This window comes from Leucoraja erinacea, chromosome 15, assembly GCF_028641065.1.
Source record: "Leucoraja erinacea ecotype New England chromosome 15, Leri_hhj_1, whole genome shotgun sequence".
NCBI classification, from domain to species: domain Eukaryota; kingdom Metazoa; phylum Chordata; class Chondrichthyes; order Rajiformes; family Rajidae; genus Leucoraja; species Leucoraja erinaceus.
The window spans coordinates 19,565,959-20,142,674 of NC_073391.1; the positions used below are offsets into that span (position 1 = coordinate 19,565,959).

General features: G+C 42.8%; 4 protein-coding genes across 7 annotated transcripts; 2 read left to right on the plus strand and 2 right to left on the minus strand.

Moving 5' to 3' along the window:
* The first annotated feature begins 31,087 nt into the window (after window positions 1-31,087).
* plpp4 (phospholipid phosphatase 4) lies at window positions 31,088-296,111 on the plus strand. 2 transcript variants are annotated; one of them, XM_055646828.1, is made up of 7 exons: window positions 31,088-31,882; window positions 131,305-131,413; window positions 166,812-166,902; window positions 167,026-167,089; window positions 182,965-183,089; window positions 284,648-284,722; window positions 295,306-296,111. In XM_055646828.1, the coding sequence occupies exons 1-7, from the start codon at window positions 31,791-31,793 to the stop codon at window positions 295,503-295,505; spliced, it is 756 nt and encodes a 251-aa protein (XP_055502803.1). In that variant the 5' UTR covers window positions 31,088-31,790; the 3' UTR covers window positions 295,506-296,111. The 2 variants fall into 2 exon arrangements, with proteins under 2 accessions (XP_055502803.1, XP_055502802.1); XM_055646827.1 differs by having other exon boundaries at window positions 31,108-31,882; window positions 284,648-284,818; window positions 295,306-296,109.
* Window positions 296,112-300,791: 4,680 nt separating this feature from the next.
* Window positions 300,792-383,922, minus strand: sec23ip (SEC23 interacting protein). 2 transcript variants are annotated; one of them, XM_055646830.1, is made up of 19 exons: window positions 383,753-383,922; window positions 376,990-377,534; window positions 375,119-375,320; window positions 373,404-373,597; window positions 370,461-370,550; window positions 368,870-368,990; window positions 368,281-368,370; window positions 366,323-366,464; window positions 364,037-364,245; window positions 357,127-357,245; window positions 354,655-354,804; window positions 353,889-353,984; window positions 351,296-351,511; window positions 349,521-349,676; window positions 339,195-339,297; window positions 333,841-334,026; window positions 327,807-327,969; window positions 309,374-309,494; window positions 300,792-301,163 (listed from the first exon to the last, which is right to left on the minus strand). In XM_055646830.1, the coding sequence occupies exons 1-18, from the start codon at window positions 383,871-383,873 to the stop codon at window positions 309,413-309,415; spliced, it is 2,985 nt and encodes a 994-aa protein (XP_055502805.1). In that variant the 5' UTR covers window positions 383,874-383,922; the 3' UTR covers window positions 300,792-301,163; window positions 309,374-309,412. The 2 variants fall into 2 exon arrangements, with proteins under 2 accessions (XP_055502805.1, XP_055502804.1); XM_055646829.1 differs by having other exon boundaries at window positions 376,990-377,537.
* Window positions 383,923-384,032: 110 nt separating this feature from the next.
* Window positions 384,033-414,970, plus strand: mcmbp (minichromosome maintenance complex binding protein). 2 transcript variants are annotated; one of them, XM_055646834.1, is made up of 17 exons: window positions 384,033-384,171; window positions 384,202-384,264; window positions 390,410-390,489; window positions 392,584-392,724; window positions 394,083-394,124; window positions 394,899-395,000; window positions 395,317-395,446; window positions 397,095-397,243; window positions 397,574-397,671; window positions 402,514-402,692; window positions 403,832-403,955; window positions 405,872-405,989; window positions 406,257-406,422; window positions 407,782-407,915; window positions 411,488-411,652; window positions 411,737-411,825; window positions 414,443-414,970. In XM_055646834.1, the coding sequence occupies exons 2-17, from the start codon at window positions 384,204-384,206 to the stop codon at window positions 414,567-414,569; spliced, it is 1,905 nt and encodes a 634-aa protein (XP_055502809.1). In that variant the 5' UTR covers window positions 384,033-384,171; window positions 384,202-384,203; the 3' UTR covers window positions 414,570-414,970. The 2 variants fall into 2 exon arrangements, with proteins under 2 accessions (XP_055502809.1, XP_055502806.1); XM_055646831.1 differs by having other exon boundaries at window positions 384,046-384,264.
* A 5,907-nt stretch (window positions 414,971-420,877) lies between these two features.
* Window positions 420,878-566,116, minus strand: inpp5f (inositol polyphosphate-5-phosphatase F). The gene is made up of 20 exons (XM_055646835.1): window positions 565,890-566,116; window positions 518,723-518,803; window positions 485,173-485,309; window positions 467,184-467,312; window positions 463,793-463,960; window positions 462,491-462,547; window positions 458,058-458,253; window positions 453,653-453,832; window positions 449,528-449,595; window positions 447,173-447,297; window positions 444,221-444,298; window positions 442,730-442,850; window positions 435,223-435,351; window positions 432,814-432,931; window positions 429,864-430,062; window positions 427,311-427,382; window positions 427,065-427,138; window positions 426,220-426,348; window positions 424,952-425,039; window positions 420,878-423,314 (listed from the first exon to the last, which is right to left on the minus strand). The coding sequence occupies exons 1-20, from the start codon at window positions 565,984-565,986 to the stop codon at window positions 422,165-422,167; spliced, it is 3,396 nt and encodes a 1,131-aa protein (XP_055502810.1). The 5' UTR covers window positions 565,987-566,116; the 3' UTR covers window positions 420,878-422,164.
* Window positions 566,117-576,716: the final 10,600 nt, after the last annotated feature.

A 576,716-nucleotide genomic window follows, 5' to 3' on the forward strand; every position in this document is an offset into this window, starting at 1 on the left:
CATTGATTGCTATTGCAGTGTATCTAATGAATTACAAAGCAAGCACCCCTCTTTCACATGCATTTTTCTGTCGTAATGTTGTCCCTCGATAGCTCATTAATTCAATGCGCCCCAAGCTGTCAGCTGCTCTTTGCTCTATCCAGCACCATATTTAGCTGCAGCAGCAAGTCTCAATGAGCAGTAACTTTTTCAATTAATTCTCAGGAAGTAGCCCAAGAATAATTCCTCCTCCCTAGTTGTCAGCCACAACATAAAGTGAAATTCACAATTCTATACGATGGAGTGACAGCAGAAAATGTTGGAAATACTCAGCATAGAAACTCAAGCAGTATATGTGGGAAGAGAAACAGAGGCAACATTTCAGCCTAAAGACCATTCAACAGGCTTGTCTACTGGTTTTCTGTACAGTGGAGGTGTAGATGGCTTAGGCAAACTTTGCTCATTCGACAAACCCAGAGAAATACCACACGGGGGATTCAGAAATTAAATACCTATAGTCTAATGCAAGGAATGGAGTGGTAGCAGTAGAAAACTGAGTTATGAACTTAGAGGTAGTTCAGCCAAGAGGCGAGAAATGTCATAGCTTTTTAATAATTAGCGATCCTTCTTGAAATTTACTAACCAAGTTCCACTCTAACCAATCTGATCAAGGCTAAAGTACCAAGTGTTTAAGAAGGAACTGCAGATGCTGGAGAATCGAAGGTTACACAAAAAAGCTGGAGAATCTCAGCGGGTGCAGCAGCATCTATGGAGCGAAGGAAATAGGCAACGTTTCGGGCCGCAACCCAGTGTGCAGCCCTGAGCTGTAGGCAACATATGCCTTTGGGGACCTAATTCAAGGTCTCCGTAACTCATAGTCATGGTCCATAGTGTTGCATGAAGACAGATCAAGTCAAGTCAAGTTTATTGTCATACAGTATAAGTGAGGTACAGGTACATTGACAATCTTGCTCCTGTACCTCTCCATACTTGTGCATATGATAATGAAGGATTTAGATTGATTGATTGCTGTAATTGTGAATAGTCAGCTGGATATTTACAGTTTAGGCTTTGGAAACAAGCCCTGCGGCCCACCAAGTCCGCACAAACCATTGATCATATACACTAGTTCTATGTTGTCCTACTTTCACCTCCGACATACTTGGGGCAGTTTACAGATGCCAATTAACCTACAAACCTGCTCATCTTTGGGAGGAAACTGGAGAACCCGGTGAAAATCCAAGCAGGCACAGACTCTGCACAGACTGTACAAACTCTGCACAGACAGCATTCATGATTAGGATCGAACCTGTTTCTCTGGCACTGTGAGGGAACAGTTCTACCGCTGTGCCACTGTAATGTGTTCTGGCAGGGCAGAATGCATTCTTAGGGAGAATGATTTGTGAATAAGGGATTCACAAATTCTATTCAGGATGGAGATTAGGTAGAATTTCGTCTCTCAGAGGGTTGTGATTTCATTGAATTCTCTTTGGGCAGTCATTGAATAAATTCAAGACTGACATAGACAGAATTTAAATTTATGGAAAATTAAAGGTTATGGGGAAAAAGATGGAATTGGATCAGGCTAAAGGGCCTGTCCCACTGTACGAGGTAATTCAGGAGCTCTCCCGAGTTTAAAAAAAATCAAACTCGTGGTAAGTACATAGAATGTACGTAGGTGCTACGTCAGATCTCGTGGATGTCACGTAGCGGCTCGTAATGCTAACGGCATGTACTCGGGAAACGCGGTACTCGTGAAGTTTTTTCATCACTGTGAAAAATGTCCACGAGAGCTCCCGAGTACCTACGAGCGGCTATTACCGTAATTCTCCAAGTACGAATCGGGGGAAACTCGGGAGATCTCTTGAATTACCTCATACAGTGGGACAGGCCCTTACGTATCTGGAACTGAAAGTTAAACTCTATACTCAAGAGTCAGGAGCCAGGAGTGTTTAATAGCCATATGTCCCGATACAAAACAATAAAATTCCTACTTGCAGCAGCACAACAGGTTGTAAACCTAGTACTCAATAGATAATATAATAAACAAACAAAAAGAAAAGAAGTTCAACAATTTAATAAATATCCAATATAGTGCAAACACAAAACAAAATCCAGAGTCATTAGTGCCACCCAAGCAGTATTTCATGGTGTTGATGGCGATTTCAGCTTTTGCACAGTCCACATCACACTGGAGAGCTTCTTTTGGCAGGGTACAGAATCCAAACTTCACTAATTTATACGTAGGAAAATGATTAACTGGAAGGTTAACATGGAGAGCACAATCACTATCATCATGGAGAGCACTATAACTATCATCAGTGCATGCTTTCCTACTACAGCTTTGTTCATTTCTCTGATGCCAACCTACCTAAATGATCCACAATCATCCAGGTATTGGAATTGGTATTGGTTTATTATTATTATGTGATCAGCACCACATCTAGTTTTTAGTTTTTAGTTTTAGTTTAGAGATACAGTGCGGAAACAGGCCCTTCAGCCCATGGAGTCCACACCTACCAGCGATCCACGCGTATTAACTCTATCCTACACGCATGAGGGAAATTTTTCAATTATACCAAACCAATTAACCTACAAACTTGTAAGTCTTTGGCGTGTGGGAGGAAACCATAGATGCCGGAGAAAGACCACGCAGGTCACGGGGGGAACATACAGACTCCGTACAGACAAGCACGTGTAGTCACGATCGAGCCCTGGTCCATGCCGCTGTAAGGCAGCAACTGTGCCGTCCTTATGGGAGGACTATTCAGTGATCCCATAACAGCAGGGAAGAAGCTGTTTCTGAATTTTGTGATAAGTGCTTTCAAGCTGTTGTATCTTCTGCCCAACAGGAGAGGGGGGAAGAGGGAATGACCAGGGTACACATGGTCCTTAATTTATGTTGTCTGCATTCCCGAGGCAGCATGAGTGTAAATGTATTCAAGAGTGAGGATGCTGGATTATGCGACATCCAGAGCTCTCAGCAATTTTGTGCAGTCTTGGGCAGAGCTGTTGCCAAACCAAGCTGTGATGCATTCCAATAGGATACTTTCTCCAGCACACCTATAGATATCGGTAAGAGTTGTTGGAGACATGCCAAACTTCCTTAGTGTTCTGAGGAATTAGAGGTGAACATACATGGTCATAGCTTCAATGTCGTTGGTCCAGGATAAATTGTTGGTGATATTTATGCCTGGGATCTTGAAGCTCTCGACCATGTCCACTTTGGCACAAATGTTGACTGGAGTGTGTACACCACCTCGTTCTCTGAAGTGAACAAAGCACACCTTTGTTGTGGTGTTATTGAGGGTGTGTTTGTTGACTTGAATCTCTTGAATTCTCGACTTCAGAAGGTGGTGGAATCCAGGTCATTGGGGGAATAGATGAATATCTATATTGCGGAATATTGATCATTGTGGAATATTTAATGTCAAACTCATCGTTAGACCCCCTCCAGTTTGTCTATCGCCCCAACCGTTCTACAGAGGATGCCATCTCTACCACACTGCACACAGTACTCACGCATCTGGAAAACAAAAACACATACGCCAGAATCCTGTACATTGACTTCAGCTCAGCGTTTAACACCATCATCCCACAGAGACTTGTGGAGAAACTAACCCTGCTGGGCCTCAACACCACCCTGTGTCACTGGATCTTGGACTTTCTGACAGAGAGACCGCAGTCAGTCCGTGTTGGCAAGAACACTTCAGGCTCGATCATGCTGAGCACCGGCTCCCCTCAAGGCTGTGTGCTCAGCCCGCTGTTGTTCACATTGCTCACACATGACTGTGCTGCCAGATTCAGGGACAATAAGATCATCAAATTCGAGGATGACACAACAGTGTTGGGACTCATCAGTGGAGATGACGAATCAATGTACAGGGAGGAAGTAAAACAACTAGTGGACTGGTGTGGCAAATATAATCTAAAATTAAATGTTGACAAAATGAAGGAGATGGTTGTCGACTTCAGGAGGGCGCAGCCAAAGCACACACCCCTCAACATCAGTGGCACTACAGTGGAGAGAGTGGAGAGCATAAAGTTCCTCGGAGTGCAAATTACAGACAGTCTCACCTGGTCCAGGAACACCACTGGGACTGTTAAACGGGCCCATCAGCAACTGCACTTCCTGAGGAAACTAAAACAGGCCTCACTCCCCACCAACAACCTCAGGACATTCTACAGGGGTACGGTGGAGTCTGTACTAACGTACTGCATAAATACGTGGTACTCCACCTGAAACTGCGCAGACAGGAAGGCTCTGCAGAGGGTAGTGAGGGGAGCAGAGAGGATCATTGGCATCTCCCTGCCCTCGGTACAAGAACTGTTCCAGAGCCGTTGTCTGAAAAAAGCTCAGAGAATTGCTAAGGACAAACTGCACCCCCTCCACATACACCTGGATCTCCTGCCATCAGGCAAGAGATATCGAAGAATCAAAGCCCGAACTACAAGTCTTCTAAACAGCTTCCTGCCACAGGCTGTGAGGCTGCTAAACAGTCACTCTGTACTCACAGTCATCTGATTCTGCAGCTGGCACGGACACTTTAATAACTGGCACTGGCCACTCAAATCAGTTGCCCCGGACATTTTTATGATTGGTTTATTGTATTTTAACGTTGTGTTTTACCTGCTTTTAACTATTAATACTGTTCCATCAGGGACTGGATTGTTTTTAGTGTTATTATGTGTGAAACGTTTTACATTTCATGTGCGATGCTCCGCTATTCCCTGGGAAACGTCTTTTCATTTTGCACTGTACAACTGTTGCTTGCAAGATGACAATAAAGGTTGATTGATTGATTGATTGATTGATTGATAAATGGGTAGAATTTTGAAAGATTAAGGAACTAAGGACTGAGAGACAGACACAAGATCAAGAGGAGACAAGGTCAAGGGCACATTGGCCACGACACACTAGATGTCAATTAGCCTATCCCTGCTTTTATTGTTATGTTCTTTTGATGTCTTTAAATTGAGAGCCAATGCTGTCAACGTGAATGAAATGGGTCAGTAAAAATGTCAGCAAGTCTCTCAAGACAGTTCAAACCAGGAAAGAAGCTACTTTCTCCAGAGAGCATTTTGTTATCTCTTGTTAGTCATAATTGAGAGAGTTACTGGAGGTTTAAAATCTTGCTATTGTATTCTTGCAAAGTATCCTGTATACTTTGTTTCAAAGAATGTTTGATCTGATCTGTTCAGAGGCAGAAGAGAAATAGTTCACTGCCAGAATTACATATACAAGTCATATTGATCTTTGAGACAAAAGTTGAGAACCAAAATGATAGATTTCTTCTCCAGAAATGGAAAAAGAACAATATAAATAAGTGGTGTTTGAAATGAATGAAATTGACTCCATTCTTTTACTTCTTCCCTTCCCACCATCCAGGGACATGAAGATGAAGTAGCAATGTTACAACATTTTGAGATTTAAAAAATCAAGTCTGCAATTTATCCCATCAGATAAAGTATAAAAAGAACTTTAATTTGACACCTAATTCACTTTCATATCTCCAGTATTACAAAATTTACTGCCATTTTCATACTCGGAAATTAGCATCTTGTTCCCTATTGCTTTTCCATTGACTTAACACAAAAGATGTGGTCGAGGACAGTCAAAAGCCCATAACATTCTTAAAAATTAAGAGAACTGAATGAAATATTCAGTTATTATTGATTGAAACATTTTGAATCAAATATAAAACATCTTACTTGGATGACTTGAAATTAGAGCATATATTTAGTTGATTACCTAATTGGAGTTAATTACAAAATTGACCGTTGTGACGGAAATAGTAATAAACACCCAGCCTTGAAAATACAAAAATGTGATATTCTCAAGATCAGAAGTTTAATATTTTATATTATATGCTGTAAGTCCATAACAGATACGTAAATAAATTACAATTTCTAGCAATAGACCAAGTCTTTATGGAGAAGATAAGTTGCCAGCTGGTACATTGGCATATCATAATCAGTAGCATCATCATACTCCTCAGATTGTAACCAATAAGCAACTCTGTACACCTTGTTTTTCCTCAACTTTTCAATTTTGACATTATAAACTGCAAGTTTTTGCTCTTCAAACCACGCATGACATGCCTTTCTGCCCACTACTTTCCCATTAAGAATGTCCTGTAGATTCCATTTCTTAAGAAAAAGATTTTTTTTTTTAAATAGCCTATCCAAATAACAAACTAATCCCATTCACACAAGAATTCACAATATAACATGATTTTTAAATCTCACTGTCATTAATTTATATGCCAGATGGAAGGAATTTAATGTTTAATTCCCATAAATTAATCTAGAAACATTCACTCAATATAATCAAAATTATTATATTTTTGCACAATACATTGGACTAAAACTGATATTTAGTATAAAAATATTGACTATGGATAGACAATAACAAAAAATATAGACGATTTAGATGTTCATGACATGATTGTCCAAAAAAAAGAGCATTTAAATCATCTTGCGAGTGGGTTTTTCTGGAACGAGGTCATTTGGAATATTGCATTTGCGGTGAATTTGAAGCCCATATCGGCTGGAAAAACACTGCCGGTTCGTCTGGGGTCCAAATAACATTTTCGCAATGTAAAATTAGATTAAAGCCATCCCAAGAAGCAACTTTATATATAAAATAGACGACTTACCCTTTGTTTTGTCCCGTTCTTGCGATCCGTCACATTATAGGCGTTGAGGGCGTTAGAAGTCGCTACTTATTTTAATATAATTATTAAATTGTCTCGCAATTTAAAAAAAAAAAAAAAAAATCGGGAACGGAAATCCAATCGATTATTCTTCAGCAGCTAGCAGCCTGAGGAAGTCTGCCTCCAATAAGCAGTAGAAAGCTGGATTTTAATCACACCCACCCTCAAAGGCGCCAAAGTCGCGCACACGGCCAGTGGCAGAACTGCAGCGCCACTGAAGGCAAGTTTTGTAACATCGCTAGATGAAGCAGCCATTTAAGAGCCTGTCCCACTTTCACGACTTAATTGAAAACCTCTGCCGAGTTTAAAGGACCTAAAAAAAAAAAATCAAGATCGTGGTAATCTATGAACTCCTACGACCTTCCACGACTATGTTCACGAACTCCTACGAGTATGTCTACGAATTCCCACGACTATTTCGATGCCCTCCTTACGAGTAAAAAGTTGCAATTTCTTTCATCCCGACCATTTTTTTACTCGTGGACATTTTTTATCGGGCTGGAAAAAATGTCCCAACTTACCTGATGCCACCAGTACCTACGGCTAGCATAACGAGCTGCTACGATATATCTATGAACTCCTACGACCTCCTACGGATTCGTTGCGAACATTCTGTGGGTTTGAATGAAGGGGCAAACTCGGGTGAATTTGTGAATTACCTCGTGAAAATGGGTCAGGCCCTTCACTTTCACTTCTACCACTCAAATGTCCTGCATCCAGTGCTCATGATGTGGCCTCTGTTTTTTAGTTTAGTTTAGAGATATAGCAGGGAAAGGCCCTTCAGCCCACCGAGTCCACGCCAGCCAGCGATCCCCGTACACAGGCACCATCCTACACACTAGGGACAGATGACAACCAAAGCCAATTAACCTACAAATCTGTACGTCCTTGAATGTGGGAGGAAACCAGAGGACCTGGGGAAAGCCTACGCGGTCACGGAGAGAACGTACAAACTCCGTACAAACAGCACCAGTAGTCGGGATTGAACCTGCTTCTCTGATGCTGTAAGGCAGCAACTCTACTGCTGCACCACTCTGCCGCCTCACACTAGGGAAAACAAATGAGAACTGGGTGTTCACTTTGTGGTGCATCTGCGCTCAATCCATGGGATATGACCCTGAGCTTTCAGTTGCCTGCCACTTTAATTCACCATCCCGCTCCCACTCCACTCCCTTTCTGACTTTTCTCTTTATGGCTTCCGACACTATTATGATGAGGCACAAAATGAACTTGAGAAGCCGGACTTAATCTGTCTGCCCATATTTCTGCTTTCCAGACTCAATAACAGATTTAACAATTTCAGGTAATTCATTTTTCAGTGCTCCTTCTGATATACAAAGCCATTCAGGCAATCAAATCTATACCCTCTCTGAGCAATCCTATTTCCCCACTTAGTTTCCGTGGAATCTATTATCTCCCACATGTCCCATTAACAGGCCCCTGATTCTCCCACCAGCCATTGACACAAGGAGTAATTTACAACCGCCAATTAGTCTAACCATCAGCACATCTTTGGGGATGTGGGAGGAAACCAGAGCACCCAGAGGAAACCCACATCACAACAAGAAATACACACAAATTCCACACAGACAGAAGCAGAAGTCAGAATCGAACCTGAGGCTCTGGATCTTTTAGAAAGCGGTACTACCAGCAGTGCGACTATCACTTTCTTTATTTGTCTCAGTACTACATAGTTCTGCTATAGTTATCCATCTGCTTGATTTACCTTACTAGCACTAACATATCTAACTGTACCAACACTGCTGCAGAACAGATTTTCATTGTATATGTATTTCACCATACTTGTACCTATGACAATAAACACTACTTGACATGATTTAAACAGACGAGACAGCAAGATACAACCTGTGGAAAATAACAACAGCCAAAGATTAAGTAGAAACAAGAAACTGCAGATGGCGGTTTACACAAAGGATACAAAATGCTGGAGTAACTCAACGAGTCAGGCGGCATCTCTGGAGTACATGGATAAGTGACGTTATGGATCATTCAACCTGTTGAGTTTATGACAGCATCTGAAAGGATTACACCAATAATCCTGTTCTGCCTTTCCTCATAGTCTTGAATATGTTTCCACACTTATTTTATGAACTGCATACCAAATCATTAAAATGCACACTGTTAACAAAAATGTTCCCTCAGGTTCTTATGTAGCAAATGTCAAGCTATTCCATTGATACTCTTATCTATGGAAAATGTTACTTAATGGTATTTACTGTGAATTCCTCAAAATTCTACACACCTCTGTTAAACCCACTGTTGTGCAGAGAATAATTTCAATATAGCTGATTGCATTCATCCCCGCAGCCATTCTATTAACAATATTATGAAAGGGGAATTCTTAAAGTGTAGATCTAGTTTTCTATCAAGGAGCCACCCTAGTCTGAGTATTGTGTATTAATTGGCAATCTTGTTTTAGAGAGATATGGCATGGATACAGGCCCTTTGGCCCACCTAGTCCACGCTGAACAATGGTCACCTCTTCACTAGCTGTATGTTAGCCCACTTTTGCATCCTACACATTAGGAGGAATTTACAGAAGCCTATTAACCTACAAACATGCACGTCTTTGCAATGTAGGAGAAAAACTGAGTACCCGGAGAAAACTCACGTGGTCACAGGGAGAATGTCCGTACAGCAGAGCTCATGGTCAGGGTCAAAGCCAAATCTCTGGCCCTGTAAGGCAGCAACTCTACCGCTGCACCACTGTACCTCCTTAATTTGGGTGAGAATGTTCAAGTCATGATTAGTAAGTTCATAAGTTGTAGAAGCAAAATTAGGCCATTTGGCCCATTGTCTACTCTGTCATTAAGTCATGGCTGATCTATCCTTTCTTCTCAACCCCATTCCCCTGCCTTCTCCACATAACCCTTGACACCTGTACTAATCAAGAATCTGTCAATTTCCGCCTTAAAAATATCCATTGACTTGGATAACAAAATCATTCCTGGGATCATTCTTGTAAATCTCCTCTGGACCCTCTCCAACGCCAGCACATTCTTTGTTTGCAGATGAAAGTAAAATAGATGGTATCATAGATGGTAAAGATCGTTATGGGGTCAATAGAAGATCAGAAATGGCAAAAGCACACATTTAATGAGTGTGTGTAAGAACCACAACAATTTATTCCTGCCTGGGACAAAAATGAAACGGGGAGGGTAGCTAATCTGTGGTTGATAAATGAAATTTGGGAAGAATACAATCAGAGCTTGAGACATATAAATTGGTCTGTAAAAGCAAGCAACATAAGGACGAGGAACAGTTTAGAATGCAGCAGAGGACTTGCGGATTTTTTACGAGGGGGAAAATAAAATACGAGAGTACGTTTGGAGAAAAATAAAACCTGTCTGTAAAATCGTTTGCAGGTAAACTAAGAAAAAAAGAGTAATAAAGACAAACGCAAGCCCTTTACAATCAGAACAGGAGAATTTATGATGGGGAGCAAAGAAACAAAAGATGAATTGAACAAATACTTCAATTCTATCTTTCTAAAGTAGCACACAAATAACCCCGCAAAAATATTACGGGACTTAAGGTCCCGTGAGATGGAGAAAATGAAGGAAATCAGTATTCCTAGCGAAATAATGTGAGGGAAATTTATGGGATGAAGGCCCAATACTTTGCATCCCACCAAATAACAGATGCATTGAAGCCTTCTTTGGATTCTAGATCAGTTCCGATGGATTGGAAGGAAGCAAATGTAATTCCACTATTTAAGAAAGAAGGGGCAGAGAAAGCAGAAAATGATAGATCAGTTAGCCTGAATAGTGGAGGCTTGCTAGAGTCTGTATTAAAGATGTAAAGCAGAATATGTGGAAAACAGTGACAAGATTGGTGCAAGAGCATGGATTTACAAAAGGGACTTGATTCTTGGTACACTAACGAGAATGCACGTAATAGAATAGAAAGTAGTGTTTGTGCTGAATTTGAACTTTCAGAAGGCTATCTATAAGATCCCATATAAGAAATTTGTGTGCAAAATTAAATCATTTGGGATTAGGGGTAGTAACAGGGATAGAGAATTGGATGAAATACGAAGCAAAAAGTAGGAAATGATAGACCCTTTCTGAAGTTTGTGGGCTGATTAGAAAGTTTTCATGACAGAGCAAAAGAGATCTACAAGAGTGATTCCTGGGATGAAATGTTTTGACATGCTTTAGAGTTTACTCTAGAACCTGTGCAGGTTGAGACATTTTGTTTCATTGGCAGATGGGTCAAAAACCAGATTACATGGAAGGGAAGTGACAAAGGATTATTTTTTTATACAACCAGTGGCCAGAAGCTAGAATTCACTGCTGGAGGAGTTAATGGAGATTGAATAAGTGTTTGAAAGGTAAAAATGAAATGTTGTGGTATGGACAAGCCTGAGGAGTAGAGCTAGTTAGATTGCTCTTGTCCAGATTCAGCACTGATCATGTTCTGTAGCCTTTCTTTTCTCTTTCTTGTACGATTTTTAAATTGAAGATAAGGTTTGTGAACCATTGCAAGTCTTTTCAGTGAAGGAGTTAATTTGAAATATATCTTCAAAATATTTACACTGATAGCAAATCTGCTAACATTGTTTGATCTGGATTACCACAGACAAGAAAGGGTTTGGTTTGCTCTTATGAATCAAGTGGGCTAATTGTCATGTTACATTTAGATCCTTTTTCGTATCATTTATGTTCAAAAGCCAAACAACCTTGCCATTGGGACTTGGCCACAAAAGCTTTTAAGAATGTTGTATGCATTGGTTTTATTCTTAACCTCGTTCAGCTAGCTTTCTTGGAAAACCCAATAGGTAAATGGATATGATAGAGATGAATTTGTAAATGTCCTCTGGAACCATTTGTTATATAGAGCAGCAGGAATGCAACCTCTTGCTAAACACCATGCCTGCTTCCAACTCCATCCTTAACTTGCCCTGAAAACTCAAGTCAATCACCTGATCTGAACCCAATTGAGCATGCCTTTTATATGCCAAAGGGGACTATCCCTCAAAACAAGCATAAGCTAAAGATTGCTGCAATACAGGCCTGGCAGAGCATCACCAGAAACGACACCCAGCAACTGGTGATGTCCATGAATCACAGACTTCAAGCAGTCATTGCATGCAAAGGATATGCAACAAAAATACTACACATGACTTCTTTCATTTACCTGATATTGCTATGTCCCAAACATTATGGTGCCCTGAACTGGGGGGACTATGCATAAACACTTCTGTAATTTCTACATGGTGAAACCAAAATGTATAAAATTGGCCTTTATTAAAATCTGACAATGCACACTTTAATCACAATCTATTACAAATCTTAAATTGTGGAGTACAGAGACAAATAAATAAATGATGGGTCTTTGTCCCAAACATTATGGAGGGCACTGTAAATCAAAAATCCTTTAAAAGCATTATTAGCTCATCTTGCATATGTTATGGCCCTGTTCTCTTTGGTCCTACACATCTTTAAAACTTTAAAAATCCAAATGATATTGCTGCTTCTTACTCTCGTCTGAAATGTTGTTGTATGTATTTGCAATGATAATAAAGTGTATTATAATTTTTATTATTAAAATGTGGCAGATGAACTAAATTACAGATTCCACATTTCGTCGATATCATCCTGGTTAACTAATTACTTCCTCATTATTTGTCATTTTCATGACTTTTATGTAAACTTTCATCCTATACGTTCGTCTGTCACAAATATGCATCAAAATGCGTGATCCTTATACAGATTACGAAGGAACAATGCTCTCTACATTCTCCCTTCTGAATGACAACTAATGACTGTGCATCAACCAATCTTGTAGCCATGTAGCCACCGATCTTTTAAGTTGCGATACATAAAATCAATTACATTACCTTTATCTACTTTGCTACTTCACCAAGAATTCAATCAAATGTGTGCATTAAGATGTGTCTTCAACAAATCAACACTAGCTATTATTTATCAAACCATATCTTTCCAAGTTGGAACAAAAATTTGTCCCAGTCTACTGTGTCGAATCTCAGCCCCACTTCTGTCTGTTGCATTGTTTAGAATTCACTTGCAATTGCAGTCCACAATTCCAACCTTTAGCCATCAATTCATCAGATATTACATGGCTAATCTGCTCAACTTTACCTTTGATGCAGGGTTTCCATTAAACCTGCCATTACTTTCTCATGCCCCAGTTGTTATCATGGTGTGGTTCTCATCATTGTTACCTTAAGGCAGCAGAAGGGCAGCAGAAACTCACGGCCAGCTGCCGCCAAAGCTCACCTGCCATGGAACCGGGAACCCACCTGGAGTCGTCCGCGGCTCGTCCCCTGCTTATCCGCAAAAACTGAGAACCAGTCGGTGAGAAGAAGGACTACGACAATGGTGGACGCTGGACAAAGGGCCTTTTTCAAGATGCAGTGGACGGAGGAGAGCATCGCTGCTGCCAGGACAATGGGCCTTTATGGCCAAGAGAAAACTGCGCTCTTAAGAACTCCAAAACTCTTTTGACGCCAGAAATATGGCGACTCTTCATTTACTGTCTCGGTGAAGTCTACTATTAGCACACAACAATCGTTGCACTTTTGCACTTATCCATGATTGTGCTTATCTATAGTATGATTCTACTGGATTTTATGCAAAACAGGTACATTAGTACATGTGACAATAATATATCATCATTATCGTCATTTGAAACCCAAGAGATTCAGACTTGAATTTTAAAAATACAGATGATTGGTTTAGCCATTTGCCGGCAGGTCTGGCTGGATTACAAAATGCACTGATGGGTCTTGCTCCTCTCTACCAAAGAGAAAGCAGGTGAAATATGGAGCTTGATATCAATTGATGAGTTGAAGAAAACAGCAGAGATTGTTTTTACAGGAAGTTCAACAATCAAATGGGGGAGTGGAGTTAAGCTGATAAGAAACAAAAACACTAAGTACTGCGAAAACATATCAAATGAGATATTACCTGGGGAAAGACAGAACAAAGTTATTGTTTCGGGTTGAAGTTTAGCTTAGTTTAGTTTAGAGATGTAGCGTGGAAACAGGCCTTTCAGCCCACCGAGTCTGCACCGACCAGCGATCCCCACACATTAACACTATCCTAACTCTACTACCTGCGCCACCATGACGCCCACATTTGATGGAGGGTCCTCAATCTGAAATGTTAACTTTATTTCTCTTTCCAGAGAAACTACTTGACCAGCTAGGTTTCCAATATATTTACTGGTTTTTATTTCAAATTTCTAGTACCTGCAGTTTTTTTTAAAAGTTTCTCAAACTTTTAGTAAGATTTTTATTGGGAGGGAGTAACATACTGGTGGGAGTGAATGACCTGATTCTATGTTCCATACTAATTCCATGCAAGTGACCTGCTTGTGTCTGTGTGTGCAGGTCTTTCTCAAGTTAGATCAGGGTTCCATTCCTAAGAACTGTTCGTAACCTGATCAGTTCACTGGTCAGAAATGTGGGCATCCGGCAATATATTCAACAGTCTGAAGAATGGACCCGACCCGAAAATTCTCCCATCCTTTTTCTCCAGAGATGCTGTAAGACCCACTGAGTTACACCAGCACATTGTGTCTATATTCAACTTAAAACACAGACTAACTAAGGGTAATGTGTAGTTAAGCTGGGGTGTATAACTCAACCTTTCAGAAACTCCCACAAACTGAATTGCCATATGGCAGAAGATGCCTGTGGCCTCACAATAGCCAGCAAATTCACCCCATCGGTCTCCCAAATGCTCATTCATATGTACAGGCTGTAGATAGTCTTGTGTTTGTAACCTGGGGAGGACACGTATCTAGCTGGTAATGTTATGATGGTAATGTTGTACAGTGTTAGGCTCTGTAATATTTTCCTCCAATTGTCAGCAATATGTCTTCTGATTTTAAAGACATCATTCTACACATTTTACATACGGAACTCCCACGCCTTTCACAACATTGACAACTTATGCAATCATTGAAAGTTAAAACTAAGTTAAGATCTATGAAACGCAGACAGAAGCAAAAAGAGTGCTTCTGAGCCAAACAGATGATTTTTTTTTACTAATCTATACTGTTAAAGAATATGCCTCAGTTTTATTGACCAATTTGAGTGGCACATGTGCTTGAAATGTTCGGACCATCTGTTGAGATTCACCTCAGCAAGCGATCGTATGTTTGACGAGATGCAGATTAATGGGCACTGGGACCTAGACACACTTGGTTGCTCATTTCCTCCTTAGCTTCTCAAATATTTGCTAACAGGTCATGCACAGGTCTTGATTATTAGCTTTATGTCCCCCTTAACAAGCCATATCTAGTCTGTGGTCAGCGTTTTGTTTTATATCACTGGTGAGGAACATTTTTCTTGAAGGCAATTTTGTTATTTAATGAGCATTAACCACACGCCATCCCCTCTCCTCTCCGACAGCCAATCTACTTCATTTTATAAATACACCCAGGCAATTAGAGTCATCTGTCTGGTAAACAGGCACTTTGGCCCACTGTGTCTGTATGAACATCAAGCACCAAGTTACACTTAGTGAAAATCAAAGAAAATCGTAGATGCTGGAAATCTAAAATATAAACAGTAAGTGCTGGATGTGTTCAACACCTTTGGTTACATCTTTGGGAAGAGAACCAGAGATACTGCTTCTGGTCAAAGAGTCTTCTTCAGAATCATTCTGATGAAGTCTTCGACCTAAAAATGTTAACTCTGTTTTTCATCCCACCGTTGGGAAAAGTTTCCAGCATTTTTTGTTCCTATTTACATTAATCCCATTTAATAACATATTTTTTCTATACCAAGCCTTATCCTTTTTTCTGATTTGCAAAATTCTGTACTAGAACCTTCAAATATGATTATCTCCTTACTTAGGTTCCTACTTTCTTCTTTTCCAACCATATTTGTGATCACATCAAAAGGCTTTTAACCAGATGATCTTATTCTTGGTCCTGCAATCTCCTATAGGGTTCCTCTGATCAATGCTACATTTTATTTCTATACACACTCTCCGCCTGCGCCTAACTCCTCATAAATAATGCCCTGTAACTTCTTCAATAGTATTTTCTTTCTTCCAAAATCAATGACAGCGTGGTCACAATAGCAACCCCACTTTAATTTTTGATGCCTTCATTTCCACCATCTCCCCCATTTAAATTCCTTTTGGAGAAAAAGCCATCTTTGTGATCACATCCGAAGCTTCAGAATACCAAAGGCACGGTTCAAATACCTGTCAATTTAGTTTCACCTTCTTGACAGCCCAGTTCTGCTAATATTTTTGTCCCAACCTGCAGGGTACAACGACCAATAGTTCCTCAGCTTCAGCAGTAATCGTCACCTCCATTCACCCTCCATGTTTTGTTGATTTTGCTTTCTGATTTTTAATGGAGAGGTTAAAACTCTTTGTTTCAATATATTAAGGGAGTTTGTTTTGCAGTCTCATCCTTACAATCTCTTCCTACTCCCACAACAATCCCTCACGTTATAGCTTTACTGTCATTTCTACTTCAGTAGCATTAGATCATTTCCTTGTTGTTCCATCCAATTAATTATTAACCATTAAACTAACACATGTTCACATGTATTGCCCATTTTGCGCATTTTAAAATGGTGTTGTTGAGCCGTCACCAACCAATTCATGCATATGACCTGGAGCTTTCCCTCAGAGAACATATTCAACTTTCATTATAATCATGCTTAGTGCTTGTCTCTCAGGCTTGCTTTCTCCTCGTGATCTCTATCAACTGTTTTCAACGTCATCCGGAGGAACCGCTGCAGCAGACGCCTTCCGGAGGAGCCGCTGAGAAGCTGAGGCCGAATCCTCATAACCCAGGCCTCGTGAGCTGGAGCCTCTCGTGTTGGCAGTGGAGCCTGGCGGGCTGGACCTCGACGAAACCTGCGGCCATCAGTGCCTGGGACTGCGGAGCCCGCGGCTGGGGCCTGGGGCGGCGTTACAGAGGCGTCCGGAGATGACCCGACAGCGTTAATGGAGAGGTTGATGCGGCGGTTGATGATGGTGCCGACCGATGGACGTGGACGGACACGTGGAAGTGAGGACGCTGCAGCCGAGGGAGAAACAAAGGCGGACCCGGCATGGGGGGACTGCCGTGAGTGAGGGGGGTAGAACAAAGAGGAACCTGGCGCGGTGGGGGGGAGTTAATTTGTAATTTTGTAAGTGCCCTTTATGGGCGACTATTTGCATATGTTGGGTATGCAAACAAAAAATTTAATTGTGACTTGTCATATGTGACAATAAAGTATTCAATTCATTTCAATTCAATTAATCCAAAGCCTCAGGTTGTCTGATCAAAATCTCCGAATTACTTACTCGCACATGGCCCATGCAGCCCAACCAGTGTTGGAGTGTAGTCCCCTCAGACAGATCATTGTATTAATCCACTTCACTCCCTACCCCTTCAATCTATCTTAACATTGATTTTCTGAAGTTGTGGCTGCTACTATTACTCACAATTCCTTTCATTTGTCATATCATTGCCGCTCTACTTTCCCCACTGCCACTTCTCCAGTCGATTACTCATTCTCCCAATAGCACATCAATAATGCTTTCTCGTCTTGCAGCCACCTAATGTCTCTGTAATACCCCGAGCTTCTTCAATAATCCACTAGTATTCATCATGTCTTTCTGTCATTTGTAATGTCACTTTCACTGCAATACCCACTAAAGATATGTGCTGACACATAGGAGACTGTGGATGTAACTTGTTCAATCACTAGTGGCCCAACAATCATGGATGGCTCATCAGATTACATGTTTCCAACATGAAGTGTGGTTAAGTTATAATTTGCTCTAATTGAAGATGAACAAAACGGAAACCATTATTTTCATTTCTATCCAAGACCCATGAGTCTTTTCATCAACTCAATTAGCCTCCTTGACATCTTACTCAGCTCGACCTATGGTGTGTCCTAATTGCTCAGTCTGATTGACATTGAAGGTCCTATAATGTATCTGGCTGTGTGTTCCTACCTATCGCTGTTGCTGACCTTGTTTTTCCATCACCTCCACTGCTGAAAGATGCAATCAAACCCAATTAACTTGAGGAAACATTTCTCAAAAGCTATCTTCACCTCCTACTTGTGAAATGCCAAATTATTAAGCATTGAGTATAGAAGTAGGGAGGTCATGCTGCAGTTGTATAAGACGTTGGCGAGACTGCATCTAGAATATTGTGTTCAGTTCTGGGCACCATGTTATAGGAACGATATTGTCAAGCTTGAAAGGGTTCAGAAAAGATTTACGAGGATGTTGCCAGGACTAGAGGGTGTGAGCTATAGAGAGAGGTTGAGTAGGCTGGGTCTTTATTCCATGTAGTGCAGGAGGATGAGGGGAGTCTTATCGAGGTGTACAAAATCATGAGAGGAATATATTGGGTACATGCACAGAGTCTCTAGCCTAAAATAGGGGAATCGAGAACCAGAGGACAGGTTCAAAGTGCAGGGGAAAATATTTAATAGAAATCCGAGGGGTAACTTTTTCACACAAAGGGTGGTGGGTGTATGGAACAAGCTGCCAGAGGAGGTAATTGAGGCTGGGACTATCCCATCGTTTAAAAAACAGTTTGACAGGTACATGGATAGGACAATTTGGAGGGTTATAGACCAAGCGCAGTCAAGTGGGGCGAGTGTAGCTGGGACATTGTTGGCCGGAATGGGCAAGTTGGGCTGAAGAGCCTGTTTCCACACTGTATCACTCTATGACTATGACTGTATCTCATGGCTCATTTGTTTTCTCAATAATCCCGTATTTCCATCAGTCATTGCTCTGTGCCATTCCGTGCACATTTCCTCAAGTCTTAGGTCCAACCTACATTCTTCATTCATCTGACTCGCCTTATTTTGGAGTTCAGAATGATGGCCACCATCCCTCTGACCATTCAAGCATTTAGTTGAAACCAACTGATGCCATTTCTGGATGCCAAGCATCCCAAAAATATCTGCTCTCAATTTATTTGGATCACCGAATGTTCCCAGCTATGGTCCTGTTGCTAAAGTTGTTGCGTAAATCAGGGCTGCCAACTCTCACGCTTTGAGCGTGAGAATCACGCCCTCAAGCAAACCCTCACGCTGATCAGAAGTTTCTCACGCTCTGTGGTGAGAAATTCTGTGATCAACGAAAATTTCAAAACTCGGATAAACAGCACGGTCCGCGGGTGTTGGAGAGCTGGGGCTGTGGGAGGGATGGGAGCAGAACCAGCGGCGGGTACAGATGCGGGGAGCCGGGACTGTCGAGTGTTTGCGGGGCTGATGAGTCGCTCGCTGCATCTCTGGCCATGGAGCACTCCGGACAGTGCAAGTCGCGGGCCGTCGGTGGCGTCAGAGGCGTTATGCCGCTGCCGCTGCCGCTGCCACGAGGGTCTCTGTGCCGAAGGGACAGACTCTCAAAGGGAGGTGGAGGGAGAGAGAGGGGAAGGAGACAGAGGGGACAGAGAGGGGGGTGAGAGGAGAGAGAGGGGAGAGACAGGGGGGAAGTGAGTGGAGGGAGAGAAGAGGGAGAGGGGGGAAAGAGGGAGAGGGGTGAGAGGGAAGAAAGAGGGAAGAGAGAGAGGGGTTGGAGAGGGAGGAGAGGGTAGGAGAGAATGGGAGAGAGAGGGGGAAGAGAGAGGGGTGGTAAAAGAGAGGGGGGAAAGAGGGAGAGAGAGAGAGAGAGAGAAACGACAGAGAGAGAGAGAGAGAAGGGGCAGAGCGAGAGAGGAGATAGAGACAGAGAGAGAGAGAGAGAGGCGAGAGAGAGAGAGAGAGAGAGAGAGAGAGAGAGAGAGAGAAATGGGGAGAGAGAGAGAGGGAGGAGAGAGAGAGAGGAGAGAGAGAGACGGGGAATGAGAGGGAGGGAGGAGAGAGAGAGAGAGGAGGGGGGAGAGAGAGAGAGCCAGAGAGAGAGGGGGGAGGGAGAGAGAGAGAGAGGGGGAGAGAGAGAGAGAGAGAGAGAGAGAGAGAGAGAGGGAGAGAGAGAGAGAGAGAGAGAGGGGGGGAGAGAGAGAGAGGGAGAGAGAGAGAGAGAGAGAGGGGGTGGGGGTTGAGAGGAGAGAGAGCGGAAGAGAGGGGGAAGAGAGAGAGAGTCTCTGTGCCAAATTCGCCCAGGTGACCGGCATGGATCAGGCTGCGGCTCAGTGCATCCTGGAGGACAACCAGTGGCTGCTGGAAGTAAGTACCAAGCACTGGGTAGAAACGGTGGAAGATAGTGGACTTCAAATGGGGGTGGTTGGTGAAAGCATCCTGCTTGCCTGCTAGATTTTCACTTACTGTAACTGCAGGAAAAATGTTCCTGATGTTGGGTGTGTTCAGAATCATGGGTCACAGTTTAAGAATAAAGGGGGGCAGTTAGGACTGAGATGAGGACAAACTTTCTTCACGTAGAGAGTTGTGAATCTGTGGAATTCTCTGCCACAGAAGGCAGTTCAGGCCAATTCACTGGATGTTTTCAAGAGAGAGTTACATTTAGTTCTTGGGGCTAACGACATCAAGGGATATGGGAAAAAACAGGAAAGAGGTACTGATTTTAGATGAATAGCCATGATCATATTGAATGGCAGTGCTGGCTCGAAGGGCCGAATGGCCTATTCCTGCACCTATTTTCTATATTTCTATGCTTGAGTATATGGCAATAAAACTCGATCACTTGATTTTGAAGCATTCATGCATGGTGGAGGTATAATGTAGTCATAGAGTGATACAGTGTGAAAACAGGCCCTTCGACGCAACTTGCCCACACCCGCCAACATGTCCCAGCTACGCCACCTGTTTCTGGTCCATACCTCCAAACCCGTCCTATCCATGCACCAGTCTAACTTTTTCTTAAATGTTGGGATGGTCCCTGCCTCAACTACCTCCTCTGGCAGCTTGTTCCATACACCCATCACCCTTTGTGTGGATAAAGTTACCCCTTAAAAAGTTACCTCTTAAAAATACTTCATACAAAAAACATTGAAATCATACTTCTACAGTGCACTAAAACATGATTTGAATACATCAAATTTCAAAAGGTTCCTACCTTGGGAGGGAGGACACCCTTCTTCCACACCCTCTCCACACTTGGCTGCTCCACTCCCTCACCGGTTACCCCCACGGCCAGTGATCAGTGATCGCACAGCCGCCCCCCTTTCAAAAAAGCTCCAATCCAATTTAAAGCATATATATTGCATTCAAGTGTGGTTAAAAGACAGTATGCACCATATTGCACAATTCCAAGCTGAAAAATGCAAACATTCCATACCAACGGGAGGGGGACACCCTCCTCCCCCCCCCCCCCCCCCCCCCCCCCCCCCCCCCCCCGGTCAGTCCCTGGAGGTAATTAAACAAATTTGGCTTCCATTTCCACTGACGGAACAATGATGCACTCGGGCTTTGAGGAGATGAAGAGACCGACACATTGTGCCACAGGAGATGCCAAGTGGAAAAACAAGTTGCTTCCTGAGAAAAAGTGATTGAAAAATTAGTATATGCCTCCTTTACAAAATTGCTTGAGTAATTCAAATGAAAATTGGAAACATTTGGCTGATACTCTTTGTGAGTTTCATCCGAAGACAGCAAGTAGCAAATCATTCCTTTTAGATTCAGTAATTGAAAAAGCTTGAGAGATGGTTGATAAAATGGATATATGTGGAGAACAACACCCTTAAACTGAGATTAAATTACTTTGTTGATAGATTATTCTCCTATCTCTGCTTTCGTTCTTCCATCAATTAAAGAAGGTATATTCACATTTACTTGACCCTTTGTACCACAAGACAACACTGGGTATAATTTTATAGTCAAACCTTCCAGTTTCGAAAGCCCAATAACTGCCTTTCTAAAATGAAAAGAAAAATGTCCATCAATTGACAGATGGTAGATTTTGTGCTTGTCTAAGTGTATAATGAAAATCCTTGGGTCACAGGACAGCATTGTTTCTGAACCATATGTTCTAACATTTTTTTAGTGCCTTGGCAAGCAATAGAAATAGTATCCTGTGACAGCTTTATACATTTATTTTCAAATAAATCACAAAATAGCTTTAGCAATCCTATCCAGTATTTGATTTAGTAGTTCAGAACTGAAAAGTACAATTATTCTACGCCCACACTCAATTTCAAACAAAGCCTATTAATAACCACCTCAAGATTTAAAAAAATAGCTTCTCAACTAATTAGTCACAGGCAGTTAGCGACACCTAATATATAAAACCAAATATTTGTTAACATGAGCTGGATTGGAATAAGTGTGGTCTTTAGAAAATACGTTGATGACAATTACACTAATCCTCTATTGAATCAAAATAGCAACATAGCCAACATATCTTTCACATGGAATTACAGCAGCATCTTGATTAGCTCTGCAGGTTGGTTGAGGAATGTATAATGGAGTTTATTGCAGATAAATGTTGCATTTTGGGAAGTCAAACCAGGACAGGAACTTCACGGTGAACGGCAGGCCCCAGGCCATTGTTGTACAACAGACAGGTCGATGAGTGCAGGTGCATCGTTCTCTGAAAGTGGCATCACAGGTAGATAGGGTGGGCACAAAGGCCTTTGGTACATTGGCGTTCTTCAGGGTATTGTATAGAAGATGGGATGTTATGTTACAGTTGTACGAGATGTTGGTGGGGCTGCATTTGAAGTATTCTGTTCAGTCTTGGTCATTCTGCTATAAGAAAGACGATACTAAGTTGGGAAGAATGCAGAGAATATTTACGAGGATGTCGCCAGGACTTGAGGGCTTGAGCTAAAGGGAGAAGTTGGGCAGGCTAGAACTTTATTCCTTGGAGCACAGGAGGCCAAAGGGTGATCTTGTGGATGTGCATAAAATTATACGGGGAAGATAGTGTGAATGAACAGAGACTTTTACCCAGAGTAGGAGAATCAAGAACCAGGTTTAAGGTGAGAGATTTAATAGGAGTCTCGGGGGCAAATTTTCTATCCAGTGGTAAGTATATGGAAAAGCTGCCAGTGGAATCGAGGCAGGTACTATTACAATATTTAAAATACATTTTCACAGGGACATGGATAGGATAGGTTTAGAGCTATAGAGGCCAAATGCAGACATGTGGGGCTAGTGTGGAAGGGCATCTTGATCAGCAAGGGCAACAAAGCAAAAGGGCCTGCTTCTATGGTGTATGACTCCATGAAAGAAGCCACAGATGGTGTCAATCATCATGCTGATACTGATACACTGACAGGGTGGTAAAGCAGGAAAGAATACAAATAGATGGATGTGAACTGAGACCCTTGACAGAGATGTCATTATTAGGTGAACGAGATTAGTAATTATATTTTCCGGGCTACTTTTAGAATTTTCTTAGGACTATCCAATTTAGAACCAGCCAAATAACACAAAATGCTGGAGTAACGCAACGGTACAGGCAGCATCTCTGGAGAGAAGGAATAGGTGACGTTTCGGGTCGAGACCCTTCTTTTGACTGATGTCAGGGGAGTGGGTGGGACAGATATAGAATGTAGTTGGAGACTGTAAGTGGTAGGAGAACTGGGAAAGGGGAGGCAATGGAGAGAGAGTGAAAGCAAGGGCTATTTGAAGTTTGAGAAATCAATGTTCATGCCTCTGGGGTATAAGCTACCCAAACGAAATATTAGGTGCTGTTCCTCCAATTTGCGCTGGGCCTCACTCTGGCAATTGAGGAGGCCCAGGACAGAAAGGTCAGATTAGGAATGGGAGGGGGAGTTAAGGTGCTGAGCAACCGGGAGATCAGGTAGGTTAAGGCGGATTGAGCAGAGATGTTCAGTGAAACGATCGCCGAGCCTGAGCTTGGTCTCGCCGATGCACAGAACTTGACACCTTGAACAGCGGAAACAGTAGATGAGGTTGGAAGAGGTGCAAGTGAACCTCTGCCTCACCTGAAAAGACTGTTGGGGTCCTTGAATGGAGTCGAGGGGGGTAGGTAAAGGGACAGGTGTAGCATCTCCTGCGGTTGCAGGAGAAAGTACCTGGGGAGGGGGTCGTTTGGGTGGGAAGTGACTAGTTGACCAGGGAGTTGCCGGAGGAACGGTCTGTGGGGAAAGCAGAAAGGGATGGAGATGGGAAGATGTGGCCAATAGTGGAATCCCGTTGGAGGTGGCGAATGTGTTGGAGGATTATATGCTGTATGCGACGGTTGATGGGGTGGAAGGTGAGGACAAGGGGGACTCTGTCCTTGTTGCGAATGAGGGGAGGGGGAGCAAGAGCGGAGGTGTGGGATATCAAGAAGACCCTAGTGAGAACCTATCTCCCACACACACATATATAAATCTCTCTTCATTGCTGACCTTATGGTAGGGGATCCTCTGAGGAAAAGTGATCAGCACATGATGATATTTTGTATTCAGTATGCAAATGAAGAAATGAGGCCTGATACTTAAGTCAAAGCAATTATAAAAATATTAAGGCAATATTAGCTAACCTGCTCCAGGAAACGCAATTAAAAGATTAGATAATGGATAAGTTGTTGTAGACATTAAAAACAATATTGCATAGTTCTCAAATATATATTCCATTGAGAAATAAAGACTCTAAGAGAGGGAATCTATCCGTGGCTAATTTAGTAAATTGGGAACATTATCAAAAGAAAGAAAAGCACCAAAATTGCAAAAATTTGTGGTAGGCCAAAAATTTAAGAACATTTTAGAAACTAGTAAATGGTAGCTGAAAAAATACCAAAGGGATAGAAGATGGATAATGGATATAAGCCTGAAACCAGAAAGCTTCTGTAAATATGTATAAAACAAGAATGTAGCTAAGGTAAATGTTACTACCTGTGAGAATGCCACTTGAAAATTAGTAAGTGGAGTGAGGAAATGACAGGCGCTTTGAACAAATATTTTGTATCTATCTTCATGATGGAAGACACTAAACACACGGCAAAAATAATTAAAAGTCCACAAGCTAAAGGGATGGAGGAACTTAAAATGATCACTATCTCCAGGTAAAGCATTGTCGATAAATTAATGAAGCTGACAAATCCATTGGACTTAATGACCTGAATCTTAGATTCCTAAAATAAAAGGCTGCAGAGATGTGGAAGCATTGGTTGTAATCTCCAAAAAAGAATTACTGTATAGTGTAAATGTCCCAGCTTATTGGAGAATAGCAATGATATATCCCTATGCACGAAAGGCAAACTACAGAAAACTATAAGCCAAAGTGGCTGACATCCGTTAGTGGTAAAATTTACTATGAAGGAAGTAGTGGCAAGACGTTTAGAAAATCATTAAGCAGCGAACAAAATCAACATGGTCTTAGGGAAGGTCACAAGGAACCACAGATGCTAGAATGTTGAGTAAAATGAAAAGTGCTGGAGGAACTCAGCAGGTCAGGCAGCATCTGTGGTAGGGATAGGTGACATTTCTGAGCCTGAACAGGGGTCCTGACCCAGAATATCATCTATCCATTTCCTCCGCAGATGCTGCCTGACCAACGGGGAAATTCCAGCACTTTGTGCTTTGTTTATGAAAGGATAATTTGACAATTAGAGATCTTTAAGAAAGCAACAAATGATACAGGGATAGGTGTGGTGTATTTAGATTTCAAGGAAAGAGCATTCACGTCGCGGCCCTGTTTCCACCAATCTTTCCACCACTACGCACAAGGAGCGCAAGATGCCACAAAGGTGCAGATGCCGAGAAGTGTGTTCGGCTCTGGCTGAACAATTTCTAATCTTGTGATGTGGACTCAATAAGAAGTAAAGGTATCAGCATGTTTTGACAATTTCAACAGAACACAGAGAATATGATAAATTGACCATGGTTAGGTTGCAAGCTGCAAAATAAAGGATGCCATTGAGATCGAAGCAGAGGCAATTATTTATAACAAATAATAATACATCATATGAAGGGTCAGTATATTATCATTTGAATTGTTGATAATACAATAATAGGGGGAAACAAGTTGTACAGCAGACACAAATAATCTGCAAAGGAATATAGATTGGTAAAGGAGTGGACATATGGTTAACTTAGCAGATGAGAGAACTGCAAAATGATCCAGTTTGGTAGCAAGAATAGATAAGTAGAACATTGTTTCACTGGGCAGAGATTACAGAATACCGCCGTTCCGAAATTAAAAAAAACAGGAAATTAGCGCGTGGATAGGGCAACTGATAAGGAATGCAAATGGAATGATGGTTTTTATTGCAAATGGGTTGGTGTATTAAAAAAGTAAAGCCTTACTACAACTTTGAGACCACAACTCGTCCATTGCAGTTTTGTGTTCATTGCTTACAGTATAATCCCACCTTATTTGAGATATACTTGCAGGGCAGGCAGTTCAGAGGAGATTCACAAGGTTGACTCCCAGTATGAGGAGGTTTTCTTATAAGGAATGATTGAGTAAATTAGACCTCACGTGCTGATATGTTTCCTTTACTATTGCTGTGGCTCATATTAATTCAGATTGTTCCTAATTTTGCAAAACATTTTATTGCACCAAAATATCCTCTGCTGTAATCAGTTTCCCTTCAGGTTAGAACACAATTATGCAATTCTCTTGTATTCACAATGCGGCAACATATGGAGGTGCAAAACCTCACAGAGGCTGGAGAGCCCCACAGAGGGCAGCACAGTGGCGCAGCGGTAGAGTTGCTGCCTTACGGGTTGGGATATGTGTGTGGGGGGGTGGGGTGGGAGGGAGGGGGTAACTTTTAAATCTCTCCCTGCACGAGAGACCCGACCTTTTCTTTGTTGGGTCTCCGTTGTCGTTGGGGCTGCAATGAGGAGCGGCCTCCAACAGGAAGACCGGGGGCTCTGGTGCCGACGACTCACCTCACCGTTGCAGAGCTGGCCGAGTCCAGAGCGGGTGGAGCGGTGGTGGAGCGCTGGTGCGGCCCGACCTCCGGAGATTCGGAGGCTGCAACTGCGGGTCTGGTGGACGGCGGCACCGGGAGCCCACGGGTCCCTGGAGGGAGACCACTTTTCAGGGCTCAGTTGCGGGGTCGAAGAGCTCCTGGAGCGGGGCCTTACAGCACCGCCCCGCGCGGCTTGGAATGGCTGCGGGACTCTGTGAGAGCACGCCGGGGGCACTAACACCAAGACCTGGTGTGCGACCTTGCATCACCCGGCGTGGCTTTAATGGCCGCGGGACAATCGCCATCGCCCGCCGGGGGCTTTGACTTTGACTCTGACATCGGGGGGGGGGGGGGGGGGGGGGTGGGGGGGGGAGGGCAGTGGAGAGATAAGTTTTTTTGGCCTTCCATCACAGCGATGTGATGGATGTTTATGTAAATTATGTTGTGTCTTGGGTCTATTTGTTTGTAATGTATGGCTGCAGAAACGTCATTTCGTTTGGACTTCAAGGGGTCCAAATGACAAATAAATTGTATCTTGTATCTGGCATCTTACAGTGCCAGAGACCTGGGTTCGATCATGATTACGGGTGCTCTCTGGAGTTTGTACGTTCTCCCTATGACAGTGTAGGTTTTCTCTGGATGCACCAGATCCTCTCTGGATGCACCAGTTTCCTCCCACACTCCAAAGCCATACAGGTTTGTAGGTTAATTGGCTCCGGTAAAATGATAAATTGTCCCCGGTGTGTAGCATAGTGCTAGTGTACGAGGATCGCTGGTCGGCATAGACTCCATGGTTCGAAGGGCCCGTTTCCCTGATGTATCTCTGAAGTCTAAAGTAAAGTCTCAAGTAAAATTAGTTGCACAATAAAAGCTTTGATCACACCAGTATAATTGCAAACGATAATAGAATGATTGGTGCTTATCCAGTTTCAATGCATGATGTTTATTTGAGATTGACCTAGTTATTAAAATGTATGATGTGGTCAGCTGCATTGAAATTTAAAGGCTTAAAAGAAGGCAAGCCATTTCCTGAACTATGATATTGTTTTCTTTGCTGACAGATAGGTAGTACATTATAACGTGAAGTACAGATTGCTTTTTGACTTGAAATGTCTGCTTCTTGGCCAGACTGAAATGTTGCAAATTCAAATAAAGCAGAAATAAATTGAAAACACCAGCACAACCAACTAATATACGTCCACAAGTGTTGGGTTACACTCATCAAACTTGTATTGTGGACCTGGTATATGGAATATCAAATAGAGGCACAAACTGATCTGCACAATCTAATTAACTTTAACATTGGCGGGGGCATGCTTTATGTGAAAGCCTCATTGGATGCCATGGGAATATGTCTTAATTATGATAGTCTGGATTATGATAATCCCAACCTCAACTATTTCTCTAGCAGCTTGTTACATACACCCACTACTCATTGTGTGAAAAATTACTGTAGATGAGCAGATTTACTTTATTCTGACCACTGACAATTCAAGGGCAAAACTTTAATTTAAATACTACACAAAGTGGGACCCATTGGGTCCCATGTTCACACGGGAGGGCTGGTCCCCCAACACAATATTCCACCTCTCCACCAATTCCAATATTGGTGACCAGTGGGGGGGAGAGGGGGTAGGGGCTTTCTGGAGCACCTGTATGGGTGTTGTGGGCGGAAGGGACTGGTTTCCAGGGGGCTAATATGGACATTGTGGGCCAAATGGATTTTTGGGCTGGCAGCTCAGTCACTCAGGCCTGGTGGGCTGCCAGCTCAGTCACTCAGGGCTGGTGGGCTGGCAGCTCAGTCACTCAGGCCTGGTGGGCTGCCAGCTCAGTCACTCAGGGCTGGTGGGCTGGCAGCTCAGAAACTGTGAGAAATTCTGCCCTAAACAGGTGATGGACTCTGTGAGCGAGAAGGGGGAGAGGGTGGAGAATCAATTTTAGAAATGTTTCGTCTTTTTCTGCAGATCACAGCAATGAAGGAGGGAAGTCTATCCTGGCCTGGATCTGACAGGGAGCCAATGAAGGGAGGGAGAAAAATACTGTGGTGAGGTTTAATACTTGCAGGGGAATACTTACTGATGGGCCGAAGGGACTACTCTAGGGCTAGTACGGGTGTGATGGGCCAAAGGGGCTCTTTAAAAAAAATCTGAGTGAAATCTCATTGAAAGGCACTTTTTCTGGACTTTTCCTGGCCTGGCATGTGTCTTTTGGGCCAAAATACTCCTCCTGGGCTAATATGGGCATTTTGGGCAAAAGGGACTGGTTTCTCAGATAATAGGGGGCTTGTGAGCCGAAATTAGTGGTTTCAGGCAGGCCAAACAACTCATTTCATTTCATTTCCATTTCCATTTCAAGCACAGGGCAGGCCAAACAACTAATTTCATTTCATTTCCATTTCCATTTCCATTTCCATTTCCATTTCAAGCACAGGGCAGGCCAAACAGCTCATTGCATTTTCATTTCATTTCCATTTCCATTGCAGTTTCAAGTTCAGGCCAGGCCAAACAACTCATTTCATTTTCTTTTCATTTCATTTCCATATCCATTGCAGTCCCAAGCATAGGGCAGGCCAAACGGCTCATTGCATTTTCATTCATTTCCATTTCCATTGCAGTTTCAAGCACAGGGCAGGCCAACAGCTCATTGCATTTTCATTAAGGGCTAACAAATCATTTATTGCAAGTACATTGCAGACTCATAGTTCAGCTGATTCACAGCTTAGAATCACAGTTGTGGCCTCTCCCTCACGATCTTCCAAAGTGATTGCTCCAGGCATCCGGGGTTTTATAGCCCTGCCCCCCCCCCCCCCCCCCCGGAGGGGCATTACCTTCATCATGGTGAGTGACAGGCGATAGTTCCAATCAGCTGATCGCAAGATTTTTTAAACACTCATAACTTTTTTATTTTTCATCGATCGGAAAAATCCTCAGGGCTGCCTCTGCGGAGGAGGACTGTGAGTAAGATGGCCCAAAATCATAGCGATATAGGGTAGCGTTTTTTTCTAAAATCAATATACAGCACAGACAGGAAGTGGTCAAGATGAGATTTTTAGTTATATAAATATTTGTATAATAATAACGTATAATAACAATATAAAAATATAATGACTGCAACATTTCTAATGTATAAATTGAGAATTGTGAGGTTGGTTCATTAGATTTGCATTAAACATCCCTGCGTAAACAAGTAGAAACAAGGAACTGCAAATGCTGGTTTACCAAGGAAATACCCCAAATGCTGGAGTAACTCCTTGGTAAACCAAAATGCGAAATCAGCGGATCAGGATCATCCTAGTGTCCCCACCCGAAGTATTACCTATCCTTGTACTCCAGATATGCTGTCTGGTCCGCTGAGTTACCCCAGCAGTGTGTCTTTCCTGTATAAACCAACATATGCAGCGTGTTTTTACCTTATTGCTACAGGTATGTTCAGTATATTCACGCGGCATGTGCCCCTGTGCATCAGAACTACGTGGAAACTTAACATGCAGAAAATCGGGGGTTTTTTTTAACTTTAATTGCAAATATCATGGTCTAGTTTCGCAGAATAAAGACATCAGTTTCACCTGGTCCCCTCAGATATGCAGTGGAACCAAGTCACTTTCCGCCGCAAGGCACTGCCCAAGAGGAAGAAAGCCAAATAAAAACAGAGAATAATGGCAACGTTGTCAGATAAATATTGCTAATGTTTGTGATCTATTACTTTTCATGGGAAACATATAGTCTAAGCGCTTCCAGTATCCGCGATTTTATTTCTTGCTTTTCAATTGCACTGTAAACGTCGTTGTGATGAGAGTTCAGAATTTGCGGCATAACTTGGAAGAATTAATATTTTTTTTTTTACTAACCTGTTTGTGAACTGTAATGAATGCTAACCAAGATAGTTTTAAATGCCGCTGTTTACTGCATTTAGCATGTCAATACAAACACTGCCAGGCACCTTCAGTACAATGAAAACAAAGGTTAATACTATAGCAATACATCCGATGCGAGGGCCAGCCTCTGGTGCTGTGCGCCTTTGTGAACACCGACATCTTCATCAGGCATAAAGTTTTTGTTCACATGAGCTAGTGCTGACAATTGGTCCTCGGCACATACACGTCTGATTACATAGCTGATCGGGACGCAAGAATTTATCCAGCAAACACCACAAAGCGTAAAAGATTTAAAAGCAACGCGAACATGCACTGAGCGCTGTTCTGATGCGCAAGGATTTCAGTCGAGATGTCCGCGGCGAACCACAGACCGGCAGCCTCCATGTACCTTCCTTCTGGTTTTCTGTGAACAATAATTACACCTCCCCACGAACGAATATAACAGAAATCGCTATTTTATAAAAAATAATTTCACCAGGCTCGAATTGAGTGTAGAAGGCGGTTTCTGGTTGACTAATGGTCGTGCTAATGGTCAGGGGCGCAATGTTCTAAAGCGAAGAACATCTAGGAAAGCATTTGATTTGCATCTGAGAATGCATTTAAGTTGCATCTGAGAATGCATTTGTTGCATTTTAGAATGCGCTTGATTTGCATCTGAGAATGCATGAGCTGCATCTTAGAATGCATTTGAGTTGCACCTTAGAATGGTCTTTTTCAGCCATGATCATATTGAATGGCGGTGCAGGCTCGAAGGGCCGAATGGCCTACTCCTGCACCTAATTTCTATGTTTCTATGTAATGCATGAGATGCTTCTTAGAATGCATTTGAGTTGCATCTTAGAATGCATGAGTTGCTTCTTAGAATGCATTTGAGTTGTATCTTAGAATGCTTTTGAGTTGCATTTTATAATGCATGAGTTGCATTTTAGAATGCATTTTAGTTGCCGTTTAGAATGCATTTGAGTTGCATCTCAGAATGCATTTGACTGCATCTTGAAATGCACTTTACTGCATTTTGGAATGCACTTTACTTGCATCTTGGAATGCATTTTATTTGCATCATAGAAGGCATTTAAGTTGTATCTTAAAATGAATTTGAGTTGCATCTTAGAATGCACTTGACCTGTATTTAATTTGTACCTTGGAATGCACATGACTTGCAAATGAACACTCCGCGCCACCTAGACTTGGTCTCAGGCACACTCGACACCGCCTCCCTCCCTTCGCCGGCTTACCTGATCGATCGCGCACAATAAGCGTTGCGGGATGGCTGTGCTGAAGGCAGGGGGAGCTGAAATTCAACACGATCAGCGCTGGAGATGCGCGACCTGGTGAGGCGGCGGGTTTTGCTTTCGGAGTCATCCCGAGCTGAGGACCAGAGAAAGCTGCCATCCTCCGACACCCGTTCCCTCCACTCACTGGGACATCCGCCCGTTATCCTTTTAAAACAGATAAATCATAACAATCTCTAGTTCGGCCATGCAGTTGCCTCCTAAGGAACCACAGAGGAAGAGATTGCGGGATTTGGCTCTTGAGGTCGGCATGAGAGCTTTCCTCTTCGGAGTTTTTGTGTAAGTGTCACTATTAACTGGATTAGTTTATTTCTGGACTGGGCATAGTGTAAGACCGGGGAGTGTAAGAATTGCTTTGTGTATTTCCCTCTAACCACATCATTGTGTCCTTTTTTAATTTTACGTTTGTTGTTTGATCTCTTTTCCTTTCATGATTGTTGCTGTTTCTGCTTTTATTGCACCCCCTCTCCATCACCCTCCATCCATGGAATCATTAACTACAATACAACCCCCTTATTTAAACTCCACCTGCTTGCTTGCTACTCCGGGGGGTTGAGTGACCTGGGACTTTACTCTCTACAGCTGTAAGGTGACCGACCGCATTATGCAAACCTGCAGACAGGATGTCCGCTGTCCCTAATCTGCAACCCTTAGTTGCTGTGACATATATTGTGGCAGTGGAAGCTGCAAAATGTAATAGTTATTTTTTTAGTAATAGTGCTTTTATTGTAAACGTGTTGCTGTCTGACAAGGGCGCGCATCACTTACTCGGTAACTGCGCGGGTTAATAATATTCTTGCCCGCTGGTCCCGACTGAATTCTTGAGCCACTATCGCTTCCATGTTCTTCGCGCGAGCTCTCGGCTACCTTGCAGCAACGTTAACTTGTATGTTTCCGAATGTCACAGTTTATCATGGATAGGCACTGAGCAAGTTGCAATGTGCAGGGATTCTAATAACAGCGACAATGCCTCCCTTCGTGTGATTAATGCGCTCCATTGATAATCCTGGAGATGTAATTTAATTTATTAAAGATCAGCTGCGAAGTTTAATGTGTGTTGTAGGCCATCTGTTGATCGGCAGCTAAATTTCAGTCAAAGTAAATACTTATTTAATAACAATAATTAGTATCATTATTCGTGCAAATTAGCTCCAAAGTAAAACATGTTGCAAATCACGCTTTAGCCCTGTCTGAGCTGCAGATGTAAACTAATTTCAAACTGAAAGGGGGATTGTTTGATTCGGATTATTTTTACTCCAGGTCTTTGGTACTGCAGCAAATTATTCATTCAAGGTTGTTTAATGCGCTACCGTGGAACTCCCTCATCGGGTATAAAGTGGAATGAAATTAGTGCAACTGCAGTTTGCTGAAGCTGGAGGTTACTTTAAACATTCCACAGGAAAATAAATACACTGATTACAGTGTAAGAAAGATGGGAAATATAATCTAATGCAGGTGGTGCCTCCTATTGGAGGATTCCTATTACTGGTGGCGAATACTCCATATATACTGTAATATCCTTTCACATTACATTTAAATACTTCACTGTACCATAATGTATTTTTCTGATCATCAGCACACCTCCCTTCCCCTTCATGTCACCGTAAGTCTGAGTGGTTTAGCTTCCAGCACAGCTCAAAACCTCCAGGGTTTGCGAGTTTGGAATTACAACACTACTTGTTTACGTTAGATTGAAGTGCTTCAGCACCTTTCTACATTAGGCTGAGATTCTTGAATGTACCATAACACCATTTCATTGGATGGATTTTGCTGATTTACCATCGCACCATACATTTTCATCAACTACATTTGATTCCTTCAGAATAACTGTACCACTCTTATTTTACATCCGGTTTTGGTGCTTGATATATTTCTTACATTTCTCATGTCACAGAGTCAGAATGACTTGGTCTACTTGTAGTCACTAAGGATCTCTGATCTGTGGAACATCCCAACAGTCAGATGGAAAACCAATAATGAATTTATTTGAAATATTTTTTTTACATTATTCAGTTGAGATTTTAGCTGTAACTCTGCCAGTTAGTTCCACAGGAGAAAATAAAGAACTATTTATATCAAAGATAGACACAAAATGCTGGAGTAACTCAGCGGGCAAAGCATGATCTGTTGAAAGAAGGAATGGGTGACGTTTCAGTTCACAACCCTTCTTCAGCATCTGCAATTCCTTCCTGCACATTTTGTGAGCTATTTATATAATGCAGCCATCAAACAAATACTTAATTTTTTATACTGGTGAATTTTGTATTTCTCAGTACCCAAGTGGTCTCAACAATAAAGGGGCAGAATGTCAATTTTTACATCAGTGATATAATCTTGACCAAGGCTCAATGGATCATTTCATTAAGTTTATCGATCTAAGACAAAAGCTTTGCCAACATTATAGCACTTCTGGACCAATGTGCTCTGAATATTATAAATGCCTCTACCTGAAACATCACCTATTCCTTCTCTCCAGAGATGCTGCCTGTCCCACTGAGTTACTCCACCATTTTGTGTCAACCTCCGATTTAATACATCTTGAGTGCCTCTGTGCACCAATTTTATCTGCATACTTGAGATGAATCATTACTCAAATCTAAATTTATTTCAGGCCGATAGGAGAAAGATTTGCATTTATAGGTATTGCATTTACAAACTAGAAATGCAACCAAAAAAAAACTGAGAATTTATTAATTCAATGTGATGACAGACAAAATAAAACGTGCAAATTTGTGTCGTTCTAACAAACTATGGTACTGCCATCCTTGAGGTTCAATGGTTTGGTCTTTGCATTCTTGCCCTTGAATCAGTTTGCGTCTCGCTAGGGAGATTTAGGAGTGGGATATTGGCTGTTGCTTCTTTGTAAACAAACAGTGGGACCACTGAACTGGTGGAGATGCTGACTTTCAGATGCACGTTAAACCGTACCTACTGGCAGACATGAGTGACCCCATGATTGTGTTTGAAGAAGAGTAAGACATCTTACGTTAGAGTAAGACAGAGTTCGACCAAATTGAATGCCACTTGTCCCATAAAATAAGCGATATCATTTCAAAGTTACTTCATGTTATTTTGAAGAATATGTAGGAAGGAACAGCAGATGCTGATCAACACCGAAAATAGACACAAAAAGCTGGAGCAACTCAGCAGGTCAGGCCAAATCTCTGGAGAAGAGGAATAGGTAACGTTTCGGGTCGAGATCTTTCTTCTGACTCTTCTTCAGCCTGACCCGCTGTTACGCCAGCTTTTTGAATTATATTTTTACATTAAAGAATGTTTGAGGGGGTGAGTGAAGATTGTGGAACCAACTAAGAAAAATGATGTTAATTACTAATTTATGGTTTACTTTCATGGCTTTTGCTTCAAAAAATTCTCAAAAACACTGGTGCATTTAAAAGGGTAGAAAATTGAACTTGAGTGAAGTGCTTTGGTTTTCTCAGCTAATATTAATAGAGAAAATATGTGCAAGGTTCCCATGCAATACTGGAATTAGAACAGTTTCTTATTTCCATTGACAACAATTGCTCATAAGTTCATAAGTTATAGGAGCAGAATTAGAATCAAGTCTACTCCGCCATTCAATCATGGCTGATATATCTTCCTCTCTTAATCAAATTCTTCAGCCTTCTCCCCATAACCCCTTGAAATCCCTACTAATCAAAAATCTATCCATCTCTGCCTTAAAAATATATTTAATTGGCCATTTTGTCCCATTCTATTTTTCCTTGACCAAATTAAAGTAGTCAAAATAACGTAAAAACAATATACTCTGGATGCTGGAAAGCTGGAATAAAAACAGAACATTTTGTAAATGCTCAGGCAGCATCTGTGGAGACAAATTAACAGGCTGATCCTATGGCTATTGCTGTGTTATCGATTGGAACTGCCAGCATGCAATCATTCAAAGTACAGTAAGTTCCAGAATTCTGCACAGAATTGTCCGACGCAGAAGATTTTCACTTTGAGTTTCAGAAGATCAAATCTGTCCACTTATGCTGTCACTGACCTCCACGTCAGTGACCGGCCCTAACTTTGTTGGGAAAGCCAGCAAAATGTTGAGGAAATTATCAGCCACATCCTGTGCCAGATTAGATCTGATACAAATGTGAAACCTCATTGATTTCAATGAGGACTGTAGGGCAAAGGCTCGGGAAGCAAAAGAGAAGGTACGTGAATTATTTTATTGTTTTTCTTTCATGATTTAAATTATTTTTAGCTATTGTCAATATTTATTTGTTTAATTACTTCTCTGAATGTTTGATTCATTTGAGTGCCATTAAAACCAATCACAGTTTTTGTAGCCAGTGACTTCCAGCCTCAGCTTTGACATTTATCAGGGGTACGTCAAGGGTGGGACTCCTTCCTCTTAGACTTGAGACCCTGTCACTAGGGACAGGATGCTGTTGGACTTTGGTATAGTAAGGGACAACAAGTAGGCCCTTCATATCTGGTCAGGATAAGTGTGAGAATGGGGTGCTGCTAAACATGATAGTTGGTGAGGAAACCAAGCCCAAAAGATCTGATCTTTTAGTGTTACTGGTAAAATAATCTGAAAAGACCTGAACCTTTCATTTTGCCTCTCTTTCCTGATCTGTGGTGTCTGTCTCGTATTTTTTGTTTTTATGTAAGTTTATTTTAATTAAACTGACAAAAGCAATTCAGAAATGTGTAAAATTTAAATGACTGATGTGTAGATCTGATTGATAAATTAGATGTAATATTTGCAACATTATTGGTCAATATTTACACTAAATAACATTTTACTTTGTGAAAATTCACAAGGATTTTGCCAGGACATGGGGCTGGGCCACAGGGAGAGATTGGACAAGAGCACAAGAGGCTGAGGGGTGATCTTCTCGAGGTGCATACAGCCATGAGGGGAATAGATAGGGGAATATACAGAGTCTTTAACCTAGAGTAGGGGAATCAAGAACCAGAGTACATTGTTATATGGTGAGAGGGTAAGATTTATTAGGAACCTGATGGACAATTTTTCACACAGACAGTGATGGGTATATGGAACAAGTTGCCGGAGGAGGTAGTTGAGGCAGATACTATAACAATATTTTAAAAATATTTGGACAGGTATATGGATAGGCGAGGTTTAGAACAATATAATTCAAAATGCGGGCAAGTGGGACTACTGCAGATGAGGCATCTTGGTCGTCATGGGCAACTAAGGCTGAAGGGCCTGTTTCAATGTTGTATGACTGACTCTAAATGTGTCACAATAGGATAGGATCGTATGTCTTAAGTGGCCCCTTCTTCAGGAGATCAGGTTGGCTTCTGCATTATCAGCGTTTTATTTGTCAAAGTCCTTTCTTAAAAATGCCGGCAAAAGATGACAGTTTAATGAAAAAACCCTTTAATGAAAAAACCCACGTTGTGGAAATCACACAATAAGATAAGAAATTAAAAATGTAGTTGACCAAGACCAAGATTACCAAAATGTTTTGAAATCTATACTCGTTGAAAATATTTAAGTATTTAGAATATTTCTGTTACACAGATATTACAGAGCAAAGAGACATGTTCAGTAACCACATTATCTCAATCTGAATGGTTATATGGCACTTTTAGAAGAGTTTTAGCTGTGCTTCAATTACTAATTTCACGTAAATGATAAATAGTTTCTGGGCTATCACCTATTCAAGCCTTTGCCCGGATAAGGTGTTTTTCTGTGTTCTTAGAGCCAAATAGAAATACATTATTTTGGCATTTTACATGACCTGGTATAACAGCACATCTAAAGAAAGTGGAAAATTGTTGTGAGAAGGTAAAACTCAGAATGTTAAATGTGAGATTTCATTCTTCTGCTGGATATCTGAGCATTTTTTAGTTTAGTGATACAGTCTTCAGGCCACCAAATCCCTGCCAGCTAGCAATCACCCGTTCAGACTAGTTCTCTGTTATCCCATTTTTCCATCCAGTCATTAAATAGAGAATTTTACCGAGGCTAATTAACTTACAAACCCACATGTCTTTGGGATGTGGGAGGAAATCGGAGCACCCGGAGGAAACCCATCACGGGGAGAAGGTGCAAACTCCACACAGACAGCACCTGAGGTCAGAATTGAATTGGAGCCTCTGGTGCTGTAAGGCAGCAGCTCTAACAGCAGCAGCACTTGTTAGTGTCTTACTGTCCAAAGCTGCAGTCAATTCTTGGTTCACCTGTATCTCCTCCAACCTCATCTACTGCATCTGCTGCTCTAGATGTCAGCTGATTTACATCGGTGAGACTAAGCGGAGGTTGGGTGATCGTTTCACCGAACACCTCCGCTCAGTCCGCAATAACCTACCTGAACTCCCGGTGGCTCAGCACTTCAACTCCCCCTCCCATTCCCAATCCGACCTCTCTGTCCTGGGTCTCCTCCATTGCCAGAGTGAGCAACACTGGAAATTGGAGGAACAGCACCTCATATTCCGCCTGGGTTGCCTGCGTCATTGAATTCTCCCAATTTTGCTAGCCCTTGCTGTCTCCTCCCCTTCCTTAACCCTCGAGCTGTCTCCTCCCATCCCCCCGCCCTCGGGCTACTCCTCCTCCCTTTTTCTTTCTTTCTCCCCCCCACCCCCCATCAGTCTGAAGAAAGGTTTCGGCCCGAAACGTCACCTATTTCCTTCGCTCCATAGATGCTGCCTCACCCGCTGAGTTTCTCCAGCATTTGTGTGTACCTGCAGTCTATTCTTGTTTGCTCGAAAATATGTGAATTGGCAGAATTCATATTTAGGTAATAATAATAAAAGGTGATTTGATGTGGAACTTTAATTTCAGATTAACAGGTCGTTAGAAATAAGCAACATTTAATTAAATGGTGAAGATTGAAGACAGTGCAGAGAGTGTAGCCATGCAGAGCATTGGTGCCGCGCAAACAAATGTGTCAAACAGTTCAATGCGCAATTGATAATGCTCAATTCAGAAGCAAATTCATGAATGTGCGAACAGCAGACACAACACAGTTATGTCTGTCCCGGCCTTGTGGCATTCTCTTTTATGATTCTGTTGTCACATAATTCTTTACAATTTAAAGTGCATATTTTAAAGTCCGACATCCTCATCAATGTATTATTTTATCAGCAATTTGAGCTACAATCTCAACAATATGGATAGAGGTACAACAAACTTTACTGTTTAAGTTAACCATTTTTCCATTAAATGTGCACATGCATCACACCATCTCAGTGGAATATTATAGAAAATATGCATCAATGATTTTATCCCACTAGAAAAAATTAATATCAAAAATAAAGTACTAAATATAAAAAAATGTTGAGTGAATTGCTATATTGTAACATTGTTGCTAGCGTGCGACCAAAAAAATCATTTATGGCGAGTTAAGAAGCGTGCCGTATTACTAATTGCAAAGGGTTCTCTAATAATAGAGGGAAAGTGAGAGAGGGGGGACTAGACCAAATGGGCACCCGATTGGGGCGGGGGGGGGGGGATCCATTGGGGGGTCATCAACGGAAAAACAGGCGGTGTCACACACACACACACTAACACACACCACCTCAGACACACTGAGAGAGAGGGGCAGAGACAGAGAGTGGCAGAGACACAGAGAGACACACACACACAGAGAGAGAATAGTGAAGTCACCGAGGGGGGAAACCAGCGATCCCAGGCATATTGGGAGAGACTACCCTAGGCACACATTTGGGATTTACAATTTAACCAAGCCAATTAACCTATAAGCCCGTACATCGATGGAGTGTGGGAGAAAACCGAAGATCTCGGAGAAAACCAACGTGGTCACGGGGAGAACATACAAACTCTGCAGGGTGCTGCAAGGCAGCAACTCTGCGCCGGCACCACTGACCCCCCCGAGCGAGGAAGGGGGTTGGAATATTGACCTTTATTGAGTTCGGCGAGTAATCACTCCGGCAGCGGCTTTGAATAACGGGGAGGACGGCAAATAGGTGGAGAGGGGGGGGGGGGTGACATTCATTCTTCAGCGCGATCTGGCGCCAGATTGGCAGATCCATTGTGATGTCATCAACGAAAAACAGGTGTTTTGACACACACACACACAGTTTTAATAGTGAAGTTATGTGAAGTTATCCACTTTGGAAGGATGAAAAGGAATAGAGTTTAACTTGTGAGGTTTGTGCACTGTCATGTATGAAAATGGAAAGATTAGCAGGCAGAACTCAGAAGTGAATTTAGCTATCAGGCATTCACGGCACTGGAATAGAGAATTCCTTCGGCCCACGATCTTCAGAAAGAAGAAAGCGAATCTTTATCATCTCAGTCATAAGTGGCCAACTCATTATCCCGTGGGGAGGCCCCCTGATACAAAATCCCCACTGTCTCATAGTATTTACTTTGACATGTCCCATCATCGTGGCCGATGTGGAGAAAACCGAAGATCTCAGCGAAAACCAACGTGTCATGGTAGAACCATATTGAAGGTAGGCATGCAGGGTGCTGTAAGGCAGCAACTCTAAAGCTGCGCCACTGTAGTTAGAAGTCAGTTGGAAAATTGACCTTGAGTATAGGAGCAGGGAGGTTCTATTAAAGTGTACAGGGTTTGATGAGACCACACCTGGAGCACGGCACAATCCAAACTGAAGAAGGTCCTTGACCTGAAACATTCACCAGACTGATTCTCTCAAGAGATGCAGGACTGTCTTATGAGTTACTTCAGCATTGTGTGTCTACCTCTAGAATTTAGGAGATTGAGAGGGGATCTTATAGAAACTTACAAATTCTTAAGGGGTTGGACAGGCTAGATGCAGGAAGATTGTCGACCCGATGGTAGGGCAGCACAGACAATGGTCACTAGATTGATTCAAGGATAATGGGGAATCCTTGAATGCAAAGATGAGAAGAAACTTTTTTAACACAGACTTTGAATCTCTGGAACTCTCAGCACAGAGGGGTTGAGGCCAGTTCTTGGCTAATTTAAGAGGGAATTCCATGTGGGTTGGCAGGGGATCTTCAGGGTATGGAGAGAAATTCTTTACGGGATCTCAGTCATAAGTGGTCATGATCTTTATCCCATGGTGAGGCCCTCCTGATACAAAATTTCCCCACTGTCTCATAATTTCTATGTTTCATGTTCCATCACAAACTTGAGTGTTTGAATAAGATCACCTCTCATTCTCCTTTTGAATAATGAGATGTGATTTGGTTGAAACGTTATCAGCTTCTGAGAGGGCTTGTCAGGTCAAGTGCTGTGGGGAATCTAAAACTAGAGGGCATGGCTTCAGAGTGCAGAGTTGAACATTTAACACTGAGATAATTTCTGAAGTTTTCAGATCTCGAGCGTTATGAATGTTGTTATTAAATATAATGAAGGCTTCTCAGATGTTTGCAGATTATTGGGGATTTGGGGGTTATGGGTCTTGGATAAAAGAGATGGAATGAAGGCAAATTAGTGCAAACTAATGACTAAAAAGCAGATTGAAAGCAACAAATGGTTGCTCCTACTGCCCTTTTTATCCTAAAAGTTAAGAGAAAAAATGTAAAAAAGAATGAGCAGAAGATAAGAAATTGTAATCTATTTGCACTTTGGCTGGATGTGCAACTTGGGAATGAACAAGTGAATAGCAGGGAGACTGTGTGAAATGTGCAAACATTCTTGACACATGAAGGATTGAAGCAGCATTACTGCCACGATCTGCACAGGCTGCCCTGAACTTGTACAAAATAGTGATTGTTGAAGGCAAAAGGTCATCTCATTAGCTTTTTACCATCTTCGAAAATGCATGTAACTGCGTCAGTGGAATTTCTGATGAGGCAGAGTAATCGACTTGCATCTGTCAACAACTGCCATAAAAATGACCAATAAACAAAAGTGCAAGGATATGGAAACTATGGATCCCAAGTCCTCTCTTTAAATCCGAGCGTATTAAATTTACCATGTTTATCAAAATATTTATTAGTTAACCCAAATTTATTAATTTGCATTTTTGTATGTCGAGAGAGCTTAGCTTACTAAAACTGATTGCCTTCCATCATTAATAGGAATGTTGGCGGTAAAACATTATGCAGAGGTGGATGAAAGTTGTTTAAAACTCTAGGGACACCATTTGCTGCATTATGAAGTAGGACTGAACAGCTTTGTTGGTACTCCTTGTGTCTGAAGGTCATTAGGATCATAAATCTCGACAGTAACCCATCTGTCCCAAAGCAAATTACCAGACCTAAATGACAGGAGCGAGATTCATTTCCATTAATGTTGAAAATCCAGCAACTTTATGACACGCATTTAATCTTAACGAGCGGACTCTTGGCAAGTTCTGCGATTTTGGCAAGGTTTAGAATCTAACCGCCTGGCAGTTTGAGAAGAATTGGAAACTATGGCATCCATCTTCACCACAGAGCAGCTGATATTTACAGATTAATTATGTGGAGTGCTATTACTTTGCCGTTATTTTGTCTGGAAACTCCTAGCCTCACATTCTTTTCTGTGCTGAACTTAAAATACATTCTCGGGAGGGAGCTGATTGCCAGTGAGTGGCTGAGCACAAGCAGTGCCTTGCGTGTAAATTGGAATTTTCATTACCTGTACCGACTTTCCCTGCTGCAGCTGTTCCCTCCATGGATGAGGACAAACTTCCAGACATTTTGCTCAGGTCACCTGCCAGCGATGGGCATTCAACATGACATGTAATTCATGGTCTGAAGTTGCCAGTGTCCATATAATCGTGACCCAGGTGTCTGTTTACATTCTTGAGCTTCTACCTGTTTCTGACAAGAATTATATAGTGAAAAAAAGCCAGGTGGTCAAAATAGCAGTATGGGGCGGCACAGTGATACAGCTGGTAGAGTTTTATAATTCCTGCTGGGAATAGGTAGGAAACTCAAGAATGTAAACAGATCTGGGTCACTGCTGCAAGGGCACTCACAGCTTAGGACCATCATTTACATTTGTCTTCGGCAATGAACAGGATGCTGTCAATGTGACACGGGAATGGGGAAGACATTGTGATAAAAGGGAAGCTTCAAAGGCAAATAGCGTCATTGCTTCCCCTTCCTGATGCGGGTTTATCATTCATTGGGGATGGAGTTAATGACGATGCTGAGCACAATTTTCCAAACCTTTCCATGTGTGGGTGATCCTAGAGTCAGAGTCAAAAGAGATACAGGAACTTAACTCCACTGAGTTCAGCCTGATCCCTTTATACTAATGCTAAATGTAGAAACAAAGATGCTGGTTAATTCCAAAAGTAGACACAATTTCCCATACACAAAGCCAAGATGACCATCCCTAATCAGTAGGTGCACACAAATCAGTAGGATTAACTCAAAGAGTCAGGCATTAGCTCTGGAGTAAAAAGGATACATTCACAGAACAAGGGAGAGGGATGAATATGGCAAATGTAAGTCAGTAGGTGGCACTTGGGTGGAATATCTGAGATAATTGCAGCAAGCATGCTGGCCGCCCAGCCCTGCCCTATGCTGTTTCCCAAACTGTTGTCCCCAGTGCAGCTTTCCTATGGGACCTCAGCCCAGCTGGTCAATGCCATAGAACTGTTCTGATGAATGGTGAGGCGCTACCCTTTGACATAGCCCATCAAAGCTGTGGTAGAAGACACTGAAGGATTGTAAATCGCTTTGACCTCGACTAAGATTCAGTAAACCCTGAGCACATGGAATGGTACAGCACAAGAACAGGCCCAACAACATCTGTGGTGAGCATGATGCCAAGACCAATGCTTATCTGCCTGCATACATTTCATATCTCTCCATTTCCTGCATGTCCATATGCCTAACCAAAAGTCTCTTAAATGTCACTATCGTATCTGCCTCAACCACCACCTCTGGCAGTGCATGCCTGTGTAAAACAAAAATTGCCCTGCACATCTCCTTTAAACCTTGCCCCACTCACATTAAAGAATGCCCTTCTAGTATTTGATATTTCCACGCTGGGAAAAAGATTCTGACTGTTTATTCTATCTACGTGTCTCATTATTTTATATACTTTTATCAGGTTTCCCCGTAACCTCTGGTATTCCAGGGAAAACAATCCGAGTTTGTCAACCTCTCCCTGTAGCTAATACCCCCTAATCCAGGGAACATTCTGGTGAACCTTAATCAATGCATAGAAATAGTGTTGGAAAGTATCTTTTATTTCAAAATTAAATTAAAAGTCGCACTTGCATGTGAAAGTTAATCCAAATTGATTAAAACTAGCTTAAGCAGATGATAAAAAATACAATTCACTTCACACCTGGTATCCAATGGTTGTGTTCACTGTCAAGAGACTGCATGCTAACCTGGCACCCATTCTGAGGTGGCAAAGCTGGAAGATTTGCTGCAGCTCTGACTCAAATTTCACTGTACATGTGACAATTAAATTGAATCTTGAATCTTTTATGGTGCATTCACAACTCTACTGAACTTGCACTGGGGCAGACAGGAGTCGGGAGGAAGATGCCTTCATCGATTTAGACTAGTCCAGAAACTGGGGTATTCATGTTGCTACCTGGGTACGCTCCAAATTCAGAGTGGTAATGGGACCAGAAGATCTGCCCCAGTAATTTGAAGAAACCAAGATTATCATTAGAAAAAAAAATGAATGCTACTTAAAAGTAGCGTGTGCAATGTGTTTAAACACATAGTAACATGGAACTAGTGTGAAAGGGTGATCAATGGTCGGCACAGACTCAGTGGGCCGAAGGTCCGGTTTCCACGGTCCATCTCTAAAACTAAAAACATACCTTAAATGACATAAGGAACTTTGCTGAGGATGTCCAGGTCATGTGGATCAGATCTCCAAAAGCATCTAAAATGAAATACTGCATAGTAGTTGCTAACAAAATTGAAGGCCATTGCAATAAATGTTTGGTGGCAGCTTTGTTTTTAAAATTGGATATGAAAAAGCAAAGATAATAGTGTATGATTGCTCTTCAAACTGGAGAGTGTACAGAGCTGTCCCTCAGGGAAAGTATTAAAACCATTGCTAGGTTTCATGTAGAGGCATAGCTTAGACGAGAGAAATGCACAGAGTAATGATATCCCTTGCAAATTACAGTGAAATAGTGAGGAGCTCAGTAAGAGACCTGGAAAACGGGTCCAGGCTGGTGCAATGAGCAGTCAAAATGAACACAGAAAAATTTGAAATGATGCACACTGATGAGAGGAATGAAGCAGTGCAATTGTCAGGGCGTGTAGGACCGGGGAGACCTAATGAACAAAATATCACAGATAAGGAACAAACCTCTGCTCTGCCTTTCCTTCTAGCCAAAGCCAGGGAGAGATCTCTGCAGCTTTCCATCTGAAGTCTAATCACCTCTGGACCGAAGATAGACACAAAAATCTGGAGTAACTCAGCAAGACAGGCAGCATCTCTGGAGAGTAGGAATGGGTGACATTTCAGAAGGGTCTCCAGGGCTCTCACAACTTTTTTTCTCTGATGCCAGACGGGCAACCTAGGTAGATTTTTAGGTTGCTAAATGACAGTTTAAGTGGTCATTTAAGACGGCTTGCACGACCCGTGCGATAATGTGCTCGGACGAAGTGCGTAGTTACCAGTCGGAATTATGCTCAATGAAGCATTCACATATTATTTCTGCTTCAAATAAAGTCACAAACTAAACATATTAACCAATCAAGACATGATATATACCACAATGACATGCAACAAAATTACATTGCAGTATCTCAACTCTCTTTACACTTTGCAATTAATGCAATTTCTATTATTTCTTTCCACCTCCAAACAAAAATGTGGTTGGATTATTCAGCGTATGATTAACCTCGGTGAGACCAAGTGCAGGTTTGGCGATCGCGTCGCTCAACACCTCCACTCAGTTCGCAATAACCAACCTGATCTCCCGGTGGCTCAGCACTTCAACTCCCCGTCCCATTCCGAATCCGACCTTTCTGTCCTGGGTCTCCTCCATGGCCAGAGTGAGGCCCACCGCAAATTGGAGGAACAGCACCTCATATTTCGCTTGGGTAGTTTACACCCCAGCGGTATGAACATTGACTTCTCCAATTTCAGGTAGTCCTTGCTTTCTCCCTCATTCCCCTCCCATTCCCAGCTCTCCCACAGCCTACTGTCTCCACCTCTTCCTTTCTTTTTCCCACCCCTCCCCCGATATCAGTTTGAAGAAGGGTCTCGACCCAAAATGTCGCCTTTGTTCCATAGATGCTGCCTCACCCGCTGAGTTTCTCCAGCTTTTTTGTCTACCACCCATTCACACAAGTTCTGTTATCCCACTTTCCTCACCCACTCCGTACACATTAGGGGCAATTTTACAGAGACAAGTTAATCTACAAAGGCAATGCATCTTTGGGATATGGGAGGAAACCCACACGGGGGTTTGCGGGGGGAATGTGCAAATTCAATACAGACAGTGCCCGAGGACAGGATCGAACACAGATCTCTGGCGTGTGAGGCAGCAAGTCTCCCAGCTGTGCCACTATATTTTGTTTTCCAACACACAAAAATTATACATTGACAAACTTTGGTTACTAAAAAAAAGAAACCATCTTAAATCTTAAATAGTCAGAGACATTCTGATTCGTAGGCGGCGCTGCAGCGACTGCGCCTGTCAGCAGCGGGTTAGTCTTTTCAATTTTTAGTATGTTTTAAAGTATGTTTTAAAGTTTGTTTTAATGTTCCTTTGTGTGTTTTTGTGTGGGGGGTGGTGTGGGGGGGGGTAAGGGGGAAACCGCTTCGGTCACCTCCTCCATGGAGAGGCGACTTTTTCCAGGTCGCCTCCCCCGTGGCCTAACAACGAGGATCGGCGCGGCCTTTTCCGGAGACACGCCCGGGGGCTTCAGCGGCGGGCGCAGCGTGGACTCTCAGCGTGGAGCGGGCGAGCCCTCACTGGGGTTCGCTGGAGGGGAGCGCTCCGTTTCGCTGGCCCGCGGCAGCCTGAAGCCGCGGTCTGCAGAGCTCCAGATGGCGCGGCGTCCGCAGCCCGGGATCCCTCGTGGGGGACCCGGGGGAAGAAGAAGCCATCACTGCCGGCCCGCGGCCAACTTCTACCGCGGGTGTGGCATGGACTTACCATCACCCCTGGAGGGGAGCTTCGACCATCGGCCCTGCGGTCTGCGGTGCTTCTGGCTGCGGCGCGGCGGGAACTTTAAATCTTCGACCGCCGGCCTGCGGCCTACACCAGCCTGAAGCCGCGGTCTCCGGTGGGGAAGAGCCGATCCTGGACTTACCTTGACTTTGACTCTGTCCCTTACCATCTGGACGCCCGCAGCAACGGCTGTGGAGGGTGGAGGTCCCGACCACGGGGGAAAATGGAGGATGACTGGCCAGTTTCTGTGCCTTCCACCACAGTGATGAATGCTGTGGTGGATGTTTGTGTTACATTTTTATTGTGGTTGTGTGTTCTTTATTATTGTACCGCTGCTGACAACCCAAATTCCACCGACCCTGGTTGTGTGGCAAATAAATATATTCTATACTAGACCAAGTGCAGACCCGTTGGGTCTGTTCCCCCAACGTGCGGTTGTGTGGGGGGGGAGGCGGCATGCACCGTCACACACACTAACTAACCATCCCCCCCCCACCCCCGCACTCACGCTAATTACAATATAATATTAATATTATTAATTTGCTCCTTTCACCCCATGACCACCGTATCTACTGACGCATAGCCCCCAACTTGCAGTCACATCAAGAGGGGGAGAGGAGAGGAGGGGAGAGAGAGAGTGCCTTTTTATTTCAACCCAAACAACCATTTGCAGGCAGTGCTTTTTTACTTTAACCATATTTTCATTTTCAAACCACATTAAGGGTACTTACTCATAGTTGTGTGGACATGTTCAGTGTTATTCACAGCTCAGAGAAACGTGACCCTCTGCCTTCCTCCAGCTTGCAGACTAATTGAGGCACACCACTTCCTGGTTTTATAGTCCCTCCCCCCCGCTGCCAGCGGGGGCAGCAGAGAGAATGGAGAATTTTGTAAAATCATTAATATCTCTGTCATATTTCATCGACGGGAAAAATCCTCGGCACACATACGGCGGAGGGGGGCTCTGAGCGAGGTGGCCAAAAATGACGGCCGTAGGTGGCGGCGTTCTCTCGGAAATCGCAGCACAGATCGCCAAAACCGGTCAAGAACAGAGTTTTAGTAATATAGATATTCTATTCTATTCTATTCTATTCTATCAAAGTAACGCTATGTCCCCCTTTACAGCTACTGTATGTTTTAATTCAGTTCAAGACTATGGGGCAGTACATAGGCCGTAAAGTTGCTGCCTAAAAGTGCCAGAGACCCAAAATTGATCCTGAATATGGATGCTGTCTGTCTGGAATTTGCTCATTTTTCCGTTTGATCGCATGGGTTTTCTCTGGGTGCTTTTGTTACCTACCACATTCCAAAGGTGTGCAGGAACCTTTTTCAGACCAAACCCAAAGTGTAATAGTTTCCCTTTGTCCAGAGATTCTGTCTGACCTGTTGAGTTACTCCAGCTTTTTGTGTCTATCTTCGGTTTAAACCAGCATCTGCAGTTCCTTCCGACACACACAATATTATACGATAGAACTTTATTAATCCCAGGAGGAAAATTGTGTGTGTGTGGGTATATATATTATACCCACACACACACACACACACACACAACACACACACACATATATATATATATATATATATATATTTATATAGTTATATATTCATACATAAATATACACTGTTCTGTTTTCTCGTATATAACATTGTTTACAGAGTACTATGTTTACATATTCTGTTGAGCTGCTGCAAGTAAGGATTTCATTGTTCTAACTGGAACATGAGAGAATAAAACACTCTTGACTCTAGTCGCTAATGTGTGGGATAGAACTAGTGTGCGGGTGATGAGTGGTTGGCATGGGCTCGGTGGGCCGAAGGGCCTGTTTCCACGCTGTATCTTTAAATCAAACTAAAAATACTAAAATCAGAGGGAGTCTAAAGAATGGTCTCTACCCTAAACGTCACCCAATTTCTTCTATCCAGAGATGCTGGCTGCTCCATGGAGTTCCACTGCACAATTAAAGCATGGAATAGTCTTCACCCTACCATAGTTCCCAACCAGACGCAACTAAATTTAAGGTAGACAAAAATGCTGGAGAAACTCAACGGGTGAGGCAGCATCTATGGAGCGAAGTAAATAGGCGACGTTTCGGGTCGAGACCCTTCTTCAGACTGACGTGGGGCAGCAGGAAGAAGAAAGGAAGAGGCGGAGACAGTGAGCTGTGGGAGAGCTGGGATGCAGGCGGGAAAGAAGAGAAAGCAGGGACTACCTGAAATTAGAGAAATCAATGTTCATACCACTGTAAACAACCCAAGCAAAATATGAGGTGTTGCTCCTCCAATTTACGGGGGGCCTCACTCTGGCCATGGAGGAGTCCCAGGACAGAAAGGTCGGATTCGGAATGGGAGGGGGATTGAAGTGCTGAGCCACCGGGAGATCAGGTTAGTTATTGCGAACTGAGCGGAGGTGTTGGGCGAAGCGATCGCCAAGCCTACGCTTGGTCTCACCGATGTAGAACAGCTGACACCTAGAGCAGTGGATGCAATAGCTGCGGTTGGAGGAGGTGCAGGTGAACCTCTGCCGCACGCTTGGGTCCATGGATGGAGTGAAGGGGGGAGGTAAAGCGACAAGTGTAGCATTTCCTGCGCAATTGCAAGTGCCAGGAAGGGGGGGGTTTGTGTCGGAAGGGATGAATTGGCCAGGGAGTTACGGAAAGGAGCGGTCTCTGCGGAAAGCCGAATGGGGAGGAGATGGGAAGATGTGGCCAGTGGTGGGCTGCCGTTGGAGGTGGCAAAAATGTCGGAGGATTATCTGTTGTATGTGACGGCTGTTGGGGTGTAAGTTGAGGACAAGGGGGACTCTGCCCTTGTTCCGAGTGGGGGGATGGGGAGTGAGAGCAGAGTTACGGGGTATAGAGGAGACCCTGGCAGTGTGCATGTGGAAGGCGGCCGGCCGTGTCGGCAGATGAGAAGCAGCCGGAGAGTTGAGTCTCGGGGGCCCGGACACGGATGAACCTAGTTGCCTGACTTCTGGGAATGGAGGGACAAGAATGGTCCTCATCATCTGCACCAACCAAGTGGTTCGATGTATGGACCTCAGGCAGTCCTGCCCGCCCAGGTCGAACACAATTTGGCCCAATATTTACCTTCCAAAGGGATCTCGGCAAACATGCAGAGAAAATTTACAAGGATGTTGCTGGGAGTCGAGGGCCTGAGCTCTAGGGAGAGAATGACCAGGCAGAGACTTTATTCCTTGGAAGCAGGAGGATGAGGGGTGATCTTATAGATGTGTACAAAATCATGAGAGGAATAGATTGGGTAAGTGCACAGAGTCTTTTGCCCAACGTAGGGGAATCGAGAACCAGAGGTCATGGGTTTAAGGTGAGGGGGGGGGGGGGGGGGACAGATTTAACAAGAACCTAAGGGGTAACTTTTTTTTACAAAAAAGGGTGGTGGGTATATGGATAAAGCTGCCATTGGAGGCAGTTGAGGCAAGCATCATAACTTTAGAGGATTATGTATTATCTAAATGGTGGCCGATTGGGAAAGGGGGAGATGCAGCGAGACCTGGGTGTCATGGTACACCAGTCAGTGAAAGTAGGCATGCAGGTGCAGCAGGCAGTAAAGAAAGCGAATGGTATGTTAGCTTTCATTGCAAACGGATTTGAGTATAGGAGCAGAGAGGTTCTACTGCAGTTGTACAGGGTCTTGGTGAGACCACACCTGGAGTATTGCGTACAGTTTTGGTCTACAAATCTGAGGAAGGACATTATTGCCATAGAGGGAGTGCAGAGACGGTTCACCAGACTGATTCCTGGGATGTCAGGACTGTCTTATGAAGAAAGACTGGATAGACTTGGTTTATACTCTCTAGAATGTTAGAAGATTGAGAGGGGATCTTATGTTAACTCCACAAAATTCTTAAGTTTCTTGGACTGGGCTATAGATGCAGGAAGATTGTTCCCGATTGTTAGGGAAGTGAAAGGACAAGGGGTCACATGGAATGCTAATGAAAGGTTAAATCAGTTTAAAACCGAGAAGAAAGTATTGGCAGCTATTTTTTACGCAGAGAGTGGTGAATCTCTGGAACTCTCATTGCCACAGAGGGTAGTTGAGGCAATTTTCATTGCAGCTGCCTATTTAAGAGGGAGTTAGATGTGGCCCTTGTGGCACTTGAAATCAGGGGGTATGGAGAGAAGGCAGGTACGGGATACTGAGTTGGATGATCAGCCATGATCATATTGAATGGCGGTGCAGGCTCGAAGGGCCGAATGGCCTACTGCCTGCACCTAATTTCTATCATAATGTTTCTATGTTTCTATGTGACAAGTGCAGGTAGGTGGGACTTGTGTGGATGGGGTATGTTGCTTGGCATAGGCAAGTTGGGCTGAAGGGCCTGTTTCCATGCAGTATGACCTGTTGGGTATGAATTCCCATGGAGAGTAGTGAGATAATATTCACATAATTTGAGTTGACTGTGGGATAAATATGGGTAGAAATAAGGAAGGGCGGGTAGTGTTTTACAAAAAAAAGACATTGTGCTTGAGTAACTCAGCGGGTCAAGCAGCATCCGTGGAGAAGAGGTGACTTAAATCTGGGTGTTTGCTGCCAACCCTTCCTCCACCTTTCTTTTGTTGCTTACAATACAACAGATTCAATGGTAAATTTAATTAGGTTACGTACTATTTGATCGAGGCTGGAATTTTGACTAATGATATTTTGATGAGGAATATCTAAGCCCAAAGCACCCATTAAACGTGATGTAGTTTCATGTTGTTTAGTACCTTGACTAAGTAATTGTCTTCAATGCTTCAATGCATCTTTGTTAACTCCACCTTCAATGCTTGTGTTTCTTGCTGCTGGTGGCTATAAATCGTGTCACATTCCTTTTTGTAAAAAGATTGTTGTCAATCAATTGCAATTAACATAACGCTGAAATGAAAATGATTACATGGAATGCTAATGATAAGTTAACTGCAGTTTATGAATCCGAAAGAAAGTATTGGCAGCTATAATTCTTAGTAAACAGCTCAATGAGCAAACACCAAATTCTCATTACTTCAAATGAGCCCCAATTGAAAGCAATTTTGACTGTATTGCAGTTGCGTGTATTGCCTCTGTTATATTTTGTGTAAAGGAGCTGGTCCTGTTTTAAATGCCACCTACTTGAAATTATATTATGGTAAAAAATTAAACTCCTGTTTTAGTAACAACTGATCCTAATGAAGTGACAATGTGGAGGAGGCAGCTAACAGTTATAGAAAGCCAGTGTGGTGACAGGAGATGGCAGTTCCAACATTCACCATTCCCTGCCTGAACACAATCCCGTTTCCCACCTCTGCATTCCTCCTTCCCATCCAAAATCATAATGGGCCTGTCCCACTTAGGCAACTTTTTAGGCGAGTGCAGGAGACTCTGTGCTCGCCATGTGGTCACCACATGTTCGCTGGTGGTCTCTGGTGAGTCTCCTTCATGGTCATGAGGAGTTCCCGCATTCTGGGAACTAGTCGTGGCCTCAGTATGGTCGCCGCAAATTTTTCAACATAATCCTATAGTCGTAGGTGCAGTTGTAGTGGGGTCACCATGTAGTTACATAGAAACATAGAAACAAGGTGCAGGAGGAGGCCATTCGGCCCTTCCAGCCAGCACCGCTATTCATTGTGATCATGGCTGATCGTCCCCAATCAATAACCCGTGCCTGCTTTCTCCCCATATCCATTGATTCCACTAGCCCCTAGAGCGTTATCTAACCCTCTCTTAAATCCATCCACCTTCTGTGGCAGGGAATTTTCGCTGGGTGAAAAAGTTTTTTCTCACCTCGGTCTTAAATGGCCTCCCCTTTATTCTAAGACTGTGGCCCCGGGTTCTGGACTCGCCCAACATTGGGAACATTTTTCCTGCATCTAGCTTGTCCAGTCCTTTTATAATTTTATATGTTTCTATCAGATCCCCCCTCATTCTTCTAAACTCCAGTGAATGCAAGCCTAGTCTTTTCAATCTTTCCTAATATGACAGTCCCGCAATCCCAGGGATCAATCTCATGAACCTACGCTGCACTGCCTCAACTCACAAGGATGTCTTCCACAAATTAGGAGACCAAAACTGTACACAATACTCCAGATGTGGTCTTACCAGAGCCCTATAGAACTGCAGAAGAACCTCTTTACTCCTATACTGAAATCCTCTTGTTATGGTCAACATTCCATTAGCTTTCTTCACTGCCTGCTGTACCTGCACGCCAACTTTCAGTGACTTGTGTACAAGGACACACAGGCCTCTCTGTACCTCCCCCTTACCTAACCTAACCCCATTGAGATAATAACTGGGGTAAGGTTACCTCCCCCTTATTTTTGCCGCCAAAGTGAATAACCTCACATTTATCTATATTATACTGCATCTGCCACGCATCTGCCCACTCACTCAACCTGTCCAGGTAACCCTGCAACCTCCTAACATCATCTTCACAGTTCACACTGCCACCCAGCTTTGTGTCATCTGCAAACTTGCTGGTGTTGCGCCTAATTCCCTCTTCCAAATTATTAATATATATGGTAAACAGTTGCGGCCCCAACACCGAGCCTTGCAGCACTCCACTCGCCACTGCCTGCCATTCTGAAAAGGACCCGTTCACTCCTACTCTTTGCTTCATGTCTGCCAACCAATTTTCTACCCACGTCAACACCCTATCCCCAATACCATGTGCTCTAATTTTAGTCACCAGTCTCCCGTGCGGGACCTTATCAAAGGCTTTCTGAAAGTCTAGATACACTGCATCCACTGGCTCCCCTTCATCCATTTTACTTGTCACATCCTCAGAAAAACTCCAGAAGATTAGTCGAGCATGATTTTCCTTTCATAAATCCATGTTGACTTGGACTAATGCTTTTACTGCTATCCAAATGCCCCATTACTACCTCTTTAACTATTGACTCCAGCATCTTTACCACCACCGGGTGCTCCGGTTTCCCTCCCTCACTCCAAAGATGTACAGGTTTGTTGCTTAATTGGCTTCTGCAACTTGTAAATTGGCCCTAGCATTTAGGATTTGATAAATTTGAAGAGGACACATGTCAATAAGGCAGATGGGTTGAGACCTGTGATAAAATTGGTGTTAGCCATCCAATGGCTGGAGGGGTAGGTGCAATGGGGCAGAAAAGGCAGAGGTTGAGTTAAAATGGCACACGAGTGGAGGCTGAGTGATCCTTATGGGCCTGTCCCACTTAGGCGATTTTTTAGCAGACTGCCGGCAACTGTCAAGAAAAACTGGGAACTGGAATGGCGACTGTCAGAGTGGAACACACACACACACATCGCAAAGGCAGGGGACAGGGCAAGCGGTGGGAACACCGTCTGAAATTCACATGGTGCAAAGCCAAGGTGACACAGACACACACCACGATGAACAAGAAGGTTGGCGCTGGAATTAAGATGGCTAGCACAGTGTAACGTTACCGCCTTTAAAACAGGGGGGGGGGGGGGGGAGAGAAGGCCTTCCGCAGAGACCGCTCCCTTCATAACTCCCTTGTCAAGGGGGGGAGAGAAGGGGGGTCCAAAGAGTGGAGACAACTTTTAAGAAGCCACGCAGTCACAGGTAGAAAGTAGAAACTCAATACAGCCAGCACCCGTACTCAGGTTCAAACCTATAAGGTGCTATAAGGTGGCAACTCTGCACCACTGGACTGCTGTGCTGCATGTTTTCAATCTGTAATACCCAAAGGTTATTGAATGATCTATGCCAATTGCATAATACCAGGGCCACTCCAAGCTTTGGTTCAAATGATATCAGCTATTTATAGGAGTTTTTCAGTTTAGATTAGGACTTCCTGATAGCACTCCATAACTTTGTTCCATCCTTCGCTAACTCTCTCATCTGGGTACTGTTCTTGGGCGTCACTTCTTCCCAAGTGCACCTTGTCCTAGAAGGTGAATGCCCTGCTCTTGTACTTCTGCATCAATAGGCCCACCTAGAGCTTTGACTTAGATCATTCCCTCCCACTGAAGCCATTGCAGCCTTCACTCCACCCTGAAAGGGCAATCCAAAGCTTCTAGTCTGCCATTTCCAATCCAACAGTCCACGTGTTTGAAAGACAGATACAAAAGCCTGGAGTAACTCGGCGGGTCAGGCAGCATCTCTGGAGAAAGGGAATGGGTGACGTTTCGGGTTGAGACCCTTGTTCAGGATGTTGAGATTTCTGCAACACTTGCTGCACCCCTTCTGTGTCCTCCCTACACAGCCACTTGTTTGGATGGTTCAGGCAATCTCCATCCCCTTCATTCCTATGTCTGCATCTGCTCACTGAATGTCACAACTGCAAGCAAAGTTATGAGCGAATCATTATTATATCTAAAATATCAGCTTCTCAAATTTAATAAATGCAAAACCTGTTTAGCAACTAACACATCTTGCAGGCTCCTTACATTGTCTGTTACGTTATTTTATTTAAATTAACAACAACAATAATTTAATTACATTTACCTCATTTAAATGTTAGACCAGAACTAATGCACTAAAATACCTGATAAACAATGACTTCTGTCTGATAAGGATTCAAAGGCATTATTATCAATTGTAATTAGTAAACTGTGGGTCGGGATGTTAGACACAAAATGCTGGAGTAACTCAGCGGGTCAGGCTAACTGAACACTTAACCCAAAATGTCACATTTTCTCCAGAAATGCTGTCTGACCCGCTGGGTTTCTCCAGCACATTGTGCCTATCTTTGGTATAAATCAACATCTGTAGTTCTTTTTTTTTATTACTTTAAGTCTAGATGACTTGGCTTCACTGAAATTCACACTGAGCTTCATTGGAACATATAGAAATCTATTGACAATTGGCAGAATGCGAGTGAGAATGAGTGATGGAGTCTCCAATGTCGATTGATTAGTTGTCCTGCAAACAGTCACCACATCCATAGTTTTTTTCCAATTGCAGTAAATAGAAAATAGTACAAATAAAACCGGTTTTAACTGGATGGGTTGATTGGGCCGTGGGGAAGGTGAAAGTTATGCTATATACAATACAATACAATATTTTATTCCATATCCTTTGAACCTCAGTGAGGCTCAAACAAAACTCCGTTTCCACAGCCAAACAAAGAAAGACAACCAAAGACAATTCCTACAAGACATACAAACAATTCAATTTACACAATCATCCATCACAGTGAATCTCCTCCTCACTGTGATGGAAGGCAAAGTCTTTTCTCTCCCCTGCACCATTTCTCTCCCAATGTCCAAGCCCCAGGCGGGCGATGGTAAGTCCTATGGCCATTTAAGGCCGCGCCGAGCGATGTATGGCTCTGCTCCAGGCCCAAAAGTCACAAAGTTGGAGCCCCCGGCGGATGCTGGAATGTCCCGCGGCCATTAAAGCCGCGCCGGGCGATGTACGGCCTCGCACCAGATCTTTCCAACCCCGCGACACAGGCAGGAGAAGTCACGTTGCGGGAGCTCCGAAAAGCGGTCTCCACACGGACCCATGAACTCCCGATATTCCAGTCCACCGGACCTGCAGCTGCAGCTGGAGCCTCCGGGGTCGGGCCGCAGCAGCGAGCCATCACCGCTCCCCACGAATGAGCCGGCCAGCCCCACGATGGTGAGTAGTCGTTCCGGCTGGAGGCCGCTCCACAGTGCTAGGCCCCAACGACAACGGAGACCCAACGGGGAAAAGAGATTTTTAAACGCCCCCCACATATACACAGTTAAAAAAAGTATTAAAAAACACGAATAACTACATTTAACTAGACAAAAAATTTAAAAAAGACAGACAGGCTGTAGGGGCTGCTGCGATGTGAGTCGCGCCGCCACAGGAAAAGTTAGAGACCAATTGTAGTACACAGAGGTCATTGACCTCAAATATTAACTGTAATATTCTCTCCAAAAATACTTTCAAACCGAGATGGCTTTTTGGCCAAGTTTGCAGATGATATGAAGATAGGTGGAGGGGCAGGTTGTGTTAAGGTCGCTGGGACCCTGCGGAAGGGCTTCGACAGGTTGAGAGAGTGAGCAAGGAAGTGGCATACAGTGCAGCAACGTGTATGGTGAGTGTTGGCGTGGGATTGCCAAAAGATTAATTTGTAGGTTGAACCTGTAGTAAGGAAGGCAAATGCAATGTTAGCATTCATTTCGAGAGGACTAGAATATAAAAGCAAGGAAATAATATTGTGGCTTTGTAAGGCACTGATCAGACCACATTTGAAATACTTTAGCAGTTTTGGGCCCCATATCTGAGGAAGGATGTGTGACGATGGAAATTGTTCTGAGGAGGCTTACGAGGATGATCCCAAGTGTGATTGGGTTTATGTATGAGGAGCATTTGATGGCTCTGGGCCTGTACTCAATGGCATTTAGCAGGAGAAGGGGGGGATCTCATTGGAAACTAGCAAATGATGAAAGGCCTAGATAGAGAGGTTGTTTCCAGTAGTTGGAGAGTCCAGGACCAAAAGGCACAGCCTCAGAATATGAGGACATACCTTTAGAATGGAGATGAGAGGGAATTTATTTAGTCCATGGGTGGTGAATTTGTGGAATTCATTGCCACAGATGGCTGAAGAGGCCAAGTCCGGTTTTTAAATCGGAGATTGACAGGTTGTTGATTAGTAAGGGCATTTAAAGGTTGCTGGGAGAAGGCAGGAAAATGGGGTTGAAATGGAAAAAAATAGATCAGCTATGAGTAAATGTTGGCGCAGACTCGATGGGCCGAATGAGCTTATTCTGTTCCTATGTTTTATTAGAGTCATAGATTGATACAGCATGGAAACAGGCCCTTCGGCCCAACTTGCCCACTCCGGCCAACATGTCCCAGCTACAGTAGTCCCACCTGCCATGTGTCTTATGGAGATATTGAGTCATTTAAGTAACTACATTCATGGCAATGAATCTCTTTGTTGAGGTGAAGGTTCACTAAACTGGTAAAAGTAATTGTGTAAAATGAATGTGTTGCAACGCATGCGTGCATTAACGAAGAATTTGTTGAGTTGTGGTGTGGATTGGGAGGGTGATGGGGATGACACAATGACAGTCAGGGATGTTCTGATGTTATTTATTTGGGTCGGGTGGGAAGGTTGTGTAATTGTTGTTCAAAGAATCCCAGTTTTGAGGTGTTGGTCAGAACAAATGGATGGTGATCAGAACGACAGGCATTTTGTGGGTTTCACTGGTTGCGTTGTTGGATGCAGGGAAGCTGCCCTACTCTATCTGAAGCCTGTAGACAGAACCGGTGGAACTAAACTCTTCCCATTCTGGTGGCGAGGGTCAAGAACTGGGGAGGCGTAGAATGAAGCTGATTAGCAAACGAATAGAAAATTACATGAGGAAAATCATCTTTTACAGCGATGGTTAAGGTCTGGAATTCGCTGCCGGGGTAAGTAGCGGAGGAATATTGAAATATAACTTTCAAAGCGAAGTGGGTAAATCTGAAACAAGAGAAATGGCATATCCTTGTGGATAAGGCAGGAAAACGTGACTCGCTCATTGCATTATATTGAGGTGGTAGGAAATTGGCAGATCAAATGGTCTCCTTTGATTCTGCAACCAGTCAATGGTACACGACCAAAAGAGGCATTGACCTCATGATTAATCCTTTCACGTCTGCTTCAACTTGTTGGGTATTCCCAAGTCCCTGTAATTCATTGCCTGAGGTTAAAAATTGTTTGACTATGAAACTGAAAGCAGGCATCTGTAAGACTTTAATGACCGACCTGCTTCCTGCAAATGGTTTAGATGCCCATTGCTTATTTCCATTTCCTTAAGTTAAAAGCGGAGAGTTCCAACTTTTTTTCTACTTTAGCCAAAATGCTGCTTTTTTTTTGTTCTGACAAGGCTCGCCACCCAGCATGTGTAACCTGATCACAGCAAAAGTCAGCAAAGATTTTCAGTTATTCTACAAATAGGCCAATTCCGCCTTGATCGATTTACAGAGGGACCTCGGGATGGAACAAGATTGGTGGTAAATAGCACTCACCATCTCAAACTAATGCAGATAAAAGTAAAAACTTCAACCATAATGATGGATTTTCAATTTACTTTTTGTAGCACCAGTCACAGTTTTGTGCGTGATTGCAGTAATTCTTTTTTGACGTCTTCCACTTTATGCAGGGAAATCACAGATCGCATTGTGCCTTGATAATGCATCCACTTTGAAATGTACTTCAGTGGAGAATAAATGCCTACAGTCTAAATTACATTCCCTCTGACAAACATCTATCTTTCCAGAGCCACGCATGATTGTTATCTTTATACGCAAATTCACTGAAATTGCCGGGTTTTGTAAGTAGTCTTTGCCTTGAATATTCTTCCAACAAAACTTGCTCACAACATATGCAGTACTTTTAAAAATCGAAATTGGTAATATAATGGGCCTGTCCCACTTAGGCGACTTTTTAGGCGACTGCAGGAGACTTTGCAGTCGCCACATGGTCGCCACAAGTTCGCAGGTGGTTGCCTGGGAGTCGCCTTCATGGTCGTGAGGAGTTCCCACATTCTGGGAACTAGTTGCGACATCATTATGGTCGCCGCAAATTTTTCAACATGTTGAAAACTTAGCGGCGACTAAAATAAAGCCGCCATGGAGAGTAGCGAGAATTTTCGAGCGGTAGGTGGGTCGCCAGGAGGCCCTAGTGGTCTGTAGCCGGTGCTGACCGGTGAATTTCATTGGTTCATTGGGGGAAAAAAACGTAAGCAGTAGTTTTAAGAACCAAGGATAACCGACATTTAACCAATGTTAAATGTCCGCCGAGCTTCACAGCCCTGTATCTCTGGCTTCTTAAATGTTGTCTGGCTTCTTAACGGGTGTCTCCAGTCCTTCTCCCTCATTCTCCACCCTTCCCCCCCCCCCTCCCCTCTATTAAAGGATTTACCGTACACTGTGCTAGCCGTCTTAATTGCTGCGCCAACCTTCCTGTTCTTCGCTGTGTGTGTCTGTATCACCTTGGCTTTGCACCGTGTGAATTTCAGACAGCGCTCCCGCCGCTTGCCCTGTGCCCCGCCTTTGCGATGTCTGTGTGTGTGTGTGTGTGCTTGTGTGTGTGAGTGTGTGTGTGTGTGTGTGTGCGTGTGTGTGTGTGTGTGTGTGTGTGTGTCTGTGTGTGTGTGAGTGAGTGTTTTTGTGTGTGTGTGTGTGTGTGTGTGTGTGTGTGTGTTCCACTCTGACATTTGTCGTTCCAGTTGCCGGTTTTTCAGGCAACTGCTGGCAACATGACAGTCGCCGGCAAAATCGCCTGAAAAATCGCCTGAGTGGGACAGGCCCATAATACTCCCCTTGCTTCCCCATATTTCTGAACTCACCAGGTAATAACTGGTTTTCTCATTGGAAACACCACTTCAGCTGCAGATTTGAAGCCGCAATAAACAAGAAAGTACCATGTTTTCACGTGATTACTGAAAGCCATCAACAAAACAATGCCCACACTGTGGATCGTGGCCTTTGTGAAATTTACATTTCAGTCAAGTGTGAAATACCAACCAACAATACTTTTGTGGTAATGTAGCAAAATAAGCGCTTGAGAAATGTGTGATTACAGAATTCAGGGTTAGGTCTAATCCAGAGGGTGAAACTGCTCCAACCTAACATAATTATCCTGTCCCACATAAACTGCTGGCTAGGATTCTGGGAGTGAAATGATCCAGCAATGAAAACATTGAATTGCATTCAATTCTCGAGTGGCTTAAATTTTGACTGATCTTTTTCTTAGTATATTTTGCTACAGAAAGTAAAAATCATCCAAAATTTAACTTTCCACAGAGACAGACGTATGTGTAGTAAAAAAATATTATGCATGCAGAAGTAATTACTATAAAATATATAAGGTACACAAAAATGCTGGAGAAACTCAGCGGGTGCAGCAGCATCTATGGAGCGAAGGAAATAGGCGACCTTTCGGGCCGAACCTTCGATCTTCCAGCATCTGCAGTTCCTTCTTGAACACTATAAAATATATATTTTGTTTCAAGATGGTGAATGGAAATTCAACATTCTAGAGTAAAAAAACCAATAGCTTGCTCTGCCAAAGTTGTCCTCTATTCTTAGATGCTTAGCAGTTTTATTGTCATAAGCACTAGGATGCAACTAAATTTCTTCTTGACATGAAGATCAGAGAATAATCATTGTGTGGCGGCGCAGTAGTAGAGATGCTGACTTACAGCACCAGAGATCCGGGTTCGATCCTGACTACGCCTGCTGTCTCTACGGAGTTTGTACGCAGTTTACCCGTGACTGCGTGGGTTTCCTCCAGGTGTTCGGGTTTCCTCCAGGTGCTCCAGTTTCCTAAAATATTCCAAAGACGTGCAGGTTTGTAGATTAATTGACTTCTGTAAATTGTCCTAAATTTGTAGGAAAGAACTAGTGTACGGGTGATCATTGGTCAGAGCGGGCTCAGTGGGCTGACGGGTCTGTTTCCACACTGTATCTCAAAACTAAACTAAACGAAGCAAACAATAATTCCAAGCATATACACCAGAATGGTGCAAGATTGTATTGCAAAATCCGAGTACTGCAAACGAAAATTAAAGTACAGCAACAGAATAACTGAATGAGGTAGAGTTACGAGTAAATGTATTTGGCCGCAACTCTGGGAACAGGTTATGAAAAGTGGTGATTGCTTTAGGAGTCAGATAGCAGTGGGAAGGAAGCTGTTCTTAAGTCTGGACCTCAGATTCTCCCAGTGTGAGCGGCATCCTTGATGACATTTCCAGCCTTCCTGGTGCAATGCACCATGGAGATGGAGTGGATGGAAGGAAGTGATGAGCATGTGATGGACTTGCAGTGTTCACCATTCCTTGCAGGTTCAGGTGACAAGAATGAAGCAATGGCCATACCAGGCTGAGTTGTATCCCGTCAGAATACTTACCATAGCGCATCTACAGAAGTTTGAGAGAATCTTCTTGGACATACTGATTCTTCGCGGACACCTAAGAAAATAAATATTTAAGAAAGAACTGCAGATGCTGGAAAAATCGAAGGTAGACTAAAAATGCTGGAGAAACTCAGCGGGCGAGGCTGCATAGATGCTGCCTCACCCGCTGAGTTTCTCCAGCATTTTATGTCTACCTAAGAAAATAAACACTCTGGTTCGGTCCCTTCTAACTACTAACAACTGTTGGTGATATGGATGTCTAGGAACTTCTACCTTTTGACCATCTCTATAGCAGCTCTGTTGATGGGGACAAGGTTGTATTCACCCATTTGTTTCCTTGTGTCAACACGCAACACATTTTACTACCAGGCATTAAGGGCGTGGGTTATTGACCTGATACCATCACACAAGGTTTCCAAACTCTTTCCAGTACTTCTTAATGTTGTGGTAGATCCAACCTAAACTGTTGTATCATTGGCAAACTTAAAGATCAAGTTGGGGTTGCATCTGGCCACACACTCATGAGTGTACAGGGAGTAGAGCAAAGGACTGAGCACATAACCCTGAGGTGCACCAGTGTTGGGGGGTCAGGGTGGAGGAAATGTTATGACCAATCTTAACTGACTAAAGTCTGTCGGTCAGGAGTCCAAACATCAGTTGCATAAGAAGGCCTATGGCCAAGGTCCAGATGTTTAGAGGTAAGATTTGGTTTTATGGTTGTAGAGAATCGATCATAAAATGAATCATACAGCATAGAATCATACAGCACGGAAACAGGCTCTTCATCCCAACTTGCCCATGCTGAACAAGGTGCCCCATCTACACTATTCCCACCTGCCTGCATTGGCCCATATCCCTCTAAACCTTTCCTATCTACAACAGTGGGTAAGGCTGAGCTGTAGACAATGAATAGCATCCTGACATGGATGTTCTTATTGTCAAGATGATCCAGGGCTGAACGTCATGTAAAAGATGAAGCCCACCATAGACCTATTTTTCCCATACATTAATAGCAGGGGGTATAGATTGCCTAGAAGACTGGCACAGCCTTTCTAAGCACTTCATCATGGTTGATGTTGGTGTAGTAGCTATTTGGCCTGTTTTGCATGTCATTGAAGATGGCATGTGCCTTTAAATTTTAGGCTGCCCGTTATATTGTGGGTGGGATTTATGTCCTGTTTTTGGGCGTGTCTGGAGCTTAGATGCTTGCGCAGGTTTAGTTTTTAGATTAGTTTGGAGAGACGAGAGGGAAGGTTAACCCTTCGACCATGCGGGGTCCATGTGAGATCTAAAGGAGATCATTCCAGTGTAACAGAGACACGAGGAGATTTCTAATGTTTAAAGTAATAAGCTGTTCGATGAAGATTGTAGTAACGAGTCGTAAGAAATTTGGATGAATCTTACTGTTTTCCATCAGCAATAAAGCATTTATTCATCAAAAGACTGTGTTTTGAAGCCATATCTGTGAAGAAGCTCTGAAGGTCTTTGTGAGTGAGCTCGCATGTGTTTCTAAGACACCCCCTTCAACCATTCTCATCCGTTTAGCGGCTAGGGTGCTAATTTCCTGAAAGATATGAAAATCTGCTGCTACATTAAGTAGAAGGGAACCTCCAGCAGGGGATTTAAATACCAGTCCCAGAGATGAAGACAAAAGATTGGCTAAGATTCTCTGAGAGGTTTTAGCCAGAAGAACGTGGTTCCAGGAGGAACTGAAGACAATAGATCTCGGCCAGAGAAGGCCCATGAGGTCTATCGACAGCAGCAAGACTTATCTGAAGACGTATAACTGGATTTGTCAGTACAAATCGATTATTACTCTTTGAATTTGAAATCACATGCTTTATTTTTAAACTGCAAATGTATCAGAGAACTCAGAAAGTGTTTTTCTAGTCTGCATGGAGATTCTAGCCAGACCAACCTTGGATTGTTTTGACTCTCTTGATAAGCTCAATGCATTTGAATTAGCATCATCTTTATGCACCTGGGGTTTGAGATGTTCTCTACAATCTCAGTATGTCATGGTTTTGAAGGAAATGTAGACTAAACAAAGCCAGAGCTACCAGCAGAGACCTTTGTTCGATTAATTTAAAGTATTTGCAATCTGCCAAGACCTCTTTAAAGTCATGGAATTAGAAGATGAAGAAACAGCTACGCCAGATGAACCACGTGACCCAGACAACTTAAAGAAACAGAATGTACTGCGGTGTTCACAGCCGTCTCAGGAAGAACGCAGAAGACATACCCAGTGGGACGAAGACAAGAAGATATTCAATGGTTTCATGAAAAAGGCAGAGAAGTGATTATCTGAAATTATGTCACAAATTACGAGCTTAGTAGCTGGAAGTGCAAAGCATCAAGGTGCCAGAATGGAAGATGAAATGACATGACGAGATAATATCTTTAATATATCTTCATGAGGATCAAGACATAAATCTGGTTCCTCAGCCAGTTCGATTTCGAGAGCTTCTGCTCGATTGGGAGCTAAAGCTGAGCTAGCTGCTCTCTCAATAGAAGCGGATGCCATGAAGAAGAAACATGAGATTGAGGAAGAACAAGAACAGATGACGCGACAGAATGAGAAGCTGAGAAGACGAAAGGAACAACTGGAATTAGACACAAAGATGGTGGTGGCCAAAGCAAAGAAGGACATACTGGATAGTGAGGGGTCAAGATGCAGCTCTAGATCGTCGAGGACGATGGGCTCTGGACCAAGAAGAAAAACTGCTCAAAGTGAATCGGCAGTTGGATTAATTCCACAATCGAGGTCCACCGAATTTCTAGGCTTTGAAAACCCATTGGAATAGAGGAAGATGGGTGAAACCTCATCTCAGCAAATGAGTGCTAGCTTGAAACAAATTATTTCTGTGTCTGTGTCTGTGGATGCTTGAGACAAACCAATAGAGGACCACGCTTTTTCAAGGGACATCTCATAGCTCTGGCCAAGGGTCCCAGGAGAGAGAGTTATTGCAGGAACCAGGCCATTATGGAATTTACAATTACACCAGTAACACAATTTAGGTTGGCCTTGAAGTCTTGGGAAATATTTAGGAGCAGTAAAGAATGAGCAGTGAAGAATTCTGGCCTGTTGCTGGCACTGATTTGTTCTGGTCTGCTGCCAGCCTTGAATTGTTCTGCCCATTTCTCGCCTCTAGTTAACCCTCCCCCACCTCTATCTTTCAGTCTGAAGAAGGGTCTGAAACGTCACCTATTATTTTTCTCCAGAGATGCTTCCTAAGTCACTGAGTCACTCCAGCATTTTGTGCCTGTCTCAAGAATGCGTTACAACTTGCTTTTAAAGAGACAATCAATTTGTCTTTAAAGAATGCTTTTTCTTCAAAGTAAATACTGCATCGGTAATTCTTCAACACCGGGGAAAGTGAAAGAGACAACCTGGAGATTTCCAGTTGAGTGGCACACAGGGGACTGTGCTTCTGGGACTGATTTGTTGCGGAAGATTGATTGCAGATTGCAACTGGTAAAACAAACTGTGCCTTGCGCTCGTTGACAGACTGCTTTTCCGAGTGCATCCTGCACTCGAGCCCAAAACCCACAGTGCACACGGGGGTTACATCAATCCTTATGTAAATATATTTTATATCTACCTCGTCAAATCCATCAAGTTTGCGTATTTTTCCACAACAATTTTCTAGAATCACTGGCAGGAGGTTAGTCTACCTCTTGTGAAGCACCTTGTCGAATGCCTGTAGGAGGTTTAAGTGCAAAAGACTCCAATAAATTTATCAGACATGAATTCCTCTTCCTGAATCTCTGCAGATACTTCCAGATTAGATTATTATTTACCAAATATGCTGTTATTAGTCATACCGAAGGCCCCCTTTGGGCTAAATCGTCCATGGTGATCAAGGCTCCCCATTTAAACTAATCCTAATTTCCTGCCACAGAGGGTAGTTGAGGCCAGTTCATTGGCTATATTTAAGAGGGAGTTAGATGTGGCCCTTGTGGCCAAGGGGATCAGAGGGTATGGAGAGAAGGCAGGTACGGGATACTGAGTTGGATGATCAGCCATGATCATATTGAATGGCGGTGCAGGCTCGAAGGGCCGAATGGCCTACTCCTGCACCTATTTTCTATGTTTCTATGTGTAGATGGTTATGCATGCAACCATATATGTAACTACCTCATTAGCATATCGTCCCTCCCACATTCTATAGTATAACTGTAGTCTCTGCATGTTCCCTCCCTGTTGGGTTCCAGTACGTGTGTAGACCAGTTGTGGTTAGTACTGGAACGTGTGTTATTAGTGTTTAAATAAAGACCTAGCTAAAGGACTATGGACAACGTCTAGTTTCCTTTACATGGTGTCAGAAGTGGGATTGTTGAGAAATGGGCATAGGAGGACAGAGGACGCGAGACATGAGCCGTTGGGCAGGAGAACCCAAAACCCCATCGCGAGAAACATTACGCAAATTCAAAAGTCCTTGGTAGAAATCACAATTTGACAAACGAGACTGTTCCAACAAAGTCTTAGCACTGCGCACAGCACGTTCTGCCAGCCCGTTGCTCTGAGGGAATTCCGGGCTGCTAGTGTAATGGGCAAAGTTCCACTTAGTCGCAAAGGCAGCGAACTCAGCACTAGTGAACTGCCGGCCGTTGTCAGTTTGTAGCTTCACTGGAGATCCAAACGTGGCAAAGTGTCGGCGCAGCTTACTGATGACCATCTCCAAGGTGATGGTGGGGAGAAGGTCCACATCAAACCAAGATGAATATGAGTCAACGGGTACCAGATAGTTCTTCCCACGCCACTCAAAGATATCGGCGGCCAGCGAAGACCAGGGCATTTCAGGTGCCGGCTGTTGTAGCAAGGGCTGTCGTTGATGGTGAGGGGCCATGGAGCAGCACACGCAGCAACCCGAGCCTTGATGTACTTGGCCATAGCAGGCCAATAGTATTGCCCCTGGGCATGGGCAACGGTGGCGTCAGCACCCGGGTGCCCGGAGTGTGCAGCAGAATAGTAGGCATCATACAACGAGGCTGGAATAACCACTTTGTGACCCTTAATGACAATTCCATCGCGAAGTACAAGCTCGTCCCGACCAAGGAAGAACGGCCTCACGGCAGCAGGCAGGGAGTGTGGCTTGCAGGGCCAACCACGCAGAATAACAGCCGACAGCTGCTGCAAATCAGAGTCAGCAGCGGTGTGCTCAATCAGTGTCTGTAACTGCTTCGACGGGACGAAATTCACGTTGAGGACATGCAGATCAGATTGTTCATATGGATGCTGTACACAGGAGGACAAAGGCGCCCGCGACAGGGCATCAGCAATATGCATTTCCGTGCCCTTCTTGTACACTATGTCAAACTCAAAGCGTTGCAGCTGTAACATCATCCGCTGCAAACGGGCCGGGGCAGCATGAATGGGCTTATTAAGTATGGTAACCAACGGCTGGTGGTCCGTTTCAACTGTGAACCGCACACCATAAAGAAAATCTCTAAACTTCGAACAGGCAAACACCACAGCCAGGAGCTCCTGCGGTGGGCTCGCTGACAGCTTCCAGGACCCCCAGGTGCACCAGTTTCCTTTACATGGTGTCAGCCAGTGTAAATCTGCGCCTCTGTTTATCGGGTTTTTTTAATTCATTTATCTTGTAAGTGTGTGCAAGGATGGCTTCGTCGTGTCGCAAGCCTTCCCCGTTAGTTTTTGATGCTGACATCGCGGAATGGTGCACCTGGGGGTCCTGGAAGCTGTCAGCGAGCCCACCAGCTGGGTGTCCACCATGGTCGCAACCATGAAGAAGGGCAAGAACGAGATTCGGGTCTGCATCAACCCGAAGGATCTGAATACTGCCATCAAGAGACCACACTACCCTATGCGGACTGTCGAGGATGTAGCTGCCCAGGTGGGCCAAGCCACCGTGTTCTCTGTTCTTGACGCCAGAAGATTCCTCTGCACAGCAAGTCGTCCGACCTCACCACTTTCGCCACGCCTTTTGGGAGGTACAAGTTCCTCAGAATGCCTTTCGGGAAAACCACAGCCAGGACTCCTGTGGTTCGTTCCCCTGAGGCGGTCCACCGCCGCATCTCTCATCGCCATGAGATCCAGCGTCGGTCTCATGACAAGTCTTGTCGTCCTCTACCTTCCCTCTCCGCGGGCCAGGTGGTTCGCATGCAGACTTCTACTGGTTTTTCTAAACTTGCAACTGTTGTAGGGCTGGCTGACTCCCCTCGCTCCTATTTGGTGGATTACGAGGGCACTGTATATCGTCGCAGTCGCCAGCATTTGCGTGCTGTCCGTGAGCCTCCTCCACCGATCCCTTTCCCGTCCACATCCACTCCTTTACCTGTTTCTCCCCCTCGGGCTATCCCCTGTGCCCCTGCTGTCATTCCAGCGCCTACCCAACCTGCTCCTGTGAAACCTGATCTCGGCTCTCCTGTTCTTTCCCCAAGGTCCTCTCCTGTCCGTTCTTCTTCTTCGTCCTCCCCTTCTAGTTCGTTTTTTGCCTCGCCGGTTTCTAGTCCCCGACCTGCATTGCTGCCTATTCCGTCCCCCCGATCTTCGCTGCCTTTGCCTTTGGGAGAGGGGAGTGAGGGTGGTGTACGGACCCGCTCTGGCAGAGTTGTGCGGCCTCCTGATCGGTATGGTGATTATGCTTAGTTTGAGATGTTCTCTGACCATTATTGTTATTATGTGCAGGTCTGTATAATTGCCTGCTGCTGCTGTTTATCTTACGGGAAGGGATGTAGATGGTTATGCATGCAACCATATATGTAACTACCTCATTAGCATATCGTCCCTCCCACATTCTATAGTATAACTGTAGTGTCTGCATGTTCCCTCCCTGTTGGGTTCCAGTACGTGTGTAGACCAGTTGTGGTTAGTACTGGAACGTGTGTTATTAGTGTTTAAATAAAGACCTAGCTAAAGGACTATGGACAACGTCTAGTTTCCTTTACACTATGTTTCTATTTGGCCCATACTCCTCCAAACCTTTCCTATCCAGGTATCTGTCCAAGTGTCCTTTAAAAGCTGTTGTGCTCACTGTCACAACAACCTCTTCTGACAGCTCCTTCCATATTCCCACCACCCTCTGAGTGGAAAAAGTTACCCTTCAGGTTCCTATAAAATCTTACCCCTCTTACTTTAAACTTCTGTCCTCATGTTCTTGATTGCTCTACCCAGGGTAAAAGAATGGGCATTCATCTTGAATAATTGAACTTCTCTCGCCCAGTGTACAGATAGAGAAACAAAGCATCAGATGATGAAAAAAATAAGCTCTTTTGAGTCTTACTGCTGTTCACGAGGTTCACATGAGGACCTTATTCACAAGAACACTAAAAGAAGGAGCAGAAGGAGGCCACTCAGCCCCTCAGGTCCAGCCTAGCATTCAAAGTGACTATGGATGATCAGCCGCAGCCTCATTTCATCTCTGTCCTGGCTTGTTGCCATTGTTCTCTCCGCAATTCCACACTCTTCTCTCTTTCAACACTATTGATCCAGGCCTCCCAGTGCAACTGGGTAGAGAAGTCCAGAGGTTGACAATTGTGTTTAGTTCCCTATCATCATAACTCCATTAGTTATCTCCACAAACCCTTTCCCTGCAACTTCAGCACATTTGTTTTCTCACTTATACACTTTGGATAAACGGTCCTTAATTTGAGCCATCGCTTAATTTGTTGCCCCCACCCCCCCCCCCCTCGTGTAACTTTGTTGCTTCAACATTTCCTGTTTTGGTGTTGTATTTTCTGCTTTGTGCTTTAATTTTGCATTCCTATCTGCTAGGTTGTGGGAGTATGAGAAGCCACCGGTCTCATTTTGGGGGCATTGGAATATTTGTGAACTATGATCTCATTCTCTTCCACTGTGTTCGTGTGTGTGCGCTCGTATGTTTTGGTAATCTTCGACTAGCTTTCTAGTGATCCATTGGGGAAATATTTAACATTCTAGCTGCAATAAATTCATAATAAGGTTGCAACATTTTGAACTTAATCTTTTTATCCTAGCAACATAATATGAAATACTTTTATATTAGCAGATACATCACCGTGTATTAAAAACATACAGAGTCAGGAAATTATACTGCTTCTATAAAGTTTTAGAATGATAGTTCTTAATTAATCCAGACAGCAACAAGTGAAATATGTTTGCTCTAATATAACAATACACACTAGTGTGCTGATATTATTTTATGAGAATTTTTCCCATCCTTTCTCTTCTTTATTGATCCATTAAAGGACTTGCAATTTATAAAACTGGTTTATTATGTTTGGATGAATGATTGTTATAATATATTCAAGAGGAATGGTGTCATTTGGATTTGGTTAATAACAGATTTATCCTACAGATGATGGCAGAGAATGAGAACTGTGATAATAAAGTATTCAAGGATCACAGACATTGAGCTAAAGTAGCAAAAATATATCACCTAGTATTGACCTGAGTTACAGATGCAGACATTGTAAAATTGTCCACAGCCCACTCAACCTTTCAAAGTTTTCTTCACAAATACTTCAGGACTATGTGTACATTGGAAAGCTGTTTCATACACTGGTGAAGTAACAGCCTGGCTTGCCTGTACTCACAGAATCCTACCTTCCAGGCAACCCGCTAGATACCTCCATCAAAATCTCAGAGAATATCATATCCACTGATGAGGCAAACCCACCAAACGTGTCAGCACAGGTAGGGACAGAAAGGAGGGAGTAATCATGGTGGTCCTCTACATTGAGCCCAGATCCGATCAAACACAGCAAGGAAAACTGTTTACCTTCTACTGTCCTCCTTCAGCAGATGAATCAGTGCTCCTCCAAGTGGAACAGCACATGGAAGAAGCATTAAAAATAGGTTGGGCAATGAATATATCCTGGATTACGGACTTCATTGTCCAGTATCAAGAGTGGCTTGGTAACACCACCACTGTCTGAGGTCTCTGCATTCTGAGGGCAAAGCTGCCTTGATAGCTTTTGTCTGCAATAGTGAACCAACACAAGAGATAAACCTACTTGGTCACTCCTGATGATACCAAGATGCACCAAAGACCAATGGGTCAGGCAACATCACAACTTTAGTAATGTTCTCCAGAATTAGCCAACTTCAATGGAGATGGCCATTAATCAGACTTCAGCCAAACCAATCACTTAAATACAGCACTACCAGAGCAGGTCAGAGGTCAGGAGTACAAGCTGGGGAGTGTGCCTGTGCCTCGTGACTGATGATGACCTTCTGGTAGTTACTGTTCAAAATGCCACATGACTCCCTTTTCTGTTAGCTGTCTAAGTGGGACGCTGATCTCCGACAGGTTTGGAATAAACTTGGCCATGTATGTCACCATCATCATGAACGTTTGCACTTCAGCCTTTTTTTTGGGTATAGCATTTGTGGCACACTGCTGGCACGAGATGGGTTTGATGACACGCCTGCTTGCGAGATGACGTGTCCCACATATTCAGTCTTGTTTGAGCGCATTACCGACTTTTTGGGATTGAGCTTTAGGCCGGACTCTTTCACACACGCGCGAGTAGGGCTCTCACCCTTGCGTCACGCTGTGCTGCATTCTCACCCCAAAAGAGAATGTTGTCAACGACTATCTCCACCCCTTCTAAATCACCAAACTCTTCCTGCATCGCCCGCTGCCAAATCTCACTTGCGGATAAGATTCCAAATGGAAGCACAAAATATCGGTATCTCCCAGAGGGAGTATTAAATGTGGTCAGAAGCGAGCTGTCGTCGCTCAGTGGGAGCTGCCAGTACCCACTTGTAACGTCAAATTTCCTTTCGCCTTTGGCATGCGGGCTGCAATGTTCTCGACCGTCGGCATCGGGAAATGCTCCCAGCGAATGGCCGCATTGAGGTCACGTGGGTCAAGGCATATGTGGACTTCGCCATTAGGCTTGCTGACAACAGTCATTGAATTCACCCAATCTGTCGGTTTGCTCATGGGCTTTATGACTCCCAAGCTTTCCATGCGCTCTAATTCGGCTTTGACCTTATCCCTGAGCTTATAGGGGATAGTGTGGGACGGGTTTTGCTTCTTATCGGTCTACTGTTCAGTAGCTGTTGAGGGGGCATAACCGCATGTCCCGTCAAGGGGGGGTGTTGCGGTATTCGAGGATGGCATACATCGGGTCACGGTCGTTGCGTGGGGCTTTCTTCATGATATTTTTCATTGGTTGCACACAGCGCTCCACCTGCCCGTTGCTGTGTGGATAGATGGGACGAGGTGACATGGGCAAATTCCCATTCATCCTTGAACTTGCAAAACTCAGCACAGTCAAATTGTCTCGCGTTGTCTGACATCACCAAGTCGGGAATGCTTTTCCGGGCAAACATGCCCTTCATCTCTCGTATCACCGAATGTGATGTCATGTCTGGCAGTTGCGCTATTTCTAGGTACTTGGTGTCCACTACTAGCAAATGGTCAACTCCATCCAGATGAAAGATGTCTGCCCCAACTTTAGACCAAGGTCTGCTGGGGATGCAGTGCGAGCCCATCGTACACTGCGAAAATCATTGAGGAAAACTGCAAGTGTTTCCAAGGGCTGGGAAGGCTAAAAAAAACATGAACAGAAACACAGACACGTAGTAGACAAGTTGAAGCGTCTTCTTACATTGCCGCCCGTACTCAAACTGTACGATGTGAACGCGCCCGTTTCAATTGCCACAGACGCTTCCAACAGCGGATTTGGAGCAGTCCCAATGCAAGACGAGGGACCTGTTGCCTACGCGTGTGACCGTGGCCGAGCGCAACTATGCGACTATAGAGAAGGAGCTGTGCGCCATATTGCACGCATGCAGAAAGTTTCATGACTTCATTTTCGGTCAGCGCACAGAAATCCTTACTGACCACAAGGCATTAGTAGGCTTGCTCGGGAAGCCGCTACACAAACTAAGCCCCAGACTCCAGCGCATGCAAATGCACCTGCAACGGTACGACCTGGAGATACAGTGGAAGCCCGGACGTGAAATGTTTGTGCCCGATGACCCGAGTCCGCTGGCCAGTGCAAACACGCCTGCGGAAGAGCACATCACACTCCCGAACGTGATACATGCTGTAGAAGCCATCCTACACATGTCAGACGATGCCTTGCGCAGTTCAAAGCTGAAACAGAAAAAAATCAAACCCTAACGCTGCTGTGCGAGTACATAAGAAATGGTTGGCCTAGTAACACGCGTGATCTGCCCTCGGAGCTACTCCATTTCGACACCGAGCGGTATTGAGTACCGCGGAAACAGGAAGAACATACGACCTGCGCATGAAGCAGCTGACCCATACCCTGGCAACACGCAGCAAAAGAGCGTGAAAACTCGCCCAGACGGAGGAGCCCCTCTCCCAGACGGAACAAGTCTCCCAGACTCAAGAGAACAATCACAGCCCGCATCAGATGAGAATGTGGTGGGGTAACCTGCTCACAGCAAGCCAAGCCACACTCACACACAACAGAAATACAACACAGAACGAGTCGGAATTACGACTCACACGAGAAGTGGGTGATTGTCAACACCCCCAACTCCACTTGTTATGTGAAATAGTTAGGCAATGATTTTATAGTTTTGTAGTATAATGTTTGAAGTATAAAGAGCACGGCCTCGCAGGGCTGGTCCCGACATCGCGCGGGGCTCCAAAAATCTTGCACTGTCCGAAAATCCCGTGCGCCAATGGCCTGTCGGCCCGCAGGCGCATTGAGGGCGTACGCAGCGTCTCGACAGGCGTACGCAGCGTCTTGACGTCGAACGGCAAGCACGTGGCGTTGCGCGATGACATCACCGCCCGGCATGTCGTTGAGTGATAACGTCACCGCCCGATGCTCTGCGACGTCCAAATTCAGTCGGCCCGCCTCCCGCCCAGCTGATTGGTGAGTATGATGTCGGGACCATACGTATCCGCGGTTCGAATTGGGACCGGCCCAGCGCGGCCGTACGCCTCAAGCCACCACGTTTGGTTGCAAGGCTTTGAGAGGGCAGGCGGGCATGGGAGCTGCGGGAGGCGTGGCGCGAGCGTACTTCGAGCGGGGGGGTGGGGTGGGTTAGTGGAGGAGAGCCGGGCTGTCAAATGAAGAGAGAGAGAGAAGCGGCTTGGATTGGTCGGCATGTTGGCATTGTGACGTCTGAGCTGGTAAGAGCCGTTCAGATCTTAAAAATGTAGTTTTGTTTGAGTTTTGTGATCAATTTTACTCAAAATCTGGGGAAACAATTGACCAAGGAGTGGATGTGCGAATGTAAAAGTGAAATCGCTAGCGAAATGGTAAAAATGGCAGCATTTTTGTGTCTGGTTTGTGCAGAGGATAGATAGATAGATAGATAGATAGACAGACAGACAGACAGACAGACAGACAGACAGACAGTCCAAACATAGGCAAATTAGACTCATTTGGATAGACATTTTAGTCAGCATGGATGTGTTTGTCTGAAGGGCTTGTTTCCATGCTGTATGAATAGTTTATGAATAGGTTCACTGGAAGTGCCGCAATGAGACTGTGCAGAGGCTTTATCACCAACCTTTTGTAGGCAACTGGGGATGAGCAATGTATACTGACTTTCCCTATTTATGTCTATATACTGACTTGTCTCTATTTATTTTTAAATTAAAAAAAAACTCTTCTGTTAATATTTTTCAACTCAACTATCAGAAAGGATGCTGCAATCCTTTTTTTTTTGCAATCCCCAGTGAAACATTTTTCACCAAGTAACTCGATCTGTTACATTGCATAGCCCAAGGGTGAATGATTATTTTATTATACCCGGAGAGGTAAATTAAGGTGCACTCAGATGATAGGATGCTAAATTATTTGTGCAAAGTATCTGATATTCAGACTACTGCCAGAGAAACAGGGGGCTTGGAAAATCAAAAAACCACAGATGTTACAAAAAAACACAATAAAAAAAGAAATCTAAAGTAAAAACAGAATCTGCTGGAAACACCCAGCGGTCAGAATACGTTTGTGGAAAGAGAAACAATTATTGCTTCAGAAAGGAAACTTCATCAGAACTGACAACAGAACTAAGGAAGGGGTTCGATCGATAAAACTAACTTTCTTTCTATTCTCACAGATGCTGCCTAACATAGAGAACTGTTTCTGGCATTTTGTTTTTATTTTTACATTTATATGCATGTGATCCATGCATTACGGAATGGGGGTGGAGATATTGTGTTCCTGGAAAGTGGTTACTATTGTATTATAAAGTAATGTTGTATCATATGCACAGGTATCGAGAAACGCAACGTGAAAGAAAACACATTTTGCATTTATTTACCTTTTTCATAAAAGGTTCATTCAAGGGTGAATTTTTATTCCATGTCCCAAATTATTTTGGAAGTGATTTGTGAATTCCGTAAGTGGGGATGTCCATAACACAAACTGCTGTGATGTGAGAGTTACCTGTCTTATTATGTTGTCCATGTACTGAAGCTTATATTGCCGCACAAATCTCCAAAGCAGGTGATTACAAGGGAAGTTGCATGGAATTTTGTTCTTGCCTCTATCGATTCAAAAATATTATGCACAGTAACTGGTTGGAAGCACAGGCTAATAATGAGGTGGCAAAGACAATAGAGCAAGAGATCTTAATGATAGACAAAATGAATAGCATCATCTTTTTAATGAATGAGATTTGAGAAACCAGCGGAGGACCAGTTGAGAAAAAGGAAAACAAATCCATGCCAAAGAGGCATATTGATACCTAAAAAAATAGAATACATGATATGGTGAACAGATTCAGTAGATTGGTTCCAGCAACGCAGGTGTGCTGCATGAGGAGTGATTACGCGTTGGAGGGCTGTATTCCCTCAAGTTTCGCAGAATGAGAAGAGATCTCATTGACACCAACATCATTCTTGCTGGTTCAGTAGCATGTTTGTAGGAAGGGTGCCAGAATCTGGAGTCACAAGGTGAGAAGGCTGAGTAGGTTGTTTTGGGTGGGATAATGAGCCATTAGAATTCTATGCCGTATATTCATTATTGTTCATCTAGACAATGAACTATAGAATACCAGTGATTACAGAGGTTCAGGCTTAAGATAATTCAAAACAGATATCAATATGGTATGGCTGTAAGGCAAACTAAATTCCTCGTATGTTGCAAAACATACTTGTTTAATAAATTCTGATTATGATTATGAATTGATTTCTGGATATTAAGGGAATCAAGGATTTGGGTTTGGCGTGGCAAATTGGCATTGTGTTAAAAGTTCAGATATGACCATAGTGGATGGCAGATCAAGCTTCAAGGGCCAAATGGTTTATTCATGCTCCTATTTCTTATGTTCTAACAGATTATGAGAAGGATAAAATTATTTGATATAGGGAACAGGATTGAGATATGGGAAAGGAAAAAAGACTTTTCATTTAAAAATCTCCAATTACATTTTACCGTCGGAAGAAATAATTCCTTCAGCTAAAATTGGTTTAGGGTATTACAGTCACAGTAACTGATTTAAACGATTCTTAGTCTGGAAATTGCAAGACTGAATTTTCTGTGATGGAGGTTGCTCAGACAATAGAGTAAGACCTGAGATCGTACCCTTGCAAAATCCATGCACATCTTTCCAATGTATCCCGATGGATTTGAGAAACCACCGAGGATCTTCGAAGAAAAAGGATCCCAAATGCCAATGCCAAAGAGGCAGATTGAACGAGAAAAAATAGAAACAAGGTCCTGTGAACAGAGTGCCATTGGGCCTTGAACAGTGTGCTGAATGAGGATGATTACGACATTGGATGATATTCCATCACAGTTTCCAGAATGAAGAGATCTAGCACCAAATCACCTCAGTGTTTTTAGGAAGGGTGCCAAACCTGGAGTCACAAGGTGAGAAGGCTGAGTAGGTTAAAAGGTGGGATAAAACATTAAAAATTCTAACGCCGTATTTTCATTATTGTTCATCTAGACAATGAACTATAATAATTACCAGTGATTCAGAGGTTCAGGCTTAAGATAATTTAAAAAAAAAAATATCAATATGGTATTTTGTAAGGCAAATATTTTAAGACCGTATGTTGCAAACATACTTGTTTAATCTATTCTGATTATGACACAGTGAATAGATTTTTGGATATTAAGGGAATCAAGGATTTGGGTTTGGCGTGGCAAATTGGCATTGTGTTAAAAGTTCAGATATGACCCTAGTGGATGGCAGATCAGGCTTCAAGGGCCAAATGGTTTATTCATGCTCCTATTTCTTATGTTCTAACAGATTATGAGAAGGATAAAATTATTTGATATAGGGAACAGGATTGAGATATGGGAAAGGAAAAAAGACTTTTCATTTAAAAATCTCCAATTACATTTTACCGTCGTGAAGAAATAATTCCTTCAGCTAAAATTGCGTTTAGGGTATTTCCCTCCACAGTAACTGTTTAAAAGATTCTTAGTCTGAAATTGCACTTTGAATTTTCTGTGATGGATGTCCATGCTCAGATTTGCTGAGAATGCCCCCGTAGTTACCCTGTGAGGAACTGTCACCAAAACCAATGTATCCCGATGGATCTGAAGTACCCGGGATCTTCGAATCCAATGGGTATTCATGGCCAATGTCAGTGACCCAGATCAGAACGAGAGCTAAGAAACAAGGTCCTGGGCAGTGCCAGGGCCTTGAACAGTGAAACAGAATTACATCAACGACCTGGGATGAAGGCCATCCACAAAAACCCTTCTGACTGGGAACTAGCAAAACACCTCCACTGTTTTTGCTGGCTGTAAAGATTGACAAATTCAAAAAAACATTAAAAATGGAATAAACAATTAAAATTTAAAACGATTAATTTTTAATGAATCAAATCAAAACATTGAACTAGACTCTTAAATAATTTAAAACATTCAACATAACACAAATAATTTAAAAAAAAAAAAATCTTAATCTTCCCTTTTGTCCGCATTATACTTTAAGACCCATTCATCGATCTTGTATCAGGTCTATTCAGTCATGGACACAGTGGCCTCTTTTTTTGCACAGATTTGCCAGCAATTCCAGTTCCTGTATCAGAGTCAGGGAATGGTGATGTTTCTGACGCCAAATTGCCCTCAGCATCAGGTTCCAGAGCGACCTAGACCAATTTGAACAGTTAATGGAGAGACATGGTTACAAAAAAGCAATCTGGCAACAAGAGCCCCAAGAAACATCTCATCACAAAATATCTATGACTGATCCTTCAATGTGAAGAAAGTCCTGACCAGCAAATAGCGTGGATAAAAGTTCCCTCCACCAGTTGCTGTAAATAATATTGTGTAAGTTGCTCCACTCAAAGAGAGGTTTTTGTTCAGGATCCCAGCACAATCAGAGAGATCAGAATGCCCCCCGTAGTTCTGTGAGGAACTGTCAGCAAAACCTGGGTCTCTGCACAAATGTACAAACGCGTCTTGGGCGCTGGGGAGAGGCGGGTATTCATGGAAAGCATTTTTACTAGCCATATTATTGATCGCACCAGCTCAGCCTAGTAAATCATTTGCAACAAATAGCAACGCTGCAAATCTCATGCTGAAGGTAGCTGTCTAGTTTTATAGGCCTGTTAAAATATGTTCTAATAGTTTTAAAATTATTTGTTCCACTACAACCTCTCGCAGCCCCAGGGTTTAATAGAGAAAGGGGAGTAAAAAGGTATGTATATTTTTCACTGATGTGGGGCAGTCCCACTTGCAAAATATCAAGTTATTTATAACATCATAGCTCATTTTGGGCTTTTTATATCAACCAGTGAATGTTCTCGACATTTGAGGGCACTCTTCCAGCGCTCATGACAATATTCTAAACCAGCGGAATGAGTGGGTAACTAGAAAGCCGCTTGCAAATGGGCATTTAGGTGCCAGCAATTGACCATCCTTAAATGAGAGTCTAACCTCTTGACATTTAATTACGAAGTATATTCAGCATGAATAATCTTTGGACACTTAACCATTTACCAAATGTTAATGTTTCCAGCTAAGAAATGGGCTTTTGATTATCCAAGATCACAGCTTTTTTGTAATGTCCATTGAAAATCAATAGGGAACAAGATGCTAATTTCCGAGTATGAAAATGGTCATAACTTATTTAATACTTGAGATATGAAAGTGAATTTGGTGTCAAATTAAACTTATTGTTATGCTTTATCTGATGGGATAAATTGCAGACTTGATTTTTTAAATCTCAAAATTTTGTAACATTGCTACTCAGAGGTCAGAGTGGACTAGGATCGCAACACAATAAACTCCACAACTGTGCAAAATTAGGCATTTCAGAAAAGAAGATGAATTAAGAATACAGCAAATAGTCCCAATGCAATTTTCCACAGCATATTGTCCAGTCTAATTTTAATAGAAAAATAGGTGCAGGAGTTGGCCGTTCGGTTCTTCGAGCCAACACTGCCATTCAATATGATCATGGCTGATCATCTAAAATCAGTACCCCGTTCCTGCTTTTTCCCCATATCCCTTGATTCCTTTAGCCCGAAGAGCTAAATTGAACTCTCCCTTGAAAACATCCAATGAATTGGCCTCCTCTGCCTTATGTGGCAAAGAATTCCACAGACTCACAACTCTCTGGGTGGAGTGAAGAAGTGTTTTCTCATCTCAGTCCTAAATGACGTACGCCTTATTCGTAAACTTTGACCCCTGGTTCTTGACTCCCCCAACATCGGAGACATTTTTCCTGCATCTAGCCTGCCCAATCCTTTAAGAATTTTATATGTTTCTAAAAGATATCCTCTCATCCTTCTAAATTCCAGTGAATACAAGCCCAGTCGACCCATTCTTTCTTCATATATCAGTCCCGCCATCACGGGAATTAACCTGGTGAACCTATGCTGCACTCCCTCAATAGCAATAATGTTCTTCCTTAAATTAGGAGACCAAAATTGCACACAATACTCCAGGTGCAGCCTCATCAGGGCCCTGTACAACTACAGTAGGACCTCCTTGCTCCTAAACTCAAATCCTCTCACAATGATGGCCAACATACCATTAGCTTTCTTCATTGCCTGCTGTACCTGCATGCTAACTTTCAGTGACCTACATTTGTCTTCACTTATCTTTTCCTTTTTACATATCTAAAGAAGCTTTTAGGATCAGTTTTTATATTCCCTGCAAGCTTTCTTTCATGCTCTCCCCCCCCCCTCCACCCCCCTATTAATTAACCCCTTTGTCCTCCTCTGTTGAGATCTAAAATTCTCCCAGTCTGTTTTGCTGCTTCCTCTGGCCAATTTATATGCTTTTTCCTTGGATTTAACACTATCCTTGATTTCCCTCGTTAGCCACGGTTGAGCTGCCTTCCCAGTTTTATTTTTTCGCCAGACAGGGATGAACAATTTTTGGAGTTCATCCATGCGATCTTTAAATCTTTGCCATTGCATCTCCACCATCAACCCTTTATGTTTCATTTGCCAGTCTATCCTAGCCAATTCCCTTTCTTTAAGTTCAGGATCCTAGTCTCTGAATTAACTGTGTCAGTCTCCAACCCAATGCAGAATTCCACCATACTATGGTCACTGTTGCCCAGGGGGCATTGCACAACAAGATTGCTAACTAATCCTTCCTCATTACACAATACCCAGTCTCGGATGGCCTTTCCTCCAGTCGGTTCTTCTACATATTGCTTTAAAAAATCCATCCCATATACATTCCAGGAAATCCTCCTCCTCAGCGTTGTTACCAATGTGGTTGGTCCAATCTATATGTAGATTAAAGTCACCCATGATAACTGCTGTACCTTTGCTACATGCATCTCTAATTTCCCGCTGGATGCTATCCCCAACCTCCCTACTGCTGGTTGGTGGTCTGTATACAACTCCAACAAGCGTTTTCTGCCCTTGGCTATTTCGCAGTTCTACCAATACTGATTGTACAGTATCCAAGCTAATGTCTCTCCTTGCTATTGCATGAATCTCCTCTTTAACTAGCAATGCCACATCACCTCCTCTTCCTTTCCTGAATATCAAATACCCCTGCATGTTTAGCCTTGATCACCCTGGAGCCATGTCTCCATAATTTCAACTATATCATATACCTTAACTACTAACTGCACATTCAATTAATTCGCTTATTACGAATGCTCCTCGAATTAAGGCACAAAGCTTTCAGTTTTTTTCTTATCTCCCTTCTGCTTCTGTCCTCCTTTAATGTCCCGCTGTCTCCTTGCATTGGTTCCCATCCCCCTACCATGTTAGTTTAAACATAACCTTTCCTACACTCTCCTGTTAACTGCACGCATACGCTTCCACGTTGTTTACTCCCCCTCCCCCATTGTTTAGTTTAAACCCACCCGTGTAGCACTAGCAAACGTGCCTGCCAGAATGTCCGTCCCCCTCCAATTGAGGTGCAACCCGTCCCTTTTGCACAGGTCACCCGTGCCACAGAAAAGATCCCAGTGGTCTAGAAATCTAAATCCCTGCCCCCTGCACCAACTCCTCAGCCACACATTCAGATCCCCTATCTCCCCGTTCCTACCCTCTCTAGCACAAGGTACTGGAAGCAACCCGGAGATAACCACCCTAGAATTCCTCCTTTTCAACCTCCTATCTAGTACCGAATACACACGTTGCAGAACCTCCTACCTCTTTTTACCCACATCATTTGTGCCTACATGCACAACTACTTCCAGCTGTTCACCTTCCCTCTCGAGGATGATCTTAAGTCTTGAGACATCTTGGACCCTGGCACCAGGGAGGCAACACACCTTCCTCGAGTCTCGTTTGTCGCCACAGAATCTCCTGTCCGCACCTCTGATAAAGGAGTCACCCACCACTATAACTCTGCCTGACATCAGTCGAGCCGGTCTCGCCTCAGCGCCAGGATTCAAGTCACTTTCAAACTTTTTACTTCGATCCAATTGAAAATGGAGTACACCTGTTTTAATTAAATAACAATTATAAATAAGTTGTTTCAATAAAAATGCATTTTGTAGGAGCATGTTTCTCCTTGCTAGTGCATGAATCTCCTCCTTTGGATAGTTTTGGAAAATTAATTATCTGCTGATTTTTCAACTACCATTGACTTCAATCAGCAGAATTGTAAAACGGGCTCCTGATTCACCACCACTTGTTTTACACAATCACACAAAGTCAGAATCTACTTTATGAAATGCTGCTTTAGTTGCCTTGCCCAGAATCATTGACAGAGTGGTTCTGTCGATGCTAGGAAGACCACCGCCAGTCATTAACCTCCAGAAACTGCTCAGAAAAACATAAATCATATCAGCTGTTGACTCTAAAGCGATCTCCAAAAACACATTTTCACAGCAACATTGATGAAGTGCTCTTCACAATCTGTTTGGCTATACGTTACTGTAGGTTAGGCAATCCTACACAAAGGGAACAAGAAGTCAGTAAGAGAAAAGGCAAAAATAACATTCATTTGCCTAACCATATCTACTTTAGAGATTTAAACTGAGCATATCGACTGAATGTTTGAAAATAGACTGGTGAACATTTATTATTGTCATTTTGTTGTTGACTACATTGATAACATATAACAATTTGTTTCTGCGTGAATGTTGTGTACGTGTGTTTGTGCGTGTGTGAAAGTAATTTTCAGTGGCTGGGTAATTTCAGACTTTGACGTTCGGAAGAACATGACAACTTGTTAAAATGACATGTAAAAATGAGTTTTATTAGATCACGTCTCTCAGGGGAATATCTCAAGTGGATGAATGGACTTCTCGTACTTTACAGCCAAAATTACACCAGAAATAAAATGACTGAACTAATGATTATGCTGCAGGCGGGATAAAGGTGGAGGAAAGAAAGGTAGATGAGATGCATTTTGATTAAGGCAAATGTCACAGCAGTCACTGAAATTACTGAGAAATGTGAAGAGAGTGCTCAACTTGTTGGGATTGTACTAAAGGCTCCCAAATGGTAGATGGGAATTAGAGGAACAAATATGCAGGGACATTGCAGAGAGTTGCAAGAATAATAGGGTGGTCATAGTGGGGGGTTGTAAATATACAGACTGGAACTGAAACATATAAGATTGTTAATTGAAACATATAAGATTGTTAAGGGTTTGGACACGCTAGAGGCAGGAAACATGTTCCCGATGTTGGGGGAGTCCAGAACTAGGGGCCACAGTTTAAGAATAAGGAATAAGCCATTTAGAACAGAGACGAGGAAACACTTTTTCTCACAGAGAGTGGTGAGTCTGTGGAATTCTCTGCCTCAGAGGGCGGTGGAGGCAGGTTCTCTGGATGCTTTCAAGAAAGAGCTAGATAGGGCTCTTAAAAATAACGGAGTCAGGGGATATGGGGAGGAGGCAGGAACGGGGTACTGATTGGGGATGATCAGCCATGATCACATTGAATAGTGGTGCTGGCTCGAAGGACCAAATGGCCTACTCCTGCACCTATTGTCTATTGTCTATTGCTGTATTGGGCTTAGATGAGGTGGAATTTGTTAAGAGTGTTCAGGAGAGTCTCATCACTCAATACATAGAGGGCCCCAGTTGGGAGAGCACAGAGCTTGACCTATCTTGGATAAATGGAACAGGGCAAGTGATCGAAGTTTTAGTACGGGACCTGTGACCATAGATCTAAATAGTTTTAAAATAATTATAGGAAAGGATAGAGGAGATCCTCAAGTTAAACTTCCAAATCGGAGAAGGTAAATTTCAGCAGTATTGCAAAACTTGACTGGAGTAGGGTATTTGTGGGCAAGTGGGAAGTTTTTAAAAGTGAGATAGTGAGAATTCAAGGACTGCACATTCTAGTCAGAGTGCGGGGCAAGGCCTGCAGAAGTGGGGAACCTCGAACAAAATGAAATAGGAACCTGAGGGGCAACGTTTTCACACAAAGCCTGGAACGTACAAGGAATGACCTCAGTCAGAGGCATACAGCATGGAAATAGCCCTTCAGCCCCTTGCCCACATCAACCAACATATTCTAGCTACACTAGTCCCACCTCCCTGTGTTTGGCCCATATCCCTCCAAACCTGTCCTATCTGTGTACCTGTCTGTTTCTTAAATGTTATATTAGTCCCTGCCTAAACTAGCTCCTGTGCCAGCTCGTTCCATACACCCATTATCCTTTGTGTGGAAAACGTTACCTCTCAGATGCCTATTAACCTTTCCCCCTTCACCTTAAACCTATGTCCTCTGGTCCTTGATTCCCTTACTCTGGGCAAGATATTTTGTGCATCTACTCATCTCTATGATCTATTCATCTCATGATTTTATACACCTCTATAACATAACCCCTCATCCTCCTTAGCTCCAAGGAATGGAGTCCCGGCCTACTCAACCTCTGCCTATAGCTTAGACCCTCGAGTCCTGGCAACATCCTCATCAATCTTCTCCGTAACCTTTCCAGCTTGACAACATCTGTCGTATAACATGTTGCCCAGAACTGAACACAATTCTCTAAATGTGGCCTCACCAACGCCTTATATAACTGCAACATGACCTCCCAACTTCTAAACTCAATACTCTGACTGATGAAGGCCAATGCGGCAAAAGCTTTTTTGACCACCTGCGATCCCACCTTCAAGGAACTATGTTCCTGCACTCCTAGATCCCTCTGCTCTCCAACACTCCCCAGAGCCCTACCATTCACCGTGTTGGTCCTGCCCGTGTTAGATTTCCCAAAGTGCAACACCTCATACTTCTCTGTATTTCTACTAGAGAACGCGATTGAGGCAGGTAAAATAACAACATTTGAAGACATTTGAACAGGTACATGATGGGAAAGGTTTACAGGGATACGGGACAAACATGGGCAAATGGGACTAGCTTAGATGGCATGGATGTTGTTGTGCCGAGGATCTGTGTCTATTCAATGTGACTCTACAACTCAAATTTATATTAAAATAGCAACTTTCATAATCGCGTGATTTCCCAAAACATTCCCAGCCACTGAAACAGCTTCAATGAAACATAACATTTCCCTTTGTGTGAATCCTGATCTGATTTAATGAGAAGTTAATTTCATAATTAATGTTATATTAAAGCAATAGAAGTAAACTAACCAGAGGTAATATTCACACTCTCTTCACAAGATAAAACGGTTAATCTCCTTTGCATGAACTTCTTTACCTTTAAATCTGGTCCGGGGAAAGATAATTGCATGCGCATCTATTCTGCTTAACAAATCTGAAATACGAAGTAAGCCATGGATGTCTTAGCGTATGCTCATTTTGTGGAAAGATGTCTTAAAATGTTCAAAGCCGAAAACTCATATCAAATCTCAACACACATGGTTGGAATTAAATGCAAACAAAAAAATGTCCATTTCTATTTCACACAAGTGGGCAGAAGGGCCTGTTTCCGTGCTGTATGACTCTGACTCTCTGTGACTCTAAGTACTTAGCTATAGATTGAATTATGATTGAATTATATAGGAAAACGGTTGATGTGTTCAGGATTTTGATTTTGCAATCACTAGCAGACCTGTATGTGACAAATGTTTAACAACTCTCAGTTTTTAATGACGTGTTGAAAATAGTTGCTAATTTTCTTTTAAACACAGATGTCAAGAAAATAAGGTGAGATTCATTAAAATAAAAGCACCAAGGGACTATTGATTTGAGACCACAAGCAGATTCATCACTTTACTGAGCAGTGAATTAAAAGCATGGTAATTGGTTCAATTGAATGAGCTGGGTGATGGTATTGGGAATGTGGGCAAATAGTGCTGGGCACGATTTTCAATATCTATTAACTGGAAATATTTCTAAAGGATAAGTATTAAGTGTAACCAAACTATGGAGTGGAGAGTCAAATTAAAGGAATAATGTTCCTTAACATTATTTAAGGAACTTATTCATCCAGATGAAATGGATAATAAGTACTGTAATACCAGTTACTTTACTAAGCCAGCGATTAAGAGACTAAAGGACCTGTCCCACTTGGGCGTCAATTACACCTCATTTACGCGTCATGATAAAATTGGTCAAATGACGCATGGTCAAAGTGTCATGACGCATGGTGAGGGGGACACGGTATAGCGCGGCGGGTGATGTACCACGCATAGCGCATGGTGAGATGCTGGAATCGCATGTATCGCGTGGTGTAGCGCACGGTATAACATGGGCGCCGGCGCTCCATGGATTTCGTAATGTAAAAACCGAAATCCTCTGGGTTTCTTGCTACCTGCGTGACTGTATCGCTGTAAGTATGAAGGCATGCTAACGAAGTCTCTCTGTTGGCTAGCGCACGCTGACACATTGGCGAATAGGGAAGCACATTTGACGTCGCACATGTATCGCGTGGTGACGTCACCATGCGTCAACGTCCGTAAACATGGGACGCCGTGCGCCGCCCATACGCAGTCGGCCCGCCTTTTACACATCATGTAACCTCTAAACTCGTCTACACAGACCTCTTCCTGGGTTTCTTGCTAGCCTTTCTTGTTGTACTCCTGCCTGGCTGATCTGTAAGTATGAGGGCTGCTGCTAACAGAAGTCTCTGTTGTTGCTGTAGCAATAAAATCTGTTGTTCTTCCATGATGGTCATGATGCAGAATAGGGAAGCTGGGTATTCTAATGTCGGAGAAAACCCACGCAGTCACAGGAAGAACGTACAAACCGCGCACCAGACGGCTGTGATGTAAACGCTGATGAAGACATCTTGTGCGTATTTTGCGCACACTTGCCTATGATATAGGAAGTATTTGAGAAACAAGGCAGCTTCTTTCAGTGCAAACTAATATACCCTAGCACCTTTGCTGTGTAGAAGTGGAATATCAAGTGGGGTGGCACAGTGGCACTGTGGATCGAGTTGTGCCTTACAGAGACACGGGTTTGACTACGGGTGCCCGTACGGAGTTTGTACAGTCTCAAATCCTGGGATCCAGCTGTTTTCTCCCCCACTCCAAAGACGTAAAGGTGAATTGGCTTCTGGAAATTGTAAAAATGGATAGTCTGGACTCGGCGCGTGACTTGGTCGGCCGGACTTGGTGGGGGGCCCATTTCTATGCTGTATGTCTAATGTCTAAAATGTCTAATCAGGACTAGGAGATCTGTATACACACCTTTAACGTGCATCCCTTCAGCAATATGCAGCAGTAGTTTGGGTACTTGAACATAAAAAATAGCAATAGGAACACGCAAGTCGCCCACGCCTGCCTGCTTTGCCATTCAGTGGGATAATAATTCTCCTTTCACCTCAGTGCCACTTTCATGCGTTAACCTTCAGTTCCCTTTCGGATTTAAAAAAATCTGTTCATCTCCATCTTGAAAATACTCTGTGAAAGAGCCTCCATAACTCCCTTTGTTTGAGAATCCCTATCATTCATTATCCACTTTGCAAAGCAATTCCGTCTTATTTCTCTCCAATAGCCAATCCCTTTTTTATAACCATGACTCCTGGTTCTAGACACATATGTTCATATGTTCATAAGTCATAGGAGCAGAAATAGACCATTTGGCCCATCAAGTCTACTCCGCTATTCAATCATTTCCGATCTATCTCTCTCAACCCGATTTCCTCTGCCTTCTTTCCACCGCAACCAGAGGAAGCATCAATCCTGCATCTAACTTATCAAGCACTGTAAATATTTTATATACATTTCTCCACAAAGTCACCTCTCATTCTGTCCAGGTCCAGGAGAGTATAGGCCTGGACTGCATACTATTTTTCACATGACAAACCTTCTACTCCAGGAATCAACCTGGTGAACCTTTGCTGCACTCTCTCAAATACAGGAATAAACTTCTCTGAGTAGGGAAACCAGACCTGCAAACAGTATTCAAATGTGATCTCACAAGGCACCTAATTAATTGGGGCAAGATGTCTCATATACTCAAATTTTCTTACAATAGATACTAACACACTAACAACGTTCTGAAAAAAATACCCATTAAACATGCACATTATCTTTTAATGACGTATACAGGACACCTAGGTCCCTTTCTGTCCTCAACCACTTAAAAGATAACCATTTTTTCTATTTTTCTGTCAATGGGTGCTGAGATTCAATATATTCTCCTCAACATTTCTATATCAATAGGCCATTGACTTCAATTAGGACAATCCAAATCAAACTCGCTATATAAAAACAGACCCTAAGGATAGTGTCAGAAACTCTGGTAGATAAGATCCTCATCAAGTTATCTATGGCCAAATGCCCATATTGATCATAGGTTCCAGCCAGGATTATCCACACATCACCCTCTTAATGCAACTGAGGATAGTATATCTTTATTGTCATTTTCCTGAGTACTCACATACCCAGAGGAAACAAAAAAACGTTGCTCAACCAGTGTCCATTCAGTGTGCAGTAAAAAATAAATAGAAATAAAAATACATATATCATGAACAAATTAAACACTCTACTCTCTACTAAACATCAACAGGCGTTCCGGTCGGCAGCGGCACGACAGTGGCTCTGCCGCAGTGTGTCCAGGTTGGGGGTTTGTGCGTGATACTTGGCAGGGGGCAAAGTCCGTTTATCAGTCTTATAGCCTGCGGGAAGAAGCTGAGGAGCATCCTGCTGGTTTTGCAGCTAATGCTCCTGTACCTCTTCCCAGATGGCAGGATGGAGAATATGTGATGCGATGGGTGGTAGGGGTCTTTGATGATAGAGATGGCTCTGCTGATACATCTCTTCCTGTATATGTCCAGCAGGAAAGGGAGTGAAGCACCAATAATCCTGCTGGCGGTCTTCACAATCCTGTCTAGTTGGTGCCGTTCGTACGCCTTGCAGCTCCCGAACCAGGAAGTGATGCCGTAGGTTAATGTGCTCTCGATTGTCCCCCTATAACAAGTTCGTAGGTGTGTAGTGGGGAGACCTGCTTTACGTAGTCTTCGGAGAGGGTGTAGTCGCTGCTGGGCTCTCTTGACCAGTGCTGTGGTGTTGGTCGTGGACGTCAGGTCATCTGACAGATGTAGTCCTAGGAACTTCACGCTGCTGACCCTTTCCACATCAGCTCCATTGATGTGCAGAGGTGTATGGTGTTGTTTTCCCGCCCTCCTGAAGTCAACCACCATCTCCTTAGTTTTTCCCACGTTGAGAATGAGGTTGTGGGATTTGTACCATCCTGTGAGCAGCTCCACCTCCAGCCTGTACGCCGACTCATCATTGTCACTGATGAGACCCACCACTGTTGTGTCATCAGCGAACTTGTTGATGCAGTTGTTGTTGAGTCTAGCAGTACAGTCGTGTGTCAGCAGACTAAACAGCAGGGGGCTTAGGACACAGCCTTGGGGCGAGCCAGTGCTCACGGCTATGGTTTTTGATGTCCTACTGCCCACCCTGACTGTCTGCTGCCGTTGCGATAGAAAGTTCAGGACCCAGTTACATGTGCCAGCATCAACCCCCAATAGCTCCAACTTCTCCACCAGCTGCTGCGGAATCATTGTGTTAAAAGCAGAGCTGAAGTCTATGAAGAGGATCCTGGCATAAGTATTTTTCCGATCAAGGTGTGACAGTACTGTAAAGCGGGTTCAGTGTTGTTGAGACTGCATCCTCTGTGGATCGGTTGGCTCTGTAGGCGAACTGCATGGGTGGGGAGGTCTAGGTGGGCAGTGGTAGTACTATCTTTGATATGCTACATCCTTCCCCTTGGAAAACAAAGCAATACAGTAGTGACGGGCACACTGTCTCATGCGCTACGAGCATGTGGCAAACAGTTAAACAAACAGATGAGAAACCATCTAAGCAATATCACCATAGCGGACAGGCGGCTTAACCAGCTGGCCGGACCGGGTACGCAGCTCGCCATCTCCCCCCTCTGCATGCCTACGGGGGAGCCGTACTCGTTCCCGTGGGTGGCAACTCTGCAAGACTGAAGTTGGGCACTACTGCCTTGCTGAGTGAGATGCCAAAAATGTCTGTGAAGACATCTTTCAGTTGCTCGGCGCAGTCTCTTAAAACGCATCCAGGAATGTTGTCCAGCCCTACAGCTTTGCGTGGATTGATGCTGGCAAAGTGAAATCTACGCTCCTAACATGATCTACAAGCTGCGGTGCAGTGTTGTTGAGCGACTGGTCCTCTGTGGATCGGTTGGCTCTGTAGGCGAACTGCAGTGGGTCTAGGTCGGCAGGTAGACTATTTTTGATATGCTGCATAACCAGTCGCTCAAAACACTTCATTACTATGGGTGTTAGAGCCACTGGTCGAAAGTCATTATGGCAGGCTGGATTTGGTTTCTTCGGGACAGGGACGATGGTGGCACTCTTAAGAGTCAAGAGTCAAGAGTCAATTTAATTGTAGTCAGTGATGGTATGAAATCCCTGCCACAAGCGACGTGTGTCTTTGTCATTTGCGAAGTGGCTATTAAGTTTTTGTCCATACAGCCTCTTCGCTTCCCTGATCCCCCGGGATAGGGGATGTTGCCTTTCCTGGAGCTGGGTATCAACAGTGGACTTGGTTGCCAACGGGAAACAGCTATGTTGCTTTGAATTGCCAATTGAATGCAAATTAATGATGCTAGTGCACTGAGGGATCTGACAAAACCTGGTCCAGATAGAATTTGGGAACTTTTTCAGTGCTCTCTCAATGGAAGCGCCAAGTAATGTTGCAAACGCTCCTGCACCCCTTGTAATCTTGTGCTTTGCAATAGAGACTAACACACTGATAACTTGCTGAACATCCACATTATCTTTCAATGACCTGTATACACGGCAGCCTGGTCCCTCGGAAGCCCAACACCTTTCTGTCCTCGACTACTTAAAAGATAACCAACTTTTCTATTTTCCTGTTAATGTGTGCTGAGATATAATATATTCTGCTCAACATTTCTATGTCAATAGTCAATTAGGACAATCCAAATCAAGAAGCAATGCCTGACTTGAAGCAAGCACTTACATGAAATGTTTTCTTTGTGCAATGGGTTAACATATTAATTATCCGCTGAAATTTGTGCATCAAACTTTTTCTCCTTAGGCAATCGACTGAGGGTGACTTGCATCACCTCCAGTTCTGTTGGTGCTGATGGGGCAAATTAGGTCAACGTGAGACCTGCTGCTTCAGCCACAACTGAGACAGGAGCTGCCTATTGGGCACGTTCATGCATAGTTGGTGAAATGAGCACTTCATCATTTACTCCAGCTTTATACATGCCAATGACATATGGACGATCTTCCCAGTGCCATCTCAAATCTTTGTTTTCCATTTTATTGGCCAACGACTAGAGATATTCATGAGCTGGTGGAGACGTTCCACGTTATCAAAGGCATTTGGGGAATTGGGAGGGCACAGTGATGCAGCTGGTTGAGATGCTGCCTCAAAGTGCCAGACACCCTGACCTAGGATACTGTCTGTTGGGTGGTGGCATATTCATTCTGTGACCGCGTGGGTTTTCTCTGAATGCATCGGTATCCTCACGCATCCCAAAGACATGCGGGTTTGTAGGTTAATTGACCTCTGTAAATTGCCCTGAGTGTGTAGGGAGTGGATGTGAAAGTGGGTTAACCTAGAATTAGTGTGACCGGATGTTCAATGGCTGGCATGGACATGATGGGTTGAAGGGCCTGCTTCCATGCTGCATCTTGCAATCAGTTCACTGAGTTCATAAGCTTGAATTGTTTTTACCCAGCTAGCAATCTGTTGTCATGATGGACTTTGGAATAGAGTGTATGTGAATGACTATTGGAGCCAATTTGTTTGTAATTTGTACTGGGGATATGAGCACTCTCGATCAATATACCTTCCCAAATGCTCAAGCAGTAGTGGCTCTATATGTGTGTTTATATAATTTCCAAGAATGTGTTGACGGATGACAGTTTGATAAATGTACTCCCATGCACGTTTGGTAGATGGCATTCCATCTCGAGCTCACTTCTGCTTGGCTTTAGTGGGCTGAGAGGTGGCTAAACACTTTGCCATCAATGATGAAGTGAAGGAAGAGGACAGGATAAGGAAAACAGTTTGGGAGCTCTAGCTCTCAGAAGATGGAGGTGCTGAGGCCATGGAACAAATTAAATCTGAGAAGTTGAGGACTTTAGAACGATGAGAATAAAGATATTGGGTGTGTTGCACATACGGGATAATTTACTGGCAGCCGATATTTTATAATAATTGGATTTAGACTTGCAAAGGCATGGACAAGGGTTTCAACATCAGATATGGGGTGCAGAAGGACTGAAGTCAATAGAACCAAATTTGGAAGTGGTGTGCTAGCATACCTCTGCTACAGTGCACACCCAGGTAATTGATGAAGAATGAAGGTTCAACTCTTGGATATAGTATGCACACATATTAAATATACCATTTTAGGGTTTGGGAATGTATGTTGACAGGGTAAAAAATGCAATGTTCGGTGAGGTTGCATTTGAAGCATCATGTTCAGTTTCGGACACCCTGGTAATAGGAAGGATGTCATTAAGCTGGAGTGCAAGAAGATTTGCATGGATGTTTCCAGGACTTAAGGGGCTCAGCTAGCAGGAGAGGATGGTTAGGGTATGACTTTATACCTTGGAGCACAGGAGTCTGAGGGATCATCTTATAGAGTTGTATAAAATCATGACAGGAATTGATGGAGTGAATCCACAATGTCTTATCCAGGATAGAGGAATCAAAAACTAGAGGACATAGGTTTAAGGTGAGAGGGAAAATATTTGGTAGGAACCTGCATGCCAACCTTTGTACTCAGAGGGTTATGAGTATACTCAGAGGGTTATGAGTATAGGCATCAAGCTGCCAGAAGAGTTGGTTGAGACAGATATTTAAAATAAATTTGGACAAGTTCATAGATAGATAAGTGTTAGAGGGGTATGGGCCAAACATGGGCAAGTGCAACTACATTGGATGGGGCATCTTGGTCACCATTGATGAGTTGGGCGTATTTCCATGCTGCATGGCTTTATGACTATGAATCAATTAATGTTCCCCTCCCCCCCACAGTTTATTTTTATGACGATGTTACTGCGTGGGTGGACTGGCCAGAAACTAACTACCAGTTCAACTATCCACATCTCCATACACATTGCAACACTATCGATTAAATGCCAGGGTCGTACTCGAGGACAAGTGATCAGCAACATCGATTCAGTCAGCAGAAATGGCCGTGAATATGGGAGGTGAGAAGGCATTCCTGGTGTAGAGAGGAAGGAGATTGTAGAACTGTGATGTAAAGCGGTCTGCTTCTTGTAGCTTTGGAAGTGTAATGGCCAGTGTCTGGGGAGGTAATACTCCTTGCAATGCAGGAATAGAAGTGGGAGAGCTGGAGTTGCATCTAATGATGCTCAGGTAGGAGCCAGAGGGAGAGGGAATTTTGTCGAGCAACGGATCTTAGAGAAATACGCTTCACTCTGGAAACGTAATCTAGTTTTCAATGAAGATCAATGTCAGCTGTCTGTCTGCAAACTGAACACAGGTAAAGGATTTTTCATCCTCATTAGAGATCCTGTTACAGAACTGTTGGTGATTTTTTTAGTTCCGCTGCATAAGAGACTCACTGCACTGTGAGTGGACCCTGAGGCTTATTTCCATGAAGTATTTCTAAAACCAAAACTGGAGCTCCCTGGTCAAGGGCGGCACAGTGGCGCCACGGCAGAGTTGCTACCTTACAGCGCCAGAGACCTGGTTTTGATCCTGACTACGGGTGCTTGCCTGTACGGAGTTTGTGCGGTCTCCCCGTGACCTGCGTGGGTTTTCCACAGGAGCTCTGGTTTGGTTTCTCACTCCAAAGACGTACAGGTTTATAGGCTAGTTGGCTTAATATAATTGTAAGTGGGCACTAGTGTGTATAGGATAGTGTTAGCATATGGCGATCGCTAGTTGCAGGGGACTCAACCAGTGGGCCGAAGGGCCTGTTTCCACACTGTATCATTAAACTAAACTAAACTAAATCTCATTGAAATAGGCCCTTTAGCCCAACCCATCAATTCTGACCATGATTCCTGAACTAAGCTAATTCTATCACCTCACATTTGGCCCATATCTGGAGGAAACGACACGAGGTCCTGCCTTTTAACCTTTTGCCGAACTCTCTGCATTCACTCCGCCTCATCCCTTTTCCTGTCTAAGCCATTCACGCCATTGAGCACAAGGAATTCTGGCTGCTCGCTCTCCCCTTTGAGAATGGTCTGCAGCAGCTCTGAGACATCCTGGACCCCGGCACCAGGGAGGCAACACATCACACCACACCATCCTGGGTTCATTTTGCAGCCACAGAATCTGCTGTCTCCACAGAATCTCCTGTCCACTGCAATGAAATAATGCTGCTGCCTCTCCTGCTCCCCATTTGCTTTTCTATTCTCCCTTTGTCATTATTAATGCTTCCTCTGTTTTGAAAAGTCAACTGGTAATCCCCTGGACTTTCTGTATATTAACTTTAACTATACCGCCACACGTATTATCACCAGCCCTCTTGTCATCTCTTTGTAAGTAATGACATTTGAGAGCAATCTGAGCATTTGCAAGACTAGTATTAAGCAGCACGTTAGCACAGCATCTTCAGGCAATTTTCTCCCCCACTACTGGGTGATACTTTCTGCAACGACTTTCTTTGATAGCATTTGATAGTGGAGATAAATCTGAATGCTGCAATCCCATAGTGTCTGTCAGCCTTGGGTAATAATTCTGAAAGTAATGTAACTTGAAATAAAGCACTGCCAGGCTTTCATTGTGTTTATCCAGTTGTCACAATCATCTTCTATAGCTAGTGAAAATCGCTATTGAAAGAGGTGGGATCACAGCTAATGATATGTTAGCGAAATATAACGCCCCAAATTATCCTGTGATATATTCAAATCTGCACTTTCTCTGTAACTGTTAAATGATATTCTGCATTTTGCATTATGTGCTATAGAATCATAGAACACGGAAACAGGTCCTTTGGCCCAACTCATCCATGTCGGCCAAGATGCCCAATCCATGCTTGTTCCATTTGCCTGTGTTTAACCCTTATCCCTCTAAACCTTTCCTATCCATGTACCTGTCCAAACATATTTTAAATGTAATTTTACCTGCCTCAACTAATTCCGCTGGTAACCTATTCTATATACCAATCACCCGCTGTGTGAAACATTGCCCCCCAGGTTCCAATTAAATCTCACCCATCTCACTTTAAACCCATGTCCTCTATTTCTTGAATCCCACTGAGGTAAAAAGAGTGTGCATTCACCCTATCTATACTCCTCATGATTTTTATACACCAGTATAAGATCACCCCTCAGTTTCCAGCACACCAAAGAATGAGGTCCTAGCCTGCCCAGCTTCTCACTTGAACCTCGGGGCTATTTTTTTACTCGTGGACATTTTTCAGCAGGCTGGAAAAAACTTCCCGACTTGCCTGATGCCCCGAGTACCTATGGCTGGCATAACGAGTCGCTACGATAATATCCACGGACTCCTACGGCCTCCTACGGACTCGTTACGAACATTCTGTGAGTTTGAAAACTCGGCAGAATTTGTGAATAACTCGAGAGAATTCGTGAATAACTCGGGAAAGTGGGACAGGCCCTTTACTAATCGTGCTTTGCACACTCGCACCCAAATTAGGGCAACACATTGGCGCAGCTGGTAGAGCTACCGCCTGACAGTGCCAGACACCTGGTTTGATCCCGATCTCGGTTACTGAGTGTGTGGAGTTTGTACATTCTCCCTGTGACTGCATGGGTGTCCTCTGGGTGCTCCGCTTTCCTCCCACATTCCAAAGCCCAGCGAGTTTGTAGATTAATTGCTTGACATAAATTGCCCAAGTGTGGAGCAAATGGTTGCAAAGTGGCAACTTTCATTGTTACTTCTTGAAAAAACGAATTCAAGTTCATGACCCACAATCTCCCATGTACAAAACCACGCTGACTATCCCTAATCTATCCCTGCATATCCCAATGCATGTATATCTTATCTCTCAGAATCCTCTCCAGTAAATTTACTGTCAATAGTTCCCAGGTTTTACTTTGCAGACCTTCTTAAATAGAAACATGGCATTAATCACCCTTTAGTCCACTGTCAACTAACCCTTGTCTCATGATGATTCATATATCTGGGCCAGGGCTTCTGCAATTTCTTCTCATCAGTCCAGGGAGAATTATCTAGCTTCATATATCTTAGGACATCCAGCACCTCCTCAACTGTAATACGGACTGTCCTCAAGACATCTACATCAATGATCACAAACTCCATCATCTTCATGCCTTTCTCCGCAGTAAAAACATTGTGCATGTTGATGGTCGGGAACTGCTGACAATTTTCACTGACATTCTGGTGTATACGCATGGGAGAGATTCGATTTTGTGATTGCCTTTGATTCTGCTAACTCTACCTACTTGCAAAATGGGTAGCAGACATTGTTCATCAAATACAGTGACTTTGCAGTCTCCACAGAGCCACATAATTTTGTTGTCTTCGTACCAATCCACCGTAGGTCTGGACCACACTCTGGCCAGTTTTCACAAGCATATCATTTTTGTTCTCCTCTATCCAGCTCCTTCTCGGTTTGATTCTTAGAGAGCATACAGGATTGTTCTGTACTTGCAATAGGCCTGTTTGCCATTTCTGATGTGAATGTGCATTGTCACTCCTGCCGAGCTGTCTTCAAATCTATTGCTATATATTCCCTACAGTGCGTCAAGATACATATTTGAAGTATTAATGCTGGAGTCATCATACCAATACATACTTTGTTCCAGCTACCCATCCCTATTAAAGTTGGCATGCTACAATGATGGGTAGATATTCTCCCCAAATATAAACACAAAATGCTGGAGTAACTCAACGGGTAGGGAAGAGATGCTGCCTGACCCGCTGGATTACTCCTTATTTATCTTTGTTATAAGCCAGCATCTGCATTTTCTTTTCATGAGATATTCTTCCTGTTGGTTTTGCTGTACTGTGCACTCCGTTTGATATAATGACTATAAAGCTTAATTAAAAGCAGCTTTTCAGCGTAACAGTTCCTTTGCAGGAACAAGAAATAGAAGCAGTAACAGGCCATTGAACCCTCCTTGCCTGCTCCATCATTCAATGAAACGATGGCTGATGTTATTTCCCTCAGTGTCACTTCCCTGCACTAAACCTTGATTCCTTTAATATCCAAAAACATGTTGCTCTCTGTCAATGTCACTTGACTTACTTTGCTAGATTAAATGTCTCCGCTCATTATCAACCTGTGGCATTACCAATACGCTGGCTGTTTGTTAATCAGTAAATTCACCCAAAGTCAATGTTCGGGGCGATAATTTTGTATAATGCTACAATATTCTCACTCTAGACTTTAAAGGTACGGTGTGGAAACAGGCCCTTCGACCCACCAAGTCCGTGCCAACCAACAATCACCCCCGTACACTACCGCTATCCTACACACTATGGACAATTTACAATTTTTACCAAAGCCAATTAACCTACAAACCTGTACGTCTTTGGAGTGTGGGAGCAAACCAGAGCATCCTGAGGAAACCCAGGCGGTCACAGGGAGAACGTACAAACTCCGTACAGACAGCACCATAGTCAGGATCGAACCTGGATCTCTGGCACTGCAAGTCAGCAACTCTACTGCTGTGCCACTGTGCTGCCCAGTCATTAGTAACTGACTATATTAAACTCGTCTCATACTCTTTGTACCTGGTTGCATAACCTTGGATTTCTCTATGACAATGAACACTAGTTATATCAATCCGTGGTGAGGGGAAGAATTCTCTGAGATTCTTGGATGCAATTTCCAAAAACAGCACAGTTTTAATGGGAGTTTGAATGCCATGGCTTGCATGCGTAATAACTTTGATTGAGGCCATTAATCAACAGTTTTACACACCACCCCATTATACAAGCCACCGTCTTAAAAATACAAAATGCAATGCAAGGATAAGTTCCTTAATGAAACGATGTACTCTCTAATTATTTCATCCTGCTTTGGTTCCTTGAACCAAACTTTTATATTCAGCTTTCCCACAGTTTGGATTAATTAATCTTTATGCATAATGTCTTTAAACCTTCTGTGGTGTGAACAGATTTGTCAGCATAACAATATACCACGTGCTTCTGTTCCAATATCTGTCAAGAACTTAACTTTTAAAATTTGAGACATTTAAATTTAGTATATCCCCTAATCCAGCAGTAAATATTTTTGCTACTATGATTTACCACAAATAACGAAAGGTCCAGATAGAGGGGATGTGGAGAGGATGTTTCCAGTAGTGGGAGAGTCTAGGAACTGAGGACACAGCCTCAGACTAAAAGGACATATCTTTAGAATGGAGATGAGGAGGAATTTCTTTAGTCAGTGGGTGGTGAATCTGCGGAATTTATTGCCACAGACAGCGGTGGAGGCCAAGTCATTGGGTATTTTTAAATCGGAGCTTTGATAGGCTCATGATTAGTTATGCCCCTGTCCCACTTAGGAAACCTGAACGGAAATCTCTGGAGACTTTGCGCCCGACCCAAGGTTTCCGTGTGGTTCCCGGAGGTTTTTGTCAGTCTCCCTAATGGTCGAAAGTGGTTTCCGCTTCTTCTATGTTCTGGCGAGTATTTGAAAAACTTCAAAACCGGCCGCGACTAAAAATAGATTGCCGTTTTAAAAATCGGTAATTTTTTAGTTGAAGCCGGTTGCGATGCTAGTTGAAGGTGGTTGCCGGAGGTTGCAGGTAGTGGAACCATCCGGGAACCGCACGGAAACCTTGGGTGGGGCGCAACGTCTCCAGAGGTTTCCGCTCAGGTTTCCTAAGTGGGACAGGGGCATTAGGGTGTCAATGGTTACAGGGAGAAGTGAGGGGAGAATAGATCAGCCATGATCTTATAGCAGAACTGACTCGATGGCCTAATTCTGATCCTATGTCTTATGATTTGAATGCAATGCAGTTTTGCAGGTACACTTGGAGGTCTTAGACAAATAATATTCCATGTGTGTAGTTGGAAGAAAACATTGCAAAAAATCTGGTTGTTGCTACAGCCTCACATAATGTTTGCCAGATGAAGGTTATTATTGCCCTTTATGATTCCTGAAGATCTACCTGAAATTCCATTTGCTTTGCCAAGTTATAACGTCTTCATGAATTCATTAAAGCACAGCATATATACAGTATGGATGGGAAGCAGTTATGAGCACTTAACCTATATACACCGACTGAGCCTTCAAGCTGCTGGCTCCAGACATTATGTTCCAGCTAATATTACATTGCTCTTTTCTATAAAAGCAGAAAGAGCAGGAGATGTTCAGAATGTCAGGCAGCAGCAGTGAAATGAATAACAGAGTTCATGTTTCAGGTCGATTACCTCTCCTCAGATGAAAATGTCAGTGGAAAACCCATGGAAGAAGTTGGTTTGAAGCAGAGCTCACATTTAACATTAGCCCAGCTAACCCCGTGCAAGAACCAATTGCAGCTAGATTGTGCTGGATTCACTGGAGTGGGACAGGGATGGGGTAGGCAAATTCTTCATGTGGTTTTCAAAGTTGCCCATGTCTGAGGCTCCACTTAGAGTTTCCAATTTGGAGAAACCAAAGGTAAAAGTAGAACATTTGCAGGCTTTTGAAATAATTCGGCTGGCCGTCTTCGAGCTGCGGCGGCATTCCGGTGGCGGCGGCACGACTCGGGGCTGAGACGGCGCTCCGGTGAGGGCGGCCCGACTCGGGGCTGGGACGGCGCTCCGGTGAGGGCGGCCCGACTCGGGGCTGAGACGGTTCTCCGGTGGCTGAGGCGGTATTCCGGCGGCGGCGACTTGAATTCGTCCACTGGCCCGCTCAGCCGCGGGCCAGTGGACGACTGTTTTCCGGAGCTCCCGCGGCAACAGCTGCGTCCGCTGGACCGGAGGGCGGCAGCTTCGACCACCGCGGGCCGCGGAGCTTGTACCGGCCCGTTCGCGGAGCTCGGTTGAGCCGCAGGACTGACAATCGCCCGGTGGGGTAACAACATATCGCCTCGGCGCAGAGGGAGAATGAGGAGGGAAGAGACAGTGACTTTAAGACTTTTTGCCTTCATCACAGTGAGGAGGTGCCTGGTGAACTCACTGGGGTGGATGTTAATTTGTGTTTATTGTGTGTTTTGTTGTTATTATTATATGTATGGCTGCAGGCAACCGCTCTGAACGACAAATAAAGGATCTAATCTAATCTAATCTAATTTGTTATGAGTAAAATGTAGACAAGGGTAGCAGTCATACAACTTATTCCAGCCATGATAGTCATCTATAATGAAGAAGTATGGGTCAGCTTATCTAATTTAAATCTAAAAATAAATGAAGAATCCTAAAATAAAACATTGCTGCCTTTGATATGTCACACTGTCCATACTATCCACCTCCTCATGTTGCTCAAAAAATTATATTCCTGACATAATAATCTCTTCAAAGTAGTCAACCATTAGGGATGATTAAAACCCGGAGCCTGCCAATAAATTCACTCATCCAATCTTCCATGATTACGACAACACTTCCAAAATATATTTTTGGCTGTAAAAAGCACATTAAAGCTTCCTGACCATGAAAAATGCCATATAGTTATAACAGGTTTATGTGTTATGTAGGCCACTTGATGGTTTCAGAGTGTTGATTCTGCTTAATGCTTCATCCTGCATCTGCAATTTTTCCCCTAAATGTTGAATTTCCAGCAACGGCTTACAAAGCGCAGTATTATTCTTCTCAAAATTTCAATTCAAGTTGTTTCAATGTGTAGGACATTTGTGCTACTTGGTAGAAATCATAAAACCATCCCTGCCTCCCAGAGAAGAAATGCTTTTCACATCTTCTCCTCCGCCATAATCATCCCGTCAATTTAGTTTAGTTTAGAGAATGGAAACAGGTCCTTCAGCCCATCGAGTCCGTGCCGACCAACTGTACACTCGATCCATGTTATTATCCCAGTTTCGCATGCTACACACTAGCGTCAATTTACAGAAGCCAATTAACCTACAAACCTGCATGTCTTTGAAATGTGGGAGGAAACCAGAGCACTCAGAGAAGCCCAAGCGATCACACGGAGAATTTACAAACTCCATACAGAAGAGCATCTGTAGTCAGAATCAAACCCGGGCCTCTGGTGGCGGAGCATACCACCTGTACTTCTGCGCCACTGTGCCACACTAATTCTAGTTCTGGGAGGTCTCAGCTGGATTTACTGCTGTCAAATATGGATGGCATCTCTTTCCTGCCCACTGTGAGTTTTACTGTCTGCACATCAATTGTAGTTAGAGGAACTGTATTGATGCAGATCACTGAGAAAGAGTAGCTCAAACTATTAGGGCACAAACCTGCTCTCCTAATATTAGAAATAATTTGTGCCAAGTGGTTTTCAGTTGCATTATCAAATGATTCACCAAGTTGGTGAAATGCATCTAGTGAAATTAGTGTCTCAAATGGCCGACCAGCTATGGATGACTTCTTGGTTTCAGTTGTGTCAGCGATTGCTTTGAGGGGTCATTTGCGCTCTGAGTGATGCTGCTCAAAATCTATTGTACAATTGTGAAACCCAGAGGTGTAGAAAAAGCATTTCCTTGTGGCCTAACTGAATGTGCTTGTCTTTCACATGTGTACTTGTTCAATCTCTGAAGGCAGAATGAACAAACACAGTGATTGAAGACTTCATACAATTACCAGCTGCCTTATTTAATCGAAAGGCAAGCACTGAAAGGAGCGTTATTTCCAGTCTTATTTAATTTGGCAGTGTAACATCATTGTGTAACGCTACCAAATAAAGGATGTAGCAAAACAGCTTTTGGCTCCTCTTGTCCTGTGTCAGATTTTCTGTCTTCACTGTTCCCAACCTGATAAGAATAAAGGACTTCACCAAACAGTGAATGTTACACGTCTTTCAATTACCTGTACAAGGTGATTCATTGTGCATCACTTACTCTGAGGAAAGTGCATCCTAAAACCTCTCTGCAGGAAAACTAATCAAATTAATCCAGCAGAATTGTTGTAGTGTTCTTTGAATGCACTGTATGCATCTTTAGAATCACTCGGAAATAACATAGTCAACATGAATGCAGGTATCTTTTTTTATATTTCTGTGAATGGTATTCCATTTTCACGTCCCTTTCATTGTATAAATTGGAATTAATTTGACCGTGTCACTTAACACTTCAATTTCTTCACCATGGAAGAAATGTTGTTCCTCCAGTTTGCACAATGTGCACCATGCTCTGCGATTACTAGCCAAGGCTCTTTGTCAGCATCCCTCAATCCTTCAACATCTTACCATCTGAAGGTCGGCAGGGAGAGGGGAACACATTTGAGGCTGGGACACACATCATAAATGATGAGGACCGAGGGAGCGTTGAGAAACAGTGGGAGCTTGGTGCTCAAGTCCGAAGATCCTTGAAGGTGGCAGCAGTTAAATAATGAGGTATTAATGAGGTCAAGAAAGCATTTGGGATACTGCCCTTCATTAGTCACGGCTTCTAATACCAGAGAGATTATGCTGCAAATTTATAACACAGTAATCAGAAATCAGCTGGAGTAGTGCATGTATTTCTAGTCACCTCGCTCGAAGAAGGATGTGTTAAAAACTTCGAGAGAGTGCAGAGGAGATTCATCGGGATGATGTCTAGGAAGGAGTTTTCAGTTATGAGGAAGGGTTGGAGAGGCGAGATTTGTAATCTCAGTAGCAAAGGGAATTATGAGGGGACATGGTAGAGGTGCGTAGAATTATGAGCAGTATATATAGGGTAGAATGCCAACAGAAGTGATGAAAACTAGATGGTGTAGATTAAGGGTAAGGGGTAAGAGACTTTGAGGGGATCTGAGGATGGCCTTTATCACCAAGAGAATGGTGAATGGTATACACTGCTGGAGAGAATGGTGGAAGCAGAGTTACTAATAGCAGTTAAAAGATGTCTCGATAATCACTTGAATCGCCCAGGGCATTGAAAGATATGGACCAAGTGTTGGAAAATAGGGTTAATAGATGGATACTTACAGGTTGGTATGGACATGGTGGGCCAAATGCTCACTTTCCCTGCTGTATGACCGTGCAAGTTCCTTTCAAGTCAAACAGTTTCCTGATTTAGAAAATATAATCTTTGTTCCTTTAATGACACACAAGGTCACATCACAAGCCCGACTGGTCAACACATTGGCAGTAGCTTCACTAGAGGAACTGCTCTACCAGTTGCACTGCTGTGCCACCGTCCTAAAAGTCCATTTCTTTCAACTGGCTTCAGCGAGAATGAGAGACGTTTATACGAGTGTCCTTACTGAAATCACAGTCTGGGCTTCGTGAAATAGAGTATTACATTATAGATGCAATGGCCCTCTCTGCACCCTTTGATGCAAGGATAATTTTCAGACCTTGGCATCTGAAAATTCTCCTTATAACAATTCCCTCCTACACAGTACATGACATCTAATGATTATGAATTAAATGGTTTCTACAGGTTTTATTGATAAATGTTTCTATATAATCTTTTTCAGATAATTATTATTACTGGTGTACTAAAACACCTATTAGGAAATCAGTGAATGTATGTACAATGACAGCATGCACACTTTCAGAGAATTAGATATTTGAATTCCATTTAGAAGGATACCAATTCCTTGCTATTTTCTCATCCACAATGTATTAGCTCAAAAATATATATGTTAACTTGTTTCTAACACTGCCTGTTCATTCAGACTATCCTTTGTTTTAATACTGCAACACATTTTAAGGCTATGGATCCTTGTATCACTATTCTAAGTACCTCTGACTGCTAGGATCAGAGGTGGAGTTATCACTCTCCTGGGCACATTACTTCTCATGCTGGTTAACACCAATTTACTAATTAGCTCTCAAGTCTGTCAATTCTCTTCCTACCTATGCAGACCCACTTTGCATATAACCCACATGAATCTCTCTCTAAACAAGCCTCACATGGAACTTACTGAATACTGAAGAAGGTCTGAAGAAGGGTCTCAAACTGAAACATCACCCATTCCTTCTATCCAGAGATGCTGGCTGTTCCAGCATTTTGTGTCTATCTTTGAATGTTTTCAGAAAATCCCAATACTCAATTTCTGATTTTCCATTCAAGTTGAAAGCAGGCATTGTAATTTGGCTATAGACACAAAGTTCTGGAGTTTTTCAGATTTAACTGTTGTGATAGTACTTGCCTCAACTACTTCCTCCAACAGCACGTTCCATTCACTTACTACCCTTTGTGTGGAAAATGATAGCGTTACGCCACCATGTTATCCAGTAGTGTAAATATTATACCATATTTGAAAAGTGTACTTAAAAAATGAGCTCATGCTCTTTCTTCCTGTAAGTATTTCACAGAGAAAATAACACTCCCATTAACTTTGTCAAATATAAATTATTGTTAACAAATCCACATTAGCATACTTTGATTAACCTGGGCATTTCTAGTTTGATTTTCTCAAGCATGTGCTTGTTTTTCTTCATTGTTCAAATTTATCAAATAACATAACAGTGGACAATTTATAACCATATAATAACCATATAACAATTACTGCACAGAAACAGGCCATCTCGGCCCTTCTAGTCCGTGCCGAGCACTTATTCTCCCCTAGTCCCATCTACCTGCACTCAGACCATAACCCTCCATTCCTTTCCCATCCATATACCTATCCAATTTATTTTTAAATGATAAAATCGAACCTGCCTCCACCACTTCCACTGGAAGCTCATTCCACACAGCTACCACTCTCTGAGTAAAGAAGTTCCCCCTCATGTTGCCCCTAAACTTTTGTCCCTTAATTTTCAAATCATGTCCTCTTGTTTGAATCTTCCCTACTCTCAATGGGAAAAGCTTGTCCACGTCAACTCTGTCTATCCCTCTCATCATTTTAAAGACCTCTATCAAGTCCCCCCTTAACCTTCTGCGCTCCAGAGAATAAAGACCTTACTTATTCAACCTTTCTCTGTAACTTAGTTGCTGAAACCCAGGCAACATTCTAGAAAATCTCCTCTGCACTCTCTCTATTTTGTTGACATCCTTCCTATAATTGGGCGACCAAAATTGTACACCATACTCCAGAATTGGTCTCACCAATGCCTTGTACAATTTTAACATTACATCCCAACTTATTTCCTAACAGGAGGTCCAGCACTGCCCCTTCTCTATGTATTGCAGCAAAAAACTATCCTGCATACATTTTACAAACTCCAAACCATCCAGCCCATTTACAGAATGTGTTTCCCAGTCTATGTGTGGAAATTTGGAATCTCCCACAATCACTACCTTGTGCTTACTACTAATATCTGCTATCTCCTTACATTTTTGCTCTTCCAATTCTCGCTCTCCATTAGGCGGTCTATAATACACCCCTAAAAGTGTTGCTACCTTTCCCATTTCTCAGTTCCATCCAAATAGCCTCCCTAGACGAGCCATCTAATCTATCCTGCCAAAGCACTGCTGAAATATCTTCCCTGACAAGCAATGCAACACCTCCACCTCTTGCCCCTCCAATTCTATCACACCTGAAGCAACGAAATCCTGGAATATTTAGTGTCCAATCACAGCCATCCTGCAACCATGTTTCACTAATCGCCACAACATCATACTTCCAGGTGTCAATCCAGGCTATAAACTCATCCATCTTTCTAACAATGCTCCTAGCATTAAAATATACACATTTAAGAAACCCACCATCTCTTATTCTCTGTTTATTATCTTTTTCTTTGTTCTCCCCTACATGTTGGGTCTGAGTGCTTCCTTTCTCTGCCTCCTGCCTCACACACTGTCTACTAGCTTTCTCTATTTGAGTCCCTCCCCCGAACCGCTCTAGTTTAAAGTCTCCCCAGTAGCCTTTGCAAATCTCCCCGCCAGGATATTGGTCCCCCTCGGGTTCAAGTGCAACCCATCCTTTTTGTACAGGTCACACCTTCCCCAAAAGAAGTCCCAATGATCCAGAAACTTGAATCCCTGCCCTCTGCACCAGTCCCTCTTGTCCCTTTATTTAGGGATAAGCAAAATTAATTGTATTCGTTTTAGAAAGTGTCACGACTAAAGTGGTTAAATAACAGTTTGGACTCAAATAAAATATTGGATGACATCCAATTAGTTTGATGTGTTAATTGTACATGTAATTTGTAATAATTCACACTGTCCATGAACTTGCCAGTTTACACCCTCTTAATATTATTGTAGCTGGTATGATTGACGTTCAAACATGTACCAGCAAATACAGGAATAGTTTAAATATGCATTAATGTTCTCTGTGAGTTACTCTATCCCAGCGTGTTACAAAGAGCAATTCCTCTCTATGTTACCATGACAACAGTGTTCAGGCCCACACAATATGAGTAATTGTGTTAGTGGATCATTACAGACATTTTCTGTCCTAGTTTATACGAGACCAACACAAAGCGATTTCAAAATATTTTTGAAAATAATTTGAAAAAGCCTTTAATAATGAAGCTATGCAAGCAATTATGGAAACAGAAAACAATGAGCATGTAAGATAATTATGAACATGCAATTTTCAGCATCGTTCTCATGCTGCTTTGTACATTGATCTTGGTAACTAGTCCTTGCATCAAAATTCCTTGCCAACAGTTTTACTGAATGCTACAATTAAGAAATTGGAGTAAATAGATGGAAATGAGCTAAAATGAAGCACAGAACATTTTTATCCTACTTGGGTATGAAGATGAAAGTTTAAAATCATCGTGCCATCATTAATGTACGAGTTCATTCAAGAGTTCTCCCCGACTTTGCCCTGATTTGAACTCGGAGATTTACGGTAATGGCCGCTCGTAAGTACTCAGGGCTCTCGTGGACATTTTTTCAATATGTTGAAAAAATTTTCACGAGTCTTCCCAAGCTTACCTGCCGTTAGCGAGTCTTCCCGAGTACCTGCCGTTAGCGTTACGAGCCGCTAAGAGATGTCCTCGAGCTCCGACGTACCCGCTACGTTCATTCTACGTGCTCACCACGAGTTTGATTTTTTTTTTTAACTCAGGAGAGCTCTTGAATGCACTCATACACTGGGACAGGGCCATTAATGGAATATTTTTAAATGATATTACATGACATTATCAGACAGACAATAGACAATAGGGGCAGGAGCAGGCCATTTGGCCCTTCGAGCCAGCATCGCCATTCAATGTGATCATGGCTGATCATCCCCAATCAGTACCCCATTCCTGCCTTCTCCCCATATCCCCTGACTCCGCTAGTTTTAAGAGCCCTATCAAGCTCTCTCCTGAAAGCATCCAGAGAACCTGTCTCCACTGCCCTCTGAGGCAGAGAATTCCACGGACTCACCACTCTCTGTGAGAAAAAGTGTTTCCTCGTCTCCGTTCTAAATGGCTTACTCCTTATTCTTAAACTGTGGCCCCTGGTTCTGGACTCCCCCAACATTGGGAACATGTGAAATTAAAATGCATAATCACATTTATAAACAAGTTCAGTGAAAACAATGTGTAGCAAATACCAAAACTTTTTGTGTTGAAATTGGCTCTAATTGTCACCCTTCTCCCCCAACTCAATCCGATCAATACAAGCACATTCTCGAACTTCACTAGCACTCAGTCACTTACTTCCAAATTTGGATGCTCTGTTGTAATGAAAATGTTGCCTTGTCATTATCACACCACATGGACTTTGGTAGATCTGTAGAGCACAATTCCCTCGACCAATCATCAATATAATGGCCCTTGCACTTTTTTATTTGCACTTTCTCCGTAGCTGTGACACTAACACAATATTTTTACATTCTGCGCTCTGATCATTTATCTCCATGCACTACCAGTTATGCTGCAGTGTAGTTTGATTTGACTGGATAGCACACAAACCAAGCTTTTCATTGTATGTGGCAAAAATATACCAATGCCAAATTCATGACATGATTTGTATTTGATAGTATCTTCAAACAAGTGAAAACTAAATGTAAGCAACATATTATATATATATATACTTTTAATTAGAGTTTTTAAATTGTCTGATTGCTACTGATTTTGCCCACACAGTAAATTAATGGGCCTGTCCCACTTTGGCAACTTTTTAGGCGACTGCAGGAGACTATGCAGACGCCACATGTTCGCGGGTGGTTGCCGTGGAGTCGCCTTCATGGCCGTGAGGAGTTTCCGCATTCTGGGAACTAGTCGCGGCCTCATTATGGTCGCCACAAATTTTTCAAAATGTTGAAAAATTAGCGGCGACCAGAATAAAGCTGCCATGGAGAGTCGCGAGAATTCTCGTGCCTTAGGTTGGTCGCCAGGAAGTCGAAGGTTCTCGTAGGTTGTAGCCGGTGCTGACCGGTGGATTTCATTGGCTCATTGGGAGAAAAAACGTAAGCAGTAGTTTTCAGAACCAAGGATAACCGACCGGTAATGTGAATGTTCGCCGAGCTTCACAGCCGTGTATCTCTGGCTTCGTAAAAGTTGTCTCCACTCCTTCTCCCTCCTTCTTCCCCCCTCTTTCAAAGGACTTACCATACACTGTGCTTTAGCCGTCTTAATTACAACGCCAACCTTCCTGTTCATCGCGGTGTGTGTCTGCATCACCTTGGCTTTGCACCATGTGAGTTTCACTCTGACAGCGCTCCCCCACTTGCCCTGTCCCCCGCCTGCATAACGGGCTGGTAAAGGAAGTGATGTGCGTGTGTGTGTTCCACTCTGACAGTCGCCCTTCCAGTCGCCGTTTTTTCAGTGACTGCTGGTGACTTGACAGTCGCCTGAAAAATCGCCTAAGAATAAACATAGAGTATCCAGGTGAATCTATAACATTTTGAACCGTATAATAATTAACTAGATACTCGAGTATTAAACATTTTGTGGTGGCAGTCCTGCTGCACAAGCTACTTAATTCCCTTCCACCCAGCATAGCCAGCTGTTGATAATCTACAATTAGAGCATTTCACCGCTACATGGAGTCGTGAGGCCAGGAACCAGGCCCTGTGGCCCATCACGATTGTGCCATGCATAAGGACCCATTTACACCAATCCCGTGTTTTCCCTCTCGCTTTCCCAATAACACACCCCAATACTCCTACATTTAACCTGCCACCCTGCATCTCGTTGGCACATGGGAGAAAACTGGAGCACCAGAGGAAACCGACTTAGTCACAGGGAAAATGTGCAAAATCTGCAGACTCAAGATCAGAATCACACCCTGGTCTTTGTAGCCTTGGGGCAGTAGAACTAACCGATGCACCATCGTCATTTTCAAGTTGAATTCAACCCTTTAAAAACTGCAATATAATTTTCCCAGTGACATCTTCAGGTTAAATTCTGAATTTAAATAACCTGTCATCTCTGTACTTTGGTGTTGTTTAGGTAATTTTTTTATACGTGGTTGACAGGAACCCTTTATAACAGTACTTGGCCGCTTAGAGCTTTCAGTACATTGGCATCCTTCATCATAGTTATTATCCTATTATGTAGTGGCTGAAGCCTGAAAACTCACACTGTGACAATCCTTCACGTTGTCTGTTTATTACCTTGACGGTAATGCAATTGATACCAGTCATTACTCTTCACTGCTGGTTGACTGAAACTTCGTTTTGTGTCGAATAATCGAAGTCACTGGTTTAGAATTAAAACGTGAAAGAATCAGAAGTTATGTTGGAAATCTGACATAACCAGAAATTGAAGTACGACTCGGGACTGTGAGATACTGATTTTCCAGTGTCTTAGCAAAACACCCCTTACTTACACCTTTCACCCCACCAGCCGTCACATACAACAAGTAATCCTCCGTCAGTTTCGCCACCTCCAACGTGACCCCACCACTCGCCACATCTTCCCATCTCCCCCCCATGTCTGACTTCCGCAAAGACCGCTCCCTCCGTAACTTCCTTGTCAATTCTTCCCTTCCCTCCCGTACCACCCCCTCCCCGGGCACTTTCCCTTGCAACCGCAAGAGGTGCAACACTTGTCCCTTTACCTCCCCCCTCGACTCCAATCAAGGACCCAAGCAGTCGTTCCAGGTGCGACAGAGGTTTACCTGCATCTCCTCCAACCTCATCTATTGCATCCGCTGCTCTAGATTTCAGCAGATCTATATCGGTGAGACCAAGCGGAGGTTGGGCGATCGTTTCGCCGAACACCTCCGCTCTTTCCGCAATAACCAAGCTGACCTCCCGGTGGCTCAGCACTTCAACTCCCCCTCCTACTCCGTATCCGACCTCTCTGTCCTGGGTCTCCTCCATGGCCAGAGCGAGCAACACCGGAAATTGGAGGAACAGCACCTCATATTCCGCTTGGGGAGTCTACATCCTGGAGGCATGAACATTGAATTCTCCCACTTTTGTTAGTCCTTGCTGTCTCCTCCCCTTCCTCAGCCCCCCTGCTGTCTCCTCCCATCCCCCAGCCTTCGGGCTCCTCCTCCTTTTTCCTTTTGTCTCCCCGCCCACCCACCCCCCCATCAGTCTGAAGAAGGGTTTCGGCCCGAAACGTTGCCTATTTCCTTCGCTCCATGGTTGCTGCTGCACCCGCTGACTTTCTCCACCTTTTTTGTGCACTTTCGATTTTCCAGCATCTGCAGTTCCTTCTTAAATACCCCTTACTTACATCTAATTTGATTTTGCTCAGTAACCATTGCCCACTGACCTATTGACTATTTAAGAGCTTTACTGGTCAAACATCTGTCTCAATAATAAAGTAGTCATTAAAAAAGTGGAAGGTAATTTGTCTGTAGGAATAGTTGGGCATTTAAAAAGTTTAATGATAGATTGCCGTCACGATGATAAGCAGTTTTATATGACTAAGTCTTGCCCTATAAAAATAATGAAAAATAAATGTAGTATTATTTTTAATTGAATTTTATATATGAAAAGAACAATTTCTTTAGCAAACTTTAGGCTGAGCATAAGAGCATTAATCTTATATTTGCATAGAAAGATGAGGGGGGACCTCGTTGAAACGTACCAAAGAGTGAAAGGCCTGGATAGAGTGGACGTGGAGTGGATTTTTCCATTCGTTGGAGAGGCTAGGATCAGGCTGAGCAACTTCTAATCTTGTAAGTGGACTTGATAAGAAGAAGACCTTCACCAAAGACCCATGTACTGAGATGCACCATCAGCTCCCCATCTTGTACTGCACAAGATGCCCAGCAAACTGCATGGCCTTCCTCCCTCTACATTCTCATTAATATTAGACGTTGTTCCTCCCTTTTAGGAGCGGACAGTTCCGTATGTGTTTATTGGGAGGGTTCTGTAGGACAAGCATCAGGAGAAACACTGGGAGCGTCAATAATTAATTGGGTAGGCTGGGTGAAGGATTTTTCATGTGTTCAAATGTGCGGGTGTCAGAGCAGTATGACAGAATGCCACTGAGGTTAGTTTGTTCACCATCTCAATATTTGATGCCCAAAGCTCAGTCTGTCAGAAGGAGGTTGGATGTGTGCCAGGAAATACCAGGTACATGGGATGCCAGAAAGATTGCATTCAACCATGAAACAAATTAATTTAATTGGAACAAACAGAGCATTTTGTCCAAACTGGCCAGACTCCATGAATACGACAATGGTGGCCACCGCCATGGACCCTTCCCAGAATATAAACGGTAGACCATTGCAACACAGTAACAGGCCCTTCAGCCCACAATATCTCTGCTGACCACCATGCTAATTTAAACTGTAATCAGCCTGCACACGGTCTACACCCCTCCATTCCGTGCCTGTGTATTCATCTGTCTAAACACTTAAACATTGCCATCGTATCTGCTTCCTCCATTTCCCCATGCAGGTCATTCCAGATACATACCACTCTATGTAAAATAAAATATACCTCGTGATTCTGCTTTAAACATTTTCCCTCGCACTTTAAAACCGCTTCATATTTCCAACCTGGGATATAGACTCCAATTAGCTATTGAATTATACTTGATTAGTTCAGGTTAGTTTAGGTTAATTCAGTTTAGAGATAGTGTGGCAACAGATTACAGGCCCTTCGGCCCACCGGATCTGCACTGACCAACTATCGTTTTCATGTTATCCCAGATTTGCATTCTACACACTAGGAACAATTAACATACAAACCTGCATGTCTTTGGAATGTGGGAGGAAACCAGAGTACTGGAGAAAACCCTTGCAGCCACGGGGAGAACGTACAAACTCTGCACATAGAGCTTCTGTAGTCAGGATCGAACCTGGGTCTCTGGTGGTGTAAGGCAGCGCCACTGTGCCCCCGCGTAATAAAGTTATGTGCTGCCCCATTATTATTACAGGTATACTTCGCTCAGCGCTAACCTGCATAGCATTGCTTTGCTATAGCATTATTTAATTTTAGAGCCTCATTTCTTCTAAAAAAAAAATAATAGAGACCGCAGAATCCGGCTGCATAAAGTGATTTGCAATTTGACCGATGCGAGAACGCCGAGATAACTGTGTGGGGGAATCAAGGCTCCAGTCGGAGGGAGGCAAGGGGAGGAAGGAAGCCGGCTTCAGACATATCTCATCCAAACATGCGGATGAGGGAGAGGACCAGGTAAGTATGGAAAGTGACAGGAGTCTGGAGGTACAAGTGTAGAATTATTATTGATTATATTATTTCCAATGATCGTATTTTCCTGAGCTTCCAACCTCATCACAATGATTTTCAACAAAGAAAGACACAGGGAACTGCTGATATTCGTTCACAGAAAAGACGCAAAGTGGTGGAGTAACTCAGCGAGGATGTTAAAATGGAGTGTTCAAGAATGAACTGCAGATGCTGGAAAATCGAAGGTAGACAAAAGTGCTGGAGAAACTCAGCGGGTTTGGCAGCATCTATGGAGCGAAGGAAATAGGCAACGTTTCGGGCCGAAACCCTTCTTCAGACTCAAAATGGGGTATTGGGTCAGACAGCATCTCTGGAGAACATAATAGGTAACGTTCTAGGTCGGGATCCTTCTTCAGCGCTTCTTTCAATAATTTTCTTTCGAAACAAGCCGATCACTGTCCAGGGGTTCAGAAAGAATGGCCTTAAACTGATAGCAGAGTACTGACAATTAAACATTGCAACATTCACCTTGGTTGAAGGGGAACTGAAAAGCCTTTCACTTCACCTTCGTGTGTTAAGTTAAACCTTGACTAATCTAACTAAAATAGATTCAACAGTTATAAATTAGCATTGGCAATTGAATTACACTGCTGCTGCATCACAGTGGAATGGTAACCTTGACTGAAGTAGCTTTGAAAAGTAGCAGAATAAATATGCAGAAGTGGCTCCTATTTGCCGTGGCTGCTTTTATTTGTTAAGATTATTTATATAGAGTGGCCCAGCCAAGCTGGAAAGCGTTGCTCACAGTGATCTGCAATAGATAAAAAGTGGCTAGACACAAAATGATGGAGTAACTCAGCGGGTGAGGCAGCATCTCTGGAGAGAAGGAATGGTTGTAACCTTTCTTCAGACTGATCAGTCGCCAGGTGACGTAGGTTGTTGCCGGTGCTGACTGGTGAATTCCATTGTCGTAGTTGCAGGCAGTTGCCTATAAAATCGCCTAAGTGGGACAGGCCCATTAGTCCAGTCGCTGGTTTTTCCGCGACCTGCTACGACAATGACAGTCGCCGGAAGTCGCCTAAAAAGAAATCACCAAGTGGGACAGGCCCTTTATAGACATGTTCCTGACTGCTGAGTTACTCCAGCACTGTGTTTTATTTCCTACTAATATAAACCTGCTGGCTTTCTTTTGCGACCCAGTGTTAGTAGTTTGAATGTTATCCCCAATGTACATCGGTGTGATAAATATAAGATAGAACTCACATATTGATTAACTAATACTGTGTGCTGTGCACTTCGATTTGTTCAAAGCGGCTCCCTTTTCCGTTGCGGTTTGGTTCATAAGCATAGAATGCATTTCTTTGGAGAGAGCAATTAGATTAATTAAGGCTTGTGACTATAAAGAATGAAATATTAACTTCAAGAAATAAATGGTGGGAGAGATTGGTCCATTTGTTAAGTTGGACCTCCATATAGATGTCCCAGATCAGGCTAGATGCAGGAAGATTGTTCCTGATGTTGGGGAAGTCCAGGACAAGGGGTCACAGCTTAAGGATAAGGGGGAAATCCTTTAAAACCGAGATGAGGAGAACTTTTTTTCACACAGAATATCTCTAACTCTCTCACAGAGGGTAGTTGAGGCCAGTTCATGGCTATATTTGGGAGAGATTGGGTGGCCAAGGGGATCAGATTTACGGGTTACTGAGTTGGATGATCACCTCCATATAGATGGCACCCATGTTTCTATGAACCTATCAACGAAAAGCTACAGGACACTGGGATCAGCGTATGCAACTGTGTTTGCCCTTAACCAAGTTGAAGAAGCACTTATAGAACATAATGTGGCGTCGGTCATGATGCCAGATCAGCAATGACCACACTGGCACTCGTAGTAACGAGAATTCACGAAGCAGGATTTATTTCTAATATCGAACTACAGTGACACGAAGTTCCAGGTCCGTACAGGCATGTAGTCCTTCGTTGTCACTGAGGAGGCACAATTAATAACTTCCACTTTTTCTTCCTGTCCTTTCTTCCAGTCCTCCTTCCTCTCTCTCTTTCCCCTCTCTTCTTTCGCTGGAACTCCTTGGTTTATAAGGAGTAGTGCAGACAAGGTGCAGGTGAGTTGGTCCAATAGCTGCGGTTGTTTTCTGGCAGCCAGCCACTGTTAGTAGCATCTTCTGGTCTGCCTGCCAGTGACAGAGATCGGTGTGGACTTTAGGGAGGGAGGATATGTTGTCACAATAAGAACATAAAACAGTACAGCACAGGAACATTATTATTGTCATGTACTGATGTACTGTGAAAAGCTTTGTGTTGTTTGCTATTCAAACAGATAAGATACACCACACATAAATACAATCAAGTCAAACTCAAGTACAATAGACAGAGCAAAAGGGAAAATACAGATTGCAGAATATAATTCTCAGCATTGTAGCACGTTAGTTCCATAGACAAAGTGTAATGTCCTCAATGGGGTAGAGGTGAATTGGACAGCACCCTGACTTGTGAAAAGACCATTTAGAACCCTGATAATGGGGGGGGGGGGGGGGGGGGGGGGGGGGGGAGCTATTCCTGAGTTGGGTGCTGCATGCGTTCAAGCTTCTGTACCTTCTGCCGGACAGGAACAGGCTGAAGAAGGAATGAGACAAATCTTTGATTATGTTAGCTGCTCTTCTGAGGCAGTGTGAAGTGTAGATGGGATCAATGGTGGGGAGTCTGGTTTGTGTGATGCAATGGGCTACATCCCCAACACTGCAATTTCTTGTGGAGTTGGGCAGAGCTGTTCCCGAACCAAGCTGTGATGCAGTGTGCTTTCTCAGTGAATTCCCTCAGTTTGCTCAGGAAGTAGAGACTTTAATGTGCCTTCTTGGCTGTTGCAAGGAACCTGAAGCTCTCAATCATTTCCACTTCAGCACCGTTGATGCTGATTGGGGCATGTACTCCATTATGCTTCTGAAGACTTTGTTCATTGGCACCACAGATACGTACTAGAGTCATCAGAGAAAAGTCCTTTTCCATTCCTGATCTAATAGATTTTTCAATCGCATGATGATTTTCAATCACAATCAAATAACCTCACTGGAACTGAAAATTAATTTTGTATTAGAGTGGAATTTCATTCCTTCAGGTTTTAATTATTGTTTGATACATAAAAAATCTTTACTGCTCAGTTCTTTTTTGTCTTTTGATCTAATCTTTCTTTCCATCACTACTCTGTTTTCTGTACCAGATTTGACGTTAAAACTAGTTATAATATTCCTTTGGTTTCAGGATTTGCATTGCTCACCACTAATGATATATTTGTAAGGCAAACCTTGCCGTAACCTAATCCCAGATGGTGTGTAAAGGGCAAGAGACTTTCTGAAACTCTGATTAACGGAATTTTACAAGTCTGAACAGTCTTGGAATTTAAAGGCACAAAGAAAAGTAAAATGAACATCGGGGGATGATTGTTCTCCAGCTGCAGCTTGGGCAGCACGGTGGCGTAGCGGTAGAGTTGCTGCCTTGCAGCGCCAGGGACCCAGGTTCGATCCTGACTACGTTGCTATCTGTATGGAGTTTGTATGTTCCCCCCGTAATCTGCGTGGGTTTTCTCCAGTTTCTTTTTCCACACTCCAAAGACCTACAGGTTTGTAGGCTAATTGGCATGGTAAAAGTGTAAATTGTCCCTAGTGTGTGTAAGATGGAGTTATTGATCACTTGTCGACGTTGACTCGGTGGGCTGAGGGCCAGTTTGCGCGCTGTATCGTGAAACTAAATACAACTAAACTACAGAAAATGCTGGCGCAATGAAAGTAGTGTTCATCAGTTTAGTTTATTGTCACGTGTACCGAGGTACAGTGAAAAGCTGTTGTTGCATGCTTATCAATCAACAGATAGACAATCCATGATTACAGTCGATCCATTTAAAGTCTCCATAATACATTTAGAATGTACTGTACTCAAATGTCAGTACTATATCCAATGGTAAGAAATGGAAGTGGCATGATTAATTATGGCAGAGGAACTTTAATATAAGGGATTAGTTACAAAATTATATAAAATGTAAGAAACACTTAGAAGCAGGTCAGACAACATCTGTAGAAAATGAAACCGAGTTAGTGCTATTATCTCTGTTTCTTTTTCCACTTGCTGAGTGTTTCCAATACTTTCTGGTTTCACTTGATTTTCAGCATCTGTTTTTTTTTGATCTTCAGTAAAATAATTATGTTTGATATTAAAATGTTGAAGGAAAGGCAACAGTCAGAAAATAAAAGGTGTACAACCGGAGGAAAAAAAAGCTACATTTCTTTTCAACATGTTCTATGTTCAAATAGATGAAAGAGAACAGTAACCTGGGCAAATTGGGCAGAAAGGTCAGCTGGTACATCAAAGAGGAAGAAATGTTCAATGGCAGTATGATTAGAATGCATTTGTATTCTCACAACAAGAACAGCCTTTCTATTTATGAGTTGAAGACATCACTGATAAGGCCAACATTATTTCACATCACTAATTGCCCTTCAGCAGTTGGTGGTGAGTGCCTTCTTAAACTACAGTGATTCTTGTGCATATTGTTGACTGGCACCTGTAACATGAGCACTACCTGCAGCTCATGTGTGCATGCAGTCGGGTCTTGTTACATACTGGAATGGGTAGCTTCATCTTCTGAGGGGTCGCTAATACAATTGAGCATTGTGTACTTATAAGGGTATGTCCTCTCTCTGCGTATGACACCTCAAAGCCAGTCACCTTGCCGTTACCAGTCTGAAGAAGGGTCCCGACCCGAAACGTCATCCATCCTTTTTCTCCAGAGATGTTGCCTGACCTTTTGAGTTACTCTGACACTTTGTGTCTACCTTGCCTTTATAATTCAGCTTTTTCATCCATGTTCAGACAAAGGCTAGTGACTGAAAGTCTGAAAATGATTGGTCCTGGCCAAATTGTATTGAAAGATAGTGTAGCAAAAAGATAGTGTTCCATAAATAAAGAAAAAACTGATACAGTAAAATGATTCTACAAATACAGAAAATGAGTTGACAGGCTGATGTAATTCTTTTCCTTTCCTAGATGTGTGGGCTCAAATATTCTCTCTCTCTCCCCGTCCCTCTCCCCCTCCCCCTCTCCTTCCCCCAAAACGGTAAATAATTGCGCTAACATTTTTGCACCACTTTACTCACAATTGTCCTGTCCTTCAGGGGAAGAATCTGCCCGCCTAACCCAGCACATATGCGATTGCAAAGCCTTTTAATTGCTCTCTAAATTGAAAGTTTAATGATTAGATTTGGATAACAAAAAATGACCTTGTCGGTGGCACCTACATCACATTAAAGAATAAAAAAATGTTAGTGCAATTGCATTTTTTTTAATTTTAAAATTAGGGAGGGTGAAAAAAATGAGCAGACTTGCACAGTTGGGAGCTATGGGTGAGGGTTGGAATATTGCGTTTGGGGAACGGGTTTCCTTGGGGGAATGGGTGAGTGGTGGAATCTTGCGTTTGGGAACGGGTTGCGTTGAGGGACCAGGCTTCCCGTGGGGGCTATGGGTGAGTCGTTGAATATTACGTTAATAAAGAGCAGATCTGCACAGTTGGGGGCTATGGGTGAGTGGTGGAATATTGCATTGGGGGAACGGGCTGCGTGGGGTAACGGGTGAATGGGGGAATTTTACGTTGGGGAACGGTTTGCTGTGGGGGGGGCAGGCCCCCCATGGGGGCTCTGGGTGAGTGGTCGAATATTGTGTTGGGGGAACGGGTTGCGTTGGGAGACCAGGCAACCCGTGTGACAGGGACCCAACGGGTCCTACTTGGTTTAGTAACTAATAATGCTCTCATATGTACTTGTGGGTTGCCAAGTTTTATTCCAAAAGGTCTTTAAGTAAAAAGAAAGCAGGTGATGAAATTAACTTGAGGTAATTTTTTGTCACAACTGCATTGGCAGAGTGACTCAAAGAGTGTGCTGACACCATGGTGGCGCAGCAGTAGAGTTGTTGCCTTACAGTGCCAGAGACCCGAGTTCGATCCTGACTATGGGTGCTGTCTATGGAGTTTGTACGTTCCCCCTGTGACCACATCGGTTTCTTCCAGGTGCTCCAGTTTCCTCCCACACTCCAAAGACGTGGTTTGTAGGTTAATTGGCATTTGTAAATTGCCCCTAGTGTGTATAATGCAAAAGTGGAATAACATAGAACTAGTGTATTGGTCGACACGAACTTGGTTGGCCGAAGGACCTGAGTCTTTAAAACTAATAACTAAAAGAACGTTGCTACAGTTTTTGTCGAGGAGTGTGATGATGGTAAGAACGAACCAGTAAAAGAAGTATTTGCCCTATAAACACAAGACTCCTTACAGACAGCACCCATGTTCAAGATTGAACCCGGGTCCTCTGGCTCTGTAAGACAACAACTCTAACGCTGCATCATACATTTCTACCTAAGGAAAAAAAAATCAGCTCCTGCATTAACAATGCATGACATAATTGCAGCATAATCTTTCCAAGCCATCAAATGCTCTCACATATGGATCAGGGTAATCACTGTAATGTTATTGCCATTACAGCAGCCAAGCTTGACAGTTGGCAATAAGGCCCAGTGACATTATTTGACCCCGGTGGATTACTAATATCCAAATTGTAATGTCCTTCAGAATTGTATCACACTGTGACAGCATGGGTCATTGGGTTTACACAGCACCTTGAAAAGTCCAACTAATAACATAACAATGATCCAACATTAATATATTACATTTAAATTGCAGCACAAAAGTAGATAAAATGTAAAACGTGATGTGTGATTAATCTGGACCCATCAAAGCTATGCCACCTTTTCAACAATCATCATGATTGCAGCGTGCACCCAACTGGCCATGCAGTCGAGGAACTAAATATCTCAATAGCCAGAGTAATGTGATGAGCTGCTACAACGACTTGAGATGGACCGCACTGCCCAAAGCCAACTCGCACCGCTGCAAAGAAGAAGCATTTCAGGTTGCAGCAGGCTGTAGAAATTATTATGAATGTTTTCTGACAGACAAAAAATGTAACAACTGCAATGTGGAAGTGGGTGGAGAGGGTCCAGATATTCTGCAAGTGCTTTGGAGATTTTGAGGAAGGAACAAAACAGGAAGAGAGATGTGCCCTATAAACACAAGACCTGGAAACTCTCAAACTTCCTGAAGACAATGGGAGCCACGTCAAGCCCCAAGAGCCGAGACACTGTGGATAGAGAGTTCAATGACCTCCTGTGAATGGTCCATATTCCAAGTCCAACACAACTAACATCCTGGGGGGAGTCTGGAATCTCAGCTGCTTTAGTCAAATTAATACTGGAGCAGGTTAGGGGCTGGGTTTACTTTGATGACCCACTTTGTTGAGTGACCTGCTGACTTATTCCCTCCATCTTCAAGGCACAAGCGTGGAGCATGATGGATTTGCCCGGGTGAGTACAGCTCCACATTGAGACTTTGGGGATGAGAGTGAGGAAGAAGGATAGCTGGTGTTCCAGCTGTCTGGAGGGTACAGTCACTTGCCAGTTCTGCTGCTTTTGTTGAGGCACTCTAAATCAACATGCTTGCTCAGCGAAATGATGGAACATTGACCAGGTGCCAGAAAGATTCCATCCAATGCCAAGGAATGTGCCAGAGCCTGGCACCAGTTATGCACAGGGGAGTGTACTAAACCTGCAGCCTGTCTTTACCAGGATGGAAATAGGAGTGTTCAATCACCACGTTAATGGGCCGATGCATAATGCATTATCCAGTGGCCTGTGTCTCAGTTTCCATTCTAGTTTAAGCGAAACACACTTAGAGACAGGCTACCGCAGTGGAAACAGTGATGGTGGCCATCAGACCTTCTGTCTTAAACCTTGTGTAGCACCATGGGTTTGGTACGTTACCCACATGTTTGCATACAAACTTATCATCAGGAAATCCCCTGGTTTCCCAACAGCTAGCCTTACCTTTGCTGTGATGATGCATGTTCATAAGTGATAGGAGCAGAATTAGGCCATTCAGCCCTTCAAGTCTACTACTCCATTCAATCATGGCTGATCTATCATGGCTGATCTATCATGGCTGTACTAATCAAGAATCTATCTATCTCTGCCTTAGAAAAAATCCATCGATCAGCAGATGCAGATGGCACAGAGGACTGTAACCAAGTGAAGCCCTGAATATCACCCTTAACCCACACAACTAGCTGTCCTTTATTACATATCAGCTGGATATCACCGTATTTGGAATTCACAGCCAAGTTGGTATTTATTGTCCACCCTGTCTGCCCTCATTCTGGGCGGCTTGGTTTGCCATTTTAGAAGGAAGTTAAAAGTTTAGGGGCGGCACTGTGGCACAGCAGTAGAGGTCCTGCCTTACAGCAACAGAGACCTGGGTTCGATCCCGACTATGGGAGCTGTCTCTATGGAGTTTGTACATTCTCCCAATGGCCACGGGGGTTTTCCCAGGGTGCCTCAGTTTCCTCCCATACTCCAAAAATGTACAGGTTTACAGGTTAATTGCCCTCGATAAAAATGTGTCCCTAGTGTATAAGATAGTGCTAGTGTATGGGGATTGTTGGTCGGTTGATGGGCTGAAGGGCCTGTTTCCGTGCTGTATTTCTAAACTAAAGTAAACTAAACTAAACCAAACCAAATAGTGAGTCTGAAATATTGGATCCAAAATATAAGTAACTTCCCATACAGAACAGTGCAAAGTGTTCTAAATATCCCCAGCTGCAATTTAATAGCCAGATCCACAAAGGTTATTGTTCAATGTGACTTTTCTTATAATGTGACGATTAGACAGATAAAAGGCAACCAATCAAAGGTCTGAAATACTGACGCTGAACAGAAATGGAGAGCATGGATTCCTGGCAGCCAAAATTAGGGGTTTCATCTGAAAAATTGCCTGCAACTACTTTTAAGCAAGGACCTCCGAGCAGAATTCTGCTTGAAACCCTTCTTCCATTAAGTCGATCATAGAATCATACAACACAGAAACAGGTTCTTCTGCTCAACTTGCCCATGCCGACCAAGATGTCCCAAGTACATTTGTCTCACCAACTTGCATTTGGTCCATATCCCTTTAAATGTTTCCTATCCATCAAGGTGTTGTTCCTGGAATTCCCTGTAAATGTTACTCCCTGCAGGTACAGGCAGTTTATGAAGATAAACGCATGCAGATAATCTTGTGCAAGGGATTATCTATTATTATATTACTAAAACTCTGTTCTTGACCGGTTTCGGCTTTCTGTGCTGCGGTTTCCGAGAGTACGCCGCCACCTATGGCCGTCATTTTTGGCCACCTCGCTCAGAGCCCCCCTCCGCCGTGTGTGTGCCGAGGATTTTTCCCGTCGATGAAAATTGACAGAGATATTAATGTTTTTACAACATTCCCCATTCTCTCTGCTGCCCCTGCTGGAGGGAGGGGGAGCGACTATAAAACCAGGAAGTGGTGTGCCTCAATCAGTCTCTGCAAGTGGTGTGCCTCAATCAGTCTCTGCAAGTGGTGTGCCTCAATCAGAGCTTTGAATGACACTGACAAATGTCTACAGCACTGTGAGTACCCTTAATTTGGTTTGAAAATGAAAATATGGTTAGAGGTAAAAAAGCACTGCCTGCAAATAGTTGTTTGGGGTTGGGGTTGGGTTTGGGTTGAAGTAAAAAGGCACTCCCTCCCCCCCCCCCCCCCCCCCCCTCTCTCCCCCCCCCTCTCTCTCCCCCCCCCCCTCTCTCTCCCCCCCCCCCCCCTCCCCCCTCTCCCCCCCTCCCTCTCCCCCCCCCCCCCCTCTCCCCCCCCCCCCCCCCCCCCTCCTCTCCTCCCTTCCCCCCCCCCCTCTCTCCCCCCCTCTCTCTCTCCCCTCTCTCTCTCCCCCCCTCTCTCTCCCTTTTTCTCTCTCTCTCTCGCCCCCCTCCTCCCTCTCTCCCCCCCTCTCTCTCTCCCCCTCTCTCTCCTCTCTCTCTCTCCCCCCCTCTCTCTCCCCCCCCCCCCCCTCTCCTCCCTCTCCCCCCCCCCCCCTCTCCCTCCCCCCCCCCCTCTCTACCAGGAGTTCAAAAGTTACCTAATTATGTTTATTTCTGATAGTATTTCTGTGAAATTATTTTGTGTTGACAATGGTAACAGCATTTAGATAAATGTGTGTTGTGTTATTGTGATTCTCACCACATTTTTAAATTGTGATGAAAAATGTGCTGTCATTCATTTGAAGTCAATAATATGGTGTGAGAAAATTAGCGTTGTTATGCCACTAAGAATCAATTCAATTTATATTCCCAAACGTATGGAAAAGAAAGATAAAATGTCTGTGCAAAAATATGAGAAAATGAAGAATTTTGTTTTTATCACGACTATTCACCTTGTCACACCAGCCTTGATACAAATAAGAGTAACTATGACTGTTTAAAAAAAATCCTTGATCATGTATTGTGAAGGCTTCCCAGTCACAATTATTGTTAGGATTTTCACCTGTATTTGTTCCATTTCCCACACTTTTGATGACACCCCTGCTCCTCTCATCCAGAACAAAGATTGGGATTTTTTTTCACCTTCCAACTCTATCGGACTCTTCATTCAATGAATTATCTACCATAGTCTCTACCATTATGGAGCACACATTCCCCTCTGCCCCCCACTCTGAAGGATAATTCTCTCTCAGATACTTTAGTTTGTTCTTCCATCACCACCAACACTCACTCCCCTACTCAGGGCACTTCCCATGCAGGAGATGCCACATCTGCTCTTCCCACATCCAGGGTCCAGAACGTCAACTCTGATATCAATTAACTTGCAATCCAGGTATCAATTCACTTGCACGTCTTCCAATGCTGGTGCATTATTTATGGTGATCATAGTGGAGTTCGCTCCACATTTAAAACTGAGACCACAGATTGGGTGACCACTTTGCAGAGCACCATTTACAAGTTGCCTTCTCTTTAATTTTCCCTCACTCCTATTCTGACAGTCTTTGGTCTCACACCTTGTTCAACCGCAAGCTTGAGTAACAGCAACTCGTTTTAACAATATCAGATAACCTGCCATTCCAGTTAGTGGCAGAATCAATCAACCTTTATTGTCATCTTGCAAAGCAACAATTGTACAGTGCAAAATGAGAAAACGTTTCCCAGGAAATACCGGAGCATCGCATATAAAACTTAAACATTTTACACATAATAACAGTAAAAACAATCCAGTCCCTGATGAAACAGTATAATTAAAAGCAGGTAAAACAGCAACATTAAAATACAGTAAAAACTGTCATTAAAATGTCCAGGGCAGCTGATTTGAGTGGCCAGTGCCAGAGTTATTAAATTGCCAGTGCAAAGCCACAGAATCAGGTGGAGTGACTGTTTAGCAGCCTCACAGCCTGTGGCAGGAAGCTGTTTAGCAGTCTTGTAGTCCGGGCTTTGATGCTACGGTATCTCTTGCCTGATGGCAGGAGATCCAGGTGTATGTGGAGTGTGTGCAGTTTGTCCTTAGCTATTCTCAGAGCTTTTATCAGACAGCGGTTCTGGAACAGTTCTTGTACCGAGGGTAGGGAGACGCCAATGATCCTCTCTGCTCCCCTCACCACCCTCTGCAGAGCCTTCCTGTCTGAGCAGTTACAGTTGGAGTACCACGTGTTCATGCAGTACGTGAGTACAGACTCCACCGTGCCCCTGTAAAAAGTCCTGAGGTTGTTGGTGGGGAGTGAGGCCTGTTTGAATTTCCTCAGGTGGTACAATCGCTGATGGGCCCGTTTGACAATTCCAGTGTTGTTCCTGGACCAGGTGAGACTGTCTGTAATTTGCACTCCGAGGAACTTTATGCTCTCCACTCTCTCCACTGTGGTGCCACTGGTGTTGAGGTGTACTCATAACTCCAGCTTTTTTTCACTTCCAGTCATCTGCTCAGACAAATTAGCAGCAATGACCCCATCCAGTCAACACCAATAAAACGTGTATTATTCAAGCTCCATCCAATTATATGCCACTTCCTTTATTCCCTCCAACTTTACCCTTTTTTCTGAAGTTGAAAATATCTTTAATTTTTAACTTCTCCAACTTCTGTCAGAAGATCTTGGGCCTGAAATATCAGCTCTGCTTCTATCTCCACCAATCTCAGCCCAACTGCTATGTATTTCTAGAATTTGCTGTTTTTATTACTGCTTTATTCAGTCATTTTCACCCTTTCAAATCCCTTTGAATGCTTGTTTTTAATTGAAAGAATCTGCAATTTTTATTGCAAACCCTTTAACTGTTACATCCTGCCAAACAATTCTTCTGCCAACAGTAATTAAAAGCATACAATCCTTGTGGCAAAAAAAATCCATTTGTTTACCAATTATTTTACATTTGAGTTATTAAACAAGTGTTTGAAAACTGGTCAAATATCTCAAGGATTTGGGAGAAGGAAAATGACGCTATTTACCCACAATCAAATGCCAGCAGTTGGCAATAAAAAGCTGGCATCAAACAATTATAAATATGGAATTCAATTTATTCTATTGCTGTGGCATTTGATGAATAACCGATAGAATATTGAGTTTAACAATCCTGTCAATGGCATTAGAAGTTGCTCTGTGTCTCTTGCGTAATAATGGAGAGTGGTTGGTTGCAGAAATATATTTTTTAGAAGATTGACTGAGAGTTGTCAAAATATGGTAAATTGATCTTTCATCCATTCATTGCCACCAATAATCACTGATTATCACTTTTCAGTGTTATTTACTAACTTGAATATTTCAACTGGACACTTTCCACTTTGAATTGAGCATGAAAGGCTCATGAGTATATTTTCACTTCCGCTTCTGCAAGTTTTCCAAGTACTTTGCAACTTTTCCTGCAACATTAACTGCAGCGTAGGCCTGGCACTTTAATCAGCACAAAACTAGGCACCTTCTTCAACCTTCGGTTCTGACAAAATAGTGGAATGATTCCTTGTCCTCTTCTCTGTTGTGCAGAAATGTTATTCGGTGATATGTAAGATTTCTTCTCGGTCATATTTAACTTCATTAACAATACCAAATAGTGATTTCCTACCGGTTGGAAATGAGGAACAGGCAATATCAATTTTATTATCCACAATATGTCTTGTCGAACATTTGGTTTTGGTTTAGGGTTTTGGAAATGGCCTCTTTAGCTCATCGAGTCCACACCCTCATACATGCTCACACACCAGGGGCAATTTACAGAGGCCAATTAACCTACAAACCCACAGGTCTTTGGGAAATGGGAGGAAACCAGAGCACCTGGAGGAAACACATGCAGTCACAGGGAAAACGTGCAAACTCCACTCAGACAGCACCCGAGGTCAAGATTGAACCGGGTCGCTGGCATGTGTGGCAGCAGCTCTACCAATGTGCAACTGCACTACTGTGTCATTTATTTCTGTATTTTCAAAGATTTGCAATCAATACCTTTGTGGTATTTGCCTTTGAGAAGCACCTCAAGTCTTCCAGGAGAGAAGAGCTTCATGGGCCAGTCCCACTTACGCGACTTTTCAGCAGACACATGCAACCTTCAAGCTCAGGGGGCACTCGCCTGAAAAACCACACGCTGGAACGACCGTCAGGGCGGAACACACACACACACACACACACACACACACACACACACACACACACACACACACACACACACACACACACAAACACATCGCAAAGGCGGGGGCCAGGGAAAGCGGGGGAGCGCTGTCTGAAATTCACACGGTGCAAAGCCAAGGTGATACAGACACACACCGCGATGAACAGGAAGGTTAAAGACGGCTAGCACAGTGTACAGTAAGTCCTTTAAAAGAGCAAGGAGGGTGGGGAGAAAGAAGGATTGGAGACACTTTTAAGAAGCCAGACAACTTTTAATGCCAGAGATACACAGCTGTGAAGTTTAGCTTTGAATTAAAATGCCCGGTCAACAAAGGAGATTAACTAAAACTTCCTACAGTTACCTTGACTACCTACAATGTCATGGCGACCCCACTACCACTGCACTACGACTTCAAAAGTATCGATTTTCTCCATGGCGACCAATTTTTAAGTACGTTTAATAATTTTGCGCGACCATACTGAGGCCGCGGATAGTTACCAACCTGCGGGAAATCCTCTCGACCTTGAAGGAGACTCACCAGACACCACCTACGAACATGTGGTGACCATGTGGCGAACTTGTGGCGAGTGCAGATTCTCCTGAACTCACAAATTAAGTTGCCTAAGTGGGACAGGCCCTTTATGCACACGGGTTTAGAATTTGTTTTAATTGAAAAATAGATAGGTTGAATACAGCTTCACATTCCTTAATTTAAAAGCATGTTTCTTACTGCTGTAATTATTCCAGCTATTCAAATCATTTTAGAAATCAAAGAGGATGAAGGCTCAGAAAGATGTGCTGGCCGATATGAGTCTTAAAAATTATATATCAGGCATCAGATGGGAGAGCAGCATATCTCTAAACTGAACCTTATTTTACAAGTACACTGTTAAGGGAAAAAGATGTGGTGCCATTTTGCCTTTAGTTAAGGGAGAATACCCAAAGCGTAGTGTCACAGTGATGTCGCTAGGAAGTTATTCTTGCTTATTTTAATACAAAAAGATAATAAGATCATACGTTCATAAGTCATAGGAGCAGAATAAGGCCATTTGGTCCATCGAGTCTACTCCGCCATTCAATCATGGCTGACCTATCTATCCCTCTCAACCTCATTCTCTTGCCTTCTCCCCATAACCTTCGACTTCCTGTCTGATCATAAAGGGCCTGTCCCACCAGCATGCGATTGCATGCGTCTAGCGCAACCAAACGTGGCGGCTTGAGACGTACGGCCTCGCGGGGCCTGTCCCACTTCCAACCGCAGCGCCGTCTGGAGTTGTGCGGGGCTGGTCCCAACATCATACTCATCAATCAGCTGGGTAGGAGGCGGGCCGACTGAATTTGGACGTCGCATGGCGTCGGGCGGTTACGTCATCGTGCAATGCCACGTGCTAGGCGTACGCCATCAAGACGGTGCGTACGGCGTCGAGACGGTGCGTACGGTGTTGAGACGCTGTGTACTCCCATCGAGGCGCTGCGTACGGCCTCAATGCGGCTGCGGGCCGACAGGCCGTTGCCGCGCGGAATTTTTGGACAGTGTCAGTTTTTCGGAGCCCCACGCGATGTCGGGACCAGCCCCGCACAACTCCATACGGCTCCGGCGATCGAAGTGGGACCGGCCCCGCAAGGCCATACGGCTCAAGCGACCACGTTAGGTCGCGCTAGCCGCATGCAATCGCATGCTGGTGGGACAGGACCTTAATGCTGGAAAGCACTTAGCAGGTCAAGCAGCATAATTGAAAGAAGAACAGAGTCAATGTCTCAAGTCAAAGACCCTTCCGTGGAACTGAAAAAAGTGAGAAAATAAATGTTTTGTAAGTTGGAGTGAGGGCTGGAGTGGGGGGAACAGCAGGAATGTCTGTCATTTGATGCAAATTAAAACTTTTTTTTAAAGCACCTGTGAAAGACAGAAGAGACATGTTTAAAAATCCTATTTCATGTATTAGATTCTATTCTCACAATATTGTCTCCATTACATTGGTGACACTGAAGAGAGAGTAGGTGGTTGCTTCATTGAACACCTTCATTTAGAGTCATAGATTCATGGAAACAGGCCCTTCTGCCCAACATGTCCATGCCAACCTAAATGCCCCATCTAAGCTAGTCCCATTTACCTGCCTTGGATCAATATCCTTCTAAACCTTTCCTATCCATGTACCTCTCCAAGTGTCTTTTAAATGTTGTTATTGTATTCACCTCAACTACCTCCTCTGGCAGCTCGTTCCATACATCCACTATCCTCAGTGCAAGAAGGTTACCGATCAGATTCCTATTAAATCGTTTCCCACTTAAATTAAACATATGCCCTCTAGTTCTTGATTCCCCTTCCCTGGGAAAAGTAGGAAGGTGACTAAAACTAAACACCACACTCCATAAAGATGCTGCTGTATAGTTCAATTAACTTGCCTAATATTTTATCACAGTGGCGATTTACAGCTGCAAACAAGATTGGATCATTTTTGTATATATTTCATTCCTCTCATCCTACATCCACTGACAAACTGAGGTAGTCTGGTGGGAATGTTGTTTTACTGGCTTTCCTTATGTATGTTGAGTTAGACAGGACAATATTCAGGGTCCCCCAACTGCAGCAGAGTTAAATTATCCTCTGAATGTTCACTTTAATATTCTTTTGTGGAGCTTATACCAACATCTTGTACAACTGTAACACAATGTCCTGACTTCTTCATTCTCTTACTGAAGAATGCCAATGTGCCAAAAGCCTTTTACCACAGATCCACAAGCTTCATCCACCTGTCATTTTAATTCTTGGCCCAATTCTCACTCTGCCTTCAGCCTCATGGATTGCTCTAACAATGTCCAATGCCTGAGAGACAGCACCTCATCTTTCATGTGGGAGCACTGCAACCAATTACGCTTTATAGTTAACAACTGTCTATTCTCCTCTTGCTCCAACAATGTGTCTGTACTTTTATTCTGTTGTATTTTTCATTTTTGTTTCCAACTGCTGGTTTTAAAACAGATTGTCATCTTGACAGGTTTGCTCTGTGCCCTAACACAAATGTGTTTTCTCTAGTTCCCCCCACCTGGTCCCAACCGTTGCCATTTAGAGCATGTTTGTTTTCTCACTTTTCCACTTCTGGTGGAAGGTTCCTTGACCTGGAAGGATGCAGCTTGAGCTGCTAAGTGCTTCCAGCATTTTCCATTTTTGTTTAGATTTCCAGCATCTGTGTTTTTTTCTCCATCCAACTCATTTATGTCAAGTTTTGCATGTTTAGCGCATATACTAAAAGTGATCTGTCAAATCCATTTTCACAGTACCGGCAAAAGTCTTGGAGCGGCATTAATATGTACAAAGTAGTCACCTGCAAATGCTTCTGCTTGGTAGATGACGGCAAAATAACTAAAATATGAAGAAGGGTCTCGACCTGAAACGTTACCCATTCCTTGTCTTCAGAGATGCTGCCTGTCCTACTGGGTCACCGCAGCATTTTGTGTCTATCTTTGATTTAATATGCAAAATAGTCAGGGCAACTAAGGGAAAATAAGAACATTGCAAATGTAACTTAAAGAAAACTATATTTAAATCTATACCACAAATTATTTAAGGGGACATTCACAGAATAATTTGACTCTGCTACAGATAGACAATCCTGAATATTATTCTGTTTTCATTAACTGAACGCGTGGTACAGAGCGCCAGAGACCTCGGTTCGATCCTGACTTTGGTTGCTGTCTATGTGGAGTTTGTATGTTCTTCATGTGACCACGTGGATTTTCTTCAGGTGCTCTAGTTTCCTCGCACATCCAAAAGATGTGCAGGTTTGTAGGTTAATTGGCCCCTAGTGTGTAGGATGCAAATGTGGGATAACAGAACTAGTGTACGGGTGATCGATGGTTGGTGTGGACTTGATGGGCCCAACACTTATTTCCATGCTGTATCTAAACTAACCATGCATATGGAAAACCAATCGAAAAGAAACTACCTAGGCTGGTGATCAAAATCAATGAATGTAGGATGAGAGGAATTAAATACACAAAAATTATCTTAATGATTGACAGTACTGTATTAAAGTTGAGCACACTGAATATTTCAGCATTACAACGAACATTAATACTACAGGATATCACCAATGTTTAAAGGCCCCAAGTAATACAACATAGTTTCACAATAGTCCAGCACTGACTGTGTAACTTAATTGTATTGGACTTCACAATCTAAGAAAAAAGGCACATTCATTCCCCCCCTCAGAAATCAATGTCTCTGGTCTTATTTGTGCTTCCACTTGTTATAACATCCTCTTTCCTCTGACTCCATCAATCTTTCAACATTAAACCTCTCCCACTCTTGAACCAGTCAAAGATCGTTCGTTTCATTTGTTCACTATGCCTCACTCCCATTTCTTTGCAAGACCATCAACTTCATCCAAGAAAAACATCCACAAAAACTCATTCATACCCATTGCCATAAACAGTTTAAATAAAAAAATGAACAATGGACACATTAACCCTGACGCATTGTCACTTTACACGTATCCACAACTTTTATCTTGTCTATTTTTACAGTTTTTAATCTTTATATTTGCTTTTAAGATCGATACACACTGTGTGTGCTCGCAGAAATCTGTGTTGTATGACTGCTTATCAGTACATTGTCCTGTCTGTATGTTGAGCCACGTCAAAGAAGATTTTCTGTTACGACAGACAATAAAGTTTTCTGAATCTGAATCTGAATTGCCTGCACACCAGTGAGAAATATAAAAAATCAGATTTCTCCTTGGATGAAGATCTGACTTTTCAGAGACTTGGAAGTTGCAAGATAGTGCCAGAACATGGCAACACTCTGCCTACTGTTCCAGAAGAGGATCTATGGTCATCATGTATAGTATGATTGGATTGGTAGCATACAGTGCAAGCTTTTCACTGTATTTCTGTACGCGACAATAAATAAACCATTGAGCTATTAACATTTATTTTATCTCCTTTTCCCCCTTTATCGTAAAGTGAATCATTAACTTCATTTTTCACACCGCAGCTGCTGATCGACCTGTTGAATATTTCCATGCTTCATTATTTCTGCTTCCACTTTGAAAACACCTTTAGTGATTGCAAGATTTCCAAAAGCACTGTACAGCAAATTGTGAAATTCAGTAACAAATAGCTATGTACAAAAAACAATGGTCAATTTGAGCACATCAGGTTCCCATCAACAGCACCATGATAGTGACCAGGTTTAGAGCTAGGGACACAAGGAACTGCAGATGCTGATTTACAACAAAAAAAAAGTGTTGGAGTAACTCATCAGGCATTATCTCTGGAGGATGTAGATAGGTGACATTTAGGGTTGAGACATTTATTCGGTCTGAAGAAAGATCCTGACCCGAAACGTCACCTCTTCATGTCCTCCAGAGATGCTGCCTGACCCGCCGAGTTACTCCAGCAACTGAGTTACTCCAGCACAATCTGTTTAAAGGTATTGGTTGAGAGAAGGATATTGACCAGATACCAGGAACAGAGCCATTTGATCTGTGTTTTTCCACGTGAGATGGTAGATTCAACCTTGATTTAACATTTCACTCCTGCATTGTGGCACTGATCTGTCCACATGGAATTTTCCATTGTTTGTGTCTCTGGAATGGGATACAAGCCATACCATACTACTACAAAGAATGAGTGCGCTGACAGCCAAATATCAGTGCCACTAACCAGGTCTCAGCCTCAGGGCCAAACATGCATCGTAACCATGCCCTTGGAAGTCATTTTACAGTGGGGAGCTACAGATTGCTGCCACACCCCGTTCCACTGAAAAAAATTACAAGCAAAATCTGAAAACAGAAACAAACCCCTTGACCGGTAATGATCCACCTTGATTGACAGAGCTTTTCAGAAGCTTAAAGGGCCTGTTGCACTTTGGCGTCATTTGCGCATCATTTACGCTACATCGTTTATGCGTCATGACGCACGATGGCGCGGCGCCCCAGGATTTTAGGATTCACAAAATCTTCGCGCGCCACCTGCATGACGCGCAAATGACGCCTAAACGGGACAGGCCCTTAAGGATTTGAGTGCTGCTCAAGGAGCGATGCATTCAAACTTCTTGCTGGGTTTGATATTGTTACAGTATTCTGTGCAGAAGAGAATATGGGGAAAAAAATCCATTTCAGAACACAAAAAAGAGAGTTAAACTAAGTGCCCCATCCTGACATTAGACACACCTTGTTGCTCCCCATTCAGTCTCGGGTGAAATACAATCTTAATTCTTCACATAATAGATTGGCAGTTCAGCTTTCAATTCCTGCTGGTAAAAACCTTCCAAATATAACTTTTTCTTCATTTTTTGCCACAGTTTCACAGAATTTCTGGATCCTTTCCAGCGAGTTATTCAGCCTGAAGAGATGTGGCTTTACAAGAATCCCATTGTGCAGTCAGATCACATACCCACTCGGATAATGTTTGTAAGTATAACACTTGATTTTTTAACAACTGGAGTATCACCAAGTTAGAGTGATTCATGCATGATTGTTCAGCAAGATGTCAAAATAGTTTGGCTCCTCTGAATATGATAAGGGATTACTTTTTGCACTCCTGTGGAAATATTTTCCATTGAGATTTGCAGTATTACCAATCAATGCCACTTGACAGCAGTGGAGTCAAAATTGAATGCAATAAAAAGTTCGACACAGACTTCAGAGACTGCAGAGGTAATTTCCAACTTCATATTCTGGTATCCATTATATCAAATTTCATTGAGTGCCAAAAGAAATTCTGCAGTGATAATTTAACCAGTTGGATGATTTTTTTTCCATGCTCATTATTTTTTCCTGGTGGGACAGCATTGTGGTGCAGCGGTAGCGTTTCTGCCTCACAGTGCCAGAGACCCGTGTTCAATCCTGACTACAAGTGCTTCTGTACAGAGTTTGTATGTTCTCCCTCTGACCGCATGGGCTTTCTCCTGGTGCACCGGTTTCCTCCTGCACTCCAAAGACGTACAGGTTTGTAGGTTAATTGGTTTCTGTAAAATTGTAAATTATCCCTAGTGTGGAGGATAGTGCTAGTGTGCGGGGTGATTGCAGGTCATTGTGTATTCGGTGGACCAAAGGGACAGTTTCCACGTTGTATCTCTAAAGTCTAAAGACACCATTCTAGCAGGATACAAACAGAAAATGAACCCTCGTAAATAGCAATGATACATTGTTATCACCATTTAATGAATGAGGTATCCTCAAATTTACTTTGGTCTGACTGGCTTCAGAAAGATATGTTCAGTTACAGACAGCCCTAAACAATGGACACATTTTTGAATTACAGTCTCTATTGTAATGTAATTTAAACATGGTAAGCTCTGACAAACAGCAATATAAACATGACCAGATAGATCAATGTTTTAATGTTATCCTCGAGATTATCCCAACCCCATGAGGACAGCTCTCCTGCCCTTCTTCAAAATACTGAGACAAGATTTTTAAAGTTCATCCCAGAAGACAATGAGACCTTGATTTAACATTGCATATAAAATAGCAGTGCATCATATTCTCAGCTACCTACTGAGGTGATAGCCTAGATTTGTGTGCTCAAGTCTCTGGGCACTTCCAACTGAGCAATGGCTAACACACAGAAGTAACCAACCATCCGTTAGCTTAACAAGAGCCTTCTTGTGGTGCATTATCCTGTATTTTTACATATCGTAGCTCAGTCCACTGAACTCATTGTTTCCCAGTGGTCCCTTTGTATTACAGATTGTACTGCAGCCTACCAGGCAAGATCTTTTATAATAATAACAACAGCAAGGAGATTTGATATTCCAATATATAGTAGCAATTATTCATTTCTCATAAATACCAGTTTAAAATGTGGTTTGTCTGATTGAAAAACATCATTTATTTCAGCAGTGGAAATGTAAATTTTCTTTTTCTGTTTATTCAACAATTATGCGTCATATTGTAAACCCATTTTGCCCAGAAATCTGAATAGGAATGGAACAATTGATTCAAATTTTTAAGATAAATTAAAATAAAAACTTTTCTGCTGCCATTCGCAGAAGTGATACCATGCTAACATAAAAATCAAGTTTGCTAATCTTCAGTCTTCCAGAATGACGTTCTCATTATCATCCTATTTAAGCATTAAAATGTAATTTTCTGATGTAGACACAAAGAACTGTAGATGCTGATTTGCCAAAAAAAAGATACAAAGTGCTGGAGAGGAAGGATAGTCAACATTTCGGCTTGGGGCCTTCTTGAGACTGATTGTGGTTGTGTAGGGGTGAAAACTGGAAGCAAGTAGCAGCAGCCTGGACAAAGCCTGGAGAATTATTGGTGGCTACAGGCAAGGGTGGTTGTTGAAAGGCAGATGGTCTCCCACACCCACCACCACAATTCTCTGCCTTCCAAAAACTCCACTTCACCTGCATCTACCTATCACTCACCAGGATAGCCACAAAATACTGGCATAACTCAGCAGGACAGGCAGTATCTCTGGATAGAAGAAATGGGTGATGTTTTGGGTTGAGACCCTTCTTCGGACTTCGGTGTAAACCAGCATTTGCAGTTCCTTCCTATCACTCACCAGACCTAATCGTCCTCTCTTGCAGCTTTCTCTACCCATCCCATCACAATCAGTCTGGAGAAGGGTTCTCCACAGATGCTGCTTGACTCAGCACTTTGCGACCATTTAATTTCCCTTCATTAGCCTGCTGTCTGTTCTTGTCGTCTCATTAATCTGACGCTGCACCCATCAGTTTGGTCTGAATTTTACAGTTGTTCTGGCAATGGGTTTAAATTCACTGGGATCCGTACTGAGGTTAAGTAAACTCATGTCCTATGGTTGCTTTTAACAGCTGTCAAAAATAAGAAAAGGTAATTAATTCTGTCTGAGTTTGAATTGAACAAGGGTCAAGGGAGCGGTACTGCACACTGGGCCATTTGGTTCCTGCAAGAACACGGTTTAATAAGAAAGCAATTAAATTTTAACTCCCACTGCAAATTGTGTAATCATCACTCATCTCCCAGCATCGTCAGGATGCATGGCTTGGTGCCTTTGGGAATGATCTGTATCAGATAGAAAGAAGAATCATCACTTGCTCCTCCCTCGAGGGGTTCAAACAACCAAAAGAAGAACGGGTTATGTGTGCGGAATTGAAGTCAATTAATTATGTCTGAAGTCCCCTCCTCCACTCATCACTTGTACAACAGCCTTGTGAAGCCAGATTACTGCTCAAACTTGTTTTGCAATTTCAGAAGACTTGAACATTGATTACAAACTGTGTCACTCTATGTAAATTAGTATTAATCCATAGGCAGAGGTCAAGGTTCAAAACTATTCAACATCCTCTCTTCCAATTAAGAATGCTTTATAAGCCAAGAGCAGGAGCAAGGAATGAAACTAATTGCATGTGCAGTTTTATTTGCTCAAGGGATGTGGGGTGACAAGAGAAAATGTGTTTTTATTACTCTGAGAAGCTGCTGGTAAGATGTTTCTCCAAACTACTGAAATCTTTGTAGTGCTGTGACATTGTTAAGCGGAGACCTAACTCACAGGATCATGAGCTGGATATTTGATTGTGTAGTTATGCTTGTCTATTTGTGATTAAATATAAATCTTTCCCAATAAACCTCAGTGCTACACCGCACCAGACTAGATCTCGAACTGCAATCCATCTCCAAGCCCTGTCCTAGCCTCAATCTCAGAGACTGTATCTTTCACTGATGGTTCTACTTTGGATGGTCCACAACCAAAATGGTTGTTGTTGGCACGTCACTGAAGACCATTTAATGCATCTTCACTAGCACACTGCTAATTACAGATCCATATCTGCCACTTAGCATCTCATACAGTGACCCACCTTGGACTGAACCACATGATCAGTCTGAAGAAGGGCCCCAAACTCATTCCTTTCATAGTTGCTACCTGACCCGCTGAGTTAAGGGCCTATCCCACTTGGGCGTCATTTGCACGCCATTTACATGACATCCTAAAAATTGGTTGGCGCGCTTGGCGCGTGGTGGCGTATGCAGTGACGTGCGGTATAAATCCTCACGCGCCACCTGCGTGACGTATCCCTTGCGTGCGCTGATGTACTGACGGCGTACGTTTAGCGCGTGGTGATACATGGTTACGCACGGTGATGCACAAACATTGCCTATGCTAATTTATTATGCGTCACCGTGCGTCAACATCCGTAACCATGCGCCGCCCGTACACCATCGGCGCACCATTTGTGCATCATATGAGCGCCGCACCACATGACCACCCGGGTATAAAGTGTGTGTAGTTTTGAAATTTTTTCACCATAGTATCTTTGATTTTTACTGGGACAATCCTTGCCATGGAGATCGGACTAAGTACGAATGACATCACAAATGGCTCCCAGAAGAAGCAGGGCCCTCGAGCACTTGGCGTGCGACTGTCGTACTGCCGGACGATTTTCGCATGACAGTCACCTTAAACCACGTGCAAATGACGCCCAAGCTGGACAGGCCCTTTACTCCAGCACTTTGTGTTTTGCTCAAGATTCCAGAAACTGCAGTACATTGTATATGTGTAGTACAGTGATATGCAGACAAATGGATTCCCTTTCACACTGTAATAAATCTAAGACTTCAAGTCAAACAGATATTACAGGGATAGCAGTATCCTTTAAATAATGAGTAAGTTGAGTCGAGGTTAATACCAGGTCATCAGAGATAGGAAGTCTAACCAATCTGGTACCACTGCAGGTAGCAGGTACAAGGATAGGAGAAGTATAGAGAGATATGGGCCAAACACGGGCAGGTGGGACTAGCGTAAATGGTGCATCTTGGTTGGCATGGACAAGTTGGGCCAAAGGGCCTGTTTCCGTGCTGCATGACTCCATGATTCAAATCAGAAAAATGACTTTTAATTCCATCACTAGGAGTCTCATTAAAGAGTGGTTTGCCTTCACATAAATTAACAGTGGGTACTTTAAAGACAAGGTGTTGCATCACAGACCAGTATATATTCCGGAAGTGGCGGTGCTGCCATGCAGCTTTGGTCTCTTCCTTCGGGGGGATGCAACCTTTTCATTGTCGTATCCCTGTCTCCATCTGCGCTGAGGCCTAATTGCGGAACTGGTGGCCTCCAATTGGGACCAACCTCAAGGTTCCGGAGGCAGAGCCAGGACACCATCGCAAAGCTGGCTGACTTGGGGTTGTGGTGGCTCTGCGGCGGCGGCCCGACTTCAGAGCCTCGGAGTCTTTGGCCACGGGCCCAGTGGACGACAACATCGGGAGCTCGCAGGTCCCAGGTTGGTGACCGATTCTACGGAGCTCCCACAACAATAGCTTCGACCGCTGGACTGGACGGTGGCAGCTTTGTCCGGCCGCGGAGTTTGAACCAGCCCGTTCGCGGAGCTCGGATTCGGCCGTGGTGACTTACCATCACCCGGCGGGGGTCCCAACATCGGGGGATACGTCCCTGCACAGTTTTGGGCTGTGGGTGAGTGCTGGGGAAAATGGGGGAACAGGTGTGGTGGAATATTTCATTGGGGAACAGGTTGAATTAGGAAACGGGTTGCGTTGGGGGACCAGGGCTCCCATGGGAGCTATGGGTGAGTGGTCGAATATTGCGTTGGGGGAACGGGTGATGGTGGAATATTGTGTTGGGGAACGTGTTGCGTTGGAGGACCAGGCCTCCTGTGTGACTGGGACCCAACGGGCTCCACTTAGTCTAGTATATATTAATAAAACTCTCATCTTGTTTCTGTCTGTCTGTCTGTCTGTCTATGTGATCCTGAAATTATGCCAAAATGATACACGATTGCGCTAAAATGTTTTTGCACCACCTTACTCACCATTGTCCTGTGGTGGTCTGTATCAAGTTTTGTTCAGATTGATGTTATATTTTACAAGCTATTCATACGTTTTAACTCTAGAAATTCAAGTTTAAGAAAAAAATAGCAGCTAAAATCCTTGCTTGCGCAGCTTGCAACAGAGTTGCAATCGAGGAACACTCAGTCCTTCCAGCAAGTTTTTAGCTGAACAGGAGGGTGCGGGGGCAATTGCATTTGTTTTAATCCTCGAAGCAAGAGGGGGAGGCAGTGCTGGGGAATATGTCCCTGCACAGTTGGGGGCTATAGGTGAGTGCTGGAATATCGGGAACGGGTGAGTGGTGGAATATTGCATTGGGGAACGGGTTACGTTGGGGGACCAGGCCTCCCGTGTGACAGGGACCCAACAGGTCCCAGTTGGTTTAGTGTATACTAAATATATGATATGTTGGATATCTCCATCATTTACTATTATTTCAGATCTCCAGAAAATGCAGTATATACTTCAGTTCCAGCGTTGTATTTTTCTTTGTTTTATTTCTCTCTTCTGTTCTCATTCATCACCTGCTGTTAACACTTCCTCCATACGGAACCGTTATAATCACAAGCCTTCACCTCCCCCACTCTGCTGGCAGAAATGCATTTCTACCATTCTGTTTCATTTGGGCTGCACCCAACACAGACAATCGTTTTGTTCTCTCCACCCCTCCCTCATTTCAGAAGCTCACAACACACTCAGTTTCTAACTTGCTTCGTTCTGATACAATGTCACTAAACTGAAACGTTAACATTAGACTTTAGACATTAGACTTTAGACATACAGCGTGGAAACAGAGTCCACTGAGTCCACGCTGACTAGCGATTACCCTGTACATTAGCATTATCCTACACACACACTCACGGGACCATTTACAATTTTACAGAAGCCAATTAATCTCCAAATTTGTACATCATTGGAGTGTGGGAGGAATCCGGAGCACCTGGAGAAAACCCACGCGGTCACATGGAGAATGTACAAACGTTGTACAGACAGCACCCGTAATCATGATGTAACCATGCCTCTGGCGCTGTAACAGTGACTCTATCTCTGCTCCGTCCACTCTGACTGACTTCCCTCTTCACAGAGGCTGCCACCCCTACTGAGTATTTCCAGCATTTTGAACCAGTTGCTCCAGATTTCCAACATCTGCAGTGTTTTTGCTTTTCTTTTAGTCATAAGCGGTTGGACACAGTGATGGCAACCTCGTACGTGTTGATGTCTGAGCCTGAAATTTATTTGTTATTAAATTCCCTAAGCACGTCAATGATATATTTGTATGCAATGCTGCACGGACCACATCAACCAAATCTAACCCAAAGGGCTTTAAACATGTTCCAAATTGAAATACTACTCCTTTGGGAGTTAAGCCCAACTTTTGAGATTCACAAATAATTGAACAAGAGTGTAGGCATGGACTCTTCATAAAACTGAATGTAATTTCAAAATATAAGTGCGTCTGTTAAACTGTGACAGCGGAGCAGATTTGTCTGCTGCTGCTTCGAGCTGCCTGTAGTTATTTTCATTGCAGCGACTAAATGCTACTTTCCTTCCACCGGCCACATTTATCAATTTGTCTTCCACTGCGTTGGAATCCACTTATTGTGTGCGTTCAATAAACAAACTACACAACCTCTTTATTTAAAGGTAGCAACCAATCAAACCTTGGAATCCTTAACCCACAGAGAGTAGAGAGGACCAAGGAATCTCCAACAGTTAGGCTGCCCATTAATTAAACCTTTAGATAGGGTCACAAATTTTACCTTTCCAGCCTTTCAATTTTATAATTGAAGATAATCTGGACTGATCTAAGATCTAACTTCACCTACCTGCTTTTGCCAAAAGCAAATGCATATCATAAACAATTGACAATATCAATTTATTCTTACTTCATGTTTAGGATGTGGACACTGACCAAGCTGCCATTTATTTCCTAACCCCTATTGCTCTTGAGAAGATGGTGCATTGAATTGAAGTGAAGGAGACAGCATGGAGACGGGCCGTTCAAACAGATTCCTGGGCCACGAGCAAACAGTGCATAAAAAACATGGTGGACATGGACAAGCAGACACCCAGTGTGAAGCACTTATTCATTCCAGCAAGTTGGAAGGAGAGAAGATTTATAATATAAGGATTTATAATTATAAGGTTGCCAGAACTATAGGGGAGGTTCGGCAAGCTAGTACTTTATTCCTTGGGACGCAAGAGGATGAGGGACAATCTTATAGGGACGTATAACATTATGAGGGGAATTCTTTATTTTTATTTATTTATTTATTTTTTATAATTCTATTTATTAGAAGTACATTACAATAATACAAGCCAAATATAACTTATTACATTTCTTGTACCACTTCATTTTTTAAGCTTTAAAAAGAGAAAAAAGTAAAGAAAGTGAGAAAAGAGTTGTGATTGTGTGAAAAAGTGATGAAGAAAAAAGACCCAGCACGCGAGGAGTTAGAGAAAAAAGTGAAGAAATAGACCGTAGAAAAGAAAAAAGAGAAAAAGAAACATTATGAGGGGAATTCTTTAGAAGAGACTTTTACCCAGGGTTGGCGAATCAAGAACCTGAGGACATAAGTTAAGGTGAGAGGGGAAAGATTTAATAGGAACACGAGGGGCAATTTTTTCACACAGGGGGTGGGGGGAAGGGTATATGGAATGAGCTGCCAGAGGAAGTGGTTGAGGTAGGTATAATAACAGCATTTAAAAAACATTTGGAAAGGTACATGGATAGGCGAGGTTTCAAGAGATATGGGCCAAACACAGCCAAACGAGAGCAGCTTAGATGGGGACTTGGTCAACATGGATGTGTTGGGCTGACGGGCCTGTTTCTGTGCTGTCTGACTCCAGGTCTACTTCATTACTTTCCCCACAATGCAGCACACTACATCTATCAGATAAATCACACTTCTGCATCTTGACCCCACACAAATCTTTACATGTGTACAAACTCCGCTGGATGCAACATAACTTCCTCAAACTCAACAGCGATAAGACAGAATTCCTCCTCATAGGCTCCAAATCCACACTAAGCAAAATCAATAACCCCACTCTCACCATCCACGGCACCACTGTCTCCCCATCTCCCCAGGCCCGCAACCTTGGCGTGATCTTTGATTCCACCCTCTCCCTTGAGCTTCACATCCGCCATGTCATTAAAACCTCCTTCTTTCATCTCCGCAACATCGCCAAACTCAGACCCTCTCTCACACCTCCCGCTGCTGAAAGACTCATTCATGCCTTCATCTCCTCCCGACTGGACTATTGCAACTCACTTCTCCTTGGCATCAGCTCCACCTACATCAACCGACTCCAACTGGTCCAGAACGCAGCCGCCCGACTCATCACCCACACCAAATCCTGGCATCACATCACTCCAGTCCTCAAACAACTTCACTGGCTTCCCATCTCCCACCGGATCACCTACAAAATCCTGATCCTCACCTACAAAGCCCTCCACCATCTGGCCCCCCCATATCTCACTGACCTCCTCTCCCCCTACCAACCCTCACGGTCCCTCAGATCCACATCAGCTGGTCTCCTCTCCATCCACAAGTCCAACCTCTGCAGTTTTGGGGACAGAGCCTTCTCCAGGGCAGCTCCCAGGCTCTGGAACTCCCTCCCCCAACTGATCCGCAATTCCGTGTCCCTCATCATCTTCCAGTCCCGCCTCAAGACCCATCTCTTCACCTCTGCCTATCCTTAGCCCCACGTACCGTCCCTTTTCATCTGTGCATTAATTGCCTCATACTGTGTTTTGTATTGAATTATATATTTACTTTGTGTACTAGTCATGTCTCTACTATTTATTTTATTCCCCTTACATGTTTTTCCTCTAACTGCTAAATTTTTGTAAGGTGTCCTTGAGACTCTTGAAAGGCGCCCATAAATAAAATTTATTATTATTATTATTACTATACATGTATTCAGAAACTATTACCATACAAATATTAGGTTTCTATAGCCAGGGGGGCATTTTTATGCGGTCAGACCTAGGAGCCGAAGACTCCGATATTGTGAGAATTCTCACCAGAGCTGCATCACGGATGTGCAGTCAAAGCTTGCAATCCAGACACATACTGAAACCGTACATAGACATTGATCATTTTAGATGCCATCGAAAACCCGCCTGCCACAAACATGCCCTGTAATTATAATGGCAGCCAGTGATCAGTAACCACCTTCAACTTGAGCTTACCCCTCTAACACAGTGACCACCAGGGGCACCGGGGAGATGGCAGCCCTGCCGACAGTCTGTTCGTTTTTTCTCTCTTTTTGTTATTTTTTTTTAGTGTGTTAAAAGTTTGTTTTAAAGTTTCATTGGCATGTTTTATGTGGGGGGAGGGGATCGGGGGAAACTTTTTCAAGTTCCTACCTCCCCGGAGATGTGATCAATTTTCGGATCACATTTTCCGGGCTCTGCGGCCTACCATCACAGGAGGTGGAGGCCTCTTCAACTATCCTGAGCCCCACCGTGGGGCGCGGACTTAACATCGGAGCGGATCCCTTGCCCGGGATCGCTCCCACCATGATCATCGTGGACTTACCATCTAGGGAGAGGCTAGTCGTGACCTCCAACGCCGCGGAAGGCTTGACCAGTCCCGACATGAGGTTCGATCGCCCGGCACGGGGGAGCTGACATCTCCTGATGCAGGAGCTGAACGCATCAATGCGGTGGGCCCGAACGCCGCCGGCTACGGGAGACAAGATCGTCTCGTCAACGGAGGGCTCGAGGCCCACGACCGAGGAAGAACAAAAGGAAGGACTTGAACTTTATTTCGCCTTTCACCCGCTGTGAGTCCCAAACGTACCGTCATTGCCACACCCCGCAGCTCCAGCCCCTCCCACTCTGGTCCCCCTTGTTGGCTCCTGCCCCCTCCCCCGTGATACCCCCATCTCCCCCATGGCACTTCCCCCGTCTTTTCTCCAAGCTATCTACGCCCACATGCCCACATGCCGGCCAATCTTCCGGGCCAATCCGAGGTCTGGCTCTGATGGCGCCGATAGCTGATGCTTCTCCAGGGCACGCAAGAATGGAGAGGAGCGGATACCCCGAGATCCTGGGAGGGTAGAGTGGGGTAGAAGAGCGGATAGAGGGAGAGGAGAGGAGTAGGGAGGGGAGAGGGGTTATGGAGGGAGGGAGGGAGGGAAGGAGTGACTGAGGGTAAAGGAAATGAGAGGTGAGAGGGATTGGGGCGGATTGGAGGAGAGGCAGAAGGTGATCAGGGAGAGAGGGGGGAATAGAGGGAGATGAGGGGGGAGAGAGAGAGGAGGGGGGGAGGTAGGGAGTGGGGAATAGAGGGAGAGCAGGGCAGTGGGAGTGGTAAGGGATAGTGGGGGGGGGATAGGGGAGGTGAGGAGTTGGGGATAGAGGGATAGGAGGAGGGGGGGAGGGTATGGAGGGAGGGAGGGAGGGGTGACTGACAGAAGGGGAAAGGAGAGGGAGAGAGGTGAGGGAGGGATTGGGGAGGCAAGGAGGAGGGGGGGAAGAAGAGGGAGGGTGAAGAGGAGGGGGAGAAAGTGCTAGGGATGAGGGGAATTGAGCTGCGCTTGTACAGTTGGGGGCTATGGGTGAGTGGTGGAGTATTGCGTTGGGGACCCAACGGGACCCACTTAGTCTAGTTTATCTTAAAGTCAATGCAATTTGACCTAATTTTTTGCTATCCATGCAGCAAAAGTGAGATATTTCAATTTGGTTTGTAAATGCTCAGGCAAAGGAGAGAGACTTAAATTGCAGTGGAGAAGAGAATCTCATCTTGCTGCTCCTTGATCTGCATAAATGATTGATCTCATTAAATCATGAGTGTAGAACATAGGTGTGTACTGTTGAAGCATCTAAAGTTTCTACATAGATACATACTTCAATATTGTGATGACTGTCAAAACCTGCCTTTGATGCCCCGCTGCAAGACTAGTGTGTGGAACTGCCAACAGATTAAAGGGCCTGTCCCACTTGGCCGTCATTTGCGCGCCGTTTTCGAGACCTGGTAGCGTGTGGGTAGCGTGTGGGTTGCACGGGACAGGCGCATGGAGTGGCATGGAGGAGTGTGGAGTTGCGCGCGGTATCGCGCAGTGCTCCAGGATTTTGTTCTGCACTAAACTTTGCGTGCCACCGACCTGTCGCATAAATGATGGCCAAGTGGGACACCCCGGCCGCGGTGCAACGTCTCACCTCCAACAGCACCAGAAGCAGGCAAGCGATCGCCGAGCTCGGCCTGGGGCTCACGGCTGTTGCTGATCTGGATCCACCCCCACTCCTACTCCCAGAGCAGGGCCAAGATGATTGAAGACAGGCACAAAATGCAGGAGTAACTCAGCGGGCCCGGCAGCATCTCTGGAGAGAAGCAATAGGTGACGTATAGGGTCGAGACCCTTCTTCAGACTGAAGAAGAATCTCGACCCGAAACATCGTCCATTCCTTCTTCACGCGTTCACGCGTTCCAGACGGCTGTGTGCACGCATGATGACTGTCGCGTAAATGACAGCCAAGTGGGACAGGCCCTTAAGTATCAGATGCCTGGTCCTGTGCCAGGAATTCAGAGATGACAAAGAAAAAGTGCCACACATTAAATGTTCAACATTTCAACAAGAAAAGTGCCAGGCTTGGAAGCATCTCAAATCCTCATAATGACAGCAGTCTACAGTTTAATATTTCAACTAGGAAAATAATACTTTTATACATGCAGAAACAAAGAACTGCAGATGCTGGTTAATACACAAAAGGACAGAAAGTGCTGGAGTAACTCAGGGGGTCAGGCAGCATCTCTGGAGAACATGGATAGGTGATATTTTGGGTCGAGTCCCTTCATCACACTGGAGAAAGGTCTTGCCAACTCTCGATGTTCTCCTGAGATGCTGCCTGACTTGCTGAGTTACTCCAGCACGTTGTGTCCTTCTGTGTACTTTTAGACTTCCCTGGTTGAAGACAGCAATCTAATTCTCAACACATCCATTAATGGACAGCTTCTTTAGTGATGTGGCAGTTAACATTGTATTTTGAACCCTATTCTCTCACAAATCAACCAAATGCCACAGCAAGAATAATACATACATTAGAAGGGACGGGAGCCAATTATATATTCATATTATGAGTGGGATGCGGAAATTTAAATTATTTCAGTTTAGTTGAAATCCCAAAAAATTACCTTTGCACTTGCATTTTATGTAATTTCCAGATTCTGGTTTGAATAATAAGGTTCAATTTATGGTCAATTAAGTAATTTTGCACTTGAGGTAACATTATTAGTAGGTAAACAACAGAAGGTGTTGCTACGGTTAATTTAGAAAAGAACAGAAAATGATTTGGAGATGCATTTAGCAATGCAACGATCATTCACAACCTTCTGAATGTGCGTAAGGAAATGGTTCCAGAAATGTACCAGGGTCTGCTTCATTTACAATGTATAGAATGCAATGCTGTGCGCAGATGGAAATTTCCTGTTGTTTCCCCCAGTCTGGGCCTGTGGCATATTTTCTTTCAAAGCATTCAAACTTGTGATGTGTGAATTGCAAAAGGGGTTATTGAACAAAAGTGGAATAGGCCTCAGATCTGCACAGGTGAATTGTTGTGGTGAGGTGAGGGGACATAAGCCATCTGCGATCTATTTTGTCCTTCTGTTAATTTAACCCTGCCAGTTCAGAGTGAAAATGAAAAGGATAATGCTGCCTATATGAGAGGCAGCAAAAGTAGGGAGTATCCAGCTATTGACACTGTATAGTGAGGGACTGCTGGATCCGATCCCATGCGTTGAAGTTGGCCTTTAGAATCAGCAGACTCGTGCCATTCTCGTTATGATCCTATTAACAAACATAGTAATGAGCTATTACTATGGTGAGTGAGCCTCAGCAAACATCCAGAAGATAGACACAAAAAGCTGGAGTAATGCCTCTGCCCCACTTAGGAAACCTGAACGGAAATCTCTGGAGACTTTGCGCCCCCCCCACCCCCCACCCCAAGGTTTCTGTGCGTTTCCCGGTGGTTGCAGGTGGTTACCGGACGTTGCATGTAGTGGAAGCAGGTAGGGAGACTGACAAAAACCTCCGGGAACCGCACGGAAACCTTGGGTGGGGCGCAAAGTCTCCAGAGGTTTCCGTTCAGGTTTCCTAAGTGGGACAGGGGCATAACTCAGCGGGTCAGACAGCCTCTCAGTAAAAAAGGGATAGGTGACCTTTCGGGTCGAGACCCTTCTTCAGATTCCTCAGCCTATATCTAACCTTTTGTCACGGAGTCAGAGTCTTCACAGAGTGGAAGCTCATTTGGCTGGAGTAGCTACTGCCCAGATCTGCCATGATTTGTGTGCAGAGGGTCAATTGCTGCTTGCTTTTCTGGTGGAGAATTAGCTGCTCAGTATAATCAGGAAAGAGAGAGAGAGAGCATACATCTGTCTGATAATGATTTGCTCATGACACCCGTAGAGTACTAATGAAAGCATACAATTGTGCTCTTAAGTGCAATCCTCCAAGGAAACTCTCTGCAGTTTTAAAGCAAGATGACAAATATGCATTTATCATAACCTTACATTTGTGACCTTTGGTCAGCAGCGCTAAATACCAGGGATGCATCGGAAGCCAGGATCACAAAATGTTATTACAGACTGTAGTGGTTTTTAGGTTTGCTTTTAATTGAGATCAATTAACCAGTGTATCCAGGAGCCCTGCCATGTACCATCTAGTCATTTGTTTAATAAAATCAATAGGGACCATTTGCTGAGAAATACACCAACATAACTATTAATTGCTGTTTCTGCAAGCTACAACACAGCAGAATTGCACCCCCGATGTTGCCATGTTCCGCATCAGCACAAGATACCGGCTCTGTATCGTTCCTCTTAGACCACAGAGCAAGTCAGTTCGTATCATGATGAACCACCTGTGTCTTAGTGTGACAATACGACAACAGGTTAAATCCCTCATTCAAGCCTGGGGCTGACATCTCCTTGTGGGAGAGATTTATAATCAAGTTCATTGAAGCAGGTCACACAGTCAATTTGCTGTTTTATAGTTGGCCCAGTGTTTGACACACAGAGGCGACTAGAATTTCCACAATTTTTTGCTAAATTCAACGAAATGTAGACCATGTGTTGGAACTTCAGCCATGATCACAATGAATGGCGGTGCTGGCTCAAAGAGCCGCATGGCCTCCTCCTGCACCTGTCTTCTATGTATCTATCAGGTTATGGCTCCAACCACAATAAGCAGGATCTGATGTATTGAAGGTAGCTACCTCAAACTGCTGGATGCACAATGCAGGTCTTCCACCAGTCAAAATGAATGAAACAGCTGGCTCCCCAGGAGTTCTATCCTCAGACCAGCTGAGTGGGTACACATGCATGGCTATCACCATCAACATCTCCACAACCTTTAACCGCATGAATATCTTTATGATTCTTGCCCCGTCAGGCTTTACTGACTGGCTTCATCTGTTGGTAAATTATGACCAATTGGCCTGGAATCTGCTGTGTATGATTAAGATGATTGTATCCACAGCTTGGGTCAAAGTGTATAATCCACATACAAAACAGCATGAAGTTGTCATCGTCATAGAGTTAGAACCCAGAAAGAGGAGTTTGACACTGTGAGCCTACACTGATCAACAGCCACACAGTTACTCTGATCTACATTGATCCTTCACTCTCATCAACAACTAGCTACAATAGGAGCAGTTTACAGTGTCCAATTAACCCACCAACCCACTTTGAGATGTGGGAGAGAACCAGAGCTACAGGACATAAGGACAAACATACAAATGCCACACAGCCAGACCCAAGCTTTGGGATTGAACCCAGCCTCTGGCCCAATGAGGCAGTGGCTCCAATGGCAGCACCACTGAGCCACCAGTGTTTCCTCTGGTTGCTGTGGTTCCCATCCACATGCCAGAGACTAATTGGCTACTGTAAATGACGTTATTGTGTATGTAGACGAGTACCATAGAGTCATACAACGCAGAAACAGGCCCATCGGCCCAACTTGCCCATGCTGACCAAGGTGCCCCATTTACACTAATCCCACCTGCCCATTTGGCCCATATTTTTCTAAGCCTTTCCTATCCATGTACCTGTCCAAATGACTTTTCAATGTTGTTATAATACCTGCCTCAACTTCATCCTCTGGCAGCCCATTCCATATACCCCACCAGTGTTAGAAGAGAGTGCAAGTGAGAGGATAAAATTAATGGATGCTTAATGAGAGGAGCAAATTCAGTTAGCTGAATAGCCCATTGTTGTGCTTTATCTCCCACTGACTCTATGAAACTGGTCATCGGCAAAAACTGCTTCACAGTAGCTGCCCTCTTTCACTATAAATAATTGATATACCACAATTCGATATTGGTATTAGTCTATTATTGTCGGGTGTATCAAGATACAGTAGAAAGCATTTTTTGCATGCTATCCAGTCAAATCATGCTATACGTGACTACAATCAAGTCACACATACACACAACATGCAGTGCAAAGAGGAAAATGCCAGAGTGCAGAATATAGAATTACACATCGGTACTTTTCAAGTGACAGGTAAACATAACTGTTGCAGCCATAAAACAAACAGCCACCACCTTTTCTTCAAATGCTCTTAATCTCAGCTACTGCAGGGAACAGCTTACTACAGCTTTGAGTTACACTGAACCCATTCTAAATATAACCTCAAATTCTGCCCAGACCAATCCACAAATGGAATTGGAAGCAGAACTCTTTGGTTAATTATTCCTGACATCAGCTCCTCACAGTACATAGAGACATAAGGAAATGGAAATGTTCTACAGCCCCAGGATGCAGTTGCCAGTGTAACTGTCCTCACTCCCTGATGCTTACTGTCCATTTCACATCACTCAAAGGAATTGACAGCAAGCGAATTGAATGAAAACTTAGCAAAATAGTTCATCAGAGCTTTGTTCCTGTTGAAAGATGGGTATTTCAGCTAGACTTGTACAGTCGTATAGCGTGGAAATAACCCCTTCAGCCCAACTAGTTTATGCCAAACCAGATATCTGAGCTGGTGTTGTTTGCCTGCATTTGACCCAATCCCTCTAAACCTTTCCTATCCATGTACTAAATCTTTGCCAGCTATGTAACCTGACACACAGTCCTGAAGCCATGAATTTAGAGGGTGGGAATAGAGCCTGCTCGATACAGGGCACATTAAGAATTGATTAAGTGGATGTGCAGAGAGTTCCTGGCTTATGGCTGACAAGTGGAGACAGATGCTCAGTTATTGCAACCTCAAGTACTTTTATTTCTCTTTAAGTGTTGCAGATGCTGTGTTAATTCTCAATTAAAGGGCAAGCATCTTTAGAACTTGCCAGTTAATGACCAAATGCTAAATGTTGAAAAATTGGCTGCAACCAGAATGAAGCCCCCCCCCCATGGAGAGTAGCGAGTAGGTTCTCGTAGGTTGTAGCCGGTGCTGACCGATTAATTTCATTGGCTCATTGGGGCAAAAAACGTAAGCAGTAGTTTTCAGAACCAAGGACAACCGACCGGTAATGTTAAATGTCCGCTGAGCTTCACAGCCGTGTATCTCAGGCTTCTTAAAAGTTGTCTCCACTCCTTGCCCCTCCTTCTTCCCCCCCCCCCCTATTTCAAAGGACTTACCGTACTCTGTGCTTTAGCCGTCTTAATTACAGCGCCAACCTTCCTGGTCATCGCGGTGTGTGTCTGTATCACCTTGGATTTGACCGTGGGAATTTCACTCAGACAGTGGTCCCACCACTTGCCCTGTCCCCCGCCTGCATAACGGGCTGGTGAAGGAAGCGGTGTGTGTGTGAGTGTGTTCCACTCTGACAATCGTCGTTCCAGTTGCCGGTTTTGCAGGTGACTGCCGGCAACTTGACAGTCCCCGGCAGTCGCCTGAAACATCGCCTAAGTGGGACAGGCCCATAACATTGTTCTGTGAAGTAAATACTTCCACTATATAAAAATGAATAATCTTGCTTTTTTTCCTCCATTCCTTAGAATCATCGATACCTAACTAAAATTCTGATCTTGTACTCTTCCGGTTTGCGTGGTTTTTCTATTTGCGCATTAACGGTACACGATAGTGCTACGATTTTTCACCACCTTACTCACCATTCTCCCGTTCTGCAAGTGCAACAAGTTTTGTTCCGATAGGTGGTATATTTTCAAAGTTATTAAGGTTTAAATATCTTAGAAAACGGGCATGCGCAGATTGGTCTCCTCTCCTGTCAGTCAGCGCCACACAGATTGGTCTCCTCTCCTGTCAGTCAATGTCACGGCGACGCCCCTTGCTGCAACACGGCCACTCCCACCTGACTCACAAACTCCTCACTTGTCTACCATCTCCCCCACCACCGGTGGCGGCCGCGGGGGGGTGGGGTTCAGTGGAAGCCCTGGTCCTATGTCTCTCTCTCCCTCACTCACCCTTCTCCCCCGCCCGCTGCGGCAATGGCGGTCTACCTGTCCCCCCGGGTGAATGACTGCAACCATGTGTCTCCTCCACTGTGATAACTCACCCTCACGGCCCTCTCGGAGGAGATCTTCTCCATCAGCTTGTCGAAACTCATGGTGCCCACCGTGACAAACTCTGACTATATCCCCCTTCGGTGGCAGCGAACAGGCAAGTAGGTGGGTGAGCTGGGATGGGCAGAGCAGCAGCAGTGGGTGGATGGGGACAGGCCAATAAGTAGCAGCGGGCGGTCAGGCAGTACGGGCCAAGCGGCAGCTGAGCCAGAATGGGCAGAGGGAAGGAGGGAGGGAACTGGGTTGCAGGGTGGCTGAGCAGTTTGCGCAGTTTGAGTAACTGACACACACAATGCAAACTGGTCCAATCGTCAAGTCAATGGGATCTAAACCACAGCTAACAATGAACGACCTGTGGAGGAAGGAACTGCAGAGAGTGGTGGAAATACTGAACACATCAGGGTAGACAAATAAAAAAGTTTAACATTTCAGATTGACCACCTTGCCAGTATCTCTACTTTTTTTTTTTAATTCTTAGATTTGCCATTCCTACATTGCGTTATCTCTGTTTTTGTCTGATGCCTTAACGCATCTGCAAACTTCTAAAATCTGGCTCTCATTCGAATCCAAGTGAGAATGTGGGCAGTGATGAGGATGCAAAAAGACTTTGAGGGAATATAGACAAGTGAGTGGGCAACAGTGTGGCAAATGTTGACCTTCATTGTAAGGATTAGAGTACATGAATAAAAATGTTTTAATATAATTATGAAGGACTTAGCTGAGACCACAATGATGTCCAAATTTAGTATCCTCACTGATTTCAGTCACTGATGAATCAGATTCAGATTCAGATTCAATTTTAATTGTCATCTGAATCAGCTGGAGATACAGTGCTGAGGAACTCCTGCGGTGATGCCGTAAGGCCAGAAACCTAACCAACCTTGCTTGGTGGTGGGGTTTGAAAACAAGCACTGGCATGTTTCCCTTTGATGCCCTTTTGATGAGTTTTAATTGTGTGCCTTGATGCCACACCCAGTCAAATCCTACCTTGAATTCCCACCTCTCGAATTCAGCTTTGGTCCATGAATGTAATGAGGTTTGGAGCTAACCTGAACTGTGCCTTCCTGAGTTAGAGCTGTTGATAGCTTTATCAAACACACCATTTTCCACTTCACCAATGATTGAGAGTAAATTGATTGGATTTGTCAAGCCTTTTATGAAAAGGATACACCTGGGCACCTTTCCATGTTGTTAGTTTGATGCCAGTGTTGTAACTATAGTGGGACAGCATAAGCCAGAGGTGCAACTGGTTTTAGAGTACAGGTCTTCAGTATTACAGCTGGCTTTTGGTCTGGTCACATACCCTTGCTGTATCCAGTGTTCACAGTTCCTTCTTGACATTAGGTGTTGTGAAACAAATTGACTGGCCACTAAAGGGCTTGTCCCACTTGGCCGTCATTTGTGCCTAATTTACGCGACATCATTTACGTGTCATGACACGCACGTGATGCACGCACGGTGCGTGGTGACATAGGCAGTGACACGCGTGGCTCCCCAGGATATTGGTATGTACAAAATCTTAGCACGCCATCTGCGTGACGTGTAAATGATGGCCAAGTGGGACAGGTCGTTTACTTTTAGGATGGTAGAAGCTGAGATGAATCACTGATTTGACTCTTCAGGCTTAACATGGCTGTGGATAGATATAGATAGATAGATAATTATAGATATGCCTTTTATTGTCACTATACATGTACAGAAGCTGAGATGGGGGGGGGGGGGGGGGATAGGTACACAAATTCTGCGGCGCTACATACATATATACATATATACAGATGGAAGTCCGTGTTGGGCGGTGTAGTCAGTGCATGTGTGAATTTGAATTTATAGTAGATATAATTCTCGGAAAGCAACTATTCCTGAGTCTGTTTGTCCTGGATTTGATGCACCTATAGCGCCTTCCAGAGGGCAGCAGGTCGAACTGTTCTGAACATGTTTCAGTCTTCACTTTAGTACCCACATGCTGGGTCCCATCATCACCGAGGATGAATTGTAGCTTTGTCCGCCTCCTGCTGAGTATTTAATTCAGAACCAGTATTCACAACTGGATGTGGTGGGACTACAGAGTCGTGAACTAATCGGCTGGTGTTGAGGATACACATCTCTCTCTGTTGCAAGCACCTGCACCTTTATTGTAACTTCATTAGATTGTCACCTCATCAGTTTTAGCTATTCTTGGCACTGTTTCCAGCATACTTATAAGCATTTTAAATTGAGCCAGGATTGAACCTCTAGCTTGACAGTAATGGTAAAGTGAAGATTAGGCTTGATCATAATGTCACAAATTGTGATGGTTACATTTCTGCAATTGTTGATGGTCCTCAGCACCTCACAGATACCATACTTATCGGAGTCTATCGCTGCCCTTTTACAGTGCCACATAACATGAATGAAGGGGGGTGGGGGAAAGTGTAGAGGGGAGGATGCTTTCCTTGTAAAGTTGGGATATAGTTGATACTGACAAAGTGCAGTGAAGATTTGGTTTCTGGATTGGCAGGTTCTTCATAGGAGTGAAGAGTTGGTCTGGTCTTTGTTGTGTAGAGTGTGTAACAGGTAACTTATGGAGGGGTATAAAATTCTCAAAGGGTTTGAATGGGAACTTCATGGAGGATTTGTCCCTGGTTTAGAACACTAAACTCTGAGGTCAGAGTCTTGAAATAAGGGAAGGCCATTTGGGACCAAAATGAAGATAAAATTCATTATTCAGTAGGCAGTGAACCTTTGGAATTCTCCACCCGAGAGGACAATGGGAGGTCAGTCACTGATTACCTTAAACGTACAGATCAGTTGTTTTCTGGGTAGTAAAAGGTTTGGGGGATAACAAGGAAAATAGGTGTTTTCAGCCAAGATCAGCCAAGATCTAATGAATTGGCTTAGCAGACTGACGGGCCAAATGGTCCACGCCTGCTCCTGTTTCTCATGTTCTTATTTCTGGTTGTGGGTTTATCTAGATTTTAGTTCAAGGCTCTAACATCTTGCATGTAAGGTGTTAAAGCACCGCGGGGATCTGTGCAAATTCCATTAGGAAGTGAAGGCTGGGAGAATAGCTAATAAGGGCGTTTAAATGAATCCCCCATTTCCTGTGTCGCAGTGCATTTGACAGTCTTTCATGTCCTTGAAATGGATGATCTGCAGCAACTATTTGATTGAAGGCAATCATCTTTTTTACACTTGGACTATCTATAGATCAACAACTATTATGCTGTGTCTCAATATTTGAGGTAAATGTTTACTCCAGGGGTGACAGAATGTAATTCTCTAAAAGCCCATTTATTTTTATGCATTAGGTATCAAGTCAGAGTGTTTTCTATAGTGGGTAACTGATGAACACTATCTCCCAAAGCAGCTCTTGTCTTAGATTTTTGCAATGCATTTATATTTATCACAGGTCTGTGAAGTCCTGATGCAATTCAAAGATACCAGAACAAAACAGATCTTGCATTAGTTTAGTCTATTTAGATTAATGTATTATTATCACAGGTGTAAAGCTTTTTTGTTGTATGCTATCCAGTCAGTGAAAAGACTATTCATGATTACAGTTAAGCTGTCCACGGTGTACACGATATAGGGCATAAGATTTAGTGCAAGTTAGAGTCTGACTAAAGATAGTTTGGAGGTCATCTAAGAGGAGCATAGTTGGTGGAAGAAATGCTGCTGTTGAAATAAAGATTTAAAAGTGTGGAGCGATTGTAATGGATTATAGCAGATCCGTTTAGTTTTCTTTCCCTTCTGCGAGCAGCTTGCAAAGAGGACCCTGGCATCGGTGCCATCTTGGATAGAGCTTTGATTGAGACTGAGTTGAATGTGAGAAGCATCATACCAGTGTGCAGGATGCGAATGTGGGACTACATAGGAACAGGGTTGGTCAGTGTGGACTCGGAGCTGAAGGGCCTGTTTCCACACTGTATCTCTAAATTAATATATATGTAAAACACAAAATGGGATTAACGTAAGATTAGTGTAAAACAGGTGTTTGATTCTCGGGCTCGATAGGCTGAAGAACACTTTTCAATGCTGTATCTCCTTATGGGTCCACAATTATTAATAGTTAGTACCACTGGAGACGCTGGGAACTGCAATTGCTGGAATCTTTGAGCAAACACAAAGTGCTGGAATAACTCAGCACGCCAAGAAGCATCCTGTGGAAGGAATGCAAAAATGGATTTGGGTTAGGACGCTTCTTGCAGACCCGAAACATAGCCTATCTAATTCATCCACAGATGCTGCCTGACCTGCTGTTCCTCCACTACTTTTGCTGTTCCTCCACTACTTTTAGTTAGTACCACTACCAAACTTTTGTTGATATGTGAATCAACTTCCCCGAAAGTAGCATTGATTAAAAGTGGGTTTGTTAGAACAAATAAAACACACACATAGTTTCTCTTACTTCTTCTGCTTGTGTATGGCGTGCACAGCCTAAAGTTGCAGGTCAACTTGTTCTCTTTGATCTTTTGTTTGTGCACATCGGGATGATTGCATTGGTCGAAACAAGGTGGACCACGTGAAGGTTGCAATCTCCCACCCCGTCTCTCTTACTGCAGAGTAGTGATTATGTGTAATTATGGCCATGATTTACTACATTACTGCACACTGGCAGGCATATTAGTAGCTGTAAAATGCACACTGCAATCAATATTTCTAAAAGGCCTTCTGGATATAATCAATGCTTTTCCTCACACTCCACAAAATGCCAACTTCATGCTGCTAACTTTAAAATGAGCAATTTGCTGAAGCCACACTCAAAGAGTTTAAGAGATTATAACAAATAGGTCATTTCAAATATTGAACATAGGGTGCCAATGAGTTAGTTTAAAAAAAATTAGGGCGATTTGCATTCCAATTATCCAATTGGTTTCCGGACTAAATAGTATAAGGTACAATCAAGTCCACACTGGGTTGATTAATCTCAGCAGTACATGGTGGTTGCTCACTGCAATTAGGCCACAAGCTGGAACAAGACAATACAATACAATACAACAATAAAATATGGTTTATTTGTCACATTGCACAAAAAGTGCAAGTGCAATGGATATGTCAGCAGCTATACAATGATAAAGAGCACACACAAAAACATAATAAAAATTTAACATAAACATCCACCACAGCATTCATCACTGTGGTGCAAGGCACACAATTTGGCCAGTCCTCCTCCATTTTCCCCCGTAGTCGGGACCTCAACCCTCCACAGCCGCCGCTGCGGGCGCCCAGATGGTAAGGACAAGGTACGAGTCCAGGTAAGTCCAGAGTCGACTCTTCCCCACCGGAGACCGCGGCTTTAAGTTGGTGTAGGCCGCAGGCCGGCGGCCGAAGATTTAAAGTTCCCTCCACGCCGCAGCCAGAAGCACCGCAGACTGCAGGGCCGGCGGTCGAAGCTCCCCTCCAGGGGTGATGTTAAGTCCATACCGCGCCCGCGGTAGAAGACGGCCACGGGCCGGTGGTGGAAGCTCAGACAGCGCTCCCCCCCCACTTGCCCTGTCCCCCGCCTGCATAACGGGCTGGTGAAGGAAGCTGTGTGTGTGTGTGTGTGTGTGTTCCACTCTGACAGTCGCCGTTCCAGTTGCCAGTTTTTCAGGCGACTGCCGGCAACCAGACAGCCCCCGGCAGGCGCCTGAAAAATCGCCAAAGTGGGACAGGCTGATTACACAGAGCCAAAGCGAGGAAGGAAGAAGAGGAAGTTATTTATGGCTTTGAATGCTTTAATTGATTAAATAAATTAGATTCCATATAAATTATTAATCTATTTGAAAAATCATTCTGGAGAGAATTGTAACTTTAGAAGTTTGGAAGTTTCCTGCCTTGTCGTAATTGTACAGATTATAATTGGTCTGAAATTAAAAGAGACGTATACAGTGATTTATAGTAGGTGCGTTATGATATTGTGTTTACATTCGTTTTGTGCTAGAGTGAACACACAATCATCTTCTCGGGCAATCTCTTGGAGCTCGGCCATTAAATTCTCAATGATTCCCCGAGTCCACTGGTGGCATTTTAAAACTTTTATTCAGGCATAGAGCTTGTGATTTAAAAATATGTCCTTATCAGTAGTGGGATTCGAACCAATGTCTCAATTGGAGAATGACTGACCTGAAAACAGCATCTTAGACCCTCCAGCCATCCACATACATGTGAATGGTACAGAAAAGACAAATAAACTATTGATGCAACTGCCAGTTCAATGTTCCCATCAGATGCTACTTCTTGTGTCTTTTTATTGTTTGCCGGCACGATTCCAGATCATGTCTCTTTCTGATTGCTTTAGCTCCATCCAGCAGGGTGTTTGCTGCACGATAGACAATTTCCCACATGTTGGGGGTTCTTTGTTCATTAGGACGGGCTTCAACTAGTCTGAACCAACCCTGCAGCAGCTGTTTTGAAATGTCTTGTCAACAAAAAAAACCCCATTTCTCTCTCACTTGGGATTGATTTTGGATGTGGGATTATTGGAAACCGGGGCACCTGGAGAAAACCCACGCGATCACAGGGACTCCAAAGGACAGCACCAATGGTCAGGATCGAACCTGGGTCTCTGGTGCTGTGGGGGCAGCAGCTCTACCACTGTGCTGCCCCTGGAAAGCAGTTTTCATTTAAAGTGTCTCAACATAGATCTTTATTATTGGGGAATGGGTGTGAGCCAGTGGGAAAAGGTTGGCAGACAACCTTCATTGTGTGGATGTTTAGTTTTGGACTATTTTTCCATGCACTTAAGTGAATGAGATGACAAGAATGGAGCTCAGCCTCTTAAAGTATGCATGCACGAAGTCACCTGCTTAACAGCTTGACGACTGAGATTGGGGTGATCTTTGATCCAGAATAGAGATGGTGTAGGTGGACAGCTTCCCAATCATCCTATGGATCTGATTCATTTCAACAAAAAAAACTGACGGTGGGTTGGGTTGGCAGAGCTTGGCTTGATTTAGCTTTGCATTAAGATTGGGGCTGTGATGCACCCTTTGGGTAGAATCACAACTAGCATGTCATTATGTCATTATGTCGTGGATGTGCATTGGAGATAAGCTTCGTATGACAGTCAAATTCAAGAAGAATCCTCCCCTGTCTTTCTCACGTGGCAGAAGGCTTTGGAAAGTTAAAAGAAACTGGATGGTGATTGGTGTTGCTTCTGAATTTCTCCTGGATTTGTTGTGTGTGGTGAAGATCATATCCTCACGATGGTTCAGAAAGCAACTCTTTCCTCCTGAGAGGAAGGGATTGAGGAAGACCTTGGTGATGACTTTCTTGTGGCAAACAGCAAGGTGATCTCTGACCATTTTCAGATTCTGTCTCCGTTTTTGAAGGAGGCCAATATCCTATTGATTTTGAGCTTCATTGGCACGCCCTTCTCTACAGCATGGGTTCATGATTTTGTGTCTAAATTTCCTTTCTGCCAACATATAAAATTTATGAGAGACATAGATAGGGTAGACAGTCAGAACCCAGAGTGCAAATGTCCAAAACTAGAGGGCACAGGTATAAAATGAGAGGGGGGATATTTAACAGAGATGTTGCATGATGAGTTTTTTTAGATAGAGAGTCGTGGCGGTCTGGAACGCATTGGCAGGGGTGGTCGTGGAAGCAGATACGGTAGTGGTATTTAAGGGGATTTTTTGATAGGCACATGGAAGTGCAGGGAATAGACAGATATGGATCATGTACAGGCAGATGAGGGTAGACAAAAATGCTGGAGAAAATCAGCGGGTGAGGCAGCATCTATGGAGCGAAGGAAATAGGCAACGTATCGGGTCGAAACCTTTCTTCAGACGAGATCGGATGAGATCAGTTTATCCAGGCATCATGTTCGGCGCAATTGTGGGCCAATGGGCCTGTTCCTGTGTTATACTGTTCTATGATAGAATAGTCTGTGTAGAAACACAAGATTTTGTGTTCCTGCTTAGAAAACATACTTGACAGAATGACGGATTCTCCAGATTACGTGGTGTTTCTTCTAAGGTTTTATTTCTATTCTAAAATTCCTGGGCAAATCTTCAGCCAGTGCAGTTTAGTCGTGCAATCTCATTGCAATGGTTCCAATTTAGCGAATTGATTCTTTTCCCTTCTGAAAAGCTCAAACCTTTTCATTTGATGCCTTTGCAGTTACTCGTTAAGATACTCAAAGCGTTGTGACCTTGTTCTTTGCTAACAATTTAACATCGCTTCAGCCCTTTTATTTCTGCATTCTTCTGCGGCTTATTACTTTTCAAAAAAGTTATTATGTGCAGCAATTTCCCATCTGCACACTGAAATTTGGTAATGTTGAAAATCCAAGCCTCGGGTCAAAATATATCGAATCATCATTGCAAAATTTCATCTAATGGAAGATCCATCTCCATTATTCTAAAACATAATTAAATCACTTGTTCATTTGCCAAAGCCTAACTCCAGGAAAAACCGCATTTGGATTTGTAGCACATGTCAGGGCTCTTATTTTATCCGTACTGTTTATTTGGTCCCATTTTTCTGCTTAAAATGTCTTACTTTGAATTATTTGCAAAGATCTTAAGGATTATTTAAAAGCCTTTATAGCATTTACTTTTTTTAATTGCAACAGCCTAATATAATGCTGGTGATTTTAACGATTAATTGATTTTTAATAAGTTTGCAAATGTTACCGATACACATTCGAACCCAGTACGACCAAATTTTAAAATGTGATTATATGTTCAGTATTTTAAAGGACAGTTATTTTGACCTTCACTATCAAACCAAAACAGATATAGTTCACTTGCAGAAAGCTATTTTATCCCTTTTGAAAGTTTAATGCTGGCCAAGTTGATCGCAGCTGACTCTGCAAAGCTGCCCTGTTACAGTGAGAGAGATTATATATTCTATTTCTTTTTTCTTTTTCTTTTTTTTATTTTATTAGAAGTATGTACAGTCATATGGCACCAAAGTGCCTAATATATATTTTCATAATACATTTTATGTACAACTTCTTTTTTTTTTGTTACATTGAAAAAAGATTAGAATAAGAAAAAGAAGTTAGATAGTAAAGAATAGAAAGATGTGAAATATACAGTGTGTGAAGAAAGAAAACGAGTAAATGAAGAAAGTTGAGAGAGAAAATAGAGAAAAGAAAATAAAATAAAAAAGAGAAGGAGATCATTATTTATAATCTTGACCAACCCTCGTCCAGTCCTGAAACAGTTCTTTTACAATTGTGTTGCACCATATGATTCCAAAAAAACGACGAATGGAGACCAACTCGTTATGAATTGGTCTGATTTATCCATTAGGAGGAATCGCATTTCCTCAAGATGAGCTGTGTCCAACATACTTGCAATCCACATTTTAAGCGTTGGTATTGATGTACTCTTCCAAAATTTAACTATTAATTTTTTTGCTATTATTAAACCATAGTTAAGGAATAGATTTTGAGATGTGTTCAATTTATTCCCATCTTCCATTACGCCAAATATAATCATTTCAGTATTAGGTTCCATTCTTGTCTTGAATAATTTTGTAAATATTTCAAAAATATCATTCCAAAATCTATAAAGTTTTATGCAGGAAACTAAGGAGTGTGTTATAGTTGCCTTTTGGCAACTATAACACACTAGACTAGACATTTATCACAAGTGGTGGATATATTTGGATAAAATTTGTTCAATCTTGTTTTTGAATAATATAATCTATGTACAATTTTAAATTGAATTAGATTATGTCTTACATTAATTGAACATTTGTGAATATATATCAAGTATTTTTCCCATTTAACCTTCGTAATTTTTATCATTAGTTCCCGTTCCCACTCTTCTCTAAGTACCTCTGTCGATGGTAGGTCTATATTTAGAATACTATTATATAAATATGATATTAATTTTTGTGAGTCAGCTTCAATATTCATTGCTTCTTCCAATAAGTCAGGAGTTACTTTTTGATATCCTTGTATATATTTTTTCATGAAATCGCAAATCTGAAGATATTTAAAATATTGGTTGTTTTTCAATTTAAATTTTAATTGTAATTGTTGGAATGATAGTAGGTTTCCCATTTCGTACATATCCACGATCCTTCTAATTCCGAGACTTTCCCATTGGTTATATGTCTTATCAATAAGAGATGGTTTAAATAAAGGGTTATTCGCAATTGGCATTAACAGTGATAGATTTCTTAATTTTAAAGATAATTTTATTTGTTTCCAAATTCTTATTGTACCATATATAATTGGGTTCTTCTTATATATTGTGTTATTCAGTTTTTTTGGGGAGAAGAGGATCGTTCCTATATTACAAGGATGGCAATCCTCCTTCTCCATTTTTATCCATTCTGTCTGTTGCGTAGAACTATCCAACCAATAAATCATATTCTTAATATGCACTGCCCAGTAATAATACATAAAATTCGGAAGTGAAAGTCCCCTGACCTCTTTTGGTTTACATAAGTGTTTTTTTTGTGATTCTATGTGATCTATAGTCCCAAATATAATTAGTAATATTAGAGTCTAATTTAAAAATATATATATTTTGGTATATATACCGGTATAGACTGAAATAGGTATAGTAATTGTGGTAGGAAGATCATTTTTGTGTTTATCTGTCGTGGAATCTTTGGCATTATCCAACTCTAACTGTCTGATTTCTTGTTCTAACAACAATTGTTCTGTCTTATTCTTTTTAATTTGAAAACTTTGATATGAAATTATAATTCCTCTCATAAAAAAAGTTTCCCATAATAAAGAAGGCAAAGTACCTGGTATATCATTTGTATCTAAAAAAAGTTTCATTTGTTGTTTTAAATATTGATAGCCTTGCACGTCATTTAAAATATGTGTATTAAACCTCCAAAAAATTTTTTTACCCGGCATTCCCTCAAATTTTACTGAAAATGTCAACGAAGAGTGATCTGAGATACTACTAATGTGGTATGTTGGGTTGTTTGTATGGCATTAATTTCATATCCACTAAAAAATAATCAATTCTTGAATAAGTTTTATGTACCGAAGAGTAAAACGAATATTCCCTTCCAACTGGATTAGCAGATCTCCATACATCTATTATATTAGTATTTTTTATATATGTATTTAGAAGTTCGCTAGTCTTAGATTTTAAATTACTCTTCTTTTGTTTTGCTGATTTATCTAGATATGAATCTAAAACACAGTTAAAGTCCCCCCCTATTATCACATTTTGGTAATTAAACTCTGATATTATGTCAATAATTTTATCAAAAAATTGGGGGTTATCAAAATTCGGAGCATAAATATTTATCAAAGTTAGTGGGGTTGCATAAATGTCACCCGAAACTATAATATACCTTCCCTCTTTATCTGATATAGTATTCTTTAATTTAAAAGGTATACCTTTTCTAATAAGAATAGCTGTACCCCTATATTTAGAAATGAGTAGTATGTTTGGCCTATCCAATTCGCCTTTAATCTCATTTGTGTTTGTTGTTTCATGTGTGTCTCCTGTAAAAACATTATGTCGCTTTTCAACGATTTTAGTTGGGCAAACATTTTACCCCTCTTAATTGGTTCGTTGGCACCCCTTATATTCCAACTACAAAATGTAATTCCTCCATTCTTTATTTGTCTATTGTCTTGCATTGTAAATCAAGGTAATATTCCTGAATCATATGGTGCAACCAAGTACCTCAGAATTTTAGGAGTTGGGTGGTCATCCCGGTTTATTAGATTTATATTGCATCTCCTTCTTGTAAAGTGCTTTAGAAAAAGAAAGAAAGAATGTGATATACAATTACTTTCAAAAAAATTAAACAGATAAAAATCTTGATTGCGCTTTAAAAAAATAAGGTGCTATTAAGGTATCTAAGGCAAGATACCTTAAGGACGAATAGCCATCAATGATGGCAAAAAATGTATAGACCTCCGTGATGTTGTTATACATTGAGCTCCTCCCCCTTGGTGAATCCTCATAAAAAGTTACATACCGTTTCATATTTTGTCTTTTCTTATATGAGTTTATCAAACCAGCGCCAGTGACAGCCGAGAGAAAAAATAAAAAAATAAATTATCAGGAAGAGACATAAGGAGTAAAAAAACAAAACAAATATAGAACACAACATATACACGATTATATAAGTATATATGTCCTTCCAATTTATCCAATCTTAATTTAATCTAAACTTTCCCATATATATCCATCCAGGATTCTTACATAATATCCCATTCTATAACTACCATACATCATACAAGCCGGTACCAAAGGGTTAACTACCGTACAAGCAGGTGCCAAGGGGTTAAACTTTGAGCTTTTCATCCAAGGTTGAATATAACCAAGCTCTCTGAATAACACATTCCAACGAGATAAGCTTTATAATTGTCTGGGTAGCTCGGCCATTTTAATCAGTTCAAAACTCTCTAAAAAGTTCAATCTTCTTCCTTGTCGGCAGCTTGCCCCGATGTTTTCTTAACGATATCCTCTGCATACTTTAAAGCTTTTCCGGGATCTGCAAATGAGCGTTCAAATAAGATACCTTCATTTTTCCGGGAAAGTAAATTCCATATCTTACTTCCGGGACATCCCTCAAAGTGTGTCTTGCCGGTGTAAACAATCTCATTTTCTGGACTACCTCAGGAGAGTAATCGCGAAATATTCGCACATTATCCCCACGGTATGTCAGCTTCTTCCCATGAGTGATCTTTTTCAATATAAATTCCACTGAAAAGATGTCACGGAATTTCACAATTATCTGTCTTGAATAATTTGTTCCCTCTTGCAACACGCCCAACTCGGTGAGCGACGTCATATTCTATTTCATACATGTTTGAAATGGTTAGGGATTAAATAAGAATGCCTTCCCTTGGTTAATCTCAAAATGAGCTCCTGGTCTACTTACTGATACTCAGCTTCGATTTGCCCAGAACCATTCAGCTCCAGACTTCACAGCAGCCTGAATGTGAACTGGGACTTAAACCTGAATTAAAGATGTGAGGTGAGAGTGACAGGCCTTGATATCAAGACAGTATTGGAGAGAATGTGGCATCAAGGAGCCCTGGTAAAGTTGACATCAATGATCTGGAATGATACGAGGCCGAAAGGAAGATGGGAAAAGCTGTTGGAAGCCCTCTGTCAGCCCCAGAACCACAGCGCAGAGGAACCATAATCACTTTCAAGTGTTTCATTGCTGATCCCTCCCCTCCCTCACTCTGCCTTTGTAATGTTAACGTAGAGATGTACAGCGATGATTACACGAGGTTCAATACCATGTGCAACAATGGAGCAGTCCCGGCCTGGCCAGGCCAGTGGCCTGACATTAACTAAAATGTGGCAAACACTAATCAACCCACACAAATGGCACAGCGGTAGTGTTGCTGCCTTGCAGCGCCAGAGACCCCGGTTTGATCCTGACTACGGGTGTTGTCTGTACAGAGTTTGTACATTCTCCCTGTACAAGCAGGGATCAAACCAGGGATCTCCAGTGCTGTAAGGCAGCAACTCTCCCGCTGCGCCACCGTGCCGACCATTGCGATTTGTTTATCAGTGATTTTCACATATGGAGTCATTTAAAATATAGTGATGGGGTTTCAAGAACACCTTGCGACCTGGATGACCAAGAATAGTTTGAGTACATGGTCACTGAATGTTCCACTGCTCTGCTTAACCATTAAAAAGAATTGTTATATTTTGATCAGATAAACTGAGCCATTTCTTTTTTTTTTAATTGAAAAAAGAGACAAAGTGATGGAGTGAACTCCGCAGTCAGGCAGCATCTCTGGAGAACATAGAGAGGGTGGCGATCCTTATTCAAACTAATAGTGGGAGGGAGGGGGAGGCTAATGAAAGCTTGAAGGGACAAGGGGCAGGACAAACCCTGGGATGTAATAGGATGCTGCACCGGGAGCGCTGGATGCTGGAGCCAAGGTTAGGGGAGGTGCATGTGAACATTTGTTTCACCTGGAAGGACTGTTGGAGTCCCTGGGTGGAGGTGAGGGAGGAGTAAAGGGACTGGTTTGACATCTCCTGTGGTTGCAGGGAACAGTATGTGTGGAGGGAGGGGCTGGTTGGGTGGGAAGGGATGAGTGAACCAAGGGGTTGCAGAGCGAGCAGTCTCTGCGGAAGGCGGAAAGGGGTGGGATTCTGATGATGTCACTGGTGGTGTGAGCATGTTGGAGGTAATGAAAATGTCGGAGAATGAAGTGTTGGATGCGAAGACTGGGGAGGTGTTTGAAATGTGAGTACCAGGGGAACACTATCCTTGTTCCATCTGATGGGGGGGGGTGGTGGAGTGGGAGCAAGAACATAACTACAGGACACAAAGAATGTGTAGTTATGGAATCCGTCTATGACTGCAGTGGAGAAACCATGTTTACTAAAGAATGAGGACATCTCGGGTGCTCTAGAATTAAAAGCCTCATTTTGAGAGCAGAAGTGGAGTGACAGAGACTGCAGTTCCTTGTTTCAACGATCCAGATTTTTTTTTTTAAGTTGGGCATCCAATCTTTCCCATTCATGGAGTCAGGATTTGAGAGAGAGAGACAGACACACAGACACACCTTCCTTTCCAATTATAGAGCGTCTGCAGGTAACAAATGAGTCTTTACAGACGTCCTTAAGTAAATTTAATTCACAAGTCACAAAGATTCCTTAATATAATAACCATCATCTCCAATCTTGCTGGGATGGTAACAAAGCAGATAAGACTGTTATGAAAGAACAATTATGGAAAGTGAAGGGAGATTTAAAAAAAAATGAATATGTTGATGTATAAATTCTATTACATAAATTATTGTATATAAAATCACGAATGGAATAGATCCGGTCGTTGCACAGAGTACCTTGTCCAGAGTAGGCAAATCGAGGACAAGAACATCTAGGTTTAAAGTGAAGGGGAAAAGATTAAATAGGAAGCTAGAGCTAGATAGGGCTCTTAAAGATAGCGAAGTTAGGGGATATGGGGAGAAGGCAGGAATGGGGTACTGATTGGGGATGATGAGCCATGATCACATTGAATGGCGGTGTTGGCTTGAAGGGCTGAATGGCCTACTCCTATTGTCTATTGTCTATTGAATCTGAGTGATAACTTTTTCACATTAAGGGTGGTAGGTGTATGGAACAAGCTGCCATAGGAGGTAGTTGAGGCAGGGACTATCACAACATTTAAGAAACAGTTAGACAGGTACATGGATAGGACAGGTTTGGAGGGATGCGGGCCAAAGGTGGGCAGGTGGGACTAGTGTAGCTGGGATATGTTGGCTTGTTTGTCTGGATTCATAACCTGGAGCCAACTTGTATGGTGATAATATTAGTGTAAACATGGCAAATAATGAGAGCAAGGATGTTATTCCTTTTTTTTGGGGGGGGGGGGGGGGGCACGCACATTGAACACATGTATTCTGATATAAATAAACGTTCCTTACATGCCAGATAATTACTGACAGGTCTGTGTCTGCTGCTGCTCCCTACCTTTCACTATTATCCACAAGGCTGACTTGTAGCGAAACATTTGGAGATTAGGTCTGGGAAATTATGATTAAGGCCAAGCAAGATATTGAGTAATAGATTTTACAAATACTCCACCTTTATATTCACAGCCCGGGGACAACTTGTCATGTAAAAGGAATTTGCTGACATATTATTTTTGTAGGATTTTTGAGGAAATATTGTACTTGCTGCAATCCATGTTTGAAATGTGGTAATGAACTCTGAGTGGCAAGGACTGACATTTCCGGCTCTGGCGTTGCCTCTGAGATAGAACTATTCCTTGACTCAGCTTTTCTGCCTGACCTCAGTTGCATGTGGAAGATGGGAAAAGCTCAAAAAACTGCCTCTATAAAAGCTGTGGTCTTTAGAAAATGACATGATTGATTCGCTTGTCTTCAATGCGTGAAATATGTTATTTTTAAATCAACTCATAATATCTGACATTTTTAATTTGATCATGTCACCATTCCCATAATAACATGTAATTTACAGGCTCAACTCATTATCTTTAACTATATTGACATTAAAATCATTTACTGTATATAGCAATCAGTGATTTGAAATTCTACCACAGTGCATAACTTCTTCATTCAATGCACAACAGTTTGGGTATTTTAAATCTTAAACATATTACAACCATTCACTGTATGGTCAGTTAATCAACCTCCTCCTTTCCAATTGCTCCCACACGGCACATTTCCTGACTCCATAAATAATGGAGTCTTTCCCTCCATAAATAATAATGATTGATTACCAGGTATTTAGAACTGCCCAATGGGAAAGAGGTGACTATCTTGTTAACATTGGGGATCAGAAAAAAATAATAAATTTGTGACAATAGACTCGCATTTCATGCAACATGTTTACCGTCTGATATACTGGATCTTGGAAAAATTAGTTTGAAACAGCTAGTCCCCAATTTGCATCTCAATCACATCACGTAATGTCACTGTCACTGCTGCTTACCCAGTGCTTGGTACTAATGCAGGGTGACACAGTGGGGCAGTAGTAGAGTTGCTGCCTTACAGCGCCAGAGACCCAGGTTCAATCCTGACTACGGGTGCTGTCGGTATAGAGTTTGGATGTTCTCTCTGTGCCTCCATGGGTTTTCGCCGGTTGCTCCGTTTCCTCCCATATTCCCAAGACGTAAAGTTTTGCAGGTTAATTGGCATCTGTAAATTGTCCCTTGTGTAGGATGTAACTAGTGTACGGGTGACCGTTGATTGGTGTGGCCTCATTGGGCCGAAGGGCCTGTTTCTATGCTGTATCTCTAAACTAAACTAAACACTGGACTGCTTTTTCGCTGTCTGACTTTTTAGACATTCAATCATCCTACTACAGAGAGCAGCAAACATGACACAATCCATAGGAGACCAGATACAATGTAGATCAATATGAAACTCATTCATCTTAAGGCAGATCTTGTTGTACTCTTGGTACAATAAATGTGCACTTTCTTTCGCACATATGTCTGTAATTAGTAATGGGATTACAGGCTCATTGTATCTCTCAGGTTTCATTGTTTTTATGTCCATTGGTACTGGCATTAATCTTTCATATTGAATTTTGTGCTCCTCAGTGCTGGTAGTACATTTCAAATGCACACAACATATTGTTCACATCGATGCTGGTTTAACCTGATGATAGACACAAAGAGCTGGAGTAAATCAGCGGGACAGGCAGCATCTCTGGAGAGAAGGAATGGGTGACGTTTCGGGTCAAGACCCTTCTTCAGATTTGTGTCTATCTTCGGTTTAAACCAGCATCTGCAGTTCCTTCTTACACATATTGTTCACATCAGTAGAATAAAATGCTAATCCAGTGGTTCCTAGTGATTTATATTTAATTAACTCTGAGTAAGGACAAACCATGGTAATTGATGTACCAACATCAACAACCTTTCCTTGAAGGGAACATTTATGCCAACTATAAAATCAGTCAACATTAGCAGAAAAGGTGATTACGTAAAATGTCACTATGTGCACCATGTCAAGGATTAAAAAAAATCATGCATCTACCATACATCTATCTAATTAAATACGGATTTAGATTATGTTAGCAACTGCACTTCACATTGCTGAACAAATGAGGTACTTTATGAGTTTGCTGTATTGAGTATTAACCTTGCATCTGTAATCGTGGTTGTGCTTCTACCTCTTATGTTTATTGTCCCCACAGGCCATTTCATTCCTCACACCTCTGGCGGTGATCTTTGTGGTCAAAATAATTCGAAGGACAGATAAAACGGAGATTAAAGAAGCCTGTTTAGGTAGCGTATTCACATTCTGTATGTGGTCAAATTATGTTTTAAATTCTCATATTGTTCAGTACAGTGTTCTGTGTGCTATCAATTTGAATCCATCTGATACTACCTGTATTCTTTTACATTTAGCTGTCTCTCTGGCGCTTGCTCTGAACGGAATCTTTACCAATACGATTAAGCTAATAGTGGGAAGGTAAGCTGTCATTATTTAGCACGTCATGTTAATGTCAATACTGTGAATTCTATCAAACTAGTTAGCATTGGGTTTGGGAAAATCAATGGCACAGCCTGCCATGCAGAAACGGAACCAGATTATATTTGGCAGTGAGTAAAACATGTAACAACACTTTCCCTTGTCCATGTTCAGGCCAAGTGTACATTGGGTGTCAAACAAAATGAACAAACTAACGAGCACAAAGCAGTAATGTTTAAAAAAACTAAGGACAAAGAGATGGTGAAATTGCAGTCAGGCTGCTATAATTCAATTTTATTTAATCCCTGCATTGAATGGAGACTGAAGGAGATTGAGGTTTCTAATTAACGGGTTCCTCTGTCCTGATTCCTCAACAGAGGTGTCATGTCACTACATGTAGCCTAGAAACTGACAGCACCATTTTGCTTTGGGAGGAATTGACAGACGGGGAGCAGCAGTTTCTCACCAGCCACTGCCCGGTGTGTCTTTGAGGGTTGTGTTTCCGGCTGCAGATCACGCCCAATGTACTGCATCTGTAAACAACGTTTTGCTGGCAATCACAGCTTCTGTGCACCACATTTGCAATGAGCTTCACCAAACCATTTCAAATTGATGGTAGAAACCAGTCACATTCTTGCATCTCCAAAAGGAAGACTTCACAGTAATAACCAGTTTAATTAGAATCATAGACATACAGCATGGAAATACTGACCACATTGACATACTTGAATAATCCTCCGTGCCTGCATTTGGCCCATTGTCAATTTTTTCCTATCCACGTATTTGTCCATATGTATTTTAAAAGTCATAATTATACCTTTTTCTAGCTTCCTCTGGCAGCTCATTCTTATCACAGATGACCCTTCTGAGTGGAAACATTGTGCCCCCGTGGTCCCTCTTATATTCTTCCCTCTCACCTAATCCTTTGCCATGGAGTTTCAGAATCCTCTACTCTGGGTGAAAGTCTGTAAGTGTTTACTTTATCCATGCACCTCATGATTTGTACACCTCAATAAAGTCACCCCTCAGCCTCCTGCGCTCCAAAGAAAAGTTCCTGCCTGACCAACCTCTCCCTGTAACTCAAACCCAGCTAACATCCTGGCGAATATCTTCCACACCCTTCCCAAGGTAATGGGCTAGATCCCTGTCCCAACCATTTGATGCTCATTCAGTTCAGTTTTACCAGGTCTCCTTTATGCCACACTGGCTCAATTGCTGTCTTGATGTCTCGGCCCACCTTCCACCTGTGTGGTGATAATTTAATCATTGTTACACACAAGAGACATTTTTATCATCTTGATAAGTAGAAGAGCTACAGGAGCATTGAGTAATGAGTAATATTCCTTTCCGTGACATCGAATGCAAGTCACACACCCACCCATTTTGTTTTGGTGTTCGTTGCTACATTATCTGTGCGTAGCAGGTAAAAGTTCCACCAAACACTTTTCAGACCTTTAAGCTTTCATTATCTTTGCTCACCAAGGTGTTGAGGCCAATAATATTTCTCTTCTGGAATAAGGGAAAAGTAAACATCTGAATTCTTTAATAATTCAATTCACCTCATTAACACACCAGAATATATTTTTAAATGTGTGAATGAGGTGGGAAGATTGATGAGAACTTAATTAGTTTTTTTTTAGAGATTTATTTCTAATCAGAAGTAATATTGCAGTCAAAGAAAATGAATTAGCATATACTGAACTTAAGCCTAGAACAAATGAACTGGAATCTTGTAAGTGGAGACTCTGCAGAAGTCCTATTGAAATCCGTAGCATGTAGTCTTATTTTTGGCTGGGACCCATACACTAAAAACAACTGCAGGAACATGGCTGTAATAGACACTACTGCCAAATATTTGGCACCGGAAAATGGGTATCCCTCAAAAATTTCCCATGGTGAACAGTTACATCTGAAAACACATTGGAATGGGAGTCAGAAGGCAGGATGTTTAGCTAAGCCGCTGTGGCATTATTCTGCAATACGGAGTATGAGATTAATAGTCTCGGGAGAACGCCATCCACCCAGCTTTAAACCCTAAGTTTGCAGAGCTGTGCAGACCTGAAGGGCTTAAACCACCAATATTACTACTTGGGAGCAACCTGTCAAAACAGGTAAAAGAGCTCAATAAGGAGGCCAATACCCTGGGGCTCATAAAGGCGGCAACAGGCAGGATCTCCTACACACGACAACAGCACCTCCACGCACCCACCAGCAGGAAGACACACAGAAGCTGGTGAAAGCTCAAAGGCTGGGCTACAGGACAGAGATCTTTTAGTCCTGGCCCAGACCGGCCTTCGTGGAAGACGTGCAACCCCAAATCCCAAATCCAAAAACCGACGCCACAACCTCTACTGTGACTGCAAGGAAGAAAACAAACTTTCCACTGGTCACCATGGAGGTAGGGGGGTCTGGTCTCTTCCAAAAAACAGGAGGTGTAAATAACACAAATTGGTGTGTAGATTACATTTTCTTGGGAGGCATGGAGTGTAATAACTACTAACACTTATTTTCTACCTAGTGTTCAGGGATATACAATTGAATTTGTGCACAAATTTTCCCGGTTCAGCATGTACCGAACTGAACGTTCGTGCCTTCACGATAAGAAAAACTGGAAGCGCATGCTGAACTGGAGAGACTAGATGCTAGGGAATCATGGGGAAATCCCAACACGACTCTTTGGAATTCGTGCCAATATCTTTACAAAAAACAAAAAGATGTGGTTACCAATCATTCAGGTCTGACAAACCTGAATACATTGTGCAGTAAATTAATTCGAAATTGGAAACCTTTGTTACTGCCAAACAATTGATTCCATAGGCTACTTTATGGATTGCATCCATTAAAAGATGCTTACTATACGCTCACAGAGAGTGGTGAATCTCTGGAACTCTCTGCCACAGAGGGTAGTTGAGGCCAGTTCATTGGCTATATTTAAGAGGGAGTTAGATGTGGCCCTTGTGGCCAAGGGGATCAGAGGGTATGGAGAGAAGGCAGGTACGGGATACTGAGTTGGATGATCAGCCATGATCATATTAAATGGCGGTGCAGGCTCGAAGGGCCGAATGGCCTACTCCTGCACCTAATTTCTATGTTTCTATGTTTTTATACGGTGGCTATGCGGAAGATTATAGACGTTATTAATTCTAAGCTAACACCTTCCACCACTAAGGACTACTTGGGGTTCATCTTTGACTTAGTCTACATGTGGGTAACTTATCAAAGGATGGTGCAGACTTAACTGAGGCCAACAACCTCATTGACATCAGTAAACCATTTATTCGACTGGTAGCAAGGGTAATTGGCAATACTGTGGCATTTCCAGCCACACTGTTTGACCTTTGTATTACCAATAATTACAAAGGTATAAGCACTTAAAATCAATGCTGGTCATGTGTAGAGACCAATGAGGCTACCAATCTAAGCAATCACGGAATTACAATGATAGGGGAAATATTGGGCATCGTTCAAACCCTATCATTGTCAGCAACCATTGAGTGGTGCTACAAACTGATGCCAGTGTTCATGGTCGGCGTGTTACTAACCCCATCTCTAGTTGTGGATATAGATAGGATGCACAAGAAGCATCATTGCTTCAGATTCATGTCATAAACTACTTGGAAATGTTGGGTGCGTTCTATGGACTAAAATCATACTGTTCAGAAATGCATCACCTGCATGTTAGACTACAGATTGATAACACCACCATGGTGACATATACTAACTACATGGGTGGAATCAAATCGGTATCATGTGATAATCCGGCTAACACAATTTGGCAATGGTGTATTCAGAAAAACATTTGAATATCAGCTAGTTACCTACCAGGTAACCTCAAATTTAGTGGCAGACACCAGGTCACGCAAATTCATGACAAACATCGAATGGATGTTGGACCGCAAAGTGTTTGCTGATATTGTAGCATGATATGAAACACCAGAGATTGATCTATTGCATCTCGGCTTAATCACCAGTTGCCTATCTGTGTTTCTTGGGAATCAGACTGGGGCATCAGTGATGGATGCCTTCTCGCTACATCTCCGGACCTGGGACTAACGAACCGAACAATGAACATATACAGCGGCTCACAGGCAGTCCACGAAGAAACTATATCGGGTCCACATCAGGAAGAGGGAAATATTGTTCTAGGAACACCATCACTACGGTACGACGAACATAACTCTGTTCTGAAATTCCTGGCTAGCCTCCACTATGATGAGGGGCTCAGTTTAGTGCCACAAACTGCGCCAGTAGTGCCTTTTCAGTATTCTGGGGCAAGGATCAGAGCGTCTGGTGACTAAACTCATGAGGGGAATTTTTAATATTATCCCCAAGGACTAGTTTCCCTTATATGGTATATGAGTATAGTCCAACATTACTGAGGAATTGGTCACCAGCTACAGCTCTGTCCCTGCATAGACTTGCACATGACATGGTCATGCTAATGGCATTGGTCTGGGCACACAGAATTCAGTCTTTACATAAATCAAGGCTGGATAGTAACACCTCTTCTACGAGTAAAATAACTTTTTACATCCACGAATGAGTTTAACAGAACAGACCTGGGATCGTCAGGCCTCATATAGAGTTCAGTGCATACCCAATAGATGACTATGCACTATGAGACATTTGTTCTTATACATAGAGAACTCTAAACAGCTCAGAGGCAATGAGATGTGACATTGCAGAATCAAAATTAGATCTGTATCATGATTACCCCATAAGACAGGGGCTATAATAGTTGTTAATAGTTCATCGTGGAATTTCAATGTCAGATTCATGTTTGAATACGTTAACACTATTTCCTCCCTTAGTCAATTAAGGCAGTTGTGAGGCATGAACTCGTTTCCATGGCATGAAATCACAGAGCTTTGAAATCTTCACGTAGTCACTCCACGTGACTACGAAGTAAAATAGTAAGATTAAACGAGAACTTACCAGTTCGAAGTTTGATCGTTATTTTATGAGGAGTAACGTTGAGGGATTACGTGCCCTCCGCTCCCACCCTCGATCATAAAGTTCAACTGGTATCCTTTTTTCTCTAATCTTACTATGTTCAGGTCATTACTGTTATCTGTGATTTCACACCACTGCTTTGAAGAATGACATGCATGCGTCCTGGCGGGTTCTTCACGTAATCCCTCAACGTTACTCCTCATAAAATAACGATCAAACTTCGAACTGGTAAGTTCTCGTTTAATCTTACTATTTTGTGTATTAACCAGCATCTGCGATTATTTGTTTCTGCCTGGTTTGAAAGTGATTCCGACATGCGTAAAATCAATGTTTTATGGAACGTAACCTTTGCGTAAGTCGGGAAGTGTCTGTAGACGTAAATAGCTTTAGGCAGCCAATCAAGACCGCAGAACATGCTAGCCCATGTGCAGTGTCGTAGGAGTATTTAGTCATGGAAACAGCACTTCAGCTCTTCAGAACATGACAGAAAACTAAAATTAATGTTGAATAAAAGCATGCTGACCTTTAATGCCTGAACTTGGTAGTAAGCAACTTGGAGATGATTGGAGTTGAGTTTGAGATTTACTATTGCATTACATCCCACTTGCCCCAAAGTCACTATCCTTGAATGTTAGAGCACTCCCATAAATTTCACAAGGTTATCGGCAGAACTGACCTTCACAGAATGGAACTGCTGTTTGCACTCTCTTGTGCAGTACGCTGGAAGTAACGTGGAAAAACCTCTGCACAGCTTTTGTATCGCACCAAGAAATGTTCAGGTTAATCGTGTAGTTAATACAGTGAATGGGGGAATCTTCTCTAATTCATCAGCCAGAATACAGAATCATTTATACAAATTAGTGTTTTGACTCACTATTATGTTCATTGTGTGATTGGTAAATGGAAATGATGATTAAATATAGCCACAGATAATTAATCATAAGAGGAAATCTCTAAGTAGTTAGTATCATGTTTTGGCAAATTATTTCTGGCAAAGAATCCTAATGTTGAAACTTGATGAGAATTCTGGCTACCAATAACAAAGATCATGAATAATTCTGGGTGGGATGGGGATCACACAATGTATTGATAATGCAGGTTTAGGAATGTATTAAGATATTTCATTCTGCCCACTTATTGAATTATATACCACAAATCTCCATTAATTGATGGATAACAGTGGTGAGTGAAGCAGCCAATGTCCACTGCTTGCACTTTCTGAATCACGTACTGTGGTTGATGATAGAGGTGTTATTCTCATTTCTACGGTACTATTCATTGGTATTTCTGAAGGGAGTGCTAGTAAGAGACCCTGACGTGGGCCTTGCGGATGGTGAAAAGGATCTGAGGCATCAGGAGGTCAGTTATTCGCTGCAGAATAACCAAAAATCTGACCTGCTGTGGTAACCTCAATATTTACGTGGCATATCCACTGGTCAATGACTATCCATGATATCTCTAGGAGGATCATTAGGGATTGTAATGGCACTGAACGGCAAGTGTAGGCGGTTAGATACTCTTTTATTGGAGATTGGCTTAGGATGACATTCCTTTCGTATTGCAATCAAAGGTTAGCCTAAATACACTCTAAAGAAGTGTCTCGACCCGAAACGTCACCCATTCCTTCTCTCCAGAGATGCCGACTGTCCCGCTGAGTTACTCCAGATTTTTGTGTCAATCTTCAGCCTAAATCATAAGGTCTGTTAATCTCATTGTGTCAGGGCCGAGATGAGGAAAACATTTTTCACACAGAGAGTGGTGAATCTCTGGAATTCTCTGCCACAGAAGGTAGTTGAGGCCAGTTCATTGGCTATATTTAAGAGGGAGTTAGATGTAGCCCTTGTGGCTAAAGGGATCAGGCGGTATGGAGAGACAGGCAGGTACAGGATACTGAGTTGGATGATCAGCCATGATCATATTGAATGGCGGTGCAGGCTCGAAGGGCCGAATGGCCTACTCCTGCACCTATTTTCTATGTTTCTATTATTATCCTGCATCCTCTGCAATGCAAATTGCATCGTTCCACATACCTGCCCCACTACTGTTTCCAACAGGGTTATGGGGAGAAGGCAGGAGAATGGGGTTAGGAGGAGAGATAGATTGGCCATGATTGAATGGCGGAGTAGACTTGATGGGCCGAATGGCCTAATTCTGCTCCTAGCACCTATGAACTTATGACGAATTGCTGAAGTTGCACAACAGGGGGCTGTGCTGTCAGATGTCGACATCTGTTTCTTGCCCTCCTGAAATGTTAGCTTCTTGACTGGCACTCTCAGGATGATAAAAATCATCAGTCTTTTTAACTAGTGTCCTAGCGCGCTACTTCACTCGGATATTTTGCATCTCCCAACAGACACAACGATTGATGAGCAGCTGAAGGATAGATAGAAACAGTTCAGCACAGTCTCTGTCATCACAAAACAACTTGGGCACTTTGATGGAAGCATCTTCAGTCCCAATTGCCTGGCCAGAGTGTGTTCCAGTGATTGTCAGTACATGCCCTTCATGGTGGATTAATGTGCAGGGCCCTGTGTTCCCTTCGCCAGAGGCTTGCTAGTCCCTTCCATTAGATGCTCTCTTCTCCTGCATCAGGGATGTGCTCTGCTAATTGTCAGTTGCAGACTCCAGTTGCAACACGCAGTACCTGTCAGGATTCATGATATAAAATGATAATAATAGCAGGCAGATGGGAAAGTGCACCTCAGAAGTGAAAATGTAAGGAGCTGGTGAGTATTACAGAGTATTATGGAAGCGTCAAACATGGACAAGGCCATGTTTGGAGGCTTCTGGGTGAGTAACTGGTGGTGTATTTGATTAGAATCACATTGGTAAGTTATGAGTGTGTGTAACACAACAACATCGTCAACGTTTGCTTGTTCATAAGTACATAGGTCATAGGAGTAGAATTAGGCTATTCAGCCCATTGAATCGACTCCGCCATTCATTCAACGCTGATCTATATTTCCCTCTTAACCCCATTCTCCTGCCTTCTCCCTGTAATCTACGGCATCCTTAAGGGGCCTGTCCCACTTGGGCGACATAATCCGTGAGTTCTGCCGAGTTTGCCCTCGACCCATACTCGCAGCATGGTCGACACAAGGTCATAGGAGGTCTTTGTAACTCTTCTTCATGCTCGAGAGTAGTCCCCGAGTACTCGAGGCCTCAGCTAGGTTGCGGCGTATTTTTTAACATGTTGAAAAATCCCCACGAGTAAAAAAAGGTCGCCACGTAAAAAATCGATACTTTTTTTACTCGTAGGTTTAGTTGTAGTAGGTCGTAGTAGGTCGGCATGTTAGTCGTAGGCAGTTGAGGGTAGTTGAAGGTAGTCGTAGATAGTCTTCATCATAGTCTAAGGGAGGTCGAAGGGTATCGAAGGAGGTCGTCTTCACTCTCCACTATTCAGTGTCCAATTGTCCCGTAGTTAGTCGTAGCTAGTCATAGCTAGTCTTCAACATAGTCGAAGGAGGTCGAAGCTGGTCTTCAACATGGTCGAAGGAGGTCTTCTACATGACATTTATTCAAACTCTCCTAAACTCTTCTAAACTTGCTAATATGGTCGCCCAAGTGGGCCAGCCCCTTAACTAATCAAGAATGTGCTCTCCTCACATCTTTAACCCTCCAATCCAGCCAGCATCATCGTAAACCTCTTCTGCACCAGTTCCAATTCCAATTGTTGCTGTTCATCTGTTATAAAGTATGCACTCTTATTCAGACACTCCTGGCACTTTTTTATTTATTTAGTTAGGAGCCTACCAGAGCTCCGAGCCCAGTTCATAGTCTCTCCACAATTATAACAGACAAGATGAAAGATTTGCATCACTAACACGAATTGGCACCAAAAGTTGACATTTGATAAGTTTTCCCACAAAAAGCTCTGGAGCACATTTCATTGACAACATTCACTGGAGATTGGAAGAATGAGGGGGGGGCCTCATTGAAACCTACAATCTCAATGAAAGGCCTAGATAGAGTGGATGTGGAAAGGATGTTTCCAGTGCTGGGAGAGTGTAGAACCAAAGGGGCACAGCCTCAGAATAAAAGGATGTACAGTACATTCAAAGTGGAGATGAGGAGGAATTTCTGTAGCCAGAGTGTGGTGAACCTGTGGAATTCATTGCCACAGATGGCTATAGAGGCCTAGACATTGGGTATCATTAAGGCGCAGATTGATAGGATCTTGATTAGGAAGGATGTCAAAGGTTACGGGGAGAAGACAGGAGTATGTGGCTGAGAGGGAGCAATGGATGGCAGAATGGACGATGGGCTGAATGGCCTACCTCTGCTATGTCCAATGTGTCCCCCAGAAAATAAGAGATCACGAGGAAAAAAATAACTTGGTAACAGCAGCTACTGGATGTGAGATGAGCCGTTGAATTTGCCAGTTACTGGTGAATTAGAGAAGGATGTGAGGAACACTGCCCCACCATGTAAGGTGGATGGAGAAGGGAGCTTGAATAGAACTGTCAACCTTAGCCAGGAAAATGGCGCAAAAAATGGTGGCTCTCAAGTGCAGATAAGCTACGAGTTTACAACACTGGCGGCACGGTGGCGCAGCGGTAGAGTTGCTGCCTTACAGCGCCAGAGGCCCGGGTTCGATCCCGACTACGAGTGTTGTCTGTTCGGAGATTGTACGTAATCCCCGTGACTGCGTGGGTTTTCTCCGAGGTCTTCGGTTTCCTCCCACACCCCAAAGACGTACAGATATGTAGGTAAAGTGGCTTGATGTAAGTGTCAATTGTCCCTAGTGTGTGTAGGATGGTGTTAATGTGCGGGGATCGCTGGCCGGTGTGGGTCGAAGGGCCTATTTCCGCGCTGTATTTCTAAACTAAACAAGACTAATTTTAGTGATTCACGTGTGATGGATGAAAATGATGGTCATGGCCTACAAGATTCTAGAGGTGGAAGAACAGATTGAGGATGCACAGGGAATTTAATGCTGCATTGAAAGAGCAACTGGAAGCAATTTTACTCACTGAAATCATCCCCAAGGCACTTTGAACAGTAACTAATCTTCTTATTGAGTCCACATTACAAGATTAGAAATTGTTCAGCCAGAGCTGAACACATTTCTCGGCATCTGCATACAATGGCGTATGTCTTGCGCGGCTTGTGCTTCGAGCGCGGGTGGTGGAAACAAGGCCGCGACGTGAACGCTCTTTCCTTGACCCCAGTAACTAATCTAATAGGTACACAAAAATGCTGGAGAAACTCAGCAGGTGCAGCAGCATCTATGGAGCAAAGGAAATAGGTAACGCTCCATAGATGCTGCTGCACCCGCTGAGTTTCTCCAGCATTTTTGTGTACCTTCGATTTTCCAGCATCTGCAGTTCCTTCTTGATAACTAATCTAATAGCTCTGCAATAAGACAAAGGTGTCCCAGTTACAGCAGTTCCAAGGCTGGAAGAGAACTTTAACCCACAAATGTTTAAGATACCAGCCACCTCCTGAAAATGGGAGAAACTGGGCGATTATACTCGCAGGGTCAAAGACCTGTCAAGGCACAGTAATTCTGCAGAGTTTTTAGATTGTGTGTGCTGGGGGACAGATTTGTGTGTGGCTTAATTGATGAAAGGATCCAGTCTGAGTTACTAGACATAGATGCCTCACATCTCATCAGGCTGGCTAGACTGCAGCATCATTGGCGATGACAGCCAAAAATACCATAGAATCCCATTACTTTGCATCCGCATGTTTGATGGTAGCCTCTAGTCAAAAGGCAGTTGCCTTTCATTCTAATCCTCCAACTCATTCCCACTGTGTGGTCTCCTACACTGCTCCAAGGACACCGACCATAAACCTGAGGATCAGCACCTCCTCTTGTGTATGGGTACAATGTCGAGACACCAAATCAAAAATCTCAGATAACATGCCTTTTATAGATCCTATCAGAACTGGCCAGTTCTGTTGTTAAGTCATCCATCTGTAATATCAGCTCTGTTTTTCTCCCGTCTCTGAGACTACCTGATCTCCTGAGCTTCTCCAGCATTCTCCTTATGGTGCTGTGTCTCGGCACAGTTCTGATCTGCAGGTCAAGGATTGTACTTGTCCCATAGGTTATTCCCTCTGTAGTTTCCCCTCGTCCATCTATCAAGCAGACAATTCCAGAAACAGCAGAACCACCTCATCTTATGATACACCCATTCTTTGTCTGATCCGAAACGTCGCCTATCCATGTTCAGGATGCCGCCTGTTCTGCTGAGTTACTCCAGCACGTTGTGTCTTTTTGTGTAAACCAGTGTCTGCAGTGTCTAGAAATTGTTAAGGAATGAGTTGGAGCAGCAGTGAGGGCACTGGCGAAGCAATGGTCTCCTGTGTTTTATTCTGAAACAGTGAGGTTGCTACATTCTGAATGAAGGGAATTTGATCCCCCGCAATTCTAGTCTAGTTTAGTTTATTGTCACGAGGCCCAACGCACATTGAAAAGCTTTTGATCTGCAAGAAACCGGTGAGATTCCCCCATCGAGTGTTATTTCACCATGCTTTCTATATTTTTGCCAGTTTGGTCAATGTTTTTCTAGCTGTTTTCAAGTTATATTTTAATACTAGCTCTGCTCAGGAAAAAGAAGGTATGGGCTAGGTATAGGCAGCTGGGATCAAGTGAATCTCTGGAAGGACAAAGGACATTTATTATCACATACATCAATTGGTGTAGTGATATTCGACTTGCCCCCCCCCCAACCCCCCACGTAAAAAGACTAAAAGACCTCCAACACAAACACCTCTAACTAACTAAATAAAAAAAAGGGTGAAAAAGACTAACAGCTGCTGGCAGGGCAGCCATACTCGACACAAAAATGTTGAGCAGGAGATAGTTCCTGCATGGAGGAGAGCTTTTATGTATACCAGACCAAGTGGGACCCGTTGGGTCCCTATCACACGGGAGGCCTGGTCCCCAAATGCAACCTAAGTATATGAAGGGAAATAGAGCAACTAGAGATATACCTTACCCATGTCGAACGATGATCCATGTGGCTTAGCCAGGGCTCCCACAATTATTTCTCTAGCTTCCCACAACACCCTTTCCTGCTGGACATATACAGGACATATACAGGAGGAGATGTATCAGCAGAGCCATCTCCATCATCAAAGACCCCTATCACCCATCGCATCACATATTCTCCATCCTGCCATCTGGGAAGAGGTACAGAAGCATTAGCTGCAAAACCAGCAGGATGCTCCTCAGCTTCTTCCCGCAGGCTATAAGACTGATAAACGGACTTTGCCCCCTGCCAAAGTATCGCGCACCAACCACCAACCTGGACACACTGCAGCAGAGCCACTGTTGTGCTCTGATCGGAATGCCTGTTGATGTTTAGCAGAGTGTTAAATTTGTTCATGATATATGTATTTTTATTTCTATTTATTTTTAATGCACACTGAATGGTCACTGGTTGAGCAACGTTTTTTTGTTTCCTCTGGGTATGTGAATACTCAGGAAATGACAATAAAGATATACAATATATATCTAATCACGCCCGGGAGATTTATCTACCTTCGTACGCCTTAGGACACCCAGAACCTTTATTTAATGACGACATAAATCTCAGTTTAGCAATTCTCCCCCCACTCAATTACAGTCCTGTCCCAAAATATTATCTGTCCATTCCCACCACAGGATGCTGCCTGACCCACTGAGTTCCTCCCGCCTTTTGCTTTCTGCTCCGAAGTCCAGCATCTGCAGTTTATTTTGTTTCCGCTTAGTTTAAATGCTGTGTACGTGAGATATTTTTTCAAATGTTTGCATGTTTTTGGAATGCTTGATGTACCTTGTTACTGCATTTTCCAAAGCAGCATGCATGAGTCTGAAGAAGGGTTTCGGCCCGAAACGTTGCCCATTTCCTTTGCTCCATAGATGCTGCTGCACCCGCTGAGTTTCTCCAGCATTTGTGTGTACCAGCATACATTTAAACGCAGCTCTTAAACTGATTCCTTACACAGAATTTACAATCTATGGGCACATGTGCATTCTACGACCGTTTCTGAATGCAAATAGAATTACAAAATCAATAGCAACTGCTCGCAATTATCTGAATAATCAGTGTTCTCACAGGCCTACTAAACTCACTGTACAACCTCCCATCACACTGAGAGGCTTCTTGTGAACTCTATAAATTTCTATTAGTTTCAGCATACTTGAGTCCGAATCTGTCACACGAATCCTTAAACCTAAAAGGTACATTAGCAATACATGATACTGCTTAATTGCACCGATTCAATACTCATCGAATGCAGGACCGCTGGGCATCTGTGTAACAACCTTCTGTTTCACCTTGTTGACCCCTGCTGTGCTTTACCGTGTTTAGTTGAAAGACACAATGTGGAAACAGACACTTCGGCCCACCGAGTCTGGGCTGACCAACGATTACACATACAATAGTTCTACCTTGCACCCTGGGGATAATTTACAGAAGTCAATTACCGTACAAACCTGCACATGTGGGAGGAAACTGGAGCACCCGGGGGAAACCCACGCAGTCATGGAGAGAACGTACAAACTCCATACATACAGCACCTGTAGTCAGGCTCGAACACAGGTGTCTGGTGCTGCAAGGCAGCAACTCATCTGCTGCGCCACCGTGCTGCGCCTAGTTGACCAACAGTCATGGTTCTGCAGAGATTGGGAATAGGAATGGGCAGAAGTTAAAAATACTATGGAAAAAAACCCCTCTGATTAATCTGGCATAACTCTAAGATAATTTACTTGGTTTACAACTTTAATTCCTGAAGATTTCAGAGCGGAGTTTCAAATCTATATTTTTCTAAGAGATTGGTCTAAATTGCATCCTCATTATAATTTCAATTTGAATATGTCTGAGAAACCAAGATATCTTTACAAGTTATTCATTTTGTCTACCTTTGATTTGTCCAGCATCTGCAGTTCTGTCTTCAATAAATGTTTAAAGCAATAAATGATTTGTCCAAGTAATATGTTTAAAGTCTCATGTCCAGGCATCTGGTAGTGCCAGCAGGCCGTGGAGAATAGAGCATGTGTTCAATGAAATGGTCGCCTAGTCTATGCTTGCATACATTCCCATGGGTAAACTTATCGCAGTCCGCTGACACTCAATAACGCCATTTAATGTTACTGCTGATGAGTTAACATCAGTTCTCTGTGACAATTTAACATGAGTGGTTTCCATTACAAATACATTAAACAAATGGGCAGCACAGTAGCGCAGGGGTAGAGTTGTTAACATACAGCACTAATGACCCCAGTTCGATCCTGACTATGGACTCTGTCTGTATGGAGTTTGTAAGTTCTTCCCATGACCGCGTGGGTTTTCTCCAGGCACTCCAGTTTCCTCCCACACTCCACAGACGTAGAGATCTGTAGGTCATTAGGCTTCAATAAAAATTGTCCCTCGGATAGTGTTAGTGTATGGGGATCGCTGGTCAGTGCAGACTTGGTGGGTCGAAGGGCCTGTTTCTGTGCTGTATCTCTAAACTAAACTAAACTAAAATATAAAATCTCATAGTGAAATGGTGAACAGAATAGCAGACTTTCGATGAAGGGCTAATTTACAGTTGCAAACCACAGGATGATCACCCTTATTTTTTCACTTGTTTCGGATGAAGCCAACACTTGTGTCAGCATTTGTTTGGTCATCTCTGAGGCAGAAGACTTTTCTCCAACCATAAATATGTGAGCACAAGAGTGCCGGATGACACCTCTACATTCATTAGAAGCCATAAACTTCCATTGCAATTTGAAGACCAACTTCCTTAGATGAGGAATGCAGTTCAAGTTGTGCTTCTGCGGGTTATGTGTGTGAAGATAGACACACAATGCTGGAGTGACACAGGCAGCATCTCTGGAGAGAAGGAGTGGGTGACGTTTCGGGTCGAGACCCTTCAGAGTGATGTCAGAGGAACCTTCAGTAAAAATTGTCCCCTAACATCAGTCTGAAGAAGGGTCTTGACCCGAAACGTCACCCACTCCTTCTCTCCAGAGATGCTGCCTGTCCCGCTGACTTACTCCAGCATTTTGTGTCTATCTTCAATTTAAACCAGCAACTGCAGTTCGTGTGTGTGTGTGTTTTTTTTTTTGTTCAGAGCAACTACTAAACTGGATAACACACACACACACACACACACATTTTGTTTCTAACGTGTGTACCTATGTATAAAATTGTTTTCCAAAAACCTTTTTATCTCTAGTACCTGAAAATTGTACATATGGAATATGATGAGTGGATGTGGTAGTTAATTCACAAACATGTATATTATAATTGGTTGCAGCCAAACCTTTTTATGCTTCCATCACAGTCGGCATTTTTTTGTAGCATGGAAGAGAATATCTTCACGTAATCTGCACATCCTTCCTCACGATATCACACCAATGAACATTTTTCATAATTGCGTGGAATTAGTACAACTTTCAGCAGAACATCACATAAAACGATGGGTAGATTTTTGGGTAGATTTTTAAGACCGTTGCAAGGTAATTACTAACCCATCGTGGTGTTTGCCTGTCAAGTTACTTTAGTTTTCCAAATCACAAAACCATTGTAAAATCTCACGCTGTGGTGCAGCGGTAGAGTTGCTGCTTTAAACCTCCAGAGACCCAGGTTCGATCCTGACTAAGGGTGCTGGATGTACAGAATTTGCACCTTCTCCCTGTGGCCGTGTAGATTTTCTCCGGGTGCTGTGGATTCCTCACACATTCCAAAGACGTTCAGGTTTGTAGGTTAATTGGCTTTGGTAAAGATAGCAAATTGTCCTTAGTGTGTAGGATAGTGCAAGTGTGTGTGGATCCATGGACCTATAATGTGCAGCTGTGTAGGTTAATTGCCTTCTGTAAGTGGTCTATGGAGTGTAGGATGGAACTAGTGTATGGATGATTGCTGGTCAGCATGGATTCAGTGGGCAGAAGGGCCGTTCTCTACTGTATCTCTAAACTTAATTGAACTTTTGTTTTACAGACCACGTCCTGATTTCTTCAACCGCTGTTTCCCTGATGGTGTGATGAACCCTGAGATGCATTGCACAGGTGACCCAGATGTCGTTTCAGAGGGAAGAAAGAGCTTCCCAAGCAGCCATTCATCTTGTAAGTCTGAAATAATTCTCTCTATTTCAGTTGTGCTCCTTGGCTTTCATCCTGCACCATTTTCCAACTCACTGGCACGGATCCTCACGTATTCCATGCCCTTTATAAGCTGGCAGAAAGGCCAGCTCCGATATTTATTCCCCCCCCTACAATTTATGCAATTGTGTAACTTTGATAAAGCATTTGCCTGATTCCCTGTGATTTAAATCGAAAAGAAACAATTTGTATTTGATTTGTCAATGCATCTTGTTCGTCTTAAAGCAAAATTCTACCTGTCATTGGTGCAAACAAAGACTGGAGTAGCTCAGCGGGTCTGGCGGCAGCATCTCTGGAGAACATGGATAGGTGTTGTTTCAGTTCGGCCTTCTTTGTCAAGTAACTCTGCGGGTCAAGCAGCACCTCTGGAGAAATCTCTCGAAATCAAAAACTGTCTTTTGTAAAAGTCAACTGAATGTCAACTGAATGTCAAACCAAAGATAACATTGTGAACACTATAGAATTGAATCCATGGTAATATGGTAAAATGTATCGATGGGGTTTCACTTGTTCTGCCATTGTGCCTCTGTGCGCAGATGAGTAAAGACAAAAGGGAGGTTTCTGGCAGAGTTCCATGGCAGAATTCTCCCAAAATCCAGTTCTTGTGAGTTCATCGCCACAAATGCCACAAGCGCTTGTAAAGCTGCCACAAGTAACACTGCACACAGAGAGTGGTGAATCTCTGGAACTCTCTGCCACAGAAGGTAGTTGAGGCCAGTTCATTGGCTATATTTAAGAGGGAGTTAGATGTGGCCCTTGTGGCTAAAGGGATCAGGGGGTATGGAGAGAATGCAGGTACAGGATACTGAGTTGGATGATCAGCCATGATCATATTGAATGGCGGTGCAGGCTCGAAGGGCCGAATGGCCTACTCCTGCTACTATTTTCTATGTTTCTATGTAAGAATTTCATTGTCCTGGGACCAGTGCATATGACAATTAAACACTCGACCCTTGATAGACACAAAATGCTGGAGTAACTCAGCGGAACAGGCAGCATCTCTGGAGAGAAGGAATGGGTCGAGACCCTTCTTCAGGTTCTTGACCCTTGACTTGTTATATCCATTACATGGCCAGCATTTTTTCTCCTCTTCCTGCAATAGTAAAGATGCTTTAGTACTCGAAGAATGCCAGTTAACTCAAGTGTGTCGGCTGCAAAAAAAAACTCTGCTGGAGGAATTCAGCAGGTCAGGCAGCACCTGTGGAGGCAGAAGGGTGGGCAGTGTGTTTGATTTACGTCCCTGCGTCAGGGCTGAGAGTAGAGAAGGGATGGAGTCACTACAAAGTGGTAAGAGGGAGGGGTGAGAAGGGGGCTGACAGGTGATAAGTGGAACCAGGTGAGGAGGGAGATGGGTGGATGGAGCCAGGTGGGGGAGGGGGCAAGGGTGAAGTTGGAATTCAGTGGCTGGTGGGTAGAAATGGAAAAGGAGAGAAATACAACGTGTCAGCTCATGCCAGAGGAAACCTAGACCATCTCCACTGACTTGGCCTGTATGATCCCTAGGTTCTGAAACTGGACCACTTTATTCACCTTAAACAATTCAGTAACATTTCCTTTCCCATGGCAAAGAGCCACTCTCTGCACGCAAATGTTTCCTTTTGCTACCCAGTCATTTAGTAGACATTTTACGACATTAAAACAACATTGGCTGATATGAAATATTTCCAATTTATTTACTTGATAATGAAAATCAAAAAAATGCTGATGCTGGAAATCTGTCTCTCTTTACTTGGTACTATGAAGAAAAAGAATCAATGAGCAATATGATATCTGTGCAATATGATATATGTTTAACACCAGAGTAAATGTATTTTTCTAATGTACTGCTCAGAATAACTGATGTAAGAGATGTGTGGTGGAAAATATAAGAGTATTACCAATTCCTCGTATAACAAGATATCAATGTCTTTCACCGGGCAACATTTCATTATGCCACGTTGCCCTGTAATTTAATCTACAATCACCATTGATCATGCTGTTGTTTTGTTCATTGAATTGGGAGCGGAAGCTGAGAGGAAATCAGTTGAAGTTAACTCAATTAAAACAGAATGTGCTGGATCAGTGGAAAGAGAAACCAGATTAAACATGTGTAGGAAGATAACTGCAGCTGCTGATTTAAACTGAAGATAGACACAAAAAGCTGGAGTAACTCAGTGGGACAGGCAGTATCTCTGGAGAGAATGAGACTGAAGAAGGGTCTCGACTCAAAACATTACCTATTCCCTTTCTCCGGAGATGCTGCCTGACCCACTGAATTACTCCAGCTTTTTGAGTCTACAACGGGATTAAACATGCTGTCTGAAACCCTCTGTCAATTCCCACCATTTTGTGATTTTTATTTCAGATTTCTGGCATCTGCAGGGTTTAAAAAAACATTTTCACAGAATTTACACGCCTTGATTTCCTTTGTTGATTTTCATAAATAACACATCAAGACCATGTGAATTTATTAGAAAACTTTTAAAAAGTATGAAAATGTTACGTGGGTCCATATACTTCTAAAAAGAAAATAGCCACTGTGTAGTCTTGGCCAGGCTGAACAATTTCTTGCTTGGATTAGTAAAAATGCAACATTAGCAATCAAAAGGTTTCAGTTGAGCACGTTGAATTTGTTGCACCTGATGAAATCCAGTTTCATGAAACAGCTTAATTTAAAAAACTAATAGTATGTAAATATAATGGTTTTGTGAAATTACACATAAAAAATGACAGTGTGGTAAAAAAATAGATTATTTCTGCCCTCTGCTGACTCAATTCAACATCAACGTTTAATGGCATGTCACAATAAATTACAGTGAACACACGTCTTTTAGTATGGGTGTTCAATCATTTCACAGCAGCAGACTGTGGCAAGGTTGAGAGATGGAACACAAGTGCGACATTTAATTCTAGCAAATTTTGGGCTTATCAATTTTAGGTTGACGTTCACAGTGGTCCCAATCCGAGTTTGCAATTCCCCAATATAATTTAATGTTAGAGGAGGCATACAGGCCTTTACGCATGCCTATTCACTACAGTCAGAGAGAGGCCAAGTCATTGGATGCTTTTAAAGCAGAATAGGTTCCGGTCGGGCGACTAATCAGGTGGGTTCTTGATTAGTAAGGGTGTCCAAGGTTATGGGGAGAAGGCCAGAGAATGGGGTTGAGAGCATCTTCAAAATACAGAACAGGCTCGATGGGCCGAGTGGCCTAATTCTGCTCCTACGTCTTATGATTTTTACGAACACTTATATTTCCTCAGAGAGCAGGATGTATTCCCATAAATGAGAATGGTAATGGAACCTGTGGTAAAGTCACAGCGTTACAAAAATGCAGATACGTTAACAGATAGCGTGCTATGCCAAGAAGGTGATTATCCACTCTCCTTGCCGTGCTAGGAACCAGGCACCGATACAACAATAACCCTGCCCCTGCCTGGGGTAGAGTGACTTCCTCTGAGGCCTGGTGCTGAGTGGGCAGGTGTGGGTGGTGCAGTCACTCAGCTCTGAGACCTGGCTGTCATGGGACATGTGGGACCTGGCTGAATGTGGGACATCACTGGGGACTGACTGGCGTCACCCACTTGTGACAAAATATATGCAGGATTCAAGGATTCAGATCAATGAATGGAGAAAGCACATGCTAAGGAGCACAGATAATTATTTATTAAAACAAAATACGTAGAATACAGAAAAAATCTATCAATATAGTAACAATACAAAATAACAGGTGGCCTCTCCCCCTCTCCCTCTCCCCCACTCCCTCCTCTCCCTCTCCTCTCCCCATTCCTCCCTCTCTTTCTCTCCCCTCTCTATCACCCTCCCTCCCTCCCTCCCTCTCCTCCCTCTCTCTCTCCCTCTCTCTCTCTCTCCCCCTCTCTCTCTCTCTCTCTCCCCCTCCCCTTCCCCCTCTCCCCCTCTATGGCCCCTGGTTCTGGACTCCCCCAATGTCAGGAACATGTTTCGTGCCTCTAGCTTGTCTAAACCCTTAATAATCTTATATGTTTCAATAAGATCCCCTCTCGTCCTTCTGTTTCCTATCAGATGCTGAGCTAGCCTCGGATGTCTCTTGGAAGGCAAAGCTTATGTTAGTGACCTTGCAAGTGGCCTCATGATCTACTGGTCCCTTTGAGTTAGCCTAAGCATTCTTCAGAAATATCTACTTGTTTTTCTGAGCAGGGTTTGAAATGTGGTGCTGCTAATTTAGCTGACGACTCCATATTAGCTGACATAGTCTGTTTAACCCGTACATTAAACCCAGATCCTTTGGACTCACTCATTGCTTCCGGTTGGAGATGATGGAAGCTACTCTGTCTCCCGCTTTGTTTCGGTTGCTTGCACAGCTCTCTTCAACTCAAGGATCTCTCTGTAGTACCAAGGTCAACAAATGGCCTGCAACCACTCTTGTGAGTTTTGGCACCATGCCAGCCAGAGCCCCAGACTTCACTGCTGCACAACCTCACTTCATGCCTTGCCTGCCCTGTAGACCCCTCTCTACACATTGGGCAGCAGGGTGCAGAAACATGGCAGTGCAGATGTTGGTTAATACACCAAAGGACAGAGTGCTGGAGTAACTCAGCAGGTTGGGCAGCATCTCTGCAGATGCCAAAGAGGCCTGAAGCAGTGCCTTGACATGAAACGCCATGTATACATGTTCTCCAGAGTTGCCGCCTGATCTGCTGAGTTACTTCAGCACCTCGTGTCCTTTTGAGCAGCAGTATGATTCATAGCTGGCGGTGTGTAGTGCTCCTGGCACAGCAGGGCACAGACTGAGTGCATGTGTTATTTAAAGTACCCGTGAGCATTGAATCAAAGGACCAGGAGCTCTGCACCAAGTCCATTGCTCCCAGGGTCAGCCCTAAATCAGATTGCAGTATACAAGCATGGGAGGACATTGCACTCGTGATTGGAAATTATCCAGTCTAGGAATGACTGGAGAAGTGAGCAAGCAAACCTCTACAGATTGTTTATCATTGTTTGTCAGGTTTGCATTGTGATTAACAGTTAAACAAGCTGATATTGTTACACATTCTCATTCTATACCGTGACCACCGCTGCCCTCCCCTCACATCTTGTCACTCAAATATAATTGCACGCTGAAGCTGATTCTGTACACAAACCAAGACTCGCATCCTGTCATCTCTTTTGCAGAGGTCTGTGAATATAAGATGCTAAAGGGAATATTGGAGTAACACCCAGCTATGTTAACTACACCAGACCAGCTTAGATTGCGATGTGGTTCTGAAAGATTTCAATCTGTTGAAACCACATTACTACATCTTCTACCTCACAGATGAAATATAAATATATATATACATGATGTTGATGTCTGAAGATATACTATATATATATCTATGGATTAAAAAAAAATAACTTCAGGAAAATGAAATCTAACTCCAGGAATGCAATGTTGATGTCTGAAGATATAATCACACTGCTACTCAAAAGGACACGAGGTGCTGGATATTATCGCAGCAGAGATGAATCCACGTCTAGGGTCACTGACATTCTAGACGTGAGTGGTGTCTGATGGGACTGTCTGAACTAGGAGTTTCGTTCTGCATTTCTTGTGCGACTTCATGTTCATTGGGGAACGACAAATGGCACAGAGCTTGTTTATTTCTGGTTTATTGATTTATTGTCACGTGTACTGAGATACAGTGAAAACATTGCTTTTGAATGCTCACGGGGTTACAAAAAAGGCCTCCACACCTGATTAGAGTCAAAAACCATACATGAGTACAACAGGTAGCACAGGGAGAAATGAAATAGAGTGCAGAAGAACTGCAGATGCTTGTTTACAAAAAAGGACATCACGTTCTGGAGTAACTCAGCGGGTCAGGCAGCATTGTTGAAGAGCATGAATGGGTGATGTTTCGGTTGGGACCCTTTGTCCTGCCTCTCCTCCCCCGCAGATTTCTTCCCCACCCACCCCCTCCCCCCAATCCTCTCACAATCAGTCTGAAGAAGGGTCCTGACCCGAAATGTCAACTATCCATGTTCTCCAGAGAAGCTGCCTGACCTGTTGAGTTACTCCAGCACTCTGTGCCCTTTTTTGCAAAATATACTGTTTCAGCTGCAGAGCAAAATGCATATTAAAAAAAAAAATGTTAAAATCTGCAAGGAGGAAAATGGGATTGGGTTGGGATTACATCCACAGAGGTATGTTCACCAGCGGGATAGAAACTATCCCTGGATATCAGCGGGGAAGAAGTTCTCCTTGGATTTGGTGTGATGTGCTTTCACACTTTTGTACTGTATGTCGGATGGGAGAGTGGAGATGAGGGACTGACTGGGGTTTGAGTTGACTATGTTGGCAGCTTTCTCGAAGCAGCATGAAGTGTAGATTGAGTCAATGGGGGGGAGGTTGGTTTTCGTGATGTATCAGGCTGTGTCAGCAGCTCACCACAATTTCTTACAGTCTTGGGCTGAGCAGTTGCCATACCAAGCTGTGATTTAGTTTTTAGAGATACAGCGTGGAAACAAGTCCTTTGGCCCACCGAGTCCGCGCCACACACTCACACACACACACACACACACACACACACACACACACACACACACACACACACACACACACACACACACACACACACACACACACACACACACACACACACACACACACACACACACAACAATTTACAATTTAAAGGGACAATTTACAATTTTACGGAAGTCAGTTAACCTATAAATATGTACGTCTTTGGAGTGTGGGAAGAAACGGGAGCACCCGGAGAAAACCCACGCAGGTCAAGGTGAAACCATATAAACTCCGTTCAGACAGCACCCATGGTCAGGACCGAAATTGCTAGGAGTCATTCGAGATATGGTGAATTTCCTTAAGAATAGGCTGTTCCCGTGTTCTTTTGCACAGATGTGACTTGCCTTCATATACCACGTTTTATACCAGATCACACTTTGCAGCCAATTGACTGTTTCTGAGGCACAGAATATAAGCTAGGAAATGCAGCAGTGAATTAGTGTACCGCAAACCTCACAAGCAATTACATGATTAAAATGAACTAACCTATGACTATGAGTAGATGTTAAACCTGCAGAAAATGGTTAAATGGGTGTTTTATTGACCATTTGAGGTGACTAATTGATGGGAAATTGCACAATTTTTTAAAGATTGTTTAAAGATACAGCATGGAAAGATGCCCGCCGGCCCGAGTCTGCACAGACCAGCAATAACCATATAACCATATAACAATTACAGCACGGAAACAGGCCATCTCGACCCTTCTAGTAGCAATGTTACAAAATTTTGAGATTTAAAAAATCAAGTCTGCAATTGATCCCATCAGATAAAGCATAACAATAAGTTTAATTTGACACCTAATTCACTTTCATATCTCAAGTATTAAAAAAGTTATGACCATTTTCATACTCGGAAATTAGCATCTTGTTCCCTATTGATTTTCAATGGGCATTACAAAAAAGCTGTGATCTTGGATAGTCAAAAGCACATTTCTTAAGGAAAGATTAACATTTTTAAATAGCCTAAGTGTCCAAAGATTATTCACAAATAATTCACAATATAACATGATTTTTATATCTAATTTACATTAATTTATAGGCCAAATGGAAGGAATTTAGTGTTCAATTGCTGTAAATAAATGCCCATTTAAATCGGTTTTCTAGTGGGTTTCTGTGAACGCGCAGGTTTAGAATGTTGACAGCGCGCTAGATTAGTGCCCTCAAGTGCCGAGAAAAATACTGCGGGATATAAAAAGCCCAAAATGAGCTATTCGTTATAGATAATTATAATTATAAGGTTATATACATGCCCCATTTAATGTAAAAATAAGGTACATACCTTTAATTGTTTGCTTTATAAAACCCTGGGGCTGCGAAAGCTTGCGAATTGAACGAGAGTTTTTAAATTTATTAAATCTACTATTCGAGGCCTATAAAACTAATAATAGCTTTTGGGACCGGGTCTTGCAGCGATTCTCCGTTAATGATTTACTAGGCTGAACATCTGCGATTGGAACAGCCTAGTAAAAATCGGGTTTTAAACCCGCCCCCTCCAAACAGCTCCAAAATCACACACAAGGGGAGGGGCAGATGCTCAGCCACGATTCAGGTAGGTTTTGTAACATACCTACTTCTAGTCCGTTCTAGTCCGTGTGCCGAACACATAATCTCCCCTAGTCCCATATACCTGCGCTCAGACCATAACCCTCCATTCCCTTCCCATCCATATAACTATTCAATTTATTTTTAAATGATAAAAACGAACCTGCCTCCACCACCTTCACTGGAAGCTCATTCCGCACAGCTACCACTCTCTGAGTAAAGAAGTTCCCCCTCATGTTACCCCTAAACTTCAGTCCCTTAATTCTCAAGTCATGTCCCCTTGTTTGTATCTTCCCTGCTCTCAGTGGGAAAAGCTTTTCCACGTCAACTCTGTCTATCCCTCTCATCATTTTAAAAACCTCTATCAAGTCCCCCCTTAACCTTCTGCGCTCCAAAGAATAAAGCCCTAACTTGTTCAACCTTTCTCTGTAACTTAGATGCTGAAACCCAGGCAACATTCTAGTAAATCTCCTCTGTACTCTCTCTATTTTGTTGACATCCTTCCTATAATTAGGCGACCAAAATTGTACACCATACTCCAGAATTGGCCTCACCAATGCCTTGTACAATTTTAACATTACATCCCAACTTCTATACTCAATGCTCTGATTTGTAAAGGCCAGAACACCAAAAGCTTTCTTTACCACCCTATCTACATGAGATTCCACTTTCAGGGAACTGTGCACAGTTATTCCCAGATCCCTCTGTTCACCTACATTCTTCAATTCCCTACCATTTACCATGTATCCCCAAACATTAACACTATCCTACACACACTGGTGACAATTTACATTTATACCAAGTCAATTAACCTCCATACCTGTTCTCCACTTTTCCCCACTTTTTTGTCGGTTTCTGCTAGCGATATCAAGTTGAGCCCAAAAATTAGCCCAAGATGTGTTTCTACAGTACTGCCACAATGTGCTTTGATCCAAATCTCTAAGTTGTGCTTACTCGTCCATCAAAAAATAACAGTGGTGGAAATGGCACTGTGTCATTGAAAACACTAAACAAAATCCCAATTCATCTGTCATCCCCTCAAGATGGGAAAGTGAAAGGAAAACATGACCATGATGTGATAACAGGAAATGGAAGATATAAACGGCTGAATCCCATCTCAGAAAAGCAGCTGGTTAAACTGTAGAAGAACCACCTGACCTGACCTGTTGAGTTACTGCAGCACTCTGTGCCCTTTTTTTGCAAAATATACTGTTTCAGCTGCAGAGCAAAATGCATATTAAAAAAAAAAAAAAATGTTAAAATCTGCAAGGAGGAAAATGGGATTGGGTTGGGATTGCATCCACAGAGATGTTCACCAGCGGGATAGAAACTATCCCTGGATATCAGCGGGGAAGAAGCTCTCCTTGGATCTGGTGTGATGTGCTTTCACACTTTTGTACTGTATGCTGGATGGGAGAGTGGAGATGAGGGACTGACTGGGGTTTGAGTTGACTATGTTGGCAGCTTTCTCGAAGCAGCATGAAGTGTAGATTGAGTCAATGGGGGGGAGGTTGGTTTTCGTGATGTATCAGGCTGTGTCAGCAGCTCACCACAATTTCTTACAGTCTTGGGCTGAGCAGTTGCCATACCAAGCTGTGATTTAGTTTTTAGAGATACAGCGTGGAAACAAGTCCTTTGGCCCACCGGGTCCGCGCCTCACTATCACTCACACACACACACACACACACACACACACACACACACACACACACACACACACACACACACACACACACACACACACACACACACACACACACACACACAAATTTACAATTTAAAGGGACAATTTACAATTTTACGGAAGTCAGTTAACCTATAAATATGTACGTCTTTGGAGTGTGGGAAGAAACGGGAGCACCCGGAGAAAACCCACGCGGGTCAAGGTGAAACCATATAAACTCCGTTCAGACAGCACCCATGGTCAGGACCGAAATTGCTAGGAGTAATTCGAGATATGGTGAATTTCCTTAAGAATAGGCTGTTCCCGTGTTCTTTTGCACAGATGTGACTTGCCTTCATATACCACGTTTTATACCAGATCACACTTTGCAGCCAGTTGACTATTTCTGAGGCACAGAATATAAGCTGGGAAATGCAGCAGTGAATTAGTGTACAGCAAACCTCACAAGCCATTACATGATTAAAATGAACTAATCTATGACTTACAGTAGATGTTAAACCTGCAGAAAATGGTTAAATGGGTGTTTTATTGATCATTTGAGGTGACTAATTGATGGGAAATTGCACAATTTTTTAGTTTAGTTTAAAGATACAGCGTGGAAAGATGCCCGCCGGCCCGAGTCTGCACAGACCAGCAATCCCCACACATTAACACTATCCTACACACACTGGTGACAATTTACATTTATACCAAGTCAATTAACCTCCAAACCTGTTCTCCACTTTTCCCCACTTTTTTGTCGGTTTCTGCTAGCGATATCAAGTTGAGCCCAAAAATTAGCCCAAGATGTGTTTCTACAGTACTGCCACAATGTGCTTTGATCCAAATCTCTAAGTTGTGCTTACTCGTCCATCAAGAAATAACAGTGGTGGAAATGGCACTGTGTCATTGAAAACACAAAACAAAATCCCAATTCATCTGTCATCCCCTCAAGATGGGAAAGTGAAAGGAAAACTTTACCCTGATGTGATAACAGGAAATGGAAGATGTAAACGGCTGAATCCCATCTCAGAAAAGCAGCTGGTTAAAATGTAGAAGAACCGCCGGTGTTTTTGAGGTTATGAAGGCTAGATAACGCAGTAACAAAAAAACATGAACAAGATGCACAATAAATATGGGAAAACATATGGTGAGAGGGGGCAACATTTAAAGGAGCTATGCAGGACAAGCTTTTTATACAGAGAGTGGCATGTGCCTGGAATGCACTGCCAGAAGTTGTGATGGAGGCAGATACAATAGTGGCATTCAAGAGACTTTTAGAAAGGCATATATATACAGAGAATGGAGGGATATGGCTCACATGCAGGCAGAGGTGATTAGTTTAAGGTGACATGCTAATCACAGATGTTCATCCTGTGCTGTGCTGTTCAACGTTCTATTTTAATACAATACAATACAATACCATTTATTTGTCATTTGAACCTCACATGAGGTTCAAACGAAATTTGGTTTCTGCAGCCATACAAGAAAAGAACCAAGACACACACCAACACAATTTACACAAACATCCATCACAGTGAATCTCCTCCTCACTGTGATGAAAGGCAAAGTCTTGTCTCTCCATTCTTCTCCCGAAGTCAAAGTCAAAGCCCCCGGCCGGCGCTAGCAAGTCCGCGGCCACTCAAAGCCACGGCGGGCGATGTAAGGCCCTGCCCCGGGACTTGATGTTCGAGCCCCCGGCGGGCGCTAGCAAGTCCGCGGCAATTTAAAGCCACGCCGGGCGATGTAAGGCCCTGCTCCAGGTCACTCTCAACCCCGCAATTCGGGCGGGAGAAGTCGCCGTTGCCGGTGCCCCGCAAAGCGGTCTCCCAGCAGGGACCCGCGGGCTCCCGGTGTCACCATCCACCGGAGTCGGGTCGCAGCAGCGCGCCACCGCAGCTCTCCACGCTCCGAAACCGGCCAGCTCCACGATGGTAAGTCCGCAGCTCCGCAGGCTCCGTGACTTGAGCCTCCAGGTTGTTCCGGTTGGAGGCCGCTCCACGGTGCTAGGCCCCAACGACAATGGAGACCCGACAGAGAAAAGGTCGGGTCTCCGTGCAGGGAAGAGATTTAAAAGTTTCCCCCACCCACCCACCCCCCCCACACACACACATTTAAAAGCCCACTACAAACTATACCCTCAACGGGACCAAAAAAAAAGATAAATAAAAAAATAAAAATAAAAATAAAAAATAAATAAAACCACAGACAGACTGCAGAGGCCGCTGCGACAAAATAAAAGGAATTAAATACTGGTCAAAAAAAAAAAATGAAAACTTGAAAAAAATCTTCACAGCCAACTCACTGAAAATAATATTCTCTTCCCAGCTTCAGATTCCAGGGAGACAATTCCCTTTTACTGTGTCCTTCTGCAATTCCTCCCTCACCAAATTCCTGTGTATTTGTTATTGCTTCATTTTATTTTCTCTTGTGTACTATTTTGGATTTGCATTCTTTTCCTTATTCCACGAGGAGATAAAGGTGAGCAAACTTCTTGAAGCACTGAAGTCTCTGTTATGAAGATAGTCCCAAAGCATTGCTGAATGAAAAGGGTGTGTGTATAATTTGAACATGTCTGTACCGGAGTCTGGCTCAGAGGTGCTTCTATTCTGAAGATGAGTAGTGGATCTTATTCAACATCGGAAGCGGCATAGAACTGTCAGCTTTGGACAGAAGAGAAATCTAAAATCTGAATCCAAGTGTAAAATTAAAACAAATTATTGTGAATACTTGATCAGGCATTATCTGTACAAGGTAAATTTAGTTGGATATAAAATGTAAGGAGATAATGGAGCACAGAGACAGGTTATGCCTCATAATGAACATGGCAGACTTTCTGCGTAATGTTTCATTAATAACTTGACAATGAATGTTCATACAACTTGACAATGAATGTTCATACAATGGTTCCTTCTGTATTGTAACTTGCCCGTATGAGCGGAACTACTCAGCGGTCGACTGAAATGAATACAAAATATTCTTAATTATAATTTTACTATCTACCGTTTGCGTGAACGTTTCTAACGGTGCTGCCTCAACGTGTGGAATTATAGACAATTATAATAGCAAATTGATTCACTCATCCAGTCACACCCCTGCTGGCTCTTTGGGGAAAATGTGTTTTATCCCACAGCCCAGCACTTTCATCTGAGTTGATTTTCCCATTTTGCCCAACCCCCAATATCTAAGATATTTTTTTAATTATTATATTTATTTTATTAGAAGCAATTGTACAAGGAGAAAGTAAATCGACATAACAATTATACAATTTTCGTACAGCTTCAATTTTAACATTTTATAAACTAATAAATAAATTGGAACAAAAATAAAAAGGAAAAAAGGGAAAGAAAGAAGAAAAGAAAAAGAAAAAGAATTTCGAAAAAGACACGAAAGAGAAAAAAGAAAAACCCCTGAACCAACGAAAAAGTGAAAGAAGCGGAGATATATCCCACTACCCTTCCCTACGCCCACTCACCCGACCCTAGCGTTGGTTTTGAATTTGTGTTCAACCATTATGTTGTTGAAGAAATTCAATGGAAGGAGACCATATTTTGGAAAATCTATCTGGTTTGTCAGTCAAGACAAGCCTTATTTTTTTCTAAATGTAGTGTCTCGGTCCTTTCTGTGATCTTCATCTTTTTCCAGAATTTAAGTATGTTTTTTCGCAGTTATTAAACCATAGTCAAGGAAGCGTCTTTGGGATATCGTTAAATTTGGGCAGCGCTCTGACATTCCTAATATTAATAATTTTGAATCTGACTCCAATTGAATTTCAAGTGTTTTAGAAATTATATTGAATATTCCTGTCCAGAGGATTTGTATTTTTATACAGGATACAAAAGAATGAGTTAGTGTGGCTTCTTGGAAGTGACATTTATCACAGAGAGGAGAGACATTTGGGAAGATCTTGTTCAATTAGGTCTTTGAGTTGTATGACTAATTGTATCAGCAATGCCTGGCATTTAAAGAACAGTAGTGTATGTATAGTAGGCTTTCCTCCCATATATTTATCGAAATGGGTAAACCCTGCTCGTCCTCTCATGCTCGCCTATAAATCTCAGAAGGTGGGGTGTCAATGTTTAGAAGAGTGTTATAAATGTAAGATATCAAATTACTTGTATCGGCATGTCTATTCAAACAAGCGTCTAATATATCTGGACCCATAAGAGGACAGTCTTGTGTATATGTTTTCACATAATCTCGGATTTGAAGGTATCTAAAAAACTTATTGGCATTCAAGTGAGATTTCTCCTGTAGTTCTTGAATAGAAGAGAGAGTCCCCTTCTTATAAAGGTCTCCCACAGTATTGATTCCCAGGTTCTGCCATTGAACAAACACCATATCTAAAGTAGACGGTTTAAACAAGGGATTATTTGCAATAGGAAGAAGGAGAAACATATTTCTCAATTTAAGACTGAATTTCAGCTGTTTCCAGATACAGATATTACTATGTATTATCGGATTTTGCTCATACGTTGACTTATTCAAATGTATTGGAGATAGGAGGATCGAGCCTATACTAAAAGGCAAACAATCTTCCCTCTCCATTTTTAACCAATTTACATGTTGACATGGATCGTCCAACCAGAAATATTCCAGTTCTCAAGAAAACTATTCATCTTTGCAGGATCGACTGTTGTTTTTGATGAATATAGTGTTTGGTAGAATTGTAAGAATCTTTCATTAATATCTTTAGGCAATGTAAGCAGATCTCCTTTTTCTGATCTAATTTTGTGTATTGTATGGTTATTCTCTAATTTTCTGAGTTGACGTGCTGGTAGCTTGTGTGGTTTATCACCAAATTCACATTTATTTTGTTTAGTATATTGAAATACCCTAATAATTTTTGCAGAGAGAATATGGTTTAATTTAAATTTTAATGCAGCTATCTTATTATGTTTTGCAATGGTTGGGTCAGCCGCGTTTTCTAGGTCTAACTGTTTTATCTGTTTTTCTAATTCCAATTGTTCAGTCTTATTTTTCTTGTTTTGAAAAGCTTGGTATGCGATAATACAGCCTCTAGCATAGGCTTTAAAAGTTTCCCACAGCAAAGATGGAGAAATACCGGGGGTGTCGTTTGTCTCAAAAAATGTTTTCATCTGTAGCTTCAGAGTCACAACAACTTGCCTCAGCCAGTATTTGTGCGTTAAATCTCCAAAACGGTTGTTTATTATACATTCCTTCCAATTTTACTGAAAAAGTGAGAGGGCAGTGATCCGAAATGATAATGTTGTGATATTTTGGGTTGTAGGTAAAAGGGATAAGTTTGGCATCAACCAAGAAATAGTCAATTTGTGTATACATTTTATGATCACCTGAATAAAAAAGAGTATTCTCTTCCAAACGCATTGGCAATCTGTTAAAGTTCACTCCACTCGGATAGTAGAATAAATCAAAGTCAAACATCTCTGTAAATAGCCTTTTAGAGAAAAAACAGCCAGTGATGTGCACAGAGCATCCACACCAAAGGCTGGCACTGTTCAGACTGGCGATACAGAGGATTTACACACTTTATACTCATAAAACAGCAATAAGCACATTGTTAATAACAAAGAAGCTTCAGTTAAACACAATGGATCCGCTCAGTTACATTGGGGAAGAAACAAAGTATAAACTATTAGTCTGGGAAACAGAGCAGCTGCAAAGGTAAGAACAGGCCTATTGTTCTTCTTACAGCTTGTTGGTATCAGTATTGGAGTTTCAGACTCCCAGGAACATCCCTTATCTCTATTCTCATTGAGACAGCGAAGGTCATTTTATTACAAGCTCTGTGTTCAGCATTCACAGGCTTTTGCAGCCTTCTAAATTGGCCAACATTTTAAACTGTTACCAGCATGCTGTGTACAAAATGGAGGTTAATAGCAAATATAACTAAATAAGCTAAATAAGATGGAGAATAACCGCACTAACTTTCACAAATCCTCCATAGATCTCTTATGTTTGTATTGTTTATATAGGTGTTTAAAAGTTCACTCGAATTTGAAGTGCTTTTCCTTTGAAGTGAAGATTTATCCAAGTATTGATCTAATACACAATTTAAATCTCCCCCAATTATCAAATTCTGCTGACCAGACTGAAATTGTATTAAATAATTTATTAAAAAATTGGGAATTATCGAAATTAGGAGCATAAATATTCACCATAGTCAATGGAGTTGGTTCCCACCAGCATATGAAAAGTGGGGGAACTGTACTAACAGGGGGGAGATTACACCTGTTCATGGAAGCATGGAGGTCTATCACTAATGATAGTTATATACTTAACAGTATTTGTGGATATAAAATAGAATTCATCCAAGAAAACATGCCACCAGTTCAGCATGCACCCCAAAGTGTCTTTACCCTCTCAGTTAAAGAATAACTAGAGTGTCAAGCAGAACTGGTGAGGTTACTCACAAAAGGGATCATTGAGAAATCCAAACATGAACCCTTGGAATTTGTCTCAAATATATTTACCAAAAACAAAAAAGATGGTGGATGTCGCATCATCATTGACTTAACCTCACTAAATACCTTTGTTAAGTATAAACATTTGTAACTGCCAAACAACTGATTTCCAAAGGATAATTTATGGCAAGCATCGATTTAAAAGATGCGTACTATTCAGTATCCATTCAAAAGGATCATCGCAGATACCTGACATTTACCTGGATGGGGCACCAATGGCAGTTTAAAGCGTTAACATCAGCCCCAAGACTATTTACCAAGATATTAAAACCAGCCTTGACAACATTAAGAAAACAGAGACATATTGTAATGGCGTATTTTGATGATATTCTAATAGTAGGAAAAACCATGGAATTGGCTAAATCAGCTGGAATTGTATTGTATTAGCTACCAAACAATTGTTTGAAACCTTGGGATTTGTCTTGCATCCAGATAAATCTAAGTTGACGCCATCCACAACTATGGACAACTGGGATTCACAATTAACTCAGTCCACATGTCTGTAACATTGCCAAAAGATAAAACAGCAGAATTGGCACAATTTAATGGTTAGCGATCGACCAACCATCCAACAAGTGGCAAGAGTAATTGGCAAAATAGTAGCAGCATTTCCAGCTACACAATTTGGACCCTTACACTATCAAAACCTACAAAGGGCAACAGTGCAGGCGTTAAAACGACATATAGGTCATTTTGACCGGACCATGAAATTGCCCATTGAAGCAATATCAGAATTACAATGGTGGATAGAGAACATTTGGCATAGTTCCAGCCCTATCATCATCAATAACCCAACGTTAACTATACAAACAGATGCCAGTGCTAAAGGCTGGGGAGCATGTAATACCATATCCAGCACAGGTGGCAGATGGACTAACCTAGAATAATCTTTACTACAGACACTGGGCATAAATTATTTGGAAATGTTGGGTGCATTTTATGGTTTAAGGGCATATTCTATGAATATGCACCACTTGCATGTTCGTTTACAGATTGATAATACCACGGTGGTGGCCTATATTAACCACATATAGAAACTTACAAAATTCTTAAGGGGTTGGACAGGCTAGATGCAGGAAGATTGTTCCCGATGTTAGGGAAGTCCAGGACAAGGGGTCACAGTTTAAGGATAAGGGGGAAATCCTTTAAAAACGAGATGAGAAGAACTTTTTTCACACAGAGAGTGGTGAATCTCTGGAACTCTCTGCCACAGAGGGTAGTTGAGGCCATTTTCAGTTCCAGGCTATATTTAATAAGGGAGTTAGATGTGGCAGATGTGTGCTAAGGGGATGGGGGGTATGGAGAGAAGGCAGGTACGGGATACTGAGTTGGATGATCAGCCATGATCATATTTGAATGGCAGTGCAGGCTCGAAGGGCCGAATGGCCTACTCCTGCACCTAATTTCTATGTTTCTATCTATGTTTCTACATTGGCGGAATAAAATCGATATCATGTGACAATTTGGTCAACACAATCTGGCAATGGTGTGTCGATAGACATATTTGGCTATCAGCAACTTACCTACCAGGTAAGCTAAATACAGTGGCAGACACCAGGTCACGCAAATTCAATGATAACACCGAATGGATGTTAAATCCCAAAGCATTTGCTAAAATTACAAAGCAATATGGCACACCAGATATCGATCTCTTTGCATCCAGACTAAATCACCAGGTACCAATGTATGTCGCTTGGGAACCAGACCCTGAGGCAGCAGCGATAGATGCCTTCGCGCTGGACTGGGGAAAATTTTTATTTTATGCTTTTCCCCCCTTCTGCCTCATCAGTCGGGTACTACGCAAAATACAGATGGACTCTGCTTCAGGTATTTTGATAGTACCCGACTGGCCTACACAGCCATGGTTCCCAGTGGTCCTCGACATGGTCATCGAAACCCAATGACCTTTCCCAGTAGCCCAGACCTATTGACTCACCCGGTATCAGGCATAAGCCACCCATGCCATGATAAAATTAAACTACTGGGTTGCAGATTATGAAAAGACCACTGCTGGGCCTGGGACTGTCTGACAGGACCATCAACATGATGACAGCGTCCCACCGTATGTCCACAAGAAAACAATACCTATCGAGCATCAGGAAGTGGGAAAGATACTGCTTGAACACAGGAACTACATACTCATCTACAACCATAACCAATGTACTGGAGTTCCTGGCAGGCCTTCACCACAATGGAGGACTAAGCTACAGCACCATCAATACTGCCAGAAGTGCTCTGTCAGCCTACCTAATACAGGCACCAGGCCAACAGGCCATAGGGTCTCACCTGCTGGTGATCAAACTCATGAGAGGTATATTCAACTCCAATCCCCCTAGACCTAGGTACACCCATATCTGGGATGTCAGTGTGGTCCTGACATACCTAAGGGGATGGTCACCAGCCAGGTCTCTCACCCTGGAACAGCTAACCCTGAAGATGGTCATGCTGATGGCACTTGTCTCAGCACAAAGAGTCCAGTCCCTCCATTTACTGCGACTGGACAACATGGTTATAACACCAAACCGTGTATCATTCACCATTCAGGAGCTGGTAAAGCAGAGCAGGCCAGGAACATCAGGCCTAGTTATGGATTTCCGGGCATACCCACCTGAACCACGGTTATGTGTCATGACCCACTTATTAAATTACATCAACACAACAAGAGATCCCCGAGGGAGAGGAAAAGCCTCATGGGTCAGCCACAAGAAACCTCATGGTCGGGTGACGAGCCAAACCATCTCAAGATGGCTCAAGCAGGTACTGGGAGCTGCTGGAGTAAATACTAACGTGTATACATCTCACTCCACCAGGGCAGCATCCACATCGGCGGCTAAGAGGATGGACATGCCAATGGACCACATCCTGGCTACAGCGGGGTGGTCTATGGAGAAAACGTTCCAAACGTTCTATAATAAGCCGCTGGCAGAACCTGTATTGTTTGCAGAAAGAGTTTTAGAATCTGCAAATATATAATTTAAGCCCGGGGGAGCATTTTATTTTGGTTATTGTTAATAAATACCATTATTGTTTTACAAACAGATTCATGGCTGATTACGATAACATACTTCCTCCCTCGAATGACTTCGGCAGCGAGTGAAGTATGAACTGTTACACGGTTTGAAATCACAGAGCTTTAAAATCTTCACGTAGTCACTTACGTGACTGCGAAGTAAAATAGTAAGATTAAATGAGAACTTACCAGTTCGAAGTTTGATCTGTATTTTATGAGGAGTTACGATGAGGGATTACGTGCCCTCCGCTCCCACCCTCAATTATAGAGATCAATTTTAGTTCTCCTTTTCTTTACTATGTTTATTTCAATTATTGTGTTTCCTGTGATTCCACACCGCTGCTTTGAAGTATGTCGCGCATGCGTGCTGGACAGGTTCTTCACGTAATCCCTCATCATAACTCCTCATAAAATACAGATCAAACTTCAAACTGGTAAGTTCTCGTTTAATCTTACTATTATAAAGGTTGACAAGATCGTCTGTTGTGGCGAGGAATGGAAATGAAGCTTTGTTTCGTTGAAGAGGATGAGGAATTTTAAGAACACAAGGATATGGCTCATGGCACCAATTAAGTAATTCATGAAAATAAGTTTCGGTTGAAGTGCAATTTAAGTGGAATTCAGGCTGAAATGTGTTCAATTAAAAAGTAATGCATTCATTGCTTTTGGTTTCCATGAACCACTCATGCCGGGGCAGTGCACAAGTTGTTAGGGAGAGGAAGGAGTGGGTCGGTGGGGCGGGAGTCAGGCAGGGACACGCATTGTAAGAAATATGTTTAACATATGTTCACACCTCACATTAAGGATGCATGTAGACACAGGAAACTGCAGATGCTGGTTTACAAAAAAAGGTCATGAAATGCTGGAGTAACTAAGCGGATTAAGCAGCATCTCTGGAGGATATAAATAAGCAATGTCTTGGAACGTGACCCTTCTTCAAACTTTCAGAAATGTCCAAATTTCCGTATTAGGGATACATGCTTGGTCCCTTCCAAAAAAGTTTAAATTCCTGACCTTGTACCTGCTTCATTGTTATTTTCTCACTGTGTTAATCATCATTGGACTAATATCGCAGTGGTTCATATTGGAGACATCCAGGCTTACTGAGGAGATGAAAGAGTGTCTGAGATCAGGAGAACGAGACTTCCAGTGGTGTGGATATAAGGGAAAGATCTCACTGTGGACATCGGTATCGGGGGGGTGGGGGGAGGTGGTTGCCGGGCAGGCCAAGTACGGAGAGCATCTGCTTCAATTCCTCTGAAACACAGAAGATAGTGCAGTCAGGAAAAACACAGCAAATCCAGATGCAGTAGTGCCCTTGAAGGTCAATGAACGTAAAAGCTCGGTCATGGTACAACCGGCAAACTCCATAATCCATACAGTATCATCCCAAACAGCTAAAGCAAGTTTTTGTCTCCAGCCTTGATGGTTCATCGTTGAGCAATCAATCACAAGGCTGATTATGAATGATTGAAAATAAAATAATCACAATAAGCCACTGCAACGTTATTTTACAAAAACATGAAGCAATACAGAAGCATAATGCCTGAGCTACTGAACTGGTAATCCAAAGTGATGGATGATGTCCCAAAGGGATAGCCTTTATGAACTCTATCATGGCAACCAAGGGATTTCAATTTAGTTAATTGAATAAATCCTGGGAATTAGGAAGCTGATTTCAATAATAATGAACTTACCAGTCTGTTGTGAAAGCCTAGCTGGTTCTCGCAAGGGAAGAAAATCAGCTATCTTTACCCAGTCTGGCCTCTATGTGAATCTAGACCAGCAGTAATGAGGTTGATTCTTAATAGATTTTTGAAATCTTCCAGAAAGACACTCAATTTATGAAAATTAGGGATAGATAATGAATGGTAGTCTTGGCAGCTTCACGCACCTCCCAGGAAGAAATATATAAAGTTGCATTCGTCAAAGCTATTCGTTTTTTTATGTAGAAAAGTGGTAACCATAGGACAGCAAAATTGGGATTTCAGAAGGAAATGATACTGGTATTGGTACTATCGAGACAAATCATACCATACATCATTACATCTGGTGGTGCAAAAGGGAAAATAAACAGAGTACAGAATATCGTGCGACAGCTACAGAGAAAGTGCAAATATAAAAGTGCAAATGCCACAACAAGGTAGATTATAAGATCATGGATACATCCTTATCAGTCCGTTCAAGAGTCTGACAACGGGGGGGAAGAAACTATTCTGGAATCTGGTGGTATGTGCTTTCAAGCTTCTGGATCTTCTGGGCCACTCATGTTTAGGGGATCATAGAAATGGGGATGGTATATGAAATGAGTCACAGAGTCACACAGTATGGAAACAGATCCTTCGGCCAAACTTGTCCAATGCCGACCAACATAATAATCAACACTAGTCCCACCTGCCTGCGATAGGTAAATGGATAAATAGACAGTAATGAATCATTTTTGGAATAGCTGATTGCAATCAGTTGTGTGGTGTAAATATGAGTGAATACTGGCTATTTAGAGGGATACAATTTACAGTTTATACAATCAAAGTTTATAGACGATATCAGTCTAGGTCAGTAAATGAGCATGGAGGCGGGCTGTAGAGACGTGGGCGAGTAAGAAATGTGATTGAGGAATAAGATGGTAGGTGGAATACAATTTTACAACTAACATGATCCACTTCAGCGGAAAGAATGGAATAACAAAAGATATGTTTTAAAATTAGCGAGACTAATTAATATTAGCATTCAGGCTGACATGAGAATTGATATACACAGTTCATGGAAAGTAAACATGCTGGTGTAGCAAATGGTTAGAAAAGCATACAGGGTCTCCTCAGCTTCCGAACGGCTGACTTATAACACTCGCAGATACGAGCGAGCATTTGGGAGATACTTGCTGCAGGATTGCCGTGTGGGAACGCAGTTTGTGGCTTCATTCCAGCCGCAGAGGAACTGAACCCTGTCGTAACCTGGTGATAACCTGTATATGTTGGCCTTTATTACAAGTGTAAGGAAGTCTTACATTAAATCGTAAGGAGCTTTGGTGAAAACTGCATTCATCGCTGTGTGATCTTCCTCTCTGTGGAAGGAAGGAGCGGATGCAACTCATTCGATTGATTCTTTGCACGGGGGTTTTCTATGAGAAGAGAATGAACAGAATAGCACTGTGTCATAAAGTAACAGAGTCATGCAACCAGGACATAGGTACTTCGGCCCAACTCATCCATGCCGACCAAGATGTCCCATTCAAGCTAGTCTCAATTATCCATAGAGTCTTCTGGAGTTAGAGGAATAAGAGAACATTTCCTTAAACATAATGGAAGTATGGATGCCAAGAATTTGGCTCAGCTGCCTGAAGAATAGCGGAGATCATAATCTTGGGATAAAAGTTAGACTGTTGAACTGAGATGAAGGGAAGAACTTAAATTTAAGAACTTAAATTTAAAAAATAAGTATTTACAATTTTGCAGAGTCAATGGAAACTTGGTTGTTGAGTATATTTAAGGCTGGGATCAGTATTGAAGGCTTGGGCATGAAGGGGATAATGGATATGGGGCTGAAGTGGGACAGTGTGGAAGTTCAACCATGATCTTACTAAATGGTGGAGCAGTTGATGGGCATTCTTGCTCACATGTGCATTGAGATCGAGTGGGAAGGGTGAGGCCAATTACATTTTTGACTTTTGTTTGACCTGCTCTTTTTTGCAATTGAAAATCTTTTGTGTCATGTCAATGCCAAAAGGACCTTGGAAGAAATAATGTGATTATAAAATTAAACTTTCCTTGAAAGTGACGCCTCAGGTAGATAGGATGGTCAAGAAGGCTTTTGGCACATTGGCCATCATCAGTCAGAGTGTTGAGTATAGAAGTTGGGAGGTCATGTTATAGTTGTACAAGACATCGATGAGGCCAAATTTGGAGTACTGTTTTGATCACCCTGATATAGGAAATATATTGATAAGCTGGAAACAGTGCAGAGAAGATTTGCGAGGATGTTACCAGGACTCAGGGCCTGAACTATAGGGAGAGGTTGAGCAGGCTAGGACTATATTTCTTGGAGCACGAGGATGAGGTGTGATCTTATTAAGATAATAGACAATAGGTGCAGGCGTAGGCTGTTTGGCACTTCGAGCCAGATTTACTGTGATCATAGCTGATCATCCACAATCAGTACCCCATTCCTGCCTTCTCCCCATATCCATTGACCCCACTATCTTTAAGAGCTCTATCTAACTCTCTCTTGAAAGCATCCAGAGAATTGGCCTCCACTGCCTTCTGAGGCAGAGAATTCCACAGATTCACGACTGTGTGAAAAAGTTTTTCTTCATCTCCGTTCTAAATGGCCAACCCCTTATTCTTAAACTGTGGCCCCTGGTTCTGGACTCTACCAACATTGGGAACGTGTCTCCTGCCTCTAGCGTGTCTAATCCCTTAATAATCTTATATGTTTCAATAAGATACCCTCTCATCTTCTAAATTCCAGCATATACAAGCCCAGTGGCTCCATTTTTTCAACATATGACAGTCCCGCCATCCCGGGAATTGACCTGGTGAACCTACGCTGCACTCCCTCAATAGAAAGAATGTCCTTCCTCAAATTTGGAGACCAAAACTTCACACAATACTCCAGGTGTGGTCTCACTAGGGCCCTGTACAACTGTAGGACCTATTTGCTCCTATACTCAACTCCTCATGTTATGAAGGCCAACATGCCATTAGCTTTCTACACTCCCTGCTGTACCTGCATGCTTACTTCCAGTGACTGATGAACAAGGACACCCAGATCTCGTTGCACTTCCCCTTTTCCTAACCTGACACCATTCAGATAATAATCTGCATTCCTGTTCTTGCCACCAAAGTAGAAAACGTCACATTTATCCACATTAAACTGCATCTGCCATGTATCTGCCCACCCACCCAACGTGTCCAAATCATCCAGCATTCTCATAGCATCCTCCTCACAGTTCACACTGCTACCCAGCTTTGTGTCATCTGCAAATTTGCTAATGCCACTCTTAATCCCTTCATCTACATCATTATTGTATATTGTAAATAGCTGCGGTCTCAGCACCGAGACTTGTGGTACCCCACTAGTCACTGCTTGCCATTCTGAAAGGGACCTGTTAATCCCTACTCTTCGTTTCCTGTCTGCCAACCAATTTTCTATCCATGACAGTACCCTACCCCAAATACCATGTGCTCTAACTTTGCCCATTAATCTCCTATGTGGGACCTTATCAAAGGCTTTCTGAAAGTCCAGGTACACTACATCCACTGGCTCCCCCTTGTCCATTTTCCTAGTTACATCCTCAAAAAATTCCAGAAGATTAATCAAGCATAATTTCCCCTTCGTAAATCCATCCTGTTGCTGCTATCCAAATGTGCCGCTATTTCATCTTTTATAATTGACTCCAGCATCTTCCCCACCACCGATGTCAGGCTAACTGGTCTATAATTTCCTGTTTTCTCTCTCCCTCCTTTCTTAAAAAGTGGGATAACATTAGCTACCCTCCAACCCACAGGAACTGATCCTGAATCTATAGAACATTGGAAAATTATCACTAACGCGTCCACAATTTCTAGAGCCACTTCCTGAAGTACCCTGGGATGCAGACCATCAGCCCCTGGAGATTTATCAGCCTTCAGTCCCATCAGTCTCCCCAACACCATTTTCTGCCTAATGTGAATTTCCTTCAGTTCCTCTATCACTCTAGGTCCTCTGGCCACTAGTACATCTGGGAGATTGTTTGTCTTCCTTAGTGAAGACAGATCCAAGTACCTGTTCAACTCGTCTGCCATTTCCTTGTTCCCTATAATATATTCACCTGTTCCTGTCGTCAAGGGGCCCACATTTGTCTTAGCTATTTTTTTCCTCTTAACATACCTAAAGAAGCTTTTATTATCCTCCTTTATATTCTTGGCTAGCTTACCTTTGCGTATCTCATCTTTTCTCCCCATGTTGCCTTTTTAGTTATCTTTTGTTGCTCTTTAAATGTTTCCCAATCCTCTGGCTTCCTGTTCTTCTTTGCTATGTTAAAGATATATAAGATCTAGAGGGGGACTGGTAATGCACTAAGGCTTTTACCCAGAATAGGGAAATCAAAAACCAGAGGACATATATTTAAGGTGAGGGGGGAAAATGTAAACTAAGGGGCAATTTTTTTACATAATGGGTGGTCAGTTTTTTGGAATTAGCTGTCGGAAGAGGTAGTTGAGGCAGGTACTATCGCAATGTTTAAAAAACATTTGGACAGGTACAAGGATAGGATAGGGCAGAGGGATATGGGCCATACACAGGCAGTTGTGACTAGTGCAGATGGCGCAAGCAAGTTGGGCCAAAGGGCCTGTTTCCTCGATGCAGATTTTCTCACACCATGACCAGCTTTAACATGCAAATATGATCTGTTTGTCATCATTCTATGCTATGTTCTATTGTGCTATGTACCTGGGAGCAATGTGTTTGGATCAAAACAACTTTGAATATAGTGAAAGGCTGCTCAATTTTAAAAAATAAAACTAAACAGTTTGCATTTCTACTTCAGTTAACACAGTGAAATTAATTAGATATCTTTATGTAGTTGTTAGCATGTAATGAACCTGAAATAAATATAAATGAGGAGAATATTATCCATGGATCATGAATTTTCAGCAATCAGATTAAGAAGCAGTTTATTTTACTGGAAAAATATGCTTGTTTATGCATGGATTTGATGTGTGCTTCTCACAAGTCAGCTACACTTAGTAATAATGAGATGATCGGAAGTGATAGGTATTTATTCTAATCAGGCTAACATCATTTTAATAATTGAGATGAATTTAGTATAAATTGCATGATAATACTGGGACGGTCATTTCAATTCTACCTGGAGTGTACTACGATATGATTTATTTGTTTATTGATAAGGAGTCCATTAGTTGAATTGATACTGTGTGCAAATGGATGCAAATGTAAACCTAAACCATCCCAAAAGGATACATTATATCCTTATCCACCCTTTGCAAGGTGACACACAACACCCTAATGCAAAAATTAAAGATATGTGACGCTGTTCTCTGGTTGAGGGAACAAATAAAAAACTGAGGTAATAAAACAGCATGATACTGCAGAATGGCTATCATTATTTATGATGAACTATTTGTGCTGAGATAGAAGAAAAATTGTTAACTCAAGGATTAAGGTATTTTATATCTCTCCTTATCGCGAAGCATTTATGATCGTATGACCAAAGATCCTAAAGCGGAGCAAGATAGACCACTCCTGCTAAATGCAATTGGCTGACGTGTAGTACGCAACGGAACGTGGGCCTTTTTTTCATCCATTTCCGTAACCCGACCCGTCCCAACCCGACTTGCAGTGTAATCAACGTTGCACTGTTTGTGTTAATAAATTAAAATTCTGAAAATGCGGAGAAGATTTTTGCCAAATAACTTTTATTTTTAGGGGGATGGTTCTGTAACCGGCTTCCGTCTCCGCACTAGTATCCTATGGGATGGAAGCCAGTTACGGAAATGGGGCCGAAAATTACCCATGAATCTGCCCATGAACGTACTATCTTGCTTGCTATAGGATCTTTGCATATGACCCTCCAACATATCATCATATTTTTGCACCTTACCAGCAGAATGGTAGTCACGGTGATCAGCTGTGATCACATGGTGGAAATGAAGGACCATCAGTAGATCATTTAGGAGGGAGATGAGGAGGAATTTATCTAGTCAGAGGATGGTGAATCTGTGAATTTCTTTGCCACAGAAGGTTGTGGAGGCAAAGTCAGTGGATATATTTAAGGCTGAGATAGATGGATTCTTGATTAGTATGGGTGTCAGAGGCTATGGGGAGAAGGCTGGATAATGGGGTTAGGAGGGAGAGATTGATCAGCCATGATTGAAGGGCGGAGTTAACTTGAAGGGCCGAATGGCCTAATTCTACTAGTATCTCTTCTGATCTTATGATTATGGACCAGTAGATGGGAATGAACTTGAAGATTTATACAAAGTGCAAGGATCTTGAATGCAGTAAGATGAAAGACCTTTCAATTTTAGGTCATCCCTTTGGCCTCAGAAATAATAATTAGAGCTCAATGAAAGAAATAAAAGTAAAATAATGCCTCTGACTGTAAGCATCTGCGATGTCCCTTTCAAGCACTTTAGAGCCATGAAGTACTTTTGAAGTGCAGTCACTGTAAGGTAGAAAACATGGCAGCCGATTTGTGTACAGGGAGCTCCCATAATCAGCAGGTGATATAAAATAGATAATCTGTATTTAGTAATGTTCATACAGGAAGTTCCCATAATCAGCAAAGTGGTAGAAAAACAGATCATCTGTCGTTAGTAATGGTGAGTGAAGTTTAACAGCTACCATTTTTCTTTAGCACTGCACAGAGTATTGGAGCTTTAGTGTCATACAGCATGGAAACAGGCCTTTTGGCCCAACTTGCCCACGCCAACCAACACCTACACCCATCTACACCTGTCCAACCTGCATGTGTTTGGCCCATATCCCCTAAACCTATCCTATCCATGTACCTTTAGAAATGTTTCTTAAACATTGCAGTAGTACCAGCTTTAACTACTTCCTCCGGCAGCTCGTTCCATACACTCACCACCCTTTGTGTAAAAAAGTTTCCTCTCAGGTTGCTATTAAATCTTCCCCTCCTCACCTTAAACCTATGTCACCTAGTTCTCGATTTCTCTACTCTGGGCGAAACATTTACTTGATCTATTCCTCTCATGATTTTTTACACCTCTGTAAGATTACCCCTCATCCTCCTGCACTCTAAGGAATAAAGCCCTAAGTGCTCCAAGGAATAAACTCCAAGGAATAAAATGATCTTAGATATGAGTGCAGATGAATCCTCGGTTTAATATATGATCTAAAAGATGGGATCTTAAGTAGGCCTGCACACCTTTGACACTGTATGGTTTTAGATATCTTTTATGCTTCAGTCTATGAACTGAGACTTGGACTTTGAACCTATCGACTCAGGATCGTCAGTAAGTATGAGGTTTGCAGTTTAACATCAAGCAGCCAGATTCTGTGCACGCATATTGGACAAGCTTGATGCTTTGCTGCATTTTACTCCTCTGTTGTCTTTACTGTGCCACTTGCTCGAGAATCCTGTCCTAATCTGCAGCTAACAAAGTTCTTCACCTGATTAGTAAACCACATCTGTACTTGGACTCAAAGTATCTATAACCCTGATATTTACATAGAGACACTATGACAGATAATAGTAAGATTAAACGAGAACTTACCAGTTTGAAGTTTGATCTGTATTTTATGAGGAGTTACGATGAGGGATTACGTGAAGAAGCCCGTCCCAGGACGCGTTGCGGCATACTTCAAAGCAGCGGTGTGGAATCACAGAAAGACACAAGTATTTGAAGTAACATAGTAAAGAACAAAGAGACATCCATTATCAGTTTGATCCATGTAATGAGGGTGGGAGCGGAGGGCACGTAATCCCTCATCGTAACTCCTCATAAAATACAGATCAAACTTCAAACTGGTAAGTTCTCGTTTAATCTTACTATTTTACTTCGGAGTCACGTGAGTGATTCCGTGAAGATTTCAAAGCTCTGTGATTTCAAACCGTGTAACAGTTTTACTACACTCACTGCCAAAGTCTTTGAGGGAGGAAGTGTGTATCGTAACCAACCAATGATTCTGTTATAGAAAACCCAATGGTATTTTACAATAGACACTGAAGAAATTTAAGCTCCCTTTGGCTAATCTGAATATTTGCAGATTGGAATCTTTCCTGCAAATAAAAAACAGGTTTTGTCAACAGTTTATAATAAATTATTTCTCTCTGAACGTTTTACCCCCACTATTCTGCTGGAGCCAGGATGTGGTTTATAGGTACGTCCATTCTTTTGCCGTTGACGTGGAAGCTTCTCCTGTGGGATGACAACTTTGACATGTTAGTTTTATCCCAAGAGCTTTAACCTGCTTGAGCCATTTCAAAAAAGGCTTGTTACCCGACCACAAGGTTTTTTGTAACCAACCCACAAGGCTTTTCATCTCCCTCGCATAATTAGGTTGTGTCTATGTAAGGTAAAAAAGGGTCTTGGTACATTACCGTGTCCTCTGGCGGGTAAGCCCGGATTTTATGACTGGATAAAGTATTCCTGGTCTGGTTTGACCATTCCCTGGACAAATGATAGAGATCTGGTCTGAAGCTGTGAGCATGGTGTCCAGTTGAAATAGGAGTAGTGACTGGACCCTCTGTACTGCTCCATGTGCCTTTAACATATGTTTTTAGTGCATAGAAGGTTCAGGTTTTGGACTCTGGCTGGTGGGATCCCCTGAAGTGTGGTTAACCACTGTGACATCCCATATATAGGTGTACATTGTCTAGGGTTTTAGAGTTTTAATACCCTTCATTACCACCAGCCAGTGACCCCATGGCCTGTTGTCCTGTAGCTGTTTTGAAAAAGAACAGGCAGGGCAATTCTAGCTGTGTTGATGGCACTGTAGCTGAATCCTTCATCATGATGAAGGTTCTCCAGGAATTCCAGTTCGTAGTACCTGATTCGGATGAGTAGGTTTTCCCCTTTATCCTTGCAGTACTTCTCTTGATGCTGGACAAGTGTTGTAGTCCAGTGGATGTTCAAAAGGATGCTGACATGGTGTCGATTATTCAGTATAACAATCCCAGTCCCAGAGGTTTGCGCAGAATCTGCAGCTCAGGAGCTTATTTCTCATGGCACAGTAGATTTGTGCCCGGCTCCGATATTAATAATTCTGGGTACTGGAAAAACACCATCCAAGTTCCAACAACCATGTCATGGCGTGAAGTGAAACAAGGCCTGCGTAAGTCCGTCAGGTACTATCAAATACCTGAAGCAGAATCCTTTTGTACTGTGCGTTGTTCTCGATTGGTGAGGCAGAAGGGAAAATACATAAAATTAATTTCACCAATGCTGCGTGAACGCATTTGTCTATCAATATTATAAATACATTCTTGAATGACAACATGACCTATAGGCCAGAAAAGCTAATATATATAGCTGACGATCTTTCTGCTGGAACTATCTGTCCCAGAGAAATGTTTTAATGAGGATTCCACTGGCCCAGGGTCTGGTTTCCCCCCGCGACATACATAGGACATCCCCAAACACCTGGTGATATAGCGTTAATGCAAATAATCGATATCAGTTTCACATTCCATTTTAATTGTCATTGTCAGTGTACAGTACAGCGACAATGAAAATGCATTAATATCTGTTGCATCATATAGCTTGATAGTTTTGTTAAACTTTATATGAAAACATCTAATTGATGTTGTCCTTACTTTTATGTGACCTGGTGTCTGTCACCTTATTTTGCTTACCAGGCAGGTAAGTTGTTGATAGTCCAATACCTCTATGGATATACCATTGCCAAATTGTTTTGACCAACTTGTCATATGATACCGACTTTATGCTGCCATATGGTTAATATAGGCCACCTCCATAGTGTAGTCTTATTTATACCCATACATGCAAGTGCTTAAACTCATAATTTTCACCCGAGCATTTTTTTTTTTTAGATACTTAATGCCCAGTATAAGTGGTAACCCCACCACTGTCTTTCTGATATTATTTCAGTGGGTAACTTCATGAGATGCTCAATGACAACCTATATGTTGATTTTGATACTAACATCTGAATCATGTAGACAGAAAATGGTACCATTTTCCCCCAATTACTCTGTTATTTGTCGAGTAGTTGGTAGTTTGACCATTAATTTGTTCTTTGTTTGTGCCAATTCAACTATGTTGTCTCTTGGCAACATTAAAGTTACGTGGACTGAATTAATATGAAAGCCAAGATAGTCCAAGAAAGCGCTCTATTTGCTGGTAGGAACCAGACCCACCTACCTCCATGGTTATTGGCGGGGTTGTGTTTTTTCTTTTTGAGTGTTCTTCCCTGTCGAGTGAGATGTCATATCTACGGTCTCGACACCCCGCGCATAGGCTGTTATAGCCGCCGTGAGGAGGCGAAGAATGCGCTGGAGTTTGACCTCCTGTGTCCGAATCGGTCGCCCCACGTTGCCCCATATTTGAGGATTGAGGCTCTTGACCTTGAGAGCCTCACAATTATCCGGGGCTGTGTGCTCCTCAAGCACTTGGGCGAGCACCTTCTCCTGCAGTGTTTGTTGGAGAGATGGTTTATGCTGGCAGCCATCCTTGGCTCCAGTGGTGCTCCAACCCGTGGGGTAGCGACGAATCGGCTTACGACCCCCAGCAGCTCTTCCTGCACACCCTGCTCTCTTTCGGCTCCTTCCGCCTGCCCCATACTCAGACCAGCCTGCCCCTGGTCACCGATGCTAACCTCCCATTCCTGGTCCGAGGTCGCAAAGGGAGGTGCCGGACTCAGCACCATGGAGGGGGCGCCTGTCCTGTCTGTCCGAGAGCGCTGCTGCTCTTGGTAGACCATCCCCTCCAATAGCTGCTGGATGCAGCTTAGGCGGCTGTCTCTCCCCCGCTTTGGGGTGGACATTTCCCCTCCCTCCGACGAATCGGAGACGACCGGCCGTTTGGCTTCCTAGCCCCTTTCCCAGTCCGCCGTGTAGGCTATGGCGAGACTGGCTTGGCTCGGTCTCAGGGATAGCGAAAAAACCGCTCTACGAGCGACGCTGCCACCGGTTGCTGCCCCGCTGGTAGAGTTGGAGCGGGGCAGTTCCTCTTTGCGAGTTCTGCGTTGTGTTCCTGAACTCTGTAATAAAACACAACTGCAAACTCACCTTTCCAATGCCCAAGAGTCGTTCCTGCAGCTCAGGCAGCTGTCTCTCCCCCTCCTGGGTGGAGAGACTTCCCAGTCCAATGTCGTTCCACTGCCGGGTTTTCCACACATCCAGCCCGCTCCCTTTTGCCGTTGACGTGGTCAGGTGCTAGCGGGCTGGCTCGGTCCCGATGTCGGGTTTGCGGACCACCCGCTAAGCGGTCCTACCGCCTGTTGCTGCCCTGACTCTCTCTTGAGCGGGCAGGTGCAGCATATTTCCCCCCTCAGCCCGCAGCTGATGCTGGCGGGCTTGGTGCAGAGTCGGGAGCGGGCCGCTGATTAGCGGACCTCGCTCTCCCTGTACTCGGGCTGCTGCTCACCTGTACTCGGGCTGCAGCGTACTCCACGCCAGCTCTGCACAGTGGGTTCCCCTAACGGCTCCGCAAATGTCGGAAGCCTTCTCCCGCCCGCCTGCCTGCCTGCCTCACCTGGACAGTGCGTGGAGAGCGAGCGAGGACTAAGGGGAACCCCCAACGGAGCGCTAGCGCCGTCTTCCAGCTGTCAGCTGTAGCCCCTGGGGAGATTTTCTCGGCACCGGCACAGGTCCCACCCATGGTCCGCCGGCGCTCTGTCTCCCTGGTAGCGTCTTTCCTCCCCTCCCTCGAACGGGAAACTCCTGCCAGAGTCCAAGGGGGCCGCTTGCACGTCCCTGCGGGAAAAAACAAGCAGACGCAAAGGGGCTGTAAAAGTAAAGGTAAGTACTTACCTAAACTTAGATTCTCTCTCGTTTCTTCGGGAGCCCTGACTCCCGGCTGCCGCTTTGCATGCCGAAACGTAATCATGCCGCAACGCGTCCTGGGACGGGCTTCTTCACGGAATCACTCACGTGACTCCGAAGTAAAATCCCTGCTGTACAAATGCAACTAGAATAAGCATCTATCAACAGAAACACACGTTGCTTTGCCTGTGCCACTAAATTTGCCGCAAACTGGACCCAGAGCAAATTAATCTTGACCTTCAGACCAATTTCTCCCTGACTTTAAGACCAAAATACTTCCATGGTTTGATAATTACAATGACTGATCCTGGAAAGTCATTGTAATGAAACAAACCCGTGTTTGAGAAGGCAGGACATAGCAGGCATATAAATAAGCTCTTATTGTGCTAATATTAGACTACAATTTACAAATGAGCTGTTGTCAGAAATTATATTAATTGCTCTGCTAAAGGTAATGATCATGCAATAAGAATGAAAACATTCACCAATAATTCTTTCAGCTGCTCTTCCATAAAGTGCTGGAAATTGTGCTAATATACCAGCTTGGCATTTAATTGATTTTCCAACAAAGCTTCATTTCAGGAATCAAACAAGATAAATCAGACAGATTGGTGAGCATGTGGGGCCAGTCAAACATGTGTTTTCTCATTGTTGCTGTTGTTACATCTGCTGCCGTGTTTCCTCGCTCTTCGTAAACCCGCTCTGCTGCTTCCAGTTACAGCTCTGCCACTTGATAGGCACAAATGAGCGGTAGTGAAACATGTCTGGAGTCACCCATCGTCCAGACGGAGTAAGGACAACAACGTCATTTCCCTTAAGCACAAATGGGATTTTTTTTGAACAATTCAATAATCTCTTTCCATCACTCATGATCCCAAAGCCAATAAATCACTGTCTCTTTTAATAGCAATAATGATGCTGTTGCAGTTTTATAAGACTTTGGTTCGGCCGCATTTGGGGTATTGTGTGCAGTTCTGGTCACCCCATTACCAGGACCAGGAGGCTTTGGAGAGGGTGCAGAGGAGGTTTACCAGAATGCTGCCTGGATTAGAGAGTTTCACCTACAAGGAGAGGTTGGATAGAATGCTGTTGTGGGAGTCTAGTGGTGAGCACAACATCGATGTAGGCAGCTCCAGCAGATTGACGGAGTGCGGATAGAACCACATTGCTGGAGTTATTAGCCAAGGAATTGACACTGATATTGGTTTACTTATCTGTCCAGTGAACTCAGAAGATTTTGCAGAGACAACATCAACCATTTTCTGTGCCAGGAACCCCTGGTTTCAGAAGTATGCAAAAGGCTGGTATCATTGTTACCAGGTCGACTATGAGTTTTGCGCCAGTTCTGATTTTCTAATACTCTTTTCCTCCATAGACCAAAGGCTATGCTGGCACATGGAAGCCAGTGATGAATTTCATCATTGCTATCTCCTTTTGCTGGACAGTGACTCATGAAGTGTGCAAAGTGGTCCCGAGTCTCACCATGAATCTTTCTTATCAGAGCATGGTGTGGGTTGAGGATCACTGCCTTGCAGATGTTGAGATCAAGGCCCATCCTTCCACATGCTTCATTGAATGAATGGACGATAGCTCTGAGCTCGGACACCCGGTGTATGCTAGCACAAGTCTAATCTGCACACTGCAACTCGACCAACTGAGGTTGTGGTGACCTTGGTTCTGGAGTATAGACACTGTACTTCATGCATCCATGATATGTGACAGAGATCAGCAGCAGACACCTGGAATGATTGCGACACCAGCAAGCTGAGCGTGATCATGACCTGGACCTCCACCAGCAAGGCAGTTCGTGTGGGCAAAAAGTTCAGTTCGAGTGTTGGTCCTTTAAATAGGCCCCGTGTAGTATAAAATGATTAAAAATAAACTATATATATTTTTTAAACCCATAAGGTTGAAAGTATTGCTGGAGCCGAATTTTGATGCTGCTTAGGAGTTTTACACTGGGAAAAGGCACGAATGCAGACAAAAATCTTCTCAAAGGGACAGGTGCCAAATTTCCTGATGAACATTGACACTCCAGAATGCCCACAGCATTTCAGTTTAAGCTGAATTCTCTTTTTTCCCCAGAATTTCGCAAATAAATTTCTCGGCTCAATGTATTTTTCTTCTGGACAGATTTAATTAACTGAATTTCAACTCCCCTGTAACTGCAGTAGAAATTGATCTCTTTACTTCGTACTTCTGGCATTACTTCCCCAGTAACAAATCCATGATATTACCGTACCCAATAATAAATGATGACCACATTTGCTTAAGTCAAGCATTATCTGCTACAGAGCGATCATTTCTTTCTGCAGGTACTTAAGACTAATAAGTTTTGGATACTTACATAGATAAAAGTACCAGGTGTGGAGAAGAGGATGCTGCAAGCTAGTATCCATGTGGGCAAGTCATTATCTCTGCAAAGTAGCAGCTGAAGCCACGAGATAAGGCAAAACCTTTGAGCCCTGTAAATATCCCAGCTATTGTGCTGAAGACCTGTGCTTTCTGCTTGCTGGCCATGCAGTTAGTGTACATCAACAAAACTGGCATCCATGCAACAATGTGGAAATTGATTAGGTATGTGTATGGAGTGATTGTGCAACGAACAAGATGAAACGCTACCAAGCGGCACTTACAAAACCTGCTGACTGATGTTCAGCTCGGTTTCTAACCAAACCACTTGGCTCCAATTTTCAACATGAAAATGGATAAAACGGCTGAATCCCAAAAGTGAGGTGAGAGTGATTGTTTTCGGCATCAGTGCAGCTTACAAACCCTGTGAGACATCAAGAAAACCGGTGAAATTGAAGTTAATGGGACGTAAAAGAGAGCACGTTTCACTGGCTCAAGTCATAGCTACCAGAAAGGAAATTTGTTTTTATTGGGCCTGTTAATATGAGCCCCAAAACATAATTCAATGTTCATGCCATTCTGTTGTTGACTATCCATGCATAAGCAAGGGGTGCTGTTCTGCTATTTTGTGTTTGGTCTCACTCTGGCAGTGAAGGCTGATGTTGTCTTGCTAGAATTGATGTTATTAAGCTGGAAACGGTGCAGAGAAGATTCATGAGGATGTTGCCAGGACTCATAGAGTCTCTTGCCAAGAGCAGGAGAATCGAGGACAAGAGGACATACAGTAGGTCTAAGGTGAAGGGGAAAAGATTTAATAGGAATCTGAGGGGTAACTTTTTCACACAAAGTGTGGTAGGTGTACGGAACAAGCTGCCAGAGGAGGTAGTTGAAGCTGGGACTATCGCAACATTTAAGAAACATTTAGACAGGTACATGGATAGGACAGGTTTAGAGGGATATGGGCCAAACATAGGCAGATGGGACTAGTGTAGATGGGACATTTTGGCCAGTGTGGGCTAGTTGGAACAAAGGGCCTGTTTCCACGTTGAAAGACTCTATGATAGACAGGTGAGTGTGGAAAGAAGAAGGGGGGCTGAAAGGCATGGAACCAGAAATCCAAGAAGCCCAGTGTGGGCACAGCGCAGTGGTAGATAAGCATGTGAAAATTGAAAGGGGATCTGATAATACTACAGAAAATAAAAGTGTTTGGCACTGATCCTGAGCTGAGCTGCTGCATAAGTGTTAAGTACAAGAGATGAAGCCTGATTTCATCTCTGCACCAGAGCCACTCCAGTAACAGCTCAATATGTGGACAAAGTCCAAACTACAAGACTGCTGAGAATATCTTAATGTCGTAGGGCAGAACGGTTGCGCAGCGGTAGAGGTGCTGCCTTACAGCATCAGAGACCTGGGTTCAATCCTGTCTACGGGTGCTGTCTATATGGAATCTGTGCCTTCTCCCCGTTTTCTCCGGGAGCTCCGGTTTCCTCCACACTTTAAAGACATAGGTTTGTAGGCTAATTAACCATATAACCATATAACCATATAACAATTGGCTTGGTATAATTGTAAATTGTCCCTAGAGTGTGGAGGATGTGTTGGTGTGCGGGGATCACTGGTCGGCGCGAACTCGGTGGGCCGAAGGGCCTGTGTTTGCGCTGCATTTCTAAACTAATCTAAACAAATCTTTGATTTCTGTTTCCCCTGCCTGTGCGATTCTCTCCCAAATACAGCTAACACTTGGAATTGTGTACTTTAAATACAAGAAGGTCCAATGTAAAGATACTCATCAATTACGTAACCAGGGTTATTTGAACAAGCTTCTGCTGCGGGAAATTGCTCAGTTGCCATTTGACATCTCCTACAAATTTTCTCAGTCTCTCCGTACTCTCGGGAATGATGAGGCTCAACTTCATAAGACCTCTGTCTGGTTACAATTGCTTGCAGATTCATCCTGTTTTAAACCACAGGGTAGAAGAGAAGGAAAATTAGATATGAAGCAAGCAACCCTCTCGTAGAGATGAATGTCAGCTCTGGGTAATCACAATTACATAGTAAAAAGCAACCTCATTTCCGGAGATTAATTCCTTCCAAATTATTTGGGGGGGGGAAAATTTAACTTATTTTTCTATTCACGGCACTGCACTGTCATTATTAAACCTTAAGCGAGTAACAGCTGCATTATTTACCACTTAATGCTACAACATTGGCTGCGAGATAAGCTTTATTGAGCTGCTGCCTTTCGAAGAATGTAATATGTATTTAATAGCATCCTTGTATTTAGATATTATAGGACTAAGTGGGACCCGTTGGGTCCCAACATCTCACGGGAGAGCTGGTCACCCAACGCAATATTGCACCTCTCCACCTATTCCAATATTGGTGGGGGGGGGGGGGGGGGGGGGGGGGGGGGTGGGTGGAGGGGGGGGGGTTAGGGGGGGGGGGGGGGGGGGTGGGCCAAATGGGGGGGGGGGCTATTTCTTGAAGCGCTAGTACGGCTATTTGTTGAAATTATTTTTGGGCTATTTCTTGAAATATACACGGCTATTTCTTGAAATTACATTTCAAGCAGGGTGCAAGGCAATCAAATTCAAATGCTGTTTCCTACCATTTCCAGCAGGGTGCAAGGCCACCAAATTCAAGTGCAGTTTCATGCCACTTCAAGCAGGGTGCAAGGCCACCAAATTCAAGTGCAGTTTCATGCCACTCCAAGCAGAGTGCAAAGCCACCAAATTCAAGTGCAGTTTCCAGGGCTGCCAACTCTCATGCTTTGAGCGTGACACTCACGCATTTCAGCCAATTTTCACGCCCTCACGCTGAAGACAGAATTCTCACGCTGTCATCAGTCCCTGCACAGCAAAGATCCTATAGTGGAGCTATAGGATCTTTGCTGCACAGTTTGTCTCTTTGCGCCACATGACAGCGATCTGCACGGTCTGGGGAAGAGCGTCGGTCCCGGGCAGCGGGTGTCAGCGCTTTTGTGCGCCGTCTGCGAGCGCTTTTGTGCGCCGTCTGCGAGCGCTGCGCTCTGCGAGCGCTGCGCTTCCGGCTGCCGTGGCAATCTCGCTCCCTCCCTCCCTCCTGTCCTTCAACTCACACGGCTGCGCCAACGCCGCCAATCCACGCTACACCGTGCCCGCCAGACTCCCCATTGGGCGGCCGGGGAAAGAGAGGGAGGGGAGAAAGAGAGAGAGAGAAAGAAAAAAGGGAGGGATGGAGGCAAAGAGAGACAGGGGGAGAGAATGTAGTAAGGGATTGAAGGAAGGGAAGGAGAAAGGGGAGAAAGAGGAAGCGTGAGGAAAAAGAGGGAGGAAAGAGAGGGAGGGGAGGAAAGAGGGAGGGATGGGGGGGAGAGGGAGGGATGGGAGGATGGAGGGGCGGAAGGAAAGGTGTGTGTGTGTCTGTTTCCCTGTATGTGTCTCCTTTTGTGTGTGTGTGTGTGTGTGCCTCCCTGTGTGTGTGTGTTCCTGTGTGTGTATGTGTCTCCCTGTGTATCTGTGTGTGTGTGTGTGTGTGTGTGTGTGTGTGTGTGTGTGTGTGTGTGTTGTGTGTCTGTGTGTGTGTGTGTGTCTGTGTGTGTGTGTCTGTCTCCCTGTGTGTGTCTGTCTCCCTGTGTGTGTGTGTCTCCCTGTGTGTGTCTGTCTCCCTGTGTGTGTGTGTCTTCCTTTGTGTAGGTGTCTCCCTGTGCGTCTGTTGTCACATCCTGGCCTTAGACAGGGCTTTCAGCCAATTCTCACACTGATGACAGAATTCTCACGCTGTCTTCAGTCCCTGCACAGTTTGTCTTTTTGCGCCATATCACAACGATCTGTGCGATCTGGGGAAGCGGGTCAGTTGGCGGCTGTGAGTGACGTTGCATCTCTTCTCTTCTCTTCTTTCTTGGTTGGATGTGCAGCCGCCGACAACATGAAGCAGCTGGAGATAAAACTAATCAAGTGAATTGGTTGTAAAACATGGGGAGGACCACAATGAGGCCAAACATCTAGGACAGGGTTCAGCATCCTACGGCACACGGGCTGAATCCGGCCCGTAACCCGAAAAACCGCGTTTTTTTTCAATTCGTTTTCGCAGGGTCGGGGCAGGCGAGCCGACCTGAGAACTGCAGCCAGTCCCTGGGACGCGAGCTGATCTGGGAACGGCAGCCAGTCCCTGGGCACGCAGAATGCCAACTTGATCATTATGGACAAATTGGGCCAGCCACGTACATGTTGTATAACTCTGACTCTATGAAGATCTGAATGGGCTTAGAATGACCATTTAAGCAAAATTGCCCCCACTTTCCCCATTTTGATTCTTGAGATTAATATCCCTTTGCTCTGTTAACAGCGTTAAAGTACTTATGAGGTAGAGTCAGGAAAGGGAACATGTTATTTCTTTTTAGTTTGCTTTAATTTGTTAGTTGATTGTTTGTTGAGTGCTATCATTTCTGAAATGGTCTTAAAGTAACTTAACTGTTATAAAGCAGTAATAAGTGATTTTTGTCCAAACAATTGGAACTTGCATACAATGTTTGCATTATTAGCAGGACTGCCAACTCTCACGCATTGAGCGTGAGACTCACGCATTTCACAAAATTCTCATGTTCTCACGCTGATCACAAAATTTCTCACACTCAAATATCTGCGGTTGCTGAAAGTTCAAAATAAAGCAAGAATTGTTTTAGAGGTGAGTAAAAACCATGAGGGGAATATCAGGTGAATGCACAGTCTTTTTCCCAGGATATGTGATTCAAGCACTAGAGGGGATTGGTTTAAAGCAGGGCTATCAAACTACCAGCAACAACCCCCCTCCCCCTTCCTCCCTGAGGCACGGCACACACCTCCCACCCTCACCTCCAGCGGCTCTATGTCCGTCGACCGTTTAACCCTGGCTCAGAGACAGGAGCGGACCGGGTGAGTGGGGGCCACCTCCGGAGCCTAATATGGGAGGGGGAACACCCCCCCCCCCACCCCCCCCCCCCCCCCGGTCGCTACGCTCACATCGCAATTTCTCACTCTCAACTCTCACCCAATGTTGGCAGCCCTGAGTTTCCTACCACTTCAAGCAGGGTGCAAGGCCACCAAATTCAAGTGCAGTGTCATACCATTTCAAGCAGGGTCAAACCACCCTAACACCACACAAAACACCACACACAGTTCAGTAGACATTCAGTGTGTTCAGTTGATTCACAGCTCAGACAGTCGTGACCTCTCCTTCCGCCATCTTGCAGAGACTGAGCCACACCCACACTTCCGGGTTTTATAATCCCTCCCCCCTCCCACCAGAAGGGGCGTGGCCTTCATGGCGTGATTGACAGGAGAGAGATTCTCAACATTTTTTAAACACTAATAACACTCTGCACCTGATGAGCGGAGGGGGACTGAGTAGGCTGGCCAAGAATCTCGGCTGTAAGTGGTAGTGTTTTATCTATAATCAATATACAGTGCAAACAGGAAGTTGTCAAGTTTGGACTTTTAATCATTTGCCATTTCAAACCAACCACCACCAACCATTTGCTGTGCTTTTATTTCAAACCAACCACCACCAACCATTTGCTGTGCTTTATTTCAAACCAACCACATATTCATTTTCAAACCACATTAAGGGCACTCAAGGTTAGTAAAACCACACTCACAGTTTAGTAGACATGTGTTCCGTGTTATTCACAGCTCAGCCTGAGGGACGTGACCCTCTCGCTCCCCCATCTTGCAGAGACTGACTGAGGCACTCAACACTTCTGGATTTTATAGTCCCTTCGGAAGGGGCGTGGCCTTCAGGAGAGAGAATTTCAACATTTTTTAAACACTAATAACTCTTTTATTTTTAATCAATGGAAAAAATCCTCTTGTCCTGCGCAGCGGAGGGGGATTCTGAGTAAGATGGCCAAAAATCACAGCCATAAGGGGCAGCGTTTTTTCTAAAATCAATATACAGAACAACAGGAAGTGGTCAAGATCAGATTTTTAGTAATATAGATACTGTCGAGATACAGCGAGGAAACAGCCGCTTCAGCCCACCAAGTCTGCGCCAGCCAGCAATCACCCCGTACACCAGCCCCATCCTGCACACTAGGGATAATTTACAATTTTATCGAAGCCAATTAACCCTACTAACCTCTATTTCTTTGGAGCGTCGAAGGAAACCGGGGCATCTGGAGAAAACCCACACAGTCACAGGGAGAACGGTGCCTTGTAAAAATCATCAGAAATGAAACACTTTTGAGCTTTATTCCATTCACGTAGAAATAGACCGGAAGTGTCAGCTCTGGAGCTTTTGCAGATTAAATTTTCCCAATAACGCCATAATGATATCGTTTTCCTCCAGCCATCTGCATTAATTAAATGTTGCCAGCTCCTCTTGGTTATATTCCTACTTTTGGAAGTTTCACTGCATGAATCACCAGACAAACTGATCCCTCATTACATGATGTCTGATTTCACAGTGGCATAATGTGTTGGAAAATGTAAAGTGCTCATATTCTCAGCTCCTTGGTGCAGTACTCAGAGAAAATCCTAGTTTCAGGCTGTTCCAGGAAGTCTACTGCTAACCTTATTAGTCAGACATTGAAATTGTCTGATAACACTCAGCGGCTCATACAATATCTCGCATAAGCTTCGTGTTTCCAATCCTAACATCCGCTGTTTTTCATTTTCATTAGAAATTATCTTCATCCTTTGACTCCTTGCCATAAAGCTTCCAGCATTTGAGGTAAACCTGGCTTACAACACTTTGCAAGGTTACTATCTTGAGCAGTTCCGCAGAGCCAACCCACATTCTGCCCTTTCTAGGCAAAGGCATGGATTTGCTGATTTGCTGACTTTGAAAGCAACTGGTTTACAGCAAATGAGTTTATAGAGTTGGCTATGGCATTATCAGAGCCAGTGCTCACAGCTGACAGATTCACTCTCCAGCTGCACTGGCAAGTTAGAATTAACTGGGTATTTGTTGACTGCACTGCACCAGCCAATGCATTAGAGGCAGGACAGCACTCAGACACACAGCAAACAATCGCTTGCCAGGGGTCAACAAAGAAAAAAGCAGCATCTCCCCTTTAAAGAGTCACTATTTCCCCCACTTGCAAGCAGTAGACCTCACCCTGTCCATTCACAATTGGCAGCTATTGCCTGAGTCATGGCTGTCATCCCATTGCAGAGCTGAGCTGGTGGGTCAACACCCTTGAAGTGAGCTCTCTTTTTACCCCACAAGGAATTCCATGTGGATGAGGGAACATACAGAGGAACAATGAAATGGAGAGGGTTGTGGGTGAATTAGCGTGGGACGGGGATGAGGGAAGGCTTCAATGGTGCGGTGATGGGTCATAGTGCTAGCGGGTTATGGAGGAACCTGGTGGATACCCCTCCCTCGTTTAGGCTGCTACCATCAATGCCACATATAGTGTCACAGTCATACAGTTACAGATACAGTTAGAAGATTGAGGGGGGATCTTATAGAAACTTACAAAATTCTTAAGGGGTGGGACAAGCTAGATGCAGGAAGATTGTTCCAGATGTTGGGGAAGTCCCGAACTAGGGGTCACAGTTTAAGGATAAGGGGGAAATCTTTAAGAACCGAGATGAGGAAAACATTTTTCACACAGAGTGGTGAATCTCTGGAACTCTCTACCACAGAGGGTAGTTGAGGCCAGTTCATTGGCTATATTTAAGATGGAGTTAGATGTGGCCCTTGTGGCTAAAGGGATCAGGGAGTATGGAGAGAAGGCAGGTACAGGGTACTGAGTTGGATGATCAGCCATGATCATATTGAATGGCGGTGCATGCTCGAAGGGCCGAATGGCCTACTCCTGCATCTATTTTCTATGTTTCTATGTTACAGCACGGAAACAGGCCTTTCCACCCAACTTGCCCGCACCAACCAAAATGCCCCATCTACACTAGTCCCTCCTGCCTGCTTTTGGCCCATATCCTCTAAACCTACCCGATCTGTTGAAATGTTTCTTAAACGTTGCGGTAGTACCTGCCTCAACTACCTCCTCCAGCAGCTTATTCCAAATACCTCCCACCCTTTCTGTAAAAAAGTTACCTCTCAGGTTCCCATTAAATCTTTCCCCCCTCAGTTTAAACCTATGTCCTCTGGTTTTTGATTCCCTTACTCCAGGTAAAAGACTGTGCATTCACCCTATCTATTCCTCTCGTGATCTTGTACACCTCTATAAGATCACCCCTCAACTTCCTGCCCTGCAAGGAATAAAACCCTAGCCTGCTCAACCTCTCTCTGTAGCTCAGGTCCTCAAATCCTGGCAACAAAAAGATAGACACAAAAAGCTGAAGTAACTCAGCGGGACAGGGACCATTTGTGGAGAGTAGGAATGGGTGAGATTCAGGTCGAAACCCTTCTTCGGGGAAGAAGGGTCTCAACCCGAAAAGTCACCTATTCCTTCTATCCAGTGATGTTGCCTGTCCCGCTGAGTTACTCCAGCTTTTTGTGTCTATCTCTTTTCTGCAGTTCCTTCCTACATATACAGGTTCTGGCAACATCCTGAAGGGGAAAATGCTCCTCAAACTGCGGAGCATCTTGGACAATACAGCTCACCTCCTCCATGACACACTGGTCAACCTGAGGAGTATCTTCAGCAACAGACTGGTTCCACCAAGATGAAGTACGAAACGCCACAGGGGATCCTTATTCCCTGTGGCTATCAAACTGTACAACTCCTCCCCCTTCTGTCATGGGGTAGACTGACTCCCCTTCCCCCCTCCCTTCCCCAAATCTTTGCACATCCCCAATCCCTTCTACTCGTCACTTTAATTCCATGCTTCATGAAACTTGCGTTTTATGACTGTTAGCAGATCAATATCCCTCCTGGGATAAATAATGTTCTATTGTATCGTATCATTATCCCTCCAAACCTTTCCTTTCCATGTATCTGTCCAAGTGCTTCTTCCTTCCATTGTGTGGATAGTTTTGGCACATACTGAAAGCCCACATAATATTAACTGATAATGAATGTAATTACCTGTAACTTTCAAATAAAGACAGGAAATTCCTGTAATACTATCGAGAAGTTAGTAAATGAAGCTCTATAATTGTCGAAGTATATCTGTGGGATGAGCACATTTGTATGACCTTGCCAAAGCCACTATTTTAATTTTATACAAAAAGAACTCAGATAAATATTATATGTGTCTACTATGCATTCACCAATATCCTCAGCAGTAATATCTGCAGTTCCAGAATATAAATCAACATGTTAAATATTCAATAATAAAAAGACATAGTAAAATTATATTTGTGAGGTGCAGTATGTTGCACGAGTCACAATCCCCCTCAATACAGCAGTAACAAAATCATAAAATGACTGTTTAAGAGCAATTCATGGTTTCATTATGTTCAGTTGCCTTTTGCACTGATAAAATTGATTCCTTCACTATAAAGCATTACATTAAAGCATTTGGTGTTTTACGATCTACATGAGTGCAAAGGTGACTGATAAAGTACATTGATAATATGTTTCTGCCAATAAAAAACAGTGCATAGAAATTAGAAACATAGAAAATAGGTGCAGGAGAATGCCATTTGGCCCTTCGAGCCATTGTGATCATGGCTAATCATCCACAATCAGTAACCCGTGCCTGCCTTCTCCCCATATCCCTTGATTCCGCTAGCCCCGAGAGCTCTATCAACTCTCTTTTAAATTCATCTCGTGAATTGACGTCGACTGCCTTGTGTGGCAGAGAATTCCACAAATTCTCTACAACAGAACCCACGGAACCCATCCAACAAATGGGAAAAATATATTGGGAGATTATGTGGAAATCATGGTGATTAACCCTGGTGAGGAGTCATCTTTTCCCACTCTTCCTGATCGGGTTTAAATACATAAGAGATACGCAGTAGGGTATTCCAAGGAAGGACACAAAGTGCTGGGTCGGGCAGCATCTCTGGAGAACACGGACAGATTCTTCACGCCTGTTTTGCTGTTCAATAAGATCATTAACTGAACATTTACTTTTTCACATCCTATTCCCGTATTTCTTCACTCCATAAAATTCCCAACAATCAATTAACCTCAACCCTGAGTATCCTCGTCAAATGAGCTTTAATAAGATTTCAGATGATAGAATTCCAAATATTCACAACTTTTGTAGTGAAAGTTTCTTGATGCTTTCTCATCTCATTTTTAAATCTTGAGTTGATGATCCCAGTTCCAGTATCACTGAACCTGAGATATAGCCTCTCAAGAGTGAGACAGAAGGGTTAACAAAGCCCTCACAATTCCCAGCACCACCATATAAATCAGTCTTCAGCTCAGTATAAATAACACAATGCCTGCACCTCCTATTGCAGAGGAGCTGAAAGATGGGTAGGGGTAGGGTGGGGTGGGGATGGGAGGAGAGGGTGGGAAACTTTGCAGTTGTGAAACTACAGTATCTATACTTGTTCTTGTCACCATACTTGTTCTGTGAAACTGCAGCAAGCACAAAAACAGTTAAACGCAGAAATCCATATGTTGCTGTCAATGATTCTGTTCCTCAGTGGATTTTCTGCTTTGCAGCCTTCTCCAGCATTAACTCCAGAAATCAGTGATGTGATGAAACCTTCAGATATTTATGAGCTGTAAAACAGCGTAAAAATGTTCCACTTTATTTTATGAGTTGTATGAGTTTTCAATGGCATGCTAAACTATAATTCCTGCCTCACAATCTCTCTGGCCCTAAAATTGTAATTCCCTTTGATGAATATTTAAAAACATGGATTTTAAATTAATAAAAAATGTTTTTAATTTTGCTAAACTTATATTTCAGCATCTAGCTTAATCTCGAATGTATTTTCCTGTCTTTAATTCCTCACATTCTAAAACGTTAATTAAAACTTGGACTTCTTTCCTTCTCTGTCTACTGGGTATAGTTATGTGGACCTCTTACTCCCATCACTATTGCAGGATGTTAGAGATCACATTAACCCATGTCAGATAAAGGGGAATCTACACTACAGTGATTGTCACATCTTGGGCAACTTTCTTCAAAGTGCTATTGCTTCCCTGGTGGCTGTGACATTCAGTCCATGAAGACTCTGTGACAGTAAAATGTCCAGAGTACTTCATTAGGTGATCAGCTAAATGTCCACTTCAAGCTTCATGTGGCTTTCCCTCATCATATTTTCAATGTTAAAATACCCGATGGATACTGGCATCTCCCATCCAAACTTGGATGAGTGTTATTTACAATCTCTCACTCCTCTCAAAAGGAAATAGTTTTTATAATGACTATGGTGTTGGACTAAGGTCCAATCAGCTGATGATTTCAAACCAAATTAAATAATTTCAGCAATTTCTGGGTTGGTATCAGAAATAAATGGTCATATTGTTAGAGTGTACTGGGTGCAGTTACAGTATAGAGTCATACAGCAGGGAAACAGGCCCTTCGGCCGAACTTGCCCATGCCCACCAAGATGCCCCACCTACACTAGTCGTACCTGCCCACATTTGGCCCATATTCCTCCAAACCTTTTTGTTTTCTAATGCTTCAGGGAAGGGAACTTAATACAGTAGTGTTATCAGCAAGTGAGCTATTTACCCACACGGTCAAAAAAATCTCAGAGGGTAAATGGAAGAGCAATAAATCTGGGCCTGTCACCATTGTTCACCATGACAGAACATAAAAACTAATCAGTTACTGAAGACAACTTCCTTTCCTCCCACAGCCTCCTCAAGACCACAGAACATTATAATAATTTAAATTATCTTCCACTACCTTTTGAAAACCAAATTCTAGATTATTTTGAACTGAACTCACAAGCTTAAATAGCCAAACATAACATAATAAATAAGGTCAAGTTGGATTATCCTTCGCTTACTGGTTTAGATGAAAGAGAGGGGATCATTGAGATAATACGAGATTCATGAAGGGATTTGTGAAGTAGTTCCAAGAGGCTGTTTAATTCAGTTGGAGGGTTGAGAACAAACGAGGGGAATTTTTCATTACATGGTCAATTGTAAATATTTAAATCTAGCCCCCCAAGTCTGAAAATAATAGATTTTTACACATGAAGACAGTCGAGAGAAATGGGGCAGACATGATTTTTGAATGGTGAAGTGAGCTTCAGGAGACCTTTGCTTGTCTAAATGTTCCAAACTAGCACAACATCCGGTAGGCGGCGCGGCTCTGGCCAGCAGCGGCCTCTGCAGCCTGTCCGCGTTTTTATTATTTTTTGTCTGTGTTTTTATGTAGTTTTTGTTATTTTATGTTGGGGTGTGTGTGTGGGGGGGGGGTGGGGTGTGGGGTGGGGGGGGGGGGGGGGGGAAACTTTTTGAATCTCTCCCTGCACTGGAGACCCGACCTTTTCTCGTCGGGTCTCAGGTGTCGTTGAGGCCGCAACGAGGAGCGGCCTCCAACGGGAAGAAGCCGGGGACTCTGGTGCGACGACTCACCGTTGCCGTCGCGGAGCTGGCCGAGACCGGAGCGGGTGGAGCGGTGGAGGAGCGCTGCTGCTGCTGCTGCTGCTGCCGCTGCTGCCGATGCCGCTGCTGCTGCTGATGCGGAGGCTGCTACTGCGGGTCTGCGGACGGCGGCACCGGGAGCCCGCGGATCCCTGGAGGGAGACCGCTTTTCGGGGCTCCTGCAACGGCGAATTCTCCCGCCCGAGTTGCGGGGTTGAAGAGCTCCTGGAGCGGGGCCTGACACCACTGCCCCGCGCGGCTGGAATGGCCGCGGGACTTTGCGAGCGCACGCCGGGGGCTCCAACACCAAGACCCGGTGTGCGACCTCGCACCACCCGGCGTGGCTTCAATGGCCGCGAGACAATTGCCATCGCCAGCCGGGGGCTTTGACTTTGACTCTGACATCGGGGGGGGGGGGAGAGTGCAGTGGAGAGATAAGTTTTTTTTGGCCTTCCATCACAGCTATGTGATGGATGTTTATGTAAATTGTAATTATGTTGTGTCTGGGGTCTATTTGTGTGTAATGTATGGCTGCAGAAACGGCATTTCGTTTGGACCTCCAGGGGTCCAAATGACAATTAAATTGACTCTTGACTCTCTTGACTCTTGACATGCCTGTGTATTTCACTGGTCTGTAACTCCGAGTTGATTGATGCCATTGGACTGTGGGAATTTGGGAATTCTGCTGAAGTAACATCAGAAGACTGGTAGAGCTACCCTATATTTCATCACATAATTAAATATCAGCAGCCAAAAAGTGGTGCCTGGGAGTATACAAAGAAGAATTATACACACACAGGGTCATTTTTATTTTAGTCCGATTCCTTTCTAACCAAGATAAAAAATGGAGAGTGATTTAGTAAAAGAAAGATCTTTTTCAGGTTGGCAGGTTGTTATTTCATTGTGCCATTGGGATCCATATTAAGCCTCATCTATTCACAAGTTATATTAACGACATGGATGAGAAGATAGGTTGTAACATATCCATGGGTGGTAAAGAGAGCATAAGGAGGTGATTATGTGATATAGCAGGTTGGTTTAAATTTCCTGCTCTAAATGTAAAGATTGATAAAGCTATGTGAGATTACATAAATGACTGCGGATGCTGGAATCTTGAGCCAAAAAAAACCAAACTGCTGGAGAAACTCAGCGGGTCAGGCCGCATCTGTGAAGGGCAATGGACAGATGAAATTAATTCAGACCATTATTTACTGCCCTGGGGCTTCAGTCATCCAAAATGGTCCCTTTGGTCCTTACCATTCTGAATAATCGGCACTTACAAAATATCATCAAATGTGTTTGAATGTAAATGTACTTGTTAAAAGGCAGATGGAGAAAATTGCAAACTGAAATGCAAAAGAGATCACAATTTTCTGAATTATTGTGCTTCATTGTAGTCATACTGCTTAAGAAAAATGGAAAACTAACAGAATGTAAATGACAGGGTGTCTAGAGATAGAATGCTGAATGCCACTAACACGAGGAAAAACTGATTGAAAATACAGAATGTTATAAGCATTGGCAATTCTCACATCATTATATCAGTATTCATAAGACCCAAATGTAATGAGGCAACCAGACTGTTGTATCAGAAATTGGCATTCAGGAATGTAATAACCCTTTCAATTTTCACAATGAGAAACACATAAACCAAATCCTATCTGAAAGCTTTGCCTAGTAAACAAAGGAAAAAAATGATCAGACTTTGTGTTATACGGTATAAGAATGTGATTTAATGAAATCAGTCTTTTCTTGTGTGTGCCAATTTACCAACAGATGTTTACTGGGCAGTGATACATTATGAATGATGAATGATTGAAATGTCCTGTAGTTGCTTAAAGCCCAAAGCCACACCACAGTCTTTTTTATTTCCTACAGAACACATTCACTTCAGAGGCACGACTTCACATCCCAGTGTTTTGCAGTTGTCAAGGGAAAGGAAGTTTGCCTGCCAGAATTCCATTATTTATTCCAGTAGCAATCAGCTTATAAATACACGTGTATACATTAAATTATTATGCTACAGTTCATCCTTTTTTTTGATGAGAAGGAATTTCTTTAGCCAAAAGCTGGGGAATCTGTGGAATTCATTGCCACAGACAGCTGCGGAGGCCAAGTCATTGAATTTTTTTAAAGTGGAGATCGATAGATTCTTGATTAGTAAGAGCTTCAAAAGTTTACGGGGAGAAGGCAGGAGAATTGGGTTGAGAGGGAAAATTAGATCAACCGTTATCGAATGGCGGAGCAAACTTGATGGGCCAAATGGCCTAATTCTGCTTCTATGTTTTATGAGCGTACAATATTTTCACCAACCACAATTCTCAAGGAAATCTCATTGAAGTAGGTTTAGAGTGACACAATGGCACAGCAGTAGTGCTGCTGCTTTACAGCGCTGGAGACCAAGTGCATTCTTGCCATTTAACATCTGTACATAGTTTGTTCGTTCTTCCTGTGACTGCATGGGTTTACTTTGGGTGCCCCCACATTCTAAAGACGTGCAGGTTTGTAGGTTAATTGGTTTCAGTAAAATTGTTCCTAGCATGTAGGATAGAACTAGTGTACAAGTGGTCGTTCTCCCGCACAGACTTGATGCGCCAAAGGGCCTGTTTTTACGCTGTATGTCTAAACTAAACCAGATTAAACTAAACAAAACACATGTGAGATTTGGATATACTCTTGTTCTCTTTTACCAAACAGGATTTTGGATATTTCCATGAACTGGAGTTCCAGCAATAAAGTCTCTGTAGATCACTATCACTCATGTTATGAGTTATACTTTGCGGCTCCGCACACTAGTTAACAGAAAGCTTCTCTTCCCTTTCTTCCTCAGTCTGGAGTTATGTGTTAACATGAAGTTACCTCTGCTGTAATGCTAATAAAGTGTTTGGATCTCAATCATTAAGTTATTCCAACAGCAGAGCTCAACATGGTGTCAGAAGTGGGATTTGAACCCACGCCTCCAATTGGAAAGCAGAATGGGGTAAGGACATGCACCTGGCTGACTGTCTCGCGTGCACCCCGAAAGACCTGTGAGGGTCCGTCCTCACCGGATGATGACTTTATTGTAATGACTGTGTCCTTTATTCCCTCGTCCTGTGTGGAGGACTTGGTTACCCACGCTGCTGCTGACAGTACCTTGTGGTTGCTTGCCGCTGTCATTTAAGTGGTGCTGGGCAAACAAACATTACAATCTACTGCTGCCAGTTCGGCCTTTCTTTGCCGTCCGCTATGAGCTTGTACTGCAGGATGGCATTATCGTAAAAGGCCATAAAGCTGTGGTCCCTGCTTCGCTGCTCAGCAAGTATTTTAATGCTGTCCATGCAGGGCACCCAGGTGCTGAAGCCACCATCCTACGAGCATAAAACATGTTTTACTGGCCTTGTATGGCTGAATGCAACAGCTGGATGTGGCATCCTGTGCAGTGTGTCACAGCTTGGCACCTCATCAACAAAAGCAACCACTCCTCTCACATCCGACTCCTGCCCTCTCGTGGTCTACAGTGGCAACTGACATATTTGAATGGCATGTGGTATGACAAAACAAGCAGGCCGCTGCCACCATTAACCAAGGGGCAGGTGGTTTGTTTGCAAACTGACAAAGGCCATGACTGTATCGGTCTAATTTCTGGAACTGCCTCTGAGCCATGCTCATATCTGGTCAGTGCTGATGGCGGCACCTACAGGCGTAGCAGACAACATATCCTGCCTGTGAATGACCTGGTTCCACCTCCGTATTATCCAGACCGTACAAGTTTACTTCCGTCTATGTCCAGCAGCATCAATCCGCCTGTACCAGCACAACAACCCACTTCTGGAGCGGCTCTGCCAATGGCGATGCCTCCTCTGCCTGTGCCACAGTCCCCTGTTTCATCACCGGGAATGCTGGTTCAATCTCCATCACCAGTCAAGCTGCCGACTCTGTCCCCGGTGGAGAAAAACGGAGATGGTCTTTAATTAATTAATTATTATCTGTGTCTGTCAGTGCTAATGTTGAGGGGAAAAAAACGATTAAATTAGACCGTTAGTAACTGCTGCTATGATTTAGCAAATATGAAGAAGTGTGTAGGAAGGAAGTGCAGATGTTGCTTTAAACCGGAGACTTCATTAGCAATAAACCAAGTTTCTGCTGTAAAAACTTGTAAATGATTGACAATTTCTTGCACTGCCAAACCCTGGAGCCCAGAAAGAGCAAGCAGCATCATTGTTAATGGCCACAATGATTTTCACAGCCGCAGTGAAAGTAGTTGTAAATGCAAAAAAAATGCTTCTGTATCAATGGTGGCATTATTTTCCAAAATCGTGTTTTTTGGGACTACGTTGCCATGAAGCATCCGAACACAGATTTTTTTTCTTTCAGATAGATAATCCCTCATGCATTGATTTTTTTTTTTCCTACATTCCCTCTATCATTGCTGGATAGCTGCTGTCTAAGCACTGATTCTGCCAACAGTAGATATTATAACTGTATGAAATGATTAAAGTGTGCTTTGTATGCAAGGATTGTCAAAGCATTCTTCAATTTATCCTTAATTGCATTTGTTTATGATGCTTGTATTTTGGAGGAGAATCATTAACTGGGTTTAATTCAGTCTGTGCCACCTTTTAATTATTGATTTAATTGGTAATTTTCTTCTTGCGCTTTGATGGTTCATGATCCTCAGGTAGGTTTTGAATTGGATTGCAGGAATAATGCAGGAATAGATCGCCAACATTTTTTTACTGTTTAGTAACAGATAATCTCCAGTCAATGCTGGAGGCAGGTTGATTCTACTTTCACAGTTTTCTTGGCTTTAAATTATAATTTTGGTTTCGAAAATACTCTCAGGAAGCAGGGAAATGTCACTTTTGAATATTATAGTATATATTAGAAACATTGCAGTCTTTGACAGCATGGTATGAAATTATATGACTTAGAGGAGGAAAAATAGTCTTATCTACATCCCCTCCACGCCAGAAAAATATGTGCACGCCTATGTTTGTGGATGCATAATGTGAACCTAGCTTGTGTGTCAACATTTGTCGCTAGAGGTCACAGTGGTGCAGCTGGTAGAGCTGCAATCTAAAGGGGCTGTCCCACTTGGGCGACCTAATCCGCGAGTTAAGAAGAGTGTCTTCGACCTTCAAGCTCGAGGGCACTCGCCTGGAAAGCCTCGAGCTGGATCGACCATCCGCGTTGAAACCGCGAGCTGGATCGACCGAACGCACCACACACCCACACAAACACATCGCAAAGGCGGGGGCCAGGGAAAGCGGGGGAGCGCTGTCTGAAACTCACACCCGCGATGAAGAGGAAGGTAAAATGGCTGCACAGTAACGAAAAGCCCTTTAGAGAGCACAGAGGGGTAGGGGGGGAGAGAGAAGGAGAGAGAAGGAGAGAGAAGGGGAGAGAAGGGGGGGAAGAAGGGGAGAGAAGGGGAGAGAAGGGAAGAGAAGAGGGGGAGAATGAGTGGAGACAGTTTTAAGAAGTATAATAAAGTTTAATGAGCATTTTACCTACCGGTAGGATTTCATGGTCCTGAAAACTCCAATAAGCCAATCAAAATGCCCGGTCAGCGAAGGAGATTGCCTACGGCTGCCCTCGACTGCCTGTAACTAAATAGCTACCCCACTCCACTGCACTATGAGCCAAAATGAACCATGCCGACCAAATTTTACTCGCGAAAATGTTTCAACATGCTGAAAATCTTTCCGCCACCTAGCTGAGACCACGAGTATTCGGGAACTTCCCTCGAGCATGAAGGAGAGTTCCTGCAACCTCCTAGGACCTCGTGTTGACCATGTTGTGAGTTTGAAGGTTAAAGACTCTTCTAAACTCACAGATTAGGTCGCCCAAGTGGGACAGCCCCTTCACAGCACCAGAGACCCGGGATCAATCCTGACCTTGGGTGCTGTCTGTGTGGAGTTTGCATGTTCTCCCTGTGACCACTTGGGTTTCCTCCAAATGCTTTGGTTTCCTCCCAAATCCCAAAGACGTGCGGGTTTGTAGATTGATTGGCCTTGTGTAAGGATTGGATGTGAAAGCGAGATATCATCGAACTCGTGTGAATGGGTGATCGATGGTCGGCGTGGTCTCGGTGGAGTTACCATGCTGTATCTTTCAATCAAACATTATGAACATGGTGCGAGATGGAACAATTACATTGGAAAGGTGAACCTATTTTGTCTCTTTTCAGGCGTTGGTCAAACCTGTGCCTTCTATGTGTTCTTGTTTCTTGCCACATTCCAAAGACATGCCGCCTGCATGAGTGGGTATTACATATATAAGGAGAGGTTGAACAAACTTGGATAGTTTTCTCTGGAATGTCAGAGGTTGAGGGGGGACATGATGGAAGTTTATAAACTCACGAGAGGCATAGGTAGCATAGCCTGCCAGAATGTTTTGCCAGAGTGGAATTATCAAAGACTAGAAGGCAGTGTTTTAAAGTGAGAGTAGCAAGGTTTAAAGAAGATGTGCAGGGCAAGTTTTGTTTTAGAATTGTGGGAGGTTGGAAGGCACTGCCAAGGGCAGCGGTGGAGTTTGACGTGCTAGTGGCATTTAAGAGACTTAACATGAATATTCAGGGAATGGAGCGATAAGGAGCGTACAGGCAGAGGAGATTAATTTAACTTGGCATCATGTTCGACACAGACATTGGGGGGGGCAAGGAGCCTGTTCCTGTGCTGTACTATTCTGTACTGTTCTAAAGCCCAATATAATTTTAGTGAGACATCTTTAATCTTGCACTCAAGTCCTCCAGCATTCAGGCCTCCCAACAGCCTGCTGCACTTGTAAATTTGGACAAGTCACTTTGAATATCAACAATTTCCATCCTTCACCATTTAAGAATGACTCAAGTGGTTAACTTCACATTTTTCAATGTAGTATTCCACCTATCACATTGTTAAACACTCACTCATTGACCACACCCTCCTGAAGTAGGAAACAAACTGTTGGAAGAATGTAGGCTTTGTCCGCACCTATTGTAACTGTTCACATTTCACCCCCATTTGCTGCTTTTGAGATAAACAAGGACAAAATTGAACCAACATTTCCACCAGGTGGATAATTACCCCATTGTTATATAAAAATGATATTAAATTTCGTTACAAGAACTGTGACTTCAAGAAATGTTGATATTGTGGCCGGCACGGTGGCGCAGCGGTATGGTTGCTACCTTACAGCGCCAAGATCCTGACTACAGGTGCTCTCTGTACGGAGTTTGTACGTTCTCCCCGTGACTGCGTGGGTTTTCCCCAGATACTCCGGTCTTCTCCCACACTCCAAAGACATACAGGTTTGTAGGATAATTGGCTCCGGCAAAAGAGTGTAAATTATCCCTAGTGTACAGGATAGTGTTAATGTACGGGGATCGCTGGTCAGTGCAGACTCAGTGGACCAAAGGGCCTGTATCCAACCTGTATTTCTACACTAAACTTAACTAAACTAATTTCTAGCTGATTAAAATTCCTTATATGCAGGAATTATAAGCACGCTTATATTTGATCCCAAAAATGGTGCTGCTTGATAATCTTGTAAAATCATACTCTTTTATGTTTTTAACAAAGACATTAACATTCTGCAGACTGATATGGCATTGTATTAAAACAGGAATTAATCTTCTGATCGTAAAAGAATGAAGTCTTCAGCCCCAACTTTCACCCACTGCGCTGATAACATATGTTTGTCAGTTAAATTTTTTTCTAAATTATGTTATGATGACTTAAAAAGGGAATGCCCTCATGTATTGAAACCTCACACATCTCTAGACATATGATCAAACATGAAAACCTTTCTACATTAACCTCATTACCTTGGGTTTCTAAAATGACAGAGTGAATTTTCAACACCACCATCATCATGAATAGAATCTTCAAGGGAATAAAGCATTTCATTATGCAGGACAGATAATGATGAACACGAGGGACTAGCTCAAGTAATTGTGAATTTTACAAGAACTATTTGCATTTCAACCTTATACTCACATCCCCCTTTTGCAAGAAATTATTTGGTCATATTGTCTGATTTAATGGTACCCGGACGTGGCGTTGAAGGACGAGAAGCCGAAGCAAAGAAGTGGAAGCCAAATAACCGAACGGAAACAAAGCCGAAACGCCAAATAAGCAAAAGCGTATAAACCCTAACTAACCGAAAGGGTGCGTTGCCTACAAGCAAACTCACCGAAAGACCACTCTCACCGAATAGCCGCTCTGCCAAAAAGTAAAATAATTGACATGATGTCGCCAGGGGGCGGGACTTTTCAGGGATTGGTCCAGACCCCCGCGTCCATCACATCACTGGCCGGTGGAGACGGGAGGGTGGGGGTAATTTTCCCACACAAGCCATAGGTGACTGGGCACTCTGAACCTGAGCACCAAGTTGAAAGCGGCCAAAGGAGCGCATCCCTCGGGACAGCCCCCACTTTCCCACGGCCACGGCCGCCCTCCGCCTCGTCTCCCCCATGCGGCCGCACTGTGATGGGCTGTGAGTCGCCAGTGCCGGGTGGAGCAGAGGTGTGGGACAGGCTGGTCCCTCCGCCCACCCAGAATCACCACGATGCACCGCCATCAGACCCCAGCCCACACACCAGGGTGATTCACCCCCCCGACCCCGGACCCCAACCCATACGCAGGGTGATTCACCCCTACCCCGGCCGGGGGGACAGACGGCTCGGGGCATTGGCGGCCATAGTAAATCACTTTTAAAACATGAGGGGCACACAAATTCCCTGGGGATCTGATGACAAGTGTGCATGGCAACATACAATTTTACATCCTCCCACCCTCCCCCGCCCCCCCGACAACAAGATGCTCGTTTTATTTATTACCGTCTGGTTGCCTGCGTAACAAACACACCAGGTTCCCACACAGAAAACACCAGATAATCTGTAACACATCGGAACTACTGCACCTCGAACACCAGGGGGAGCTATGTGAGGATGCTTTTCATTGACTTTAGCTCCGCCTTCAATACCATCATCCCCAGCAGACTGGTCACCAAACTCATGGATTTAGGACTCTCCCAACCCATCTGCCTCTGGATCAAGGACTTTCTGTCTAACTGCCCCCAGACCGTCAGACTGGGCCATCACCTCTCCACCCCCATCACACTCAGCACCGGCTCCCCACAGGGCTGTGTGTTGAGCCCCCTCCTCTACACCCTCTACACCCACGATTGTGCCCCCGCCCACTCCACCATCGTCAAGTTTGCGGACGACACGACTGTGGTTGGACGTATCTCAGGAGGAGATGAGACAGCCTACAGGGAGGAAGTCCAAAGACTGGCAGCGTGGTGTTCAGTCAACAACCTCATCCTAAACACCATAAAAACAAAGGAAATTAACATAGACTTCCGTAAGACCAGTGCAGCCCCCAAACCTCTATTCATCAATGGGGACCGCGTGGAAAAGGTCTCAGACTTCAGATTCTTAGGCACACAAATTACGGAGGATCTCTCCTGGACTACAAACACCACCACAGCAGTCAAGAAGGCCCAGCAGTGACTCTACTTTCTGAGGATCCTCAGGAAAAACAACCTGGAGGAGAAGCTGCTGGTGTCCTTCTACCACTGCTCCATTGAGAGTGTGCTGGCGTACTGTATAACCACATGTTATGCCAGCTGCTCTGCAGCGGACAGGAGAGCCCTTCAAAGGGTCATCAACACCGCACAAAAAATCACTGGCTGCCCACTGCCCTCCCTGAAGGACATCTTCAGCTCTCGCTGCCTTGGCAGGACAGCCAACATCCTGAAGGACCCTTCCCACCCTGGACACAACCTGTTCCACCTGCTGCCCTCTGGCAGACGGTACAGGTCTTTCAAAACTCGCACAAACAGACTCAGAGATAGCTTCTTTCCCACAGCCAGAGTGCACTTGAATGCTCTAAGGAACTCTCTGCAAACAGAGGGTAGTTCAAGTCAAGTTCATTGGTCACATACACATACGAGATGTGCAGTGGAGTTGAAAGTGGCAATTGCGGGAACTAAGGGGACCAAAGGGGGTATAAAGAGAAGGCAGGTAACACATATATTGATTTGGATAAATCAGCCATGGAAATACGTTCTGTAATGGCGGTGCAGGTGAGAAGGGCGTTTAATGGCCGACTGCCTCTGCAAGAAATCCTTCTCATGTCTCTATGTTTCTACTGCATAGCCAACGTGAGGCGTTAACAATGACCGTAGTGGCACTCACATTCAACTGAATGGTTCTACCTCAGCTGCTATTGTTATTTATCTGTAATTTTTTAAAAATCTGTATACATTTTTACCTTTTCTTATATATTTAAAATTGCTCTTGTGAATTGCACCGTGGGATTGACTTTTAAATTTTGTTGCACCATGTGCAATGACAATAAAGAGATTCATTCATTCATTCATAATATCCGATTTACTTTAGTCCACGGGTAGATTGATTATTTGTATTCATTGTGTCGCTGGCTCATCATGGAACCGGGACAGGTGAAGGTAACCCCACAGTGGTGTTGGATACAGGCCCAGGATTCAGACGCTGCTTGGAGGTTTATTTCCAAGTCAGGATGGTGTGTGATTTGAGGGCATCGGCAGGTGGTGGTTTTCTGAAGTACCTGTATCTCTTGGCCAAGGTAGTGGATGCTGCCAGAGTGGGTCAGAGGAGAACTGTAACTGCAGTGCATTTTGTGTATGGTTCACATTGTACCTAATTTAAGGTGAATAGGTGAGATATCATTCAAGTGGTTTGCTTTGTCCTCGATGGTGTTGAGCTTCCTGAGAGTTATTAGTGCAGCACACGTCCAGGCAAGTGGCCCAATTCCTTCACAATGCCAACTTTAGCCTTGCGTATGAGGGAAAGGAAAAAAGGGTTTAGTTCAGCTTAACTTAGGTTAGTTCACAGCGTGCAAACAATCCCTTTGTCCTACTGTCCGCGCTAACCAACGATCACCAAAACACTAGTTTTATGTTATCCCAGATTCGCATCCTACACACCTTAAAACTAGGCCTCGATGGCCACAGGTCTGCACCAGCGAGCCCTTCTTCACCAGTTTACACAGCTATTGCTGCGACTCACACTGTAGCCCCTGCCCGTCATTGCTTTCTTTCAGGCCGCTGATGACGACGAGACGTGCTCGGTCACCATGGGACTCCCTCCTCTCTCACCTGCTGCCATTTCCAAGGGGGCAGTGTGGAGGAGGGGCTGAGCAGACAGAGTGACTGGAGAAGGAGGCAGTGGCAGTCGAGCAGACAAACTGAAGGAAGAGCGGTGGCCGATGGGATGGGAAGGCGCCCCACGGTGTCCGAATGCATCCTGTCGGGGGCAGCAGCCTGAAGAAGTGGACCCCAGGGGGGGCTACAACGTGAGCCACAATGACAGCCACTGCAACTGGACCGTGAAGGGCCGTGGTGGGTGAAGATGGGATCGCTGGTGCACCTTGTTAGTCCAGCAGGGGGCCACAGAAGCCAGGGATCTAAGTGGCCGGAGAGGTGGTGCGAGTCAGGGGACCATCAGCCATAACCAAAATCTGTAAAACAATGGTGTAAAGTGCTTTGTGAGGACATGTCATCGTAAAAGGAATTTAGGCCTTCTACTTACCTAATAACTACAGCCCAACTATATCATAGAAACATAGAAACATAGAAAATAGGTGCAGGAGTAGGCCATTCGGCCCTTCGAGCCTGCACCGCCATTCAATATGACCATGGCTGATCATCCAACTCAGTATCCTGTTCCTGCCTTCTCTCCATACCCCCTGATCCCTTTAGCCACAAGGGCCGCATCTAACTCCCTCTTAAATATAGCCAATGAACTGGCCTCAACCACCTTCTGTGGCAGAGAATTCCAGAGATTCACCACTCTCTGTGTGAAAAAGGTTTTCCTCATCTCGGTCCTAAAAGATTTCCCCCTTATCCTTAAACTGTGACCCCTTGTTCTGGACTTCCCCAACATCGGGAACAATCTTCCTGCATCTAGCCTGTCCAACCCCTTAAGAATTTTGTAAGTTTCTATAAGATCCCCCCTCAATCTTCTAAATTCTAGCGAGTACAAGCCAAAATCATGAGCAATAACTGATGTCTAGCCTCTTGCTTTAACTCCAGCATTTCTCCTTTCCAGGCGCTGTTGATCCTAAGAACCTTTACCAGTCATATTATGCAAGTGCTATTGTTTCTGCATTTCAAACCTAAATAGAGATTGGTGTAATCTGAGAGGGAATATTTCATCAGCAGCAAAGATCTAAATGGATGAAATTTCAAAGTAAGAAATAAAATATAATGAGAGCATATAGTATTTAGTATGTGGTATATAGTATGAGAGCCTTCAACTGAGAAGAGGTGAAAATATGACATTTAATCATGGTTTTGCCATTGTGTAGCTGAACCTGGTTCTCAGCAATATTGACTACTAACAGCATAAAGCATCCACTTGATCTCCTTCCCCCAATCTTTGTCATTTCAGTGCACTTGTGACTGACAGATTTTAGCTTCTTTAACGTTCTTTGATTTAGAATCAAACTAGGTAAGACATAGAAATGTGGAAGAACTTGGATTTTATCAGAATCCTGCTGGCCTCTCTCTGATTTACATATCATATAAATAAGGCTTTGATGAGAATTTTCCTCTCAAGAGATTAATTCAAAGTTACCCAGAGAAGATTGTCTAAAATAACTTTTCTTTCCCTTTCAACAGCGGAGTGCTGGAAAAGAAAATGGGTTGTGACATACAGTGTATCATCCAGTCTCCTGTGAACAGAAATCCATAACATGAAAGTGCTCTATTGTCCTTTAAAATTCAGCATCTCATTGTATTAAATTAGGAAATAACAGTGCAGTGGTGGAATAACTTCACACTCAGCAGGGGAATGAAATTGATTTATTTGTTCAACAAAGAGTCAGCAGGGGTTTGTTAGGCTGAAGGGCCACATTCTGAGCAGCAATAATTCTTTGATTTTGTGAGCCACAAACCAAAGGCAAGATTTAAAATATGTAATGTAATGATTTTGCTGTAACGATTTACCACGTATCTTTCCCATGAAACTAATAGTTTTCGTTATTAGTTTTAGAGATACATCGCATAAGCAGGCCGTTCGGCCCACCAAGTCCCGGCGACCAGTGATTCCTGTACACTAACACTATCCTTCACACTAGGGACAATTTACAATCTTTATCAAACCCAATTAACTTACAAACCTGAACGTCTTTAGAGTGTGGGAGGAAACTGGAGCAACCAGAGAAAACCTATGCCGGTCACGGGGAGAACATACAAACTCTGTACAGACAGCACCCGTAGTCAGGATTGAACCCGGGTCTCTGGCGCTGTAAGGCAGCAACTCTACCACTGCGCCACTGTGCCGTTAGTAAATTAAGGTTTTCCCGGTTATCATAGATGATTTGTTTCACTGTACTGCCCTGATATTGGTTGATGTCCATCCTGAAGTGTAAGTGATCTTTACATTCATAACCAGCTTATTCACAGTAATGTTTTACAAATCCAGAACATGTTCCTTTATTAAAGGAAGACAATAAGAGCGTGAAAAATATTGCTTTTTTTTAATTATACAATACTGATTGCTTTGTCTTATTCACCAATAATCTGAACACTATCAACTGTTTAATTTGGCCTTTTATTATCTACATCAATCACCTGAAGAGGATAACCTGAAGTTTATTTTAAATATTCACACCTCTACTTTCTGTCATTGAATTGTGCTTCTCCTGTGAGTGTTGGTCAGCTCAGAGGAACATTACAATTGATGCTTTACATTTTCCTAAAGCAACAGCCCCTGGCAAATATGTCTTGCTTCTAGTTGTGGTTGGAGAGATAGGAAGGCCAATTACAATACCTACCACAGCCCTGGTTGAAACATACAGAATAATGAAAGGCATAGATCGAGTGAAGTGGAAAGGATGTTTCCACTGGTGGGAGAGTCCAGGACCAGAAGTCATACAGTAGCCTCAGAATTAAAGGGCACACTTTTAGAAAGGAGGTGAGGAGGAACTTCTTTAGTCAGAGGGTAGTTAATCTGTGTAACTCATTGCTGTGGAGGCCGTCAGTGAATATATTTTTAAGGCAGTTAGACAAATTCTTGATTAGAACGGGTGTCAACGGTTATGGGGAGAAGGCAGGAAAATGGGATTAGATCAGCCATGATGAATGACGGAGTGGACCCGATGCCTAATTCGACTCCTATAACTTGTGAACGTGAAGATGTAGTTGTGTGGTTATCTTACTCAGCAAAGTCAAGACATTGAATCCAAGGATCTTTGCAATCTGTATTGCACAGAGCAGTAGCTGATGGCATTGTTTATATTTACTTACTGAATTAACTAGAAGTTTTAATCTCAACTTTAACTTCAATTGTACTGAATACTCTTTTCAGTACAGGTATTCTCAAATACCAATCTTTTGCTTATTTGTATGAAAGGAAATTAGATTTTCCATTAGAATTTGTATTACTCAACAAGTGGCTTCTTCCATTTGAATATTACTATTCATACTTATAAAGAAACAGATGTGTTAGTCTCAAAAGGAAGCAAGTTTCCACTTCATTCTTAATTAGTTGACACAATCCAATGAAGGAATTGGGAATAATGTATGTATATCATTGACCAGCTTTTCTGCACAGAAAATAACTCCCAATAAAAGTAAACTTTCCCAAGTGTTTTGATTCAGCATATAATCATATTCTGTGAGGGTTTCACTCCTCGACGGGGAATCTACAAAGAAAATGCGCAGAAAATAATGCTGTAAAACATGTCAGCAATTGATAGATATTAGTTTGTTCACATTTCCTCCTCAATTAATGTCTAATTCTATTCTTTGAGATCAAAACTAAAATGACCATTGCATGTATTCATGTCTTAAGCTAGGTTAGCAATTGAGTAAAGGGAATGGCAATTTTATAAAAGAAGATGATGAAAATCTTCAATGTCGCTTGAAATTCATACTTAGGGTTCCCTAGAAAATAGGTTTAGCACCATGCACCAGTTAGAGGAGAGATATTGGATGTATAACAATCCTTTCCTCCCAGTTGTTCCCAAGCAGCTGTAGGAAGACTAGGTGTATTCTTGGGATTGGCCATGTTCCTCATTATCCCAGTGTTGATGGCGGGAGGCAGTGGGCAGAAATGGAAAGGACAAGTACAAGAATTGGGGCTTAGTTCAAAGGATTTGGTTTGGAGAGCAACTATTCCAGGAAATACATGGCACGGATCAATGATGTTGAGAATGTATTTCCATAACAGGCTATGAACATTTATAGTTTGAGTTCTATTCAGTTATTCTGCATGATTTACACTGTATGTTATGTCTATGGCTCTGATTGTATAATTTCTCAAACAAAATCCATTGTTTTCAATAAGCAACTTCAATGTTAACCATGTAGGCAAGTAAATTAAAAATACTTACAGTATAACAGGTGAACTGTGCACACCAAATCCTTTATTTTAACTGAAGAAGGGTTTCGGCCCGAAACGTCGCCTATTTCCTTCGCTCCATAGATGCTGCTGCACCCGCTGAGTTTCTCCAACAATTTTGTGTACCTTTATTTTAATTGCTGTTTCAGTGTGGGCCAATTATTTCCTTTATTCTACACAGACAAAAGACCTGTCACTTCTTGAAGGTAAATGCATTCATTACCAAAATTGGGACTGCAATGCGCTAAAACAATGCAACAGGAAAACAAATTAAATGTATCATCAACTCTGCTGAAGATGAAGGTACACAAAAATGCTGGAGAAACTCAGCGGGTGCAGCAGCATCTATGGAGCGAAGGAAATAGGCGACGTTTTGTGCCGAAACCCTTCTTCAGACAGATGCTGAAGATGAGGTTTCAAGAAGTAATTACTGAACAACTGTCCCAATACAAATGCCACCTTGCAAATGTTTGTCTCAAGTACCTTTTAACGTCCAAATTTAAAAAGAGGAAATAATTTCTGCCTATTATTGTTCAAGTACCTTATAGCCGATTGCTGAAATGGCAATGTCTAACTTGTTGCAGTATATTGGATTTGATGTCCTGCATCAATTTTTAAACAAACTTTTAACATCTTTATTGTAGCTTTCTAGATAAATTCATGTCATTTGGCCCATTGAGTGCACTCCGCCATTCAATCATGGCTGATCTATTCTTCCCTCTCAACCTCATTCTCCTGATTTCTCCCAATAAATTTTTTGATGCTCTTACTAATTAAGAACCTGTCAATCTCTACTTTAAAAATACCCAATGATGTTAAAAAATGTTCACAAAAAAAAGGAAACTTGCTATAAACAGCGGATTTCTATTCAAAATGGATTTTGATGGCGGGGGGGTGGGGGGTCCGAAGAATATTAGAAATAGAAATAGGCATGGCACACCTCTGGAGCCTCCCCTTAAGTAAGGTCATGGCCAATCCTAATCCTCATGCACACTTTCCTGCTTAGTCCTAATATTCCTTGATTCCACTGGTATCCAAAAGGAACTCATACTTTGATCTGCACGCTGACTAGGGACCTAAAGCCTTTAAGGCAGAGAATCTCAAAGATTCACAGCACTGTATAAACAAATCCTGCCTTCAGTGTTAATTGGTTAAACTCTGTATCTTGGGACTATGTCTCCTAGTTAGAGATTCACTGGCCTGTGGAAACATTTTCTCAAAATCTCCCCAGACATCTTTCTCCGATTCATTTTACCTCCTCATTCTTGATCACCCCTCATTCTAAACTCTAGTAATTACAGGGCAGTCTTTCTCAGGCTTTCTTGGGACAACTCTTCTTTCATGGAATTAGTCATTTCAATCCACACTGCCCTGCTAACTGCTAAATAACAGACCATACAACAACCATGATCCGTATTCTACAAGCTACACTTTAACCAGCATCTCAAATAACCTGCAGACAGATGTGACCACTCGCGGACAACACAGAGAGAATGTGAATGATAACTTGTATTATGCTATTCATAAAATCCTATGTTAAAACCTTAGGTGGCAGATATCCATCAACACCCAACTCCTGGCCTTCCAACCTGGCCCCATGTCCCTACAAACCAAGTGCAGCTGCTGCCTGTGTCTGGGACTCAGACTGATCACCTCAGCTTGCTGCTCCCATCCCAATGAAGCTTGTGGGCCACTCATCCACTGGCAGGGCACTTGTCTCATTTGTCACACACGTTTGCTAAAGCTCTGGTGGAGGAGGGAGGGAACAAAGTTAGATTTAATTGCAGTAGCCTAACAGAACAAGACAGTAGTCTGTTTCTGGACTTTGGCAATGAACTATCTTGCTAAGTTAGAATTAAATTTGATCTGACGGATAAATTTTGGTCCAGTAAAGCTCAACTAAATCATTAATCAAATCTTGGCAGGTGAACACATCCTGCTAATGGCCAGGGGCTGTTTAAATGAATTGCATTAATTCACCATATATTTTCTCAGGAATCTGCATGACATTTTAAAAATAATTTACTTGGTCTAGTGGGTAAGAAAAAATCTGATTTCCATGAAGATACAGCATTGCACTGTACACTTCTTGATAAGGAATGGCAACTTCTCTGCAGAACTACATTTATTAATTTGACAGTCTCATTTATTCCATACACTTTTTTTTCAATAATTAGTTCACACAGCTTGAGATCATGGGAGAAATTTATAAAAGGGTAGCAGCCGCGGGCAGCACGGTGGCGCTGAGGTAGAGTTGTTGCCTTACAGCAATTGCAGCGCCGGAGATCTAAGTTCGATCCCAACCACGGGTGCTGTCTATACAGAGTTTGCACGTTCTCCCCGTAACCGCGTGGGTTTTCTCCGAGATCTTCGGTTTCCTCCCACACTTCAAAGACGTACAGGTATGTAGGTTAATTGGCTTAGTAAATGTAAAAAAATGTCCCTAGTGTGTGTGGGAAAGTGTTAATGTGCGGGGATCGCTGGTCGGAGCAGACTCGGTGGGCTAAAGGGCCTGTTTCCACGGTTCATCTCTAAATCTCATCAAGATAAAGCAAAGAACAAGGTTTTGCAGGATTGCAGTATATCAGGCAGTATCTGTGGAGAGAAATTAGGGGTTATGGGGAGAAGGCAGGAGAGTGGGGTTGAGGGAAAGATGGTTCAGTTATGATTGAATGGCGTAGACGTGATGGGTCGAATGGTCTAATTCTGGTCTTAGAACTTAAGACATGAGAATTTTAAAGAGATGCCAGTGTCTGTCACAGAACAAGAATGAAGCCTGGCAGGACTGGATGAATTACCAATGGAAGCTTCAGCATTTTGAGCAATATTACTATACAGCTCATTATCAACAGGGAATGATGCTATGGAATGCAGACCACATTGGTTCCTTTTTCAGTAAAGAGATTAGATGGTTTCACTCCTGTATCTTAATAACTCACAATCAAAGTGATGAATGCGTACCATTTGTGTTACGGTTACTTTATGTGATGTTATTATGTTAGATGGAATAATAATAGAAAATCAGTCAATCAATCACCACATACGTAATTCTTTTGACAATTATCAGGCTACCAAGTGGTCGCAGAACTTAAGTGTGGAGATGTATTTTATGTAGTGGCTTATTTAGAAAGTGCCTTGCATGTTGAAACAATCCGTGCATGAACAGGAAAGAGATGACAACAATTCAGGTAGATAACATTAATCTTGACTTAATCGTTATTTTAGTGGCAACGTGCACCTTATTCTAGGCCAGTGCTTCAGCACAATGCGCTCTGATGTGTACAGTTTTAAAAAAAACAAACAAGAAATTGCTGCATAAGAATTTATAAAGTTCCATGTTATTGAAACCATAAGTATTTTTGTCCTGTGGAATATATCAATGTTCTGGACAAACCGGACAGACTCCCTGAAGACTCTTCCTGTCCAGGTTCCTGGGCACTGCATTTTTTATTACATAGCGTCATAGAGTCATAGAAACAGGCCCTTTGGCCCAACTTACCCGCGCCGACCAATATGTCCCATCTACATTAGTCCCACCTGCCCGTGCTTGGAAAATACCCCTCTAAACTAATCCCATCTATGCACCTGTCCATATTTATCTTAAACATTATGATATTACCTGCCACAGCTACCTCCTCCAGTTTCATGTACCCACCACCCTTTGGGTAAAAGGGTTACCCCTCAGGTTCCTATTAAATATTTCCCCTTTATCTTAAACCTATGTCCTCTGGTTCTTGATTCCCCTACTCTGGGCAGAAGACTTGATCTTGTATACCTCTCTAAGATCGCCCCTCATCCTCCTGTACTCCAATGAATAAAGTACTAGCTTGCTCAACCTCCCCCTATAGCTCAGGCCCTCGAGCCCTGGTAACATCCTCATGAACCTTCTCTGCCCCCTTTCCAGCTTGACAGCAGTTTGCCTGTAACATGTTGACCAAAACTGAACACAATACTCTAAATGTGGCCTCACCAATGTCTTGTACAACTGTAACATGACCTCCCAACTTCTATACTCAATACTCTGACTGATGAAGGTCAAATGTGCCAAAAGTCTTCTTGACCACCCTATCTACCTGTGACGCCACTTTCAAGGAACCATGTACCTGCACTGCTAGCTCCCTCTGCTCTACGACACTCCCCTGAGCCCTGCCATTTACTGTATGTCCTGCCCTTGTTATACCGCCCACCTGCCAAACCAATCAAGATCCTACTGCAATATTTGACAACCATTTTCACTATCTACAATACCACCCACTTTTGTGTCACACCATTTTCTATCCAGTCAGCTCTCTCTTCGTAGATCCCATGTGATCTAACCTTCCAGAGCAGCCTACCATGCAGAACCTTAGATAACTATGATTTCCATCCTAGATAACTATGACTATTCTCTTAAAGTGACCATACATTTTAGGTGCTTTATAGAGAGTTCTTTAAGGGAACTCTCCATTTAGCATTGCTGGCAAAGTATGTGTTACTGTTTACTGCTTAAAGGCAATCATTGTATGAGGCGTGGACTGGCCCTACCCAAGCTAATGTAATTGGATTAGTGCATGCTCATATTCTGCTGAGCAGACATCTTTGAGCAAAATTATTGTATCTGATTCCTCAATGGAGGAGCAAAATGCTTTAATGGAATGGGCCCTTGGATCCTTCATGTTGAATAGTGCAGATGTAGGCCATTTCCACCTTGCCTCTGGCACCAAAAATGTTTGACAGTGATTAGTGACTCACAATCTTCATTGGAGTGCTGAAGCTGATTGGTATGATCAGTCACTCCACAGACCGCTGCTCCAGTGTTGCAGTGTTCAACCAAGGTGAAGAAATTGTGCAATGTTCTATAATTTGCTGCCCCCCTCAGTGAGATAGTTCTCTGAAAGTGGAAAAACACAGGTGGACAGGGTAGTGAAGAAGGTATTTGGCATGCTTGCCTTCGTTGGTCAGGCCACGACAATATTGCTCTTGCAATACTGCGATAGCATATTGCGGCATGCGTGAAGACTTTAATCAAGCCGTTTCTCTATAAAGATCCTCTCATGGGTCATCTTATTGAAAGCGTTCAGAAATGTTATTTCTCTCTAAGAAACAGGCCACCAAATCTCTGTTTATTCCCATTCATAAATTTCCTCTCCAATAACCATTCCTGATCCTATCAGTATTTTAGTTCCAACTCTTCTGTTCTCTAATCTCCGAATTTTATTGAGAGCCTAATGAAAGATCATTTCTCCAGTCTCATTTCTCTCCCAGATTACTTCTCCATTTACTCTATTATATATGCATTTATATGTCAACCATCCAACATATCTACATTAATGAAGCCAGGGTAGCAATTCTGGCAACATACCCTGCAGGTTAACCTATAACGTTGCCTAAAAATCGCTTCTCATTATAGACTTAATTATCAGGACGAGTACTTGTACGTGATTAATGAAATTCAAGCAGATAAATTATTCACTCTGGTAACAGATCCAATATCTGAGCGTTAGATTTGTACATTTTTAATTTATGAATTCATAGAGAATTCTGGCAGAAGTATTTCAGACTAAGGGAGGGAATTGCCACTGAAGTTGATTGCACCAAATGATGGACATAATTGGGCGTGCTGCAATGGAGGCAGGAAATCGAGGAAGGTCAACAGATCCGGAATGACGAGGATAATCATTGGCAAGAAACAACGTCATCTATCATTGCCGTGATTCATGGACAGGGTGGACAATTCTTGTTGCATCTACTCTGGGAGGTTTCATCACAAGGCGAGATGCCCTGGGTGCAGTTACATCAGATGTGATATGTGATAGAATCGGATTAATGGCCGACCCCCAAGCAACAACCAATCAACCAGGAATGAGCAGTGAGCGGTTTCCAATCTAGTCGACAATTTGTATCAGACATCCATTTCGTGACATGCTTTCAGATCTTGTCGTAATAAAGGCCATCTCTCTTTGTCCACACTCAGTCCACGCACACCGTCCTGAAGATAGTGGCCCTCTCTCCTGGGAGTGGAGCAGAGGTTCCAGGGGAAAGGAAATTTGTCACGCTGGTGGTTGAACTAGACCTTTATGCCCCTGTCCCACTTAGGAAACCTGAACGGAAATCTCTGGAGACTTAGCGCCCCCCCCACCCAAGGTTCCCGGAGGTTTTTGTCAGTCTCCCCACCTCCTTCCACTACCTGCAACCTCTGGCAACCACCTGCAACCTCCGGGAACCGCACGTAAACCTTGGGGTGGGGCGCAAAGTCTCCAGAGGTTTCTGTTCAGGTTTCCTAAGCGGAACAGGGGCATTATCCTGCATGCTGATTCAGTCTACTGCTCGGTCACACGCAGTCCTCCCTGTACCCGCAGGTAGATTTATTTCCCAGATTGTTCTCTGCAGCTTCTGGGAAATCTTATTTAATTTCCGTATTCTCCAGGATAAAGAAAATTGAGAATAGCAAACTCTGTACAAGGATCTCTACCAGAGGTGTTTCATGGACGTAAATGTAGGTGTAAAAATGCAGGGACCTTGGGATCCAAGTATATATCGCCTTGAAAGTGATAACACAAGTGGGTAGAGTTGGTGAAGATGGTATATGATCTGCTTGACTTCGTTGGTCAGAGCCCTGAATATAAAAGTCAGAAAGTCATTTTGCAGCTTTATAAAACTTTGATTCGGCCACATTTGGATTATTCTGTGCAGTTCTGGTCATCCCATTACAGGAGAATGTAGATGTTTTGCAGAAGATGCAGAAGAGGTTTACCAGAATGCTGAAGATAGACACAAAGTGCTGGAGTTACTCAGCGGGCCAGGCAGCATATCTGGCATTACGAGTCGGAACCCTTCTTCAGACTGAAACTCTGACCAGAATGCTGATAAGACAGATTGTTAAGGAAGGGCAGACTATCAGTCGGCCTCTTGGAGCCTATGCTTTGTGTTCCCAACCAGCTGTTGTACCAGCCTTGCACTTCATCCCTGCCCCACTGCCATCCTTCCCTATCCCCTCCCCAAATAAAACTCAGACAAGCACTTCTTCAAAATATATACACATTTAAAAATGCAATTATAAGGTGGAAAAGTACAATCAACAATTTCTACATGTTAAAACTAGTCTGTAAACATTCTATGGCCCTACCCCATGTTGATATTATGTTTCTATTCCAGTGGTAAATGGAAGAATAAGGTAGCCTGATATGGTTTATTTTTGGTGCTTTTAATCCTCATGAGTTGATGATCCACCGGGTTTTAGCCTGGTGATGCAGAAGAGCTTTAAATGTGTAAAAACCCCACTCACAGGCCCAGGTTTCTGGCTGGAGTCGTCCAGCACCTGGCCTCATTGTCTCAATGGAGACCCCAACCAAAACTAAAGGAAAAGTTCACCAGTGCAAGCAGTGCCTGATTCGCTTTCATCTTGGTGGGAACGGTTCAGCAACTTCCCTGCTTGGGCCCAATTGAAACTCCAGCCAAGGTCTCATTGTCTGACCTTTTTTGCTTTGATTCATGAGTTCTTCACTTGTTTCCAGTGAACACCTTAGGCACTGAACCACATATTTAATTGTTGGTAGAAACTCTGCAGTTAAAATAATCGCCAGTAATCTACAAATTAGAGGAGGCTCATTTCCATCTCTGCTTTAGGAAGCTGATGAACCAAATTGTTTTTTGGGCAAATCAGAGTTAACGTGAAAAGACAAATTTGTTTTAATATTTTATTTCTAAAGTGCAATCTTCGTTCCCCCTTTACCTCAGCCTTTTGCTTTTTCCCATTTCCTAACCACATTGCCCTCTTTATGTCTCCATTTATCTTAAGGGTTTTTTTCTGAATTGCTTCTCATTGCTTTATGAATGCATATGAATGCATTAACGTCCTTTGTATTCTTAATGGCTTCTCTCTACTCTTTGTGTACATTACCATGGGTACTAGTAATACTATGTAAGAAGGAACTACAGATGCTGGTTTAAACCGAAGATAGACACAAATAGCTGGAGTAACTCAGCGGGACAGGCAACATCTCTGGAGAGAAGGAATGTGTGACGTTTCGGATCAGAGATGCTGCCTGTCCCGCTGAGTTACTAGTAATATTGTCAGGTGTGTTGAGGTCCGCTGAGAAGCTTAGTTTTGCATGGCATCCAATCAGATCAGATAATGCTATACATAAATATAATCATGGCAAACTCAAATACAATAGGCGGACCAAAGAGTGATCGAGTGCAGAATATAGTTCTTGCGCAGCGGTAGAGTTGCTGCTTTAGAGCTCTTACAGCATCAGAGACCCGGGTTCAATCCTGGCTACAGGTGCTTGTCTGTATGGAGTTTGTACGTTCTCCCCATGACCTGCGTGGGTTTTATCCGAGAACTTCGGTTTCCTCCCACACTCCGAAGACGTACATGTTTGTAGGTTAACTGGCTTGGTGTAATTGTAAAAATTGTCCCTAGTGTAGAATGGTGTTAATGTACGGGGATCGCTGGTCAGTGCGGACTCGGTGGCCCGAAGGACCTGTTTTCGCACTGTAGATTAAACTAAACTAAACTAAACTAAACTAAAATCAGCATTGTAGCACAACAGCTCCATAGACAAAATCCAGTGTCCTCAATAGAGTAGAGGTGAATTGGACATTACCCTAGTTTATGGAAGGACCGTTCAGAAGCCTGATAACAGAGGGTTGAAGCTGCTCCTGAGTCTGATGTTTCTGTGTGTGTTGTCAGCAATATGTTGCTTGCTTACCTTTTGGTATTTGGTTCTGATGAAAATATAAAGACTTTGCTTTTCTACAGATAACAATTGATGGCATAATTTTGAGCCACTTATGTTTTGTGCAGCATCCGTTTATCTGCCCTGGTTTGTCTTTCCTTTGATTATTTTTATATCTCCAGTAGACATTAAGCACAAGCACATTATAACATTATATATATTTTACATATGGGACCAAAGCAAATGAACGCCCTTACTCATAGCCGAGTAAATTATGCAGTGTTCCTACGGATAAATGGATATAAACCACATTGATATTGTCCTACTTTCAGTCTTTTAAATTCCTTTCAACGTAACAGAAAAACCCATGGCCTGCCTATTACCCATTTTTGCTGTATATAACACATTGACATTTATGAGCTGTTCTCATTATATTACCTAAATCCATAAAATATAAAGCTTAGGATCCAATTACAAAAAGACTGAAGTCTTGTTTTTTTTTTTACTTACATGGAAATAATTTACAGGATCCTATTAGACAGTTCCTCCAAAGTACAGTATAATATCATTTTAGATGCTGCAGAGGGGCTAGATAATTTACAGAAAGAGGCAAAATCTTCCAACCTTCAAAAATGCTCTGACAAACTCAAAAGGTCTTTAGTGAAAAATGAGACAATGTTGTCTTTAAACGTTGTAATAACATGAAGGAAATCATTTTCCATCTCCCACGCAATAGTTTGATGGTTCGTGTCTTTGTCGAGTAACTAGAGAATTTATCTTGCACAACTAAATCTTCCAGTGTATTCGTCGGCTGTCTTCTCAAATAAACATGACAATATCACAAGGCTAATATATCACTCACACTGAAACTTTGTCTCCTCAGTGTGAAACGTAGAACTGCGCCTCAAGCAGTCAGTACACCAATACTTCAGTTATGTCTTTATACAAGCAACGATCTAAATACCAGATACGACTAATGAGCAAAAAGCCGCAGACAGATATATGGGTAAAGATGATGAGGTTGTAGGTTTAATTTTGTTGGCAGAAGAATTTTTAGCTTGAAATGTTTATGATCAAACTGGCAGTGACATTTTCATTGGCAACTATAATGTTCCTTGTTTAGACTGAATTCCAGACGGCTGGTTTCGGTAAGTTGCATCCCACTAGTTTAGGCTAGAGATACAGTGCAGAAACAGACTCTTCGGCCCACCGACCAGCGATCCCCGTACACTCTGGGGCGTGGCGTTGATGTGAGCCACCTTCTTGAATCATAGCAGTGTGTGTAGTCAAAGCACTTCCATTCAAGAGAGAGTTTCAGGTAAACCCCAATGAGCCCAAGCTTAAAAGGGACGTAAATTCAAACTCCACAACAAATTTAGTCACGCTGTAAAGATCATGTCAACTGTGCCGAAAGATAGATGAAATCAACACTGCAGTTTGGAAGCGGCTCGTCAGCAGCTCGTAGGAGGCATTTAGAAAAAAGCCCGGTAATGACTTTCTCTATGGCAGGTAGCAGGAGTTCCCTCTGTCCTTACAGGGTTGCAACTGATCCATTCATGAGGATGGGCAGCATTACAGCACTCATGGCATTTGTTCCTCTTTCCAGATGTGGGTGATGGTATTGTGAATTGGTGACAGTGACGCCCCACTGCTAAATTTAAAAACATTAGCTGGGTTGCAATCTAATCCTAAGGCTTTGGGGTTTTTTTTTAATTGGCTTCTGGACTTTTCAATTTCTTGGTGATCACGAATGGCAGCAAAGCTGGAACATGTATATTGATGTGGGATTCAGATTCAGATTCAGATTCAACTTTAATTGTCATTGTCAGTGTACAGTACAGAGAAAACGAAATGCATTTAGCATCTCCCTGGAAGAGCGACATAGAATATGAGCAATAAATACATCTATTTACATGCATACAGTCATAGTCTTTTTTCCTGTGGGAGGAGTGTCCAGGAGGGGGGGGGGGGTGATTGGCAATCACCGAGGTACATTGTTGAGTAGTGTGACAGCCGCAGGGAAGAAGCTGTTCCTGGACCTGCTGGTCCGGCAACGGAGAGACCTGTAGCACCTCCCGGATGGTAGGAGGGTAAACAGTCCATGGTTGGGGTGAGAGCAGTCCTTGGCGATGCTGAGCGCCCTTCGCAGACAACGCTTGCTTTGGACAGACTCAATGGAGGGGAGTGAGGAACCGGTGATGCGTTGGGCAATTTTCACCACCCTCTGCAGTGCTTTCCGGTCAGAGACAGAGCAGTTGCCATACCATACTGTGATACAGTTGGTAAGGATGCTCTCGATGGTGCAGCGGTAGAGGTTCACCAGGATCTGAGGAGACAGATGGACCTTCTTCAGTCTACTCAGGATGAAGAGACGCTGGTGAGCCTTCTTGACCAGAGTTGAGGTATTGTGGGTCCAAGAGAGGTCATCGGAGATGTTGACCCCCAGGAACCTGAAGCTGGAAACACGTTCCACCTCCGTCCCGTTGATGTGGATGGGGGTGTGCGTGCCGCCCCTAGACTTCCTGAAGTCTACAACTCCTTGGTTCCTTGGTCGTCTTGGAGTTAAGGGCCAGGTTGTTGTCAGCGCACCATGCTGCTAGGCGCTGGACCTCCTCCCTATAGGCCGACTCATCGTTGTTGCTGATGAGGCCAATCACCGTTGTATCATCTGCACACTTGATGATGGTGTTAGTACCATGTACAGGTGTGCAGTCGTCGTAGGTGAAGAGGGAGTAGAGGAGGGGGCTCAGCACACAGCCCTGTGGAACGCCAGTGTTCAGGGTGAGGGTTGGAGAGGTGTGCTTGTCTAACCTAACAGACTGGGATGGTCAAGGACACTCATATCAAAAATAGAGTCACTGTTGCGGAGTGCCTCACTTGCCTCAGAGTGCACAGATAGGGAGCAGAAGGTAGTCATCCTCAACCTCGATGGGCAAACTAAGGTCAAGTCATATCTTTGAACTGCGACGGAGGCAGAAACTGCTTCAAGCAGTCACATCCATTTTGAGTTTAGTTTATTGTCACGTGTACCAAGGTAGTGAAAAGCTTTTGTTGCGTGCTAACCAGTAAGGAGAAAGGAAATTCATGATTAAAAACGAGCCATCCGCAGTGTACATGATAAAGGGAATTAGGTGAATAACGTTTAGTGCAAGATAAATCCAGTAAAGTCCGATCAAAGATAGTCTGAGGGTCTCCAATGAGATAGATAGTTGCTCAGGACTGCTCTCTAGTTGTTGTTAGGATGGTGCAGTCTGGTCTGGTTTACCATAACATTTTGAAAAACAGATGAATGAAGTAGAAAAATCACATCAACTATTGTTTAAATGATAAGGCAATGAGGTATTCATAACAATAGAGATATGGTCAATCATAAGGCATTAATTTCATTTACCACAGTTAAAAAATGCTAAGATTACAAGATGTTTTTGAGGAAACAAGTTGATTGACAACGGCAGATGAGAATGCCTGCAGCATCTCGAGTTCTTTGGAAAGACCAGGAAGGAGACAGGAGGGAGATCAACCCACACAAGAGCCTGAGAAGATCTCATACAAAGTCGGGTCAAACTAGGTCAGCTTGTATTACAAAGGAATGGCTGCTGTGAAATACAAATTCTGCTGCCCACCTAGCGTTCCCATACCTAGACTGACTGGTGCGTTGGTTTTAACATTTCATCATTATTTACAAATCCGTTCATAATCTTGCCCCTCCTTCCTTAGACCTAGAGCCCGCTAACACGTCCACAATCCTCCATTTCTCCCCTACAGATAATGCTGAAGTCTGACTGTGCCTTCAGCTATCAAAGTCCCAAGATCTGAAATTCTCTGAGCTAGATACAAGATGCTGGAGTAAATCAGCAGGTCAGGCAGCATCTCTGGAGAAAATGGACAGGTAACGTTTTAGGTTGGGACCCTTCTTCAGACTAAGGGTCCCGACACGAAACCTCACATATCCAGTTTCTCCAGAGATGCTCAACTGACCTGCTGAGTTACTCCAGCATTTTGTTTCTACCTTTGGTATAAACTAGGATCTGCAGTTCCTTTTTATTACATTCTGAAATTCCCTCCCCTATCTCCTTATCCATCTCGCCTCACTTAAAAAGCTCCTTTAAACCTACGTCCAGTGAACATCCAGAACCCGGCAAGAATGTGGAGGCTGGATCAGTGGAGGTATTTAATAAGGAGGCAGCTGCATTTAATTTTAATGATCAGGAGATTTAGGATTTGGGAAATGTATTGGAGGAGAAGAGCAAGTCAGGGCAGATCAGCCATTATCATATTGAATGACAAGGCAGGAAGTAAGGCTGAAGGCCTCTGCCTGCTCTTACTTTCATATTAGGCTGTGGGCCGAGGAGCCTTATTCCAGTGTTTCGTGACCCAAGTCAAAGAACTACATGCGTCTGTTGTCACAACCTGGCCTTAGACAGGGCTTTCAGCCAATTCTCACGCTGATGACAGAATTCTCACGCTGTCTTCAGTCCCTGCACAGTTTGTCTTTTTGCGCCATATCACAACGATCTGTGCAGTCTGGGGAAGCGTGTCAGTTGGCGGCTGTGAGTGACGTGGCATCTCTTCTCTTCTCTTCTTTCTTGGTTGGATGTGCAGCCGCCGACAACATGAAGCAGCCGGAGATAAAACTAACCAGGTGAATCGGTTGTAAAACATGGGGAGGACCACAATGAGGCCAAGCATCCTACGGCACACGGGCTGAATCCGGCCCGTAACCCGAAAAACCGATTTTTTTCAATTCGTTTTCGCAGGGTCGGGGCAGGCGAGCCGACCTGAGAACTGCAGCCAGTCCCTGGGACGCGAGCTGATCTGGGAACGGCAGCCAGTCCCTGGGCACACAGAATGCCAACTTGATCATTGTGGACAAATTGGGCCAGCCACGTACATGTTGTATAACTCTATGAAGATCTGAATCGGCTTAGAATGGCCATTTAAGCAAAATTGCCCCCACTTTCCCCATTTTGATTCTTGAGATTAATATCCCTTTGCTCTGTTAACAGCGTTAAAGTACTTATGAGGTAGAGTCAGGAAAGGGAACATGTTATTTCTTTTTAGTTTGCTTTAATTTGTTAGTTGATTGTTTGTTGAGTGCCATCATTTCTGAAATGGTCTTAAAGTAACTTAACTGTTATAAAGCAGTAATAAGTGATTTTTGTCCAAACAATTGGAACTTGCATAAAATGTTTGCATTATTAGCAGGACTGCCAACTCTCACGCATTGAGCGTGAGACTCACGCATTTCACAAAATTCTCATGTTCTCACGCTGATCACAAAATTTCTCACGCTCAAATATCTGCGGGTGCTGAAAGTTCAAAATAAAGCAAAAATTGTTTTAGAGGTGAGTAAAAACCATGAGGGGAATATCAGGTGAATGCATAGTCTTTTTCCCAGGATATGTGATTCAAGCACTAGAGGGGATTGGTTTAAAGCAGGGCTATCAAACTACCGGCCTGTGGGATGATTTTGGGGGGGAAAAAAAGTAGTTTAGTTTCTCCCATGCAGATGGTGTGATAGGTGAGACACGACGGCGGTGGTCCCAGCACCAACCCCCTCCCCCTTCCCCCCCGTGGCACGGCACACACCTCCCACCCTCACCTCTGGCGGCTCTATGTCCGTCGACTGCTCTGTCCACACCCCATGGAGTTTTAACCCCGGCCCGGAGCCAGGAGCGGACCGGGTGAGTGGGAGCGTTGATGCTGCCTCCGGAGCCTACTATGGGAGGGGGAACAGCCCCTCCCACACCCTCCCTCGCAATTTCTCAACTCTCAACTCTCACCCAATGTTGGCAGCCCTGGTTCTTATATCCAAGCTTTAACCCCAGCCTATTGCCCTGCATACATTGGTGCCAGCTTTGTTTGATAGCATGCTAGTGAAGCACGTTAGGATGTTCTAAGATATTAAAAGTGCTGTCAAACGTCGTTTTTGTTGCTGGTTTCTTCGGAATGTCATTCAACCAGAAGCAGAATAAAACACTGTTTGCCTATCTGCCTCTCTCTGACACACAGCAATTAAATTAAAAGTAACACCTTTGAATAAATCATGGAGGAAGCTCGCTGTGAAAGGTAATCTGGATTGTGCTAACATGTGCAGGATCATCATGAACTTTATATTTGTAAAGGACAATTGGAAGATCAGAGTGCTTCTTGGCATCACAAGGTTGTACCTTCAGGAATGTCTATTTGCATGCTATTATTTGCTGTGTGTGTGTCACCTAGGTTCTTGTTGTCACCTTTCGCACTTGGAATTGCATAATAAACATCAGAACCAATTGAGTTAACAGCTGAATTACAAAGACACATTTATTCCTTGATTTGCATTGAATGAATAATAATAGCTTTATGCGTTATTGGAAATGCAATCAGTAACCATCCACATTATTTTTATTCATGCAACTGCTGTGCAAGGAGCATACATTTATTTTATTGGTATTGAGCAGAGCACAGTATTTACTCACTGTAATTCCTTCACGAATTATCTAGGGGGTAATAACACTACTGACCAACTAGCAATTTATCTATACTATTACTAAAACTCTCATATTGACCACTTCCGGTCTGCGTTGTAATTAAATTTGCGCAAAAACGCTACCCTACATCGCTAGGATTTTTTCCGCCACCTTACTCACCGTTCCCCTCTGCTCCAAGCGCACCAAGTTTTGTTCTGATCGGTGAAATGATAGAAAAGTTATGAAGTTTTAAAAAAGCATGAGAACAGCAGATTGGTCTTCTCGCCTGTCACTCACCATGAAGGTAACGCCCCTTCCGGGGGCAGGGAGAATAAAGCCCTGGAGATCGGGCGTGAGACAGTCAGCCCGGAAGCTGTGAGTGAGAGGTGAGTCCAGAACAAGCTGTTAGTGACTGAACTGTGAGTCTACAAGCCGTGGCTGAGTCTGGAGGGCGCGCTCAGTGCTGAAGTCGCGCTCATTCCGGAAGTCGCGATCAGTCCAGAGGTCGCGCTCAGTCCAGAAATCGGACCTGAGTCCAGAAATCGGACCTGAGTCCAAGGCCTCACTCAGTCCAGAAGTCGGGCATGAGTATAATCAAGAGAGTTTTACTGTCGTATGTTCCGGATGTGTGTGTGTGAAGGAGGGTGTGGGTGTGTGTGAGATGGAGGTGTGTGTGTGTGTGAGATGGAGGGTGTATGTGTGTGTGTGATGGAGGGTGTGATGGATGAGTCTTATCAGCCGTGAGTAAGTGAACTGCGAGTCCACCAGCCGTGAGTGAGTGAACTGTGAATTCAAGAATCCGTTCGGGCCACAATGTCTGTACTAGCCCTCTGGAAACCAGTCCCTTCGGCCCACAATACCCATACTAATACTCCAGAAAGCCCCCCCCCCCACCCCACTGGCCACCAATATTGGAATTGGTGGAGAGGTGGAACATTGTGTTGGGGGACCAGCCCTCCCATGTGAAAATGGGACCCAACAGGTCCCACTTAGTCTAGTGGGAAAACTAGACTAAGTGCATGCAGATCTTAAGTCAATAATGGTGGGTAGATAATTTCACCTTCCTGCACCCCCTCTCCATCTCCATCCATTGCAAAATGGTTGTATTGGCCAGAGGTCAAATTTCTTTGACTGTGGAGATGATGGTAGAAACAATGTAAGCATTGTAGATGCAGGGAATGCAATATAGAGCAAAGCAGAGGGGATACTCAGCACATGAAGCTGCTGCTCCTGTTAATGTTTCAGATCATTGAGCTTTACAAAGAAGTGAAAGGTAATTCAACTGAAGTATTATTTATCAGTTTATCTTCCTAGAAAAATGCTTCTGAACCTGCTGAATATTTCCAGAGTATCTGCTATTATTTTACGACCAGCAAAGTCCACCCACTGTGATAAGGCCAGGTGTGTCGGTGAAAATGAACCAGTCTTGCCAACATACTCGTAGCAGCAGCAACATACAGTTGGGTTGGCAAGCACCGAGTGCTAGATGACATTTGCACCACGTGGTTGGAGAAACTGCAGATGCTGGGATCTTGAGTAAAAAACAAAGTGCTGGATGAATACAGCAGGTCAGGCAGCGTCGGTGGAGACCAGGTGACCGTTTGCCAAATACGTGTGCTCTGACCAACAAGACGTGCTGGGAAGACACAGAGTGCTGGAGTATCTCAGCGGGTCAGCCAGCATCTCTGGGGAACATGGATAGGTAACATTTCGGGTGGGGACACTTCTTCAGATTCCTGGTTTCTACGTGTCCTTGTTTCTTCAAGACCTGTCGGAGAACCTGGTTCCCATTCCCATACTGACCTTTTCTTCCTTGGCCTCCTCCATTGCACGAGTGAGGAGTCACACAACCCGGATTAACAGCACCCCATATTCTGCTTGAGAAGCCTACAACCCAACAGCATGAACATTACTCCGGTTTCCTCCCACATTCCAAAGACATTCAGATTTGTAGGTTAATTAGCTTCTGTAAATTGGCTCCAGTACACTGGGGTAGAACCAGTTAACGGGTGATTGTTGGTCAGCATGGACTCGGTGGGCCGAAGGGCCTTGTTTCCACGCTGTATCTCTAAAGTTAAAATTAAAACCTGGAAGGGCTTCTGGGATCCCAAGAAGCAGTGAGAGAGGAAGTGTAGGGATAGGTTTTCACAAAATATTTATGCAATCAACTTTCTGCATTACTGTCTGCTGATGGTTTTTATTTATCCAATGCTAACTGTTGGACGAACAGAATCGCCTGAAAGAAAATAAACTGTGGTGATGTTGAGCTGGGTGTGGAAACTGATACAAGAGTGTTTGAACCTTGGCGGAGTGGGGCACATGTGGTGGATAGATAGGACAGGAAGAGCAGTGATAATGATGTAAACTAACACACGTTCTCCTTCATAGAATGTAGCAATTAACAAGGCTCAGCTGCATACTGAAGATGTCAATGTCATTAGCATGTAACGCCTTGACATTTAACATACAGATGGCTACACGGGGAGAACTTATTATGCAATGATACGAAAGGTGAGATTACAAAGCAGAATTGCAGAAAGAAAGCCACTAAATCAGAGGGCATAGGTTTAAGATTAAGGGGAAAAGATTATATAGAAATCTGAGGGGTAATTTTTTTCATGGGTATACTGAACGAGCTGCCGGATGACGTAGTTGAGGCAGGGACGATCGCAACATTTAAGAAGCAATTAGGTACATGGATAGGACAGGTTTGGAGGGACATGGGCCATACGCAGGCAAGTGGGACCAGTGTATATGGGACATGTTGATCAATGCAGGCAGATTGGGCCGAAAGTCCTGGTTCCACACTCTATGACACTATGAAAGCTACTTCTACTAGGACATATATTTTGTGACAAAGCATTGCACATGGATATTACAATACAAACTTTACTAAGTATCATGGTAATAAAATATTAAGTGCTTTAATAATAGGTGACAATTTTTTCAGCACAATCTTGGTAAATTACTATGAACATATTATTAGTCCAGTCAAAGTAATGCCTTCACCCACCACTAATTGCAAAATAATTTACTTTACTGCAGTGAATTACAGTATGGTTCCCTAAATACCATACTAAAAGTCCTAAAAAATCCTAGCATAGGAAAGTGGTGTAATTTGCATTATATGCAAATTAGCTTCTGCCATTAGAGAAAATTCATAATTTCCTGTGTCATTTGTAATATAAGCAGCAATTCCAGCATCCAAAACCATGTTCTCATTCTGTGAAAATGATGAAGATATTCACAGGTTCATATTATGAGTTTCATGATTTAGCTTTTTCAGTCAGATAAAAGAAAAATTGTCTGACATCTTTGCATCTGATGTCTGATACAAAAATGGAATTGAAACATAAAGTCAAAAGAAAGCAAGCATGGTAAATTGGATAAAGCAGCAAGAAGTAATAGCTGGAATGTTTAAGGTGGTGTCACCCAATGAGAACAGCCATATTTTACATTCATTTTCACAACTATAAGTTGACTAGTGTGTTCTTCGTGAAATTTCAGGCAACATCACTCAGCAGCACTAGTGTCATCTATCTCCACCCGAGATGCATTTCCACAGCTTAGACCTTTACACACTCCACACATCCATGTGCAGTCAATGGGAATACTCTTGCAGGTGCATCTTCTGGTGTTGCACCCGGCCTTGCAGTTACACCTGAATATCTTGGTCAACTTCTCTGGTGCAGCAGGGAGATGTGTCTGTACTGGCATTAATTGACTATCAGTGATCTTCCATCCCTATTCTTCTGCTTTCAATTGTCCCGTCGCCTCTTTCCAGGTCTGAATCTGAAAGTATACTCGCAGACTATAATACTGTGTAGCAGCAGATGTTGGCAGCAATGTCTGAGGCTCCACGAATGTGTTGCTTTTTGCCACCTTCTCACAGAAGCGCTTGTACCGCAGAGCATCTATACCTTCACCCTTCTTGCCATTAAAGATGTAGACTAGGGCTTTCTCTCTTGCATCAATGATATCTTTCTTTGCAGCACCTTCATTTGTAAACAGGTCGGCAACTTGCTGGAAATCAACATTGTTCTGGACTTGCTTTAGGGCTTCTGCTTTGCCTACACCAAAAACTCGATGTTGTATCACATCCAAGCAATGCATGTACGAAGAGTAGTCTGGAACAGATTTTATTTCCCAAGAAATAATTGTCTTCTTTATGCTCCATACCCTGTGCTTTTTGGTGTTGGCTTTGGTTTCAGGTTTCATGAATATCTCCTTCTTGATTGCATCTCCTTGGTAGCACAACAGGATAAGCAGATCTGTATCATCACCAACAACCTTCTCTGACTCTACTCTTGTCTTGACGTTCAGGATATCTTTGGCATGGGTCGTTGTGCAGCCCAGCCCTCTCAAGGAAGGAACCCAGCAAATGAAGAAACCTTTGTTTGTTTACTTTGTTGACGAGAAACTCATATCTCTTCAGCTTCAGCAAAGTCTCTCCTGCGAATATCACATTTGGTCCCTTGGAGCTGCCAGTGCGTCTGCAGTGTGTTGCATCCTTAATGGCAGGCCCACCTTCACCATCGAAGACAATGGTTGCCTTTCCATACCGATTTGTCACATATGAGACATACATATGACAAATGCTCTCAAAGGTTTGACCTCACAATCATGGTAGATGTTGCAAGAATGCACCACCATCAAGCACATAATGTAGATCATCACCAGTAGGGTCGGTCTGATCCTGTTTCACCATTTCCCAAAGGGCATCACCTTGTGCCGCTTTGTTTGTCTCTCTGGGCAGCCCCACATTGTCAAATAATGCTGTGGGATTAAACAAGGCTGCTGGACCTTCCTGATCTTCTCGGGTGGCGATAACACTCAGCTGCTGGAAAAGCAACTGTGGATCGACCTGAACTGGATCTCCACCAATGACAACAGTTGTCTTGGATCCAAGTGTGACTGCTTGACTCTTCCTTTGGAAAGAGGACTCGTTCACATTTTTCCCAACCATTGACTCTAGTATCCACTGGCCTACAGACCTTGCCTTGTTGGCATTCACTTTGTGCAGCAACACCACTCACAATGTTATGCAGCGATGGCTCACTACTGAATGGATCCCATTCTTTGAAGGATCCAATTAACTTGTAGGTGTCCTCTGTGTTCTGTTCTTGTCTGGACTTGGATGTGTCTTTGTGCTGTTCACTGGTGTTGTAGGTCATACCAGTGAGCTCTTACATAGTGAGGTTTCTGGACTGAACTGTGGAGTACCACTTCTACCAGTTAGACAAGTTGCCATGTTCCTGAATTTATGAAATAAATTATGAAATATGAATTTTCTCTAATGGCGGAAGCCAAATTATGCAAATTATACCACTTAGAACCGGCCTCCTCCGCCCTCTGAGGCAGAAAATTCCACAAACTCACAACTCTCTGTGAGATAAAGTGTTTCCTCGTCTCCGTTCTAAATAGCTTACCCATTATTCTGAAACTGTAGCCCCTGGTTCTGGACTCCCCCAACATCGGGAACATGTTTCCTGCCTCGAGCGTGTCCAAACCCTTAATAAATGTATATGTTTCAATAAGATTCCCTCTCATCCTTCTAAACTCCAGAGTATACAAGCCCAGCTGCTCCACTCTCTCAGCATATGACAGTCCCGCCATCCCAGGAATTAACCTTGTTCTTGGGTTCTTGACTCTTTAAATGGGAATATTGGTACGTGCAGTGTGGCAAACAGCAAGGCCTTCCAACAAGTTATAATTGTGAAGATTAAGATAACCTGCTGAGTTCCTGTGACTTGTAGATATTGACATTATTCCTTATTTGGACTGAAGGTACATTGTTGTGTCCTGCAAAATTCCACTTTAATGTATTAGGGTGAAATAACCTTGAAATGGTTTTTGCTTTGTTTATGAATAATAAAGATTAAGTGGAACGGGAGATCAATATTTCATATTAGCAAAGATGGATTCTGAGAATTTGCACATTATATTAATACAACACCTCATTACCTTCCTGGAATGGATGCAGGAGTAGCTGAGGAGTAAAATTAAACCCATCACTACCTGCAAACTACTTGCCTTTGCACATTTTTTCATTTCTCCACTGCTCCAAAGTTGCAGAGGAACCTTCTCATATAATTCAACTAATGAGTTGCGTTGCTGCTCCTCAATTTATTCCCAACGACAGAATTATCATGAATCTACAGTCTATTCTTCTCTTTTTATCATCTCTCGTATCTAACAATCCATAAAAGGAAGTATATTGTCTAAATGACGAGAAATTGCAGAGCTCTGCATTGCAGAGGGATGCGACTATCTTCATGCACAATTTGCAGAAGCCTAGTCTGCAGGAAGTGCAAGTCATTTGGAAAGATATGAGAACGTTATCAGTAATGACTGGGACAACTGAATATACACAATAGGTTATCCTTCAGTTAGCTGGTGTATTGGTAGGTCTGAAGTTATGTTACCTTTATTTGTGAATGTAAATGTTTTGGAGCAGTTCAGAGGAGGTTGAGAGGGACAAGATTGAACGGAGACAAAGTTGTGGGGCAAAGTTTTAATACACAGGTAATTCATACCTGGAACACGCTGTCAGGAGTGGTGGTGGAGGTAGATACAACATAGTCATTTAGAAAGGTACGTGGATATACAGGAAATGGATCATCTGCAGGCAGAGGCGATTATTTTTGGCACAGACATTGTGGGCTGAAGGGCCTGTTCCTGTGCTATACTGTTCTATATCTTATGGTTTACTGGACTAATACCTGGAAGGTGTGGGTTGCCTTATGTGGAAAAAAGTTGTACTGGCTCAGTTTGTATCTTTTAGAAACGTGAGAGGGGATTTGCCTGAAACATATAAGATCTTCAGCAGTCTTACCAGGTTGGATATGGATATGACGATCCTCTTGTGGGAGAATATAAAACTAAATATAATGGTTACAAATTTGAAAGGAGATAAAATTGTGTGTCGCATGAGGATACCGAGCATTTGAAAGTCTCTTCCTCAAAGGGCAGTGGAAGCAGAGGTGTTGAATACTTTGAAGAGATAGCAAAACGCTGCCATGGGAATGCAGGACTGAGCACGCCTCTCAAGTCCATTCCACCAACCTGGCTGAGTTAGATCAGCTGGTGGGACGGGTTTGCGAGACTGAGTATCTAGTGCTGCTCTGAATCTGTATGTGGCTTGTCATCCTCATACCCCCCCCCCCCCCCCCCCCCCCCCCCCCCCCCCCCCCCTTCCTCATCCCACTACCCTCATGCCAATGTTCCCAACTGGATCCTTCCCTCTTCAGCAATGATGCCTGCCTCCCTTCCCCCTCCCCCTCCCCCTCCCCATCACTGTAGTCAGTTCCTCATCCCCCTTACAATGTACTGGACCAGTCCATCCCTTCTTCCCATCGATGCCTCTGGTCAACATCCTCTCAGCCTGTATTGCTTCCTTGCCTGTTGCTCTCCTTTGGTCAATTGGTAAAATGCTTGATATTTTCACCAACAACTCACTCCTGACTTGGAAAACTAATTTTCTTTACATCCAGCAATAAATAACATTTTAGAATTAATGCATTTGTTTATTTTGTTTTCAGAATGCCACATGTGCCTTTAAAAATACAATAACAGATCAATGATCAATCTTATCAGGTGGTTAAATGCAGAAGTTAGTGGCATGACAATAATAACTTAATAACCTAATAGACAATACTAATTTAATGAGCTAAGTTAATATTACAGCACTTATTTAAATGTGTATATGCGGTCACGGTGGCGCAGCGGTAGAGTTGCTGCCTTACAGTGAATACAGCGCCGAAGACCCAGGTTCGATCCTGACTATGGGTGCTGATTGTACGGAGTTTGTACTTTCTCCCCGTGATCTGCGTGGGTTTTCTCCGTGATATTCGGTTTCCTCCCACACTCCAAGACGTGCAGGTTAATTGGTTTGGTAAATGTAAAAAAAATGTCCCGAGTGGGTGTAGGATAGTGTTCATGTGCGGGGATTGATGGTCGGTGCAGACCCAGACGGGCTTGTTTCCATGCTGTATCTCTAAAACTAAAACTAAATCTTTTTGCAAGACTAGGAGAGACCGATTTATCAAATTCCATTTTCACCAGATTGTTTTCTACTTCCAGTTTATTTTATGGATCTGTGTACGTAATGAACTAGATTTACAGCCAGTGGCAGCTGCCTGCATTTCTACACTGTTAGCAATGATGTAACACGTTTTTATATTGTAGTCAGCACCCAAATAAAATGAGTTGAAATTTTCATTTTAGTCAAAAATTACTGGCATGTGTGGACACGCTTTGTTTTTCAATAACTTCTCTACTTCACATTCAAAACTCTCTTTTGTGAGTCACAAACGATAGAAAATTAAACAGTACACAGTAACCTCCTTGGATGTGAAATTTGACTGAATGACACATTGATGCCTATTATAAATTAAGAGGTACATTTTACTATATATTCTTGCCAGATATATTTAAATTAATAAATGCATTGAAAATATTTTCTGTCAATTGAATACACTCCCAATATTTTAATTCGATTTTTCACCTTTAAATGCGTAGTTGAGATATCTTGCGCTGCACAAACAACCATCAAATCTTTGTCCTTTGTTAATGAGGATACTGCCAAGTGGGCCATTTGCCCACACATTCTGCTTGTGCATTCCTCCTATGAAGTTCAACACTCACCTAAGTCACCACTGAGTAACCCTGCCTGATCAGCCAGCAAGACATGGTACCAGGTCATCATTCAGAAGAAGGGAAAATACCTCACCTTCATTTACTTTTCCTTTCAATATTACAATGCAACATATTATTTGAGCCTATAAGACAATAAGGTCATGCTAAAAGGAAGCAAGAATATAGATAAAGCTACAACTGTATCTTTGGTAAATGCAGGTGGATAGAATTAGTCTTTCAATGTTAAGATAGTCACAACATTTTAGCAAGAAATGTAAATGCGAGTATGAGATAAAGCATACCCCAAAACTGTTCTACCCTTCCAGCTGTGCTTTGTCTGCACACCAATTTAAATACCTGGAACCATTGCGGTTTTACATGTGTGCTCGACCTGATAAGGCAGAGGAGTTTTGCTGCAGTGTAGTCTGGCCAAAACCAAGTGACAAATCTCAACTTGGTTTTAACTCTGCTGTGTGATGACATTGATTTAAGGATGGCAAGGCCAGCAGGCAGGATCAACTCTTAGGCATTATTTAGACCAGTCACCCAAAGTAACCGGGAACCACAAAAATAAATATATCTCCAAGCTCAATTCCGTCCCTAAGTCAGTTTAGCCCTGAGATGCATTAATTTTGCATATTCCTGAAGTTGGCTACAAAAGATGACACAAAAAACAAAGTGTGTAGGAAGGAACTGCTGATGGTGGTTTAAACCGAAGATAGATACAAAAAGCTGGAGAAACACAGCATGTCTGAAGAAAAATATTTGGTGACGTTTCGGGTCTGAAGAAGGGTCTCGGCCCAAAACGTCACATATTCCTTTTCTCCAGAGATGCTGTCTGACCCGCTGAGTTACTCCAGCTTTTTGTGTCTATTTTCCACAAAAAAACAGAGTGCTGGAGAAACGCAGTGGGTTAGGCAACATCTGCTGATGGATATGGACGGACGATGTTTCAGATTAGGAACCATCTTCTCACTGATGACTCAAAATACTGTCTTCCAATTGTCCTCCTCAGATGCTGCCTGACCCAATGAGTTCCTCTAGCACTTTGTTTTTTGCTCAAGAAACATAGAAACATAGAAAATAGGTGCAGGAGTAGGCCATTTGGACCTTCGAGCCTGCACCACCATTCAATATGATCATACCCTCTCCATACCCTCTGATCACTTTAGCCACAGGGGCCACATCTAACTCCCTCTTAAATATAGCCAATGAACTGGCCTCAACTACCTTCTGTGGCAGAGAGTTCCAGAGATTCACCACACTCTGTGTGAAAAATGTTTTTCTCATCTCTGTCCTAAAGGATTTCCCCCTTATCCTTAAGCTGTGACCCCTTGTCCTGGATTTCCCCAACATCGGGAACAATCTTCCTGCATCTAGCCTGTCCAACCCCTTAAGAATTTTGTAAGTTTCTATAAGATCCCCCCTCAATCTCCTAAATTTTAGCGAGTACAAGCCGAGTCTATCCAGTCTTTCTTCATATGAAAGTCCTGACATCCCAGGAATCAGTCCGGTGAACCTTCTCTGCACTTCCTCTATGGCAATAATGTCCTTCCTCAGATTTGGAGAACAAAACTGTACACAATACTCCAGGTGTGGTCTCACCAAGACCCTGTACAATAGAACCTCCCTGCTCCTATACTCAAATCCTTTTGTTATGAATGCTAACATACCATTCGCTTTCTTCACTGCCTGCTGCACCTGCATGCCTACTTTTAATGACTGGTGTACCATGACACCCAGGTCTCGTTGCATCTCCCCTTTTCCTAATCGGCCACCATTTAGATAATAGTCTGCTTTCCTGTTTTTGCCACCAAAGTGGATAACCTCACATTTATCCACATTATACTGCACCTGCCATGCATTTGCCCACTCACCCAGCCTATCCAAGTCACCTTGCAACGTCCTAGCATTCTCCTCACAGCTAACACTGCCCCCCAGCTTCGTGTCATCCGCAAACTTGGAGATGTTGCATTCAATTCCCTCGTCCAAATCATTAATATATATTGTAAATAGCTGGGGTCCCAGCACTGAGCCTTGCGGTACCCCACTAGTCACTGCCTGCCATTCTGAAAAGGACCCGTTTACTCCTACTCTTTGCTTCGTTTGCCAGTCATTCTCTATCCACATCAATACTGAACCCCCAATACTGTGTGCTTTGTATACTAATCTCTTATGTGGGACCTTGTCAAAAGCCTTCTGAAAGTCCAGATATAACACATCCACTGGTTTTCCCCTGTCCACTCTACTAGTTTCATCCTCGAAAAATTCTATAAGATTCGTCAGACATGATTTACCTTTCGTAAATCCATGCTGACTTTGTCCAATGATTTCACCACTTTCCAAATGTGCTGCTATCCCATCTTTAATAACTGGCTCTAGCAATTTCCCCACTACCGATGTTAGACTAACTGGTCTGTAATGCCCCGTTTTCTCTCTCCCTCCCTTTTTAAAAAGTGGGGTTACATTAGCTACCCTCCAATCCTCAGGAACTACTCCAGAATCTAAAGGGTTTTGAAAAATTATCACTAATGCATCCACTATTTCTGGAGTTACTTCCTTAAGTACTCTGGGATGCAGCCTATCTGGCCCTGGGGATTTTTCGGCCTTTAATCCATTTAATTTACCTAACACCACTTCCCGGCTAACCTGGATTTCACTCAGTTCCTCCATCTCCTTTGACCCGCAGTCCCCTGTTATTTCCGGCAGATTATTTATGTCTTCCTTAGTGAAGATGGAACCAAAATAGTTATTCAATTGGTCCGCCATGTCCTTGTTCCCCATGATCAATTCACCTGTTTCTGACTGCAACGGACCTACATTTGTTTTAACTAATCTCTTTTTCTTCGCATATCAATAAAAACTTTTGCAGTCAGTTTTTATGTTCCCTGCCAGTTTTCTTTCATAATCTATTTTCCCTTTCCTAATTAAGCCCTTTGTCCTCCTCTGCTGGCCTCTGAATTTCTCCCAGTCCTCCGGTATGCTGCTTTTTCTGGCTAATTTGTACGCTTCATCTTTTGCTTTGACACTATCCCTGATTTCACTTGTTATCCACGGATGCACTACCTTCCCTGATTTATTCTTTTGCCAAACTGGGATGAACAATTGTTGTAGTTCATCCACGCAGTCTTTAAATGTCTTCCATTGCATATCCACCATCCACCCTTTAAGAATCAATTGCCAGTCTATCTTGGCCAATTCACTTCTCATACCCTCAAAGTTACCTTTCTTTAAGTTCAGGACCCTTGTTTCTGAATTAACAATGTCACTCTCCATCCTAATGAAGAACTCAACCATATTATGGTCACTCTTGCCCAAGGGGGCACGCACAACAAGACTGCTAACTAACCCTTCCTCATTACTCAATACCCAGTCTAGAATAGCCTGCTCTCTCGTTGGTTCCTCTACATGTTGGTTTAGAAAAATATCCCGCAAACATTCCAAGAAATCCTCTTCCTCGGCACCCCTGCCAATTTGATTCACCCAATCTATATGTAGATTGAAGTCACCCATTATAACTGTTTTACCTTTGTTGCACGCATTTCTAATTTCCTGTTTGATGTCATCCCCAACCACTACTACTGTTAGGTGGCCTGTACACAACTCCCACCAGCGTTTTCTGCCCCTTAGTGTTTCGCAGCACTACCCATACCGATTCCACATCCTCCAAGCTAATGTCCTTCCTTTCCATTGCGTTAATCTCCTCTCTAACCAGCAACGCTACCCCACCTCCTTTTCCTTTCTGTCTATCCCTCCTGAATATTGAATATCCCTGGATGTTCAGCTCCCAGCCTTGGTCACCCTGGAGCATCTGCAGCCTCTTGTGTTAGCAAACGATGCAAGGTCAAAATAAGTACTTTTCTTACATGTCAGACCATTGAGTTAGTCACCACATTTATTTAAATAAATAGCTCAATTGTTTCCATTTGCTTTTGTCCAATAACTCTAATTATCCTTGCTAACTAAAATCTATTTCCCAAAAAGTCAATTGTGGAATGCTGTTTCTTTCAGTGTTACACAATTAAAAATTGACAACCTGCAATGCAGTGCCCTTGGAATCACCGCCACAGACATACATTTGATTAGATGTGAGCCACCTTGGTACGATGGACATGATGTCAATAGCTGCCATGCTTAAGCTGATGTAATTTCCTGTGCAGACCTCCTTTGGAGCCCAAAGGGAAATGTGTAAGATGGAACAGCAGATGCTGGTTTACACCAAAGACAGACACAAAATGCTAGAGTAACTCAGTGGGACAGGCAGCATCTCTGGAGAGGAATTATTGATTAGTACAGGCGTCAGAGGTTATGGGGAGAAGGCAATATGGGGTTATAAGGGAAAGATAGATCAGCCATGATTGAATGGCAGACTAGATTTGATGGGCAGAACAGCCTAATACTACTCCGATTCCTTACTCCGGCCCATGACCTTATGAATGGGTGATGTTGCGGGTCGAGACCCCTCTTCAGACTGAAGAAGGGACTTGAACCGAACCTCACCCATTCATTCTCTCCAGAGATGCTGCCTGTCCCGCTGAGTTACTCCAGCATTTTGTGTCTATCTTGGCCTTAAGGGAGAATTGAACTAAGTTGTCCTGAGGCATAACCATCTCTGGGCAACCATGTTTTTGTAACCCAGTGCTGAACAGGGACCTCTGGCAGATAAATCCCTTATTTACTTTGCTTTTATAACCTGACCCATGTCCTCCGGTTCTTTCTCCCTTATCCCACCAACAACTCACTCCTGACTTGGAAAAGTAATTTTCTTTTCCACCAGCAATAAATACCATTTTAGAATTAACACGTTTGTTTATTTTGGTTTCAGAATGCCACATGTGCCTTTAAAAATACATTAACAGATCAATGATCAATCTTATCTGGTGGCTAGATGCATTTGATAGTGGCATGACAATAATAACTTAATAACCTAATGTACAATACTATTTTAATGAACTAAGTTAATATTACAGCTCTTTAAATGTGTGTACGCTGATATACGGATTTCAGGTTGGTTTTAGTTCGGCCACTGTTTGAAAACAGAGTGGTTACCACATGGAAAGCAGCCACGTTTCACCAGCTCCAAGTATGGCAATCTTCTTGGTCCTTTCCCACTGTCTCTCACCATAGTCTGAATCAATGTCTATTCAACCCCCTCTTGAGGCCAGTGATTGATTCTGTTTCTGTCAACCTGTTATACTGCTTACAGATGCTGCTGACTGTTCATGAACGCTCAATCCTAACTACTTACTCTCTGAGGCTTTAAAAACAATCCTCTGTATCTTTTGCCAAAGCTTCAAATCTGCATCTCTAGCCACAACAAATGGAAATGTTTTGGCGAGTCGAGTCGAAGGTAAGATTCTCTATTTCTGAACGACAATAAAGCGATTTACTCAAACGCGTTTAGAACAGCCAAAAATACGAAGCTCCTTCTAACAGGGTGGAGCTTGAATTAATGCTACACAAAAGTCCGCGATCACGTGAGCACGCCAGCCAATAGCAAGGGCTTGTGATTCCCCAGGCCCCCACCAGGTGCCGCTACAGGATCCCCCCCAGAACCAGAGGTACGGAACCAAGCGGGAGGCCGGACAAGGCGACCGGGCCGAGTGGAAACAAGGGACGGGACGGGACGGGCGATACAAGTGGGACTGGCGACACAGAGCCAGGAAACGGTGATGATGCAGGGGAAACAGGCACAACGGGAGAAGGGGAGACAGGCACAACAGGTGCCACCGGAACGGCCAGCGGACGGGGTTGAGCCACCACCACCGGGCAATCGACATCCAGGTGGGCAGGCTTGAGGCGAGCGACCGAGACGATCTCCTCCTTGCCCCCGACATCCAACAGGAAAGTCTCGACGCTGGGACACAACACCCGGAAAAGACCCTCATAAATCTGCTGCAGCGGTGACCGGTGCGAGTCCCCGCGGAGGAATACAAACTGACAGTTCTTAATGTCCGGCGGCACATACACTGGGGCGTTCCCATGCCGCGAGGTGGGAACAGGAGCCAGGCCAATCACCTTCTCCCGAAGACTCACCAAAACGTCCGAGGCAGGCTCTGGCTGCCTCTGGGCCGCAGGAAGGAAATCCCCGGGTACCAGCAGCGGAGAGTCGTACACCAGCTCAGCGGACAACGTGTCCAGGTCCGCTTTAGGAGCTGTACGGATGCCTAACAACACCCAAGGCCACTGGTCGATCAAGTCCAGACCAGTGAGCCGTGCCTTCAGTGCCGATTTCAGATGCCGGTGGAAACGTTCCACTAACCCGTTGGCCTGAGGGTGATAGGCGGTAGTGTGGTGCACCTGTGCCCCGTACAGCTGCGCCAGAGCCGCCCACAAAGCGGAAGTGAACTGAGTCCCCCGGTCGGTGGAAATGTCCGCAGGCACCCCGAAACAGGCAATCCAATGGGCCGCGAGAGCCCGAGAACAAGACGCAGTGGAGGTGTGGGTCAGCAAAATAGCCTCAGGCCACCTTGTAAAACACTCCATGACGGTGAGTAGATGCATGGCACCGCGAGACGGCGGCAGTGGACCTACCAAATCCACCTGGATATGCTGGAAACGGCCAGCGGGAAGCACAAAATCTTGCACTGGTGCCCGCACATGACGCTGGAACTTTGACGTCTGGCAGGGGATGCAGGCTCTGGCCCAAGCCGCGACCTGCTTATGGAGGCCCTCCCAGACGAATTCGCCCGGATGGAAAGTTGGGCTGGGCCATGGATGGCGTTGAAGATCCGGCGCTGCCAACCCACGGGGAAAATACGGCATGGTTTCCCGGTGGACACGTCACAAAGGACTGACACTCCTGTTGAGCTGAAAGGGACGTCGGCCAACTGCAACCCGGACGTGGCCATCATGTAACTGTCAATCTCGCCACCCGTGCACTGTACCTCGGCTACCACCGAATAGTCCACGGCCGCCACAGCCGGGAGAGCAGGGCTGGTTGAGCATCTGCAACCAGGTTGAGCTTACCGGCCATATGCTGAACGTCCTTGGTGAATTCAGACACGACGCCAGGTAGTGCTGCTGCCGGGCAGACCAGGGGTCGGTCACCTTGGCCAAGACGAACGTCATGGTCATGTGGTCAGTGAAAGCTGTTAACGGCCTGCCCACCAGAAAATACCGATAATGCCGGACAGCCAGGTACAGGGCGAGGAGCTCCCGGTCAAAGGCGCTGTAGCTGCGCTCCGGGGGCCGTAGATGGCGGCTGGAAAAGGCCAGCGGCTGCCAGCGGCCGTCGATGAGCTGCTCGAGCACTCCTCCAACGGCCGTATCAGAGGCGTCTACCGTGAGGCAGAGGCAGCGGCCCGCGGGTGCACCAGCATGGTGGCTTTGGCCAACGACTCCTTCGCACCATCAAACGCAGCCACAGCCTCGGCGGTCCACACAAGGTCCCGTGGTTTACCGGCGAGGCACTGAAACAGAGGGCGCATGATCCTGGCAGCTGCCGGCATGAAGTGATGATAAAAGTTCACCATGCCGACAAACTCCTGCAGCCCCTTGATGGTGAGTGGCCGATAATCCCGCCACGATCTCCATGGGCTATTAGATTCCCATGCCCTCCATCTGTCTGAATTCCTCATTAGCAATCCACAGCATGTCGGGCGGGAGCCTGCGTGCCCCTGCATGCAGTGGGGGCCCCGCAGTGGGAATATGGTGCACCACCCCGTGCTTAAGGGCGGTCGCACAAAAACAGGGAGTGAGAAGCCCCGGGAACTCGGCGAGCAGGGAGGCGCACGGGTCATCCCCATTGGCTATCGCGCTCAGCTGCGGGCTGGAAGGTTCCACTGGCCTCGGAGTAGCGGGCCTGGAGCACACCGGCGGAACGGCAGGACGGCGCCATGCTTACCGGCACGGGTGTCGAGTCCAGTCGGGAGGCAGATGCTCACGATGACCCCGGAGTCCACGAGGAAACGAAGCCCGGAACGGCGGTCCCGAACGTAGAGGTGGTGATCGCGATAGCCTCCACTGACGATCGGCCGAGGCATTTCCAGCAAAGGGGCACGGCATCGTCGGGCCTCGGCACCCCAGCGTTGGTGATAGTAGCACCACTGGCGCTTACCCCGGTCTCCGGCGGGCGGCTGCGGCGTGCCGATGGCAGTGGAGGGTTGGATGTCTTTGCGAGGCTGCTGGTGCACGGGCGCGGTCACCCGGCTGATGATCCCGCCATCCTGCTGCTTGGCGAGCCACAGTTCGTCGGCCCGTTCGGCGAGCTGCAGGGGGGTCGGCGAAGTCCGACCCAGCGAGGAGCAGCCGGGTGTCATTGGGCATCTGCTCCAAAAAGGCCTGCTCTAACACCTGGCTTCCTACTGCCGAGGCCGTCTATATGGAGCAGGCGGGCAGCGCGATCGCGGTGGCTGAGCCCAAAAGTGCGGAGCAGCAGGGCCATGAGGTCCTCGCACTTGCCGATTGTTGGAAGATCCTGCAGATCGGGCAGCAACCGGGTGGCTATCTCTTGGCTAAGCGCCCCGACCACGTAGAAATATCGGGTGGCATTGGCAACGATATTTCTTAGATGGAATTGGGCCTAAATGTGGGTGAACCACACTTGAAGCTGCTCCGCCCAGAAAACGTGCAGTTACAGGCCAACGGTGTTTTACTGGGGAAGCTGGGTGTCGGGGTTAGCGGCGGCTGCATGGTCGAAGTCGGACTGACGGGGTCACCACTTTGACGAGTCGAGTACCTTGAGTAAGGTAAGATTCTTTATTTTTGAACGACAATAAAGCGATTTACTCAAACGCGTTTAGAACAGCCAGAAATACGAAGCTCCTTCTAACAGGGTGGAGTTTGAATGAATGCTATACAAAAGCCCGCGAAAACACGCCCGCGATCACGTGGCCGCATCAGCCAATAGCGAAGGTTTGTGATTCCCCAGGTCACTACTAGGTGCCACTACAATGTAGCCTTTCAACCAGAGATGACCTTGAACATCTCTATTGTCTCCTCTCTAACGCCTATGCTTGACAGATAATAACCCCAGCTTGCACATTCTAACATTCTAGCTGAAACCCTTATACTTGCAAAGTGTAACTCACCTCACGTCCTGCTTATGCTGCTCATCTATCATCAATAACAGACCTTTTCCAGATTCGGTGAAGCCTAGAGGACAAGTAGCTCCTGGAAGATTAGCTTTATCACACTGAACTTTAGTGTTGTGATTAATGGCTGTTACATCACCTCAAGATGATATCCTAGATCCAGGAGGCTCTTTGATTGAGATCCACCTTTGCATTGTGAAAGCTGATGTCAATTTGTAGCCAGTACGATTGTTTAATTCATGCTGATAGACCAGCAGCAATTTATTTCATTCTTGTAACTGAAGTAACAAATCAATTTCGGAAAGATATCCAGAGACCTATTAAAAGCACAAGTTAGCAACTTTTGCAAAGACAACATGATTGTGCTTGACCTGACCTACCGTCCACAATCGAGCCCTTGAACTTCCCTCGCAGACACATCTACATGTGGTGGCCACACAGGAACTAGTCAAGCTCGAGGCCTGGTTGTCAAGGCAGCTCTGCAGAGCATAGCAGGTCAACTAGGCTTCAGCTGGTGGCCCCTGGGGCCCAGCTCCAGGCTGCCCTATGGCCCTCTGTTGGCTTGCTGATCTCCAAAGTCTGAGAACAAATTTGAAGTGTTTGAAAATCAGAAGCATATAAATATTGTTGAAATGGATTTAAGGTAAACAAATGAATAATATTAATAAATGAATGCGATCATTTTAAATCTCTTTGAGAATATTTAGTTTTAGTTCAGAGATACAGCGTGGAAATAGGCCCTTCGGCCCACCGAGACCGTGCCCACCCGAGATCCATGTACACTAGCACTATCCTACATGCTAGCAACAATATACAATTCTTGCCAAAGCCAATTAACCTACAAATCTGTGCATCTTTGGAGTGTGGGAGGAAACCAGAGCACCCGGAGAAAACCCACATGGTCACAGGGAGAACGTACAAACTCCTTACAGACAGCACCCGTAGTCAGGATCGAACCCATGTCTCTAGCGCTGTAAGGCAGCAACTCTACCTCTGCGACACCGTGCCGCTCGCTTTTAAAATATAATAAACTATTTAAAAAGCAAAGTAAAATAAAGAAAATATACCACTTACCTGTTCTTACTTTTTTCAAAAGGTCAATTACACCTTTAAAACACATGCGGGCTGCACTCTGCTTATCAGCTACAGGGCAGGGGCAAACTATTGCATCCCACATCTCAGCTCAGGATATCTGTGCTTCATTCCTCGATGATATGGTAAAGGGAGACTTTAAGAACCATATTCTATAACATAACTACCAATATTTATTAGACCCAAGGGCACCAGCAAAGATTTCAGTACAAGAGAGATCAACTAATGATTCCCAAGTTGTCTGAGATAACACCAGTAGTACTTGTGTCAACTGGGTTCTCTTGAGCTCTAAGTATCTGTGACATTTCTTCATTTCATTTGACACTATGCCTTTTCTGCAACTTAAAACTCGTTTGTTTTCTCTCTTTTTCAGTTCTGATGATATGTCATCAACTGACATGGTTAACTCTGTTTGGAGTCTGTCTCACCCGCTTTAGGTGTTATCTATCCTGCTTGATATCTTCAGCATTTTCGGTTCTTATTCCCGGGAAACGTAATCAATGTCCATTTGGCCAATTTTAAGTTCAAAATTGGGTGGACCAAACGGCCTGTTTCCACACTGTATCTGTAAACAAAAACTAAACTAAATAGTTCTCATCAAAGTCGTTAGACTTTAAATCTCTTGAGGAGAACTCTATATAGTTGAGATAAGTTTAGTTTAGTTTAGAGATACAGTGTGGAAACAGGCCCTTCGGTTCACTGAGGCCATGCCGACCAACGGCCATCCATACACAAGTTCTGTCCTACACGCTAGGGATAATTTACAAAAGCCAATTAACCTACAAAACTGTACCCCTTTGGAATGTGAGAGGAAACCAGAGCACCTGGAGAAAACCCACACAGTCACAGGGAGAACGAGCGTACAAACATCTATGGTCAGGATCGGATCTGGGTCTCTGGCGTCACAAATCAGCAACTCTATCGCTGCACCACTGTGCCATTCCAATAACTCTATTGTTATTATATTATAACACAAACACTGCAAGATTGAGATTTTCCTCCTGTTTCATAAAATGCAGGAGTAAATATAGTCTAGATTATCCACCCCTGCTGGCTACAGTTCATGAGGTGTTGAGAGGACAGTGCTTTTGTTTAGTGAATTGCAGGGGTTCAACTTCTAAAACAATTGAGTATAAATATTTCCACTTGTAGCTTGAGTGTAATGACTTTATGCAATTAAGTGGACCACCCTGTTCTGTTTTAAGGGAAGTCTGCATTGTAAATGTGCTTGGGTATACCAGGGAGAAAGAATTTCATACAGTTGATTTTCCACACATTTTTCGACTACAGCTAAAACAAGTAGGTGAGAGATGTATCCTTGCTGAAGGAAAAATAAGATCAAAGATCTATGAGTTTGCAGTTTGTAACGCATTGTGCAGGACAATCTTCGAGATTACAAACAATGGCTGAAGCCAAGGCCTTTATGGATGATCCCATTTGTCTGAAAAAAGTGTTCATGGGCTGTTTCCCATTCAGGATTGTGTACGTACGTGTAAGGAGACTGGGATGGTTTGTCAATACAATGCAAGATCAACTTCAAAGGGATGATATGATAAGCTATGCATTGAATTCCTGATTTGTTACAGTATGTCGCTCAATGAAACTAAGTGAAATGTTTTTGCAAAGTATTGGAAATGTATTTCTAGAGAGAGATCAGTCTGAACTCTGCTGGGCCTTCAGCCTGCGACCAGCTTAGGCAGATACCCAAGGCATATTAACTGGTTGCTTCAATGATAAAGGCTGTTTTTAAACTCCGTTCTAGAACATATATAGTGCTGGCAAAGCCAATATTTATGGTCCATCCTTAATTGTATTTAAAGGTGGCGGTTAGCTGCCATCATGTCCACTCCACTTTATGCGATGATGGTATTCCCCGAGTGCTGAAGGAGGTCCCGACCCAAAATGGTATCTGTCCATTTCCCTCTACAGATGCTGCCAGACCCATTGCGTTCCTCCAGCAGTTTGTTTTATTTCTGCTCAAGATTGCAACTTAAGGAGCCTATGGAGGTCAGATAGAATCTTGAGTGCTGCTGGGTTGGGAATTGTAAGATTCCGATCCAGTGACAGTGAGGAGGCAGTGATATATTTCCAAGTCATTGAGTGACATAACAAATCAGGAATTCAAAAGAATGCAATTAAGAGGGAACTTGTAGGTGATGGCCTTCTATCATCCTCCCTCCTTCAAGATGGCGGCTGCAGTGGCAAACGGAATAGCGGAACAGTGCCGGTGAGCGGGCTGAGGGTCTCCTGCCGTGTTCTCGGGGGAACTCTGGGGCGTTACGAGGTCGGCTACGAGAGGCGCCCGGGCTCTTAGAGACTGAGTGGTGGCTGCGGGAGGTGGATCGGTGTGTCCATGGTGTGGGCTGCTGGAGGCCCGGCTGCAGCCAGGACATTGGGCACCATTGGATGGCCCTCGGTGGCCAAGTGTGCAGATCAGACACAGCCTGCAACAGCATGTGGAAACTGCAGTATGACAAAGGTTAAGGTAACTGTACACCACAAGGACCTTTGGACATTCCTTGAAGCACACTACAAGGTTCTTCATGGACATTCCTTGACACACACCGCAAAGGTTCTTCTGAAGAAGGGGCGAGACCCGAAACACCACCCATTCCTTCTCTCCAGGGATGCTGCCTTTCCCGTTGAGTTACTCCAGCTTTTTGTGTCTAACCTAGGTTGTCCAGAGGCATCCCTCGACGTACAGCTCGCTATAACCTAGAGCGGGGTTCTTGATAGTCATCCTTACTAAAATGGAATACAAATAAAGGATTAAATAGCAGGTGGTTTTATTCGTATTAATGTTATTGTATTTGTATTAGTGTTTTGAGAATACATTGTTATTGATGATAAGAAATTAGAAAACGTGCACGATTTCAAGAGTCCAAATCTGTATATAAGCTGACAGTTGCAAGTGAAATTTCAGAGCAGTGCGGTAACTGGGACTTGTGCTGCTTTACTTGTACACAAGTAAATATAGAGTGTCTGGAAAATGAATGCAAGTTGTCAGAGTCCAGCTGATCGGTGACGATACACAAAGTGGGGAAGCAGTGGTGGAGGATATCGACAGGCCAGGCAGATGCCAGCAACACCGACCCAGTGTTACTGCCAGGCCAAGATAACACTCTATTTTAAGAACTTGAAGCTTGAAGGGCGAAAGATGGCACAGGACGACACACGGCGAGTCTTTGTGCACTGTCTTGGAGAAGTCTATTATTCTTAAACTACAATCATTGCACTTTGTATTTATTTTTAATTGTGTTTAATGATTTTACTGAATTGTATGCAAAAACAAAGAATTTAATTGTGTCGAGGTACATGTGACAATAAGACCATTGAACCATTTTAGGTGTCATTTGTTGGGGCTATAGTTGCCTCTGCTCTGCAGACACACAACTCCTCAAATTGTAAACAGACACAAACTGCTGGAGTAACTCAGCGGGACAGGCAGCATCTTTGGAGAGAAGGAATGGGTGGCATTTCAGGTCTGAAAGAAGGATTTCAGACTGAAGGTCTCGACCCGAAATGTCTCCCATTCCTTCTCTCCAGAGATGCTGCCTGTCCCGCTGAGTTACCCCAGCATTTTGTGTCCATCTTCAATTTAAAACAGCGCCTGCAGTTCCTTCCTACACTCCTTAAATTGTAAAGCTGGGGTAAGTTATTTTATTATCTGAGGTGTTGCAAATTTAAATGAGCATTGTTCAGTTTTCCTCCCTTGTCTAGGTCAAGGAAGGAATATACTATAGGACCCAATGGTATAATTTGGCACAATGCTGCACGGAATCAGCTGTGGCTGATGGCATCTGAATCTCAAAGTGCACTGGGAAGGTCTCCACAGCACAGCCTAATGAGACACTCAGACGCAATTGCTGCTAGCAATTAAAATGGGCTTTAACTAGGAAAGCTTAGTTGATTTGACATTTGCCACAATAAAGAACTCTGCAAACAAACAAGGTGTTAAACTACAGAAGGAATATTTGACGGCCAACTTTGGCCACACTTTCCCCAGGTTGACTGGAGTAGCGAAGATACAGGGGAAATTTGTTACAAAGGCTTTCTCTCCCACCACAGCCTTGAGCAAAAACAAAATAATGCTGGCATCCAGGCCTTGATACATGATTTTTAATTTTAATTTGGCCACATCTGGAGTATTGTGTTCAGTTTTGGTCACCCTGTTTATAGGAAAGATGGTGTTAATACAATTACAATACAATTTAATTTGTTGTCATTTGAACCTCATTGAGGTTCAAACGAAATGTGGTTTCTGCTGTCATACAAACAAGTAGAAGAACCAAGACACAACACAATTTACACAAACATCCATCACAGTGAATCTCCTCCTCAATGTGATGGGAGGCAAAGTCTTATCTTTCCCCTGCACATCCCATTAAGCTGGGAAAGGTGCGGAGAAGTTTAACGAGGATGTTGCCAGGTCTGAGCCATAGGGAGAGGTTGAGCAGACTGTGACTATTGCACAGGAGGATGAGGGGCGATCTTATAGAGGTGTATAAAAATCATGAGAGGAATAGATAGGGTTAAATAGGAGTTTGTTTTACTTGGAGTAGGGGAATCAAGAACAAGAGGAGAGAGGTTTAAGGTGAGGGTGGGAAGATTTAATAGGAACCTGAGGGGCAACTGTTTTACACAAAGGTTGGTAGATTTATGGAATGGCTACCAAAGAAGGTAGATGAGGCAGGTTATATCATGATGTTTAAGAAACATTTGGGCATACATTGATAGGGAAGGTTTAGAAGGATATGGGCCAAACACTAGTGTAGATGGGGCATGTTGTTCGGCATGGGCAAATTGAGCTGAAGAGCTTGTTACCATGTGGTGTGACTAATTGTTCTGTACATTAACAGAAATGAATGATGTCAAAGCTGCAGTCATTTCAACCAAGAATTTCTTCTTCCAGTTGCTTTCTCAGGTCTGGGTTTCACCACCTTCTACTTGGCTGGGAAGCTGCACTGTTTCACGGATATCGGCCAAGGCAAGTGCTGGAGGCTGTGTGCTACTATCCTCCCTTTATACTGCGCGGTGATGATAGCCTTGTCGCGGACTTGTGATTACAAGCATCACTGGCAAGGTGAGCTGTTCTCCCTTTACAACGACCTCCTGCCGTTGTTTCGCTCTGGTTTTGCTGAACTTGGTGATGCCAGCGGCTTTATTAAACTGGTCTACCTGGTGACTTGTAAACATTGTTTTGTGTTGTAATGATTTAATGATACGATTCTATGGGATCCCCATAGGCACATTCATATTTTCCTTTTCCCCCCGTGGATAAAACAAACTTGGTTTGGCAAATGAGCTGGTGAAGGAACACGCAGTCAATATTACTTGAACGTCATTATTCATGTGAAAAATTGCACTTGCTTTAAAAGAGACTGGTTCTGACCTTTCTAGAGGAGAGCCCATTGATCACCCACAGCTGGGAAGTGAAGCACACTTTAACAATTCCATTACAGGAGGGAATCAGTTTGTTCAGTTCTGCTTTGCGCCGGCAAGGGATAAATGAGAAATAGCAGTGGTTTGCAATACTGCAAAAAGAGAGTAATCACAAGGAAACCCCTGAAATCTCAGGATGAGCAGTTACTTAAAACTTCATCAGAAGGTTCATCTGTGAAAGAATAAAAAGAGCAAAAAGTTCCCTTACTGCTTCATCCAGAAATCCTTCCTCAACATTGATGAAATTTGAAGGTTGTGGCCTCGACAGAGATGGGGACCAGTTTTACATAAAACAGGAAACATTTGCAAGAGTTCCAGGGCTATATATTGTTGAATTAAATCTTCATGTGTTCCTGTTTGACCAATGTTCATGGTTATTACTGGAATCTTCAAGCTGACTGATAAATTTAATTCTGGTATCTTTAGAAAGCACCACTGTATGTGTAGCATCATGGGAGACAGCAGCTGCTGGAATCTGGAGCAAAAAAGCAAACGGATGGAGGCAGCAGATCGAGCAACATCTGTGGAGATTTGGGGCTCATTTAGACAGAGGGGAGATAGCCAGCAAAGACAGGAGAGTGGAGGGTTGGGGCAAGAGCTGGCTAGCACGAGGTGGATCCAGGTGAAGATCCAGATGGAGTCTGGTGAGGGATGGAAGGGTAAAACAGCAAGAGGCTAGGAGATTAAAGCAACAAAGGCTGCAGATGAAGGAATCAGAAAGGGAAGGAAGATGAAGCATGGAACAAAATAAGGGAGGCATCATGGGCAGAGTGTAGGTACTTGACAAGATACCTGTAGTTACTTAGTCTGTACTTGATCTCCCAAATGGAAGCTTGTTGTGCCATTGGGATAAAATCACCCCACTCTGAATTAAGTTAAAAATCCAACAGGTGTATGAGGAGTTGAAAACATGGAGTGCGAAAAGGAGAGAACAAATGAAAGGAAAATGAGATGCATCTAGAGGGATTTGGTTTAGCACATGATGAGAGTTTGATGTGGTGTCAGTCACAATGATTGAGCAATGGAGGAAAGGGTGAAGGTGGGATACCAGCTCGTTGGAATTGAGAAAATAAGACAAAAATGGTACAGTTTCTCTTTCTAAGATTACACTTGCAGATACAACAGTAGCATTTAAGAAGATGTTGGATAGGCACATGGATATGCAGGGAATGGAGGGATATGGATCACATTCTGGCAGAGAAGATTAGCTTACCTTGGCAATGTGTTTGGCTGGACATTGTGGGCTGAAGGGCCTATTCATGTGCTGTACTGTTCTATATTCTATGTACATAAATAAACAAAATCAAAAATTGGGCGTTGGGCAAGGAAATCTGCTTGAAAACTGATGGGCCCCGCCCAACAGGAACCTGCGGAGACACAACCTACCGCTGGAGGAATCTTCACTGTGCTGCTGGAATCATCAATGAGTTCAATCTACGAGTGAAAGCTTCCTCAGATCTCTCAGTCCTGGGTCAGTCTCTGAGCCCATGCTCACGTGACCAAGTCCTCCTATGCCATTTATTCCATTGTGTAGAGAGAGTTCTAGGAAGTGAGGCGCGTTAATGTGATTTGTGTTTGATTTAATTTCATGGACAAATGTATTCAATTATTTCAAATTACATGCTGATCTTTTATTGCATTGTTAGAATAATTTAATAGATTTTTTAAAATAATATCCCAGTTTTTTTTTTGAATGCTCTTGCCATTCACAAGCATCTTTGTCGGCTGCTGAAGCCAACTATCAAGACAGCGTTGGGGTGAAGGGAAATAGCAGGGAGTCAGATCTGCTTTTTAAGCTTGGGGATCTACTGCAAGGAAGGGTCTGAGCCAAGATGGGGGACCTCCAGCTCAGATAGATCATTAGGCAGGTGAAGATCTACCCTTGTGATCAGGGTTACTGGTTCCCTGAAGATAACCGAAAAATTACATTGTGGAACATTATTGTACATGTATTTTGTTTTGTTTCATTTATATGTTTTGTATCATTTCTTTGCCCACTACTTGAAAATAATCATTACCCTTGTGTTTTAAATGTCACCCTCTTTGCCGCAGAAAACTTGAGAGTTCTGGTGTATGAGGCCACCATTCAGTCCATCCATTTTAGATAGGATTTTTCATAAACAACTAATAACTATCTTATTGCCTTTTCATTCTCAATGGTCTTTTATCTAGAACTGCATTAGTCTCTGCCTCAGTGGTTCCCTGTAGCAAGAAAATCCACAAAATTGCACTTTATGACATTGGGAAGATGGTTTACTTTGTAATGCATGAATTTATGGCAAAGGTTTATTGTGGAGACAGAGTAAGTGATACTGCTATCATTCACCCTGTGGACCATGTGTGCAGCAAAAAAAACTGATGAGTTTCACATTCAGTTAACATTAAATTGATGTCTCGGGATCTTTAAATTTTACTTCAAAGTCATCAGCTTTACCAAGATGAAAATGAAACCTCAATCTCTATGCATGTGGTCCAAGTACTGTGGCCTCCCTGCATGATGCCATATGCTTTTGGAAAACTTGAAATGAGCTATTCTATCTGTCCTTTGCACAAATTTGATATTACACATCTTTAATATTACATTTTCAGAAGCAGTCATTTGAGAATTCTGACACAATTGAAATGTGGAGCTTCCCTATATTGACTGCTATTTTCAGAACCTATGGCCTCTGGTGTACCAGCTATGGCGATACCAATTTCAAGGAAATTATTATCCTATCTGGTTTTACATCTGTCTCTTGGAATGAAATTTAACATGTATAATGATGATGCCATTACCATTATTACTACTAAGACTGTTTAATAGACCAGTTGCAAACATTGGAGCAATTAACTAATCATTGAAGCTTTGAACATTCCAGCATTCCTGTTGTAGAGTGAAAATGAAAGGTCAAAAACTCAACTGAGATCAGAGGAGCCCACAAGGGGTAACTGTGAAAGGGGATATTCAGCAGTCACAGAACTTTCGACTTGCATGGTTAGGGACAGTCGATAGGAATAAACAGAGCAGCAAATGAATAACATCAGGAGATCAACCACCATTCTTCAGTCTCTAGTTCAATACTTTAAGAGAGGTGAGATTTCTGAAGAAAAAGAGGGCAAACTGGCAAGATTTTTTTAGTTTAGTTTATTATTATTATTATTATTATTATCGTCACGTGTACAGAGGCACAGTGGAAGCTTTTGTTTGCTATGCAGTCAAAACAAAGATTATACATGAACACAATCAACCCATCTACAGAGCACAGATAAAGGGGGAAGAAAGTTTGGATAAAGGGAATCATTTACAAAATTAATTTAATAACTGTTACATAGAAATAGTTTATTTTCTATGGACACTTTTTTCTACTTGTCAATTTCCAAACTAACCTTTGAATGTTCTCTAGATCCTGATCAAATTGACTTTGTATGCAATTAGGTCCGCATAATTCAAATACCATTCCCTAATTCATTGATCATGTTATATCCAAATATACCTGTACTCCAATGTTTATTAAACCACTCTACTCTCCTTTCTCAGTTGTTCCTAAACTTTGCTGCTATATCTTACTTCACCGCCAGGGAGACTTGACTCTCAACCTTTTCCTTTGTGACCCAAGTTTGCTTTCAACTTCACAGCACCTCACATTTTCATCCTCATGTTTAAATTGTCCCATGGCGTTAGCCCAGTTCTGCCTGCTATCACCTTCTACATCACACACTTCTTTCCAGATGTTCTCTGAACCCAGATGAAAGGTTGGGATCTAAAACGGTTCCCTCCACGGGAGCTGCCCGACCCACTGAGTTACTCCAGCAGATAGTTTGTTACTCAGGATTTCAGCATCTAGTTTCTTCTAACTCCACACACATCTCCCTTTGTCCCTGACCTTTTATACACCCAGCACCATGCACCCTTCCCTGCATTCCCACTTTCACTTCCACTCCACTCCTGCCTTTCACTGTGCTAGTTAGATATGTTTTCTACAGCAGGTTATACATTGCACTCTGGCGTTTACATTCTAAGCTTTCCACCTCCCTCTACTTCCTGCGGCACAGTGGTATAGCTGCTGCCTCACAACATCAGAGAACAGGTTCAATTCCGACTTTGGCTGCTGCCTGTGTGAAGTTTGAACGTTCTCCCAGTGACCGCATGGTGTTTTTCCGGGTGGTCTGGCTTCTCCAACATCCAAAAGACATTTGGGTTTATAGGTTAATTGGCCGGCCTCTGTAAAATTGTCCCTAATGAGTAGGGAGAGGATGAGAAAGTGAAATAACATAGAAATACTGTGAACTGGTGATCGATGGTCGACATGCACTTGGTGGGCTGAAAGGCCTGTTCCCATGCTGAACAACTTCTATCTGGATGGCCTTAGACATAACATCATTTTGATCAAGGTTGTGGTCATTTCTATTTCTCCCAGCTTCTCCGATCCAGTGTGACATTATAATCATGTTTATTAATTGCTTTTCACTTCATCACAGTTATTTACTTGCTTTAAATCCAAGAAAAATATTAAACCAATTAATATTTGATTTCCCTTCAATTCTCATAATCACTTTTCTTTGTGCATGTGGTTGAAAGATATTGAAGCCAAATCATTTAGTAAATTGAAGAAAGTGTTGGATGTTTTATGAGGGATAGAGGTATAAAGGGATATGGTCATAAAACTGGAACATGGTACTGAATGATGATCAACCATGTTCATATTGTAGGGTTAAATGGCCTAGTCCTGTTCTTCTGTTACTAGAGATCAAATGGAACATAAAAGCACAGTGGTACCTTGATAAATCAATTGTAAAGCATTTGCAGATGGTATTTACCAATTTTCTTTTGAATTTACATGGATTTGATAAGGTTTATTTACTCACATTCACATAATCCCTGAACAAAGATCAGTTTGGACTTCGTACATTCTCCCTGTCACTGTTCGAGTTTCCTCTGGGTGCTCAGATTTCCTCTTGCACCCTGGTTTGTAGGTTGATTGGCCTCTGTAAATTACTCCTGGTATGTAGGGAGTGAATGAGAAAGTGGAGATCACATAGAACTACTGTGAATGAGTGATTAATAGTCAACATGGACTTGGTGTGCCAAAGAGTTTGTTTCCATGCAGTATCTTTAAAAAAAATACCTGGAAGGTACAATTGTCCCACTTAGAATGACTGCAATCTTATACCGTGTAGGTGCATCGTACGAAAAACCGGCTTGTAAGCAGCCAGTTCGCTGATCAATAGTACCTGGTCGCTTGGCATGGTTATCAGTGTTTACGGGCAGATAAGGATTTGCTATGGGCTTAATTGGAAATATCTGTTCAATGCTGCTGGTTCAGGCTGCTGTGCATGAAATGCAAACACTACTCACTGTGTAGGAAGGAAATGCAGATGCTGGTTTACACTTGAACATGTGCATGATGCACGATAAAGCAGGTCATAGGAGATTGAAGCAGAATTATGCTTTAAATGTACATTTTTGAAAGCTGACAAAGGTATTTATAAGGAAAACTAATTAGTCATGAATCAATTTGGTAGGAAGAGCAGCACAGTTGCACAGCTGGTAGAACTCCTGCAGAAACTTGGGTTCGATCCTGACCTCGGGTGCTGTCAGAGCGAAGACTCCCTGTGACCATGTGGTTTTCCTCTCACACCCCCAAGACAAACGAGTTTGTAGTTTAATTGGTCTCTTTAAATTGATTCTAGTGTAAAGGGAATGGATGTGAAAGTGGGATAACTGAAGTAGTGTGAACGGGTAATCAATAGTCAGCGTGGACATGGTGAGTCAAAGGGCCCATTTCCATGCTGCATCTTTCAATCAATTGATATTCCACTGACATTACTGATACATGATTAATATACTTACATCAAGAAAATGTAATAGAGTAGAATAAAGTACCAATCTCAGGTCAAGATCTGTTAGAATACAAAGTTTGCATTATGTTGACTTCCATCCCAGACCATTAATTGCTAATTTCCTTGTGATTGAATAATTCTAGATATAAAATTATTATTTGTTTAGTTTATTTTAGAGATACAACGTGGAAACAGGCCCTTCGGCCTACCGGGTCCGCGCCGACCAGCGATCCCCGCACATTAACACTATCCTACACCGACCAGGGACAATTTTTTTACATTTACCAAACCAATTAACCTACTAACCTGTACATCGTTGCAGTGTGGGAGGAAACCGAAGATTTCGTAGGAAACCCACACAGGTGACGGGGAGAATGTACAAACTCAGTGCAGACAGCACCCGTAGTCAGGATCGAACCCGGGTCTCCGGCGCTGCATTCGCTGCAAGGCAGCAACTCTACCGCTGCGCCACCGTGACCACCCTTGGAGATTTCTCCAAACCTTTGATTTTCTAATTATATGCACTTACAGTGAAGATGCACAGGGTTCAAATCCAGGTTTAAGTAGTTTTAACAAATCTAAGACTAGAAGCGACATTGACATTTAATTCTAATTGTGAACTTGCATTCAGAAGACACATAACCATTGAACAGGGGAGTTTTTCTGTAATCTCATCTGCAGGAAATCTACATATTCGGGTAAAATATATTTTGCCACAGAGCTAGTCAAGTATAACATTCCAATTGTCAAATTTTATTGTTAAGAGCGCAAGTTGCTCTGGGTCATCACTGACAGCGTACTTAAAAGGTATTGGTTTTTCACAAAGTGTTTGTAAATTATAAATTATACCTGGTCATCTTTAAGCATTTGATGTATGTCTTGTGTTCGCTTCTCCAAAATGAAAACAAAGTATTGCATCCAAATAGCATGTCCATTAAAATCAATTAGTGACCCAATATTTTCTGTTAGTTTGCAGAAAAATCATTCCAAAATATGCATGAGAGCAAAGTCCTCAGCTGATGCTGAACTGGAGGATGGACAAGCTTATCCCTTTATGAATAGGGAAGATTCAAACAAGAGGACATGACTTCAGAATTAAGGGACAGAAGTTTAGGGGTAATATGAGGGGGAACTTCTTTACGCAGAGAGTGGTAGCGGTGTGGAATGAGCTTCCAGTGGAAGTGGTGGAGGCAGGTTCATTGGTAGCATTTAAAAATAAATTGGATAGGCATATGGATGAGAAGGGAATGGAGGGTTATGGTATGAGTGCAGGCAGGTGGGACTAAGGGGGAAAAAAAAGTTGTTCAGCACGGACTTGTAGGGCCGAGATGGCCTGTTTCCGTGCTGTAATTGTTATATGGTTATTATATGATGCTACATTGTCAGGGATGCTGTTTTACCTGGGTCTGCACTTGCTGGAGTTTAGAAGAAGGAGGGGGAATCTCATTGAAACATAGCAAGTCATGAAAGGCCTACATAGAGTGGATGTGGAGAGGATGTGTCCAATAGTGGGGGAGATGAGGTCCAGAGGGCACAGCCTTAAATAAAAGGGCATACCTTTCGAATGGAGATGAGGAGGAATTTCTTAAGAGGGTGGCAAATCTGTGGAATTCTTAGCTACAGATGGTTGTGCAGGCCGTCATTAGGTTTTTTTTAAAGAGTACATTGATAGGTTCTTGATTAGTAAGGGCGTCAAAGGTCGTCATGGAGTTGACGGGGGGGGGGATAGAACCGGCCTGATCAAATAACAGAATAGACATGATGGGCTGAACGGCCTAGACCTGCTCCCATGTCTTATCGTCTTGCAGATGAAAGGTGAAGGTAACACTTTGCTTGGCCTCTCAAGTGGAGGATAGGAAAGGGGCACAGCAAGGGTGTCATGTGTAGAGGTTGATAAATTACAGGAACCTAAAATACAGTATTGGAGGATCATGTGGCATCTGGGGAAGGAATGGACAGAGGATGTTTTGGGTCAGGTGCCTTCTTCAATCTGTTTGATTATTATGATTACAATAACGAACCCCAAATTAAAAGAAATCATCTTAACAAACACCTTTGACACCAAGTCACACTGTTCAGAACGTCTTTTCAGTATCCACAATGCAAATATAGGATCCTCACTCCACTCTAGATATTTGAGAAAGAAGCCAGATGCGTACTGTGCGGTTGACTGAGCAGCAACAGATTGAGGATTGCAATCATTAGTCCTGCTGATTTGCAACATTCCAGGCACACATTGAGTGAAATAGTTTTAGTACTCACCAAGGGCGGCACAGTGGTACAAGGGCAGCACAGTAACGCATGGGAGGCACAGTGGCACAGCTGCTGCCTCACATGCCAGAGACCCGGGTTCCACGCTGACCTCAGGTGCCGTCTGTGTGGAATTTGCACGTTCTCCCTGCAACTGTGTGGGATTCCACTGGGTGCTGTGGTTTCCTCCCACATCTCAAAGCCGTGAGAATTTGTAGGTTAATGGTAAATTGCCCATAGTGTCGGGAGCAGATGCAAAAGTGGGATAACATAGAATCAGTGTGAATGAGTCGGTATGTGGACCCGGTGGGCTGAAAGGCATTTCCATGTTGTACCTCTAAACCAAACTCACTCCATACGAATGAAGGAGGGGAAACTGGAACAAGTATTAAAGTATTTCCTTTAAATGGTTCTGAGAATATTGATCAAAATGCTTACCGTTGGAACAATCCCTGTAAACAATCAAGCACTTCCATTCATTATAAAGATCAACCTCTCAACATTGTTGTGGGCTGATAGGCAGTGTGACACATGGCTAGAGGAGTAAGTACAGACCTTTACTATAAACCAATTCCATTTTTTAATTAAAGTGACACATTGATGCTTGTACAAGAATGAAAGACCGTTTAATCTTTTATAGATGTCACACCAATCAATACATACCATTTTGCTGAAGCTAGGGCTCGCTAATGACAAAAGTAGTTTGTGTAGGTCTGCTGAATTAATTGGATGTTGCAATAATGACTATTTAAAAAAAACTATGCCACACTGATCTAAAACTCCTTTTGTGCATATATTTTTTTTTAATTGCATATTCACAGGAAGTTTCATATTCACCTGGAAGTGATTGCTTAAATTCTAAATTTTCCTTGGAATTGAAATGTTAAGTGACAGCAAGGTGTTTCTCTCTTCAAAACATTCTCATTTTAATTTTCACTGAAGATGTCCAAACTAAAAATGTGCTGCTTCAATTTAGACTGGTGTAGCATTGAAGTAGGCCGTTCGGCCAACCATGTTCATACCAACCAGTGAGCACCCATCTTTATTCAAGTCAATTATCCACACAACTAATCAGGATGTCTCAGCCAATCCACTCACTCGCCGGTCTGGCTGCTGCTCCTCTGCGACCTTGCCTCTTGGCCCTCTTTTTAAACCTCCCAAAATTTACTCACCTAGGAGAAAGCCTTCCTTCAACCAATCCACTCTTGACAATTTGAGTTTCAGAAATCCTCCTCAGTCATTGGATTAAAGCCGACAGCAGACGAGAACCTCTAAGTGGTATCCGAGCAGCAGAAAGACTATACATGATTACAATCAAGAGTCCACAGTTTACAGATGGAGGAGATTAAGAAGAATCTCTAAACTATATTAAAGAGCATAGTTAGAGTAAGAAATGTTGGTGTTGGGAATAGTGGTTTAAAGGAGTGGAGCATTGGAATTAATTATTGCAAATCCGCTTCTGGGACCAGTATACACAGAGGCGCCAACAGCAGCAGTATATTCACTCCAAAATGTTTTCTTGTGAGAAGAGGTGGTTAGATAAAACACCAGCCACCAGAGGGAAGTACAAGTAATTTACATTTATCTGGATTTGCGACCATTTCAATTTATTGAATTTTTAACATTTAATTATTATTTGTGCTTGGTAGCATGCTTAAATCTTAACATAATTTGAATGTTTTGAACATTACAAAACATGTTCCTGCCTGATGATTTTCTGAAATAGACAGAAAATGCCAGATACAATCAGGTCAGCATTTGGGAGCAAAACAGGTAATATTCTAGATCGGAGACTATCAGAACTGGGAATGAGAGAAAACAGGTTAGTTTTCAGGGGCAGTGGAGAGAGGAGAGGGGTTAAACAAAGGAAATATTTATGTTAGGGTGTGAACAAATGAGTTACAGTAACAGTTGGAGTAGCAGTTTGAACCAAAATATGATTTTTTTGTTTATGTAGGCGTAAGGTAAGATGGTGGGACATCCTTTTGATTTTCATTTAATGTATGTTTTCTGTTCATTCCAAACTTACCTTTAGAAAATGTTTTTATATCACAGATGCACTGGTTGGTGCCTTGATTGGCATCATCTTTGCCTACCTTGCCTACAGACAACATTATCCGTCGTTGAGTCACATTGAATGCCACAAGCCACATGTCTGCCTCGTGGTTCAGGTATCCGCTGATCAGGAAGAAGTGCCCACTCCAGAGAAAGCTACCAGCCTGGCTTTAGAGGGAGTAAATGAAGGTCCTGTATGACTAGCAAACTTCTTACATGGACAATTATCCCTCCTTACATTCCACATAAATCAAAACAAATTCTACTTAAAATCCATCCCATAAATCTCATGTACTTCTGACCTTCATATGTCCAAAGGAAAGCACACTGATCTACAACTAATTTTGCTTTCAACGTAATGGCATATGTTGATGCCAAGAGAAAATTTCATTTTAAAATGGTAATCAAATATTAAACATGGTGTAAATGGCATTGTTCTTTAAATGCACAAGACATCAAAAAAATGAATGCAATGAGTGCAAGATTGAAGCAACCAAGATGTTTGCGCAATATTGAAAGAAAATGCATTAGTTCCATATAATTACAATATTGACAGTATGAAGAGATCATGGATAAATCTTTGTTTAATATGTAATTAAAAAACGTTGATGAATGCTGTGAAATTAATATTGTGAAACAATTATACAGGTTGCAGTGAAGATGTAATTACCAATGTTAAGCAATGACATTCAGGAATGATCTGAATAAATGTATTGAAATTTCATTTTTCTATGCTCACGTTATGTGGCATTATTCATTAAAACTGATGTTATTTAAATTCGTTTTTTGCATTGGGTATGTCTTATTAAGCCATAATATTAAATATGTGATGTATTCATACTTTATCTAATAGTCTTGCACCACTAAGGTTTATATTACTTAGACTTTTACCTTTTGAACTCAGCAAAGTCTAGTTTTCAACTAGTTAGTTCTGGGTTCTGAGATTAACCTTCAAATATAATATATGATAATATTTAATTTTCAAAATATTCTTTGAACTGGTGCACCTTAATGTGTTTTTCTTCTTTGATTGATTAGTACTTTACCATCAGCTTTCCCAAATCTGGCAGATTCATTATTTCTTGCTCCTATCAAAACTCAAAGCTAATTACATTATGATCAGTAGTCAAATTTGTTCAAGCACCTCTAATGCTTTCTCGACCATCTCAGCAAAATTGTGTAGGATAATTTAAGTATTGCTCCTTTCATCAAACTGCAATATTCATGTTCTTTTCTATTCACATCTATAGTCACAATTTCAGTCTTATCACATTTTTACCTTGGCATTATAAAATAGAGAGATACAAGGAAATGTAGATGTTAGTTTACAAAAAAAGACAACGAGCTTAACACAAATCAGCAGGTCAGGCACCATCTCTAGAAAACATGTACAGGTAATGTTTTGAGACAGGATCCTTCAGAATGGTGGTGGTGAGGAGTGGGGGGAGAAAATTGGAAGAGAGGGGCAGAGCAAAGCCTGGCGAGGGATACGGGTGAGGAGGGTTTTTGATAGGCAGATGGTTTAGACAAAGGCTAGAGATCAAAAGACAGCAAGTGTGAGATAAAAATAGGTGTACGAATTATGAAGCCAGAGGAAAGGAACATAGGTTGAAAGGGAGAAAGATCCTCTGACAGGATCCCCAACTAAAAAACTCTGCACACTTAATTTGGCCAAATGTATCTCCATCGTCATTATCAGAACTTTGCAGTATTTGCATTATTTTTCCTTATCTTTGCAGTCTTGAAAATAAAGTTAAAGCTTAGCAATTAACTGAATAGTGAAACAAACTAACACAATTTACATTTAAAATGACTTCAAATATGTATGACATTTTTCAAACGATCAAAACCATTCCAAGCACAAAAGGAGGCATGAGAGAACTAATGTTTATTGTATAACAGCAATAAATCACACCAGAGGTTGTCAACAGAAGTTACTCCATGCTTTTGTTTAAACAATAAATTTGGTGTTAAAAAGTTAGCATTCGTAATGGTGATCATTAAACTACCGGATTGTTGTAAAAATTATCTGGCATCAGTGACATCATTAAGGAAAGGAATCAGCTATCCTTAGCTGGTCTCCAATCCTGCACATGCGATTGATTTCACATATAGGAACATGAATTTGATATGTCAGATGGATCCATTGGAGAGTTGCCCAAGAGACCAATAAATTATCAGGGTGAAGTGGTAATAAAATCACATCTTTCAGCCGATGGCTTGACCCCTCCAACATAATTCCGACTGACAGATCCCAGGGTGGCAGCACAGTGATAAAGGGAGAAGGCAGCTGACCCTGGAAGACCTCAGCATCAACTATGGAAGCAAGTGGAGGGTTATAAGTGAGGAAATAATTTAGTTCCGTTCCCAACTTCTCAAGATGATTAAATAGTCCATGCCCGAATGCAGCTAAATCTGAACATTTATAAATGATCTGATAACAGGGATAATAAGTAAGATATACAATCCAGGAATAATCCATCAGGTTATATGATACTGTATAATTGCCTTTTTGTTGTTGATTGTTAAACTCCACTCCGGCAGCATTCTAAACGTATTTTCACTACAAGGTTGCTCACCCGTCTTACAAAGCAAATAATGGATAGGCATTAAAATCCTTCATCACTCACATCCAAATACAAGACATTGTTTAAAAAAAAGCCAAGGCAACCACACACATCCATCCCCCTTGTTCAGGTTTCAATTCATGTGCTAACCGTTTATTCAAAATTGACTTTTGTTTGGTGCAAAGTTGTTGGTAAGAAAGTGCTCATGAAGTCCACTCTAACACAATATTCATGGCATGTAATTAATTTCTTTCTTAGTCATATCGTGCAGTATAATTTTTCAAAGAAAATACATTAGCTAATCAAGTTAATTTAATTTCACGATAAACTAAAACCATTTTATCAAAATAATGAGCATGAGATCCTTAAATCTAAAAACAATCAATTAGATTGCCCATTTGGTATGTAATAATGAGAAAATTTAAAAAGAAATATTAGGGGAATAATTTAAAGTGTGTGTGTGTGTGTGTGTACACACACAAAAACTAGCAATTGAGAGAATTACAGTGGACTCAAGATTACATCCAAATGTAGTACTTTTTGGGTCAAAACATACCTAGGGGATTATATTTTGTAAATCTCCGACTCTTTAATGGGATCATTAAATTGAAAACTAAGCCCAAAGGCAAAGCAGAAGCAATAGGATTTTGCATTGCAGTAACGATATTACAAATACAAAGAACACCTCATCTGCAGTAATATCAATATGTTGGCTGAAAATACATCAACACAGCACAACAAAGAAAAAGTACTATCCGTGCAAGCCTAAGAGTACTCTTTTTAATATTTCAAAAACCTCATGGAAAAGGATGGTAGCGCTAATGTAGTGGAATTTACCTGTAGAAATATGGCATAATGGTTGAAGTTGGCTCCAGAGCTGGCAGTTCTGTGTAAAATTATTAACTGTAGACTAAATGTGTAAAATAATACAGCAATGCCATAGAATGACAACTTTAAAATCGAAACCAGAGCTATTATTGGTTGAACTATTATTCAGTTACTAGAATCACAGTTACTATGATGAAAGCTGTCATTTATTCTTCCAACTCACATTTATTTTTCTAGGTTATAAAAAATAATTGACTCACGAGAGCAATTATTAATTATAATCAATTTAATAATAAACGCTAAGCAAATATTTAGTTACAATGACAGCAGATCTTATTTTTACTTAGTGACTTAACACCAATTTAAAACTGGAAAATCTTTGAGGGGATTTATATCTAATTTGATTAAAACTGAAGTCCTATTAAGCAAATCACTTTTAAAAGTGTCAATCGTCGTGCTAAAATTTCAACTTTTTAATACATGTATAAGATAAATCAGAATGATAGCTTTAAATAATGTTATAACAACAAATAGCCAGAAGTGGCCAAGCAGCGCAGGTTGCAAAAAACTCCACAAGGCCATTTATCCGATTGCAAGGCTTTGCTGATTTCTCCCATTTTCAATTTTTTTTTAAATCTACAATTATAAGCCATTATTCACCATTTTCTCCAAATTTGCAAATGGTGATAAATGGAGATATATTCAGAATACCCCAACACCAAATTTCCAGATGCCTGGCTTTGGGCTTAAACCAAGGGGAGAGAAACGGGAAGGAAATGTGCAGGAAAATATATGAACGTCAAAAATAATTGGCTGTTGTCTGCCTTCTCATGCAGAGCCGCACTTTGTTTCCTAGTTCCAAATGTGTAATAGATAAATATAAAGTGAAAAATATATAGAAATTTCTGCAAAGTACAGCAAGAAAAGTCATTGATTGCATGTGTTTCTCTGCACTGATGCTTTCTGACCCGACTATATCCAGAAATTACTACGTCAATTTTAGATTTCTAGCATCTGCAGTATTTTGCTTTTCTACAAAGTGAAATTCTATCTAACAGAAGACATCAAGAACAGTGTGACTGATTGTCCAAAGCCAAATTCTCTCCATAAATATGGAAAAATTACATTCAATCTGAACTCTTATCTGCAAGGCTCTGTTACACTAGCAGCATGTGACCAGCACAGGCAGAGAAATCAACAAACTTGAGATGGTCAGTCTGGACGAAGAAGAGGGTTGCTGACCATTTCCTCAATGTTTCTGGAATTTATTTTGTTTTGTGCTCGTCTATATTCCCCATGCTATAAGTAAAACAAGCTTAATCATTAAATAAGAATAATATATTCTGTCTGCCCGGGTGCAATAAATAACAACACTTTGTCAATGATCTTCATAGCATTGATTAGAAAATATGCTCTTTTATTTAATGTTAACTGGATGCATTTCTACCACCAGTAAAAGCCTGTTTTGTTTCTGGTCTAACATGACATTTCTGAAATGGAAAAAAGAGCCCAACGTCATCAGCACCAATGTGAAGGATGTGTTTTTTTTTTAATGTGATGGATACTGAACATCAAGCTGAGGTTCACTGCTGCTGGAGCAGTCCGATGGCGAGGATGAACTCGCACTCGTCAGACTAACACGTTGCTACAATTTTGCAGTGAGAGAGTGCACTGCCGGCCACCGTATTGGGGTGCAATAGAAAAGAAGGGTGCAAACCAGGAGAATGTTTAGTGGGAGTGGTGGGGAGGGAAAGTAAAGAGATAGCAACATGTATTAATTATAGTTTGGCGGGAATCAAATTAATTTCATTGCACAGAATCTCATTCTTGCACGGCAAGCAGTGTGGTACATAAGCAGTGTGCTGCTTGAATTAATATGGTGCAATCAGTTTGGACATTTATAATATTTACTCTGTAATTTTGAAAATATATCATAGAAACTAAAATATTCCACAAAGTTAACACAAATATAGTTTTAAAAATGCACTACATTTGGCAGGAGCATGTGCAGCCTTATTTAAGGTGCACCTTGTAAATCCTAATCATTCATTTGTCTGAGGCAAGTCACTACAGATTGAATGAGCCAACCTCTACAGTGGATGGAATGATTTATTGGGGAATAGAGGGGATAATATGTTTCATCAGTTCCACCCAGATAGGCAAGTATTCTGAAAACAACATTAAAAGTTATTTCAGGTGGTTAACGAATAGCAACTCAGAATGGAAGCTTTCTCAAAAGATAGTTGCATTCCCTCATTAACACAATACTCTTCTGAACTGATGAGAATGAAATCAAATTGTATTTTCAAAGGAAAATGTTTGCCTATAGTCCGTTGCTTTATATTGTAGAATAGATGCAGGCTGCATAAATACTATTGTCCGAATAAAAGATATGACTACTGATTTCAATCGAGGATCTAAAATCACATTGTGTTCAACAGAGCTGGTGGCACTTCGGATGACCTGCCAAAGAAAAGAATTAAAAGTATTTAACACTCATTACAAAGCATTGCTCCAGGTAGTCTATCGCACTGTGCAATAGAACAGGTGCAATCAGTAATTTTAATCATATCCAAATACATTTTAAACATACATTGATTGTAAACATTACTTCACATAGCAAACAACAATATTAATATGAACAAAACTACATTCATAAATCCCATGTAACTGCACAAGGCAGGATGATTTCTAACCTACTATAATTTTCCTATGACATCTGGCAAGAGTAGTGCTAATATACCATGAAAGTACCAATTAAATCCTTAAAATTGATGGATGCTTTTTAAAAACAGCCACTGCAATTTCTCATTCACCAAACCTGTGCACATATTATTTACAAGGATGGATGTGACAGGCAGACACCAGTATTGTTGTGTATTCTGAATACTGCTGCTTTCAGATGAGGAAATGTGAACAAATGGGAGCAAGAGGTTGTTGATGGGTAATAATGAAGAGAGTGTACATGTCTAATATATTAGGAAATGTAAAACATTGTTAGTGGGTGCATTTAAATGCACAAACCTCTATCCTGCAGCTCGATGGTTTGAGGGAAGGAGACCAGAAATCAAACAGCTGATTGAATCGAATCTGCCCGTTAAAATCTCATTATCCGGAGCCATCATCTCTGAATTGCAGGCACCAAATCATGGTACCATTATGTTGTGGCTTTAGTTCAAAACTCACAAGAGACAGTGATACAGTTAGCCGAGTGGCGGTGTTATGCAATAAGGCAAGCAAAATTGGATAATTTAAAGAAAAATAGAAACTTGCATGATTGGTTAATCACGCACGGAATGTAGTTTTCCTGAATTAAACTAACGGCCCTTTGTGCATCTTGTGACATCACACACACACAACTCTTTAATTTAAACCAAAGTTTTACTATTGCTGCTTATCAGCATTCCAGACTCAAAACAACATTGTGAACAATTCCATCAGCAGGCTTACTCCAGCTATCCACACCCTAATTATGCCGACACCATCAGCAAGGTTGTAAAAAAAAATGTGTGGGAGTTGGAATAGTGGAGATGGTTTATTAGACTGCTTTATGAAGAAAGAGTGGATCTGTGGTTATTGGACACTGGAGGCTTGCACAGAGCAACACAGTAGCACCGCCAGTAGAGCTGCTGTCTCACAGTGCCAAAGACCCAGGAACGATCCTAACGTCAGATGCTGCTGGTGTGAAGATTGCACGTTCTCCCAGTGGGTGTGTGGGTTTTCTCTAGGTGCTCCGATTTCCTCCTACATCTCAAAGATGAGTGGGATTGCAAGTTAATTGGCAGTGTAGGGAGTGGATGCAAAAGTGGGATAACATAAAACCACCATGAATGGGCAAGCGACAGTCCGCGTGGGCTGAAGAGCCAGTTTCCATGCCATATCTCTAAAATCTAGAGGTATAAATTTGCAATATGCTGGAAGTCTCTGGTACGCCTTGTCTTAAGAATTACAAAACCAGTGACTTTAAAGATCTTACAAATAAGGGGTAGGCTATGTAGGACTAATATGAGGAAAAGCCTTTTCACCCAAATTGTGAATTAATCTGTGGAATTCTCTGCCACAGAAGGCAGTGGAGGCCAATTCACTGGATGTTTTCAAGAGAGAGAGTTAGATTTAACTCTTAGGGCTACGGGAATTAAGGGATAATGGGTAAATGCATGAGTGGGGTACTGATTTTACATGATCAGCCATAATCATATTGAATGGTGATGCTGGCTCGAAGGGCCAAATGGCCTAAACCTGCACCTATTTTTCTATATTTCTATGTTTCCATCACAAATATCCTTGATTTCTCTGCTTATATCAATCACTTAAGACAAGCCAAAGGAATCGAGCTTATCAAAATCTGAGCAATGCTGGCAGATATATCAGTCATCCCTAATTGCAGTCCCTAAATGACTGTTGCAGTTCAAGATGGTGCACCTTCATGAACTGCTCAGGTCTTCTGGTGAACGTTTCCCAGTGCCATTGGGTAGGGTAGACCCAGTCATGCTAGAGCAACGGAGATATTTTTCCATGTCAGGATGGCTGAGGTGGTTGTGGTGCTGCCCCCAAGCACCAGCCTTTTGATGCTCTTGGCCTTTTTAATGATAGATGACATGTGTTTAGGAGTTGTATGCAGAGAAGTCTGGGCAAGTGACTGCAAGGCATTTTGGTTCATAAGGCATTACCCTGCACCAATGTATTGAGTAGCATTGAGTACCATGGTGGTACATGCTCATTTTGGTGATAAACTTGAATTATGGCTATATCCATTCAGGCAAGTGGAGAGTATTCTATCATATTCATGGTTTGTAGGTTATGGAAGAAGCCTATGCCCGAATGTAGTTTTGGTCTGTGCTTGCATGCAAACATACAGCCATGGAGCTGTACAGCATGGAGACAAAGGCTTTGGCCCAACTCGTTTATGCTGACCAAGTTGCCTAATCAAGCTTGTCCCACTTGCCCGTGTCTGGCCCATATCCCTCCAAACCTTTCCTATCGATCTACATGTCGAAGGTAGACAAAAGTGCTGGAGAAACTCAGCAGGTGCGGCAGCATCTATGGAGCGAAGGAAATAGGCAATGTTTCGGGCCAAATCCGTTCTTCAGATCTACATGTCGAAGTAGCTTTTAAATGTCGTAATTGTACCACCCCTCCAACTTCCTCTGTAGTTTGTTCCATACATACAAAAGTTGAAAAGGTTGCCCCCTCAGTACTTATGAAGAAAGACTGGATAGACTTGGTTTATACTCTCTAGAATTTAGGAGATTGAGAGGGGATCTTATAGAAACGTACAAAATTCTTAAGGGGTTGGACAGGCTAGATGCAGGAAGATTGTTCCCGATGTTAGGGAAGTCCAGGACAAGGGGTCACAGCTTAAGGATAAGGGGGAAATCCTTTAAAAACCGAGATGAGAAGAACTTTTTTCACACAGAGAGTGGTGAATCTCTGGAACTCTCTGCCACAGAGGGTAGTTGAGGCCAGTTCATTGGCTATATTTAAGAGGGAGTTAGATGTGGCCCTTGTGGCTAAGGGGATCAGGGGGTATGGAGAGAAGGCAGGTACGGGATACTGAGTTGGATGATCAGCCATGATCATATTGAATGGCGGTGCAGGCTCGAAGGGCCGAATGGCCTACTTCTGCACCTAATTTCTATGTTTCTATGTTTCAATTCCCCCGAGCTTTAGACACTCTGATCCTGGGAAAAACAGTGACCATCCCCACCTTCGACATGTCTTCATGATTATATATGTCTCTATATGGCAGTACTGGCTCGAAGGGCCGAATGGCCTACTCCTGCACCTATTATCTATTGTCTATAAGATCACCCTTTAGCCCCGGAAAAAAAGACCCAGCCTATCCATCTACAGGTTGTTTAATTTACTAAAGAGTTACGCATAGAATTGAAAGTTTCCAATTATTGGCACACCTCTCCACTTATGATGCAAGGAAGGTTATTTGAAGCGGCTGAATGGCTATGCCGAGGAGAGCCCCGAATAACTCATGCAGTAATGTTCTGAGGCTGAGATAACGGGCATCTGACAAATTCATTATCTTCCATTGTGTGAAGTAGGACACCACTCAGTGTTTCCCCCGCAAGATTATCATTGACTTTAGTTTTAACAGCAAGTCTTGAACTCACACTTAGTCAATGCTGCTCTGATTTTAAGGGCAGTTACTCCAACCTGTAGTGTGAAATTCAGCTCATTAGACCAAGAGGTCTTGGAGCCGTGATCTTTTAAAAAACATTTTTACTAGGTATCAATGAGCAGGTAATTGATGAATAAGAAAATTTGGATAGGACTGCCAACAACAGTTTTTAAGACTTTTCTAATGATTCAGAGTAAACTCATTAGATGTAAACTGATTGGGTATCCTGCTATCTCCAAACTGTCGGGGAATGCTCATATTGTAAGTATACTGCTCAGCTACTGGCAGCAAGTTCTGGAGGGCAGCATTATTTAGTCTCAAAGCCTTTATCCTGCTGTTTCATACTATCATGAATCAAACCGTTTGGGGTTAGAGATAAATGCCATTGAGCTGGAAAAAGTGCATAGATGATTTAGAGGATGTTGCCAAGACTCAGGAGCCCAAGCTACAGGAGAGGTTAAGCTTCACTTCCTTGAAGCACAGGAGGTGAAAGAATGATCTTATAGGGGGTGTATAAAATCATGAGAGGAATAAAAGGGATGAATGATCGCATCATTTCCTCCCAGGGTAGAGGAATCAAAAACTAGAGAGCATGGGGTTAAGGTGAGTGGGGAAAGATTTAATAGGATTTGCCAGAGGAACAAACTTCCACAGGTAGATTTTCGGAGCTTTGATCTGATCTGGTAGTCGTGAGATGGCATGGCTCTTTTCATTGCATGAAGCCAAGCAAAATTCCATCAAAACCTTCACAGCCCTTCACTGCTACAATTGAGGCAGTTTGCTTTTCGTTGTCTCTGTACTGTACACTGCACAATGACAGTAAAGTTTGAATCTGAATCTTGATCAACTCAGCAGAGGGGAATCAAAGCCAGGACCTTCCTCAGCTACATGCATTCCTCACCATTTCTTTCAATAAAGAGTTTTCCACGGTGTCCTCATCATATTACAGCTACACTGAGTCACCAATCTGTTATGTTTACATCATAACCTTTTGCTTGCTGCATCCTTGTGATTAAGAATAAATAAGATCCACAAATACTCCAAAATTAGACATTGCATTCTGCATACCTGAGGTCTTATTAATATACACAATGTGTCTATATTAGATTTAACAAATACAAAGTGTTCAAGTTGCTTAAGTATAAAATTATGCATATTCAAGGTTTTGTTTATATAGTGTTGTTCACAACTCAGTTTGATTTTGCGTTGTAGCCAATTTAAGTGTAACTACTATTAATGTAGGAATATTGTCACCAATTGCATCCTCAACATATTATATCTGCATTGACTAGCTAACATTTGACAGACCTGTGGCTAAGAGTTTCTTTATTACTAAATCTATACAATACTATCTGTATTCCAAACACCAGACACAATTGATTAGAATTCTGGAACACTGACAAGACTGATATATTTTGATTGACTTGAGTTTCATTTATTCTGACAACAACGACCAGTCAGGGAATGTAAAACCATTAATTAAAAAGGACAAACTGAACTTTCCTTGGGCCAGAGAAGGTCAATGGCTGTTTGGGTGTCAGCTTTGGCTCAGCAGCAATAAGTTTCCCTTGTAATCATATAATCATGGCTTTGAACTCCATTCCAGAATCTCGAGCACAATTTAGGGCAACACTTTAAAGCAGAACTGACAGAAGACCATCCAAAATGGTTTCTTTTATACAATATGTTAAACTGAATCCCCATCTGCCTTCTTGATGCTGACGAATGGGTGTTCATTTTTAAAACCAAGCAGGCGATTTCTTTTGATGCCCGGGTCCATGGTAAAATGGTTTTATGGGTTGTAGAACTACTTGGATGATACAGCACAAAAATAGGTCCTTTGGCCTATCATGTTGACACCAATCACCAAGTACCTATGTATACTAATCCCATTTTGCAGCACATGGTCCATAGCCTTCTAAGCTTTGTTGATTCAAGTGCTTCTTAACTATTGCGAGAGTACCTTCCTCTGTACCTGTCCCGGCAGTACATTCCAAATTCCAACCACCATCTGGATGAACATTCTTCCTGGGATCATAAAGGTCATAAGTAATAGAAGCTGAATTCGGCCATTCGGCTCAGCAAGTCTCTCCGCCATTCAATCATGGCTGATCTATCTCTCCCTCCTCACCCCATTCTCCTGCATTCTCCCCATAACCCCCGACACCCATACTAATCGAGAATCTATCTATCTCTTCTAAATAAATATCGACTGACTTGACCTCACAGCCCCAAAATGAATCCTACTTGACAAGATCATGGGCCCTTTTTACCCTCAGATGTACACATCTACATCCCAGAAAAGCCTCAAATGACTCATTTGAAACCAATTTCCTATACCCGACATATCCGTCTTTCTTATACCTGATATATTGTTTACACATTTCCAAATTTGAATATAAATACCCTGCCCCGCAACACCCTCCATCAACCACCCACCTACCTAGGACCCACATTTTCTCCTTCTTTACTGCAAAAGGCAAGCAGTTCAGTTGGTAAAAATGGCAACTGGATTTCTGCTGAACCCACCCTGTGCAATTCCACCCATCTTGTAATGTGGTGCCCTGAACTGCATGCATTGATCCAGCTGTGGTCCAAACAGTGATTTTATAAAGATCTAAAAGAAAAGGATGATAAAAATTCTGAAAATTTTGTAGAGAAAAGATGTCTGATAGGTCATCCATTGGCGAAGGAGTCACCTCATGCTGTATAGCTCTCTAACTCTTTCCAATTATTTTTTAAAATCAGTTTTTGGCTCAAAGGGCCAATTATTGTTGACCTGCTTCGTCCCTCCATCTCTCTTTAATTACCAGACACTCCTCCGCCTACACAGTACTTCCAAAATACAAATTGCGAGAGGAATTTACACTCTCTTTCTGCGGTCTAGAGTCTGGTGTTGAAGTCTGTAAAGTAACAGTCTCCACTGGAGCAGTCAGGAAGCCCACCCTCAAACACTCCAAAGCAATGATATAACAAAAGGCAACTTTTTCAGATTTGATTCTCTCTGACATTCACAATCAATGACAACTAAAAAAAAAAACTTACAGCTGAGGGGAGGAGGGTGCTGATATTTTACTGATGCAAGGCTTTAGTGGGTTTATTCGTTAAACAGGCCCCTTCTCTAGCTGTTTTTAAATCACTCCTGAAGACATATCTATTCTCCATGGCCTTTGTAGACCAGTGAGGTGTTGAATTGTTTATTAACTTTATTTGCTTGGTTTTGCTGCGTTGTTCGTACTTGTGTTTTATGTTTTTTTCAATTTATTGTTTGGATTTTTTTTTTTTTTTTTTTTAATATTTTTTTTTGTATGTAATTTATGCGCCTCGTGTTAGTTGGATGTTCTGTTGTTCTGCCTGTTTTATGATGTCTTGCTTGTTTTCTTTTTTCTGTACAGCACTTTGGTCAGCTTTGGTTGTTTTTAAGGTGCTTAACAAATAAAGTTATTATTATTATTATTATTATTATTCCTTTTAATTATATTTATTTTCTGCATCCTTCCTAAAGAAAGCGATTCCATTTCACACATCCAACATATCACACATCCAACATATCTGGCAGAATCCTCATAAATCAGTCTGGAGAAAGGTCTTGAACCAAAAGATCGATCTCGCTCCACAGATGCTGTCTGTTCTGCTGAGTTCCTCCAGCATTTTGTTTTTCTTAGAATCCTTTCTAGTGAGATTGTAAACAGCTCACTAGCTGTGCTCTAATTATTGTTTTATTCAATTCTATCATGACTATTCTATTCACATAATTCTATTCAAAAGAACAGTTTCTTCATTGTAGTTATCAGAGTACTGAACAGTCCTCCCCATAAGTTAGGATGTTGAGCTACTCTTCTAACCAACCTCATTACAGATGTTACACTTTGTTCTCATCTGCACTTTATAACAATAACACTATGCCAGTATAACATATTCTGCTGTACTTGTGAGCGACTTGATTGGACCCGTGTGTAGTGTAATTTGATTGGAAAGCATGCAAACAAAATTGTCACTCTCTCAGTATGTGACAATAAACCAATACCAAGATCTGTCCTTATACTGTCTTGCTCAGCCAAAAAGGATTGTATCCCCACGTATCTTCTTAACCATCGTAACAAGTAACATTCTGACATTTTTATGCATCTGCAAATGTCGATTCCTCGTCCCTCAGTTCAACATTTCATAAAATCTTCCCACTAATTGTGTATTTCCTTTTTGTTCCTGCCCTAACCAAATGCAATGTCAAATGCCTCTCCAGAATGAATTGATTAGCTCTCTCTCTCTGCTCCCCAGTCTATTATTACTTTCCAGCAGTGTACTGCTCAACTTCAACCATATGCCACATGGTTTTGTTCAACCCACCTTCCTATGCTCTAAATATCCACAACCAATAGATCTGTTATTTCGCATGGGTTGTATTTTGAAAAGGCCGTCATTTTCCACGTTAAACACATTTCGATACCACACATAATTTTAGTCGACAGTCAGGAATTGTATAGTTCAAATATTGATTTAGTTCGGCATGAGAAAAAATTGAAGAGAATTTAGAACTTACCAGTATTACCAAGATAAATACAGTTTTGCCCCATGGCCATCAATGTTGTGGCTGCTCAGGGCTGATGCCCATAGATTTGTAAATCTCCTTAAGAAACAACAAAGCGGTGTCTTCTGATTCCCTACGGAAATTAATTACATGGTATTAGCAGCGAACAAGAACAAACGATAAAAGGAAACAATATTTTTTTAAACCGAACAATGTAACAAACAAAGTTGGACTTTAATACAAGATATGGTAGTATTTCCATTGTAATATGACCATTTTTTATAAATACCAAGAAAGGTCGATTCAAGGGCAAGTGCTCTAACGAAGCCCAAACTCTAGTCCAAAACATAATTTATCTGATCTTATATACAGCAACTCAACAATGAACATTGGCAGAATTAAGGGAATTAAAATATACATTCACACCTGTGTTTTAAGGTACCAGTTATCAGATTTAAAAAAAAGAAATTGGATTCACTATTGGTTGACAAATTATCTACATAATTCCAACAATGCAGCTATGATTGTTTTTCTCTGCTAAATTTGCAGAGTTAAAAAATAAAAATAATTGTACTCCAAGTCTGGTGACCTGGCTTGAGCCTGACATGCCAGAAATAGATTAGGTTGACTACGAAAAAAAATCTATGGTATCAGCATGGATCATGGTCTTTGTAAATATATATTTACATTTACTTTTAAGAATCTTTAAAAAAATCACTGCCATTTAGTTTCATTGTTGCGCAGCAGTGAATTTCCAATAGTTGGGGTAGAAAGCTTTACCCACTGGTTAGCAGTAAGCAATGCAATGAGGGTGGGATGCGTTTCTGAGCCAAGCAGGGAGAAGGCGTGGCCCAGATGCAGTGGTTGTGTAGGTAATGACTGCATGAATGCTCACTTAAGTGTGCTGACCTGGTGTAATCTGTTTTGCAAGAATATTTTCTTCTGGTCCCTTCACATTTTACCTACAATTGTCCAATCCTCACAGCCTGTTCAACTCAGCTGACACGGAGCGTCTAGCATTGTTCACATGATTTATGATGCCATCTATATATTTAAAAAAACATTCATTCCACATTCCAACTTTGGCAATAAACAGGGTCTTATATTATTCATTCCATTAGAAGAATTTCTTGGCAGTGGTTTTAACTTCCGCCAGCAGTTACATATTGTGGCTCGAGGAGAAGAATCTTCCCAATATACAGCTCACCTGACCAGTGGTGTCTTTGTTGAATGGGTATTCGCTCACTTCTAAATAGTTTTGATTTTTCAATAATAAGTGAAGAGCAAGGGATGCAGTCAATAGGTGGTGGTGAAAATGATATTAAATTAGTAAAATCAGAATTTAAAAATAGAAAATGCTGTACATACACTAACAGTAGCATCTGTGGAGGAAGAAAAATAATTTCTTTTTCAGGTTAATGAACATCTTCAGAACATCAACCTGAAACATTCAGAACATCAACTAATTGAAAATGGTTTCCTTGGCCACGTGGAATCACAATAGACAATAGGTGCAGGAGTAGGCCATTCAGCCCTTCAAGCCAGCACCGCCATTCAATGTGATCATGGCTGATCATCCCCAATCAGTACCCCGTTCCTGCCTTCTCCCCACATCCCCCTCTAAGAGCTCCATCTAGCTCTCTCTTGAAAGTATCCAGAGAACCAGCCTCTGAGGCATTCTCTGATGAGAATTCCCCAGACTCACAACTCTCTGTGAGAAAAATTGTTTCCTCGTTTCCGTTCTAAATAGCTTACCCCTTATTCTTAAACTGCCGGGCCCTTGGTTCTGGACTCCCCCAACATCGGGAACATGTTTCCTGCCTCTATCATGTCCAAACCCTTAAAAATCTTATATGTTTCAACGAGATCCCGCTCATCCTTCGAAACTCCAGAGTATACAAGCCCAGCCGCTCAATTCTCTCAGCATATGACAGTCCTGCCATCCCGGAAATTAACCTCGTGAACCTACGCTACACTCCCTCAATAGCAAGAATGTCCTTCCTCAAATTAGGGGACCAAAACTGCACACAATACTCCAGGTGTGGTCTCACTAGGGCTCTGTACAACTGCAGAAGGACCTTTTTGCTCCTATACTCGACTCCTCTTGTTATAAAGGCCAACATGCCATTCGCTTTCTTCACTGCCCGTGTACCTGCATGCTTACTTTCATAGACTGATGAACAAGGACCCCCAGATCCCATTGTACTTCCCCTTTTCCCAACTTGATGCCATTTAGATAGCAATCTGCCTTCCTGTTCATTACACATCACATTTATCCACGTAAAACTTCATCTGCCATGCATCTGCCCACTCCCCCAAACTGTCCAAGTCACCCTGCATTCTCATAGTATCTTCCTCACAGTTCACACTGCCACCCAGTATCTGTAAATAGGAATAGGTCACATTTTGGGTCGAGACCTTTCGTCAGACAGTCAGGGGAGAAGGAAACTACCTTTGAAAAGGTACAGAACAAATCAGAGCAGGCACCGAATGCCAAGGAAAGGTGGAGCCCACAATGGTCCACTGTTGGCTGTGGAAGAGGTAATAACGAAGGAATATGAATACTGAAACTAGCAGAACGATTAAGGTGGGGGAGGGAATGCAAGCGTTACTTGAAATTAGTGAAATCAATATTCATACCGCTGGGTTGTAAGTTGCCCAAGCTAAATATGTGGTGCCATTCCTCCAATTTGCGTGAAGACTGTTTTGACTGTTGTGACTGTTTGTGTACAATTACTGTATGCTTCGACTTCCGATATTTGGACTTTACGATGGTGCAAACGCTAGACAACGGCAGCGAGCCGCAGCTCACTTCCGGTCACGTGAACAAATTATATTAAATGAGTTTTCGACGCGATATTTTCGATAGGTTTATAGGAACACAAGCCCATCGTAGGTCGAGGAGCAGCTGTATTTCCTGGGTTTTAAAAAAAAAATATTTCCAATTTCCAGCATTTACAGTTTTTGGTGTATCATTGAATAAATTCAGAGCTAGGTTTGATAATAAGTATGGTTCTTCATGCAGAGACTAATAGATCTGAAGAAAAGAATGCTACATCCCAAGTAGGATGATCATTTGTCAAATTCCTCTGAGAATTCCCATGAGTATGAAATGAAACACTATTGAGTTGGACAGAGATTACATTGTAGAGGAGGGTACTGGACTTGCAGTGATCATCTTTATTAAAATTAAATAAAGAACTTCCTAATGTGTCCAGTCTTGGGAAGCCGCGTCTTAAAGTTCATGTTTTTTTTTTTTTTTAAGTTTCTGGCTGCGTCTATTTATACCATGCGTTTTTTTAAGCATAACATATGGACTTGAAATCTCATATTGTTTAATAATCCAGTGCTGTCAAAGTGCAATACTGTTGTAATACACATGTTTTACTGATTTAATAACCACAGAATTTTGCAGAATATACAACTTTAATTTAGTGTGACCCTGCCACATTTCATTTTGTTTCTTTCTTCCAGAGAGAAAGGGTGTTAAGGCCTCGGGTTAACAAGTTCACCAGGACCACAATGAAATGCCATATCACACCATTTTCAGTTTAAATCCAGTATCATTTTGGGCAGAGGGAAACGCATTGCACAACTCTCTTAATACTCTTTCAATCATAGAAATGCACTGCTCTATTACAAAGGTTAATAGACTGGATTATGCGATCAATGGGAACTGGATGCTTCTTGCTGCTAGCTTCAGAACTGGGAAATGGTTTTCTCGACTCAGACTTGTAATCTGGTGCCATCTTTCGGTGGACTAGTGAAGTTCACTTGACAATGATATCATCAAGCATGGTGTTCTGCAGATTCAAATTTATTTAGTATAGCTTAGAGATATAACGTGGAAACAGGCACTTTGGCCCACCGAGTCTGAGTCGACCAGCGACCCATGCACACTAAAACTATCCTTACAAGCACTAGGGACAATTTACAAGTAACCTACAAACCTGGACGTCTTTGGAGTGCAAGAAGAAACCGAAGATCTTGGTGAAAACCCACGCAGTCACTGGGAGAATGTACAAACTCTGTACAGACAATACCCATAGTCAGGATCTCCGACGCTGTAAGCGCAGTAAGGCAGCAACTCTACCGCTGCGCCACCGTGCCGCCCACAAATAGTAAATCGAAGTTAAAAGGCATTTGTTATATTGTCCTTGTTTAATAATTTTAAGGGAAACAAAATAAAGATCAGGACACTTGCATGGGTCTAGGGTAGATGATGTTGAAGAAGAGATAGCAAGAGCAGGAAGGTTACGCCAGAGCTATATAGTTTAGGCACAGCTAACGTGCTGTGTACAATTCTCATCTCCACACTGTACATATGGTATGATATGAGTGCATTGGAGATTTAAAAGGATGGTGCAAGGCCAGAGAAATGTAGTTATGACACCATCAAGGCTGGGGTTATTTTCCTTCAGGGACAATTCATTTGAGTTACATCAAATTGAAAATTCAAGAAAAAATAAACAGAAATAGTTCCCTTAGCAGAAAGATAAATAAAGACAGTAAATAAAGACACTAAGGGCTATGGTAACTCAGCAGGTTAAGGGCCTGTCCCACCAGCATGCGACTGCATGCGGCGAGCGCGACCTAACGTGGTCGCTTGAGCCGTACGGCCTCGTGGAGCCGGTCCCACTTCCAACCGCAGAGCCGTATGGAGCTGGTCCCGACATCATACTCACCAATCAGCTGGGCAGGAGGTGGGCTGACTGAATTTGGACGTCGTACAGCGTCGGGCGGTTACGTCATCACGCAACGGTACGCCGGCCGGTGATGTCATCGCACAAAGCCACGCGCTAGGCGTACGCCGTCAAGACGCTGCGTACATCCATCGAGGCGCTGCGTACGCCCGTCGAGGTGCTGCGTACAGCCTCAATGCGGCTGCGGGGCGACAGGCCATTGCCGCGCGGGATTTTCGGACAGTTTTTCGGAGCCCTGCGCGATGTCGGGACCAGCCCCGCACAACTCCATACGGCTCCGGCGATCGAAGTGGGACTGGCCCCGCGAGGCCATACGGCTCAAGCGACCACGTTAGGTCGCGCTCGCCGCATGCAGGTGGGACGGGCCCTTTAAGCAGCATCCGTGGGAAACATAGATAGGTGACATTTTTGGTTGGAACCCTTCTTCAGACTGGAAGGTCCAGATCCAAAATGTCATGGATCTATGGTATCCAGGGATGATGCCTGAATGGCCGAGTTATTCCAGCAATTTGTGTCCAAGCAATTTTCTTAGATTGCCCATGTTTTGACCGGATATGTGGGGGAAGGTGGGTGTGGGTTGGGCAAACTGTGGATTATATTTAAAATTCTCCCATGCATTTTAAATATAATCCACAATTTGCCCAACCCAAACCCACCTTCCCCATTTTGTTCCTCTCATCAAAACCCCTCCTTACCTTCAATGGATAATGCCAATATCCCACAGAATGAGTAACAGTGCTATTTAGTGATGACAATGACAGACGTGTCAGGGGAGGAGAAAGGTTGGTAGCCATTGAGCTGCAAGACCTCAAGTTTACAATCATCTGTAACTTAAGTCACTGATGCCTCTGTCTCACTGACTGTTTCAATGGAGCTTAATGTAAGATAGGGGGACCGCACTATACATACTTTGTAGGCAGGTTAAAGGCTTCTGGACACGATTAGATCAACAATTTCAGATAAATCAACTTCCCCAGCAGACATTCTACATTTCTATAGCTATTTTTGATAAAGATTCTGAATTGACACATGCTCAACAGCATTGTGTTTCTCAATACATCCTTCTTTCACCTTGCACCATCAATATATATACCAGTATATATATATTTTAAATTCCATCTTTTTCTATCCTATCATAAACACGCAGGTTTTTTTCTGCCCTTCCCATTATCTCTGCATCTTAAATCTTGCTCATCTCTAAATGTTCCTAATTATGATCCAAAGTTTACAACCCAAAGCATCAACTGCATCGTTTTCCATAAATGCTAGCTAAAATGTGGAATAATTGCAGCAATTTCTGTTTTATTTCAGTAAATGATGCTAACGAAAGTAACACAAGCTTTATATTAGGCAATAAATAGAAACTGAAGAGCTATTTTTACTGGCTGCTCTGAACTGTTAAGTTACCATGAAATGCGCACTATGAGGTACTAAAATAATATCCTGCTCATTTCCAACTTGGAACCTCAGTGAAAATATCTCTTGCATTACTCAGAAGGAATTTTAGACAATCACCCCAATTTCACAGAGAAAATATGCATGAATAGCCTAGCTTCAAATATCACATTTCACTGGCTCTTTCCATGCTTTATTCCTCAAACATCTAGCCAATCTCAGAAAAAAAATTAAATATGCGCATTTTTTGCAGTGTGGAAAATGACATGGTTATTTAATCAATGCTGCCTAATGAAGGCTGAAATGGACTCAAATAGTATTCTACCTCATAGCAAAGTAAAACTGGATTTGAAAACTATGCTTATTTTTGCTTTAAAACAGAAATGTATCCCAAAAATAAATTTACTTCAATCACTGCCAAATTCTTAAGCAAAATAATATTTTTTTGTTATCAATGGCCAAGATAAATTTTGATGAATGGATGGATGTGCAACAGAAATTAACCAATTGCTTCTGAATTATCTTAATCAACCATGAAATAATATGAAAACCTATTTGAATATTGTTTTCAGAATCAACCAGCCAACCACTTTTAATATTGTATTGAAAGTACTTTTGGTTTCTAAATATTCTGATCACCATGATAGAGACCTAGAGTTATTCAGCATGGAAACAGACCTTTGGCCCAACTTGTCCATACTAAGCAAAGTGCCTTCCCCAGCTAGTTCCATTTGCTTAAATTTGGCCCATATATCCCTCTAAACCTTCTGGTCCATGAACCTGTCCAAATCTCTTTTAAACATTACAATTGTACCCACATCTACCACTTCCTCTGACAGCTCATTCCATATGCGTGTTTTTTTACAATACTGGGCGCAAAAAGTGTGACACCTTAAGCCCCGTCCCACTTACATGTCTTCGGCATGCTAATTACGCGACCTCATGGTCACGTTGAGACGCGACGGTCGCGGTCTACTTCATGCACCCACACAGCCGCCTGGAGCACCGTGACATCATTAGAAGATGGACACAAAATGCTAGAGTACCTTAGCGGGACCGGCAGCATCTCTGGAGAGAAGTTCTTCAGTCTGAAAGAAGGGTCTTGACCCGAAACGTCATCCATTCCTTCTCCCCAGAGATGGTGCCGATCCCGCTGCGTTACTCCAGCATTTTGTGTCTATCTTCTAATTTCCTGGCCCCGCTCTGGGAAGTGGGGGCGGATCAGGATCCACAACGGCCCTGAGCCCCAGGCTGAGTTTGACGATCGTTTGCCTGCTTCTGCTGCTGTTGGAGGTGAAACGTTGTGTCGCGCCAGGGTCTTGGGCCTGTCCAACTTTGGCTGTCAGTTACGCGACAGGCCAGTGGCACCCAAAAATTTTGTTCGCTACAACATTTTGGAGCGCCGCCCGATACCCCGCACAAGTCCATACCCCTCGGCGCTTCTCAGTGGGATCGGCCCCGCGCGGCCACACGATGCCCGTTCGCCTCAACACGATGACGAGGTCGCGTAATTTGCGCGACAAGGACACATAACTGGGACAGGCCTTTACATAAAAATGAATTTCACAAATAAATTATATTAACACGATTCAGATTACCGGTAATCAAAAACCCTCACAGCGGCAGTACATGGCATGAAGTTTGAGAAAATTTGATTAATTAACAAAATTCCCTGTTTAACATGCGTTCCTAGGTGGGGTTTTTTTTTTTTTACCAATACGGTTGTTATTGTCCACCATAACAACCATTACATGAAATTTAGAAAGTCATTTTTTTTCTAAAGCATGACAGCTGATTTCTTCACTTTTGCTGTTTTTCAACATACAAATGTACTTTCTTGCTATAAACATGGAATATGTGAGCAAATGAGCAATATTCCGGTTATCTACTGAAACGTGCGTTCCTCAGTTTCCAAAGGTGGACACCAAAATGAAAGTAGCTAATTTCTTCCGGTATTTCTTTTAAAAATAATTTCATCCCATGTTTTGAATAAACTTTATGGATGTAATTGGTCCATACATAAGAGACTGCAGGTACATAATTTGATGGAAATATAGCTACTGCAAAATGCTGGTGCTATTCGTGGGATGGTGGACACCAAAAATATTCACTAATATTGGCATGCAGCAGCTTTTACAGAATCTTGATATTAAGGTTACTCTCTTCACAGTTTCATTATTTATTGAGTTCTTCAAACTAGAACATTTTTAATCTCCTTGGGAAGTTCTTTGGGCTTAATTTACCATTCTGTGGTTACTCTAAAATAGGGTGGGCACCAAGGGTAACCACTGTTATACTCTTTGAAATATGGCCATTCAGAGCACTTAATGCTAAATTCATCAACAGTTTTGCTTATTACCGTGAAACATGCATCTCTGCAAAGTAACAAACTTGAAAATATTTTTGAATTATAATTAAATTAATGCAGAAATAGCCTCTTAATTTCATTGTGTCAAGCATGTCACATTTTTGGCATCCTAAAAATGTATATTTTTGAGATATAAACTGGTTGAATCAGGGAATGAATTTAATTACTAACTTTGAGTAACAATCTCTAAAAAGATTAACGCCATACTACTTGAAACAGTGAAGATATGGCATTTTTAATGTTCTGTGCTAAAATCTCTCCAGTATTGTAAAAATACACATATGATCACCACCCTCAGAGTGAAAAATTTGCCGCTCAGGACCACCCATTTGGAATATTTTGGAGGACCAAGAAACCAAGAACCTCTCATTTACCTCAGCAGGACAGGCAGCATCTCCGGACAATATGCGTGATGTTTCAGGTCAGGACACTTCCTCACACTGATTGTGGTGGGGTTGGGTCAGGACACTCCCTCACACCTCCATACCGCAGCAGGAAGGTCTCAAGGCCCTCTGGTTCTTCCTTGAACAGACACCCAAACGGGTTCCCTCTACTACTTTCCACATAACAGAACTTGTCCTCACCCTGAACATCTTATCTTTTGTCTTCTCTCACTTCCTTCCATTTAAAGGTGTAGCCATTGGCACTTGCATGGAACCTAGATATGCTTTATTCTTGGTTACGTTGAACTGTCCTGTTCCAAGGGTACACTGGCACCATCACCCAACTCTTTCACTGCTACAATAACGATTGCATCGGGACTGCCTCCTGTACTCGTGCAGAAATCATTGATTTCATTAACTTTACCACTAACTTCCACCCTGCCCTCAAATTCACTTGGACTATCTCTGGCACCTCTTTATTTGGTCTCTCCATCTCTCTCCGAGGAGACAGACTATCGACTGACATCTACTGCAACCCACCGACTCCCAATTATCTGGACTATACCTCCTTCCACCCTGCCATTTGCAAAGATGCTATCCCCTACTCTCATCTTCGCCATCTCCACTGCATCTGTTCCCAAGATGAGACATTCCATTCTAGGGCATCTGAGATGTTCTCTTTAGTAAAAATGATTATCGGATGTTTCAGCCACCTCCGATATGATCCCACTACCAATCACATCGTTCCATCCCCACCCCATGCCGCCGTCTGCAGACACTGCTCCATCCGCAACTCCTTAGTTCACTCATCCTTTCCCACCCACTCCCCAGGTTTCTTCCCCTGCAGCCGCAGGAAATATAACACCCGTCCCTATACCTCCTCTCTCACCTCCATCCAGGTACCCCTGGAGTCCTTCCAGATGAGACAGATGTTCAGATGGACCTTATCTACAGCACTGACTTGTCCTCCATTGCATCGGAGAGACCAAGCATAGACATTGCAACCTTTTTATCAAACCCTTGCACTCGGTCTGCCAAGGCCTATTGGGTCTCTTGGTTGCTTAGCATTTTAATTAATTTTCCTATTCCAATAACTGCCTTACTGTCCTGCACTGCCTCCATCGCCAGAGTGAGGAAACACGCATACGAGAGGAACAGCGCCTCATATTCCACTTGGGTAGCTTACAACCCAAACGGTATGAACAGGGTGGCAAGGTGGTGCAGCGGTGGAGTTGCTGCCTTAGCGCTTGCAGCACCAGAGACCCGGGTTCAATCCTGACCACGGGTGCAGTCAGTACGGAATTTGTACCTTCTCCCCGTGACCTGCGTGGGTATTCTACGAGATCTTTGGGTTCCTCCCACATTCCAAAGACATACAGGTTTGTAAGTTAATTGGCTTGTAACATTGTCCCTAGGGTGTGTAGGATAGTGTTAATGTGCAGGGATCATTGGTCGGTGTAGACTCATGGGACCGAAGGGCCTGTTTCTGTGATGTATCTCTAAAACTAAAACAATGTTAAGTAACTAACCAAACCCCTTCTCTCCTCCTGCCTATCTATACCCCCCCCCCCCCCTCCCCTGTATCCCAACTGGACACACCCATTTCTCTCCTCCTCCCTTTCAACTTACATTCCTTCCTCGGGCTTCATAATTCGCAACTATCTTTATCTCTCTCATCTTTTGTCTTTTCATCTCCGGCCTTTGTCCAGCCACCTGCCTATAAAAGAAGCCCTTACCTGTATCCACCTATCACCTGCCAATCACTTCCAGTCATTGACCAGCCCACACCTCACATCAAGTTTTCTTCCTCACCCCATCACAATCAGTCTGAAGAAGTGTCCCAACCCAAAACATCCCCTATCCATATTCTCCAGAGATGTTGCCTGATCCGTTGAGTTACGCCTGCACTTTGTGTCTTTTTAGGTAAACCAGGATCTTAACCATATAACCATATAACAATTACAGCACGGAAACAGACCATCTCGATCCTTCTAGTCCGTGCCGAACACATAATCTCCCCTAGTCCCATATACCTGCGCTCAGACCATAACCCTCCATTCCCTTCCCATCCATATAACTATCCAATTTATTTTTAAATGATAAAAACGAACCTGCCCCCACCACCTTCACTGGAAGCTCATTCCACACAGCTACCACTCTCTGAGTAAAGAAGTTCCCCCTCATGTTACCCCTAAACCTCAGTCCCTTAATTCTCATGTCATGCCCCCTTGTTTGAATCTTCCTTACTCTCAGTGGGAAAAGCTTTTCAGTGGGAAAAGAATCTTCAGTTCTTTGTTTCTACAAAGCATCTAAGGTGGTACTTTAGATCAAAGGAAGTATATATTTCATAAACTTTATTCGGCATTGTGCCTTTAAATGACAGGTTATCTGCGAAGGTATACAAATTTTAAAAAGGAAGTCTTTCTATCATAACTTTCCAAATGTTTTTCAGAAGAAACAGAAAACAATAGGAATTCACACTGGGATATTGTTGTACATCCTGGGGCAACACGGTTCACAGTGGTAGAGTTGCTGCCTTACGGCGTCAGAGACCAGAGAACGATCCTACCCTCTGTTCTCCCCATGACCCGCAAAGATTTTCTCCGGGTGCTTCGGTTTCCTCCTACACTCCAAAGACGTACAGGTTTGTAGGCTAAATGGCTTGGTAAATTGTAAATTATCCCAAGTGTGTGCATAGGATAATGTGTTAGTATGCGGGGATCACTGGTTGGCACCGACTCGGTGGGCCAAAGTTTCTGGGAGCGTCTCAAAAGTAAACTCACCTAATCCTCCAAGGATCAATGAAACAACATTTATTATGGTGTCTCAGTCAATCAGTTATCTCCTCAGTCTCAATCACTGGTAGACCTTAGACCATCCACAGAAATAATTTAATCATTTCCAGTGTTGCTTCCAAAGATTCTAATTTTCAAAGTATTTGAACAAATAAATCAAATCCTTTACATGGCCTAATGTAGCAGACAGATGATACAAAGCCAATTTGCAGACATGAAGCCATGAAAAGGCTGTACATGCTTGGAATACATTTGGATTTCCCGGTAGATTTACCCGTGGACATAATGAATGCTTCAATAGCATTCATAAACCCGTGCCAATTGAAAGCATTCAGTGGTCCATACAGGCATTGTACCATGAAAGGAGCTCATCAGCCATCACAAATCTCACAATTAAGTCAGCTAAGTATTTTAGATGTTAAATGGCTAACATTATTTTACCAGTTGAGGTTTCAATGTGGTGATGAGTAGTTCCTTCATGCTCAGTTTTGTTCTTTAAAATATCTTGTTCTGTTCAACTATAGCATATTTCTAGGTTAAATCTTATTTCCAATCAATTTAAGACTATTTAACAGAGCTCCTCACATGGTGGCATTATAATCAATCATATTAATGACACCAATGATAGCAGAATGGCCGTGCACATCACCTGCAACCACCTATTTTAGTTGATGACACCAATATCATATCCAAAACCAATCCTCCATGCAATCTTTTTTGTTGTTGCTGCTTTGAATGCTTCTCTACTTCATGCATAATTTTGCGACCCCGAAAATATATTACCCCTTGGACTTTATTAACATGATCAAGAAAGGCATATAGATCCCAATAAACCATGACACTGTTGTTGTAATTCTGGTCCATTTGAATGGTAGCAAGTCCTAAACTTACTGAATGTCATATTCAGAAACATTTCCAAATTCCCAACGCTTTTGGAATGTGACAAATCTGTGAGTATGGCTTCCCACATGCTAGTTGAAGGCAAAGTAGACAAAGTCAAAGTCAATGGGGATTTATTAAAGGGAAAGAGTGTTTGGCAAAACTACAGCAGTTTTTTTTGAGGACCTTCGATAAAGTCTCAATAAGAGATTAGTATATGAAATGAAAGCACATAGGATGGTGATAATACACTGGCATGGACTGAAGGTTGTTCGAAGGACAGTCTTCATCCTTCTGCATGCTGTCAAATTGATGATCTAATCTCCACACACCCACACATTTCTGATTGAATCTGGGGAACCTTCTTTTCTTCTACTCTCATTTTAATTTTCATTGATATTTCTCTCTTGGGGAATCCAGCCTGTTTTCATAACCCATCTTCCACGTTCCTTGCACTGAACTGCCAACAAATGCTTCACAATTCTCATAAAAATGTAAATGCACACCACATTAAATCATTGCATATTTTTGATTGTACAGAACTTAAACGCGTACATTCACTTTAATCGGCAAGATTACACTTGCACTGAGCACTAACGCAGGTTAAGAGGCCGAGGAATCGTTAATTATTGACCAAACTGGGACCTCCACAAATTGGTGAGCAAACTACAGCAGAATCTTGAAAAGAAAAAACATGCATAATCGGATATCTTCAAATAATCTAATTTCACAGTTTCCATGGTATGCTTAACATGACGGACAATAATCCTAAGCAACATGTCCACTGATACAGATTGCTTTCCCCCTGGGATCTCAACTAAATAAGATATTATTTTTCATCGGTACAAGAGAACTCATTATTATTTAAAAATACCTTCTGTTTGTCGGTCAAAATTTACTCATGTCCACAAGGTGCTTCAAAACAAATATAAGATATTTGTGAAAAACCAAGAAAATAAGCTCCTGCACTGAAAACAGACAGCAGCATTCTACATCTTTCACTTTACTCTGGTTTAGGTTAGAGATACAGCACGGAAACAGGACCTTTGCCCCACTGAGTCTGCGCAGCGACCAGCGATCCCCGCACATTAACACTACCATACACACACTCGGGACAATTTACACATACCAAGCTAATTAACCGACATACCTGTACGTCTTTGGAATGCGAGAGGAAACTGAAGATCTCGGTGAAAACCCACGCGGTCATGGAGAGAACGTACAAACTCCGTACAGGCAGCACCCATAGTCGGGATCAAACCCGGCACTGTACAGGGCCTGTCTGGCCCTGCAAGCGCTGTACAGGGCCTGTCCCACGGGCATGCGACTGCATGTGGCAAGCGCGGCCAAACCGGAAGCGGGGGCCCCGCGGACGTCAAATGATTCCGCAGGCCATTGCCACGCGGAATTTTTGGACAGTGTCAGTTTTTCGGAGCCCCGCGCGATGTCAGGACCAGCTCCGCACAACTCCATATGGCTCTGGCGATCGAAGTGGGACCGGCCCCGCGAGGCCGTACAGCTCAAGCGACCACGTTAGATCGCGCTTGCCGCATGCAGTCGCATGCTCGTGGGACACGCCCTTAAGGCAGCAACTCTACCACTGCGTCACCGTGCCACCAATGTCTTCGGCCCACTGGGTCTGTGCCGATCATCTATCACCTGTTCACACTAGTTCTATGTTATCCTACTTTCTCATCGACTCCGACTCCCTACACACCAGGGGTAATTTATAGAGGCCAATTATCCTACAAATTTGCACGTCTTTGGGATGTGGGAGGAAACCAGAGGACGCGGAGGAAACTTGTGTGGTAAAGGGGAGAACGTGCAAACTCGGCACAGAATGAGCACCCAAAGTCAGGATCAAATCTAGTGCCGCATGAGGCAGCAGCTCTACCAGCTGTGTCACTGTGCTGCCCACTAGGGAGAAAGCTTCCTTTGCTAATATATCTGCATTGTACGGATTGAACTTCAGCCCATCATTGCCATTCACTACACTCAGATTTTAGGTTAAGAGTAGCAAACATGCCACAGTGTTTCTTGCATGAAGGTTTATATTATCTTCAAATACAATTTCAAATCTGCAATGTTCATAGACAGAGTGCTCCACATTATGATCAGTTCTATAACATGAATAGACATTGATGGCGTAATGTGACATTATTTTGAAAGGAGGATATAAATGAAAGGATAGTTATGCTGCATGTTTTGGACTTTACATATATTAAAGCACTGAAGTGCAAAGTGTGGGCAGATTAAAGTCATTGCTTTTGTTTATGCTATCCTTAAATTTAAAGAAGAGCTCTTCACAATTGACTGCCTTAGGAACACTACAAACATGTAACCGACTCAAATTATTCCAGTGTAAGTATTGACATTAGTATGCAGACAATTGGCTCTTCAGTAACTCACATCCCTTTGGGCTGTTGTGTAGTACTTATAATTTGGCAGATGAATTGTAATCAAATCTCCAGGGGTGAACATTCTTTCATAACGCCAGTGTATAACCCTGCATTTACGGCTGCACCTCAAATCGGTTTAGAAAATCCCTCCCAGCAACCCTGGAAATGATCAATTAATTTTGATAATTCACTTAAAAAGATGTAACCCTCAAGAAATACTTTAACAATCTTGGACAGACAGCAATTCTGTACACCTGGAGGTAATTATAAGGCTACATTTTAATTAGTAGGTTTTGAAAAAGGTAATAGACCATGACAGCAAATTTAAACATTTTGCAACGGATTTATGAATGGAAATTCATACTTAACAAATCAGCTGGAGTTCTTTGAGAATATGACAATTAAAATAGTTGAGGGGGAGCAAAGGGATGTGGATTTTCACAAGGCATTTGACAAGATTCTGCAACGAGGTTGTTCAACAATGTCCATGCACATAGAATGTGGATTAAGAGAGTTATAAAGCACAGAAACAGTCCCTTCTGACCAATTCGCATTGCAGACTAAGACAACCCATTTAAGCGGTGGTTGGCCTATATTCCTCCAAACATTTCCTATCCAAGCATTATGTCCCAATGTATTTTAAATGTTATAACACCTACCCCAACTACTTCCCCTGGCTGCTTGATCCACATCTCCACCACCCTCTTTGTGATCACTCCTCACATTTCAATGAAATCTTTCCCCTCTCGCCTTAAACATCTTCCCTCTAGTTCTTGATTCCCGTACTCAGGAAAAAATACTATGCATTTATCCTATCTATTCCCATCACGACGTTACACACCTCTGTAATTTCATCCCTCAGCCTCCTAAGCTTCAAGGAATCGAGTACTACACTGCCCAACTTCTCCTGTATCTTGTGTCCTTGAGCCCTGACGACTTTGCCTTGATCACTGGTAAGGTTATACTGCGTCCCAAGCAAGCTACATTAGGCGATCTTAGAGGTGAGGGAAAACATGAAGGAGGAGGGACATGGCAGTTGCCTGCTTGTATGGAAACCCCTTATACTGTGCGGCCTAATTCAATCCTGAGCTGTGAATGTCGGCACATCAGGAAGGTGCATGTCACAAAGTGGCTCTGATGTGAATTATATAAAAAGGCTATAATCAGTGGTGGACAATCTTTCAGAAATGATGCTGCCAGAAGTTGTAAGCAAGAATGCTCCCAATGGGGCCTCATTAATTGCAAAATACAAGGTGTTGGGTGAACTCCAGGGCGGCACAGTGGTGCAGCGATAGAGTTGCTGCCTTACAGCACCAGAGACCTGGGTTCAATCCTGACTCTGGGTGCTGATTGCATGGTTTGCCTGTTTTCCATAACCATATGGTTTTCTCCGGCAGCTCCGATTTCCTCCCACATCCCAAAGACGTACAGGTTGTAGGTTAATCAGCAAAATTGTAAGATTGTCCCTAGTGTGTAGGATAGCGTTAATGTACAGGATTATCACTAGTCAGCACGTCTCAGTGGGCTGAAGGGCTTGTTTTCACATTGTATCTCCGAAGTCCAAACTCAGAGGGAAAGGCAACATCTATAGAGGAAATGGACTGATGACATCTTGGGTCAGGATTCTTCTTTAGACTGTAGTGTGGCGGCACCTAGCACTCAAGGTCACAACGAACCATCGGCTCTAGAGGGCGGCGTCTTGGTGTGGGAAGCGCAAGTCACAGGGTCGGTACCTGATTTGTTATTTAAGGCCGGGCAACGCCCATGTCCTTGAAGGAGTAGGGAGCTATATTAGAGAGATTAAACACGTCTAGTGCACACAACTCGTGTCCGACTAATTTTTGGCTGGATTCCTGTGAGTCCCCGCTACAGTAGTGCAATTAATTGATGGTTCATTGCCAATCTCTACAATTACTCTACTGCTCATTCAAGTTGCACCTGAAGGGTCCAGTTTATGGCAGCCAGAGGGGACTTGTATGATGCGAGCCTTGTGATGTTATAAGCTGTGCAACTGACACCTTGCAGGTGAGCTCGGGTAAATTGCTCAAGAAAGTGTAGTGCAGGAGGCTGCAGTGTGATCTTATAGAGGTGTATAAAATTCCAGCTCGGGGCTCTTCTTCAGAGTATTCACAAGTAACTGCGGAAATGAGAGGTTACTTTTGGTGATTCTTTGCTGCTCTATAGGTCAGTCATTTTGCAACCTTTGAGCTTATCCTTCTCATGTTTTACATTTATTTATTCAATTTCAGAATTAGGGGGTTGCCAGAAAGGCCAGCATTTATTATCGCTCCTAACTGTCCTTCAAATGGTGTTGGAGAGCTGCCTTTGTGAACTGCTGCAGTCCTCATAGTTCAAGATCTTCCACAATGCTATTGGCTGGGGATTTGTAGGACTTTTATAGCTGGCAATAATTTAAAAACTGACATCCCATTTCCCAGTCAGGAAACACTTACAACTTGATTCCCATACCCAGCCAGTGAAGAAAGCGGATGGCATGTTGGCCGTTATAACAAGAGGAGTCTAGTATAGGAGCAAAGAGGTCCTTCTGCAGTTGTACTGGGCCCTAGTGAGACTTCAGCTGGAGTATTGTGTGCAGTTTTGGTCCCCTAATTTGAGGACGGATATTCTTGCTATTGAGGGAGTGCAGCGTAGGTTTACAAGGTTAATTCCCGGGATGGCGGGACTGTCATGATGAGAGAATGGAGTGGCTGGGCTTGTACACTCAGGAGTTTAGAAGGATGAGAGGATATCTTATTGAAACATATAAGATCGTTAAGGGTTTGGACACGCTAGAGGCACGAAACATGTTCCCGATGTTGGGAGTCCAGAACCAGGAGCCACAGTTTAAGAATAAGGGGTAAGCCATTTAGAACGGAGACAAGAAAACACCTTTTTCTCACAGAGAGTTGCGAGTCTGTGGAATTCTCTGCCTCAGAGGGTGGTGGAGGCAGGTTCTCTGGATACTTTCAAGAGAGAGCTGGATAGGGCTCTTAAAGATAGCGGAGTCAGGGGATATGGGGAGAAGGCAGGAACGGGGTACTGAGTGAGGATGATCAGCCATGATCACAGTGATCGAAGGGCCGAATGGCCTACTCCTGCACCTATTGTCTTCTAAGGGAAACAATAATGATGGTGCTCCTATGGTCCTGCTACCCTCGCAAAGAAGATATTTTCATGATATTTCCTGAAAATTCTGCAAATACTACACTGTGCTACATAAGAGTTTAAAGAGTAAAAGTTTATTTCAAAACGTGTTCTTTCTAAAATTAATTTAAAACATTTTAATGTACAGTTTTAATATTTTAGCTTTCATTTTGATCTTACATTTGTGACAACCTCTCTTATACTTTAAAATATTTAAAAAATGAAGGTAGGTCATGCTTTTTTCCTAGATTCATTATTAAAGTGCTCAATGTGATTGGTTGCTCAATGACATCACATCGGAGCACGCCAGCGATTTTCTGGAATGGGGATTTGACAACAATCAATGGCACTGTTTTATTAAATAAAAATGTATTCTTACCAGTAACATAGGTGGCTCTGTAGAGCAAATAGATATTCATTGAAGCTCTCAATTGGTTTCTCCTGTAGAACATAATCAATGCGGTAGCCACCATTCAGCATTCCAATCTTCACGGCTGAATCCTCATCCTTCAAAGATTCTGGACTTTCCACCATCTTTTGCTCTGTTTCATAATACAACACAAGTTTATCTTGGTATAATTGCCTAAGATGGTTTATTTCAAAAAGATTCAAGTTTGCCAAGATACCAGAATAACCTTCACAAAGATCCGCAAGCTGATGATTCCAGAAACTGCTAACCCAATTCATCTTATTTTCCAGGTCTTGATTCTTGGTCAATGGGTAGCAGCATTTCAAATACTCATGCATATACGGACCTCAATATGAACGGCTTTCTGCCTCCACCACTTTCTGCCAAGTTCCATAATCCTGGTGTTTTTCCAAATTTTGTGTTTACAAACTTCCCTTTAATCCTTTTACTAATTACATTAAGTGGATGGAAAACAAATAAAACTGCAGTTGCTGGAAATTGAAAGAAAAGCAGAAATGTTGTGAGAACTCTGTCAGTCAGACAGCATCTTTCCACAGACGTTGCTTGACTAGCCGTTCTTCCAGCATTTCGGTTTTTGCTTTACTTTAAATTAAGGTTAACTAGCTGTCCACCCCTCTAATCAGGGCAAAAGTTCCTTTCTACTCTCCCAAGTTTGGCATCTCATTAAAAAATAAAAAAATAAAACACACCCTCATCAACCTCCTTTCTTCCAAATAGCCCCAACTTAACCAACCTACTCACATAACTAATCTTTTACCCTGGCAAATCTCCTCCAAATCCTCTTCAGTGTTACCACATCAATTTCCGTAACCTAAACCAGTAAAATATGCAAGTCTATTTGTAGCAGAACAAGCATCTGCCAGTTATATAAAATGCAGCCCATTCGTCACGGATGCTGCCTAACCCATTGAGTTACTCCAGAATTTTGTGTCCTTTTTTCTGCTAAATACCTGCATACTGCACCGTCTTCTTGACACTTGTGACAATTATGTTTTCTTCAGGGATCTATGGATATGCACTCCAAAGCTCCTCTGATCGCCTACCATTACAGTGTGTTTACTTGCTTTATTTGCTCTTTCCCAAATGCTTTACCTTGCACCTCTCCAGCTTACCTTACTAAACCTGCATTGTTAATTCAGTACAAAGTGGGACAATCTCTGAACATTAATTTGGTGATTATTTGGGTTAATATTAGCAGCTATGAAATACTCGTCGTTTTTTTTTTTTAACAGATACAGCTCTGTGGCTTTCTCAACTCTTGAAGGTCTGTTTGTAGCTCATTCAAATGAACCAGTTTAAGTTTTAACCATAATTTTCCATTCTGGTTGATGAACGTAATACCAAGGTGTCCGGAGTAGTGAAAAGGTAGCAGTCAGTTTTAGTGTGGAATGCATGGTCATGACCAAGTAAAAGAATGATAGGAAATAATAAAAGAGGGAAAGCAGCTTCAAAACTGTAATCAGTGATGTATTCCATTATTTGACTGCCCCTTTACCCATGAAATGTGTAGATTACATAGAAGTATAAAATTGAAAATAATATGGTGTTTGGTATGAAGTGTGCAATATGCCGTGGTTGCATTAACTAAGGATTGCTCCAAATTTTTGTGCACAATCTTATCATTTGTAACAGTTAGAAGCACAGAATTCAGTGTCTTTATTGATGGTTCAATGCATACGGCGAAAATATCAAATAATCCAATTGGAAATCCATTACATTTTGCTGCTTATTTCACCCGACTCCAGCTAACCCACATTGCAATACTGTTACTATCCCGTTAAGTGATCAGGTTCTATTAATTTTTTTTTCACATTAGGTGAACAATTTACTTTTTACTTTTGTCTATTTTACTTTTTTCCCCACTTAATCATAAACATAGTCAAGAAATTAGATGAACAAGATAAATGTTATCAACATCGGACTTTGATAAGAAATTTCCATTTTGTCGCTAACTTTAAATTAATTTTATAGCATGTATAGGACAGGGAAGGATGAATAGACAGGAAAGATTATGAAAGATGTGGAGCAGAGCTGTAGTTTGAAATTAATTAAGCCGACATGCAACTGACAGCCTAACAAATCTTATGTCCTTGGATAAGCCACTGCCAGTGTTATTGTGCTGTCTGTGCTTTGCCATTATGGTATTCCATATCCACAATACTTTTCAAATAACATTAGGAACATTACATGCGGCCAGATGGCTAATAACTAGGAAGTATGTTCTACACTTCTTTCACTTGTTCTTGATTACGGGTAGAGTTGCTACCTTACAGCGCTTGCAGCGCCAGTGACCCGGGTTCAATACTGATTACGGGTGCTTGCCTGTTCGGAGTATGTACGTTCTCCCCTTGAGTTTTATCCAAGAACTTCGGTTTTCTCCCAAACTCGAGAGACGTACAGGCTTGTAGGTTAATTAGCTTGATGTAAATGTAAAAATCGTCCCTAGTGTAGGATGGTGTTAATGTGCGGGGATTGCTGTCCTGCTGATATACTCCAGCATTGTGTGTCTACCTAAATCAGATAATCTACCGGTTTTGGCGATCTGTGCGATGATTTCCGAGAGAATGCCGTCACCTACGGCCGTCATTTTTGGCCACCTCGCTCAGAGCCCCCCCCCCTCCTGCCGCATGTGTGCCGAGGATTTTTCCAGTCGATGAAAAATGACAGAGATATTAATGATTTTACAAAATTCCCCATTCTCTCTGCTGCCCCCGCTGGCGGCAGGGGGGATGGACTATAAAACCAGGAAGTGGTGTGCCTCAATTATTCTGCAAGCTGGAGGAAGGCAGAGGGTCACGTTTCTCTGAGCTGTGAATAACACTGAACACATGTCCACACAACTGTGAGTAAGTACCCTTAATGTGGTTTGAAAATGAACATATGGTTAAAGTAAAAAAAGCACTGCCTGCAAATGGTTTGTTCGGGGGGTTTGGGTTGAAATGAAAAAAAAGGCACTCTCTCCCCCCGCCCTCCTCCCCTCCCCCCCCCCCCCCCCCCCCCCCCCCCCTCCCCTCCCCTCTCTCCCCCTCCCTCTGCCCTCCCCCCCCCCCCTCTGCCCCGCCCTCCCCCCTCTCTCTCTCCCCCCGCCCCTCTCCCCTCCCCTACCCCCCCTCCCCTCCTCTCCCTCCCCTCCTCCCTCCCCCCTCTCTCCCCCCCTCCTCCTCTCCCCTCTCTCCCCCGCTCCCCCCCCTCCCCCCTCCTCTCTCCCCCCCTCCTCTCTCTCCCCTCTCTTTTTCTCCCCTCTTTTTCTCCCCTCCTCCCCTCCCCCACCGTCCCTCCCCTAAACCCCCCTCCCCTCCACACACCCCTATCCCCTTCCCTCCACCCTCCCCACCTCCCCTTACCTATCCCCCCTCCCCTCTCAACCCCTCACTCTCACCCTCTCTCTCTCCTCCCCTCCACCCCCACCTTTCCCCTCTCACCCACCCTCTCTCTTCTCTGTGTCTCTGCCCCTTCTCTCTCTGCCCTCACTCTCTACCCCCCCCCCCCTCCCCCCCTCTCTAGATGTGACTGCAAGTTGGGGGCTATGCGTCAGTAGATAGGGTGGTTATGGGGTAAAAGGAGCAAATTAATAATAATAATATAATATCAAGGGGGGGGTAATTAGCGTGAGTGTGGGGGGGGGGAAAGAATATTTAGTGTGTGTGACGGTGCATGCCGCCTCCTCCCCCACAACCGCACGTTGGGGGAACAGCCCCAACGGGTCTGCACTTGGTCTAGTACCATATATAAATACAATCAAGCCAAACTCAAGTACAGTAGGTAGAGTTAAGGGAAAGATACAGAGTGTAGAATATAGTTAGCTTTGTAGCTGACATGCATGTGCTGATAACATGTTAATCACATTTTGTTGGTATTATTTGATGGATAATGAGCTCATTGATCAAAGTACTAATTTTTCTTTTTTTTTTAATGAAAGTGCTGGAACAATTCACCAGGTCAGGCAGCATCCTTGGAGATGGACAGGTCACGTTTCAGGTCGAGACCCTTCTTCAGAGCCTGAACCGCCGAGTTACTCCAGCATTTTGTGTCTTTTTTTGTAAACCAGCTTTTGCAGTTTCTTGTTTCTGATGATGAAACTGTTCTGCCCAAAATGTTACTCAGCTTCCAGGTGGTTGTCCTGCTTGCACCCAGAGCTTGGGGATGGTCCAGCTCAATTTTCTCTAGGTCAATATTGGGTGCAAATAATACCAGCTACTTTTTAATATATATATCCTTCTGTTTTTAAACTTCTGCCAGAACTACCACCATCGCTTGTGTTATTCAGTTTCTTATTATCTGCCCCAACACAGATGTCCTCTCCTTCCTTCTCCTTTTTATTTGATTTTTCCGACTTGGATTGTGTTTAACCATTACTTCACTGCTACCTGCAATACCTAAATTCCATTGACATCCTTCCATTGACATCTTTTGAAACACCATCAACAAAATATGTCAAAACATTATTCATCAAGACAGAGACTGCCAATGTGATTACACGGTTGAGACAATCCAGATAGCATCAGTGTCCCATCCACCCTCACTCTAAATATTAATTCCATGCAGGTTTCCTTTCAGCCATCCTGCCTGTTCAAGGACACCTCAACCATGAGAACTACTTTGTTTCACTTGGTTTTCTTCACGTTCGATTTTCTACAAACCGCTACCTTACATAGTTAATACCCTTTCGTCACAGATTGCATTAGTATTATTCATCAGCTAAGAGGAGGCTGACGAGAGATTTGGTAGATGAAGACAAAGAAATTAACAGAGTGAATTGTAGGAGGCAGTTTCCTTTGACTGATGAGCAAAGGAATAGAGGTCACCAATCTAGGGAATAGTATTAAGTACGACATGAGAAAAGCATTTTAATCCAGCAGGTGGTTGGAAATTGAAAGGCTGACATAGTCCAACTGTGGCTTTCATGAGGGATCTGGATAAATATGAAGACAAATTGGCATGACTACAAAGAAAGGATTGATAGAGAGCTGCATGAACGCAGTGAAATGACTGACCTCCTCATATTCTGCAATCATTCCAGGATACTGACAGAGCGAGATCTACTCTCTCACTCTCCACTGACCTGAGTGTGACTTGACCTTCAATGTTGTGCGTACAGCGTTTCCACGGTTTCTTTTCATCCACATTAGTACCCCCCCCCGGACTCCCATTTCCTCTCTTATCCAATAGATATGTAGGTTGGTAGGTTAATTGGCAGCTCCAAATTTCCCCAAGCTTAGGTGGATAATAACATTGTTAGGACTGTGTGGAGAGAATAGGTGATGTGAAAAATTGGTGGTGGTGGAGGGGGAAAGAGAGAGAGAGAGAGAGAGAGAGAGAGATAGAATAACTCGATGAGTCGCCATTGACTCAATGTGCAGAATAGTTTCCTTCTACCTCATAAGGAAATAAAGAAATGCCTCAATGATTATGATTGGTCATATGATGACTCGATCTGTTCTTGATATTCCATAAACCTGATCATACCTTTGTACTCTTCCCCCAGTGAAGGCATCCATTATCCGATTCTGGCATGTTTCAGTTCCCTCTTTGTCAAACAAAACACCACAATACTCTCTGTAATAGTTCAGCTTCCACGTTTCTTAACCCTACTCCCATTCCAACCCACCAAGAAGCTATACTTTAAAACACAAATAACTTGTATTTAATTATTAAAATACACATTAAGATATACTGTATCACAGCTACTTAAGCACATGTTGGAATAAAATTGTACGATGAAAAAATGCAATTCTGCATGCTAACTGCATAAAAGCATTTGCAAAACATCACAAAACCTGCCTTTATCAATTGAAAAATAATCCACTGTAGTAAGTGTATATGACAGGTAAAGATTAAATGTTTTCTTAATAGTGCATCTGAATTCGTACACAAGTATGTGGGGAAATCTGCAGATGCAATAAATAATACTACTTATTTGGGGGAAAACATTGGATACAATTGGTTCATATATCAACAGTTAATGGAAGAGAATCTAATTTACCTTCCTCCACATGCTTTTCTTCCTCTTCTTTAATTTGGTTGGCTACCTTCTCTAGTTCAGCTTGTAGCTGAGTTGAAGAAGTGTGGGCACGTGCAAATTCATTCAGTGTCTGCCAGGCATTCTTCAGTGAGCTGATGAAGCCTTGCTTTAAATCGGAACCCATGCGGGACAAACTTTCTTTCAACTCTGCAAAAGAAAAGATAGTAAACGACTCCATTATCTACTCAGAATTCTTACAAGTAAAACCAATTTCCATCTTGAATGAAATTCTGGCAACTCAGCTATGAGCAGAAAAATTACTTTACCGTGACATTACATGCAGCATCTTTGGAGATTGGAGACTCATGTCATATAGTCATTGGTGCTAATTTTGCTTGTACAATAAAGGATGACTGCTTCAATTTCTCTTAAGCACCATTTCATATTTCCTTGCGGTATATGAACCAGCCATGCAGCCCATTGCTTCTCTGCTGGCTCTCAGACTAACCCCAGCAATTACAGTGTCCCAGTTACTCTCACTACATCAATTGTCCACCACACTTTTACGCTAGGGGCGATTTATGAAAGCTGATTAACCTATCAGCTAACATGATTTAAGTGAATGAGAGAAATTCAGTCATAGGGAGAAGGTGCAAACTGCACACAGACAGCATCAGGAATTAGGATCATATGCAGTTTGCTGGCTCTATGAGGCACCAGCATTACTTGCCATGCAACCTGTATCAAATTTTCACTTTTATAAGTTGTGCATTTCCAGCACTAAGTTTTCATTTTAGAATCTCGATATGTCAGCTGCATGGGGATACATCAAAACTGTCATCAAAAATATACAGGGTTTTTTTTTTTTTTTTTTACTGATTTCTAGTTTTACTACCGTTTGTTTGTGCTTAAGAAAAAGCCACCTCATTAAAATCATTTTCAATCTAGCTTTGGTAAATTGATAAATAATTGCAAGAGAAATGACCCAATATCGGCATTGGTGGCTTTAGCTCTTTAAATATAAAAATGTTAAATTCTTTGCATGCATTTATTGCATTTTGATAAGCTAATGAAAGTGTTTGACAATCCAGTATAAAGAATCTGCAAACATCTTTCAGAAATCACACATTTGAAATGTAGCTGTTATTCTTAAGTGTAATGCTATAACTTGAGTGAGAAACTGGAGTCTGCATACATTCAACCATACTGTGACCAAAACACATGATTTTATTAGTCCCACAACTGCAATCTGACCTTTTGTTGAGAAGTAAAAACACATCTCATCTTTCAACCCATGGGAGAATACGTTAGGTACAGCAACGTAATTCATTCGGACCAGGCATTCGCCACTTCAGGCTCAATAATTTAAGTAGTGATGGGAAAGCAATTTTATTTCTACAACTCTTTTTAATATTTGTTCTTTTCATGACATGGCACAAATTAAATAAGGTTTTTTTTTAAATACAAAAAAGGAAAACATGAGACAATATATTCAATAAATGATACCGAATGCAACCTTTTAAAACTTGAAAGAATGCAAGAAATTCTTCCTTAATATGAAAAGTTTGGTTGTGAAAATGAAACAAAGGACATAGGCACTGTTATATTTATAAAAATCATTAATGTTAGATTAAAAACAGGGCAAGATAATGAAGTTATCTTATCCAGAAACTACTTTCACCGTAGACTTTTGTTGGGATAAAATGTTGGAAAATTATAACAGAAAGATTGGAAAGAGAAAGTGAATGGCAAGGAAGGAATAGACAATCGACAATAGGTGGAAAAGGCCATTTGGCCCTTCGAGCCATGGCTAATTATCCTCAATCAGTACCCCGTTCCTGCCTTCTCCCCATATCCCCTGATTCCGCTATTTTTAAGAGCCCTATCTAGCTCTTGAAAGCATCCAGAGAACCTGCCTCCACCGCCCTCTGAGGCAGAGAATTCCACAGACTAATCACTCTCTGTGAGAAAAAGTGTTTCCTCGTCTCTGTTCTAAATGGCTTACTCCTTATTCTTAAACTGTACCCCCTGGTTCTGGACTCCCCCAACATCGGGAACATGTTTCCTGCCTCTAGCGTGTCCAAGCCCTTAACAATCTTATATGTTTCAATGAGATCCCCTCTCATCCTACTAGGTCTCACTAGGGATCTGTACAAGTCTCACGAGGGCTCTGTATCACGTAATCAGCTTTTATTTTCTACAAATGAAATTCAGCACACTACAATAGGAATTATGGAATAAATTAGATTAAACACTTCTTAAACATGGTGCATTGTTTGGAATCAATAGTGTTGGGAAAAGTGAGAGATGGTCTGAATGAGTATTAAATTAGCGTGAAGCAATAGGTGAATACAGATGATGGAGTTCGTGAAAGCTGGTGATTGAACGGGGAAGGGTGATGTTGGGGATCATCTTTTAGACAGATAAGATAATTGAATAGTTTGAGACTTCCAACTTAACTAAATGTGACCAAAATAGCTTTTCAAGGCTTTAAATGGGGCATTTGCCTGCAGAGATGCATGGAAACAAGAATTTAATTTTAAAGAACGATGATTTTAGCAGCTGTCACTCGTCCATTTGGATACACAGTCACTATGAGCAACAGACAAGCTCATTCCAGCATCAACTATATTTTAACAGAATAATACACATCTCAGGCAACAGGGAGAGTGATAAGAATGTGGTAGAATCTGACATAATATGAATTTCTAATTATCAATATAGGATTTTGACATTTTTATTATCTATTGCATTATCATACAGTATCAGACAAAACTCCCATGAAAATATGCATGCATTTGATAACACTCCGAGGGTTTCAATAGATACTTCAGATTTTCTAGGTCAGGTTATAACAAAGAGATTGGGCGGGTTTTTTTTTTTTTTAAAAGATCTCTCCATGGAGCAAATAAAACAAAAACTATTAGGTAAGTCTAATAAATAAATCTCAAATTAGATTTTAGGAAATAGCACTTTAATAAATAGAAAATTCATGATAAAAATATTAAATTTTGATTAATAGCATTATCATTATCAGCAAGTTTAAGAAAAAACTGCAGATGCTAAAAAAATTGAAGGTAGACAAAAATAATGGAGAAACTCAGCAGGTGAGGCAGCATCTATAGAGCAAAGGAATAGGTGACGTTTCGGGTCGAGACCCTGCCTCAGACTGATGCGAAGGTGGGGGAGGGGGGGGGGGGGGGTGCAGGAAGAAGAAAGAAGAAATCACTATCAGCATTATCACAAAGTCATGCCATGAGAATGCCAAGATATGTAATAAAGCGCACGCTTGCTGTCTGACAATCTGTGACCATGGAATTAATTTTGCACTGGGCAACATATAAATACCTTGCAATTTTGCATTCCTGAACTTACCATTGTAATTGAATCAATGCAGTTTTAGAGTAAAGATATTATTGAGCATAATAATCCTAACTGGGTTACACATATTTGTCAGGGAAGGAAATATCCTGCCTTTAGTTGGTCTGAGTTAAATGTAACTTCAGGTTGCAGTAACCTGTTTGATTCTTACGTACCCACTGGAACAGCCCAGCATATAATTTACCTATATCCAGAGCTGCCAAGTTTTGTCAGAGCATTTCAGTATTCTAGTACCTGAAAATCAGTATTTTGCTGATGAAATCAGTATTTTTACACTGTGCCATTTTGCTGAAAATATTTTTAAATGTTTTTTTTTTTTTAAATGTGCAGTCATACCCATGTAAGAGTACAAGAAAGCATAACTTTGCTACCAATTGACGTCTTCTACGCACCTTACTTGACAGTGCATTGATTGCCATCTCTTTGTATCTGTTTGAATGGCTGCTTCCTGTTTTTAACACCAGATGTAGAAGCCATTTTGGAAGCATCCCTCTCCCTCCCTCGCTCCCTCTCTCTCCCCATTCCTCTCTCCCCCCTCCTCTCCCTCCCTCCACCTTTCCCTCCCACCCACCCTCTCTCTTCCTTGTTTTCTCCTTACCTCTCTTATTCCCTTCCTCCCTCTAACCCTCCCACTCTCCCTTCCTCCCCTCTCCATCCTCTGGAATTCTCTTCCTAAAGGTTACTTGGTAAATCTCAGCCTCTCTTCCGCTTTTTGAAGGATTTGTTAAAACCTGCTCCTCCAAGCTTTAGACCTTAATTAAGCCCTTATGTAATGTAAACTTTTATTTGACAATGCTTCTGGGAAGAATATTAGGACATTTTATAATATTAAAAATACTATAAAAACACATTCATCATTGTTATTTTGACAACTGCTAATCCACGGTCTCACAGCTGAGAGTGCTGCTGCATAGTCAGAACCGTTTTCACAGGATGGAAAAAAAATCTAATACTAAAGGCCATACACTGTAGCTTTAAGGTGAGAGTGGCAAAGTTTATAGGACATGTGCAGGACATCTTTTGTTTGACCCAGAGGCTAATGAGTGCCTAGAACGCATTGCTAGGGATAGTGGTTGAGGTAGATATGATCATGACTTTTAAGAGACTTTTAGATAGACAAATAGATATGCAGGGAATGGAGGGATATGAATTATGTGCAGGCAGATAAAAGGTGGTCTTGGCAACGTGTTTAGCACAGACATTGTGGGCTGAAGGGCCTGTTCGGTTTAATGTTCTATGGCTCGATCCTGACTTCCGGTGCTCTCTCTAATGCAGAAAGCAACAAGGTTCAGTGAACAAAGTGCAGTGTGTCTCCACTCCAATTTGTTTGGTGGAGGACGGGTTGGAGGGTTGATATTCACTGACATAAAGCTAATCCTCTAATTGCATTCTCCCCTTTGGTCCATCTTTGTCAATTTCTGCCTGCTTGTCTTCCTTGTTTACTGAATTGCTCCTCATCTCAAAATAAAACCAGCAACAAATTCTGACATGTATCATCTCGTCTCTTTCTGAGTCCGAGTGTGTCCGTTTCTCCGAAGGGTGTCCAAACAATATGTAGAGTTGGGAGGAAAAAAAAGTGATTAAGGGACAAAGCTGGTGATTCAAGGAATATTGCAGGTTGACCTGGAGTGAGAGTAGACCTAAATTCTGTATCCTATGAAGGCAGTACTGTGTCCTTGCCTAACAAATTGGGTGTTCTGGACATAAGAAACAATTTATAATTCAGAAAGCGAATGCGCTTTATAGGTTGTGAAAATATTGACTGTTTTAAATGGAACCACAAATGATTCTACAGGAATATTCTAAGTAATTTAACCTGCTCAAATTCAATTTTTTTTTTTTTTTGGTATAGCATTGCATTCAGATGACAATAGCATATTATATTTTAATAATAATGTTGTACACAAATTTAAATGTTACTACAGAGTTCTGAATAAAAGGACATAATTACATTTACAGATTCAAATGCAACAAATGTAAAATAACTGACTTACCAAGGTGTAGTCTCTTTCTGCCTTTGTGATGTGGTACAAGGACTGGTTTTATATCCAAATCGGTGAGAATCAAGGGTTCTATCCTGTATGCAACCGGATCCAACTGAGAAAATAAATAAGGTTTGATTATCAAGTAGCAGTTAAAACAACAGTGAAAAATTACAAATTTATCCTACAAGGGTTAATTCAATAAAATATCATTGAATTCAATATTATTTTACAGACTTACTTGAAATGAACAACTTTGTGGATTAGCAAACCCAAACCAAACCAAAGTCAATGATCACCATAATATTAATGGAAAACATTTCCCAGAGTCATTTCCACATTGGAAACCAAACACAAAACTGAACAGTTGATGCTTCGTCAACTTTTAAGCATTGTCGAAATTTTGCTTTAATTCCAAAAATGTATTCAAGACTGATGGCAGAATAACTCTGTGCTGAAGATAAACACAAAATGCTGGAGTAACTCAGCGGGACAGGCAGCATCTCTGGCGAGAAGGAATGGGTGACGTTTCGGGACCCTTCTCGACCCGAAACATTACCCATTCCTTCTCTCCAGATGGTGCCTGTCCCGCTGAGTTACTCCAGCATTTTGTGTCTGCCTTTGATTTAAACCAGCATCTATAGTTCTCTTACACAAACTCTGTGCTGAGGCTGAGATGTGAAAACCGAGTTAAACCAGTTATTACCCAAATTATGCAAGTACGATCCTAATAAAACAAACCTCTAATATATACAGATGAAAGCAAACTACTAGAAAAGCTCAGCAGGTCAAGCCGCTGCCGTAGAGAGGCAAAGTTAAAAGGTTTAAGGTCAATGGTTGCATGGGAAAGTATTATGGGAGTAGTTAGTGGCTGTACAGGAGCAAATCGGGATGTTACGAAAGGAACAATCGCTTCAGAACTCAGAAAGGTGGGGAGAGGGAACAATGTGCCTGGTTTTTAAATTTCATTGAAGGCGACAGATACTGTAGAGGATAATCTACAGTATACTGGTGCGAGGAGGAAGATGAACACAAAGGAATCTCTGCCATCTCTGTTCTGCCGGGATCTGAGCGAGGTGGGAGCAAAGTGCATGAAATAGAGCAGTTGAGGTTGAGACATGAGTGCATCCATTAGAATACAGGGGTAAGACACCAACAAAAACAGTGATGAGCAAGTTATCATTAGAACAGATACGACAGGCCAGATGAATAGAATTTAAACTTAGGAACTAAAATGGGAAGAGGTGTGGTCTAGCTCAGGAAGTCTGCAGACCCATAGATCAATATTATTTGCTGTCTTGTCCCAAGATACAAGGTCGAGAATTTAACAAAGGGAAGAAGTGTCAATGTTGTACTTTATTTCCAACAAACTTGCCGCAAAAACGGAGCTAAGCTTCAGATCTATTGGGAAGATGTTTAATCAGTGACCACTTTCCAGACCAAGTTCATCCAAACCTCAATGGCTGTGCTGCAGTTTACAGACTGACTGGGTTTAAACATAGGCATCAAGACTAAGCTCCAAGTTATCATCAATGCTTTCACTGAAGTGCATGAGAGTATTGGTCCTACACTTGTCACACATGGAAAATGTCCATAATCAATCCGTCCCTGATGCACTGCGATACCTTCTGTTAAAGTTCAAAGAATGATTTTGAAAAGTGGACCACTTCCCATATCTCAGTTGCATTTGGTTCTTGGTCCTCCAAAATATTCCAAATTAAATTTAAACTGGAGGTGGTGGAGGGAGGACTTAAGCCAGTAAGGGTTTTTGGGAAGAAATTTACCTTAAATTTAGTTGCATCTGGTTGGGTAACTATGGTAGGGTGAAGATTATTCCATGCTTTAATTGTGCGGGGGAAGAACAAATTGCTGTACACGTCTGTATTGGTAGCTGGAATCTCAAATTGGATCGAATGCACTTCTTGGCAAAGGCAGGCATCAAAGATAAAAATTACTGTCACCTTAAATCCAATCACAGCTATTGATTGATCGAAGAAAAGGGCATTGGAAGATGAAGACCTCACAAGGATTGCTTAGCAAAATTAGATGAATAAAAAAGTATTGTGTGAAGCACTAAGATCACAATGGACCTAAGTAGTTATTCTGCGCTATAAATATTTCAGTATTTTGCAATATATTTTGCTTGGAAATCTTTCTAAGTGATATGGAATGAATTGACAATACAAATCAAAGTGCCATTTCCAGAAAACTCAGCAATCTCATAAGTCACTCATATTTTAATCAAAAATCATTTTTATGTTGGGTCATGACATGTCTGGGCTAAATTGTAAACAATGGGGCAAGCAAGAGTGCATTTCCCAATTTTGTTCTCATTTGTTAGGCCCACATTTCCCACTTTGAATTATAGTTGGAACAAAGCCACAATGAATGCACTCATGAATGCACTCAATGAATAGCTCATGAAGTACTTATGAGTATTGAATCAACTTCTGTTACAAAAAAAAGAAGGAAAAAAAAAAGGATTAAGCCAGGAAAATATCATAGGCATTAAATCAACAACAGCTGACACTTACAACCACATTTAATTTGAAGAATCAGTCAAGCCACTTGAGAGAAATAATCTAAGATAGATAAACTATTATTTTATTAAAGCGGTAAATTAAAAAGAGGAAGAGTGTAACGAGTGAGGGAGTGAAATACAAACAGAGCAAATCTATGAATTAAGATCAAGGTTTTGAAGTCATTGTGCACTGACAGAGGATACAAAGTGAAAAGGACATTTCAAGAGAGAGATGGGGTGCTTTTTCTGGTTTAAAAAATACAATCCCCCACTTAAACCTGTCTTTGTTGTTTAGAAGGCAAGCCAAATCTAATAATTAAGGATTCCAGGTGACAATTTAATCACACACCATTGTTGATTTATTATTCTCCTTCCATTTCTCTTGGGCAAGGCTTAAAAACTAATCTGCAGACTGGAGTATAGAATTTGAAGATTCAGGTTGGAAAAAAAACAAATCTCAAGGTTAGCAGAAACCTTATGCCACCTAAGAAGTGCACATACACCTATTTTAGGAAAAGTGACAGCACATTAATTCCTTCAAAAACAAATCAATACTCAATGTGAACCACAAAGATAAAGACATGCAATATTCAAGTTGCAAGAATTATTTTTTCTGAGAATTGAGTATTACTTCTCCCAGATGTCATCCGAGAGAAGGTTTATACTTAAATATCTTCAGGATAGCCAATTTATTTTTATTACTGCATCACCTAAAAAGGTTAAGAACATAATCAATCCTTGCATTTCTGTGCCTACCTCTATAATTGACCACAATCCTATTTAGGTCTTTAGACATATACATTTGTTATCTATAACCTCACTCCCAGCTATCCAACTAGATTCATTTTTTAAATTCATATACTTGACATCTCTTACCCAATTTCAAATAATATCAACAGTGTAGCTGGTTTAGTTTAGTGATATAGTATGAAAACAGGCCCTTTGGCCCACCGAGTCTTTATTGACTGGCGATCACCCATACAGTAGTTCTATCCTACACACGAGGGATAATTTACAGAAGCCACCTGCAAACCTGCATGTCTTTTAAATGTGGGAGGAAACTGGACCACCTGGAGAAAACAATGTAGTCACAGGGAGAACACATTGTCTTTCAGGCAGCATCTGTAGTCAGGATTGAACCTGGGTCTCTGGCGCTGTAAGGCAGCAATTATACCACTGTGCCACAGTGCTGCCCAAAATCTATGAAGACAATTACTTCTGTGAGGACTAAGAAGTTGCAACAGCATCTTGATCAGTTGGGCAGCAGGGCTGAGGAATGGTCAACAGAGTTTAATATAGGTAAGTCGAAGGTGTGGCATTTTGAAAAGTGAAACCAGGGCAGGACTTTCAGTGAATGGCAGTGTTGTAGAGCAGAGGGATCTAGGAGGGCAGGTACATAGTTCCTTTAAAGTGATATCATAGGTAGATAGTGTAGTCAAGGCAGCTTTTGGCACATTTGGACAGGAACATGGATAGGAAAGGTTTTAAAGGATGAGCCAAACATACGCAGGTGGGACGTGAAAATAAGGCATTTTGGTCTGCATGGGCAAGTTGGGCCAAAAGGCTTGTTTCCATGCTGTATGACTCTATATTCACCCCTGAGCTGTTGCTCCCATTATACAAAACATAGAAAATGACATTGAACAGTACTCCCCTTTAATATTGGAATGTCTCAAAACAAAAATCAGGAGAAAGCAAAGCCAAAACAGGCTTTAATTTTGGCCACATGGAAATGTTAAAATAAATCTTAACAGCAGGTGGAGCGAAGGTATATGTAAAGGGTACACAGGGGCAGGGAGCAATTAAACAGCGCACCCCCAGAAGTGAGGACAGCTGGCGCAGAGCTGGCGGGGGGGGGGGGGGGGGGGGGGGGGGGGCAGAAGAACAACTCCAGGACTGTTTGGAGTCTGTAGACTGGGCAATGTTCAAGGACTCGGCAACGGACTTGAACGAATATGCCACAGTCGTTACAGACTTCATAAAGAAATGTGTGGAGGACTGCATTCCTACAAAAACCTTCCAAGTGTTTCCCAATCAGAAACCTTGGATGAACCTTGAGATTCGCACTCTCCTGAAGTCCAGACACAGGGCATTCATCTCCAATGATACAGTGGCCTACATGAAGACCAGATACGACCTTAGTAAGGCCATCAAAAAGGCCAAAAGGGACCTTCAGCTCCAAACTGGAGGACGAGACAGATGTTCGGCAGCTGTGGCGGGGCTGAATGCAATCACCTCCTACAAGGCGAAACCAGGAGGCAGCTCGAATGTCGGTGTAACATCACTCCCTGACGAGCTCAATGCGTTTTACGCAGGCTTTGACAGGGAGAATACTGATGTGCCTTCCCGATCCCCCATTCGCTGTGATGGCATTTCAGTCTCAGTCACAGAGGCCGATGTCAGGAAATCCTTCAGAGGGATGAACCCCCGAAAAGCACCTGGTCCTGATGGTATACCTGGTCGTGTTCTAAAAACCTGTGCGGACCAACTGGCGGGAGTTTTTACGGACATTTTCAACCTCTCACTTCTGAGGGCTGAGAGTCCCCACCTGCTTTAAAAGGGCATCAATTATACCGGTGCCCAAGAAGAGTAAGGTGACGTGCCTCAATGACTATCGACCAGTGGCACTAACGCCGGTGGTGATGAAGTGCTTTGAGAGGTTGATCATGGAGCAAATCAACTCCTACCTCAACTCAACAGATCAACGATGGATGCGATCTCGCTGGCCGTCCACTCTGCACTGGACCACTTGGACAACAAAAACTCATGTCAGGCTGTTATTCATTGATTACAGCTCGGCATTTAACACAATCATCCCCTCCAAACTGGTTACCAAACTCGCAGAACTGGGTCTCTGCGCATCCCTCTGCAACTGGATCCTCGACTTCCTCATCCACAGACCACAGTCTGTTCGTATTGGTGGAAATGTGTCAGCCTCGATAACAATCAGCACCGGAGCACCTCAAGGCTGCGTGCTCAGCCCCCTGCTGTACTCAAACTCTATACTCATGACTGCGTAGCGAACCACAGTGCGAACTCCATCATCAAGTTCGCTGACGACACCACTATTGTGGGGCGTATCACTGATGGGGATGAGTCAGAATATAGAAGAGAGATCGAGCAACTGTCCATATGGTGCCAGCACAATAACCTGGCCCTCAACACCAGCAAAACCAAAGAACTGATTGTGGACTTTGGAAGGAGTAGGAGTGGAACCCACAGCCCCATTTATATCAACGGGTCGATGGTTGAAAGGGTCAAGAACTTCAAATTCCTGGGCATGCACATCTCTGAAGATCTTTCCTGGTCCGAGAACACTAACGCAATTATCAAAAAAGCTCATCAGCGCCTCTACTTCCTGAGAAGATTACGGAGAGTCGGATTGTCAAGGAAGACTCTCTCTAACTTCTACAGGTGCACAGTCGAGAGCATACTGACCAGTTGCATCGTGGCTTGGTTCGGCAATTTGAGCTCCCTGGAGAGGAAAAGACTACAAAAAGTAGTAAACACTGCCCAGTCCATCATCGGCTCTGACCTTCCTTCCATCGAGGGGATTTATCGCAGTCGCTGTCTCAAAAAGGCTGGCAGTATCATCAAAGACCCACACCATGCTGGCCACACACTCATCTCCCTGCTACCTTCAGGTAGAAGGTACAGGAGCCTGAAGACTGCAACAACCAGGTTCAGGAATAGCTACTTCCCCACAGCCATCAGGCTATTAAACCTGGCTTGGACAAAACTCTGATTATTAATAACCGCTTTCTGTTATTTGCACTTTACCAGTTTATTTATTCATGTGTGTATATATTTATATGGTGGTATATGGACACATTTATCTGTTTTGTAGTAAATGCCTACTATTTTCTGTGTGCTTAAGCAAAGCAAGAATTTCATTGTCCTATACAGGGACACATGACAATAAACTCACTTGAACTTGAACTTGAGTGTAATGAAATAGCAATGGGAGGGGAGGAAGGATGGGCTGAGAACATGAAATCTTCAAAACGCAATTGAGAATTTTAGACGAGGGACTTTATGGTGGAAGCCACTGTAAAATAGCAGGAAAAAGGATGGTGGGCAAATGGAACATGAAATATGATAGGTGATGGACAACAGATGTTTGGATGAACTGACTTTAACAGATATAAAAAGGGAAATTAGACAGGGCAGCGTTGAAAGGGCAGAGTCTTTGGGTGGCAGCAAGTCAGACACATGCACAAAGATCTGAGGTATGCCAGTTTTCTTCAAATGGAAGATGCATTTTTGAATAGTTGGACAAAATTTAATTGATGAAATTTAAGTACCCTCAAATCAAATAATATAAATTTGCAATGTCCTAAAAAGGAAATTGCACCTTAAATACTGCTTCTGTATAGCAATACAATGCATCATCTGTTTTCCATTACAAAATGATATTAAATTTGACATGTAGTGCAAGTCAAGTTTTGACATACTATCACATTTAATATTACGACATATGCATTTTATTAAAATGTATCAAAGACATAACAAAAGGCTGACTGACATTGCCTACTGACTATAATTTTATGGAGGTATTGTTACAAACAGCAGCCAACGAAATATTTACTATTAATTGGTCTCAAATTGACTATAAGATGTTCAAACGGAGCAAGGAGACGGCTGAGTATACACTTGATAGAACAGTCTCCTCAGGCTTGTGATTAGCTTCCAGACCGATCTGCTGGGATTTACTAAGATTTCAAGCGTTACTACTCTTGGCATTCTGAAGTGCACTCCCAGTAGCAAAATGAAAATGAAAATGCAGAATGGCAGGTAGCGATCAAGCCTGTCAAAATAGTCTATACTCTGATTCAGAATATCTTAAATATTCTCTGTATTGACCGATTTAGTTATTCTCATTGGAAATGTAAGGGAATATATTGTAACTTCTAATTCAAATTATTCAGAGTTATCCATGGAAACCAGGATTAAAATTCACAACTTCCATTAGATTCATATATTTGACATAGATATCCTGGGAGAAGGAGTTCTTTCATTAGCTCTTTTTTGTAATTTTTTTTTTTAAAACAAGATATATACCATTCTAACATAATGATAGTCACGATTTCTCTTTTTGTGCACTTGGAAGGAATTATCTACTTTATAGTGACCTGATAGTTCACAGCAGAATCCAAATCCAATACTTTCTTTTTCATGTAAAATGTTTTCATCTAAAAAGCAATGCTCTGAACAGCAGGTGTATTTCGTGATTCAATGCAGACAAAGATCAAGATTTTGGCTCACCTTTCAAGCTACAGATCTATAATCGAGAGGCTGGTGAAGAAACACATCTGCGCCTTCCTCCCTCGCAACATGGACCCGTTGCAGTTCGCATACCGTCCGAACAGATCCATGGACGATGCGGTCTCCCAGGTTTTGCACACCGCTCTCTCTCATCTTGACAGCCAGAAGGGGGGCTACGTGAGGATGCTGTTCATAGACTTCAGTTCAGCCTGCAACACGATAGTCCCCACCAGACTGGCCGGGAAGCTACTGGAATTAGGGCTCAGGAACACCCCCCTGTGTGCCTGGGCCCTGGACTTTCTCACCGCAAGGCCCCAGGTAGTCAAGATGGGAGGGAATACATCAAAGTCCCTCACCCTGAGCACAGGATCGCCCCAGGGTTGCATCCTCAGCCCCCTATTGTACTCCCTGTACACATATGAATGTGTGGCCAGGTTCAGCTCCAACTCAATAATTAAGTTTGCTGATGACACTGTGGTGGTGGGCCTGATCTCAGACAATGATGAGAAGGCCTACCGGGAGGAGGTGGCTGATCTAGCACTCTGGTGCCAGGACAACAGCCTCCTCTTGAACATCAAAAAAACGAAGGAGCTGATCGTGGACTTTAGGAGGGCACATCATCCGAGGACGTACACTCCATTGAGGATAAATGGGGATACTGTGGATAGGGTGAGCTGTTATAAATATCTGGGAGTCCACATCTCTGAGGATATGACATGGACATCACACGCCTCAGCACTCGTAAGTAAGGCAAGGCAGCGCCTTTACCACCTCAGGCAATTGAAGAAATTCAGAGTGTCTCCGAGGATCCTCCAGTGCTTCTACTTAGCAGCTGTGGAAAGCATCTTGTCCGCATATATTACCATCAGGTTTGGGAATTGCTCTGCCCAGGACAAGAAGGCTCTGCAGAGAGTAGTGCATTCGGCCGAAGGCACTATGGGAACTTCACTCGCCCCCCTGCAGGAACTATACATCAGGAGGTGCAACTCCAGAGCCAATAAAATCACGGGAGACCCCTTCCACCCATGCAACGGACTGTTCCAGTTGCTACGGTCAGGCAAACGCCTCCGTTGCCATGCTGTGAGAATGGAGAGGTTGAGAAGGAGTTTCTTCCCAGAGGCCATTGGGACTGTAAACTCCTATCTCACCAGGGACTAACTTTACTGAACGTTTTTCCTTCCAATATTTAATATGTAAAAGAATATGTGTGTGTTTATGATTGTGTTTATAATTTGTTTGGTTGTTTGTTTGTTTGTCTTTTTGCACAAGTCCGCGAGCATTGCCACTTTCATTTCACTGCACATCTCGTTTGTGTATGTGACGAATAAACTTGACTTGACTTGATAATAGTTCAGTAATAATAAAATTAGTTGATCGTTTGGAGTGCGACACCTTACATTGGTCCAATCCTTTAAAAATAACAACCAAATCTGTGTACAGATTACATCATTATTCATAATCCTCCGGATAATTAAAACTGTTCAAACCTATGAATGCTCCCAATAATACATTTCAAGTTGTAAAGAAATTGGATACATTTACAGGTTTCTTAATGGTTGTATAGTCTACCGTAGCTGATGTTAACTATATAGAGAAAATAGGATGGCCTTAGTTCTCTTCATCACAGTGGTTAATAACAAGGAGAAAAAGCATTAGAGTAATCAACAGGAGGAAGTATTGGAAAAGACTTGTAGAAAACCTTTTACAGTCAGGGAGCAGAGGTCATAGCATGAAAAGAACATAAAATAACAATTTAATATAATAATATGCGTTGGCATTTTGCGATAAAGAAGGGGGTGGTGTTATGTCTCTTGAAGATATAGATCCTTGTTCCCACTCTAGCCACTGGTGAAGTCTTGTGGAGATTAACCAATGTTGTTCCTGTGTTTCAAATTTCACTGGACCTTAATTTGTACATGTGACAATAAAATGAACTTGAAACCTTGACCTTGTTTAAGAAGAGAAAGAGGGATAATCCAGGAAATTATACTGAGAGCCTCACATCTGTTGCAGGGAATCTGTCGGAGAGGAATTACTCATATTTGGGAGGAAAACAGCCAATTAGGAATAATCAGTATGGTGTTGCCCAGGGCACGTTATCTTACAAACGGTGGAGTTTTTGGATTGTTTTCTCTTGACCATCGGAGGTTGAGGGGAGACCCAATAGAAGATTTTAAAATGATGAGAGGCAAGATAGGGTAGACGGTCAGAATGTTCTTCCCCAGTGGAAATATCAAATAATTAATGGAGGTCATAGCTACAAGATGAGAGGAGGAACCTTTAACGATGATCTGCAGGAGAAGTTTATTTTTACACAGAATGGAACATGCTGACAAGGGTTACGGTGGGAGCAAACACAACAGTAATGTTGAAAGGACTTTTAGCTGGCACAGTACTATGCAGAGAATGTAAGGATATGGATCCTGTGTAGGCAGAAAGGATTAGTTTAATTTGGCAGCAAGTTTGGCACAGACATGGTTAACTGCTCCAATGCTATGCTCTTATATGTTCAAAGTGACTTTAAAGCTCAGTTCACAATAAGTTAAACTTACTGGATGATAGATATTGAAAAATCCCTTGCAGGTTGGTAGTCTGTAGTTTTCATCAATTTTCTCCAGCCCACGCACTGTGAGAAACATACCGACGGGAGAACCCAAGGCAAAGAAGTTGTCTGGCTCAAAATCCAAGCCATGATAAGCCACGGAAACCTGAGAATAAAAAGCAACACACCAATGAATGGCAAAATGAAATCTAAACAGCAAAATCCTCGGTAACTCAAACGTTGAATTATTGTTATAACTGGTAAAAAATATATACAAATAAACATGAGAGACCCTGTATCTAGACAACATTACTGTCCACCTACATCAAGTGGTCCCAACCTGGGGCAAATTTACCCCAACTAGCCAGAATCACCACCCGTGGTCTTCCACACCTGTACTTACATCGACCAGATGGGCTGGCAGTGCAGGTCTTCTGCAGTGTTAACTTCAGTGACATGGTCTTGATGGCATGAGGATTTCCAGCAATTCAGTGGGAACCCCTGGCCTCAAAATGCCTCTGGCAGCTCGCAATGCTAGCTTAGATGTGGAGAGGATGTCTCCACTAGTGGGAGAGTCTAGGACCAGAGGCCATGGTCTCAGAATAAAAGGACATACCTTTAGAAAGGAGACGAGAAGGAATTTCATTAGTCAGAGGGTGGTGAATCTGTGGAATTCATTGCCTCAGAAGGTTGTGGAGGCCAAGTCTGTGGATATTTTTAAGGTGGAGATTGATTGGTAATGGTGTTAGGGGTTATGGGGAGAAGGCAGGAGAATGGAGTTGAGAGGGAAAGATACCATCAGTCAAGAATGAAAAACTGAGAAGATGCGATAGACCAGATAGCCTAATTCTGCTCTTACAACTTATGATGATGCTCAGCACGAAGCTTTGTCAACTGCGAAGGAAGTTACACATTTTAAATGTCTCAAACAGCAACATAATTAAAATTGAATTAAAAAATGTATGGAAATTAAAGCTAGAAACAAAAAAAAACATTAGTCAAATAACGTTTTTAGTATGTAACATGTTAGTGGCAGCTATATATTTGGCATACAATGAGTATCCAGGGAGGTCTGAGATACTCCATGAAGACCACGCAATCAACTTGTTTCACACTATCTGTACAGGAGCCGCAGACTTACTTCCATCCATGCTTGAAACTACTGGCCAAAGCTGATCTACTCCTGAATTTACATTACTAAAGTGTATATGGGTGGATAGTTCCAGAACAAGTTTATAAAAAGCAAAACAATTTCCATAAATTAGTGCGAGGTCCACACTATATTAAAAGGACTAAAGGGACTCGCTCGAATGCTGTCCCCTGCCATTGGTTGTAGTGTGAATTTGGGAGCAGTGCTATTGGCCAGGTCTTATCGGAGGTTATTTCAACAGCTGATTTCTACTTGTATAAAACCATATGGTAGTTCATGTACAAGAGGCGTGCACCGATGGGCACGAGTGAGCCTTTTTCTGTTCTACTGGGGAGATCCTTGAACCTGTTCCTTTGTAACAGATGCTTCCTTGAATATGACATTGGTGGGAATGGGGGCCAAAGTTTAGAAAAAGTTACTATTAAATCGAATCAATTCAGGAGGAACAGCAAACTTTCAGAATTTACCATAGAATGAAGTACATGCAAACATCTTCAGTTTAGATTTTAACAGCTGCAAGGGAAACCTAAAAGGATGCCCATTCACAGACACCCACACAATCATCTTATATGTTTTTACTCAGTGTCCAAAAAAAAAATCCAACTGCCAAACTCAAGCTTTAAATTTTCCTTTACCTGGCCAGCACCAGCTTCAAAATGGTCATAATGCACTTTGACAGATGAAATGGCGGTTCCACCATATGATAGTACTCTCTTCAACGTGCCCTGCTTTTCTGCAGCTAATGAGCCTGTGTTGACAGCTTCCTCCTTGCTCTTTTGTGATGCCTCTTGCTGTGTTTTCTTCAGGGCTTCTAGTGCTGCCTTCTTCTCCATTGCAGCTTTTTTCTTTGCCTTTTGAAATAAGGAAGAAAAAAAAATTCAACACACCAATTTTTTTATTTCTAACAATCCCAGTGAACACAGTTGAGGTGGAAATAAAGCATATACTAAAATTGATTCACTAGTAAACTCAGTAAACATTCCTTTCAATTGCGTTACCTGCTTAACAATGATGTGTTTTTCCCCGTTTTTTTTTTTTAAGTGAAGCAGTGTGAAATTGTGAGCAACAGTGATAGGATGAGAATTTTTATACTGACGAATTGTAATGTTTATGTTGGCCTAAAATAGGACACCTTGATAGTGTCCTCTGTGATGTTCAAAGGAAAGACTCTGAACTCTTGAAGTTATGCAGCAGGGTTTCTGGAAACTTTTTCAACGTAAAATAAACTTTGTTGGTCAATTTTTGGGAGTGTTTGGGTGGACCGTGTTCAGTGATGCAAGAATGGATTCTGAAAAAATCTCTGAAAAAATATTCTGGGGGGGGGGGGGGGGGGGGGGGGGGGGGGGGGGGGGGGGGGGGGGGGGGGGGGGGGAATTACCTAATTATTTAATAGGCATTCAAATCTCAAACTTGGTCTTCAACTCAAGAAATCAAAAATTGGAGAGTAGCAGTTCAAGTCATAACACAAGATAATCGTCAAATGTGTTATGCAGACAACTATATTAAAAAGAAAATCCATCAAGCAGACAAAATACAAGAGGAAATTGCAAAAATTAATTAGCCCTTTGCCCCATATCAACAAAGCCAGTGACACATTTATTTATTGGTGCTTTTCTGCTTAATTTAGTCCCAAAAAAACTGAGGCACATGAAATTGTTTTTATTTGCTAATTACAGCAGAACTGTTGGCATAGAGGTCACAAATTTGAACCCTCCAACTGCTTTTCAAATATTGACAACACTCATACAGTGCATAGGAAATTGAACAGATTACACAAAATATTAGTTTTAAACAACATCAAATCCAAGATAAAAATTTGGCCACATATGCGGAATTTATTGCCTGCCTGCGTGTACGAATACGTTTGGCTCTGCAACAAAATTTGGACTAAATGATTTATGTTTAATTGGTCTCAATTTTTCCCCAGTTTCTGTCATACTAGTGCTACTTGTTTCAATTAAAAATAAAAAACACATTTGATGACGTTAAACACAGCACCACTGTTTTTTTAAGGGATGCTGAGCAAAAAGAATGACATTGGAAAGACATACAGTTCAAATTCACAAAACGGACCACTTAAAAGTTCAACCAGTCTGGTTTGAAAGAACAAAATCGTCTAACTCAATAATTGTGTGAGTCAGTTTAAAATTAGTTTCATGTTACAACCACAATGGATGAAGAGGATGATTTACACAAGGCACTTTCAAACTTAAGCACAAAGCAAGCTGCTACATATCATAGTTTGAGTCATAGTAAACCTATATCATCAGAAGACAACCTCCCTCCAGTGGGATCCTGTTCTGCTAAACTCCATACTCTATCATGGACAGAATGATTTGCAAGTATGGCAAAATTAACCATCTATTTCCTATGACTGGGAAGGATGTGTTGACATTTGATAAGATGATACAGTTAATGTAGGAGGAACATTTGCTGGCATTGGGCCTGTGCTCACTGGGGGGGGGGGGGGGGGGGGGGGGGGGGGGGGGGGGGAGATCATTAATACCCATAGAATAGTGAAAGGTCTCATTGGGGTGGATGTGGAGAGGATGTTTCCAGTTGTGGGAGAGTCTAGGACCAGAAGGTACAGCCTCAGAACAAAATGGCAGACCTTTCAAATGGAGATGGAGGAATTTCTTTAGCCAGAGGGTGTTGAATCTGTGGAATTCATTGCCACAGGTGGCTGTGGCTGTCATATGGTATTTCTAAAGTGGTGATTGATAGGTGCTTATTTAGTAATGGCATCAAAGATTGGGGTTGAGGGGGGAAAATAAATCAGCCACGATCAAACGGCAGAGCACTTAATGGGTCAAATGTACTGATTCTGCTCCTATCTTTTGGTCTTATGACCTTGTAACAATAATGCCTGATCCATTTTCAGAACCACGAGCAATGTTTGTGACACATCAGATAGCAAGTGCCTGTGGATTATTCACCCTTGGCAGACAATGACCACATTCTATCAGTATCATTGTTTAACAATGGGAATCAGAAACGTTATCCACTGCAGTCCTTGCTGCATCCTGCCTCTATAAACCAAACAAAAGAATAATCTGAATAATGAAAACAGTGCAAAATGCAGTACCCATGTTTCTTTTAAATATTATTTATATTAGTTTTTGATTCTCTTTCACAGATGCAGACATGGCATTCAGAAGAACAGAATTATTTTAAATTGCTGATTGCTAAGGCATTGCATTTCAAGCACCTTTCTGGAAATGAAGCTACCTGTTCATTTGCTTTCTCTTTTACAAAATTGGTAATTTTCTTTCTTGGTCCAAGAGGGATCCCCATTTCCTTCAAGTCATCCACCGTACACATGAGCTAAAAACCAAATGAAGCAAAGAATATATTGATTGAGCTGGCGAAGACACACAAAACATTATTCCATCTTTTTCCAGAGATTGAATTTACTACGGCAGCACTACTAATAAGCAATACTTGTCCTTAATAAGAACAGTATAAGGTGTAATACTAGAGAGAGATTCAGTGGAAAGAAGAGTAACTTTACATTCAACAAAAAGAGGAACAACTGTGAGGCACAAGAGACTACAGATGCTGGAATATTCAGCAAAACCCAAAATGCTGGAGGGACTCAGCAGGTCAGGCACCAGATGGGGAAGGAAGAGATCTTTGAATCTCTCTATATCATTAAAAGTTGATCTGCAAAGGTCAAGCTTACACTAGATAATATTTAAACAGAATATACTTTTATACTTTACTTTATTGTCATTGTAGTGGTGCATACAACAAAATGCAGGCGCACTGACTGAGCGGAGCACAGATGTACAAGATAAAAAATAACAATAAAACAGCAAAAACGTGAGAAAAATAAAAATTGTTCATACACTCATATGCACACACAGATTCACACATGGCTCAATATAACTACTTGACTCAAAAAACATAGACGTTTTGATTAGAAACTGTACTAAATTATTTTTGGTCCAGGAAAAAATAAAATCCTTATAATATATTAAACTGAAAAACTTACCAATGATTCCATGTCTATTTTTTCTTTTTCCAAAGTGGCAAGGTACTCAGAGAGACTGAGTGATTCCAATGCTTCTGATAAGGACAGGAATTCATCCTCTTGTTCATCCTTCAGTTCATTGAAATCTTCAACATCATGACAGTTCTGGTCCTTCAATTGAACATCAAACATGGGAGTTTACATACAAAATAAACATTCCGATCTAACTAGGGTAAAAATAGACAACCAGGAAAACATTTATCTATATTTAATGCAGAGAATTAGAATATCAAATAAGAAAGAACACTATTACTTGGATTATCTCCGGCACCTCTCTCCCCTTTCTTGATCTCTCCGTCTCCATGACAGGGACATGAATTGACTGAGGTCTACTACAAACCCACCGAATCCCAGTTTTCTGGACCACAGGATCCACATGTACACGTGATAGATGTGGCCCGCCATCTGCTCATAGGCATGTGTCCTGGCCCCTCTGCAGAACGAGGTTGCTGACCCCTGTTTTAGCGGGTACACTTCTCATCCTTCTAAACTCCAGAGAGTATAGGTCCAGTCTATTCAAACTGTGTGTGTGTGTGTGTGTGTGTGTGTGTGTGTGTGTGTGTGTGTGTGTGTGTGTGTGTGTGTGTGTGGTGTGTGTGTGTGTGTGTGTGTGTGTGTGTGTGTGTGTGTGTGTGTGTGTGTGTGTGTGTGTGTGTGTGTGTGTGTTGTGTGTGTGTGTGTGTGTGTGTGTCGCATTGTAAACCATCAAGCTGCTGAACCTCTGTTGCACTTCCACTAAGGCAGGAGAACAAAACAATATTTCACACAGAAGTATTGTCACAATGTCCCATTGTAAACCACAGTAAGATTTTTTTTTACCTAAAATGCTCATTTTTTTTGGTATTAAAGATGAACGTACCATCTACTTTAATTCCTTACTGTGCCTCCATGTTAATTTTATGATCCATATATGGAAAATCCAGATCCCTTGAACATTAATACAGCCTAGTCCCTTACCATTTGACAGATGTTTTGCATTTCTATTCCTTCGAAAGGAAAACAAGAACATAAATCACCTTGTTAAATTTAATCAGCCATGTGTTCACCTTCTTCCTCAATTAATCAATCCACTGCCATTTACTCAAGCCACTGCCCTTTACAGCCTTCATCCACCTCAGTCTATTCCCTTCTAGTTTTGTGCAGGCAGTAAATCCACATGAATATTAGACAAATTTACCTCATCCAAGCCATTGACAGGATATGTGGAGTAGCTGATACCAAAGCAATTAGAACACTGGGAAGTTTCCCAATTCCTTACTTCTAACCATTAACTTGCAATTATTTACAGTAATATGGAATGCAAAATGTGATAAAAAGTTTTCGACCAACATAAATGTGCTCAGTACCATTTTTAACTATCAACCAAGTTCCATGACTTAGGTAGGCATGATACATCTTAATTTGATTATATATGTTCACGCATATCAATCATCCAAAAATTTGCAGTTGTTGATATTTTGGCAGTATTGCAGAAGTGAGATACAGTTTTAAGGGGGCACTAACAGCATGTTAGTATGCACAACACATCCAAGTTGGCGATATGCAGAGTACTGCCTTGCCAACTACAAATTCAGAAGATTAAGATATTAAAATATCTACACCTGAATATTTGTGATCTGGAGGTTTCATACAAATGCACAAAATAATACAATTACAATACTCATTTACAAATTGGTTAGAGCATAAGTTAAATACATAATGTAACATTTCATTAAAAAAGATTATTATGCGACATTAAGACTATTATGTGACTCATGGTCTTCAAATCCAAAACCTATTTCTTTGTGACATAAAATAGCTATAAATAGTTTTGGTTGAAAGGTCTGGATTTGAAAGAGTATCACTAATGTTTGACAATAGTTTTATTTACAAACAACTACTGGTCTCTGACAAAATCTATCGCATTCATAAAGCATGACCTATAATCAAAAGCAATGCCAACATTTTCTTGAAACTTTTAGAATCTCAGTTTTTAAATAAAGTGGCAGTGTCAAATATTGTCTTTTGTGTCTCAATACTAACTACTGTTAACAGTTAAAAAAAAAACAGAAGACTATCTGTATGGAGAAACAGAACTAATCCTTCAGTGATATTTTGCCGAATCCCACAATGATCTATTTCAATTTACAGGCAAGAGGATTTTCTTGAGCGTAACAGCTAACACAAAAGCACATTGTGATGTTTAGGTTTGAGGATGACCATTGCCAAAGGTTACTCCAGTTAATAGTACTATCAAAACAACACTAAACCTCTAATAGCCATTTGATATTAAATAAATAAAATACCATTTAATGTTATGTCTCTGAAGAATAAATCCACCAAATTAGATATTATACACCAAACTGATCACTAGTGATTCTGACCATATAAAAAATGTTCACAGATTTACAAAATTGGCTCAACAAGTGATCAATTATTTGTACAGTACGGTACCTGGGGTTCTTCTGGGCTTGTTGAATCTTTCACAGTCCCATTAGGAGCTGATTGAGTGGGACCACCAGCCAAAGAGCCACCCGTCTGATTGGCCAACAAATCAAAAAGGATCAGAGAACCTGAGAACAAATTAGAAGTGACGTAAATTTTCCCCCCTCAATAAATCTTAGAGGTAGAGTTTCAATTTAACCTATGAAAAAGTCAAGATTCACAAAACAAATTCAACAGTGACATTTATACACCAAAGTTACTTTAGAATTGTCTGAATTTAAAGTGTATTTCATACTATAATTTAAGTAGTGTGCAAACAAAACACATTCTTGAGCTCTAAAAGCTGGAGTCAGTTACCCAATTATTTCAGAAATCTAACCTAATGGATTATGACGGCCTTGGACACTCAGAATCGGGAGACAAAAGGTGCATTTCACCAACAATCATTTTTTCACTTGAAAAATTATTTATTTTAATTCAAAAGGATTATCGAGCATTAAACATGTACAGAAATCGCAGTTATTTCCTTGACTCTCAAAATAAAAGCAAAGAAATTATCGAGAATTTGGAGGACACTATGTGCAAATGACAAAGAGTTATCAGATGAGGAAATTAAGCTAGAAAGCACCTCAGCATCAAGACCAATTGCCAAAAGCAACTTATGAAACCTACTCAATACTTAATATACAATTTAAAGCCAATTACACTGACATGGCCATAAAAAAGCTTATCTTTAAATATTTTCATCTTAGATGCATTTCTTGTCATTGGTATTATGCCCATTATGTTAGTAACAAGAGCTACTATTATTTTATGTCACCAGTGGGTAAAAATCAAGTTCCATAGTTCATTTTCCCAAACTTCAAGGAGTGCAGGCTTGACTGACTCTTTGTTATACACTTACTATTAGAATGTGTTGCTATGATAATGCCAATTCAATTGGTTTGGTAAGTTAACTGGCTACTGTGAACTGTCCATAGTGTACAAGGAGAATCCGGAGTAGTTAATGGGAAAAATAATAGGTTACAATAGAATTGATGCTGGGGATTGGGATCAATGGGAATGCTCCAATGCTGGATGGTCTCCTTCTCTACCATAGTGGACATATGCAAACTCAGGTCATTTAATATTTAAATATTGCAGTGAGAACAGTAATAAATAATATTATGCCACGAGAAAGAGTGACAGGAAAATTTCTGATGGTAAATGCAAAAACAAAACAATTTTTCACGTGAAAAGTGGGGTACCGCAAGGCTCAGTACTGGGACCCCAGCTATTTACAATATATATTAATGATCTGGATGAGGGAATTGAAGGCAATATCTCCAAGTTTGCAGATGACACTAAGCTGGGGGGCAGTGTTAGCTGTGAGGAGGATGCTAGGAGACTGCAAGGTGACTTGGATAGGCTGGGTGAGTGGGCAAATGTTTGGCAGATGCAGTTTAATGTGGATAAATGTGAGGTTATCCATTTTGGTGGCAAAAACGGGAAAGCAGATTATTATCTAAACGGTGGCCGATTGGGAAAGGGGGAGATGCAGCGAGACCTGGGTGTCATGGTACACCAGTCATTGAAGGTAGGCATGCAGGTGCAGCAGGCAGTAAAGAAAGCGAATGGCATGTTGGCTTTCATAGCAAGAGGATTTGAGTATAGGAGCAGGGAGGTTCTACTGCAGTTGTATAGGGTCTTGGTGAGACCACACCTGGAGTATTGCGTGCAGTTTTGGTCTCCAAATCTGAGGAAGGACATTATTGCCATAGAGGGAGTGCAGAGAAGGTTCACCAGACTGATTCCTGGGAGGTCAGGACTGTCTTATGAAGAAAGACTGGATAGACTTGTTTTATACTCTCTAGAATTTAGGAGATTGAGAGGGGATCTTATAGAAACTTACAAAAAATTCTTAAGGGGTTGGACAGGCTAGATGCAGGAAGATTGTTCCCGATGTTGGGGAAGTCCAGGACAAGGGGTCACAGCTTAAGGATAAGGGGGAAATCCCTTTAAAACCGAGATGAGGAGAAACTTTTTTCACACAGAGAGTGGTGAATCTCTGGAACTCTCTGCCACAGAGGGTAGTTGAGGCCAGTTCATTGGCTATATTTAAGAGGGAGTTAGATGTGGCCCTTGTGGCCAAGGGGATCAGAGGGTATGGAGAGAAGGCAGGTACGGGATACTGAGTTGGATGATCAGCCATGATCATATTAAATGGCGGTGCAGGCTCGAAGGGCCGAATGGCCTACTCCTGCACCTAATTTCTATGTTTCTATGTTTCTAATTCGTGATCAAATAACCTCATGGGAAAAGCACACCGCACACCATTTATCATCCATAATATCAATTCTTATAGTTTGTTATCTTATTTAAATACTTTTCCCTTCTGTCACAATGCATTTCCAAACACCTAATATCTACCGTACTCACTTCCCAATGCTTTTCATTCTGTGGATGACTGTGGAAATTCTCAACCATCCTGTACAGGCTCAGGGGAAATCATTCCACCTCAATTTCAAATACCAATTAAAATGTGTGAAGAAAGATTGCAAAAAAAAGTCTTCAAACCCCAAGCTGTGAAATGGTGTCACTGTCATGACAACAAGGTTTAAGTACATGGCATCTATAACACTGCCAAGGCACTTCAGAAGAATGTCATTGAACAAAATTGCTGCACAGGAGATAAGGGAGGTGACCAAATGCAGTAATTAAAGAGCCTTTTAAAAGAGGAAATATAAATAGGGTGATGTAGTGGAGGTGGATGCAGAAAGAGCCAGGAAAATAATTTCTGAGTTTAAAGCCTTTGCTTAATGATGCAAACCTTAATGATGGCGCAATTAAATTCAGTGATCAGTGGTCTCGCTGATAGCTGGATCGCTCAAGATAAGTTCAAACTTTATGAAAAAATTAGCAACAAAACCAGGCCACTTTCTGAAAACTGCATACAGATTGTATTTTATGATAATTTCTCAAAATATGGGACAGAACATTTTGTTTTAAAAGGCGATATTTCAACCATCAAAAGTGGATGATTTCCTTTTGCTTCAAAACTTGCATTTTGTATTATGATTTGTTCCCAGAGTTTCCCTCCAGAATTCTTTAATGGCTGTATGTTGCTAGCTCCAGCAGGCAATTCTTCTGATGGCCTCAGCTTTCGGAATGGCAGCAAGTCCTTGCCTTGCAAGCATGTTCTGCAAGCCCTGGACTTGCAGCACCACCTGTCAGTCAATATCACTCACTACACTGCACTCCACGTGGAGAAAAATCACTCCTGTCAGGTAGAAAGTACAGAAGATTGAAAGTGCAAATCATCAGATTCAAGAACAGCTAGGGTACAGTCAGATTCCCCTCTACCTCATTTAAACACTGGAATTTGTCTCTGCAACTGTTACATTATGATGCTGAGAATTATATTTTGCACTCTGTATCCTTTCCTTCGCTCTACCCGTTATACTTTAATTTGGCTTGATTGCATTTATCTTTAGTTTTAATGATGCAAAACAAAGCATTTCACAGGACCTCGGTACACATGGCAGTAAGAGGGGGCAGCAGAGTTACAACTGGTAGAGCTGTGCTGCCTCTGTGCCAGAGACCCAATTTCAATCCTGACCTCGGGTGTTGTCTGCACACTCTCCCTGTGACCACGTGGATTTCCTCCGGGTACTCCAGTTTCCTTCCACATCTCACAGATATGCAGATTTGTAGATTAATTAGTCCCTGTACATTGCCCCTAGTCTGTAGTGAGGGGATGGGAAAAAATGGGATAACATAGAACTAATGTTACTGGGACTGCTGCACCTGGACTATAAAATGGCATCTTTTGCATGCGGACTCAGTGGGCACTGTACTAACCGGGGTGATTGTGCTTATGTACAGGGATAGTTGTACTGAGCTGTATGCAAACAACATATTTCACTTTACCTGCTACACATGACAATAAAGAAACTTGATATGGGTGAACCATCATCAAGTACAAATGCAAATAGATGGTCGATGGTCAGTTTGGACTCGGTGGGATGAGGATCTAATTTCCATGCTTTCTCTTATAATCAATAACCTTAAACTACACCATATTAATCTGGTGACATATACAAAACCCAATTAATTTCAAAGGAAATGTTATCTCTGCAGAAGAAGAGACAAAGAAGCAAGTATTATTTTAATTATTTCACCTTAATGTTTTTAATAATTTCTAAATATTGTTTTGACTCAATTTTATTATTTTATTTCAATTGCAAGATTATAGTTTAGATTAATTTAGCTTAGAGATGCAGCATGGAAACAGGCCCTTCGTGCCACCGAATCTGCGCTGACCAGCAATCACACACACACACACACACACACACACACACAAGTTCTATCCTACACAATAGGTGACAATTTACAAGCCAAAAAACTACAATAGCAATAATCTACAAACCTGCAAGTCAGAGAAAACTCATGTGGTCACAGGGAGAACGTACAAACTCTGCACACACAGCACCTCTGGTTAAAAATAAAACCTACCGTGGCTTGCAAAAGTATTCATACCCCTTGAACTTTTCCACATTTTGTCACGTTACAACCACAAACGTAAATGTATTTTATTGGGATTTTATGTGATAGACCAACACAAAGTGGTGCATCATTGTGAAGTGGAAGGAAAATGATACATGGTTTTCAAATATTTTTACAAATAAAAAACTGAAAAGTGTGGCGTGCAAAAGTATTCAGCCCCCCTGAGTCAATACTTTGTAGAACCACCTTTCGCTGCAATTACAGCTGCAAGTCTTTTGGGGTATGTCTCTACCAGCTTTGCACATCTAGAGACTGAAATTGTTGCCCATTCTTCTTTGCAAAATAGCTCAAGCTCAGTCAGATTTGATGGAGAGCATCTGTGAACAGCAATTTTCAAGTCTTGCCAGAGATTCTCAATTGGATTTAGGTCTGGACTTTGATTGGGCCATTCTAACACATGAATATGCTTTGATCTAAACCATTCCATTGTAGCTCTGGCTGTAAGTTTAGGGTCGTTGTCCTGCTGGATGGTGAACCTCCGCCCCAGTCTCAAGTCTTTTGCAGACTATAACAGGTTTTCTTCCAAGATTGCTCTGTATTTGGCTCCATCCATCTTCCCATCAACTCTGACCATCTTCTCTGTCCCTGCTGAAGAAAAGCATCCCCACAGCATGATGCTGCCACCACCACGTTTCACAGTGGGGATGGTGTGTTCAGGGTGATGTGCAGTGTTAGTTTTCCGCCACGCATAGCATTTAGGCCAAAAACTTCAATTTTGGTCTCATCTGACCAGAGCACCTTCCTCCACATGTTTGCTGTGTCCCCCACATGGCTTGTGGCAAACTGCAAACGGGACTTCTTATGGTTTTTTTTCAACAATGGCTTTCTTCTTACCACTCTTCCATAAAGGCCCGATTTGTGGAGTGCATGACTAATAGTTGTCCTGTGGACAGATTCTCCCACCTGAGTTGTGGATCTCTGCAGCTCCTCCAGAGTTACCATGGGCCTCTTGACTGCTTCTCTGATCAATGCTCTCCTTGCCCGGCCTGTCAGTTTAGGTGGGCGGCCATGTCTTGGTAGGTTTGCAGTTGTGCCATACTCTTTCCATTTTCGGATGATGGATTGAATAGTGCTCCGTGAGATGTTCAATGCTTGGGATATTTTTTTATAACCTAACCCTGCTTTAAACTGCTCCACAACTTTATCCCTGACCTGTCTGGTGTTCCTTGGGCTTCATGATGCTGTTTGTTCACTAATGTTCTCTAACAAACCTCTGATGCCTTCACAGAACAGCTGTATTTATACTGAGATTAGATTACACACAAGTGAACTATACTTACTAATTAGGTGACTTCTGAAGGCAATTGGTTGCACTGGATTTTATTTAGGGGTATCAGAGTAAAGGGGGCTGAATACTTTTGCACGCCACACTTTTCAGTTTTTTTATTTGTAAAAAATATTGAAAACCATGTATCATTTTCCTTCCACTTCACAATGATGCGCCACTTTGTGTTGGTCTATCACGTAAAATCCCAATATAATACATTTACGTTTGTGGTTGTAACGTGACAAAATGTGGAAAAGTTCAAGGGGTATGAATACTTTTGCAAGCCACTGTAGGTCACTGGTGCTGTGAGGCAACAACTCTACCACTGCGCCACTCCTTCAAGTCTATCTAATTATCAGGCAATGTTCGAAAACCTAACATTTACACCAGCTTTGACAAGAGGAGATTCTGATAACCTGCTTTGGCATCTGACGGTTTGTTAGGATATTCTGCGGGGTCATGGCCTTTGTAGTACATTACCCAGGGTTCAGTCACCTTCTAGACCTCACCAATGAGCAGAGACTGCTGAAAACGAGAGCGATTAACATCCTACATTCATTCCAGGCGAGTGGGGGACCCAGTGGACATGTCACGTGCAATGAGTAGCAGTTCCATATGCTAGTTTATATCACATACCCTACATTGAGTGGAGAGCATTTCCTGTGTTTCAAAGCAGGAAGGATATTATTGCCATTTAATGGATAGAGGTCAGCTACCAAGGTGATTTTAATGGGGATCCATTGAAAGGGAGAGAGTTAAGCAAAAGGAAATTAGCAAGTGGATGAGAGAGAGAGTCAAAGAAAGAGCAATATAGTTGGGTAAACCACAAGGCAGCTCTTATAATACCCCCAAAAATTACTGAAGATTCTCCAAAATGTTCACACTCTACCAAGCAACGACAAAGCAAAATTCAATCCATCCTCAAATTTTCAGGTACAAAGGCAATTCCAAGTATTTCCTGATTCCAAACCTGCCTGGACACAAAAACTGCATAGAACATGGCGATCCTGATTAGATTAGCTCAAAAGTAGTAACACATCCATAAACACAAGAATGAATGGAAATGCAACAAGTCCCACAAACTATTCAAACATTAGTAGTTATTACCCAGGCTGTGTCCTGCAAGGGAGATTCCTCCTTTGAAATTAGGATTTCGGCTCAAGAAGAGAGCATAAAGTCGATTGATTTCAGCAACCATTTTATCCACAATTGTCTGGCAGTATGCAGGGCTATTGTAGAAGAATATGTCCAGTAATGTCTCATTGGTAAAGTGACGCAAGCGACCTATACTTGGCAATGTGATTTTCTTGATACGCCTAATGCAAAAAGAGAGAAGCAAACAAATAAACCCAAATGAGAAAGGTTAATTTTTCAAAATTAGCTTTACAACAATTAAAAAATATTCAATAAAAACAGAAACCAGATCAAATTTCAGCAAAAATAATCAAAACTATTCTACCAATAGTTCTCCCAAAATTACACCATACCAAAATTAAAAGGCCACCAGAGACCGTTTATATTCTGTGCATATATCCTCTCACTTCTTCTCATCCTATCAATATAATCTCATATTGCTTGCGACAAGGCCATTCACAAGCCTTTCATACATAAAAAATAGCAGGAGTAGGCCTTGCTGCTATGACCCATGATTCCCTGTATAAGTAATGGAAAGACTATCAGCATTTATCCTTAAGAAGTAAAGTGAACAATAGCTTCCAGCACCTGCATTTTTAAAAGTGGAAAGTAGGAAGTTGCCATCACTGCCACAACATTGTGCGAAGGAACAGACATTCAAATACACACAAGGATATAAACTCACTGTGTTTTATTGATATATACATGCAAGTGGTTCTTCTATAATGTGATAGTTGCATTCCTAAAAACATTGTTATAAAATGGTATTATGAAAACAACAGTATCAATGGAGAAATAGGCATTAAATGCTAGAGAGTTTCCAACTCGCAATAACGTTATTTCTCCCATTGGATTTTCATGAATAAAGACTTTTTTTTTTTTAAATAGCTACAGGTTTATTTTTGTCATTGCAAGTAAGAAGGAAATACTAGAGGCTGTGTCACATGGTTTAATAGAGTATCTTTGCACAAGTGTTAACAGAAGCAATTTTTGTCAATTTCACAACAGACTAATGTTCTTAACGTGACTAATTACTGCATGGAGGTTACATGGAAATACCCAAGACACTCCCCACCCCCCCTCCCCACCCTCAAGACAGCATTTATTTTCTGCTAGTCAATTTTTCAAAGTAACTTTCAATTAAAGTTGAATCTGAATCTGAATTCCCCAATTTATCAATCACATTATAACCAGCTAATGTTATGGAAACTTGCATTATAATAGAACTACATGTATTAAACTCGTATTCATATAATTATGAGTCATTTTAAAAAGGCATGCCAAGTCTTAATCCTGCTAAACTACCTCCATAACACTAAATTCTTATATTTGTGAAAACATATTTATTTTAGCCAAGAGAAAATCTTAATACTCATTCTTTTTGCACTTTCAAACTGTTGTTTCACACGCGTCCAAATTAGATTAATCACATAAGTGCATATTTTCAAGAGGTCATGTTTGATAGAATCTATTGAATTATTTGGTCTAGTAACAGTAAAGCAAGGAGAGGCTCGGCAGCCCAGAGTTTGTGTGCGGCTTACAAATAGCATCAGCCATTTATTGCCCTTGGACTTTGCTCCAATTAGAAATGCAATAAAAAAATTCCAGCCTCTACAGAAGACATGTTGAATAGTAAAGATGAAAGGATGGTTAGCATGAGAATTTTATTACTTTTTCTTAATATAAAATCGAGGAAATTGAGTTACATCTCCAATTTTAAATTTAGATAATTGAGTATATTAAAAGCAAATTTTCTGAAGTATTAAAACAGAAATATTTTTCCTCCAGTAACTATTTCTGTCCAAAGCTGGTGTTGGATATGGTCTTTGATCTGAAATGCCCAGAGCTAAAAACAGATAAACTTAATGTGTGTAATCATCATGTATAAGAAGGAACTGCAGATGCTGGTTTAAACTGAAGATAGACACAAAAAGCTGGAGTAACCCAGCAGGACATGCAGCATCTCTGGAGAAAAGGAATGGGTGACGGTTTGGGTAGAGAACCTCCTTCAGACTGGTTAGGGATAAGGGAAATTAGAGATATAGATGGTGATGTGGAGAAATAAAGAACAATGAATGGAAGATATGCAAAAAAGTAACGATGTTAAAGGAAGCAGGCCATAAAGTTCATCATGTTTTACTATTTAAAACGTATTCTTAAGCAAGGACAATATTATGCATCAAATTATTTTCTGACAAAAGCATTAAAATTCAATCCATGTACAACTTTTTCCACCATAATAGAAGTGGGAGAATATACCTGTCTACTCCTGTGGCATCTCCATGAAGAGCATTGTGCCAATGCACTGGAAGAAATTCAACTCTCGTGATTTTATTTTCATCAACTGCTTTTTTAAAATGTGTGTGCAGTAGTTTCAGAGAAACATTTCTGAAGTCGTCAACTGAAAAAATAATGTGCAATTGTCCGAGTCGTTAATTGTAAATTAATACCACAAAGTCTTTGTAATTAGTTGGCAACAAAGTTTAAAAAAAGCATTAGGTTGGGAAAATGTTAAGTTATATTATTCTGAGTAAGATTGGGAGAATAGGATTTTTAGTCAGAGCAATACTTCATGAAGCAAAGTACAGCTTGAAAATCTATACTGGATGTAATGGAGTAGCACGGATATATTTTCACATCATTACTTCCCCAGAGAATCGAGCCATTGAGTTATTTGCTCAATTGTTAAAACATGAGCTCCAGAAATAATTCAAACCCTGCAAATAAACCAGGTACTAAAATTACTAAGTACCTTATTGGACGGGAATACAGCTTAATGTCACTAATTTAAATGTATTTGAAATATGAACACTAATTTTATTAATGCTCAACATAAAACTGTACTAAAAAGATTACAGATGAGTTGCATTCAGAGTATTGTCTCCTCAGCCCAACCCCATCTCAAAATTGCCCAAAGTATGTCATAGTCAATGGATTCATTTATGAACTGCATTTATTGCGATTGATTGCCACGTCAGATGAATGCATGAATATACTTCTGGTGTTGACATTTGAGGAAGAAAATAGACTGGGACATTTTGGTTGTCTATGAAAATAGTACCACACCCGATTGATCAGAAGCCAAAAATGCTTAATTTAAAGGAGAAATTGCACTGAGACATCTGAACCATCAGTTTCAACTGTGTTGGCAGGGCTCAAACTCATTTAATGCAAAGCTAAATGTGCTAAATCTACCTGACTAAATATAACCGAAGTTATTTTGCAAACCAACAAACAGTCTATCAAGTAATATTATAACTTTTTTTACATTTTGCAGGTGTGAACTTTAAAATATAATCTTTTGCTATTCAGAATTTTCAAATGGCCACAGTAGAAGTCAACACCTTTTTAGATGAGGAAAGTTCATGTTTTCATCTTTGGAGACACAGGTGACAGCAAACTCTCGAAAGTCAAACAAAAAACTAAAAGTGCAAAAGAAACTCAATGGGTCAGAACGATTCAGTGGAAGAAAATGGACAAGTTACATTTGGGCCAGGACTTCTCAGAATGAAGTAACATTGTCTGCCCATTTCCCTAGAATCTGTCTGACCCAATGAGTTTCCCCAGCAGTTTGTATTTTACTCATGTTATCATCTTGGTTACATTGCCACCAACTGGCCAAACATAATATAGTTGTTAAACAGACGCTTCAAGAGTTTGCAAACATGCGCAAAAAAGGTTAATTGAATAGATAATATTTTCACATTGAGAAACATAATGTTTTTAAAGTATTTAGATAACGAATTTTAGAAACAACATGGTAATAAGACTGAAACCATTATGTAATTAAAATATGTTTGCATGACGGGAATTACTTGATATATAGATTATATTGGTATTCATAGCTAATAAAACAAGGCAATTTATTTTAAAATAAGGGTAACACTAAAATGTTGATAAAACCGACAGTTACAAATTTGATATCCAGGTGATACATTTAAGTATGATTACAGTATAAAGTTCCAATATAGAGCAAGCAATGTTTCTCTGATGGTGTAATACAGTGCTAAATTATAGTCATATTAAACAACTGTTCACATCATCCAATTCAAAAGGTTTTGTTAAATCATGGATTGCATTACATTATTGCTGGTATCAGCTTTTTAAATGATTCAGGTTCATTTGAACCTCGACATTCTAATACTCACGTTAAATGTAGGTTTGCTTCAAATAATTAAAAGGCATTCATGGAAAGAATAATTTAAAAATAAACCTACCACATTCAACAATGCTTCTGAAACGCAAGTCACAGACTGGTCCAATACCATGTGCCATGAAAACCAGATGATTAACTTGTGGCACCTCTCCTAGGGTAAGAAAAATACATTACAATTGTTTTTAGAGAGATGATCGCTAATGTGCAATTCATAGAAATTCATTCCATCCTTCACGAACTAACAAAACTCTTACTGCCTCAAGTTAGATCAAACTATGACAAAGGAAATAAAGTTTACACGTATTTTGGCACCTTGTTACTTTCATGAAAAATGTCAAAGCATTTAATAGAAAATGCACTACTCAGAAATGCATATATTTACAGTTTCATTCAGCCGCACAAAATCCCACATTTTAGTTAAAGATTTGTGGCACTTTTGGGGAATCAGCAATATCTGCTGGAAACAAAATCAAGACTGCCTTAGCATTATGTCATGTATTTAGTTTCCAAAACACTGAGATGTAGTTAACTGAATTGATAATTAACTAGAGTGCCATGGACATTTCAAGGAGGTTGTCTTTAGTATAAGTATAGCAAATTTAGCTTGGAAAGATCATTGAGGTATTTGAAGTGTTTAATTGGATTCATACCTTCAGGAATTACATCGTGATCATCATCTATCCCACGCTTGACCACTTTGGGCCTGGTCTGTCCATCTTGTGTTGTTCCCCATTCATCTGGCAGTGCGGAAGCATGGAACTGAACTATTACCTAGAAGCAATCATGACTGCTTTATTATCATTTCTTAAATAATTATTATTGAGACTGGAAGTTATAGTAATCGATATAATGAACAATTTAGTTAGATGAACAAGTGTTGCCCCTTTCTATATCGTGGCTCAATATTTTTTCCCTAAAAGGGGCTCATGGGGTTGTTAGTGCTGGACTTGGTCTACTCCCATTTTGTCAAATTAATTCATTCTCGATCAATATGTAGAAATAATGTTCTGCCAAACTTTACTATCACATCCTGGTCTCTATTGAAAAACAAATGGCTGTGGTTTTGAACAAGAGCCTCAAGATAAAGTACAACATTTATTTTTAATTAAGCATTCTTGAATATTCAACTGTATTTTTCTCTGGCCAGAAGACAATATGACTAGCCCTTACAAACTACCTCCACAAATAAAGAGTGAACCTTATTTCACATATATCCTTATATTATGGAACACCATTGGGGCCCATCAAATCCACACTGGCTCTCAGAGGACATAAAGTCCCATCCCTCTTCTTGTGCTCCTGCAGCCTAATATCGCACATACTCAAAACCGACCATCCCATCCTCCCTCCCATTTCAATAAACAAATATTTCTCCCCTCGAGTTACCAAATTGTCACTCCAAGAATGATAATTTATTCCAATCCTATCTTCTGTTAGCTAACAAATTCCCAAATACAATACTCCCAAATACAAAATTCCCCAAATACAATACTCCTTTGTTGTGGCATTTTATTGAATGCCTTCTAGAAATCCAAATGCACTACATCTACTGATTCCATCATCTTCCACTCTAGATAGATTAACTTATAACAACAGTGCCTCTTTACAAGTGTAAGATGTCTCCCTCAGAAATCAGTATGCAAAACATTGTGGATAAATTGTGGGTTTAAGATTTAAAATAAATAAATAATTGAAGATGTTCAGCAGGATGATAGCTCAACGTTATTTCTGATCCTCTCTGAACAAATGCTGCCCAAACCGTAAATGCATAGAGAATTTTCTGTTTTTATTTCCCATTTCCAACATCTGCAGTTTTTCGCATTTCCATTCCGGGTTTCAAATTAAATCTTTGCATTAAATGAGCCAGTTGTAATAATAAATTTAAATGTGAAAGTCAGATAATGTACATAAACTTTCCAAAATAGTAGCAGTAAATAAAAAAATGCAACATCACAAAATTAATTTGTTTTCACTGACTGAACAGATGCAAGCTTCCGTCTTCCTAAAGAATGTGTTTCAAGAATATTGCTTTAAAGACCCTGTGGTCAAAATTTAGCCTTGGTCACACACAATAAAAGCAAAATATAGTAACGGCACTTTTAGATTCAGTTTAAGGAACCCAATGAAAACACATTTTGTCGGTTGAACACAACATGCAGCAGCTCCTGTTACAGTATGTACAGTCTATGGCCACAGGTGAATTTTTAACCTCATGATATCTTGTTTTAGAACAGACTGTACCTTTGGATTATGCATTACAATGGTTTCTCCACTGGCAAATTCAAGTCTCTTATGCCACTGGTTGGTAGTTATAGCCTTTTTATATTCTCCCTGCAAATAAAAGGAAAGTTAAAAACCTTCACCACTCAATTTATTTTCCACAAGATTTCATAACTATTTTAGGTGCAAACTTAAAAATGTTCACTTATGTAATGTTCACTTATATATATTGTTTTTGATATAACCATATAACAATTACTAGGTATGTTACAAAACCTACCTGAATCGTCATTGGGAATCTGCCCAAAGCCATGTCCGCGATTTTGGCGCTGTTTGGAGGGGGCGGGTTTAAAACGCGATTTTTATTAGGCTGTTCCAATCGCAGATGTTCAGCCTAGTAAATCATTAACGAAAAATCGCTGCAAGACCCGGTCGCAAAAGGTATTATTAGTTTTATAGGCCTCGAATAATAGATATAATAGTTTTAAAATTACTGTCTCACTCCGCAACCTCTCGCAGCCCCAGGGTTTTATAAAGCAAACAATGAAAGGTATGTACCTTATTTTTACATTAAATGGCGCATGTATATAACCCTGTATATCAAGTTATCTATAGCGAGTAGTTCATTTTGGGCTTTTTATATCCCACAGTATTTTGCTCGGCATTTGAGGGCACTAATCCAGCGCGATGTGAACGTTCTGAAACCAGCGCGTTCCACATGCAACCACTAGAAAGCCGATTTAAATGGGCAGTTAGTTACAGCAATTGAACACTAAATTCCTTCCATTTTGGCCTATAATTAATGTAAATTAGAACCAAAATCATGTTATTTTATTGAATTATTTGTGAATAATCTTTGGACACTTAGGCTGGCGCAAAAATGTTAATCTTTCCTTAAGAAATGGGCTTTTGACTATCCAAGATCACAGCTTTTTGTAATGTCCATTGAAAATCAATAGGGAACAAGATGCTAATTTCCGAGTATGAAAATGGCCATAACTTTTTTTAATACTTGAGATATGAAAGTGAATTTGGTGTCAAATTAAACTTATTGTTATGCTTTATCTGATGGGATAAATTGCAGACTTGATTTTTAAAATCTCAAAATTTTGTAACATTGCTACAATTACAGCACGGAAACAGGCCATCTCGGCCCTACAAGTCTGTGCCGAACAACTTTTTTTCCTTTAGTCCCACCTGCCTGCACTCACACCATATGGTGTAAGGAAGAATATTTGAGACTTCCATCTACTTAAAAATAGCTTCTTCATATTATCGTAGCAAAAGCCACTTCTGGTGTTACGGCTTTCTACCATTGGTTTCAAATCATGACAAATGTATAATATAAAATAAATGCAATAAAAACAAAATGTGAAAATGAACTTCCTAAATTATGAACTTGAAAAATGTGCATCCTAAATAGAAAGCCACACAATAATTAAAATACAATTGAGGGATCATAAAGTTGTTTTGGTAGAACCTGTGGACAACAAGTCATAAGAATTTTGTCCACAAATCCAAACACCAAATCAAGAAACATCAATGTTTTTGAAAGCCAAAGCAAGGGCATTTTACCAGTCTAGTATTCAGAAACAGGGGATGTAGTTACAGTGGCTTCAAAACTATTCATACCCGTTGAGTTTTTGAACTTTTCCAGTTTTTGTCACGTTAAAACCACAAACGTAAATGTATTTTATTGGGATTTTATGTGATAGACCAACACAAAGTGGCGCATAATTGTGAGTGGAAGGCAAAATGATACATGGGGGATGCTTTTTTTTACAAATAAAAAAACTGAAAAGTGTGGCGTGCAAAAGTATTCAGCCCCCTTTACTCTGATACCCCTAAATAAAAATCCAGTGCAACCAATTGCCTTCAGAAGTCACCTAATTAGAAAATAGAGTCCACTTGTGTGTAATCTAATCTCAGTATAAATACAGCTGTTCTGTGAAGGCCTCAGAGGTTTGTTAGAGAACATTAGTGGCAAACAGCATCATGAAGCCCAAGGAACACACCAGACAGGTCAGGGATAAAGTTGTGGAGAAGTTTAAAGCAGGGTTAGGTTATAAAAAAATATCCCAAGCTTCGAACATCTCATGGAGCACTGTTCAATCCATCATCCGAAAATGGAGAGAGTATGGCACAACTGCAAACCTACCAACACATGGCCGTCCACCTAAACTGACAGGCCGGTCAAGGAGAGAATTGATCAGAGAAGCAGTCAAGAGGCCCATGGTAACTACTTTTGCACACCACACTTTTCAGTTTTATATTTGTAAAAAAATTTGAAAACCATGTATCATTTTCCTTCCACAATTATGCACTACTTTGTGTTGGTCTATCACATAAAATCCCAATAAAATACATTTACGTTTGTGGTTGTAACGTGACAAGATGTGGAAAAGTTCAAGGGGTATGAAAAGTTCTGCAAGCCACTGTAAGTAGGAAGACAGAAAGATATAGAAAGGTACTCAAAACAATAAAAGACACAAAGTGCTAGAGTACCTCAGCGCATCAGGCAGCATCTCTGGAGAACATGGATAGGTGACAATTCGGACCCGTCTGAAGAAGGGCCACAACTCGAAATGTCACCTATCCATGTTCTCCCGTTGAAGTATTCCAACATTTTGTGTCTTTATTTCTAAACCAGAAACTGCAGTCCCTGGTTTCCACTAAAAAAATGTCCTTTCATACAACACCTTTAACTCCAAGATTTTTCTCAGAAGCATTAACACCTTGCATGCAGCATTATCCATGAATAATTTACGTGAAGTCAACCATCGTTGCAAATAGAAAGCCATGCTAATTTTCTTTATTCTTCTTTAGTTACAGGTTTCCTTCTGTATTGCTGACTTAATAATCTTGGAATCTTGATTCGTATCATTCATTACTATGTTGTGATTTTAAACAGTAATTTTATATTAATGCGAGTACAACTATGTATGATTCAACTGGATACTGTACCTCCAATTTTTCACTGAAATCCTCAGAGTAAGGAATAAACCTGCTGTCCAAATCCCCCTTGTAAAACCACGTGCATCGTCTCACTTCAGTTGTCTCCTCTTCCCAGTACACAGCACTGCGCATGCGGTCATACAAATGAATGTCATAACGACCACCATCACTTGACACAACTAGGTTTTCAGGGTCTGGTTGTACTGCAAGTGTAAACCAGATTAGGTCTCTTTAAATTTTGTACCAATAATCAACAATAGCATCAAGAAAAAGTGTGATTAATATAATCTACAATAGAGAAAAAACTATTTATACATTAAATATGGGAAAGACTGCTTGACAATTTGTTAATGAGCAATTGCCCTATACTATAAGCTTTTAAAAATAATAATGAAATACAAAATAACATAAAAACAATGTTTTTTTGAAGAATCTCTACGCTTATTGGTCAAAAGTAATGAAATAAAGCAAGTATCTCAGAGAGTTTGAGAAAAAGTCTCATAACAAAGAAATGACTAAAATTTTAATGAAAAACAGCTGAAAGATATTTAAGGACAGTAAACACCAGAAAAATATAAAGTCAGAAGTTTCAAATAAAATCACAAGTACAGAACAAAGGGGCATTGGTTCAAATGAACAAAACTAGAACTCAGAATAAATTCCAAAAAGTTTTATTCATATAAAAAAGACATATTTAAATAGTCCTCCAACAGGTTGGTAGTTGGAGCTCCTGTTAAAGGTTGTAAAAAGCTTACACGTGGTATTCCTGGGATGACAAGTGAAAATATTTTCCATGTTGAGATCTCATTTAGTCTCCCAGCATGTGGATAATTTGGCGCAGTCAGTAGTGTACTTTGTGTAATGTCATATGTTGGTGCAAGCAGGATAGCCACATTAACTTATTTTTTTCTTCTTAGAAATAGACAATGGCTCAACTGTTTAAGATTGAAGCCGCCCAAATAACAACTGGTGAGACTGAAATAGATATTCTGGATTTCTCATTTGGAAGTTCACTCCAATATTTTAACATTTTGTTTGTATCTTCTCAGATGTTAGTCAATCATCTTTTGTTTCCCATTTCCTACAAAACAAAAGATGATTGACTAACAACATACAATGAAGATACAAAATATATTGAAATTAGTCGCAAATTAGACAAAAACCTGTGTTAAGCATAAATAAATTGTAGTGTGTGGAACAAAAATTAAATTGAAAAAATTATTTAAAAAATATTCACAGAAGTAATGGAGACTTTATGAAATGGACAGATCTGCCAATGATTGGATCCCAGTTTGTCAAGTTGCCAACAAAACTGTACTTGCATTAAGTGTATTTAAAATGCCAGCAACTAACGTAAAAAATGAACTGCAAAGCAAAAATAAAATGAACTTCTTACACAAGGCAACTACATAAATAAATTACACAAAAAAGCTGGAGAAACTCAGTGGGTGCAGCAGCATCTATGGAGCGAAGGAAATAGGCAACGTTTCGGGCCGAAACCCTTCTTCAGACTTTCAGGTTTCGGCCCGAAACGTTGCCTATTTCCTTCGCTCCATAGGTGCTGCTGCACCCGCTGAGTTTCTCCAGCTTTTTTGTGTACCTTCGATTCTCCAGCATCTGCAGTTCCTTCTTAAATACATAAATAAATTATCCCTGTTAAGGATTCCACATTGAAATTTAAAGAGACAAACTAAAAAGAAGAAATTCAACCTTTTTTTACTCACCAGAGTTATAAACTTCCTCAAGGTTTGCAGTGTCCAGAAAACTAAATGGCATCCAGATTGGATTTCCCTCTACCATCTTGCAGTAGAACCAGTGGGGTCGTATTGGCTCATAGAAGTTATGTGGAAGGCTCAGCAAAGGTTGTAATGCTGAGGATATAGGTTTAGGAGGAGGAAGCGTTGATACACTTTGCCCGAAAGGTGCCTGCAAATACAAAATATATGTCATTTTTGAAAGCATTTGACTTAAATCGCAATATTTTTTTGACTAAAAGTCTGACCTCTCTAAAGTACTGAGTAAGTTTCAGACATGCAAGTAAGTCCTTTGAATGAAATTTTGTTTCATCACCTGCTCTTCCGCTAACTTGCATCAGTGCTAAGTTTGGGGGCATTTTATTCAAGATAATGGCAGGTGACAAAACTGCATTCGCAATGCAGATTGCATCAAAAACAAATCTGACATCAACATGCCCTTTGCCTTCTTGTAAAGCAGGGGGGGGGGGGGGGGGTTTCCATTCCAGTTTGATCAGTAACACCAAGAGAACATGGAGAGCAAGATCCAGTCGACCTATACCACTAATTTTGGTGTCACCTGCAAAATTACTCACAATGTTAACTACATTGTTATCCAAATCATCAGTGTAGATGACAAACAACACTAAACCCAGCAATGACCCCTGCAGTACTCCACTGATCACAGGCCTCCAATCAGAAAAACAACCCTCCACAACTACCCTACGACTCCCTCGTCCAAGCCAATTTTGAATCCAATTGGCGGATTCACCTTTCATTCCATATAGTCTAATCTTCCAGACAATCCCACCATGCGGGACCTTGTCAAAGGACTTGTTGGAATACATGTAGACAGCTCCAATGCCCTGCCTTCAACAGCCCTCTTGGTGACCTCTTCAAAAAAACGGTCTTGTTTGTGAGATACAATTTCCCATGCACAAAGCCATACTGATTGTCCCTAATCAATTTGTGCCCCTCTTAATGCTGGTAGATCCTGTCCTTAAGAACCCCCCTCCAATAACGTTTCCAACAGGCTGATATCAGGCTCAGCGGCCTGTAGTTCCCTGGCCTGTCCTTGCTAGGAGGCCGAGGACAGAGACGTCACCGGAGTGAGATGTAAAATTAAAGTAACCTTCATTATCAAATGTTCAATCATTCAAACCTGGACAAGTAAGTAAAGCAACAACAGTAATTACACTGATTTTTTTTCGCTCATTTGTGTAGAGGATAATTATCCTTATAATTTATTACATACACCAGCCCTATAGACATGCATTAAAATTGAATGCGAAAACTATCTTAGCATGTGTCCCAAAGGATAAGCTACAAAATTCATTATTAATTATCTTAATTAAATCCTGTTGAAGGTTTCTTCAGTGGAACTAATATTGTTAATCTAACTTTAGAAGATAGACGTGGAGCTTTTTAAAATAGATCATTACTTTTCTTTTATACAGTAGCTGTGAGATAATGCCTACACAGTGGACTTGCATTGTGGTACCCACACTGTGCTGCTACCAAATCCATTCTACATTTTACTTGTTGATCTGACCATTATGTAATCTGGACTTTTACATCATGAATAAAGGGTTGTTATTAAGCAATTAGCACATTATAACCATGATTAGACTTCATGTTATGCAATGAATGCATTGGATTTGGAACATTTAATTATTGTTGTCTCATTTGTAAGCTGCAAAAGAAAACTGTCATACACCACTGCATTCTATGCTCTGGACTTGACAAGAGAGTTACAAACTGTATTGGTAGTCAATAGTGCAAGTTATTTTTTTCTCCAAGCTATCTTGGTAAACAAATTAACAGAAAGATATTACAACAAACAATAACATAGCATATTTTACCTGTGGTGGAGTAACTGGAGGTGTCTGGTAAAGATGATCAGTTGGTGTGGCAGACTGAAATGGAGGCATGTGTTGATGACCTTGGCATGGGCTTTGTTGATGCTGGTGAGCAGCAAGGTGAGGACTGGCTCGATAGCTCTGGGAAATTTGGCGATAAGGATTATAATTCTGCTGGGTCTGAGGCGAGGAGACAGATGTGAAAGCTGTGGATGCGGAAATTCCAGGCTGATTATTCTGATAGGTTGTACTGACATACTGAGAGACTGGAGGCGTCATGAAGCCAGCCTGAGACGATGGGCTCTGAAATGCAAAGGAATCCTGCACAGAATGTGCTGAAGAAGCTACAGGTACATCAGCTGGAGCCTTTGAGCTTGCGACTGTCCTTGCAGGTGGTGTTGCCGTTGTACAGGGATGGTGTCCAATATTTGCAAAAGGATCATTGTTGGTTGCTGTCTGAGAAAAATAGTTGAAGGCTGGTGGATGGCTCATAGAAGCAGATGTTTGACCCACAAAACTGTCCTCCTCACCAACATCTGTTGATTCATCTGCTGGAAAACAGAAAACAGTCTCACCTTTATAACTATCTAACAAGAACAGCAACCTTTACCTATTCTTCTTTTACACAATAAACTGATTTTTCAATGAAATTATACCTATCTTACAACTTTTGTACCATCTTCTGGAAGGACCAAGGTCATGGTGTGAGTGCCATTGACTGGCAGTAACCTTCACGATGGACAAAAACAAACTTTAAAATGCCAGCCAAGTCTCCGAGACCAGGTCCTAATCAGCACAGCCCTGTGGAGCTATGATAGCTGCTTATGCTGTCAGAACACTGAATGTTAATAAGTGTCGCCGGTTAAAAAAAATAAAATGCTGATGTTTTAAGAAGTTTTTTTTTAATTAACCAACTATAAAAATACATAATCTTACAATTAGTGTTTATATGGTTATTCCCCTCATGATCTTATACACCTCTACAAGAATAGCCCTCATCCTCCTGCACACCAAGGAATAAAATACTAGCCTGCTCAACCTCTCCCTATTGCTCAGGTCTCCTCAAGTCCTAGCAACATTTTCATAAATCGTCTCTGCACACCTTCCAGCATAACAACATCGTTCCTATAATAGGGTGATGAAAACATAACACGCCTCCAAATGTAGTACCAAATTATAAAAGCAATCAAATGCATTTATATAATTTGTTAACTCAATTTAGAATTGTAAATAACTTGAAACATGCCTCATTCACAGAGCCATTCTGTCCATTGAAATAAATAGCTGTTGAACCTACACCAGATCCCACCTGGTACAGGTGCACAACCTTTTATCCGGTGTTCCAGAAACCGAAAAGCTCCGAAAACCGGCCATTTTTTCCAGATGTCGTCTGCGCACCAAAGCTCGCGTTTGGCGCCAAACTTGACCCAAAACGACCCACGGTCAACCCAGGTCTGTACTACTGTAGCGGCTGCCTCCTCCCTGGAGACCGGGAGACGCTTAAACATCTGTAAATCATTGCTTAAATGTTAGTCAGTTAGTTTGGAGGGCTTTTATGTGAAGGGGGGTGAAGGGGTAAACTTTAATTCTTACTCCCCTACCTGGTCGGAGAGGCGGGGAGCGGTCAATGCCTTACTGGGTCGCCGTGCAGTAAGCTCCGCAGCGCTGTGGCCGTTGGGGCTGCGGGCGGCGCCAGTTGTAGCTCCGACCCCGGCAACTCTACCCCTGGCTGCGAGGCGCTCCAAATCCAGCGCGGCCCGCGGCCGGACGCCCCAGCTCCGCAAATGTCGGGAGTCGGCAGCGTCGCAGCGCTGGGAAACCAGCGGGGAGCGGGCAATGCCTTACCGGGTCGCCGTGCGGCAAGCTCCGGAGCGCTGTGGCCGCCGACACACAACATCGCGGAGCATCGCTGGATTTGGAGCCGCGCAGCCAGGGGTAGAGTTGCCGGGGTTGGAGCTCCAACCGGCGCCGCCCGCGGCCGGACGAAGCCCCCAACTCCGCGGCTCCAAATCCAGCGACGCTCCGCGATGTTGTGTGTTGGTGGCCACAGCGTTCTGGAGCTTGCCGCACGGCGACCTGGTAAGGCATTGCCCGCTCCCCGCTGGTATCCCAGCACGGCGACGCCGCCGACTCCCGACATTCCCGGAGCTGGGACGTCCGACCGCGGGCGGCGCTGGATTTGGAGCCGCGCAGCCAGGGGTAGAGTTGCCGGGGTCGGAGCTCCAACCGGCGCCGCCCGCGGCCGGACGGAGCCCCCAGCTCCGCGAGGTTGGGAGTCGCCGACCAGGTAGGGGACTAAGAATTAAAGTTTCCCCCTTCACCCCGACTCCACCACCACCACATAAAATCCCTCCAAACTAACTGACTAACATTTATGCAATGAGTCTCCCGGTCACCCGGGAGGAGGCAGCAGCTCCAGACTTTTCAAGCCGCCCGCGCTACCTACCTAATCTACGCTAAAAATCTTCCATTCTGAAATCCGAAAATGTCCGAAATCCGACAAGTGTCTGGTCCCAAGGCTTTCGGATAAAAGGTTGTGCACCTGTACCCTTTTAGTGGACCGTTTTCTCAGTGTAACAGCAGAAAGTTGGCCTTCCATCACTGGGGTCAAGAAAAACTCAACTGTAGAGCACAATCGGAATCGCTTGCACTGTACAATGCACTTGTCTAAGAACTGCTTCAGATGGTTAAATCAAAAAAACATTGTACAATACAGTCTAAATGAAATTCTTGGAATGCAAGTCCTCGCATCTATTGTCAGCATTAGAATAGATATCTGTGGCCAAATACCAATCTTGCTGAATACTTTGTAAGTCGGAAATGCAACAGAGAGATTTTTTCCTTAAAAAGATGGTGCACAGGGAACAGACTTATCAACACAACATACTTTTTTTTTGCTAAATGTAATATAATCAATCTTCACCAGTCAGTATTTTCCACACAGAAAATATAAAAACATGTGATTGTTTGATGAGGTTCTAAGGTTGCCTCCATCAGCATTTTGCTTAGCATACAATGGCATTCACACACTCCTTACATTGTCACATGATTCCAGAAACAATATTATTGAATGCCATAGAATAATATGAGGCTGTTTAAATGATAAACATGTCAATCCCTGCAGAAATACATAACTAATGGGGTTTTTTAAATCCCCGAATATAGCACAGCCATTATAAACTGGAAACCATGCTCTGCAAGGGAAGGAGGTAGTATGAGATAAAAACCTGATCTTATCATGTCTGGAGAATGAATGATAAATTATAACTGTATATTAATATTTATCTGTACAATCCAATAATAATGGAAAAATCTGTTTATTAGCCCATTATTAATCATATTTTTGTTCCTAGGTGGTCCCTTGGAATGGAAGGTGACGCATCCAATTTGGTTTACGGCAGGGGTGTCAAACTCGCAGCCCGCGGGCCGGATGTGGCCCTCGAAAGGGCCCGATCCGGCCCACAGGATGATTTCCCCAATGCTAGAGCAGGCAGCAGCTGTCCGCAGTGTCGGCTCGGACTGCGGTCGCGCATGCGTGGTACGACCCGGCGCACATGAAGTCGCATTTTGCCCGTGACCTAAAATGAGTTCAAATGAGTTTGATACCCCGGGTTTATGGGTTCTGAGATGGCTGATAAGGCCAATGTGCAAACTGTTCACTTCTATAGATGGGGCTGGAGGTGTCACAGGTGGCGGGAGAGTTTGAGAGCTGAAGCGTTCCCTATACATGATTTCAAGATAAACATCCTGTGCATAGTTAGACACAGAAATAAGAAAATTGTTGGTTAAATTGCCAGCTCCTCAAGAAGTCATGGTTTTAAAGTAATTCACAAGACCTAGTATTTAAACATATGGAATTACGCTGTTGATTTATTTTGAACACAATCTCAGAAAACAAAACTTGCCATTGAATAACTGACAAAGAACATCCATGACTCTGGGAAATAGTTTGCAGGCATGGAATCTCACTCTATCATACAATTTCAGATTTTTATACTTTTGCTTGTTTTTCCCCCATCCCAACTTTCTCAATCGAATCATTCCTTCCCTCTCCATGCTGCTGTCCATAATTAAATCATCACTTTTCCTGGTTTCGTCTTTGCATCCCTCAGTACAGATTCTTCAACCCTGTGGGTTAAGGAGATGGATAGTTTTATCTCTCTTCACCCAGATAGCCTGGGTAGTATCAAACTACTTTTTGATTTCTTATTACTCCAACTTCCAATGTAAAAGAAAGATCTTCCAGTTATATAGACATATGGCATGAAAACAGGCCCTTCGGCCCAACTCATTCATGCCAACAAAGGTGCCCCATTTAAGCTACTCCCACTTTCCCGTATTTTCCCTTTATCTCTTTCTTTTCTTATGCATGTACCTGCCGGAATGTCTTTTAATTGGTTTCACTGTACCTGTCTCATCTACTTGATCTGGCAGCTTGTTCCATTTACCCACCACCCTATGTGTGGAAAAAGTTGCCCCTCAGGTTCCTATCCTGTTGAATGGAGAACGTTGTTCTTTACCCAGATTTATCCCAATTGGCAGGAAACATGAAAAAAGGCTAGGATTTTGAAAATTAGCACATTACAGTACATCAAGGACTTCAATTCTCCTTATTACATGACAATTTGTATGCTTTTCTGAGTCCACTAATTTTTCATCCAATGCTTGAATTTCCAGCGCCCTCAGCTGCAAATTAAAATTATCCCATAAATAAATGAACATCAAGACCTACAATAAGTTGGGAACCATTTTAAAATTTTAGCAGCCACACCAGGATACTAGCCTTTAGCCCACTTCTCCAGTAAATAATTAAATTCAGGACTCTGTTGTGAATGTGTGGGGAAGATCAGAACTTCCTTCCATAAGTGAATCGCAAATTTGCTGGCAGCACTTCACCAACAGATTTTTCATAGAGTCTAGCAGTGAAGCACAAGCTTGCTGCAATCCCTTGTCTGAACCGATGCCAAGTCTCCTGATGCAGGAAGAGCAAACTCAGTCATCTGAATAGGAGACAACTAAATAGATTAAGGTATCAGAAGCAAATGCAAATTAATTTATAGTATTATAAATTTAACTTTGGTTAATATTTTAATCGCTTAATAATTCATGTTTTTAAAGTGTTTCATTGATAATTGACCTTTTGCACATTATTGTTGAGCAAGTGCAAGTACAAGTGGGAAGTTCTGGCACAACCTACCAATTATTCCAGGTTGGTAGATGTGCCTTTACAACAGGATGTGGCCTGACAGAGTAGCTTACAATCCTGTAGTATTATTCAAGATAAACAGTTGCCTTGGCTCACATTTTTTCATCCAGAATACATTAACTGCTTACTCGTTTCACCAGTAAATGGACATTACCTGCATAAAACAAGTGATCTGTCTTCCTATATAACCAATCTCTAATTACAAAATACTAAATACAAATATTATGTAAACATTCCAGTCCTTTCCACACTGCAAGGCTTTTTATAACTGTATAATTGGAACAAACGACTCAAACTTTCATGTACAAAAGAAACATTCTATAAAAAAAGTGCTTTACCCTGAATAAAAATATAAAGTCAAATCGAGCATTATCCACTCTTTTATAGCCTAATTCTACCTTAATCCAATATTCTACCTTAATCCAATATTTTCATCAACACAGAATCCACCACTCACATGCACAACACTTTACAGTGGCCAATTAATACGAGATGAAACCAGACCACCCAGAAGAAACCATTGTGATCACAGGAAGAACATGCAAGCTCCACATAGACAGCACCAGAGGTCATGATTGAACCAGATTCTGTATTGTAGTGATGCACTAGGTCTTCTAGCTAACCACAGAAACCGACAAGGAAACTTTTAATCCACAAAAAAAATTAGTCAGAAAATAAAAATGTATTGAGAATAACTGATTCTGTCAAAATACATTCTCTCATAAATTAGATCTTACTTAGACATTAAAAAAACTATTTCAGCAAGGTGACACATACCTTGATCAGTATACCATGCCTACAATTCAGCTCGAAAGGAGATTTGGATAGTTCCCCAAGTACTGAACAATTTAAAGTGAGTGTGTGTGTGTGTGTGTGGCGCGTGTGTGTGTGTGTGTGTGTGTGTGTGTGTGTGTGGTGGGGGTTGGTGAGGGATAGCAAAATCAATGAAGGAATACTTAAATGATCTATTATTTCCTGAGTTTGTGCAACAAATTTGGCCTCTGGAGTGGGATATGAAACTCCAGTCTTCTGACTCAGAACTAAGAGACTTGTCAACCGTGACAGTTGATCAGTGCTGCGATTCGAGCAGCCGGGAACCAGTATTAATCTCCTCAGAATAAAAGTAAATGTCTCGACATACCTGTGATAAAATGTCTAACACTTTGAGCAACCAATATGCACAACAAATTACACACTGAAGAAAATAAGTTGGTCCAGGCGATACAAACTCGTTGAGCACCGATGTTGAACTTCTGATGTTAGTTACACATTATGGGAAGGTATCACTTGAATCCCTCTTGAAACTTACACGTCAGACCAGTAGATGCTCAGTGGCAGAGGCCATGTACACTCCCACATCCATCTTTCCCACGCCCCTCCATTCAATCACTGGACAGTTACAAGTACCAGTGGGCCAGGCTCCGGCCAGGAGGGGACCCTGGGGTCAGTCCATGAGCTGCCCTCCCTACACTCGGCCCCTCCAACACAAGACAAGACACCACAACAAGCAGCTCCCCTCCCCTCCCTCCCTCCCTCCCACGGCCCAGCTCAGTCACCCACCGGCTGAGAGAAGGCTCGAGTCCGCCGCCTGGGCCTGGCTGACGGGGATGAAGGGCACGGGGAAGCTGAAGTCGGTGTCGGACGAGAAGAGCAAGTTGGCGTTTGGTTTCTTCTCAGCCATCTTGGCCCCTTCCTCCCTGTGATTATTACACGTAGCAGCGGCTCCGCGAAGCAACGCAACGCCCGGCATGGAGGTCAAAGGGCAACGGGGGGGGGGCGGGCGGGCGTGAGCAGGGCGACCTGCGTCTGACGTCACGTCGGCGGGCGTAAGGAGTGATGCGGGTTTCCCGCCATTGACACAGCTGGCGGCTCCGGGCCGGCGCGCGAGCTACGGAACTTGGAACTCTCGGGGACGTGAAAGTTGCACCGAGCGCGTGGTGGAGCCGGGGACCCCGCAGGTGGTGCAGCAGCAGCAGCAGCAGCAGCAGCAGCAGCAACAGCAGCAGCGACGATGCCGGGCGGCGGCGACGACTGGGTGAACCATCCCCTGGGCGCCGTGCACCGCATCTTCGGTCAGCACGCCTTTGTGGCCTAGCCTCTTACCTCCTTATCTAAAGAAAACAAACTCGCCCGTGATCGCCTCCGGAGACGGGTGCATGCATGCTGTAGGCCTTCAGAGCAAAGATCTTAGAGCAGATCTTTGCTGCAGAGCACCGATGCCCTTCCCCTCCTGCCCCCCCCCCCCCTCCTCTCTTCATCATTTAGCGTTCAATTGGGGAACGTTGCTGGGGTTGTGTCAATTCTTCATCAAATTGCCTGAGTAACTCAGCGGGTCAGACCACTGGCTTCCTGACCCGCTGAGTTACTCCAGCATTTTGCATCCTTCTCTGGGAATCACTAGCATCTGCAGTTTGTCAAAATGCAATGCCTTTAAATATGAGCTATTCTATGTAAACTCCACAGATAATTTAAAGTGCGATGTATTACAGGGCACCGGTATTTCCGTGTGCTTTTGATGAGGAGGAGGGGGAGTTAAGTGGAAGAGGGTTGTGGAGACATGAAATTAGATTATTTGATTTTCAAAAACTTTTGTGTTTTGCATCTGAAATCGACATGGTTTTGCGCGTAATTTGTGTTTTTGGTGCGCACGGCAGTTCTTTGGTTGATAGGGAGCTACATCGCAAGTGCGTAAATATAACAGAAATATTGCAGGTATTTAACATAACGGGCAGTAGAGGGAAAGAAACAGGGTTCATCTTTCAGTGGATGAGCTTCATCGGAATATAATTTATAAAATGTACTCTGTCTCTCTCTCTCCCTCCAGGTAATCAATCTGATCGGGGTATTTTAAGGATTTTGTTTTTGGATCACATTTCCAATATCTACAGTATTTGCTTTTATAAATTCTTTGTCATTCTTGTAAAGTGTAATGCCATGTCCCCCAAAAGGATTGAGTTGCTCCGTGCGTCAAGCCCGATGACCTTACGCACAACCCCCCTATGTAGGTTGCTTTTGACAGCTCATTACATTTAGCCATTGTTCAATGGTAATTCTTGTTTTGTTAAACTGGTTAATTTAGTGGAATACCTCACTTTGGATTTGACCAAGTTTTGTCTTTAAAATAGTTCATCAACTTTGCATCTGTTAATGGATTGCATTTGATTTGTTGCAGAAACCGATTCTTGTATGATTAGTGAATATTTTTAGCTTGTCAGGCAGCATCTCTGGAGGACATGGATAGGTGGCGTTTTGGATTGGGTCTCTTATTCAGGCCGATTTTCATGTCTGGGGTGGGAGACAGAGCTGGGATAAAGGAGTGTGGGCCAACCGAAGCCTGGCAGGTGAGACTGACGATACGCTGATGGGTGGACAAAGGCTAGAGGTGAAAAGAAGCCAAAAGGGTGTAAGATGAGAAGAGGAGAGGAATGCAATGTAAAGTCAGTGAGAGGGATATAGGTTGAAGGGTTCCCGGGGGGGGGGCAAAGAAATGCACACAAAACTGGCCAAGCCTTCGGAGTTGAAAAGCTCTTTCGATTTGTGCGACCAGAATAGGAAAATATAATAGAAGCTGCAAAAGCAACTTGTAGGCAAGTTTATCACAAAGCTTCTGATTTTATTCACAGTGTGTGGTGACTACCCAATCTTCCCTGTGATATGATTGAGAAATTGCGGTTGAGGAAGAAAGATTTCAATGTTGTCTTCCTTTTTGTATTTCCTTATACCTTGTCCTTGAAGCTTCTAGAGAGCAGGCATGATCAATTGTATTGAGAAACCCAAATGCTCTCTTTGTGAAATATTCAGTTTGGCTGTTAAATATTTTAGTCATTTGTTGATTGAGTTTGGAAGCTGCATTGTTGCCTTTCATTACACCCACAAACTGGATTGTTTTCTAAACTAGCACGATGTGGGGCTTGGTATGCATCCGTGCTATACTGTTGCTGCAGCTTTTTGGGTCGTGCCTTGCATTCGAGGGACACACTCTGAGTGTGGGGTCTGAAGTGGCTTCAAAGGCCAACATGAGACCTGCAGACCCTGCAACAGATTGGACAGGAGATGCTGACGGGACGGACAGGCAGGTGATAGTTTGCGAGGTGGTACACTCCCTGGGTCATTTGCATTGGACTGCTGTGAGCTGTCAGCATAAGGAAGCAAGGATCTCTATACTATTGTAATGAAGGGCTGCTTCAGTGGGGATTTGAGAAGTTTGTGACACTGGTAATCTTTTGTTATTCAAACAGCAGCATCTCCAACTGGCACATTGGTGCAGTAGTAGAGTTGCTGCCTCACAGCGCCAGAGTCCCAGATTTCATCCTGACCTCGGGTGCTGTCTGTGTGAAGTGTGCACTTTCTCCCTGTGACCGCGTGGGTTTTTTCCGGGTGTTCCGGTATCCTCCCACATTCCAAAGACATGCAGCTTTGTAGGTTAATTGACCTGTCAATTGCCCGTAGTGTGTAGGATGCAAACCCAGGATAACATAGAACTAGTGTACAGGTGATCGCTGGTCGGTGTGGGCTGAAGGGCCTGTTGCCACACTGTATCTCTAAACTAAAGTAAACCCAGCAGAGTGTGCAATTTGGGATAAAACAGCTGTCCATCTGGATGGAATTAGACTTTCAGTGCCGAAGTTATTGACTGGGGAGAGAAAAAACTCCCCTTGTCTGTGTTCACCTGACACGTTTTATCCTGTCCCTCCCAGCTTTCTACCCCCACCCCCTCTCATCAGCCTAAAGAAGGGTCACAATCCAAAACATCACCTATCCATCTTCCGCAGGAGTGCTTCCTGACCTGTTGAGTTACTCCAGCACTTTGTGTCTTTTTTTTGTGTGTAAACCACCATCTGCAGTTTCTTATTTCCATAGAGAAGGTTGATGCTGGTTTGGATGAATTTTGCAGAGATGTTGTTTGTGTTTCTCTGCGTCCCTGAGGTGCATGGAAGGTAGGAAGATCACTGCTGCAAGTAGATTAGGATGCTTGTATCAGGTGTGAAGTCTTGTTATTCAGACACTGGCAGAAAAGCTGTGCAGACACACAGAAGGCGGTGTATTAATGCCTGCCTTCACTGAGAGGTGGTTCCTGAAGTAGGGGAAGCAGTTCATGTTTTCCAAGGTCTTTATCAAAGGTCTTGATTGTTAGGAGGGTATTTGTTGTTCAGCAGGGTCACGCAAGTTGAGAATCTTAGCTTTGTGAAGTTGTCTATATAGACTTCAGTAAGGCCTTTAAGGTTCAGTATGACTGGCAGTTGTGGAAGGTTGGATCACATGGTTTCCAGGGATAGCTCGCTGTGTGGATACAGAATTGGCTTCATGGAAAGCAACAGTGAGTTGTTTTTCGGACTGGAGGCTGAGTGATCTTATAGAAATGTATAAAATCATGAGGGGAATTGATGAACCAAATGTTGTTGGTTTAACGTGGGAGGAGATTGATTTAATAGGTGGTGGTGAGTTTATGGAATTAGTTGCCAGAGGAGTTACTTGTGGCAGGTGCAATAACAACATTTAAAAGGCATGAGGCTAGGTACATAGATAGGAAAGTTTTAGAAAGATACGGATCAAATATGAGGCATCTAAGCTAGCATAGGGTCTTCAGCAAGGTGCCAGGTTGCATTGGGTTAGGTATGAGGTTGAACACGTCCACTTGGGGTCTGCATTGACGGGTAGGGCCTGTTTCTGTGTCCTGTGACATTAAATGCAAAACATTTCTCTTGCGTATTTTAATGCAAGAACTAACAATCACTTGGATTGCCGCTTTCCTTTAGTTTAGAGATAGAAGACAGAAACTGGCCCTACGTCCTTCTGAGTCCATGCTGACCATCATCACCTGTTCATACCAGTTCTATGTTATCCCATTGTCATCTACTCCTGATGAGTTGGGGTAATTTATATCGGCCAATTGATCTGTCTCTGCAGGATGGAAGACTAAAGATGCCATTTAGCTCCTGCCTTTAATTTTACTTTGGAGATACAGCGTGGAAGCAGGCCCTTTGACCCACTGAGTCCCACGCTGTCCATCACCCTGGTTCTATATTATCCCATTTTCAATCCTACACACATGGGGCAATTTACCGAGGCAAATTAACCTACAAACGTGCACGTCTTTGGGATGTGGGGGAAACCGGAGAACTCGGAGGAAGCCCACTCGATCACAGAGAATGTCCAAACTCCTAATTCTGTACTGCTGCCATCAATCCCAGCCGCTGCCATCTTTGTGACACCTTTGTGGTTGAACGGGAGTCCATCTAACCTCTAATAACCTTTTCGAATCGGTAGCTTTATTAGCCCCATGTCCACTCAGCCAGAAAGCCCCTATACCAGCCGGCCTTGCAGTGTTATTCTGCCTCTGTCTTTGCTTCAAGCTCTTGCAATCCATGCCCATTTTGTGTTTAATTTGATTATTTCAATGTTCCCCCCACCTGGTCTCCCGTCTTCTCCAGATCTATATGTATCTCAGACTTGCTTCCTATGTCAGTGATCTTAATTGACTTTCTGATCTGCTTCGCCTTCCCTTCAGTTATCTTCAGTTCATTTCTTGTTATCTTGTCCTGTTTTACACAGCATTGCCGCTCAATCTCTGCAACGGATTTGCGGGACATGAGTGAGGCCAGCGAGCGGCAGGAGAGAGGTTTTTAGACTGAGAGCTGCCCGAGGTGAGCGGGGGCCGGCAGAAGGTGCTGAGGTGGCGGCCGGTTCCGCTGTCTGGCCCAGAGGCCGCTCACAGCCACCCAAGCTGCTTCGCCCCCCCCCCCCCCACCCCCACCTCAATGCAGTGGCTCCGTGCAAGGAACGTCGCAAGTGGCATTATCCCGATCCCCTCCTTCACAACATTCGTGCCCTCCCCACAACTTTACCCCGGGCCAGACTCCCCAAACGCTGTGAAAGGAGCTCTCCCCACACCCCGGGAAATACGGTATTTAAAAACATCACCAAGAAATGTACTTACCACATTATCGGTACACAAACTCCATTCTTCTCTCTCTATTTCCTAAGATGCACTTAAAATAATGCCAATCCATATTTGAAAACCCCACCATGCGCAGTAAGTAGGCTGCTGCGCCCGTGCAATGCTGCAAAGGCAGAATTTCTGCTGCCTTCAGCCCCGCTTGAAATTGACGGCTTGAAGCAGCGCTGACGGCACTTGGGCTGCACAGACCTTCAAGGGTTACAAGCGCTGTGGTTGAAAGGATCAGAGAATTATGCCTACCTAAGAGATCGATCTCTTAGATAGGCATAATTCTCCCATGCCCTTACTATTTATATTTAGTTATTACCATTTTATAATTTTAGTCAGGGTAGGCAGTGCCACCTTGTCTACCCTGGTGGCACGTGCCTGGTATGTATCACAAACTGCAGAAATCCCAGCACAGATCCCTGCGCAACTAACGTGGTCATAGATGGAAAGAGTACAGAGAAGATTTACGAGGGTGTTGCCGGGACTCGAGGCTCTGACCTATAGGGAGAGGTTGGGCAGGCTGGCACTCCTTGGAGCGCAGGAGGATGAGGGGTGATCTTAGAGAGGTGTATAAAATCATGAGAGGAATAGATCGGGCAGGCGCACAGAGTCTTTTGACCAGAGTTGGGGAATCAAGAACCAGGGTGCATAGGGGAAATTGAAAAGATTTAATACGAATCTGAGGGGTAACTTTGGACCAAAAATTGTGTTTCCACGCTGTCTGACTATCTCCAGCCGGAATTGTGTCCTTCAACAACTAAATTACAGTTAATCCTGTACAATTTAATCTTCTGGATCAGCGTTCCATGGGGGGAGGCTTTATCAAATGCCTTGCTGTATCCTAAAGCTGTATCTTTTGATCTTTGTGTTCTCTGCCATGTAGGACTTTTTCTTGTTATCTATCTTATCACTGTCTCATGAATTTGTAGTGGTGCTTTCAGCTGTCCAAACCCCATGCTCTTCAACACGGAACATCGCACAGGAATAGGCCAGATTAAACTCCGACTGCCATTTCTCTGCCCATCTTTCCTTCGCCCTCCCTCATTTTATAATTCTTAAAACCTCATTGAGCTTGTGTTTGGCCCCCAGCTTGTATCTAGGTCTTTGTTTGTCTGAACTGAGTGATACACCCTGGGGCACGTGTGTTTAAGCTGTGTTTAAAATGCATGTATTTGTTCAGCTGGTATCTTGTTAGGACATCTACACGGATCTCCAGATAATGTTACTCCGGGATAAGGAAACATTTCTGAAGTTTGGGTCTTAATTTGCAGCTCAAAACAGTGCAGACTGGGAGAAGAAAGTGGTGGAATTTTTCTGGGAGAAGCTGAAGGAGACAACTGCGGCCAACTGGGTGAGAGATTATTTTATAACATTATTCTACCGCTCCTTCTGAAATAAACACAATAATCATTGGTGTGAGTTGAAACAATTATTATTGCATATTCAGGCGTTCAATAAATCTTGCGTCAGAATTTCCAAGCACATTTAAGACTGAATGACGGCTATAATAAATCAGGTGGGTGATAACCATGCAATTGGACCAAACACTTTGAAAGCTGGCAGTATATTTTGCTTAATGATAGGATTAGATCAAGTTAGATTTTTCATATTACTGACAATAATTTGTACTTTGGTATGGCAGGTATATGTGCCACTGGTAATAAATCCCATAGCTAAATTGCTGAAAATGCTCTTGTGTTGGAAAGATAATGTGAATCCTAGTAACCACCGAACCAGTGCCATTTCTGTTATCTGCAATTTTGATTTTTGACTTGGTTGGCTGAAGCAACTTCTGATTTCACTTGCAATTAGAATCTCTTCCTTTTTAGGTCCAAAATCTTCACTTAACTCTCATTTAAAGGTCATCTCTATGAACTTGTTGGAAATCTAAAATGTTATGACTTGCTTTATCCTCGGTATTAGAAAACATTTACACTTGTCTCTTCCCTTTGTTGTCTTTTACAACTTGCTCAAAGAGCCAGATTTTATGGAATTAACTTTGACACGTCCACTTTTTGTTTGGTCCACGAGCTTTTACTATTCAATTTGCTGCGATTTGAGAAGTATTTCAGTGTGTCCCCCAGTCTGGCTTCTGCTCTGTCTCGGACCCCAAGAAACTGCAGGGAGTTGTGCTCTGTGCATTCCCCCTCCTGCAGTCAACACCCTCAGCACCTCGCTCTGCCTCGGAAAAGCAGCCAGCATAACCAAGGACTACTTGCACATGGTTATTCTCTCTTCTTCCCACTCCCTAAGGCAGAAGGTGCAAAAGCTTGAAAGCATATACCACCAGATTCTAACATAGCTTAGTTCTGCTGTTATCAGGCTCTTGAGTGAACCTCTCGTATGCTATGAAGAACATTGATAGGTGACGTTCGGGGTTGGAACCCTTCTTCAGTCTCAGCCATTCATTGCGTCTCTGAGAATTGGAGATGTGGCCCACTTCACTCCATGCGTTTGTAATCCATTGATCTTCTGTGGCCTCGAGTCATACAGTGTGGAAATGCTCCCTTCAGCCCAACTTGCCCATGCCAACCAGCATTCCCCATCTACACAAGTTCCATTTGCCTGCATTTGGTCCATGTCCCTCTAAACCCACCCTATCTGCATACCTGTCTAAATATTTCTTAAACATTGCAATAGTACGTGCCTCAACCGCATTATCCAGCAACTCATTCCATACACCCATCACCCTTTGTATAAAAAAAAAAGTTACCCCTCAGGTTAATGTTAAATCTTTTCCCTTTTCATCTTAAATCTATGTCTTCTGGTTCTCATTTCCCCAACTCTGGGCAAAAGACTGCATTTACCCAAACTATTCCTCTCAGGATTTTGTACACCTCTGGAAGATCACCCCTCGTCCTCCTGCGCTCCAAGGAATAAAGTCCTAGCCTGCTCAACCTCTCCCCATAGTTCAGGCCCTCGCATCCTGGCAACATTCTCGTAAATCTTCTCTGCACCCTTTCCTGGTTGACACCATATTTTCTATAACATGGTGCCCAGAACTGAACCCAGTAGTTTAGTTCAGAGATACAGCAAGGAAACAGTTTCTTCAGCCCACTGAGTCCGCGTCCACCAGCTGTACCCGTGCACTGGCTCTGTCCTACACTACGGACAATTTACAATCTTTACCAAAGCCAATTAACCCACAAACCTGTACGTCTTTCGAGTGTGGGAGGAAACCGGAGCATCCGGGGAAAACCTACCCGGTCACAGGGAGAACGTACAAACTCCGTACAGACAGCACTCGAGGTCAGGACCAAACCCAAGTCTCTGGCGCTGTACGGCAGCAACTCTACCGCTGCACCATCGTGCCGCCCCAATACTTTAGTCTAGTCTAAATGTGGCCTCGAGTCTTACGCAGCCGTAACATGACACGTCAGCTTCTATACTCGGTTGTTCTACATTAACGATGTGAATGATATGCATTTTCCCTTCGTGCTGGCAGGTGCCTTCCTTGAATGATGTTCCACTGCATTACTTGAAGCCAAATAGCTTGGTGAAATTCCGCTGCATGGTCCAGGACATGTTTGATCCAGAGTTTTATATGGGAAGTTATGAGACGCTGGAGTTAAATGCCAAATCTAAGGTGGGTATTTAAGACTGTTCCAAGCCAGAATGGGAAATGATGGCTTTCGGGGTTTCATATTGTTTCTTGACTGATGGGTTGCCCAGTTTTCTCTGCTGTAAATTGACAAAAGGAGACAATCCTCTTTTACAGCTGTCTGCGGTTTTCAGTAGCGAGTTGAATATTAAAATGAGCGAGCTGTTATGACATGCGAGATTTGCAATTCAAATGACAAACATTGTTGGGTATAATGACATGGTTACATATGAAGGAAATGGTTTGTAAATATTGTAAATATATTGATTGAATGATACGGAGTGTGAACAAGTCCTTCGACCAGCCCAGTTCGTACCGATCATCCGTTTACATTAGTTCAGTTATCCCAGGAGTGGGAGATTGCAACCTTCACGTGGTCCGCCCTGTTTCGACAAATGCAATCAACCCGGCGTGCACAATCAAATAAGATCTAATAGAACAAGTTGTCCAACAACTTTAGGCTGTGCATGCCATACGCAAGAAGAACAGATTCAGATTCAGATTCAATTATCATTGTCATTGTCAGTGTACAGTACAGAGACAACGAAATGCATTTAGCATCTCCCTGGAAGAGCGACATAGCAAATGATTTGAATAAATAATAATAAGTGTCGGGGGGGGGGGGGGGGTGGTGATTGGCAGTCACCGAGGTACGTTGTTGTCCCAAAAGTTCCCACAAAAGTTATCCCACTTTCTCATTCACTCCCTACACACCAGGGGCAATTTACAGAGGCCAATTGACCTACAGATCTGTACAAGTACATCTTGGAATGTGGGAGGAATCCGGAGCACACCGCTTTCACCCTTGTTTCCTATTACTGCACTTGAAGCAGAATTTTATCCCTTGAAATGAAACCAGGACTGATTCTCTCTTGACTATGAAGATAGACACAATGCTGGAGTAACTCAGTGAGACGGGCAGCATCTCTGGAGAGAAGTAATGGGTGACATTTCGAGTCGAGACCCTTCTCCAGACTGACGTCAGGGGAGTGGGAGGTACACAGATAAGGAAGTGTTAGGTGTGAAAACAGGACAAAGGGAATGGAGATCAAGGAAAATGTAGAGTACATTGTTAGCTGGGAGAAGATACAACAAATTAAACGGATAAAATGTAGACGGAGACAGTAAAACTGGTCAAAGAACTGGGGTGGAGAGAGGGAAAACCATGGTTACTTGACGTTCCTCCTGCTCTCTTGACTATATTTGTACATCGTGTAATTACATCTTGTCCATGCTTATAATTATAATTACATTTCAAACTTTTAATTTTTATCAGAGCTATGTTTAAAATTTAAAAAAAAGATATTTCGCAATTTAGAACATTCAAAACTTCTTTTTGGTAGATTCTACACTTTGGAAAATACAAAGATGTTGCTGAATGTGGGGTAAGTAACCTCATGGTATTTTTTCAGTGCAGTTTGTTTTTTATTTTATGTCAACTACTGAATCTATCTTTTAAATTGGATGAGTGAATGATAGGTTGAGGGATGTCAATGTGCTGGTTAGCTGCACCTTCACTCGCTTGCAGCAGATGGAGCCAGCACTATAGGTTATGTCAGCCAAATACTGAAAAGGAAGGCAATTTTCAAAGGCACCTTTGCTAACATAAACTAACATTTTGTTCGGCATAGAAGAGTCTCTCTCCGCCCCCCACCTTCCTCCCAATACCTGCTCTGTATCCTTCATTTTACTGGTTAATTTCAACTTTTATTTGAAAAATAGCCATGCGTGCATTAATGATGCTACACGTTTGCAAATAAAAAGAATTCTGAACGACAAAATGTCAGCTTCATTGCTGTTAGACCTCCCCTATTAATGTGGGTTGGATCACATTTTAAGTTTTCAGAATTCTTATATATTTTGGTTCCTTGAAGATATTTTGCTGAGATGTGAGGTGCCAACACTGCCCGTGTCACTGCTAATGTAATTAGTGTGTTTAAACACGCTGTGGATTGAATGTTTTGTTGCTTGGTGCTCGCATCACGAGGCTGTATATCCTTTTTCCAGCAGGATATTGATTACAAGCTTGTTGTCAACTACAGTAGGTGCCCTGGATGAGATTAAATCAGTTAAAATGGTTTGCATTTCTTGCATTGCATTGGCTTGGTCTTTGGTAACTTAATTTTGTGAGAATGTAACTGATTTTATTTTCTTCTCAGCCCCAGCAAGAGATTGCCTTGGACTCTCCCAAATATGTCACTCGGGAGAGGCAAACATTTTATTGTATTCCCGTGCCTGGAGAATCGGAGTGGGTCAAAGAAATATCCTTTTAGTGGCTGTGATTTCTACATTTTCCACCATTCATTCCTTGCCACAGATGGACATAGAGGAAAATGTCATTGGGTGTTTTTAAAACAGAGATCGATAGGTTCTTGATGAGTACGGGTGTCGTCAAAGGTTACTGAAAGAAGGCAGGAGAATGGGGTTGAGGGAAATATTGATCAAATGATGGAGTAGACTGGAATGGCCTAATGCTGCTCCTGTGTCTAATGACATCAACCCACAAGGCTTTTTGTCTGATTTTTATGAATGAAAGGGACCTGGGATTGGGCTGTTTTCCTTAACCTGTTTCCGCACGTCTATGCCAGTGCCTGTCAAGCTCGCGGCAATCCTTCCACATCCTACACTCCCAGTCGACACAAGAGGAGTTATGAGGAGGACGAAGACATGGAAATGCATCCGCCCAAACTAAAAGAGCAGTGTGCAGGTACAGGCTTGTATGTGGCCATCCCAACCCGGCCTATTGCTCTGCGGGGGAAATAATGAGCTGGTTACTGCAAGGTAACGCCCTCCATCCCGCTGCATAATTAATACATAATCGCCTGAGAGGAGACGGCTCACTCATCTGACCAGTTTCTCTTGCTGAATGCCGATTAATTTTTCCACTAGTGGGAGAGTCTAGGACCAGAGGCCATAGCCTCAGAAGAAAAGGACGTACCTTTTAGAAAGGAGATGAGGAAGAAGTCCTTTCGTCAGAGGGTGTTGAAATTTGAATTAATTGTGACAGAAGGCTGTGATGACCAAGTCGCTGGGTATTTTTAAGTCGGAGATTCTTGATTAGTGCCGGTGTCAGGGGTTATGGGGGGGGAAGGCAGGAGAATGAGGTTGGAAGGGAAAAATAGATCAGCCATGATTGAATGGTGGAGTAGACTTGATGGGCTGAATGGCCTAATTCTGCTCCGATAACATGAACATCCTGCGGCTGAATATGAAGTCATCTTTGTCACTCTTCCAAACCACTGGTCTATTGCAAAACACTAGTCTTAATAGGGATAGATTTTTCAACATTTAATAAAAAAGAACGGCAGATGTTGGTTTGTACCATCAATAGACACAAAATGCTGGAGTACCTCAGCGGGTCATGCAGCATCTCCATAGAACATACATAGATGACGTTTCGGATTGGGACCTTTCTGACGAAGACCCAAAATGTCACCTACCCATGTCCTCCAGAGTTACTACCTGACCTGCTGAGTTATCCCAGCATATTATGTATTTTGTAGATTAGGGTATTGATCTTTTCAAGAAAAGTGAAGTTTAGAGTATTGAATGAAGATACCTCAGGTTGGGAGGTCATGTTACAGTTATATAAGACGTTGGTGAGACCACTTTTAGAGTATTGTGTTCAGTTGTGGTCACCATGTTATAGGAAAGCTGTTGTCAAGCTGGAAAGGTTGCAGGGAAGATTTACATGGATGTTGCCAGGCCTCGAGGGCCTGAGCTACAGGGAGAGGTTGAGCAGGCTAGGACTTTATTCCTAGGGGCGATTTTATAGAGGTGTACAAAGTCATGAGAGGAATAGATCGGGTAGATGCACAGTCTTGCCCAGAGTAGGGGAATTGAGACATAGATTTAAGGGTGGGGGTGGTGGGGGGGGGGGGGGGGGGGGGGGGGGGGAGGGCTGACCTGAGGGCTGACCTTTTTTACACTGGGTGATTGGTGTATGGAACGAGTTGCCAGAGGAGGTAGTTGAGGCAGGCACTATTACAACATTTGGACAGATATGGGCCAAATTCAAGTAGGTGGGAGTGGTGTTGATGGGACATGTTAGTTCGTGTCGGCAAGTGGGGCTGAAGAGCCTGATCCATGCTGGATGACTTTATGCTCTATATTAATTGTGGTTGTTGGATGGCGTGGGCTTGATGGGCTGAAGGGCTGATTTCCATGCTGTATCTCCAAATTGAAACTAAACTCTGAATTGGTTTGAGTGATTTGTTACAAACTTGCAAAATATGGCAATGTGTTGCTTAACAACTCGAATATGTGGTTCGCTGCCAGTTATTGATCAGGTTAAAACATTCTTTAGAAGGCAGATAAATAGAAGGTATTAATGCTGTTCCCTTGCCTAATATCAGATGGCTGCAGTACTTCGCTCGGATGTGGAGACGCCAAGCGTCTGGAAAAGGAGCCACCGGCCGGGCAGCAGAACCTGTCAAACTGCACAACGTCAATCGATCTCAATTTCCCGTTACCAGGGGAGAAAGGGCCCGCGTGCCTTGTGAAGGTACGAGGATGAAAGGCATCATGGTCCAGGGCTGCTGTGGTTCAAATCAACTGGACATAGAGCATTGGTTTTTCGACTATTGCTCTATACATGTGGGAACTTTTGTGTTTTGGAGCCATAAATCTTGTGGGGCAAAAGTTGTATGTTGTAGTAAAATAAATGTTGGAAGAGCTCAGCCAGTTAAGCATCATCGGTAGAAAGAGAAACCAGTTAATGCTTTGAGTTAAAGACCCTTCGTGTAAGTTAGTGCATTTGAATGAAAACCCCTTGTAGATGTTGGATACTTGGTTCTGTCCTGAATGGTTGTCCATGCATGTTTTATTTTGGCAGATCTACGAGGACTGGGATAGCTTCAAGGTCAATGATATGCTGGAGGTTTATGGGGTTCTATCAGTGGATCCAGCACTAGGTGTAATGAATGAAGAGAGGTAAGAGGTTATTGGATCATTCATTTATGTGATCATTAACAAAGAATAGGTTGGCCTCTTGTTGTGCCTCTTTTGAATTTTGCCTCACATTTTTAGCAGGGCTGCCAACATTGGTTGAGAGTTGGGAGTGAGAAATTTGCGAGAGACCAGGCCCGAGGGAGCATCGCGACCGGGGGGGGGGGGGCATTTTGCATTTGCATTTTTCAGCTTGAAATTGTGCAATATGGTGCATACTATAGCGAGTCTTATAACGTACACTTGAATGCAATATATATGCTGTAAATTGGATTGGAGCGTTTTTGAAAGGGGGAGGCTGTGCGATCACTGATCACTGGCCTTGGGGGTACCCAGTGAGGGAGTGGAGCAACCGAGTGGGGAGAGGGTGTGGAAGAAGGGTAGGAACTTTTTGAAATTTGATGTAGAAGTATGATTTCAATGTTTTTTGTATGAAGTATTTTTAAGAGGTTACTTTTTAAGGGGTAACTTTATCCACACAAAGGGTGATAGGTGTATGGAACAAGCTGCCAGAGGAGGTAGTTGAGGCAAGGACCATCCCAACATTTAAGAAAAAGTTAGACTGATACATGGATAGGACAGGTTTGGAGGTATGGACCAAAAACAGGTAGCATAGCTGGGACATGTTGGCGGGTGTGGGCAAGTTGTGCCGAAGGGCCTGTTTTCACACTGTATCACTCTATGACTACATTATACCTCCACCATGCATGAATGCTTCAAAATCAAGCGATCGAGTTTTATTGCCATATACTCAAGCATAGAAACATAGAAAATAGGTGCAGGAATAGGCCATCGGCCCTTTGAGCCAGCACTGCCATTCAATATGATCATGGCTATTCATCTAAAATCAGTACCTCTTTCCTGTTTTTTTCCCATATCCCTTGATGTCGTTAGCCCCAAGAACTAAATGTAACTCTCTCTTGAAAACATCCAGTGAATTGGCCTGAACTGCCTTCTGTGGTAGAGAATTCCACAGATTCACAACTCTCTACGTGAAGAAAGTTTGTCCTCATCTCAGTCCTAACTGCCCCCCCTTTTATTCTTAAACTGTGACCCATGATTCTGAACGCACCCAACATCGGGAACATTTTTCCTGCAGTTACAGTAAGTGAAAATCTAGCAGGCAAGCAGGATGCTTTCACCAACCACTCCCATTTGAAGTCCACTATCTTCCACCGTTTCTACCCAGTGCTTGGTACTTACTTCCAGCAGCCACTGGTTGTCCTCCAGGATGCACGCTCTCTCCTCTCAACCCCTCTCTCTCTCCCCTCCCCCTCTCTTCTCCCCTCCCCCTCTCTTTCCCTCTCTCTTCTCTCTCTCTCTTCCCCCTCCCTCTCTCGCCTCTCTTCCCCCCTCTCTCTCTCGCCTCTCTTCTCCCCCTCCCTCTTGTCCCCTCTGTCCCTCTCGCTCCCTCTCTCTTTCCCCTAACTCTCTCCCCCTCTCTTTCTCTCTCTCTCCCCCTCTCTCTTTCTCTCCTCTCTCCCCCTCTCTTTCTCTCTCTCTCCCCCTCTCTTTCTTCTCTCTCCCCCTCTCTTTCTTCTCTCCCCTCTCTTCTCTTCTCTCTCCCCTCTTCTCTCTCCCCCTCTCTCTCTCTCTCCCCCTCTCTCTCTCTCCCCCTCTTCTCTCTCCCCCTCTCTCTCTCTCTCTCTCTCTCTCTCTCCCCCTCTCTCTCTCTCTCCCCCTCTTCTCTCTCTCTCTCTCTCTTCTCATCCTCTCTCTCTCCTCTCTCTCTCCCCCTCTTCTCTCTCCCCCTCTTATCTCTCCCTCCATATCTCTCTCTCTCTCTCTCTATCTCTATCTATCTCTCCCCCCTCTCTCTCTCCCTCTTCTCCTCTCTCCCCCCTCTCTCTCCCTATCCTTCTCTCTCTCCCTCTTCCCCTCTCTCGCCTCTCTCTTCTCTCCCCCCTCTTCTCTCTCTCTCTCTCTCCCTCCCCCTCTTCTCTCTCCCCCCTCTTCTCTCCCCCCCCCCCCTCTCTCTCTCCCCCCTCTCTCTCTCTCTCCCCCTCTCTCTCTCTCTCTTCCTCCCTCTCTCTCTCTCTCTCTCTCTCTCTCCCCTCTCTCTCCCCCCTCCCTCTCTCTCTCCCCCCTCTTCTCTCTCCCCCCGCTCTCTCTCTCCCCCCTCTCTCTCTCTCTCCCTATCTCTCTCTCTCGCCTTCTCCCTCCCTCTCTCCCCCCCTCTTCTCTCTCCCCCTCTTCTCTCTCTCTCCCCCCTCTTCTCTCTCCCCCCTCTCTCTCTCTCTCTCTCTCCTCCCCCCTTCTCTCTCTCTCCCCCTCTTCTCTCCCACCCCTCTTCTCTCTCTCCTCCCCCCCTCTTCTTCTCTCTCTCCCCCTCTTCTTCTCTCTCTCCCCTGATCGTGGAGAATTTGTCGTCTGAAAACAAAACTCGCAATTTTGCAATGACCGCATTGGTGTCCTGCCTAATTTACTTTAGTTTAGAGATAGGCCTTTCTGTGCACTGTGTTCGTGCTGACCAATGATCACACCGTACACTCGTTCTATCCTACGCTCTCTAGGGACAATTTACAGAACCTAATTAACCTACAAACCTGCACGTCTTTGGAATGTGGGAGGAAACCGGAGCAACCAAAGAAAACTCATGTGGTCACAGGGAGAACGTACAAACTCTGTGCTGAGGCAGAGTGTTCAGTTGTAATGGCGCTCTTGGTTCTGAAGCCTGAACTCACATTGGGATGTCCTAGCCTCAAAAAGGGCGCCTGCTTTGGGCTGCTGTACTACGGACGGTACTGAAATACTGCCACTGTCTCCTGTTGCTCCCCACCGCTGACCGACCGCACCATGCCCAGATGTGGAGAAGCTGTTTACTGGGGCTTGTTTTGGGTGATCACTGGACTGGGAAGAGCCGAGCAGCTGAACACCGAGGGGGGTGGGCTGGCAGCAGCTTCCACCACGCATTGCGTCAAGCTGAATGCAATGATGGAGACTGTAGGATCCGGCTGGTCGGATGACTTGCGGAGCGGGCGGACCGCTCGCCCTGCCCCCCACGATGCCAGTCCCCACGGGCTGTGACTGCACCGAACCTTTGGGTGTCATTGCTGGGGTTGGGTCAGTTTCCCAAAACAGCAATGCTCTCGGTTACAGGTATATGATGTCATGAGGCAGCCGTTGTGGGCAACTCATTGCTACGTGAGGTGCCGGTGGACAGAAGTATCCTGATTCCTTTTTACAGCTGAAGTATAGAATACAGAGTGGGTGGCACCGATGGTAGAGGCCTGGGGTCAATCTTGAACCTCTGGTGCTGACAGTGTGGAGTTTTCACATTCTCCCTGTGTCCACGTGGGTTTCCTCCGGGTGTTCTGGTTTCCTCCCACATCCCAAAGACAGTTTTCAAGTTTATTTGGTCTCTGTAGAAATGGGAAATCTGTTAGCATTTCAACAATTAAAATTAAAATTTAAACTGAATGACAACTAATATTTTAAATATCTACAGATATGTGATTTCATGAAGAAATATATACAAAGATTTCAAATTATAATTTTAGATCCATTGGAAGAAGCAATGACTATTAAGGCTGACTCACAAAAATCAATATCATATCTATATAACAGTATTTTAAATAGAGAATTACCATCAACAGAGGCGCTTACAGAAGATTGGGAACGAGAATTAATGATAAAAATTTCAAAAGAAACATGGGAAAAGTATTTGATATATATACCTAAATCATCTATTAATTCAAGACACAACTCAATTCAATTCAAAATGCTATATAGACTATATTATTCAAAAATTAGGCTGAATATATTTTACCCAAATATTTCTCCCATTTGTGATAAATGTCTCTCAAAATGCCAATATTACACATTCTTTTGTTTCCTGTATAAAATTTCATAAATTTTGGTGTGATATTTTCGATATATTCACAAATTCATTTGACAAAAATGGAACCTAATACTGAAATGATTATATTTGGAGTAACGGGAGACGGGAACAAATTAAACATATGCCAAAATTCATTTTTTAATTATGGGTTAATAAAAGCAAAAAAAACTCATACTTAAATTTTGGAAAAATACAACTATACCAACGCTCAAAATGTGGATTAGAAATATTTTGGACACAGCACATCTTGAAGAAATGCGACTCCTAATAGATAAACAAGACCAATTCTTAACGAGTTGGTCTCCATTTATTGACTTCTTGGATTCATGTGGTGCAACAGAATCGTAAAAAACAACTGTTTCAGGTCTGGGTGAAAGATGGTCAACAATATAAAAACTCATCTCCTATCGTCGATTTGTTAATCTCTCTTCTGCTCTTTCTTCTTTCTTATTTCTCTTCCTCACTATCGTTTTCTTTTTTTATACACACTACACGTTTTTCTACTCTATTATCTCTTTCTTTCTCATTTCTCTCTTTAAAAAAAAAAAAAAAAAAAATGAAGTTGTATTTCTAATAAATGACATTAAAACATTTTTTTTTTTAAATGGTCTCTGTAAAAATTGCCCTGAGTGTGTACGTAGTGGATGAGAAAATGAGATAACATAAAACTAGTGCGAATGGGTGATCGATGGTCAGCGTGGGCCAGTTTCCATGCTCTTATCTTTAAACTAATCATGTTTTGTTTAGCTATGGAATGAAAGGGGTCATTGTTTGCTGAATTTTTGCATTTTTAGTAGCGATTGTGTTCACACCGTATAATCTCCACCCTGCTGTGAAGTCAAAGGAAAGAATTATGATTTGCCTCAATTACACAAATGTGTTGCAGTTATCGTGCAAACAAATGAAAAATACATCTTAAGCACACAGATTAGTTTTGTTTAAGATGATAGTTGGTGTCTGTAATGTTCCCTCTCCTTTCTCTTTAGTTCAAAGGGTGGTTTGTCGATTTTGGATCCGACTGAGTGTATGGACACCATGGAAGAACAGCGTGTTCACAGTCCGCCGCCCTCCTTGGTTCCAAGGCTTCATGCCATTGTAACTCGTAAACTGCAGCACGTTAACCCGCTCCTTCCTCTCACCCTGAACGATAAAGAAAACCAGGACTGTGAGTTCATCTCTCAGCTTGGCTTTATTATTCATCGTCACTGCGCACCTCCAGAACATGTCACAGACAGGCCTTTCACTTTGGAAACGATAATGAATGATGTTTATCACAATATGAGACCCAAGCTGAAATTAGCCATCGGCTGAAGATGCAATCAATAGCCTGATCATGGGTTATAAAGTGGCCTTAGGTTAGAAGGGATACTGGACTCTGAAACAATTCCTCATGGGGAATGGTACAGAGTACAACACACCGCCTTTAAAAAAAAACACAATTAGTTTATTGGAAGGATTTGAGCAATTGCTTTCCAAAAATGGTGACATTTGAAGTTGCAGAGTTAATGATAAATATACAACACCTGGACATTGATGTTGCTGTGTATCTTGTCAGGGGAACAAGTACTTTTCCAATGGTTTTCATTTTGAATGCAAAAATAGCAAAAATGAGTATGGGAAGGATTGGTATGCCAGGGCGGCTGTGAGTCAGCAGTCGGAATCTCACATGTTGGGCACTTTGTCTGTAACGAGTACCATGTTGATGGTACACAATTTGTATAAATTATGGTAGGAGTCTCATTTTGTTGTTCACAAAGTCTTTCTGCACCACAGTGCTACAAACCCTAACAATGGTCACTGTTGGTCCGAGTCCATAGATAATTCACACATCCATGTCGGAATGGCAGCACAGTGGCACAGCGCCAGGGACCTGGGTTTGATCCTGACCTCGGGTGCTGGCAGTGCCGAGTTTGTACCTTCTCCATGTGGGTTTTTCTCCGGGTGCTCCGTTTTCCTCCAACATCCCAAAGACGTGCAGGTCTGTAGGTTAATCGGCTTCTGCAAATTGCCCCTAGTGTGTAGGGTACGAAAGTGGAATAACATAGAACTAGTGATTGATGTTCAGCATGGGCTGGATTCCACACTATCTCTGAACTAAATTAAATTAAACAGGAGTACTTGAGGTCAGGAGTTCAAAATGCTGGAGCAAACGTCTGGGTGGGGGTAATAATTAGAAATTAATTGTGGTGTAGTATTGAATTGCTTGCATTTTAAAATGTACAAATATCTCCTTATCAAGCATGAGGCGATGGGGGAAGGGGTGCGTGGTGTGACTAAGTCTTTTTGCCTGGTCATTTTTTCTAGTGATCACAAACATTCTGCCTGAATTATCAACAGTCAGAGCGGAGTTGCTTGGCTTTCTTACACACGTGTTACTGGGGGACAGTCTGGCAGCTGAATATCTCCTGTTACACTTCATATCAACGGTGTAAGTATCTAATCCTTTATTTTGCATTGTGTTACTTGATATAGCAATGAAGAACTGCAGACGCTGTTTAAAACACAAAAGGACACAATGTGCTGGAGTAACTCAGGCAGTATCTCTGCAGGACATGGATGGGTGACATTTCGGGTCGACTGCAATGTCGACCCTTCAGGCTGATGGGGGGGGGGGGGGGGGGGGGGGAGGCAGGACAAAGCTGGGCAGGTGATAGGTGGACATAGGCAAGAGTGGATTTGATAGGCAGAGGGTGGGAACAAAGACCAGAGATAAGAGCAGAAGGTGTCCGATAGGTTTCAAGAGTTGTAGATTGTGAAATGTGAGGAGAATAGCAGGAGGAGGGAGAAATAGAGAGTCCAGGTGAGGCACAGGGGAAGGTGGGGGGATCTGTTAAAGGTTACCTAAAATTGGGGAATTCAAGTTAATTCTGTTGGGTTGAGCTACAAAAGCAGATAATGAGGTGCTGTTCCTCGAGTTTGTGTAGCCCCAGGACAGAAGTCAGTGCGGGACTGGGAAGGGAAGTTAAAATGTTTAGCAGCCGGGCGATCCAGTAGGTCTTGGCGGACCGAGCTCACGTCTTCAGAGAAACGGTCACTGAGTCTGTTTTTGTCTCTACGATGTACAGGAGGCCACATTGGGAACACTGGGTGTACAGGAGGCCACATTGGGAACACTGGGTGTACAGGAGGCCACATTGGGAACACTGGTTGCAGTGCAGGAGATTACTTGATATGGCTTGTGTAGAAAAAATGTAGTACACCTAATAGTTTGCACTTAAGATATTAAACAAGGTCTCCAGCAAACTTCTGCAAGTATATATTTGGCTTTAAATTTTGATGAGATTAACTTTTTCGAACAAAGGAAATCAAATTTTGTAATGAAAATATATTTTCCTTAGATGGTTACTGCAACCTCCGGTATTCATGAGCATTAGATTTGTTTAAGAAATTAAAGGTATCAACAGTTCTGGTTGCCACTTGCAAAGAAATTCTTTGCCTTGCCGTGCAAAACAGATCAGTTTGGGTACTGGTGTGATCTTTGGAATATCTGAACCATATCTTGGTGTGTTATGAAGCAGTCTGAAGAAGGGTCTAGACCTGAAACGTCACCCATTCCTTCTCTCCAGAGATGCTGCCTGTCGCGCTGAGTTACTCCAGCATTATGTGTATCTTAAGTTGTTCCAATTTGTTCTCCTAGTTTTTCAAGATTTTTTTTAAAATTCTAATTTTTGCTTGAATCAAATTAAGAACAATTACCTTTGTAGAAATTTGGAGATTTATTTCAAACTAAACTAAAAAGTAATTGAGGGCCAAGCAGAAACTGAAAGATTTGATTCCTAAACCGCCCACGTGTAAACGTCTGTATTTACTGCATGGGAAACTGAATGTTTAAATGTTGTTGCCGGAAATTAGTGCGGAAGAAATTCTGTGGATGTATCTCTAGATGCTGATGGGAATTAAATTGCGTTAAGAATGCAAGCATTTTTACTCATTTAAATATTCAACTATTATTCGAAAGAGCTGGACAGGCTGCTGCTTCACAGTGCCAGAAAAAACGAAAGCTTTTCACTAAACCTCGGTACACGTGACAATAAAGAAAACAAAACACAGGTTAGATCTTGACTATGGGTGCTGCTCTGTGCGGAGTTTGTACGTTCTTCCCTGTGCCCGCGTGGGTTTTCTCCGGGTGCTTGGGTTTCCTCCCACATACCAAAGACATCCAGGTTTGTAGGTTAATTTGCTTCTGTAAATTGCCCCTGGGCGTGTAGGATGGGATAGCATAGAACCAGCTTACAGTTGAGCGATGGTTGCCATGGACGCTGCTTGCCAATGGGCCTGATGTGTCTCTAACCTAAACTGGAAGTAGGTATGATGCTGACAAACCCATTTTAATGTGTGTTGCAGGTACTCCCGACGTGACATTCTTCCATTGGGTAAATTTACAGTCAACCTGAGTGGCTGCCCCAGGAATAATGGTTACACAAAACAGCTGCACAAGACCATTCAACAACTAGTTCCGTCAGTAAGTGCTTAAAATTATGCCAAATTGGGAATGTGATCATTCCATGCACACTTACTGCAGGATTACACCTGCTGTGAATGTGTTCAGCTGCAGCCCCTTAAGGAACGCATTATGGAACTGACTTTAGACTGACAAAAGTTCTTCACTGTATCTCGGTACACATGACAAAATAAACGAAGAAACATGATGAATAAACAAAACCTAGTTTGCTAACCTGGGGCTTAGAATTATGTTGAAAATTCACTTTTTTTTTTTTGCTTTGAATAGTCCTACTGTCTGCCCATGACACTCCACAACATGAACACGCTCCGATTCATCCCACACAAAGACTACACAGCCAATCGCCTTGTCACCGGAGTACTGCAACTGGCCAGCAACACTTCACTCATGTTAGACGAGACCTTACTGGATCAAGGGCAACTGGATAGTACAGGTCAGAACTGAACTTTACATATAAAGCAAATATCTCCTTGGCTGCTGTTGAACAACATTATTTCATCTTCATTGGGTGGTCTTGTTCAAATACAGCTCGTGTGTATATAAAGGGCTGCACAGCGGCGCAGCGGTAGAGTTGCTGCCCTAAAGCGCCAGACCCATGTTTGATCCTGACTACGGGTGTTGTCTTTACGGAGTTTGTACGTTCTCCCTGTGACCGGGTGGGTTTCCTCCCACACTCCATAGACGTACGGGTTTGTAACATAGAAAATAGGTGCAGGAGGAGGTCATGGCTGATCCCCAATCAATAACCCGTGCCTGCCTTCTCTCTATATCCCTTGATTCCATTAGCCCCTAGAGCTCTATCTAACTCTCTCTTAAATCCATCCAGTGATTTGGCCTCCACTGCCCTCTGTGCCAGGGAATTCCATAAATTCACAACTCTCTGGGTGAAAACGGTTTTTCTCACCTCAGTCTTAAATGGCCTCCCCTTTATTCCAATACTGTGGCCCCTGGTTCTGGACTCGCCCAACATTGTAGAATAATTGGCTTCAGTAAATTGTCCCTAGTGTACTGGTCATCGTTGGTCGACATGGACTCGAAGGGCCTGTTTCCCCGCTATATCTCTAAACTGTTTAACAGGGTTGGTAGCTTTGCTGCCTGACAAATTAATTATGTGCAATTGTCAATTAATCCGAGCCAGCTTTCAAATCGTTCCCTTTTGGGCCCTGGTTTTGGGTAAGGCAACATGGTAGGCATGAAGATAACTGTTAGGCAGTGAGGGTGCAGCTTGCAAATATTGATTCAGTTCCACCACCGATTTTTCCAGCACCTCCTTTAATCCGGACAAAGTTACGAGAGTGCACTTGAAATCCCCGGCTGAAAATGTGGCGTCTTGCCGGGTGAGGCAGTGGAACTTGACTTCTGCGCCAATCGGCGGGTGGAATTTGTCCCCTGTAGCTGGACCTCTGGAACTCCGACCCGGCCGGAGCCGGCAGATCCGTCCTCGTAGCCGAGTTCGGAGGCGGACATTGTGGGCTGGTATCTCAGCCCCTTGGTAACCTAGGGCGACCGTTCCGGTACCGTTGGACTCCTCTCGGAAGCCATGACCTCTGTTGGTCCAGCAAAACGGATAATCCAGAAAGGAACCAAGGGTTGCCGGGAAATGGGTGGTGGACCTGTACCCACACTGATGGAATTACGTTTCATCTGTGATTTGCAGTAGCCTTACAAATTAAAACGTGTGTTCTTTTTATTTCACCACCACTCGACTCCTATAATTTCTGTCTCGCCATTTTATTGAAAGAAATTGTATTTGTATCAACCTTAATCATTGTTAATGGCCAATCTTTCACAGGAGTTCGAAATGTGACGGCCCTGGGTAATTTGATTACTTGGCAGAAGGTAGACTATGACTTCAACTACCACCGGATGGAATTCCCTTGCAATATTAATGTACTCATCACTTCTGAAGGAAGATCTCTCTTACCGGTACGTGCACGGTTCGGATTTATCCACTCGCAATACAATGTGTACGGAGTGATTCGTGTATTTTGGCTTTTGCCTTAAATAATGTATGCAATGTGGCTATAAAACACTTTCCAGTGAATGGCCCAATGCCAGAACTGTAATGGTTCAATACTAATGTAAAAAAACACAGTCGTCCAGACCCTATCGACCATACTGCCCAATATTTTTTAATGCAATACAATGAATCTAAACTACATGGGCTTTAGTAAAGCCTTTGCCAAGGCTTTCAGAAGGCTTTCGACAAGGTCCCACATAAGAGATTAGCATACAAACTTAAAGCACACGGTATTGGGGGTTCAGTATTGATGTGGATAGAGAACTGGCTGGCAGACAGGAAGCAAAGAGTAGGAGTAAACGGGTCCTTTTCACAATGGCAGGCAGTGACTAGTGGGGTACTGCAAGGCTCAGTTCTGGGACCCCAGCTATTTACGATATATATTAATGATTTGGACGAGGGAATTGAATGCAACATCTCCCAAGTTTGCGGATGACACGAAACTGGGGGGCAGTGTTAGCTGTGAGGAGGATGCTAGGAGGCTGCAATGTGACTTGGATAGGCTGGGTGAGTGGGCAAATGCATGGCAGATGCAGTATAATGTGGATAAATGTGAGGTTATCCACTTTGGTGGCAAAAACAGGAAAGTAGACTTTTATCGGAATGGTGGCCGATTAGGAAAGGGGGAGATGCAACGAGACCTGGGTGTCATGGTACACCAGTCATTAAAAGTAGGCATGCAGGTGCAGCAGGCAGTGAAGAAAGCGAATGGTATGTTAGCATTCATAGCAAAAGGATTTGAGTATAGGAGCATGGAGGTTCTACTGCAGTTGTGCAGGGTCTTGGTGAGACCACACCTGGAGTATTGCATACAGTTTTGGTCTCCTAATCTGAGGAAAGACATTCTTGCCATAGAGGGAGTACAGAGAAGGTTCACCAGACTGATTCCTGGGATGTCAGGACTTTCATATGAAGAAAGACTGGATAGACTCAGTTTGTACTCGCTAGAATTTAGAAGATTGAGGGGGGATCTTATAGAAACTTACAAAATTCTTAAGGGGTTGGACAGGCTAGATGCAGGAAGATTGTTCCCGATGTTGGGGAAGTCCAGAACAAGGGGTCACAGTTTAAGGATAAGGGGGAAATCTTTTAGGACCGAGATGAGGAAAACCTTTTTCACACAGAGAGTGGTGAATCTCTGGAATTCTCTGCCGCAGAAGGTAGTTGAGGCCAGTTCATTGGTTATATTTAAGAGGGAGTTAGATGTGGCCCTTGTGGCTAAAGGGATCAGGGGGTATGGAGAGAAGGCAGGTACAGGATACTGAATTGGATGATCAGCCATGATCATATTGAGTGGCGGTGCGGGCTCGAAGGGCCGAATGGCCTACTCCTGCACCTATTTTCTATGTTTCTATGTCTCACAAGGAAAGCTGGTCCAAGACAATGGGTTTAAAGAGAAGTCGGCAAATTGGATCCAAAACTGGATTGGTAATAAGATACCTGGATGATGATGGAGAAATGTTCCTGTGATCGGAAGCCAGTGGACAATATACAATAAGCATGTTTGGTGGTATTGTTAACAATGATGGGGACAGTCTTGGGCTATATAATGATATTGAACAGTTGGTAAACAAAAGTTCTGGAGAAACTCTGCGGATGAGGCAGCATCTATGGAGCGAAGGAATTGGTGACATTTCGGGTCGAGACCCATCTTCAGACTGATGTGGAGGTGGAGGTGGAGGTGGTGGGGGGGGGCAGGAAGAAGAAAGGAAGAGGCGGAGACAGTGGGCTGTGGGAGAGCTGGGAAGGGAAGGGGTGCTTGGGTCCTTGGATGGAGTCAAGGGGGGAGGTATAACTCCATCCAAGGACCCAAGCAGTCTTTCCAGGTGAGGCAGAGGTTCACCTGCACTTCCTCCAACCTCATCTATTGCATCCGCTGTTCTTGGTATCGGCTGCTCTACATCGGTGAGACCAAGCGTAGGCTTAACGATCGCTTTGCCCAACACCTCCGCTCGGTTCGCACTAACCAACCTGATCTCCTGGTAGCCCAGCTTCACCTCCCATTCCGATTCCGACCTTTCTGGCCTGGGACTCCTCCATGGCTAGAGTGAGTCCCACTGCAAATTGGAGGAGCAGCACCTCACATTGGGCAGTTTACACCCCAGCGGTATGAACATTGACTACTCCAATTTCAGTTAGCCCTTGCTTTCTCCCTCCTTCCTCTCCCCTTCCCAGCTCTCCCACAGCCTACTGTCTCCGCCTATTCCTTTCTTCTTCCCGCCCCCACCTCCACAGCAGAAGGGTCTCGACCCGAAACGTCACCTATTCCTTCCTCCGTAGATGCTGCCTCACCCGCATTTCTCCAGCATTTTTGTCTACCTTTGATTTTTCCAGCATCTGCAGTTCTTTCTTGAACAGTTGGTAAATTCGCTAGAGCAAAGGCAAATAAAATATAACCCTAAGGAAAAGTGAGAAAATGCATTTTGGGAGGTTTAACAATGGGAGGACATCCATTGTGAATGGTCGGGCACCAGGGAGTATTGAGGAACAGTGGGATGTTGGTGTTAGAGGTCCATAGATGCCTAACGGTGGCAGCACAGGCAGATAAACCAGGGCAACAAACATAAGAGCATGGGGAGAGTCATGATACCAGATTACAAAACTCCGGTTAGACTGCAGTTGGAGTACTGTGGTGACCGCAAACTGCACACACATTATAAAAACTTGTTTGCATTGGAAAGAATGCAGAGAAGATTTACTGGGATGTTGCTGGGAAAGGAACACTTCTATTGTCAGGAGAGAATCGTAATAGGAAGCTTTTTTCAAAAGGAGGGGTCTTGAGGGACCTAGTAAAGGTGTACAAAATTATACAGGACTCGGGTAGAGAGGATATTGAGAAATTTTTCCATGATAAATATTCCAAACCATGGGGCATAGATATGAAGTGAGGAGTTGGTGAATTCGAGCGGAAGTGAGGAAGAAAACCTTCACTCAGAGGGTGGTTACAATTTGAGTGTACGGCCTGAATGGGTGGTGGAGGCAGTATTGTGACAACATTTGAAAAGTGTGTGGACCGGCTTTTAATTCACCAGGGAACAAATGATAGTCCGTGTGCTGTCAGAAGGGCTTGGTGTGGGTGGGATCTTGGATTTTGGTTGTCATTCTCGCACGTGTATGTATGTACACCTGCCTCCCGATAATGAGATGTAAATGAAGATGCAAAGTGTTCTGCCAACTGCTCCATGAAAATGTTTGAGTGGTTACTTTTAGTATATTTAGAATTGATATTGTAATTGAGCAACTAGATCTGGAGGCTTAACGTGTAGGTTACAAATATCCTGTTCCATCATAAATGACTTGAGCTCCACTTTTATTTGTTAATATATACTGGATGCACCAACATCGCTATATCACATTGAGTTGTGAAGTTGCCGTAAGGCCATTCTTGGGTGACATCCCAGCTTGTTCTTCCTTTGACGTTCCTTTCTGTGGCTCTCCTGTGATCTCTGCTGAGGCGCACTATTTATCTCTCTTGCAGTCTGACTGCCAAGTCCACCTCCAAGCTCAGATGGTTCCTGCCAATGTGGAACAATACATGACGAATTTACTGATGGCTGTGTTGCCTTCAATGCTGAGGAAATTCCGCATGTACCTGAGTTTGCTCAGGCTGATGGACTACAGCATCTCTGATGAAGTGACCAAGGTATTTTATTTTCTCAGAATGGGCTATTTCACAGGCTCTGAAATGAATAACTTGTGATTCGGATGTTAATTATCTCAATTCCAGGCAGTGGAGGAAGACTTTGTGGAGATGAGAAAGAGTGATCCTCAGAGCATCACGGCAGAGGATCTCCATCAGTTGCTTGTTGTGGCGAGGTAGGCTGTGTGGATGGCCAATGCAATGGCTTGTTGTTTCTGTGGATTATCACAGACGTTTTATGACAGATTTATCACATGGCTAATCATTTTTTTCCTTCAACATTTCAATTCACCTTTGCACGTTAGTGGATATTGTTTTATGAATTGATGCTGTAAATGAACAAATGGATCTATCGGCTTTGCATCTTGTATGGATCATGAATAAAGGACATTGTCCTGTGGAGCTGATTTTTTAAACTTTTATTATTTAGGAAAAATACATTTTCCCATCTGTAAAGGGGCTGAGTTTCTGATCATGGCCACAAGAGCTCGACCTGTTCCTTTCTGAAGTTCAGTCTGCGGGGCTGCAATGCAAAGGAGTGGACAAGATTAAACTCAGGCTATTTGAGGATGGGACTGAGTCTGCTTTCTCTTCTTCAAGAATGGGGTAATTTGGACGAGGTGGAGATCAGAGACGGTGTAAAGTGCCCAGTCAACAGTTAAGATGTAGAGTAGATTGATGGTAGAGTCGAGGATGTTTGGAGAATGTAAGGATGGTAATGTTGTCAGTTAACTTGGTTTGAGCAGTTCAAATTAAACCTGTTGCTGTATTTTTAACTTTTTTTCTGACGACCTGCCTGAGTTAGTGGCAGGTTACTCGTGATACTGGATTGAGAATGAGCTGAGTGTTGAACATTCTGAGAGATCTGAAACTGAACATTGTGCCGAGAACAAACACACAGCGCTGGGGTAATTCAGCGGGTCTGGCAGCATCTCTGGAGGACAGGGGTGGGCAATTTCGGGTCAGGACCCTTTTTCAGACTGAGTCTGACGAAGGGCACTGACCCAAAACATCACCTATCCATGTTCTTGTTAGATGCTGCCAGAGATGCTCCCACTGAATTACCCCAGCACCGTGTGTTTGTTCTCGGCACAATGTTCAATGCCAAGAACATGGATCACGAGAATATGGATAGGTGATGTTTTGGGTCAGTGCCCTTCTTCAGACTGTGTCTGAAAAAGGGTCCTCACCCGAAATTGTCCATCCCTGTCCTCCAGAGATGCTGCCTGACTTGCTGAGTTACTCCAGCACTTGGTCTTCTTTTGTAAACCAGCATCTGCAGTTTCTTGTTTCTACTTTGTGACTAAGGCTATTTGTGAGCATATAAGTAAGCAATCAAAGACTTCCTTTGGCCTGTGTAGTCATGAATGGAAATTTGTCCGTGTAGTTTGCGTTTGGGCCTTGATCTCTAAGCAGGTATTGTTAAAATGGCGTCTCGGTCAAGGTGGTAGAAAAATAGCAGAACCATCTACTGGCAAATATCCTGACGATAATACTCTTAAACTGCTGGAGAAGCTCAGTGGGTCAGGCAGCATCTGTTGATGCAGAACAGGTCGACATTTCAGGGTCGAGACTTTGCATCGGGTCTGAATGTGTTGAGGGGAAAGTGCCAGTGGTGAGTGAAGCAGGAGGAGGCAGTATCTGGTGAGGAGTGGGATGATGGGTGAGTGGAGGGTTGGTGGAGTCCAAAGCCTCAATGTAATAAGCGGAGACAACAAAGGGCCACAGATGTGATTAATCAGGAAGGTGATAAATGGAGATGATGAGCAGATGGGCCAAGATGGAGAAGGGGAGGGAAAGTGGGTGATGGAAGTACTAGGTTGAGTTGGGGAAAGGTCGGTTGGAAGGAGACAGAAAGGAACACTGAGTGCTGGTTACCTGAGCAAGGAGAAATGTTCATGCCATTTTGGTTGTAGAGTACAGGGATTGATATGAAGCAGGCATTATAGCAGTATTTGAAAGGCACTTGGACAGGTGCATGGATAGGAAACGTTTAGATACAGCATGGAAACATCCCACCAAGTCAAAGCCTACCATTGATCACACACACACTAGTTCTGTGTTATCCCAATTAAATTACAGAAGCAAATTAATTTACAAACCTGCAGGTCTTTGGAATGTGGGAGGAAACCGGAGCACCTGGAAAAAACCCCATGTGGTCACAGGGAGAACGTGCAAACTCCGCACAGGCAGTGCCTGAGGTCGGGATTAAAACTGGGTCTCTCGTGCTGTGAGGCAGCAGCTCTACCACGGCAGTACTATGAGCCAAACATATGAAAATGGGAGTTGCTTGGTCAGCATGGACGAGTTGGGCCGAACGGCCTGTTTCTGTGCTGTATGACCTAAGGCTCTAATCAAGAAGGGAGAGAATGTGATTGGAGTTAGCACAAACCTAGTTTAGTTTAGACATACACTGCGGAAACAGGCCCTTCGGCCCACCGGGTCCTCGCTGACCAACGATCCCCGCATATTAACACTATCTTACACACACGGGACAATTTTTACATTCACCAAGCCAATAAACCTACAAACCTGTACGTCTTTGGTTTGTGGGGAAAACAAAGATCTCGGAGAAAAACCCATGCGGTCACAGGGAGAGCATACAAACTACAGACACCGGATTGAACCTGGGTATCTGGAGCTGTAAAGCAGCAACTCTGCCGTTGCGCCACCGTGCCGCCCTGCACTGCAGGGCATGCTTTTGCAAGGCATAGAAGTATTTCAGCCTGTCAAATGTGGTTCTTGACTAACTCTCAAATTTTAAAAGTAACTCTTGAATTTGTTGATGAACAGGTTGATATCGCTGAGCGCTGGCCACAGAACCTTGTCACGTGAGAGATGGCAGCAAGCAAAGCAGTTGGAGGTTCTTCGCAGAAGTAGAATACAACACAAAACGCATGTAAACGGCAATGAACCTTAATGCCAGACCCTGGACTTCAATAAAATGCAACAGAACGTGCGTGCCAGTGGGCTTCATGTAAATTTACAGAGCTAACATTCCTTCTCAGCCCACCTCACCTGCCAAACCTTTACAATTGAGGAAAAATCATTGTTTTCTTTTTGTAGAACATTTGTATCAAATTTTCTTACATAAATTTCTTAACTCTGAATTCTGACGGATTTAATTCAAGATGTCTTTGTTGCTTGTATTGAAGTCTCTGCCATTTACTTGAGTACATTCATTTGTGAAAATGTCTTCAACATTCCTCTATTACCACGGTTTCTCAAATACAGGCTATTTTTGTAATTTTGTAAACTGCATAACATTGTACTTGTTTGAAAGAAATTGCCTTAAAAAAAATGAAACAAGATTTTAACTGTTAGTTACTTTTGTTTCCCTTTTTTATAATTAGCCTAATCATGGGTTGGGGTGAACCTCTTGATATTTCCGCATCCAGATTTAACCTGTAAACTTATGCTGGAGTCGCTAGTGAATAGGTTACTTCACACATCATAGCTTTGGGTAAGATAACTGTTTAATCGATGGGTTAACTTCTAACATTAAGGCTGTCCATTTTGTTCCCTTTTTTAATTATTCGATCAGCCTTTACTGGGTATTTACAATTGAATACATGCTGCCTTCAAATTCTAACAATATTTTTGCATCTGTTTTGAAAATCAATTTTTAAAGACTTGTTGAAATTATTTGCCTGTGATTTGACTTATTACTTGTGAAATCCTGACAGGTCCAATGGGCTAATAAAAGTTATGTAGAATATGCGGCTGGTAACAAGTGCAAAGGATAGATGAACACAGAATCTGTAGAAAAATAGAGGTAATTAATACAACGGGTTCAAAGCAAGGCCGTTTGTGCAACTTGCGTGCCAGTTTTTAACATCCCAGTGCCTGGATTTTATCTTCTTGTAACAGTCCCAGGTTTTTGTATGCAAAAGTCGATATAATCAGATTAAGGGCAGCACAGTAGCGCCAGAGACCCGTATTTGATCCTGAGTACCGATGCTACCTGTACGGAGTTTGTACGTTCTGCCTTTGACTCAAATTTCACTGTACCTTAATTGGTACATGTGACAATTAAATTGAATCTTGACTGTGTGGGTTTTTCTGGATGCTCTGGTGTCCTCCCATGAACAGGTTTGTAGGTTAATTGGCTTTGGTAAAAGTTGCCCAATTTTTCCCTAGTGTGTAGGATAGTGTATGAAGTGATCGCTGGTCAATGTAGACTTGCTGGACAAAAGATCTTGTTTCCATGCTGTTTATATTCTACCAGACGGTGACAAGAAATATTCATTTACTAGTTAATGTTTTGTTTGCCCCACCAGTGCCTGAGCAGATACAAATGGGAATCTTGGGTTGCTTTAGTGCTTTCTTATCAGTGGTTGGCTAAAGTATGTTTTATTATTCTAATAATAAACTGAAAGATAAAATTCTTGCATCATGCCTGATGCAGACAGTTTGGATAGATGCTGCAATTGCAAGACAGATGTCATCTTTATCTATTTTGCTCATCTGGTGACTCAACATTTGAGTCTGGAATTTAGTTATTTTCTACTTCCAACATTGCGGCGTGATCCAGCATCTCCAGTTTGCCAAATGTAAGATTGGTGAATTGGAGCAATTTTGAGCAGTTTCATGAGTAACGGAGAGAGGGTCTGGCCCCCATAATATGTACATACTGGATACACTTGAGGATGATGTGTATACAAAGAAAGCCCCTTCACGTTCTAGCCTTCTTCTTGCTTATGGCGTGCACAGCCTAAAGTTGTAGGACAACTTGTTCTATTTGATCGTATTTGAATGTGCACGCCGGGTTGATTGCATTTGTCGAAACAGGGCGGACCACGTTCTAGCCATGGCACTGCCACTCATGGCCTCTGGCTCTTGTGTGTTGAACAGCAGATGAGCTCAACATTTCTACTGAGTCTTTTTAATTTGCATAAATATTCTGCATTTATGGATTCCTAAAGTTCAGAGGTCAGTCTGGAAATATTGCCTTTGGTAAGGTTTAGAGTGATAGGGAGTAAATTAGATTATTTTAGATGGGGCATCTTGGTTGGTGCAGACAACCTGAAGGGCCCGTTTCTGTGCTGTATGGACAGAAGGAAAGCTGTTGTGATTGATGCACTGCAGTCACTGCACGGGCACGAGGAAGGAACATTTAGGGTGGTAGTTAAGGGGGTGATCCAAACATGCTGCTTCAGCCAGGTTGCCCTCATCCAGGTTAGGAGAGTATTTGATTATACAACCAGTTGCCTTGTACAATTGAAAGGCACTGCCTTTTATTGAGGCAAAGGGATTAATGACTTGCACAACACCAATTGTGTATTGATTATGATGGATGGAAGATCATTGATGAATCAGCAGGTGAGGAGTGAGACAAGGAAACTTGTCCCAGAGGAGTTGTTCCAATGATGTCCTTTCTCGAGTCGGCTGCCTGACCTCCCACAATCATCACTGCCTTCCTTTGTGTGAGGTATTGGAATACATTCTGCTGCTTGACCATCCAACGTCAGTTTACCAGGGCACCCAGATGCTGCACTCTGGGCAAATACCTCACTTCCTCTCTGTTTACCAGGGCACCCAGATGCTGCACTCTGGGCAAATACCTCACTTCCTCTCTGGAATTTGAGACGTAAGCAAAGTTGCATTGTGGCCTTGAGGGCTGGAGTGAAGACAGGTTGGTGCAATGTAAACAGCATTAATGAGCAGATCATTGGCAAGGAAATGCCATGTCTGACACTTAACCAATACAGGTGAGAGGGATGAGGGTGATATTAAATCAGGTAGCCTTTACCTTTTACCAGATAACAGGATAAAGCTGGACAATTTTCTGTCAGGTAGGTGCCAGTGTTGGAGCTGTAATAGAACAGCTGTTCTTATACTTGGCTAGTTCTTGAGTATAAAACTGGCCCCCATAGCATCTTCTCCATCCACTGTTCCAGGTCTTACTGAGCATGTTGCATTGGCTGAAAATTAAGTTCAGTGATAAATGGATATCACAGAAGGGAACCAAGGAGGCTACATCTATATCTGGTTGGAAATGCTTCTTTAGCCTATGCTTTAGGATGGAATAATCTTAGTGCTACTTCCTTACTCAAGCTTTTTAATTTTCCCACCATGACTGGTTGTGGGAAGATCTCTGCTTTCATCTGACCGGATGCCAATGGGATTTCTTGGCTCCAGTTGCTGCATGGTTTATCTTAGGCTGTGGTGTACGTCTGCGCTATTAGACTCAATAGAAGGCAGTGTAGAAACAGCCCTTCAGCCCATCACATCCACACAGACCATCACATACTCAACTACACTTCTCAACCTCCCCTGTTAATGTTTTCCTTCCCCCCCCCCCCCCCCCCCCCCCCCCCCCCCCGTGTATCCCAGTGAGTGACATTGCATTGCATCCTCCTCCACCCACCTGCAGTCGGGCAATTGACAGGAGCTAATTAATCCCAGTTACAAAATGTTGGTATCTGGGGGAGACCTAGACAATCAGCAAGAGCAAGTGAACACTGGGATTAAATTTGGTTTTCTGAAGCTGAATCGGCAGTACAAACAAGTTGATTTACACTTCCTGTTGGTTAGCTTACCTGCACACTAGGGGCAATTTAGAGCTAATTCACCCGCAAACTCACATTTTTTGGAATGTGCGTGGAAACCAGAGGAAATTCGGCACAAACAACAACCTGGGTCTCTGGTGCTGAGGCTGTGGTTCAACCAGCACCTCCACTCTGTATTTGTCAATGAGAAGTGGAAAACCTCCAGCACGTTGCATTCTGACCCCTTGCTCTATACTTCCAAGCAACCATCAACAGGGAGTACTAGTGGTAGTCAAGAAATGGTTTCATCGCCCATATTTCATTTGATGCTATTTTCCAAAGGAGGAGCTGTCCTCAATGTTGGGGACTGCCAGAGTCGATCATTGTCATGTGTACCCGTGTGCACATCTCCCCCCAGCATGACAGGCCATTACCTTGGTGTATGGTGTGGGAATCTGCCAGAGCTCTCCATCATTCCTGCTCACAGAATCAGCACTGATGTGCTGCTGCTCAAGTTAAGGGAAATACAAAATCACCAAATGAATTGCCGATACCAACTTCAAATCTTAATCTCCATTTGATATCCATGCTCAATGCTGTGACGAGTGGGGGGACAGAAATAATTCATTTACTTTTGTGTTTAACATTCAGCCATTTGAAATAAAGTGTGAATGTAGGGGCAGCAGCAGAGGTCAGGATTGGACCCTGTAAATAATATCACATTACCAGCATGAATCTGCTGGCTGCGGACAGAGGTAACGTGTGGAATTGACATGACTATCTTGAGGAACGTTTAGGCTTCTTTCTGAACTGCATTGCAAGATCACTTCAGAAATTAACAAGCAGAACCCTTCACAAATGCATATGTAATGTATATCGTTGCCAGGTGGGAAAATGCAAATAACATTGATTCATTCTGTTTTTGCATTTGGGATGGAACTTGCATTATGATTGGAGCTGTTGCATGTCAGCTTTTCTTGATCTACAACACAATTTCCTGGGCCGCAATTATATTCCACAGAAGAGACGCACAGCGGGTGAGGCAGCATCTCTGGAGAAAAGAAATAGGTGACATTTCAGGTCAAGACCTTCTTCAGATAGTGTCGGGAGAGGGAACCGAGAGTTGAAAAGGTGCATAGGAAAAAATAATGAAAGATATGAAAAAAGACAGATCAAGACGGCAACGATGGCCAATGAATGGTGGAGCCCACAATGGTCCATTGTTGGCTGTAGGAAAGGTGCCAGAAGACTGGAGGGTGGCAAATGTTGTGCCTCTTTTCAAGAAGGGCTGCAGGGTAAATGCTGGGAACTATAGGCTGGTGAGCTTAATATCTGTAGTTGGCAAGTTACTGGCGAGTATTCTGAAGGATAGGATATACAGGCATATGGATGGGCAAGGGCTGATTACGGACAGTCAGCATGGTTTTGTACATGGGAGGTTGTGTCTCACAAATCTGATTGATTTTTTTGAAAACGTGACCAAAAAGGTTGATGAAGGCAGAGCTGTAAATGTCGTGCACATGGACTTTAGTGAGGCGTTCGACGAGGTGCCGCATGGTAGGCTGCTCTGGAAGGTTAGATCTCATGGGATCCAAGGAGAGGTAGCTGAATGGATAGCAAATTGGCTTCATGGAAGTAAGCAGGGGGTGATGGTGGAAGGTTGCTTCTCAGAATGGAGGCATGTGACTAGTCGTGTGCCACAGGGTTCGATGCTGAGCCCATTACTGTTTGTCATCTAAGACATACAGGACAAGATTAGCAAGTTTGCTGATGATACAAAAGTAAGTGGTTTTGCAGATAGTGAAGATGGTAGTGAACGATTGCAGCAGGATCTGGATCGATTGGCCAGCTGGGCAGAGGAATGGTTGATGGAATTTAATAGAGACGTGTGCATTTTGGGACGTCGAACAAGGGCAGGACCTACACAGTAAATGGTTGGGTTGTGTTGTAGAGCAGAGGGAGTATGGTTCCTTGAAGGTCGAGTCGCAGGTAGATATGGTGGTCAGAAAGGCTTTTGGCATTTTAAACGTTGGTGAGACCGCATTTAGAATATTGTGTCCTGTTCTGGGCAGCATGTTATAGGGAAGATATTGTTAAGCTTGAAAGGGTTCAGAAAAGATTTACATTGCCAGGACTGAGCTATAGGGAGAGGTTGAGTAGGTTGGGTTTATTGCATGGAGCGTAGGAGGATGAGGGGTGATCTTATAGAGGTGTACAAAATCATGAGAGGAATAGATCGGGTAGATGCACAGTCTTTTACCCAGAGCAGGGAAATCGAGGACCAGAGGACATAGGTTCAAGGTGAAGAGGAAAAGATTTAATAGGAATCCGAGAGGTAACTTTTTCACACAAAGGGTGGTGGGTGTATGGAACAAGCTGCCAGAGGAGGTCGTTGAGGCTGGGTCTATCCCATTGTTTAAGAAACAGTTGTACAGGTACATGGATAGGACAGGTTTGGAGGATTTTGGACCAAGCGCAGGCAAGTGGGACTAGGGTAGCCGGGACATTGTTGGCCAGTGTGGGGGAGTTGGGCCAAAGAGCCTGTTTCCACATTGTATTAATCTATGACTAATACAATCAATGAAACTCATCAAGACTTTGTACATGGCTCCCGTGTAAGGAGAATTATTCAAAAGGATTAACCAACAATTTCAAAATGGTTTACTGAGTAAATATTTCAATAATTGACAGGAGGAGGAGGAAATAAGGCAATGGTCTTCACCTGTTCACACAGATACAGGGATTTTATTAAATCATCATTAATCAGCAGCCTAAATGATATCTTTAAAAGGTTTCTGCCTGAGCCGACACTATTGCTGCCATGATTCAAATACACAGCAGTTTCCATATGATGAATATTTTTGGCAGATGCAGTGCGGAGGATAATGGCCATGAACCAAATACAATGGTTTTGATGCTTGGCACTTTGAAAAAAAAAATATGGAAACAGATGGTTTGCTTCAACTTTTTTTAATTAAAATAATATTCATCCCTCCTGTCAAAATACACTGGAGCAAATCTACTTTTGTAGCATGTGCATTATTTTCAACACATCAAAGAAACCACACTACTGTGACAAAACATGAATAAATAAGCACATTAAAACATTTAAGTTACAATAACAAGTATTTTAATTATAGGAATGGGCAGTTTTATTTACCTAGAAATTCTGTGTCGAAGGCTGATATCAGGGCACAGTTAAGACAATTGGGAACCTACTGTAGATAACATGTTTACAATCTAACTACAGTACATTTATGATAAACCACAGGCACTGTCTATAGGATTGTACTAATGCTACATCAGGTTTAAGTCAAAATTTCCTCCGGCCCCTTCACCACTTGTATTTTAACATTCATGAGGATCTTGCCCCTTCTGTGTGCAAGACAGAAAAATACCTTTTGCAATAGTTCAGATTTCTAGAATACTTATAATCGTGAAATAACCATGAGATATTCAAGTCCTTGCAATAGACTTTTGCTGCACAAAGATGCTGTTCCATAAAATGAAAATATAGATTTAAGATTTTCTTTTTTTCTTAAAAAAAACTTAATTCGGGGTCAGTTTTCTCAGATGGCAGTGAAGACAATCTTAGGGCAAGATGCGAGTTATTATCCCACTGACCATTCCACTTCACTACAATGCATACTGACAGGGAACTCCTGACGTGTGTGGTATGGCATGTACTTAAGTTGTGTGGAGTGTACAACTCCTGTTTACTTGGATTAAAAACAACTGGAACAGGGCAGGTTCGAGCCAGTTGTCATCAACTGCTACTACATTGCCACCAGCCTAATACATTCTACCATAATTAATATTGCACATTGGCCTGCTCAGTAGTTGCTGCTCCAGTAGCTTAATGCAAACATCCAGGATTACCCAGATTATTTGAAAACCTCAAATCCCACATTGTTAAAGACTCCATACAAAACTGCAGATACATTTTAAAGGACTTTTGGTCTTCGATCATAACTTAAAAGTGTTCCCCTTCGTCAAGGTTACAAAGTTCAGAGACCACCAGCGGCTAAATCTGGATTATCCTTGTCTGGCACTGAGAAAACATCTCCTTCAACTGGGGGTGCTGACTCTCCGTTACATTTTCAGGGGTTCGCTGGACCTTTGCCACAGCAAAGTTTACCCCCTGGAGTAGTCCTGCCTGGGTCATGCTTGCTACCTGGACCATTGAACTTCGGATCTTAGCGAATGGTGAAACAGCACTGCTGCCCGCATCTTCTGGTTGGGAAGGAGAAGACGCTGTACACCCAGCCTCCTCTTCAGATGGATTGGACTCACAGGCTGGATTGTCCGGAGGTTCCACTGAAAGAAGGGGTAGGCGAGAGCTAGCCGAGGATACGTCCAGCTTGGAGGGTCTTGGTAAATGCATCTCAGTTTCTTCTGCCTTAACGTTGGATGTTACTTCAGAGCCACTGTTGCTTTGTTCTTGCTGCTTCTGATGGAAATCCAGATCTGCAACACTAACGTCCGGAGATTTATTCTGTGCATCTTCTAAAAACTGGTGACAATAGGCGTCAATGGGAGTGTTGAAATCAACAAGGACATCCTCGTCAGCAGTTGGTGCTGCATCAGAAGGCCGTGCATTTATCAGAACTTCACCCTGGTGTTCAGGATTATTCTGAGTTAAGTGGATTTCTGAAGTATTGTGCGGAATGTTAAAATCTGTGCTACCGATCGAATGTGATCGGCTGCTTAGCCGTGAACGAGGTCCAGTGGCGACAATGCCGCAGCTGGGAAGCACGTAGTCGCACTGTCCGACATCTTCAGCGTCCGAGAGCTGGCATTCTTCATCTGATTTGGAATTGGAGAGATAGCCATCAGATTCATAAGAGTCCGTATCAGAAGAGATCTCAAGATCCGAATCAGTTTCCTCTTTGACAGCCACAGGGGAATCCGAGCTCCCCAGACTACTGTCCGATTTCCACAGGTTCACCCGTAGATTTGGTTTTAAGAAATTAACCTTGACGTCCGGTTTTGAAAAGTTGCCCAGTTTCCGCAAATTTCCAATGGTCACATTGGATTTGGTTTGTTTGACTTTCTGGTTAAAGGAAGAAAACTTGTTGATAAGAAAGTTCTTGCCTTGGGTTAAGCTTGTACTGCTTGTTACCCGACTTTTGGAATGAATCCCAAGGATGTCTTCATGTGGCTTACTGCGCTTCCTGCAAAATAACATGGAATTCAGTCATTCGCCTTTGAAACATTTTACTTGGGTAACACTGCAAAAAAGAGTAAATGCTTCATGACTTGAATGCTAGAGTAAATGAGCCTGAATGTTAGTCTAAACGCTTTTTACGGTGGCACTGTTCAATCTTTTGCAGTTGTGGGTTGGGAGAAATTACTGTAACCACGTGACAGCTGCTTAATTGAGCTTCTTTCAAGTGAGGCATGATTGTAATTAAACAAGGCTGTCTACCTGCAATTCAGTCTGCGTATTGTGAAGTGCTTTAATAATATGTTGATTTTCAACCAAGATTGTAAAAGGTGTTTGCTGAGGATGCAACTGAACCTGGCAACAGGGAGTGACAGGAAAATAAACATCACCGCCAGCACAATGCTACCCACTCTGCAGGCCAAAATGTGTTGAAAAGTAGGTAGCCCTGGAGAACAAAGGTGCTAGCTAAAGGTAGACGTACTGCAATGAAAAACAATAGAAGTTAGCCTCACAGTGTGCTGGCTCAGAAGCTATTTGAGCGTAACATTTTACACCAGACACTACTTAGTGTGACTATTATCAAATAACATTGGAGGTTGATCTGAAAGCATTGCTGTGAGTGGAAGCAAGGACAGAACACAAGTGTGCACGTTCTGCCAAACACTTGCTCTCGGTCCACCTTGGTCTGCTGGATCTCCCAGTCGCTAACCATCTTAACTCTCCTTCCCATATCAACCCCTTTTCTGGGCCTTCTCCATTGCCAGAGTGAGGTCACACACAAAATTGAGATTAGCACCTCATATTCCAATGGGGGAGTTTACAACCCAATGGCCTGAACATTGAATTCTCCAATTTTAGCTTACTCAGCACATTTCCCACCCCACCCCCATCCCTGTGCCACACACAGACACGCACTCATTTCTCCCACTATCTCACCCCCGTTTTCACGTTATATCCCTTCCTCTAGTTTCACCTTTCACTCCAATTCTCACCTTACACCCTTTTGTCTTCTTTTCATCTCTGGGATTTATCCACCCATCTACCAATCAAACCCTTCTCACCTGTACCCACCTATTTCCCATAGACTCCTACCTCTTCACTTTCACTCCCACTTAGTCTGAAAAATGGTCCCGACCCAAAACCTATCCATGTCCCCAGGGATACTGCCAGACACACTGTTACTTTAGCACTTTTTTTTTAAAGCAGAAATAAGGAGGAGCCAGACTATGAAAAAATGGACGAGAAGTTTAATGAAAAAAATATGAAACAGTTTTTAAATTGAGTTGTTTTTTAAATCAAGGGAATACTAAAAAAAAAAGCAAGATTTCAATTCTGACTGAACTTCAAATTAAAAATAGAGCTTTGCAAAACATATCATTTTTAATCCACTTTTGGTACTTTAGAATGCCAATTTGTTGAGGTTTGATCAATGGCTCCAACTGAAAGTTATTGCAAAGAATGAGGTATGGAGTACTGGATATAGTGCTAAACAGTAGCTTAAAGAGGCATTTGAGACTTTTTAAAATGAAAGTAGTTCAGCAGTCTCTCTGCGTCTCAGCCATTAATATAGAGGCATTTCAAATGATCCCAATTGTGTTTCTACCCAATCACACAGGCATCTTGAGCAAGACAGTAACACCTCACCTCTCCAACTTCTTCTCCAGAATTGGCACATCTATTCCAAGGCCCTGCTTTGTAAGCTGCAACATTTCTGCAATGCACTGTAGGGTGTCTGCAAACCAATTAAAAAGATAATTATCATCGCCATCTTATTTCCGAAGGCATTGATTTCTTGCTCACCATGATTGCAAAGCCCACAGATGCCTTTCCCCAAGTGTATGTCATTCATGCATACACTGATGGGCACAGCACAAACCTTGTCTCCTCACATCAAAGCCAGACTCTCTTGATCTATACTCATTGGCATCTCACTGAATGAACTGGTTGAGGTTTCTGGAGAAATCATGGAACATGCAACCATTGCAGGTAATAAACTGGAGTGAAACCCTTTCCTCAGAATCTGTAGATTAGTTATAGGTAACTCAGATATTTATTGGATGGTATCTCAATAAACTACTTAATGCAGTCAAGAACGACTTTGGTCTCATCCAATGCCTATATGTGGACATGAGCAGTAATGACAATGAATTCGGAATCTTTTGTGTCAACTTCAAGCCCAGGAACTTAGAGCAGTTTCTCTCATCCCCCCCCCCCTATCCTCCACATCTCCTCAGCAAGGCCCCAGTTGAGATTAGCCCCCAAACAAATCAAATTTATAAATGAAGGAAGAAATCCGTGGCCTTGATATTGATACAGATTTACACAAAGTCCCTCATTCCTAACACCTCACTTAGAGCAATGTCCACTGAGTATTGGCCCCAGAACTGCAAGCGTGGATTTGTAATGTTATTGCAGTCTGTCTAAAGAAGGGTCTCCCATTCATGTCACCGAGATGTCACCCATTCCTTCAGTAATTCCCACTGAATTACTCCAGTTTTTTGTGTTTAACGTTATAAATACACAGGTTGATTTGAACATTAAATAATTTCTAATATAGGAATAACTGAAAGATGAAATTCCCACTGAATATCAGTTGAGACCCAGATAGAAATCAACTCCTATGCATCTCAAACGTGCAGAATGTTTTTCCAGCCTGTAGAATTTTGGTGTGTGTTACAGTAAAACTGCCTTTACTTGTATTTTAAGCAGTGCTGATTATTATAGATTAAAAATGCCAACTACAAATTGTAGTAATGTTTAACGATCTTCTGCAGAGTGATGTGCAATTAGGAATAGTGAACAAACATTTTTGATGCACATACACTTGTGGAACATCTCTCATACAGCTGCCACTACAACAATGAAACAACTAAACAAGTACAGCATTTTTTTTTGGAACAGAAGTGCTTTACCTTTTCCATCTTCCTCAGGGTTTCGAGTCACAGCTCTCAATGTGTGGAAGTACCCGCTAATTCCGTTGTGCTTGTAATGGAGTCTCATACAATTAAACTTGGGCTTCCCAAATAAAGTGGGCTCTGGTCCTTTATGTGAAACAAACCATGACAAAATGTATCTTCATTGCTACAGATTACAATACAGAAAATCAATGCTTTTGTATAATAAAGTCACTATCTTAATAATTCCCCCCACTCCCTCTAGAATAAATCCAAGTTTTGTAATAACTGTACACTGGACAATGAGAACAGACACAAAAAGCTGGAGTAACTCAGCGGGTCAGGCAGCATCTCTGGAGAGAAGGAATAGGTGACGTGTCAGGTCGAGACCCTTCTTCAGACCTGAAACGTTAACTATTTCATTTCTTCAGAGATGCTGCCTGACCTGCTGAGTTAATCCAGCTTTTTGTGTCTGGCTTCAGTTTAAACAAGCCTTTGCAGTTCCTCCCTACACACTCGACAATGAGATGCAGTAGAGGCTCTATCAACAGTGGAAGAGGGTAATCCACAGTTCTGGAAGAAGTTGACAGAATCCTTAACACATCTCATATTTCCTGCACTTCTCCTGCAGAGGGCAAGGGTGAAGTTTCCCTGGTGTCCAGTTTTCATCTCACTGGCCTCCACATTCAACAGATGAACCTCTGTCATCTTCAATGGCATCCCACCACCAGATACATCTTTCCTTCTTTTTAATTCCGAAAGGGTTGTTTCCATTTCAGGCACTGGAAGCTGCCAAATAAACCTGTACATTCATCACAGAAAGCAGCAATGGCAATCAGTCAACAACATGAAGACAAACGTACCGATTTCAATCCTCTCCAAATCCTCCAAGTTCAGTCTCTGATACTGGTTCACTTTTTCAACTTCATCATCATAGCTGCCAAGAGAGAGAACACGTGCCCGATTACAAGCCAACCAAATGCACAAGTGAACCGACTAAAACAATGTCACTAGTTGGCAATTTAGTAAACAAAGTGGTTGTACAATTTATTTGTTTAACTGTCTATGGAAGCAGTGAATGATTTTCAGCAAGTTCGGCATCTACTCACTAGGCAACATAGTAGGCACAATTGGAGAGGAGAAGCAGAACATCAACATCTCTGTGAGTGGCATCAATAAGGCTGCAAAATAATTTTTCAACCAATATAAATTTAAATGTGAATTAACAGTCCTTTCCAAACACATACATTTTTAATTTAGCAAATGTGAACACTCTGGGGAAAAAACTCACTCATTGGGATATTCAATTGCAAATTTAAAAATTAGGTATTTGCATTCACTGGTTAGAAATAAAACAATAAATAAATCAACTCTACTTATTACAATTGTGGATATCACCATTGATCTAAAGAGCAAAGAAACCCCATCCCTCTCTCAACTAGACTATACACTAGAGATACAGTGTGGGAACGAACCTTTTAGCCCCGTCGAGTCCATGCCGACCAGCAATCACCCTGTACACTAGCACTATCCTGCACAATTTGCAGAAGCCAATTAACCTACAAACCTGTATGTCTTTGGAGTATGGGAGGAAACTGGAGCACACTGAGAAACCCCACGTGGTCACAACGCCGTACAGACAGCACCCATAGTGAGGATTGAACCCAGGTCTCTGGCATTGTAAGGCAGCAATTCTACCGCTGCGCCGGCCAGCAACTATGTGCTTCAAATTCAGTGGCGTACTACTGAAGGACTCTTTACGGACAGGCAGACAAACAGCCGTGGTCGTTAATAGTCACTTAAAGCGCAAGCCGAGTGTGAAAGGTAAACAATGGTCTTAGGCCTGCCACAGACTTCTCCCATCCTTCTCCATTCTTAGCCATTGAGATCCATTCCACTCCAAACACAATGAAAACCAGTGCCAAACCTGAACTTTTACCTAGGCACAAGTTATTCATTAAAAATGACCATGATTTAAAAACCATAAGAACGTTTTATACAGTTTGTTCAGCATTTAATTTTAAGTAGGCATGCTTTACTTCGATTAGTTCCAATCAAATTGAAATCCATCGTTGGCACACGGCCCCAGAACCCAAATAGCTGCAAAGAGCCAGGTTGTCCTAATCAGGGGACTTGGAATCAAAGCACAGTCTTGGTCGATAGCAGAGCTCAGCTGGCCACTGTAGTTCATCAACCCCGATGGATTTATCAACACTTTCTGGCTCCATTAGTGCAAAGCTTCCACCGAAGTCCCATAGCACAAAGGATGCCAACCTCGGCAGGATATCAGCTTTAACTGAAGCTCAGATTGGCAATGCAAGAGATATCCAAGTAATTGTAACATTTGTTAATATTACTATAATGTTAAAGTGCAATGAACAATAACCCTGGTGTGTGTGTGTGTGTGTGTGTGTGTGTGTGTGTGTGTGTGTGTGTGTGTGTGTGTGTGTGTGTGTGTGTGTGTGTGTGTGTGTGTGTGTGTGTGTGTGTGTGTGTGTGTGTGTGTGTGTGTGTGTGTGTGTGTGTGTGTGTGTGTGTGTGTGTGTGTGTGTGTGTGTGTGTGTGTGTGTGTCTGTCTCCGATCACCACCTGCAGGAAGGACATGACTGCACTGATGGGAAGGCAGCATGCTGCCTGGATTGCATGACTTTTGTGATGGGAAGAGATTGGATAGACTGGATTTATTTTCCCTGAAATGAAGGAGGCAGAGGGATGATCTAATAGAAGTGTAGAAAATTATGAGGGGCTTAGATTGGGGAGATGATCAGAATCTTATTCCCCAGGGAGAGGGAATAAACAATAAAAGGGCATTGGTTTTTAGTGAGAGGATAAATTAATATTTATTGTTGTATAGGGAATATGCCAGAGGAGCTAGTGGAACCAGATACAATTATTATATTCAGGCATTTAGACAGTCACTTGTATAGGCAAGGCAGAGAAGAATATGAAAGTAACGTAGGAAAAAGGGATTAGTGTATGTGGGCAAAAATATTGGCATGGGTGTGGTGGGCCAGGCCAGTTTCCATGCTGTACGATTAACTATGCCCCTATGGATGTAATGTCTCAATGCACAACTACAGGTGAAAGAAAAAGATAGATTTAGCTGCTAATGGTAAAAAATCTTGTTGCAATGTTAATTCTCAAATAGCTAAAAATCCATTCTGATACATTTGATGTGCAACATCGCCATAAAAAGACTAGAAAACTGCATCTTCAATTCCACGGACAAGAAAACAAAGTTGCGGTAGTAAAACAAAAGCACACATATCAGTCAAAATGTGTTTTCTTCTGATATTCCAATCAAACTATTGTTTTTAATCACCTATTCTTTTCTCAATCGAAAATTCGGCTTTTCATTTCAACAAATTTATGATGAATTTCATTCTCAATTTTCTTTAACAACACACTCTTTCAGGACATAACTCAGCCTCAATATTATTCCAAGCACATCACCACAGGGCTAAAGGCCACTTTTAACTTTCATTAAAAATTCAGCCTTCGAGTAACTAACTCAGCCATCAATTTTGCTTTGCCGTGTAGATTAAACCATTTTAGATTGCTCTGCTGCTACTTTCCGCATCCAATCAAGAAATGCAGTTTGCAATTCATCAATATTTAATTCCCTGGAATGATGCCGATGGATGTATTTTGTGATTACACACCTTGGATCGCAATCTATCAGAGACCAGCCCCCATGGAATTTCTCATTGTCTGGTAACAATAGTTTCATGTAATTTTGCAAGAGGAAGCTGATCTGCTCTTGGTGGCTCCTCCGATTCCGTTTGTGCAAGGCTTCATGCTCTTTCTCCTTGCTGAAGATGGAGTAGAGATCTTCAGTCACTGGGATGCCCTGCATTGGATCTAATTAAACAGCAACATTATGCGCAGCCACAAATACAATTTAACAAAGTACAGACCCAGCAAGGAATATATATTAGAAGTCACGTATAAGGATCATCAGGGCAGATAAATCAATATTCATTAACAAAGCTAATAACAACGATCAAGACAGATCTTGAATTCTTGATTCTATTGTCAAATATATTAACGAGGAAGCGGAACTGTTCCTGGTGGCTCCTCCGAGTCTGTTCGTGCAAGGCTTCGTGCCTTGCGGCAGAGTGACACTGCGGTAGAATTGCTGCCTGACAGCACCAGCGGCCCCGGGTTCGATTCCGACTAGGGGCGCTGTCGATACAGAGTTCGCATGTTCTCCCTGTAACTGAGTAGGTTTTCTCTGGGTGCTCCGATTTCTTCCCACATTCCAAGAACATGCAGGTTTGTAGGTCAATTTGGCTTCTGTAAATGGCCCCAAATGTGTAGGATAGAACTAGTGTACAGGTGATCGTTGGTCAGCGCGGACTCGGTGAGCCGAAAGATACTGTATCTCTAAACTCAACTAAATCAAATCGTCCCTGGGGTAAATAACAAGAACACTACGAAATGATGCTTCAAGGAGGTTGAGAGTTTAAACAGGAAACTCTTATAAAATGTCTTACATATTATCTAATCTAGACATGTTCCTACCAATTTTGCCTGTGAAATTTGGAAAGAGTAAGAGTAATTTTTTAATACATTGCTCCAGTTTGAGGAACGTTATGCCTCAATGATGTTCATCAGCTATGTCACAGCACCACTACTGCTTTGAAGATTGTCATTATTGTGCACCAGGCTTTCAATAAAAAATTAAATACAAGATCGATCCAACAATGAGAATATGTGAATGCCTGTAGTAGAAATGAAATATTTGACATGTATTGATGCAGAAGCTGAGATTGTGCTAGCCCCACTCACACTGTCCTCCAACTTAACTCTGGCTGATGCATCCACACTATCTATTCTCCCCAGTGCATCGAGCCACAGCAGATTAAATATTATTACATCTTATAAATAATTTAGCACTAGATGTTTCATCTATATCTCTATCCGCTGCTGTAGACACTCGATGCACAATAACAAAATGCTTAAGAATAGAAAAACGACATGGAATTGAAGCCAAAATCTGCAGATGCTGGAAATTTGGAATAATAACAGAAAATTATGCATGCATACAGCCAGGCAGCAGCAGTGGGGATAGGTCGATAACCCTTTACCTGAAATATAAAAGTGAGAGGAAAATATTTTCTAGGCCGCCGAAGGGAAGGTGTGGAGAGGACAGAGGGAATTCCCGAGTAGATTCCTGAGTAGTTAAGGTAACAATGACTTAAATAAAAAATAGTTGGATACTGAATAATGGGGGAAAAAGTGACAAATGCAGTCTCATATGCAGAGGGTAAAGAAACGGATTTCCAAAATTTATATGGATGAGCCAGTAGGCTATTTCCCAACTATCAATCTAGAATTTAAGAAATAGTCCCAGGTTGAGTGGTTATTCACTATGAGGTGAGGTGGAAAATTCCTTCATTTACAATTGCACATCATTGAATCTCTCCATTTCAAGGGGGCATGGGTGCTTAGTTGCCCAATCGCTTCAAGACCCAAACTGATATTTTGTTTGCCTTTAAGAGAAATCACGGTAAAGGAATTGTGCAGAAAAGTGGTCTTAAGGTAGAGGATCAGCCATGATCGTATAGGCTTTGGGGAGACATGAAAACAAAGTACTCAAAACATTCAGCAAGTCATGCAGCATCTGTGGATAGGGGTGGTTTCTGTTTCAGCTCGAAGACCTCGCAGTTCTGTTCTATTAAATGTTTTCTTACCTGCTAGGCATATTCTATTTTTATTTTGATTCTCAATTTCTACTTGTGTCCCAACTAGTAAATCAATATATTGGAATCAGAGGGGTTTGGGCAGTTTTACATCCGACCATGCTATCCGAGAAACAGTACCCATAGTCAGGATCAAACCCAGGTCACTGGCACTGTAAGGCAGCAACTCTACCATTATGCTGCCTCAATGCTGCCTAGATTAGGGAGTATTACCTACAAGGAGAGATTGAACAAGTTTGGATTGTTTTCACTCGAATGTTAGAGGTTAAGATGAGACCCGATACAAGTATATAAAATGAGAAACATAAATAGGGTAGACAGTCAGAGCCCTTTTCCCCAGGGGAAAATGTCAAAGACATGAGGGTATAGCTTTACAATGGGAGGGGTAAAGTTCATAGGAGATGTGCACGTCATATTTATTTTTAATATCGACAGTGGTGGGTGCTCAGAAGAAACTGCCAAGGGTGGTGGTGGATGGCTGAGAGCGATAGCAGCATTTAAGAGGCTTTTATGTACGCAAATGGATGTGCAGGGAGTGGAGGGATTATGGACCAAATGCTGGCAAGTGGGACTGGTGTAGCTGAGACATGGTGGCTGGTGTGGGCAAGTTGGGCTGAAGGGCCTGTTTCCACACTATATAACTGTGATAATGCATTGTAAATATCTCCCATGGACATTATATAGTGTTAAGAATTATGCCTATGGTTAATTGTGTGTGCAAAATAGAAATGTATTTTACTCCTGATAATCTGAACGAGGACTTTTAAATTGTCCCCTGCTCCAGAATCAGACTTCTTTGCTGAAGAAGATTAAGAGACCCAGAGGAAATACATCCAAACAGAATTACCTTTGCATTTTTCATTACACATCAGGATTTATGCCTTTATATGACAGCGTTGTCTCTTACCTATGACCGCCTGTCTGTATGCATCACGGAACCGATTGAGGTAATATCGATTGGCAGAATTATAACCATCTTTCATCATTCCTGCAAACTTTCGTTCTCCAGTTCTTGTGAAGTCACCCTACCATTAAAGAGGACAGGAAGAACATAACACTCACTCTGTTGGTTGGGTCAGTTCCAAAATTAACAAAACCAGATTTGCTAACTTCAGATTTGTGTGTATTGGTCTTGAAGTTTTAAACTCAAATCTTTGCTTAAGTTTGGAGTTTAAAACTTCAAGACCAATACACACAGCACTTGGTTCATGTTCACAACTTAGTATAATCTGTTCGGAATTGGTCTATGAATGACAACCAAGATTTGTTCTTGATTCGTGTTAAATTCCTCCTCTTTGCAAGGAAAATTAAAGGGCAATTAGAATGAGTGACAGTGACCGAAAGCAGCTTATCTCAGGGACCAGTTCCACCATCACATACATCAAATAGATCACGCCATCACTTGCCAACAATCAGCCTCTCAGCGCACACCTCTGCCCGAGGTCATCTGTTGCCGGCTCTGATCTGTCTTGGATTTTTCTTGCTTCCAGTCCCCGCCCCTCACTACAATCAGTCTGAAGAAGGGTCCCAATCAAAATCGTCACCTATCCATTTTCTCTAGAGATGCTGCCCGACCCACTGAGTACTCCACAATTGTGTCTATCCACTCGTTCCCACCTCTGCCGATCTCCTTCCTTGGAGACATTGAGGAAACACTAGGTACAGTTTCATTGAGTTTACAGCTGTCAACCTGGTGTTTCTACCTCAGCAGAAACAAAGTCTCCCGCTCTTGGACAGGGCCCGTGATGAGTCCCCAACCTACATGTCAACCCTAATGGAAATCATTAGATCTGACATTATACTGATCACTAGTTGCCCAAAACACATCTCGTACCAAGCTGCCCAGGAAGTTAGAAGTGAAGACTCAAGTGGTTCATTTTTAGATAGCAACAAAAGCAAAGTCACTTGATCCACCTTGGTCATCTGTCTGCCAGTCATCCCCTCTTTGTTCCCTCCACTGCTCCACTCTCATCTCCTCCATAACATTTGTTCTCACTGTCACACTGCCATGTTTTCCCAGACCACTGGGAGGTGGGAGGTGGGTCTTGCCGCAACAGCCGACATTTATTGACCATCCCTAAATGTCAGGGAGAAGGTTGTGCCAAGTCACCCTTTAACCACTAATGCCCTTCTAGTGAAGGTTCTCCCACAATGACGTTGAGTAAAAGGTTTCTGGATTTAGAGCAGCAAAGATGAAGGATCGTACCCCTACACATGTCGTGCAACGTGACCGGAGATACCTGCAGGTGATGATGATCTTTATGATGAAGATAGACACAAAGTTCTTTTAGGAAGGAGATGAGGAAGAATTTGTTTAGTCAGAGGGTGGTGAATCTTGAATTCTTTGACACAGACGGCTGTAGAGGCAAAGTCAATGGATATATATTTAAGGCAGAGATAGATTCTTGATTAGTACAGTTGTCAGAGGTTATGGGGAGAAGGCAGGGGAATGGGGTTAGGAGGGAGAGATAGATCAGTCAGGACTGAATGGCGCAGTAGACTTGATGGGCCGAATGGTCTAAATCTATCTCTATCCCTTATGGTCTGAAAGTGCTGGCGTAACTCAGCAGGACAGGCAGCATCTCTGGAGAGGAATGCCTGATGTTTCCGGTCGAGACCCTTCTCAAGACTGACAGTCAGGGGAGATGGACACTGAACTATTGCTCTGGCTCTGCTTGGTGTCTGACCTGCTGTCAGAAAAGTCTAGCTGAGCTACTACAGACACTCGCCTGACTTACACAACTCACACTTACGTAAACAATACTGTACTCAGCCCCTCGAGCAATCAAGGCAGTTTGTAATTTCCACAACACTACTGTCTTTCAAGTTTATATTGGAAACAAGCCGGCAATGCTTACCCAGAATGCCTCTCGCCTTGGAAATTGCCCCAACTGATGGGTTCATGATTAGTAAGGGCATCAAAGGTTACAGGGGAGATGGCAAGAGAATTGGATTGAGCGGGACAAATAAATCAGCCGTGATCGAATGACAGAGCAGACTTGATGAGCCAATTGGCCTCATTCTTCTCCTGTCTTATGGTCTTTAACAAATGGGTACAATGTCGTACTGTTCAGTAAATTCAATTGTGCCACAGTGACATGTAGCCTGCAGTTTGGAAGGAGTGTGGCAACAGCTGCATTGTAATATTGTAGAACTGAACTGGCCAGTTAAACTGTTAACAAGGATTCACAATCTAGCCAAACCCTCAAGTTCTCCACACAAATTCGGAATATAAAACTAAATAAAAACAGAAGTGAGCACTAGATGCCTGTCGAGAGCAAACCACCACCAAACATTTGGATGGATTGAATGTTACCTTTAAAGCAGCTGTCCCAGCGTACTGCCTGCTAATGACATCTCCATTGTTAGCCCACATGATCTGATAAATCCGATAGCACTTTGGAGGCAGCGGCTGCTCAGGCGGCATCACTCCCAGTTTCTTCAGCTGAGAAAAAATGGCGGAGTCAAGTTTAATTATCGGTGAGGAGGCAAAACACAAAGTGCTAGAGGAACTCAGTGGGTCAGGCTGCACCTGTGGAGGGAACGGACAGGCAACATTTGGGGGTCATCGTCGGAAGAAGCCGCCTGTCCACTCCCTCCATGGGTGCTGCCTGACCCACTGAGTTTCCCCAGCAGCTTATGTTTTTATAAGACGTAACATCACACACCAAACAAAGCACAATTGACCTCAGACTCGACTGTCAAAGGACATCAGAGTGTCTAATTGATGATATTTACTATCACAGCAATTATTTTATTAAGCACCACAAACTTTTTTTTTTAACGTAATTTTGAAAACAAGTTGAAACAGGGGAAATAAAATATACTTGACAGATTTCCTCTTCATGTGTTCATTATGAAGGAGGATGTTGTAGATGGGGATTCAGGGGAGGGTTAGTGGAATTCTAGAAAAGGTGGGGGGCTTGCTGGCCTTAAAAGTGGATTACACTAGAAAAGGTGGAAGGGGAGGGAGGGAATTACTGGGGTTCTGACAGAAATGGTCAAACCTTCTCTGTCCACAGGCAAAGTGCCAGATGGCTAGAGGATAGCAAATGTGGTTCCTTTATTGAAGGGCAATGGGAATAAGCCAGGTAATTACAGGGCAGCGAATCCAATGCCTGCGGTAGACACAAAATGCTGGAGGACCTCAGCGGGACAGGCAGCACCTCTGGAGAGTAGGAATGGGTAAAGTTTCAGGTCGAGACCCTTCTTCAGACTGATGGCCAATGAGTCCAACGTCAGCATCAGGAATGGATCTTCTACCTACTCCAGTACAATATGAAGTTTCAAGCAGACTTTTCTATTCCCCACTTTGTCCCACCCTTCCCTCCGTTTCCCAACAAATTTGAAGCATTGGTTGGATATCAATATTTAATGCTTTATTTAAGTCAGCTCGTTGAAATAGGCCCATATCCACTCCAAATGGGGAAAAAAATGGCTCTCTCCCCAAGACTAGCAGGGAGGATAATCTCAATGTTGTCTAAAATTAATGTGAATTCTCATCTCCAGAGGGGGGGGGTGTGATGAAGTCGAATTTTAGTTAAAAATATAAGAAGATATTAAATTGGCTTCTGGGCTAGCTTACAGCTTATATTTAGTCGCAAATTAGGCTTGCCTTAGGTTGTGGGTGTGTGAGATAATAAATCCTATAACATTGGAGAAGCTAGAGATATCTTTGAAGTAAGATGCCATAAACTAAATTACCAATGTTTATGGGGAGGAGGCAATAAAGGAAGAGAGAAATAGCCAGTCACATCTTTGTAAACAAATGACCTATGTTTATGAGGGACCAAATGACAGAGGAAGCAGCGAAAAGAGCTAGGGTGGTCTATTTGGAGATAAAGCAAATGGCCAATGTTTTTAGTATATCTTGTACCATGTAAACAAAAGGTTTGATGTGATGCATTCTGTGGAAACCTTTTCCAGTACCTCTGACCATGACTAATGTCTGTGGAATGTGCTAAGGGGACAAAAAAAACCTATTTAAGGCAATGGAATTCTGTTGTTAAGAGAAGGTGGCTGAGCACAGTCAAGTGTCTGTGTTGGTCACTTGACTGGAGTTCTCCCTCCCTTCCATCGGCCGATGTTAAGTAAAGTTTTGAACTGGTCTACCAAACAGTTTGTGTGGTGTCTGTTTATTAAGAAGCGAACCTGGTTTAGTAGTTAAAATAAGTAGCTTTTTCAGGTGGGGGGGGGGGGGGGGGGGGGGGGGGGGGGGGGGGGGACCATGTGCCATTTATATGACCACAATCCTTCACAAGAGATTAATTTATTCAATGTAGTGATGGAATGAAAAGAGAAAAGAAATCTGAAAGGAAAGCTATGCAATTATACAAGTAAAAGTAATCAAATGTACAACTTAATGCGACTGTGTTAGCAAAGCAATTTTGACCTGATGATGGTCCTAATGTGGAGTTTTTTAATTATTTATAGCATTCACTGATTACCTTCTGCTATACCCTGCCTCTGACGGCCTAAATGCAACAGGTCATAGAAACATAGAAAATAGGTGCAGGAGGAGGCCATTCGGCCCTTTGAGCCAGCACTGCCATTCATTGTGAACATGGCTGATCGTTCCCAATCAATAACCCGTGCCTGCCTTCTCCCCATATCCCATGATTCTACTAGCCCATGGAGCTCTATCTAACTCTCTTAAATCCATCCAGTGATTTGGCCTCCACTGCCCTCTGTGGCAGGGGATTCCACAAATTTACAACTCTCTGGGTGAAAAAGTTTCTTCTCACCTCAGTCTTAAATGGCCTCCCCTTTATTCTAAGACTGTGGCCTCTGGTTCTGGACTCGCCCAATATTGGGAACATTTTTCCTGCATCTAGCTTGTCCAGTCCTTTTATAAGTTTCTATAAGATATCCCCTCATCCTTCTAAACTCCAGTGAATGCAAGCCTAGTCTTTTCAGTCTTTCCTCATATGACAATCCACCATCCCAGGGATCAATCTTGTGAACCTACGCTGCACTGCCTCAAGGCCCTCCTCAGATTTCATTTACTTTCCCACCAATTTATACTCCTTTTAGGCTAGGAATTATTCAACATTTGCCTACATTGTTCAGGTAGCCTCAGCTATAATGACCTTATCCAACTGTGAATGTGCTGCTTTAATCGGTGTTGATCCGCTGTCAGACAGCATGTACTACTTTATGACATTGTAGTCAGCTACATGAGTAAATAATTTGTTTTGCCCTGATTCTCCGTCTTGCAATAACTGCATCTTGCAATAACTTTCCTAGCCTGTCCGTGAAAAGTAATCTGCAAGGATTAATACAAATTATGCTCTGATAAATGGCATTACCCCCTGACAAATGGTCAATATGTCACAGCTATGAAATTAACTGTGCAAGCATACCACCATTTCACGGACATATCACACAACACTCTTTGAAATTTCAAATCTATATCTTGAAACCCAACCTTACTTCACCCTACTCAGTTCAACACCCTCTGTTCAAGAACAAGGATGTAATGCCGAGGCTTCAGAAGGCATTGGTCAGACTGCAGGTGGAGTATTGTGAGCAGTTTTGGGCCCGATATCAGAGGAAAGATGTGCCTGCGTTGGAGAGGGTCCAGAGGAGGGACCAGGGATCATTGGATTAACATTTGATGAGCATTTGACGGCACTGGGCCTGTACTCTCTAAAGTTTAGAAGGATGAGGGGGATCCTCATTGAAACCTACCGAATAGTGAAAGGTCTAGATAGAGTGGATGTGGATAGGATGTCTCCAAGAATGCAAGAGTCTAGGACCACAGGACACAGATTCAGGATAAAAGGACATGCCTTTAGAAAGAAGATGAGATGCAATTTCTTTAAAAGGGTGGTGAATCTGTGGAATTCATTGCCACAGATGGCTGTGGAGGCCAAGTAATTTGGATACTTTTAAAAGGAGAAGGAAAGATGCACAGCCATGATTGAATGACGGAGTAGACTCGAGGGGGTGAAGGGCCTAATTCCAATCCTATGTTTTATGAACTGTGTATTGACCAGGTTAAAACGTATCTGGGAACGAATGTATCTGTGCAATAACACGGAAAAAAGAGATGCAAGACTTTATTACCAATTTGATACTGTATAAAACAGGTGGAAGATCCAATGTTTATATGAGCAATTTAAAAAAATGTTAGTAATCTGGACATCACTGGCAAGAACAGCGTGTACTGCCCATCCGCAATTGTCTTTGAGAAATGGGTGGTGGTCAGACATCCCGTTGTATAACTGCAGTCCTTCTGGTGAGGGTGCTCTTACAATGCAGCTGGGGAGAGAGTCCCAGGACGTTGACTAAGAACATGAGATAGAAACGGCGAGGCCACTGAGGCCCCTCAAGCCTGCCACACCAGACCTCGCTGATTCACCATACACTGCATCATTTCTGTGCAAGTTCTCAATTGGCCAAAACACCCTGATCTTTCAAAAGTGTTTCCCCATTAAATACCACCAATGACCAAGCCTCTACATCCCTACGTGGTAGAGGAATCCAGAGATCAACCACCCTCGGTGAGAAGTTCCTGGACACTTTAGTTTTAAATGGCCATCCCTCATCTTAGAACCATGTCCCCTTCTTCGAATTTCTCCCTTGAGTAGAAACATGTCAACATCCACCCTGTCATATCCCCTCAGAACATGTTTCAATAAGGTCACTCAGCCTTCTTCTCAATTCCAAACGATAGCAATCAAAGTTATTTAGCTCCTTATGATGGGACAAATCTTGCACTTGGAATTAGTGGTGATTCGCTTTTGAAATGTCTCCAATGCCAGTTCTAACATAAAGGACCAAAACTGAACAGTATTCAGATATAGCCTCACCAGTATTTGTAATACAACTTTCTGATTCGAAATTCCAACCTCCTTGCAATAAATGCCAATATGCCACAATTTTCTAACCACTTGCTGCAACTGCCTGTTTTTTTATGTTGATTCATCCTTCAGTACTTTGCCCTTTTGCAATCTAGCTCCATGTAAACACCAATGTGCCTTTAGATTCATCTCGCAAAAGGATGTCTCATTTTCCAACATCAAACTACATTTGCCAAATTATCGCCCACTTACTCCACCAAACAATATCTAGTTAGTCATTCTGCAAACTTCGATGCTTTATATCCTGCCTCCTCCTCAAGGTCGTTTATATAAATCATAAATAATTCAGATAACTGATCCTTGAGACACTCCACTAGTTACATGCTTCCTGGCTGAAACATGTTTACTCTGACTCAGGCCTATACAAAGCTTTTCAAAATGCATGATAGGATTACAAAAAAACGTAATGTGATCAGTCTGAAGAAGGGTTTCGGCCCGAAACGTTGCCTATTTCCTTCGCTCCATAGATGCTGCTGCACCCGCTGAGTTTCTCCAGCATTTGTGTGTACCATGTGAAATAATGTGCACGCTGCGCACATCACGAGCGCAAAGCGTGAAGTCCCTCGATGCCAGGGTCAAGCGGGCCCTGGAAGCTCAGGGGTTTTAGATGCTCTCTGATGTATTCTGATCCTTATTTTGGAACATTTTTGCACCAAATTTATGACCAATATTTCAGAAATTAACAGGAACCTGAGAGGTAGCTTTTTCACACAAAGGGTGCTGGGTGTATGTAACGAGTTGCCAGAGGAGATAGTTAAGACTGGGACTATCCTAATGTTTAAGAGACATTTGGATACGTACATGGATAGGACAGATTTAGATGGATATGGGCCAAACGGGTGTGAGTGGGACTAGTTTAGATGGGACATGTCGGTCGGTGTGGGCAAGTTGGGCTGAAGGGCCTGTTTCCACACTGCATCATTCTATGACTAAAAAGTGAAGAAGAAAAATGCATGTAGATAAGTAGAGCAGATTTGAAAGAGGAGTGAAATGTAAAGGCAGAGAGAGGTTTATGGGTGGAAAGGAACATAGGAAAGGAGGGGGGAGAGTGGGTTTGGGCAGATGGGTGAAGGGAAAATAGTCACAAAGTGCTGGAGTAACTCAGTGGGTCAGGAAGCATCTGCGGAGAATATGAATAGGCGACGTTTCAGAGTGCTGGAGTAACTCAGCGAGTCAGGCAGCATCTGTGGAGAACATGGATCGGTGACATGTCACAGAGTGCTGGAGTAACTCAGTAGGTCAGGCTGCAGCTCTGGAGAAATGGCATAGATTATATTTCGGGTCAAGACCGTTCTTCAGTAATATTCATGGTGTGCCATGCATAGACATTCCTGAATGTTACCCAAACCACCATGAGCTACTTTGTTACGGTGCTTGCCCTCTCCTATAACGTCTCTGCTGCCTTGGGTGATGCAGGACAGGACACAAGCTTTGGGACACGGTGTGCAGCTGTTGCCGTCTGTCCCAACCTGGTAAAAACCTGGATGGAGTGGATTTGGAGAGGATGTTTCCACTAGGAGATTCTAGGACCAGTGGCCACAGCCTCGGAATTAAAAGACATTCCTTTAGGAAGGAGCTGAGCAGGAATTTCTTAAGTCAGAGGGTGGTGAACTGTGGAATTCATTGCCACAGACAGCTGTGGAGGTCAAGTCAATGGACATTTTTCAGGAGGAGATTGATAGATTCTTGATTGATACGGGTGTCAGAGGTAATGGGGAGAAGGAGGGAGAATGGGTTTGAGAGGGAAAGATAGTGTGGAAACAGGCCCTTCGGCCCAGCATATCCCATCTGCACCAGTCCCACCTGCCCACGTTTGATCCATATCCCTCCGAACCTGTCCTATCCATGTACCTGTCTAACTGTTTCTTAAATGTTGCGATAGTCCCTGCCTCAACTACCTCCTCTGGCAGCTTGTTCCATAGCCACCACCCTTTGTGTGAAAAACATAACCCACAGATACCTATTAAATCTTTTGCCGTTCACCTTAAACCTATGTCCTCTGCTCCTCGATTCACCAACTCTGGGCAAAAGACTCAACCATATCTATTCAAATCATGATTTTATACACCTCGTTGAAAGGCTTGTGCTGGCCAAGCTGAAAAATATCCATTCATTTAGTCGCGGCCGGTTTTGAATTTTTTGATATAATCGCCGGAACATAGAAGCGGAAACCACTTTCGACCATTAGGGAGACTGACAAAAACCTCCGGGAACCGCACGGAAACCTTGGGTTGGGCGCAAAGTCTCCAGAGGTTTCCGTTCGGGTTTCCTAAGTGGGACAGGGGGATAAAGCAGCAACTCCACTGCTTCGCCACTGTGCTGCTCCTTGTGTTGTGTTATTTGTCAGGAAGGCCGACAAAGAGTATTTACTGTTACATTGGCTGGCACCTTGCAAGCTGATCTTCGGTCATCTTCACAGATGTTCAGCACACAGAAGAAATCCAGATCTACACAACAGCTGACTGGAGGCTCAAATCAAGAGCTCAAACCACCAGATTTCCAGAGTTGCATTCCCTATTGCAGATGACATGGCCATCTGGTGGTCATTCCTGGGTGCCAATTAGTAGTAATAAATTATAACAATTATATTCTAATTATAATAATTGTGAACAATGCTATATAGTTTTTATATTTTGTGTGGTTACCCTTCATTTCAATGGGGTAAATGCTGAATTCAGCTCCCATGCACATGGCGTCTCTGCACAATTACCAATCATGAAATCATGACGTGCTCATCGGGATGACAGAGAAAAGATGCACAAAGTGAATAGGTAAGCCTGACAAAATTACAAAGATTGTCACCGTAAATGAAAACTACATTCATTTAATCATGATACACTTGTTCACAGAAAGCATTTACATTTTCTGAGTTGATGCAGAGAAGAAAGAGCAAGAAAACAATTGTAATTTAGTGAGAGCCCTGGAAATAAGAGATGCCAACTTCTGACAATATCATACCTGCTGTTCCATGACCACTCGAGCAATTGCAGCTTGAACCACATTCGTCCGATCCAAACAGTCCATACAGTTCACCCTGAAGATTCCTTCTTGCTTGCAAATCTCTCCAGCTTGGTCAACCCTGTGTTGACACAAAAAGACAAAGATCCCCCTTTGCTATCATCACTCCCACAATAGTTTAGCTTAATTCCGCATCATACAGAAACAGTCCTCGCTCTATGAGCAAAAAGCACCAGAGAATCAGTTCTCTGCTCAGTGACGATTGTGTTGCAGTTTTCTTTTCACCAGTGGGAAATGCTAACATTTTCTGTTTCCAGGCTCAGAAACTGCCACTTTCAAAAACAGCTTCTTTATTCGGTGGCAACATTCTGTGTGGGAATCCGGCTCCATAGAACTCAAAAGGCAAAGGCCACCTACGGGGATGCTGTTGTCCCTAAAGCAGATTACAAGGCAAAGAGTGACATACATCCCCTGGTGCACGAAAGGCAGCCTATTTTCCACAGGACTTAGTTCTAAACCGTCTGAATATTCATTAGAACTGAACTGAGAACTGCAGAACTGAGCACTTCAAAACACATTCCTGCTCAAAAGGAAATAGTTGTTCAAATTTAAATATGATACGTAGAAACAAGGAACTACAGATGTTGTTTTACAAAAAAGAGACACAAAGCGCCGGAGTAACTCAGTGGGTCAGGCTTGCCCCGCTGATTTACTTCAGCACTGTGTACTGAATATGGTGTGCGTGCCCCCAACTTGGTCATCCTTCATTTTCAATGATTTCATTCCAATTGTGCTAAAGTGGCCCATCTTTATCGAGTCTGCTTTTGATGGCAAGCCCAATAATAGACGATGCAATGGTGATGCAGCCATAGAGTTGCTGCCTCACAACGCCAGAGACCCAGGTTCAATTCTGCCTATGGGTGCTGTCTACGCAGAGTGCGTACGTTCTACCTGTTACCGCATGGGTTTTCTCCAGGTGCTCTCGTTTCCTCCCCACGTCCCAAAGACGTGCAAGTTTGTAGGTTAATTGGTTTCAGTAATTGTCCCTAGTGGGTAGAATGCAAAAAGTGGAATAGCATAAAACTAGTGTATTGTTGATCAATGGTCGATGTGGACTTGGTGGGCCAAAGGGTCTGTTTCCACGCTATATCTCTAAATTAATCTAATATAAGGGGTCGATGCCTCAGCTAGAAGCAAGTACAATGAACTTTAAAAATATTTAAATTTGGTATTTACCTGGATCTCTGGTTTTATTTTGAATATAAAAGCAAGAAATTCAACAGAAACACATGGAGAATTATAATGGCAATCCTTATGAGTTTAAACAGTTTGACATCCAAGGATGGTCGAGATTGAACGCTTACGATGCGATCAAACTTTAGTCAATCCAACACATAATCTTTAGTTTTAGGAACTGTTTATGACAACAAACACACTTGTTATGTTAGTATATCATGCATTTTTCATAAAGTGGTAAATAAAGACACTAACCAGCCCCATTTCATGTCTGTGATGATGTCAGAGATGGCATCTGTAAGGGTCTGCACGTTTTCAAACTTCATTCCTCGACTAGGGAATGAAAATGCAGACAATTTAATTCATTCTGAATTTTGGTTCCAAGCAAATCATTCTTAAATGTAAATGCCATAGTAAAGATGCAGGAGTTGTTTTGTGTGTTGTTAGAAACAGCAGCATCCACACAAGACGGATCAAATTTATATTTTCCACGTTTATTAATCCAGAAATCACTACGGAGCACCAAGCATATTGGATGTAGAGTAAGCCTTGGGCAGATTGGGGTGAAAATACAGCATCTTATTCTAAATTTCAGCCAGATATAGTGATTCATTCCAATTTCCTGCATTCCACATTGCTGCACTTGGTCTTCAGGAATCCCAATAGCACAGGAGTAGCATTAAACTAAACAAGCCTGCCAGATTGTCAACTAAAAAAGAATTCTACCCTGACAAAAATAACATTTCCCGGAAGGATTGTGAATATCAGAAACAAGAAAATCTGCATGGATTGCAGTAAGTGTGGTCCATACCACTTGGAGTTTGAATCCCATTTAAAAAGACAAAATCTAAAATCTAACTAATTAAAATAGACACAAAAAGCTGGAGTAACTCAGCGGGACAGGCAGCATCTCTGGAGAGAAGGAATGGGTGACGTTTCGGGTCTGAAGAAGGGTCTCGGCCTGAAACGTCACCCACTCCTTCTCCCCAGAGATGCTGCCTGTCTCACTGAGATACTCCAGCTTTTTGTGTCCATCTTCGGTTTAAACCAGCATCTGCAGTTCTTTCATACCCATCTACTTAACCTGATTTAGAAGCACACAGACCCCAGCACAACCTGCTCAAGTTCAGGCAATCCTCATTGTTGGCACGAACCTGCAGCAGCTGCACAAACAATTGCATCAATAAGCCGAGGCAAATGCACAAAGCATGGAGCAGTCAGTTTCTACAGGGAACGACAATGCACTGTAGCCGGTGACTTGCTGTGTAAAGAATCTTTAATAACCTGTTTATTGTACACTTCCAGTGCCGCGACTGGATTTTATTAGTTTAGGTGACTAGTTCAGAAGACTGGATGCTGTACACACGACTCAAATCCAATCTCTAATGGGAACTCAACACATTTGACCTATCATTGCACATTTCAGTGCAAGAGACTCAAGGAAAACCTTAAGATTCTTATAGGATCCAGATATTTTGAATATTTATTATGACTAATGCACATTCCTTTAACTAACCGTGGCTCAAAAATAGGAAGCAGCTCGATTTAATTTTCGCACAAGGTGAAAATCAGAGCGAGGGGAGACAGTGTCAGCAAATTCAAAAATGTCTATAGTGGTCAAACGAGCCACTTTCTTTATCTTTTATAAATCAAGTTTACAGTCTTGTACACAATGAATGGCATCTGGAAAAATGAAGATATTTTTAAAAGAGACAAAAGCAGAGGTGACTTTACAAAATATCATGTTTGATCTGGATTAACATTCCAGCGTGATATTTGCAGGACAATTCTAGCATTTTATGATAAATAAAGTGCCTTAATGATGCTTATAGTTCAATTCCTACTCAGAAATGAGTCACAAATTGCTCTCCTGTTTAATCACAACCACACCTCCTGACTGCCCCACAGATGGAATTCAATATATAAATATTTGCACCATATCCTGGTGACTGCTAATCAAAAGATTACAGCATTTCCGTTAAAAGCCAAGATAAACATTTAAAACGTATCACCACCCAAAGCAGAGTATGGGCAGCCAAGGTGGAACATTTCTGTAATGTTTTGAGAAGCACTCTGGCATTTGACAAATTTGTTTTCCACCACCAGGTACGTTGCAGCTTTTCCCAACTCTACCCTCCCATTCACGATGACATGGCCGTGCAGCAACTTGCAACTTATTAAACCCCAGGGAATTAGGCAAATATGGCCAACAGGAGAAACTTAGAAACCAGTGCTGTTGATGTTCAACCACAGGCATGAACAAGTATGGGATTCTGTACTCTGACTGCCTAGCTGTTAAAACACATATTTACAACCAGCAAGTTGGTTCCAAACTGCCTCAGCTATCCCTTGAATGAAATTACCGGAGAAATGCACATTTCAATATAAACACTGATAACAATGCTCCAAATCCCATTTGTCGCAGAATACCAAGATCCTACAATTTCATCTATGGTCTGAAAATTTACGTTGCCTGAAAAATTAATGAAATTCCAAATAACCCAAGGACACTGCAGATCATTTCCTGGACTACAGCAAATTGCTTTCCAATTACATTTTGCACTGACATTTTGCGTTAGCAGTCTTTCTTTTTATTGTCTTGTACAATTTAAATGATTTATGGATAACATGTTCTGTGCAATATCCAGGTCCATGTGATGCTGTTACAAGCAGCGTTTTCATTGTAATCTGTATCTCACCGTACCTGCGTATATGACAATAAACTCAACTTAACCTCATTTCATGTTACAGGAACAGTATTCAGCCATTCTATCTTAGCCAATCTATCTTTCTCTCCCTACACCATTCTCTTGCCTTTCCCTAATAACCTTTTACACTATTACTAACCAACACTTAATTTGGAATCTAAATAAATAGTTTTATATTGGAATCTACAAAACCTAAGCAAAGAACAAGATAGAAATTTCAGCATGGAAAAGTTGGATAGGCAGGGGAGAACAAAACTGTTCACCTGCCTTCAATGCTGTTCAAGGATGGAGCAAAGTGGCCTAGATTTCTCAATTCCCTTTACACTGATTAGATATAAATCAATGTGCCTGGTGCAACAAGGTGGAATCAACTATAAATCAAAATGGCTGCACCAATGTTCGCCTTAAACCATCATTGAAATTGCAAAACAATTTAAAAGTCTGATAACAGCTGGGGAATAATCTTCAGACACAGCTTTAAACTATCATAGGTTCTTACCAGTGTTCATGGAAATCAAAAGTCACATAGGTGAGGTTTGAGTTGTTGTAGAGCAGAACATGTCGAAGAAAAGCATCTCCAATTATTTTCTCCCTTCCAGTCTGATCTACCAGGCTGACAATAACCTGCCAAGATTGAGGGGGAAAGAAAAAAAATCAATGGGATAGGATGCAGCATTTGTATATTATTCAAGGTTCATTTTATCTAAGGCCGGTGTGTCATTTAGTGTTAGTTAACCAATTAGTGGAGCGATTAATACATTAGGAAGTTCAATGGTGATCTTGTGCGGACAACTCTGCAATCCCTTCCCAAACCCCCCATCTCCCACCTGTAACCTAACAGGATTCTCCTTAAAACTTGTCTGTCACCAAGCTTTTGGTTGCTTTCCAAATATCCTCACATGTAGCTTGACATCTATTTTTATTTGATAACTGCAGTGAGATAGTTGGGGATGGTTTTTGTTGAAAATGTTCTATAGGCACAAGCTGTAGTCATTTTACAGCTTACAACTCTAGCACCAGCATTCAAAGGGCACAAAAATATAACGCACAGGAAGCCACCACCATGCAGTCCTCTGCACCAGTTTAGACAGAACAGCGAGGCATCTTTTCCCACATTTTCTCCTCTGAGTAAAATCAGCCCTCCCCATCTTTTTGCGTTTCAGCTCTGCCGTATCAAACATGCATCTCCCATCAGCTGCCAGCCTCAAACATATTCACCCCGGCCCCAGCCATCCTTTCTTAGATAGAATTCTAACCTGTCTCACTTTCACATCTCTGCAGCCTGGCGTTTGGAATTGCTCTCAACATGACCTCTGGGCTTTCTCTGTGTTGGTCAAATGTGCCTTCAGAGCCACCCTAAGGTGCATCACACACATTCAAATCCTCGACCATTCTCAGCTGCACATTTTGCTTAGTTTCCAAATGCTCTAATCTTCACTTCTCTGGAATGAATCCCATTTATTATTTTTCTACTCAGCTGATTAGACTATTAATATATTTTTGTGCACAATAGCTTCCTTCCTCATCAGCAACCACACAGGCAAACTGTGCAAACTGCCAACTTCTAATTCATGGCTCCTGCATTTTGTCTGAAGCATTCACCATGAAAAGCAAACACCAGCGCAGCCCTGCAGAACACCATTGCAAATACCATTCCAGTCATTAAATTGGTAATTCTGCCACTGAGCTCACGTTGGAACCAATATCCAACCCAACAATTTCAATTGGATCTCCTGAGATTTAACTTTCCAATTATTCTGTTATATGGGACCCTGCTAAAATTAATTTATACTAAACTCAGTACCCTCATCAACCCTTAAAAAAAAGGTTGGACAGGTACCACCTTCAATGAAACACTAGAACTAAAACACTACTTTAATTTATAACGAATAATCCAACGTCACTATGGATAAATATTGTTACATATGACGGCCAATACCTACTTTATAGAAATGATTACATGTCAGCTCAGTGTTGGAAAACAGGGTAGAGGATGTGTCGTCAGGCAGTTGTTTATACAACTCAGTGGGTTGAAGCACTGCTAAATGGCAGTGCTCCAGAAGGATGTAACATTTCATAATTAAGTTCAAATAAGTTTTGACAAAAAGGTGTGGTAGGAATAATAAATGTAAAACAATCACAGCAGGCTAAAGAATGACAAATCCAGCATTATTCAAAAATCATTGATCGAAAGGCGTTCGCCCACAATGAAGATGGCACATAATATCTAGAGCACAATGCTAAATAAAATCACTCCTTTCCTCATTAATGGTCCTATTTCACATTTTAAAAGCAGAGGCCAAAGCACTCCAGTACTTCCAACATGTGGACTGAACATTGGGCTGTTTCTGTTTTCTTTGTAAACGTTGCCAACAATATTGCGACTGTGCATTTGTGGGTTGTGCAAAACAACCTTACTGTGCTGTGCATACGCGACAATAAAGAGCCATTGAACTTGGATTCAGTCAAATATGAAAAAACAGTGCTCTCATACTAAACGGCAAAACTTAATCCACAAATTGCAAACATTTTATTTCACACATGTTGTATGAATTGTGATGTACTCAAACATGCAAATGGCAATGGAATACCAAAGCCCATATTAGCTTCAGCAATCTGCTGGCTGGCACGTTTCTAACCTCATTCCTGAGCATGTTCTGACAACTAAGAAGCAAGTTGTGCTTGGAGGTCATGTGCACGATGCGTTTGACATGCTTTGAAAGAATCGGAATGGAAACTTTCCCTTGCTCGCTCAATCCAGCCACACTGATAAATAATTACTCAAGAGCACTACTGAATGAGGGTTCCAGTATCAAGTTTCACTGTATCCATGGAGTAAACATGAACATCTCACCTGCTTCTTATAGATCTGCAGTTGCTCCTCAAAGTGTGCTGCAAACTTGCTGACTGTCTCCTCCTCAGCTGCACAGAACAAAACATTTTAATTACCAAACAGACACTGAGAAGTGTGCAGGCAGAGTTCTCAGAAAGAGAATTGAAAATAGTGATAGCTATCGTTCCCATCCACAGGGAAGGAGGAAATGTCAGAAATGTTCTAATTAGCTCATGTCAACTTTGGTAGCAAAGATTTCCAACTGCTTTCTTTAGCTCAAGGGGAAACATCTCATGTTGATAGGATAACTGGATTTGTATCATATGGGTATGTTGCACCAAAAGGTACACCAAGAGTACACAGAGACACACAAAATGCTGGAGTAACTCAGCAGGACAGACAGCATCTCTTGAGAGAAGGAATGGGCGAGGTTTTGGGTCAAGACCCTTCTTCAGACTGCTAACCTTATCGTTCCCCAGCCCCACATGGCCCGGTTATATCTTCTCCCCAAAAACCATAAACAGAGCTGCCCTGGCAGACCCATTGCTTCTGCTTGTTCCTGTCCCATTGAATTACTCTCCGCCAAGAGTACACAAGGCAGATTTGTGGCAGATAATTATAATTCAGTGCAAATACTTGTGGCTGCGGTTCCCAGCGTTCATTCTGTGTGTAGCGAGTGCAAAACCAAAGGGGCAAGAAAACAGCAAGGATCTTAGCTTGTGACCTTTCATCTGACGGAACAAACAAAAATTGGACCATGAGGAAACTTTACCTCCAAACCAGGTATAAGATTCTTCAGAGGGTGCTAGGTATACAGAGGGTGGTGGGTACATGGAAAGAGCCGTCAGAGAAAGTGGTTGAGGCAGGTGCAATAACAAGATTTAAAAGACATTTGGATATGTACATGGGTAGGAAATGTTCAATGGGATATGGTTCAAACTCGGGAAGGTGGGACTACCTTAAATTTGTCATCTTGGTTCGCATGGATGAGTTGGGCTGAAGGGCCTGCTTCATGCTGTGTGATTCTACGACTCTAAACCCTAAGTCTTTAAAACTCATGGTTGGGTGCTGACTATACAGAATAGCATGATGAATAATCCCTCATGAGGTAAATTGAACAACTAATTAGGTAGACACAGTGCCAGGAACTGCAACAACACTAAGTGAAGCAAAACAAATTGCCAAGACCAGAGTGACAGATTCTCTGTTAAAACGTCCTCGTCAAGGATCCTGTTCACCCAGCCTGCAGGGAAATGAGATTTTAAAGTTTACACATGGATAGTTTTGTCAGTACACAGTTAGGAGCTGCTCAATGTGGCTTCTCACTGACGGGCAGCTCCATCTGTCTTGATACTCCACACACCCAGTAGACTGCTTCAATAAAATGAGGTGAGCAATAGCAGCAGTGAAGAACACAGTGGCCCAAGTTATAAAGGCAGACCAATTTCTGTCAGTGCTTCCCCACATATTATACCGTAATTTATATAGAACTTGATTTTTTTCAATTTTCTTTCGAACAGATCTCTATTTATCACCTTTCCCAAATTATCCTTTGACAAGCAATGGCTGAGATGTTATTAGTTCCGCAGACGATAACCTTTTACAACAGAACAGCTACAGATTTTAATCAATGTTATAAGGCAGTGTACAACAGGTGCAAAGCTTTAAATTCCAAGGGTAACCTTACTGCATTGAGCTTTTTATTGAATTGCCAATATCTGGAGTGATGGAAATCTGACAAGTGTGCCGGGAGTAACAGGAAGCACAAACATCCATATGGTATTGACAATGTCAAACTAGCTACTGCAGAGTTGCCAAGTTTAAAGAATACCGAGATTCTCAGACGGTGAAAATAAGTACAACAACCCTGTATGGTAGTGGTTAAAACAAAAACAAAAGTATGATGGAAGGTAGACAAAAGTGCTGGAGAAACTCAACGGGTGCGGCAGCATCTATGGAGCGAAGGAAATAGGCAACGATTCGGGCCGAAACCCCTCTTCAGACTGATGTGGGGGAGGGAGGGAGAGAAGAAAGGAAGAGGAGCCAGAGGGTTGAGTGTGAGCTGGGAAGGGGAGGAGACAATAAGGGCTACCGGAAAATGGAGAAGTCAATGTTCATGAGGTGTAAATTGCCCAAGCGGAATATGAGGTGCTGCTCCTCCAAGTTCTGCCCAGGACAGAAAGGTCGGATTCGGAACGGAAGGGGGAGTTAAAGTTGAAGTGCTGAGCCACCGGGAAATCAGATTGGTTATTGGGGACCGAGCAGAGGTGTTCGGCGAAACAATCGCCAAGCCTACGCTTGGTCTCAACGATGTAGATCAGCTGACATCTAGAGCAGCGGATGTAATAGATGAGGTTGGAGGAGGTGCAGGTGAACCTCTGTCGCACCTGGAACGACTGCTTGGGTCCTTGAATGGAGTTGATGGGGGAGGTAAAGCGATAAGCGTAGCATCTCTTGCAGTTGCAGGGGAAAGTGCCCGGGGAGGGGGTGCTGCTGGTGGGAAGGGAAGAATTGACCAGGGAGTTACGGAGGGAGTGGTCTTTGTAGAAAGCAGACAGGGGGGGAGATGGGAAGATGTGGCAAGTGGTGGGGTCACGTTGGAAGTGGCAAAAATGATGGAGGACTATTTGTTGTATGTGCCGGCTAGTGGGGTGGAAGGTGAGGTCAAGGGGGACTCTGCCATGTGTTATGAAGTGGTGGGGGGGGGGGGCGGGGGGGGAGGGGGGAGAGAGAGCAGTGTTACGTGATATTGAAGAGACCCTGGTGAGAGCCTCATCTATAATAGGGGAGAGGAACCCCCGTTCCCTAAAGAATGAGGACATTCCTGATGCCCTGGTATGGATCATCTCATCCTGGGAACAGATGCGGCTCCCCTACTATAGATGAGGCTCTCACCAGGGTCTCTTCAACACCCCGTAACACTGCTCTCTACCCCACTAGCCGTCGCATACAACAAATAGTCCTCCATCATTTTCGCCACCTCTACCTCCGCTACATCTACGATTGCATTGGTGCTACCTCCTGCACCCACACACAACTCACTGACTTCATCCACTTCACCACTAACTTCCATCCGGCACTCAAATACACCTGGACCATTTCCAACACTTCCCTACCATTTCTTGACCTCACTATCTCCATCGCAGGTGATAGACTTCTGACTGACATCCACTATAAATCCATTGACTCCCATGGCTATCTAGACTACACTTGTTCCCACCCTGCTTCCTGTAAGGACCATCCCCTACTCCCAATTCCTCCGCCTACGCCGCATCTGCTCCCAGGATGAGGTGTTCCATACCAGGGCATCGGAAATGTCCTCATTACAGAACAAGGTTGCCTTAATGGATACAGCTGCTCAGAGGCAAGAAGATACATTAGGTAAGACGAGGAGGTGCTAGAAGACTAGATGATGGCTAATGCTGTGCCTCTATTCAAGAAATGCTGCACAGAAACACCACTGAACTATTGACCAGTGAGCCGAAAATCTGTGCTAGACAAGTTGCTGGAGAGTATTCTGAAGAAAAAGATATGTGCATTTGGATAGACAGGGGCTGATTAGGGATAGTCTGCATGGTTTTGTACCTGCGAGATAGTGCTACATAAATCTGATTGAGAGTTTTGAAGAAGTAACCAAAAGAGCTGACGTTGGATTTCAGCAATGCATTTGATAAAGTTTCACATGGTAGACCATTCTTGAAGGTTAGATTACAAGGGACTCGGGGGTAAAGGTTGTTTTTCAGACTGGAGGTCTGTGACTAGCCTCAGGGATTGGTGCTGGGCCCATTGTTGTTTGTGATTTATATCAGAGATTTGGATGAGAATGTACAAGGTATGATTAGTAAGTTTGCAGTAGAGATGCCACTAAAGTGGGTATTATCGTAGATAATGAAGATAATTTGGTTATCAAAAAATTTACAGCATGATGTTGATCAGCTGGTCGTGGGCTGAGGAATGGCTAATGGAGTTTAATGCAGATAAATGAGAGGTTTTGCATTTTTGAAAGTCAATCCCAGGAGGCAGGAGCCACAGTTAACCACAGTTTGACTGAGTTTACAAAATACATAGACTTCTGCAGCCACAGTAACCGATCCATTGAAGTTCTAATTTTCTATTGAAGTGGGGAGATTTGGGTTTCTCACTCACGTTTGTCTAGTCGTGGACGAGGATTATACCGATAGCCAATCTGACTCCAAAACACAGGCACTGATCCACGGGCAAGGACAAATGACAGCGTGTGACTGTGGACGTGGATTAGCTGCTCCGTCTCCACATAGTTTGCCACGTTTCCATTCTCATCCACACCCCGGCGTTTATAGCGCATTCCTGCAGAATTTGAAGAAAGGAACATCTAAACCAGCTGAATGCAACTCATCATATTGGTGAATCAAAGTCCAATTTGTATTTTAGATTTATCTGTACACTACTACAGACACAAACATGATGGCGCAGCAGTAGAGTTTCTGCCTACAGCGCTTGTAGCACCGGAGACCCGGGCTCGATCCCGACTACGGGAGCCGTCTTTACAGAGTTTGTACGTTCTCCCCGTGACCATCGTGGGTTTTCTCTGAGATCTTTGGTTTCCTCACATACCCCAAAGACGTGCAGGTTTGTAGGTAAATTGGCTTGGTGTAAGTGTAAACTGTTCCTAGTGTGTGCAGGATTGTGTTAATGTGCGGGGATCGCTGTTTGGTGCAGACTCGGTGGGCCAAGGGCCTGTTTCCGTGCTGTAAAATCCATCCTCTGAGCTGAAAGATTACAAAGCATAAGAGTGCCTGCTTTCCAAGATGCAGGACAGAACACCACAGGAGATCCTTCTTCCCTGTGGCTATCAAACTGTACAAATCCTCCCCCTATTGATGGGGATAGACTGAGACTGACCGCCCCCCCCAATCTTGGCACATCCCCGATCCCCTTTCCACTCGTCACTTTAATTTCATGTTTCATGTATTTTGTGTTTTTATGATTGTTGGCAGATCAATTTCCCCCCTGGGAAAGTCCTATCATATCGTATTTTTATATCTGCAATGGTGACAACGTATTTTTCATTTATTGATACATCAAAAATGAAGGGCAACAACTATCCTCATTACCAGAGATTTGGAATCATATTACAGGTGCACAACCTTTTATCCGAAGATCCAAATAACAAAAACCTCCGAATAGCGACATTTTTTCTGTCCTTGAAGAAAGGTCCTTGAAAACGTTCACCGAGGGTGGCCCGCAGAGGTGACAGCGGAACCTCCGGTCGGTCCTCGAAGAAAGGGGAACTAAATCCCCGTTCATAAAAGAGAAGGTGAGGGTATATTGCGCGGGAGGGTTAATAATTGACAATATGCTGCTACCTGCCAGCTGCGTTAAAAAGTTCCTACGGTAGACTCACGATACACAGTGTATCGTGAGTCTTGCGTGGGAACCTTTTAACTCAGCGTGCAGGCAGCAGTAGATTGTCGCTCCCTTCAGTTTCACCCCACCTACACCCCTCTGCTTCCCGGCCATGTGTGTGACCCCATCCCTCCCCTCTCCAGCTCCCCGCTCATTGCACCGGCGCGGGGGCTTTGTACTGTCTTCACGTCGCGTTGCTAGCAGCACAGTGCCAGTCACCAGAGACGTCAGGACCAACGGAACACCGACCCCCAGGCCCACTGCAAGCACGGAGATCCCAGATCAGCAACTCCAGCCCAACCCCGTTCCAACTCCAGAGGAACACGCTCCCCGTATGGGCAGAAGCTGATGGTGTGCAAGGGGTATGTCTTGTTCTTGGGGTGGCGCAGCTCGGGCTGTGGGCGAACTGCCACTTGTCGCCATAGCAGCCCATCGGGGAGCGGATTCCTCTGGAGTTGGAGGGGGAGGGGGGTATTGTGCTGTTTGATCGCCCCCTACTATTCCAGGGACAGGGAGACAGGACGTTCACCGAGGGCGGCCCGCAGAGGTGACAGCGGAACCTCCGGTCGGTCCTCGAAGAAATGGGAACTAAATCCCCATTCATAAAAGAGAAGGTGACGGTATATTGCGCGGGAGGGTTAATAATTGACAATATGCTGCTGCCTGCACGCTGAGTTAAAACATTCCCACGGTAGACACGATACACAGTGTATCGTGAATCTTGCGTGGGAACTTTCTAACTCAGCGTGCAGGCAGCAGCAGATTGTCGCTCCCTTCAGTTTCACCCCACCTACACCCCTCTGCTTCCCGGCCATGTGTGTGACCCCATCCCTCCCCTCTCCAGCTCCCCGCTCATTGCACCGGCGCGGGGGCTTTGCACTGTCTTCAAGTCGGCGATGGCAGCCAGCAGGCTAGTGCAGTCACCGGAGACGTCAGGACCAATTGGACGTCGAACACCAGGCCCACCGCAAGCACGGAGATCCCAGAGACCCACAGCCAACAGCAGCCCAGCCCAGCCCCGCTCCAACTACAGAGGAACCTGGGTTGCGGATGACGGGGCGCAGCTCGGGGCGTCGTAGGGGCCCATCGGGGAGTGGGTTCCTGTTGGTCCTGACGTCTCCGGCAACCTGCTATCCTCCGGGAACTGTACCGCCCTTGCAAGAGAGTGGGGTTGTTTGCAGTTGCAGAGGGAGGGGGCAAGGGCGGTACAGTTCCCAGTCTCAGCTCCAGTCCAGGGGGGTGGCCGGAGACGTCAGGACCAACGGGACAGCGACCCCCAGGCCCACTGCAAGCACGGAGATCCCAGAGACCCACAGCCAGCAGCAACTCCAGCCCAGCCCCGCTCCAACTCCAGAGGAACACGTAGGGGCAGAAGCTGATGGTGTGCAAGGTGTTCTTGGGGTGGCGCAGCTCGGGATGTGGGCAAACTGCCACTTGTCACCGTAGCGGCCCATCGGGGAGCGGATTCCTCTGGAGTTGGAGGAGGAGGGGGGTATTGTGCTGTTTGATCGCCCCCTGCTATCCCAGGGACAGGGAGACACAGCGGCGTTTTAGACTGGTGGGCAATCACTTCCAAAGTTCTGCCGACACAGTCAGTACACCTCTCCTACACTGCATTTCATACAAACATTTATTCTGCATGAAAAAACGACATTGCTTACTTCCTTCTTATAACATAAAACTAGAGGTTGTACATAGAATGGATTACGGTATTACATAGTTGGCACCTAAAATTAGGTGCCACTGTACTGTTTTGTGCTATATTAACTTCTAATAAAATAAACAAAAACAAAAAAAACGACATTGAAGACTCAAACTCGCGACCGAGTAACTGCCGGGATCAAGGCGCGCAAACTCGCGACCTTGCGGATATGAGCCGAACACTCTACCACTGAGCCAGCCATTAAAATCTACGCTTAAAAAATTCCATTCCGAAGACCGACAAATTCTGAATTACGAAAAGTGTCTGGTCCCAAGGCTTTCGGATAAAAGGTTGTGCACCTGTACTCAGGAATTAACCTCTAGTCATACTGCAGTTTTAACATCAAATCAAGTTGCGTTTATCAAAAAAAAGCCAAAGTGCTGGAGTAACTCAGCGGGTCAGGCTGCATTCCTGGAGAACAAGGATAGGCGATGTTTCAGGTTGAGACCCTTCTTTTGTGAGCTAGCATCTGCAGTGCCTTGTGCCCAGATTTATTGTCATATGCACAAGTATGGTGAGGTACAATGAAAATCGTGTTTGCAGTAGATTCACAGGCATAGAATCAGACAAATACAGACATTATACACGTTATACATGAGTTACACAAAATTTCTAAAAGATTGTGGGGGAAAATAACAAGACATTAGTGCACAAGAGACTTTCCAAAATACTTATCAAGATTGATACATTTGCCATTACTAGGTGGTTAGAGAAAAACATGAGCTAAAGCTTTCTCATGGAGGCAGATTTTTAAGATCAAAATAAGAAAATGGGAGGCTGTTCCTTTGCAAGGATTTACTATTAATATCCACATTTATTTCCTAAAAATGTCTTCCTGACTGGAGAACTGCAACTCACTGGCTATTAAACATTTCAGGATGTGCTGTCATTAAGAATAGAAGTGAGTGCCAGTCTTTCAAAGCACAAAGAAACATCCAGAACAAACGTAGCCAGTCAAGATCAACGTAATGAACTAAAAACCTAAGGATTGGAATTTGTTTGTACAGTTCAGTGGGGGGGTTTGCTATATAGATACAGGGTGCTTGCAATTTAATAATCCCAAATGACCTGGTGAGTCTTCGAAAGTACTAGGATGGCTGAACAAGATTATTAATTAATAACTGGAATTATATGCACTCTGTGTTTCAATCTTTGATGAGGCTAATTAAAATGGAGCAAGAGGAAACCTTAAGTCGCAAGCTATACTTAAAGGTTAGTACCTGCCATAAACTTCTAGTATAGAAACTGCAGACAAAGCAGCATTAAATGTCATAAAAATTAAGAACAATGCTTAAAATATTCACAAGGTCAGGCAACATCTGTGAGAAGACGAAGAGAGGCAATGTCTTGGGTGGAAGACTCTGGTGAATCTCAGAATACTTCCTCCATACAAATGGAATGAAGAGGTCACGGTTATATGAAGCATTTGAACATCTTGACCTTCAAATGTAATTGTTTCCATACCTGCTCTGTGCCGACTCCTCCTCGAAATAATTGCCACTATAAACCTTGGATAGATATCATCCACACAGTGCTCCTGTGACGGGGTCTCAGGACTGCTCTTTTCATCATCCGAGGATTCACTGTAATTGACAACCAGTTCTTCAATCTGCACAAAACCTTGGATTATTGGAACAATCCAGAAATCTGCTTTAGGATCCTGTAAGAGAACAATATTTACGTTTAATCTGATGCCGGAATTATTGGCAATAATCTGAAAAATGAAATGATCCCCCATGGCGGTTACCCTAAAATGTTGCAGAATATTCTTGGCTACTATTTCTTTAATGTTCCACAGTAATTACAGGACAAATGCACAATATTCTTCAACAAGGCAAAGAGCTCATCATTTGGAAATCCTCCTGCATCTTATGTTTTGGGCCGGAACCTTTAGAGTCATAGAGTGATAGAGTGTTTGTGTGGAAACAGACCCTTCGGCTCAACTTGCCCACACCAGCTACACTCGTCCCACCTGCCTGCGCTTGGTCCATATCCCTCCAAACTTGGGATAGTCCCATCCTCAACTACCTCCTCTGGTAGCTTGTTCCACACACCCACCACCCTTTGTATGGAAAAAGTTACCCCTCAGATTCCTATCAAATCTTTTCCCCTTCAACTTGAACCTATGTCCTCTGGTCCTCGATTCCCCTACTCTCAGACTGTTAGTATGTGGGAGGGTTCCAAGCCCAAACATCACTTGTTCCATCTCTCTAGAGATGCTGTTTGACCCGATGAGTTGCTCCAGCACTGTGTGTCTATCTTCGGCATAAACGCATTTTCTCCTGCAGCTTACTTTGCTCGGGGGGGCAACAAGTACCAATCAGTTTCAATCAAAACCAACTTTTTTTTGTTCATTTCCTTCTAGTGAAAGATACACTTAATGGACCAATTCTTAACATGCACCATGCCAAACGTCTGCACCGTATTCACTGGGGGTTAATTTCAAAGGATCTTAATAATTGAAAGGAGATATATAGCTCTTGCAAAATACTAATCAATTTGATGGCGAAGCTGGACGTTGATGAGAAAGTGAAGCAGGCAGAATGGTTTTAGATTTAGGAACCACTGCTTGAAGTGTCTCCAAATTTCTGTTAAGTATTGAGGAAATCCACACATCTATGTGTGCTGATGTGCTTGCAAGAGTTTTAAGCTGCCTGGCATACTTTGGAAGGAGGAGGCAATAGAAAGGAATATCGCAAATAACTGAATAGCGTCAAGAGATCCAGGCTATTGAGACGCCCAGTTAATGGCTAAAGAAGCCGACAATACGTTATCATATGGTTGCAAAAAATAGACAACGAGAGAACCTCAGCAGATCGGGAAGCTTCTGTGAAGGCAGAGAGAATGTCAATGTTTCGGGGTCGAGACTCTGCATCAGTCCTCCTGTGTTTCGCTGTGGAATAACGTCTTTTAAATTCCTGACCATGCCCTCCTTTAAACCACCAACCAACATCGCTGACTGCTGTGCTAACATTCTCCAGAGTTGTGGTGTGTGATTCCATGTCCTCACTTTGCCCAAATGTGGAAATAAGCAGCTTGCTGCCAACAAACCCACACTTCAATGGTGCCAGCAACGAGGGGGAACAGAGAATGCTTCTTTCAAATTTAGACAAATACATGCTCGTTTCATTTATTTTAGAGATACAGTGCAGAAACAGGCCCTTTGGCCCACCGGGTCCATGACGACCAGCGATCTCTGTGCATCAGCATGATCCTACATATGAGGGAAAATGAACATTTTTTACCAAAGCCAATTACCCTACAAACCTGTACGTCTTTGGAGTGTGGGAGGAAACCAGAGCACTCGGAGAAAACCCACGTGGTCACAAATAGAACGTACAAACTCCGTACAGACAGCACCCGTAGTTAGGATCGATCCCTGGTCTCTGCCGCTATATTGTAGCTACTCTGCCGCTGCGCCACTAGGCCGCCACAATTTCCACAATGGTGGCCAAATCCTGCTGGACCATGAATTCACTGCCATGAATTGCTGCCCACAGTCTCCTTATGTCAATATTTACGCCATTCAGATGCAGTGTCCATCTTGCCAGCCCAAATCACTGACATTATCTGAATGGTCCTCCACAATACACTGCGGAAACTGTACCCCCATAAGCTCGTGAAAGCTGACGGCTAGCCAATTCAACACACAGTGAAGCCCTGCTGTCAACTTCACTGGCCATCAACTTAGGTCCAGAGTAGAAACAAGGAACTGCAGATGCTGGTTAATACACAAGTGGACAGGGTGCTGGAGTAACTCAGCAGGTCAGGCAGTATCTTGGAAGAACATGGATAGGTGGCAGTAGGGTCAAGGCCCTTCCAGGGACACCTATCCATGTTCTCTAGAGATACTGCCTGACCTGCAGAGTTACTCTAGTAGTTTGTGCCCAACTGAAGCTCAATCAGGTTTCAAATACCTCCAACGTTAACAGAGAATAACTATTAAAACTACTACAGTATAAAAATCTGTTACCTAATAATCAAACGCATTAAGCAGAGTCAAAATAGTTAAGGAACAAAACACAGATCAAAATAAAATTGCTGCCGCTATAAATCTGAAATGCAGATCAAACCATTACTCAATATTTACCATAACCGCGTTGTAATTTGCTTTGTATTACAAACAAATTATCAAACCAAGTCATCATGTGGCTTATGAAGGCGGGAGAAATTAGTGCTTTCTTGAATTAACCAATTTGAGATCAGAAAAAGGAAAGTAAGGTTATTTCTACCGATAAACAGTTATTTCATGTGTAGGAAGGAACTGCAGATGCTGGTTTACACCAAAGATAGACACAAAAAGCACTCGCTGGAGTAACTCAGCGAGTCGGGCCGCATCTCTAGAATTTTATAAAACATCTTAATAGTTTCCAAATCTGAACTAGGACATTAAATATCAATAAAGCCTCTCAGTTTTAATAGAAAGCAAGGTTCCATCCTCTCGTCTTGCCCACTGTTGAAGACAGTGGGCAAGCCAAGACCTTGATCACAAAGGTTAGGGTCTTAGAGGCCCAGTTATGATTGGGCCCACAGCAGATGCCTCCAGCTGCAGAGTCAGCTCGTATGGCCCTCAACATCTAACCTGGGTAAGAGCAGGCAGATGACAACAGTGAACCTAACCTGGTTCTTGACAGCTCTTTACAGCTCTGAGTCTATTCAGCAAATTATAAAACAAACAGCTTCTGTAACCAATAAAAGGCCCAAATCACAATAAAAAGACCAAGTATTAATGTCGCAAGAGTAAAAACATGGTGTCCACCCGTTTTTCTCGACTTCTAAATATATGACCTACTGGCTGTGAACAATACCAGATGACAAGCAATTCTTGGTCTTGGGATACCAAAGGGGAATTTCTGCATTCAATTCAGCCAATCAACTGTTTGGATGTTAAACAGCTAGTGCCAACCATTCATCTGAATGCGCTCGAGTCAGGCCAAGCAGACAACCATTTTACCACAGCTTGGTTCCATTGCCATGTAAGAGATAAAACACTTAGCATCGCATTGCAATAAACTTTTTATAAAATGGTCTGTTTTGATACCAATATTGCAAGATAGATGTGCATAGGCAAGGCAAGGCTTGAACTTAATTTGCTTTTAAATTACATGCTTGATGTTTGTGTGGCTGGCACCCACACTGCCCTTCCCTAAATGTAGTGTTAAGCCACCAGCTTAAGCGCTCGCACTCATTCTGGTGAAGTAGTCAAATTATGCCATTGGGTATGGATCTCACGGATTTAGATCCAGCAAATCTGAATGCGTGACAATATATTTCCATGTCAGCGGGTTCACTATATGGAGGGGAACCTGCAGGGGGCAGTGTAATGCCGAAATGCCTGCTGCCTTTTTTCCTGCCTGGATCAATTGCAGGTTTGAGGGCTGATGCCCGTGGCCTGGGTGGATTTTGTAGATAACATGCACTGCAACCACAGAATGCCAATGTTAGAGGAACTAAATTCATTCAGGAGATGGCGAGGTTTCCAATCAAGTGGACTGCTTTGCCATTCATGATGACCAGCTTTGAAGGTTATTGGAATTCAGCTCATCCAGGTATTCACAAACGTTCCTGACTTGTGCCTCGTCACAGAAGGCTTTGGGGAGGAACAGTCGCTTGCCATGGGATGCCCATGTTCTGACCTGGTCTGTAGCCACAGAATTTACATAGTAGATTTTGTTTCTAATCACTGCTGATCCCAAACCACTCAACCCCAGGAAACCCCCCCCCCAATGCTCCCCGCTTCTGGTAGATTCCTCAAATCTTACAGCCTCGTCTGTCACTTCAAAACTCACAAAACTGGAGTGCAAGCAAAACATTTCTGAACCCAAGGCATCACCCAGGATCACGAGACAATGAAGTAAACAGTGGTTTGCTTCGATAAAACCAGAGCAGTTACTTACATTTAACTGGATCAGATCATCCATCATGTATTTGTTCCAGAAAAATCTATCGTCAACCTGAAAAAGACGACAGATATTAGCTAACAATAGCATGCGATTCAAATTAGCGGCTCACTGCACCTCATTTTGGCACAAAAAACTTACCGTTCTTGCATCCCACATGAACGGTTACGTTCTAATTTAATCCAGGGAGAGTTACCGTAATTAGTAATGACTGAACAAAGGCGTGAGTTCCAGTATCTAGCACAACTAGGACTTGAAAAGCAACTTAAAAAGTCAACACCTTAAGAAAAGGAAATGCAGACAGATAGGTTCCGAAATAGATCCCAAAAGGAGGAGGAAAAGTAGGAGTGGCCAGGATATTAGTGCTAGGTGACTGCTTTGCCGAGTACCTCCGCTCAGTCTGCTGTGGCCATCTGGATATTCTGGTTGCCAGTCATTTTCATTCTCCTTCCTATACTCACACCTTCTGTTCTTTAGACTGCAGAGATACAGCGCAGCAACAGGCCATTCGGCCAACCGTCCGTGGCAACCAGGGACCCGCGTACAACAACACTATCCTACACATGAGGGACAATTTTACCGAAGCCAATTAACCTACAAACCTGTACATCTTTGGATTGTGGGAGGAAACTGGAGCACAGGTGGAAAGCCATGGGGTCACACAGAGAGCATATAAACTCTGTTCAGAAAACACCCATTAGTCAGGATCGAACCCGGGTCTGGGGCAACTCTACCACTGTGCCACGGTGTTGCCAAACACAAACTAGAGAAACAGCAAGACATTTTGCCTGGGTACCACGAGGGCAGCATAGAGGCACAGTTGTCTCACAGAACCTGGGACCCGGGTTTGATCTCGACCGCGGGTGCTGCCTGTCTGGAGTTTGCATAATCTCCTTGACCACGTGCGTTTCCTCCAGGAGCTCCGATTTCCTCCCAAAGACGAGCAGGTTTGAAGGCTAATTGGCCTTTGTAAATTGTTCTTAGTATATGGGGAGTGGATGCAAAAATGGGATAACAGAACTTGAGAGCGTGTGATCGATCGGGTGCTGATGGCTGAGAATACTGGCACATGCCATGCACCACAAGCATGATGATCCAACCTGGAACTGGTGCCAAAACCACCCAAATCAGCAGGCTATTCTACTCCAAAACTGTAGACATCTCTTGCCATGTACAAAATTAGAGATTTGATAGAAGAGCAGGGAGAAGATGTACTGTCATTTTAGATGAGTGGATTCAATCTGAGCACATTTGATGGCCCGCTTGACACATGGAGAAGTTAATTCTGGGAAATCTTACCCTTCGCCACAATGATGCATTGTTCGTCTCTGAAGAACTCTGTCTCTGTATCGAATTTGTAAGATCATAACTCTGGCTGTAATAAAATGAATCAGAATCCATAAACATCTTGATAAGCTCATCCAATAACCTTCGTTCCAGGCGCTCCTTTTCTTTGTTTTCTTTAGCCTGCAATAAAAAAATAAATAAATAATGATGCCTAAAGTATAGGCGATCCATCACGAATGTTCCACGTTGTCAAGCCGTAACTTCAACACAGCTTGCACTCATACCCAGTATCGCAGCACAAACCACCACACAACACCTGGAGAGCTGCTGAAGCATCTGTGGAGCGAACTGGATAGTCAACATCCTTCATCCCGAGTTGCTCCAGCAGCTCTTTTGTTGCCGATTCCAGCATCTGCAGTCTCCTGTCTCCAACCCAATTAAATCTCCTCAGAATGGCCAAAGATGGAATCCATACGAAGGTCAACACAAAATTCACCAGTGACCATGGATATATGTCCCAATATTCAACAGCCACGTCTGCCACACAAAATACTTTTAATAACGTGTTTAAATACAAGGCATAACACTCGAGTCCAAAGAGAATACTTCTCCCATCCCAACAAGTATTAGCAGTTAACAGCTTCAAGTTCCCCCAATAGCAGCAAGTGGTTCAGTGGCATTCTCACGCACATAAATCCTAATAATTATATTCCAATAGTGATTTAATTGTCTATTCATGATATGCTTTCATTAGTAGTTAATGGGGAGGAGGGTGCTCAGTAATTTATCTTATAATAGAAAAAGAGCTCCGGGCGTTGTAATCTGTCATTGTCATTGTCATCATATATGAAAAAAAATGTACCCTTTTAGCCCAGAATCAACAAATATATAAAGCAACAGTAAATAAAACTAAATAAAATGAAGAAGGGTCTCGACCTGAAACGTCGCCTATTCCTTCGCTCCATAGATTCTGCCTCACCCGCTGAGTTTCTCCAGCATTTTTGTCTACCTTTGATTTTTCCAGCATCTGCAGTTTTTTCTTAAACGTTAAGTAAATAAAAGAAAGTTGCTAGGGATCACTAAAGCATGTTTCTCAAAGTTTAGAACCATTCCCTAAATGCAGAAAAACTCAAAGGTGACATGGTGAAAGATGAGTACCTGGAATATACTTAAGGCAGAAACTTAATTACATTTTGTGAGTCACTGTTAAGTATTTTAATAATGAAAGTTATCCATATCAGAAGACACATTCATTGAAGTCCACGAACCTAGCTCTATCTGCCAATTATAACACGGCAGATTAATAAATATACTAATCAGTAAACAAAAGTATGGTCCACCGTCTGGGATTATGTGAAAATGTATCAGCATCTTACCTATATTTTGATGTTACAAGATATTGTGGTGAGTGGAAAAGCTTACGTGAGAAGGGACAGGGGACGATATTTGGACAAGGTCTGGATTTGATTATCAGTGGCCAAGACAAGCACTCGCCCCCTTACTGTCAAAAAGCCAGTGCCACGTCAATCAAAACACAAGCATTCCTTCGAAATGCCAAGTCAACAATTCCAAAGTAAAATGTTCGTATCACTAGATTGAGGTTTGGCTGAACTTCATTTCATTGCAATTAGCAATGAGTTTTATCTGCTGGTTGGGCTAATTTTCATTCCATCCATCCTAAGAGTTGGTATTTGGCCAAGGCTCCTTTGTCAATTCCACAAAAAGAATGGGTCTACAATCCAACTTAAAAACTCTGGCAACAGATGTGCCTTAATGGCCAAACACTGACTTCCGTGTGATTGCCGAAAGATGGTATTTCTCACTCCATTTCCATCAAGCCTGCACAGAAATCTGTTCAATGTTAACAAGCAGCACCACTTCTTCAAAAATAGCAAAGCTCAATGAAAAGATTTCAACAATGTCTCTTTTAACACTTAGACCAGGTTTGCCTGGTTCATGAAAGATGTTGCCAGGGTTGGGTTTTCTAATCAGCAGCTGGATTACATTCAGTGGATGCTGGACAACCAGCAACAGAGAGAGACGCTCAGCCAATTTGCTGAAATTACCTGCTGGGGAGATCAATTGTTGCTGCTGTCTCATGAAAATGTTCTTGTACGATCACTCCCCACCTGTCACCTACAGGGGAGCCATTAGATCTCTGCTCAGAGTACAGCCACAAGCTCAGCAATTCCCATGATGAACACAGCACCAAAATAGTTCAAAATAAAACGACCAAGATTGATATCAATTGCATTCCCTTGCTTACAGCTGCAAATCAGCCCTGCAATACCCTGACTGTGTTGCAGAGTGCCAATTTGTTTTAACACCCCTTGTTCACCACAGATATGTACCCCCCTTTTACTTTTAATAAAAAGATATCTGCTTGGGCTGCGCAATGTTGTACACTCTCTGCTGCCACATGGAGGGGCTGACACAAACCCCTTCCTTCTGTAAGTCCTCACAGAAGTGGATCACCCCAGGGCTTGGTTTAGAGGGGCTCCTTGTGAGGTTTAACATGAGGCAGGCTGATACGAGCAATTCAGTCACTCAGTGCCTCGGTACATGTGAAAATAATTGATTAGTATGGGTGTATGGAGAGAAAGCAGGAGAATGGGGTTAGGAAGGAGAGATAGATCAGCCATGATTGAATGGTGGAGTAGACTTGATGGGCCGAATGCCCTAATTCTGCTCCTATCACATGAACAAACTAAATTGAATTAAGTGTAACCTTTTACACTATTATAAGTGACAGAAATTTGAAAATAAACCTGCTCTGCTTAAAAAGGCAATCAATTCTCAAATTAAACAATAAAGTTTAAAAACTGTATATAACTTGAAGTGTTGGAAATATTCAACGGGTCAACATCTGAAATGAAAAATGGGAACATTTCATGTTTGAACCCTTCACCAAAACTAAAGGTTTCTGACTTGAAATGTGAACTATTTCTGCTCCTACAGTGTCCCAGCATTTTCTGTTTTTATATCTTATTTTATAACTTGGACTGCTTTTTTTTGTAAAGAGCATAACAGACAGCATAAAAGAACATAACAGACACAGTGAAATAAGTGATGATCAAGGTGATATTCAGCAAAAAGGAAATGTTGCATTACTGCAGAGGCCAACAAGAAAATTAGTCACGGTGCATCATGTTCAACCCAGACATTGTGGGCCAAAGGGCCTGTTGCTGTGCAGTACCGTTCTATGTTCTAGTCTAAAAAATTGCTACAACGAGTAGTTACCAATTATTGTACATTTCAACCCTGGTTAACACTTGACCATTACTCAGGTAAAAGTATGTTGCCCTTAACCACCAGGGTCTGCAAACAGAAGAATGTAAGTACTACAGGTGCCAAGCACCACAAGGCCAACACTTCAGGATGATTCATTGAAACATCCACTCACCTTTTTCTTGATTGGAACAGCCACATTACACTTCATTTGACTAAATGTCTTGAGCAAAAACTTGGAGTCATCTGGAGACTGGGTAATCTTCTCAGTTTTGTTTATACCAAAATGATGTTTCTTGCAGAGCTGTAAATGAAATGAAGAGTAAATATTCATCTTCTTGATGCACTCTTTTTAAGGCGACAGTGAATCAGTCAAATCTGGCAGTTTTCTGATGACTCCACAACTTCAATCCTTCCAGCTGCAGTGCCTTGCACAGCTCCGAAAATGAAGGCAATCCTTCATGACATTCGCATTTCTCCTATGCCAGATCCAATACATCCAAAATTGACAGATTAATAAATAACTGCATATAGCAAAATCGTTAATCCTATAAACGTTGGAATTTGGTGGTGCTGGATTGGCAGGTTTTCTGGACTACTGAATGTTATTCCAAATATTACTCCATCTCACTTCTGATTCTCTTTCTATATTACAGAGTATAATAAATATGACAGCAAACTCAGCACCCCACCAGGGATCAGGGGCACCCGTGGCCCTAGCGATCGTGGGGATCCTTGACCCTGGCACAGAAGGAAATGTGGCCACCAGCAAGATGCCAATCCCCAGGGATTTCTGAACAGCCGTAAAACGGATTATCTGAAATTCATGATCGGGCAGCTAATCCAAAGGATTAACTCCAATTTCCCGTCTTCAATATCAAATAGCTCACAATTTATTAATTACCAACATGTCCTTTATTTCAGTGGACTTGATCTCAAGTTAATACCTCATTTGATTTAATTTCTACCCACTTGTCTGTGTAGGTTAATTGGCTTGGTAAATGCAAAAATTGTCCCTAGTGGGTGTACGATAGTATTAATGTGTGGGGATCGCTGGTCAGCGCAGAACGGTAGGCCTGTTCCCACGCTGTATCTCTAATCTAAATATTTCAGATTCACTCCAATCCATTTTCAACAGCAGTAGTACCTGGAATAAGCAACTCCAGCTTTAGCCCACAAATAACAAGAAACTATTTAAGAGGTAAATATGAATAGTATAGGAGAGGAACATATTTAGATAGTGAAATATCATCTGGGATGACTCCAAAAAGAAACTGGAGTGCTGGAGCAAGATCAGCGGGTCAGGTAGCATCCCATGAGAACGTGGATAGATGACGTTCCAGGTTAGGATCCCTCTTCAGACCGCTTCACAAAAAGGCCCCCCACCCGAAATGTACCCTACCCATGTTCTCCTGAGATGCTGCTTGACTAGCTGAGCTACTCCAGCATCTGCAGTTCTTCATTTCTACTTAAAACTTCACTCTCCTTACTTGCTTTATAGTAAAGGTAGCGGGGAGGATAGTTTGGATCAAATGATTTGGAATAGAGTTTAAGGCCATTAAATATATTGCTACCACTGTTGAAACAGTATCTTCCAAGATAAAAGAACACTCAATCAAGGTAGATCATGTTGTGGAACAACATGACCACTGGCGCTAAGAACACTATAATTCACAAGATAAACCTCAAGCAGTAAATATTATGGACTGTAACCAACCAGCTGGTGAGTCACTCCCTCCCTGTGTCTTCAGGCTGCAGTACTAAGTTGACTAAACAAATCAGCTGTGCGGTTCCCTCAAATACTGACACATTTTTGAAAGAATTGGAAAAAAATGAGATGGGATGGGTGCGAGATTGACAATGACAAATTACTCATGAATCCGGCTGATTTTAGGTAGAAAAGGTAGTTCATTAAATTAAATCAGGATTTAAAAGTTTAGCAGAGTGTTCCGATTCCATAGAAAGGCACAAGGTGCTGGAGTAACTCAGTGGGTCAGGAAGCATCTCTGGAGAAATGGAAAAGGTGATGTTTCGGGTCAAAATCCTTGTTTTTGTAGCATAGTATACAACAAGATATTGTGTTAGAAACAGAAATCAAATGCTTTGATTTACTAAATGACTTTTCTAAATTATTTGCAATTAAATGCAAGTTAATCGGACTATAGCAAATTTGTAACTCCCAGAAACCAAATATCCCCAATAGCAATTCTTAGCCAACTTCACTTTGCTCCGCTCAGCAACAGTTTACTTGCTGTCAAAAACATCCTTTTTGTAAAAAATTCTTCCTCTGGATAAAGGAATAATTTCATTTGCTCTGGCAATGGGATGGCGAGTTTGGTCAGTTAAGAGTCAATCAACCATGTTGGTCTTCAACTAGAATCCCACACAGACAAAATTACTAAGAATTACACATTTCATTCCATTAAGAATATATAGTGAACCAGTTAGATGTTTTGACAATTGAATAGTTTCAATGTTATTTTTCAATGAATTAGTTGTCCGTCACTTTTTTTCACAATCTATCTAAATTGTTAAGAGGATGTCCCACCTGGGCGAGTTTAGAAGAGTTTAGGAGAGTTTTTAAAAAAAAATGTCATGTTGAAGACCTCCTTCGACTATGTTGAAGACCTCCTTCGACTATGTTGAAGACCTCCTTAGCTTCGACTAGCTATGGGAAAATTGGACACCGAATAGTGGAGAGTGAAGCTGACCTCCTTCAATCTCCTTCGACTATGATGAAGACTATCTACGACTACCTTCGACTACCCTCGATTACCTACGACTAACATGCCGACCTACAACGACTAATCGTACGAGTAAAAAAAAGCATTGATTTTTTCCATGGTGGCCTTTTTTTTTTACTAGCGGGCTAGTAACATATTGAAAAATAAGCCGCGACCTAGCTGAGGCCTCGAGTACACAGGGACTACTCTCGAGCATGAAGGAGAGTTACAAAAACCTCCTACGGCCTCGTGTCGACCATGCTGCGAGTATCAGTCGAGGACAAACTCGCCAGAACCCGCAGATTAGGTCGCCCAAGTGGGACAGCCCCTTAAGTGTAGCCTAGTACCATAATTATGTCACTGCATTTCTCTGGAGATTGTTACAAGCATAAAACCAAAATTCAGTCTGTCCTACATGTGGTAATTGCACACAAAGACCTATATTTGTATAATTTTATATTAAATTACCTTAACTGTGATATCATGTAAAGTGCAGTATAGATAATCATTGGTGCAGCCGATCAGAATACAAAGCTGAAGGTCTCGACCCAAAATGTCACCCATCCATGTTACTCCAGCACTGTGTCCTTTTGTGTGTTCACCAGCATCTGCAGTTCCTAGTTTCTGCAGAATACAAAGCTTACACTGCCTATCCCATTGACAAATAAAGTTTACGATTATGGTATAAAGAATACTGAATCTTAGTTCTCAACTTGATATCGGATTTAAAGATAAAAGCACACATTTGATTTAAGACACAGGAGCCTGGTGACTCACTAAATTGACATGGGATACCTGCATTATGGCTGCCATCAAGACAAGTTCCCACTTGCCCATGAAAAAGGTGCAACCTCCTTTGCTTCCATCAAAGCATTTTCAGGTGGAAACAAAATGGAGGAAGTTTGTTCAGTATTTCTACCAAGAGAGTCAAGTCACTCAAGGCGACTCATTTAATGACTTTTGCCTCATAGATTTTAAAGGTGCACTTACATTCAATTTTTAAAAAGTCAATCAGCATTAAAAAAATGTAACTGAATCATTAGCAATCCATTGTAGACATCTTTTAGAAATGTAATTTAGTATTTTTTAATAGATTGCAGCATGGAAACTGACAATCGATCTCTCATTCACACATCATCCCACCTTCTTATCCCCTACACATTAAGGCCAATTAATCTACAAACCTGCACGTCTTTGGGATGTGGGAGGAAACCGGAGCACCCAGAGGAAACCCTCAGCCATAGGGAGAATGTACAAACTCCACTCGAGGTCTGGAGCGAACCTGGGTATCTTGCACTGTAAAGCAGCAACTCTACAAGCTACATTCTCTAACTTCACTATAGATTATCTGGTCATTACAATATTGCAGCTTGAAGGCATTTCTGTGCACAAATTGGCCACCTCATTTCTTACCATACTTCAAGGGCAGTTCAGTGGGATATTCTTTAAAAGGCACAAAAGGTCCTAAAATGAAAGTATTCTGAATGTAGAATGTTGATACTCCCCTGACTTTCTTCACAATAAATGGCAACTGATGAGGCACTCTAGGTTTAACGTGTTTAACTAACCTACGGTGGCATTTCAGAGGAACAACTTCACTGCAAGACAAATTGATACAAAATTACTGTATATTGAAGTACAGCAACCTGATGAATAAGTGTTACTGGCCTTATGATCCAGATGATTGGGCAATTGGCCTCTCGTTACGTTAAATATACCATGGCAACTCCTAGAGTGACAGAGTGTGGAAACAGGCCCTTCAGCCCAACTTTCCCACACCGGTCAAAATGTCCCATCTACACTAATCCTACCTGCCTGCGTGGTCCATATCCCTCCAGACCTGTCCTATCCATGTACCTGCCTGTTTCTTAAATGTTGGGATAGTCTCTGCCTCAACTACCTCCTCTGGCAGCATGTTCCATACACTCACCACCCTTTGTGTGAAAAAGTTACCCCTCATATTCCAATTAAATATTTTCCCCTTCCAGCAACCAGTTGAATCCTGATCTCTGTGGTTGCTTGTGTAGAGTTTGCATATTCTCCATGTACACGTGGGTTTCCTCTGGGTCCTTCAGTTTCCTCCCATTTCAAAGATGTGGGTTGGTGGATTAATTGGACATTGTAAAATTGCCCTGGTGCGCAAGTGGCGTGGCAGCATTACAATCTGGAAGCATTTAATGGAAATGCAAGAATTAGTGTACATTGGTGCTTGCTATTTGGATGGACTCTGTAGACAACTGTACAGACACAGTCTGGTGTTCAAAGTCAGCTTTAATCATCAGTCATGATGGTGTAGTACAATCTATTGTTAGTTCATCTCTACCACTGGTGTAGCTACGTGAGTGTTAATATAAAGTGTACAGTAAGGCGGAGTTAGTGGTAGTACATTACTCTGATTGGTTCACATGCAATAACCAATCGACAGACTCAATGGGCTTACGGGTCATTGCCATTACGGGAGAATGATGTACTTGCCCACCCAACAATTCATGTTACGCTTAAAGACAGGAAATAAACTGTCAGACAAATTTCAACAGAGATGATTACATTTAAAATATTCCATTTAATTATTTTAGGAGTTCATGCATAGGGGATGGGGAAAGATGTAGTCAAGGTGGTTTATAAGGTAGACCTCTGATAAGGAGCCATGCAGATAAGTCTAGAATCTTGAGAAAATCAATCAAGGGAAGAAGACAGAAGGGAGGACAATTTTTCCAGAGGGTTTACAAATGGTTTGTGGCATAATGGAATCAGCTCAGACAGATTCAGGTTAGCCCTGATTCTATTTATTCTGATATCTATTTACGTATTCTAGATATGAATAATTTGGATACACATTTGAAGTAGCAGTGCTAAAGTCTGCAGATAACAAAAGACTGAGGAATAACTTTAAAAGCCCAACAAACATTTGCAGTTATGTTTGGCAAAGGCGGAATGTTCACTTCCACCAGCCATATATTAACTCACATCACATGTGTGGGTTTACATTTCGGTTCGACAACTGACATTTTATTTAGAGTGGAGCGTGACATGTCGTTGAGGCCTCATTAACGTAGGATCACAAAACATTTTTAAAAAGCACCACAGGCCAATAATTCCACTTTTGAAATAAGAATGCTAATGGTCTGCTAATGTTATCTATTAGGGGTAGATACATAGACAATAGGTGCATTTGCATATTCTGTTGTGCTTTCAATGTGATCATGGCTGATCATCCACCATCAGTAACCCGTTCCTGCCTTCTCCCCATACCCCTTGATCCCGCAAGCACTAAGAGCTCTATCTATCTCTCTTTTGAATGCATCCAGTGAATTGGTCTCCTCTGCCTTCTGAGGCAGAGAATTTCACAGATTCACAACTCTCTGAGTGAAAAAGTGTTTCCTCATCTCAGTTATAAATGGCCTACCCCTTATTCTCAAACTATGGCCCCTGGTTCTGGACTCTCCCAACATCGGGAACACGTTTCCTGCATCTAGCGGGCCCAATCCCTTAATAATTCTATGTGTTTCTATAAGATGCCCTCTCATCCTAAATTCCAGTGAATACAAGCCCAGTTGCTCCATTCTTTCATCATACGACAGTCCCGCCATGCCAGGAATTAATCTTGTGAACCTATGCTGCACTCCCTCAATAACAATGTCCTTTCTGAAATTAGGAGACCAAAACTGCACACAATACCCCAGGTGTGATCTCACCAGGGCCCTGTACAAATGTAGAAGGACCTCTTTGCTCCTATACTCAACTCCTCTCATTATGAAGGCCAACATGCCATTAGCTTTCTTCACTGCCTGTTGTACCTTCATGCTCACTTTCAGTGACTGATGTACAAGGACACCCAGGTCTCATTCTTTAAGAGTCAAGGGTGTTTTATTATCATATGGCCCAGATAGGGCAATTAAATTCTTGTTTGCTGCAGCACAACAGAATATGCAAACATAGTACATAATGGAGAAAAAAAGAGTTTAGTGTGTATATATACACATGCACGCCTACTCAATAAACAAATATTTCCCTTTTGCTAACCCAACACCATTCAGATAATAATCTTCCTACACATTCTTGCCACCAAAGTGGATAACCTCACATTTATCCACATTATACTGTATCCGCCATGCATCTGCCCACTCACCCAACCTGTCCAAGTCACCCTTCATACTCATAGCATCCTCTTCATAGTTCACATTACCACCCAGCTTTGTGTCAAGTGCAAATTTGCTAATGTTACTTTTAATTTGTTCATCTAAATCATTAATGCATATTGTAAATAACTGCGTTCCCAGCACCAAGCCTTGTGGTCCCACCACTAGTCACTGCCTGCCATTCTGAAACTGAAAAGCTGAAACGCAATAATGAACCAATAAAACCCTAAATCAGGTCAATTAGAGAGCTGTGAGCAGAATTTTGAACCACAATTGATGACAGGAAATCTATGTACAAAAGGTACAAATATGATTCAGCCAGATGCCCTTTGTATGGGGAAAATGCACAAACAAGGACACTTGAAAAATCAATTTTCTCACTCTTGTTGCTATGCAAGACCACATTTAAATTGTGGAACAAACCAAATATTGGGGTTGGACTGCAGGCAGGACAGAAAACTGAAGGATCTTGACCCGAAACCTCATCTATTCCTTTTCTCCAGAGATGTTGTCTGACCCGCTGAGGTACTACAGCTTTTTGTGCCTACCTTCAATTATGCTTAATCTCATGTTCTCTTGCTTTCCGAATTATGTTGATTTGGACTGTAGCTTGCAAGTTAAATTGTTCACGCCAAGGATTCTTTAGGGTTCAATGCATCACTGCACAATTTGGCTGAGCGTGCAGTTTGCTTTCTGCTGAAGCACCGGATGTGTGATTCTCCGCTGCTTTGGAAAACAAGATGAATTTGATGGATGGGTAATGGAACAATGAAGCCAAGGTGATTAGTTGCATGCTTAAATTGTAAACAAGTTAGGATCTTGTGTCTGGTAGAAGCCATCTAATTTCTAGGGTCAATGCGTGCACAGCTCAATGAATCCAAGACCAGCGATTTCCATTTTAACTTGTAGATGCTGAAATGTTCATGATGGTTCCCTTTCCCAGGTGGATACATACTCCAGCTCATTTTAATTCTATCTGACCACAGTGAAAATGGGTGTGCAAAATAGCTTTTTGTTCATTTTGACATGTTGGCAAGCAAAACTACTATTTATTGCCAATGCCCGACATTTCAAGATGGTGGTGAACTGTTTCATTAAACTACTGCAGTTCTTCTGCTGAATAGCATCCAATGCTATGAAAAAAAAACGAGCATGAACTGAAAATACAATTGTTCTTCCCAGTTTGAACTACATTTTATTTATGTCCTGGTAATGAAAAAACATATACACTGCTATTTGTGATATTATTAAAGGTGTCTTTTTTTTCAATCAACCCATTCATTACACATCATAACTCATTCAAAGGGATTACAAGGTGCATTATCCACTGCTAATGCCTCATGTAATACAAAATAAACTTGACTAAAGCAGCAAAAATCCACTCCTTCAAATGGAAAGGTTGGTTGATTAGTAATAGATCTTTAATCATGTTTCAGCATAAAACAAAAATGATTCCATTGTTCACCAAGGAGCAGGAATAGGTTTGATGAGGAAGGAAAGATGCTTCCTTGTTCAAGCAACGCCACTTTGCTGTGTGCAGCACAAACTATTTTCCCTTGAGCAATTGCACCATTAATTAGTCCGACATTCTGACGGTTAATACCTCAGTACCAAGGAAACCTATATACAAAAAGCACAGATGCCATGGGATGTGGCAAATTAAAATATTCTGAAGGTGGTTTGAAAAAAACGATTCTTGTATGAAAGAATTAACTATTCGAGTTGAATTAAAAACAGCTCGTCTCGAAAACAATTGAACACAACATGAAGCAAAGAAAAGCCCTTGAGCACTCACCTACTATTAAGTAGGAAAACACTACACCTTTGTGGATTATATTAATCAATTTATAAACATGAGTAGTCTCTCATCCACAGAGTTTATTCTGTCAATGGGTCAGAGACGGACAGATTTTTCACAAACTGTAGCAGAAAGTGTATAATTACTGCCATTACCTACAGTAGCAGTGACCAGGCGGGATTGATGGGGGAGGTTACCCAATTATCTCCCTTCTTCCCATTAGTAAAGGTGCCGCTATTTATCCTCCACATTTTCTCTGCTGAATTTGAATATAACATCCTGCACAAATCATCTCCAGCAAACTCAAAGAGGAGCATGGGGCAGCACAGTGGCGCAGTGGGAGAGTTGCTGCCTTGCAGCGCCAGAGACCCGGGTTTGACCCCGACTACGGGTGCTGCTTGTATGGAGTTTGTACATTCTCCCTGTAGCCGCGTGGGTTTCCTCTGGGTGCTCCAGTTTCCACCTACGCTTCAAACGTATAGGTTTGTAGGTTAATTGGCTTTGGGAAAAATTGTAAATTATCCCTAATGTATAGAATAGAGCATAGGGGGGGTGATCGCTGGTTGGAGCGGAATCAGTGGGCCAAAGAACCTGTTTCCACACCGTATCTCCAAAGTCTATTTAGTTTAGTTTATTTCAGTGGACGTGGCCAGCAGCAGCAAGGTCAGTACATATTACCTATCCCTTGAAGTGACCGATTGTAAGGCAGAGGGTTTGGAGCCACAAAATGCAGACTCGTTAAGTTCAGAAATATTCTTGTAACTCCTTACCCTGCAAGGAGCCGACACACTCCATTGTCCAATGCCCCTTTTCCTCTCCCAGCATCCTGGTCCTCACCATTCACAACGAGCTACAGCAGGAAACCAAACTGGATCTGATCCAATGGATGTGGGATCACATCGTTTTGCAAATAACTTGGTACTTTCCTGATTATTACACAATTGCTCATCATTTTTAGGCACTCGTTGCGGTTCTAGTGTACTAGAACACACCCTTCTGTAAACAAATTTTGTTGGGAGATGGTTCCGCAAGTGTAAAATTAAAATTAGGTTGCTTTTCCTCAGTTGCGTTGGCTCTCTCACCAGCAGCCACAGCCCTAACCTTATAGCAATGTCCTTCTGGACTAAACCAGTTCAATCAGTCTGAGGCAATGACCCATTTATTCCATACTATAGACGACATACTGTATCCTTGCTGCCCTTTGAATTTCTTCCAAGTGGAATTCAATATGGAGTGCCATCAATTCATCAGCTGAGTGAGGGAAGCATTTAGTGCTTCTATTTACATCTGTATTTACGTTGATATGATCAGACTTTACATGCTCCACTTCAAATGTTAATAAATCCAATTGCCACTCCAACTGTACTGCCACCACTGGTGCATCTGTCCGAATCAGTAGTGGATAGATCCATGCTATTTTCTATCATACTGTTCCAGAACTCAATGATTCAACACCGTGCCATTTCAGAGGGGAAATTGAGTCAATATAGTGTAACATGGGCCACATTGGGAATTAACAGCAGACAATGTTCTGTTTCACAGCCGCTATTAATGAAACCAACAACCACTCTGAAATAGGTTATCAATTGATTTTTAAGTGGATGGATGTCACGATTAAATTTGGATGCCTTGGTCCACATCATTAGCGCAAGCTTAAAAATGGCTAGTCCTGTTAAATAACCACTATCCCAGCATACCAGCCATGGGTATTTCTCCTGTGCTAATTCAATCTAGACACTACCAATTACAGAAGAATCATCCATTGGGTGCATAATTAGAAATCCCCAAGAAAGTTTCCCATCCATGGGGAAATCAGCAGGTGCATCATCTCCCAAATACTCACTGGGGCATTATGGATCCGTGCACAGAAGACAGCTGAAGATGGTTAAAATCTTAGTTTAACTTTACAGTTGACCTCTCCCTCCAACACAACACCAATCTGCACTCTACCGCCTCAGCAATGCACAAACGCAGATGCTAAAGCCAGAGATTGGACCAACAGAATTACCCCACGTGACCTTGCTGAGTTACTCCAGAGGTTCGTCCTTTTCTATTCCATGCTTCAGCTTATCACATTATTTAAATGACATGTTTTCACCATTAGCATTAGCTTTTACCATTCATTACACAACTCAATGGCCGAGTTTCAAGGCAGATTTGCCTGAAAGAACAGTCTGTGCTCTCGACCGATTCACGGGCTGTCTGGTTTTGACCACTGGCTTTATTATTAACCACACTAAAATCAACAGTTAAGGGGCTGTCCCACTTGGGCGACCTAATTGGCGAGTTTAGAAGAGTTTAGGAGTTTGAAAAAAATGTCATGTTGAAGGCCTCCTTCGACAATGTAGAAGACTAGCCACGACACAAGCTTCGGGAAAATTGGATACCGAATCGTGGAGAGTGAAGACAGCCTCCTTCGACCTCCCTTCGACTATGATGAAGACAATCTACGACTACCTTCGATTAATTTCGACTACCCTCGATTACATACGACTAACATGCCGACCTACTACGACTAAACAAGTAAAATATGTATCGATTTTTTCCATGACGACCTTTTTTTACTCACTTGGTTGGCACTATTACCTGGTGGGTAGAGACCTGGGAGCTTTAAAGTAGCATGAGAGAATTTCATGGGTAGCTCTGCTGGATGATGTGATTGACTCCAAAATCAAATGTTTGGAACATCATTAAGAAGAAAGAAAGCACTGGTGAGCTTACTAGTCGCAAATAGACTGGCAGGCCTATGAAGACTTCCACAGCTGATGACAGAAGAATTCTCTCTATAATAAAGAATAAATCCCCAAACACCTGTCTGGCAGATCAGAAACACTCTTAAGGAGTCTCATGTGGATTTGTCAATGACCATTGTCCTCAGAAGACTTCATGAACAGAAATACAGAGGCAACACTGCAAGATGCAAACCACTGGTTAGCCGCAAAAATAGGATGGCCAGGTTACAGTCTGCAAAGAAGCACTTAAAAGAGCAACCACAGTTATGGAAAAAGGTCTTGTAAACAGATGACACGAAGATTAACTTATATCAGAGTGATGGGAAGAACAAAATATGGAGGAGAGAAGGAACTGTCCAAGATCAGTGCATACCACCTCATCTGTGAAACACGGTGGTGGGGGGTGTTATGGCCTGGGCATGTATGGCTGCTGAAGGTACTGCCTCACTTATCTTCATTGATGATACAACTGCTGATGGTAGTAGCATAATGAACTCTGAAGTGTATAGACACATCCTATCTGCTCAAGCTCAAACAAATGCCTCAAAACTCATTGGCAGGCGGTTCATTCTACAGCAAGGCAATGATCCCAAACATACTGCTAAAGCACCAAAGGAGTTTTTCATAGCTAATAAAAGGTCAATTCTTGAGTGGCCAAGTCAATCACCTGATCTGAACCCAATTGAGCATGCCTTTTATATGCTGAAGAGAAAACTAAAAGGGACGAGCCCCCAAAACAAGCATAAGCTAAAGATGGCTGCAATACAGGCCTGGTAGAGCATCACCAGAGAAGACACCCAGTAACTGGTGATGTCCATGAATCGCAGACTTCAAGCAGTCATTGCATGCAAAGGATATGCAACAAAATACTAAACATGACTGCTTTCATTTACATGACATCGCTGTGTCCAAAATGGGGGGCACTATGTATAAACACTGCTGTAATTTCTACATGGTGAAACCAAAATGTATAAAAATTGCCTTTAATAAAATCTGACAAAGTGCACTTTAACCACCGATTTTTTTGAATTACAAATCTCAAATTGTAAAGTACAGAGGCAAATAAAGAAATGATGGGTCTTCGTCCCAAACATTATGGAGGGCACCATACAAACTAAAATGTTGGTACAGGGTAGAAAATAGTATTTTACAACACATGTTCCCACGCACAAATCGCTTAATTAGTGCAAGTCATGGACTCCCCAGCAGTTACCTGCTCTAAAAATAAGGGATAGGCCATTTAGGACTGAGATGAGGAAAAACTTCTTCACCCAGAGAGTTGTGAATCTGTGGAATTCTCTACCAGAGAAGGCAGTGGAGGCAAATTCACTGGATGTTTTCAAGAGGCAGTTAGATTTAGCTCTTAGGGTTACAGGCATCAAGGGATATGGGGAAAACGCAGGAACAGGATACTGATTTTAGATGGTCAGCCATGATCATATTGAATGGTAGTGCTGGCACGAAGGTCGAATGGCCTACTCCTTCACCTATTTTTCGGTTTCTATTTTAGACATGTTGATGTAAAAGCCTTCTTAAACCAATTATTGCAATGCAATTCCATTGCAAGAAATACACTGACTAAATGCCTAGTGCAAAAGATATTAATTTAATGTTGCTCATGCTCCATCCTCATGTGGAGTACAAGTGTAGAGCAACTTGTTCACTGACGGGGTTTTTTTTTGTCAAACTTTAAACTTTGGAAAGACCAGGTTCAATGAAGAACTGTGGAATCCACAAGGTTTAATGTTCACGAAAATGTAATGCAGGATACAATATGGTAATCAAACTAAATTTGACATCATATCATATTAAAATGGGGACAGTTAAATACTGGCAGAGGGGCAAGTCTTAAAGCTAAAAGAGCAAAGCAAGGTAGGAATGGAGTGAGATTAAAGTAATGATTTCAAGAGCTTTGGGCACTTGAGTTGAAAGCACAGCTACTGTTGATGAAGCAACAAAGTCTGTACTAGCTCAGAATTCAAGGAATATAAAGACTTGAAGGGATGTAAAAATGATGGAGAAGGCCAGGAGCAGCAGAAGGGATTTGAAAACCAATTTGGAGATAATATCCAAATTCAGGCACTGGCGCACTAGAAAGCAATTTAAGGCAGTGATCACGAGGTGAATGAGTGACTATTCAGCTACAGGTTACTGTTAGAGTGTGAAGATAGTCAGGACAGGAAAGTACATGAAGCCATGACATTTATGGCATAAATGAAAGTAGACAAAAAATGCTGGACAAACTCAGCAGAAGGCAGCATCAATGGAGAAAAGGAGTAGGCGACGTTTCGGGTCGAGACCCTTCTTCAGACTGAGGTTACCTCAGATGATGCTGAGGGGCAAGGAATAGTCAAAGTGACTGAACAGTGTGGTTGAAACTCAAGGTCAATTAAAACACCAAGATGAATCCTGGCTCGGGCAGCTACCAGAGAGCAGGATGGAGTCAATGCAAATTAAAATGTGTGGCAGTGATGTTCAGCCTGTGCTGCTTGCAAGGTGCAATTTAAGTGAAGTGTGGTAAATGCCAAGGAGACTTTTGGATAGGCACATGGATATGCAAGGAATGGAGGGCTATGGATTATGTGTAGGTAGATAAGAGTTGCTTTTGCTATCATGTTTGCACAAACATTGTGGGGCAAAGGACTTGTTCCTATGCTGTCCCATATCCCATGTGTGATGATTTCTGAAACTCCATTGGCTTCTTTACATATGGAGGTCAGATTTCAAAGACAATGGCTTTAGTCTTCTCAATTCACAATTTGAATTAAGTTCTGTACAACCAGTGCTGTATGTCAGGTGGAGCAATGAGACAATCAGGTCAACAGAGGGGATGAGTGAAGAAGAGTGGGCAAGGTCAGTGGTGTCAATGTGCATGAACATGACCTCCATATGTAGACAAGCTGTACACTAGTGTGGAACTGCAGAAATAACCACACCTTGGCATTTTCCACTCTTCACTTAAATTGCAGCTTGCAAGCAAGACAGGCTAAACAAAGTCTTAAATAAAGGCACTATTCTCAAGACTTTGCTTCATCTTCTGCTTCCTAAGCAGCTTCTGGGGATTGAAGATAACATGCTTTTGCTTCACTTCTGTGGATTCAGCGGTGTTTCAGGTGATCAATGTCAGAACCAGTCTCTTACACAAATCACTGCCTAGAAGCACCACAACCTGACACTAACGTTTGTCAGACTAGCTCAATGTATTGGATTTCCTTTAAAAAGACATACGCTTTGTCAAAATAGAAACGGTTACAAAATAAAACTATTCTTGTCTCTAATTGGCCTTCATACATCAAGCCAAATAAGAACATAGATGAAAACCATTTTGTCTAACAATTGTGATTTAAAAACAAGCTGAGCTGACTAGCAAAAGCAAGCTAAAGTTATATATTGTTTGGAGTTGAACATCATTCAATTTAATCATCAGTATTTTGATTCTCAGCATGTCTAATACACATTGAAGGGTTCCACAAGGTTCTTCTTTTCCTCAATCAAAACACTTCAAGTGCAAGCTCCAATGTTGAGGTAACGTTTAAGCAGAAACAAATTACTGCATTCAACCAGGGTTATAAAGTATAAAGGGTATTAGGTTCAAGAAATAAAACTTCACATCAATATTACTTTTATTCTTCGCAACTACGACTCTAATACTTTGGAATGAACTCCAGGTCAATCATATGCTTCAAATCCTTCAGCTGCCAAAGAATAGTGCTGTTCCACAGAAAGGAATTTTATAAATGTTCTGCATCATTGAAGCCCAGAATCCCGAGGTATCTCCAACAAGGGAAAACAGCTGTAGGAAAATTAAATATTCCTATCTAACGACAGGGACAAATGCTACTCATTTCAACACCAGTGCAAGTCAGCTGGCTGTCCACTAGGTCAAGAAAGCCTTCAAATTAATTTACATTTTGCATCAAAAAGATTAAAAATAGATGATAGCCGCATAGGATTAAAGGTGAAAAAACGTGTTCCTTTTTCTAACTTCAATGTGGTGGTGCAGTTTGTGACTGTGACTCTGTGGGGGAACACACTACCATCCTTGTATTTCTGTTTGCCACTCACCCAGGCAGCAAGACCCTTTATTGAGCAGCAAGCTCGACCCTACCTATGGGAGACGATTACTGGACAAGAAAGGATGTTGGATGAAAACCTTTAATTTTGGCTTTCCATTTATACCTTTCCAGTGTGCACATGGAGACCAAAAGATAAAATGTGTGCACTCTTTGCCTCACTATGAGACAATCACTTTGTTCTACCATTCCTCATCCTACAATCAATTATCCAGATACAAGCCAGTCAACCTGGTTCCCTGGCACTACAGAATTAAAAGGCCTACACATGCCCTCAAGAAAAAAAACACAAGTCAGTGCATTACACAAATCTCACGCAACACCTGTTGCAGACCATTGCAAGTATCAGACTGCGTCGGACTGATCAGCAAGTATCAGGCTGAACTGCACAAGGTTTCAAAACTCCACAAATTGATCAGAAATTCAATTGTAACAAGGCCTCATTCACAGACACAAGTATAAAGATTTTTTTTTTTCCAGTCACCTGAAACTCCTGCAAAGGTTTATGTTTATTACTATCACATGTAGCAAGGGTACAATGCTCTCAATTACTTGGAGGCGAGAAGACTACTCTCCAATACCGTATGCCTATAATAAACCTTGCCTTTGAAAGGGCCATAGAGAGAATGAGTGTCGGGCATCAACCTCCTGTTGGAACGCGGGCTTGCCAAGGTCTTGCCAAGGTCTTGGACTAAAAATTGAGTTAGCTTTGTAGAGGTCCATCAGATTAGTGTAGTACCATATACACCAAGGTACAATAAAAGTCCTTGTTCACATGAAGCCCAGAGTACACAGTGTACATGATAATGATCAGGACCAGCTGCAGAACATAGGCCTCTCTGCTCTAACCTCAGACCTAAACCAACTGCTGTTGGGAAGATCAGCCACTCTGTGCAGTCCTTTGGTTTGCCTGAAATGTACTGGTCTTCCAGAGAAAGCTGCCCATGACAGAGTTGTTTTTTCAACCAGACCTTGGCAAGCACATGTTCCAACAGGAGGATGATGTTTGACTCTTATTCCCAATGTGGCTCTTTCATACTGACGGGTAAATTAGAAGGTTCACCACAGTATGATGAAGAATGTTGATAGATGCACCAAGCTTTAGTGCAAAGACTCAATGAGGAAAGGCCACGTCTTAAGAGCCTCCTGCAATTGCAGACTCAGTGACTGGAGCCTGGATTTTTAAAAAAACATTGGATTACTTTTGCAATGCTGATATGTAATCTTATGTAAATGTATGGTCCGCATTGTATTGTCATCATAAGAATGCCATACGTTGGGAATTTATTCATGTGTTTTAAAAGTAGTATCTGAATCTTCACTCCCCAGTAATACCAATAAAATACATCTGAGTCGCTTAAAAAAAAAATCACAACTCTGGCCATCATTCACAAAAAGGGGACACAGTTAGAGCCAGAACACAGAAACAGGCCCTTCAACCCAACCTGTCCATGTTCGACAAAGTGCCCCATCTAAGCATTTGGCCCACTTCACCCTTTTGATGTGAAGCATACTTTAGATACATTTCCAGTGTATGAGCATTTCAATGCCAAAATGGTCTGATGGTCATAAGATATTAGTACATTAGAAAATAATGCCTCAACTTAGAATGCATGCAAAAGCACATGAGGTGCGTTATAAGTTCATTAAAACTGCCCTTTTATTCAGGTTTTAACTTGTACTAGACTAGTGGGACCCGTTGGGTCTGTCACACGGGAGGCCTGGTCCCCCAACGCAACCCGTTCCCCAACGCAATATTCCACCACTCACCCATAGCCCCTAACTGCACAGGTGCAGCTCATTTCCCCTCATCCCCGAACACTCCCTCCCCCTCCTCTTCATGTGTGGGAGGGGTGGGTGGGCGGGGGGGGGGGGGGGGGGGGAGGTGGCCGGGATTGTGTGGGCGGGGTGTTGTGGGGGGGAAGAGGGGTGTGTGGGCGCGGGGGAGAAGTGAGCTCGGAGAAAAGACGGGGAGGGGGGCATCAGGGGGGGAGCTGCCAGCAATGGGGGACCAGAGGGAATTGCCGATGCAATGGGGACTCACAGCAGGCAGGATCAGAGTCTCCGCTTTCCGTTTGGCGACATCTCCAACTCCGGGCTGGGCAGGGTCTCCGACGCTGGGCTGGGTGAGTCTGATGCTGGGCTGCTTCTGGTCCCTCCGAAAATTGTGTCCGGTTGGAAACCTCTGCCTGCCATCCTCAGCTCTAGTAAAGACGCGATGGCGCAGGAAGGGGCGGACCGTCCCGGTGAGTGACAGGGGAAGAGACTAATACACGCGGCGCTGAACGGCAGGAGAAGAGATCGATCTGCGCACGCGTGGTTTTTAAGATTTTTTAAACCTTGTTGACTTTTACGACATTCAACCAATCGGAACGAAACTTGGTGCAATTGCAGCATAAGAGTACGGCGAGTGAACTGGCGTAAAATCGTAGCGATATCGCGAAACGTTTTTGCGCAAATGGAAAGGCCGCACAAACCGGAAGATAACAAGATCAGAATTTTAGTTATGTATAGATTTTCCGGGCTTTGCAAACGGTTTTCGCAACTTATGTAGTTGGATGAAGACTACATATTCTCCAAGGCAAACCGGGAGATATTTAAGATGCAACAAATATTCCTTTTCTTGTTTTTCCAAGTAACGGAATTAATTGGAATAAAATTACAATCTATAGGTGAAAGGAACACTGGAATGTTTTTACCTCCAATTCCAAATCCTGAGGTTCTGCTTCTGAAAGTGGGATCACTGCTATCTTGGTTATTTTGTAAACTTCATGGTCCTCTGGAAGCTTTCCAACCAGTGCTTTCTGGCGAATTAGAAGGAGCCGCCATGCAAAATCTGAAAAGCAAGTCAAGATCGATCAGAAAACAATTTATTAGTTTCCCGTGCCTCAATGACTGTGGCTCAAAAGTTAAGGTAATTTAGCCCCATTGATGAGCCGAACTGACTTTTGAACAAATGAATGACACCAGAATTGGATGGGAAATGGTACAACTAGTCTCCTTTTTTATCGATTCAAATATGACTGGATGCAGTAATGGGAAGATGACAAAGTTGCGGCATTGAGTTGTGAAATTGAAGATTTTTCATTTTAAAAAATCCATTAATATAACCCCTGGACACATTTAATAATTAAGCGAAAATAAGCCGAAGCAGATTGTTCGCCACGCTGTTTCCAGACTGACACCTGAACATTGATCTGCAGCCAAATAGTGTTGAGGTTCATGTGCAGAGCTCACAACTTTGGTGATCAGAAACAGTAAGACGGCAGCTTTTCAATGTCTGCTCCTTAAATCACCATTTTATTAGATGGCAATCTGCAATGCATTGCTATCTATCTACATACCTTGTATCTACATACAGAGCACAATAAATATTACCCATCCCCAACACAACCAACTCCTACCCCCACTCTCTCTACCCATGGCTCTCTTGTAGTTAGATCACTCCTCACTCCCAAGAAATACAATCTAACATTATACACCTTTATTCTATTTTACCACAAGCCAGTGGAGCCAATTCTCAAGATAAAAATCAAATCTTTGTTTTGCCGAGTTTTGAGATAAATGTTTTATTTTTAAATGCATCTAAAGGCACCAATTGTACAATTGGTGCCTTGAGAAGAATTTAAAAATAAAATATCACTTGCTGGAATGTCATTTCACTGACAAGATGATGCTCTGCGAGACAGACTGTTTTAAGCAGACAGCAATCTGCGAATTGTCACATCAGCATATAATTCAAAGATAAAGCAAAGTTGTGGTTACAGCTGGTATTTGGGTTTGATAACTAGTCAAAACATGCGACAACTAAACTGCAGTTTGGCTCGATGCATATACAATATAGTATCAACTGGAATATATCAGTATACATGCTGGCAACTGATGAGAAGGCCATTTGAGAAAAAAAATTGCTGCTTTGCCAGTGGCGGAGAAATGATATATCCCAAAATAAAAAAATCTTCTATAAACATACAAGAAGTGGCGGACAGTGGTGCAGCAGTAGAGCTGCTGCCTCAGAGCGCCAGAGACCCAGGTACGAACCTGACCATGGGTGTTGTCTGTAAGGAGTTTGTACGTTCTCCCTATGAATGCGTGGGTTTTCTCCAGTTGCTCTGGCTTTCTTCCACACTCTAAAGATGTACAGATTTGTAGGTTAATTGGCTTCAGTAAAATAGTAAATTGGCCCTTGTGTGAAGGATAGTCAGTGCGGACTTGGTGGGCCGAAGGACCCGTTTCCGTGCTATATCCGAGGTCTAAAGTCTAAAGAAGTCACTGCTTGAAATAAAAAAAAAAACTCTTGAAGTGATGGCTTGCACTTGTTAAGGTAATTATGGCAACGCTTTAACATTTTGTTACTCCATAAAAATGTCTGATACTTTGGGCGTACATGGGCATTGTTAAACACAGAAATGACAAAGTGCTTTTAATTTGTTACTCGTCTGAGTTTGCCGTTTCATGTCATGCTCCCAGTAATCCAGCACATGAAGTAACAACAATTTACGGTATTTGTAAATCATTCTCACCCTGAAAATGTAATCTCCCTTTGTAGAGCACCATGAGCATTCATTTTCAAGGAGCAGGCTGACATATTTTTGATTAGTATGGCTATCAAGGGCTATGGGGAGAAGGCAGGAGAGTGGGGTTGAAAGGGAAAGATAGATCAGCCATGATTGAATGGCAGATTTGATGGGCTGAATGGCCTAATTCTTTTAGCTTAATATAGCTTATAAAAGGCTTAGTGGAATATGGGCCAAATATGGACAAATGGAGGGGCATCTACAAAAATTGGGCTGAAGACCTTGTTTCCATGCTTGGAGCTAAGCTTTCTGCTATCTAGTTTGCCACCTTTGAGAATTCTTTACTGTAACTGGTTGCCCTAACAGCTTGATCACAGCAAATTTGATGAATGCTTTTGAACCTTTTGCATTGATATCTGTCAGAAAAGGTGGAGTCTAGAATTATTACTTTATCCAGTCTTCAACAACATCAATGGCAGCCACCATTGCCTCCAACAGCTGGTTGAGCCGTAGCTTCACACTGCCAGAGACCCGGGCTTGATCCTGAACCTCAGGTGCTGTTGTGCGGATTTCGTACATACTCTGTGACCGTGTAGGTTTCCTCCCACTTCTCGAAGAGGCATGGGTTTGTAAATGGCCTCTGTAAATTGCTGCGTGTGTAGGGAGTGGACGTGAAGTGAGAAACATAGAACTAGCATGAACAGGTCATTGAAGGTCAGTGTGGACCGGTGGACTGAAGGGAGAGTTTCCATGCTATATCATTCAACCAAAAACACAAGCACATATTATTGGACAATACCGCTAAAGCTTTAGATGCTAGCCTAACCAACCACTGAATTAAAGTTGCCTTTGTTATCTTTAAGCTGATGGATTTCATAACACTAACAAACTCTAAGCAAACCATCCTAGGCTTCAAAATATTTATTTGTATGTATGGAGCCAAAAAATACAATTATTTAGTTATTGCAAATACTAACTATATAGTGATATGATTAACAATAATCTAAAGTAGTTTTGTTGCTTGTTCACAAATCTAGCTACTGCAGAACACAAATTAAGCATACAAAAATTATTCTGTTTAATCAAAAATTAGCTCAACAATTATGTAATGCCGCAGTTAAACATTTGGTTTGTGCGATTGTCACAAACAAGATGCAACAATTATCGGCATTATTGCCAGAGATGCCAATTCAAAGCCATAATGGTTTGAGTGCTGAGCAACTGGGATATCAAGTAGATTTTGGCGGACTAAGCGGAGGTGTTCAGCAAAACGATCACTAAGAACTATCCGGGGTGCACGAGGGACTTTGGTTTTTGATTTGTTTTTGCACCATATTGGGTTTTTTATTGATTGAACTTTTTGTTTGTTTATTCTATTATGTATCAAGTGCTGTGTTTGCAATTTGTTATGTTGCTGCTGCTGCTGCTGCAAGAAAGAAGGTAATTGTTCCGTTTCAGGACATATGACAATGAAGCACATTTGACGACATACCACGTGCTTCCTATTGCATGCAGCTGCAAGATACTGGCTGCGGCCCATGCAGTAGCACACCTAGGACTCTCTTTAAAAATCAACATTCCCCAGTTTGTCACCATTTAAAAACTAACCTGCTCTTCTGTTTTGTGCAACAAAGTAAATAACTTGGTAATTTTGCATCAGCAGTCTTGGAAATATGCTGAAAATGTATCAACAGCTGGTCCCAAGCAGCACACTGCAGTACCACGCTACACAAGGCTGTGAGATCATCTTTTGGCCTATTCAAATTACATTAACTAGCTTTCTTTTATGCTCTGTAGGCTTTTGTATTTTTACACAACATTTATAAGCACAACTACTCTTGATTCCGAAAATGTGCACTGAAGCCAGAAAATGGGATTGTTGTGCAGCTATTCATCGCAATCAAATTAACTCAAGCACAAACTTCAGAAGCGCTTTAGTTCCAGTTTGGATTATAGTGCCCTCTATAATGTTTCGGACAAAGACCTATCATTTATTTATTTGCCTCTGTACTCCACAATTTGAGAATTGTAATAGAGAGAAAAAAAAAAAAATGGAACTGTCACATGTGGTTAAATCTGCAAAGATAAGACGGCCAGGTTACAGTTTGCCAAGAAGTTCATAAAAGATCAACCACAGTTCTGAAAAAAAGGTCTTGTGTACAGATGAGACGAAGATCAAATGAGACATATCAGAGTGATGGCAAGAGCAAACTACATGGAGCTGAGCATCACCAGAGAAGACACCCAACAACTGGTGATGTCCATGAATCGCAGACTTCAAACTGTTTGACTAAGCAGGGGGATGGTACAAGAGCAGAGCAATCCATAAGCATGCAAGGAGTATTCGTAATAAGGTGGATGAGTTGAACGTGCAGATAGCCATTAATGATTATGATATAGTTGGGATCACCTGACCAAGGCTGGGAGCTGAACATCCCGGGATATTCATCTGTGCATCAAACAGGAAATTAGAAAAACACAGTGAATCAACTGGCAGGGGTGCTGAGGAAGAGGATTTCTTGGTGGGGGTATTATGGCCTGGGCATGTATGGCTGCTGAAAGTACTGGCTCACTTATCTTCATTGATGATACAACTGCTGGATGGTAGTAGCATTATGAATTCTGAAGTGAATAGACACATACTAGCTGCTCGTTCAAATGCCCTAAAACTCATTGGCCGGCAGTTCATTCTGGCAGGGGTGAGAGTGTGTTTTGTGGGGAGGAAGAGCGATTCTTCAGCAAGAGGATATGCGTACAAACTAGCCCAGGACGAAGGGCTTAATTAGCAAGACATGGGGAATGGTCCCCAAACAAATTGCTAAAGCAACAAAGGAGTTTTTCAAAGCTAAAAAATGGTGATTCTTGAGTGGCCAAGTCAATCACCAGATCTAAATCCAATTGAGCATGCCCTTTATATGCTGAAGAGAAAACTGAAGGGGACTAGCTCCCAAAACAAGCATAAGCTAAAGATGGCTGCAATACAGGCCTGGCAGAGCATCACCAGAGAAGACACCCAGCAACTGGTGATGTCCATGAATCACAGACTTCAAGCAGTCATTGGATGCAAAGGATATGCAACAAAATACTAAACATGACTACTTTCCATTACATGACATTGCTGAGTCCCAAACATTATGGTGCCCTGAAATGGGGGGGACTATGTATAAACACTGCTGTAATTTCTACATGGTAAAACCAAAATGTATGGGAATGGCCTTTATCAAAATCTGACAATGTGCACTTTAACCACATGTGATTTATTTCTATTACAAATCTCAAATTGTGTACAGAGGCAAATAAATGATGGGTCTTTGTCCAAAACATTATGGAAGGCATTGTATAACTTTTAAAAGATCACATACATACAAGGCAAAATTTGTACAGCTTTGTGTTAATTTGTTAGCGTTAGTTATTTCCAAGAACTGCGATATTCGATTACCACTTCCTATTCCAGGTGATGGGGAAAATAAAATATAGGCGTAGTAAACAGATTTTAGTACAAGTTACTTCTTGGTTTCAAGAAACAACATGGAAACAAACCCTTCGGTCCATCGAGTCTCTGCGGACCAATGATGACCCATTCACATTACATCCATATTATTCCTCTTCCTCATCCACTCCCTACACACTTGGGGCAATTTTACGGAGGCAAATTAACCTACAAACCCACGCATCTACAAACCCAAGTGGTCACAGAGAACGAGCAAACTCCACACAGACACGCCTGAAGTCAGGATTGAACCTGGGTCTCCAGCGCTGAGATGCAGCAGCTCTACCAGCTGCGCCACCGTGTCGCGGATCAGCGGAAGCTTTATCTAGCGGTTAATTTTGCATAGCATAAGTACGTTGCTCTTATACGGTCACGTTAAATTCTTCCTCTTGACAGAGCCCACTCTGAAAAGCAACAGAGTGCACTGTCAAATATTGCAAGAGTGAATTCAGAACCCTTGTGCTCCCACCAGCAAACCAGACTCCAACCAGAAATTACATTATTTGATGTTCCTTCACATCACTCTGCCCCGAATGAAAATGACTGCTGCAGTAAACTGCCAGAAGCGATGGAAACATGACAGCAAATTCGAATGTAATTTGTTTTCCTGTGGGGCAGCACATACATAATCAGAATGCATCCAGCATAGCAAGTAGAGCAATTACCAGGGTTCTGAGTTACCAAAATGTCACAATCCACTCCAAATGCAAGTCCACAGGCAATAAACAACATCAGCAAATTACTGCAAAAACTGGCAGAGTTTCTGCATCACAACCATGCTGAGTATTAACACCACCTTCTCCATCACTGATGGCACTTGCACTGTGGTGACATCCTCATCTGTTGGAATACACAAACCGGTGCTTTAAATTAGTCTCCTCTAATATAACTAAATTGACGGTATGCTCAGCACTCATTCGCAAGTCAAGAGAGTTTTATTGTAATGCTGGACCAAATGGGACCCGTTGGGGGGGGCAGAGGGATGGGGGCTTACGGAGGGGTATGATGCTACAAGCTTGGCACAGCAGTATTTGGGTAATTTCTCCCATTCTTCTCTGCAGATCCTCTCAGGCTCTGTCAGGTTGGATGGGGAGCGTTGATGCACAGCTATTTTCAGGTCCGTCCAAAGATGTTCGATTGGGTTCAAGTCCGGGCTCTGGCTGGGCCACTTAAGAAAATTCACAGACTTGTCACGAAGCCACTCCTGCGTTGTCTTGGCCGTGTGCTTAGGGTCATTATGCTGTTGGAAGGTGAACCTCCACCGCAGTCTGAGGTCCAGAACGCTCTGGAGCAGGTTTTCATCAAAGATTTCTCTGTACTTTGCTCCGTTCATCTTTCCCTCGATCCTGACTAGTCTCCCAGTTCCTTCCGCTGAAAATCATCCCCACAACATGATACTGCCACCACCATTCTTCACCGTAGGTATGGTATTGGCCAGGTGATGAGCGGTGCCTGTTTCCATTCAGGCCAAAGAGTTCAATCTTGGTTTCATCAGATCAAAGAATCATGTTTCTCAAGGTCTGAGAGTCCTTTAGGTGCCTTTTGGCAAACTCCAAGCGGGCTGTCATGTGCCTTTTACTGAGGAGTGGTTTCCACCTGATTGGTGGAGTGCTGCAGATATAGTTGTCCTTCTGGAAGGTTCTCCCATCGCCACAGAGGAACTCTGGAGCACTGTCAGACTGACCATTGAGATCTTGGTCACCTCCCTGACCAAGGCCCTTTTCCCCCGATTGCTCAGTTTGGCTGGGCGGCCAGCTCTACGAAGTCCTGGTGGTTCCAATGTTCTTCCATTTGAGAGTGACGGAGGCCGCTGTGCTCTTCGAGACCTGCAATGCTCCAGAAATTGTTTTATACCCTTTCCCAAATCTGTGTCTCAAACACAATCCTGTCTCGGAGGTCTACAGTCATTTATTTTGTCTTCATGGCTTGGTTTTTGCCCTGACATGCATGCACTGTCATGTGGGACCTTATATAGACAGGTATGTGCCTTTCCAAATCATGTCCAATTAATTTAATTTGCCACTGGTGGACTCCAATCAAGTTGTATAAACATCTCGAGGATAATCATGGAAGCAGGATAAACCCAAGCTCAATTTTTAGTGTCATAGCAAAGTGTTATAATACTTAAGTAAATGTGATATTTCAGTTATTTCTTTTTAATTACTTTGCAGAAATTTCTAAACACCTGTTTTTGCTTCTTCATTCTGGGGTATTGTGTGTAGATTGATGATAAAAAAAATGTTTAATCCATTTTAAAATAAGGCTGTAACGTAGCAAAATGTGGAAAAAGTGAAGGGGTCTGAATAATTTCTGAACGCCCTGTATAAAGCTTTCAATAGATCAGCCCATCCCAATACCAAAAGGCCAGGCCCCCTTCCCAAGACACATAATATTTACTTCAACATGTCAGTTAATATCACGATGACAACGCAAAACACAAACTCTAGACCGGATGGTTTCAACATTTTTCTATCACCAATGTCTTGGTTGCCAGCAACATATCGCTGATTCCAGAGGCTGGTCTGAAACCAATTGCAGCTGCCCCTCAAACAGAAAGAAACAGAAACCACACTTGGAAATAGTGTTTTGGATACTACTTTCTAAACACGGATATTGGATTGGCAATAATTATACAGAACTGAAGTTTATAAACAAAGTGAAAGGATAACTATTTTGCTTCTCTTGAAGGAAGAGGACAGAGACTGCAGAAGTATTTAAAATGACAATGTCCTGAAAATACAGCAAGGTTACAGCAAACTTTTTTTTTCACTTATGCAAAGAGCAAAACTGGAGGCCATCAGTATAAGGAAACAATCAACTTGCAATCTGAGACAATAATAATTCATCTGAAGCACTGTAGTGAAGTGAAGCTTACTACTTGAAGTAGTGGCCAAGGCAGGTGTAGGAATATTGAATATTAAGTAGATAAAAGGAGGATTGATGATAGGCAGTTACATTGACAAATAGACGAGGATCACGAGAGATGCAAGTGGAAAATTGGTTGGCTGGCTCCTGTACCATGTAAAGCCATTTTCATTATGTATTGCTCACACCACTGCCGCAATCTTCCATTTTTTACCAATTCTTCAAGTAGAAAAAGTATATTATGCTACAAGTTACTGCTGGCATCTGCATTCCTCTTACTCAACATAATCACTGCAATGAAATCTCACCAGTGCAAACAGGAATAGTCAGTTGAGAGTATCAAATGCACTACTCCACCCTATAGAAAAAATATCTATTTTTGCATCTGACTTTACTCCATCTGTTTCTAAACAATAGTTCATGTAGACATAAGGAACTGCAGATGCTAGTTTACAAAAAAGGCACATATTGCTGGAGTAACTCAATGGGTCAGGCAACATCTCTGGAGGGTAGACTGTTGACATTTCGGGTCAGGGCCTCTCTTCAGACAAATAGTTGAAAATCAGGATCTAGATTTTTTTTTTCAACAGTTAGCATTAATTCAGAAATCAACATTTAAACAAGTTGGAGATCGAGCTCAATTACCTGGAATTAACAAAGAAGCCCTCAAAAGACAAGACAAAACCACAACTATATTTTGGATTAAATTAAAATTTATTTGCTAATTTCCTATAATCGATGACTACGAGTCATGTCCCAATTACAGAATGCGTGCCATTTTATAAATCTATCCAATGAATGAGGCATTGACTCATTTCACTTTCCAGCTTTAGCATGGAATTAGTGCAGCTCAAATAGAATTAAGCCCACTTCAAATAACATTTATTTGCATGCAACGTCAGTTACACTGCAAATTGGCTCCTCAAAGCAAACTATTACAGTACGAGTTTAACTAAATCTATTCAGTCATGAGAACATTTGACAGTCCTGTGCTGATGTTAGGATATCCTCCACAAAGCAAGCCTCAGAATAATAGGGTATAGCAAATTATCTTGATGCACAAAAGCTTTGTTGAGAATATAAGATATTTTTCATTTCACGAACTTTCCACTGCAGATGATACAAGGACATTGTTGGAAGAAATTGTGGGGGGGATCCCGACAGAAAAATATTGATAAACTGCTGGAAGACAGGAGGGTGGCTAATGTGCCTTTAAGATAGGCTGGAGAGAAAAGCGTGGGAACTTCAGACGAGTGGGCTAACATAGAACAGTACAGCTAAGGACCACATCGTCTGTGCCAAGAAGGATGCCAATTTAAACAAATTGCCCCCTGCACATTCTTCATATATCTCCATTCTCTGCAGATTCATGTGCCAAATCTAAAATCCTATTAAAACATCTCTATAGTATCTGCTTTTCCTCATCAATCCTGGCAGCCTGTTCCAGACACCCACCACTTTCCGTAAAAAAAAAACTTGCCCGGCACATCTCCTTTAAACTTTCTCCCTCTGGCCGTACAGCTACGCCTTCCAGTATTTGACATTTCCATCCTGGGGGGAAAAAGCTCTCCTATCTAAGCCTCAATTTTATAAATTTTAATTAAATTCCCCCTTGGCCTCCAATACTCCAGAGAAAACAACCCAAGTCTGGCCAAACTCTCTTTATAACTAATTTCCTCTAATTCAGGCAGGATCCTGATAAACCTCTGCTGCACTCCCTCAAAAACCTTCACACCTTTCCTGCAGTGGGGTATCCAGAACACTGCACCACTCTCCACATAAAGCCCAAAGTTTCATAAAGCTGCAACACGACTTCCTGAATCTTATACATAATGCAACACCAAATGAAAGCAAGCTTTCTTAATCACACCATTTACTTGTGTTGCTTCTTTCAGGGAATTCTTTCGGACTTAAGACTCCAAGAATGCTCTGTACATCAATATGGTTACGGGCACTGTCATTAACTCTTTTTTCCCCTTACATTCAGACCCACTCAACAAAGTGCAATACCTCATGCTTGCCCAGATTAAACTCATTCACATTTCTCGGTCCATATCCGTAACTGATCTTTATCCTGGTTTATCCTTTGATAACCTTTATCCACTGTCTGCAACGCTACCAATTTGCCATCTGCGAGTGTACTCAGCAGCCCATCTACATTTTCACCTAAAATAAACACAAAATGCTGGAGTAACAGCGTGATAGTCAGCATCTCTGGATAGAAAGAATGTGTGACATTTCTGGTCCAAGCCCTTCTTCAGACTGAGTGTCCGGGGAGAAGGAGTTACAGAGATCAAAATAGTGTAAGAGATCAAAATAGATGATGATCAAGGAAAATGTAGAATAGACCATTGTTAGCTCGGAGAAGGTGACCACAATGCAAACAATGATGCAATGTAATCACCGGGACAGTCAGACTGGACTGCAGAAATAATGTTGGCAAATTCTAGATGGCATTGGTGCCGTGCTTAGCCACACAGTCATGGGTGTAGACAGAGTATAGCAGAGAGACAAGCATGCAGCTCTGAAGTGTTCATGGTCAGGGAGATGCATGTTACTGATCTGCACTGATCAGGATCTGTCGATGAGGATCCGGCTGCAAAAGAGGTCCAGGTCTTGAAGCATGGAGGGGATGACAGTGGTCCATGACACGATCCAATCAAAGGACAGTAACCGGGCATGTGTTCCGCATTCCAGAAATACTGCAAAAGTCAAGCAACTACACACGCTAACTGGTTGTAGAAGAAAGGAACTGCAGACGCTGGTTTATACAAAACGACACAATGCAAATAACTCAGCGGATCAGGCAGCATATCTGGAGAACATGGATAGGTGACGTTTCAGGTCGGTACAGTCTGTAGAAAGATCGCAACCCAAAACATCATCTATCCATGTTCTCTACAGAGTTTGGCCCAGAGTTACTCCAGCATTTTGTGTTTCACTAACTTGCTCTTGTTCAGACATTTGATTGCACAACAAAAGCAATATTATAGAAACTCTGATTTCAACATACTGCTTTTTTTTTTTTTTTAATTGCTTCCTTTGAAACAAAGTTTGCCATTTTCCTCATCTCAGATGCCACAACAGAGTTTCAACCCACAGACCGCAATCACTTGGCGAATCTTGTAAAACTATTGGTGGAACGAGGAAGTCATGATGCAGCTCTTCCGGACTTTAGTTAGGTCGCATTTGTAGTATTGCATGTAGTTCTGGCCACATTACAAGAAGGATGGAGGCTTTGGAGAGGTGCAGGAGGTTTACCACAATGCTGCCTGGCTTTGAAGGATTCAGCAACAGAGAGACGTTTTGTTTTCTCTTGAACAGAGGCTGAGGGGAGATTTGATAGGTATTGAGTACAAGATCCAAGAAGTCCTGTTGCAGCTTCGTACGACTGATTAGTCCACATTTGGAATTCTGTGTGGAGTTCTGGTCACTTTATTACAAGGATGTGGGGGCTTTGGAGAGGGTGCACACGAGGCTTACTCAGCCTCTGATGCTGCCTGGATTAGAGGATATTAGCTTCACGGTGAGGTTGGACAAACTCACATATTATCTGGAGTGTTGATGGCTGAGGGGAGACCCAATACACAATACAATACAATTTATTTGTCACTTGAACCTCATAGAGGCTCAAATGAAATGTTGTTTCTGCAGTCATACACACAAGAAAAAAAGACCCAAGACACAACACAATTTACACAGACATCCATAGAAGTAGAATAGAAGTATACAAATTATTAAAAGCATATCTAGGGTTGAGAGCCAGAACCTTTTTGCCCAGTGTGGAAGTCAAAGCCTTTAAGGAGGGGGGGGGGGGGGGGGGGGGGGGGGGGGGGGGGGGGGGGGGGGGGGGGGGGGGGGGGGGGGGGGGGGGGGGGGGGGGGGGGAAGAGTGGGCAATATTTAAATATTCAAAGATGCTGGGAAAGGATTTTATACAGTGGTAGATGCTTGCAAAATGCTGCCAGGGATGGTGGCGGAGGCAGATACAATAGCAGAATTTTTTGAAGGCTTTTCGAAGGGCAAATGGATATGCGGGCAAAGGATGGATACGGATCACATGCTGCCGTGGCATTATTTGGCATGGACATAATGACCTGTTTCTGCACTGTACTATGTTCTGCCACATTTAGACTGCATGGCTTTCTAGAAAGTGATGCAGGGTGCAGCATTTTTCAACCATTTATTTTGCTACCAGAGAAGTTGCACAGCAGGAAATTTAAATCAACGAGTAGCTTTAAAAATGCAGACAATAAAAATACTGTGATGTAGGAACCTTTTGCCAAAGGAAACAGATACCGACTAGATTTGTCATCAAAGGGAAGTAATAATATAAACAAGCTTTTGCTTTTCAGCCTCCCCCCCCCCCTTGCATGTGATGTTTCCCATTACATAGATTTGCATCCAGCTTTCAAACTCTGCCCTTTTCCAATATGATAAAGCCAAGCATTAGCCATTTGTACAGCTTTCTCATCAGCCTGGTGGGCAACGGAATTATGGTGCAATGTCAAACCACTTAATCCAAGAAGCCACCAGGTTGAATTCCTGGTCACTGGAGCATTGGATGACCTCAGTCATATGGAATCACTGCTAACTGATGTGCAGGCCAAGTGGACAAATTATATAACAAAGTGGAACATTTGAATCTGCTCCTAATTAGCTCCTCCTTGTCTGCAAATGCACAAACATCACAACTGAGTGCTTGGAAAAAAAAGTATTTCTTGGTCTGTTCACTGGTTGTTATTGCTGACTGCATTATAAATACAGCCTTCAGTGATATTTTCTCTTTCTAGACTCGGTATGGAATGTCCATTATAATTAATAAATAACCATCATCATCGGTGATCACTCGAAATCAAGATTGTCCTCCTGATGGGTTCTTTCTGTGGGTCTGCAGATGGCTGAAGTGGTGACCCTGCAGCCATAGGCTTTTGTGTAGTGTTCAGATGCTGGTTTACACCAAAGATACACGAAAAGATACACTGGAGTAATTCAGCAAGACAGGCCGCATCTCTGGAGTGAAGGAATGGGTGAAGTTTCGGGTCGAGACCCTTCTTCAGACTGAGAGTCAGGGGAGAGGGAGATTAGCAATATGGAAGGGTAAAGTGAGAAAACAACAGATCAAAGCAGACAATGTTCAAGGAAATGTAGAATGATTCGGAGAAAGAGAGCGAGCAAAGGATATTAGAAGTTGTGTAAGAAAGAACGCTAGATGCTGGTTTAAATCGAAGGTAGACACAAAATGCTGGAGTAACTCAGCTGGACAGGTGGCATCTGTGGAGAGAAGGAATGGGTGATGTTTCGGGTTGAGACCCTTTTTCAGACTTGAAGTTGGATGCCTGTACATGATATCTTTTAACCTTAAGACTAGTGCATGAACAGCCACCATGTGTTCCTTGATGGAGACAGACCCGGGCCCAATGCCGTGAATTCCATGACGGTTGGGAGTCTCTCCCGACTGCAGTCTTCTTCCGTCTTTTCAGGCTGGGTGATGCTCCACCCACTGGCCAGCAACCATTATCCGCCTGTTTCACCGTTGAGATCTCTTGGGCCACACTTTGTCAGGAACCATCCCATCACCCTGCCCAGCATGGGTGATACTGCCAGGAGCATAGCTCCAAGCCATTTATAATCATCATAGCCACAACTCAATGCAGTTAGAAAGGTGATTCAGTACAATCTCTTCAGTTTTTACCCAAACACGATGGCAGCAACATTGTAGACACACCAACATATTAATGCATTCATCGGATATTCCAGCGAGTCAACTTGACACTGTCTATGTGCAGACAACATCTTACTGCATTAAGCGAGTCAAATTTGTGAAGGGTTGTTAATTAAATTAAGAGATCATTTTTATACCAACTTCAAAGCACGTTAATTAACTGTTTGCTGAAGAGCCTTGCATCAAATGAAGCGGAGTGAATCAGAGCTTTTTCAGTAACTCCACATTGCCTTCTTGCACACAATTGAATCACTGTGCTTCATGAAATGTTTTAATACTGAAAACTACTGCAGGAGAAGCAATGCTTTGATATTTACAGCAGTCACTTTTTGTCTTTCAAAGATTATTCTGAATGATGATGACCATACCACCTGGATAGAGATTCAATACATTCAGTTAGATTTACAGCTCAAATCTCTATCAGCCAAAGATCGCTACCGACCTCGTTGGGAGTTTGAAAAGCATTAGAGGTTTGGAGACTCCGTGGTTTAACTTACAGACGTACCAACCCTGATAACGGTCATTGTGGCAAAAGACACCAAGCACAACGACTGTTGCAGGATCTTTACTGTACTGTAACCTTTGTTACTGTATTTTTCTCCTATAGATGAAGATATTTCCATAGATCATTATCAAAACGTATATGTATGAGGGGCCATATGAAATTTATGAATTAAATATTCATGACTAAATGTGGCAGAGTTTTTAATGTCACATTTTTGGTGTCCAAAATCGTGGGAAAACGATGAAAGGTTGTCTGTTATGAAAAAGGTTTTTGACTTTAGATCTAGAAGTTATCCAAGTTATATCTGCGATTTAAGGTTTCACATGATGGGTTTGTTAAGAACAGTGTATTGGTGCAAAAAATTGAATACTAATCTTGTTCATCAAAAACCCTCCAGTATTGTAAAAAAGACACATATACTGGAATCCTGAGCAAAACCAAATGGTCAGGAAGCACCTGTAGGGGGAACGCCCCAGACAATATTGTTTTGGGTCAGGACCCTTCATCAGACAGACGGGGAGGAGAAAGCTGAAAGAAAATAGATGACAGAGGCCCGGGACCGTTGGTGACAGAGACCCGGGACCGTTGGAGAGAGTGGAGGCGGGTCAGGGCGGTGAGTATATAAATCGGGCGCGGGGCTTGCTTTTACAGAGGCCCGGGACCGTTGGAGAGAGTGGAGGCATGTCAGGGCTTACCAAAATCCGTAACTTTCCACACTTCATAGGGAGGGTTCTGGTGGAAGCCGCTGATTGGCGGAAGCAGACTAGAGGAAGCAGCTGATTTGGTGCAACCTCAGGTTAGCATTTCTGCTTTCTGGTTAAAGGTACAGTGCTTTAGTAAAGGTACAGTGAGCTAAGGGTACAGTGCTTTAGTAAAGGTACAGTGAGCTAAGGGTACAGTGCTTTAGTAAAGGTACAGTGAGCTAAGGGTACAGTGCTTTAGTAAAGGTACAGTGAGCTAAGGGTACAGTGCTTTAGTAAAGGTACAGTGAGCTAAGGGTACAGTGGGCTAAAGGTACAGTGCTTTTTGTTTATATAATAAAGGTGCAGTTTAAAGGGCAAGAGGGAGCAGCTGTTTATGAGTCAGATACCTGCTGATTTCTCCCAGCAGTTTCTATTGTATTGTACTTGTATCGGATCCAGGGTAAGGCGAGAGAATGACAGTCAGAGCAGTGTACTGTTCGGGATGTCAGATGTGGGAGGTCATGGTGTCGGATGGCCATCCAGACGTCCACATCTGCACCAGGTGCAGAGAGATGGGGCTCCTAAGGGACCGTATTAGGATCCTGGAGCAGCAGCTCGATGACCTCTGTCTGGTCAGGGAGAGTGAGGAGGTCATAGAGGGGAGTTATAGGGAGGTGGTCACTCCAAAACCACGGGAGAGAGACATGTGGGTCACGACAAGGAAGGGCAAGGGGCAGAGGCAGGAACGAGTGAGTACTCCAATGTCGGTACACCTTGCAAATAAGTACTCCTGTTTGAGTACGGATGGGGGTGACAGCCTACCCGGGGGTAGCGACAGCGGACGGGCCTCCAGCACAGAGACCGGCCCTGTTGCTCCGAAAGGTAGGGAAAAAAAGAAGAGGGCATTAGTAATTGGGGACTCTATTGTTAGGGGGTCGGATAGGCGTTTCTGTGGACGCAGTCGGGAGACCAGGATGGTGGTCTGCCTCCCTGGTGCCAAGGTCTCGGACGTGTCTCAACGCATCCAAGATATCCTGAAATCAGAGGGAGAGGAGCCTGAGGTCGTGGTACATATAGGTACAAATGACATAGGTAAAAAAAGGGAAGAGGTCCTGAAGGGAGGATTTAGGGAGTTGGGAGGAGAGTTAAGGAAAAGGGCCAAAAAGGTAACAATCTCAGGATTACTGCCTGTACCACGCGACAGTGAGAGTAGGAATGGAGCGAGGTGGAGGATAAATGCGTGGCTGAAAGACTGGTGCAGAGGGCAGGGATTCAAAACATAGAAAACTAGGTGCAGGAGTAGGCCATTCATCGAGCCTGGCCATTCAATATGATTTGGCTGATCATCCAAAGGAATCCCCTAGGATCCCCCACAACCTCGCTCTTAAATATAGCCAATGAACTGGCCTCAACTACCCTCTGTGGAGAGGGTTCCAGAGATTCACCACTCTCTGTGTGAAAAAAAACGTTTATGGATCATTGGGACTTCTTTTGGGGAAGGTGGGACCTGTACAGAAAGGATGGTTTGCACTTGAACCCGAGGGGACCAATATCCTGGCGGGGAAATTTGCAAAGGCCACTGGGGAGACTTTAAACTAGAATGGTTGGGGCGAGGGACTCAAATAGAGAAAGCTAGTAGACAGAATGGGAGGCAGGAAGGAGAAAAGGGAAGCACTCGGACACAAGAGGAGAAAGAAAAAAAAGGAAATAAACAGAGAAGAGACGGGGGGGTTTCTTAAATGTGCATATTTTAATGCTAGGAGCATTGTAAGAAAGGTGGATGAGCTTAGAGTCTGGAAAGACACCTGGAAGTATGATGTTGTGGCGATCAGTGAAACGTGGTTGCTGGAGGGCTGTGATTGGAAACTAAATATTCCAGGATTGCGTTGCTTCAGGTGTGCTAGAATTGGAGGGGCAAGAGGTGGAGGTGTTGCATTGCTAGTCAGGGAAGATATTACAGCAGTGCTTTGGCAGGATAGATTAGAGGGCTCGTCTAGGGAGGCTATTTGGGTGGAACTGAGAAGTGGGAAAGGTGTAGCAACACTTATAGGGGTGTATTGTAGACCGCCAAATGGGGAACGAGAATTGGAAGAGCAAATATGTAAGGAGATAGCAGATATTAGTAGTAAGCTCAAGGTAGTGATTGTGGGAGATTTCAACTTTCCACACATAGACTGGGAAACACATTCTGTAAATGGGCTGGTTGGTTTGGAGTTTGTAATATGTGTGCAGGATAGTTTTTTGCAGCAACACATAGAGGTACCTACTAGAGGAGGGGCAGTGCTGGTCCTCCTGTTAGGAAATGAGACAGGACAGGTGGCGGAGGTATGCGTTGGGGAGCACTTCGGGTCCAGTGATCACAATACCATTAGTTTCAATATAATTGGAAGGTCAGAACTGGACCTAGGGTTGAGATTTTTGATTGGAGAAAGGCTAACTTTGATGGTTGGATTGCCTTTAGTTGTGGGATTTTGAATTTAAAGCTTGCAGTTCGCTGACATGTTTCTCTCCCCTCCTCAGAATTACTGTCCTCAGGCATCCACAACACGGAAAAATCTGACAGTGACTGACTTGCCATTTTCCAATTAAACTGTAGTCACTGCTCATGTACTTGCACTGACACAAAAGTGCCAATATTTCTTAAGATGGATGGCTAAATTACCTACTTTTGTCAACAGTGAACCTTTAGCCATTTAAAAATGTGGACCAGATTAGTTCAGTGAGGGGCACAAGAGACAAGGGTGTTTTGTGCAAAGAGAGATGAAGACCTGGCAACATTAGATTAATGAACATAAACACAAAGAATAAGCGAGTTTGGTATAGGGGGGTTGCACGTAAGGTAATCAGGTCAAAGGGCGTGACGCACGGAGCAGCTCAATCCATGTGGAGGACATGGCAGTCTACCGCATACACTTAATGCACAAAACGCATACATTCTTACCCGTTAAAAAGCGCCAAAATGGTCAATTTCTGCGCTGTACTTTTGGAAATCGGGGTAACTGTGAGAGACATTTATCCTACTTCAGAATTCCAAAAGTGAGGAGAAATTATGGTAGAACTGAAGGGACAACAACAGCTAAAGTGGTTGGCGAACATTGGCCGTGCAGATATCAAGATTGACTATATTGGGAATTATCGCATTCGCTCACTGCATTTCATCAACAGTAAGGCATTATTTGTGTTTTCTTGATTCCTTTGATATCTTAAAAAATTTCAGAAGTGATAAGTCTGGCTGTAAAATATTTAAATCGCCCATGGCTCTCATGTGGGTTTTTACATTTTTAGATACCAAAGGAATCAAGAAAAAACCCCACAAATAATGCCTTACTGTTGTGAAATGCAGTGAGCAAACACGATAAATTCCCAATATTTTCAATCTTGATATCTGCACGGCGCTGTGGGTGACACCCTCTCCCGACCGCGGGCACAGACGGCCCCGGGTCCGCGAGCGTGGAGAACGGATGATGGGACAGAAGAATGGCCGGCTGTGCTGGCAGCCATAGTAAATGCTTACCTGACATTCATCGCATGTACTCCAGTTGGCGTTGCGTGGCAACAGTATGCGTCATGGGTCGTGACTGCCCATGCAACCTCCCTATTCCGACTGTGCATGCCCACGTCATAGGCTACTCACTATAAACATTGTCGGGAGCCGAGCTGCTGTGTGTGTACAGACCTTCGTTTCATCCGTATTTTTCAGCTTTGAATCTTCAAGGTAAGAAAATACTGCTTTCAAACTAGTTGTATTTTTGTTCCTTTGTACAAAGCTACGAGGATTTTGTTGTGTATATTGCTTTATGCTTTGGCGAGCGAGCGAGATCGTGCTGCTGCGCGTGGCCTGCGTTTCGTCCATGGTTGGGTCTGGGTCTGGGCCCGGGTCTCCAGCGCTGTTGTGTAGCTGCTCGGCCGTCCACGTCCCCTCCTGGGTGTCCGGGGGCAGACGGAGGTGTCTAGAGTGGCCCTAGGCTGGTGAGGGGCCGGACCGGGCTTGCAGCCGGCGCTGGGACTGGAGAGGCGCTGGCTCCATCTCAGCTCTAGCTCCCAGGGGGGGCCTATTCCCTGGTGGGCCGGGGACTGTCAGCTGCGCCTCTCTCCTTGTCCAGTGATTGTCGGTTGTCCCCCTCAGTGCCGGCGGGGGCCAAGTGCCAGTCATCGGTGGGGATGCACACGGGGTGCTGCAGTGGCACGGCGGGTCAGGCAACATCTCTGGAGAAGGGTCTCAACCCGAAACGTCACCACTCCTTTTCTCCAGGGATGTTGCCTGACCCGCTGAGTTGCTGCAGTGTTTTGTGTGTGTCCCCGTTGATGGCTCGTGCTCGGCTTTCGCTGGCACTGGGGAGGTTGGCCGGTGGCGGCTGGATGGGGCAGGGGGTGCGGCTGGTAGTCCCAGCCCCTTCAGGAACGGGTTCCTAGGGAGTTGGAGCGGGATTGGGCTGGAGTTGGCGCTTCTTCTCCGCACTGGCAGTAGGTCTGGGGCTGCCAGGGAATAGTCAGTCAACTTCCTCTTTATTCACCCATGGTCAAGGCCTTTGAGCGCTCTACTGATGCCGCTATAGCAGCCCGATGTTTCAGGCCCTCTCGCCGGAATGATCGGAACTCCAACATCGGAACGGAAGAACACTCAGTGACCTGGAGTTTCCGAATTGGCCACTTCTTCTACTGAAGTGTGGATGGCCATTGGCTCGCTTGTAGCTCATCCGCCCTTTGACAGATCTTGTTTTCGGTCCTGCTGGGGGTCCACAGCCTCCTCCACACCTGGCAAACCAGGTGGGGGACACTGTTTGGTCGCCAACTATCTGACCATGGAGCAGGTAGCACAGGATTACATAGGAACTCCCCCCGACCTGACCAAAATTATGAATAAAGATAAGAATTTACACACAGTTTATACAGCCAGCGCTTCATTCGCTTTTTCTTTATCGCGAAAGACCTTCGATAAATTCCGTGCGTTTTTCACTAATTTATGAAGTTTTTGCTTTGTATGTATTATATTATGAATAAAGTTTATTTTTGAAATAAAAATGCAGATCGGATAACAAGATGGCAAGCTCCACCCAACTATAGTTACCCAACCAGATGCAACTAAATTTAAAGTAACTCTTTCTTCCCAATAACCCTTTCTGGCTTAAGCCCTCCCTTCACCACCTCTAGTTTAAATTCCATTTGGAATATTTTGGAGGACCAAGAAACCAAGAACCAAGTTCAGCAAGACCATGCAAGTAACATGACGTATGACATGGAATTTCCTTAGAATCGAAAAACATTCCATCGAGTTTGCTAGGAAGGAACTGCAGATGCTAGTTTACACCGAAGATCTGATGTCTTAAGGGGTTTGAGCTGAAACGTCACCCATTCCTTCTCTCCAGAGATACTGTCTGCCACGCTGAGTTACTCCAATATTGCGTCTATCTTCCACTTAAGTTAGTAATCTAAAAAAGAAAGCATCTGTGGCAACTTAGTCTTATGATAATAGTTCATTGAACTGAAACATTGCTTCTCTCCACAGATACTGGCGGTCCTGCTGTGTATTTCCAGCGCAATCCATTTTTATTTGCAGCACAAGTGGGTCGTTCTCCTTCATTTATCCCAGTGCATTAAAAAAGTCAAATTCCAGAATAAAGGACAACTCTGATGCGAAGAACATTTTCCTGCCCAAATGACAGGTATTGTGAAATAATATTTTTTTTAAAGTAATCGCCAGCTAATAGTGTCTTCATGCACTGAGGTGTTTGATTTCTTTGTTTGCAATTTGTTGAATGAATCACAAGCTAAAATAAATCATGCTTAAAAATAGAATTCCTCGGATGATCCAATGGAGCCAAAATTCACAGAAAAAGGCTGTCTTTTAAAAAAAGTTTCAGCTTTTCACACGGTTTCATTAATAAACCAAATGTTCATTTTCTGTAAACTGCAAATCCATTAAGTTTGTCATCATGTCTGTTTGCACAACACAGCAATTAGCTACAGAAGGTTGTCATGATTCAACAGCTTGGATTGAGTATATTTGTAAATGAGTGTGTCAATCCTATTATAATTATTAATTATTATTAGAGTCTCATTTTATCTATTCCAACAAAAATGATGAGCCCTACTTTCACGTGTTTCTGTAGACTAAAACGTTGGTTTTAAAGCGATGCTCATCAACTGCAGCCTGGAACAATAACATTTTCAGGTGCTGTGTAATAGTTGGACTGGGCAAACACATACAATAACCATGGATTCATTTTACACTTGAAACACAAAATGGAATCTAATCAGAGGTGTAAAATTATATGGATATTGCAGGCATTAATTCAAACGACAACTACTCTTCAGGCAAACCCCACTCTCAGGCAAATGGCAAACAGTTTTCAGTTAAAATTTAAAAGGTCAGCTTTGTAAACAAATAGTGCTGTCCGAGTAGATGCTACTCAAGAGATTTGCAAATCTATGCGACCTTGAGACGGTCTTGTGTGCCACGCAAGACAATGGTACAATGTTAATCACTTGCATCATAATATCAACTACATTAATTTGCAAAAATATGACAGAGATCAAAGGGTGCTTTCCCACCAGGCTTTCGTCATCTGGCAAATCAAACCTGGTCCTGCTATGTCCAACAATAGGGACAATTTTATCACCTCCCACATCAGTAACTTTGGATGTCTGGGTTCTGTCCTTAGAAACTTCTAAACCATCCATGTGAATTACTTTGTCCTAGGAGCTTGAATTCAGAAATTACTTACCCATGGTTTAAGAAGGAACTGCAGATGCTGGAAAATTGAAGGTGGACAAAAATGCTGGAGAAACTCAGCGGGCGAGGCAGCATCTATGGAGCGAAGGGAATAGGCAAAGTTTCAGGTCGAGACCCTCCTTCAGACTAAAAGGTCTCGACCTGAAACATTGCTTAGTTCCTGCGTGCCATAGATGCTACCTCACCCTCTCAGTTTCTTCAGCATTTTTGTCTACCCATGGTTTAGTTTTGTTTATTATTGTCACGTGTACAGAGTACAAGGAAAAGCTTTTAGTTGTATACTATCCAGTCTGATTGTACAGACTGTACATGATTATGATCAAGCTGTCCACGGATATAGATAAAGGATACAGGGTACAACATTTAGTGCAAGATATCATAGTTAGCGAAAGAAGACAGGGGAGGAATGGTGTCATTCTAGCTGGGGGTGTGTGACCAGTGGCGTTCCGCAAGGATCAGCACTGGGACCTCTTGTTTGTAATATTTCTAAATGACTTGGATGAAAATATAGAGCAAGTGAGAGGTGTTGCACTTTAGGAGGTCGAGAGGAAGTGGAAAGTATACAGTTGTTGGCAGAACCCTTAACATCATTGATGTACAGAGGCATTTTAGTTTAGTTTAGAGATACAGCTTGGAAACAGGCACTTTGGCCCACCGGGTCCGATTCAACCAGCGATCCCCGCATATTAACACTATCCTCCACGCACTGGGAACAATTTCTACATTTACCAAGCCAATTTCCCTACATACTTAGGAGATTTGGAGGACACGACCCTCTGTATTTCCCTGAAAGTGGCAACACAAATAGATGAAGTGACAACATGTTATGCTTGTTTTCATTGGTCAGGGCATTGAGTATCAGGAAGTCATGCTGCAGCTTCATGGAACTTAGGTTAGGCTGCATTTGGAGCAGTGTGACGTTCTGTCACCTAATTATAGGAAGGATGTGAAGGTTTGGGGAGGGTGCCGAAAATGTTTACCATAATACTGTGTGGTTTTAGAAGAAATATTAGCAACAAGGATAGTTTGGACACTTGGATTATTTTCTCTGAGCACTGGAGGAGAGACCCTACGAAGGAGCTGATCATGGACTTTAGGAGGGCACATCACCCGAGGACGTACACTCCATTGAGGATAAATGGGGATCCTGTGGATAGGGTGAACTGTTTTAAATATCTGGGAGTCCACATCTCTGAGGATATGACATGGTCATCACACGCCTCAGCACTCGTGAGTAAGGCAAGGCAGCGCCTTTACCACCTCAGGCAATTGAGGAAATTCAGAGTGTCTCCGAGGATCCTCCAGTGCTTCTACGCAGCGGCGGTGGAAAGTATCTTGTCCGGGAACATTACCATCTGGTTTGGGAATTGCTCTGCCAAGGACAAGAAGGCTCTGCAGAGAAGAGTGCGTTCAGCCGAACGCACTATGGGAACTTCACTCACCCCCCTGCAGGAACTATACAACAGGAGGTGCAACTCCAGAGCAAACAAAATCATGAGAGACCACTTCCACCCCTGCAACAGACTGTTCCAGCTGCTACGGTCAGGCAAACGCCTCCGTTGCCATGCGGTGAGAACGGAGAGGTTGAGAAGGAGTTTCTTCCCAGAGGCAATTCGGACTGTAAACGCCTATCTCACCAGGGACTAACTCTACAGTACGTTTTTCCTTCCATTATTTATTATGTAAAAGAATATGTGTGTTATGATTGTGTTTATAATCTGTTTGGTTGTTTTGTTGTTTGTCTTTTGCACAAAAGTCCGCGAGCATTGCCACTTTCATTTCACTGCACATCTCGTATGTGTATGTGACAAATAAACTTGACCTTGACTTGACTTGACCTATATAGAAAAATATAAATTTATAAGAAGCAAACCATCATCTACATGTATCTATATCCATCTGCACCAAATGCCATAATGTAGGACGTGTTCCTTCCCTATATGCTTTTTAACAACCTTCATTTGGAATTAAACAGTGTGCATTTTTCCTTGGTTGTCCTCTTTGAAAGGAAAGATGTAACTGGCATCAAGTACTGCCTCCAAATCAAGTTAACTAGTTTATTGGACATGCACAAGTGAGGGGCAGGTATAGTGAAAAATCTTGCTTGTAGGACCATCACAGGCAGAGAGTCACAAATTAAATTACGCACAACAAAGTTTCTCAAAGATAGATTGAGTGTCAAACAAGACATTGCTGCCTTGTGTGTTTAATGTTTGAGAATTATCGGACCATGATGAAATCAGTCAGGATACTTTCTACAGTACACCTGTACAAGTTTGAGTACTCGGCGACCTGCTGAATGGCTTCAAACTTCTAAGTAGAGGCACAGGTGTGCCTTCTTTGTGATTATATCAATATACTGGGCATAGGACAGGTCACCCAAGATGTTACCGTCCAGGAATTTGAAGTTGCTGATCCCGTCAACCTCCGACTCACTTGGTCAGGTGCTCTCTCTCTCTCCTCTATGCAGATTCATCACCACCCGTGATTTAGCCAACTACAGTGTAGTCGGCAAATTTATGGATGTATTTGGAGTGATGCTTAGCCACATAGTCATTGGTGTAGGAGGGTAGAGCAGGGGCCTGAGGAACGCAGCCCTGAGATGCATCTGTGGTGGTGAGTATGATGTTAATAATCTGCACTAATCATGGTCAGCTGATGAGGAAGTCATGGATCCAATTGCAAAGGTTGGTACAGTGGCCCAGGTATTGGGAGTTTAGTGATGAGTTTGTAGGGGGTGACACTGTTGAACACAGAGTTGCAGTCAATGACCAGCAGCCTGACATGTGTCTCTAATATCCAGATGGTCCAGAGCAATGGAGAGCCAGTAAGATAGCATCTGTTTATCTGTTGTGGCGATAGGCAAATTGAAACAGATCCTGGTAAATTCCGATACACAAGTTGATTTGCATCAAATTGTGTACATTTTTCTACCTCCAACACACCCATAGAAATTTAACACATTTTGGCACTTCCATCTGGAAAGAAAAATATATTGGCTTTCATCTTAAAAAAATTCACACAATGCCAGACAGACTCCATCAAGATGCCATAAGCTCCAATTTCCATTTGTAGATACTCCAAGTATCAGAAAAATGATAATAAAACAAACATGAACTGCTCAATTGGAAACTGGACTCCAGGATTTAGTGAATCTCCTGGCACAAAGCAAATGTCAACTCCAAAATAATTCACAGCTTAACCACCATAAATGAAACACTTTCGGCCAGGAGGAAAACAACAGGCCAAAATTATGCTGGTGCTAAAACCACAATTAATCTCAGTAGCTTACAGAAACAAATACTATAGTCCACTGGTGTCAGTGCATACAGGGTTCCCAATGACTAAATGGCAAAGGCACAAAATAATGTTAATTTCATCTACAGCCTGCTGTTTCCACCCTTCTCCTACTTGGGTGGAATTAATTACCAACTGAGAGCAAAAGTTGTAATTATAAAACAAGGCAACACGAAGACTAAATACCAATAAATTAAAAAGGCTTTAATTACAACATGCGATAAGAATGGGCACACAGCAAATCAAGCTCTTCTATTAAAATTGAGTTGTCACTATAATGAGACACTATCACACAGCATTACACCCAGAGTAGGTGGAAAAGAAATATACTGAAAACCTAATTACATTGAGTTGGGTGTTCAGGAATATATCAGTAAGCAGCTCCATGGTGTTTTTGCACTGTTGCACTGCGTACAATAAGCAAGTAACTTGCTTTTTATTCATTGAAATCATATTCTATGTCGCTCTTCCAGGGAGATGCTAACTGCGGTTACTTGTCTCTGTACTGTACACTGACAATAAAGTTGAATCTGAATATGAATCTTTAACCATTGCCATGCGAGAGAATTTTACGCTTGTCAATATTCAAAAATAAAATCAACCAATGTATATAAATAATACTGCAAGTTTCTTTTCACAAATGAAATCCAAATGCTTAACTGCAAACCGACACAAAATGCTGGAGTAACTCAGTGCGTCAGGCAGCATATCTGGATCAATGGAATGGATGACGTTTCAGGTCAAGACCCTTCTTCAGATTACAGCACAGACATTTAATCTGCAAGGTAAATTTGTCTGTTCTTTAGATGCTATGTGACGTAACAGAAAACAGCTCTCTCCACCAACTTTCTTTCTCCCACCCTCCACACCCCAACACAATTAGTCTGAAGGGACCCAAATGAAAAGTCACCTAGCCCCGTTCTCTGGAGATGTTGCCTGACCCACAGAGTGCAAAGTTTCACACTACTTTAAATATTTGGATCGCATTGACCTTTAGTAACCATGATGCAACATCCAAAGAACAGAATCTAAGGAGGCATCCCATCCAGACCACGAAGCAGTGCAAGCCCTTTTAGACCTCCTTCTAGCATTGTGTAGCTGGTCAAATCGCAGGAGGATGAGGGGTGATATTTTTATATGTGTACAAAATCATGAGAGAAATAGATCGGGTAAACAAAGTCTTTCGCCCAAAGTAGGGCAATTGAGAGCCATAGGACAGAAGATTAAGGTGAAGGGGGAACGATTAAATGGGAACCAGAGGAGTTTTTTTTTTTACACACACAAGAGGTGGTGGGTGTATGGAACAAGTTGCCACAGGAAGTAGTTGAGGTAGGTACTATCACAACATTTAAGAACCATTTAGACAGGTACACGGATAGGATAGGTTTAGAGGGATATGGGTCAAAAGCAAGCAGGTGGAACTAGTGTATATGCGGCACATTGGTCGGTGTAGGCAGGTTGGTTCATAAGGCCTGTTTCCAAGCTGTGTGCCTCCATGGCTGTTCAGAAAATCCACCTTGAATTGAATTTCCTTTATTGTCATTCAGACCTTACGGTCTGAACAAAATTTCGTGCCTCCAGTCATACATACAATGATACAATAATAAACAACAATAAACACAAATTTAATATCCACCACAGTGAGTCCTCCAAACACCTCCTCACTGTGGTGGAGGCAAAAATCTTAGGGCTACAGTCTCTTCCCTCTTCTCCCTCTGCGCTGAGGCAATTCCCCACCGGGCGATGGTACAAACAGTCCCGCAGCTCACCGAACCCCGCGAGCGAGCCGGGTCAAACACTGCGGCCCGGGGTGGTCGAAGCCGCCGCACCTCCAGTCCAGCACACGCAGCCGCCAGCCTGCGGCTGAACCCAGGACTCTGGACACCGCCGCCAGAACGTCGTCCCAGCCACCGGAGCACCGTCCCAGCCCCCTGACCGGATCGCCCTCACGTGAGTACCGTTCCTCCCTCGGGCTGGGCCACTCCAGCGGGAGTGCCGTTCCTCCCTCGGGCTGGGCCACTCCGACGGGAGTGCCGTTCCTCCCTCGGGCTGGGCCACTCCGACGGGAGTGCCGTTCCTCCCTCGGGCTGGGCCACTCCAGCGGGAGTGCCGTTCCTCCCTCGGGCTGGGCCACTCCAGCGGGAGTGCCGTTCCTTCCTCGGGCTGGGCCACTCCAGCGGGAGTGCCGTTCCTCCCTCGGGCTGGGCCACTCCAGCAGGAGTGCCGTTCCTTCCTCGGGCTGGGCCACTCCAGCGGGAGTGCCATTCCTCCCTCGGGCTGGGCCACTCCAGCCCCTCACCATGCCGCTCTCACGGGAGCACCGTTCCATCCCGGGCTGGGCCGGGAGCGAGCCCAGGACGAGTCCTGTCAGCTGCCCCCAGAGTCCTGAGGTCGCCGGCTCCGCTAGGCCTCAGCATAGAGACGGAGGCAAAGAAGGGGGATACGACAAAAAGGTCGTATTCCCCCGAAGGGAGTGACAGCAGCCCCCGTTTCACCTTCCTTTGCCCGAAACCCCAGGAGTAGTCTTTACCACAGGAAAAAAAATAAATCAGCGAGTTCATCCTTTCCATGAGAAGATTTCTTTCAGCCATCTCTTACTTCCCAGTTTTACAAGTAATCCAAGGACAAAATGTGGGTGATTTTCATACCAATTATATCCCACAATCCATTCCCTTGGAGATTTTAATCCCTTCAGTCTGAAAGCATGCATTACTTTTATTTGTTTAAATAAAATGTCATGGCATTGTAAGAAAGTTAACAATTTAATTTTGCTGAGATTAATTTGCATATTCTTTACCAAACATTATTCAAAGCAACACCCATGATATTCCTTTCATCATGAAAGCCAAAGTAAATTAAATGTCAAATAGGCGTAGTCGGTGGAATTACTAAATTACAATCCTTGTATTAACTTGGCGGCCAGAAATACAGACCAATTTAGACCAGAAAATATTAGATCTGGCACATAAATGTATTATGGCGTAATCTTCATCCAGGATTACTATTAAGTTAGTGGCTGACATCAGAATTTGTAGCGCGGTGCACAGCACAGAATTTTGTCCAAGGTTACAACAGCATTTTGATCAACTGGGAAAGTGGGCAAAGTAATAACAGATGGAATTCAGTATGTGTATGTGACAAATAAACTTGACTTGACTTGACAAACAAGTACAAATTGGTGCATTGAAAAGTTAAATCAGAGTAAGAGATCCACGTGAATGATAGGGGCCTCAGGAAGTGTTGTAGAACAGAGTCTCAGATGTACAAGCACATAGCTCCTGAAAGTAGCAATACAAGTAGACATGGTGATGAAGGCTGTTGGTTGCTCGAGTTGGTTGGCGGCACTAACTGCAAATGTTATAGGTGCAGAGGATATGGGTGAGACTGCACCTGGAATAATGTGTGCAGTGCTGGTCACCGCATTGCAAGAAGGATATGATTAGGGCAGTGAGCATGCAGAAAAATAAATAAATCACAAGAATGGTATTGGGACTGCAAGGCTAGTGTTATGAAAGACTAGATCGGCGGGGCCATCTCCAGAACAAGGAGGCCGAGGGATGACTTTGGAGGTTTATAAATTCATGATGAGCATAGTAAAATGGATAGTCTGTTTATCTCTCGGGTAGGATGGTTAAAATGAAGAATTTTATTTTGTTCTGTCGAAAATGTAATCTCAACACATGGAAGTTCATAAGTTCTAGCAGCAGAATTAGGCCATTTGGCCCAAGAGTTTATTGTCATGTGTCCCTATTAGGACAATGAAATTCTTGCTTTGCTTGAGCACAACGGAATATAGTAGGCCTAAATAAATACAGAACAGATCAGTGTGACCATAAACCATTGAAGAGTTTAATAGCCTGATGGCTGTGGGGAAGTAGCTATTCCTGAACCTGGATGTTAGATTTCAGGCTTCTGTACCTTCTACCTGAAGGCAGCGGGGAGATGAGTGAGTGGCCAGGATTGTGTGGATCCTTGATGATGCTGGCAGCCTTTTTGAGGCAACAACTGCAATAGATCCTCTTGATGGTCGGGGGGGTCAGAGCCGATGATGACCTGGGCAGTGTTTACAACCTTTTGTAGTCTTTTCCGCTCCTGGGCGCTCAAGTTGCCGAACCAAGCCACGATGCAACCGGTCAGCATGCTCTCTACTGTGCACCTGTAGAAGTTAGAGAGAGTCCTCCTTGACATACCGACTCTCCGTAATCTTCTCAGGAAGTATAAGCTGATGTGCTTTCTTTATAATTGCATCAGTGTTCTCGGACCAGGAGAGATCTTCAGAGATATGCACGCCCAGGAATTTGAAGCACTTGACCCTCTCCACCATCGACCCGTTGATATAAACGGGACTATGGGTCCCCATCCTATCACTTCCAAAGTCCACAATCAGTTCCTTGGTTTTACTGGTGTTGAGAGCCAGGTTACTGTTCTGGCACGATTTAGTCAAATGGTCGATCTCACTTCTACACTCTGACTCCTCTCCATCAGTTATACGTCCCACAAGAGTGGTGTCGTCAGTGAACTTAGAAACATAGAAATTAGGTGCAGGAGTAGGCCATTCGGCCCTTCGAGCCTGCACCGCCATTCAATATGATCATGGCTGATCATCCAACTCAGTATCCCATACCTGCCTTCTCTCCATACCCCCTGATCCCCTTAGCCACAAGGGCCACATCTAACTCCCTCTTAAATATAGCCAATGAACTGGCCTCAACTACCCTCTGTGGCAGAGAGTTCCAGAGATTCACCACTCTCTGTGTGAAAAAAGTTTTTCTCATCTCAGTTTTAAAGGATTTCCCCCTTATCCTTAAGCTGTGACCCCTTGTCCTGGACTTCCCCAACATCGGGAACAATCTTCCTGCATCTAGCCTGTCCAACCCCTTAAGAATTTTGTAAGTTTCTATAAGATCCCCTCTCAATCTTCTAAATTCTAGAGAGTATAAACCAAGTCTATCCAGTCTTTCTTCATAAGACAGTCCTGACATCCCAGGAATCAGGGATGTCTTGATGGAGTTCGCACTATGACCGGCTACGCAGTCATGAGTATAGAGTGAGTACAGCAGGGGGCTGAGCACGCAGCCTTGAGGTGCTTCCGTGCTGATTGTTATCGAGGCTGACACATTACCACCAATACGGACAGACTGTGGTCTGTAAATGAGGAAGTCGAGGATCCAATTGCAGAGGGATGCGCAGAGATGTCCTTACTAATCAATGACACCCTTACTAATCAAAATTAACCTCCAGCCAATGCCTGTGCTGACTTCAAATGTAAATTAGATGAATCCCCATCTGCCTTCCATAGCAGATATCCCTTCATTCCCTGCCTGCTCACATGCCTAACCAAGTGTCTCTTCAATGTTGCTATTCCATCTGCTTCCACCATCTCCCCAGGCAGCCTTTTCCAGACACAAATTAATGCAACGGATTAATAGCATATTAAACCTATGAATCTATGAAACAAGTGCAGTCTATTAAAACGACAATGTCACGATGACAAATTCTAGCCAAGATAGTGGAGGCAAAAGAGTATTTGAAGACGTATTTGAAGGCAGAAAGCAAATCAATATTTTCTATTAAAATGAATCAGGGATACACAGAAGTCACTTGTGTTTAACATGAGCACAACAGGAGAATGAATTATTAAAACATTGTACAATTTAAAGAACTGAAGGCATCCATTGTCTGAAGGGCATCCTACAACAGCGCTTCTAATGTTCTATGGGGGGGGGGGGCAACTGAGAGAATAGCTTCCAATGTTTTGTTTCTATAGGCAACCTGTCATCAAGACAAGCAGAAATCGATTGCAGCTCTACCTCAAAGCATATTGTAAAAAAGAGTAGAATACATTAACAAGCAATAAGCTCTTTCAGGAAGGCAGTTGCAAACTATTGGGATAAAACAGGCATCAGTATGCAGGTCTCAGCTGTACGTAACATCTATCACTGATTTGGATGAGACAAAATATTATGTCAACATTTGCTTATACTAAACAGGGTGGGATTTTGAACTGGGAAGAGGATGCAAAGAGGCTTCAAGGCGATTTAGACAAATTGAGAGCCAAGTCATAGCAGATACAGGACAATGTAAATAAATGTTAAATTATCCACTTTGGTATGGAATGTAGAAGACATTTTGTCTGGGCAGTGTTACAAGGCGGTGCCGCTATTCTTGTTCATGTCCATGCATGCAAACATCTGGTGTAGCAAGCATTTAAGATAAATGGTATGCTGGCCTGCATAGCAAGAGGATTCACGCACACCAGTATGGATGTCTTGTTCAACTATATACGGGCTTGGTGATACCGCAGTATTGTGTGAAGTTTGGAGTATTGTGTGAAGTTTGTCTTCTTCTTCCAAGGATATCCTTGCCACAAAAGGAGTGTACCCAATGGGTTATTTGAACAGCAGAACTGCCCAACAAAGTGAGATTAAGTCAACTAGGTTCATGTTCACTGGAATTTAGAACATCTCATTGAAACTTATGAAATTTTGATGGGGTTGCAATAGGCAGACGCTTTTCAAACAAACAGAGGATGTGTTCTTAATTAAGACGCCCAGAATGGGGGGAAATCAGTCTTGGAATAAAAAAATACACCATGTGATGGAATAATTCCACGGGTCAGACAGCATACCTGGAGAACATGGAAAGGCATCAGTTCAGATTGGAACCTTTCTTCTCAAGTCTGAAAGCTGAAGGGTCTCGACCCAAAACATCACATCGCTTAAGTATGCTCTCCAGAGATGTTGCCTAATCCACTGAGGTACTCCAGCACTTGGTGACTTTGTGTAAACCAGCATCTGCAGTTTCTCATTTCTAGTCTTGGAATACATGACATGACAAGAAATTTATTCAGAGGGTGGGGAACCTGGAATAAAAGCATGGAAACAGACCTTGCAACCCACTCATCCAGTTTCCCTTTTGTATTGTCATCAATTTACCCCACCACTCCGCTAACACCAGGGGCAATTTACAGAAGCCAATTAACCTACAAACTTGCACAACTTTCGAACGCAAAAGGAAAGTTGCTTAGTCACCGACTGCATCCAAGGTCAATATCGAGCTCCAGACATTCAGATTCAGATTCAAATTCAACTTTAATTGTCATTGTAAGTGTACAGTACATAGACAACGAAATGCAGTTAGCATCTCCCTGGAGTGTCCGGGGGGGGGGGGGTGTGGGGATTGGCAGTCACCGAGGTACATTGTTGAGTAGTGTGACAGCTGCAGGGAAGAAGCTGTTCCTGGACCTGCTGGTCCGGCAACGGAGAGACCTGTAGCGCCTCCCGGATGGTAGGAGGGTAAACAGTCCATGGTTGGGGTGAGAGCAGTCCTTGGCGATGCTGAGCGCCCTTCACAGACAACGCTTGCTTTGGACAGACTTAATGGAGGGGAGCGAGGAACCGGTGATGCGTTGGGCAATTTTCACCACCCTCTGCAGTGCTTTCCGGTCGGAGACAGAGCAGTTGCCATACCATACTGTGATACAGTTGGTAAGGATGCTCTCGATGGTGCAGCAGTAGAAGTTCACCAGAATCTGAGGAGAGATGGACCTTCTTCAGTCTCCTCAGGAAGAAGAGACGCTGGTGAGCCTTCTTGACCAGAGTTGAGACATGGCACTGTGGAATTCAAGTACAGAGGGCTCCAGAATCAAGGCACCGAATAACCTTAAGGAAACAGATGATCTTCCATTCACAGTGATCAAGTATGAGAAGACTGTAAGAATGTGGTAGGAATTAGAGGATCAGCCACAATCATACTGGATGGTGGAGCAGATGCAAAAGGGCTGGATGCCCTACTCCTATTCATATATTTTAGCTTCATAATTACGAAACAAGCATTTTAGGACAAATGAGAAGAAATGTGTTTTACCCAGTGGGAATGAATTTGCTACCCCAGAGGACTGAAGTCTCAGTCACTGAACACATTCAAGACAGACACATAGATTTAAGATATCAAAGATTAGTGGTTAATGTAGGAAAATAGTGCCAAGGTAAAAGACAAGCCATAATCATAATGCATGGCAGATGCTAACAGAGTGGCCTGCACATGCTTTTATTTCTTAAATTCTTATCCAGTAATCTGATCAAATTGAAAATAAATGGCAGCACATCGCTTGCTGATTGAAATGAGTGATGAATGGATGAGTTGTCGTTCTTGCAGCATTGATATGCACTTAATCCTATCCAGAATAAATTGTTTCAGTTGCTATTGGTCATAGGTTCCAAGATTTCTAAAAATCTAGCTGCAAATCAAACTAAATGAAAATGTAGTGCAGATTCCGTATCTCAAGCCCGGTATTCTGACAAAAATCTTCTAATGCCGGATTCTACAAAACTGGTTATGTGTGAGATAATATTTGCAAGATCCTCAAAAGATGTAAGCATTGAGCAAAAGTATTACTGTTGTCACTCAAACATCAGTCTTCACTCGAGCCTTACCTGTATGAAGCTGAATCTTCCCAATCACTCCCTCCACCAGACCTAAGCAAATAGGGTTCCAGGCCAGCAGCAAATCAGTGGCTGTTGAGAAAAAGATTTGTTTTAGTTTATAAGCAAATAAAAGCAGGACACAGCAATAAAATAGGTACATTAACACAGCGGAATTGATGAGAACTCAAATGACTTAGCGGTTGAAAAAAATAATTCTAAATTAAATGTGCTCAATGTATTCAGTGAAAGTCAGAACAAGTGATGTATTATAGTACAATAAATCATTACAATATCAACTGTCGAAAAAGTGCTGTGTTTTCAAGCAATGATTTGAATAAATGCACAAACAAAAATCATCTCTGCTCAATTCAAGCCAAATTTATAGCACATTTGAGGGAAGAATATTCAAAGAAGCGTACAAAGGCATTTAAAAGAGAAATCAAACAGGCAGGTTATTTTTCACAGACAAGTACGTGTCTTAGTCGAGCTTGCCTCAGGATAACAGTGGTGAAAAAATAATCCTGGTGTAAGTTATCCTGTCAAGAGAGGCAGGCTGTCAGTGAGAACGCTGGCTGCATGCCCTTCCATCAGCTCCAAGGACAGGATGATAAACTGGCCAGCAAAAGTAATTCATTACCCTTCAAACAGCAGCACGCTCCACCTCAGCTAATTGAAAAGGAGTCATTGATAAACAAGCCACAAAATGGTCTTTAATCTTTAGAATGTTTATGTGCCACAGGACAAAGAGCAGAATGTAACATGTAACATGTAACAACAATTCACCTTTGCACCGCCTATTCCACAAATGGAATTTTTCTGCTGGGGACAAGATAACAAAAGACAATCAGCCTCTTGCCATTTAATCATACTAATACACCGTGGCAGTTTAGAAAGAGCTGCCCAACCAAATCCCACCCTTAACATTTGATATGCAGCCTCAGGGCTTGGCTCTTCATTGACACGTTAAAAAAAAACGTGATTAGAATCCATCCTTTCACAACAGTATATTTCATACCCCTATTCCTAATGGTTAGACAATTTTCTTCCTCATCTCTCAATTATCCTCAGCTTCCTGTAGAACCAAAGAACTGCAGATGGTGGTTGATACCACTAAAGGATACAAAGTGCTGGAGAAACTCAGGTCAAAGCAGCATCTCTGGAGAATATATGTTATGTTGAGATCCTTCTTCAGATCCTTCATCAGTAGGGTATACCCATCCTACTGCCTCCCAGTTTCCACAGCATAGAAAATCTAACGTTTGCTTCGTTTAAGTCTCAATTTGACACCCATCAGACTCTTCCATCCAATGAAAATCACCCCAGCCTATCTAATCTTTCTTCATGCCCAAGAGTCCTGACATGTTTGTGGATCACTTCAGCATTCATCTGGTACAAATTACATCAAACGGCTACAATTGTATACATCACTTAAGCAGTGATCCAATTAGCTCAGTATACTCTTCTTGCACAAGTTGGATTGTATATGGATTGTATAGGATAGGCAAAATTAAGCTTTGCGGCTTCAGCCTATTCCTTTTTCGGTCATTGATTATGTGAACGTTGTGTGAAATGGATACAGTGTTGGTTCATATTCACACAGATTGTAAAGTTTGGTTCTTTTTAATGTATGACCAAAATAAACTATTCATTCATTCAAGTTCCCTATTCTTCTAGCTGTAAAAGAAGTGTTCCATGTGCCGTTTAAACATATAATTGACCAGTCTTGCTAAGCATCTATAGATATGCTCTCCAAGATAATTCTACTCCTGCAAACCCTTCCTTATTCCCATTTATTGTACATCCCCTTGTTACACCTCCCCATATTAATTCTTCCACACTGCACTGATTGTTTGGTCCGCAATTATTTCAAAATTGGAACATTTCTCTCTGCATTAGGGTCTGTAGAGAGAGCAACAGTAAATGATTCAGAGCAATGACTCTTCATGATAATAGGGTTAAAAACGTTGATTTTTCAGTCGGAGAGAAAGGGGCGATTGTACGGGAAGAGGAGAACAGAGAACAAAACGGGAAGGCCAGTCATTAAGAGACCAGGATAGATGGAACAACAGAACACCACTGTTTGGAACTGATGTGCTGCCAGGCTGAGAACTATGTTCTGCACTCTTTATCTTTACTACATCAATTGTTCTTGGTTGACTTGATTATATCCAAGTATGGAATATATATAGTTTGGGCAGTTTACAACCCAGCAATATGAATATCGACCTCTGTAAGTAGCCCTTGCTTTCCCTCTCCCCATCACTCCCCCATCCTAGTTCTCTGCCCCGTCTGACTACCTTCCTGATTAACTTCCACCTTTGGCTGCTTCGTTGTCACCTTCCCCTAGCTAGCAATCATTCTACATTTTCCTTGATCTTTGTCCCCTTTGATGTCTTGTTTTCACTCCTTAACCTTGGTCTCTGTGTCTCCCCCTCCCCGGCTCAGTCTGAAGCAGGGCCTCGACCCGAAACGTCACCCATTCCTTCTATCCAGAGATGCTGCCTGTCCCGCTGAGTTACTCCAGCATTTTTGTCTATCTTATGGTATATATCCAATCTGTTTGGAAAGCATACAAAAGAAAGCCTTTTATTGTACCTCAGTACACATGACAATAATAAACCTAAAGCCAAATCTGAGAATGGCAAGGAGAGGTTCTTGAAGCCTTCGCAAAGGACCGCTGCTGTGGAACTGGAAACCCACCTGGTGGCCGTGCGGGCGGCTGCCAAACCCTAACAGGCAGGACTGGAGTGGGCCCGAGGCTCATCGCCCGCTTGTCCCCAAAAACCAGGAACATAAAGGTGGAGAAAGCAAGACCGGCAGCTACTGGACAAAGGGCCGGTGGGACGTAAAAGGTGGGCTGCGGGAGGCCCCCCCGTAGCACATAGGCTGGAGGACGGGGAGGAGAGGAGCGGCTCACTGGGGAACTGTAAGAGGGTGCAAGGCGTTCGGGCCGAGGACAAGCTGCAGAGAGGCGGTCGGGCGGCCGAGAACAAGGAGGGACCATCGTGACAGTAAAGAGTACTTTGTAGCTTAGTTGCTGCCAGATATGTGGCGGCTCCCTGCAAACTTTGTGTATTGTATGCAAAAACAAATAATTTCACTGTACCTGGGTACATGTGACAAAAATATATAATTGAAATGCATTGAATGACAGGTGTAGCTGATAAGGCTGGATGATGTTAACAATATTTAATATGACTTCAAAAATATATGCAATGCTGAACAAAATCAGATTTTCTGAAACTGGCAATCAAGAGCAAATGGCTGTCCTATTCGCAGGAGATGCCACTCGGATATTTGTCGAAACAGTCTCGAAGGTCAGAGGAATGAGTGTATGGAAAATTGAAGTGGCAGCTAAATGGCATACTTGGGTTACTGCATAAATGGACAAAGTGATTACCCGATTTGCAATTGGTTCCCCATGGAGGATGTAATACCCTAAGCATTGAATTCAGTACACCACGTTGGTAATACAAATACATCATTGCATCACCTGGGACGTGTGTTTGGGTCCCTGGGAGGAGTGATAAGGGGAGCGTGCAGTGAGGACAGAAGAGATTCAAGGGTGGACCACAGGGGGCAGTGCTTCGCAGTGCTGGAAAGGGAGGGCTTGGGAATCCGTGCCAGGTGGCACCACCAACAAGACAAATGACAAAGGATGGAATGTGGAAATGGCAACCTGGTCTACAAAAAAAGGATAAAGTCCTGCAGTAACTCAACTGATCAGGCAACATCACTGGAGAACTTGGATAGGTGACATTTCAGGTCGGCACCCTTCTTCCGACTAATTGTGGGATGAAGAAGCTGGGAGAGGATTTATTACCACAAATTACAAAGGATGATTTTGTTGCATGCATAAGCTAGTGGGACAGAAAGCAAAGGGGGAATGTTATCCTTGTTCTGGGTGAGATGAAAAAAGCAGAGATGAAGGAAATGGAAGTGACATGGCAGTGAACCCCACCAACTATGGCAGAGGGCAAAATCTAGCTGGGGAAAACAGCAGACATATCTGGTGCAAAACTTCTGTTCATGAGCATGAAGCAGCACCAATAAAGATCAATACACTAGAAAAAAAGAACCAACTAAGAATGAAACAGGATGTGTGTTGCTTGCTAATTTTAGGGTTGAAACTCAAAAATTATGTCCAACCAATTGTTATAAGCTCACAAAATAATGTTTCTTCTAATTCAACATGGAAGGAAACAAGGTTAATTGCAACAAAATGAAGTATTTGCACCATCAACCCAGTAATATACTTAACCAATGGTTGTGCAAATAAAGTCCTTTCAGTGATAAGAGGCAGGCAGAGCAATATCCATTCACTTGAGCCAAACATCCCAATCACATTTCCAAAAAACCCTTGCCTCGTCCCACATGAATGCAATAAGTGCACATAGAATCAGAATCACATAGAACAGGAGGCCATTCATCCATTGTGCACACAAGCTCATTGCAAGACATGGTCCTGTCCTCTGTTTCCCTGCATCTTGGCACCTTTACAAACACAACCCAACTGTTGTGAAACGTGTACGGAGAAACTACCGATGCTGGTTTACACCGAAGACTGCTGAAGAGTGAAGGATCCCAACCCAAAACATTGACTATACACATTCTCCAGAAATGCTGGCTGACCCACTGTTACTCCGGCATTTTGTGCTTTTTTGCTCAAGCGGTAAAGTGCTCAAGTGGTCAAAGGGCACCGAATGCAAATTACAGGGATCAATGTGGGGAGGAGGCACAAGCAAAGGTACAGTGGAATAAAATATGACATGTGACACAGAAAGAAAGGGAAGATATCAACAATTGGATCTAACAATACTCAAAGCAATGAACAATGTCATAGGAAATCACATGTTCAAGAAATATTTCACTGGCATGCCATACAAGGAGTGATCTTGACTACTTGTTGTCTACAAATGGAGTTGTCCCCATGTGCCTATTTGAAAAGGACATTTATGTACCCCCTCCCCCCATCTTATTTCTCCAAATGCTCAAATTGAATGTGTTCAACCCTTGTTCAGCATCTCAGGACTGGCAAGGCTGCTCTGGAATTAAACACCTGGGAAATTTAAGGTTTGTAACGGATCTATGTTAAAAATTAAATGGTATTGTTAGCACAAAAAACACCTAGCGAATGCCAGGGCACCAGGGATGGGGGAACTCTGTGGCTCAGAACTTTCATCTGAAAACAAGAACGAGTAAAAAGGGGAAATGAACAGAATGTTCGAGTGGTATTTTTCCATTTTAAATGAGAAACGTGCACCAACATTGTATAAACTGCATCTACGACTTCGCCTCTGGAATTGACAAAACAGCCACATCGTCATCGAAGAGCCACTGAAGCCTGGACACTTTAAACTTTATGAACTCAGTGGGTGAGGCAGCATCTATGGAGCGAAGGAAATAGGCAGCGTTTCGGGCCGAAACCCTTCCTCAGACTGATCTGAAGAAGGGTTTCGGCCCGAAACGTTGCCTATTTCCTTCGCTCCATAGATGCTGCCTCACCCGCTGAGTTTCTCCAACACTTTTGTCTACCTTCGATTTTAACCTTTATCACTAAAGGCTTTATCCCTAGGAGAGATCATTTAAAATGTATGTCACTCTGAGATTAATGGCCCGAACAGAATTAGTAAAAGCCAGAAGGAGAAACTCATCAGCCTATTCTCTCATCCTTGCAGAAAACATTTCAAGAAAAGTGAATGATTTGCACACCATTGTGGCATTACATTAATTATGGATAATCTATTTTTGTGTTTCTGACAAATTGTGCTGCAAGGGAAAAACTCCAATACCCTTAGGACTTGGTCATATCAAACCTATTGAACGACATTCCTTTAATACCAAAAGCATTTCACCATTCAGTATGCTGCACAGTAACACAATAAATGCATGGATTGGGAGCTGCTCCATAAGACCTAGCAAGCAGACCGGACTCTGGAAGAGGCGCCAAATCCAGCGACTCAAAAAAAGAATTCCACTGTTTTGCACATATGACAATGAAGCACTAGCAATTGATTGAATATATTAATTCATGTAATTCCCTAATACCCAATACAAATAGCCCACAAAGCTGCAGCGCTCCAGACTCCCGGATCTATCCACACATCCTACTTGCTGTCTGGATTCCCAGTTGACATTCCAAATAAGTGAGCAAGCCAGATGCAAGCTCATAATTTCCGAATTGGATGCTGAATCATTGGGAGTGTTACAATACAGACATCCACCAAACAAACCACTACCTTGTTGCCGAATTCATTCTTTACGTTTGTCATTGGGAAATTCCATGCAACTGAAAACTTCATTAAAAGCAAGTGATGAACAGAGACCTCCATGAGGAACAATTGATGTTATTGGAATGAAATGTCAAATCTGATTTTTCATATAAAACTTAAATAATTCCCAGACAGGGGTTGTGCAAGCCTGCAAAAGATATATGAAGACGAGTCATTTAGAAATCAGGGATCCAAAACTACATTAGAACTGAAGCTGTGTCATTTATAATATAATTTGTTTGGACTAATTTTATATTTCTAATCGGGCACTGATGACTGCCTAACAGAAAAACAAATTAATACCAAAATAGAGTCAAAGTGTGCAGTTAGATTCAATGCTCTCATTATCTCTCGTGGGTGGGGATCGTGGCTTCTTGTTTGGAAGGGCTGTACTACTCAATGAAGCAAATGTCCACCACTCCAAATTTTAGCAAAAACCCACAGGTCCAGACAAAAGAAAATTATAGGAGCAATGATGTTGTTTTGCATTAGTGTTAATAACCAAGTTGCTTAAAACAAAAAACTACTTGCAACAAACCATGGCCCCAAGCTCCAAACACGTCATGTCCTACAGACGTGACGGTGCAAATATTATGCAGCTGCATCCATTGTGTGACCAATTTCAGTTCACTCTTGATAATAACTCTAATTTCAAATTAATGATAATTTTCCACCTTTATAATAAACTAAAACATTCAATAAATTAACCAATTGGTTTTAGGGATACAGCATGGAAGCGGGCCCTTCGGCCCACCATGTCCACATCGACCATCGATCGTACTAGATCGATGTTATCACACTTTAACATCCACTCCTCACTCACTAGTGGCAATTTTACAGAGGTTAATTAACCTACAAAGTAACACGTTGTTGGAATGTGGGAGGAAACCAGAGCACACGGAGGAAACCCACGCGGTCATAAAGAGAATGTGCATCTGTGGAAAAGTGAATGTTTCAAGTCCAAGATCCTTCAAAACTGGGGGGAAAAAAATTTGATGAATTTGCAAAGCAGGGAAGACGAGGAAGGGTTGGGTAAAACAAAGGGCATGTTACTATATGGAGATATCGCGACTTAAAGTACCAGTTCAAAGATGACCTTATGTATGATGTGCTGCGAACAGCAAGGGAGTGGGACATGCCCAGCAAGTCAGACTATTAATGGAAAGAAAGAACAAGTAAAAATGACAAGGTTTGGGGACAGAAATTGCCTGTTCTGATAGAGATAAAAAGTTAAAGTTGAAGAATTAGAAAGAGACCTGAAGGTTGCAACTTGTCCAGATGAGAAGATGAGATGTTGTTCCTTGAACTTGTGCTGGAGCTTCATGCAAAAGCACAAGAAGCCACAGACAAATATCACTGCAGGAGTGCAATAGGGAACTGAAGTGACAGGTGGTGTCAATCCCCCAGCAATGAACTGTATCCACCAAGCCATCCAGGATATAGCTCTAACACTCCAACCCATATAACACCCGCCTTCACAGGCAGCCTCTTCACTCCAAATCATTGTTGCAAGAAAAAGTATTTGAAGGGCAATGCTTCGCAGCAGGTTCTTAACATCCAGGTTCGTGGCCCAGCGACACACCCGAATGTTTGGACTGGCAATCCAACCCATGATGAATCAGGATTTACATGGTTCAAATGTATTGGCACCTGATGCTTCATGGTTGCAAGATATATTTGCTTCAGTTAATCATCTTTAGCTTGAAATGCAGAACTTTTCTGGCCTCAGATACAAGATGTTTTCATCCAACGTCAACCTCTCATCATTAGTATTGATTGGGTTATTCTCACATGCACCAAGATGCAAGGTAAAACTGCCAGCTTTCCAGCTAAATCATACCATTCATGAAGGCATCTAATAGCGTAGAATCGAAAAGAAAGAGGGTTGAATGCAGTCTTACAGCTGCAGAGAAAGTGCAGCAGAAAAGATCAAAGGCAGCAACAAGTGAAAATCAGGTACACATCCCTAGCACGAGTTTGATAACTGCAGGGACGAAGCTGTTCTTTAATATGGTAACTTGCGCTTTTAAGTTTTTTTTTTAAATTTTCTGCCTGATGGGAATGGGGAGAAGAGAGAATGACCAGGCTGTGAGAGGTCCTGGATAATCTTGGCTGCTTTGCCAAGGCAGTGTGAAATGAAGATGCAGTCAATGAGGAACGTGGTGGTGGGAGGAGGCTGTTTGTGCTAGACTGGGTAGGCTCTGCTCACAACTTTATTGTCTTGGGCAAAGTAGTTGCCATCCGGATGGAATGCTTTCTTTGGTGCATCTGTAGAAATTGCCAATTGGAGACATGCTGAAAGTATTTCCGCTTTCCGCAGAGACCGTTCCCTTCGCAACTCCCTGGTCAACTCGTCCCTTCCAACCCAAACCACCCCCTCCCCAGGCACTTTCCCCTGCAACCGCAGGAGATGCAACACATGTCCCTTTACCTCCTCCCTCGACTCCGTTCAAGGACCTCGACAGTCTTTTCAGGTGAGGCAGAGGTTCACTTGCAACTCCTCCAACCTAATCTACTGTCTCCATTATTCCAGATGTGAACTGTGTTATCAGCGAGACCAAGCGCAGGCTTGGCGATCGTTTCGCTGAACACCTCCGCTCAGTCCGCCTAAACCTACTTAATTCCCCGGTGCACAACACTTTAACTTCCTTTCCCATTCCCATACTTACCTATCTGTCCTGGGCCTCCTCCATTGTCAGAGTGAGGCCCAGCGCAAATTGGAGGAACAGCACCTCATAATTCGCTTGGGTAGCTTGCACCCCAGCGGTATGAACATTGACTTCTTTAACTTCAAGTAGCCCTTGCTTTCCCTCTCTCCATCCCCTCCCCCTTCCCAGTACTCCTACCAGTCTTACTGTCTCCGACTACATTCTATCTCTGTACTGCCCACTCTGCTGAAATCAGTCTGAAGAGGGGTCTTGACCCGAAACGTCACCCATTCCTTCTCTCTAGATGCTGCTTGTTCCACTGAGTTACTCCAGCATTTTGTGTTTATCTCCAAATGAACCAGCATCTGCAGTTCTTTCCAACACAAGATAGAACAGTGCAGCCGAGAACTAACCAGTGATACATCAAGGTTCAGCATTATATCAAGTGGTCTACATTTATAAAGATTCAAGATTCAAGATTCAATTTAATTGTCATTTGGACCCCTTGAGGTCCAAACAAAATGCCGTTTCTGCAGCCATACATTACAAACAAATAGACCCAAGACACAACATAATTTACATAAACATCCATCACATCGCTGTGCTGTGGAACCATTCCATTCTTACTTGCTCCAAGTTATCTTGCAAACATTAAAGACATGGGTCTGTAAACTCTTTGGTTTCCCCTCTGGCAAACAATTAAAACTGGAATATTTGTTTTTCAATCCATCAGCCTTGCTCCAAAATACTTGAGTGGAATACTAGTAAACATTACCAGCCACAAAACCCAGGGCTGGACATGTTTGCTGTTAAACTGGGAATGTTATTTTTACGGGAATCCAGACTAGCTTGACTGCCAAGCAATAACTGCACACAGCCAATCACATTTAATACGGAGACCGATAGCCAGAAAATAACTTTAAAAGACAATTCAGGGAACCCTCGCATTCTCTTTTAGCACACACATGTATCTTACCAATTAGTTATTCTATGGAAGTGAATTGTATCTAAATCCAATCCACAAATCGTTGGCACAGGTATCTGCTCCGTTTTCTTCCCACATTCCAAACACGTGCAGATTTCTAGGTTAATTGGCTTCTGTACATTGTTCATCATTGTCTGTAGGATGGAACTAGTGTGTAGGGATCGCAGGTCGGCGCGGACTCTGAGGGCCAAAGTGCCCGTTTCCATGCTGTTTCTCTAAATTAAAAATTTAGGAATAACCAAAAATATTACCTGGAATGGCAAGATCGAAATCAATGAAATGTTACCAGATGAAATGCGTCTGGATTCACCACGTCTTTAATTAGTTATCAGTACAGGCCCTGAAGCAATCTCCCCATAACGACTTTTAAAGTTAAGCAATGAACAGATTTTCAGCTTTAGTTGTAATAATAAGAATATAAATCTACTTACTGGAACATTCAGTTTGAGGCATTCCTGAATTATTTTTGCATTAGTGCAAGTCAACACAAGTATTTAAGCTACAAATCCAACTGTACCGGCAGTACATTGATACTGGTTAATCTTTAGCTTTAATGCTAAAGGCACACATCAACTGATTTTATTCTTGAACAATTTTCCATTAGCTCTAAATTACTACAAGCAGCAGTCGACAAAAAAATGTTCTTTAGGGTTGCGGGAACTTGTATTAAACCAGCTACATTGTAATTTTATTTCACTTTCACCATAATAATTTGTCACCATTTGCCTAGCTTTTGGCCAAATAACAAACGACCCACAATGGAGGATATACTGTCGACTTTACTATCCCTTAATCCAAGTTTAACCTTGAAGGGTTTGAACAGTACATCTGCTTCAATATATTTTTGTTGTTTTGAGCTTTGTGAAGATAGGCTAACTGTACACCAAATGGATCACCAGTTTACAGGCAGTCAAAATGGGGACTTTTAAGATAGGGAAGCATGCAAAGATTTTTCCCTAGGGTAACTAACTACATGGACGACTGTGCAATCTATTAAAACTTCAGTAAACTCGATTGTGTTTACACCAACCAACAAGCAGGTTTCTCAGTGAAAGTAGTTTTTGTTTTAAACTGCATTTTGACAAATTCTAGTGCTTGTTCATTTTGCCACTCATTTCCCCTTCAACCTATCCCGAGGCTAAACTTAATCATTGTTAATGTTGTTGTTGAGGCTGCCTGTGTAGGAAGATCGTTCTAGTTGGTGATAAGATGATTCAGTTTTCTGATAACACCTGGGAAGAAACTGTCCCTGAATTGGGAAGTATGCATTTTCACACTTCTGTACCTCTTGCCTAATGAGACAGGGAAGAAGAGGGAGTGTCTGGAGTGAATCGCATCCTTGCATGAAGTGTAGATGGAGTTATTGGAAGGGAGGTTGGTTTTGTGACATTCTGGGCTGCATCCACAATTCTCTGCAATTTCTTGCGGTCTTGTATGGAGCTGTTCCCAAACTATGATGCATCCCCATAAAATGCTTTCTACGGTCATCTGCAGAAGTTGGGGAGAGTTGTTGGGGACATACCAAATTCAACCCAGAACTTATCTTTGGTATTTGAATTGATAACAGCATTAGCAGATTTCACATCACCAAACAATATGGCCAACCACCAACTCTAAAGGAATAATTCTCAAACTGAACCAAGAAAAAAGTACAAACTTGCAGAACAAACAATATAAATGGGATTGGCAAGAGGTGAAGTGATTAAACTTTAGTGCAACTGAACATTTGTCAGTTTTGATGAAGGGACTGCAACACAACATATCACCAGAACCTCGGCTTCGGCGGCGGTACAGCGCTGGAGCGTTATCGTGGAGCGGGCGATGCCTTGCCTGGGTCGCCGCGCTGGAGCTCCGGTGAGCTGAGACCGCCGGGTAAAACATCGCGGAGCTGCGGGACTGTGGAGCGACCAGCTGCGGGCGGCGGCGCCGAACTTTACACCGGGAGCCTGGGATCTCGCGACGAGATCGCCAGTTGTGGAGCTCCAACCGGCGCGGCCTTGTCGGCTTCGGAAGCCGCGGCCTCCAGTACGGAGGCGGCCGTTCCAGGGTTCCCACGCCGCTGTGAGGACTCTCCCGACGCCGGAGCACCACCACCCGGCGAGAACGGCCAGGAACATCGGGCCTCCGTAGAGGCAACTGTGGAGGCCTCAATAGGCCCGACTATGGGTGAACTGGGGTTGGGGACTGGACTTTGTGCCTTCCCTCATGGTGGGAGCCATTGTGGGGGGATGTTCTTTGTGTTTAAGACTCTCATTGGTGTTATGTCTGTATTCTTTCTTTGTGTGCTGCAAAATGGCAAAAAGCATTTCACTTCATTACACCTCGGTGTATGTGAATGTGACCAATAAAATACCGTTGATACCTTTGAACCATTTCCAATACTGCTTTCCATCTCACATTTCCAGCATTTATTTCTGGAAACAAAGACTGCAGATGCTGTCATCATGAACAAATTGCTGTATGAACTCCGGGTTAGGCAGCATCTGCGGAGGAAAATAAATTGATAGCAACATTTGGGATGAGTGCACTTCTTCAGGATGCACAGACCATGGCTTGCATTTCCTGCCAGTGGACTTGGAAGATTTTAACTTCAACATGGACAACATTTCACCAGTACTTTGAAATGCCTTCAAATGTTATCCATGTGCCAAGATACAGGAGGCAGTCCACATTTACATTTTCTCTTTCCAAATTAAAACCATAAAGGGTCTGTCCCACTTTCCCGACCTAATTCACAACCTTTTTTACTCGTGGACATTTTTCATCATGTTCAAAAAACGCCCCGCCCGACTTGATGCCACGAGTATCTACGACTAGCATCACGACCTGCTATGACCTCGTGACGACCACGCTGCGAGTACGAGTCAAGGGCAAACTCGGCAGAGGTCGTGAATTAGGTCGTGAAAGTGGGACAGGCCCTTTACAAATGTTACATTGGGCATAAAGCCAGTCAAGTTTCAGATCAATCTCTTGCTTCCATTTAGTCTCAACAAAACATATTTGCTTAGTATTCGTGCCAAGATTGGCAATACCTCCTTCGTCATCCTAAACATGGAAACCAGTCCAACGGGATTCAAGTCATCATTTTAGATAATGGGAATTATTTTCTACCTATTAAACAGGCAAATCATTACAAGGAATAGAAAAAGGCAAAATCTCCACCCTAGGAACCCAAAATAGACAGAAGCACCAATTCGCGACAACGTTGGTAATTTCAACACCCATTACATGATACCTCTGTGCATCTTAAACCAAAGTTATATCTCTGCCATATGCATCAATCCTCTTACAGTAACATGTGTACAACTTGCTTTTATTGTGTAACTATATTTTTACTCCTTATAGCTTTTGTTTTGGTTCTTCCCATTGCTAAAATATTACTGCACACAACAGACATATTGCCCAAAGTTGGCCATATTGATTATTTCTTCCTTGTTCTACGAGCCATTTTCTTTGCATCCTATTGTTTTACTCTTTACACCGCTCAAAGCTAGAAGGTTCAAATAACAAACTTGCAAAGATAAAAACTCCCATTTCTTATCCAACTGTAGCATACCTGCCTATCCTTCTGTATAAAATCTATAGGCAGCTCTGACTTCTACTGCTGTTCAAGATAATGCCAAGCTTTTCAAATGCCAGGCATAGAATCCACTGCAAAATACCACCACTCCCAAAGGCAATCATGTGGTCAAATCTCCAGGGTACAAGGGAAAGTGCACTTCCTTTATGTCATCAATTACTTTTTTGTTTTTGCCGAGACCTCAAAACAAACATTACTAAACACCAGAGATGCTTGAGTGAAGGAACAAAGGAAAATTAGGCATTTCTTTTCAAAAGCAGGTAATACTTAATACTAGGGAGGTGTTCAGCAAAAATAAATTAGATTTCACAGGAGGGAATTTATGACTTTTGTCAAAACAGCTTGTGTTCCTGTGTTAGAGAGCATAGCACTGCTCTAGAAACTCCAGAAAACTAGGTTTGACTTTGGATACTGATCACACGGAGCTGGCATTTTTTCTCTGTAACACATAGGTGCTCCAGTTTTCTCATGCATGCCAAAGATGTGCTGGTTAATCAGCAAATTGCTGCTGTAGTAGATGGATGGCAGGAGAATCAAGGCAAGAGAGAAAAAGAAAGTGGGCGATTGATGGCAGGCACAGAAATGGTAACCGAGTAACTGGTCAGGACACCCACCAAATATAACCATATAACAATTACAGCACGGAAACAGGCCATCTCGACCCTTCTAGTCCGTGCCGAACACATAATCTCCCCTAGTCCCATATACCTGCGCTCGGACCATAACCCTCCATTCCCTTCCCATCCATATAACTATCCAATTTATTTTTAAATGATAAAAACGAACCTGCCTCCACCACCTTCACTGGAAGCTCATTCCACACAGCTACCACTCTCTGAGTAAAGAAAATATTGCTGTAAATGAACAAATAGAAGTAACAAAGTGGTTGAAGTGAGTGGTTTTGCAGACAGTGAAGATGGTTGTGAAAGATTGCAGCAGGATCTGGATCGATTGGCCAGGAGGGCGCAGGAATGGTTGCGGGAGCCAAGTTCGCCCCGACAACGGAAGGTTCGAGTGCCCCCGACGGTGGGAGGACAAAGAAGTTTGAACTTTTTTTCCCTTCCATCACAGGGAGGAATGTGGGAGTCGCTGTGGTGGATGTTCATGATAAAACGTTTATTTGGGTGTCTTGTTGCTCTTTATTGGTATGACTGTATGGCAATCTGAATTTCACTGTACCTTAATTGGTACTTGTGACAATAAACAAACCTTGAAATTTAATACAGAGAAGTATGAGGTGTTGTATTTTTGGACGTCGAACAAGACCGGGCCATACACAGTAAATGGTAGTAAAGAGGGATCTAGGAGTACAGGTGCATGGTTTCTTGAAGGTCGAGTCGCAGGTAGATAAGGTGGTCAAAAAAGCTTTTGACACTTTGGCCTTCATCAGTCAGAGAATTGAGTATAGAAGTTGGGAGGTCATGTTGCAGTTGTATAAGACGTTGGCGAGACCACATCTAGAATATTGTGTTCAGTTCTGGGCACCATGTTATAGGAATGATATTGTTAAGCTTGAAAGGGTTCAGAAAAGATTTACGAGGATGTTACCAGGACTAGAGGGCGTGAGCTATAGGGAGAGGTTGAGTAGGCTGGGTCTTTATTCCAGGGAGTGCAGGAGGATGAGGGGTGATCTTATAGAGGGTGTACAAAATCATGATCGGGTAGATGCACAGAGTCTCTCCCAGAGGAGGGGAATCGAGGATCAGAGAACATTGGTTCAAGGTGAAAGGGGAAAGTTTTAATAGGAATCCGAGGGGTAATTTTTTTACACAAAGTGTGGTGGGTGTATGGAACAATCTGCCAGAGGAGGTAGTTGAGGCTGGGACTATCCCATCATTTAAGAAACAGTTAAACAGGTACATGGATAGTTTAGAGGGATATGGACCAAGTGCAGGCAAGTGAGACTAGTACATTGTTGGCCGGTGTGGGCAGGTTGGGCCGAAGGGCCTGTTTCCACACCGTATAATTCTATGACTCTAAAGGGCCCTTTCATTTTGGATGAATAGAGTATTTTTAAACTTGTGCAGAGACACTTGAAGATAGACACAAAATGCTGGAGTAACTCAGCGGGACAGACAGCATCTCTGGATGGAAGGAATGGGTGACATTTCGGGTCGAGACCCTACTATCAGAGACACTTAAAGCTCAGAATACATCACAGGTACATCCTCTGTCTGCAAGAAAAGAAAAAAAACATTCCTCAGTTGAAATCTGCAGTTTTAGTGTCTCTGCCATGCATCCAAATGCTGCTAAGCTCACCACACAGCTGCTTCCAGCTTGATTCATCTATCTGTGTGCTTAGTTTTATTTTAGATCTGGGTTGCAATTTCACTGTTGAATATCAAGTGAGCTGAAATCAATAGCAAGATGCACAGACTTTCCCCAGACGATGCACTTTCACAATTCACTGCAATCTTTCCCAGACAACATTTTATAACTCATATTTCAGCTTTGCCAACAGATCCTGTTTATTGTGGGCAAGTGAAAGAAAGATGGGGTAAATGTTAATGATGAGGCGTGGACAACTTTCCCCTCACGTCATTGACTGCCATTAGCATTAGAACCATTCAATATTTTGTGCATCATAAATCACAGCTAATGATTGGAGAGATTCTTAATGTACAGCAACATTTGGTGGGTTTCTTTCAGTTATTACCCAGCCAAACACTTACACATTAGACATGCACTTTAGGTTATCCTTCACTTATAACGGAAATCGATAAATAACAGCTTAATAAGGCAATTGAAATTGAAATTGAAATTAATATTAATGCAGGCTCAGTGTAATAAAACTCCTTCAGCTCAGCAAAAGAGTCCAAATTATGAAGATGTAAACTGTTTATCAAGCTCTTCCCGAACCAAGTTCATCGTTCCACTGAGTTTACAGAAGTTAGACTTTAAGTGCTATCCTAGAATCCAACTACACAGAACGTGGCTTCCCTTTTATTGTCCCACCACCCGAGAAGACAACAGATCCATAAAGCAGATGATTTGTCAATAGACCTTGGAGGCGCATAACTACGAGTGTAAAATTTAATCTTGCCGGGAACGCAGCAGTTCAGGCAGATTATGTGGCAGGAAATGAACAAACCAGAGGGTCAGGTCCCTTCTTCAGACTTTATCAAAATCCAGCAGCTGCTGTCTCACGTGTCCACCAATAACAAAACTTTGCTTTCAATACAAGTTTCATTTCTGGCTGCTTGTCCAATTTAATGAAAGGGATTTCCATCATTCAATCAACAGCTGAATTTTCCCCAATCAAGAGACAGCAAACACAGGCTCCATTATGGATAATCCTTACCTTTGAACACTGCTGCTCTCCCTGTAAACAGTACACTCAGCCTTGAAGTCCAATTGCCACGAACCATTTATTAAAAAGAATCTCATCTGAAATCACATCATTTTCTACAGTTGAAACATGATCTCACAACTGTCAGAAACATGTCTATGTAAACTATTCTCATTTGATATTACAAGGGGTTCAGTAATTATTGTCGCCTTTAGGCAAGTGCCTGCTAATGATGACTGCTTCTGCAAGTGAATGCAAATCTGCTGCAGAATGCTCTCAATCATTAATTGCTCCCTTTTAATGGAAAATACCATTTTATCAGATTCCCAGTACAATATTGTACATATAATAAAAAGCCAAATAATTCAACAGTTAGTTTGTCTTAATTGATCGTGCAATCTCCAGTATCATTATTCCAATGTCTGAGTGATTTATCAACAGTCAGTGCAGGCTTCATTATGGATAATACTTCCTTTGAACACCGTTGCGCTCCCTGTAGACAACACACTGCACTTGGAATTAAATCTAATAACTCCCCCCCCAGCCTGCTCTGACAATGAGAGAGGCAGCAGCATTTCAACACAAAAGGAACAGTTTGACATAACCCATTGAGAATAGTTTGACAATCCACACAAGGAAGCAAAGCAGTAGAGAAATTGTAGAGAAGGTGTACTAAAATGTTGCCGGGGATGGAATGTTTCATTTATGGGGGAGAGCAAAGATAACATTTGTTTTCCTGGGAGCAGAGGAGGACATGTGGAGCCCTGGCAGAGGTATAATATGTATGACTCATGGCTGGGATGGATAGCGAGAAATCTTTCCTATAATAGATAACTAACACCAAAAGGTATAGGTTCAAGGTGGGAAGAAGGATGAGAGGGGACCAGCGGGGAAGAAATCTCACCCAGTGGAGAGATGCAATCTAGAATGTCAGGCGGAGGCAGCTAATCTCATATTTGTCAGTATCTGGATGAGCACTTGAATTGCCAAGGAATAAGAGTATAGAGCAAGTCCTAATAAATGGGATGAGTATTGACAAAAAGATAATTGAACATAAAATACACAAGAAACATTCCACAATTCAGTAACACTGATCCCCAATCTCAACTCTACTTTCTGCCTAATCCTCATATCTACTGATTTACTTCATATCCAGAAATGCCACCAATCTTTGCCTTGAATGTATTCTGTGACCAAGCAGAGAATTCTAAAGAGTTACAATCATCTCTCAAATCTCTCATCCCAGTGCCAAGCAATCAGCTCTTAACCTGAAACCACATTGTCTGTGTTAAACTGGCAATATGCTTCCTCCCACAGTGAACTTTTATTTTTTTGCAATAACCTTTGATGAAGCATGTCAAATTCCTTATGGAAATTTCCCTGCATTCACAGCACATTATTTCTTCAAAGAATGACTTAAATTGACCAAATATAATTTCTCCATCAGAAAGCTGTTAACTTTTTCCAATTTGTATCAAGTTTTTACAAGCGCCTTACCACAATGTCTTCAACTACAACTTTAACAGCTTTCTTAATGGCAGATGTTTATTGGATTGTCATGTTCGATTTTCTGTCTCTTCCCACACTTTGAAAAGCTGAGCTTTAAATGCCATTTCCAACAATGGAACCTTCACAGAATCTGGACAATTTTGGAAAATTATCCATCTCAACAACCAGTTCCTTTTAAGATCCTGGGACAAAATCAATTAAGACCCAGTAACTTTTCAACCATTAGCCCCAATAATTTGCTCAGTTCCATTTTTCCAAGTTCCTTCTTCCCCTTAAAATAAAAGTGCTTTCACCTACACCAGTCCCCCCCCCCCCCCCCCCCCCCCAGGCAAACCAGAGGGCCAGATATAACATGAACCTAACCATGCATCAACCAAAGTCGAAAACTTCCATCAGTGCAAGTGGCTGGCAACCAATGGTTCCTTTCACAAGAGCCAGCTGTCAACGGACCTTTTCTCTTTTGCTCTGTGCTCTCCAGTCAGTGAAAAGATCTTTAACATCTACCGATCTTTAACATCATCGGTCATGGTGGCGCAGCAGTAGAGTTGCTGCCTTACAGCGAATGCAGCGCCAGAGACCCGGGTTCGATCCTGACTGCAGGTGCTGTATGTACACAGTTTGTACGTTCTCCCTGTGATCTGCATGGGGTTTCTCCCAGATCTTCGGTTTCCTCCCACACTCCAAAGACATACAGGTTAGTAGGTTAATTGGCTTGGTAAATGTAAATAAATTGTCCCTAGTGGGTGTAGGATAGGGTTAATGTGCAGGGATCGCTGGTCGTCGTGGACCCAGTGGACCGACGGGTCTGTTTCCACGCTGTATCTCTAAACAAAACTAATCAGACCCAACCTACTGTTCTCATTGTTCAACCTCCAATAACATTAAACCCCTTTATAAATCTTCCACCTTTTTCATTCCCTATGCCACTGATTCCATACTTTCTATGCAATAGCAAGCAGCATTTGTAATGCCTCAACTGAGTTCACTGTACAAACAGTATTATGATCAAAGGCTGTTCATGGACTTGCTGTGTGCAAATTGACTGCTGTGAGAAAAGTGATTTCATCAAAAGTATTTCATTTGACGTCGTGCAATGGGACATTGAAGCTTTTATTCAAGTTAGTTCTTTTTTCTAATTTGGAAACTGATAAAAAAAAAAAATTAAAAAAAAGAGCATGGAAGGAAAGTGATGCTTAAACATTCCAAGACTTTCAATCACTGTCACTGGTTGAAGCAATAAAATATTATGTTTTAATTTGAATGCATCAAATGTAATGCTCGTAAGCAAAGAGGTGGGTGAGGTAAGAGAAGGGATATTTCCTCAATGTAAAAAAATCCTATCGACATTTCTCGGCTGGTGTTCATTTTGACATTGAAAGATTCCTGTGATACTGTCTCAATGACGTTGATGCTGACAAACAGAGCCTTGCTGCCTGATTCCAGAAACCAGAGCCACAAATTTAATTGGGGTTAGAAAGGCGGCATCAGCATACTGCCATCTTCTCATTGCTAAGGAAAGCCAGTTAGGAATACCAGCTAAAATCGTGGCATCTATTGTTGCCAGGAGACATGCAATTTGCCTTAAGGTCTAGGCCAAATCTCTGGCTTGATGAGAAATGATAGGTCATCCAAAAAAAATATAAAAAATAGTCTGCTCAGTAAGAACAGTGAAAGTGAAGTGTTTGCCGCTAAAATGAAATGGCAGAAGGGAGTGGGTTTAAACGGCTACTAGATTGACAGACAGCTTAAAATTAATGAGCATTGGACCCTGTGGCAGAGGTCAGCATCAATCAGCAGGACAAAAGAAGATGAAAATTGAGGTACCATTCCACTTAATCTTTTGTTCTCTTTCTTTCCATCCCCATGTTTAAAGTTACCAAGCAATCCATCAATAAATGCAAGTGTGAAATGATATTTAAACATTAACAGTAACACTGGAAGGCAAAGGGAATCAAGTTAAAGCATGAACAAGATCAAATGTTATACTTTATACAAGAATCACCAGTATCTTATCCACTCAGAACACAAAACTGGATGGAATTTTGAATTAAAAACTGGTAGCAATACATAGTAGGCTTTTGTCCACACTTTCCCATTAGTGCCCACCTCTGCATTTTTCCTTGCAGTTTGCTCAGTTTTGTCACCTCCTTTACAAACTTTCAATGCATATCTTTTAGCTTGGAGTTTGGCAAGAGTGAGCGCAAGTCAACGCGGTTGGGAAAGCAGATGAGCAAACAAAAAAACATTCAGAGGCCCATCAGGAAATGCCAGACTACACACCAGAGGAGACAATGGCCATTATTGCTCTTTGGTAAAGAAAAATGCTTTGGAGCAATGTCAGGTGCATCTAATCATTAAGGAAACTACTTTTTCCAAAAACATACCTGGCACTCAAGGACTCCCTTCTCTTCCTCCAAAAATGCATTGTAACGTTGCCAAGCTTGGGTGCGCTCTACGAACTACAGACTTAAAATTTAGCTTGATATTCATTATTTGAGTTGGACAGCTGTAAATAGGGAATGGAAGTCTGGGTTTATTTCAAACCAACATATCACAGCCAACGGCCTCGACACGAAACCTCACCCATTCCTTCTCTCGAGATGCTGCCTGACACGCTGAGTTACTCCAGCATTTTGTATCTATCACAGTGGCAATCACTTTCATCTAGAATCTTTGCACTTAGATTTCAGAATGTTCAAAAAATTGTGGAAAATGAAGTAATGCAGTTTTTATTCTGTTCAGCCATCTGCATTCACCACATGAAGCTTTTTAATCAGCAGCTAGGCACAGCAGGATTGATGCCATAATTGTAACTGGTGCTTCAGCTAATAGCATTCTTATTTCTGTAATCGGTGCAAGACTCGGCCCATAACCTAGTGCCCAAATACTTGGCTGGTAAATTAGTGCAGTATAAAGTGAATAATACAAATTCAAAAAGTGTCACTTGCTCACATGGATGCAAGAGATGCCACAATATTATTGTAATTACCAGTAGAAAACTATCACCAATTTTGCAGACATTTTAGTTTAAAATGCACTGAATCAATAATACCATATGGACATTCAACTGCATGGTCCTGGATCCAGTCGAATACCCCAGCTCAGATCTAACTTGTCCCTCCACACATGTACCAAGGGACCATTTATGGCCATTATCACACTGCTGCTTATGGGAGCTTGAATGAACATGGACTACTGCCTTTCCTATTATTTGCCTTTCCTCATTAGATGTAAGTACTTACAATATCTGCTAGATAAATCCCCTAAAAACAAAATAAAGCAACACATTTTGTTAAAACCTCGAGGTAAAAAGTAAAAAAAAAAAAAAAATCAGGTGAGTTTTCATAAAATCTTGACGTTACAAAGGCAGACTGATTATTGAAGAACTCATTGTGTACTTTGCATTTTTCTGTACACAAAGGACACACAATTAATAAACATACATGTTACTTGGCCAGAAAATTAAGTAAGGAGGTTTAGACGTACTGGTATGTAGGTTAATTGGCTTGGTGTATGTGTAAATTGTCCCAAGTGTGTGTGGGAAAGTGTTAGTGTGTAGGACACACAGACACACACAGTTAGTGGGGAAGATGCTCTAGTCGACTATTAAAGATGTAAAAGCAGCACATTTGGAAAGGAGTGACAGGATCGGTCAAAGTCAGCATGGATTTAAGGGGAAATCGGGCTTGGCTAATCTGCTATTTATTGAGAATATACATCAATCACTGAAAGTAAACAAGCAGGTACAGCATGCAGTGAAGAAAGCAAATGGCATGTTGGCCTTCACAGCGAGAGGATACGAGTATGGGAGCAAGGAGGTCCTACCGCAGTTGTACAGGACCCTGGTGAGACCACACCTGGAGCATTGTGCGCAGTTTTAGTCTAATTTGAGGAAGGATATTCTTGCTATTGAGGGTGTGCAGCGTAGGTTCACCAGGTTAATTCCCGGGATGGCAGGACTGACATATGATGAAAGAATGGATCAGCTAGGCTTATATTCACTGGAATTTAGAAGGGTGTGAGGGGATCTTAGAGAAACATAACATTCTTAAGGGGTTGGACAGGTTAAATGCAGGAAACATGTTCCCGATGTTGGGAGAGTCCAGAACCTAGGGTCACAGTTTATGAATAAGAGGTAGGCCATTTAGGACTGAGATGAGGAAAAACTTTTCAACCCAGAGTTGTGAATCTGTGGAATTCTCTGTCACAAAAGGCAGTGGAGGCCAATTCCATGGATGTTTAGGAGAGAGTTAGATATTGCTCTTAGGGCTAAAGGAATCAAGGGATATGGGGAGAAAGCAGGATCGGGGTACAAATTTTGGATGATCAGCCATGATCATATTGAATAGTGGTGCAGGCTCGAAGGGCCGAAGGGCCTACTCCTGCACCTATTTTCTACATTTCCATCTATTTTCCTTGATTTGCATTTTAGCAAGGACACACAGCGAGGAACATGAACGCGGTCCATGACATCCTAAAATTCACTCAATTCTGCCTCCAGAAGCTATGGCAATTACAAAATCTGATGGATGAATGTTTGAAATGCAACATCGCCCTTTTTTGTTAAACAGAAACTACCATTACCGCAATTTGCAAACACAAAATAACAGTGACAGGGTAAAATGCTGCCAAAGGGTGGAAAGAAGGGCAAGAGAACAAGTGCTTATCAAATTCAACTAAAGTCTCCCATGTAGTATAGATTTCCCTTCAATAGCTGAAGACAAACATTTGATGCAATACCATTGTTTTCTCATTGCTCGTGTTACAGAGGCACTGTCATTTACCTGAGTGTTTTGTGATTAAAGCAGCAAAGTGAATTTGCTGAGGCTAAGGACATCAGCCCTTTGCTTGTGAACCATAGCTCTTCATACCTGTTGAAAAGTATTGGATGCAATTCCCAGCACAGACTTGTGTACAGACACATACTAATGCTCCATTGTTGTTACGAGATTGTGCCGCATGGTTGGAGGTGTGGCATATCAGCTAAATGTTAATCCAAATATTCCATTTGCTCTCAGAAAGAGGAGAAAAATCCCGTGCAGTTTCAGTTTAGTTTATTGCCACGTGTACCAAGGAACAATGACCAGTCAGCAGCAAGACAATACATGATTACAATCAATCCATTTACAGTGCATAGATACAGGATAAGGGGATAACGTTTAGTGCAAGGTAAAGCCAGCAAATTCCAATCAAGAATAGACCAAGGGTCATCAAAGAGGTAGGCAGTTCAGCACTGCTCTCCGGTTGTGATAGGATCGTTTCAAAGAACATCAAACATCCTCAGTTGTACTGTAATAACAAGGAACTGAAGATGCCAGTTTACACCAAAGTCAAAAGGCTGGAGTAATTCAGCAGGTAAGCCAGCTTCTCTAGAGAACATGGATATGTGACGTTCCGTTCTTCAGGACCGTTCTTCAGACTGAAGTCTGTCTTCAGTCTGAAGGACCCCGAGCCTTATCCATGTTCTCCAGAGATGCTGCCTGACCTACTAAGTTACTCCAGCATTGTGTGTCTCTCTCTATCTCTTATTCACAATATTAGAAAACAGTACCACTGTTCTGATTAGTGAACAATTCTATTCTGTTAGCTGACTGAAAATTAGCTGCAGTAGTTGAAGTCAATAAAATAGTGTATATATATCTATATTTCCGGTGGGCGGCGCGGCTCTGGCCAGCAGCGGCCTCTGCAGTCTGTCCGCGTTTTATTATTTTTCTGTCTGTGTTTTAATGTAGTTTTTGTTATGGATGTGTGTGTGTTCCGTTGGGGTTCAGGACTTTTTAAATCTCTCCTGCACTGGAGACCCGACTGAAGTCTCGTCGGTTTCCGTTCAGTGGGCCGCAACGAGGAGCGGCCTACAACAGGAAGAAGCCGGGGACCTTACAACTCACCGTCGCCGTCGCGGGGCTGGCCGAGAGCGGCTGGAGGACCTACTGTGCTGCCCTCCAGAGTCATTGTGTGTCTGTGGACGGCTCCGGGAGCCCGCGGCTCCCTGGAGGGATACCGCTTTTCAGGGCTCTCGCAACGGCGACTTCCCCCGCACGAATTGCGGGGTTTGAAGAGCTCCTGGAGCGGGGCCTGACACACTGCCCCCGCGCGGCTTGGAATTCTGGGACTCTGCGAGCGCACGCCGGGGGCTCTAACACCAAGACCCGGTGTGCGACCTCGCACCACCCGGCTGGCTTTAATGGCCGCGGGACAATCGCCATCGCCAGCCGGGGTCTTTGACTTTGACTCTGACATCGGGGGGGGGGGGGGGGGGGGGGGGGAGAGTGCAGTGGAGAGATAAGTTTATATTACTTCCATCACAGCAATGTGATGATGTTTATGTGATTATGTTGTGTCTTGGGTCTATGTGTTTGTATGTATGGCTGCAGAAACGGCATTTCGTTTGGACCTCAAGGGGTCCAAATGACAATAAATGTATCTTATCTTATCTTATCTATCACTAAAACTCTGTTCTTGACCGGTTTTGGCGATCTGTGCTGCGATTTCCGAGAGAACACCGCCACCTACGGCTGTCATTTTTGGCCACCTTGCTCAGAGCCCCCCTCCACCGTTTGTGTGCCGAGGATTTTTCCCGTCGATGAAATATGACAGAGATATTAATGCTTTTACAAAATTCCCCATTCTCTCTCCTGCCCCTGCTGGAGGGATGGGGAGGAACTATAAAACCAGGAAGTGGTGTGCCTCAATCAGTCTCTGCAAGTGGTGTGCCTCAATCAGAGCTCTGAATGACACTGAACTAATGTCTCCACAGCTGTGAGTACCCATAATGTGGTTTGAAAATGAATATATGGTTAGTTGGAAGTAAAAAAGCACTGCCTACAAATGGTTGTTTGGGTTTGAGTTGAAGTAAAAAGGCACTCTCTCTCTCTCTCCCCCCCCCCTCTCTCTCTCCCCCTCCTCTCTCTCTCTCTCTCTCTCTCTCTCTCTCTCTCTCTCCCCCCCCCCTCTCTCTCTCCCCCACCCCCCTCTCTCTCCCTATCCCTCTCTCTCTCTCTCCCCCTCCTCCCCCCCCTCTCTCCCTCCTCCCCTCCTCCCCATCACCACCCACCCTCCCCCTAAACCCTCCCTCCCCCTCTGCTCCTCACCTCTCCCCCCCTCCCCACACCTCCCCCCCTCTCAGCACATCCCTCTCTCTCTCCTCTCCCTCACCTCCATCCCCTCCCCATCCCCTCCCTCCCCTAAACCCCCTCCCCTCCACACCCCCTACCCTCTTCCCTCCACCCTCCCTGCTCCCCACCTCTCCCCCTCTCTCAGCACGCCCTCTCTCTCCTCCCCCCTCTCTCCCCCACCTTTCCCCCCCTCACCCACCCTCCCTCTTCCCTCTTCCCTCCCCCCTCCCTCTTGCCCCTCTCTCTCTGTGTGTCTCTCTCCCTGTCTTTGCCCTCACTCTCTATCCCCCCCCCCCCCTTCCCCTCCCTCTAGATGTGACTGCAAGTTGGGGGCTATGCGTCAGTAGATAGGGTGGTTATGGGGTAAAAGGAGCAAATTAGTAATATTAATACAATATCAAGGGGGGTAATTTTAATGCGGGGGGGGGGGATAGTTAGTGTGTGTGACGCTGCATGCCGCCTCCACCCCACAACCGCACGCTGGGGGAACAGACCCAACGGGTCTGCACTTGGTCTAGTATATATATAAAATGTTGAGACATCCTGAAATGAATGCAAAAGGCATGACCTAACTTTAAAAAATACAATTGGAAATGTTTAACCGAGGTAAGGACTGTATCAACACTCAATACAATGCAGATGAATGAAGGTCAAGTGGACAAGCAACAAGAAAATGGCCGGCAAATTCTTACCCAAATAGTTGTGATGCCCAGAGGCCCCATTCATGTATCACTAAAGTATTACAGGAAATGTGCTACACCCTCACACGGGTGAGAGTTCATTGGATGCAAGGAATAATTGATGCACCGACAGGTATTCAAGCTAAAAGCAACATTCAAAGTCAAAGCTGTTGAATGTTCTTGAAGATTGATGCAAAAAGCTGGAGTGGCTCAGCGAGCCAGGCAGCATCGCTGGAGAGAAGGAATGGGTGACGTTTTGGGTCGAGACCCCTCTTCAGACTGTGGCTTGAAGTGGTTTATGTGTGACAGCAGGAATTTGCTGTAAGACAAACCCAGATTCCAAAATATTTTTTTATTTCATCGTCACTACAGTCTGTATTTAGCTCTCCAAAAAGATGTAAAAGGACACGGCAGGAGGCAGAAAGTTGGCACACATTAGGAGACAACATAATCCTGACCAAATGCATAGATCAAATCAGTCCTGATGTCTCAATGATAAAACCTTACAGTTCCTCTCCAACCCAAAACATGGCAATAATGAGTGCAAGGAAGACAAGCCTCCTGCTTTTCTTCCCAGATTTTGCACAAGATACAACTTTGCACCCTTTAAACTTAACTGCCGTTATGTGTAGATTCCAAAATAACGAGTCAAGAGCCAAGAGTGTTTAACTCTAACATGTACTGAGAGCGGATTTTTTTCTTGCTGCAGCTTAATGCGTTTGTAAACGCAATAACAGATTATATTATGATAAAAGCATAATAAATTAATAGCCACAACACTAGGTAACTATAGCAATGCAAAATAAAAGTCCACAGTGCAATCACAGAGATCATAGTCGCGGAGGTTAGTGTCCTATAACGTTCAAGAGTCTGATGATTGCTGGTAACAAGTTGTTCATGACCATGGCAGTCACTGTTTTCACTGTTTTCATTCTCTTCCACTTTCAAGGGGGGGGGGGGGGGGGGGCGACCTACCGTGAGGGGGCGCTATAAGTGGCGACTATTTGCATACATGCAAGCAAAGAATTTCACTGTGCCTTGCCACTTGTGACTATAAAGTATTCAATTCCATTCTTCCAGATGGTGGTGGCTAGAAGAGAGCTTGGCCAGCATGGTGTGGGTCTTTGATGATATTGTTGTCTTTTGGAGGCAGCACCTTTGATGGACCTTTGTTCCTGGGTTTTCAGGTTGTCGAACTGGACCATGATGCACCCCTGCTTGCTCTCCACCGTACACCTGCAGAAGATCAATAGAGTATTCGGTGATATATTTAAATCATTAATCTTCTAAGTAGAGGCATTGATGAACTTTGTTTCTCATTGCATCAATATGCTGGGCCCAGGACAGAACTTCTGGGATATACACGCCCAAGAATTTGAAGCTGCTCACTCTTCATTGAAGATAGATTAATGAAACCTCAGCATTCCCACTGAAGGCAAAAATCAGCTCCTTGGTCTTGCCAATGTTGAAAGAAAGATTGTTGCTCTAGCACCATTCGGAATTTTAATTCCCTCCTGCACATCGACTCATTGTTACCCGATACTCGTCCAACAAAGGTGGTGGCATTGGGAAGATTTAATGGCGTTGGAGGCACATCTGGCCACACAGTCATAGGATAGACTGAGTAGAGCAGAGAACTGACCACACAGCCATGAAGTACCCCTTGTTGATGATTATGGAGGACATTTTGTCAATCTGTATTGTGGTCTGCTGATGAGGGAATCAAGGATCAAATTACATAGGGATGAACAGATACTGGTTCACAGTTAGAGGGAATTACAGTATTGATTGCCCAAAACCGCTCTATCAACACTCACAATAAAGTTACCGAGCAAACAAAATTATTTTGTTTTAAATCCATACCCCAGTTAATTTAAACGTCAGAAAGCAGCACAACTTAAAATAATTGCAACGAGCAAGTTGTTCCGTCAACATTTAATGATGACCAAGGTACGGTGAGGCAAATTGCTAAATGTACTAAAAGCATTTTAATGAAATCCTATTTTATTACACACGACAAACTATGGCACTTTAAAAAATGCCCAAACACAGCAAAGCTTTGATCAGGGAGGGATACATCATTCAAAACAAATATCCGCCTGCAACTACTGCAGAATTACTTTGCCTTTTTCATAAGCCAACTGGCATTAGTGGACTAACTCATTCCCAACAACTTGCTGGAAATTCAGATTTCTTGATCATGAATTGTATTCCAAGACCTTCCCCATCCCTTCTATCAGAAGTCACCTTCTGAGCCGTTCCATCTCGCAGGTGTTACGACTCCAGAATGCTGGGTCCTCACTTACACCGCTTTATCACAGATACCAGAAACTATAGCCTGCAGTTCCAATGAGTGGTGTGTCAGTCTGTTGACAGCACCAATGGACAAGATAGTCCTTTCAAGTAAGAGAGAGTGATCATGTCCCATCTATTCTTTCAGCGCAGATGAAGGGTCTCGACCTGAAGCGACGACTGTTCATTTCCCTTCACGGATACTGGCAGGCCCACAGAGCTCCCCCTGCAGATTGTTCTTGCTCCACATTCCAGCATCAGCAGTCTTTTGCATCTCCATATACAGGCAGTGCCTAGGTTGCACAAGGATTCCTGGCCTATTTATGAGCTTATTTCTCCACATTCAGAAACACATCATATTGCCCCCCAAAAAGCAACCCAGTATTGCATCACTCTGCATTCACGTGCTATAATCCTTTCATTTTGCCAACTAATCACATTAACCCTTCCCATAATTAATCTAGTGAACTTTATACTGTATCTAGTGATGAATATGAAATATTATTAAGAATAAAATATGGGAGAATTTGTAGTCAGAATTCCACAAAACTAGTCATTCATAACCTGGGGACCCTATACCAGGGACATGGATTAACATTCAGATACACCATGAACTGAGCACAAAATGATTTTATCCACATCAAGTCAGTAATGGCTTTAATAAAATCGGGTTACACAAGTACAACAAATGAAAGTGTTTGCTAATTCCAATGAACTTATGTCACTACCCACTTTTATTTGTGCATGACTATTACTGGAATTGCAGGTGATCGAAATGAGTAAGGACTATATAATGAACTTAACTCAGCCAAATTACTGGACAGAAATATGACAAGCTCCAGAAAGAAGGCAGACTTTGTACATTTCCTTGCAAGTCTGTATCCTCCCAGCTGACCCAATTAGCACAGGATGCACTTTGTATCTGTCATTTCCTTTTTCTTCTTGTTAAACAACAAAAACAAAAGGAAAGAAAGAATACAGCTTGCTAGGCATCTCGAAATTTAAACTAGATTTAAGCTGGATTTTAGCATCAGATAAGTGCTTTTCAGAAAAATGGCACACCAGCTACAGCTTCCTTGTGGGGAAAAGTCTGCATGGTGTTTATTTAGTTTTAAATCTGAAAATCCCTTCCAATCTGGAACCAAGCAATATTTCTTAAGAGACTACTTAATTTTATTGTCTTCTTTCGCACCTTCCCCATTTCCTTCACGACCTGTTCCAAAATACACAATGGAGTCTGCAGTCCAAGTAAAAGAGAAAGTGAAAATTAGAAGTGTCCGTAAAAAACACTAATTTCCCCTCAGATATTACTGTTTCCTTCCTCTTTCAACATGAAGCAGTTCAAATTACTACAGTTGCCCTTGCAAATAAAAAGCCATACTTTTTATTGGTTATCCAATGTAGAATATCCCTTTCCAAATAAAGTCAGTCTCAATTTAAAATAAAAGGACGAACGAATAGAAGGAGATTTATTTAGTCGGAGGGTGTAATTCATTGCCAAAGACAGTCAAGGAGGTCAAATAATTCGTTTTTAAGGGGGATATTGACAGATTCTTGATTGGCAAGGTTGTGGAGAGATGGGGGGGGGGGGGGGGCGGAAGGCAGGATAATGGGGTTGAGAGGGAACGATAGATCAGATACGATTGAATGGAGGAGCAGACTTGATGGGACAAATCTCTGTTCCTATGACTTATGAACTTGTTTGCTTCCAAGGTGTTCCATTTCCCACACCACAGTATCAACGATCTGCTCTGCTCCAGACACATTTAAGCACCATCACCATCAATAATAAACAACAAGTACTTTCCTCACTCTTCCCCCTCTACACCCAAACAAATATCACAAGCAAGCGGAAAAACCCCCCCCAAAGTGCTGGAGTAACTTGGCGGGTAAGGCAGCATCTCTGGAGAACATGGATGAGTGACATTTCAGGTCATGCCCCCCCCCTCGCCAGAGATGCTGCCCGACCCGCTGAGATATCCAGCACTTTTTTTGTAAAACAGCATCTGCAGTTCATTGTATCCAACTAGTTACACAACAAAACCATTCGGCTCAAGACTCACAGCATCTTCCTTCACCTTTCTTCAAGTGCATATCGCACCTCTGAAGTACGTCTCTTTTTAGGCAGTTCCTTGGAAAAACTGATGACATATTTAGCTTCTGTTTTGTGGTGCCAAGAGGTCAATATGGAACTAGAGGCCACTATAAGGCATGCACTCATTTGGACATTGATGGGTTTTGTGGTGCTCCCCATGTATGGACATAGGGGTGGAAAGTAGGAGAACAAGTGGGGACTTATTGGGCATCAAAGAGAACAACACACCAGGAAATAAGTTGCAGAATGGGATTGCTCCAAGAGCCAGCACAAACTTGACGGATGAAAAACCCTCCTGTATTTAATATTCAACCAGAAAAGGTCTGAAGAGCCCCAACACAAAAGATCACCTATTCATGTTCTCCGGAGATGCTGCCTGACCTGCTGAGTTACTCCAGCACTTTGTGTCTTATCTTTGGTATCAATATAAATCAGCATCAGCAGTTCCTTGTCATTACAACAAAACCCATGGTTGCTTCGGTTAAAATTGTACACTCACCACAGTCAGGGTCCTAGTTCACCAAGGTTAGCACAGATACTCCAAGGAATACATTTGATGTTAAATCTAATCTCAAGGTTCAAATGAACTTGCAAAGTGTGACAAAGCACAGTCAACCAAAACCCTGGATTAGGTTCCAGCCCTATCATTCACTCTTTGGTGTCCATTATTCCACATGCATTAAATGAAGGGCACCACATGCTGCTGAATTACAGTGAAATGAAAGCCATGTTAAATTATTAACATAGGCTCCACTGCCTTCATCAAGCTGTGTGACATTTCAATTCAAATGAATAGTGGACGTTGGTAACATGGGTACATTTATTTATTTCCAATGGAAATATTCGAATTTCCTTCAGATTACTGCAGGTCAAAGTTAAAAGGGGATGAAGGTACTAGAGGGTGGTTGGAATAAAACAAAATGCTGTCTAAAAAATAAAATGGGTGCTCAACCTCATTTTCACATGCAAAATATTTTTTTTTTAGACCACATGCAAGCTGATGCAATAAATTTTGATTATGCCCTCATTCATTTTGTTCTTCATAGATTTAGTCAGTTACCTCAACACATTTTCTTCCCCTTTTAACTGCTGAATTTCCTCAGAACTTGAGGTAAAAATAACGTTTTACGGCTAAGCCAAAATAACGTTTACTAAAGGAGAAAAAAAATCTTTTTATTTCCCAGTTAAACAAGAAAAGGCACTGCTGACGTGTCTGCGGTGCAGAAGAATGTAAAGCAGTGAGAAATATTTTACTAAAAGGAAAACACAGATGATTCAAGATCTAACTTTGTGTTCGGGTTCTGCTCCCTTCTGATTTATAGTGTACTGATTCTGCCAAGTGCAAAATATTAGTAACATACATAGATCAAGTGAACTGCATAATTTCCTAAACAGATAGGAAAGTGGGGCAAACTGGAAACAAAAGGAAAGTGTAAATCTGCAAAGCCTTTGAGCAGAGCAAAATGAATTAAATGACAAAGCAGTACAAGAAACATGATCCTAAATTGGCAATTCCTGCTGTGCCAAATGAGAGTCCAGTTGTTGTATTACAAAGATAAAGATTGGTATTGAAAAGGGTGGCTACTCCAAACATTAAGAGCTGCCAAAAAGCAACAGGATCTTAAAACAATTGAAACCACAAAAGTTAGTCATGGGCCCGCCCTTCTGGAAAGGCTTGCCACAAAAACCAAGATGTGCCAGTGGCTACAAATCACTCCGTTACACAGTGAAGGGAAGAAAACACACCAGGTTTGTGGTGTGAATCTTGCAGAATGGTCTGTGTCTCTAGGATAGAAATGGATCATGGCCCTAGGATCGTGGCAGCACAGTGGCAGAGTTGCTGCCTTACAGTGCCAGACACCAGAGTTCGATCCCGACTACGGGTGCTGTCCGTAAGGAGTATGTACGTTCTCCCTGTGATCGCGTGGGTTTTCTCCAGGTGCTCCAGTTTTCTCCTACACTCCAAATACATACAGGTTGGTAGGTTAATTAAAATTATCCCTAGTGTAAGTTAATCGGCTTCTGTATGTAGGATGATGCTAGCGTGTGGGGTGATCGCTGATCGGTGTAGACTCGGGCGGCCTGTTCCCACTCTGGCCTCTAAAGTCTAAAGATAGAACAGAAACATGCCCTTTGGTATATAATGCCAAGTTAAACTAATCTCTTCCACCTGCATGTGATCCATACTCCTGCATATCCATGTGCTTATTTAAAAGCCACATAAATACCATTTTCGCATTTGCTTCCACCCCCGGCTGCATATTCCAGGCACTCACCACTATCAGGTACGATCACAGTGTTTAAGAATTATTCGGACAGTTACATGGAGAGGGCAGGTTTAGAGGGATATGGGCCAAACACAGGCAGGTGCACCTAGTGTTGGGCAGCGTGGGCAATTTGGGCCATTGCCCTGCATGTCTCCTTTAAACTTTGACCTTCTTGCCTCAAAGCTATGTCCTCGAGTATTTGATATTTCCACCCTGGGAAAGTAGTTCTAACCATCTACCCCATGCCTCATATCATTTTATATATTGTACTTCTATAAGGTCACCTCAACCATCAACGTTCAAGTGAAAACAATTCATATTTGTCCCATCTCTCCTTGCAGCTAATGTCGTCTAATTCAAGCAGGATTCTGGTACACCTCTTCTGAACCCTCTCCAAAGCTGCCACATCCTTCTTGTAATGGGGCAAACAGAACTGCACATAATACTCCATATGGCACCAAGCCAAAGTATTATAAAGCTGTAACATAGCTTCCCAACTCAGGTACTCAATGCCATGACCGATGAAGGCAAGTATATCATACGTCTAGTGGCAAGTGAGAGGAAGGTGTCACTTTCCTTTGCACATTAATGGGCCTGTCCCACTTAGGCAATTTTCTAGACTGTCGGCACATGGTCACCGGGGTGTCGCCTGTATGGTCGTGAGTAGTCTCCTCAGTCGCCCAAAGAGTCGGGGGGGAGGAAGAGAGGGCATCCTGATAATTAATTCCAACCGTATCAAATTTGAGTGACAAAACTAAAAAAAAACCCAGGGCATTCTGCATTCTCTACGTTAATGGGAGAAAAATAACACCTAAATAAAGTAATCAGGTCTGCTCAGTATCAGAAGTTACAACTTTCTCTGTACCTTTGGTATGTTTGAGGAGCAGTTGGTCTGCAACAAATATGGCAGACATTTTATCCAGGCTAATTAAAAAACTATGCCAGCAAAGAGTGTTTAAAAGCAGTTTCCAAAAGACTTCACCAGATGTTAAAGACATAATAATTAAGATGCAGGCATTTCAGCCTACTATAGTATGCAGATCATCAAACACCTATTTACACTAATTCTACATAACCTTTTATTTTCCCCTATTCCCATCATCCATCCTAGACTCACCCATTCACCTACAGACTAGGGACAATTACCTTGGCCAATCCATCAACCTGCATGTCTTTGTAGAGGTCAGTTTCGTTTTGGGTTGTGTTCTAAGTGGGTTTTCAGAGTTAATGTTCACCAAGACAAGTAACAAAGGTGCAGCTGCCACGACAGGGTTGTTAACACAGGGTTGTTAACACAGGGTTCCCTTCCCGAGGACAGTTTGCAAGCCCAACTGTTCACAAGTCGAGAAGAAGATAAACAGTGTGTGGGAGTGGATCACAGACACAGCTGTGACAGGAGAGCGAGGGGTGCAAGGAATGTTGCCAACAACCGGCCTCACTTGCTTAGTGAATCAGTGAGCAAGTCTGGCTCCAAGGTGAGAAGGAAAAGGGAGGAAAGAGAGAGAAGGGATTCGGATTGCCCCCATCCCATCTGAATGAAGATGCCAGCAGCCCTGTACCAACCAGCAAACCCATCCCACAGGTCTCCAGAAAGCTTATTTGTTTGTAATATACAGGGGTTTCTGTGACTCAGGGAGGACCTGCACCTATATTGGAGGCACTCACCCAACAGCAGTAGCGGGAACGATGTATCACAAGGTCACACCAGTTGAACACACTGTTCTTGTGCATCGGCGAGTCCAAATGTAGACTGGACAATCGTTTCGCTCAGTCCGCCTGAACCTACCCGATCTCCCGGTTGCTAAACACTTTAATTCCCCATCCCATTCCCACACTGACCTTTCTGTCCTAGGTTTCCTCCATTGTCAGAGTGATGCCAAACACAAATTGGAGGAACATCACATTTTTCTTGGGCAGCTTACCCCAGTGGTATGAATTTTGATTTCTCCAACTTCAAGTAACCATGGCATTCTCTTTCTCCATCCCTCCCCTACCCAAGTTGCACCAGCTTTTTGTTTTCACCCAACTGCGAACAATGGCCTTTCTTTTATCATCATTACTTTTTTTTAAACATTTCATTCATTGTTCATTATCTCTCTACATAATTGTCTCCTTTTCCCCGACTAGTCTGAAGGGTCTCGACCCAAAATGTCACCCATTCCTTCTCTCCAGAGATGCTGCCTGTCCCGCTGAGTTACTCTAACTTTGTGTCTACACTGTTCTTAAAGGTGTACACACACACACACACAACAACAAACTACTGCTCTCCCCTCGACTCCGTCCAAGGACCCAGATAGTCTTTTCAGGTGAGGCAGAGGTTCACTTGCACCTCCTCCAACCTCATCTAATGTATCCACTGTTCCAGATGTGGACACCTATACATAGGCGAGACCAAGTGCAGGCTCGGCAATCATCTCGCTGAATACCTCCGCTCAGTCCATCTAAACCTATCTGATCTCCCGGTTGCTATACACTTTAATGCCCCTCCCATTCCCACACTGACCTTTCTGTCCTGGGCCTCCTCCATTGTCAGAGTGAGGCCCAGCACAAATTGGAGGAACAGCACTTCATATTTTCCTTGGGCAGCTTACACCCCAGCAGTATGAACATGGACATCTCCAACTTCGATAACCCTTGCTTTCCCTCTCTCTCTCTCCATCCCTCCCCTTCCCAGTTCTCCGACCAATCTTACTGTCTCCAACTACATTTTATCTGTTTGCTTTGTTATATCTTCTCCCAGCTAACAATGATCTATTTTACATTTTCCTTGATCTCCATTCCCTTTGTTCTATTTTCACATCTTACACTTCCTTATCTATGTATTTCCCTCTCCCCTGACATCAGTCTGAAGAACGTCTCGACCCGAAACATCACCCATTCCTTCTCTCCAAAGATGATATGCCTGTCCCCCTGAGTTATTCCAGCATGTGTGCCTATCTTTGGTTTAAACCAGCATCTGCAGATATTTCCTACACAAGTGAGGGGGGGGTCGTGGCAAATGGGAGGGGAAAGGCCAGAGATGAAAAGGAGACGAAAGGGCTACAAGATAACAAGGGGAGTGAAATGCAAAGCCAGAGAAAGGAATAAAGGTGTAAGGGGGGCAGGATAGTGGGGAAGTGTGTGCATAGTTGGGGTAGAGGGAAGAGAGGGGATTACATGGGGTGATGGGAAGACTTGTATAAGATTGGAGAATTCTATGTTCAGACGTTTGGGCTGTAACTACTCAAGATGATTTTCTTCCATTAAGTCAATCCAGACCAATGCAATTGTAACTGCAATTGCCAAAGTCATATCGATTAATCAACTTTAATTCAATAAAAAAATTCATGTCAGATGACAGAAGCACTATCCTCCAATTTCCTTTCTGTTTTAAATAATACTTTGTAGTTTGTTTTCAGTTTGATCATAATTTTAACCATAGCCAGTAATTCTCTGATGTACCACCTTTAATTTTAGAAGTTTATATTTTACGATTCCACGATGTGAATTAGCAGAATAATAAGACAAAATAAATTGTATTTCATATCCATGTCAACAGAGTAGCCACGAAAAACATTTAAATACGACATGGCTTTCTAACTCCCCAGAGTTCACTACAATACTAGATTGATCAAGTTTTGTTTCTTCCAATAAGCAGGCAGCAAATGTCAAATTATACTAAATATATTCAAGGGCAACATGACCTTTCAGTATTCAGGCAGTGAAAAATTGTTATTTTCCTCCATTAAGTTAATCTAGACCAAGACAACGGGAATTGAAATTGGTTTACGTCAGATTTGTTAATTAATTTTAACGCAATAAAATTCCTGTATTATTTTCTAGTTTTAAATCATTCTTAACCTGCCAATCAAAAAGATTTTTGCAAGGTTTTTAAATTGATATGTGAAAATCAACAAAGGCAACTAAGAACCGAAGTACCCACTATCAAGGGTGTTTATACACACAAGAACAGGGACAGGCAAGTAAGTGTAAGATCAGATCAGAGACATGCGAGGGTGGGGCACTAGGATCTGTCAACTGCTGTTGCTGGAGAATATTTAACAATGTCTAAACAAGTGGTCGACACAGTGGTGGACCTGCCGTTTCAAAGCACCACAAATCCAATCTTGATCTCGGCTTCTGTCCGTTTCCTCCGGCTTCTTCCAACACCCCAAAGACACGTAGGTTTATTGGATAATTGCCCCCAGTATGTAGGGAGTAGATGCGAAAGTGGTATAACATAGAATCAGCTTGAAAGGGTGGTGGATGGTCAGGGGGGACGCAGTGGGTCCATGGGCCTGTTTCTATGCTGCATCTTTAAACTAAACTTACGGCCAACTCAAAAAGTAGTACATTTTAAGAGGGAAATAAAAATGTGCACCCGACTCGCTTTAAATTGAATCATACCTTTGCGTTTTATTACTTGCGTTTAGGCTACACATCGGACTTGGGTCTGATGGAAAGTCATTGACCTGCAATACAAACCCTGTTTCTTCATACACATTGATGCTGCCCAACTAGAACCTTTACACATATAAATTTACACAAGTTCTTGTAAACTGGTTTGAGGTTCAAGCAGCTATTCATGCACCATGGTCCAGTTTGAAAGTAGTCAGGCTCTTCCTCGAGTCCCGTTTTTAGTTCACCCAAATGGTGAAAATCTTTATTTAGAAAAGGCATGTCGGTCTTCTCTAAGCCTTTATTTTCTGCATGCAAGGCTGCAGTCACTCTTACCAGAAAGCCAAATATCTTGAGATGTTCCAACACCAAGTCATGATTCCACAACAAAATGGTCTCAGGTAAATACATTTGAAACTTAGCCTCTACCCAAGTGGGAGCAAAATTGAACTTTCATGACAGAATAACACTATCATCCATCCTCAGTTCATGTACCTCTCCCTTCCACTCCATTCATTTTCCTGCACAAAGCACAACTCCAATAATAATGTTTAAGAAGGAACTGCAGATGCTGTTAAACACTGTGTATACTCCAATAATAATGTGTCTGATTGTGCAGAAATCCAGATGGTTTGACATCTGCTTCATCTGGTTCTGCTTCCCATTCTCTTTTTAAATACCAGACTCACATGAACATTGTAATATTATATCCTACCTTCAAAAGTGAATGTTAAATATGTTAGGGCAAAGATTGGAGAAGTTTGGTTTATTATAGTCACGTACTGAGGTTCAGTGTAAAGCATTTGTTTACATACAATTCAAAGACATACATACATACATACAATTAAACTGTTCACACTGCACAGATAAAGGATAATGGGTATAACATTTAGTGCAAGATTTAACATTGAGGTCCAATAAAGTCCGAATAAAGATATTGTAACATCTCTGGTTCAAGATCCTTCACCTATTCCTTTTCTCCAGAGATGCTGTCTGACCCGCTGAGTTACTCCAGCTTTTTGTGCTCTTCTTCGGTTTAAACCAGCATCTGCAGTTCCTTCCTACACTAAAGATGGTTCAAAGCTCTCTAAAGAGGTAGAGAGGTCAGGACTGCAGTCTAGGGGATGAGAGGATGGTTCAGTTGCCAGGTAACAGATAGTCCATAGATTAAAATACCTGCTAGTCTGGCAGCAAAATCTCAGATGTGTCAGATTATTGGTGTTTTACAGTACAAGGAAACCAGTCTATCATTGCCTATACACAGTGTCTGTTCCCAATTGGGATTCGCCAATTAACCACTGAACTAGTGCATGAAGATTTGAGGATGTTGCCACGACTTGAGGGCCTACGTAATAAGGTGAGATTGGAATGTAGGCCAAGCAAGCCTTTTCATTGTTGGGTGGGGCTGCAGAGCATAAGGTTTCACATGGTTATGAATGAGTCGTTCCCACAACTGACTACATTATGTCTAACCACGTCATATATTTAGATTGCATTTTTAATGAACATAACAATAATTTGGACGTCCTTCTCATTTTAAGCAGAATTGTACTTTCAACCACTGATCACCGAAATAAGAGGTGATCATGTCGGAAGGACCTCGGATCCATGCCAACAAGACCTGCAATTTAGATCTCCTCAATTAATAGAAACATAGAAAATAGGTGTAGGAGTAGGCCATTCGGCCCTTTGAGCCGAATTAATCTATTCAAACATCGATGTGTAAATTGGGGCAGATGATTTCAAGCCAAATTAGATAATAAAAAGAAAGTTCAGCAAGCGAACAAATTCAGGGGAGCAACCTGGCACAATATCTTTTCATTTATATATTTTCTAAGCTAAAATTAAAACCGAAAGGGTTGAGACGATTGCAGAGTGGCCATTTGGCAATAATTAACACAGATCACATATGATCAGTGGCAGGTTTAGTTAATGGCTGGTGAAGCTCAGTAACTTTGCAGCACTCAATCTGTTTCGCTGGCAAGACACATTTACCGAGGCCAAATATTTTGGAAGGCAGGATGGCCAAGACAGCAACTGTAGAACACGTGTTTAGCGCGCGTCTGTCACAGCCACAATGTTGACATACAAGTAACAGCACCAATCATTAGCCTCACCAATATTCAAACAATGAATTGTAGCCGAGAAATGCTCCAAGTCTCAGCATCAAAGCCATCAGTGATGCACATAACCAGGGATACTCCATGCTTCACGCTTATTGTCCATGACAATCAATTGCTGGACTTCTAATTTTCATCCATCTTGCCGTTATTCTCTCCTTCAGCAATCATGCATTTTTCGTGCCTGGACAGGCTTGGACTCTCATTACAAATATGATGCGTTTTAAGAATCATGGTAAACTTGAAAATGTGACAAGGTGACATTCATGAAGGTGAATTATGACTGAATTAGGAAATGGTCATGGTAAACTCGTGGTCTTGGTAGATCAGGCCAAATTACTGTCCTAATACAACAACTATTCCATTCTCTGCCCCATTCAAAATGCATTTATTTACACCAGGCCAAAGATCTCAGAAGCAATGGGTGGATCTTGATATCTTTTACACCAAGAAAAAAGCTTAGCCAAAATGTGAAATCACTTTTGATTTTGGGTTTAAATTCAGTCTCAATTAAGAGGACAGTTCACAACTCCATTCATGTACATGAATGTACATAGCTCAGCACTAGCTCTCATAGTACTATGGCTGCCCAACTTACGGTTCAAAGACAATCAAATATTAGGCTCAAATAGACTATCAAAGTCTCTGTTATCACCTAGTACACTAACTGCATCAAAAAATTGTTTTAATCTTGAAGCCTTTACTTTGCTGGTTTACAAATCTCACTCCTTTGCATTTTCCCCCAAGAATTCTGCAAATAAATGTTTTCTTTCTCCATTCCACTGCCCTAAAGATCCACAGAACGTGGCAACTGGCAGCAACCTCGCCCCCACTGCACATTCTCCACCGGCAATTGCAGACAGCGGATCACCTATTCACCTGCTCCATTATGATCCATTCTATCAAGAGATCTGCTCCTCTGCTGGTCTGGATTCACTAAGCAAAGTGTGAAGATAAATGTGGGACTAAAGATGCACCCAAAGCCTATTTGAAGAAATGCAACATCCCACCGAATTCTGAGTCCATCACTGCTCCGAGTGGAAAAGCAGCATTCAGAATGGTATCGAGAAACATGTGGACAGGCATAAACAGCAGGAATTCATCTACTCAACCACCCCATCCCTTGCTCCATCTTGGGGAAGAACCTCCAGTTCCCCCAGTTCCATTATCAGCCACCTCAGAACCACAGACCCTGCTCAATCTGGAGGGAAAGCCCAACATCATGCAGCTTCCCATATTCCTACCTAGCAAGAGAAAACACAACGCTGCAACCAAAACTTAACCCATCATGCACCAGAACCACAATATGGAACTTCCTGGTTCATTGGGCACAAATCATTAACTAATGGGGAATTTTGATCTGCACAGTTCATAGCCATGATTTAAAATAAAGCCATGAAGTGGAGCAGCCAACCAGCAGGACAAGCAGCATTTAAAAAAAAGTTTGCAAAGTTTTGGTTGCAGTGAGGGGAAGGATGGCGAGAAGGGGGAATGTCATTGATAGGGTGCAAACCAATGTTCTCCATGTGACATAAATGTAGTGGATGCCATGCAAGATGAATGCTTAAGTATAGCTGATCTGTGAGAGCAGATGAGAGGGAAAATAAGCTACCTTGGAACTTTGGGATTAGAAGCCAGAATATGGTGGAAAAACACAGTAGATCTGGTAGCATCCATGGAGGAAAATAACTGAGGTGCACTTGAAATAAAACTGTTAAAGTGCTGGAGTAACTCAGCTGGTCAGGCTGCATATCTGGAAAATATTGGTAGGCAACATTTCAGGTGTCCCAAAATGTCAGTTATTCATGTTCTGCAGAGATGCTGCCTGACCTGCTGAATTACTCCAGAGCTGTCTTTTTTGTAAACCAGCATTAGCAGTTCCTCGTGTCAGAGTTGAAATTACAGTGGATGACCTTGCTATAAGGTGTACGGTACTATCCAGTGCCGACACAAATAGGAAAGATTGGACACCTTTTTCCTTGTTGTTATTCAGCTTATTTAATATCATTAGGCGCCTCCGCAGTCTACAAAGTATTATTTTAGTCATTGGTGTAATGCAAGAAATATGGGTGGCAATTAGCACAAGGTTAGGTCCAGGAAAGAGTATCCGAACAATGTCTATTTGGGAAATGTTAAGCGAGAAGTAAATGTTGAATTGTACGGATAGCTCCCCACATAATGGCCACATGTAATCTTGTCACGGGTCAGACAGGGCGTCGATGCTTCACCCACCTGACTGCATCACCAACACTCCTTCAATCCTAAAAACCCGTCTCTAGTTGTGCACTCAGGATGATCTTGCATCCATCGCAAGTTGGCAAATTAATAAAAGCATTGTTATTATTTATGTGCAATAGCAGTTTTGTTGCTTTTAATAAATGCAACCGACCTAAATTACGCAAGACAGTTCTTCTGCACTTATTTCTCTAGTTTAAAAAAAACAGTTCATCAGATAAACTCAATTCCTTGAACTCATTATCCAGCTAAGAATGTTAAGCTTCAGCTCGCACTACATTCAGGACATCAGTCGCACTGCATGATGAGCATGCAACATGTGGTGTCCGGAGCAGAATCCATATGTCAACACGCATTTCAGATTGGATGCTCAATCACCCAAGGCCACTTGTAAAGCATTTCAAACAATACAGATAAATTATATGCCTGTGTGGATTGGTAGTGAAGAGAATTAACTTTCATGGTGACGGTTGAAAGTTGATATTGATTGGCTTTTGTTTAATTCATTAATGTATTTAATTGTTCAAAGAATACAATCTCTAAAAGATAATCTTTTGCAGCCTAAATTTCCACCACTACTCTTGCCAAACCTATTTTCCATCTCATTTTCTTTCAACAGACAAGACATTCAGTCCATCAAGTCTATACCATTGTCATTCCTAATCATTCACATATTTCCATGCACCCTCTTCTCTAACCACTGCCCAACTCCTGAGTCACCTGTCATCCACTTATATCAGGGGTAACTTACAGCTGCCATTTAACCTTAGAACAAAAGGGGGAGGGGTAACGAACTGGATATTTCCCCAGGTCTTCAACAGAAATTCACTTCAGTGATCCTTCCCATTTTGGTCCAGCAGTCTCACCTTTTGAAAAAAATAATTTATTTCAGATCTGTCATGTTCTTAAAAACTGAACTAATTTGGTATAACATTACAAGTCTAAATGGATGCCTTCAGTTCAACAGGACCTACAGATCACAGCCTGCTCGGATCACCATGTTTAAAAAATGATCTTTAATATTATAAAGGCAAAACAATTTTCCAGCAGTCCTTCCCAGCAAACAATTACTAAATCTATCACTTCATCTTAAAATTGACTGCACTCAAATGCAAAACACAAAACTAAACTAAAGGCGGCACAATGGTAGAGTTGCTGCCTTACAGCCAATGTAGCGCCGGAGATCCGGGTTCGATCCCGACTACCAGGCTGTCTGCACGGAGTTTGTATGTTCTCCCCGTGACCAGCGTGTGTTTTCTCCGAGATCTTCGGTTTCCTCCCACACGCCAAGGATGTACAGTATGTAAAAATTGGCCCTAGTGTGTGTAGGATAGTGTTAATATGCAGGGATCGCTGGTCGGCGCGGACCCGGTGGACCGAAGGGCCTGTTTCAGCGCTGTATCTCTAAACTAAATTCTCAGACCGCCCACTTCAGCAATGAGGGTGCACTGCCAACTGTTTGCTGATCCCCAACAGAAGTTATATTTGTATTCTTATTGAACATCAGCTTAGCCTTCCAAAGACAAAGACTTCAAAGCACAAAGGCAATCTCAATGGCACTTGACGGACTATGTCCTGAAATGGAATACAAATTAACAATGGGTTTGGAAACCATGCCTTTGTGACAAAGATTCGATAACTATTGATTGAGAACAGATTGCCAAGAAGCAGTACTGTCAGACAGCTCTGATTACTACAAAATAAAGCTTATAATAATGCATTTTTAATAGCCACGTGACCCCGCTTTGCCATGTCCCTCATCTATTTTCTTCTGAAGAAACAACCTCAACGCAACAACTATATCATCTCCTTTCAGAACCTAGTGTGCCTCAGTGTGATCTCCTCCATTTTGCTAAACACCATCTTTAATTTTTCATCACAGGACAAATCAGGAACAGCACTGTGGCATAGCGGCAGAGTTGCTGCCTCACAGCGCTGGAGACCCCGGTTCGATCCCGACTACGGGTGCTGTCTGTGTACGTGCTCCCTGTGACCTGCGTGAGTTATCACCAGGATCTGGAAATACTCAGGTGGTCTGTCTACATCAGTTGAAAGAGAAACAGAGGTAATGCATTTCTCTTCCCTCAGAGGGGAAATCCATATTTGTTTCTCTTGCCACAGATGCAGGCTGACTGACTATTTCTCTCATTTTCTGCTTTTATTGTAGACTTCCAGCATCTGCATTTCATTGATTTTCCACATTATCCATTGTGTTGAATTGCAACCACCATCAACGAAGATGGGACAGACTTTAAAAAAGAAGCAGCAGCTCAAAGCTGGGTGTCCATGGGAGCAGCAGCAAGGTACATCATAACAATAGGAAACCTCCGGGTTTAGCAAAACCCTCACTCTACCATGTTGCCACTTTATCTTTCGATTCATTAGGTCTATGGATATGATGATTGGTAGTGTTGCACATAAAGGGGCAGAATGTCCAAGGCTGCAACAGGATATAGATCAGATGGACAATTAGATGCATTGGCAGATGGGATTTAATCCCAACAAGTGTGAAGTGATACATTTTGAAAGGCACACAGGGTAGGACATATACAGCACATGGGAGGACACCAAGGAATGTTGACAAACATAGGGACCTTGAAGTTCTATACCATTGTTCCCCAAAAGTGACAACTCTAGTCAGTAATGTGGCAAAGGAGGCATGCTTGCCTTCACAGGTTGGGGCAGAGAATACAAAGTTGTGATGTTATGTAGCAATTTTACAAAACATCGATTAGGCCACTGAGGAAGGACGAGGGTGCATTAGAGAGAAAGCAGAGGAGATTCCCCAGGATGTTGTCTGGAATGGAGGACTTGTATTGTATTGTATATCTTTATTGTCATTTCCTGAGTATTCACATACCCAGAGGAAACAAAAAAACGTTGCTCAACCAGTGTCCATTCAGTGTGCATTAGAAATAAATAGAAATAAAAATACATGTATCATGAACAAATTTAACACTCCACTAAACATTCAACAGGCGTTCCGATCAGCAGCGGCACAACAGTGGCTCTGCTGCAGTGTGTCCAGGTTGGTGGCTGGTGCGCGATACTTTGGCAGGGGGCAAAGTCCGTTTAGCAGTCTTATAGCCTGTGGGAAGAAGCTGAGGAGCATCCTGCTGGTTTTGCAGCTCCTGTACCTCTTCCCAGATGGCAGGATGGAGAAAATGTTACAGGGAGTGATTGGAGAGGCTGGGTTTGTTTTCTCTGGAAAGAGAAGCCATGGGGAGGTCTGATAGGAGGCATACCAAATTAGGAGGTGGATCATTAGAATCCTTTCCCCATGATTGGGACATCATAAACAAGAGGGCACAGTTAAAGTGAGAGGATTAAGGGGATTGAGTGGGAAATATTTGTGTTGTTCATTTCCCCCACCAACATGGTTGGTATCTGGAATGCACTTCCAGAGGAGGTGAAATCAGATACAATTACTATATAAAAGGCATTTAGACTGGCAACATTACCCTTTTAAATAGATGTATAGAATGGAAGATAGACACAAAAAGGAGTAACTCAGCGGGACAGGCAGCATCTCTGGAGAGAAAGAATGGGTGATGTTTCAGGTCGAGACCCATCTTCAGACGAAGGGTCTTGACCCGAAATGTCACCCATTCCTCTCCAGAGATGCTGCCTGTCCTGCAGAGTTACTTCAGCTTTGTGTCTATCTTCGGTTTAAACCAGCATTTGCTATTGCTTCTTACACAATATATAGAACTGCATGGATCTAACGGTCAATTTTCTGCATGGATCTAACTAATCAATCCTGATTCAATGACATGCAATTCAAACCTGGCAAGTTGCAGCTACGAAAAGGGGCTACATCTGTGTCCATCATCAAGCAATCGACAAAGCCGAACAATCTCACAGCAACAGCTCTGAGCTCTGCACTCTAGATAAACACTTTGGAAAAAGTTCTAAAGTTACAGCAGATTCGGACTGTGACGTTCACCACTTCCAATGCCTTGGGGAGGCATGGGAACGACCTGATCCCACGCTCACTTCCCAAGAGTTCAGCACCCATTTAACCTCACTGCAAATCCCTGCAAAAGTTTTGTCTTCAGTGTTTAGTGCAGTGCTGTCTGTGGAGGAATCATCATTTGAATCAGGAGTTACATTAGCAATCGTTTCTTTGCAGAACACAGTACTACCAAGTTTTTTTAATATTAAGAAGCATCAGCATATAAAATTGTCAGTCTAAAAATGTTCTAATTTTCTTTGAGTTAACTTCAAGCAACAACAACTTTTTTAAATACCGTACGCAGCTAAGGAAACAATGTTAACACGTGAAAACAAATGTTCAATTCTAGTTATTTCCAACAGCCAAGCCAAGAATCAATCCTTTGCCAAGATCCTAGCGCTCACTGTGGGATTAAAAAAAAACATCTCCCATGCTGCATTCCAAACATTTTCATACCTAAAAATCAGCTTTAATCAGCTTCAAGTTCAATGTATTATATGCCTTAAAAGGAACCAAACATTCTTTTTATTTGAGCAATCAGCTAGCCAACTAAGCACGAATCATGTTATTGTACTGTTCACATTTTCTATCATCCACATTGAAGCGATCTGAAATTGTTGCTTTCACAACCCCAAGTTTCATGAACAACAAACTGAAAAATATCTGCTGCTGATCCTATCAGCATGTAAAACTGAGAACTAGTTACGTAAACATAATCACATCTCTATCACAAGAACAGCAGCTTCGATCTATTAAACAATACTAAGGAAAGGGCTCAGGTGAGTTTGGACTACATGTAATTATCTCAAGCATAGTAAATGATTGATAGATTACCAGTGCATTTGGAATATCCAGTGTATCACCAGTGCCCTTCAGATATCCAAAATGTAAAGAAATATCAAGTTTCAAGAATGCTGTATTATTTAAAAACTTCCCTCCATTCAAAGGGTATGAAGCAGACAGGCTGAAGCAGGCAAACAATGGGTACTCTGGGGGGGAGGGGTCTAATTATTTTATCCAGAACATGAACTGCATTTGTTCAAACAAACTCACAGGAAAAGGATGAACAGCAAGTGATTTCCCCTCTCACTGTTTCGCCAGTAACACGGGTTCATACTCACAATATCATATCGTTAAGAAAATAGACACCAATAAGAGCAATACAGCAAAAAATGAAAACTGGCAAATAAATGTCAACAAGATGCCTATACCACACATTAACATCTCACGCAGCCTGAACAGATGGAGAAATAGACAGAACACTCAACGGAAAGGGAGCACACCATATGCAGACAGTGTAGCAACAGAAAGGTAGATGAGAGGGTAGGTAACGAAGAAAGGATGGTGAGAGGCAAAGAAATTAAGGTGAGAGGCAAAGAAAGAAGGCAAGATGCAAAGAAGGAAAGGTAAGATGCAAAGAAGGGAAGGTGAGGCAAAGAGAGGAAGGCGAGGCAAAGAGAGGAAGGCGAGGCAAAGAGAGGAAGGTGAGGGGCAAAGAAGGGTGAAAAGAAGCAAAGAAAGGAAGGTGAGCAGAGGCAAAGAAAGGAAGGTGAGAAGAGGCAAAGAAAGGAAGGCGAGAGACAAAGAAAGGAAGGAAGGTGAGATGGAAAGGAAGGTTAGATGCAAAGAAGAATGGAAGGTGATATGCAAAGAAGGAAGGTGAGAGACAAAGAAAGGATGAGAAGCAAAAGGAAGGTGAGAGGAGACAAAGAAAGGAAGGTGAGAATGGGGTGCAAGGAAGGAGCGTGCAATCTCACCGGGGCGAACTTGTAACGAGCCATCCTTTCGGCTGCACCAGAGCGCCTTCTCGCCGCTCTGCAAGATGTAGTGGTCCTTGGCTTGGAAGAGCTCCATGTCCGATCAGCGGCGGTGACACATGTTGGGACGGAGAGAGTGAGGAGCAGGAGTAGCAGCAGCGCCCTGTTCCGCCGGCGCTGCCTCGCCTCGCCTCCCCTCCCTCACTCGCTGGCTTCCTGCAGCCACGGCCCACGTGACCCCGCCTCCCGCGTCACTGCCACGCCCTGTCCCGCCCTCTCGGCGTCACCGCCCCGCCCACCTCAGCGCCCGGCCCCTCACGTCACCGCCCGCCCCGCCCCCTCTTGCGTCACCGCCCCGCCCACCTCAGCGCCCGGCCCTCTCACGTCACCGCCCGCCCGGCCCCCCCTCTTGCGTCACCGCCCCGCCCACCTCAGCGTCCGGCCCCTCACGTCACCGCCCGTCCTGCGCCGCCCCGCCCCCTCCGGCGTCACCGCCCGTCCTGCCCCGCCCCCTACGCCTCAGCGCCCGGCCTTTCTCGCATCACCTCCCCTGCCCGCCACGCCCCGCCCCCTCCGGCGTCACCGCCCCTCCCGCCCCTTAAAGGGGTGACAACCCGTCCTACCTCCTGCCACGGAAGGATTTTTCTGTTGGCCAAATTAAAGGTAAAGGTCTGAAGAAGGGGCTCGACCCAAAACGTCAGCCAATTCTTCTCTCCAGAGATGCTTCCCAAAGATCACAAAAGGGGATTTGTATATAAAACCAAAAGAAAATGTCAAGGGCCTGTCCCACTTAGGTGATTTACTGGCGATAGCCGGCGACTGTCATAGTTGTGGCAGGTCGCCGAAAAACAGGCGACTGGACCCCCCCTACGACAATGTCTACGACAAGCTACAACAACCTACCACCTAGTCGACGTCAAGCAACACCAGGCTACCGAAACCTGCGACCCAATCGTCGCGACTTAGGACGTCCACTTACGACAACCTACGGCGACACCTACGATAACCTACGTCCACAAGCTACGACCCTGTCGGCGACAACTGAGGGCAACTGAAGACATGTGACGTCATTTTGGCCTCTAAAACACTGGAATCACCCAGTTTCCCTATAAAACAGGTTGTAGGGTGCGGTTTCGAATCATTCTGCATCATGACTACCAGGAGTAACATCAGAGGGCATTGTTCTTATTACAAGAACAAGAAGCCCTGCTGTTTGCAGCAGCCCTCTTGCATTGAAATCTGCAAGACAGAAGGACAAGAAGAATTGTGAAGAATAAGCCCAAGAAGAGGTCTCTGTGGATGAAGATCTTGTTCCAGAAGAGACGCATGTTGGGTCAGTATGAAAACCTGATGACTGAGCACCAGCAAAAAGATGAGGCTGCCTTAAAAAAATTCAGGAAGTCCACGCACTTTATTTTTTACCTGATCACGTGTTTTTCCAAAGTCGCTAATTGACTTCGCCTGACGACAACCTGGCGACAACCTACAATAGCACCTACGTCAGGAGATGGCAAGCTACGACAAGTCGCCGACTGTCACAAAAAGGTTTTGAACATTTCAAAATCCAGCGGAGACCAGAAAAACGCTACATCTCTTTGGGCGACTGAGGAGACTACTCACGACCATACAGGCGACACCCCAGCGACCGTATGGTGGCAGCCTAGTCGCCTGTAGTCGCCTAAAAAATTGTGTAAGTGAGACAGGCCCTTAACAAAATGTTTGAAACATTTGTTTCACATTTTCATTTATTCAAGAGCTATGTACTATTCTATGTACCACTACCATTGCATATCTCTCGGTTCACTCTTCCCTAACTCTCAATCAGAAGAAGGGTCTCGACTCAAAATGTCACCTATTCCTTTTCTCCAGAGATGCTACCTGTCCCGCTGAGTTACTCCAGCAATTTGTGTCTATCTTCGGTGTAAACCAGCACCTGCAGTTCCTTCCTACACACTTAATATTTTCTTTTACAGCTTGGTATCAAATTTCAGACATTTGACTATGTTTCTATCAGAACGCAGCAACATGAGACAAAGGAGCTCTATACAGCAGAGGTGGGGGCATGATAAAGATTAGAAAATAAGTAATCAGTTAAGTAGAAGACACTAAGAACCTTGAGCAAACACAAGGTGCTAAAAGTACTCAGTGGGTCAGGCAGCATCTGTGAAGGGAAAGGATAAGCAACGTTTCTGGCTCGGATGTAGATTGGGAGAGACTCAATAGTCAATAGTGCGTTTTATTGTCACCTGCTGATTGTAAACACAGTGAAATTATTTTCCTTTCAAACAGATCAGTAGAGTATCACCATAGTATACTATATAGAGTATACTATAGCAAGTATACAGGAATAATCTACTGAGCTGCATTCAGGAGGCGCCATGTTTTGGCACCATGTTCAAAGTCCACACTCTAGTCCTTGTCCTCCCTTGTCCACACAAGGGGGGACAAGATAAGATTGAGGTATTTAGAGACTTGTTCGGTGGGCAGGAGCAGGTAGAAACAATGGGTCTGCCAGCAAACGTCACCTATCCATTTCCTGCACAGGTACAGCCTGACTCACTGAATTACTGTAAAAAGACTTTATTCCACACAGAGTCTTTTACTATAACTGTTTATTAAAGTTACTGTTATACACTATGCAATAGCTGTCCGTGGTCATCACTGGAGCTAGAGAGCGAGCTAGAGGTGGGGACACTGCAATTATACTGGAGATAATGGGGAGTGGTTAGTGGTGGGGAGGTCACTATGGTTAAAGGAACATGCACTGATCTACATCCTTCCTCTTAGAAATAAAAGCATGACAGTACAGGGCAATACACAGAGCGACCACGGCTCATACGCTACAATCGTGAACCGCACCGGGAACAGTTAAAAGCTACGCGAACTCCCCGTAACGGACAGGCGGCTTGACCAGCCGGCCAGAGCGGGTGCGCAAACCGCACTCCCCTTCCACCGCGGGTGCAGAAGGGACCGCAGCAAGGGTATCGGTTGGAAAGCCGGGCGGTGAAAGGATAGGAGGAGGAGGAGAACCGCCCGGGGAGACGGGTTTGGCAGGCGAGGCAGGGGAACGAGGCTGTGGTGAGCGGGGGACAGAGAGTTGGGAGGGGAGCTTGCGCGGCATGCGAGGAGTGGCTGGGGCTGGCGGGGTGACGGGCGGGCTGCTGGGGATGGGAGGATGGAACGGGTCCGCGGGAGGCGGAGTAGGTTCGTTAACGAGCAATAGGTGTTGGCGGGAACGACGGTAGATGGCCCCCTCGTAATCGACGAGGTAGGACCGCGGAGAGCCGGCGTTGCCAACCACAACGGCCAGCCGGTAGTGGCCGGAGAGGGACTGCATACGAACCACCTGTCCCGGGAACAGCCGTGGAAGTGGCCGGGCGGACTTGTCAAAGGAGCGCTTCTGGATGGCTTTCTTTTCGACGATGCGCTCCGTGACAGTGGCAGGGTCCTGGACCGAGGGTTTGAGGGACTGTTGTGAGACAGGGAGAGGTGGTCTTGTGATGCGGGACATGAGGCGCTGGGCAGGGGAACCGAGCGCAGGGTCGCGGGAAATATTGCGGAGGTTGAGCAGGGCAAGGTAGAAGTCGGAACGGGAAAGGCGGCATTGTTCCAGCAGCTCCTTGGCACTGCGGACGGCCCGTTCAGCAAGTCCGTTGCTCTGAGGATACTCGGGGCTGCTGGTGATGTGGTGAAAGTTCCAACGGGCAGCGAAGGCACGGAACTCAGCGCTGGAAAATTGGCTGCCGTTGTCCGATCGGAGGGTCACCGGGGAGCCGAAGGTGGGAAAGTGGCGGCGAAGCTTCCCGATGACGGCGGCAGATGTGATGGAGGGCAGCTGATCCACTTCGAACCAGCTGGAATATGAGTCCACCAGGACCAGGAAGTGCTTTCCGCGCCACTCGAACAGGTCCGTGGCAACGGACATCCATGGGAGCTCGGGAGCCGGCTGCTGCAGGAGAGGCTGGCGCTGCTGATGAGGATGAAGGCTGTTACAGGCAACGCAAGCGGAGACTCTGTTACGGATGTCTTGAGCCATACCTGGCCAGTAGAATTGGCTCTGGGCCCGGGACAAAGTAGCTTCCACCCCGGGGTGGCCGTTGTGTGCAGATTGGAAATAGTGATCCCGCAGGGCGGCCGGCACCACGACCTTGTGACCCTTCACCACCACGCCGGCGTGCAGCACCAATTCATCCCGAATCAGGAAGTAGGGCACCGCACCAGCAGGCAGGGCAGAGCGTCGGTCAGGCCAACCACGGCGGATAACATCCGCAAGTTGTTGCAGGGCAGGATCATCAGCGGTGTGTTTCACCAGGGACTGCATCTGCTGTGAAGGAACAATGTTAACGTTCAGTACCATGAGGTCAGACCATTCGTAAGGGTGGCAGGCAACGGAAGGCAGCGGAGCACGGGACAAGGTGTCGGCTACAAACATATCTTTGCCCTTTCGGTACACAATCTGGAACGTGAAACGCTGGAGTTGCAGCATCATCCGCTGCAACCAGGAAGAAGCAACATGGATAGGCGTATTCAAAATAGTGACCAGCGGCTGGTGGTCAGTCTCGATGGTGAAAGAGTTGCCCAGGATGTAGTCCTTGAACTTGGAGCAAGCGAACACCACGGCAAGTAGTTCTTTCTCGATCTGGGCATAGCGTTGCTCGGCAGGGGTCATGGTGCGAGAAGCGTAGGAGACAGGTAGCTGCAGGCCGTTATAAAGCTGCAGACAAGCGGCACCGAGACCGAACTTAGAGGCATCGCAAGTGAGGACAATGGGTCTGTGCAGATCGAAGAATTTTAGAGTCGGTGTGTGGGCGAGCTTCGACTTCAGAGCCACGAATGCCGACTGGTGATGTGGGAGCCAGACCCATGCGGAGTCCTTTTTGATTGGCTCCCTCAGGGGAGCACTCAGTTCGCTGAGGTCGGGTATGAACTTACCCAGGTAATTGACCATGCCCAGGAAGCGCTGCAGGCCAGGGATGTCGGTAGGGGCGGGCATCTCGGTGACCGCCGAAGTTTTATGGGGGTCGGGCTTCAGACCCCCTGCCGTGAAGACATGGCCAACGTAAGTGACTTCCGGAACCCGGAATCGACATTTCTTCGGGTTGAGCTTGAGATTGATCTCACGAGACCTGTCGAAGACTTTGCGGAGGTGCAGGTCGTGCTCAGCGACGTCCCTTCCGTACACCAGGATGTCATCCACGATGATAGTGCATGGTAACCCAGCAAACAGCTGTTCCATGGTGCGCTGGAAAACCTCACTAGCCGAGTTGATACCCGAACGGCATACGGAGGAAACGGAACCTGCCAAAGGGAGTGCTGAAGGTAGTGAGAAATGAGGAGCGTTCATCCAGAGGGATCTGCCAGAAGGAGCTCTTGGCGTCTAGGATAGAGAAAACAGTGGCAGGGCCGACCTGTGCAGCAACGTCCTCCACCGTCCGCATGGGGTAGTGCGGGCGCTTGATGGCAAGGTTGAGGTCCTTTGGGTTAATGCAGATCCGGATCTCGCTCTTGTCCTTCTTGGCGGCAACGACCATGGTGGAGACCCACCTGGTGGGAGCGCTCACCTCCTTGAGGATGCCCATGGTCACCATATCGCGCAGAGTAGATTCCACGCGGCCCTTCATCGCAAAGGAGACGCGGTGGGCCGGCCGAATCACCGGGTCGACGTTCGGGTCGACAACAATCTTATAGTCACAGGGCAATTTGCCCAAAATGTCATCAAAGCGGTCGGGGTATTCGTGCAGGGGTCCATGGGGGCCTGCGCCAGGTGAATTCCGTGGTGGAAGGAAACCAAACCAAGGTCCTGACACGCACGGGCGCCCAGCAGGGTGACGTTGTCAGAGTCCAGCAGGTGGATAGTGAGGGGCCGAGAGGTCTCAAGAACTGTACAGATAAGCGTTGCCTTTCCTACAGGAACCAGAACGCCACCCCCAGAGGCATGGAGGCGGGTGTCACCAGGAAGAACTTTCTCACCAGATCTGATCTGCTTGAAAAGGCTTATTGACATAACATTGGCGAAGGCACCAGTATCGACCTTGGCTGAAAACGAATGGCCGTTCACAGTAACATGCACGGAGGGATCTGTTATCGGAGCAGGTGCACCCAAAAGCGAAAACACTGTTGGATCGCCATGGGAGGAGCCCGTATCAGCGTCTGGGAGCTCCTCCGGCTCGTACTGGGAAACCAGCGCGCTATCAGGGTCTGCGAGGTTGTTTAGATCTGCGAGGTTGTTTAGATTCCTCCTTGGAGCTGGGACTGGCTTCCCACGGGAACGACAAGCTGCAGAAAAATGGTTGAGTTTGCCACAGGAAAGACAAGTCTTACCCTGCGCGGGGCAAACGTTGAATGGATGCGATGTGAAATGGCAGTTAGGGCAGCGGCGTGTGGTAGTTGTGGTTGTGACCTTAGCAGGCAGGGCAGCGGGGTTGCGTCGCTGAGGTCCAGCGGACTGCTGGCGGCCAGCTGCACCGGTAAAGTTAATGTCCTGGGACGCCGGGTGGGACACGGAGCCAATGGCAGAGGCCATACGGGCGGCATACATTGCATCCCGTAGTGTCAGATCGTGCTTCACAAGGAGCTCCTCACGCAGCTTAGCGTTCAGGAGACCATGGACCAGGACGTCCCTGATTAATTCTTCCGTGGAGATTGTTTCAAGGCGGCAGCGCCGAGCCAAGTGACGCAAAGCTGCAATATAAGCGTCGATATGCTCGCCGGGAAGCTGCCGCCTCTGGAAGAATTTAAAGCGTTCGATAATGTTATTGGTAGGGATATCACAGAGGGCAGTGAACTTAGCCATGAGACATACCGGGTCGTGACGGTCCTCACCGGCGGCGAAATCAAACGAAGCATATTGATCCATGGCTGCCGGACCAGCGAGGTTGAGCAACAGGTGAGCCTGTACAGCAGGAGTGGCATCAGGATGAGCGATTGCAATGTAGTGTTCGAAGTCGCGCTGGAACACAGTCCAGCGATGGACGATGTCCGTATCGAAGACCAACGTGTCAGGTCGACGACAGGAGTGGGACATAATGAAAAAAAACGGGGGGGGACATCTGGGAAAAAGCAAAGAATAAAAAGAAAACCGATTAACAGGAGACGCAGGTCTACCGCTGTGACACCATGTAAAATGACTTTATTCCACACAGAGTCTTTTACTATAACTGTTTATTAAAGTTACTGTTATACACTATGCAATAGCTGTCCGTGGTCATCACTGGAGCTAGAGAGCGAGCTAGAGGTGGGGACACTGCAACTATACTGGAGATAATGGGGAGCGGTTAGTGGTGGGGAGGTCACTATGGTTAAAGGAACATGCACTGATCTACAATTACTCCAGCACCTGCTGTTTTAATTCACTAAGTATACTTGATGCTAGCAAGGTCTTAGTTTTCTTTTTCATGAATGGTTTTCCACCACTTCTTGGACCTGTGTTTGATTGTAGGATGAACAAAACAAATGAACAAAGAGGAGTCTGAAACCTGTAACACACAGAAGAATAAAGTCAGAGAGACTGCTTTTTATTATTAGCTTGGATTTTTAAATCAAAATTGCGCCAAGTGAGTTTTAATTCAATGCATTTTTGTGGGAAATTCACTGGACACACAGCCTAGTTGTTTCTCTTTAGTTTATTTTAGTTTAGCGTAGTTTTGAGATACAGCATGGAAACAGGCCCTTCAGCCCATCAAGTCCACATCGACTATCGATCACCTGTTCACACAGGTTCTGTTATACCGAAGATAGACACAAAATGCTGGAGTAACTCAGTGGGGCAGGCAGCATCTCTAGAGAAAAGGAAATAAATGATGTTTTGGGTCAAGACCCTTTTTCAGACTGAGCTTCAGGGGAGAGGGAGTTATAGAGATAAGGAAGTGTAACAGATCAAAAGACATGAAGATCGGGGAAAATGTAGAATACATCATCGTTCGCCAGGAGGAAGTGACAACAATGCAAACAGAGATAAAATGTAATCGGGGGGATAGTCAGACTAATCAGAGATGCTGCCTGTCCCACTGAGTTACTCCAGCATTTTGTGTCTATCTTTGGTGTAAACCAGCATCTGCAGTTCCTACACTTTCTCATCCGCTCTCAACACACCAAGAGCAATCTACAGAAGGCAATTAACCGATAAACCTGGACAAACTGGAGCACCAGCAGGAAACCCACACGGTCACAGGGAGACTGTGCAAACTTGGTAGCTCCACTAGTTACGGTTAAGGAAACACTGACGTTTCAAAGAAATAATGAGTTTTGTTTGTCAAGTACCTTTAATGTTCCTCCTTTAGAAGTAATGTCAAGATGATGTAATTCAAACAGATATAAATATTGGTCCAGACGCCAAGAATATCTCTCCTGTTCCCTTACATTTATGGGGCAGAAGTAGATGGAGCCTTGATATTACCCTTCACCTGATAGATGGCACCATCACTAGACATTCCCTCAGTATGGTACAAATTATCAGCCTAGATTATTGGTGTTTTGGTCAAATCTAACCCAGAATGACAGTTTATAATTCTCGAAGATGCTGGAGTAACTCAGCAGGACAGGCAGCATCCCTGGAGAGAAGGAATGAGTGACGTTTTGGGTCGAGACCCTTCTTCAGACTCTCTCTGGCTACCAGCTGGAGTATTAAGTGAAATGTGTTAGAGCAACAACAAGGATACATAAAAGTGGGGTGCCATTACATGCATGCTAAGGATTGGAAGCAGTGTGATGTGGACTGAGTTAAAACATTCCTGCAACCAACAGATCAATTTAATTTAGCCAACATTTTTGCTGTACTGCTGAAAGTTTGTATTCAGATTGCCTTTGCCTCTCCCTCTCTCTCTCTCTCTCTCTCTCTCTCTCTACAGTGATTCAGTACAGCAGCAATACTGCCATCTACCAGGCAACATGAAACACTGCACAAGTATATCCATCAATGCCATCCAAAAACTTACTGTACGTTCAGCCATTCACCATCCAGTCTACTTTCATTCACAATCTGCAACTTAACTCAGAACTACGAAATGCCTACACTATGGACTTTGGGCTATATTTTACTTTGTGCTATATTTTACTTTTGCCGTATACAATATATATATTTTTTAATTATTTAACTTTTTTTCCTGGGGTGACAGGATGGCGCAGCGGTAGAGTTGCTGCCTTACAACGCCAGAGATGCGGATTTAATCCTGACTACAGGTGCTGTCTCTAAAGAGTTTGTATGTTCTCCCTGTGATCACGTAGGTTTTCTGCAGGTGCTCCGGTTTCCTCCCACACTACAAAGACGTACAGGTTTGTTGGTTAATTGGCTTTGGTAAAGATTGTAAATTGTCCCTAGTGTGGAGGACAGTGCTAGTGTAAGGGGTAATTGCTGCATCTAAAATGTGTTTATGTTTAGTAATACTTTTTTTAGTTTTTCAGTTCCTAATCAAAATAGCCAATTCGGCCCAGATAATGCAAATACTGTTCCCCAATTCACCACTCATGTTATATATACTTCACTTTATGGAAATACGTGAAATAACAGAACTATCAGTAATTTAGAGATACAAGGAACTACAGACACTGGAATGTTGAGCAGATCACAAAGTGTTGGAAGACCTTAGTGGGTCAGGCAGCATCTGTGAAGGGAATGCACAGGCAATGTTTTAGGTCAGAACCCTTTCCTCAGCAGAAAACAAAGTGCTGGATAAACTCAGTGGGTCAAGCTGCATCTGGGCAGAACACAAAATGCTGGAGAAACTCAGCGTGTTAAGCAATTCTGAAGAAGGGTTCCGACCTAAAATGTTGCTTGTCCATTCCTTCCCCAGATGCTGCCTGACATGCTGAGCTCCTCCAGCACTTTGTGTGCTGTATCTGCATTTTGGTGTGTTTAAGTAAAGCAAAAGATACATGATTGTTATTGCTGCCGGTTTTACAGCAATATAAACTTGTATTTTGTTGCAAATTTCATGACGTACGCAAGCCAAAGGATTATATTGTCTGCTTAGTACTGCCTACCCACTGTTGAATATGCGTCCTGGACTCATGGAAACAGCATAGCAGGTGGAAGGAGAGTCCAGATAGTCAAGAGTGTTTTATTGTCCCATATCCCAGAGAACAATAACATTCTTACTTGCAGCAGCGCAACAGAATATGTAAACATTGTACAGGGTACACTGTAAACAATATAATAAATGAGAGAGAAAAAAAAGTTTAGTGTGTGTAGATATACACATACTCACAATTACACACATCTATATAATTAAAAGTCTCATCTTGACCACATTCTGTCTGCACTGTATATTGATTTTAGAAAAAATGCTACCTGTATCGCTGTGATTTTTGGCCATCTTGCTTAAAGTCCTCCACCGCTGAGCCAGCCCTGAGGATTTTTCCCTTCGATGAAAAATAAAAAAGTTTTCAGTGCTTAAAAAACCTTGAGATCAGCTGATTGGCCCTCTCACCTGTCAATCACCACGATGAAGGTAACGCCCCTTCCGGTGGGGGGGGGGGGGCGGTTCACGATTATAAAACCCCGGATGCCTGGACGTGAGTCAGTCACTCTGCAAGATCGCGAGGGAGAGGCCACTGTCATTCTAAGCTGTGAATCAACTGAATTGTGAGTCTGCAATGTACTTGCAATAAATTTGTTAGCCCGTAATGACATTCCCCTGAATTGTTTTGCCTGCAGCCCTGCCTGTGCATGAAAGTGCAATGTTTAATTGGAAATGAAATGACAGTGCCATAAGTTGTTTGGCCTGCTGTCCTGCCTGTGCTTGAAACTGCAATGCTTTATTAGGTCCGACTGTGGTTGGAAGGAATAAATGCTTTATTAGGTCTGCCTGTGTTTGGAAGGAATAAATGCTT

Excerpts from the sequence above, each read along its gene's own strand:
- mcmbp (XM_055646834.1), top strand. The coding sequence starts at position 384,204 with ATGCCGGGCGGCGGCGACGACTGGGTGAACCATCCCCTGGGCGCCGTG. Across the intron at positions 406,423-407,781 it reads AGGGCAACTGGATAGTACAG|GAGTTCGAAATGTGACGGCC; the intron begins GTCAGAACTGAA and ends AATCTTTCACAG. Across the intron at positions 407,916-411,487 it reads AAGGAAGATCTCTCTTACCG|TCTGACTGCCAAGTCCACCT; the intron begins GTACGTGCACGG and ends TCTCTCTTGCAG.
- sec23ip (XM_055646829.1), bottom strand. The coding sequence starts at position 383,873 with ATGGCTGAGAAGAAACCAAACGCCAACTTGCTCTTCTCGTCCGACACC. Across the intron at positions 377,538-383,752 it reads CTCGAGCCTTCTCTCAGCCG|CAGATGAATCAACAGATGTT; the intron begins GTGGGTGACTGA and ends TCTGTTTTCCAG. Across the intron at positions 364,246-366,322 it reads GATGCCACAGGAGTAGACAG|GCGTATCAAGAAAATCACAT; the intron begins GTATATTCTCCC and ends TTTTTGCATTAG.
- inpp5f (XM_055646835.1), bottom strand. The coding sequence starts at position 565,986 with ATGGAGCTCTTCCAAGCCAAGGACCACTACATCTTGCAGAGCGGCGAG. Across the intron at positions 444,299-447,172 it reads TTTGATTTCCATGAACACTG|TCGAGGAATGAAGTTTGAAA; the intron begins GTAAGAACCTAT and ends TTCATTCCCTAG. Across the intron at positions 423,315-424,951 it reads CTGGAGAAGAAGTTGGAGAG|GAAGCGCAGTAAGCCACATG; the intron begins GTGAGGTGTTAC and ends GTTATTTTGCAG.
- plpp4 (XM_055646827.1), top strand. The coding sequence starts at position 31,791 with ATGCAGTTGCCTCCTAAGGAACCACAGAGGAAGAGATTGCGGGATTTG. Across the intron at positions 166,903-167,025 it reads GATTAAAGAAGCCTGTTTAG|CTGTCTCTCTGGCGCTTGCT; the intron begins GTAGCGTATTCA and ends TTTTACATTTAG. Across the intron at positions 284,819-295,305 it reads TTACAAGCATCACTGGCAAG|ATGCACTGGTTGGTGCCTTG; the intron begins GTGAGCTGTTCT and ends TTTATATCACAG.